This window comes from Myotis nattereri (assembly GCF_964212035.1).
Source record: "Myotis nattereri genome assembly, chromosome: 1".
Taxonomy (NCBI): domain Eukaryota; kingdom Metazoa; phylum Chordata; class Mammalia; order Chiroptera; family Vespertilionidae; genus Myotis; species Myotis nattereri.
The window spans coordinates 73,274,079-73,731,657 of NC_138075.1; the positions used below are offsets into that span (position 1 = coordinate 73,274,079).

The 457,579-nt window shown below is 41.3% G+C and overlaps 2 protein-coding genes and 2 pseudogenes across 5 annotated transcripts; 2 read left to right on the plus strand and 2 right to left on the minus strand.

Moving 5' to 3' along the window:
• Nucleotides 1–30,103: 30,103 nt before the first annotated feature.
• GREM1 (gremlin 1, DAN family BMP antagonist) lies at nt 30,104–30,658 on the plus strand (the record flags this gene model as incomplete). Its single annotated transcript, XM_081102436.1, has 1 exon — nt 30,104–30,658. One exon carries the CDS (start codon nt 30,104–30,106, stop codon nt 30,656–30,658), a length of 555 nt encoding a protein of 184 aa, XP_080958562.1.
• A 28,167-nt stretch (nt 30,659–58,825) lies between these two features.
• FMN1 (formin 1) lies at nt 58,826–452,358 on the minus strand. Of its 2 annotated transcripts, XM_081108000.1 has the most exons (18): nt 450,376–452,358; nt 366,959–367,137; nt 347,233–347,350; nt 301,060–301,121; nt 263,407–264,167; nt 254,934–255,084; nt 223,966–224,053; nt 206,470–206,531; nt 204,185–204,273; nt 197,268–197,397; nt 195,545–195,691; nt 194,407–194,466; nt 189,249–189,369; nt 162,242–162,334; nt 98,341–98,392; nt 93,341–93,490; nt 63,440–63,524; nt 58,826–60,688 (listed from the first exon to the last, which is right to left on the minus strand). In XM_081108000.1, the coding sequence occupies exons 1-18, from the start codon at nt 452,225–452,227 to the stop codon at nt 60,644–60,646; spliced, it is 4,245 nt and encodes a 1,414-aa protein (XP_080964126.1). In that variant the 5' UTR covers nt 452,228–452,358; the 3' UTR covers nt 58,826–60,643. The 2 variants fall into 2 exon arrangements, with proteins under 2 accessions (XP_080964126.1, XP_080964127.1); XM_081108001.1 differs by lacking the exons at nt 366,959–367,137; nt 450,376–452,358 and adding an exon at nt 348,999–350,716.
• Nucleotides 81,480–85,809, minus strand: LOC308527627 (small ribosomal subunit protein eS1-like; annotated as a pseudogene). Its single transcript has 5 exons — nt 85,648–85,809; nt 85,456–85,515; nt 84,267–84,315; nt 82,360–82,608; nt 81,480–82,025 (listed from the first exon to the last, which is right to left on the minus strand). The product of its transcript is annotated as a small ribosomal subunit protein eS1-like (transcript).
• LOC308531156 (peptidyl-prolyl cis-trans isomerase A-like) lies at nt 314,661–315,172 on the plus strand (annotated as a pseudogene). The gene has a single exon. The product of its transcript is annotated as a peptidyl-prolyl cis-trans isomerase A-like (transcript).
• Nucleotides 452,359–457,579: the final 5,221 nt, after the last annotated feature.

A 457,579-nucleotide genomic window follows, 5' to 3' on the forward strand; every position in this document is an offset into this window, starting at 1 on the left:
TAGATTTGAATTTGACCTTGAGTGCTGCTACTTACAAGCTATGGGACCACATTATTTCATTTCAAGGAATTTTAGTTCTTTCATTTGACAAATGAGAAAGGTAATATCTACTTTATCAAATTGGTGTGAGAATAAATTCCCTGAAATACAGCGCTTGTATTAAACCTTTGATGCCAAAGTCACAATTAGCCAGGTTACAGTGTAAGAAACAAGTTTTTTACTCTGGATATTTTTAGATGAAAGTGATATAAAACAAGGAATTGGGTGCTCATTAAATTATTTGAAGATGTGGAGGAGCAAGAGGTGGGGTCTCATAGCTAGACTTAATCGTTCATAGCTGGGATCCAGAGGTCAGGAAGTGGGTGCCACTGCCACCACCACACGGCTCAGACTGATGCATGACACTCCCAAAGCCATCGTTTTGACACAGAAATGCTGAGTGCCTACAGCTACTGCCTTTCACAGGTGAAACTGCAGCAGAAAAAAATTCTTCTCTTTTCTCTTCCACCTTCAGAATCTTGTGGGAGTGCACTATTTGGTGTTCTATTTTGTTTCCAGAATCCTAGTTTCCAGTTTCCAGAGAGTCAGCTAATGTAATTTTTAGCTTTCCAGCCTCTTCAATACAGAAGGCACACAGAAAGTGATGGGACTAGATAATGTGTGCCAGTTGACCATATCCAATATTGAAAGTATTTACCACAGTGTTAACATATGATAAGATCTTCAATGTTAACTATCTCTTTTTTTTTGCAGTTCAATTTATTTACTTTTACAACTTATAATTCATTCCACAGTCTTCTTTGTTGGTATAACAGCTTTATTAGTTCAAATCAAGACATCACATGTTCTAGCGGCTACAATCTAGCCCATCATGATGGTGCAACGTTTAGCTCTTCTTTGTAGCTGGAACTCAGTAATTTGTTTCATTCCATTCCAATGATTCTTCAGACAATGTCATGGACTCCAGTCCCTCCTGGGTGGTCATAAATGATTTCAAAGTCCTGCTTTCTCATCAACAGGCTAATCAGAGGGATGTTCTCATATTCACCATACTTATTGTTGTTGATCTTAGTGCTGCTGGGCCAGACAAGTCTGGGATACAAAGAGCTCACTGACAACCAGGTTGCCCTGCATGCCTCACGATAAAACCTTTCTTTAGAACTCTGACTTCTTCACAGAGCCAGTCTACCTCACATGCTTCATCTGCCAACTCACAGTTATCTGAATTGTCGGGAAGCACAGCAGGGGTCCTCAAACTACGGCCCGCGGGCCACATGCAAATACAAATATTGTATTTGTTCCCATTTTGTTTTTTTACTTCAAAATAAGATATGTGCAGTGTGCATAGGAATTTGTTCATAGTTTTTTTTTAAATTATAGTCCAGCCCTCTAACAGTCTGAGGAACAGTGAACTGGCCCCCTGTTTAAAAGTTTGAGGACCCCTGGTTTAAGGTAACATTTTTGTTCAAATACACCGTCTTTCAATTTAAGAATGCACCCCTGGTTTGGTTTAACTTCCAGTTCCTGGACTTCTTCCTTGATCGCTTTGTTGTGTGGTCTGGTGATAACTCTTCATTTACTGAGGGCATTTGCTCAGGGGACTTCTCTAGCTCTGGATCCTACCACCAGCTCCCATCATACTGGATGGCTTCATTGACTTCATTAGACTGAGCCAACCAGGTAGCAGAAGAAACAGTCCCCTGCGGGGGAGCTGTCGCTCTCTCCCACTTCTTCTTCATACACTTTCTCTAGGGAGCATCTTCAACCTCATGAGGGCTACCCCTGCTTTCACATGAATCCTGTGAAATCCATTGTGTTGCACCTGCTGAAGCTCAGTTTGAGTCCTCTTGGTTCTCATTTCCCCCCCATAGCCACAATGGTGCCAGAACTTTGCTGGATTATAACACACAGAGAATTTAGGGCTTCAGTTAGGTGTAGTGGGCAAAGGGGGTTGGAGAATGAGGAAGCTTGAATATTCACTGGGCACAACTGAACATGGAAATACAGAATTCCATTTCTGAATGCTGCCCCAGGAACAGAGGATGGATTCTAGACAGAATTCTGATACCAGAAACTTGGGTAAGGCTGCTGGGCCACGCCATCCATGTAATAAAAGGGCCTGGTTATTTTTTTCAGAATGTGTGCTTTCTTCTGAAGAGTTCATCTTCTAGGCTGCTCTCATTCCAAGTCTGCGACTGGGAGGGTTAATGGCGGCATGCCGACCCGACCTCCTTGTGGCCGGCCCTTTGCAACCTGGAGCGTCTATGGTCAACTGTCATTATTAATAGACTAGAGATCTGGTGCACGAGATTCGTGCACTGGTGGTGGGGGCGTGGCCTGTGGGGGTCAGCCCGCTGTGGGAGTGCTGCTCATCCCGGTCAGCTGAGCAGCACTCCCACTGTGGGAGTGCACTGACCACCAGGGGGCAGCTCCTGCATTGAATGTCTTCCCCCTGGTGGTCAGTGTGCATCATAGCAACTGGTCATTCCACCTTTCGGTCGCTGGGCTTTTATTATATAGGATATGCTCTTTAAGCCAGCATTCAGAGACGATTGTTCTTATAAGTGAAAGGAGTCCAGATCATATTTTCCTCCTCCATTTTGTCAAAAGTATATGATCAGGGAATTGATATTTTCTATATAGAAGTAGCAAAAGCACAGGTAAGGTGAATGCTCTGGCGAGGGTAAAAGTAGAGCCCATTGTTCTGATCTCAGTTTAGCCATCCACTCACTATTTTATAATAGCTCCACAGAAGAGAGTGTGGCCAAATGATAGACTGTAGAATTTTAAAGGTGACTTTTTTTTTTTTTTACAAACTTCCTGTTTGATAATATAAGAAAGTGTGTTCTAAAGATTGCTGCAGTGATTGCAGCAAAGACGTACATCAGACTCAAGCTTTCTCATCAGTATTGACATGGGAACTGTTTTTCCTCTAAAGTGAGCATGTCAAACTCAAAGGCGAACACGGGCCAAATAAACGAGGCATGAAGCCAGCGGGCCGCGAGTTTGACATGCTTGCTCTAGAGCAGTGGTTCTCAACCTTGGCTGCACATTAGAATCACCTGGGAATCTTTTTAAAATCCTCAGATGAGGCCCAGAAATCAGGATTTTAAAAAGATTCCCAGGTGATTCTAATGTGCAGCCAAGGTTGAGAACCACTGCTCTAGGAGGGAAAATGGTCTGGATGAAAACGGTAAAGATGAAGGTATTTTCTTTTTCTCTAAACTTTGGCTTTTTTTTGTTGTCGTTGTTGCTTTGGGGATTGGGTTCTAAGCTTATTTCTCTTCCACCGCTTTTGGGAGCTTCCCGGTTGACTGCTGCTATGTAGAGTGTCTGGGGGGGAATAATGCATCGTGTTTAGATGGCACCAGTTATTTTTTAAAAAAATCAGATTACCTGCCATTAGTTTATCATGCCCTAGAAAACTCTGAGAGGCTGGCATATGAGAGAGGAATTTATTTTTATTGTAAAAGCAGATGAACTTAGAAAGTGAAAGGGGTCAATGGAAGAGCCAGAAAGAGAATGAAGAGATGCCCAGCATGCTATTTTCCACCCGGCCAACAGCCCATGAGAACTATTCCCAGTCACTTTTTACATATGCCTTGACTGTTGATGCATCAAAGATGTCCTCAATAGATTCACAACTCAAACCACATTGCAGTATTTTTTTAATAAAGAGGATTGAAAATGTGAGTGCAGTATTTCTTCTGTTTTTGCAAATGGATGTGTTCAATGCAAAACACTGCCAGCAGCTAACCCTATATTGGTTAATATGCTCAGATCCACTGGGCACACAACAAGCAAAACCATCGCATTCCTCAGTGAAGTATGATCAGACGCTCTCACACGGAGTGTGCCTCCCGCCTCACATCATAAGAGAAGGGGCTTTTTTTGGATACATTTTGTCAACACCAAAAAGTGTAAACAGCTTTTTCAAGAAGCCGGAGTCTTTTCCTCCTGATTCACTCTGGATGCCTACAAGTGTTTCCTTTTAAGTTAAAGCATTTTACAAATTGTTCCTACTGAACCAATTTACATATTTTATCATTACTATTTTTAATAAGTAAGTTAAAAATTTTTTTATTGATTTTTAGAAAGAGAGAGGAAGGGAGAGGGAGAGAAACATTGGTGCAAGAGTGAAGCATCCATTGGTTGCCTCCTGCACACCCCCCACCGGGGATCCAGCCTGCCCCTACCAGGAAACAGCCACCTTTAGGTGCACAGGACGATGCCAATCAACTGAGCCACACCAGCCAGGGTAATAAGTAACTTGTTTTTAAAATAAAAATGTATTTCACATTGTTTCAACCTTTCTGAGATGCTTGGGAGAAAAGAGACAGAGTTCATTTAAAACACTCTTGTTTATGATAGATAAAACCACAAACTTTTGTGATGTTAACCAACTCAGAGAAAGAGATCTGAACTTCAGAGTATTTTGTGTTTGGAGAGGAGACACACCAAGGAGAATGGGCTCATTTCAATTCCATATATTATAGGAAGGAAAAGATCAAGGAAGAGCTGGTCTTAAAACTGTCAAAATATGAGAATTTGATGGGAAGAAAGAAGGAAAACAGAGCAGTTGGAAATGTAAAGATAAAAGAGTTGGATCCAGACATGTCTATGTAATTTCCCAGAAATGGAAACTGCACTGGCAGCTTGGAAAGAGATATCGAGAAACAATATGCATTAAACGATGAGCGTTTCTTGCAGCAATGAACTTGGAAGGCTCTGAGAACACATGGCATAATGGTCTTGTGATTCATCTACATATGGCCCTATCCTTGGTGACTGACAAAGGGAGAAATAAAGTTTCATAAGGAATTAAACACAGAAGAGGAAGCTAAACGCTATTTTAGAGAAAAGACTCTGGGGAGCTTCCCGGTCACCAGCAGAATATGAACTCGCTCGTTCTATTAAATACACAGAGGGACGGATCACATGCAAAATTCCCTCGAATGCTGCAGCGGCTCTGAGATGTAGGTGCCATTTCTTCTGCTTTCCCAATAGTCCAGGAGTCGATTTGTCTGGGTTGCTTAGGTGGTTGAGCTTCCCACTACACCAGGGATTCCCAGTCCTGGCTGCTGGTCAGAACCCTCTGGTGAGCTTTGTGAAAATACAGACTCTGGGGCCAAGGCTTGGGGAATTCTGGTTCAGTCCTCTGGAGCAAGCTCTGAAAATCACATTTAAAAAAATTCCCCTGATGCACAGTCAGTGAGAGGGAACAATGCCCACAGTTGCAATCAGAGCTGGCATGAGAATGGGTGAAAATAGACCAGGAGAGAAGGGGCAGAAGAGAAGAACACCACTGCTGTGTGAGCAGCCGGGAAAACTGCACAAGTAAGCTCACACAATTCTACCAGAGCTGGCGCCACCAGAATTTATTTCTAAGACCCCAGACCTTCCTGACCAGCCCACTTCCTCCAAGAAGTATCGGATACGCCTGTGGTTTGGAATCGTGCTTTCAGAAGCCACACTAATCATGGTAAAATTCTGTTGCTGCACCCTGTTTCCTCAGGATGACTTAGGATGAGCTACTTGGGCCTCCACCAATAAGTAGTGAAGGAAGAGGCTTTGATACCCTGAACGTATACTTGGCTAGTTACTTGACCCTGTTTCAAAAAAAAAAAAAAAAAAAAAAGAAAATCAGTGGCAAAACATGCACCATTCCTTTCCACATATGCAAATATTCTTCTCTTATTCAGTATGGCTTTCCTCTTTTGTGCCCTATTTCGCCAGGCTAAGAAAACAAAAATATCTGCCAACAACAAAATCTTTAAGGTCTCCCAGAAACACAAGGGGAAGAGTGAACAGTAATTTCTCCTGACATTTTACCATGGTATTTTTTTTAGCGGAGTGGCTGCTATCCTATCTGGCAGGTCATAAAGCTGACTTCCTCTGGGGTCTTTGCATTGTTGTCTCATGATTGGTTTCACAAGGCAAGTTCCTAAGGCTGCGCCCCTAGGACTGGCTGTCCCTCGGTGGGTGGGGATATGCTCTCTGATTCCACAACCACGCTGCGGACTGAGGCTCCAATGGAGGGCTTCAATCCCGAGCCACGCATGCTCATTTCTCCAGGGAGATCCAGCTAAAGAGCAGAACCAGAAGCTGGGACAAGGAAAATGGGAGGCGGGGCGAGGCTTACCATGTGAAGAAGGGTAACAACTCTGCACTTTTTATCTATTCCTTCCACCAGTGCTGGGGAGCACCTACAGATTCCAAGCACCTTGCTAGCAACCGGGCCCACAGAGTTTACAGGCATGTGGAGGAGACCACAAAATGAAGCAAATGAACAAAGTGAATAATTTAAAAGTCTGGTAAGAGCTAGGAGGGAAGGGTTTTAGGTAAGGGAAGGAGATGACCTGGTAAGCGACTTCACAAGTTTGCTCCAGCAGCTGTGTATCAGCATCGGTGGAAGTGAGGAGAGCATTAAAGGGGCGACTGCAGCCCTTCAGGTGAGAAATGACCTTGAATTGGATTCGGGTGCTGTCAGGGAAGGGATGGGATGGACTCAAGCTCAACACCTGATCTGCCATCACCAGCAACCAGGTTTTGGATGAACTCTAGCACTTGGGACTGTGGACACAAAAGAGGCCGTACACTAAACCGAACAGGCTTACAGGAGGCCTGCATGGCGGGCCTTGCAAACTCAGAGACCAAAAGTAACCACATAGGATGGTCTGAACATAAAAATCCCTAACTAAAAGTGAGTCATGGCGGGTAGTCACATCCTAGGCCAGTAGCTTCCTTGAAAAAGGCAACTCTTTACCTTAAAGGGGCCTGTCTTTTGTCTTTGTGCATCCAAGACAACACACCTTTGAAATGTCAGAACAATCTCCCTTTCCAGACTCCTCAGGGCACACTCTCTACACCAGAGCAGAGACCGCAGAACCCCTCACTGTTATCTTGTTCCTTGGGTACCATCTCTATGTGCTGTGGATGTTCCTTGCTAACTATCCTGTAGGCACCAATGTAAAAGAAATGTGTCTCTTCATTTTACTCGTCATCCAATCCTAGAGATTTCCTGCTTTGCTTTCTCACACCTCCTTAATCTACTACCAGTGGATCTCATGTAACCCTTCTTACACCTCCTCCTTTGATTCTAATGAATAAGATAAACTGCCAAACTGCCATTCTCCAGAGCATTTTCTCAGTCCTTTGAGATTTTGCTTCCTGAAAATTGTCATCAGTTTGGCTCAAATAAACTCATAAAAATTCTCTCCAGTTTTGGATGTTTCTTACAACAATAGCAGTTCTGACACAGCTCCCATCGGTGACAGGATAAAACAGAAGACTGAAGTGGAAATAATGAGGAGGTTTGGAGCACTTTTACAGTTCAACTCAGCTTCCTTTATTTTAAGCGAAATCCTTGCCTATTGTTCAACAGGCATGTGCTGAGTGAGCATCTTCTTTGTTCAGGGCACTGAGCTGGACCCAGAGGGAACTCAAGGACGAGGAAAGACCTGGTGCTGGTACTCAGTCTACCTTCCATGGGAGAAGATCGGTCAAGTATACATGTGACCGCAATAAAGGAAAAATACAACAAAAATCGGAGAAAATGCTGATGGTCTGAGAGGGAGCCTTGAAGTAAGAGGATGACTCGAACAAGAAGAGAGGAGGACAGGAAATTCTAAGTGGAGGGCGGAAGGCACTGCCGGAGCAAAGGCATGGAAAGAGGGACCTGGGATGTACTCAGGGACCAGTTTGTGGTTCACTTTGGCTCAAGATTTGCAGTAAGTTCCATTGAGACTGCCAGTCACACACTGAACACCAGGGGTGGGAGCAGACACTTGCAGCCCAGCCTCCTGTCCTTGCGTATCGTGTGCTGTGTTTGTGCAACTTAATATCTGTATCAAATGCTCATATCAAAAGCAAACTCTCACTTTGAAATTCCTCTTCCTGGTGACAAGATTCTTTCCCTAGATCGACAGCACAAAGCTCACATAGTAATAACTGCTATTAGAATAGACACTTAGACCTACAGAGCTAAAGCTTAAGTACCAAGGAAGGGAAGCTGTCGTTTTCTGAAATAACTTGGTCTTTCTTATTTAAAAGGAATGATCTCACTTGGCCTGTATGGCTCAGTGGTTGAGCATCGACCTATGAACCAGAAGGTCACGGTTCGATTCCTGGTCAGGGCACATGTACAGGTTACAGACTCAATCCCCAATAGATGGTGTACAGGAAGCAGCCAATCAATGATTCTCTCTCATCAGTGATATTTCTATCTTTCTCTCCCTCTCCCTTCCTCCTTGAAACCAATAAAAATGTATTAAAACATAATAAAAGGAACAATCTCTCCCCTCCCCTGGCTCCCTCCCTCCCTCTTTCCCTTCCTTCTTTCAAGGAAGATGGAAAGATGAGAAACATAACCAGGAGGTTGCTCAGGCCAGTGTCCTGAGGTTTGGGCTAAGTAGGCTTTTGGGGTTGCTGGTGTGTGAGGTGGCCACAGAGCTGCTTTTTAAAAAATATTTTATTAATTTTTACAGAAAGGAAGGGAGAGGGATAGAGAGTTAGAAACATTGATGAGAGAGAAACATCGATCAGCTGCCTCCTGCACACCTCCTACTGGGGATGTGCCCGCAACCAAGGTACATGCCCTTGACCGGAATCGAACCTGGGACCTTTCAGTCTACAGGCCGACGCTCTATCCACTGAGCCAAACTGGTTAGGGCTGGCCACAGACCTTTGTCCAGGGCAGTACACGCTAATCTGTTCAGGGATGTCCATGGATTGCTCTGACCAGCAGAGTAGTTGCTTCAGGAATCATGATGATTTCTTCTCAGAAAGGTTTCCTTTTTTGGCTCAATGTCCTTGTGGTCAAGAACCACACTTCCCAGCCTTTAGCCCTGCATTTCCGTACAACATGGTGGCAGGTAGACATATGCCCCTGGGAGGTCCCGAGAGACCCTCACCCTCAGGCTGACCAGCCCCAGGGAACCCTGCTCCCTCTGGGAGATACAAGGGACACCATCTGGAAGCCAGTGTCTGAGATACGCTGCCATGTTGTCCAGCCCAAAGTATGTCCTCTTTGTTTTCTCTTTCTCGTTACACAGACAAGTGAAAGCGTATAGAAACAAACAGTACAGGCCAGGCTGCCAAGTCTCTTTGGCAATGTTCCTCTCCTCCTGCCACAGCCTTCATCACAGGGGAACATGCAGCTCGCGCTTGTCCTGGGGATTTCTCTCCACATTCTCTTACCATTGAGTACAAAGGCATTTCTCCCACCATTGATTTCTTCCTTCTCTGATCCTCTTTCCAAAGGCACCACATTTCTCTAGAGAGTGTGTCCCAAATGCCTCGTGTCTACAAAGCTCTTTACAAACATTAATAGATAAATGGTTAGTTTATATAAAGCACACATGTATTGCTCTGACATAAGCAGTGAGGAGCCCACAGTTTACATTTTTGTCTTTCTTTTAAAAAGGAATGAGAAATCATATTCCAGATGATCCACTCTTCAAGCTAGGGAGGGGAGGAGGGAAGAAGGAGGGAGATTTAAAAGAGATTGAAATTGGACCCTTCGTGAGCCAAGTACACCGGCACCAGCTCATATTGGTTCTCAGAAGGGAAAGCAGGTCTTGACCTGGCTTTCTCACCTTCGGCTCCACGCTTCTGTGCCCTGAGCAGACCCCAACACACTGGGTACTGTCACTAATAACAAAGACAATGGCAGTAAGGCAGTGTTCATACAAAACAGGGCTTATGCCTGGCCAATGTAGCTCTGTGGTTGAGTGTGGACCTATGAACTGGAGGGTCATGGTTTGATTCCAAGTCAGGGCACATACCCAGGTTGCAGGCTCGATACCCAGTGGGGGGCATGAAGGAGGCAGCCAATCGATGATTCTCTCTTATCATTGATGCTTCTATCTCTCTCTCTCTCCCTTCCTCTCTGAAATCAACAGCAATTTATTTAAAAACAAAACAAAACAGGGCTTATTTGAGTTTTCAATGGCCATGTGTTCATAATTCTTTGTAAGTAACATCGTATAGAATACAAAGTCATATTTCTTATATATATGTTCATAGTTTTACAACCAACTGTTGTAAATAACAATACCAGCTATTTAATTATTTAAATCACTTGGCACTATGGGTGGGTTTTGTGTGTGTGTGTGTGTGTGTGTGTGTGTAGTAATCATGTGTTTGAATATCAGTTCTAACACTGTATGGTGTAGAAGGTCAGTGGAGAGGACATAGATTCTATCAGCTGGCCATAAATTCCTCCTCTGCCTCATACAGCAGTGCACTCTTCAGACAGTTACACAGCCTCTCTGGACATCAACTTCTTCACCTTTAAAAAGAACAAATAATAATAATAGTGACATCATAGGCTTGTTGTGAAGATTAAATTAGATACTGTATGTAAAGCCTACTGTTTGGCACATAAAGGTGTGGCAAAAGTAGATGTACAGTTGTGAGTATGCAAAACAAAGAATTTATTCTTATTATTTATTAATTATTGTATTATTTTCCATAGGAACTGTAAACCTACTTTTGCCACACCCTGTATTAAGTAGTTAGTAAAAACCAACTTTAAGGCACACACACACACACACACACACACACTTTATACAACTGGAAAGAAATCAATATATATATAAATGTGGTGTGTGTGTGTGTGTAAACAGTGGCTATTTGGGGATTTGGGGATTATGGGAAATATTTATTTTCTTTTTATTTGCTTTATTTTTCAAGTTTTCTATGATGAGTTTATAATCTATAATAATCTATAATAATAAAGGCATAATATGCTAATTAGACTGGACATCCTTCTGGATGTCCTTCTGGACGACCTCCCGGACGAAGCCAGGGCTGCGAGAGAAGCCTGGGTTCTGGGTGCCTGCCAGTGGCCAGAGGGAAGCCCGGGTCCTGGGTGCCAGAGGGAAGCCAGCACCAGAGTCAGGGAAGGAAGGCCTACTCTTGCATGAATCTCGTGCATCGGATCTCTAGTATATTTATAATGTTATAAAATCTTTTAAAAGATGTACTAAACCAGTATAGTGAGTTTTTGGACAGAAATTGCATGGATGTTTCCATGCCTTAGAAAAGAACAAAAATGAAAAGATAAATCTTAAAACATGGCTCCTAGTAAATAGAGATCTCAAGGGAACAAAGGCTGGAAATGAATTCAGTAAGGCCAATGGGAAGAAGAAGGGGCAGGGTAGCCAAAGCCAATGGCCTAACACCCGAGACCTTCAGTTTAATGAGCTCTCTCAGCAGATCTCCAAGCCCTGGCATTTTACAATTGTAGTAGAATGAGCTTTATATATTTTTTTTTTAATTGATTTTTTGCAGATAGGAAGGGAGAGGGATAGAGAGTTAGAAACATCGATGAGAGAGAAACATCGATCAGCTGCCTCCTGCACACTCCCTGCTGGGTATGTGCCCGCAACCAAGGTACATGCCCTTTACCAGAATTGAACCTGGGACCCTTGAGTCGGCAGGCCGACGCTCTATCCACTGAGCAAAACCGGTCAGGGCGAATGAGCTTTTCTTTGAAAATATACCTTAAAAAGATTTAGAAAATGAAGAACCAAAGTCATTCAAGCCCTAAGGGAAAGCAGAAAATCAATAACTGATTAAAGTCCCATCCACCTTTTTCCCAAGCGTGAGGTCATGCCAAAGAGCTCAAGACAAAAAACAAAACACAAAAAAACAAACAAACAAAAAACTTCTCAGACTTCCCAAGTCACCCAGTCTGCAGACAATGATGGGAGCAGAATTTGCAGCAGGTTCCTTTAAGTTCTGGCACTGGGTGTGTGGATCTGAGAAAGGTATTTCTGCCTAGGCCTTCTGTCTTCTCTCACTCCATGTCTCTGCCAGCAGTCCTGGGCACAGGAGCTTCAGCTTCTCTTGCTACTTGGTTGGGCATCTTCTGGTCTCTTTTTCTCAGGTTCTGTCACTGCAGTGAAAACAACCTGAGAACTGTAACTTTTAGTTAAAGTGATTCTTATGATGCAGGCAAAAGAGAGCCAGAAGGGCTTTTGTTCTGCTTGTACCACTCTGTGAGGTATTCATACCATTGACTGATTTTACCAAAAATAGAAGTTGCTGTGTCATTTACTAGAATGGCATCACCCCTTTCCTCTCCTCCCCTCCCCTCCTCTCCCTTCCCCTCCCTTCCAGTCCTATTTTCTCCAGCTCAGCTCCCCTCCCCTTCCCTCCCCTCTCCTCTCCTCCTCTCCCCTCCCCTCCTCTTCCCTCCTGCCCCTCCCCTGCCCTCCCCTCCAGTCCCATTTTCTCCAGCTCAGCTCCCCTCCCCTCCCCTCCCCTCCCCTCCTCTTCTCTCCCTTTCCCTCCCTTCCAGTCCTATTTTCTCCAGCTCAGCTCCCCTCCCCTTCCCTCCCCTCCCCTCCCCTCCCCTCTCCTCCAGTCCCATTTTCTCCAGCTCAGCTCCCCTCCCCTTCCCTCCCCTCCCCTCCCCTCTCCTCCAGTCCCATTTTCTCCAGCTCAGCTCCCCTCCCCTTCCCTCCCCTCCCCTCCCCTCTCCTCCAGTCCCATTTTCTCCAGCTCAGCTCCCCTCCCCTTCCCTCCCCTCCCCTCTCCTCCCCTCCCCTCCCCTCCTCTCCCCTCCCCTCCCCTCCCCTCCCCTCCCCTCCCCTCCCCTCCCCTCCTCTCCCCTCCTCTTCCCTCCCCTCCCCTCCAGCCCCTTTTTCTCTGGCTAGGCTCCCCTCTTCTCCTGTCCTCTCCTCCCCCCAGTCTTCTTTCCTATGCTTTCCTGTCTGCCTCCCTGCTTCCCTCCATTTTTCCCTTTCTCCTATGCAAATACTCATTTAATAGCCTAACAATTGCCTACTATGTGGCATCCAGCAATATGCACCGTAAATATAAAGATACGTAAGACATGACCCATGCTGACATTATACTTTCCTTGTCTTTGCTTGAGCTCCTACCTACACGCTACCAGCTATGCAGACAGTGCCGCTTACTAGGTGTTTGTCATGTGTCTGGTACTTTCACGAAGCTTATTTTACTTACTGCCCTCACCACCCAGAGGTAGGTATTACCATCCATAGAACACAGATAATTGAATTTAGACTCTGGGGGTTTAAATATCTAACCCAGGGTTCCTACAAGGAGGCGTCAGGAATTTATTCTGATTTTTCTGACTCCAAGTTCAGTGTGTTTTCCCCTGTGTCTACATATTGACTGTGAAGGACTATGTCATACTTTTATGCTGTCGCCTTTTGCGTACTGTAGTGCACATGTGGAGTACACAGTAAATACTAGCATGGGATTAGGTTGGAATTTTATTAAAATGGTCTGTATGATTTGTCTTTTCATAAACTGTACTTGGCAGCATTGCTCAGAATTGTCAAGCTTATGCATTCTTTATCTATGGCAAACTGGTAAATGTTTTCCGGCGTATGTGCAGAGAGCAAGGTGGGTAGCCAGGAGCTGACCCTCCTCAGAAGGCTACAGAGCAGCAGATGTCTAAACGGTGATATGGGCTTGTATGTGTTTAGAAAACTTGCCTAGTAATTGGAACTGGTTATAGGTGACTCACAGGAAGGAGAAAGCCTCAGTGCCCAAATGATGATCAAAGTCACTTGAAATTCTGATTAAAAGGTCAGATTCCTTTTTTTTTAATTTTGAGAAATTTTAAAAAACTTTATGTAAAGAGAATATCTAACAAATACCCATGTACCATCACCTAGAAATTAAAATTGTCATTACTCTGTCTTATGTATTGCAAGAGTTTTCAAAATAAAAATTTTAAAAGCATTATAAAGTTAAAATCTTTGTCTTCCATCCCTGATCCACCACTCCCCAACTCCATTCTGGTGGGTACCAACTAACGTCTGGTTTCCAATCCACTATTTATATACATTTACATGAACACATATGTTTTCATAAACAATTTATACTATTGTTTTATATGTTTATTATAAAATATACATAATGGTGTCATATTGTTTGTATCATTTTGCAACTTCCTGCTTTTCTTAAAACATCATTATGTTTTTGAGGTCTAGGTCGAAATATAAAAATCTAGTCCATTCCTGTTAGTAGCTATACAGCATCATTATATGAATAAAACAGTTTATTTTGCCTTCTCCTGTTGATGGACACCAAGGTTATTATATACAATACCATAATAGAAGTGCTCACGCAAGTTTGTAGTTCTCTACGGTGTTTACCTAGAACTGGGAAGGCTGGGTGATATACTAGGAGCATGTTTAATTGTCACTTATTGACAAATTACTCCCTTGGAATGGTTATGCCAATTGACACACTCAATGGCGATGCATTTAAGTACCTGCTTCTCTGTACCCTTTTCAATGCTGGATATTGGCAGACTTAAATATTTGCTAATCTGCTATATAAGCAAGGCTATCTTCTTATTTCAGTTTGCATTCCCTCAATTTAATAGTGTAATCTAGCATCTAGCATCTTTTTATGTTTATTGGGTATTCAGTTTTCTTCTTTTGTGAAGTTCCCAGTCATGTGCTTTGCCAACCTTTTTGTTCCTATTATGTTATTTGTGGAGTTTTTTTCCTTATTAATTTTAAGAAAACTCCATTCTGGACATGAATCATTTGACTGTTATTTGATCATTGAAAATATCTTCTATAAACATTGTCAAGTTCATTACCACATATTTTTTAGGAAGGGCATACAAGATCATTTCCAAATGAATAAAGGCTTTATTCTTCTTTCATCTAATACAAGATGGCATACATAGCAGAAGACATGATACTGTATATAGAGAACCCTACAGATTCCACCACAAAACTACTAAAACTGATAAATGAATTCAGTAAAGTAGCAGAATACAAAATAAATATCCAGAAATCACATTTTTATACACCAATAATGAATTATCAGAAAGGGAAACTGCCGGAACCGGTTTGGCTCAGGGGGTAGAGCGTCGGCCTGTGGGCTGAGGGGTCCCGGGTTCGATTCCGGTCAGGGGCATGTACCTGGGTTGCGGGCACATCCCCAGTGGGAGGTGTGCAGGAGGCGGCTGATTGATGTTTCTCTCTCATCGATGTTTCTAACTCTCTATCTCTCTCCCTTCCTCTCTGTAAAAAATCAATAAAATATATTTAAAAAAAAAAAAAGAAAGGGAAACTAAGAAAACAATCCCATTTATAATTGCATCAGAAAATAAAATAAAATACCTAGAAATAAATTTAACCAAGGATGTAAAAGACCTGTACTTGGAAAATTATAGGACACTGAAAAAAGAAATTGAGGAAGATACAAATGGATGGAAGCATATACCATGTTCATGGATAGGAAGAATTAACATCATTAAAATGTCCATACTACCCAAAGCAATCCAAATTTCACTGCAACTCCTATCAAGATACCAATTATGTATTAAACAGAACTAGACCAAATATTTAAAAAATTTATATGGAACCACAAAAGCCCCTGAATAGCAACAGCAATCTTGATAAAGAAGAATAAAGTTGGAGGAATCACTCTACCTGATATCAAACTATAGTACAAGACCATAGTGGTCAAAACAGCATGGTGCTGACATAAAAACAGACATACAGATCAGTGGGCCAGAATAGAGACCCCAGAAATAAACCCATGCTTTTATGGCCAATTAATATTTGGCAAAGGAGACAAGAACATACAATGGGCTAAAAACAGTCTATTCAATAAGTGTTGAAAAAATTGGACATATATGTGCAAAAAAAAAAAAAAAGAAAAAAAAGAAACTACACCACCTTCTTATATCATGCACAAGAAGAAACTCAAAATGGATTAAATATTTCAATGTAAGAGTTGAAACCAGGAAAACTCTAAAAGAAAACATAGGCAGCAAAATCTAGGACATTTCTCATAGTAATATTTTTTTCTGATATATCTCATTGGGAAAGGGAAACAAAAGAAAAAATAAACAAATGGGACTACATCAAAGTAAAAAGTTTTTGCACAGCAAAGGAAACCAGCAACAAAATGAAAAGACAAACCACTAAATGGGAGAACATATTTGCCGATGATACATCTGATAAGATGTTAATATACAAAATTTATAAAGAACTTTATACAACGCAACACACACACACACACACACACACACACACACACAATCCAATTAAAAAGTGGCAAAGGATCTGGATACATCTCCAAATAGGACATACAGATGGCTAACTGACATGAAAAGAAACTCAACATCACTAATCATCAAATTAAAGCCACAATGAGATATTACCTCACACCCCTCAGAATGGCTACCATCAACAAATCAACAAACAACAAGTATTGGCAAGGATGTGGAGAAAAGGGAACCCTCATGAACTGCTGGTGGGAATGCATATTGGTGCAAACTCTATACTGTGGAAAACCGTATAGAGTTTCCTCAAAAAATTAAAAATGGAACTGCCTTATGACTCAGCCATTCTACTTCTGGGAATACATCTGAAGAAATCCAAAACACTTGTTCAAAAGAACATATGTACCCCTATGTTCATTGCAGCATTATTTACAATTGCCAAGATTTGGAAGGAGCCCAAGTGCTCATCAGTAGATGAGTGAATAAAAAAAGCTGTGGTACAGTTACACAATAGAATACTACTAGGCTATAAAAAAGAAGGAAATCTTATCTTTTGCAACAGCATGGATGGATTTAGCAGTGGCTCTCAACCTTCTGGCCCTTTAAATACAGTTCCTCATGTTGTGACCCAACCATAAAATTATTTTGTTGCTACTTCATAACTGCAATGTTGCTACTGTTATGAATCATAATGTAGATATCTGATATGCAGGATGGTCTTAGGTGACCCCTGTGAAAGGGTCGTTTGACCGCCAAAGGGGTCGCGACCCACAGGTTGAGAACCGCTGGTCTAGAGGGTATGATGTTAAGTGAAATAAGCCAGGCAGAGAAAGACAGATACCATATGATTTCACTTATATGTGGAATCTAATGAACAAAATAAACAAAATAGCCCGAGCCAGTTTGGCTCAGTGGATAGAGCGTCGGCATGTGAACTGCAAGGTTCCAGGTTCGATTCTGGTCAAGGGTACATGTCCAGGTGTGGGCACAATCCCCAGTGGGGGACTTGAAGGAGGCAGCCGACCCATGATTCTCTCTCATCATGGATGTTTCTATCTCTCCCTCTTCCTTCCTCTCTGAAATCAATAAAAATATATATAAAAAATAAACAAAATAGAAACAGACTCATAGATACAGAGAACAGACTGACAGCTGTCAGAGGGTAGGGTTGTTGGGTGAAAAAGGTGAAGGGATTAAGCAAAAAAACCCAAAATAACAGACAACAGTATGGTGATTAGCAGAGGGAAAGGGTGATGGGAGGAGGGAGAAGAGGATAAAGGGTGGGGTAAATGGTGATGGATGTAGACTTTACTTGGATGGTGCACACATAATACAATATACAGATAACGTATTACAGAATTGTACACCTGAAGCCTATATAATTTTATTAACCTATGTCATCTCAATAAATTCAATAAAATTTTAAAAAAGAAAACACATATACACACATATACATATATACACTCACATACATAAATACATATGTATACACACACAATGTAATTATTTTTCAGTTTTAGGAAAGAAAGAAATCCTGCCATTTCACCCAACATGGGTGAACTGGAGGACTTTGTAAAAAGCGAAACAAGTCAGACAGATAAAGACAAATACTGCACGACCTCACTCAATATGTGGAATCTAAAACAGTCAAACTCACAGAAGCACAGAGTAGAATGGTGGTTGCCAGGGGCTGGGAGGTGGGGGAAATGGGGAGATGCTGATCAAAGGTACAAACTTTCAGTTAGAAGATTAATAAGTTCTGAGGAGCTAATGTACAGCCTGGTTATAGTTAATAACAGAGTGTGGTATTAAAATTTGCTAGCGGAGTAGATCTCAAGTGTTCTCACCACACACAAAAAGAGAGGATCTGTGTGAGGCAATGGTTGTGTTAATTGGCTTGATGGTGGTAATCCTTTCATAATGTGTATGTATATCAAATCATCATTTATACATCTTAAACATATACAGTTTTTATTTGTCAATTTTACCTCAATAAATCTGGGAGGAAATAAGAATATAGTTCTTAAAGGGGAAAAAAATATACCAAGATGGCATACATAGCCTCTGTAATTAGGTTGAACGGCCACATAGAGCTTTTGCAGCTGTCAGCAAAATCTTCCCTACAAAGGCCTTCGAGGTTCTTCTTTAAATCTGAAGAGTAGCTCCCTCTTAGCATCCTGGGAATTAGATGAAGACACATTCTACAGAGAGGTGAGCAAGCAAGAGAAATGCACTTTCCTTTTACAAACCAGTAGCTGAGCAGGATCTACACATTACCTAAAGTAATTTAAAAGTAGTTTCTGTAAGTGCAATTTATCATTTATCCATCGTTTAGGTCTCAGATTTAAAATGTTAACTTCGACTACATGGAGCCATTCTATTTCTTCCCCCTCTTACTGAGAACCGGCTTCAATTATGTAATTAAAGAGGGCTGAAGCCCTGGCCAGTTTGGCTCAGTGGATAGTGTGTGGGTCTGTGGACTGAAGGGTCCCAGGTTCAGTTCTGGTCAGGGGCACATTGCCCAAGTTGTGGGTTCGATCCCCAGTAGGGGATATGCAGGAGGCAGCAGATCGATGGTTCTCTCTCATCATTTATGTTTCTGTTTCTCTCTCCCTTTCCCTTCCTCTCTGAAATCAATTTAAAAAAATTATATATAATTATATATATTTATATAGGCTTCAGGTGTACAAATTATATATATATATATATATATATATATATATATATATATATATATATGTGAAGGCTGAAGAATTTTTACTCTTATGCCTTCATCCTGATTGGATAATGGTTTGCATTGACTGGTTGAGAGCTGTGGAAACACAAATATGAGGCAAAAAATTTGGATACTGAAATAAATATTTACAAACACACTAGACTATAAACTATAAGGTGGTGAGGGTCTGTGTTCGTCACATTCGTGAAGGTTATGTCCTCAGCATTCAGGGACAGTTGAGTACTCCAACTAGTGGGTATGTGCTGAACGTTCCCAATCCACAACTACTTACAGAATCTTAATTTTTGTGTTAGACACGGTGTGCATCGTATAATCAGAATGACCAAGATAGACAAATCTCCGCCCTCATGAAGCTTATATCCTAGTGGCAGAGAGAGATCAGTGACAATGAAGAAAAATGATGCAGTGAAATGGGACTGGGGAGGAGGGGGAGGGCTCAGAATGTTTCCATTGTAAACAGTGTGCTCTGAGAAGTCTCCTGAAGAGGGCTCAGAGTGATTATCAACATTTACTAGATACAGAGTAATAAACGACTGAGATACACAGAGCCACGGTGTCAGGGCTCCAAAGCAATTACTTCCAATTCAGCAGGTAAGTTCTGTCTCTGTATTTTTATTTGGGGTTGCTTATACGAGTCTTGGAGGGGAAAGTGACTAACGCATTAATTTTTAGATTAGAAAGAGTTGGTGAATTTGCAAAATAAGAGGTCTTTGAACGAATAGTTTACACAGTGAGAGAACAGCTTGGTGGTGAGCTTGGCTGGACTGTTAATTGCCTAAGTATTTTGTGTATTTCTGACTCCCTACCTCTTCTGCAGCCAACCCCGCCAGGGAAAGTCGTTAAGTCCTGTTGAATGTTCACATCCTGCAGGCAACTACAAACTATGGCTCACGAGATGGCTTAACAACAAAAAATTACTGAAAACATTTAAAAGTGCAGCACGGAGTTCACGGGGGAGAAACTGCTCTTTGCAGGAACAAAACATTCAAATGATGAAGATTCTCTAGATACGGAATTAATGCAGATTTCCTTCTTGTTTCATTTATTTTGAAAAATCCACTTCCAGTATCTAACATCTAGTAGGCGTTCACTGTGTGTTGTCCCCCATCCCACACCGCCTGCCTGAAGGGGGGAAAAATCATGTTGTTTGGAGGTTTTGTTTTGTTTTCTTAGCCAAGTACTTAAATCACCACGGTTTCATAAGTACCTTTTGATGGGTTTCATTGTTTTGTTTATTTTGCTTTAGTCAGTGCAGAAACCCTCAAATTTCCTTCTATAACAAACTCTTTTTTTGATCTGACCTGTCTGAGGGAGGCGGTCTGCAGGCGGACCTCGCAACCCGGTTGGATTTTACACGGGCTATGACTTACCCACACAGAACTCACGGCCTCTTCTAAGAACCAATGTTCAAGCTAAGAGAATAAATGCAAGTGCTCGCTCATCTTTCGAAAAACATGCTCTTGGTATGTTCGCCCATATCCACCGGGTTCTCAGTAATGAATACAGACGGTGGCATCGGGTTTTCACCTACAGAAGTTGTGCCTTACATTTCTGGGAAGTTATTTCCTTGTCTGACGTTTTATTTTCCTGGCTTATTCAATCTTTAACATGCCACACAAAACCTCCTCTCCTAGCGACTGTCTCCCTTTGTAAAATGGCTGAGGAGTGGAACACTTGGCCTGGGAGGGTCCTCTGAGGCTTCCTCTCCCCTCTCCCCCGCTATTCCTTTCTGTACACTCACAGCCCAGGCCGCCAGCTTCTGAGCTGAAAGATCCCGCGGTGGCGAGGAGAGGACGGGGTCCCGTTGGCGACAGGCTCCTGCGGGTGGCGACGAGCCCGCCAGAGCGAACGGGGGCGCCGGGGTCAGAGCCCTCGAGGTTGGGGGCCTTGGGCGGAGCCGCGCGACCGCTCAACCTGAGCGCCCTGCACCCCCGTCCCCTCCACGGGGACAGAGTCGCCCAATCTGTCACGACCCCACGGAGATCGTGCTCTTCGCGGTGCCATCTCCGCGACCGAGCCCGTCGCGGGGCGGACGCCGGCGAGCGGAGCTGGCGAGAGAAAAGCCGGGCCCGGGGCGGAGAGGGAACCAGGGGCCGGGAGCCGGGGGATTTCCTCCTGTGCTTCCCCCTCCAACGGGAGCGGAAAATGTGATTTGCTGTGCATTCCAGGCGCGGTTCCCTGGGGTGACCTCTCCCAGCCGGCCCGGGCGGGGGAGCAGACAAAGAGGCGAGGCGGGCGGAGAAGGGACCCCGCGGGGAAGCAGGAGGGGTGCGGGGGCGGGGGCAGTACCGGGAAAGGGGGCGGATAGCGGGTCCCGCGGCGGCGGCGGCGCCTGGCCAATGGAGAGGCGCGGCCCCGGGCGCCGCGCTCGGCCGCCGGCATTTAAACGGGAGACGGCGCGATGTCCCGCACTCGGTGCGCCCTCCGCGGACCGGGCGACCCAGTGTGCGGCGAGAGCGCTCCTCTCCGTCCCGCTGACCCCGCGCCGAGCCCGGCGGCTCGGGCCGCGGCTGCACCCCGCGCCACGCGTCGAGAGCGCAGGTCGCGCCCGCACGCCGCGCTGACAGGTGAGCGTCGAGGCGCCGGGCGGGGTGTGCGTGTGCGGGCGGGGTGTGCGTGTCTGCGCGCAGGGGCTTCCAGAGCGACTCCCGCGTTCCGCTCTGTGGGGCGCTCGGCCGCCCTCGGTGCGGGTGGGCCGGGGCCCGGCGGATCCCCGGGGTGAACCCTGAAAAGCGGTCGCAGGGTTTTTCCTGCCGAGGCCCTGGCGGCTCGACCTCACCTTGCGCCGTCTGCGGGGAAAGGCTGGGCAGGAGGCTCTCCAGAGCGAGAGCGTGTCCCGTTTCCTTCCCCCGGAGCCCCGCGAACGCCCTCTTGGTGCGGAGTTCCCCGCGGCCGGGGTGCGGGAGCAGAGGGCCGGGGAGCAGAAGCCGCGGGGAGCAGCGGGGACCTGCAGCTCGGCCGCCGACCGCGGGGCCAGTTAAACTGAGAGGGTTCAAGTTTTTGAGGCGGGGAGCTGGGCTGCTCTCGGTCTCGGGGCACCCGTCGGAGTGCCGGGGACCAGCCTGCCCTGGGCGGGAGGATCGGGAGAATCAGCGATCGACTCGCGCAGGAGTCAGGATACCTGGTCCCGGATGCTGACTCTAGGAGCCCTTGGTGCTCACGCGCCCACGTGCTGGCTGCGCGTTGGGTTGCTTGTTTCAGGCTCCTTTCCGTCCCATGCGCATCTCGACGGGACCTGTGACTTGCAGGCACCGGGCAGCGACACCCCGCCAGGTCCCACTCCCGCGGGTACCCCTTGGTTTGTGTTCTAGAGGACCCCCTCCTCGCCTCGGACGGAGCACACGGGACTGGCGGCGGAGGCTGGTCTCCGGCTCGGACGCCCAGGTGGCCTCTCGACCTCTCCCACCCCTCGCTCGCCCACGGACCCCTCGGCAGCGCGGGGAGCAAGGCCAGGGGCGGAGGGGCTGCGGGGCTGTCACCTCATCAGCCAGTTAATTGTAGTCATTAGGCTGGGGGGGGGGGGCAGACGCACCCCCACTCTGGCTTGGCATTGTCTTCAAATTCCAGCTCTGCCTTGGGGGCGCCCCAGCCTGGCGTTCCTCTGCGCCTTCTTCAGTGACGGTCCCTGCGCGCGGCGGGGGGCGAACATGAGGTGAGCGGGGCTCTGAGATGAAGTCCCTTCCTGTGCGTTTAGAGCTGGCCTGCATGGGCTCCCGGTCGAACCCGGTTGCCGCCTTCTGCCCGACTCTTTTAGACAGAAATATAGCCTCAAAGTTAGGGGTTAATATCTCTTAAGAAATGGAACAAGGGCAGAGAGGCGACCATTGGTAGGTAATTAGATCTCCTGCTGGAAAGAGCAGATCCCAGCGGTGTGCGGGTCTGTTTATGTTCCCCTTCGAGATGGTGCCAGGACAAGAGTCGATTAAAATAATCTATTGTGTTAAGTGGGTCATCAGGGATTTAAACTGTCCCCGGGACCCTAGCGTAGTGGCCTCCCTCTGGCGGTGCACACAAGTTAAATAAATAGCGGAGAAGAGGTTAAGATAACCCCGTCCCAGGGTGAGGAGCCTTCTTTCTCCCCAGGGCTTTCCAGCTCCCCCTCCTCTTTCTTTCTTTCTTTTTTTTGGAGGGGGAAGAAGGGGGGCATAGGAACTTGAAGGGGTGGATTTTTCAAAGCAATGAGGGGGAGATCTTAAGAAAACTACAGATTATCATCTCCTCCCTGGCACACCCAAGTCTACAACAGTAAGTAATTTGATTACTATCACTGGATAAATTGCACTTTCCAATGGTTCACTAATTATTTAAGGGTTCTTTAGATCTGTAGTTGCTCTGTGTGCATGTGCTTAACCCCCAGGTCATTTAGAAATTAAAGTCTTTCGTAAAATTAGTAATTTCACAGATTTCCCATTTTCTTAAAAGTTCATTTTGAGTGAAATGTTTTGGCAACTCATGATCTGTAGGAAATGTAAGTTGGCTGACAGTCTGTAGGTGAGTGCTCACACAGGGAAGAATAGAAACTTAAGTCCTCACATCTCTGAATGAGAATTGCCTGCCCGCCTTGTCTTTTAAACTGAAGCCCCCAGTCTTAATGTTTCAGTATTAAAAGTGGTATCAGCCCAAGAAACGCTTGTCAAGGGCAAAGCCGTGGAGCATGTCCTAGAACAGAGAGTGGAGAACTGGTAAGCCTAGCCTGCTATGGAAGGTGAAGTGGGACCTGCCCATGTCATACATCTGCAAGGAATTTTCCTTCATTTGAACATATGCTCTTAGAAATGCCAAGTGCAGCAGTAATTCCTGGGACAAGAAATTTCCTCCACGGTGAACATGAAGATACAAAAGAGGTAATCATTTGAGTTTAAGGTATTTTTCGAACGTTACTGCATTACAAACAAGTCCATAGGTCCTTTGTTAAATACTGTGGTGGGCGTCCACAGAGTAGCGCTTAAGGACATGTGTTTGAGCGCTAGATAGAATTGGACTCAAATCTTGGCTCTCCTACTTGGGAGTGGTGTAACCTTGGACAGATTCCTAACCTCCCTGATTGGTAAAACAAACACAATATTATCGATCTCGTGTTTTGTTGTGAAATGTATGATAAAATTTGCTCGAAATTTAGCATAATACCTGGCATAGTCAGGGTTTAAAAATATAGGTGACTGTTCTTATTAGTGGTGATATTGGAAGAGGCAGTGACATTCTACAGCGCCAGGATATTTTTACAAGGTGGTTCTGAAATTAAATCCTAAATCACACTCACACAGGGACCAACATCTTTCACTGCAAGACAGAACCTATAACTTACCTGTCTCTCCATAGTGCTGCTCAGTGAATAGTTAATGTTTATTTCTTTCAGACTTATTTCCTGTTGACTGCAAGAATTGTATACAATCATTAACTTCACACATACACACACACAAATTTTCCCATGAGCCTAGAGCTCCTGAGATACGAAACGACCAGGTGGTCTTCTCCCTGCCCTATGCAATGCTGGATGGACCCCTTGAGTGGGGTTCAAAATCACCAGGTCATAGTTAGGGTACTTGCACCATGTACAGGTTGAGACTTTATGGTCCACTAGTTGGCCAACCACCAACTCTTCTTCTTAGTACAACTTGTCTGAAAAAAAAAAAAAATCAACCCAGCACATTCTTAAATTTTCTATTTAATTTCCAAAAGTTGACTTTTTAAAAAAGTAAAGATCAAAATAAACTTTGCCCTTCTCAAAGAGTTAACCCTAAGATAAAGGAATAGATTCTTCTAAAATCTGGTCTGCACTTAGAGCGTTTGCTGTCAGTTCTGATTTTTTTTTTGTATGCTGGGAGAATAATTTGATGCCATACCTGTTGAATGTCTTTCTAAAACTGTACTCATCAGGAGGAATTGATCAGACATCGAGGCACAGACTGCTGGCTTGCTGACCATTGTCTCTTCACTGTAATTCCCACTCAACACTCCCATTTAACTGGTGATAAGCAGGTTGGCTAGTTAAAATGAGAAATATAGCAAGAAGAGGGCAGAAAGGAGCTAGCCTAAACTTTTTCAAAGACACCAGGACATTGGAAACAGTCACATATAGCATTTTCATTTTTGATTCCCCAGAATTAGATTATGTGCTCAGTCTTGTAAAGACTGGAATAAATCACCATGTCCTGCTCAGGACAGAGGTGGTTAAACTGATTTGAGAGTATGTATATTCTATGGGACAAGTGGATAGGAGGGGAGGATGGTGATAAAGGAAAAATAAAAAAGATGGGATGGGTCTTGCTGGTAGGGAACAGTAGTAGAGAAAGCTCACCACAGACAATATGATCACATTACTTGGAGGAGAAATGCATTAAGGGGACATTGAGGCAAGGTTAAAAGATTATTGTCTGTAAAGGAAAATTAAGGGAGGTCTTTGTGGGTGTCATGATGCAGTCTGGATCCGAGTTACAGCTTTAATTTAATGATGTGAGTGGGTTATTCTGTATATGCAAATTACCAAAAAAATGTTTGCAACTCATGGTTGTACATGGGTGATAATTCATAGGAACCTAAGTCTGGATTAGCATTTGGGTTGAGTTTTGATAATGGGGCACTCCGCTAGGTGTTGATGTGGAAAAGAATGGTCCTCAAGCAAATATCCTCCATGTCTAGGATATTTACAAAGTGCAAATTATTTTGTGGCCATACAAATGGGATTTCAAGAGCAAAATAGTCTTATATCCTTCACTGAGTCATCAGGACCAAGTTGGTGTGTGTGTGTGAGGGGGGGGGCGGGGAGGGTGGCGGGGTGGGTTGGATGGTTGGCCACAATGACTAGACAGAGCCCTGGTTCCAGTACTCATTACCCTTCTCATCCCCCTCACTCTCACTCATGTGGAGTATGTGGAGTCCTTCAGAGCTCTGCTCTTCTCTAAGAAGCAGAGGTCTCTGTTGATTGAGATTCCAGAAGTTGGTTTTCACTCCTCTCCAAATAGCTAATTAATATGATTTAAGAACTCTAAAACCTCACAATTAGCGCTGAAGACCTTTGAAGAGTAGGCTTTTTAAAAATGAAAAAAACATTTCATAATATTTTCCACATCTAATAAATCTTATTTTGAGACAAATTTACTTTTCTTATTAAAAAGAAACCACCAGCCTGTCATTCTAGATTCCTTTGGCTTATGGGGTACACATGCTCCCATAGGAGCAGGAAGCCTGTCCAAACTAACACTGAACACCACAGCTGACTAATTTGGGGTTTACTGCTTGATTGTTGGTTTCTACCATAGTGAGTACAGTGACTTCAATTAGAAGATGAAACCCATAGCCTTACGCCTGGGGTCAGGTAAAAAGCAGTGGCTATTTGGGGTTCTCCTAGAGAAAGGAAGGCAAGTACCTAGAAGCTCCCTAAACTGTAGGGAGCTTGCTACACTGAGGGTGAGAAGGAAAGGATTGCAGTTGGCTGCACTGCTCATTGGTATGTGGGAAGGCGTTTTAAAATGCAAGGAAATGGGAACTCTGTACATCAACATGGTCTGTGATAATCATGTAAGAGCACCTACTGTGTGCTGGGCGCTGAGGATAAGGTGACAAGTAAACCCTCACAGCTCTCAGTTTAGGTATTTATGTAATTACAGATGTGAAAAGGCCAAGAAGGAAAAGCCGAGTACAAAGAAGGTCCTAAGTTGGTCTGCAGGAAAAAAAAAAAGAAGACATTTTTAGACAGATATTTGTGGGAGGGATGGCCTCATGACGCGAACCTGTCATATGCAGTGTATATTCCCAGTCAGTCTCAGATTGGCCTCTGTGATGTGGGCTCTGCCGGCCTTGCTCTGGGAGGGCTGCATTATCCTGGAGGGAGGAGGGACAGAGTGGGTATAGGCCCCGGGGCTCTCGTATATGCTCCTCTTTGAAATGGGCAGAAACTGTTTTAGTTTAGACCCTGTCCCTGAGCTGAATAAATAGCAGAAACTTGTGAAAGCGTTTCAGTTTCACTCTATAGCATTTGCGGAGGAGACTGGACGGTCCTGGCTCCAGCTATCCTGGGCTCTGGAGAAAATCAGCCCTGTTTTATAACTGGACTTCTCTCGTGAGTGATTTTTTAAAAAGACAAAACAAGGAAATTAATTTTTTTTTTGGGTGGTGAGGCAAAAAAAAAGGGCTCTGTTTAAAGAACAGGGATGTTGTAACATAAACTGACAAAAGCCAGGGAGTCTGCAGTCAGAGCAGAGAGCTAAATGTCACATCATCAGCTCCAAACTTGAACTCGCCCTAAAGTATTAGGCTAATGTTGGGAAGATGGTGCCATTTAAGGATATTTTATTTATTATTTTAAATAATTCTTTATTGTTGAAAATATTACATATGTCTTCCTCTTTTCCCCATTGACCCCCTCCAGCCTGCCCCCGACCCAGGCCTTCAGTACCCTATTACCTGTGTCCATGGGTCACTTAAGGATATTTTAGATTTAATATCTAATTATCTTAATTTGACAGTGTCCTTCGGGTTGCATGGTGTTTATGGACAAGGGCTGTCCTGTAGAGGATGTAGAGTCCACACTGCCTTTGTCTGGGAGGGGGGGGGGGTTCGGGGGGGGTTGGGGGGGCGGAGAGTTGTGATAAGGTTAAATTGCACTTCGTGATTATCTTGGGTAACACCAGTGTTCAGAAGAGAGCAGGGAAATGATGCTTCACATCTTTGTCCTTAAGTTCAGAAAACTGTGATGAGTCCAGGGCAGGGCAGGCCAGGCCAGGGGAAGTTTCAGGATTCAAGTCAGATTTGGTGTGATGGCCTAAGGAGGGAGGCTGTGAATCTGAAAATGCCCTCGTCCCTCTGTACGCTGTGGCTGCAAGTGCTCCAGGCCTTCCTACTCAAAGCTCATTCAAAGGCAGTCCTGCACTCTAACAACGTCCGTCCCCAGGTGACTGCATGTTCAGGTTTGAGAAGCTGTCCCAGGAGAATCCTAATAGTCTGATGCTTCTCTTGCACTTTCCTTTTAAAAGTATGCTCCTCCTGCTCCTCCTCCTCCTCTTCCTCCTCTGTCTGCCCTCCCTTCCTGAACACCCTTCCTCAGATCAATACTCCTTTTCCCAATTTACATTCCTTACTCCATTAATTTTTCTCTCTCCATCTTTGCTTTACTATTTTATTCTCTTGTCCGTTATCCCTCTGCCTCCCCCCTTATTTAATTTTTTTTTCATTGTTCATATGCCATTTTCCTCTCTGATCTTTATCTAAATCCAGACCCACCCACAATAATTCACTGTCCCCAATCTATTTAACATGTCTATGGCATTTACTAATGCAAATATTTGCACAAAGCTGTTCTCTCTTGTGCTTATTTTCTGCCTTCTAGATTTTACACACACACACATATGTGAATGACACATTTCATCATTTAAAGTAGAAAAGTATATATCTTTGTGTAAAGAATGATATAATGAATATCTGTACTCAATTTAAAAATGAGAATAAGTGAGGGGTCCAGGAGTCTTTGTGAATTACAAGATCTTTCTGGTAAAGTAATTAATTCTGTCTGCAGTACCGTCATACGTTTGGTTAGTTCTCAAATTGCTTTCACTTTTACATCAGATCTGATCTGAATAGCCTATCTGGGGAGATGAGGTATATACCGTTGCTTAAATGAAGTCATTTATTGAAAAGTAAAGTGATTTTCCTCAGGTTAGATAGCAAGTTGGTGCCCGAGGAATTCCAGTAGAAACTCAGTCTCAACTTTCCATCCAGCGCCCTTCCTGTGAAGTATCCTCCCTCGGTCCATGCCTCTGGTCTCCCCACTGGTCACCTTCCTAAGCCTGAAAACTGTGAACATCGTAAGCATCCAACCAACTGAACAACTCGGGCAGCACTGAGGCTAGTTAGGGGGAAAGACTGGGAGACTTGCCTGGCATGTGAAGCTAATTTATTTTTGCTAAAAACAAGATAAGTTTCCCAAAGAGGTGCAAGGTAACCTGGCATTGAAACAGTAGGAACTTACTAAATATTGTCAAGTACAGGAATGAATACAGGTAAGTGACCACTATACGAATCAAACATAGTTGGTGTCAGAAGCCAGGAAGCAATTCCTCCGGGAGCACCTGTGATGAAGAGAAGGGCCAGGGCTGAGTTCAGATCTCGACTTATTCACGGCCTGATGGCCAGGAGAGTAATAGGAATAATAGTACCAATTCGTAGAGATATTGTGAAGAGTAAGTGAAATATTTTACCTAAATGTTTAACAAGTGCTTGCTGACATACTAGCTGCTATTTCACGTGCTGCCTAACACAAGATACAGCAGATGATGTTCCCTGTGAGTCAACATCATAGAGTTCATGGACTTAGATCAGTGGTTCTCAACCTTCCTAAGGCCGCGACCCTTTTAATACAGTTCCTCATGTTGTGGTGACCCCCAACCATAAAATTATTTTCGTTGCTACTTCATAACTGTAATTTTGCTACTGTTCTGAATCGTAATATAAATATCTGATATGCAGGATGTATTTTCATTGTTCGTGACCCACAGGTTGAGAACCGCTGAATAGTCTAAGCTACTGTACATCTAGGCCATAGGGTATAGCCTATTTTTTCTAGGGTACAAGCCTATACAGTATGTTGCTGTATAAAACAACATGAGATTAAATCAAACACAAGAGAAAAGGGTTTGATCAAAACACATGGTAAACACAAGATGTATGAGGCTGTTTTACAGCAAACTTTTTTCATAAGTGGAAAGAGTGCATCCTAAAATAATAAAAAAAAGTATAGTAAATATGTAAACCAGTAACATAGTCGTTTATCATCACTATCAAGTCTTATGGACTGTACATAACTGTATGTGCTGTACCGTTATATGACTGGCAGCATGGTAGGTGTGTTCACACCAGCATCACTCCAACACGGGAGTAATGCCTTGTGCCACAGTGTTACAATGGCTACGATGTCACAGGCAATAGGAATTTTTTAGCTCCATTATAATCTTACAGGACCGCTTTTTGTTTGTTTCTTTTGTAAATCCTCACCCGAGGAAATTTTTCCATTGATTTTTAGGAGGAGAGGGATAAAGAAGGAAAGACAGAGAGAAACATTGGTGTGAGAAAAACACATGGGTTGGTTGCCTCCTGCAGGAGCCCTGACCAGGGCCTGGGCCAGGGAGGAGGAGCCTGCAACGGAGATATGTGCCCTTCACTGGAATTGAACCTGGGACCCTTTGGTCCGCAGGCCGGTGCTCTATCCACTGAGCCAAACTGGCTAGGGCCAGGGCCACTTTTTGTATCTGCGGTCCGTCACTGACCAAACTGTTATTATGCAGCACATGGCAATATTAACATTTTAATGAACTTCCCTGTTTTTCATGTCTTCCCTCTCTGTGCTTCCTTCCTTTAGCATGAGCCGCACCGCCTACACTGTGGGAGCCCTGCTTCTCCTCTTGGGGACCCTGCTGCCAGCTGCTGAAGGGAAAAAGAATGGGTCCCAAGGTGCCATCCCCCCACCAGACAAGGCCCAGCACAATGACTCAGAGCAAACTCAGTCTCCCCAGCAGCCTGGCTCCAGGAACCGGGGGCGGGGCCAAGGGCGAGGCACGGCCATGCCAGGGGAGGAGGTGCTGGAGTCCAGCCAGGAGGCCCTACATGTGACCGAGCGCAAATACCTGAAGCGAGACTGGTGCAAAACCCAGCCGCTCAAGCAGACCATCCATGAGGAGGGCTGCAACAGCCGCACCATCATCAACCGCTTCTGCTACGGCCAGTGCAACTCCTTCTACATCCCTAGGCACATCCGAAAGGAGGAAGGCTCCTTCCAGTCCTGCTCCTTCTGCAAGCCCAAGAAATTCACCACCATGATGGTCACACTCAACTGTCCTGAACTACAGCCTCCCACCAAGAAGAAGAGGGTGACGCGTGTGAAGCAGTGCCGTTGCATCTCCATCGATTTGGATTAAGCCGGGACACCCTGACTGCCCTAGGGATGCAGCCCCAGGCAGTCCCAGAGCCAGACCTAAAACAACCTGATTTGAACTTGGCTTAAATCTAGAGACAAGAAGAACCACCAGCTGCCTCCTGACGGGCACCTGCTAGTATGTAGTTTGCAAACATGCGTGTGCATGGGTGGCTGTGGCTGTCTGCAGACACCAGAGGAAACATAGTCTTTGCTGGAGGGCACTTCATATCATCTAAATGAATCTGCTTCCACAGGGGATGGCCCAGAAAGCCCACACCACCCCAGGCATTTTCAAAGGTGCAGGTCTGAGCTCCGGTTATGCCTTTGTCTTCCATGTGCCCTCCTAGGGACTCTCCCTTTAGAATGAATGTTGATGGAAGAGGCCACTCTGAGGGCAGGAGACCTGTGTTAGTGCTGTACTAGACTTGGAAGGGGTATTTCAACCTGTGCTTGCTTCCTGCCTTCTTCCTCCCTTCCATAGTCAACCCCTTTGTAGGATCTCAGTGACTATTTCAATCTAATCTCCTGTTTGCCAAGGGTTCCAAACTAACTCACTGGACCATGGATGTAAATGTTTCCCATCTTTGGAAGACCCTTCAGACTCTAGGGGAGCTGGTGTGGACAAGGGCAAGGAGGACGGAGGAATGAGAGAAGGGAGGGGTTGATCTTAAGGACCACTTGGGCCCAGCAAAATTCATTAGGGAGATGTGCAGGGTCTTGGAAGGCCAGCCCCAAAGCACAGTGAGACCCATGTGTTAGCAAGTTTTCTCCTGGTATTTAACAGAACCCAAGTGAACAGAGGAGAAATGAATTTGCAAAAAATAAAATCATTAACGTTGGCTGTCACTCTGACTTGCTGAAACTAGTTGGAACCCAATTCCAAACTTAAATCACAAGTACTGGCCACTTGGAGGTTAGCCCCTTCCTGCTTGGCCCCTCGGGTGGACAATAGATGTAGCTCAGCACCCCCCACATAGGGATTGGAAGAGAACAGAAACCTCGTAAGCAGGAGGTGCTAATTCCCTTTGCTTGGTTATAATCACCTCTTTCCCAATTCGCTATTTCTGGGTAACGCTTGTGGGCGGCACAGCCTCGTTGCCAAGGGTCTGCCTCTGCTGGGTATCCCTGACAGTGAAGAACCAGGCTCAGAGGAGAGCTTGTAGGGCCTGCTCCATTCTAGCTGGAAGAATCTTTGGTTGTAGCCATTGAGAGAAGTTTGAGCTGGAAAGCAGGACAGAGTGAGGAAGTAAAGGAGGTTGCTTCTGGCTAAGGAGTAGTTTAATGCCTGGGAGATGTGAGGGATATGACCTTCCCTTCTTCCTTTGCCCTGTGAGGGCCTAGTGGGAAGCCCTGGTAAGAAATCCGAGCATTTGGGTTCATTAGCTGTCATGGTAACATTGGTGGGATTCATGGAACATTGTAACTCTTGAGAGTGTACTGGTAGAGGCTGTCCTCTGATTAAAATTAAACTTGGGCTACTTCTCAATAGCTACTTAAGATTTGTGTAATGGCCAAAGTGTGGTGTGGGTGAACCTTACTACATTTTGGGTTTGGCTAACCTGTTCCCTTCAAGCCTGAGGTTTTATATGTAAACGGCACCCCGCCCCCCAACACTTTTTTTTTTTGTCTTGTATCATCTCAGCCTCACCACCCAAGTCATGTGTAACATGGGAAACCAATACCATAGACTCGTGTTTCAGTTGCCCATCAAGGCTCCAGCATTCAAAGGCCCATTGTAACTAAAGAGGCTGTTTTTATTTTATTTTTGATTTGGTTCAGTGTTCTCCCATTTAACAACTAAACAAGAACCATCCTTTGCAGCAGAAGTTATTTTGAACACCCAAAATGTTGGGTCTAATTTTAAAACTTTTAAACTCACTACTGATGATCCTACTACACTAGGTGAATTTGTGCATTTCTTATACACTGTATGCCCCTGCCCTAAATCTTTCTATCATTCACATCCTCCAGCAATAAACCACAGAATGGATTTAATTAAGCACACAAATGCTAAGCCAGAATTTTTGAGGGTGGGGGAAAGGAAGAGAAAGGGAAAGGAACTAAAAATGTAAAACCATACTCAAGAGGAAAAACGACATTCAGAACCAGCGTCATTGAATTTCTCTTAGTTTAACTGTGCCATCAGCATGCAGTTGTGTTAAAAGAGGCGACTTAAGTTGGCAGCACTAATCTTCTTTTAGTAGCTTGTACCACTTCTTGCATGTAAGTTGAATTTGGCTTAAGTAAAGAGAATTTCCTCAACATGAACTTCACTGGGATAATCAGCAGCATAACTGCCCTAAAAACACAGCCTCGCTAAAGAGGGAACCCTCTGCTTTTCTTACTGTGCCTATATTAAACTCGCACAAGTACGGGTGTGTCTCCCAACATTTATTAAAAGTGCCATATCTGTTACATAGTGTATTGGAGTCACCGATGATGTACTGATATGTTTTTTCATTACTATAGTAGAATTTTTTTAAGTGGCAACTATTTGCAATCTCAATCTTTCCTATTAAAATAATGCCAAACACCAAATATGAATTTTATGATGTACACTTTGTGCTTGGCATTGAATGAGAAAAACACACATCCTGCAAGTCTGTAAGTTGTTTTTGTTGTTGTTGTTCTTGTAGTTCTTCAAAGTTTAAAATGTAAGTGAAAAATCTGGAGGAAAGGATAATTTCCACTGTGTGGAATGTGAATAGTTAAACAAAAAGTTATGGTTATTTAATGTAATTATTAATTCAAATCCTTTGGTCACTGTGATTTCAAGCATTTTTTTTCTCCTTTATTTGACTTCCTTTGAGTTGAGCGAAGAAGAGGCGGGCACATTGTATGCTGTCGGAGGCTTTTATCAGGTCAGCGGGAAATAAGATCTTGACACATCTGAACATGCATTACAGAGTCCAGGCCTGAGCTTTTATTTTTTTTAATTGAATGTTCCTTAAAGGTTAACATTTATGAGGCAATATTAAGAATCATTTTAAATGTTATTTTGGAAGACTTATGATGTGTGTGTACAAATAGTGGATAATAATGAATAGTTCGCAAGTCCTTTTAAGGAGAAAATCTAAAATGAAAAATGTGTGTGCAGAACATTTATAAGTGACAAGTTAATGCTTAAGAGTGAAAGTAGTTCTATTGATTTATCATTCTCAAGATATTTAATATCAACTGCATTGTGTATTATGTCTGCTTTAATCATTTAAAAACAACAGAGGATTATATAGACTATGATTAAGGTACTTTGCTGTGTATGCAGAGGAGAGGGAATTTGATAGTATCATGAAAGTTAATTTGGTTTTAAGCAAAGTTTTATGAATCTGCAACTAGAATGTAATTTTACCCAAATTATGTTCTATATAACCTTTCCCAAAGAGCAATAAATAGAACCTCTTCTCTCTCTCTCTTTCTTGTGTGTCTGTGTAACTGGAAGTGTTCATAGCATAGACGTGGTGCAAGGATTCACTTGTGGGAAGGGAGATAGGAAAACAATTAGATCTCTGTGACCTCAAAGGGAATTTATTTCTTCCACCTAGACCTTCCAGATTCTGCTTGATGTCAAATGGCTATGGCAGTTAGAAAGGGTTATGAGGAGCCTTCAAATAGTGGAAGAATGTCATAGAAATGATAATAGCTCTATTTTGAGGTGTTCAAGGGCAAAATGGGAGAAAGATTTTGGGCTCAGTACAAGGATGAGAGTGATTCAGCAAAGCAGTGAGTTGCCATGAGATGGTGGTGGTGAACTCCCTGCCCTGGGAAATACTAAACCATATTTCTTCGCTTAGTGACTTTGTCCAGAAAAGTCACTAAGCAAAGAAACAAACAACAGCAAGCAGCAGCAACAACAAATCCTGGGGAGGGGAAGAGAGACTGATTTCAAGAGTTACCACATTATATCTCTTAAAATACCCAGTTTTCAACAAAAAGTTGAGTCATGCAAAGAAACAAGAAAGCATGGCCCACATACAGGGAAAAAAAGAACAGCCCTTAGGAAGCCCAGACATTGGACTTACTAGACAAAGACTAACTCAACTCTAGATACTCACGAACTAAAGGAAACCATTCTAAGGAACTTAAGGAAAATAGGAGAATGAAATTTCATCAAATCCTGAATACAAATAAAGAAAAAAAAATTTTTTTAAAAAGAAACGAATAGAACTTGTGAAGCTTAAAAGTATAACTGAAATGAAAATTTTACTAGAAGGGCTGAACAGCAGATTAGAGCAGGCCGAAGAAAAGAGACACACCTTTACCTAGACTAATGAGAGGGAGGGAGAAGAGAAAGAGGACTCTATTAAAATCAGAAGTGAAAAAGGGAACATTCCTATGAACCTTACAGAAATACCAAGGATTATAAGGGAATACAGAAGAACTGTATGCCAACAAATTAGATGAAATGGACATATTACTAATGTAACAAAAAGCCTAATTCCATTTTTTTCATGTTTGACTCCTAACATCTTTTATGCCTCATTCCTGTCTCATTCCCTTCTGCCCCACATCTGGGCAAGCTGATAAGAAAGCCCAGGCTCTCCCTTATTTGGCACTGATGGGACAATCAAACCATTCAAGGACCTTCTGCATGTGAAAACCTCCGCCTAGCCTCACTCTTTAACCACCATATAAACTCCAAGTCAGTCTTCTTCCCCTGTTCTTAGACCAGGTTGGGAGGCCTGCCCTGCTCTCCACAGAAAGCCTTGTGATGTGAGTCATAAAACTTTCATTTACTCTTGGTGTGTGTAGTGGTGTCATCAGTCTTGATGTCTGAGCCAAACCTTGAATAAGGTCCATTCTGTTTATGCTGGTGTCTATAACACCTAGAAACACACAAAGTATGGAAATGACTTGAGAAGAAATAAATATTTGAATAGAACTATCACAAAGAGGTTGAATTAGCAATAAAAAACTTGCCACAAGAAAAGTCCAAGACCAGATGGCTTCACTGGTGAATTTTACCAAATATTGAAAGGATTAATACCAAATGTTTACAATCTCTTCCAAAAAACAGAAGAGAAGGGAACACTTTCTATCTCATCCTATGCGACCAATATTACTTTGCTACCAAAACCAGACTTTGTCAAAATAAAACTACATGATCCCACTTCTAGGAATATATCACAAGAAACTAGAAACACCAATCAGAAAGGATACATGCACCCCTATGTTCATAGCAGCACAATTTACAATAGCTAAGATTTGGAAACAGCCTAAGTGCCCATTAACAGATGAGTGGATTAAAAAACAGTGGTACATCTACACAATGGAATACTATGCTGCTGTAAAAAGGAAGGCACTCTTACCGTTTGCAACAGCATGGATGGAGCTGGAGAGCATTATGTTAAGTGAAATAAGTCAGAGAAAGATAAATGTCGCATGATCTCACTCATTTGTGGATTATAATGAACAACATGAACTGATGAAAAAAAAACAGAGACAGAGAAGCATCGATCAGAGCTCAAAACTCAGAGGGAAGGTAGGGGAGGATGAAGGTAAGGGGGAGAGATCAACCAAAGGACTTGTATGCAGCATATAAGCCTAACCAATGGACACAGACACCAGGGGGGTGAGGGCATGAGTGGGCGGGGGGAGTAATAGGGGGGGGGGGTAAGGACACATATGTAATACCTTAATCAATAATAAAAAAAATAAGAATAAAATAAAAATAAAACTACAGACAAATATTCCTTAAGAATATAGATGCGAAAATTCTCAACAAAATACTAGGTAATTGAAATCAGCAGCACACAAAAAGGATTACACACCATGACTAAGTGGGATTTCCCCCTTGGAAAGTAAGGTTGGTTTAATCATCAATCAATGTAATACATCATATTAGTAGAATAAAGGACAAAAACCACACAATCATGCAGAAAAATCACTTGCCAATTTCTAACACCCTTTCATGATTAAAAAATCACTTAAAACATTCGGAATATAAGGGAATTCTGATAAAAGACCTGATAAACGACATCTATGAAAAACCCACACAGCTAACATTACTTAAGGGTGCAAGATTGAAAGCTTTCCCCCTAAGTGTATCTGCTTTCACCACTTCTTTTCACCATTGCACTGGAGGCTCTAGCCAGGGCAACTGGCAAGAAAGGAAAATAGAAGTCATCTAGATCGTAAAGGAAGAAGTAAAACTATTTCTATTTTCAGAGGACATAATCTTGTATGTAGAAATAATAAGGAATCCACAAAAGAAGTATTAGAGCTGTCTTGGTCCATTCAAATTGCTCTAACAAAATACCACAGACTGGGTAGCTTATTAGAAACAAACATTTACTTCTCACAGGTTTAGAGGCTGGAAGTACCAGATCAGGGTGTCAGCATGGTCAGGTGACAGGTTGCTTCCAGGTCTGGAGCCTCTTTTACAAGGAACTAATCTCATTCATGAGGATTCCACCTTCTTCAGTTAAGCACCTCCCAAAGGCCCCGCCTACTGATACCATTGCCAACAGGGATTAGGATTTCAACACATGAACTGGGGAAGGGAGAGGACACAAACAATTTGGACCAGAAGACGAGCTAATAAATGAGTTTATCAAGGTTGCAGCAAGATCAAGATACAAAAGTTAATTGTATTCTATATATTACCAAGGAAAAGCCTAAAACTGAAAATAAGAAAATAATTCCATTTGCAACAGCCACACAAAGAATAAAATGCACAGGAGTAAATTTAATAAGGGAAGTACTAGGCATGTACATTGAAAACTACAAAACATTCTTAAAAATATTAAACACCTAAAGAAATAGAAAGATATCCTGTGTTCATGGACTAGAAGACTTAATATTACTCAGATTCAACACATTCTCTATCAAAATCCTACCTGGTTTCTTTGAAGAAATAGACAAGCTAATCCTAAAATTTATATGAAAATGCAAGGGACCCAGAATAGCCAAAAAAATCTTGAAAAAGAAGTACAAAGTTGGAGGGCTCACCCTTCCTGATTTCAAAACTTACAGAAAACAATTGTTACAAGGCAAACACACTTTTAACAACCAGTAGGACTTTTTCCAGCCTCTCCAGCAGTTCTTCCTATGATCCGCTTCTGTTTTAACCATTTTCCACACTTCAGTAGTGACCACTCTCAACTTTTATAATAATTTGTTCTTTGCATATCTTTATCGTTTATCACCAAAGTGTGCATCCCTAAACTCCACACTTTAGTCTGGGTATAAGCCAATTGAGAAAAGATGAAAGTCTAAATTAAGGCAGCCCTAAGCCCCTTCCTGTGATCTGGGTGGTGATTACCAAGCAATCAGGCCACTTCCTCTTCTTGCACCAAGTTTACTGGGAAGAAGGTTAAATTAATTGGAAATTTCAAAGTATTTTATTTTATTTTATTTATTTTTTAAAATATATTTTATTGAGTTTTTTACAGAGAGGAAGGGAGAGGGATAGAGAGTTAGAAACATCAATGAGAGAGAAACATCGATCAGCTGCCGCTTGCACACCCTGCAACTGAGAATGTGCCCGTAACTAAGGTACATGCCCTTGACCAGAATCGAACCTGGGACCCTTCAGTCTGTAGGCCGATGCTCTATCCACTGAGCCAAACCAGTTAGGGCTCAAAGTATTTTAAATAATTATTTTGTTCCTTATCATAAAAAACAAAGCTTAGATTCCGATGCTCACAAAAGGATTCTATCACCTTCTATGTTTACAATTGAAGCTACTTTTTCTCCTCTGTTCATTTATCTTTAGCACATGTAGCATTAGTCCATTGCAAGTGAACTTCACTGCCTTGCAGACATCCCACAAATGCCAATACTGACCCCTTGAATGTAGACATTTATTACTATGCACAGTGATAGCAGAAGTAAAATACGGGAAGTAGATACCTATTGTTTTTTACTTCTGCACCTCTTTTTCTTTAAAAAAATTTTTTCTTTAGAGAAACTCTTGCTGTGATGCCATCCAGACTTCTTATTACTGTGCCTTTCATCCTTGCTCCCCCTGTAGGCATAGGGCTGACATAAGACCACGTCGGAAAATCAGAAGGCCCAGTCCACTTGGCCAGTATGATTGATTTTAGAAATGGGCTTGAAACAACCTGTATACAAAAGGATCTTTCTTAAGATTTGAATATGGAGACTGGGAGAAACAAGATCTTTTTGCTTTTCTAGGATCACAAGTTATAATAATCCTGACCAAAATCTGATGACAGGGATCTTACCCAGGTATCTGGATGAAATTGTCTGAAGAATGAAGCCTCTATACACAAAAAAGCAGAGCCAAAATATGGAGTAAGTATCTCAGTGAAAGAATTTCTTCCCTGGAGCAACTTCAGGGGAATCAGGCCAACCTCTGGGTCATTCTGTATTAGTTGTACATCACTTTATAACAAATTATGCCAAAACTTAGCAGCTTATAACAACAAACATTTCGTATTTCACACATTTTTTATAGGATCTGGGAGTGACTAAATTGGATGGTTCTGGCTCAAAATCTCATGAGTTTGCAGTTAAGATATCAGCAGGGGCTGCAGTCATCTAAAGGCTTGACTGAGGTTGGAGAATCCCCTACTCATAGGGCCCACTCACATGGCTGTTGGCTGGAGGCCTCAGTTCCCCACACTGTGGACCTTTCTTCACAACATGGTAACTGGCTTCCTCCTGCATGAGTAAGCCAAGAGAAAGAAGGAGGAAGCCACAGTACCTTTTATGACTTAGTCTTCCAAATCACACTTTACTTTCACTTTATTCTATTTGTCAGAAGCAAGTCACTAAGTTTGCCGACATTTGAAAGGAGGATTTTTAGGCTTCACCTCTTCCAAGGAGAAGTATCAATGAATTTGTGGTCCTATTTAAAAATCAACACACTCTTGCCTGGCTAGCATGGCTCAGTGTTTGAGCATTGATCTGTGAACCAGGAGGTCATGGTTTGATTCCCGGTCAGGACACATGCCCAGGTTGCAGGCTCTATCCCTGGCATGGGGCGTGCAGGAGGCAGCCGATCAATGATTCTCTCTCATCATTGATGTTTCTAACTATCTATATCTCTCCCTCCCTCTCTGAAATAAATGAAAATATATCTTTAAAAATAAAATAAAATCAACACACTCTTAGTTACACCAATCAGTAAATTCAATCTTTGGCTTAGTTTGCATTGTGTTTATGTCACTTAAGACCCACAGACTCCTATACCCGTGTCACTAAGAAAGTTTTAGATGTTATTATTTATTGCTCTTACTCTGTGAATTGATCTTTAATGATCGAAAACAGGCAAAGCAAAGCTACTTTTAGTGTCCTGCATCTGTATCACCTGTAGCACCAAAACTGGTTCTACAGAGGCAGGATCTTAACCCATAGCAGAGAGAACTTATCTTACAGCAGGGCCAGAGCCCCACTTAGTAGACAGAAGTTAATATTCAGTGCCCCTGAGGCACCGGCTATACTGCCTTCCAATTCTTCCCCATTCCCTCTACAAATATCAAACCCAGGCATTCTCTTCACAGATAAACAATTTTGGATTCAATTTTTAATTAAAAGGATGGGTCTAGTCAGCACTTTCCACCTTGAAGTTTCCCATTTAAGGGCCCAGGAAGAGACTCTTAAAGTTGAAGATTCTAAATCTTACATTTTTGAAAACTTATACCAGAGGAGCAAAGTAAAGGATGCTTTGAATAGAAGGGGCCATTCACCATGGAGAAGAAATTGCCACTTGAATTACATTTATAAACTAGTTTACTAAAAAAATTATCACAGGTTTTAAAAATTCTTCTTTTTATTAAATGTCAGTGAGTGTTCTTGCTCACAATAAAAAGAATCTATATTTTAGGTTGTTGAATCAGAAAGAGGTGTATTAAAAGTGATTAGGTAGCTCACAGACCCTGTGAGGGTGAGGCAAGAATCTTGTTTGAATGCTACATAGGAATATCGAGTCCAGAAATAAACTAGCCATGGAAAAAATGCCCTGCACAGCATGGTGCTATTGTAGGAAAGCATCACTGGTTTGCCCACCCTCCCTTAGTTATGCCACTCGGGACAGATGTAGAAACTGCAACCCAGATGCCCAAGAGCCCAGTGACTCCCTCTTCATGATTGACAGAAGTTATGCGTTCCTACGAATGGTTGCTGACTCAGGTTGGTTGCTTCTGCTGCAAGTCTAGTGTGGTGTCACTGCTCGTTGGAATCCAGGGCAATTTACAAACAACTTCACGGGAGTCTGGGAAGTGTGAGTGTTCACTTTACACTCTACATTATGGGAGGCAACCTGGTAGGTTCCTGGAGGAGGCACCCAGAGAGCAAGTGGCCCCATCAAAATAATTTGTAAACATGGGTAAAAAAAAGATGTGAAAGGCTTATATGGAAACATCAGTCTCTTGTCCCATCTCTTCTACCTGACTCTCCTCAGCCTCATTTCTCAGGGTCAACCCTTTTCAATTCTTTTTGCCTGTTTCTTCTGCCATTGCTGAAGGTTCAACAGGGGTCAGTGCCCAAAATGACTCACTCACATGGCTGGCAGTGGATGCTGGCTACTGCTGGAAGCTTAGTTTCAAGTGGTCTCTTCACATGTCTTCAGCTTCTGAAAGCACAGTGGTTGGGTTCCAAGAGTAAGTGCTCCAAGAAAAAGAAGAAGATAAAAGCTGCCAGTTCCTTAAGACTGGGCCTGAAAATAAAAAGAAGAAACCTCTGCCACTTGTGACACCATGGACGAAACTTGAGGGCATTATGCTAAGTGAAATAAGTCAGAGAAAGACAAATACTGCATGCTTCCGTTCACATGTAGAATCTAAAGCAATTGAACTCATAGAAACAGAGAACAGAATGGTGGTTGCCAGGAGAGGGGCTGTGGGGTGAAGAAGCTGCTAAGAGAGTAGATCTGAAAAGTTCTCATGACAAGAAAGAAAACTGATAACTATATGAGGTGATGGATATTAACTAAACTCATTAATGGTACATATATCACATCATTATGTTGTATACCTTAAACTAATACAATGTTATATGTCAACAATATTTCAATAAAACTGGGGAAAGGGGGATTACAAAAATGACTGGGCCTAAAAATATATACAGTGCCACTTCTACCATAGTTAATTGGTCAAAGCCATCTAGACCTGCTACAGTCAAGTGAGGGGATGAGAGAAATGTCAAATAATGTGGGGCCACCGTTAATCTATCACATCTGACTTACAGGAGGGAGAAGGGATATGGGGTTCTGCTGTCCTGTTTACAAACCTGGACGCAGTCTCCTTGTGCTCAGCCCTGCAGCTCACCGTGACCTGTATCTTCTGCAGCACTTGCCCCTGAGCCTTGATTCTCAGGACTTTTTTACTCAGCTTGAAGTTTCTTTCCTTGTGCTGTCAATGTTCACTCTTCTGTCTCCCGTACATCTCTGAAAGTATTTACTGAAATCACTCAATTGCTATTGTCTTTTTTTTTCTCCTTACTCTTTGTCCTTGTATGTTTATACTTTTAAAATTCCTTACTTTCACTTTAGTGGAGTTTCACCAAAAAAAAAACCAGATTAATTTATATAGTGTATTCGTCTGAGTCCAACACAAATGTAAACCCATTGTTACTTGGTAACAACTTGATTTTGTAGAGTGCTTTAAAAGGGAAAAAATGCACTTTTGTATACATTTTATTTGATCCTCATTAATTTAAAGAAAGTCAGGACAGGTCTTTAAATGATCTTCATTTTAAAGGTGAACAAGGTGAAATCAGAGACATAAAATGATTTGCCCAATCTTGCTTTAGTGATTTGCTTTCTACTAAATCCTCCAGGGAAAGATTCTGGAATTAAGTATAAGGGTGACAAGGAGAAGTCAAAGAAAATAAAACTAGTTTTTCTTTTTATCCGAGGGGGAAGATGCAGTACACAGAGTTCAGAACAACTAGAATTTGTATAGCATTGGAGCGCCCAATTCACAAACTGGAATTTGTTTTTTTAATATAAATGTGCAATTGTGTGTGTGTGTGTGTGTGTGGCGGGGGGTGGGGGTGAGGGGGGGGGGGCGGGGGAGTGGGTCAGAAACCTACTAGTAAGAAACTAAGAAGACTTTGATGACCTAGCTCAGCTTCCTATTTCAGGCCATGCTGCTCATTCTGTTCACTTGATCCACATGCTGGGATGTGAGAACGTTTTCCCACATCCCTTTGCAGGAGCCCATTTTGGCCGTTCCTATGGTAGTGGCTGAGTTTCAAAGAGGAAGACCCTGTAATGTCTCCCAGGCATACTACAAAGGAAATATAAGTCATCAGATAGTTGGATCTGGACCGGGGCCAGGATAACTCAACTCTTCTTGTAGAAGGTGCCATGGGATCTATAGTGATGGCAGGTGATGGGAGAAGTGGGTCCCCTCAGCTTTATGTCTTGTCTGAAAGATGATAACCATGCTAATAAATTTAGTGCCACATTCTTTACAGTGTGCTCATCCGACCCCTAAAATAAGGCCATAAACCATAATGGGGTCCATGATGCTTTCAATTATTAGACATTCATTTCTGCTCTTCATTTTTCCCCCCTCTTCTGCCCAAATTTGGCTTTATTGATGTGCTTTCAGGAGGCATGGGAGAGGGCAGAGTTTGAAAAAAAAAGGTCCATTTTTTAGAAGTCTGAGAAAAATTATACGTCTATCAAAATAAAACCTAGGCTCCCTAAAGGGAACGACATAGCATTTTTGTCATTGTATCCACAATAAACACGTAGCCAGATCATAATGAACAGAGCCTGTTTGGGATTATTCCTGAGCATTTTCAGAGTCATAGGCTATTTTATGTTATTAACACCCTAATTAAGAGAAGCATTAAGCTTTTCCTTTAGCAGCTACTAGTAAGGATAGGTACAACCCCACCTCTAGGGCTTTTTTGAGAGCAGGAAGGCAGCCAGAAAAGTTTGTGGGATATGGCACTGAGCCCCAGAGAGAGGCTGAGTTTGTAAAGAAAACAGTTGGTGTTACAGAAGATACGTTATTTGGGTTTCTTGCCCTGCTACACAACACTGAAAATTGGCCTTTCTGGTTGTTTGAAGCAAGGCTGGAAGGATTAATTTCTTCACTGCTGATCTCTCCCTCTTTCTCTATTTTTAAATTAAGATTTTTAAAAATTATACCTGACCTTTAATATTATATTAGTTTCAGGCATACAACTAGTGATTAGACATTTATATACTTATGAAGTGATCACCCAGTAGGTCTAGTACTCATTGGACATCATATATAGTTGTCACAATATTATTGACTATTCTTCATATATATTTTACTAGAGGCCTGGTGAACAAAAATTTGTGCACACGGGGTGGGTCCCCTCAGCCCGGCCTGTGCCCTCTCGCAGTCTGGGACCCCTCAGGGGATGTCCACCTGCTGGTTTATGCCTGCTCCCCGGGGGATTGGGCCTAAGCTGGCAGTCAGACATCCCTCTGGCAGCCCAGGAGCCCTCAGGGAATGTCCATTTGCCAGCGGGGAGCAGGCCTAAGCTGCAGTCAGACATCCTTAGCGCTGCTAGCTCCTGCATTGAGCGTCTGCCCCCTGGTGGTCAGTGTGTGTCAGAGTGACCAGTCATTCCCAGTTGTTCTGCTGTTAGGGTCAATTTGGATATGACCCTTTTATTATATAGGATTAAGCACTTCAACTCTTCCTTCTTTTCCAGACACGGTCAAAACTTGAATTCTACACCCATACCAAATCTAATTTCTGATGTTCATCCATGATTCAAAGGAAACTGGGTACTACTCAAATAGAGTTAAACCATTAATGTTGATAAAAATACTAGATGGAAAAATCTTAATTCCAACTCCCTCCAGAAACTGAAGACCTTTCAAATATCCTTCTACTCTGAGACCCTGTCATGACAAAATAATAATAAAAAAAGTTCCCATTCATTCTTACCTCTCACCTAAGATTCTTCATATTTGTGAACAACAGCCTTTCATCAGCAACAGCACAGCATACTTAGTGAAAAACAAAGGAAGATTATGGAAGAGAATCGTGTGCCTTGGAGAAGACCATCAGGCCAGGATCATGTCAAATCGCTTGGTGATTTTCTTTTTAGAACTTTTGGCCAACAGAGAACCTTTCACTTGAAAGTTTGTGTTAGGTGAGAATAGGCTAGGAGAAGAGAATGTTAGGTAGTAGGTGAAGACAGGAAATTTTGATTTGCTTTTGAGTTTTCAGAGGGCCTTTAATACAGGGGGAGAACCAAAATCAGTAGAAGGAAATTGTGGTGGAAGAGCGGTGTACCAGTGGGATTGAGCAATAGCAGGGAGTTTGTGGGGATCCTTCAGTAGAAACGTCCATTATATTGAAAAGTGAGTGAACCATGTTAATCAAAGACTGCTGCTGGCAGCTTTGGGTGATTTCCCAAATGCAGGTTCATATGGTCATAGTCTGCATTCCTCTGCAGACTTTTGGAGGTAAGGAATTGGTGAGGGAAGAGAGGGTTGCGTTGAGGCATTACTAACTGAAAAATGTTCTTAATTGTGGTGCTTACTTCTTTGATTATTCCCCTTTGAAACAACCTGAAAAAAAAACAAACAAACACAAAAACCCACACAAACATCTTTCATTTGTGCTACTTGCTCAAGAGAACAAATGAAATCACAGTCGTGTACTGACTAAATAATTCCTAGTTTGGGATATTAATAAGGGCCTTTAAATTGCTATAATTCCCTCATCTATGCTAGAACGGAGATTTTTCTTGGCAATTTAGAACTTAATCGTATATAGAATTTGTACAGACATTAAGTTGCTAGACAATGAGCATAACTGAATTTTCTTTCAAAAAAATATATGGCAAGGCAAATCTATGCTTTTATAACCAAAATGGAGGAAAAGAAACATGTAAGTTTTCAACTAAACGTTCGTGACTCAGTTCGAACTGATTTTGGGAAAAGATTCAAATAATCTGACATGGATATGCATCCTCAGTTATGAAGTTAACTTTGCAAACCAGAAAGTTCTAGCTTTGGAGGAGTGGGTTAGAGGAACCGTCAGTGGACTGGCGTACGTGATGACAGCCTGACCATGGCTTTGAGCTCATGAAGGCCTCCAAAATGACCAGAGAGGCACAGGGTTGAACTCATCAGTACAGTTTTATATGATCCCCAGGAGTTTGTTTCATTTCAAAATTATCAGGAAGTTTGACTGAGTCACCCAACATGCTTTGCTGAGAGCTAAAAAGCCATGTTCTCTAGACCTCAAGATTGAGAGGGCGGATGAATCTAGCGATTGGTAGGTAACGTGATCTGCCTTTTGTAGCAAGCCAGAAGCCAGATGTCCCCTCCCCTTTGATCTGAATAACACTTTAGGCTGCAGACAATAAGATTGGTTTTAAATTTATTGTCTCTTTGATTTCTGCATTCTAATGCTTTTTAAATTCTTTACACAAGACAGGGCTATATATAGGCAACTGGGGTGGTTCAATGGAGGCCAAAAAGAAAAAAAAAATATGCCAGTAGCTTTTGAGGAGTGCAGAGCGGAGCCTTGTGCATATTTCTCTGCAAGGAAACAAAGATGATACTTGGGGGCACGAACTTTTTCGTTTCCAGTCGTGTTACTCCAAAATGAAGTTTCCCATTCCTGTTCCAGCGAGATTTGTGAAAAGTTCTTTGCAGAACACCCCTCCTCCCCGCCCCCAGCTAACTGCGATAGCAAAAGAATCCGATGTAAGCGAAGGAACCTAAGTCAGAATGCCTTCCTGTTCTAAGCCCTCCGTGACCTTCACCCCAGGTAGCGGTGCATTCCTGCCCTTGTACGCAGCCTGGTGGCGGCAGCCAGCGGAGGCCCAGAGCTTGAGGTCAGTAGTCTTGTTGACCGTGGAGACGCAAACCTCACCGGCTAGAAGTTACATGGCATTTGGGAATCTTTTACTTTGAATCACTACTAAGTGAACAATAGTGACTGGGCACTCAACCAACTGGGGGAAAACATTTAGCCCCGTTCCTTCCTTCAAGGAGGTCAAATGCGGGACAAATTGCCCCTAGAAGGCAGCCTGTTCTGAGAGGAACACCAGAGGAGGGCAGGATCAGGGGTTCAAGGCTCAGTGCGAATCCATGAAAGCTCCGTGACTTTGAGGAGGCATGGCTTCCACTCATCTCTGTTTTCTCTTCTGGAATATTAGGTGGACTCATCCTGACCTAGCATTTTACTAGATTAAAAAGCCTTTCCCAGTCAGATCTTACTGGAGCCCAATAATCACCCTGTGAGGCAGCCAGGCGACACTGTGCGTATTTCAGGATGAGGAAGTTGAGCTAAAGGATGAAGACTTGTTGGGAGACTCATTACCAGTCTGAGACAAAGGCAAGACCGGCACTCAGATCTCCTGACACCTTCTCCCCAGCTCTGTGCCCTTAACAAAACCCACCCAGCCCCCCAGCCTGTGAGTCAGGAGGACCAGAAGGGTTTTTGTCTGTAAGAAGGGTTTGCAAAGTGATTACAGCAGAATTCTGGTTTCTTCTCCCCAAGAATCCCCCTGGACTCCTCCCAGAAGGAAGGACAGCTGCAAAAGGGCTTGGGAAGGTGAGGAATTACAAAACAGCAAAGGCTGATGTTTCCCGTGGGCGCACCGTGGCAGCAGGGAGTGGAGTCCCTTTGAGTCAATACATCCATCAGATTTTCCAGTTCGTTTTCAGTCATTTCCTTGGATATCAGGTATTAGGCTCTAAATGCACTTTTTTCTGCTTTATGGTTATGAAATAAGAACAATGGCCACAGCTGAAGCTTTAAATCAGATGGGGATGCCCCCAAGACAGGCTTTTAGAAACCTTAGTCAGGAAAGGCTGTGCAATTGGGAGCCAAAGAAGACCCTCAGCACGGCTAATATCCAGGTCTCGCTAATACTTTGTTCTCTGTGGTCCATGGTCACAAAGCACTGTACTAGATATTTTTTAAAAATATGAAGAAAATATAAGACCCAGTCTGTATACCCAAGAGCATTACAGACAAAATGGTAGCAAGAGCACTTAAAAAAAAATTTTGTGGTGTCAGCAATTACAGGATGATATTCAAATAGGTGTACATGGAGATAGACTCTCAGCAGTCATGGGACTGTGGATGTGGCTCACTTCATCTTCCATGTGGCGGTCTCTTAAAGTGACTGCTTACTGAGACCTGGGGCCCACTTGCCTCTTCTCTGCACGTTCATCCTATTCCAAAAACCTTAGAATTCAACCCAGCTGAATGAAGACCTCCATTGTATTGAATGAATGGCGAAGAGGTTTTAACTGTATGATCCAATTATTTTAGACGGCCTGATAAATAACCGTACAGGGACTATGAAATTTTCTTCCAAAAAACCAGAACCTCAATTTGTACTCATGCAGTTCTGTTTCCCAGTCTGGCAGATGCAATTGGGTACCCTCAGTGATGAGGGCTGGTCTGCAGGTGGCACGGTGCTGTGGGCAGTGAAATGGGGTGCTTCCTTGGATTCCGCAGGAGGGAAAGATCATGTCTAGGGACCGAGATTGGTATTTCAGTGTGGCCTTTCCAATCCTGGGATCCCAATGTGCACAGGAATGCAAAGGAGCCTGGAAACGCCATTGCTGTCCCTTGGCCTCGCCCAAAGCAAACCGTGAGCAAGGGCGCCAGGGGACCCCACTTAAATGGAAATCATCTGCTCTACATAGCAGCAGATATTTAAAAATGAAAAAGTGTTAGGAATATTCCAGTCCTACTGTTTTATAACGCACAGCAACTTGTTCTTTCTAAGGTGCTACTCTGGTATCTTATGATTCTTCCAATCTTGTGAGATAGGGAGGAGTGAGTGCACATTTGGCAGACTGAGAAAGGAAGATCTTAAAGGGTCCAGCGACTGGCCTAAAGTCACAGAGCAGAGCTGTGACAAGGACTCAGCCGCCCAATGCAGGATTTAGTGCTTTTCAAATTATTTGTGTATTTTTGGCCACATAGTCTGATCTGCATTAGCCCCCGAGGCTCCCTGGGTTGGAATGACATGGTGGCTTCTGTGTTTTGTTTAAACATCTCCTTTCTTCATCATGCTTTATCATATGAAGACAGAAAAATACACAAAAACAAAGTTTGTTGAGTTATTCATAAACAAAAACCTTTGTAATATTGCTGGCACTGTGGAGGCCTTTTGTGGCGCTACCTAGGCGGCTTTGCGGCTGGGAGACAGGAGCCTGTGTTTAGGAGGGCCCCACGCTCGGCTTAATGCTCTGCTGCCAGTATTTTGAAATTGTTCATCATCTGTGAATAATTTTTCGTTTTGCACTGGGCCTGTCAAATTATGTATCCAGTCATGCTCTTACTCAATCACATTTTCTCCCCCAAAATGACCATTATCCTAATTTTTATGATAGTCCTTTTTCTCTATAGTTTTATAATTTCAGTATGCATGTGCAAAGATGATAATTTTTGTTTTTGAATTTTATATAAATGAAATGTATGGAATATTGTGTTATATTTCAGTAAATATTTTTTAAATTTTTTTTATTGGTTTTAGAGGGAAGGGAGAGGGAGAGAGAGAGATAGAAAAACTAATGATGAGAGAATCCTTTATCGACTGTCTCCTGCACACCTCCTACTGCCAATGGAGCTCCCAACCCGGGCATGTGCCTTGACCAGAAATCCAACCATGACCTCCTGGTTCATAGGTTGATGCTTAACCACTGAGTCACACCAGTGGGGCAGTAGCTCTTTTATGAGACTTACCTATGTTATTTGTCGCTGTCATTCATTTGGCCTCATTACTGTATGACATGTGATATATGAATATCTATCACAATATATTTTTTATTTATTCTACTTTTGATGGAAACCTAACTCATTTCCAGTTCTGGTTATTATGAATCAGCCTGCTTTAAACATTGTTGAATGTGTATCTTTGTACAAAACTGCTTGCACTCCTGTTGAGCATTTATCTATGAAGGAAATTGCTAGATCATGAAGTGTTTGCTCAGCTTTAGTAGATAATGCCAAACTATTTTTCTAAAGTAGCCGTCTTAGTTTACATTCTCTCCAACAGTATGAGAATTTCCTTGTTCTGCATCCTCACCAATGCTGGGTATGGACAGTCTCTTTAATTTTAACCATTCTGGTGCATACAGGGTGGGGCAAAAGTAGGTTTACAGTTATGAGTACATGAAACAGTTTATTCTTGTATTATTATTTTTTAATGATTGTGTTATTTTCCATACAAAGAACTATAAACCTACTTTTGCCCTATCCTGTAATCACAGTGATATCTCATTGTGATTTTAATTTGGACTTCCCTGATCAGTAATGAGGTTGAGTATCTTTAAAAATGTATTGCCCACTTGGATATCCTTTATTGAGTTTCTTGTTGATTCTTTTATTACATTATTTGGGGATCTTTTAGTATGAATTTATACTAAAAGTTCTCTATGTATTCTGATGGGAATCCTTTATCAGGCATATGCATTGCAAATATCTTCACATGGTCAGTGCCTTAGAGATATTTTTGGATAAAGAGAAGGTCTTACTTTTAAAATAGTGAAATTTATCTATCTTTATGGTTGATAATTATCTGTGTACTTGAAGAATGTTTTAATCCTTAATAGAATATGATTAAAGTGACTGTGTATGAGTTCTGGGCCTTAGTCAAAAAAGCATAAATGTTTCACCTTGGATCACTCAAGCAGCCTCATGGAGAGGCACTGAGGCCCCCAGCCTAGAGCCAGCACCAACTCGGCAGCCAAGTGAGTCAGCCATATCCCAGCCCTATTCAAGCATTCCAGCTTTCAGATGATTATAGACCCAATGGACATATTACTACAACCATTATAGATTCCAAGTGAGAACTGCCTTGTTGAGCTCTTCTCATACTAATAAAAACCACAAAAAAGAAGTGATTATTGTTGATTTAATCCACTTAGTTTTTGGGGTATTTTGTTATGCAGCAAGTGATAAGTAACATAGTTACCACCTCTTACCATTCATCATCACACAATGATGGGCATGAAGCAAATGCTACTTTGGGGAGACTGACTCAGAGGCAGCCAAAGCCATGCAGGCATCCATGCAGGCGGGGCCAGGGCAGGCAGGACAACTTTCAAGTCTTTTATTTCAATGAATACATCACAGCCAGGGGAAAAGTGGCAAAGTCCAAAGTAGAATATTTAGTCTTAGGAATTTATGGCCTATTAGCTGGACCACCATTAAACACAGGCTATTTAAAGAATAGACAAAAAATGTATACGTATAAATTCAACAGGTATCACTATGCTCAGCAAAGGAGAGTAAGCCTTGGTGGAACCAGAGGGGAGTTTTCCTAAGGTGGGTTGATATATTTCTTAGGTCCCTATGATACACAGGCTTCCACTCTCTCCTAGGAGCTCTAATTCAGAACACAACTTTAATAATGGTTTCTACAAACTCTTAGGATCATTGGGTCCCTTATTTTCCACCAACAGCTCTAGAACATGTCTCAATAAGGGAATATGGAAGAAGACAACAATTAATGTGGTAAATGAGTTGAACCTCTGGGAGGGGCTTTGGCCTTGGGGGTCAAAGGATTTGGATTCTAGTTTTGATATGTTCACTAAAAGTGAAGTCTCTTGAACCTCAGTAGTTTTTACTCTGTGAAATAGAGTTTATCCAATGTCAAAGAAACTCTATGACTATAATTTAGAAGATTTTCTAGTGATAAAATGTCTCCCCAGATAATAATTCTGTCTGTTCACCAAATGTCAATATCTTCCTGGGCATATCTCAGCAAGTTTCTAGAACTCAGGAGTGCATGGCATTCAGGAACACTGAACAGATTAATCAATTAAAAAATAATCAAGGGGTGTGGGGGGTGTGGGGGGTGTGGGAAGAGATTGGGTAAAAATCGTACACTTATGAATGAGGACAGTTCGGGTGGGGGGTATGGGCAGAGGGTGGGGTGGGAACCGGGTGGAGGGGAGCTATGGAGGGAAAAAAGAGGAACAACTATAATAATCTGAACAATAAAGATTTAATAAAAAAATAATCACACTTCTATTTAAACAGAAGTGTATTCTGCTGGAAGTATTTTAGTTTTTTTGTTCATAGATACCTACAAGTGTCATATTATTGCTTGAAAAGAATTTGTACCTTGTGCTGAGCGCTGGACTACAATACCACATTCTGTTCTTTCCCTAGTATATTGTTTACCAATCCACAGCTTGAAGTCACCAATCCCTGTGGTTCTCCTCTCACTCACCCCATCTTGGGTAATACCTGTTTAGGTAGTGTTGCTTTTGGGTCAGCTTAGCTGAGACAATGCCTGGCTGGGTTGTGTGTTTGGTGTTAGCCTTTTATGCCTTGGCAGGTTGGCCATGGCTGGTGGGATGGATGGGGCAGAAAGAAGGAAATATGAATGACAGGTTTACTGAGACCCAGCTCTTGCAGCTCAGTAGTAATGTGGAGCTTGGGCAGCAATGGAAGTTAGAAGTGACTGGTTTCTCGAAGGTAGAGTACTGTTGGAATACTTTTCCAAAATGCCTCCTGAAAATAAATCTGCACTGCACACCAGACAGACATGAAACCAAGATTTATTAAAATACCCTTAGCATATTTACCATCGGAAGCCATGAATGCAGTTCTCTGCAAATTCCAAAAAAATAGAGTTCTATCTCTTAAAACAAATTAACAAAGGTATCAATAGATTAGAATAAATATAACCTATCATAGAGATAGAATCCTTTGAGTAGACAATCTACATTTTTCTAACCAATATATACTATGTACAAAAATACACTTGATATGGTAATCAAGTAGTGTCAAGGAGGAAAATATACATATATACGCACACACATATTTTCATTATGTACAATCAATATTGGTTCCTTCACCTTTTCTTTTTAAAAATAAATACTTCATTTGGTTGCAAGTGACATTTACAAATTCAACTAATGAGCATTTCCAGCGCTGACAAAATTAAATAGGCAAACAAATGAGAAATACATATTTTTAAAAAATTTAAAGGAAAAAATACCTGAATCCAATTAGCTTATTACAGTTAAAATATCCAAGACCATGTCATGTAAGGTTTCATGTCATGTAAGTTTTCATGTCTTTAAAGTGCCACCTCACTTCTAAACTGCCTTCATTATTGCTTAAAATCCTTTAAGATGACTGCTGCAGATTGGTCCTAATATACTTCCAGGTCAAATGTTTGACTATCTGGGACGTGCTTATACTTTCTCTTTATGCCCTTTCAAGGGTGTCACAGTTACTGTTGATCTGAAAACCACCACAAATTGTTGACGTCTGATCCTGATGCACGGAGATGTTTGAATAGTGAGCAGTAAGAATGGAGTGGCAATAAAAAGCCCATGATTCAAAATGTTTGTACAAAACTGAAGCAATGTGTCCAGTAGCACTGAAAAGGTATTTGAGCTTCAAAAATTCAGTCATAGGCAGCATAGCTGTACTGATTTGTAATTTATCAAAAGAATGGTCCCGGTTAGACAGTTTTAAAGTAAAATCTATGAGAAATTGAGGACGAGAACAACCCTCCCCCTAACCTTCTTAAAATAAAATAAAATAAAATAAAAAAAGAAATGTATTTTCCAACCTTTTTATGGACTTTTCCCTCTTTGCCTAAGTGATGAGGTGATGCTGACATTAACAAGAGGCAGTCATAGTAGTGTGTCTCACTTGGTGACAGAGGAGCGCCCTGTCCAAAGGCCTGGGAAGCAGAGCACTGGATGTGAGAGGAGGGAGTGAGGGCACAGGGAGACACTGGGCTGACTGTGAGGCAAAGGGGTAAAAAACTGGGTCCTGGAAAAACGGTAAAGTGAGAAAAAAAATAGCTGCGGGGTATGAAGGAAGGGGAGGCCACAGTACTGAAAGGAGAAAACAGAAATGAAGCTAGATGCCAGAACGACTTTAGGACAGGCACAGAGAAAAGGGAAAGATCCCTGGACCACCAACCCCTGGCAGTGACTCTGACATTGAATGACATTATTTCAGCAGGCACAGGCCAGTTTCATTAGGGTAGTGACCTCTATGAGACACTGGGGACTCCCATTTGCCTAATACAGATCCCTTAAGCTGCCATTGGTACAACCATGGCGAAAATGACCAGCTCCCTAACAATGCAATGCATCAGCCAAACAGTGCACCCTGGCCTTGTCCAAATTTTCCTTCTTCCCTGTCACCTGTTCTCCCTCAGCCCATGGCTTGCAATCTCACAAGGCTGAATGAACACACATAACTGCATGGATCCAGTGCATTTTAAGAAAGCAGAGTCCATTTTAAGAAAGGGTGTCGCTAAGAAAATTAAACGTTTAAGACTTGAGATAACTTACATTTCTGTTAGGCCTGATTCCTATTAGGATGCTGACTGATTTCACTTAGGTCTGGGCGTGCAGGCCAGTGCTGATTTTCCAGGCCAAAGCACGATTCCTTAAATCAAACTCCAGGGGCACGCTGCTCCCCACAGTAGTCTAAATTAAAACTCAATGAAAGAAAAGACTATAATGAATCAAAGACATGTTTTGTCTAAAGAGTCTTAAAAATTATTCCATTTCTCATTGTAAAAGTTTCTGCCTTTTTAGAATTATCTCAGATTGTTTCTTTAAAGAGAAGTCCTTTTTAAAATGCTCATATTCTTTGAAGATTATATATTCGACTAGCAGTAGAATCATATTATTTGTGTTCTGAGGAATTGAAGAACTGCAGAATTATAAAAGTAATTACTAGGAATAGTCTGATTCCTCTGATAGACTAAAAAATCCTGGGTGTGTCACCGTGGGCAGATAGGAGAACTGTCGCTAGACTTACCCCTCACTCATAGATTTGTTTCCACAGGAAATGGATGTTTTTGGAGAAATATGCAGAGTGGAATCTCAGTGGGACCTAGATCACATTCTTTAGGTCTTGATGGTCAGATGTGAAGAGATAAGACTATAGCTAGGGACCAACTGCCAAGGAGCAAGGGAAAAAAATTAGCTATTTACAGTTCACTTAAACCTATCTAAAATGTAAAGATTTTGAATATCTTTTTAGTCTATTATTGGAAAGAGTAGTATAGTTTTTGTATGCTATAAACCCGTTTTTATATGTCTCACAGAAGGAGACCTGGAATTCAAAGTTCATCCCAAGAATTCTTAGAGAGTTCATTCCTGAACGCATCTATCATCCATGTCGTGGGGAGGGAGAGAGTAATTTCCCTGTACACTCAGTACTCTACGGGAATAGCTTTCATTTGGGAAGCTGACTGATTGGTAAATAAAATTATAGTTGTTCCATGAGAAAGAATGGAAGTAAGCCCTGAAAGAGAACAAGAAAGGAAAGCAGGTACAACTTTGCCAAAGATGTTGACAAGCCACCATGAATGCACACCTGAAAACACTTGACTTCTTCATTGCTGAGCATAATGCGTTGGCAGCTCACACTATATATGGGGAAGAATTATTCACTATCTTCTTAGACATTTTTATAGTTTCAAAGACAAAGAGCCCCTTGGTGCCTTGGTGTCTGTACAGACAGAATTTAGGGAAATGCTCAGCCTACAAAACAGCCTAGGTCTGGTAGCAGGCTGTTTACTCCATGGGGAAGAATGCCAAATTCTTTGGAGGTGAATTTCTACAGGAAACTATGGGCTCATTTGCATTTTGCAGGTCCAATGCTATAAAATTTCACATAAAACATTTTTTTTTTAAAAGCCCATAGAAGTTAAGTATCTGGATCAGCTTTTAGAAAAAGAGGCAGACTGGAGGTTCTTAGTATTGAGGGAAAATTAAAAAACAAACAAACAAACAGAAAATTATATAAACATAGATGGAATCTAGAAGAGTAAATTAATGGCTTTAGCTACCACTTCCATATAAAAACTGAGATTAAGTCAGTCGTTCCCAGATCATAGAGTGGAGAAGAAATTCATGAACAAGCACTTCCTAGATAGAATATGCAATAAAGCCTGGAGTTCATTTGAACTGCTGACTGAAGTGAGTCATCATACCAGAGAAAGGAAAGAGGGAAAAGGTCCTCTATGTTACAATCACCAGGCTGGTTGGGAGAGGGGCTGGGGATAGAGGGGAAATGAATCCAATAAGCTCCATCTGAGGACAGCTAATCTACTGCATGAGGCTTGATTTGCTTCTCTGATCTCTGCATTGGTAGAAATTTCCCAGGGACTTAAGAGACAGAGTGAGCTAGCTGCTATTTTAATATCTTTATGCTCTCAAGTAAGTTGTCAACCACACGATGGGCTTCAAGTTGGACATATTAGAACTCTCTTGAATTCACTACTGCCCAGCAAAGCATTGCTCAGGAGGAGGGTTTGTTAGAATGCCCATTCCTTGGGAGGGAAATGAAGAATTGTGAAACTAACATTCAATGCTTCTGACAAGGCGTCAACAACTGGTGGGTATGCAGAAAAGACACAAAACGGGCTGCTCAGTCCCATACAGCTGTTATGGAGCCTAGTCATGCCTGGTTTCAATTGCTAACGTAGTTGTACATACTGACATGTGAGCCTAAAGGAGCCAGGTATGCCTAGGCCTGTTTCTGAAGGTGCTTTTCTTTAAGTGACTTCTGCCCCAATTACAGAGAAGGTTCCAAGCAGCTGGACTGTTTCTCTGTACAGCTGGAAAATGGACATATATCCAACAAGTTATTTGCATTTTGGAGGGGCTAAAAATGATTCTTACTTTTTAATTCCTACTAAATACTATTAGATTGGCCACACGGACTTGTTTCTCTTAATGCTGCAGATTTCTTTATGACAAAGTAGCTGACATGAATGGAAGTTCATGTCTTTATTGAATCCACTCTCTTCAGTGGTAATGTTCCTGAAGGTACAATACGTAATATGTGAAATGTGATAGCCATGGTCTTCTGGATGTTCCATGCATTTATAAACTGCTCTTAAGAAAACCCAGAGTAAGGAAACTTAAATGGTCTAGCATTTCTGCTACAACATGACACTTCTCCTTCTACGTGACTTTTTCAAAATTAACTCACTGAATTTCACAGTATGCTCATTTTTTTTAAAAAAAATTTAGGAACCAATAAATTAATTTGTAGATTACCAAACCTGCTGATGCTTTTTATTTTCCCTTCCAGTTCTTGGTGTTTTGATTGTTTATTTCATTTGTGTTTTGTTGTTGTTGTTTTTTCCTTCTGATTAGAATAGGCAGGACCAAAGAAAAATAAAACTCAAATCTAACAGTTCTTCCTAGTGATTCCTAAAGACAACTTAAACTACTTTATAACATTGTATATATGATATTTTTGGGGAAAAGCTGTGTTTTTTTTTTGTTTTTTTTTTTACTTCTCTCTTCTTGACACAGAAAGCCCTAAGTCGGTTTTATCTTTGGGGGAAGGGAGAGTAGGTCAAAATAGACCAACTTATTAGATCAAGGAGTGAAGAGGTTCCGCTGCCAAAGTTAAAGCCTGGTTACTGGAAAAGAGACTGCCGTTTTGCTAATTCCCCCTCACACACTGACTAGCCACTGACTAAGGGAGTGATCTGCATGAATGACACTGGGCAAGGAAGGAGAAATAGAAATGAGAAAACATAACACTCACGAAAGCAAGAATAATTGAAATAAAAACTTCCTCATTCAAGGAGTGCAATCTATGGAGAGATGTGCACAAATACACTTACATCTCTTCTGCTACATCCAAGCACATGGAAGAACCATACTGATGACTATCTTTGGGGAGATTTCGATACCACCAAAAATTCCTTCCCTTCCTTCAGTTTCTCCAGTTGCTCCACCAGCAGCACATGAGCTTTTCACTTAGAAAACGCCTTTTCTCACGGTACTTATGGACAAAGGGGTGCTGAAGGGGGGTTCAGCAGGTGGGCAGCTTCTACTGTCCCTACTTGGGGAACAGGAGAAGGGAGACCAGCATCCAATCTGACATTCAATTCCTCAACCACGTTGCCTATTTGTTTAGGCTACAACATTTCCAGATGTAACAGCACCACTAGGTTTCCTTATCCTACTTCTCAGATTTTGGAAATTCTTCCTCCATAATTCCTATGTAGTTGCAGCGAGCATTTGAGGAGACACCATGGACATCAATTCAAGTATTCAAAAGGCAACTGATGGGCAGCAGGTCCATCACCTATGATGGTGGGGGAGTCACCATCATCAATTTCTGCTTGACCAGACTCTGCCCTTTTTTCTCCTCCCGTAAGCTGCCACTTTTTGGGTTAAAAGCTGTAGAGCACATCTCCTTCTAACCTTATTTTTGACACCTCACTGGCCTGAGGTTTTTTCTTATTTCTACCTAAGATAGTTACATCATGCTCTGGTTTAATATATGATATACTCGTGTGCTTGAGGGATGATGCCAATTACTCATGCAAGAATCTGAACTGCTATCAGCTGTGCCCTGATGTAATGAATCTTGGCTAGAAGAGAAGATGATGTTCACAAGCTAAGATTTCCCAGAGTCTGACTGAGAAGCCCGATGTGAGTGTCTGGTTAAGCAGAATAGCATTACTGGCCACTCTCCCTCTTGTTCGGGGAGGGCTGTGCTTAGAACAGCCACTTAAGTCTTAGTTACCCGAAATGCTCAAGCTCTAGTGGTACCCCAACTAACTTCCTCTCCACGAGAAGTTTAGAGACACCTGTTGTGTTTAAACACAATCTCAACTGTATTTTAGAGGGAATATTTTAAGGCCTCCAAGCTGTTTTAGATGGCCTACCTTGAACAACTCTTGCGAACCTTGACTGATGATCAACTTAAGTTAGAAATGAAGGTGATGTCAACAGTGCAGCATGTGTGTGGATTGGGAAGGGGGTCCAGATACATACTGCAGGATTCAAACTGGGTGAAAATGATGGAGATCCTGCCCTGGTGTCTTAATGTACTAATATATTACCTTTGACTAATCTTAGAAAAATCACTGTTTCCCCAACTTGGCAAGCAAACTTTACTCTTTAGAAAGAGGTATTTTACTGCCAATTTCTAGTCTATCCCTGAGGATAAAACCCACCTTGGGCTGCATTTGTCTAACTCTCAAATTAAATGTCCCCACTCGTTATTCCTCCCCGTTGGTTCCCTGAGAGCATGTTCCTGCTGGGTTATGTGGCCAAAGAGACAGTCCTGCTTATTTTCAGTGATTTTCCTACGAGCACCAGCTTCAAGACTTAAAGTGGATGATGGTGACTCCACTGAAAGCCACTGGCAGCTGTCTCCCATCAGGTCTCTAAGGACACACATGTTTCCAAACATATGTTGGTCTTACTGAACTCAAAGCTGGTTCCCAAGGCATGGGCAAAACAGGCACTTTTTTTTTTTTTTTTGCACGATAATACCAAAAGGCATGTCACAGAGCCCAGGATGGCTGTTAAGCGGAATTTGTTTTCAATTGATGAATTCCTTAGGTTTTCTTCACAGTTAAGGGAAAAGGAAGAAACAATATAAGAAAACAATCTAGTCTAAAAAGCTTCTTGCTCACAAGCAACTTCTTTTACTCATGTAAGTTTCTTATCAGCTTGTCTATTTTGCTTGTCTCATCCTTTTATTTTGAACTGGAAAAACAACAACAACCCAACTATGCTACCATATTCTTTTCTTTTGAAAAGGTGGTTAGCACCTGCATGAATATGGCTTCAGAGACTTGATTGGATCTTGAGTGTACATTCTTGATTCCCAAGACGGGCATTATATTAGGATATGGTGCCACTTTCATAAGCTGGATCTGTTATGGGTCCCTGAGGGGGTTGATACCTGGCAGGCATGTCCTGGGTAAACATTCAGCCACCTGGAAGTTGAGAGGTTCTGGGAAGATCATGGGACAAGGGTCAGGCCACACACTGCAGCTGGATTGGGAAGGGTTTTAAGGTTGTTGCTCCATCATTTGGAGGAGAAAGCTTTGACCTCTCTCCCTTCAAGGCCCAAACCTGATAGTCTCTGATCTTATTATCAATTCACCCCCAGTCCCCTCTTTTCTCTACTCACAAGGTAGATTCATTTCTCTTGTGACTCAAGGGGCAGTGACTCCCAGGGTCCGAAAAAGCTGCATGTACATGGCATTCCATTAATGTGAACACCTTCTTTGCATTTGTGTGTAAAGAACTTTTCTGAACTTAATTTTTCAGACACCAAAGACCTCTGTCACATGGCTGTCCGTCAAGGGTCAAGGTCATAACAAAAGGCGGCAAGTAACATTTGCAGTCCTGTCTGGAAACTGCCTCCTGGGGCTGGTGGGACAGGTCTGGCCGCACACAGTCCCAGAACATGACGTAGAGCTCAGGTGCACATCATCAAGACATTGCCCATTCACGAATGTTCTGAAACGTGAAATGTGCTCTGTTACTGGGTCACTTGTCCAAGCAACTGCTTTGACCCCAAGTGTCTCCGTGCTCAGGTATCACTGTTTCTTCCGGAATTTGGGATGGAGACTCTCTCTGCTGGTCCAGGAAACCGCAATTAATTGCTTAATGGCTGATGTGAACTCCCTGTATCATAATTTGTTCTCCAGGTTTATGAAGTTTATGGTTATTTAACCCCTTCTCCACCATGTATAATCCCATTTCCTCTCCTTTCCATAACATGAACAACAATAAGATAACCATTTTTCTCCTCTGGGAAATCCATAGTCTTGGACATCTTTAAAAATAGTTTGGGTAAATGTCAACATTTTTGATGAGAAAGACACTTCAGGATCTTGATGCAATGGGATCAAAATTAAGATCAACAGTCAAACCAGCAGTGTGTAAAGGCTTGAACTCTCTCAAGGCAACTGTCGTAAGAGCCCTCTCTTCTTCGGTCACAAATTTACATATATCAAGAGTGGGTCAGAAAGCTTGGAATCTTTGCTTTTAAAAAATGTTTGGAAAATCTTGGGGCTTTCTTCTGGTCTTATAACAAAGTGAACTTTGGGCCTCTACAGAAACAATCATCAAATACTCCTGCAATTTCCCTTACACAGCTTGTCATTGGTTCTGTGGCTTAACCAGGGACTTTGGGAAGGCACGGGTTCTCACTGCAGATGACCTCACAAAGCCATGAGCAAAAGCAACGTTTAGTGACATGTCTTTCAAGAACTTCCTGCAGCGCTGGTGTTGCAAAGGATAAGCAAGGTACTCAGTCTTGCTGTCATCTTCAGTGTCTCCTTTTTAGTTGGTGGTCACACTGGCTTCCTTTTGACGTAGTCTTTCTTTCTGTTGTTTAAGAAAAAAAAAGTTTATTATCATTCCTTTTCTAATTTTCCATCAAATTTTGACAAGTTTCTAAAGTTTTGGGCTAGAATTCTAGAGTTGTACTATATGCCCTAGAAATAAGAGTGTTTCAGGCCTTCTTTCCTGAAACCTTCAGTTACCTGCCCCTTACAACCTATCACCCTCACTCTCCAACAAACCAACAAAATAATAACCAGCTCATAAACCAAGTATATCCACCTGAAACACTGACCATTACCATTCCAGGCTGTTGTTCTGTGACAAAAGTCATAGTTTTGTAGTGTTACTCAAAGGCTCCTTCCATTCCTAACCTTGGCCCACTAATGGAATTATGGAATGCTCAAGAAATAGGGAGTCTTTAAATATGAAAAGTCAAACTGGAAGGTGACTAGACATGGTCTATGCAGAATGGCAGGAGCTCCCGTTCACCGTAGATGTTCTGCTCTGTGTTCCCTGAGTTTCCTTCCCAGGGACAAACTTCTCATGGGGAAGAGCGTGGAAGTCTGCTGGCAGGATGTAAACACAAACAAGGACACAAAACAGAAACACAGGCCCTCACGTGTCTAGGGTTTTAGAGAAGTAAATATATTAAGCACAGCGATGGATATGTCTACTCTTAGGGGTGGGAGAATAGAAGGCTAAAGGAGAAATGGGAGAAGTACACTCCTTCCGGAAGAGCAGAGGCAGAGAGAAGCCCTTTGAGAGTGGATCCTTAGCTACTTGTGATCTAGGAGATACCATGTTACAAAGAATTATTATATTGGTTTAGATCAAATGCATGTTGATGACTTTAAACACCCATCCCTAGTTTGGATCCCATCCCTGTCTTATGAAATTAAGTCAGGAATCAGTTTACGAGCTCTTCCCTAATTTCTACCACAATAAACAACAAAACAAACAACCCTAACAAGTTGAGGATCCCAATTGGGAGCTCGCTCATAGTGTAGGTCACCTACAAAAGAATAGCATGGAGTCTCTTTCATCTAGAGCAGTGATTTTCAGCCTTTTTCATCTCATGGCACATATAAGTTAATCACTAAAATTCTGCGGCACACCAAAAAAATATATTTTTTTGTCAATATGACAACAAAAATAGGGTAAAATTTTGATTCATTCACACTGGATGGCTATTGTTATGTTGGCTACTGACATTTTTTTAATCTGGCAATCTAAAGGAAATGAGGTCAGCAACCCTGAATAAACAGTCAGGTACTGCATGTTTTAAACATTCTTGTGGCACACCAGTTGAAAATTACTGATCTATTGAGCTATGTCCATTCTCTTTGCCCCTGGACATGCATTTGGCTGTAAAAGTTAGGACAGAAATCCAAATAAGAGGCCTGGGGAAAGGGGAAGAGTCCGATGAAAGGTAAAAATCAGGGTTGAGCCCACTGTCACTGAAATCCTACAAGTGAGTGTAATGAACAGAGTGTCAATGGGCACGGAGGGGCTCTTGCACTAACCACTGCCTTTGCAGGCCAAGCTGTGTGGCCTTGGATTCTCTATTTCTCACTCACCAACCTCACTTAACATTTCATTCAGCTGCTGATGGGGTATGAGAGACACCACAGTCAATCAACAGAAATAATCTCACTTTATAACTTATTGTCCCATTTGGATTGTCACAGCAGTTGAAGCAGCTGGCAAAAAGTACTTGTGACACAAAAGGGAAACACCAAGTAGTTGTAGGAGGTCAGGGCACAGTTGTAGGAGGGTCTGAAAATCAAAGTGAGGAGAGTGATACTCCCACTTTCCACTCACTGCTGTTTTCCGTTGCAGCGCCAACCAAAGTTGCCGAAATTCATGATAACAAGGAAAAGAACTAACACTTACTGAGCTCTTATTATGTCCTAGGCACTTTGCATGTCTCTTCCTACCTTCCTCAAAATCACCCTAAAGCAAAGATAATATTATTTCCCTCTTTTCACAGAAGAGGGAGAAGCAAAAACTTCACTAAGGTTTTCCAACTAGTCAGTGGCTGAGATGGGATTTGAACCCTGACACCTTGGGTTCGTAACCATTTAGCTATTCCAACTATTCTCTGTGACAAACAGGTGGAGATTCATTGTGATCTACCCTGAAAACATGACCTTGGAGGACAACTTGACCCCACAGGTAGGAAGCCAGACCAGACTGCTGTTTTCTAGGACAGGGAGGGACTTCTGAGACTCAGAGTGTGGTCCCGGCTTTTGTTATCCGTTTGTGAAGTGAAACAGGTAGACTGCATCTTTTCTGCATCTCAGTTTTTCTACTGATCAAAAGAGGATAAGCCTGCCCTTTTCTTTCATTGGGGAAACTGATGAGAGTGAAATGCTTAAACATTTCAGGAGAAAGGTGCTTTGAGATGAGGGGGATCATGGCATGTGGGGGGAGGGCAGTGGAAGGGTATGAAATGACAAGTGACTCAGTTTGGTTTATTAGAAAATGAACTTTGTTGAGTTTGGTGGCAAACACATGAAGCTGTTTTGTTCCTCTCTCTCTCTCTCTCTCTCTCTCTCTCTCTCTCTCTCTCTCTCTCTCTCCATATATATATATATATATATATATATATATATATATATATATATATATATATATATATATATAATCTGTACACTACTCTGGGGTGGAAACTGAGAATCTGGACACTACCTGCCATTTCCCTGAGTTTTGTCCTTTAAATTCAGACACACTCCTGGGCGCACATCAGTTATAATGAAAAATCCTGAGGTTATGTTGAAAAATGTATCTCACCAGACTGGCCGTGGGATTGATTTTCTTTGTCTCCACTTTCTTCTCTGCTGTCAACTTGCTGACTGATTCCTGAGCCATTTTCAATCTGAAATTAAAACGGAGTGGGGAGGGGAGAGGAGGAAAAAGAAGGAGGGGAAAAAAGAAAAGAAGAAATAGGAAGAGATCAGGTTAAACAGAAATCCAAATGATGTTGAGTTAATCAACAGTTTGGAAATATAAGGAATGGTTTCAATGCTTTTCATTATTAAATTCAAACTCTAATTAGGTGTCAAGGCATATCTTCTGTGTTATCAAAGGTGAATTACCTTCCCTGGCTGAGGGGCTCACCTAGATGACTTTGGAAAGTCTGTGCTTTTGTGTCCAAAGAGGAGTTTTTAATCTACAGAAAACTAGATGCAGTTACTTTATTCTCCACGTGCATGTCAAGGCTATCTGACTTGTGATCTAGCCACTCAGCAGACATGAAAATGAAAAATATGAAAATTCACCAATTTACATCAAGAAAGTGAAAAACAACCCAAAGAATGGGAGAAAATATCTGTAAATCATATATCTGACAAAGGACTTGTATTGAGAATACATGAAGAACACTTACAACTCAAAAGAACAAATTGCCCAATTAAAAAATAGGCAAGGGATTTGAATAGACATTGCTCCAAAGAAGACATGCAAATGGCCAATAAGCACATGAAAAAAGACATTTTTAGTCATCAGGGAAATGCTAATAAAAACCATGAGATAGATACTTTTTTACATTCATTAGGATGGCTAGAATAAAAGAGGAAGACAATAACAAGTCTTGGAAGCAAGGACTTAGAGGAATTGGAACACTGATGCATTGCTTATGGGATTGTAGAATGGCACCGTCACTTAGGCACTTTTCAAAACGTTAAGCATAGTTACCATACGACTCTATAATTTCACTGCTAAGTATGTAAATATATGTATAGGCAAATAAATAAAAATATATATCCATATAAACACTTGCATATGAATGTTTAAAGCAGCGTTATTCATAATACCCAAGAGTAGAAACAACTCAAATTTCCATCGTCTGAAAAATGGATAGACAAAATGTGGTATGTCCACATAATGAACTAGACCATAAAAGGAATGAAATGCTGATACATGTTACAAAGGGGATGAACCTCAAAAACATTAAGGCAAGTGAAAAAAGGCAACTACAAAAATCCACGTATTATATAATTCTATTAATGTGAAATGTCCGGGATAGGCAAATCCAGAGACAGAAAGTGGGTTAGCAAAGCCAGAGGCTGGGGATCCAGACAATATCAACTGTTACTGAAGATGTGGGGGAATGAGAACTGACAAACTGCACTGGGAAGTGTAAACTGGTGTAGCAGGCTTCGGAAAATCAACTAAAACTGCAAACATGCATACCCTATGAGCCATCAATTTCTCTTCTAGGGAGATACCCCAAAGAAACTTTTATACAGACACAGAGCTTTCACTGCAGTGATATGTGCAATAATGAAAAACTGGAAACCTAATGATTAGGTTCAGTGGGTAACAGATGGATGGTAATCTATATATGTAAAATCCTAATATGCAAATAGACAGAACGGTGGAACAACAGAACAACCAATCGCTAATGATGTGTGCTGACCAGCAGGGGGCATGCGCTGAACATGGCAGGAATCAGCAGCAGGTGGCAGAGCGCGGAACCTGGTGGGTGTCAGCCATGGTGGGATGGTGGAGCAGGTGAGCGGGGGCGCCAGACCAAGGTGGGGTACCTGTTGCTGTTATTGGGGGTGAGCCTCTGGTGGTTACTGAAAATTCTTTGCTCCCATGCACTGCGGTCCCTCTCGGCGCTAGCAACTGCTGCTGGCACTGGTCCCACTCACCCCTGAGGGCTTCTCCACCTCCCTCTGTTCCTGAGTGGCAATTAGGGCAACAGCTACCACTCATACTCACTGACAGTGCCGGTCCCGCTTGCACCTGCTGCTGGCGCCTGCCCCAATTGTCCTGCGCCGCCAGTGGGTGCGAGCGGGGCCAGCACCATTAGTTCATGGGAGCAGCAGTGATGGGAGTGGGGCTGCTGGCAGACAAGGGACCCGGGCCACAGTGGGAGGGGCTGGGTGGGGGTGCAGAGGATGGGCCAAGACCCGCCCCTGTGCACACCACAGACTCACAGCCCACAGTTTCTTTCAGGGTGCACAAATTCGTGCACTGGGCCCCTAGTAGTAAATAATAGCGAACATTCATTGGGTGCTTACTCCATGCCAGGTACAGTTCTACCTGGTTTATTTGAATTACACCATTTATTTCTCATGACAACCTTGTGATATAGGAACTTTCACTCTTCTTATTTTATAGGTCTTAATCACCATGCAATACTGTTTTTAAAAAATTATATTCATTTAATGCAGTGGTTCTCAACCTTCCTAATGCCATGACCCTTTAATACAGTTCCTCATGTTGTGGTGACTCCCAATTTCATTGTTACAATTGAACATAATTAAAGCATAGTGATTAATCACAAAAACAATATATAATTATATATGTGTTTTCCGATGGTCTTAGGCGACCCCTGTGAAAGGGTCATTCGACCCCCAAAGGGGTCGCGACCCACAGGCTGAGAACCACTGATTTAATGGAATATGGGATAACTGTGAACTAGACCTATTTTTATTGACAGAATGTCTTATCAACAATTACATGAGAGAAATATGTTCAGGTCCTCAGCCACTATGGAAAAGAGTATGAAGGCTCCACAAAAAATTAAGGATAGAGTTACCATGTGATCTAGTGACCCCTCTTCTGTGGATCTGCCTAAAAAATTTGAGAACATTTATTTGCAAAGATATATGCATCCCTAAGTTCATTGCAGCAATATTTACAGTGGCCAAGACATGGAAACAACTAGTGTCCTTCGATAGATGATTGATGAAGAAGATGTGGAACATGGGGGGGGGGGTGACAAGCATAGGTTTATAGCTGTGAATATGCAAATATTCTTGTATTATTTACTTGTCTTCTTCTTCTTATTGTTTTTATTTTGTATCTTTTTTTTTTTTTTACAGAGAGGAAGGGAGAGGGATAGAGAGTTAGGAACATCCATGAGAGAGAAACATCGATCAGCTGCCTCCTGCACACCCCCTACTGGGGATGTACCTGCAACCAAGGTACATGCTCTTGACTGGAATCGACCCTGGGACCCTTGAGTTCGCAGGCCGACGCTCTATCCACTGAGCCAAACCGGTCAGGGCCCTATTTTGTATCTTTACTTGTGATTTACCTTTTAGGTAATGATGGCTGGCAATTTAACCTACATTTGCCCACACCTGCATATGCAATGGAATATTACTCAGCCATAAGAAAAGATAAAAAAGTTCTATTTGTGACAACATGCATAGATCTTGAGAGTATCATGCTAAGCAAAATAAATCAGACAGAAAAAAGTTCAGAAACATATGATTTCACAAATATGTGGGATATAAAACTGAAAGCAACAGATAAATAAATAAGAAAAAACAAACAAAAAAACTCATACACACAGACAACAGTATGGTGATTACTAGAAGGAAGGGAGTTGGGGGTAGTAAAGGATAAAATATGGTCAAATATATGGTGATGGAAGAAGATTTGAGATTGGGTGGTAGGCACATCATGCAATATACAAAAAGACGTATCATAGAATTGTAGACTTGAAACCTATATATTCTTTTTAACCAACGTCAACCCAATTAGTTAAATAAAAAACCCAATTACAGATATCAGAAACATGATATTGAGAGACTGAAGCATTCTGCAGAGTGACACAGTGAAGAGGCCATGTAGCATGATGGCCAAGTGCTCAGGCTCCAGAGCCTGGCTATGGGATTAATGCTGAGCGTCACCACTTACTAGCTGTTTCACCCCGGACAAGTGACCTCTCTGTGCACCTTGATTTCCTAAAAAGGGGGATAACAACAGCCTGCTACATATAGTCACTGAAAGGATGGAAATAGTACAGCTCCAGGCACAGTGCAGTCACTCAATACATGTACCCTACTCTTGTCTGTGCATGCAATATGCTACATTGTGCATGTTTATAAATGGAAACCACAAAACAGTATTGTTCACCGATGCCTGTATGTGTGTGTAAACATACATATAAACATCTATCTATATTTATATACAGACTGGAAAGATACTCATTAGTTACATGATGGAGATTATTACTAGCAAAATGGAAGAAGAGAATGGCTTTGGGAGGTAGTGTATAGAATAGTACAATTTAATTTTTATAATGCCTCATTATTTTTAAATTAAAAACTCTTAAATAATACTTGGTAAATGTGAAGAGATAATTCCAGGTGGTGGGAATATGGGTGCCATGTTATTCTTTCTATGTTTCTTTTTTAAAATTTCTTCTCAAAATATTTTAAAAATACTAAATATTCAAAAATCCACCAACTCACAGACTCTTTGAAAAATGAACATGCTAATGAGAAGCAAGGACCTACAATCAACATTACTCTATCCAGTAAGGCTATCATTTAGAATTGAGGGAGAGATAAAGAGCTTCCCAAACAAGAAAAAGCTGAGGGAGTTTATCACCACCAATCAGTATTATAAGAAATGTTAAAGGGACTTCTCCAAGAAGAAGAAGAAAAAAAATATGAATAAGAAAATATTGTAAAGAAAAATATTCTTACTAAGACAAATATCAGAAAAGAAGTGGATCAACCAACACTAAAGCTAGTACACAGGTTAAAAGACAAAAGTAGAAAGATCATGTATAATTCCAACAGTAAATTAAGCAATACACAAAAACACACAAAAGAAGCAAAATATAATGATAAAAAATATAAATGGGGAGGGGGTGAGTAAAAATGGTAGTGATTTTAGAATGTATTCGAACTGAAGTGATCATCAACTTAAAATAGACTACTATACACATAGCTTCCTATATATGCAGCCCATGGTAACCACAAACCAAAAATCTACAAGAAATCCTATATAATAAGAGGCTAATATGCAAATAGACCAACCAGCAGAACAACCGAACAACCGGTCACTATAACACCAGGGGGTGTGTGTGGAACATGGCAGGCATTGGCCACGGTGGGATGGTGGAGCAGGTAAGTGGGGGCGCCAGACCAAAGTGGGGCGCCAGTTGCTGTCATCGGGGCAAACCTCTGGTGATTACTGAAAATTCTTTGCTCCTGTGCACTGCGGTCCTGCCTGGCACTTGCACCCGCTGCTGGCCCCGACTGCTTGGCACCATCAGTGAGCACGAGCTGCGGCTGCCGCCCCGATTGCCCCTGAGGGCTCCTCCACCTCCCCCTGCTCCTGAGGGGTGATCGGGGCAGCAGCCACCACTCGCACCCACTGATGGCATCAACCCCTCTTGCACTCACTGCTGGCACTGGCCCCAACCACTGTGTCATCATGGGTGTGAGTGGGGCCGGTGCCATTAGTGTGTGGGAGCAGCAGTGGTGGGAGCGGGGCTGCAGGCAGACAAGGGACCAGGGGCCACGGCAGGAGGGTCTGGGTGGGGGTGCGGAGGATGGGCTGAGACCTGCCTCTGTGCCCACCACAGCCTCTCGGCCCACAGTTCCTTTAAAGGTGCACAAATTCATGCACTGGGCCCCTAGTAAATAAAATAAATCCAAACACAACAAAGAAAGTAATCAACATACAAGAAAGGATAGCAAGAGAATAGAAACAGAGAACTACAAAAACAATAAAAACAATTAATAAAATGTCAATAACTACAAACCTATTAATAATTACTTTAAATGTAATTGGATTAAATGCTCCAATCAAATGATAAGTGGATAAAGAAAAGGTGGTACATATATGTATAATGGAACATTACTTGGTCATAAAAAAGAATGAAATCTCACCATTTGTGATGACATGAATGGACCTAGAGGGTATTATGCTAAATGAAATGTCAGAGAAATATCATATGATTTCATTTATATGTGCACTCTTAAAAAACAAAATAGATGAACAAACAAAACAGAAAGAAACTCACAGATATAGAGAACAAACTACTGGTTGCCAGATGGGACGGGGGTTGTGGTGTTGGTTGAAAAAGGTGAAGGGATTAAGAAGTATAAATTGGCAATTATAAAACCAGTCATGGGGGTGTAAAATACAGATTAGGGAATATAGTCAATAGTATTGCAATACTTATACATCGTGTCAGGTATGTGCAAAACTTATGGGGGGATCACTTTGTAAGTTATATAAATGTGTAACTGCTATGTTGTGCACCTGAAACTAATACAATATTGAATGTCAATTGTAACTGAAATTTTTTTAAAAAGAAAAAAGAAGCCCTGCTTCTTCTTCAGGGAATTAAATAAAAATATCTTGCTCAACATTAATCACATACTTGCTTCATATTGAAGAAGTGGCTGAGTGTCTCAGCTCTTTATTTAGCTAATTTCACACAATGTACTTAAAACATTTGCTTAACCTAATCTAACCTCCCAGTCCACATGCTCAATTTAGTTACAATGAATTCAACATGCTGACTTGTGTACCAGGAAAGAAATAAAAATGAGACAAAGATGAGCAATGATTTACAAAACCCAAGAAGAACGACATCGGCAAAGCTGCCCTGAGAACGGGCACTTCCCATCACTGACATAGGTCTGAGTGTATACACCACAATGCCTACTAAACTTTTCCATTTGCAGCAATAACCATGACTATCTCCCCCCCCCCGCCCCCCCCGCCACCCGCCCCAAAAGAAAAGACTGCACTAAAAGGAGCAACCCAGGCCAGACAGCATTGGAGACTCTGGCTATTAAGGGATTTGCAAACCATGACGATGGTGTTGTGAGGCCACAGCTTGGAGCATCTACTCTTCTTGGCTTCTCTCCAGCAAGATTGGTTTTCAAAGAGAACACCTATTAGTGACCCTCGAATCCCAATTCCAACGGACTGGTTTGGAATTACCATTTCTCTCCCGGCCCCCTAACTTTTAGGGAACTTTTCTCTGGCCACCTTTTGCTTTAGTAGTTCCTTTTCACCTTTGAATTCTGGTCTCTTCTTTCAGAGTTGGTCTTCTACCACCCTCCTGCTCATCATTGCCTATTCCAGCTTCCGCATCCTTCGGCAGCCCTGCAACCTCCCTCCACGCTGGCCATGTAGAGGTACGGGGATGGGAGCCAACCTAAAGCCCTGTCTCCACTGCAAACCTTTTCCTACTGGTCCTGGCTGTTGTGCAGGCACCAGGCAGTCACACATACCCCACCCTCTCAAGGCAATTCTGACCTGAGTGACCCCATCTTGCTCTTCTCCTAATATTTTCATTCAGTGATTATGCCTCCCTTTCAAAGGGAACTCTTGAAAATCACATGGATTGGGGGAAGGCAAAACTTGAGCCAAGTAGCTTCAGCATCCTCTAGATTTGATTCTAATTCAAACCCTGCCAGTTATTAGAAGACTTGGAGCAAATAATCAACTTCTGTAAATTTCATTTTCCTTATCTATGAAATGGACGTTAATATCAACCACAAGGTAACATCATTAAAATGTCCATACTACCCAAAACAATCTATAGATTCAATATAATCTCCATTAAAATGTCAACGGCATATTTCACAGACCTAGAACAAACTCTCCAAAAATTATATGGAATAAAAATAGACCCCGAATAGCCACAGCATTCCTGAGAAAGAAAAACAAAGTTGGAGGGATCACAATACCAGATATCAAGCGATATTACAAAGCCACTGTTCTCAAAACTGCCTGGTACTGGCACAAGAACAGACATATAGACCAATAGAATAGAGAACCCAGAAATCGACCCAAGTCATTATGCTCAATTAATATTTGACAAAGGAGGCAAGAGCATATAATGGAGTCAAGACAGTCTCTTCAATAAATGGTGTTGGGAATATTGGACAGATGCATGCAAAAAGATGAAATTAGACCACCAACTTACAACATACACAAAAATAAACTCAAAATAGATAAAGGAGTTAAACGTAAGATGGGAAACCATAAAAATCTTAGAAGAATCTACAGGCATCAAAATATCAGACATATCTTGTAGCAATATCTTTACCGACACATCTCCTAGGACAATGGAAACTAAAGAGAAAATAAACAAATGGTACTACATCAAAATAAAAAGCTTCTGCACAGCAAAAGAAACCATCAAAAAAATGACAAGCCCACTGCATGGGAGAACATATTTGCGCAATGTTATATCTGATAAGGGCCTAATCTCCAAAATTTATAGGTAACTCATACAACTTAACAAAAGGAAAATAAACAATCCAATTAAAAAATGGGCAAAGGACCTTGATAGACACTTTTTTCGAAAGAGGACATACAGAAAGCCAAGAGATATATGAAAACATGCTCAAAGTCACTAATCATTCGAGAAATGCAAATCAAAACAACAATGAGGTACCATCTCACACCTGTCAGAATGGCTATCATCAACAAATCAACAAACGACAAGTGCTGGAGAGGATGTGGAGAAAAAGGAACACTCGTACACTGCTGGTGGGGATGCAGACTGTTGCAGCCACTGTGGAGAAGAGTATGGAGTTTCCTCAAAAAAAAAAAAAATGGAACTCCCATTTGACCCAGTAATCCCACTTCTAGGAATGAATCCCAAGAAATCAGAAACACCAATTAGAAAGAATATATGCACCCCTATGTTCATAGCAGCACAATTTATGATAGCTAAGATTTGGAAACAGCCTAAGTGCCCATCAGCAGATGAGTGGATAAAAAACTGTGGAACGTCTAAACAATGGAATAATATGCTGCTGTAAAAAAAAAAAGAACTCTTACCATTTGCAACAGCATGGATGGACCTGGAGAGCATTATGCTAAGGGAAATAAGCCAGTCAGAGAAAGATAAATATCACATGATCTCACTCATTTGTGGAATAGAATTAACAACATAAACTGATGAACAAAAATAGATACAGAGACATAGAAGCATTGAACCAACTATCAAACCTCAGAGGAATGACAGGGGATGGTGAGGGCGGGGGTCAATGGGAGAAAAGGAGACATCAACCAAAGGACTTGTATGCATGCATATAATAAGCAAAACCAATGGGCACAGACAGTAGGGGGGTGAGAGCATGTGCTGGGGGGAGGGAGCAGGAGGGGAGGGGTCAATGTGGGAAAAAGGAGACATAAATACTTTCAACAATAGAATTTAAATTAAAAAAATATCAACCACAAGGTATAATTATGAGAATTACATGAATTGATAAATGTAAAACATCTAGTATGTCTGGTATATATATGGTAACTGGTCAGTAAAGGATAACCATTATGGAATCTTCCATCACAGAAATGGAGAAACTGCGGAAGATGCGTGGCAACAGTTTCTGACTGCCAATTAAACAGTTGCAGCTTTTAGCTAAGTATTTGTATCATGAAAGCAAACCAGCTATTGCTATTATCCTGAGACCTAGCAAACCAAAGAACTCACCTCAATTTCTCTGATTCTAAAAGTCCTTTCTAGAAGCTAAACTTTGGTACAGGCATGAGAAAAATCCCTCAACCAAATAAATAAGAGAAACTATTTACATTTCAAAACAAAGGTTGCATCTATTGCCTTATATTTTTTCTAAGTTTCAGAGAGGTAATTAATATAAATAAAACTTACATTTCAAATATTATTGAAGTTGGGATTAAGTATATTTTTTTCATATTAACTTTGTTTTTCTGATAACAAAAATAACATTTGTTTCTTATAGAAAATTTATGTTTATACACTTAAAAATTATATTTCCTATTTATACTGTATGTCTAAAAATACAAAGAAAAAGTGAGACTCGCTGGCCATTTAAATACTTTTACCATGATGTAGTTAAGACGTAAGTGGACCAGGTAATGAAAATTCAGCTCACATACAAAACTCTCAGCCAGACCCTAGGGATACAAAGGCAGTGATGGTGGCTATCATTTTTACTGCTGTGTCCCTGGTCCTTGAGACAGAAATGAATGGAGAACTAGAGAACAGAATTGCCAAAAAAATAAAAAATAAAAGAAAAAAACTCTTACTTTTCTACAATACTGTTCACTGGAATTTCTTGACAACGCTGAGCTCACGAGATTGCATAGGCATTGCAACCCATGCAGTTTCATGGGGCCCCCGGCCTTCACGACTCCTGCCACTGTCGTGAATGTTTTTCTGTAAGTTACTCTGCATCTTGTGCAGCTGATCCCGCCTAAAACTTTCTAGGACATTTACAGTCATTTTTATTAACAAAGGGAGACATTTTTCAACTCTTTTCCCAGGGGACATTTGCTACATGAAGAAAGGTAAACTTGGTTGGCTCGAGTTGACACCTCCCTCTGAAGTTAATTTATCTGACTGTGCTGTCATCATTTCTAGGCACCTGCCTTGTACACCAGACTGTATGTCCTCAAAGGCAGGGGTACGACTTTATTGTCTTTCTTTCCTCAGCATCTTGTACAACACCTGGCATATAGTAGATGATGAATGAATACTGAATAAATAGGTGAATAAAGGATTATAAGTGACTAACCTCTAAACTGTAAGAATTCAGGCATGAAGAATGGTTATGGGGAAACATGCAAGTCCATTAAGATCCATTAAAACAGCCCTAGCCAGTTTGGCTCAATGGATAGAGCATCGGCCTGCGGACTGAAGGGTCCTAGGTTTGATTCCAGTCAAGGGCACATGCCCTGGTGGAGGGCTCAATCCCCAGAAGGGGGCGTGCAGGAGGCAGCCGGTGATTCTCATCATTGATGTTTCAATCTCTCCTTCCCTCTTCCGCTCTGAAATCAATTAAAAAATATTTTAAAAAGATCCATTAAAATATAACGTTCCTTAATGTCATCTGAATATATCACCAATGCTCCAAACTGATTCTTCGAAATGCAAACCCGCAAATTCTCACTAGATCTCTGTACGTTGTTAACAATAGAGTCCACGTCATTTTTTTGAGGGCAAGGCTGTTTCTCAGCTGCTTTTGTATCATATCTATGGTAAGAAGCAAATGCTAAATATCATGACAATCTAGCTAGATTATGAACACTGGAAGGGCAGAACACAGAGGTAGGTCTTAAAAACTGCTTTGACCTCACTCGAGATTGATGGTCTGTCTATCTATTTATCTATCTATCTATCTATCTATCTATCTATCTATCTATCTATCTACCTACCTACCTGTCCCTATCTATTGCTTGAGAATGTTCTTCAAAAATGGTGGGCAAAGTGTCCTACACTTGCTGCAGAAACTCCAACAGCTGCTGTAGTTGATGGCATTACATGGACTCCGAGTCAGTGTTCTGGTAATCATGTGGGAAAAGACTGCAAGCCGGAGGTCTGCTGTGTGCTCCCCCTCAGAGGGCTTATACTAGCATGTATTTAAGTTCACTTGCTAACATTTGTAAATGCAGAGCTTTCATGGAAGATTTCCCAGCTCTGACATCTCTTATAAAACTGGAAGGTTCGGCAACATCCAGTGGCATTTCTGTGCTGCAACTCCTCAGTTCCTGGCACTTCCTGCCACTCCCTGCCATCCCCGCAGTCCTGTGGTTGTCAGCCATGCCATCCGCCAGCCTTTTGCACAGTTGGTTTTCCTATACTCTGCACACTTTGCTCATTTTTGCTGCCTTCCTGGACTCTCTAAGCTTTGAGGTTTGAGCTGGCAGACTTAGTGGAAGGCTACTGTGACACTCCAAGAGTGCAGACCACTGGAAGGGCCTTCTAATCCATCCTCCTGCTGATGGACATGGTCTCAATTAATAATGCACAACTCGCTCAGCCAGCATGGCTCAGAGGTTGCGCATCAACCTATGGACCAGGAGGTTACGGTTTGATTCCCAGTCAGGGCACATGCCCAGGTTGCAGGCTTGGTCCCCACTAGGGGGTGTGCAGGAATCAGAGGGTCAAAGATTCTCTCTCATCACTGATGTTTCTATTTCTCTCTCCTTCTCCCTTCCTCTCTGAAATCAATAAAAATATATTACTAAAACAATGCATAACTCTAAAAATGTCACTTCTCTGTTTGAAAACTTTCAATGACTCCCATACTGTAGCCAGAATAACAAAGGTTTTCTGAAAAGGGTCAGATAGTAAAATTCCAGGTTTTGTGGTTTATATGGTTTCTGCAGCTACTCAACTCTGCTGCTGTGGTGTTAAAGAGCCATAAGAAATACATGTATGAGCAGCAATGCCGTGTATTCTAATAAACTATTTAGAGAAACTGGTGGTGAGGTGGATTTGGCCTATGGGCCATGGTTTGCTGCTCTTTGAACGAGATAGTGTAAGATTCAATTCCTTACGCTCGCAATCAAAGCTCACCCACTTTCTAAACTTAGTTTACTTGTCTGTTTTACCTTTAAAGACCCAGACCTGGTTTTATATTGTCCTTAGACAAATCACTTAAACCATTTGAGACTTAATTTCCTTGCCTGCTAAAAGTGGGCATAATACCGCACCTCAGTAATACAATTACTGTGAAAATTTAAAAAAGATATACTGGTATATGATTACTTACCAAATATGATTACTTTCCTTCACCTCCCTGTGGCTTCCTGTCCCAAGCAAACCACTCACCATTCCTTGTACAAGGCTTTTCTCACCTCTGTATCTTGCTCTTACAGTTCCCTCAATGACTTTCTTACTCATTTCCACGTGCTCAAATTCCTCCCATTCTTCTGTTCCCAGCTTAAGTGCCCAAGTCATGAAAGCTTCCTTCATCTCTCTTAGCCAGAAGTAATTGCTCTTTTCTCAAGTGAAAGGGCACTTTGTGCCTCTCTTAAGGCACTTAGGACTTTTCATCTAAGGACTGTCTAGGTGTCTTATTTCCTTCACACCACTGGGAACACTTGACGACAATGATCGCACCCTATGCATATCTGGTCTTCTCCCTGTTCCTACCCTTAGCACTGCGCTGCGCACAAATTAGTGATTAGCAGATATCTAAGTAACAAATGAATGACTTGCATTGATAGTTTTTCCTCCCTACCTTAAAAAAGTATACCTGTTTAGTAAATACCTAGACTAGTAGAACGACTATCTAATCCATTTGCATGCCATTTATCCTTGGGGAACAAAAGTAAAAACATTTAAAAATCTAGTTCCAGTTACTGATTAGCTGATTGAGTCCTAACAAGGAAACAGAAAGGGTGCTTGAGGCCACCCAAATGTGCTGTGTTTATACATGTCAACTTGTATATTCCAGAATGTCTAAAAGTATCCACATTACTCTGCCCACAAAGAGACTAAGGCTCAGATAGGTTATAGGCAAATACTAGTTTTGGTTTCAAACCTTATATTCCACCCCCCTTCGAAAAATAGATACATAAAGAAAATAAGAAAGAAAATAACTATTCTTAACTCATAAATGCCTCAGTAAAACAGACTTCTGAAAACCCCTTCTTTCTTCTTTTTCTTTATCCTGCATATGATCCCTACGGAGTTACGGAGGGCCTCAGTAAATTTCATTTGCTGCCAAAGTCTCCTGAGGAAAGACACGGAGTGAGATGAGACAGTGACTCATGTCTTCTGATGTTCCTGCTTAGCCCTCACTCTGTGGAAGTGATTTGTAGCCTTGGTTTCATAGGAGAAGCACCTGGGAAGGGAATTTTGCTCCTACTTAGAAAGTAGAAAGCTACAAGAGACATTGTTCCCATCCTAACGATGAAAACAGCTAGAAAATGTATAAAATCATACTTTTTCTTTTCTAATATATTTTTAATTGATTTCAGAGAGATGAAGGGAGAGGGGGAGAGAGAGAGAAACATCGATGAAAAAAAGAAACATCAATCAGCTGCCTCCTGAAGGCCCCCTTACCGGGATCTCAGGCATGTACCCTGATGGGGAATTGAACCGGGGCCTCTCAGGGCATGGGGCAACGCTCAACTAACGAAGCCACACTAGCCAAGGGCAAAAAATCATACTTTTTCTTTAACAAAAGAGCTAGGATCACGTGGCACCTAAGTGAACTGCACCCTGAAGAGTAGCAGGCCTTTTCACTTAGAGGGTAGGCACCCCAGGACTACAACTTCATCTGGGAGGTCATAACACTGGGCATACCGTGGGCTTTCTACAGGCTAGATTTATATGCTCACAGCTAAATCAAACCAATTCAGAATGCAGCCATATAAGACTCAAGAAGTACAATGTCTTTGTTCTTTTGACATTCGGTATTTCATTGATTCATGGTGCACAAGGTAGAATATACTGAAATCAGCATGAAATTTATATAAGAGAAGTGCTGTCATTTTTGACCATAGGAATGAACCACACCAACCAATCAAGAGATATGTGACATTATTGAGCAGGTGAGGTAGATAGAGTGTTTAGATTATTTTATACTCCTTGTCACTATTGGAAAAACCAACATTTTAGAGCAATGTTTTCAAACTGTCTTCGAAAGAGCCTTAACGTTCAACAAAGATGTTTCAGGGAGAAGAGGAAGAGTTAGGGGATGTTCTAGACCCCTAACATCTGCAAGCCCTGCTTTACCAGAAAAGCTTTATATTATCTGTTTTATATATTGGGGCTTCAAGCATGTTTTCATTTGGACAAAAAGAGCTCTGCTGGTTTGTGTGTGTGTGTGTGTGTGTGTGTGTGTGTGTGTGTGTGTGTGTGTGTTTAAATAAAAAGTTGGAAAACCCCTTTGCATGGAATTCAATAGAACCCATAGAAACTTCTAGGGAGGAAGAAAAAAAACACACTGTTGTCTTCAGGAGAATGATAGCCAATAAAAATCCTTTTCCTAAAGAACTATTCAGAGATAGTGTGGAGGTGGATAACCAATTTAAGAAGACAATGTGCTTTGCCCTAGCTTGTTTGGCTCAGTAGATAGAGCATGGGCCTGTGGACTGAGGGTCCTGAGTTTGATTCTGATCAAGGGCACATGCCCAGGTTGTGGGCTTGATCCCCAGAAGGGGGTGTGCAGGAGGCAGCCAATCAATGATTCTCTCTCATCAATAATGTTTCTATCTCTCTCTCCCTCTCCCTTACTCTCTGAAATCTATATATATATATATATATATATATATATATATATATATATATATATATAGTGGCCCGGTGCATGAAATTTGTGCATGGTGGGGGGGTGGGTCACTCAGCCGGGCCTGCACCCTCTCGCAATCTGGGACATCCCTCCTGTAATCTGGGACCACTGGCTCCTAACCGCTTGCCTGTCTGCCTGCCTGATCGCCCCTAACCACTCTACCTGCCTGATCGCCCCTAACTGCTCACCTGCCTGCCTGATTGCCTCTAACTGCCTCTGCCTTGGCCCTCACTGCCGTGGCTTCACCCAGAAGGTTGTCTGGAAGGACGTCTGGAAGGTCATTTGGCTGTCTGGTCTAATTAGCATATTATGCTTTTATTATTATAGATATATATAGAAGACAATGTGTTTTGAAAGGATGATTCTTCTGACAGCCCGAGCCACTAGATTTGAGCTTTGGGCTCTAGTAAAATATCGTATGTTTAAAAATCAGAAACATGGCTAGTTCTACCCCTCTTCCTTGCTTCTTACTTTCCAGATATGTATTAATGCTGAGAGATCAAAAGTCTCTGGCAAATACTCACAGACTGGCCCTGTGGGGACAGATTCATATAAGCTGAAATGTGGGGAAAAGTAAGTGCCCACAGGGACATCCTCTTACTTCCCATTCATAAAGACAGGAATTACCTCACATTTCATTATTACAATTCAGAAAGCTATTTTTAGAAAGCTATTTTATTCATTTTCTTTATGGTTTTGCTTGGAATTTTGCATGATTTTCCTGATTTTGTTCCTAATGTACTTTTCAATTTCTATTTGCTTCTTTTGTTTATAATAACCCTGGAATAAAAATGAAATGGATCCATCTGATTGCATCCTGCCCAAGTTTCCTCCAAATTTAATCTGTGACTCCAATTCTCCCCCCACCCCCTTCTCTCCCCCTCCCTCTTTCTTTTGGTGTGTGTGTGTGTGTGTGTGTGTTCATCTCCTTTTTTCCTTTTCCTTTTGTTCCCATTCTGAATAGCTTTCTGAATTGTAACAAAACTGTCAGCCCATTAACTTCTGAATAACTCTTAAGTATGAGGCCACGTCATACCACGTCATATTTTTAATGAAAACATCACATAGGCAACTAGTTGGTGTCTGGACATAATTTATCTATCTCAAATCATGGCTCAGGGTGGGGGCCTATAGTCTAAAACAGTGGAGTTAATTTTAGTGTTTAAAAATGAGTCAGTGTGGTGGAAAAGGCAAAACGATGAAGACAATAATAAGATCAGTGGCTGTGGAGCACCAGGGAGACATGGCTAGGCAGAGCACAGAGGGTTTTTAGGCAGAGAAAATACTCGGTATGATATAGTAATGACAGATACGAGTCATCATACCTTTGTCCAAACACCAAGAGTGAACCATGAGATAAACTATGGACACTGGGTTAATCTTTGTTTTTAATTTTTTAAAGGTACCATTCTGATGAGTAATGTTGATAATGGGGAAGGTTATGCATATGTGGGGACAGGGCATACATGAAAAATTTTTGTATGTCATTCTCAATTTGGTTATAAACCTAAAACTTCTCTAAAAAAAATTAAGTTTTTTAAAAGTGGAAAAAAAACAAAAGCACCTGGCCAAGTGGCTCAATTGGTTGGAGCATCATCCCATACACCAAAAATAAAAAGGTGTGGGTTTGATCCCCAGCTGAGGTGTGTACGGGAAGCAACTGATCCATATTTCTCTCTCTCTTCCCCCTCCTCTCTCTCTAAAATTAATAAAAAACATATCCACAGTGAGAATTTTTTAAAAATGAAAAAAAACCCCCACCTATTTTGTTTTAAACAGCTGTTGGTGATATTTATTAGAAATTCTCTTAAATGATAATGGCTGATTCATTTTAGCAAGAAGAAAAATATACAATCTGGTAATATTGCCAAGGCATATTTGTTAATACATCATTCACTTTGTAATGCAGACAACAGGACCAAGGAAGTGACGTCAGGAGTACAGAAGTTTTTGCCTACAGTGCTACCAGCCTCAAAGAGGAAACTCTATCAGACATCAGGTACTGTGCGATCTAAAAACATGAATCACTGCATGATCCGGACCAGGTATATCTTTACTGAAGACACCAAAAGTCACATTGGTGGATAAAGGCAAAGAGAAGGGAGGCATTGCAGGGAATACAGTTCATGAAATGCATGTTGGTAAAAACATGAAATTGGACCAGCCGTAATGCGAATCTCTTTAGAGAAGACTTAATATCCCTCATCACTGAAGAGAGGAGGTCAAAATAGTCTAGAAGAGGGAAAGGCAGGCTCAGTGCACCAGCATTTGTAGTAGTGGGCCTCCAGCATGCCACAGGGAATGTCTAAACAGTTTTCCAAAAAGCAGGATTATAAAAGCTGAAGGTCCCAACCACTATACCACTAGAGTGACTAGACTAATCCTAAAATTCAGACATGTTAATTTGAATCTCTCTAACAAGGACAAGAACTCTTCATTCCGGTGACTATTTTAAAATACATGGAGAAGCATGATCATCAAGGGAACATGAGAAAAACATGCCTCTGTTGCTGGCCCAGTAAATTCCTGCCTTGGGCCCTTTGAATGGTGGATAAGGCTTTGGTGGGATGGAAAAGGCGTTGGTACCTCCTGGAGATTGCACTTGTAAAATAACTTGCCAGTCTGACTACCCAATGTGGGTGGGCTTTACCAATCATGATGAGAGAGCTTCTTCTAACAGTAAGTGATGGCATCTTTATGGTCTCCCTTTAGGAAAAATAGTCACAAAAGAGGTATAAGAAGCTGCAAAGATGAAATACCAACTGGCTATTTACTCTTTGCCATGATCTCCTTGCAGCCTTGAAGTAAGTAGTGTCAGGCTGAGGAACAAAGAATACCATACAAAGAGACTCTGGAAAGGCGTGGAAGTGCCTTACTTAATTAGGAAAGCTCAATACCGTATGATTTATGCCACTTTAGATGGTGAAGTTTGAGGTTAATATCTTCCTCCTCCCCCCACAAATAGTATTTTTTATTTGTCTCCACTAAATACCTGAATTTTAAACAGACTATTGGACTAGGGCCTCATATCCATAAGCTCATTCAACTTCAGCACCTGTCTCACCCTCAGTAGCTTTTCCAGAACTGCTGCCTTCACCAGGAAGCTCCATGGGTTTTCCAAGTCAAACTTGGGCTTGTCCAGCATTTTGACTTTTCTAACAAGACGTCATGGAGCAGAGAAATAGAATGGTAGGGCTTTTCTATGTCTCTTCCAGTGCTCTCTGGAATCAATTTATTGACCACTTCTTTCAAGTCATTTGCCTTCATCTCTCAGGTCATGATTTCCATCATCTTGTTCAGGACTTGGTGGACCTGCTGATGCTGAGCACAAGAGGTCTTCCAAATCTGATTGTTGCAGTTTTTTAGTAAAACCAACACAGAATAGATAAAGCAAATAACCACCAGCTGTCTTGACATCAACATGAGCTTCAATCGTGCGCTGCCATTTTTTGACCACGAAGCACATTTTATCATGGGTAAGATCCATGACATGGAAATTAGGTAGTTTTTGCCCTGAACATCCTCAGTAATTAGCCTGAATTTTCTAAATGCAACTTCATCCTTCTGCAGATCAGCGAGGCTCACTGATCTGACCACCAAACACGACCCTTCAGACAAGTGGTTCTCGACCTTCCTAATGCCGTGACCCTTTAATACAGTTCCTCATGTTGTGGTGACCCCCAACCATAAAATTATTTTTGTTGCTACTTCATAACTGTAATTTTGCTACTGTTATGAATCCTAATGTAAATATCTGATATTCAGGATGTATTTTCATTGTTACAAATTGAATATAATTAAAGCATAGTGATTAACCACAAAAACAATATGTAATTATATATTCAATATATGTTTTCCAATGGTCTTAGGCAACCCCTGTGAAAGGGTCTTCCGACCTCCAAAGGGGTCGCGACCCACAAGTTGAGAACCGCTGCTTCAGAACACCAGATGTGATTTGGGTTCCTTGAGTTCTCGTGACTAGTGTTTTTCTATCTTTCATATAGAACAGAGCTGGTGCTTTAACATCACACCAATCTTTCTTAGAAAATGGATCAACCACTTTCTTCTGGGCTGCCCTTTGGCTGTCTTTCGTAAGATGCCTGTTCTTGCCGATAGCCAGGGTAGTGCCTTGAGAGCCAAAAAGGAGGGTCACATCTCGGTATTTTCCTCACGAGGTTTATATGAGGCATTAACATTATAGAGTAGTTTTGAATGTTGTGCTTTTAGAAGGACTTAGCTATGTCAGGCCATGCTCCAGCCACTGCCTGGTGACCTGAACATCAGAAATAATGCTCTGTGTGTCTCTGGGGCTTGTTTGGGGCCTTTTGATAATCCTCAGCTCTCCACCAGGAACTGTCCTCAGTTCACTGAGTAAGCTTGTTTCTCCATAGCCAGGGGAAAAGGGGCTCCTGCCCAGCTTGAGTTCTAAATTACTAAGTGCAATCATGGACACCTGCCAGGGGCTGTGGGAACCTCCCTGATTTCTATCCTCCTGGACAAAAACTCCTTCACTAGGTATTGCTGGACTCTTTTTTAAAAAATATTTTTTTTTATTGATTTCAGAGAGAAAGGGAGAGAGAGAGAGAGAGAGAGAGAGAGAAAGAGAGAGAGAGAGAGAGAGGAACATCAATAATGAGAGAGAAACATTGATTGGCTGCCTCTTGCATGCCCCCTACTGGGGATTGAGCCTGCAACCTGGGTATGTGCCCCTGACGGGAATCCAACCCAGGATCCTTCAGTCCACAGGCTGATTGCTCTATCCACTAAGCCAAACCGGCTAGGGCTATTGCTGAATTCTTGATATAATTATTACACATGGATAATAGTTATGAAAGTGAATGAAATCAGTCTTCACTGTCAGTAAAACACAAATACCACAAAGACCAAACTCCTTAATTCCTCAATGTAAAGAGAAATTTCTTCCTCATTACAGCAGCTGATGAAAACATTATTGACTAGTTTATGTTTCCAAAAGGCAAGGAAATAAAATTGTAAAAAGAGAGCCATAATAATATGAAATAATGAGTAACCCCACAATCATGTATCTCAGACAGACCAACAGGACCACAGACTTGAACGGACACATACTCTCCTATGTTCATTCTCTCTTCAGAGTCTGACCCCTGACCCCGACTACCCCACCACCCCTGTGTTTCTCCCCAGGTTGGCCTCACTAGCAGGTCTTAGATGAAAAGACTTAGCTCCTTACACATCAGAATCTAGTCTCTAAAAGTTAGTCCATCATAAATCAGTCCACCACCTCTACTTCCTAAATTTGACAATTTTCCTACCTCATTCTTAAGAGATTTTTCTATTTACAATGAAGGAAGTCTTCTTACAGACCAAATGTCACCAGCTACACAATCAGCCACTTCATGGTTTTAGCGGGCTATCACTTGTAGCACCCAAACACATTTTGACTGCAAATGATTAATTGCAGAACAAAAGCCGCTTCCGTTTGCAGAGCCTCTCCCCCAGGCCGCAGGGGAATGGAAGTGGGGAGGTGGGGGGTCCCTGGACTTGCCCTGGAATGCATGATCAGTTAAAGCCAATCACTCTGCACTTGGTAGACGAAACACCCTCAGCTGCCTGGCGATTTAGGTGCGGAGTGAAAGGTAACAGCATTGCATTTCCTTGTTCAGGGAGAGGTAGGTGTCTGGGAGACAGATTGGAAACTGAAGGCGGCCCTGTGTCATAAATCTGCACATTTAATTGCAATGCACGGCTAGTCTTTGGAGGGCCTTTCCAATCCTGATAATGAAGACATGCATGTGCTCGTAGACGCCAACTCCCTCCTCTTTGATTTTGAAATCTGCACCACCTACCAAGTCTCACCAAACAACGAGAGCTGATCAGAGGCTCTTTGCACAGCGACTAAAACAAAAGGGTGAGGGAACAGGGGAGATTGTGTGGAGCAGGCAGCCTTTCTGGCGCCCCTTAAATCATACTTCCCGGGCAGACCCCTATTCCATCTAGTCTATGCCCAAGGCAGGAGCTGTCAGGAGGCCCACAGATAAGCAATTTAGAAATATTCTAGCTGAATGAAGGAGACTTACTTTGGGTTTCCACTGCTGTCTGCCAAGCTAGGGAAATAGAGTGCAGACAGATGCTCTCTAAGGTTCTTATTTGAGCTCCAAAGAGGTTTGAGGCTTGGCACAGCCATGAACCCCAAGGATCTTCACTTTCTTTCTTTCTTTTTTTTTTTTTAAGACAAATTGAAAGTAATATAGTCAAGAACAGAGAAGGTGATTGTTTTACTCCATTGACTAATCTTTCTTGTCCGGAACATGTCTATTCTTTTTAACAAAGCTCTTAAGATTTTAAATCCTTGGAAAAAAGCAACCCATATGGGATGTATTTGGGGAATTCTACCACCAAAATCCAAATAAATAAGATCTCTCATCTATCAGCAGCAGACAGAAAATTCTGTAATCAATTTCAACATGGTAAAAGAAATTACAGTGATTGTTTATTTGTTCAACAAATGTTAATTGAGCACCTACTATGAGTAAGGGCATAAAAGGTGCGACAGAGAAAATGAAGTAGAAGACTTTGCCGTGGTCTTCTAGGGCTTGTAATTTATTTATTTATTAACTGCCTGTAACTAAAAGAACGAAAAAGAAATCACTAGTGCTAAAATTGAAGAGACAGAATTTTAGAGGAAAGTCAGCTCACAGAGATTGGGAAAAATTTCATGAAGGAGACAGTATGTGATCACTAGATTAAATTCTTCCAGAATAGGGTTTCATAGCTTATACAGCAGTTAAAACATACTAGTAATAGTTATTTTAAAAGAATCTGTTTAAATCAAGCTGATTAAGTTGCACATTTATATGATGGGAATGCAAAATGCAAATGCAGGGGAGGCTGATGTGGACTGAGCGCCCAGAGAGGGAAACAGAAAACACAGCAGTTAGGCTGGCCCCACAGATCTCACTATGTGATTCTTCCAAAACGTGTGTCAAGCCTCCCAAGTCCAGGCCTTTGCCTTGTGATCTCTAAGAATGTACTTACTCCTTTCTTCTCTAAGTAGCTGGAGTCATCAGTTCTGTCAATGCCCAGCTCACTTCCTATCTAAAATCACAGTAAATCAGGGTTGGAAGAGACCTTCAAGGTCACCTAAGTGTAGCAGTTCCTAAACTTGACTGAGAATGGGGCGAGATCCGCTGGGGAGGTATCCTTCTCCCTCCCACCTACAAAGCTTACCCTGGGATTATGATTAAGTTTGTGCACATTTCCACAAGGCTTTCCAAGAGATTTGGCAGATCTGCCACATTTGCAAGTCACTGATCTCCAACATTTCCCCAGTGGCTCCTGAATCCCCTCTACAACTTTCTGCCTCGGCTGGTCCTGTGTAGAACTAGACATCTTCCTAAGACCCTCCCTGGCTTTCAGATTGCTTTGGGATCACTTCCTCCTTCAAACTCTTGCACTGCTGAGGATCTTCAATGCACACTTTAAACCACTTTGTTCTATGTTGTGAAGTCCTTTCTACATCAATAAACAATTACTAGGCTCTGTGCTGAAGAATGCACCATAGAAGACAGAACAAGGAATGGGTTTATATTGAACAGGTGGGAAAATACACACAATTGTTAAAAAAACAAGTTGCAATGAACTGCTAAAGGATGGAAGAAAAGTATGTTGTCAGAGACCAGAAGAAAGGGTAGTTCTACTTAGCGGCAACTCAGAAAATTTCTATTACAGCTGGTTTTGGAGATAGTCCTTAAAGGATGACAATATTTTGACCAACAGGAAATAACCCGGACAGTGCAATGTAAAGAAATTATCCAATGAGAATTCACGGCAAGAATGTGCAGGTGTGAGAAACAGTGAGTTGTCATGGTAGGTGCATGTGGGTTGAGGATATAGAAAATGAGATTGAAAAGTGAATTAAGGGAAAATTTTTAGAGGCTCATGCTCTAATTTTGAAGACAATGTGGAAAACTTGAAAGAGCTCAGGCTTTAGGGTCAATTAAGACCTAGTCCTTTCCCCCAATACTGTTGCTTACTAGTAAAACTGTGACATCGGCAAATTGTTTACTCTCTTCTGTGCTTACCTATGAAATAGCAATACATCTTTTTTTTAATATTTTTAAAAAAATATTTTTATTGATCTCAGAGAGAAAGGGAGAGGGAGAGAGAGATAGAAACATCAATAATGAAAGAGAATCATCAATCGGCTGCCTCTTGCAGGCCCCCTAGTAGGAATCGAGCCCACAACCCCTGGTATGTGCCCTTGACCGGAATCGAACCTAGGACCTTCAGTCCACAGGCCGATGCTCTATCCACTGAGCCAAACCAGCTAGGGTGCAATATACCTTCTTTTCTGGACTGTTCTTTCAAGGACCCAACAAGTTAATGAATATAAGTACCAACCTTATACATAAATGGCTAATTCTCTTCCCTTTATTTCATTAGTAATAGAAAACAACAGAACATGTTTGAAGAAATAGATGTGATCTAACTTAGGTTGTAGAAAGACAATTGGAAACAAAAGAATATTGAAGAGGAAACAGAAAAACTATAGGCAGAGAGAACAGGTAGGAGGATGTTTTAATAATCCAGGTGAGAGATGGATTAGGGCAAAGCCACTGTAAAAACAGGGTCAAGGAGAATATCAACTGAGGAGGCAAAAGTGAAAAATCAGCAACTGGTGGAAAGTGAATCTTTTAGCATTAAAAATGATTCAGGTTTCTAGCCTTTCTTGCTACTAGGAAGATAGTGGTGCAATGGAAAGTTAGGGGACCTAAGAAGAGCAGGCCTCAGAAGGGACAGAATCAATTCTTACTGGGATGTACTGAACTGCAGGTGAAGGTTGGACATCCTATGGGAAGGTCTGGTGTGCTTTAGGAGATTTGGGTCTGAGAATTAGAACTAAGAGGTTGGCTCTGGGTAGGAAGACTTAGGAGGCCTTGGCAAAGAAGTAATAGAGGGAGCTGTGAAAATCAGTGGAACTAGCTGGGGAGAGGGTATCGAGCAGAGAGGGGGAACATTGAGATCTGAACCTTGGGGGAAGGTTACTTAAGGAAGAGGGAAAAGAGGAGCTAATGAAGGAGATGAAAGAGAGTGGTCACCTTCACAGAAACATACTCAGAATACTATGAGAGCCATGGGGCATTTCAAGATGGAAGAAACTATCATCAGAGTCAAAAGCTAGTAGTGGTCAGGAGTTAGAAAAAGCTATTTAACTTCACAATTAAGAAAGGTGGCAAAGTCTCCTAATGGTCTCAACATCCTTTTCCTCCTGCTGCCTCTAGTAATAGAAACCGTGAGTCTTTGGCTGGGCACATGGCTCCCAGATAAGCCTACAGTTCCTGGGCTCCCTTGTTTATGGCCATGAGACTCAGTTTTGCCCAATGAAATGTGTGTATTTTCCAGGCCACATGTTTAAAAGGAAAGGTTGTGCCCTCCCCTTCCTACTGGCAGGAACTTAGCAGTAATGGTGCTGGTGGACGTGATGTGAGCCATCATCAACTTTGTGAGTAAGGACCTCATCTTAATGATGGTTGCCACAGGACAGAAGATAACCTGAGACCCTGACAATCAAACAACTTACACTCAAATTATTATGCAAAAGTATATAAAATATTTCTTGTGTAAGACCTATTGGGTTTGGCTCAGTGGTTAGAGTGTTGGACTAAAGAATCTTGGGTTTCATTCCAGTCAAGGCCATGTATGTCGGTTGCAGGCTTGATCCCCAACCTGGGTCAGGACACATGTGGGAGGCAACCAATCGATGTGTCTCTCTCACATCGATGTTTCTCTCTCTCTCTCTCTCTCTCTCTCTCTCTCTCTCTCTCTCTCTCTCTCTCCTCTAAATCAATGGAAAAATATCCTCAGGTGAGGATTAACAATAACAAAATTTTCTCATTTAAGCAACAGTTATTTTGGTCTTTGTTATGGCAACTGAGGCTTTGTCCTTAATGATACAGGAAGGACTAAGCACATGCTAAGGAAAAAGAAGTGAAGAAATTAACATAAACTCTTCTTTTAAGAAGTCAAAAGGAAAAGGAAAGCGAGAGAGAACAATAGTTTCCACAGGAAAGGGACTCAAAAGAGGTGTTTTACTTTTTAAAAAAATCAGTGATTTTACTGTTCTTACCATTTTAAAGTCTACCATCTCCTCTCCTTATTCATAGCATAGTTTTAATTTTGCAGAAGTAATTTTAAATTTACTGCTTGGGAAATAAGCAGGTTTTATTTTTTGTGATTATGATAATTCTGTTTATTAGTTAGCTCTTTGGGACATTTACTGTTCGTGGATTAGTACAGAGCTGCCTTCAAATGTGACTTGGGGAAATTCAAAGTTTTGCCAGTCAACTAGAGGGTGATTTGTATTATTAAAGGGGTCCCTTGAAATACGAAGCTTCTGAGCAGTTAAGTGTACACAAACCATTTAACCACATAAGAGAGGGCCAGGGAAGGGAACATTAACTTGTGAGAAGTTACTGTAATGATCATGTTTGCATGTCAGCAGGAAAGCAGATTTCAATAAATAAAAATGTTAGTTCATGGAATTTTTTCCAGGAATAACTTTCTCATCTGAAGAGAAGAATGCCTACATCGTCTACACTGCAATCAATTGCCCCTTTGTGGGCTGAGTGATGGTCTCTCTAAGTTCCCAACTCCTGCTCCTAAAGTGACCTGAGCAACAGGGAGCTCTGAGAACAGCTTTTGGGGTAACCCCACAGCAGCTCTGAACCATCTGCTGTCAAGGGAATGGCAGTTACATAATTAACCATAATAGCTGCAAATGATATAGTTACAACAAAAACCCTGTTGGTATTTAGCTGAACTAAAAAAAAAAACAATGGTGTAAATTATAGCTATGTGTATAATAAAATTTCTTATTTGCATTTCACATAAAATTCACCAAGCTCCTTATTCACTCATTACTCACCCATTATGGGTTTTTTAAATGGCACTTTGAAAGTTTGCTTTGGCTTGGGGTGAATTATTTGCCAAGACTTTATTCCTGGAGTCATGGCTCCTCGGGGACTTCTTTACCTTTTGGCAAATTCATAGCTCATTTTGTGGGTGGTAGCGGTTTGTGGCCACTATGTATGCATGTGCGGTCATATGTGGGGAGTCGTCTTAGGATATCCTAAATAGTGGGACATTTCATAAGGAAGGGTCTTATATCCCAGAGTAATTAAACAGAAAAAAGAAAAAGCAGAAAATGAGTAAAGCATAGTAATAAACATAGCAGCAACAATTAGGTTGGTTCCTTCCAATTATGCGTGTGCTTGAATAATGGGCCGACTTAATAGGCGGAAGAGATGTGCATTACAAATATCCAGGGAATGTTTGCATAGCAAGAGGCACAAATACAAAAGTGCATGAGAAGGTGCAATTGAGGCAAAGCTGTTTCTGAGACTAAAAATTGCGATAAACTTTAAAAAGCCATAAGCGCAATGTTGGATACAGATGAGCAGAGGAAAGGATTTTATTTTTTGCATGTACACTTTCATTAAAAAATGTGGTCTTTAGGACCAACATCAGTATTTTAGGGGAAGAACTGGGGGCATAAGACAAGGTAGCTGTAGACATTCACCAATTCCAAGAGGGCAAGGAAAATTCTCCCTCCCCAAACCTCCCCGACTCACTGCAAGACACTGGCTTGAAATATCTTCCCTAATGCGCTCAAGACTAAAGGTAAAGAGTATTTCAGAAATGAAACACAGTTTATGGAATATTAGGAAAGTAGTTTCTAGATTTATAGAGATTTCAAGCTAGAAGAGATCATCGTGTACTTTTAGTTGCTGCTTCCTCCCAACCTATACACTTTACAGATGTGATATGTCATTGGGTCCTCCAAGAAATAATAAATGACTGGCCGCATATTGTGTACCAAAATAATGGCGTAAGAACGCTGGTTTCTAACTCTCTATCTAAAGGTCTGTTTCACACCACCGAGCACACACTGCTTGTACTTATAAGGGGTAAGGGAAGGGCCTGGTACATTTCACTGGAGGGTGAGTTCTAAGACTAGGGGCTGCATGAGAACTGGGCGGGTGACAGAAGGAAGATCTAGGGGTGGTGCATTATGCATTTGTGCCTGGACACAGCCGTTTTCTATTTTGCCTAATATTGGCTTAAATGACAAGGAAAGCTTAATGCCATCAATATACCATCATAAAGTAGCTTGCTTTTCTCCTGGGTATAGTTAATCCGCAGGTAAACCATAGCGCTCACAAGGCACAAGAACAATGGGAGCTTTTATAGTCATTTGTGTGCTTAGAGGTTGTCCTGGGTCCCACAACGGACAGTTGCTACCCTAACATGGAGCCGCATCAATGCAACTGTGCATTAGGCTAATGAATGTGTTTTCCTGGAAACCATACTAAGCAGAGAAAGAAGTAAAGAATCTCTACCACCTGAAATTGACCTCAAGTAGCTCAAAGCAGTTTCAATACTTCCATTCCATTTAGAGGTGATTCTATCCCTTTAAAAACACTATTATTGATCCTTCATTTCCCCCAATATCTGGGGTTTTAGTTGGGTTTCAAATAGATCTAAAAATCAAGTGGGTGCAATTTCTCCTGATGCGATCCAAACCATTGTTTTCTTTTTCCTCATACATACAAGCCATCCGGTTTTTATTTGAATTTTTTTTTTTTTTGAGGATGACTTTGTACTATGTTATGTTACCTCGTGACATTTAGTGTTGTTGGGATTTATTGGATTTCTGGGAATAGTATAATAAAAAATGATAATATCAAACATCATTAATTAGGTGTCAAACAAAGTAATCATATTGTTTCTTATTTTAATTACAATAGAATTCAAGTTGATTTGCTTATTTTACCAGAGTAATATGTGATTCCAAACTGTTTAAAATCTAAAATCTTTAGCAGACAGAGGACAATTATAAAAAAAATCCTCACTTCACAAGAAAACCCGGGTTATTAATCAATTTGTTTAACTGGCTGAGCAGTAATAAACATAATGTGCTAACATCTCTTAGCAAATAGATTTTTGTAAACAAGCTGCTTCCAAAAATATTTTATGAGGCATCGTTAACATTCGGAGATGCTGCTGTTTAAGTTGGAAACCTCGGTGATCCATCTCGCATAGCGCGGCTGGAATGAAGAGACCCCTGGAATCACTCAGTGAGAACTAAAGAGGGGCCTGGGAAGTCATGACCCTTGGAAGGTGTTGGTTTACAGAGTGTGAAGTGGGCAATTCACCAGCTGCACCCAGGAAGCGGTCCTGCAAATGCCTGCGGCTAGGAGTCAGAGGACACGTCATGTTAAAGGACGCCAGCCACCACCCCTGCAGACCCACAATTTATCGGGTCTAACTTCGGTGACAGGGGAAAAAACTTCTTAAGTTAGGATACACTTGCATATTTTAACTGAAGATTATTATAACGAAAAGCAATCAATTACCCTCTCAGTTGTTTTTGGTTTTTGGACCATTTTAGGGCTCCTTCCTCAAGGGCAAATTCAGTAAGGACGATGCGCAACATGTGAGGCGCAACATCTTAAGCAAAGGCCATACACTCAGAGCCCACTGCTGGGTTCCTGGCTGTCAGGTATGGACATGGGGAGGGAGAGGAGCTTGGCGCTACCACTTTCCTATGAAGCTCACAAGACAGAATTTATTCCTTGGAAGCTGAAAGGGTTAAATAAGCGGCTACAGGGCAAGAGCAAATGAGGTACGTGTCAAGGTTTTTAGAATTTTTTTTCCATGTTATTATCAATGATCTTTTTCTTTAAAATGTCACTTAACTATTTCTCTGCTTCCGCTTCTCCATAGAATGGATGTACTAATGTTAATTCCCATGTTCCCAAAGAGGTAATGGTGGGAAGATATGCTGATAAACATTTTTGAAGCTCTTTGACTTCCTTAGAAAGAAAGCAGTCTTTTGAAAAGAGAAAATATTTAGATACTCAGCAATACTGGGTCAAAAATCTCTAACTTTTGATCAGTTTTAAAAATAGCTTTTTAAGGTGAAATATATTAGTGTATTGTGTGTGCGTGTAGGTATATTATGCATATGCTTTTTCTCTAATTACAAAGTAAAGAACAAAAGCACTGAACGTAGGAATTTTAGGTCTCAATTTTAGTGAGATATAGATGCTTTAGTTAAATGAATCATCTCCCTTAATTTGTAGGATTTTTTTGTCTCCTTCCGCTCTACTTTGAGTGACACTCTTATGCATCTGTTCTGCAGGGGTAGTAGCAAGACCTGTTTGAAGTTTAAATCCGTGACACCCTCTGCAGAACGGTGGCAACCTGATCAAAACAGTAATCAAGCAGAAATGCTCTTTCTCAGAATGAACACACACATGCGCGCACACACACACCTCCCTGCATTCAGAGCCGAGGTTTTCCTTCTACCCCCAGCTAATAAAATCAGGAGGCTGCACTGAGGCTGAGCGGCAGGCGGTTTGATGTCCTCAGCAGGATACGGGCAGTCAGAAGTGGCGCTGTAAATCCAGAGCGGGGCTTCAACACCGTGTTAAGTGTGGCCCGCGTCTCAGAGATTTCCCTTTGATGCAAGTTCAGTATATTAATGGGAAAAGCATTCACTTTTATTTGTCTGTACTGTCTGCGACAGCAAGGCTGCCTCATTTAGCCTGGGCCAACATGAAAATACGCAGAGAAGCAATCTGTTGCAAATTAGCACAGCTCCCCTTTCATTTACTAGCTAGTAATTGGAAGGGGTTAAGAAAGTGTAACTTATCGGACCACGTGAGGGTATCTGCTTGTGCGGACAGCAAGCCTCCCCCCGAATTGCCCTAGGAGCCCTGAGGCAATCATCCTTCCTCATGGCCACTTGGCCCGAACGACAACACTGACGCGTGTGAAATGTGTGCGCTTTGCTAGGTCTGAGGAGGCCGTTTCCTGGACTCCCCACGGGGGTATTTGTGACTCTGTCGGAACTTACCTTTCTTTAGATATGTTTTTACTTTCCCGTTTCCAAATCGTCTTGAAGTCACTGCAGAACTCGTACCACACCATAAACACGTAGTTTGGAGTGATCTCTTTCTCACCAGACTTTGGCTTCATCCCAAAATATCCCACTGTCGTTTCAAAACTGCAACAGGCAGGAGGGGAAAACAGAGTGAGGGAGAGGGTGAGAAACTGTCAACACCATTAGGGTGGGTGGGGGGCCCCGGGGGCAGTTTCCCACTTCTCCACTCTCTGTCTCCATTACTGCGGTTTATCCTAAACCCCAGAAAACCCATTTGCTCAAATCCACTTTCCAAAAAATTCAATTTGACTGGGGATACTCCTCGTCATATCTTATCCATGAAAAATCCAGCATGTGTAAGTCCGGGGGGTATACAGGTAAAACTTTAGAGTTTGTTCTTCATCTCCAATCTGTGCCATGTACCTGCTCTTCACTTGAAGTTTAATGATGACGGGGAACGCTGCTGGAATATTGACTCTGTGGCGTGAAGCAGTGGTCCGTTAGCGAGCCCAGTGGGAATAATTAATCTGCTGAGTGTTTCATGGAAAATCAAGACTGTTCTCTCCTATTCTGGTACCCTCTGGCGTTGTAACCTGGGGCCGATCACTCAGCATCAGACTCAATTTTCTCAAGGGTAAAATAAGGGACTGAACCTCTATGATCTTTAAGAAGGCTACATTTTTAAAGCTTTATATGATACAAGAATACAGACCACCAAATGCACAAAAGTGTATGTACAGTTGAGGGCATAGCAAGGTTTGGATGGAAAATCATCTTTGATCTTAATAAATGATCTCCAATCTGGACCAGGTTTTGCAAAGGAGATTCCCAGATATCACTAAGAGCCTCCTGACCTACCCCATGGACTCTCACACCAGACTAGCCGGGCCTCCCAAGCAGCCCTTCTTGGAGGCACTAGCTTTGCAGCAATTTATAGCTCTGCACTCAATCTTTCTACCCAGCCGCCCCCACCCACCCCAAGCCTCACAAGCTCATTTGCCATGAGCAAGAACACTTAAATAAATGGCTCCCTTTTCTAGGGTGTTGGAAACTAATCAAAGCAGGAATGGCTGGCCAGGTTTATGGCTACTCAATGCTCTATCATCTGTTCAGACACAGCATTTTTTTGTGGCCATCCTGAATACTGAGTTTCTAATGGAACTCTATTCAACGGCGATTGTAAAACCCCGAAGCCCCGTTACTATTACGGAGCATACTTTCATCTCGTTCTCAGTTATTGGCCAATATGTATCTCATAAGATTTTACCACAGTTCACAGATGAACTGTTAATTGATTCCATGGCTATGATTAGGCGAGATCCAAGCTGGGGCTGCAGCTCTGAGTCCCATAAATTCTTTGTGCTTCTGTAAATAATAAATCTGTTTTTAATGCAAATTAAAACTACTGGTCAGGGAATTTTGGCTCCCAGTTATTAAAAGACTGGAAGTGTATAAGTGGAGAAAGGCAACAACTGCAGTAATTTCTTAAGGGACTCTCTTACAATACCAAACATGCATATTTTGGCGCAAAACCAGCAACGGAAGAAAGTAGCAATGTCCACTTTCACCCAGGCGGGACCCATTTTGTGGCAAGCAGAATACTGATAACACCAAAGCACACTCCATGGCATCTAGTTTTATTTCATTCAAAATGAAAATTATATTAATGCAGCATGGACATGCATTGTAGAGAGTTTTGTGAACGATAGGAACCGGCCACGGTTTTCTTACAGGGGCCTGGGGCTTTCGAATTGGAAGAGACTTACATGTCAACTTGTCCAATGTTCTCATTTTACAGATGAGGAAACAAAGACCTGGAAAGACTGAATGTCCCTTTTTATTGGCAGCGATGGGCTAATCTTGGGCCTCCTGGTTCTCAGGGAAATGCTTTTTCCTCCCTCCGTCCCTGTGGCTCATGCTCGGTGACCCGGGCATTCAAGAAATACAACAGTGCCCCTCCCCCGCATTTCCACTTTAGACACAGTTGCCCCTATATCTTCCATAATGTGTGTTGCCCCCAGCAAAGCAAATCATTATTTTCTTCTCTTCCAGATGCTCACCTTCTATACAGAACCATATTTCTTTGTGCAACAATAGAGAGGAGAAAGTCTTCCACGGTGAGTCTTTAGGGGAACAAATGGTCTTCCTACAGCCCAGCAGGACACAGTGAAGAGCAGAGAGCCCCAGTCCTTGCTTCTCAAATCACCCCCACACCTGGAGCCTTATTGGGAGTCTCGAGTGCGAGACCAGGGCATTGCACGCACTGGTGCTGTTGCAGAGAAGGGCAGCTCTGTTTGGGGGCTATCGCAGAGCTTGAGGAAAGCATGCCAGCATCCTGCGGCCTCGCTTTCCCCGACTCTGAACTGAAGCTAACCATGTACCTCCCCCTCTCCCCTGGGAGCTGTGAGGTCCCGCTTACTCACCCTCAGACGGGGCGAAAACTAAAGGAAAGGCAGAACTCGAGCATTTCCCCGCTATGTGCTTTGGGAACTAAGAAGGCAAGCGAGCCTCTTCAGAAGAACCAAAGTAAACAGAGTTGCAGAGAATGGCCTGGCCTTGGCACCGCAGCTGTGATGGAGAGCAGCTGCTCCGAGGTGCGCCTTGTTTGAATTCAGTGCTCTTCCTTTGCCCAAGGAAAAGCTAAAAGCTGGTCTATGAACCTGCAGCTACCTGATAAAGTCTAGGCCACTGTCCTCCCAAGCAAAACTCTCTTCCTTTCAAATTCAATTTCGATTCACAGAAGACGGATGATTGAAAACCTTCCGAAATTTGGGCATGAAAATTATAGATCTTAAGCAGTCAGGAGAATTTTCTTCAACAGACAAGGGGGCAATCATGCTTTCCGAAACTTTTATTTGCCAGCACATGACTCTTGCTTTCGACTTCTAACAAGTGGATGGATTTCTGATCATGTTTCACATAACTTCTGGACTTCACTCTAAACTATTCCTTGACTCCTTTCTCCCTGCTACAATTCCTCATCTGATCTGTGTCTTTACAATTCAGCTAAACATTTCTAAAGTGCAGGCGATGATTCTATCAAAGAGCCCGTGGCCAACTGAACGGTTTTACTTCTGCAGTGCGGAGAGGCCAGAGTGGAACACATCCACTTACTGTTTTACATGCGTGCCTTCAGAAACTGCTTAGGAAAAGCAAATATTCCTTCGCCTCAGAGTAAATTGTTTCTCTTGAGAATAAAACATGAGAATTTCCTAAATCTCACACGAATATTGCAACACTGACCACCAACCTCCTTAAAGAGGGCAACCAAACAACTGTGGTTTCTACATTAAAGATGGGATCGGACATATTTCATGTATGACATGAAAGCTAGACTACCTTCACCACAAAGTCACGGAAAACGCTGACAACCAGAATTTATGGCCCCCCTCAGCATGGCTAATGCACAGCAGCAGCTTCGGCCCCTCGGAGGTGGGCCCCCTGTTCCTTACGCAAGAATCTTGAAGAAGTATTAGAAGTGACATCCACCCCAGAAACCGAATTTCTGTTTGGCCTGATACTCATGTGCCCCTAGTTGAGGGTCTCTTTTATGCATGCTGATTATTTCTGTAACACAGACGCAGCGCTTTTACACACGGAGGACGGGAAGCTACTGTAGGGGTACGGCCAATACAGGGGCACAGATATCCACACACACACAATCAGGTGACTGTCTTCATTGTCAAGATTATCATGTGACGATAAAGTCACGGTTCAAGACCATGTCTGCACTTAGGAAAATGCAGGGTTTGCCTTCACCTCGCTCTCATCTGCATTTTAATTTTATTGGCGAGTACAGTGGAGAGCAGGGCAGGATGTGGGACTTGTCAAAACAGAGCAGACGGCACCGGTTCAGTCTTTCAGAGCCCCCGGGAGGAGAAGGGCTCATTTGTAGAGTTTGTTCACTTGCATTTAGTGAACTCCTCTCCTCGCGTATTTGTAAAGTCCATTTTTTTTCCCACATGTGCCTCTTCCTGCTCTTACCTCTTATTTAATTTTCTAGTACTTTTAGAAATGTACCAGCAAAATTTATCTCAATTTTCTGAGCTGAATATGAGAAAGCCTCGGTATATTCCCATTCCTCCTCTAAGAGGGAGGGGTAGCCACACCGACTAACCCGGCCAACTGACACAAAGAAAGCCCCTCGGGGCCACAGCTGGTGATTACTGGCCTCCACCACCTGATGGCCACTGAGAGAGAGAAGAGCAAACAAGAGGCGTGAAGTAGGGGAGAGCTTGAATAGGAGACCTCTGAGGTCTCTGACCCATTCTGTGGGAGTTTTAGTTTTCCATATAGAGGTCATTCCCTTCTCCCCAAGATGTCCTCTAGGCTCTGAGGAAAGACACAGTAAGCCTCTTAGGTGTTTGTAATAACTGGTTGAATCTAGTTGTAATGCTAAGAAGGATCACGTTGTTCCTGACTCCCAGGAAGTGGTTCAGGAGCAGAGTGATGGAGGAGAGGCAAAGAGATGGAAATAGCGTCATGACATGGGAGGCAGGCGAGTCACTTCCCAATGATCTCCTGCTTTTTTTTCTTAAATCTCTTGCTTCTTGAGGAAAAATATTCCCAAGTCCTGTCACAGTGTTTTCACTCCAGCTCTCCACAGGCTGTTATTGTTCATGGAAGCATAGTCTTAACAAACGGGGCCAAAAGAATCGTCAGTCAGACATTATGTGGATGAAACAAGCCAGTCACAAAAGGAAAAGTGATGTATGAGTCCACTTACAGGAGGTCACTAGAGCAGTCAAAGTCACAGGGACAGATATTAGAATGGTGGTTGCCAAGGGCTGGGGGAAGGAAGTGGGGAGTTAGAGTTTAATGGATCCAGAGTTGCCATTGAAGAAAATGAAAATTTCAGGATATAGATGGTAGTTATGGTTGCACAGCAATGTGGAATGTACTTAATAATAATTAATAATAACAATAAAATGGCTAGTCAAAGAAAGAGCTGGGGCCAAGTTAGAGCTGCTTACCTTTTCTGAGCATTCTCCAGGTGACTTTCTTCCATTTTATGCTCTTTTTTGGCTGTAAAAGAGAAATAATTACGATTAAAACAGTATTTTTTTCATCATATTTTTGCATAATATTCTAACTTTGATTACCCATTCATTATAGAAATAAGCCCAAATTCAGGGGTTGGCAGCCCCTACCACACGTACTGGAAAAGGCACTCAATTCACTACATTTATCACCACTGCATTCTTTTTCTTAAAATCCTCAACTGAGGATGTGATTAGAGAGAGGAAAAGAGAGAGAGAGAGAGAGAGAGAGAGAGAGAGAGAGAGAGAGAGATGTGAGAGAGAAACATTGACTGGTTGCCAGCCCAGGTATGTGGCCTGTGGACCGAGAACCTTTTGGTACATAGAACAGGGACAACACTCATCATGCTCAACCAACTGAGCCATTCTGGCTAGACACCATTGCTTTCTTGATAATAGCTATAGCTATCAGCAAGGCGTGTGTGTGTGTGTGGGGGGGGGGAGCATTTAATTTACGTTCTTACTGGGACACTTGTGAGAGTGAAAGGAGGTGGCAGTAATAATTGCACCAGGACAAAGTCATACATGGGGACAATCCTGGCCAGGTTGGAACAAGTGGTCACCTGGCTATGGTTGGCCTCTTTGTGAGCCTTGGCATGTGCTCAGCACTTCCCCTCCTCTCCCAAACATTATAAACCCAGTGCCATTTGCAGTGCTGCTTAGATTCAAACAAATTAATTGAGTCCTTTCACACACTCTCTCTACACTCACAGGCCCCATTGACAATCTGGGAAGGCCTACGATTTCCTTTCTCAGAATAATGTTTTTAAATGCATTGAAAATAATACTTAAGATTATTAAAGAAATCTGTGATAGTGAGATACAATTCTGAATTTAAAGATTAGGAACCCATGCTCTGACATCAATGTGTGAGAGAAACATCGATCGATTGCCTCCCATATGCGCCCTAACTGGGTATCAAACCCACAACCTAGGGATGTGTCCTGACCAGGCATCGAACCTGCAACCTTTTGGTGTATGGGACAATGCTCCAAGCAACTGAGTCACCCAGCTGAGACTTACCATTGATTTTAAAATGTAAATGTTAAGTTACTCCCATGCTTAAAATCTTCCAACAACTTGCCATCATCCTTGACATAACGGTTTAAAGTCTTCACAATGTCCCAGAAGGCCCTGCAAGTCTGCTTTCTGGCTCCTCTGTGACATTACTTTTTTTTTTTTTTAAATCCTCACCTGAGGGTATTTTCCCATTGATTTTTAGAGGGAGTGGCAGAGAGAAGGAAAGACAGAGAAGAACATCAATATGAGAGAAACACATAGATTGGTTGCCTTTTGCACGTGCCCCGACCAGGGCCCAGGGCAGCAAGGAGCCTGCAACTGAGGTATGTGCCCTTGACAGGAATCAAACCCGGGACCCTTGGGTCCACAGGCCAATGCTCTATCCACTGAGACAAACTGGCTAGGGCTGTGACATTACCTCTTCTTTTCCATGCTCATTCCTTTCCAGGCTGGCTGGCCACCTTGCTGATGCTTGAGCACACTGAACGCATGCACTTGCCTTTCCACCTCCCTGGGACACCCTGCCCAGTCTCTGCATGACTGGCTCTCTTACCAGAATAGGTCTCAGACCAAATATCACCTTCCCTCACCTCATTCAGTAAAAGATCATCCCTTGCCATGCATCCTCCCCTCCCCTACCTCCTCATGTTACCTTTCCCCCCATAGCCATCATCTACCTGATGCACTAATTCATTTGCTCATTTGTTTATTAAACAACAACTGAATGTAAGCTGTAGGAAAGAAGCAACTTCACCTGGCTTGTTTTTCGTTGTGCCTTAAACATGGAAAGTGCCTACATATTAAATCATTTATTTTAGCTTAAAAATGAAAAATTGACCCTGGCTGGTGTGGCTCAGTTGATTGGGCATCAACCTTGTGCACTGAGAGGTTGCTGGTTTGATTCCTGGTCAGAGCACATGCCCGGGGTTGTGGGCTTGATCCCCAGTAGGGAGCATGCAGGAGGCAGCTGATGGATGCTCCTCTCACATGGATGTTTCTCTCTTTCCTTTCCACTCTCAAAAATCATAAACTATTCTTTAAACAAAGGTATATGTTGAATATAGGTTGCTTAAAAAGATATACTAGGATTCCTAAACCTAAAGCATTATATTTAGAATATTAACATAGCCTAAGAAGGTTGTGAGGATAAAGTTGTATACTATATTCTCTAAGTCCAGTACATTTCACTTAACAAAAATATTTTTTTATATTGACACTAGAAGCCTGGTGCATGAAATTCATGCACTGGGGGAGGGGGGGGGGAGGATGTCCCTCAGCTCGGCCTGTGCCCTCTCACAGTCCAGGAGCCCTTGGGGGATGTCTGACTGATGGCTTAGGCCTGCTCCCCCCAGGGACCAAGCCTAAGTTGGCAGTTGGACATCCTTAGCTCCCACCACTGCTGCTGCGCTCACCATCTATGAGCACGGCTTCTGGCGGAGCGGCGCTCCCCCTGTGGGAGTGCACTGACCACCAGGGGGCAGCTCCTGCATTGAGCGTCTGCTCCCTGGTGGTCAGTTCGCGTCATAGCGACCTGTCATTCCACCATTCAGTCGATTTGCATATTAGCCTTTTATTATATAGGATGATTTGGCTTTGATAACTATACCATTTTAGGTAAAGCCATAGTTATGGGAATCTTTTGTGATATAATTTCCCCCCACCCTCTAAGCAGCAATCTCTGAATTAGTATGGTTCTTAGCCAATCAGATACAGAGAAGTGACCCATGTCTCTCATAGGTGACACCAAGTTAGTTCCCCCAAATGTGAAACAACCGAGTGGTTTGCTCTTATCCAGTGATTCTTAATTATGTGCCTAGTCAAACAAGAGGACAATTCTTCCAAGGCCTGAGTGGTCTTCCTGGACACCTTTGCTGTTCTCCATCACCAATGGTCTCTAACTGGCTGCTCCCATGCTGTGTTAAGTACACTATGGTCAAGCCATCATTGCATATACATTTAGTGGCAAGAAATATGCTCCCCACTGAATTAAGCATTAGATGAGCACTTGCAATGGCTCTATGAATATGGCTACCTGGGAGGAAAACGGCATCCAAATACAAAAAGAGGTATTACTAAGAGGCAATGCATATAGTACAATCACTGAGGGTTTTGGGGAAAAGAGTTCTCAGGAAAATGGGAAGAACCTAGAGATCTCAATTTTTCCCAAGCAAAGGCTCTACACACAGAAAGAAAGGGTAGCCCCACTCCATGGTGTGACCTGGAAGGTCTTCCAGCCCAAAATACTTCTCCTGCCACAATGTGTGACATTCCTAACCGTGTTATTATACATTTTAAAGTTTCAGACAAAACAGAAAGACATTATCTGTAAGGAAAATATTTAAAGACTGGAGTCACATTCACAAATTCTAATACCTCCAACAAATAGGGCAACTACAGGCCAAGTGCAATATGCTGATATTCTAAAACTTGACCCCTCTCTTCTCAATATTGGATCTGACACAGTTTCAGTCTAGGGAAGCCAGAGGGAGTGGTAGGGACATGGGAAGGCCATGCCCCATTCAAGGGAGGAAAGGTACTTGCCAGTGTTACCAGATCTCCTATCTTTTTCAGGGAAGCTAAGATTTTTAAATGAATGTTCTCAACTTAGAAAAAAAAGTTTCAAGCACTCGGCAGGACAAAGAGTACATTCCTGTTGGCCATATCTCACCCTGTAAGTCCTCACTTAAGCCTTGAGTAGCTACTGATATATGGCATAGGTGGGTGTGTTCTTTCTTCTGTGTGCCAGATGGGTGCTGGGATTCCCCCACTGAGAAAAGGCAGACAAAGGTCCCTAGAGAACTTTCATTCTGGCTGAGGAAGATAGACAATTAAATCCAAGAGAAGAAGATCAGGTGTGAGCAATTTTTGATAAAGGGTAGCAAAAAAAAAAAAAAAATTCAGAGCATGAATTGTTGCCTATAAAAGGAGACTCCATGTGGGTTACTGCATTAAGGGGTACCTGGGCAGCCAGAGCATGCTACAAAGGTATTGGGCACAAAAAAGGGACACTGTTTAATTGAAGATGATAAGTCTTAGATAAAAACTGTCCTTACCTACAACTTTGGCTAGCAGTGGCCTGATCTGTGTGTGGGATTTACCTAGGCTTCTATTCTACATAGCCACATGGATAGTAGTATTTCGGTGCTTCTTTTTCAGTTTAAGCTTGGTACTACATGTGTGATCAGGGGGTCAGGGGGAGGGCAGACTTCTTAGAAGTTTGGAGAAGTGGTCAGATACTGACACTGCACCAGGGGAGACAGATATAACAGGCATCCCCAACCTTGCTCTTCTTTCTCCTCTTTCTTTCACAAAAAGGTGTCTCATTGTCTGCAATGACTTAAATATAATTGTTTTCCAAGTTCGGACACTAAAGAAGCTGCTTAGCATGCAGATAGTCTCACAGTTTAAGACAATAAAGAAATAAAGAAAAAAATCAGAGTACTGAAAGTGAGAATTTTTGCTTAACATCAATTCTGTCTTCCAAACTCCTTTATGAAGGCTGTGCATATACTGTGGCGATGTGAATGTCTGGAAGTGCTCAGAGAACGCTGAGTGGTAAGTTTGTATGATGACCTACCTACAGCATACGATACATGTTCTGTCATTGGTAGAACTATGTTGCTTTTCTTCCACTTTCATTTCCTCCAATAAAGAACAACGGTTATTTTTCATAATTCCATGTCACAGAGAGAAAGCAATATGGCTTCTTTAGAAGGTTTTTTTTTGTTTTGTTTTGTTTAAGAAACATTAATGTGGGTTTTATTTAATGCAGCTTTTACTGAACAAAGAACATTTGCTTTTGCATAAACCCTCAGTACCATGGAACTTTGTTTCCTGATTCATTTCATGGCCATTGTCTCATTAGTTATCATAAAATTGCCCCACAAAAACAATTCTGAAATTCATAAGTACTGTGGCCTACCAAGTGAAGCAGAAATGGCCCTTTTTATTCATTGGTTGTAGGCCCAAGGAATGCAATTCAGAACTCAAGATAGCTAAATGCCAAGTTTTAAGCTCAGCTCCACTGCTCCAGTGTCATGGACAAGTTGCATGTATATCCCCTGTTCCAGTTTCTCTGCTGTACAATGAAGATGTTAATTCCTACCTCCCACATAGTCATGAGAGCCACATGCAAAGGGAACAGTGCTCGGCTGCATCAGAATCTCTGCAGTCAGATCTCTGATGGTTCCACCTCACGCTGAGGCTAGAGGGGGTTCAAGCTTCCAATTGGACAGCTGCTTTGAGAGAGTTAAATGCAGGTGTAGGCTAGAGGGAAGAGCGTGGGCTTTGCGTCAGGTGGACACGGGTTGAATTTCTGCTCTGCCATTTATTAACTGGAAGACCTTGGGGAAGTCACTTAATTCCATTGCGCCTTACCCATAAAACTGGAACAATAATATCTACCTTGCAAGGTGGTTGTGACTATTGCATGTGCTGCACATGAGAGGTTAATGCAGTGAATAACATGCTAGGGGAGGCCCTCAAAAACAGCAGCCATTGATTACTGATTGGCTGGAAGCAAATGCTGGGAATCACTATGCTGGCTCTCTGTCTTTGGGATGAATAATACAATATTTCAACCATAATGCTCTGTTCTTTCTTAAGAATGACCACAGTCACACTCAGTGGACGAGAATTTTGCTAGTGATCAGTTTCAAGTTAGACTGGGCGTCCTCTGCTTAAAAACTCAGTTTTCCCTTTCACTCACACAGCCAGTGTCCCTACCCTGGCTGCTAAGCCTCTTCCACAGAAGCGTGTTCCCTGTCCCATCCCATCTTGTTTTATTTAATCCCCAGGAGTGAAAGAGAGTAACTGATTTATAATTTTTTTTTTTTTTTGCGGGGGGTGTAAGCATGAGGGGACAGGCGCGTATGATTATTCTCACTTAATTCTTTTTCCCACTTAATGACCATTGAGTTACACAATCTCAGATCTGATTAAATTAATCACTTTCCCGATATTAAATGAAAGATAATGTTGCAGGAGTCTATTTCTAAAAGGTAAGTTTTCTGAGCGCAAAGATTCCTCCTTTACGTTCTAGATCAGCCATGGGCAAACTACGGCCTGCAGGCCGGATCCGGCCCGTTTGAAATGTATAAAACTAAAAAAAAAAAAAGACCGTATCCTTTTATGTAATGATGTTTACTTTGAATTTATATTAGTTCACACAAACACTCCATCCATGCTTTTGTTCCGGCCCTCTGGTCCAGTTTAAGAACCCAGTGTGGCCCTCGAGTCAAAAAGTTTGCCCACCCCTGTTCTAGATTCTATATAGTGACCTATTATAGGTTCCCTGCATGTCACAATAAATTCAGTTTTCTCTATTGACACTAAATTGTCAACTGAAAAGGCAAACTGACTGCAATCCCTATCAGAATACCAATGGCATTTTTCACATAACTATAATAATTAATTTTAAAATTTATATAGGACCATGAAAAACCTCATATAGCCAAAGCAATTTTTTTGTTTGGTTAATCCTCACCTGAGGGTATTTTTTCCATTGAGTTTTAGAAAGAGTGGAAGGAAGGAGGAAGCAGGGGAGAGAGAGAGGAAAACAATGATGTGAGAGAGATCGAACTTGCAACCCATGTATGTGCCCTTGACCTGGGAATCAAACCTATGGCCCTTTGGAGCATGGGCCAATTCTCAAACCATGACCATGGCAGCAATGTGTTTTATTAAATAAATTTAAAAAAATAATTTTTAGGGAAAGAGGGAGAGGGAGAAAAACACTGATGTAAGAGTGAAATATTGACTGGATGCCTCCTCCAGGGATGGAGCCCACAACCCCGGCATGTGTCTCAAACCGGCAACTCTTTGGTGCATGGGATGATGCCCAACCAACTGAGCCACACTAGCCAGGGCTAGCTAAAGCAATCTTGAGAAAAAAAGAACAAAGCTAGAGATATCACACTATCTAACAGCAAACTATATTACTAGGCTAAAGTAATCAAAAGAGCATGGTACTGGCAAAAACCAGACATATACACTGAGTGGCCAGATTATTATGACCACCCCATCAGTACTTCGTTGGGCCACCTTTTGCCTTCAATACTGTGACGATTCTTCTTGGCACTGACTCCACAAGATATTGAAAGGTGATGTGAGGAATCTGACACCATGCCTGATGAATAGCACTGTCCAGTTCTGTGAGATTTAATGGTTGTGGAACCAGCTGCCTGATGGCTCTTTTAACTTCATCCCACAAATGCTCAATTGGATTGAGATCTGGTGATTGTGGGGGCCGCCTAAGGAAGGTAAAGTCTCCCTCATGTTCTAGAAACCACTCCTGCACAAAGCGAGCACCATGGCATGGCACATTGTCTTACTGGAAGAAGCCATCTCCACTGGGATATGCCATCAATGTGATAGGATGAACTTGATCAGCAATGATACTTAGGTATGTTGTGCTACTCAGACATTGTTCCACACAAATTAAAGGGCCCAAATAATGCCAGGAAAACATGCCCCAAACCATAACACTGCTCAGCTTGAAGGGTTGTACTCATGCATGTGTGGTGCATGCTTTCATGCTGTTTCTGCCAAATTCTCACTCTGCCATCTGCATGATGCAACTGGAAATGTGATTAATTGGACCACATAACTTTTTTCCAATGCTTGACTGTCCAATCCTTGTGTTCCTGTGTGAATTGGAGACATTTTATCTTGGTAACTGCAGACAGCAAAGGTGTTCAAACAAAGGTGTTCGTTCCTGTGTGAATTGGAGACATTGTATCTTGGTAACTGCAGACAGCATAAGTGTTCGAACAGGCCTTCGGCTTCCATATCCTATACAATGTAGTGTATGGCTAATTTGCCTACAAATGTCATGTGGTCATAATAATCTGGCCACTCAATATATATATATGTATGTGTATGTATGTGTGTGTGTGTGTGTGTGTGTATATATATATATATATATATATATATATATATACATATATATATATACACACACACACACACACATATATATATGTATCCCATGTACAAAGGCTGTTAAATCGTGTTGTTCACCCATATCTTCAGAAAAAAAAATCACTTCTACTGTCGCCGTAACAACCTGCTTCCCTATTTATAATGGTCTGACCCTCTAGCAACTTCAGCATGAAATTATAGCTAACTAGAGGCCTGTTGCATGAAGAGATTCATGCAATAGGCCTTCACTTCCCCTGGCTGCCGGCACGGGTTTTCCTCTGGCACCCGGGACCCAGGCCTTCAGTCTTCGCTCCGCTGCTTTGCCCCTACGTATGCAAACTAACCGCCATCTTTGTTGGGTTAATTTGCATACTCTCCTGACTGGCTGGTGAGCATAGAGGAGGGATGGTTAACTTACATGTTTGTCTATTATTAGGTAAGATTTGCCTACAAACGTCAGGTGGTCATAATAATATGGCCACTCAGTGTAGATCAATAGAAAAGAATAGTGAGCACAGAAAATAAACCCACCCCTTATGGTCAATTAATTTATTAGGAGGCAAGAATCTATATATATAAAACCCTAATATGCAAATCAACCGAATGGCAGAACAACTGAATGACCAAACAACCGGTCAATATGACGTGTGCTGGCCACCAGGGGGCGTGCGTGGAACATGGTGGGCATTGGCCATGGAGGGGTGGTGGTGTAGGTGAGTGGGGGTGCCAGACCAAGGCGGGGCGCTGGTCACTGTCATCGAGGTGAGCCTCTGGTGGTTACTGAAAATTCTTTGCTCCTGCGCGCCGCAGTCCTGCCAGGCACTCTAACCTGCTGCCGGCATCGGAGCTGCTGTTCACACCTGCTGCCAGTGCCCAGAGCCAGCCCCGATCTCTCGGCACCATCAGTGGATGCAAGCAGTGGCTGATGGCCCCAATCGCCCCTGAGAGCTTCTCCACCTCCCCCTGCTCCTGAGGGGCAATTGGGAACTGGAGCCATCTCTTGCACCCACTGCCAGTAACAGCCCCACTTGCACCCACTACTGGTGCCGCTGACCCCAATCGCTCCACGCTGTCAGCAGGTGCAAGCAGGGCTAGTGCCATCAGTGCATGGGAGAGGTGGCAGCGGGAGTGGGGCTGCTGGCAGACATGGGACCAGGAGCTGCAGTGGGACGGGTTAGGTGGGGGCATGGAGGATGGAGTGAGACCTGCCCCTGTGCCCACCACAGCCTCGTGGTCCACAGTTCCTTTCAAGGTGCAAGAATTTGTGCACTGGGCCCCGAGTCTATATCCTATCTAATAAAAGAGAAACATGGTAATTAGCATACGACCGTTACCCTTCCCATTGGCTAATCAGGGCGATATGCAAATTAACTGCCAGCCAAGATGGCAGCCGGCAGGCAGGCAGCTTGAAACTAACATGAGGCTTGCTTGCTTCAGTGACGGAGGAAACCAACGTTCCCCGCCTGCCTTGCCGGCCTCTGAGCCTGCAGTTTGAAACGTTGTAAAAAATATAGAAGCTAAACAAAACCCCAGAAACCTGCTTTCAGTGAGCCGGGATCTCAGAGCTGGAGTTATACATTGTTTTGATTATAGAACACAAACAAACCAGATACCTGCTTTCAGCAGCTGAGGCCTAAGAGCTGGAGCCTCAGAGCTAAAGCTGGCCCAGAATAAAAAAAAAAAGAAAAAAAGGAGCGGTTGGGAGCTTCCATCACCCGCCAGCCTGAAAACAGCCCTCAGCCCCTCACCCAGACTGGCCAGGCACCCCAGTGGGGACCCCCACCCTGAAGGGTGTGTGACCAGCTGAAAACAGCCATCATCCCCTCATCCAGGCTGGCCAGGCACCCCAGTGGGGACCCCCACCCTGATCCAGGACACCCTTCAGTGCAAACCAGCTGGCCCCCACCCATGCATCAGGCCTCTATTCTATATAGTAAAAGGGTAATATGCCTCCCAGCACCGGGATCAGCGGAGCTGAGGGGCCTCCCGGCACCGGGATCAGCATGACAGGGGGCAGCGCCCAAACCCCCTGATCGCCCTGCGGCTGTTTGTGACAGGGGGCAGGGCTACAACCTCCTTATCCGCCCTGCTCTGTTCGTGACAGGGGAAGGCGCCCCAACCCCCTGATTGACCCTGCTCTGTGTGTGACAGGGGGGAGCTCCCCAACCCCCTGATCGGCCCTGCTCTGTGCGTGACAGGGGGCAGCGCCCCAACCCCCTGATTGGCCCTGCTCTGTGCGTGACAGGGGGTGGCGCCACAACCTCCCCATTGACCCTGCCTTGAGTGTGACAGGGGGCGGTGCCCCAACCCCCCAATCGGCCCTACCCTGAGCGTGACTGAGGGTGGCATCACAACCTCCTGATCCGCCCTGCTCTGTGCATGACAGGGGGTAGCGCCCCAACTCCCCAATCAGCCCTGCTCTGAGCCTGACCAGGGGCTGCACCTAGGGATTGGGCCTGCCCTCTGCCACCCAGGAGCAGGCCTAAGCCAGCAGGTCGTTATCTCCTGAGGGGTCCCAGACTGCGAGAGGGCACAGGTCAGGCTGAGGGATGCCCCCTCCCCCCCGAGTGCACAAATTTTTGTGCACTGGGTCTCTAGTATAGTTAATAATATTGTAGTAACTATGTATGGTGTCAGATGGGTTCTATACTGGGTGATCACTTCATGAAGTATATAAATGTCTAATTACTAGTTGTATACCTGAAACATAATATTGTGTGCCAACTGTAACTGAACAACAGCAAAAAAAAAAAAAAAAAGGCAAACTGGATCATGCCACTACTTGGATAATGTGTTCACTAGCGTCCCCTCTGTCCAGATTAAGGAACACACAATGCACAGTAAGCCCTTCACAACCTGGCTCCTGCTACTTCCCATTAAATCCTCCATGCTCCTGGTATTCCACCTACTTCTTTATACCTTTATTTTGGGCCCACTGCTTCTGGTACTTTGAATATCTCTTGCCCCTTGCCTATCTCCCTCCCAAACCCCCTATTGTAAAAGTCTTTTCTTTCTTCAAAACCTAAGTTTTAGAGTCATCTCCTCTGTGAAGCCCTCCGCATGGGCCTCATGAGCCACTCTTTCTGTGAAGCTGCAGTAGCCCTGTGCTCATGTCCGTGGGGCGTGGATCGAGACCATCTGCTGGCAGGTGGCTCAGCCTACTAGACTCCATGCTTCTTGAGGGCAGTGGCAAAAATTCATTTTAGTGTTTCTCTCAACTAACACCGACTAGGTCCTCCACTTACTTGACAAATGGATAAACCAACAGCAAGGGAACCACAGGAACAGAACCCTGTCCCTGCTCATTATCCCCCACTGGGGCACCAGAGCCCATTTGATGGCACAGCAATTTCTAATCTCCCATTTTCTTTTTGCAACAAAATAGAAAAGAGTCCAGCAGAGAGTATTCATTTTCATCCCGTTATATCCTGTTTTAGATTGATACTAGTGGTCCAGTGCACAAAATTCATGCATGGGGGTGTGTCGGGGGGGAAGGGGCGGTGTCCCTCAGCCCGGCCTGTACCCTCTCCAATCTGGGACATCCCTCTCGCAATCCGGGACTGCTGGCTCCTAACCACTCACCTACCTGCCTGCTTAATCGCCCCTAACCACTCTACATGCCAGCCTTCTCACCCCCAACTGCCCCCCCCCCCAGTTGGCCTGCTTGCCCCCAATTGCCCTCCCCTCCTGGCCTGATCACCCCAACCACCTCTGCCTCGGCCTTGCCACCACGGCTTTGTCCGGAAGGACATCCAGAAGGTCTCCTGGTCTAATTAGCATATTACCCTTTCATTAGTATAGATTTATTAGTATAAATAAAGGCCTGGTACATGGGTGGGGGCCAGCTTGTCTGCCCTGAAGAGGGTCCCAGATCAGGGTGGGGGTCCTCTTGGGGGGTGGGGCTGGCCTGGGGGAGGGGCTGGGGCAGTTTACAGGCTGGCCATGCCCCCATCGGGGCGAGGGTCCCCTTGGGGGGCATGGCCAGCCTGGGTGAGGGGCTGAGTGCTGTTTTCAGGTTGGCCGCACCTCCTTCAGGGTGGGCGTCCCCACTGGGGGGCATGGCAAGGGGCTTATGGCCATTTGGGGGCAGTTGCAGGCTGGCCAACCCCCTGGCTTTGTCTGGAATCTCTCCCAGTCTAATTAGCATATTACTCTTTTATTAGTACAGATACTATTTAGATTGATATGTTCTAGGTGCAAATAATATTAACCTTTGCATTTCATCTGGTTCAGACTGAAATTTTAAAATACAGGTTAGGGAAAAAGTAGATTTACAGTTGTTCATATGGAAAATAATACAATTAATTGATAATAATATAAGAATAAGCCCTGTGTTTTATGTACTCACAACTGAAAACCTAGCATAGTAATTATAAAAAAATGTAAAGTTTTTATACATAAAATTAAACTTGCAGAAAATATTCAGACTAAAACTATTCATCATCTCAATATATTAAAATACCAAATTTTATCCTCAAGAAGGTGGCATTCATGTACTTGAAAGTGGCTGAAGGAGGAGGTAACTCTTCAAAGAAAGTGGGGGTTTATGCCAAACATAATTAAGCCATATTTACGGATACCTATCTGGGAGGTAGTAAATTGTGAAATGAGGGGAAGGGATAGAGGTTGGAATATCTTCCAAGTATTCTTTACACAGTCTATTACACTTTAATATACCATGGTTTATAGACCTGACATGGCTGGTATAAACCAACAGGACACACAGTAAAGACGCTGTTTTTATTACAGCTCTCCCAATAGAGGAGCCAGGTGATGCTAACAAGGAAACAAAGGGACCTCACTCCCCTTCATGTGGTATCCATCTGAGGAGAACACGGCAGTCATTTTTCATTCCTTACAAATCGCTCCGTCATGCTCTTTCCAGGAGAAAAGAATGCTTTCACCAACGCAGGCAATAGCACACTGACGATGGAAACAGGGATGCCTTTTCAGCATTGATGTGAGAGGGGGAATCGGAATATGTGGGTCCACTGGGTTTTGGAGAGGTCATACCCTTGCATCTTTTTCTCTTGGTCTGCTCACCCAGAGGTTGATGTCCTCCCAGCTCGTCTTCCTATTGTATTGGTTTTCCTCGTTGTGATTAAGTCAGAAGGATCATTGCTGATCTTGTCATTGAGTTTACATCTGCAAATGTCTAGTTGGACAGTAAATCTGAAGAGCATAATAGGTCATTTGTTGGATTTTCTGTGTAAATTGGTATGAGGTTGTGTAAAGGCATATCAAAATTTCCAATATATGGGTATAAGTTGATTTCCAGGTCACCTGTCTAAGGCCAAAGTGGACCAGAAAACTCAGCCTTTTGATGAAAGTACCAAGTAGAAGACATTGTATTAAAAGACTTTAAAGAGGTCTTTAGAGTCATAAAATCAAAGGAACCCAGATGAAAGGAGTCTTGAGAGTCATCTAATCTAACTCTCAGGCTGATGTTTGAGACAAGATCCTCTTGTGTTAGACTTTCCAGATCTCATCTTTTTCATCATTTTTATCTGCCATTTTCAGTTGCCCTTTATAAATGAACCTGAATATTTTTATGGGCCTCAAAGACAGGCAAAATGCTGGTATCACCTAACTTGGGCACCTGGGGCCTTTCTCAACCAAAGTTCTTCTGAAATGCACTACTTGAAAACTGATTTGAACAGCTATTCTCTGTCTCTTCCCCCAAGTGCACATAAGCAGTACCATTCTAGATGCACAGGGAGATGTCAATTCTTTACACACAATGGTGGTCATAAGGCAACAATAGGGCTTAATTCTTTCACAAAAGGTTGAAATATTTCCTGACGCCATCAAGCTTACCAATGACTTATGATTTTGTTCATTACATTTTTAAAATTTATAAACCAAGGCATGATAATATTCAATACCTCATAAAATATCTTATTGCTATAATAATTTGAATTAGAAAAATCTCCATGATTATATAATAGGAAGAAATATACTATTCTTTAATATTCCGTGATGACTATAATCATTATTGGTGTTGGTGATGAATACAGTTTAAGCGACTACCATATAACTCTAAGTGTTATCAGACTATGCATCTGGTTTTTCTCTACAGTAACTATTCAAAAGTAAACATTTTATCTGTTCACACTTATAGGGAGTAACCAGATTATAAGTATGACTGGAATGTAAGTGAAGTAAATGTATCTGCTATTTATGAATGACTCATGAGTCAGCTCTCTGTAAAAGCTATATGACTCCCTTTTTTTCAATATACCTTCACCTTAGATGAGACTTTTGCCTCCATAGGTAAGTTTTTCAGCCAATCACAATAATGACACAGCACTTGACCTTTAGACTTTATGAGGAATTCTGCTCATTTTTCTTGAAGGAAACCATATAATTAGCTGCTACTATTCTACTACCTTTTCCCTTTTGCTTCTGGTCGTCTGGTGAAGTCCCTCAATGCTGGATAACTATCTGTACACAGAAAATTTTTGGCTTCAAGGTGCTATAGATACATTACTTCAGAAAGTTGATAAGACAGTATAATCTATGGCCTACTATAGCCTAGAGTCCCAGTGGTCAGCAAACTGCAGCTTGTGAGCCACATGCGGCTCTTTGGCCCCTTGAGTGTGGCCATGAAGTTTCAATCGCACTGTACATGCACGCCTGCACGTGGTATTTTGTGGAAGAGCCACACTCAAGGGGCTGCAGTTTGCCAACCACTGGCCTAGATCAATAATTTGATTTTATAAAACTGAAAAAATGGATATCCAAGAAAGGGATTTTCCTGGGTCACACTAATAAGTGTCAGAATCCAGGTCTTTTGACTCACAATCCAATATACTTTCCAATGCCCCCTGCTGCTTCCTAGGGTGGGGGTGGGGGGGAGGCAGGGGCGGGGAGAAGGCAGTGTTTTTCTCCAGAATTCCCAAACACGAAGGTGGTACCTTGGAGCAGCACTGTACTGCACATTTTCCATAAAAGTATATACATCAGAGAGAAAGTGCCAAGATGGAATTTCAGCTTTCACTCTAAATTTCCTGACTCTTGATGCTTTAAAACAGACCATGGGGGTAAAATTTTAGAATGATCCGGTGAGAGGCTCATTAACATTAATGGGAGTCAGGTGGTTGCAGTCTCAAACAGGGCCTGAAATTCTCCATGTATCTCCTCCTCTAGGCCCATATAGACCTTTAACTTATCAGCATTAATAGAAGTGACATGTCTTTGTAAAAATGGTTTTCCTTAGTCATTTTTTTAAACAGGTACTCTAGAGGAACATATTTATAAATATGATATTGTTTAAAGAAGAATGACAAATAAATCCTGTTTCCTGTGTTGTCTACCGTGTCTCACTGCCATCTCATTCCCTGTGGGAAGGCTCAGCCCTCCTACCAGGCTTTAGAATTTTTGCAGGGGTCATGGAGGAATAGTGAACTCTGTCCGCAGCTTCATCATTCAGGGAGCAGGCACCCAATGAATCATCATTTAGGAAATATTAGGAATTGCAAAGAAGCTAGATTTGTAAAAGTGGGCTGCCCACATTTTGTTCCATAAAGAACGTTGCTGAAATTTCAAAGACCACAGAGTTCAGAGTCATGAGACTATAAATGACCATTTGGTGATAAATTGCAGGTATACCAATACTGGAAGAAGGGCTCCTTTCCCACACACCTTTGTCCTATTTTGGCATTAACACTAGCCTAAAGGAGTATAATTTCTGGAAGGCCTGGACTGTATTTTTTTTTTAAACTTTGTATTCCAAATGCTTAGCACTTGAGGCCATAAACGTAGTGTTAATAAATCAGTAACTTGCTGTTCCATTAATTGGTGAGAATGTCTGAATTTGAGGGCAGGTTCACGAGCAAAGTGGTAACAGGATCCATGCTAATTTTTTTCTTTCTTATTTAAAGTAGTGCTCTTTACAAGCAAGGGCCTTATTTATTTATTTATTCATTCATTTTTTTAAATTTCAGAGCTTTTTAGTATTTGATGTTCAACAAATCTTTCTTTAAGCATCACATTAAAAAATTAGAAAAAAATGTTCACCAATTGGCTTCGTTGGGTTTTCCATAATTGCCTCTGATGACTATCCATGTTATTTAGAGCCAACACTTGATTCTTTTGTACCTTAACTTGTTCATCTATACACTGGATAAAATCAAACTTTGGAGCTAGAAGAAATGAAAGAAATTCCCTTGTATAAGCCTCTCAAACTATAAATGAGCTAAGTTAAACAATAGGGGACTGAATTAAAAAATATTAGATTTATGATAATAGAATAGTGTACTGAACCATGTGTGACCCCTTCAGCCCACCAGCCATGTCTAATGGGATCCAAGGAGAGTCAATCTACTGGCTGATCAGTTGCTTATGAAGCAGTTTAATACAACTGGTTAAAATAACCAGATTGATAGTGGTGGTAGCGATGATGATGATTATGATGGACATTCACTGAACACTGAGTGTGTGACAGATAATATGCCAAGGGAGTTACATAGATCATTTAATCATTTCAATGCACACATGGGTTCTATATTGTGGATGATGACAGGGCCAAAGCTTCAAATTGCTCCATTAATTTCTAGCTGTTGGCCTTGGACACATCGTTTAACTTGTCTAAGACTGAGTTTGCTAATCTACAAATGGAGGTAATAATAAGATCTAAATCAGACAGATATTGTAATTAAATGAGATATTTGTAAGGTGCTCATTCATTGCACCTGACACATTAGCTCAGTAAATATAAATTACTACAATCATTACTACCACCACCACCAGAGCAAATCTTAGTCATCCAATGATGTTTGCTTGTTCCACTTTTCTTGGGTTCCCATAAGATTTATCTGAATAACTGAGTCTTCTGTTTTTCCTTTAGTAACGTGTACGATACACTCCCCAAGACCTGAAGCAAATGTACTGGATCCAAATGCTAAAATTATGCTTTCAAATGATATTATGGGGAAATGCTATGACATAGCTATAAGTACAAAAATTTAGAGTATAAAGCAGTAGATATAGTGTGACTAAAATTACATTAAAATTTATATTACAGAAATAAATGATACACCTATATTTAAAAACATCATGTTATACCAAAATATTACAGTTGCTCTTTCTGCCTCTCTTTAATAGTATTTTTTTGTTTTTCATATGTTTTTAATTTTATTTTTGAATAATTAGCATAATTTAATATAATAAGTAAACAAAACAATCGCTGCTGTTGGAAGCAGCAGCAGAGCCCATTGAAAATGAGTGACTTGCCTAAAGGCATACAACTGGTTTTGAGGGGAAAACACAGAACTTGTCCCCTTACTTCAGTCTAGTTTTCACCACATCACATTGTTATTCTTTATAGATTCCTGCTTAAAGATGGTAAAACTGTCATATCATTGCACAGTAGAAAATTAGAGAAGTCATAACTGAAAAACAAGCATTTGAATGACTAAGTTAAATTTAAACATATAGTCACCTATACTCAAGTCCTAAAGTCCTTTCTTTATACTTTCCATATACACACACAAATGTGAAATTCTACAATCTCTATAAAGTAACTATCCACATATTTTTATAAATTGTCCAGAAATATATTCAATATGAAGAATGGTTTTAATCACATTTTAAAGACTAAAGCTCAGATAAAAAGCGGTTATGCATGGTCAGAGATCTTAATAGCTTAAGATTGATCTTAACTAATCAAAAACAAAGAGGGGGAGGAGCCATACTCATATATCAGTTAAATATAATATGGCACCCATACCTTTACAAAGGAGATTTCTTCTTCGTCTAGGTTTATTTACATGAAACCTCTGACATCTTTGTTCATAAGACATTTGTTAAATAACTGAAACTCTCCCTGTAAGTGTTCAGATGTTAGTGATGAACATGAATGAATGGGCCATCAGAATGTCCAGTTACTAATCACAAAACACCCATTGCTACCCTTAAACCAATCTATTAGAACCCTGGCAGAGGCTAAGTTTATTTACTAGGAAACCAATTTACAGGGCCACAGTAACTGAAAAAAGAAAAGTCTAGCTTTCCTGACATCTGCTATTGCTTTGAACATTAAAATACTTTATCTACTTTTCTTTCATATTGTCAAGAATTTGTCATAGCTGGGGACAAGGCCCACTAGAAATGGTACCCAAGAATTCCCCTAACTTTGGTAGTTATGTTACCAAGAATCTAGGTGCAGGGAAGGTCGGTAATAGTCTGTTTCTTGGGCGGTATTTCCAAGAAAAGGAAATTTCTGGGAGAACTGGGATTCCCAAAGAAGATGCTACAGAAAATATTTTCCACATTAAAGACAATTTCATTTGTTCCACCAGCAGAAGTTATGCAGAAAGACTGTTAGCACAGTGATCCTAATAAGAGTCAATAAAAGACAACAAAAAATGAGACTTAGTTTTAAAACTGAGCACGCTGCTTATAAGACTGCAAAGGTGAAAGTGCTGATGGTGAGTTTAACAGAATTCAAGGTGGCTTCTCTAGAGTTACCTTTCAACAATAATTATCCTCCTTTTTTAAAATAAATCCTTATATTTTCAAAATATATATAATTCCAAAAGTAATAAATCCTTATTGTATAACATTTGAATATTTAAGACAAAATAATTAAAAAATAAAACTAGTGTATGCCCTTTCTTAAGTAGTGGCATATATTAATATTTGATTCATTTTCATAAATGGAGGTGTATATTTATAACCACATACTCATTTGCTTTTTTTTTTACATAGTTGAGGTCATAATGAACATATGATCAGTTTCTTGCTTTTTCATTTAACATGTCAAGGCATAGGTCAATTTTTAAGAATACTTTTAGAGATAATTTATAATTTAATTTACAATTTTTGGCAATAATTGTTGAAAAATAAGCTTTTATTCCAAAGTGGGTATGGAACTTATTCAAATAAAACAAAATAATTTTATAGAAACCTAAGATAGCATTTCAAACTTTGACAGTATTTCTTAAAAGAGAATTTGCAGGAGAGAAATGTTTGGTTAGAAAGTACTATTAAAATATTATCAAGTATAATTAGCAGACTTTAATCTTTTGATTAAACTTGAAAATAACTCATTGCTTTACCCTTTAGTCTTCCTTTTTTGTGGCTTGGTAGAGAAATGTTTTAGATGACCACAAGTATTTAAATTGTCTCTAATGCTACAAAATAAGTTAAAATATCTGCCCACTATGTTTAAACCTAATATACTTGTCCTGTATTTAAAAAAGACAGGGTAAAAACATACCTTGACTAGAAAAATATTGAGAGTCAGTCTATGTTTGAAAGCAAGTGTGAGGCCTCTGAGCGCATGACAAGCCACACGCACCTGATAGGAAATAGATCTCCCTTAAAGTCTGAGAGAAGTAGAAATGTTTCAATACTAAGTAAGTAGGAGCAGGAGCCTGAAGTTAACTGTGCAAAGGGCATGAAGCTGATTTCGGGAAGAAAAAAAAACAAAAACCCAACTCATGAAACCAGAGGCTTGAAATGTTTTACTGGAGAAAAACCATAGCATTACCTCCTCCTGTGGGATGATAACAATGATTTATGAAGCTGAAGTCATTTCTTGTGATTGTGCTTCGGGGAGATTGGTTTCACATGATCTGTGAAGCCAGGCAATGGGAGCTGAAGAAGAACCCCACATGTTCAATGGAGGCTCGGATCTGCCCTCTTCAAGGGGATTCCAGAGCTGGGAGGAGGGGGAGGAAAAGCTATTGCTCTCTGATCCATGAGCCCCCTTCTCCCCTCCCACAAGCTCATTAGGTGGACACACGGCTCTCTCATTCTCTCATTCCTTTTAAAAGTATTACCACTTTTGCTGTGTGGGAGTAGAAGCTCATTGTAAATGCACAGCAGGATAGTAGCAAAGCCCAGATTAATTCCCCATGGATTTATATGGCTCGTTCTCACCCACGATGACTTGTACCATTTCAAAGGTGCTTATGCTGCTGTTTTTATGGCTGGTCACTAACTTTATTCTGGCATATGGCGGTTGGCGCCATGACACGGAGTGAACATTTTATACCTGAATTAAAGTGGCTATTTGACAGTTTCTGTCAGAAAGTTCAGAGCAAAGAATTTGTGGGACAAGATTTATTGCATATTTTATATGGGACACATCTGTTTCTTTGCTAGCTTTGTTCCTTCCCTTAAAAAAAAAATTAAAGACGTTTCCTAAAGAAATATAGCAACTGATAGAAAAAATAAATTTCTAAAGCAGAAGGAAAATATGGTCAAAAGTTGAGTATTTAGGACCTAATTAGAGAAACAAAACAAAGCAAAAACAAACAAACAAACAAAACCAACCCCACTTCTCATTTTGAGAAGGAAAAATGACTCATAGTCATGAATAAAAAGCACAGTTGAAACAATGCAGTTACCACTGGCAACTATTTTATGGTTGGTTTAATGCAATTTATATAATGAAGCTAAAAATTTAAGTTCATAACCTACCATTTTCCACACACTTGAAACAGGATTGGAAAGAATAACCTGCCTTTGATGTATTTTTAAGGATTTTGCCATCCTAAATGGTGAACTAAATAATAAGTCCAACCACAGCAGCATTAAACAAACAAAAATTACACGTTTGAATATTTAAAAAGGGTATACCTAACAATAAATGCAGACAATTCCCAACCAGAATTCATCAACACAATGTGAAGGGCATACGTATATAAATTTCACCCTCACGGAAACACTCCACCTGTTGTACATAGTGAGCACTGGGACAGAGAATCGTGATTGCAGAAATAGTGGGCTCACCTGGAACTTGGTATTGTTAACACACAGGCTACTTTATCTTTTCGCTGCCATGGGGGAGCCTTTAATTCTGAACACTGAAAAACTGAAAGTAAACTTCCACTCAAAGATTTTGAAGAATCACTTTTTAATTACTTTAGGTAATACTCATTCTCCTCATAAAAAATACTAAACATTACAGATGTTCTCACTGATAGCTGTCTGCACCGCACCCTCCATTACCCCCAACACACATGCTCATCCTCTCCTGAGACCCGGCTACTGTTACTGGTTTGAAGTATATCCTCCCAGGACTGTTGAGTGTCCTTGTCCAAATGTGCAAGGCTTTTCTAAGTCAAATATAGAGTAGAAAATGTGCTTGCTCGCTAGGTATGCATGATTTTAATTTTAGTTGAGACTGTCCAATAATCCTCCACAGTTAGAGTACCACACTATACTCCCAACCAGTAAGTCAGTGGTTCTCAACCTGTGGGTTGCGGCCCCTTTGGCGGTCGAACGACCCTTTCACAGGGGTCGTCTAAGACCATCCTGCATATCAGATATTTACATTACGATTCATAACAGTAGCAAAATTACAGTTATGAAGTGGCAACGAAAATAATTTTATGGTTGGGGGTCACAACATGAGGAACTGTTTTAAAGGACCAGAAGGTTGAGAACCACTGCAGTAAGTGATATTGTCAAACTTTAATTTGTGCAAATCACATAGATTTTGGAACAAATCCTTACTATATGTATTGCAAACATCTTTTGTCATGCTTTTGCTTGCCTTTTGACTTTGCAATGTCTTTTACTTATACATTTATTTTTGAAGTAGTCAAAGTAATAAGTACTTTCTTCATATCTTTTGCTTTTTTAATTCACTTGAAAAATAAAAGGCCTTGGTATATGGTGGGGTCCATGGTGATGGGAAAAAAATTAAAAAAAATAAAATAAAAAAAAGGCTTTTGCTATTCCCAAGTGCACAAACATAACCCATATTTTCTTCTATATATTTTGTTTTTATTCATCTTTTTATATTTAGTTGATTCATCATTTGGAATTGTGTGGAGCAAGACTCATTTTTTTTGGAAATGGATAGCACTACTGGAAGAGCACTGGTTTTCTAAAAGATAATCAGAGTATGCAAATAACCACAAGTCTGTTTCCTCTCTCATATGTCAACATGCCATTTCTTCCTCCTTCTCATTACTATGGCTAGTGCTTCCAGCTTTTGAGTAGAGTTGATCCTTTGCGTTCACAGGGATTACAGATGCATTTGAACTTATCTCCCCCATATTTATTTTTGTACTTTCACTTAACCAGTCTTTCTATTTTCCTTTTCCCCTTTCCTGGACTTTGTTGACTTCATCAAGTTGTATTTATTTTCTTTTTCCTTTACTGGCTTGAAAGTGATTAATTTTAACTTTTTGATTGGTGAATACATTTAAATTTCAACACCCATAACCCAAATGTCTGTGATCCTGGGTATCTAGAGTTAATTGTAGCTCTCTGCCCTAACTCTGAACAGTACAGGGTGGCCTGATTTTTCTTTCTCTCTCTGCCAAATCTCCTGGCCACATTCTGGGCACATCTCATGTGCTATCATCCACAATTTTACTTTCAGATTACCCAAATAAATTTTCTGTAATTAATATTTAATCACCGTTTTATAATTTTTTTTGTTTTGTTCATTATACCTTTTGCCACTCCACTTCTTTCTGGATTCTCTTTCTCATTGAAGGACTGCAGCTTCAAGAGTGGATGTATGGACAGTAAAGTACTAGGCTCCGTATGTCTCAAAAACTCACTTTTCTTCATTCTGATGATGGTTTAACTAAATGTAGAGTTCCAGCTCCAAAATTATTTTGTTAGAATTTTAAATTTATTGCTTTATCGTTATTGTGTATCCAGTGTTGTTGCTGAGAAGTTTATTGTTTAGCTCACAGAATTTTTCTAAATCCTTGTTTCTCAAAGTTGATTATAAGAGCTAAAAGTGTGCATTTATCTTTTGTTTCCCCAAAGAGCTCTTTCAAAAAAGGATGCAATGTCTTTCTTCTTTTATAGGAAACAATCTCATATTGTTTCGTCCTCTCTTCTTTTAACTTGTATTAAATAGATTCAATTTCTAAAAACATTTTCTATATCTCAACCTTTCTCCACACTGTCCATATATTTTTCTCTTTATGCTCTATTCTAGAACAATTCCCTTGGCTTGAACTCTCTAATTGGATTTTCTGTGTTGTCTATGTTACCATGCTGTGAATTCATGCATTTAAAAAAAAATGTTATCCAGCCCCAAGTCTCATTTCTATGTTCTACACTGGCTTCTTTTTTTATGGGGTGGTGCACTTTTGTAATTCTCTGAGAATATAAAACACACATGATCTGAAGACCTGTTCTGTCTACAAGTGTATTTTCTCAGGTGTAAGTTCTTCTGCTTGTTGAGTTCGCTGGCTTTCCTCAACTTGATTCTGGAGCAGGAACCAATCTTTTTAGTTGAGCCTCACCATTGGATGCAGGAGTGAGAGCTATATGGCAGCTTGTATCCTACTTGTTTTGGAGAGAGTAGATGAGGGACAGAATGTTTAACTAGGCAGCATGTTCCCTCATGTCCTGAGACATCAGCAGTCACCCAAGGCACTGCTCTGACTCTACCCCCAAAAGCCCCATTCTTGACCGTGACTCAGAGATAGGTGCTTCCTATTGTAGTTGTCTACTCCAGGGGTGGCCAAAGGGGCTGCCTTTGCAGAATAAGAAAAGTCCCCCAAGAGCTGTCACTGGAAGTAATTGCTTAAATTCAAACCTCAACATTTTATATGCCTTCTCCATCATTTATGATAAGATACCTTATGCATGTTTTTCTTAGAGTTTAAAACCAAATAAATTGCCAAAGTAGCAATTTTACTATTATCATAAGTACTGATGTGGGGTGTAAATAATTGTAATTAACCACTTAAAAATCCATTTTAAAGGAGTTACATGGAAACAAAGCCTCTGAAACACACTGTTCCAATTCATACTGGAATCTAGTCACACACACTGCACAGGTAATGCTCACGTTTGCAAAGCATGCTTCACAGAACGGGCTTCCCTGAACTCACAAGGGAGAAGGCACAGAGCCCGGAGCTGTAACATCCTCCTGCAAAACCAGTGGAAGGCCATACTGGAGCTGTGTGCCCCTGCCAAAGCCATGTGCTTCCTGTTTTACAGTTCTATAAAATGGCAACTGTGAAGAAATAAGATTTCATTTAAGTGCTGGAAGCCACACACATTTGGAGAACAAGGGGTTTTGAATGGCAGCACATGGACTCACCAGCAAATACCATACTGCAGCCATGGGGAGGACTGGGGGTGGAAGTGAGAGCAGGGCTGGGTAAGGAAGGAATTTTTAAAAATCCTTGGCTACTTGATTATTAGTTATATTATTAAGTAAATGTGAGCACCATCTGAAAAGGGACCTGATCCATTTCGTGCATGCCATGAAGTGCAAGTCTACTTGAGCAGGGTCAGGAGTCCAACGGTGATTGGCAGAGGTGCAGATTCTTACATGGTTCTCTTAGTTCCAAATAAACCACATGTTACTGATGCATTAGTTGCATACAGATAATGATTTATAGTTTATCACACATTTTCAGAAATAGTGATTGTTAAAATTATTATGAAAGGCAAAGTATATACCCAAGCAAGCCAGATAGGTGCATGTTTAATACTGGTCAATATCTCAATCATTCTAATCACTTCTCGATTTCCTCCACTGGCTCTTCTCCTTCCTCCTCTTGCACTCGAAATATATTTAGCCTCCAAGGCTATCTCTTGGCTCTTCCCTCCTCCTTTATCTTTATGTAATTACCTAGACATATAACTACCATTCTTCTGCTGATGAATCTGAAGTGTATATTGTGGACTCCAATATCTCAACAACAGATTTGCGTTTCTCATGTCCTACAGGACAACCATGACCTGAACAAACAGCCTGGAATTCAAATTATCCCTGAGTCCCCCATCACAACACAAACCTGTTACTTCCAGGCACTTCCACAGCTCAGTGAATGGCATCACATTCACTAAGATGATCAAAATCTGGGAATTATTTTTGGTTCCTCTCTTTGCTTCAACTACAAGGTCAAATTGTTATCAAATCTCTGTCTTTTCTAATTCCAAAATATATCTTGAATTTATCCATATTTTTCTTTTATTGGTTAACCCTCACCCGAGGAAATTTTCCATTGATTTTTTTTATTTTGTTTTATTGCTTAAAGTATTACAAAGAGTATTACATATGTCTCCTTTTTCCCCCCCGCCCTTGACAATCCCCTGGCCTCCCCTAATCCCCAGTGTCTTATGTCCATTGGTTATGCTTATATGTATGCATACAAGTCCTTCGGTTGATCTCTTACTCCCCCCATCCCGCACCCCCCCAACCCTTTCCGGCCTTCCCGCTGTATTTTGACAGTCTGCTCTGCCTCTGTATCTATTTTTGTTTATCAGTTTATAATGGTCTTTATTATCCATAAATGAGTGAGATCATGTGGTATTTTTCTTTCATTGACTGGCTTATTTCACTTAGCATAATGCTCTCCAGTTTCATCCATGCTGTTGCAAATGGTAAGAATTCCTTCTTTTTTTTACAGCAGCATAGTATTCCACTGTGTAGATGTACCACAGTTTTCTAATCCATTCATCTGCTGATGGGCACTTAGGCTGTTTCCAGATCTTCGCTATAGTAAATTGTGCTGCTATGAACATAGGGATGCATATATCCTTTCTGATGGGTGTTTCTGTTTTCTTGGGATATATTCCTAGAAGTGGGATCACTGGGTCAAATGGGAGTTCCATTTTTAACATTTTGAGGAAACTCCATACTGTCTTCCATAGTGGCTGCACCGGTCTGCATTCTGCATTCCCACCAGCAGTGCACAAGTGTTCCTTTTTCTCCACATCCTCTCCAGCACTTGTCGTTTGCTGATTTGTTGATGATAGCCAGTCTGACAGGTGTGAGATGATACCTCATTGTTGTTTTGATTTGCATCTCTCGGATGATTAGTGACTTTGAGCATGTTTTCATATGTCTCTTGGCTTTCTGAATGTCCTCTTTTGAAAAGTGTCTATTTAGTTCCTTTGCCCATTTTTTGATTGGATTGTTTATCTTCCTTTTGTTAAGTTGTATGAGTTCCCTATAAATGTTGGAGATTAAACCCTTATCGGTGATAACATTGGCAAATATGTTCTCCCATGCAGTGGGATTTCTTGTTGTTCTGTTGATGGTTTCTTTTGCTGTGCAGAAGCTTTTTATTTTGATGTAGTCCCATTTGTTTATTTTCTCTTTAGTTCCACTGCCCTAGGAGCAGTATCAGTGAAGAAATTGCTTCGGCATATGTCTGAGATTTTGTTGCCTTTGGATTCCTCTAGTATTTTTATGGTTTCCCGTCTTACATTTATGTCCTTTATCCATTTTGAGTTTATTTTTGTGTATGGTGTAAGTTGTTGGTCTAGTTTCATTTTTTGCATGTATCTGTCCAATTTTCCCAACACCATTTATTGAAGAGACTGTCTTCACTCCATTGTATGTTCTTGCCTCCTTTGTCAAATATTAATTGAGCATACTGGTTTGGGTAGATTTCTGGGTTCTCTATTCTATTCCATTGATCTATATGTCTGTTCTTGTGCCAGTACCAGGCAGTTTTGAGAACAGTGGCTTTGTAACACAGCTTGATATCTGGTATTGAGATCCCACCCACTTTGTTCTTCTTTCTCAGGATTGCTGCAGCTATTCGGGGTCTTTTTTTATTCCAGATGAATTTTTGGAGAGTTCGTTCTAGGTCTGTGAAATATGTCATTGGTATTTTAATGAGAAGTGCATTGAATATAGATTGCTTTAGGTAGTATGGGCATTTTAATGATGTTGATTCTACCAATCCATGAACATGGTATGTTCTTCCAACTGTTTATGTCTTCCTCTATCTCTTTTTTCAACGTCCTGTAGTTTTCTGAGTAGAGGTCTTTTACCTCTTTAGTTAAGTTTATTTCTAGGTATCTTAATTTTTTTTGGTGTGATGGTAAATGGGATTGCTTTTTTACAAAATTTAGAGAGAAAAACCACATAGTCATATCAATTGATGCAGAAAAAGCATTTGACAAAACCCAACACCCATTTTTGATAAAAACTCTCAGCAAGGTGGGAATAGAAGGATCATACCTCAACAAAATAAAAGCCATATATGACAAACCCACAGCCAACATCATACTCCATGGGCAAAAACTAAAACCATTTCCCTTAAGAACAGGAACAAGACAGGAATGCCCACTCTCACCACTCCTGTTCGACATAGTACTGGAAATATTAGCCATTGCAATTAGACAAGAAAAAGAAATAAAAGGCATCCAAAATGGAAAAGAAGAAGTAAAATACACCAATAGTGAACTTACAGAAAGAGAGACTAAAAAAGCAATTCCATTGATTTTCAGAGAGAGTAGAAGGGAAAGGCAGAGACAGAGATAGAGACACATCAAGGTGAGAGACACATTGATTGGTTGGCTCCAGCACATGCCCCGACTAGGCCAAGAATTAAGCCTACAACCTATTTATGTGTCCTTGACCAAAATTGAACCTGGGACTGTTCAGTCCAAGGGCCACTCTATCTACTGAGCCAATCCAGTTAGAGGCATCCATATTTTTCCATCTGATTTTCCACCACCCTGGTCCAAAGAGCTTTTTTAAAAAAAATATATATTTTTATTGATTTCAGAGAGGAAGGGAGAGGGAGAGAGAGATAGAAACATCAATGATGAGAGGGAACCATTGACTGGCTGCCTCCTGCACGCCCCCCACTGGGCACGGAGCCCACAGCCCGGGCATGTGCCCCTGACCGGAATCGAACCCGGGACCCCTGAGTACGCAGGCCAACGCTCTATCCACTGAGCCAAACCGACCAGGGCAGAGCTTTTGTTTTTCACCTGAGTTATTTCAGTAATTTCTTTGTATCTTCTCTTGCCCCCTCTTCCATTTATTTTCTACATAGCAATCAGAATAATCTTTAAAAACATAAATATAGTCATGTTACTTTTATTTTAGCAACTCTTCTGAGGCTTCCCATTGAATACTAAATAAAATCCATTCCTGCAGGCCTTCAGGGTTCTGCATTGGCAGCTTGCCCTACTTCCAGCTGCATTAGCCCGTATTAGTTTCTCAGTATGCCAAACTCTTAGGGCTGCCGCCCATGATATTCCTTCTGCTGGTGGTGTTTTTCTTCCTACATTTCCCGAGAGTAAGTCCTTTCCTGACCTAAATGTCATTACTGTAGATTTCTTTTAAAAAATATTTTTATTGATTTCAGAGACGAAGGGAGACAGAGAGATAGAAACATCAATGATGAGAGAGAACCATTGACTGGCTGTCTCCTGTACACACCCTACTGGGGATCAAACATGCAAACCAGCTAGAGCACTGTAGATTTCTTAAAAGTGTGCCTCCCCCAAACCTAAACATTCCACAATCTGTAGTATACATTGGGTTAGTTATTTGCTTTTTTTTTTTTTGTCTCCTTCTTTTCTTAATTATGAGTTTGTCTACTTTGTTCACAACTATATAAATTGTGCCTACATAGAACCTGACACACTGTAGGCTTTCCACATTGGCTGAATAAATGTTCTGTTAGTCTCTGTGCTGCAGTTGCTCTACTGTGCAATCATCTGTTTGGACTGGCTCTCCAGGGTAGGCCGCAAGGTCTGTAAGCCAGGGAACTGCCTCCCGCCTTGACTTGGCACAGTATCCGACACATTATAGGCCTATACATGAGAAATGAATGGTTGCAATTAGGTTCTCAGTAATCTTTTTTCGCATTGTATTAGAGCTGACATGTGAAATCAACTTAGGTGGTGATGTTTAGAGTAAGTAGTCTTGAGAGGTTTAAAAAATACACACACAAAAAATTGGTAATAACGAGCGGCCAAGGAAATCATGGATAAGGTCTGTTTGGATAACAAAACTGGGACGAGGGAAACAAGTTCAAAATAGTAGTCAGAAAGAACTCAAAGAGAGACCCCAGGGACTGACTCTCCCTCTGGATGTCTAAATCCATCACTGACTTAGCAGACAGTCCCTGGAAAGGACTGTCTCTCAGAGCATCCCTTCCCGCATATGTCAAGAAGCCTGATAACTGTTTTCTTCACCAGGATAGTGGGAGTACAAATGAGGTGGCAGAACGTTAAGTGCCCTGCAGTGCACTGGAGAAAAGGCACTCTAAGGAGAATGGAGGGCTCTGAGGGCCAGCTCACTGCAGCCTGAGAGGCAGTATCTCAATGGTGAAGGTGCTGAACAAGATCAAAGTTGAATTCCTTAGCAAAATATTGTTTCTCTGATATTAAACTTTTTTAAAAAAGTAAACAGACCAAGAGGGTATGCTCAGAAATGGATGGAAAGACTTGATGCCAACCAATCAAGCAGAAAGATTTAGTAAAAAGAGACCAAAAATAGGACGAAGGGATTCTAGGGCAGCACAGACCATTTTCCTGAGAAACAGGGAAGCAGACAGAGAAATAAGGGTGGTCTCTGGACAGTCTCCCTAACCCACTGCTGAGGCCAGACTTCTTGACACGGAACTCTAACGCTTTGCTCCATTTCTAAGTCATGCCCATCCGTGAGTTTACTTTGAAATTTTGTGTAGAAACCGAAAGAGACCTACCTTACATTAGAACACTAGAGGATATAATACTGACTTCCATTAAAATGTTCTAGGCAGTTTCCAGATAGCAATAAACTATGGAAATACTATTCTGTATGCCCTTCACTGGCTCTTTCAACTACTTTCTAGATAAACATGTTCAGAAAATGCAAATGTCTGCCTACAACTGATGCATTTGCCTTGACCTGAAACTAAATAAAACTGAAAGGGAATTAAAAGAGAGGATGAAGGCCTCGCATTTTCCTCAGGCTGGTTGCCATGTCTCCATTAGGTTCTGGGTGTGTGTTTATTTTTATAGCTCTCTTTCGTGGATAGATGGTGTGAGACAGAAGTCTTACTTCCAAGGTTCATTTTACTGAGTGGCCTATAGTCAGTCTTTCCAAGAAGAAAAATGGAAAATTATGGTTCAAGAGTGTTACTGTCCATCAAGAGACCAAGGAGAATTCTGGACCTCATCCACTCAACAGCTTAAATGATCATTTATGAGCAGCAAAATGATTGTCTTGTCTTAGCTGCATTATTTGGGGCTGAGTTTATGGTTTAGGCCCAGCTAATCACAATGATATAACTGTGCATTCCCATCACTTTCACATATGGACTACTACTATTGCATTAATTAAGTAGAAAAAAACAAAACCTTGAGGAATCATGTTCTTCTCTATGGAAAGCAAAGTACAAGAAAGTAGAATTCGTTTTCATGCTTGTACCACTTCATAATAATAGAGTTCTAGTCATGTCACATAATTGTCTTATCTTTCCCAATGAAGAAGAAAGGATTTACAGATTACTGGCTCTCCTTTGCAGTGGAGTTCCAGACTGATGTGACTACCTTAATGATAGCAAGGAAAAGGTGTAGAGATAAAGAAAAACATGGCTTAGTCACACAATGGAATAATCGATAGCAGCTAGAGAATTATATCCACATGTATCAATATGGGTCGATTTTGGAACAATCTGAAGTGAACATTAGGGTGCAGAATGATAAACCCAGTATGCTTCAGCCTTTCTATTGTGCATTCACTGCCTCCCTGAAAAAAGTCAGAAATTCATAATCTAAATTTGATAAATCTTGATCACTGAAAGTTATCCAAAGACAATTTCAATTATCTAAAGTAATGAAGGCAATAAAAAGTGGTCTTATCTTTAAAAAAAAATGTTTTTATTCATCTCAAGGAGAGAAAGGGAGAGGGAGAGAGATAGAAACATCAATGATGAGAGAGAATCATTGACTGGCTGCCTCCTACATGCTCCTTACTGAAGATTGAGCCAACAACCCAGGCATGTGTCCTGACTGGGAATAGAACCATGACCTCCTGGCCGGGCTGACTTATCTTTTTATCATGTAGAATTTTCTTTCTACACTTGGCTTTTGTAACAGAGAATGGAGTTTAGTCTGCTGGTAAGACCTAACAATTTTGGTAATAGTTCTGCACAGCATCTATTGCATTCTGCAGAGGATGCTCCAAAGAGGCTACCCATCTCCTCTGAGAACGAAAAATAAATATTTGTGGTTACAATGGTGTCACGATTCTCAGATTAAAGGAGGGATTTAGGCCTACTACTTGGCTCATGCTCCCTTCTAAGAAAACCACATTTTTTTTTTTTTAGCAACCTAATAAAATTATTGGGGAAAGAAAGCACGCTCTCTGATGACTAGGAATGTTAACAAATAAAGGAACCTTTTAGTAATTTCAATGTGTTTTAAGGATTTCAGAATTCCTCCCCTATGTTACTTTATGGCATTTCCAGTAAACAGAGAGATAGGTAAAACATAATATTCCTTGGAAGATGACCGAAGGCAAACCTCTTTATCTGCTGGCACCTTTATGCATGTGCCACACATTGAATGCTTTGTCATCCTTTAAGGAAAGGCCCTGGTGGATGCAAGTATGTTAATAATTGCTTTCTTGTAGCAACAGCTAGCCATTTGGTCACAAACTCAAAACCCAATTTGTAAGAACATGGAATTGGGACAGCAAAACTCCAGCCAAATTGGAGAAAATGTTCTTTCTGCTTCCTCAAGGTCTACTCTAACTTAATATGGATGCAACTAGCCAAATACCCAAGAATAAAATGTGTTATGCAATATCTACTCTAAGGCTATACGATTCATGAAACTAATCAAACCTTCTTATGTTAAAAATAGACACTTAGGCAGACGTTCTGTAAACCTTAGGGCTCTACATAGTGAGAAACCAGGAGGACTGGACAAGCCATCTTCTCATTTCCAGCTGCTAGCTGGTGAATAATCCAGGCCCCAGGACAGTTGGGGATGGTTTTCTCAGAGAGAAAGATTTCTACCAGTTTACACTTTCATTAATATTAAGGGCTCCATCCGTGGCTGCCGAGGCAGAGTGGTGCAAGTCAGGTCATTCCTCAGAGGCCAGTTTCCTGGGATTGGCTCTCTGCACCTCTGTTGCATGAGCTGGAAGTAGATGGATGCAATCACATTCCAAGACACCTTATTTGGTGTTATTATGAACTGGGCCTACTGAATCAGCTTTTGAAAGCAGTAAGGATCCTCAGACCCCTGCCAACCCATGCAAATCACCCTTTCCTCTGTTTAAAGTCTAGGATCCATGGGTGATGAAAACAGTTATGACTCTCCCGTTGCTGGCATATAAAACGATGTTGCACATCTAGATACAACTTTGACCATGAATATAAGCCTCCGGTGAACTCAGTGGGGGGAAGGAAGAAAAGATTTAGACACATGCTCCTGCAGAAATGAAGACCAGGGACACGTTTTTCCCATGGGACAAAGTTAGGAAGTACTGAATCCAAATTCTGTACTTATTTAGAGTCCTTATGCTAAATGAAAAGGAGAAATAAATAATTGAATAAGGTTACTTTTATCTGCAACTAATTTTAATGTCTCCTTTGTTTTTAAAATCATTTGGACAAGTGAAGGGGATTTCTACATTTCTCTGGGTAATACATGATCCTACATTTAGATTGTACACAATTTCAAGGAACCCGGAAGGCCCCAAAGTTATCAGAAGATATGGGCTGTCTAAAAAATGTCAAGAGATAAGAAAATCTCACAATCCTTGCATTTGACTAGATGCTGACTATTAGATAACAACAGATTTTTTTTTTTTTTCCTTTTTAAACCGTCAGGAGGGTAGTCCCGCCTGACTCACTGTCTGTTTTCCATTCTTCATTGGCTTGTTACATTGATCTCATTCCTGACCTTCTTTTGGTTACACAGTGGTAGGGAGGCTTTGATATTCCTTTTTAAGTCTCCAGATACATTTCATTCCATTTATGATTTAAATGAGGAAGAAGCGCTTTAAATGTTCCTTTCCTTTTCTGGACAAATTCAATGTGTGTTTACTAAGCTCCCACTACATACTAAGCAGCATTCTAAAGTGAGCAAAGTAGATACCTTCCCTCTTTTATTAGCTAACACCTCAAATGTTTAAAAACTGAAGGAAGAGCCATAGAGGACACAGAAGTGACAATTAATAACACGGGGAACGGAATATTCACAGGGGTATGTCTAAGGAAAACCCTGCCTCTCCGAGAGGTTATGCCAGCGAAATACCCCTCCCTTCTAGTCTGTCTCTCAACTTGCTCAACAACTCTAGCCCAAACCATGAAAATCCTACACTCAATTCTTAAGTTACTCTCACTGGGGCCTTCCTTTGACACCAAACTGAGTTCAGTTTCCTCATTTGTAAAATAGAAATAGTAATAGCCCTGCCTCAAGACCTTTTTAAAAGGAGACTAAGTGAGACTAAATATCAAACCTGGCCAAGAACATTAAATAAATGTTAGTTCATACTGTTTTTATTATTCTTAGTAATAAAGAATAAATACCATAGGAGCTTGGGAGTTTCTATAGAAAAGGTGAGATGTGAGGACAGTTCTGTAGGGTGTGTGTTAACTTTGGGTAGAAAAAGGGAATAGGGGTAGGACTCCAAGATTTAAGCTGAAGCTTCTATTTCTTCCACATGAGCAAGGGCCTAGACAGGCTGGAGTGATGAGTGCTGTGTGTGTGTGTGTGTGTGTGTGTGTGTGTGTGTGTGTGTTTTGTAGAGGTCAAGGAGTCAAAAAGGAGACTCCCTAGACTGGAGGAAAAATCTTTTGTGGGAGCAGTAAGCTTAGACAAGTAGAACAGACCATGAATATAACCTTTCAGAGAGTGACGCAAATAATCCACTCATGCAAATAATCCCCAAGAATGCAGCATTCTTTTTACTAACTTCTGATTCCCTGGGATGAGGAAGGTGGGTAAGAGGGGATGCTTGTTTCTGGTGTCTGGAATAAAAGCCTCTGATGGGGACGTATTGCGAATATACTTATAGGAGAAGCTCAATGCTTTTCAAAGTGGGAAACATGGCATCATCAGGGATTTCTGTGTACCTGCCTGGAAATGCTAGGCTTCAATCTAAGGCAGATTTGAACTTTTGCAACTCTCAAAAATATCATCATTCCTGAGGGCGGCAGGCTCTGCTGAGAAAAGCTGTTCTGTTCCATAGGTTAGCACCAGCCTAACAGAGTTCCTGTGACCACTTACGACTTAAAACAAACTCAGCCTTTGCATGTTTTTGCAACATCCCTATAACTATGGGTTGTTTAAAAATAGCTATGCCCCAAAGAGTTTATTTCCAACATCTGACATGATTGTAGTCTGCAGAGATTTGTTATGTAAATAATGGTAGCAGAGGAGAAATACGCAAAAAACATTGCCCCTTCTCAAAGCCCAATGGAGTTAGTGCTTTTGTCAACTCTGGGTTCCCAATCTGGGGGTTGTTTGTCTGTTTGTGGTGTGTAAAATAGAATACTTTATGCCTGCCTCAGCTTTTCTTCTGAGGCAGCAGCAATTTGCAAAGGAACTCTTGTTCTTCCATGGTGTCCCTAACTTTCTTTCGCAGACCACTGTGCTTCGGTGTGGAGAGGGGTTTTAATGTGGTGGCTGTTGAGACGATGCTGTGAATATGTGTAAAGCAAAGGGAAGAGCGTTCTGAGATGATGACTCAAGTAGTGTTAGAAAATGCCAATAATTCAAGGCTTGATGATGTGTAAAGGCATGTGCCAAAGCCTCTATAATTCAACTCTCAGCTCTGTTCCAGGGCTACCCGAGCATGGGGTGCTTTCTGTTTTGGGGTGGAGGGTGTGTGGGAGACAGCAGGAAAGGCAACTTCTTCTTAGATCTGTCGATGGGAAAAAAGCAAAGGACAGATTGTTTTGCCCTAATTCTGTCCTCATTCCAGAACAGTGTCTTACTATCTCTTCTCTCTCCTCTCCCTCCATTATTTATTGACTGTCCACGGTATGCTAGCTTTCTAATCTCCTCATCTCTTATGGTCATATTTTAAGATGCAGTCCCTCTAAATGGCTGCTACCTTTTCTAGAGCCATCCTACTCTAATTCTTCTCTTAGAGTAGGAAAGACAGGGAGAGAAAAATGATTTTGGTCTTCAGTTAGTTTCACTGATGGGAGAAGAGACGGGATGATGGGAATGTCTTTTGAAGCTATGGCTGTTTTGGAAGGTGCCCATCTGGGTAAGTGAGATGCATCCCACACGGATGAGGAAGAAGACCCACAGACAGTCAGTGAGCAACAGATACAGTCTTGGAAGCCAAGGGCAGAGAAGGTGAGCCTTCTGACCCAGCTCGTCCAATATTCCTCCAAATTAGACCATTGACGAGATGGAGCAATAGCCCAAGGAATAGTTTGCCACCCATATCATCCATCCAAAAGTGTAAGGGGCTTTGCTTTGTAATTACAGGCAAAAGGGGTTAATAAGTCTGAATATTTCTCTCAAATATGATGATGTATCTGAGAATATCTTTTCTGAGGGTCTCCAGACCTCCTTCATGGAAGTTACCGGAAAGTGGTATTTCCATACTTCTCAGTGTAACGTGAGAAACCTACTGCCTTTTTTTTTTTTTTACTTTTAGCAAATAATCTTAGGTTTTAAACATATTAAAGCCTAAATAAAGTTGAAGTTCAATATGTAGGGAGAGAAATGTGGATATCTTCATTTAATTATGAATTTTTAAACTTCTTTTTCGTTTTCTTGGGCTCCTTCATAAGCGCAGGCAGATACTTCTCACATTGTAGCAGATTTCTGAGATACTCTGTAACAGTGATGGCGAACCTATGACACGCGTGTCAGAGGTGTCACGTGAACTCTTTTTTTGGTTGATTTTTCTTTGTTAAATGGCATTTAAGTATATAAAATAAATATTAAAAATATAAGTCTTTGTTTTACTATGGTTGCAAATATCAAAAAATTTCTATATGTGACACGGCACCAGAGTTAAGTTAGGGTTTTTCAAAATGCTGACACGCGGAGCTCAAAAGGTTCGCCATTGCTGCTCTATAATCTCTACTCTGACCCTCCTCATTTTTTCCTGATTCTCAGAAGCTCCTGGGGTTTATTCCTAACCCCGTTCTATTTGTTCCTCACTGTATCTGGTTAGATAAGCCCAGATCCCAGCGTGCCTACTTTGCCATACTATGATGAAAATAAATTAAGCCCTTGAATGGTGAACTCTCTGTTCTTAAACTTTTGTGTTTTTTTTCTCCAAGAAAATTGGAAAAATTGTATTTGTCATATCAACCATGATCTTGAGTCCAGCTCAGTATCCCTTTCTGTCCCTTAACCAACAAGCTGATGAAACTGCCTCACTCATTGGACTCAATGTCCTCCTCCCACATGGCTTTGGAACAGAATGTGGTCTCCCTTGGGATTTTGTACTAGCAATTGAGGGAGTAAGACCTTACTCATATATAGATATGTTTCTCCTCCTATGTGAACTCTGCTCCTTTGCCCTTTCTTTTCAAGTTTGCCTCAAGGGAGAAAAAGAAAAGATATATAAAACAAAAAACACAAACAAACAAAGAAGCTAAAGCCCCAAACTAAGATTGTTATTAATTACCCCAAGCAAAGAAACCCAATTGCCATTGCTCAAGCTCTACTCAGCTAATTCCTCTTCTCCCCCAAATGTGGCTGAAACCCTGGGCCTCTCTCACTCACTCCCACCATTATTATTTTCAGCCATTTCTTAGCTCAAGAAAAGGAGAATCATCGAGAAGTGAGCAGATAAAGGTAATTGCCAGGAGCCAGTCCATCCTTGCTGTTTCAAAGGACCTGGCATATACGGCATACTGTTCTTAAAATGTTTGCTCGCCTTCTTGGCACTATGTGTTTTAACCAAGGTCTCCTCTCTGAGAAAGGTTGTTTCCCCAGGTAGGGATTTTCCCCTGAAGTTAGGGAGGGAATAAAACCCCTCAACTAAGTGCCAGGCGGGTAATTAATCACTTTAACTACGAACAATCATGGTTAAGCTACATAATCTTTACTCCCTGGAATGGAGATAAGAAACGCCCTAACCTTTGGAATAGAGATTGATAGGATTGAATCAACTGGTATAAATACAGATGTAACAAGACAGAAAGAGACACAGAACCTAGACACAGAACCTACACAGAACCTAGAGACAGAAGAACTTCGCTGGAGAGAACATGGCAAAAGATCCTGGACAGAACTTGGCGACCGAACCTGGCTGGAGAACCAATAGAACCAGGCAAGAGAACCCAACCATGCTGATCAACTGAACACTGCCCCCGAGTCTTTCCCTCTTCGCCAACTCCATGCACACCTTTGGGGACCCCTGGACCCGCTGGGGTTGGACCCCAGCATCTGGCGCCCAAACAGGGACCCCTAGGTAAGCGCCCCGCACTCGGGACAGATCGGACTCCACCGTAGGAAGAGGGTGGATAGTCTTCGCCGACTCCGTCCACACCTTTGGGAACCCCTGGAACAGGATTTCCCTAGGTAAGCCCCCCCCCCCCCCCCATTGAGAGCCCCACACTCGGGACGGATAGGACTCCACCAGGGCACTGCAGACCCCCCTATAGAGGATAAGTAGGGTAAGAAGTGGATAGTACAGAATTTAGATTGAGAAGATGTGCCATACTGAGTCCAAAGAAAGAAGACTCTGTATTGATCTTTAGATTAAGAAGATGTGCCATACTGAGTCTAAAGAAATAAGACTCTGTATTGATCTTTTAACACATATGCTTGCTAGCAGAGGAATTAAGGTTACTCCCAGTCATACAGAATGTTTTATACAAGAAGTATGTCCATGCTTTTCTGAGGAAGGAAAGGTAAATGTAAAGGCATGGGAGGAGGTAGGCCCAAGGAGCCTTATCCTTAACCCCACTGCAGCCTTTCCACCCCGGGAAAGTGCAGGATTGGCAAGCTCTCCCTGAGGTGATAGATCAGGACTCAGGTAATAGCGGAAAGCGCCAATCCTACTCTTAAAATGGATACAAGAGAGCATTTGGGGTTTTTCTTTTTAATGCCTGCCTTTAAAAAATAAAAAAGGGGGAATTTGCCGGGAGCCGGTCCATCCTTGCTGTTTCAAGGGACCTGGCATATATGGCATACTGTTCTTAATATGTTTGCTCACCTTCTTGGCACTATGTGTTTTAACCAAGGTCTCTGAGAAAGGTTGTTTCCCCAGGTAGGGATTTTCCCCTGAAGTTAGGGAGGGAATAAAACCTCTTAACTAAGTGCCAGGCAGGTAATTAATCACTTTAACTACGAACAATCATGGTTAAGCTACATAATCTTTACTCCCTGGAATGGAGATAAGAAACGCCCTAACCTTTGGAATAGAGATTGATAGGATTGGAATCAACTGGTATAAATACAGATGTAACAAGACAGAACTTAGAAGACAGAACCTACACACAGAACTTAGAAGACAGAACCTACACAGAACCTAGAGACAGAAGAACTTCACTGGAGAGAACATGGCAAAAGATCCTGGACTGAACCTGACTATAGAACATGGCAAGAGAACCTGACTAGAACCTGGTGACTGAACCTGGCTGGAGAACCTAGCGAGGGAACATGGCTACAGAACCTGGCTGGAGAACCTAGCAAGAGAACATGGACACAGAACCTGGCTGGAGATCCTAACCAGAACTTTGCTGGAGATCCTGAACAGAACTTGGCTAGAGATCCTGGCTAGGCTGCTGATCAACTGAACGCTGTCTCCGTGTCATTCCTTCTTTGCCGACTCCGTCTACGCCTTTGGGAACCCCTGGACCTGCTGGGGTTGGACCCCGGCAGGTAATCTAGATAACATCTTTCTCAGAATGAACACTTTTCTGTCTTTCTCTTATTTCTACTAATCCTGAAAATGGGAATCAAAGTTAAACGGTGGTGGTGGTGGTGGTGGTGGGACTAATTAGCACTGATCACCTGGTTAACTTCAGAACTGGGAGTTTCATAGTCATCAATAGAGAAGTTTGAGGCTTTCACTCATTTAGACCCTTCAAATGCTAACAGTATGATACCTCCAAAATTCAAAGCTCTGCCATAAAAATAATTGCCGTGCAGTTTGCCTTGTGCTTTTAGGCATTGTTGGCAAAGGCGTCACCTTTGTTACAGCGCGTGAATCTGTATTCTGTAGGGTTGGTTTGGAAGCAGCTGCCTCAGGGAATCCAGTCCCTTACTTCCTAAAAGCACACAGCTGCTGGGAGAGAATCCAGGAGACAGCAGGACTAGAGGAGACAGGGGCACCCAGCCTGCCAGGGGCGCACATCAGTCCTGACTACACAATCACAGATGCTCATGCACGAGGGAGAGCAGACCATTCAGACACAATGAAAATGGGCTGACTTTAAATAACAGGCATCCCTTACTTGAGTTTATTTCCTTCTAAATCATGACTCTAAAAAGTAAACATAGAATTATTTTCCTCTTCCAAATTGATATATCACTTTCCTTCCTGGCGTGGACCACCAACCAGGTTTCTGCCACCGGAAGTGGGGAAAGGACTGGAAATTCTGTGAGGAAGCCTGATCGAATACCCTATTCTTCCAACTTCCAAACCAGACACTTGGAGATGCAGACACATTTTTTTTTTTTTTTTTTTTTTTGTGGTCTAAGTTGCAACCTCAAAAGAACTTGGCAGTTTTCTCACCATGGCCTGTGATTTCCGTGATGTGATGGTTTGCAAGGGTTTTGTTTTAAAGTAGATGTTATGGGTAATCCCATGGGAATCTTTTTTTCAATCCCCCTGAATTGATAACCTTTTCTTCTTAAGTGTGACCTTGGTGTTCGGATAACCTTGGGACACAGACAAGGAGGATTCCCAGTGGTAAATGCCTGTCTGGTGCAAAGGGGGAAGGAAGGAAGTAAAACTTGTGAACTCATAGAAATAAAAAAAACAAAACAGCTTTGTATGTGCTGTCCTGCCCACTGCTCTTTTCCTTTCTTTTAGGAATATAGTAATGTTTGCATCTTCTCCTATTTCACTGGTTCTATTCATTGTAATTCATAGCAACAGTAATTCACATTCTAACTTAGCCTTACTTCAGCAACCCCTTTCCTCTTCTCTTTGATTTCAAAACTAAAATGCCCAGATGCTCTCTTCCCAGAACCAAGTTCTTCATATTTTTCTGCCTAAACTGTTTACATCTCACAAACTCTGCATTTGGTGAATGGAAGACAGGCCTCTTTCAATGAAGATGAAGTCCCTATGATTTGAGCACATCTCCTTTTGGCCTCTTTATTATATGCTTAATCAACAAGAAAGTCTCAAGCTTCTGTCCACCACAGAAATCCTGATGACAAGGCAAAGGGCTTCAATTAAGCAACAGGAGAAGATAGAAACCATGCAGGTACGGCTGTGACAGGGTGCTCTGGGGACAGGGAGAGGGTGCAGCCGATGTCCACAATGCAGGGCTATGCCCCAGAACCTTTGTGTCTTTCCAGTTCCTCTCCAGAGCCCTCCTAAGAGTGCACTAACATACTGAATCAGAATGGCAACCTCCATGTCCCCACCCCCGCAAGGCTTGATAATAACGTCACAGTGAGAAATGCTTTACTGTTGTAAAATATGTGTTAAGATTTATTTCTCTGTACAAGTAGAAAGACAGTCTTCTGTCAAGCTTGGGTCTGAGATGCAAACATGTGGTTGACCAGGATTCATGGGAATGAATGGCTATAGAACCCTTAAAGAATGATGTGATTTGAGTGCTGACTCCTGAGCCCAGAGGTCAGAAGCCTCCTCACTCTACTCTCCCTATTGCACTGTTCTTATCACCTGTATCTACTGTCGAAGTGCATAATTGGGCTTATGGTGACATTCAATACTCATTTTCTTCAACCTCTTTGCAATTCCTCCTTGGAATTCTCTTCCTTTAGCTTTAGTGCTTGTACTTTCTTAAGTCTTCTCCCATTTCAGATCTTTTTCTATCTCTTTGGTATACTACCCAACATAGCCCCCCTCCACTCTCTTCAGTGCTTTCTTCTTCCTCTGCTCTCTCTCTATTTTCAATCTCATAACAGTGCACCAATCGCTGACTGCTAGACTCAAGTATTCCTCACCTCTGGACACATGGTTCAGGTATATTCTCTGAATGTTCCAGAGTAAAGTCAAGCTTCTCAGTACATGTTCACCTTCAAGTGTTCACCTTTTCTTTTAGTGGTAATCTATTCCTTCTGTCACTGAAGCTTAGAGTCTTGCTATCACCTTCAATTCCTACTTAATTACTATTATTCATCCATTCAGCAAACACTTAGTGTGCACCCATTATGTGACAGGCGCTGGGCATACATTAGTGAACACAACTGAAGTGTTCTCTGTCTTCATGGAGTTTGTATTCAATCAGATGCCTAAATCCGGGAAACCTAGCCTCTATAATGTCACCCATATTCAAATTCTCATATCTTTCCCCATAAAAATGTATTCTACTGCAGATCTTCACCACCTTTTCCGAATATTACTGTATGTCTTTTTTTTAAAATTATATTTTATTGATTTTTTACAGAAAAGAAGGGAGAGAGATAGAGAGTTAGAAACATCGATGAGAGAGAAACATAGATCAGCTGCCTCCTGCACATCTCCTACTGGGGATGTGCCCGCAACCCAGGCACAAGCCCTTGACCGGAATCGAACCTGGGACCCTTCAGTCCGCAAGCCGGCACTCTATCCACTGAGCCAAATCGGTTTTGGCTACTGTATGTCTTCTTAAATGATCACTTAAAGTCATTTTCCTTCCTGCCTCCAGTATCATCTTTTAAAATATATATATTTTATTGATTTCAGAGAGGAAGGGAGAGGGAGAGAGAGACAGAAACATCTGTGATGAGAGAGAATCACTGATCAGCTGCCTTCTGCACGCCCCCACAGGAGATTAAGCCCGCAACCTGGGCATGTTCCCTTGACCAGAACCAAATCCAGGACTTTTCAGTCCACAGACCAACACTTTATCCACTGAGCCAAACCGGCTAGGGCTCCAGTATCATCTTTTTATTCCACAGGCTTTATCACATGATTTTCCTACTCAAATCTTCCATGATTCCCTATTACATATAGAATAAAATACAAACCTTTTGGCCTACAATTATAGACTCTTCACAATTTATATATATATATATATTTCCAGCTCTTACTACTTTTCAAAATTTTCCAACTTTACTTCCTATTACTTGTAGATATATAGAATGGTGAAGCCAGATGTGACCTTTGGGGTCCCAATACCTTCAATTTTATCAATAAAGACAAAGGCCCGGAGAAGTAAAGTGCCAATGGGGTTTGATGGAAGGAAAGCCCAGTGTGGAAAGAAGCACTCAATATAGCATTTAAAGATGGGTAGGACTTAGATAGATGGAAGGCTCCTGATTGATCCAGCTGTAGAGTATCATCGAACAATTTTTAGTTTTTAGAAGTATATCCTTATGACTTACAAACTGCCTCTACCAGTTGATTCAATCTTCACTGCCTTTCTACATTTACTTCTTCTCTGTCTTCCTCATACTCTCCCCAAAGCAATTCTGTGGTTGTGCCAAGAACACCTCCCAGTTCTATCAGCGGCCTGCCACCTAGTTACTTTCTTATGGGTCTAACACTGGCTGATCAGAAATCAGGTCTATGCAAGGCAAATGCACTTCGATTGGAGTGGTCAGGACCACAGCTAGAATTGCTTTCCTTCCTGCTTTATCCTTCTGGACAGCTGGGACACTGGGTATAGAATGCTCCAGCTACAGTAAATATGTTTACCATACTTTGTATGTGCTTCATGGAGTCAATTCAATTCCCTTGGAATATTCTTTACATTCCACACATCAATGCTCAGCTCACAATCCACCTTCATTCCTGATTTCTCTTACCTCTGAGTTACATGGTACCTTTTATGCATGTCCTCAAAGGTGCTGTTTTTGTTCATGAATTTGAAAATATTCATAGAGTGCCTACAGACACTGTAAGCAGGGAGTAGAACAGAATTCCTGACTTTGAGAAACATACATTTTATGGGAGCAGACAAAAAACAATGAAATGAATACATGGTATGTCTGATGGAGATAGAGAAGAAGCTATATAAAGCAGGAAAATGGGAAGAGAAGACTAGAGTCTGTAGAGGTGTTATTTTATCAGGGTGTTCTCTTTGACATTTCAGCAAGGACCAGAAGGAAGCTTGGGAGCAAACCATGCAGTATCTGGGAAAAGCAGATTCTGAACAGAAGGAGAACCAGTATAAACCCTGCAGTGGGAATTTGCTGAAGGGGCTCAGATATCAGCAGGAAGGCTAAGGATGATGGAGAGAACAAGGCAAGGAGAGGTAAGTGAGGTCGTTGGAGTCAGAGACTTGTAGGTTATAAGGACTTTCAATTTTATGATGACTGAAATGGAGAGTGTTTGGAATATCTTAAGAAAATTAATAACCTAATCTTACATTAATTTTAAAAGGATTTGAGGGGCAAGGCTAGAGGCAGAAAGCCCAGTTAGAAGATATTTCAACAGTACAAGTGAGAAATGATAGCTTGAAATCAGTGTAGTAACAAGGGATATGAAGAAGAATTGATGGATTCTGGATATATTTTGAAGGAACAGTGATAAGATTTGCTGGCGGATTGGTTATGAAGTGAAGATCTAAAAAAAAAAAAAGATACGAGTTTCCACAATTTTTGGCTTGAGCATCTTAAAGAACGGCAGTTCCATTTACCAGGGGAAAGCAGATGTGTGAAGGCGAGAGGGTGAAGTGGGGAAGTCAGTTTGGTTTGGGACCCTCCTCAGGGCCTCCCACACAGTAGAGAGCCTAAAAATGCTGAATGAACTGATAAAAAAAAAATAGTTGTGATGGGTCACAGAGAACTGGATGTGCTCTCTGCCGCTTCCCTGCCCATCAACAGATGCCTGCCCGGGGGGCAAAATGGGGAAAGGATGACCACTTCCACAGCTGTCATGCTGAAAGGGTCACCGCGTGCTCTTGCCTCATCTACGTGCCACGACACAGGTTCTAGGAGGTGGAAGAGGATGGCTGGGAAAGGAATGAATGCAAGAGGGAAAGGGGTGAGGAAAAAAAAAAAGAACCCAAATGACTGGGATGCCATGGACAACTATAATGATTCCTGAATAAGAATGAATCTGGAGAGCATGTCACAAGAAACCAGAAACATAAGTGGGGGAGGGGGCAGCAGAGAGAAAACAGAAAGCTATGAAAGAAGGCAGAGAAAACGGAGGTAAGAGGGACAAGAAAATTAAAAGCAGAAGGAGAAAAAGAAAAAAAAAAACCTTGAGGAGGTGAAGCCAACGTCTGAAGAAAGAACAAAGGAAACGCCATGCCCTCAGCTTACACTGAGAGCCGGGACTGGGGTCTGAGTTCAGAGCACCTCAAGGAGGGACAAACAGTAAACCGGGGGAGCCCCCCACAGAGCCTCCGGGCATTTTGAATCCAAGGAGAAACACACAGGCCGGGATGAATGCTCAAGCAAACAAACGACAGCCGTCCTGGGGTCGTGAGTGAGCGGACTGCATGTTTGACAGGGCCACGGCGGAGCAGCCCCGGAGACTCCAGCCCAGCCAGGCCCCCATCTGTGTGTACAACACACAGCTGCTTCAACTGAGTGCCCTCTCTTGTCAGCATTTGGCTAATTAAGGAAAGATCTTACCTACAGATCTCTATGTCTCAGTCCTATTTCCTGCTCCTTAAAAAAAAAAAAATGGTTTAATGAGAAAAAGAATCAAGGCAAAGAATCTAAATTATTTTCCCCCCAAAGTGAGCTGAGTGGCAGTGGTTGCCACTGCCAAAAATGCTTGAACAACAGGATTTTGACACGAAGACTGGAATCTAAACAGCATGAAGAAATCTTGAAAGCCAAGCAGCCCCCATTATCTCATGCTTGCAAGACTATAGTCCAAAAGATGAGTGATGAGTCTCCATTTGTGCAAGCAGAGCGGTGGGCCAAGGCCCTGACAGAGCCACTAATTGCCCATCCGCTTGTTTACACACCCCAGAGATGGTGACTGGACAAACAGCTCATTTCCCTTGAAATTGGACCAAACTTGGGGGGAGTGGGGGGAGCCTGTTACATGTGATAGAAGAGGAGCAGGCAGAATTCTCCTGGGAATAAGACTCCAGATCAAAGCACAGACCAGTGAGCTGAGCACACACTGGTTGAACAGCCAGCTTTCCCTAAGTAGCATTAGGTCCACGGCTTTCTGCATCCTATCCACCTATAGCCTCACTTCCTAAGGTCAGAAGTTTTGTGATATTCAGATACAAGGATCAATGGGGGAGTGTCAACACCAAGCTCACTTCCAAGGCTTCTGCAGCTAAGACAACTGAAGTGAACTTCTTGGCCCTTTCGGACTTCAGTTGACACTTGGCATCTGCTACACTGCACAACCGCTCACCACTTCAGTGTCCTCATTGTCGCCTAAACTACAATGTGAGCTACTTGAGGACAAGGACTGGAAGCCTCCAGATTCCATGGCAGGACACGACATGTGGAGAGACACCAGCCAAAAAATGGCCATGGTTGTTAATGACTATTAGCAACTCCTCACACAGCGTATGCATTTTTTCTTTGTCTACATCAGAAGGTTGGTTTCTTGAGATAAGAGATCCAGACTTCTCAGTTACGCCCTTGGCTGACCGTGGAAGTCAGTAATGCCTGGCGCCGATCCGAGTCCTGGAAACAGAACTGAGAGGACTCTCTTGAAGACCTATTTTTCCTCAAAATGAGAATGGGCTTAAAAAATAAAAAGCTATCTCTGTATTGCCCAGCCCACAGTTATTGTGTTAATGTGCAGAAATATAGCCATGAAGTACGAAGCAACAAAAAATGGTTACTTCTAGTTATCCAGGACTTACTGTGGGTTTACTGACAACTCTACTCAATAGAAGGGAGACCTATGTCGGTAAGTAAACGAAATACATTCCAGGTTTTGCCCTCTGAGCATTTAGGGCACTACATATTAGAAACATAGTAAAGCAGGGTTGATCAAACCTGAGAAGGGACCCATCTGCCCAGGGAGGAGTACCACACCCTGGAATCAAAACATGGGATGAATGGCAGCCTGAGGTTGTGAGCAAAACTCAGCAGTCCCAGCCTAGCGCACCCTTCACCCATAACTTCAGCTTTCCGCTTGTCACTGTGTCCCAGGCCCAGGTGAGTGAACCTGCAGCTCAGGCTCTCCTATTGGGGCAGCTGTGGCAGTGGGGGGGGGGGGGGGAGGGGGCGCGGGGAGGGGGAGAAGAGGGGAGAGACAGAGAAAAGCTGGAAAAAGAGATACCTTTTTTTCTGGAGAGAGCTGAGGACGGGGTCACCTTGAGGATTATCATATTCTCAGGAGGAGCTGTGATACTATTTGAAAATCTAGCTGGTGGCAGCTCCATTTTCCCCAGATCAGTAGTAGAAGACTGGGAGCATTTGGTATCAGCACCTTAAAAGACTACTAAGGAGTCAGCAGCATGGCTGCAGCCTCTAATCTGTGCAGATAGTTGTGTGCAAATGATGAAAAAAAATTTGCTTCAAAAGGAGAGTAGCTGTTTGAAAGTCATTTTAGATCACGTGGGATTCCATGTGCTGTCAAATTACAGGGATCCCGGAGGCTTGGTTAGTTCACTTAGCACGATGGCAAAGGTGACTGCTTGCAGGGAGAGCAGTCGTCAGGGCAGTAGAGCAAGGCTGGGGATGGCAGGAATAGGGCCCAGGAGGGAGGTGGAATGTACGAGAAAGGTACTGACATAAGAGGAAGTTGGCAGGGTTCACATGGCCCGTCATATAGAGCAGTAAGTGGACTGTAATTCTGGACAACTGGAGTGCTAGATTGGGAATGCGCACAAGTGGTGAAGTCCGGAGCAGCATGAGCAATAGTTGTTTAAAAAGAAAAGATGACTCCTCACTCCACCCCACTGCCCCCAATCTTTGGAAGACACACACAGACAGGAGTGTCACACAGTACAAGAGGTTTGTATTACACAGAAACTGTTGCTCAAAGAGGAACTTACACAGAGGAACAAAATTCAAAAACAAACAAACCACCCCCATTTATCACAGTTGAGCCATCCAGTGGTTTCTCTATCCCTTTGGCCATTACTTCAGATATATTTGCTGGAATATTTTTTCTTCCTTTTCCCTGACAGCTCATTGATCTTAGTGGAGTTTGGATAATCACAGTGTGTGGGAAACAATCTAAGCCACTTTTCTAGCTTGCTTCTCCTTAGATGCTTCTTGGATGTTGTCCATTTAATATTTTTGAGAAAAAAATTACGTATTGACACACACACACACACACACACACACACACACACACACACACACACACACATACACAATGATATTCTATAATCTCAGAGTAAATGTAGTGTGTCCCTGAAAAGAAGTTACATAAATCCAAGGGAACAACATCATTATTTTAAATTAAGACACGTGGTATTTCAAATCAATCCACCTGGAACATGTAATCAAAACTCATGAACTTTTATATAGATTCCAGATTCTGATTTCTTATCTATATTTCCAGGAACAGAAAACTGGTAGATAAACTAGCAATTGAAAAACAATTATTTTCAATGCTATATAGAAGTAGCTCTTAAATCTATACATTCTATCAACCCTCCCTTGGCCCCATCCCAACCAGAAAGCATTTTAAAGTGTATCTATGCATAGTGCAATTGGTGAGATCTATTTTCTCTGTTATTCAGCAGCTCATAGTTAAGACTTTCAGCTATAACAATCCTGATAAACACAGAAAGAGCTCTTATAAGTACAAAGGATAGATCCTGATTCCACACGACCAGGCTGCTGTAGCTAAGAAGAGTCTTCCGAAATCTGCTTTTAAATCATTCCTCTGGTGGGAATGCAGCCTGGTGCAGCCATTATTAAAAACAGTGTAGAGTTTCCTAAAACAATTAAATATGGAACTGCCATTTGATCCAGTGATCCCACTTCTAGGAATATATCCTAAGAAACCTGGAGCACCAATCAGAAAGAATGTATGTACCCCTATGTTCATAGTGGCACAATTTACAATAGTGAAGATCTGGAAACAACCCAAGTGCCCATCAGTAGATGAGTGGATAAAAAAAGCTGTGGTACATTTATACCATGGAATACTATGCAGTGGTAAAAAAAAAAAAAAAAAAAAAGAGAGAAAGGATGTCTTATCCTTTGAGACAGCATGAAGGAACCTGCAGAGTATTATGCTAAGCAAAATAAGCCAGTCAGAGAAAGACAAGTATCACATAATCTCACTCATATGTGGAATCTAATGAACAAAACAGATCCAGAGACAAAGAAGCATGGAAAAGAAGGCAGAATCTCAGAGGAAAGGTGGGGAAGATAGTTGGGCAGGAAGAGATCAACGAGAGAACTTGTATGCCTATATGCCTACCCCATGGACACAGACAATAGGGTGGCGAAGGCCTAGGGCAGGACAGTCTAGAAGAGGTCAATGGGAGGGACCTATTTATGCAATGCTCTCAACAATAAAGATTTAAACAACAACAACAAATCCCCCCCAAAAACAACAACATTCCTTGCTCTCTTGGGGGTGGGGGGAAGCCCTCAATCCTATGATTCATATAAAAGTAAAATGCTTTTCTGACAGTGGAGCACAGCTTGGTCCTCAGCTCCTCAAGGAAAGCATTACTAACCTGGCCATTGAAGGACCAAAGAGGTCAGAGCCCACTGAAAAGGTACTCAGAACTTACGGGTTTTTGAGTGGACAGTTTTATTAAAGGCCAGACTACAGAAAGGAAACATTCGTAATTTTGTCAAATTTCTGATAATTTCATCATTTGAAAGTTGTAAAAACAGTAAAATCCAGACCTTAAATCAGTTATTTATACTGACAAGAAAATGTTTGTGGCAGCTTAAACTTACATTTTTTCTCTCATGCTGGTGTTGGGAAGGTTGACTTGTGTGCTTTTTTTTTTTTTTTTTTTAAACACACCGAACCATATTTAAAACGAGAAGATTATAAGGTTATTTGAGGCCATTTGTCCCTGGAAAAAGGAGGGAAGTATGTCTTCATCATGTCTCCTGCATGAAGTGTGAGTTGTTAGGGGTCCAACTCCAAGGAGAATCTCTTGAAAGGAATGGAGTAGAAACTGCAGCAAATGGGACTTTATATTAAGTCCCAGAAAAAAATCTCCTGGCTGATGCTTGGTTCTCCTGTGCTAAGGTAGGGTGGATTTGTGAGGCTACTCTTTTTGAGGTGTTTCTTTCCATGTAGAAACAGACAAATAAGGACTTTTCTTTAGAGAGAGATTGAGGAGAATGATGAAAACTCATTCCCTGGAAATACTCTCTGTCCTGAAAAAGTTATAAGGACCAGAGCAAACACATTTGCTATTTATCTGATCCCTAAAGACAACATGGACCCCACTGCCTAAGGCAAGCACTCATGATCAGCTTCGCAAATCTTCATGGACTAAGTCAGGTAAAGCCAGGACCTATAAGTTAAGAGTCTAGATATTAACTGAGGAACAATCAGTTATGCCCTGTGGTAGGTTGCCTCCAGATGGCCACCATCAATCTTTCCTTTCCTGTACATATGCCCTGCTCTCCACTGAGAGGTGGAGTGTATTCCTCCACTCTCTTGAAACTTGACTGGCATGTGACTTCTTTGACCAAAAGTGACACCATGTTTTATCTCTAGCCTTTAAGAGGATTAGAAGTTTCTGCTTCCTTTTGTGGAGGGGGTGGGGGTGGGGGTGGCATTTGCTCTGGAAAGAGGCAGCCATTGGTAAGAAATCTAATACCCCACATCCACCATGCTGTGGGGAAGCCCAAGCCATGTGGAGAGACTACACAGATTAGGAGATGCCCAGCCAGGATCTGTATATGTGTATCAAGAAGTTTTCAGACAATTCCAAATCCAGCCACCTTCTGACTCCAACCTCTTGGAAAACCCAGTTGAGTCTAGTCGACCCATAGAACCGTAAGAGATAGTAATAAATTGTTGTTTCAACTATTTCAACTGCTAAATTGGTTATGTAGCAACATATACCAGAATATACCCTAGGGATTCCTGATACCAACAGGCTATAATCTTTACTGGCAAATAAAAATCCCAGGGGCAAAGACTGTGTTCATCTTGCTCATTATTGTATCAATAGCAAGTAGCACAATCTCTAGAACATAGAAAGACCTGAATTAACATGTAATGAATAGTTTGAGCAGCTAGATCTGTGCTAGTATGGCAAAAGAAGGACCCATGGTCAACAAATATCTTAGATGGAACTAAATCTGACTTTGCTTAAGTAATGTAAGTCACACCAAGGTACAAGGGAACTTAAGAGGAGGATAAAGGAAGGCAGAGAACAAATATTTATGCCTATTATTATGTTAGGTAGTATACTGGGTGACTGACATATGCCAGCTGATTCGATTATCAAAACAACCTTATGGTATTGGTGTGATTATCTCTTATCTTTGAGATGAGAGAACTTAGCCTTGTTTAGATGAAGTAAATTTCCCAAGGTCAGACTGTTAGGAAAGGGATTTGAACTCAGGTTTGTGTAATTCTGAAGCCAGCCCTCTTTTCACCAGAATCTCCCAGGAGACCTCAACAGAAACACTAAGGAAACAATTTTTGAAAGAGACACAAAACCCATCCCTTGAATCTTACCCAGGACTATGGAGTTCCATCAATTGTGGTCAACATGTTGGAACCTATTTCACCACATGAAGCTCAGACAAACTACAATTAATGCCATAGCCATGACTATAAACTGGGAACCAACACCAGAGGAAGCTTCAGTTTAAGAAAGCAGATGATCACGCACATAATATTATGTTAGCAATTAGGCTTAATCCTAGAATCATGAAACTGAAGGAAAGATATTAAGGAAAGAATATAGTGCCCTCCTGGGAAGAATAACAATTTCAAACAGATTTTTTTTTTGTGGATTTCTGCATTACCAAATTGAATATATTACACTCCTCTAGAATTATTATGATTTCTCACTCCACATTTAATTTATTTCAGCAAGAAACTGGGATGATGTGATGAGCTCAGTAGGCAGATGGTTTGTTCATTTCAATGAATAATTTGAATGTCAACAAGTCAGTAGATGCTGGGAGGAGAGGGAAAGTGGTAAATAACAAAGGTCCTCATGCCAAGCTTTGAGGTGGAGCGAGGATGTGCTACCAAGGACTGGCACTTTAAGAAGCCAAGCACTCAGATTTTGCTAAGTTTATGAAAGGTTGTCTGTGAACTGACATTGTGTATTTCCTATAGTGAAAAAACCATTCATTGCTTATCCCTGTTGAAAAAGGTTGTGATCTGCTCAAATACACTTTTTTAAAAAAAAATTTTAGGAGAGAAATAGTGGCGATCAAGCAAAACTTAAATATAAACACTGGTAGAGCTATATTTCTTTTCAATCCAAAAGACTAATACAAGGATTAAGGAATTGACCACATTCTCTGTTTTCAGCCTGCAACCTTTCAAAAGTCTCATCATTCTCCGACCTGCAGGGAAGCAGAGCTTGAATGTTCTAGTTGACAGTTATCAAGGAGAGTTAGAGTCGTTTACTCTAGTGGTGTTTGCTGTCCTTTCTAATCACGTTAAGTCAGAAAAGGCGCGCTGACTGTGGGTCCCAAGGATCATGTGTTTGCAGTTCAACTCAGCAGCCACTAGGTGGTAATATTGTTGATTTGGGTGGCCATGACAGGAGATCCATAAGGCATGCCTCCTTTAAAGGAATCATGCAAACACTTTCTCTCATTAAGATGTAACTGTAGAAATAAAAATTACACTTCAAAATAAAAGATTTTAATGGTGGAAGAATACAATGCTTTAGAAGAGCTCCATGTATATCTGCCTACCTGCTTTTTACTCTAATTGCATATATGATGATCTACAAATTATAACAAAAAGGCAGCTTCAGGTCCCAGGGAAATCCAGCTAATCTGAATTGCATTTGGCTTACTTTTAAGGGAGATGAACAAGATGAACATGATTTTCTAAGATCTTTCACTGTAATTATTTATTATCTGCCATTTGAATTTGGAACTAGAGCTATTCACAGGAAAGGAACACTTCTGTGATTGACTCTCTGAGCTCCACCCTCCACACCATCTGATAAGGCTGTGATAAAATGACTGAGACTATAGCAGCAGCAAGCTACTGACATCTAGTGCCAGGCTCCGTGCTCAGTGCTCCGCAAACACTGTCTCCTTCAGCCCTGGCCTCCTACTGGTGCTGCCGCAATTCTCCTAAAGTGAAATGAACTCAGCAGAAGCAACAGACTTGTATTATTTGAAAGAATAAAGAGGTCTTTCCAGAGTTGGACATTATCTGCAAAACCACGTATTATATAATACGTATCCTGCGAAATGACTCCCAGAAGGCAGTGTAGGTGTTAAGTTCTTCCAGCATGAAGAAGAGAATAACTGAGTAATTCAAAGAGAAGTCATGTGATACCAACTGCAATCAATCACTGATTAAAACCTTGATGATAGCTGTAAAGAATCCAAAGAGCAAATGATGGCTGAGCCAATGATTATATGAAGCAATTTATCATGAAAACAACTCTTATGCAAGAATTCGGAGCTCAATACTGACTCCATAAAAACGCTTAGCTACTTGTCACCACAGTTATTTCCAAAGTATAAATGCAACTTCTCCGTTGTTACTGTTGGGGAAGGTGGTACAGAGTCTCCATCAGGACTCTAGGAATGGGAGTCCCTGGGGTTAAGCTGTGGTGGATAGGTCTGCTAGTCTCACATTTTTCCTGTTTAGATAGTGGGAGTAAAACTTTCTAGTTACCCACAACGCCTTGGGACACAGAGAAAAATAAGTGATTGTCCAAGTTACCAGAATGGCATAGTACCAACACTGAGATTGAGATCACACCGACCTTGCAGAAGTTACTGAAATCCTCAGACTCAGTTTCCTCATCTAGAAAATTAGGAATGACAAAATAAGCTTTAAAGGATTGCTGCAAAGATTAAATGACACACTGTGCATCAACTGTTGAAGTCGGGAGGCATCCTCCCAACTCCCTGTCTGAACTGAAAACTCGAGGGAAACTTTCAACCCATTGGTATTTCTCATGGAGGGTGACGATGAGGTAATAATTGTACACTAATTATTAATGGTTTATATAGTTCATACAATGGTTTTACATATATATTTTGTCTCATTTAATATTATTAATGACACTATGCAGTAGATATTCCTATAATCGTTTTATAGACAAGAAAATAAAAACCTGCCCAAAGTCACATAAGAAGTTACAGTGGGGAAACTAGAGTTCAAACCCAGGTCTCCTAACTTCAAGTACAATGCTTTTTCTGCTACATTCAGAATACTTAAAAAGTAAAAACAAACAAACAAAAAAGCCCCCAAACCCCCTATTTAACCTAAAAGTATACCTGCAGTTGTAACAGAAAGATTAAATAATGCAATTATGGCTCAGGATCAGGAATGAAACTTCAGAAGTTCCTAAAACCCTGCTTCTGGGGAACATAACTTAGTCTACTTCTGGTTTTTCCAAAACAAGCCAGTGAAATATGGAAAGAGAAATTCACAAATGGATGCCTTTCTATACACAGAAAGAAAGAGCCTGCCTCACTTGGCTTCATCCCGTACTTCTACCTGGGGATGTTTCTACGCCTCAGAAAGGAGTTACAATAACTGAGTAATTCAATGAGAAGTCATGTGATACCAACTGCAATCAATCACTGATTAAAACCTCGATGATAGTTGTAAAGAATCCCAAAAGGAGATGATGATGATGTGTGTGTGTGCATGTCTGTGTATGCACACACATGCTGGCAGGGCTCCATTGCCTAGAGCAGTTGTGGAGGGGTGTTGAGAAAGAGGACCATAATGAAAGAAAGCAAGGTCCTAGCTCATTGAACTGGTTCTTCATTCACAAGGAAAATACAAGAGGCCCTTAAATTTCCTTCTGTGATCCAGTCCAACCCCCAAAGGAGGGAAAGAGTTTGTGAATGAGCCCATTTAACTTCCAGTCCCTTGGAAATTGAATAAAGGGCTAGATTCAGTAGCTGAAGGGACTCCAATTGGTATCACAATGGGGAAGCCTGAAAAGGAGGCAGTCTTGAAAGAAAAAAAAATAAATGCAAAAATTTAAATTTTGGGGTTAGGGGGAAAGCAAGTTGTTTAAAAAATATTTTAAGTTTTTTTGAAGAGGTTCACATTAATTAAAAGTTTTATGAAAAGTCTGCATACCACCAGTGAAATACCAGCCCTAGATTAGTTTCTTATTTGTCCTCAGAGATTTTCATTAAGTAGCATCCATTTTTCCCTTCTTAATATACCCACTCTTCTGACTCTTGTTTTTTTCCACTTACAATACATCTTAGAGATTCTTCCCTGTCAATATATAAAGACTACACTCATTCTTTTCTCTTTTTAAAAACAGATGCTTAGTATTCCATCATATGGAAGCACCATAATTTGACAATTCCATTATTGACGATCACTTAGGTTGTCTCCAATCTCTTGCTGTTACAAACAATGTGACAATAAGTAACATGATACATAAATCACTTTGCATGTGGGAGCATAAATAAAGGTATGCATTTAGAAGTAGAATTGCCAAGTCAAAGGCATATGCATTTGTAACTTTAATAGATATTGCTAAATTGACCTCCATACAGATTGTCACAATTCACATGCAATATAAAAAGTAAAGTTTACCCTATTGCATTGCCAATATAGTATATCAAACTTTTGTAATTTTGCCAATATTATAGATGAAAAATGAAATTTCAATGTAATTTATTTTGTACTTCTATTTTGAGATATGCTTTTTAAACATATTAAAAGATGCTTTTTAAACATATTACTTGTTCCTATTGGATGTTGGTCTTTTTAAAAATGATGTCCATGAGGTCTTATGTATTAGGTAGATTTTGTTTATGATATGAGTTATAAATTTGGGACTGTGACATATTTATTTTTTATTATATAAAGTGATGTTATTTAATGTTTTATTGAGTTTTTAAATGAAGAATGGATATTGAATTTTGTCAAGTGTCTTTTAAAAAATCTAAAGAGATGTTTACATCTAAAGGTCTGAATTTTCTTGTTAGGGCTATTAATAGTGATGAATTATATTAATAGACGTCCTAATATCACATTATATTATCCTTAAGTTCCGGGAATAAACTCCATTTGGTTGTGAAATGTACTTTTTGTTTTATTTTTTAAAAATATATTTTATTGATTTTTTACAGATAGGAAGGGAGAGGAATAGAGAGTTAGAAACATTGATGAGAGAGAAACATTGATCAGCTGCCTCCTGCACACCCCCTACTGGGGATGTGCCTGCAACCAAGGTACATGCCCTTGACTGGAATCAAACCTGGGACCCTTCAGTCTGCAGACCGATGCTCTATCCACTGAGCAAAACTGGTGAGGGCTGTAATTTTTAATTCAAAAAATTTAAAACTACAATGAGTTCAATCCTGGGTCAGGGTACATATAAGAAGCAGCTGATTGATGTTCCTCATATTGATGTTTTTGTCTCTCTCCCTCTCCCTTTCTCTCTCTTAAATCAACAAAAAAGCATATCCTCAGTTGAGAATTAAAAGAAAAATAAACTACAGTGAGACTGACCTGTAGGTTTTTTGTTTGTTTGTTTGTTTTTTTGGAGGGGGGAGGACTACTTTTTCCAGGTATTTATGTCAGATTATACAAACATAAAAATAATTTAGGCATTTTTGTTCTTTTCATTGGAGAGAATAAAAAAGAGAACTAGAGTTATTCAATAGACAATTTATTGGATATTTGTCTAAAAAGAAAAATTGAGTAAATTTAAGATAAAAAGGGAGGGGCGTTGGAGGAGAAATAAGAGAACAGGGATGGGGATAGAGAGGGGAGAGGGAGAGAGAAAACTGGTTACAGTGTGTGTGTGTGTGTGTGTGTGTGTGTGTGTGATGTGCTTTTTATAGAAATTTCTGGAGGAAAAAACAAATAAAAACAACTGATTCAAACTAACTCTTTCTGATAAGAGTCTACATAATAAACCTCTGATAAGACAGCTTTCTCCATCTTCTAAGATTACTCCTCTGTTACTTCAGTGACCAAGAGATCACAACAGATTATCTTAATTCTTGGCCATCTGATGTGATTTGAAGCCATCCCTGCTGGTACTTTTGTTGAGTAGTAGTGAGGAATACAAGAATCCTGTTTGGCCCATACGAAGTGTTCATTCCTGCAGCCACAGTCCTTCCTTCCACAGGCTCTTTAAAGAATGTAAGAATTACTTCCACTCCTAGGTCACACTGTCCAGATCACTTGAACATGATAACTCAGATAGTTTTCTTCCTACATCTTGGGGGTTGAAGAGATTACTTCATAGCCTGCTTTTATTCTACAGTTTAGAGCAGTGATGGCAAATCTATGACACGCGTGTCAGAGGTGACATGCGAACTCAATTTTTTGGTAGATTTTTCTTTGTTAAATGGCATTTAAATATATAAAATAAATATCAAAAATATAAGTCTTTGTTTTACTATGGTTGCAAAGATAAAAAAATTTCTATATGTGACACGGCACCAGAGTTAAGTTAGGGTTTTTCAAAATGCTGACACGCCGAGCTCAAAAGGATCGCCATCACTGGTTTAGAGGTTTAGTTATGGTCTTTGTCAATCTAATATGAGCTAAGTATTTATTAAGAATGGATTGTAGCCCTAGCCGGTTTGGCTCAGTGGATGGGGCATCGGCCTGCGGACTCAGGGGTCTCAGGTTCGATTTCGGTCGGGGGCATGTGCCTTGGTTGCGGGCGCATGCCCAGTGGGGAGTGTGCAGGAGGCAGCTGATCGATGTTTCTCTCTCATCGATGTTTCTGACTCTCTGTCCCTCTCCCTTTTTCTCTGTAAAAAAAAAAAAAAAAAAAAAAAAAAGAGAATGGATTGTAGCCTGGCCAATGTGTCTCATCCACCTATGAACCAGGAGGTCACAATTCGATTCCTGGTCAGGGCACATACCTGGGTTGCAGGCTAAATCCCCAACAGGGGGCATACAAGAGGCAGCCGATCAATGATTCTCTCTCATCATTGATATTTCTCTCTCTCTCTCTCTCTCTCCCTCTCTCCCTTCCTCTCTAAAATCAATTATATGTATATATATATGTATGTGTATATATATATATATATATATATATATATATATATATATATATATATGTAAGGACTGTAAGCATATCTATAACATAGATGAATGGATTGTAAGCATATCTATAACATAGATGTTTTGATATTCAGACATGCATTATAGACCAAAAAATGCATCCCACCAGATTCTGGCATGATTTCCAATTCTAAAAGAATCTAAGTAGGAAAATCACAAAGTAAAACAAATACCCTCCAGGAACTTTGCAAGACTCAGGCTGTTTGTTCACTAATTTAATAAATAATTATTAACACCTTTCATGGGCCAAGGCTGAACCTTTGTTATTTGGGATGATAAATGTAGGAAACATAGGCCTAGTACCAGCTTTCATGGGGTATTCGGCCATTGAGATCATTCTTTTTGCATTCAATGTGGGAAATTAGAGTTCTTGTTTTATTTGTTTTTAGTTTTGTAAATTTATTTACTTTTTACTAGAAAATAGTTTCTTGACATTTAAAATATCTCTAATCTCAGCTGTTCAAAGAACCTTACAGGATAGTTTGATTAACTAGGATCAGCATGGCTCATTCAAATTTGTTTTGATTTGGTTCCATTCATGGATGCCACATAAAATTAATGGAGACTGAGATAAGGCCAAGTGTAGGAGAGGGCTGGTATTAGCACCAGTTTAGGTTTCAGCCCTCCCTGCCAAAGCCATAAATACAAATGACCAATTTAACAGCATGAAAAGACCACCTACAAGATCTATACCTGGGACCTAATCAGTTGCTCTGCGCCTTCTTTCAATTACAGGATCCCTGCCACGTTTATGGGGACGTTTAATGTGAGCATCACATTTTTGAAGGCCATATCATTATGAGCATGTTTGATCTGAGGGTGGGAAAACATGCGCTCACATAATGCCTGCACAGAGCTCCTCTGCGCTGAGCTGTAAACTGGTGTCAACAAGAGCCTACTGTGGAAGAGGAAAACCCTGTAAGGAAAAGGGCTCAGAGGCTGTTGAGAGTGCCACTCTTGAAAAGTGGTGCCATTAAAACTGCTTTCGGTTCTGCACAGGAAATGAAATTATTAAGAACAAGTACCCCAGTTTTGTCGAGTAATACTATTTAAGGGCATTTTGAGTAGGGAATGATAATAAAAGACAAGGATAAACACATCGCTTCCACTTGTGTGTGGAAACAGGATATGATTTACAGAAGAAAAATTAAATCATCATGATTGTTAGAACTGAATTGCAGCTCATGTAAAAGCTAGTCTGACCATGAATCAACTGAGTCACAACGTCTGTATGCGACTTCTCAGGCATAAAGAACACAATTGCTTAAGACTTCAAGAGTGATCAGACCCTTAAATAGAAAAGTAGCCACTTCCTTCCAAATTTCCAAATATTATGAAAGTATGGAAGTATCTTTTCTCAATTATAGTCATTATATTCCATCCTATGCTCAGATATTCTTGAGGAACTTCTCATTCTACACGCTTTCTTCGTGTTATCTCATCCATGCCTGCTACCCTCTAAAGTCTCACTCAGTGCTCTCCCATGAGTCCAACATCTCTACCTCTGTGTCTCATATGCCTATGAAATCAAAATGTCCAAATTTATGGCACTGTTTCCCATCCCAAATCTGGTCCTCCTCATCAGTATCCAGCCAGATACTGATTCAAGCAAGAAAAAGGAATTATCCTTTTCTCCCACCATTTTTTTTTTCTGGAAGTTTTTGTACTGCCAATGAGTTATCTAGTCCTGTAACTACTAAAAGCTTTATAAATGTCCCTTCCTTTCTCATTTTTACTGTGATTGCTTTTGCTCAAGTTCTTACCATCATTTGCCTAGACTACTGTTCAGAAGAGCTAGATGGACTGGCTTCCAGTCTTTTACTGTCCCAAGTATTCCTTATATTGCTCTTATGCATTTTTAACAACAAAAAAGCAATATGATCCCCCATACCAAAACAAAAAAAAAGCCCGAGGTGACCATGTCACCCCCACACATGCTATTTTTCAAAGGCTCTCTGTTGCTTGTAAGACAAAGTTCGCATTCTTTAGCAAGTCATATTGTGACTCTCTCTCCCTTTTGGTCTTGTGTTCTTCCCATGTGCCCTATACTCTAGCTACCCCAAGCCAATTGCCATTCACCAAACATGTCGTGTCTTTTATCCTGAGATTCGTAGTGTTTTCCTCTGCCTGGAATACCCTTCAGAATTTGTCAGCTGAGAATTCCTCCTCCTCAATTTATTCATCTGTACAACAGGAAGATAATAGTGTTTACTTCAGAGGGTTGTCATGAGGACTAATAAGAAAGAAGATCTCCCATAGTGTCTGGCATACAGAAGCACTCACCAAATGTGAGCTTGGTTATCACTGTCATTGTGGAAAGTCTTCCCTGACTTACCTAGAAGTGTTAGGCATCCCTCCTCTCTAATTCTATATGTTTAATTAATCATGTTACATCAACTTCAAAATTGACAAAATTTTCATATTTTAGCACTTATGATATTACAATACATTATACAATCTATGACACATCGAGGTTTAATTGCCAGCAATTTTTCTTTCTTAGTAATACTTGTAATGATGTTTCTTACAATGAATGGCATATTAGATGAGATACTATACTTAAACTATATGATAACTGCCACTAAAATTTTATTATTCAGGGTGAATAATGCATACTTATTTATGCATGGAAAACCCTATATTTTCTATGAGTCAGTGAAATATCAACATAAGAAAGGGACTACTAGTTAGAACTCCATAGAAGCAAAAATAAAATAAAAATTCCATTTGTATATCCTGCAACCTGGCCAAGCCCCACTCACTCCTGAATCACAGAGGAGTAGTCAGGTAAAGCTGCATGCTGGCATATTTTTCAGTTAAGCACCCCATCTGAGAGCCACACGATGGCCCGACCCAGAGCAAAAGTGGGGAGGGGCTAGCTTATGAAACTGCATTCCCATAACCTAGGATTCACAATGAAGAAGGTAGAATAAAAGAGTGAAGAGGAGAGTGAAAGAATGAGATGAGAAAGGTCAAGGGACCATGTCTTCTAGACTAGCACTTTCCAATAGAAATATAATGTGAGCCACATATAGAATTTTAAGTTTTTGATGGCCAAGCTTAAAAACTAAAAGAAACAGGTAAATTAATACTAACATTTTATGTTTTTAATCCAATATATTTAAAATATTATAATTTTATCATATCACCAACCCAAGAATCAGAAATGAAATGTGGGGTTTTTTTTGCACCAAGTCTTCAAAATCTGCTATGTGTTTTAGCCTTACACACATCTTAAATTGGATTAGCCTCATTTCCATTGCTCAACAGCTGCATGTGGCTAGAGCCTGCCATTTGTAATGGATAGTACAATTCTACATCAATTTTGACCAACTCAATTAAGTAATGAGATAACAGTAATAGACTGTTTCAAGAGTGGCTCTTTTCAGCACAAAATACTATACATGTTTTAAGATTCATGCAGTACTTAGTTATACATTTTAAAATTTTTTATAGGATGATAATTTTCCTTTGGAATCTTTTTGTGCTTTGTGTTGGCTGATTTTGTTTTAACTATGATTTGAGGTTATTCTTAATGTCCTTCCCATATCCCCTGCATTATGTTGGTTAAAGAAGAGCTGACTCCTTTATTCAATTAGATCTTTCCCCAACAAGACAGTCCTTGGGAGAATGGCAAGAAATGTATGATTCATCTCAATATTCCCAGAATTTATCGCAGTCCCTAACGGATAGCAAACTCTGAGTAATCATCTTTGAGTGCACAATGAAAGGTGGATGAAGATAGACAGTGGTGGTTTTCACCCTGGGCTGCACACTGGAATAATCTGGGGGGTAAAAACGCTGAGGCCTGGCCCCACCCCTAGAGATGTTGCTGGCAGGTCTAGAGTTTGACCTGGATGCCAAAATTTAAAAAATTTCCCCCAGGTGATTCTAGTGTGCAGCCAGGGTTGAGAACCACTTTTCTAGGGTTTTCTTCATTCTGTGGCCATATCCTTACCTCTCTAACATAAGGCCCACTTTGCCTCAAGTCAGTTTCCTCTCAGAATAGGCCAGATGTTTCTTGAGAAACCGAGTAGGAAAGACACTAACACAGAATCCCAAAAGGAATTTGCAAATTCCTTTTCCAAGGCACCAAAGAAGATATTCAAGGGTCTAAATCTTTTCATATTTATCTTTTTCTACCAAAAAAATTCACAATTTAAGTTTTAAGATTCAAGCTCATTTAAGGAGAAAAAAGTAAGGCCACTACAGCACATAGGCAGATAATACCCAGATACAAATATTACAGAATATTCCAGAAATTGAATAATAGAAATTAAAAATAAAAATGGAATCTAAGTACACATGAGCCTCATTTTAAGTGAAGTCCATACATGTCAAAAGCAGAAATTCTTAATTGGGCGTCAGCAAAGGGAAGTATTTCATGCTTTTCTTCAGCCCCTTGAGGTTATATTTGCATAGTCATAAAGCAATACATCTACTTTGATAAGTCACAAGACAAATAAGTGTTAGTATCACTATTTGCTCTCACGGCACTTTGCCTGACTACATTACTTCCATCAGTCTAAGGTTTAGCAGGGTTCCAGGGAAAGCTCTGACGTCCACTTCAGCACAAACACGCTCTCACCCGGGAGGAGGGGGAAGCGATATCTGCACCAAGGGAGCAGCGGAAATAGAGTTCCTCTGAATCATGGACTGAGTTTCCCTGCCAAGCCTCAAGGTGGTCTGTCCATACTATATGGATTCACCCTGTAATGGTCTTTCTTGATGGTGTGGTATCATGTGACCTTATTAACAAACTAGAGGCCTAGTGCATGGATTCATGCATGGGTGGGGTTCCGCTGGCCAGGCCCCAATAAGGGTGGTTCGGGGCTGGGCCTGTCTGTAGAAGGAGATGGTGGGAGGTTGGCTGACCAGCCGCCCAGATCGGGGCCCAATCAGGGAGCCTGATCAGGGCCCGGCTGGCTGGAGGAAGGGGCTTCAGGCAATTGGTTAGCAGGCCCTGCCCCCAATTGGGGTTGGGGGGCTGATTGGGGGTGGGGCCGGCCATGGGGAGGGGTTGTGGGTGGTGGGCCCACTGGCCCTACCCCTGAATGGGGTGGGTGGGGGGGTGCCAATCAGGGGCCAGCAGTCTTGGAGAGGAGTCATGGGTGGTTGGCCAGCTGGTCCTGCCCCTGATTGGGGTGGGGGGGCAATCTGGGGTGGGGCTGGGTGGGGGGAGGGGCTGCAGGAGATTGGCTGGCCAGCCTCACCCCCTATTGGGGTGGGGGGGCAATTAGGGGTGGGGCTGGCCTGGTGGAGGGGCTTCAGGCCAATCAGGATGGTGGGGGCCCATCAGGGGTGTGGCTGGCTAGGGGGAGGGGCTGCAGGAGGTAGGTCGGCTAGCACTGCCCCCTACTGAGTTGGGGTGTTGGCCAGGGGGAGGAGCTGCAGGCCAATCAGGGTGGTGGGGGCCCATTGGGGACGTGGCCGGCTGGAGGGAGGGCCTGGAGGAGGTTAGCTTGCCAGCCCTGCCCCCTATTGGGATGGGGTGTGATCAGGAGTGGTGTGGCCAGGGGGAGGGGCTGCAGGAGGTTGACCATCCAGCCCTGCCCCCTATCGTGGTGGGGGGTGAGATCAGGGGTGGGCCAGCAGGGGGGAGGGGCCTCAAGGTTGGCCGCAGCCCCCACCCTCCGATCAGCCAGTTTGCTGGCCACAGTGGGTGTCATAGCGACCTGTTGTTAGGTCGTTATGGCCTTTATGGTAGCAGCCTTTTTATATACAGTGGGGCCTTGACTTACGAGTGTCCCGACTAACGAGTTTTTCGAGATATGAGCCGTCTCTCGGCTGATTTTTTGTTTGAGTTGCGGGCTAAAATTCGGGTTATGAGCCAGCTTCAGATACCCCACTGCTAGTTGACGCAGCAAATGTCACAGTGAACGCCACAACATCAGCCCAGCATCACGTGTCTCACTCGTTCACTTTAAGATTTGACATACGAGTAATTTGAGTTGTGAGCTCCGTCACGGAACGAATTAAACTCGTAAGTCAAGGCCCCCCTGTATATAGATAGAAACAGCACATTGACATATCCCCAAATGTCCCTACATGCATTTCCTCTGGCTTTCTAGCAAACACAAAAGCTCCCTCTAATTATACTGCACTTATTTTTTTCCTTATTGAAATGTAATTGGCATATAACATTATATTAGTTTCAGGTGTACAACATAATGACTCAATATATGTACATATTGTGAAATGATCATCATAATAAGACTAGTCAACATCCATTACCACACAGTTATAATTTTTTTATTTCTGGAGATGAGAACTATTAAGATCTACTCAGCAACTTTCAAATACAATAAAGTAGTATTAACTATAGTTACCATGCTGTATATTACATTCCTGGGGCTTACTGGAAGTTATGTCCCACACTTATTTTTGTTTCACATCTTAAGCTGAATTTGAGAAATTAGAACAGGAAATATCCAAAATGCATTAAACTTCCACATTCACTAACAATGATCAACAAGAATTCCCTATTCCTGCCAAAATCATGGAGGAAGAAGCACAACTCAATAAACTTTCTAAATAAGTACTGGGTTTCGTGCCTATCACTCCCATCTACCAACCCCGAAGGGCTGATGGGTGTCAAGTGATTGATTGGATGTGTGACATTCACCTGGCCCCAATTTTCTTTCCTGAAAAGTAATGGAAAATTTACAATACAAGTTCCCAAACTGCTACACTCATAAAACCAGGAAGATAATCACCATCCACCTGCCCAGGCTGACTGTGAATCTGAAATGCATGACTGCCTACGCTTGGCATGGACATTGTTTGTCAGTTAATATGTCCTAAGGATCCTCTTGGGTTCCATGAAGAGACAAAGACAAAGTCTTCTTCCCAAAGTTTACAAAAACAAAAGTAATGTTAATATTTACAACGTGAAGACAGATTTGAAAGATGATATGAAAATTATGGGACAACTCCATATACCATGGGAAGATGGACTCACGGAATCATTGAAGCTGTCAGTGGTCAGCCAGGATGCAGGGGGCAGGGGACCCCAGAGAAAAATTGTGGAATGAAGGCTGTTTTGGGGTTTCCTACCTTTCTGGAAGAACTCCTCTAGTTTGTCCTTGAAAGGCTGGAGGTACTGCTTTGGAGACTCCTTGCACACCACTGCCATCTGTTTCTCACTTGCTGTGAAGAGAAGTTTGGAATTAGACTTCCTAAGAACATGTATTTGCTGATTCTGTGCTCTGAGATATGCACTTGGGGATTGTGTGAAATCTTTATTGATCACTGTTTATCCAAATTCAAGGGGGGTGGGGTGGGGAGGGAGCAAAAACAGTAACAGGAACAAAAGTAATTAGCTCACTCTACATCTTTCTTCAGGAACTGGCAAATGCATCTTCAATTTTCCTTTTAGAGATGCTGCAAAACCTCTGGCTTGGGACAGGTGAAGTGCTCTGCTTTTGGTCTCTCAAAAATAGATGAAAAAAACTGCTGAAGGACTGAGGGCCCCAATCCTCTTCAGATCATACTCCAAAAGTAGAGTTTGAAATTGATTTTACAGAAGTTCTCAGGCATTTCAGTTGCCTTGAACCACCAACCTGGCTATTCCTCAGGATGACACTCATATCCCAGCATGAGAACGAAGCCCACATAGGGAGAACCGCGTCTCTTTTCATGCTTCCCATTCACCTACCCTTCTCATTTACATTCTGTTAACACATGTGAAATCATTTTGTGACTTATGTTCCTAGATTCCAAATTCTTAGAAAGGAAATGATCGTTAGTGGAAATAAAAATCTGATAAATTCTTGGAGTCAAGCATCCCACCATCCCCAAATGAGGACTTGGGTGGGTGTTATCCAGTATTCTGGCTTCAGGGAAATGGAATCTTGTCTCTCATAACAGATGAAGAAGAATTTTGATCTCTTTTAGGAGAAGAGATGGACACAGAGAGAAAAGGGTAGCAAGAGAGAAGAATAATTGATTTGGAGAAGGATGGCCTCTGGGGCATCTCCACTGTTTTAGCAAAGCCTCCTGAACTCACAGTGTTTGCTGTGAGTGAATGTGTGAACACCAAATGAGGGGCTTAACTTTACACTGAGTTTAGAACTAGTGCAGAACAAACATACCTCACAAGGAGGCAGAGGCGCCTCCTCCTATGCACCTCTCTAATCTCTTTCCTTCAAATCTTGTGGATAGTTTTATTTTTTTTACAGAGACTGGCTTTTGGCATACATTATTCTTAGCTAATAGGAGACAGGTTGGTTTCTAGCCCTACAATGCATATATAAATATATGTATGGGTTACACAAACACTCATACATTCAAAGTATTTATTGAATATCTGAACTATGGCACTATGTTAAATGTTGGGGAAAAATATTTAACCAGATTTTGGTCATCTCTCCTCTAAAAATACTCATAAGTGTCTAGTAACAAAGAGATGAGGAAATCAACAAATTGTAATATAGTGTGATGTCATGGAATACTGGGTAGGGGCTTCCAATTCAGATTGGGATTGGGTGGTGGCCAGGAAAGGTTCTCCAGAAAAGATAACATAAGTTGAATTGCAAAGGTCAAAGAGGAGGAGGTTCATATACTAATTTTATGTTACAAATTTTCCATAATAAAAAGTTTCAAATTTTTTTTAAAAAAAGTTAAGAGGAGTTAGCCAGCCAGACAAGGAGAATAAAAAAGTTGGGAGTAATTTCAAAAAAGAGGAAATATACTGAGTAAAGAATTATAGAAATGCATAGGTCTTTTGGGATGGTAATAGTATGACTAGAACTCAAGACATGGACCTTCTTTCTTTCCCAGGTCTACAGTTTCCTGTGTCTAGATTTTATTATTATTATTCTTTATTGCCTAAAGTTTTACATATGTCTTTTTTCCCCCCAATCCTGTGTCTAGATTTTGATTCAAAGGAACAAGATTCAAGGAACTGGACTCAAAGGAACTGGATCCAAAGGAATTGGAACTACTCTGATTAGGGAAGAAAGGTCAGATAAGGCCACAGAAGTAGGAGGCTTGTATAATTTTAAATAACATGATCAGGAAAAGTTCCCCCTCTGAAGATATTTGACTAGAGCAGCGGTTCTCAACCTGTGGGTCGCGACCCCTTTGGCGGTCGAATGACCCTTTCACAGGGCTCGCCTAAGACCATCCTGCATATCAGATATTTACATTACGATTTATAACAGTAGCAATATTACAGTTATGAAGTAGCAACGGAAATAATTTTATGGTTGGGTCACAACATGAGGAACTGTATTTAAAGGGCCAGGAGTTGAGAACCACTGGACTAGAGACTTGACCAGAGTAAAGAAGGAAGCCATGAGTAAGTTTGAGGGGGAAAATCAAGAGTTATTTAGGACATGTTAAGTTTGAGATGCCAATTAGACACTCATTATATATAAAAGTCTACAGTTTAGGCTGCATGGCTGAGATAGAAAAACATATCAGGAAGTCACACACATAAAATTGGTATTTAAAGCAACAAAAATAGATGAATTGGTAGGGAAAGAATGTAGCCAAAGAAGAGAAGGGTTTACAGGACAAACCCTGAGGCATGCAAGCAGCGGAGGAGAGGCCAGAAAAGGGTAGGGAATGAGAAAGTGGAAGTATGGAATCACATGATCTGAGAGGAAGCCCATATTGCAAGAAAGAAAGAGCAGTCAGCTCTGTGCAATACTGTTGAAAGGTCAAGTGGAAGACAGAAAAGTGACCACTGATTCTAGGGACATGGAAGTCACTTGTCATCTCAGGAGTAATTTTGGGGAGTGAGGGATGGAGGGAGGAAACCAAACTGGAGATGGGAAAGGTAAGTAGAGACAGATTCTACAGCCATTTGTTTAAAAAGGTAAGCCAGAGAAAGAAGAGCAAAATGAGGAACATCCTTCTACCCAAGAAGATGTTCTCTGGAGTTACTCCTATCAAGAGTGGGTGCCCCTTTCCCCAGAGGAATGTTGTGTAAAAATAAACCCACCAGGGAGCTTGAGCCCAGGGGAATCCCATGACGCTGATTCACTTCACAGAGGGAAGCTTCCCAGGATGAAATTCACCTTAACGTCCCATGATCATGAGCATTCTCCATGAAAAAATTTAAGCAGAAGTGACAGGGCCAAGTGAGGACATGCCAGCATGCTTTAGGACTTTTGGAAAGACTTGCAAAGCTGGGCCACCGACTACAGCCTTTGCACGGAATCATCTAAAGCACTATTCAGAGATCCCTCCTATCAAACATCACAGCCGAATCAGAATTTCCACTGTGATGATTATGTGGTTATAGACGCAGCCTTGGTCTGCGAAACATTAGCATGAAAAATATTCATTAATCACCTACTCATGACTAGGCCTAAATACAGATGGATTGGGTATGATTTGATTTATAGGGTGCTAAGCAATCCATTTATTTATTTAAAAACATCTTTCCTTGGTTGCATGAAAATAGCCATCATTAGAAGCCTTCCCTTGATCAAAAGATGCTAACTCCAGAAGATCCCCTTAGGAATATATATATATATATATATATATATATACATATATATATATATATATATATATATGAAAAATATTAGCAAAGACGTGTTTATTAACACTTTAGTATAAATTTATTTCTCAGCCTTGTTTGGAAAGGCTGGGTCTCAAACAATAGACATAAAAGTTGTGTTAAAAGGGAACATTCCTGTGGATTCTGACTCTAGGTAGATTGTATAATAGGAAGCCTTGGGCAGACAGCTCCGAACATGAAGTTCCTGCGCATCTTTGGGAGGAGAACAGCATTAATGTCTGAAAAGTATTATGAAGGTAACACAAAGAAATGCAAAAATAATTTCTAAAAAATAGCAGGAAACAAATCATTTATGATACCATGACTAGGACAATTTCCATTTCATACTCTGGTACCTGTTTTTTAGTGTCTCGGCAGCTGTATCACACACGCCCTCCATAATTTGATAGGAGTTGCCTTTACATGTTATTTTTGTATACACTTTCATTTGATAGAGAAATTTGTGCACCTTATTCTTTCTATTAAACAGATCATGCACACTTTCTCATATTATTTCACAAAATTCACAAGCATTGTATTTAACAGCCATATAAAATTTTACCCTGTGGAAGTGTCCTACTTCACTTAAAAATTCCCCTGGACTTGAATAGTAAAGTCCTTTCTACTTTATTCTTACAGTGAATCATTCAGGCTTTAAGTAACATCAGTGCCCAAAAAACACTTCTTCTGAGTTTAAGATTACTTCTTTAAGATAGATTTCAGAAGTGGAATTATGGGTAAAATAGGAAAACACTTTTAGAATTCTTGATACAAACTGCTTTTGGTATAACATGGTTTGTACCAAAATGAGGAAAACGAAGGAGAGCGATTTTGAATATAAAACTGTGGCTTCCCTACTGCTTTGCAGAGGTGGCTAGCTACATACAAGCTGGAACTGCGCCTGTCACTGTACATAGGGCCTGTGGTCCTTGCGTTGAAGTGAGCACACTCTAGAACGGCAAACACTGAGATGACCATCCATGACCTGAGGTAATTTACTCAAAGGTGAAGACATTCAAAAGTGGATGCAAGATAATCTAGGGTTAACTACTGGGTAAGACTAGGTTTGAAGCCTGGCCCTGAAAGTGGCCTTTTTGAAAGGTCTTATGAGTGGCATTTAATTTGAATGTACACTGTCAATAGCAGTGGAGCTATCTGAATTTTGGGAGGGTCTACAGGTAGATTTAAAATTTATATTAAATGCTCAGATTTTAAAAAAATACATATACATATATGCATATAAGTTCTTTGGTTAATCTCTTCTCAGACCCCCCTTTTCTCTGAGATCTGTCAGTTTGCGGCATGCTTCCATGTCTCTGGACCTATTTGTTCATCAATTAATTTTATTCATCAGATTACACATATAAGTGAGATCATGTGATATTTGTCTTTCTCTGACTGGCTTATTCCATGGAGAATAGTGCGGTGAAGGTCTGGGGTTGTGTGGGAGCAGGATGGAGCAGGAAAAAGGGGGAATCTGTAACACCCTCAACAGTAAAAATGAAAATACATATACATTTATATACTTATAAATGCATAATTTTCAGATGCTCAGACCTGTGGATCAACAATATCAAATAAAGATCTGGACACATGATTACAATTCAATCCATTTTGTGAAGAACAGATAAGAGCCTACATTTTGGGGCAACCAAGTGAGCATTACGTTAAGAAGTGTTTTTGGTAAAAATCAATGGGTGAAAATTAAGTGGTTGCTGATGGAATCAGCAAAGGCAGAGAGAGCAAGGCCCTATTGGCTGAGATGCCTCATTCTCATAGAAATGATATTAGAGGTTAAGCAATACATCCTACCCATTGCTTAAATCAGGAGAATGGTTTTCTATTGGGAATGCTTAAATGAGAAAGACTTCCTCGGGAGCCAAAGTGCTTATTGCATGGCAGTTTTTACTAAAATTAAATGATGAATTTCCTCATACATGTAAATCTTGAAGGTGCCAGGCCTGCCTCTATATGATCCAAGGAAATCGGTAAGTGGAAGAGGTAGCAATGCTGATTTGGGGATTATTTCCTTCCAGCAGTGCAACAGCTGGCTACAAAGAGCCCAGTGATTGAGATACATAAGCCCATTACCAAAGAGCAACCTGTTTGCACGTCGCTCAAGCCTTCTGCAGTGTCTCTGACCGCTGTCGGGGCCCACGTTCTTGTTTCAGCCTTCGCTGGTCAGTCACATTAACTGTAATTGTCTACTCTGGAAAGTGTTTACATCTAAATAAAACACGAAGAAGTAAAAGAGAAAAGATGGAGAGGCCTAAGGAGGAGAGAGAAAGGAAAAGGGTGGAAAGTTATTTCACAACACACCGCCGAAACCAGTGGATGAATTCTGGTGTCTAATTTTGGCGACAGCAATCACTGGCGAAGCACGAAGCTGGCAACTACTGCTAATCAGTTTGCCACTGTCTTCAGATTTAATGCAATATTTGGCTCAGACATTTTAAAAAATCCCCCATTCCAGCTAAAATATTTACACAGTTCTATGTGTCTCACTTAATGCCTGTTAAGCAATCGTCTTTTAAAACTCCACAGACACTTGTAAATCTGTCGGGAGAACTGTGGCCTATAAACAAAGCTTCATATAAAGCGGGCTGCACTGTCAATTCGCTGGGAGTCGGGATTTCTTAGATGCGTTTGAAAAAAAAATGTTGAAAATCAGAACTAGTTTGGCATGGGTAACGAAGTGGCCAAGAGTCTCGCTGGCGGGATGTTAGTGGTATTAACGGGAAACCTCCAGACACTGACCTTGGCTATTTAAAGCCCCACTCTCCTGTAACCCTGTCATCGATCTGCCTCTCTATTGAGTTATGGCGCAGGGAAAGTTACTGGTCCAGCAGCCCCGGTCATCTGCATCCCAGGGCCTGCCAGGTTAGAGAAGGTGAGGTGGTGAGGTTTGTAACAGGAGGCAAGTATATGGTTCCATACCACTTGACTGTGATGTAAAAGTTTTAGGGAGGATGGGGATTCTTAGAGGAAAGGGGAAGTCCTCCCCTAGGGGGAGGCTAGGTATAACAGATTCTGAAATGCTTATTAAACGCCCTAACATCGTTAGCCCTGATGTTAATGAGCCCAAGTGATAAAAGTTAAAGGCAAGGCAGGCCCAGCAGAGCTGTCTGCTGCTGTTCAGGGGAGCCCCAGGAACTTGTCCCCGTCTTCAAGATGAGTCAGGACCTTGTGATAGGACCTCAAGCAACTTGCCCAGTTGTTCAGTTATTCCTATTAGACTAGCTGCCTTTTTATTTCTACTCCGTGTCACTGACTTGAACATGTCATTGAGTATGATTCACAATTAATTTTATAACACTTTAAGGAAGAAAAATAATACACTTCAGTTTAAAAGCCCAACCCCCGCTTAAAATAACTCAATTTTGGGTAGGGGGATAAAGAGAGGTATGCCCTGGATTAAAAAATAAATAAACAACAACAACAACAAAAAAAACTAGGTATTGTTAATTCCAAGATATAGTTTACTCGAACAGGAGGTAGCAAAATACTTGTTCATTCTCTTTACACTATCACCATCAGAAAGGGTTCTGCAAATTATTTTGTGAATCTGCTGAGTTCACAAAACTCTGCTCACCTTCCCACCTATCACACAGGCAGCAGGTTTAAACGCTGTTCTTAGACACAGATTACTGCTCCTGCCAGAAGAGAAATCAGAAGAGAAAATAGGAATATGTTTCTCCACTAGAAAACGAGGGCAACACTGGTGCTTAAAATGGGTTTTCAAATGATTTAATATGTCAGCGAGTTTATTTAAAATTAGCAGCTAACTCAGCGCTTTGAATAAATATTTGCTGAACAAATAAACTGATTGAAAAGGTCAAACAAGGTCCTCCTGGTATTTTGGAGATTTTTTTCAGATACATGGAGATTTGATGGTCTTTTCAAAGACCATCAAAAATAGTCAAGAAAAGTAGTTTTAAAACACAGTCAATGAGCAGTTTGAGTACATCAGCCATTCTAGATTTTCCTTGGGCTTTTCCCTTTCTGTGCATTATGGCACCGGGAAAGTTACTGGTCATCTACACAGAATTGTCCATAAACTCAGCGGCCTTTTATCTCTGTACTCAATGATTTCCTGAAAACTATACCAAGTTCTCAACCTGTATGATTAAAAGCGAATGGCTCTTAATGGTCAAGTGTGTCTCGAACCTCAGCCTGCTTTATGTGTCTCATTTTATTCCTCAGAAGCAGTGGTTCTTAACCTTCCTAATGCCGTGACCCTTTAATACAGTTCCTCATGTTGTGGTGACCCCCAACCATAAAATTATTTTCGTTGCTACTTCATAACTGTAATTTTGCTACTGTTATGAATCATAATGTAAGTATCTGATATGCAGGATGTATTTTCATTGTTCGAGACCCACAGGTTGAGAACTGCTGCTCAGAAGAACCCTGGGTGCTTGGTCCTGCTATCACCCCTATTTGTAGGTGAGAAGAGTAAAGTCTGAACTCAGGGATGTCCTACCCACTGGCCTTGTGCTGTCCTGCTTCCTACTCGAACCATCTACAGGGAAGTGCCAGGAACCACTGGAGTATCTACGAAAGTGCTTTGCGAAAGTTAAGGAACAAGGCAATGAAAGCTAAAAATCACCAAGCATCACCACTGGGACCCCTTCATTTTAAATGGGACAACAAAAGGCTGGAGAGGTTAGGTGAAGAGTAGGAGAAGGTCAGGTTATTCAATGGCACAGAGGAGACCAGAACTAGGGCTGCTGATCCCAGGTAGGTCAATGACCTTTCAACAGGTACTTAAAAGGTAGAGTTGCAATCCATGACCTCTATCCATCTAAAAGCGATGCTACAGCCAAGAAATCTTAAAGAAATAAAGATATTGGCAAAACTCCAATACTCTTTGCTGGGCTTAACAAGTATCCCTCTAACTTCCTTCATTTGCTAGTCTGACACATAAAGACTCCATTTGTGACGTCTGAATCCTCCCTAGGGTCCAAGATACACAATTTTTTGGGGCAAGAAAATATTTTGATATTCACAAAACCACCCACAAATCCATTTCTGTGAAGAAAATATCTTTTTTGTTGTTGTTAGGAAGGATATTTTTTCCATTGATTTTTAGACAGAGTGGAAGGGAGGGAAGAGACAGAGAGAGAGAGAGAGAGAGAGAGAGAGAGAGAGAGAGAGAGAGAGAAAACATCAACGTGAAAGAGACATATCAATTGGTTGCCTCTTGCACACGTCCTGACTAGGGCCGGGAATCAAGCCTGCAACTGAGGTATGTACCCTTGACCAGAATCAAACCTGGGAACTTTTAGTCTGAGGGACAATGTTCTAACCAATGAGCAAAACCAGCTATGCCTTGAAGAAAATATCTTGACCCCACACAAATTTATAGTAACACTAGAGGCCTGGTGTACGAAATCTGTGCACTCAGGGGAGGGGGTCCCCCAGCCTGGCCTGTGCCCTGTCACAGTGCAGGAGCTCCAAGATCCATCACCCCAAAGAGGTAGGCCCCACCCACCCATTTGGGGCTCCTCGATGGATTGCCCCAAAGAGGTAGGCCAGACCCCCAGAACCCCCAGGCAGGCCTCACCGCCTGGAGACAGGAGGAGGTGGGACGTCCAGGCAGGCCTCGCTGCACGGAGGTGGGACCCCCAGAACCTCCAGGCAGGCCTCACTGCACAGAGGCGGGACCCCCAGAACCCCCAGGAAGGCTTTGCTGTGCAGAGCCCGGGGACACCCAGGCAGGCCTCCCCGCATGGAGGCAGGACCCCCAGGAACCCCAGGCAGGCCTCCACGGGCAGAGCTGGGACCCCCAGGCAGGCCTGCCTTGCGGAGCCAGGGGACCCACCTCCTCCCAGTCAGGAGGAGGCGGGACTTCAAGGCAGGCTCCGTGCTGCGCATGCAACATCAAGCCCAGTCCCGCCCACCTGCGCGCACCCGCTGTGCACATAGCCATCTTGTGATGGCATGAGGGCATCACGGCTGATGACCACTTAGGCTTTTATTAGTAAGGATTGGCTTGGTAATCAAAAGACCCAAATTCTATGCCTGGTTGAGTATTCCCAGCCATATTGCTTCTTATGTTGGAGACCTGTTTTCTCCACTATATATGCCTGCGTTACCCACTTCAAAGAATGAAGTTCTGCATACAGGTATGCTATCACCATTATAATTACATTCACACTTTTTGGGACATATAGAAGATACTTTTGCCAACGACTTGCCAAATTAAAGCTATTTTCCATTCCTTCTACTCGTATGTCTTAAAAATATTTTTTAAAAGTTTATTGATTTTTAGAGAGGAAGGGAGAGGGAGAGAGAGAAACATTGATATGAGATCCTAACATTGATTGGCTGCCTCCTCCACACGCTCCACAGGGGATCAAGCCCGAAACTCAGGCATGTGCCCTTGACCAGGAATCAGACTGAAACCTCCTGGTGCACAGGTTGATGCCCAATCAACTGAGCCATAGCAGCCAGGGCTACTTGTGTTTTCTACTCCTTCTACAGAAGGCTGAAGGTTTGTAGCGGAAGGCTTCTCTCTGGGTTTCCTGGGCTATTCTTCCCACAGTTGAGTAGAATCCTTATCAAGAGCAGTGTGCTGTTTCTAAACAAGTGGAAAAAGTGAAAATACTGCTGTTAAGTACAGGTGTGAGAGATCAGTGAAGGCTGAGGAGACACGGCGACTCAATGCAATGTGGTGCTCAGGGCTGGATCCTGGAACAAAGACAGGGCACTAATGGAAACACTGGTGAAGTCCAAATAAACTCTAGGAAGTTTAATTAGCAGAAATGAATCGGTGCCAGTTCCTTAGTTTTGATGAATATATCACAACAACGTAAGATGTTGATGGGGGAACTGGATAGGGCCTATATAGAAGCTTTCTATACTATCTTCGCAACTTCTATAAATCTAAAATTATTCCAAACTAAAAATTTTTTAAAAAGCTCATTTTTATAAAGATGTGAGCACCCTGGCTGGACAGCTCAGTTATTTGGAGCATTATCCCGACACGCCAACGTTAGGGGTTCAGTCCCTGGTCAGAGCACATACAAGAAGCAACCAATGAATGCATAAATAAGTGCAACAACAAATCAATGTTTCTCTCTCTTCCCCCCCACCCCTTCTTCCCTCCCTTCCTCCTTTTCTCTCTCTCAAATCAATAAATAAAAATTGAAGAAAAAAGGTATGGGCAAGATAGATGTAAAAGACTGAGAATAATTATAACTATCTAGAAAGTTTCTGTGTTGATATTTGCAAAAGCCATGACTCCACTTTAAAAATTCAAAAGGAAACCACAGCTGATCTATTATGAATGTGGAGTATGTAGGGAAGACCCACAAAACTCCATTCAACATATCTATAGTTCAAGAAAAGGCCTCAGCCCTGCACCAAAAGACAGATGAATACTACTATATTTAACTTGTTTTAGATTAAAGGTTAAGGGATGTTATATTACTTACTATGATTCCTGATTTGGGCCAACTTTGTTCCATTAATCAACCATATTGGATAAGAATTCTACTTATAAAGATTACTTCTAGATGGTATCAACATTAGTTTTTGAGGCACGGATTAATTTAAGAGAAAATCCTTGAGAGCCATTTAGAAAGAGAATACCTTAAGTCAAACCTGATAAGATTTTACAGTTGACTTTTAGACCCTGTATATGACCAGAATTCCAGGAATTTTTAGCTGTTCTAATTAAGTCCAGGGAAGCCTTACTGCATAAGTAGAACTGTAGAATGCACTGAAATAGCACAGTAATAAAAATCACCTTAGAAACTCGGAGTTGGAATGCACTTTTAAAATCATCCAGCACAACTGCCCTCTTTAATGTTACCTAACCTGCCCATCCGCCATAACACAGTCTTCCAAGCAGAAGTGGGTGAGGCGCCCACTATCTCTCAAGGCCATCAGTTGTCCCGTTGGGCAGCTTTAAAATCTGTCTTCTTAAACCTTCTACCTGTTTATGCTCATTTGACATCTTTGCCCATAGGAAACAATCTAATTTCTCTCTGATAGCAAGGCCAGCAATTATCTGAAGTAAGCTTAGTCTTTTCTACCATTTATTCATTTTCTCATTCATTCATCCACTCCACAAATACTGGTTGAACAGGAACTATGTGGCAGGTACTGACCAACGCAGCAAATATAAACACTAAAAAGGTCATTAGATCCATTGGAGAAGGGGAGGGAGAGAAAATTTACAAATAAATAAATAAACAGAAAATAATACAGTATCAAAACTGTTGGCTATAAAAGAGAGAGACAATGCAGAGTGGCTGCTGAAGTTTGGAGGGTCAGGGAAGGCCCAGGGCGTGGAGCTATTTATATGAAGAACATTCCAGGCAGAGGGAATAGCTGCCCCAAAGGTCCTAAAGCAGAAACAAGCTCACTGGGTGAGAACCCAAAGAAGGCCTGTGAGGCTGGAGTTTAGTGGGCAGGAGGGGATGGGGTTCCATGAGATGAGACGGGGAAGGTGGATGTGGACCAATCGTGTAGAAACTTGTAAGGCACGGCGACAAGTTTTGAAGTTGGATTTTATTCCAAGAGCAATGAATATGAACCAACAAAGTAGCCTGACCTGTCTGGTGTATGGAGCCTCTACTAAAGGGAGGGCAAGAGTGGAAGCAGGGCTACTGGTGAGGCACCTGGTGCGATGGCCCACACGTGGAGGTGGAGAGCAAGAAAATGATTCAAGGCGTGTTTTGAAGGAAGAGTCAATAGGATTTGCGTATGGACTGGATGTCAGATACAAAGGCACAAAGGGGGTCAGGGATAAGTGTTTTCCTTTTGCTCCGACTCTGCAAAGGGGCTTCCTTCATACCATCCCCCTCTCAAATAATCAGTGAGCGGGCAGGATACCCTTCGTTTCACACAAGGACACTGAGAGGTGCGGGGTGACGCTGCCGGCCAAAGGTGACACAGCCTCCAAGACACGCATCTGAATTCAGGGCTTGTGACTCGGGCTTTTCCATGACAGCAGCTTTACTTCAATTATTTTATGTTTCTTGTTAAAGAAAAGACAAAATAAATTCTATTTACTGGGTTGATTTATAAATAAGGGTAAGAAATAAAGTGAAAACCAAGAGGAGGGAACCAGGGCAACATAACTCATCCTTCCCACCTACAGATGTCACAATTGTGGCTTCAAAGAAAAACACAAACTTCTTCCATTAATTAAAGGGGTGCATCGGGTTTCAGTTTCCGAGTCCCCTCTCCTTTCCATACAGCTTGGCTTTGAAGGCATTCCATTTGGGAAATGTGTGACCTTTACTCATCATGCTGCACTTAATTGAATGCTTTGCATCAAGAGTCACCACGCTAATCAACATTTACACCCACTGCCTTTTTGAAACTCTTACCCCAGTTCCTTATGTCTGTTTTGTTGAAATGGTTTTACAAAAATAAATCATATCAAAGTTTTTCTTTTATTATTTCTAAAACTTTGCTAGCAAAACTAAATATTTTTAACACCATGGCAACGCAGTCAGGACTCTGGCTAATGTATCCAGTCCGTAGCAGAGTTCAGACTCACCACACCACGGAAGTGGACAAATGGGCTAGGAGGAGGAAAGAGCCATGGATTAGGCACGGTCCATAATCATTCAAGGCATGTCTTCTGGAGCTTCCTAAAAGGTGATAAACTAGCCAGGCTTGTCCTAACGGATCAATTTCCCCTCTCCGTTCTAGGACTCACCAATATGCACACATTGAGCAAACTGCATGGCTCTGAATGAGATTAAGTAATACCGCCCTCACCTTTGCAAGTACTTCCTCAGCCATCTGTTCATCTGACCCTTCCTCTATCCCTCGGGGTTGGGCAGGCTCACCGAGGTTAAGTGATTTGTCAGAGTTGCATGGCTTATCATGTGGTTAGTAACAGGCAGAACTAAATTTTTCAACTGTATCTCTTATATCTCAGGCTGGTACTCCTTTTCGCACACTAGCTTCCACTGTTGAAATTTAACTAAACTGTCACAAATGCTGTGTGTGTGTTTTGGTTTTTTTTTTTTGTATATTTATTTATTATATACATGCACATAGTTAAAAAAAAAAAAAAAGAACTCTGTGCACTCGACAAAGACCAGATCCCAATCTCCTGCCACACCCACCACATGGGGCCCCTCCCAATATAGCAGCACTGTGACGTTCAGACTAGGATTCAGTGTTGACATTTTTATGACTTTGCAAAAACAACTCCCAGTCCCAGCTGATATATGTAAATCCTGGTTAACTTGCCTTTTCTAAAACACTGCTGCCCAAACTACCTAATCCATAATTTGCTCTGCTTTCTATGCATTTACCGCTAAATGGACTCCAAAGTTGTTACTAGTTGTGTAAATCCTGTCAAAGCGTTCAGATACATGAGACTGCATATTTCTCAAGAATCTTCTTCATGGTTCTTCTGACCTAATCTAATCTGGAATGTTTGCTCTTCGTGCCTGGTTGTCATCCTGAGCTCGCTGTCTGGGGGGCAGCCCTTCACCTCCCTTTTCCATTGGATTTTTTTTTATTTCCTGTCACCTTTGTCTTCCCACTTGGTGGTAAAGCACATTCTCTAGCAACATCTTGAGGATGGTTGCATGGGAGATAACGTTTTTTGAGAATTTTCATGTATGAAAACACTTTTATTCTGCCCTCATATTTAATCAATAATTTGGTGGGATAAGATTCTGGAATAAGAATGATTTTCCCTCAGATCCATTTCTAGCTTCCAATGTTGCTGTTGCAAAGCCTGAAGCCATTCTGCTTGCTGACTGTCCCTGTGTAATTTGTTTCCACATCTCATCGCTCCCTCTCCCCAAAAAGCTTTTCTTTTTGATCCGAGTATTCTGAAATGCTCTAACAATGGTATGGATATTTTATTCTCTGAGCCTTTTAAAATTAGGAACTTGTGTCCATCTTTTTTGGAAATTTTCTTGAATGATTTTATTGATTTATTTACATATGGATACATATGAATATTTATGAATGCATATGTACGAGTTTACGTGTGAGTTTGTGGTGTGTATGAATCTGGTGGTAAAAATTGGATTGCTTCTCACCTTTCTCTACTCCTGGAATAGAATTCAGCTTTCTTGTTTGGCTAATTCATTTATCACTTGTCCATCTACAGAAATGTTGTGGTCATGGTTTTCTCTCTTGTTCTGTGTTCTTGAGCTCATGCTTTTAAAGAACTCTTTCTACTCTCGTTTTACTAATTTTCAAGAAGAACTGAAATCCCACAAGAGTGTTCAATTCCAATGAGTGTTCAGTTGGCCACCTCTTCTCAGTAGTCCTCCCAGAGTTTTTCAAAGTCTTCCTCTTCCCTTCCTAAAGCCATATCGCTTTTGGACAATTCACATATGAATGGTTAAAGAGAATATTCACTTTCATGATGAGATCTAGATTTTCTCTTTTCTTTCTCTCTTGAAGAAGACATACTCTCATGGAGAGAAAGCCATCTGATCATACTAGGTGGTAAAAGTCATTCATCCTGCAGGGCTGGTTCCAAGCACAGAAGCAATGGTCTGCTCAGCTGTGTGACTTCACAAGTCCTGGAAGGTTCCTGTACTTTCACATCTATGTCAGAAGCCATGTAATTCCACAAATGGAAGTCAAAACCATGTGGGTTGCCTTGGAGTGCCCCTATAGTACTCTGTTATTTGTCTGACTAACCACATTGGGATATGTAGGGACAAAACATAAGCTAGGTAATTGTCAGAGAGAGAGCTGAAGAGAGTGAGTATGTTGGAGAAACCAAAAGAGATTGATAGGCAGGTCACTGGATGATGGAGATTACAACAGGTAAATTAGTTGAGTGGTTATGGGTAGAGAGAAGAAAAAGCCTAATTATAATCCAAAGATTATTTGTATTCCCTTTAGAAGATAAACTACAGAACTAAGTGGGCCTTATTCTCCAAGCTTTATCATCCTAGATCATTTGTTAGTGTCTGAGGGTTGGGTCTGCAAATAGTAAAAGATTAAAGCATGATATAGTGGAAAGAGTATAAGCTTTGTAATCAGATAAACCTGTTTCAAATCTCAACTTTGTCATTGGTAGCAAAGTTGTTTCAACTTCCTTACTGTAAAAATGCAAGCAGTACTTGTTTTGAAGGAGTTTTAACAAATAGAAATGATGAAAGCAAATTTGGTAATTGATCATTAAATGGTAACTTGTCATTAGTGATTGTGGAAATGGACACGCACTGTACCCTTATATTTATTGCACCTGAGTCCATTGTCTACTCTTGCAGGGATTTTATCAGAGATTATTTAGAATTGCCAGCACATAATGGTAATAAAATGTGAACCAACTTTTAGTAGGTTTTATTATTGCTGTGAAATTCTGGACAGATGTGCCAGATAAAAGACAGGACACCAAGTTAAATTTGAATTTGAGATAAACAAGAAATAATTTGTTTAGTGTAAGTGTGTCCCATGCAATATTTGAGACACACTGATGCTCAAAAAATCTTGTTTACCTGAAATTCAGATTTAATAAATCTGGCAACTCCGAGGGCACCCCATATTGCATGCTCCATTGTAGGTTCCCTGACTGTATTTATTGCAAATACAAAGGAACAGCCATTACAGACTTCCTTTAAATTGTTTCCTTTGCTTCTGAGATAATATCAATAGGCAATCATTTTTTAAAAATTCAGTCAGCGTGGCTCAGTGGATGAGCATTGACCTATGAACTAGGAGGTCATGGTTCGATTCCCTATCAGGGCACATGCCCTGGTTGTGGGCTTGATCCCCAGTGTTGTCCCAGTTAGGGCACATGTCTGGGTGGTGGGCTCAATCTCTGGTGTGGGGCCTGCAGGAGGCAATTGATAAACAATTCTCTCTCATCATTGATGTTTCTCTCTCTTCCTCTCTGAAATCAATAAAAATATGTTTTAAAAAAATTCTGTTTTGGGATCAGCAGTACTGACGGACTTAGTCGACCAAAGGCCACATTTTCATCCAAGTGTTGGATAGATACATAGATTCCAAGCCGTAGAGGAGCCAACATGGTTGCAGGAAAGACAGAGTCAAAGAGGCCGATGGAAAGGCAAACTGGAACTAAAAACTGGATAGTGACCCTGGCTGGGTGGTTCAGTTGGTTGCAGCATCATCCCGTACACCAAAAGGTTGCAGGTTAGATCCTGGTCAAGGCACCTCATACCTTGGTTGGGAGTCTGATCCCCGGTCAGGGAATGTATTTGGGAGGCAATGTTTCTCTCTCACGGCGATGTTTTTCTTATTTTCTCTCTCTAAAAATCAATTAAAAACAAAACAAAACATATCCTCAGGAGAAGATTTAAAAATAAAAAAACACACAAAAGCAGTCAAGAGCAAAATGAAGTACATGTTCTGCTAACTGCCCTTTCTGCCTTCGTCCACCATGGGGACACCAATGCTCTGCAGGCAGAATCCCTTCCAGATGCCAGCAGTGTTCACAGTCTCAAACCCCATAGATGGCGTTACACATATGTTGATATATATATGCGATTTGATATGTATGCTATTTTGCTGTATTGACAGCAAGCTTCAAAACTTCATATGCCAAAATTTGCTGCAGGTGTTAACATCATAGATATTTTTACGCTTAAAAATGTCAAATTTCGTGCAAAAAAAGAGAGCATTTGTGGGAAGTTTTAATTCATTACTTTATTTTGAAGAAAAAGTGCTGCTGAATATTTCAGGAAGCTTATGGTGAACATGCTCCATCTCAAGGTACTTGTGAACGCTGGTTTAAATGTTTTAAAAGTGATGATTTCAATGTGAAAGAAAAAGAATGTCCAGGTCAACAGGAAAAGTTTGAAGACTAACAATTATAAGCATTATTGGATGAAGATGCGTGTCAAACTCAAAAACAACTTGCAGAAAGATTAAACGTTGCTCAGCAAACAATTTCTCATCGTTTATAAGCAATGGGAAAGATTTTAAAGCAGCAGTTCTCAACCTGTGGGTCGCGACCCCTTTGGGGGTCAAAAGACCCTTTCATAGGGGTTGCCTAAGACCATTGGAAAACACATATATAATTACATATTGTTTTTGTGATTAATCACTATGCTTTAATTATGTTCAATATGTAACAATGAAAATACATCCTGCATATCCGATATTTACATTATGATTCATAACAGTAGCAAAATTACAGTTATGAAGTAGCAACGAAAATAATTTTATGGTTGGGGGTCACCACAACATGAGGAACTGTATTAAAGGGTCACGGCATTAGGAAGGTTGAGAACCACTGTTTTAAAGGAAGAAATGGGTGCCACATCAACTGAATAAAAGACAAATGGAAAACCGAAAAGTCATCAGTAAAATGTTGCTTCAACAGCATGAAAGAAAGTCTTTTTTGCATCAAATTGTGACTAGTGATGAAAAGTGGATTTATTTTGAGAATCCCAAATGCACAAAATCATGGGTTGATCCAGGTCAACCATCAACTGCAAGGCCAAATCACTTCAGAAAGAAGACAATGCTCTGCATTTGGTGGGATCAGGAAGGTGTGTGTATTATGAGCTTCTAAAATCAGGTGAAACCGTTAATGCTTATCGCTACCAACAACAAATAATCAATTTGAACCATGCTTTGATTGTGAAACGACCAGAATGTGCCAGAAGACACGGCAAAGTAATGTTGCTTCATGATAACGCACCATCACACATTTCAAAACCAGTTAAAGACACAGTAAAAGATCTTGCCTGGGAAGTATTAACCCACCCACCGTATTCACCAGATCTTGCTCCTTCAGATTACCACTTGTTCCAATCGATGGCACAAGCACTTTCTGAGCAGTACTTTAAAATGTACGAAGAAGTGGAAAACTGGGTCTCTGAATGGTTTGCCTCAAAACAAGAAAAGTTCTATTGGGACAGTATCCACAAATTACCTGAAAGATGGGGGGAAATGTGTAGCTAGTGATGGACATTACTTTGAATAAAGCACTTTTGATGTTTCTCTAGAAAGTATCGTGTTTTCTGGATTACAAAATCCGACATTATTAACTGGTACACCTAGTATTTGCCCAGACACTTAAGTGAGCTAAATGGCAAAGGAGAGGACTGTTTCCACCTTTCAGGAGAAACAATAGGTAGTCTATTGCTTACCATGTAGTTTCAAACAGGAAAGATTTTCCAACATGTAAATAATATAGCTCATAGTGATTAATATTACAAATAATAGATTAATATGTAAAAAACTACGACTAATCCTTAATCATACTACTCTACCTGCCTATAACTGAGAGTTGACTATAACTTATGTGGTTTTTTTTTAAAGATTTATATATATATAGATCTATATATATTAATAAATACATTTATATATATACTAGGGGCCCGGTGCATGAAATTCGTGCACTGGGTGTGTGTGTGTGGGGGGGAGTGTCCCTCAGCCCAGCCTGCCCCCTCTCACATACTGGGAGCCCTCAGGCGTTGACCCCCATCACCCTCCGATCGCCTGATCGGCCCCTTGCCCAGGCCTGACGCCTCCGCCAGAGGTGTCAGGCTTGGACAGGGGACCCCCATCTCCCCCCGATCACTGGCTCTGGCCCCCGCCCAGGCCTGAGGCCTCTGGCCCAGGAATCATGCCTGGGCAGGGGACCCCCATCTCCCTCTGATCGCTTGCTCCACCCCCCGCCCAAGCCTGACGCCTCTGACCCAGGCTTCAGGCCTGGGCAAGAGGACCATCATATCCCCCCAATCCCCGGCTCCGCCCCCCACCCAGGCCTGATGCCTCAGCCAGAGGAGTTGACCCTCATCACCCTCCGATCACCAATCACCGGATCGGCCCCTTGACCAGGCCTGAGGCCTCTGGCAGAGGTGTCAGGCCTGGGCAGGGGACCCCCAGCTCCCCGCGGTTGCAGGCTCCGCCCCTGCCCAGGCCTAACGCCTCTGGCCTAGGCATCCGGCCCAGGCAGCGGGGACCTGCAATGGCAGCGGGGGGCGCCGCGATCGTGGGCTTCGCTTTAGGCCCAGGCAAGAGACCCCTAGCTCCTGGGACTGCCAGCTTCGACCGTGCCCAGCTCCCATCGCTGGCTCCACCCCTACTTCCTGCTATCACTGACCAGGGCGGCAAAGGCGCCTGATTCTCCAATCATGGCTGGGGGGCAGGGCAAAGGCGGCCCCAGGGCTGCCTTTGCCCTGCCCCCCCAGCTCTTAGCTCCCCCCTGGGTTTCAGATCACTGTCAGTGGCAGGGGGCTTCTTCCTGCTTTCCCTTTCGCCTCCCTGCATTGTGCCTACATATGCAAATTAGCCGCCATCTTGTTGGCAGTTAACTGCCAATCTTAGTTGGCAGTTAATTTGCATATAGCCCTGATTAGCCAATGAAAACGGTATCGCCGTACGCCAATTACCATTTTTCTCTTTTATTAGTGTAGATTTCCAACATGTAAATAATATAGCTCATAGTGATTAATATTACAAATAATAGATTAATATGTAAAAAACTACGACTAATCCTTAATCATACTACTCTACCTGCCTATAACTGAGAGTTGACTATAACTTATGTGGGTTTTTTTTAAAGATTTATATATATATAGATCTATATATATTAATAAATACATTTATATATATATATCTATATATATATATATCTATATATATATTGATTTCAGAGAAGAATGGAGAGGGAGAGATAGATAGAAACATCAGTGATAAGAATTAGTGATCGACCACCTCCTGCACACCCTCTCCTGGGAATGGAGCCTGCAACCCAGGCATGTGCCCTGAGAATTGAACCATGACCTCCTGGTTCATAGGTCAACACTCAACCACTGAGCTATGCTGGACTAGCTAAGATTTTTTTTAATTGATTTTTTTTTAGAGGAAGAGGAAGGGAAAAGGAAACATCGATGTGAGAGTGGAACATCAATGGGCTGTCTCCTGCACGCCCCCTACTGGTGATCGAGCCCCAACCTGGGCATGTGCCCTGACTGGGAATCGAACCAATAACCTTTCGGTACACAGGATGATACCCAACCAACTGAGCCATACTAACCAGGGCTATAACTTATGTCTTTTTAACCTGATTTTAATTGTAAAAATTTCATATGCATATCCAAATAGTCAAACTATTGCCACTACACCAGTCTTAGCCAAGGGCCAAGAGAAATGCATAAATGTTCTCACTTCATGATTTTACATGTGTAGGTATGTGGTTTCCTCCCTAATTCCCCTCTTTTACTGATTATAATGGTTTTGACTCTATGATTCTAAATAACAGATTAGTATTTTTGGTGAGCCTTTAAAAGGGAGTGGGGCTAAATGAATGAATTCACTCTGCCATCTTCATCTGGACAACACATTGACTATAATTTAGAAAACCTACCATCACCCCTCCCCCCAACAAAAAAACCTCTTTCTTGAACTGTTACTTTCATGTCTGTATGAATTTATATCCTTCTATAATTTAAACTTTGAGTAGAATGTTTAGGAATTAGTGTTATACAAACAGAGGCTCATCTGGATGATATAGGGTTTACCTGGTCACTCCATTAAAATAAGGACATCAGAATGGGAAATGCCTACAGATGTACTGGATGTACTTCAATGTAAAGTTAGGTTAGAACTATTACTATTCAAACTTAAAATGAAAATTTTAGTAATTTTGAATGCCTGGACTATGCATTTCACACAGCATCTCACTTTAAAAAGGCTTAAAATAGTTAACATTTTAGGATAAACATTTATCAGGTAAACATTTATAGAGTGGTAAAAGATATCAAAAAAGTCAACAGAAACTCTTGCCTTTCCAAAAATGTATAAGTGTATTTCCAAATATTTCTAAATGGTTCATCAGAAAGGACATGTTCAAATATATAGTCTTAAATATTTAGGGAAAAGGACATCATTGGAATGATCTTAAAACACACACAAACTTGCACCTCAGCCAACATTTTCAAACAAGTTTGTATATCTTACACTTAGGGTTAACTGCTACTTCCATTTTCCCAATTTATATATGCAATAACAGGGCTCAGAATGCATCAATTTCAATGCAGATTTAGATCACAGTTAGCTGGTTAAGTAGCCCACCCTTAATAACAGGGGTTACTAAGTAACTTTTGTTAGCTAATGACAATTTATTTTATTTTTTATTTTTATTTTATTAGTATTTTATTGATTTTTTACAGAGAGGAAGGGAGAGAGATAGAGAGTTAGAAACATAGATGAAAGAGAAACATCGATCAGCTGCCTCCTGCACACCCCACACTGGGGTTGTGCCCGCAACCAAGGTACATGCCCTTGACCAGAATCGAACCTGGGACTCCCCAGTCTGCAGGCGGATACTCTATCCACTGAGCCAAACCATTCAGGGCGACAATTTATTTTTATAAAAATAATTTTTGATTGATTTGAGAGAGAAACATCGATTAGTTGTTTCACTTACTTATGCATTCATTGGTGGATTCTTCTATGTGCCCTGCCAAGGGATCAAATCCACAACCTTGGCTTATAGGAACAATGCTTTAATCAACTGAGCTACCCAGCCAGGGCTATTTTTCTTCTTAAACTTCTCAGAATAGAATGACTTTTCAACACCTATCTGAAGAGTTCCTGTCTTATCTTCTAACAAAAAAATTAATTGACCTTCTTACTTTCATAGCCAGAGTGAATTTTTCATAACTAAATACTATTACAGGCTGATGTGAAACAAATGTGGATTTGGGAGTGGTGACACCAGAGTAATTTTGAGTAACACTATGGCTATTCATTTTGGCTTTCAGGCATCAACACTTACAAGAGGATGTGACCCACTCTGTTTACATGGATAACAACTAAGGACAGTGTGGTCAGGGAGTATTAAGAGCAACATTAATGGGCAAAGAGCATAATTGTTTATCACAGCTCCTCCTGTTAAGGTCATCCAGGAATGATGATTTAATAAATAGTTGTGTCTTTATATTAAAAACTTGATAGCAATGTCAACATCACTTAAGCTACATTTCACAGAATGTATGTTCTGCAACATATTACTAAATATTTAGTGAAATAAAAAAACACACAAAACACACACACAATGTTTCATATTTTAAGTTGAGAAATGCTGCTTTAAAGAGGGATAAATCATGTTTTTTGTGTGTGTGTTCTTTTTTAAAAAATTGCAGGACTTCCTAAAACCTTTAATAAACTCATGTGCACTGTGAATTCCTACGATGTGATTTCAGGACAGAGCATTTCCAGGTTTATCGGACTAGCGACTCTTTCTTTAGAAAGCACTAATTCACATTTTCTGCAGTAATGGTGAGCACTAGTACTTGGGAAATCCCACATCTGTGGCCTCAGCAATGGTGTGTGTGTGTGTGTGTGTGTGTGTGTGTGTGTGTGTGTGGTGTGGTGTGGTGTGTGACTGGTATCAACTGGCACAATCAGAAACACACCTTTGGTGTGTTTGTTTTCTATTGCTACTAAAACAAATTGCCACAAACTTAGTGTCTTAAAACAACACAAATATATTACCTATAGTTCCCATATGTTAGAAGTCTAACCTGGGTCTCACTGGGCTGAAATCAAGGTATTGACAGGCTGCAATCCCTCTGGAGGCTCTATGGAGAATCTATCCCTTGCCTTTCCCAGTTTTGGAGGCTCCTGCATTCCTTGGTTCATTGCCCACTTTCTCCATCTTCAAAGCCAGCAACATCGCATTTCTCTGATCATTCTACTGTACTACCTCCTGCTGACCACGGACAAGGAAAGTTCCCAGCTTTTAAAGATCCATGTTAAAGATCCATGTGATTAGATTAGGCACACTTGGCTAATCTCCCCATCTCAATGTCAGCAAAGTCCCTTTTTGCCATGTAAGGTAGCATGTTCACAGATTCCAGGGTTAGGGTTTAGACACCTTTGGGAACCATTATTCTATCTACCGCCACTTGGGTCGATAATCATACCTTCAGAATTTTGGCCAGCAAGATCAACGAATAAGAAAGGGAGCAACTATTCCTACTGCTTGCTGGATTTCCCCAAACTATCACTTATAACTTCACAGTATCAGGAAAATCAAAATTATCATCTCATTAAGGGATGTAGAACAGTGAACAAAATATGGAACATGTTCCCAAGCACCAAGAACTTGGTTTGGTCTCCACAAGGCAGAGAAGAGTGTACAAGTGCTCTGGGAATTCGATTCTCCACAAACAGCCAGCTGGCTGACCAACATTTTGGGCCTGATTCTATAAGTTGTGCATTTTCCAGTAAGAGGTACTCAAATAAACCCAGTCGGTTTTATTGAAGCTTTCATTACTAAGGTAGTGTGCATTCATGTCCTTCTATGATGTATATACTATGTTGTCCCACTTTGTGAGTGAGAAATTAATACACTCTATGGTTGTTACTTGACAAGATCTTACTTTCACCAAACCAGTAAAAAATACATCTGATTCCAAAGCCTGAGGTCTTAATCTTACACAATACTGTGTCTATTCACTATTCAACCCATCTCTCCTACAGGTCCTCCCCCTTCTATCCCAACCCAAGGGCTTCCTTATATGGTTCCAGGAGTGGGAGTAGATACAGTTATACTCATGCACACGTTCAGTGACGCTCTTTCTGTCATTTGTATCTTTATGAAGCTTTATGCCTTGATTATATGCCTTTCTGTTTTGATCTATGATAAGGTATGGAGACTGATGGGCCACTAGCAGGATATGTCATGAGTACATGGCTTAGAGTCGCATCTAGTTTTAAAATGTGGCTAGGTCATCACCTGCGAAGTAATTTAGCATGTTATGTGAGCATCATAAACTTCAGTTTCCTCCTCTTATGAGAGATCGGCAATAATATCTGCTTCAGAGGGTCATTGTAAGGATTCAAAGAATGATATATGCAAAGCACCTGATAGATAATAATAATGTATTATTATTATATAATGCAACAAACTGAAGTTGATACTATTACCATCAATTCCTTGCTGTGTTTACCTACATAAGAGTGCTATGCAAAGTTCTTGTCTCTATGGAAGGTGCCTATTGAAAACCTCTACTTAAATCAGTGACATTTGTACAGCCAACAATCCTAGTTTCATTCTCATCCTATTGTTAAGGTGTGGTTCAGGCTACTCAAAACAAATTTCTTCTAAAGGGCCATGACTGCGGGGAGAACCGGGGCCTGAGACTTCTTGAAATTTGCTAATCACATCTGGTTTAGCTTTAGACATTTTCTGGGGTTTTGCCAGCAGCCACGACATTTTAATGGCTACAATAAACCTCAAAGCCTCATCAAATCTTTGCTGTATGTGTGAAAATTATGTCCTCTTCAATTAAACATTCAATCTAGGCTCACACCAAGGCCTTATGGAAAAGGCGGTGAAACCTGAATGGGGACGGGAGATGAAACGGACCGCCACGACTCTGGCCATCTTGCCAGATGGTATTTGGAAGAAAAAGAAATTCATTAGAGAACCAACGGTCTGTATTTTCTTTAAATATTTACTAGGTACCTTTCATGTGTTAAAAACACTGGCATCAGTAAAGATTAGCAGGGATTTTTTTGTTTAAATATTCAATGTGTGGGGGGGGGGAGTCCCAGTTTCCTCAACCGCCTTTATGGTACTTCCTTGGTGAAGTCCAATACAAAGAAGAAAAATAACTGTGATGATCAGTTTTCCTTCCTAGGGCAGTCCCTCCAGCTGCAGAAGTTTTATATCTCCTTAAAATTGACTGAGAGAAGTGTCAGTTGAGTGCTGAGATCTGCAATGATAGCTAGGATTTCCCTAGAGAAAATAAGATACACCAAAGTGGGGAGCTTTGGGGGAACCCCTGCCTGTCCACTGTCTTCTTAATTCACTCTTCTCATCCCTTTTGTTATCATCTAACACACTGGAGCGTCCAAGGGAGGTGGCCGAGCCAGGATGCCCAAAAGAGGAAGTCCCTGGAAGGAAGGCCGGGGAAGAAGAAAGAATACACACAGATCAGGCTTCTATTCAAAAGACAAGAGGAGCGAGCAGGCCCAGGGTGTTAAAGGGGCCATGAGCTGGGGGGATGGGCATTCAAAGGCAGCCAAGGAGTGAACAAACATGGGTCTTTGCTGCCACTGTTCACCTGCAGCCATCCTGGGGACTGGCCTGGGCCCTAATTCCACCCCTGGAGAGGGACAGAGGAAACTACTCCATGATGGCTTACTTGGCTTTACTCAAGTAAGAATCAAGCTCCTCATGTTATACAAGAACAAAACTGTCATTTATTTTATTTTATTTTATTTTTTTATTTTATTTTATTTTATTTATTTTATTTTATTTATTTTATTTTATTTAATTTTATTTATTTTATTTTATTTTATTTTATTTATTTTATTTTATTTTATTTTATTTTTTTAGGAAAGGGAATAGAATAACCACAAGTCCACATATCGCATTCCTGAACAAAGCATTCATTTGGTTGAATTCATGCTCTCAACCACATCAACAGGAGGGGGGAAATGTCCACATGTTCCTTTAAAAATAATTTACAAGGTAAAAATATTCACTTGTAACCACCGTCCTTATTTAAGCAAGTTTATGCCCAAAGTAAAAACAAATGGCTTTCCCTGACACTCCGAGCAGACCTTGCCCCTTCACTTCCAGTTCCAAGCTGTTCTCTGTCTAAGACTTGGGTTTCTGAGCACTCTTTCACAATAAACATTTTTTGAATGTTTATTTTATGTCTTAGTGTAAAAATATTCCTGGTTCAAGCTCTTCATTTCCTCAAGCTCGCCTTTTGGCACTCTGGGCTCCATTTCCACATTAACACGCTCCCTAAATCCTCCACAGAGCTCTTCAGTTGGAGCTACACAAGCTCCAGCGCAAGTATTTATATTCTTGGACAAGGAGATGTCTCCACAGTGAAAACACAAGACTCTCGAAATGCCAAAGGAAAATTCCTGCCCAAGAGAAGCATATTTTCACCTTTTAAAAAAGCCCAAAGGGCTTTCAGAATATTGTTTTGAATAATTAAAAAAATGTAAAATAAACTAAAATAGAATGTCTTGCCATCTTTATTAGACTCATATATATAAACCAAATATATAGGAACACGGGTGTGCGTGTGCATGTGTGTGTGTGTGTGTGTGTGTGTGTGTGTGTGTATGACAAGAAGAGGGAGCGTGTGTGGGAGCAGGGATGGAAGAGAGAAGGCAGCATAGTAAACTTGTTTAGAAAATGCATGAGTTTTAATCAGATAGAATTCAGTAAATCTGTTTTGCATTGCCTGCGTGAACATAACTTCTCTAAGCCTCATTTTTCTTATCTGTAAAAAGAAAAGTTAGTATAGTTCCTGCTTTTAGGTTTGTTATAAGAATTATATGAGACCACAGTAAGCATCCAGTAAAGGGTTTAGGCTGTTAATATTATTAAAATTATATCTATTATATGTTGGGAAATGTAGATAAGACAAGATGTAGATATAACAAGTACTAACACAGTAAGAGAGAGAGACATATGTAAGTCCAGTGCCTCCAAAAAGTGCCCGGTGATGGAACGCTTTGTGAGAGCTGTAGCTTACCACAGTTGAACTCTGCACCCATTCCATTCAATGAGCCACACACAAGTAATCCTCTTAAATCATCTTTTAAAACTCTTAGCTATTATCATAACGGAATAGTTCCTGTTACCTTCCAGTTGCCTCTTCAGTTTTCTCAAGTCTTTGATGAGGTCTTCAAACTTGACTTGGGAAGCCAGAAAGAAATCTTGTGGTTCAGGCAGGGGGAAAATGCTCTTTTCTGTTCCTGCTTCCTAAAAGATAGAGTGGAGAAAAGCACGTTATACTTCCCAATTGTCACTTTCAGTTGAAATTCCAAAGCATTTCTTATTGAATGTTTGAATAAACATTGCAGCAACACTTCTCCGGGGTTCCTCAGTTTGGACTGGTTACTTTGAAGTGCTTTGGTGTGTTTCACAACATCTCTTTGCTCATACTGGCATTTAGATTGGCTATGGCATGGGTGAGGTTCCATGTTGCCTCATGAATGAAAGAGAAAATTGTCAGGTATGTCCTGATCTTGGGCACTCTATGTCCATGGAAAAGGGCATAGGAGGAACACATGAAAGTATTTAAATTAAAAGTCCCTGTTTGGGTTGCACATGGTAGCAATTAGAGAACTCAGCGTTGAGGTATGTCAATGGGTGTGAATTGGAAGGTACTGAGTAAGGCAGCACTTCAATGGAAGAAACAATCACCCTGCCTTACGCCTTTACCTACCTTCCTCTGAACCTTAAAGCACGCATGCACACATGTGTGTGTGTTGGGGGGAGGATTGAATTCATATTTGTAAAAATTTTCCAAATGTTGTTTGGCTACTCTTACCACATATTTAACGTGGGCATGACTGGGTATAGTTTTTGACAAGCCCCACAACTATCCCTCAAAGAGCGCCCGAGCTGAGAAACTTCTTGAGGGACAAAACATTCATCGGGCACATTGAAAGATAAACTGAGCCTCAAATTTCTTTTTCAGTCTATCTGGCTTCTTCCTGGGTTGTTTAATGTAGCTTCATATCTTGCTCATCTCAGACAATCCTCAGGTCTCTCCACATAGGCCACTTTGCCAGCTTTCCTTCACATTCCATCTTTCCTACTGCTATTAGGACTGGTTCCAGACTCTAAAACTGCTTTACAAGGCACTTTATGATCTGGCCTCTGTCTACATCTCCAGCCTTATTTCTACCTTCTCCTTATTTCTAACTCCCTTCCTCAAACTTTCTTAAAATAATAGGTCGGGTCATGGTCTCTTGCCTCTAGGCTTTTGTAAAACTTATATGAAACTGTCCCTTTTTCCAACCCTTGCCCAGAACGGTTGGAACATGTTCATACCTCTTTATTCATACTCATCCTTCAAATCTCAAAACAGACATCACTTCCTCAGAGATTCCCCCTAAGTCCCAGCAACCAACTCTTGGTGTTTCCAAGAGCCCCTGGTATTTACCATTCTCACAGGACTTACCAACATTAATTTACAAATTGCCTGTTAGCTTGTACGTCTTCCCCACTAGACAGGAAGACAGGAACTGTGCCTTGGTCTCCATATAGAATGTAACCTCCGGCCTTTCAATAAATTCTGTTTGGAAACATCACAGAAGAGCTACAAAACTCTGCTCTGGGAAACCTTACCTTCAGCAGGAGACATCTAACTTACTTTCATATTTTCTTGTGGTTTCGGGGATTCCCTTGACTCTTTCCCTTCCTTTAAAACCTTTAGCTTTACTTGGAATGATAAAAGAAGGTGGTTCTCCTCATTTGCATCGGACAACATTTTACATGATCAAGGCACTTTTTTTCATCTTCCTATACTTATTTGACTACTTTAAAAACCATAGAAGCAGTATCCGGTCTGAGTGCCAAGATGGAACAACATCTACGATGCTTGCCACAATACTCCATGGTGATCTACACTGGAAGTACTCATGAATAATATCTCTTTCTATTTTCCAAAACTTTTTATCAAACTTAGTCCAGCTTGATTTTTCTTTTATTTTCTTTCTTTTTTTTTTTTTTTTAATTGAGAAAATGCTGCTGAGCCAATCAGCCTGGTAGTAGTTCTGGTGAAATTTGCTCAATTAGAGTTCAAAAGACATGGCTCTAGATGGGTTTCTTTAAACTTCACAGACCTAGACTTGGACCCAAAACCTGGCATGAGTGGAAGAAAGCCTGGAACAAAAGTCACCTTTCTTCAGCTAATTGCTCATCACTACTAACCACAGAAATCATCACTTATGCTCCTAAAGGGAGAGGATCGTTTAATAAATCATACAATTTTATGCTCTTGTTGAGTGAAATGCATTTTGCACAGTGAAAACTAGGGGAGGACCACACGAATGTTGACTTCTTATTTTTCCTAAGCCGGATCATTCCAAATTTGAAACTATTCTTACGGTAAGATTTTCCTCTGGGAAGCTGATTTCACTGGGTTCGGCTTTCTTTAACGAGCCGTATATCATAGGCAAATCTCAGTCTTCCTACACAATGCATCTGACTTGGTTGAGACAAATACCAGGAGGTATATCTGCTCATGTCAACCTGTGATTAGAAAGGTCACCTCTCACAATGCTTCTACCAAACTGGTACCTGCTGCCAGAACTTGGGGTACGGTATGTACATATTGCCTGAAGCAATATACCTCCCCTCTCTACCAGAAAGTAACTTTCACCTCCTCATACCTAATTCTTTATAGATGCCTCTTATCACATTCCTGTCAATATTTGCAGAATATACAACTCAGCAAGTATTTATCAGGCACCTACATTACAGACACTAGAAAGAGACAATGAGTTCTGGATCTCAGGGAGCAATACCAGGGCGATGGTAATTGCTCATTGATATCTGTAGATGAGGTAGAAAACATATTTTAAGTGAGTCATGAAAACAAAGTGTTCCTGGGCTTAAAACGAGTAAAAGACAAGGAACTGAGCAAAGCCCTCTTTGAAGAAAGGTCATGTAAGATTGCAATATTTTTTATTATATCTTTTCTTCCTTTTACAAAAGTGACACGTGTTCATTAGGTTTAGTAATTAAAAGAAAGAAGAAAGTAAAAATCTCTTACAATTCTACTATCCAGAAATAATCAAACATTTTAATATATATCTTTCCAGGTATTTCTGTGTGTATTTATATTTACATATTGGAGATCACTGTATATATTATTCTAAACACATTTGTAATTTAAAAGCAGATCAAGAGCATTTTCCAATGCCAGTAAACATTCTCTTAGACACTTTCCATGGTAGCATATTCCATTGTATGACTCTAGCATAATTTATTTGACCTTAGTTTCTACCTTTGGACACCTACTAAAAAATTCCGTGATATTTTGCTACTACAAATTATTTCAAATAAAATAGTGATACATGTCCTTATTTTTTCCTTAGGATAAAACCCCTAGAAATATGTATAATATTCCACATATTCATAGGGCTTCAGATACAGAACGGTCAAAGTCTCACTAGCCCATACAGCACATCTGAATTAGGAAAAGGGGTCCCCTGTAAGCTGACACAGCTCTTTGGGCAAACAGCTTGAAAAGCACATGATGAGAAATTTTTTCAAGGTACCCATATGGACATATAGTTTGGTGAATCCAGAGCAAACTAGATAAGGGTCTCATTTGACCTATAGATCTTAAACAGATAGGATCTCAGTCAATCATACAAGACAGACCCTAGAAAGGCTGGATCAGTATAGATTGCTAATTCTATACATATAGTTGGCAATTTATATCTTATATTTGTTTTCTGTGGTTACCTGCAGTCTGTTTTGCCACTATTTTTAAAATGAGAAGGAATGAATTGATTTTTGCTTATTGCTTTTGAAGAGCTCACTATATAAACTTTTCCCCCCAAAAGGTATTTTAATTATTTTAAGAGATATTCATAAGACAAAAGAGAAGTTTTATATAAAAAGGCTAGTGACAAGAATAGTTCCAATTAGGGAGAACATCAGATGTAAAAACACATCAGGAAGAAAGCACAGGGTGTGTTTGGAAAACATCAAGTCTTGAGTTGAAGCATAGACTGTGCATAGAGGAAAAGTAATAAAAATCTGGTTGTAAAACACTGGCATTAAATTGGATAGAGTCTTAATTCACTTGAAAAAGGGGAGCCATTTTGTTTTGGAGTAAAAAAGTGATGTGAAATGATCAGAACTATAAAATGTAATCAGGCCACAGGCCATGGGATGGACCAGAATGGTGGGGAAGCCAGCCGGAAAGTAATCGAAATTCCCTAGGTGAGTTATCACAAAGCCTGAATGGGCGGGGGTCACTTAGGATAAAAATCAGGGAAGAATACGACAAACAATTTGAATTGAAGGACAGAGATCAACGAAAGAGAAGCACCATTTCATGTCTAAATGACCAAAATTATAATATCTTTAATAGAAACAGGGGAGAAGTGGAGGGGTGAGGTGGGATGAGAATCCTGGTTGTAGATATGTTGAGAACAATTAGATAAACCCACCAGGAGTGCAAGAAAGAGAACTATAAACCTCATCAGTGCTTAGCTGGTCGTCTGGATGAAATTGCAGGCCTCTCAAAACTAAGGCTCTGGCATCTTTACTTTCCTTCCCTCAGTACCTAGGAAAAACTCTGCTTCCATGGATAGTTAAGCAGGAGTCCTGACAACATTTTCCGGAGACTTTTTCCATTCATCTTGATTGCTAGATTTCTCAACATCTTACAACAGTACCTCTTTCTTCTCAAAGCTAGGACTCCTTGTTCTCAATTTAATGAGGAGGAATAAAATACAGAAAATTATGCTCAGGTAGATTCTCACAGAAAATGTTATTTCTAATTGCAAATGTAATTTAAGCAAAGAGGAGGGATTTCAAATTCCACATCTGCAACTTGTTCCCAGATGAACATTATTGAGAATGTCGTGGGCATTACTGAATATTAATTTCCTAAATTTTGGTTTGCATCCCAGAATCTAGTTTCAAATATAACCACTTACTGAATGGCTAGACTTCACAAAGGCCCTGGCAACCTGGTCAGAAGGCACCGGGATACTGGGGGTTTCTCCGAAGCTGTGTCACACAACGGAGTGAGAGTCAGTAGACCTGTACCACCAAATAGAGCTTCTCTTCACAAATGGCTTCAGTGTTTCCATCTATAAACCAAGGAGGCTGGCTAGCTCTCAGATTCTATGTTGGACTTGAAATCCATCCGTCCGTCCGTCCATCCATCCATCCATCCATCCATCCATCATCAGATTGCTGAATGTCAACAATGTGTAAGAGTTGAAGCCCCATTTGTGTAGTTTTCCACATAATGCCATTTCTTACCTGATCATAGTAACGCAGGTAGTATTTCACGACATAGTCCACCAGATTAATCCCATTATCCTAGGTTTAAAAGAGAAGCTTAAATGAAAATCATTCACATGAGACTCTGCTGTATTATACAGCTGAGAGCCAAAAATCTCAGTTTATGACCTGAACACTTTTAGTTTGTGATACCTGGTCCTAATTCTGAGACCGGCAAGATTTCTCTCTCTCCTCCTTGTCCCATCCATTTTTTATGGCATCCATGCAAAGAAATAACACTACACTGCTCTTTGTGGGGTAAAAATCCCCCAAATAATCCATAAGACCTCTTAGGTCATGGCTAAAACAAACAAACAAAATAAATAAATAAAACACAGTCTCTATATTTTCTGGCATAAAGCCAAGTCAGGAGGGGGCAGGGGAGTGCTAAAGGGAACCAGGGACTAGAACAGAAAACCATCCCTCCCTTCCCACCTTTCAAAAGATGTGTGTTCTTAATGGTGTGAAAAACAATCAGGACAGCTTAAAAGGAATGCCATGCCACTTTATGACCCTGGGAGGCCAGGCCCTCCCACAAGGCAGCCTTTGAGTCTTGTTCACATGGATCTAATTCTAATTTGCCTCTGTGTTTCCCCTCCCTCCACTCCCACTGCCCCCCTATAGGATGCCTAGGTATGGCTGGTTGTTTCTAAAGAGGTGGCTCTGCAGGGGTGTGGAGCCAAATGATAATCAGGCTCAGAGAGTTTGACAGTAATGTCCAGCCTGATTGTTGTGGGCAAAAGAGTAAGTCAAATGCTCACCTCAGCATTGGTCCATTCACAGGAATGAATAAATTACAAGTGGCCAACAACAAATTCAAGCCTTGTGCTATGGCTAATATCATATGCTGTTTTATTCTCTCGCTGCAATTCAACATCTAATTGCATTTTAAAGCAAACAAATATGTAGTGGGAATTTTGCCATTAAAATAAGATCAAACATTTAAAAAAAAGCTATTTTATTCCAAAGTCAAAAGAAAGCAAAGGAAAAGTATATTGTTATGGGGAGGATGGAGATAAATGGAACAATCAGAAATAGGTTTTCTTTTTTTAAAATTAAAGGGATAGAGGGAAAATAATGGCAGATCATAGACATTTATTACAAAACAAATAAATACCCGACTTTTGACATCCTTGAGTTTGGGCAGAATTTCTAAGCTGTATCCATCTGCTTGTCCCCGAGTCCTATTTCCTCCATTCATATAATTTCCAAAAGCCAGAATAAGAGCTAAAATATCCTTCACACTCTTCATGTGCAGCAAGCCCTGTGATGACAAACACCAATGATTATGCAGCTGAACTCCAAATATAACTATGTCCATTCAACAACAAATATTTATTGAGTACCCAATAGGCTGTTTGGTGGCATGTTACCAACAGAATTAACAGTTAGCAAGATGGAAAATAAACTTTAAGCCTTAAGTGTCTTTTAAAAAATACATCAAGAGTCATCATTTCCTATCCTTTCAATGAATTATACTATGTGTGGGTTAAATATTAGTGTTTGTATTTCCATTTGAGCCAGTTTTATTTTGTAAATACTTGAAAGTATTTATAAATTCAGGAAAGAGAGTTGTTATAGTTAGGCTTCACATTCGATGACTTGCAAGTAGAAAGGGGTTTAATATCATTTGAGGATCTGTTTTTAGACTATTATCTATGTAAACAGTACAGTTAAGTGTAGGGTAGTTATAATAACATGTCAATTCTTCCTTATTTGTGGTTCTAACCCTCAGAGGTGAACTACAATCAGGTAGTTCAAGGCCAGAGGCTACCTGTATTAAGTGTTTGCTGATATGTCTATTCACTGTTATCATTTCAAGCTGCTTAGAGTTTTCTTCGCTCCCCATTTCATTTGTTCTCTCTCTCTCTCTCTCTCTCTCTCTCTCTCTCTCTCTCTCTCTCCCCCTCTCCCTCTCTCTCCCTCCCTCCCTCCCTTCCTCCTTCCCTCCCTTGCTCTCTCCTTCTCCCTTTCCTTCTCTCTCTCTCTCTCTCTCTCTCTCTCTCTCTCTCTCTCTCTCCTTCAAGTACAAACTCCAAATAGATACTTTTCCCCTTTCTCTATAGTCTTAGTTGGCTTTCTTTTATTTTAGGAAAAGAAATCCAAATGCAGCTCTAGGCTGACTTCTGCTCCTGACTCTCTGGGCACTATTAAAGGATACATATTATACTTTGGTATATATGCCTCCCTTATTGAAATCTTTTATATTTTACAAAGAAAAAAATAATGCCTTCAGATAAGTAACTAAGTATTAAACTAAAAGCTACAGTATTTGTGGAGAGTGTTCTTAAGGACATGGGTCACTGGGAGAAAAAGCCAAATGCTAGAATTTAACTTTATAATGAATACCAATATGGTAAAGCCAACAAAAACTTATTTGCTCATCACTCATTATCATAATCATTTGTTTCCTTTAACAAATCTCTAGAATATTTTTATTTCACTATGTAGCACATTTCAGATGGTCAAATTCATGGGTCTGAGGAAAAACCTCTTTTGTAATTCAGACAGTGAGTAAAAAATAAACTATACTATTTGGGTTGGTGTCAAATGGCCAGTATGTACATTGGAAGGTGTTTGGAATATTTGAGAAAAAATCTGTAAGAATGACATTTTTTTCCCTCTCTTCTTTTCTCTCTCCCTCTCCCTCGCACTTCATCTGCATGCACACACACACTCACACTTAGGCAGGATAATAGTCACAGCTATACTTAGAAAAACACAATCTTAAACCCAAAAAGTTTTGGCAAAGGGACTCTAGCTGATCTCTCCCACTCCCAGCTTCCTCCTTTACCCCTAATAAGGACAAAGTTGTCTTTTTAAATTAGACAGCAACATACCTTAGAAGCTCGTGTGATGATCTCTACCTTTCGATGCAAGGAGGTGATGCCTTCGGAAAAGACAGATCTGAAGATGATACACTGGGCACGCTCAGCAAAATTAGGGATCTGGGCTAATTCACGTAAAAATCTGTAAAAATTAAGAAGGAATTATCTAGCTTCATATAAAATCACAAGGAAAGTAAAAAGACAGCTGGAAAAGATCCATCATGAGAGCATTCCTTATTTGACAATTAATTTAACAAACTTAAAAGGTACCAGGCTAACTTAAGCAACTCTAAGGCGATGTGTTCTACTGTGGATAACAAAGCCACTTTTCAAAAAATGGGTTTTTATGGTAGTAAATAAATGCATAGGGGCCAGTCAGCATAGCTCAGTGGTTGAACGTCAACCTATGAACAAGGAGGTCACGGTTCGATTCCCAGTCAGGGCACATGCCTGGGTTGTGGGCTCGATCCCCAGTGTGGGGTGTGTAGGAGGCAGCCGATCAATGATTCTTTCTCATCATTGATGTTTCTATCGCTCTTTCTCTTACTCTCTGAAATCAATAAATTACATAGTTAAAAAATAAATGCCTGGTATATAAATTACTTTAGGAACAGAAAATTAATGCAATTATAATGAATCACAACAAGTTATCTATCTCCTGCTACCCAATTAAGAGACTAAACCCAAATGAGAAGCGTTAGCCTTTAGGGCATGAGAAAATATATACAATATACTTGCTGTATAATGCAGCATTCTCTAAGGATATATTTATACAGCTGAATAAAGTGAGGACTGGAGACAAGTGGTACAAAATCTCTTACTGAAGTGAGATTTTTGCTTAATGAATTAGATAATAGTCGATAACGTCCCTATTCTGCAGATATTTGTTTACTCTTCCACATCAACTTGCCTATAGAAACAGAGCTCAGAGCTCAGTGCTTGGAACAAAGCAGCACTCATTAAGTGGACACAATCTAAAGCTGCTTAAAAACTGTGGCAAGGCAGATCTTAAAGCTAAAGGCGAGTACTAACCTACACACAAAAGCTCACTGTCTGAGCAGTTGGGCAACGGTGCCCTTTGCAAAATTAAGTTGGAAGAACTACATACTCTCCTGGCCAGTTACCAGAGGAAGGGGCATAAAACTAAACGGGTGGAAAGAGTTGGATGTGAACTCAGAAAAGGAGAGAATCCACTAACAGCAATTACATTCATTTTGGGGTCGAAATGATTATTACCTGATATTTCTGAAAGCCTCGGTCAACTCATAACATCATTACTTTGACATTTTGCAATGTCTGCCCAAGAATGCTTGCGAAGCTGGGGCCTCCTTCTTTCCATGCCTGAAGTAATTCCCTTAGCTAATACTCGGTGCCTCTTTTATTACTTTTTTTTAGGGAGCTCTGGGTGTTAATAAGATTCTAATTATCAGCTGTTTTTCTTATTTATCCCACAACCAGGTAATATCTTCTTTAAATTTTTTTTTTCTTGATTGGATTTCCTATATTTAATCTTCTAAGCCAACTCTTCTCATTGTGGTTTTTTTTTTTTTATTGATTTTTAGAGAGAGAGGAAGGAAGAGAGGCAGAGAGACAAAAACCTCAATGCCAGAGCGAGACATCTATTGGCTGCCCCCTGCATGCCTTCCACTAGCGTTTTAAGCCACAACCTGGGCATGTGCTCCGAACGGGAATTGAACCAGGGACCCCTCAGTGCACAGTACAACACCCAACTGAGCCGCACCAGCCAGGGCTCCCCTTCTTTTTTGTTTTTAAATGACACAGAGATGAAGTAAAGAATACCCATAAAGAAGCCACACCTGTGTTTTAAATTTCTGTAATGGATTCTTATGAAAATCATGTAATCGGATATAAAACCCATACGATTTCTGATTAGGAGAAGATGAAGAAATTACATGTTTATGTAAATTGTTTCTTCATAAAATTAGTATTAAACCACTGATTTATTTATAACTGGAATTAGGGGTACCACCAGTTTTCACAAATATGAGTAGTAAAAAGCTTGAGGGACAGGGGCATTTGGTACTGTGGTGACTCAGGGAATTTAGTTACTCAGATGCTGCTGAGAGCTACCGCAAGGGAAGTGCCCTGCATTCCTTCCTCTCCCAAATGTGACCGTGAGGCTCTATTCCCAAGCAGGACCTGATCCCCAGCGTGTGCACACTTCCTAGAGTAAATGAACACAGAGTGAAGCATTTGCAGAGACTGTGTAAGAGAATATACTGCTCAACACCTCAACTCAGCAAGAAGGACACAGATGAAAAGTGCAGGTTGCTTGACCAATTACTTATAGCCAGTTTCAGAACAGGAGGTTCGGGACCAATATGAGGAGACAAGCCCATAAGTTCACCAATTTATGTTGCACGTAAGTGCTCCCAGTGATGGGGCTATAACAGGAGCTACGGAAGTCACACGCAGGGCACAAAGACAGAGCCGTGAGGGACCGGGTCAGCCACGGTTCCCTGGAGCTCTCTCTGGTGCTGTGCAGAGCCTAGATGGCTTACATGATATTTGTCGGGGAGGTGAGGAGGAGTCAGATGCTAAAATGGGGCATGGTGTTCTAAAGAGTTTAAACTTTGTCTAAATGAATGTAGGGTTTTAAACAGAGGAGTGACCCTTTCAGCTTTTTGTTTTAGAAAATCACCATGGCCCTGGGTTGGCTGACTGACTGGCGGTGACAGCAGATCTGAGGCTGGAAGACCTATACAACCGCAGTTGCAATATTCTAAGAGGGAAGGCAGGAGGGCCTGCAGTGTGAATGGAGAGGGAAAATGGATGAGAAAGCTACAGGGCAGCAAGAGCCAGAGTAACTGACCAATCCCAAAGGATTCTGAGTAGTGTCCACAATGACTTGTAAGTTTTTGACTTGGATACCTGGTGGAATGTGAAGATGTGATATAATGGGGAAGCGAATTTGGGGGTGGGGGGAGATGATTTTATGTCACATTCTGTCAAAAAATAGCCATGCAAAGCTGTCAGAAATCATACCATACTCCCTTCCCATTTATCTGGGAAAATATCAGAAGGATAAGTAACCTCAGTGACTATAAAGCAAGTGTCTGATAAATACCTTATCCCTCAATTGTGTTTCATTCGCTACCCATAAGAACTGAGTTTCGTAGTTTGGGTCTTGGTACTTAAGAATATTTACAGATTGATTTCCTTTGGACTTGTCTAACTTTATACCCTAGTGCCAGTAATTAGAACTACATACCCTCCAAAGAAGCCTTTCTTTCCCCAGGTTAGGTTCATTTTCCCAGGAAGAGCTACACTTTCAGCCTGTATATAGGAGAGGAGTTCTACACCTCACATTGTGTTGGTTACTCATCCACAGTAGCAACTCAGCTGACAGGTGGAATGACGTAATGTGCCCATTGGTTTTAAGGACCTAACATTTGGTTTATCATCCCCCAAACCCCCGAATGGTATTATCTCAGGTGTGTGTGTGCACACGGGGCTGTGTACACAACATCATTTCATTTTGTAACCTGTGTTCTTCCATAGAGGACTCCACTCTCAGAGCCTTGTTTCAGAATCCATGTATTTTCCCGAGGTAGCTGTGGGCCCTAGTGGAGCATCCCGATAGGCTGTATATGGTGTCCTCACTCGGCCACAGAAAGCTTGCATCAGGCCCAATCAAACCCAAATCTCACCTCACCTCACCTCACCTCACCTCACCTCACCTCACCACCTCAGGGTAGAGTGTAAAGAGTCAAGGGCCATCTCTGAAGGGAGCAGCTCTCAACCTGGTCCCAGGCGGATGACACCTTTATGGGAAATGGCTTTCTAAACCTGGCACTGGGGTGCAAGAAAGCTGATGAGGTGAGTAATGAGGCCAGTCTCTCCATGCTATGATTTATAGGACTGGGCAACACACGGTTCTTAGGAAATTGTAAAGCCAAGACTTCATATTTTCCAGTATGTACAACATGCGTACAGTCAACAAACTTGGAGCTAATGGCAAAGGAGTTGCCAGAAAATCAAACTCTGGCATAGATCAAACAAACGCTGTACTGTGCAGGAGATCGAAAGCAAAGGTGGCATTCACTCAGGCCTGAACTCCCCATCTCTGAGCCTTTCCCTCCAGCAACTGAATCCAGGCACATCACCTTACCAGGACAACGCACAGGCCTCTTTGCTATCAGTCACAACTTAGCATGTCCAGGAAGCTGTTACAGTGACCATTTACAAACTTTAAAAATGGGCTTCAATCCAGATCATTGGGAGAGAAAGCAGGAATAATGAGTTATATGTAGCCTTGGCTGGTGTGGCTCAGTTGGTTAGGCATCATTCCAGGAATTGAGGGATCACTGGTTCAATTCCAGGTCAGGGCACATGCCTGGGATCCCCACTGGGGTGTGTGCAGGAAGTAGCTGATTGATGTGTCTCTCTCCTCCTCTCCCTTCTTCTCTCTCTAAAAATCAATTTAAAAATCTCAAAAAAAGTTATATGTTAATTACCTGCCACCATTATTGTGTCCTGGCAATTAACCTTGAAAAATAATGCTAGAAAGGCATTAACACAAAAGGAAAAGGGAAATACTCCCAGTAACAAAAACCAACTGTTCATTTTACTGGGTCGGCCATGCCCATAGCTTAGAGCAGGTGTTGAAAATTGCAGCCCACAGCCAAATTCAGCCCACCACTTGTTTTGTATGGCCCATCAACTAAGAATGGCTTTAACAATTTTAAATGGTTGAAAAACATCAGTAGAACGGTAACATTTCATGACATGTAAAATATGTCAAGTTCAAATTTCAGTGTCTGTAAATACAATTTTATTGGGACATAGTCACACCCGTTTGTTTATGCTTCTGCACTACAACAGCAGGCTTGAATAGTTCCAACAGATCGTATGGCCCACAAAGCCTAAAATAATTACTATCTGGCTCCCCACAGGAAAAGTCTGACAACTCTAGGCTTAGAGTATCATTACTCAAGGTGGTATAGTTGGCCCTAACCAAATGCTTGTCCTTGTTAGGGACTAAATATTTGTGCCCCCAGTGATGAGAGGTAATTAGGTCACGAGGGTAGAATCCTCATGAGTGAAATTAATGCCCAGAGACACAAGAGCTTGCTTCCTCTCTTTGCTTTCTATTATGTAAGGCAGCGGTTCTGAACCTGTGGGTCGTGACCCCTTTGGGGGTCAAACGACCCTTTCACAGGGGTCACCTAAGACCATTGGAAAACACATATATAATTACATATTGTTTTTGTGATTAATCACTATGCTTTAGTTATGTTCAATTTGTAACAATGAAAATACATCCTGCATATCAGATATTTACATTACGATTCATAACAGTAGCACAATTACAGTTATGAAGTAGCAACGAAAATAATTTTATGGTTGGGGATCACCACAACATGAGGAACTGTATTAAAGGGTCAAGGCATTAGGAAGGTTGAGAACCACTGATGTAAGGATACAAAGAGAAGTCAGCAGTCCTATTCTGGCATCCTGATCTTAGACTTCCAGCCTCTAGAATTGTGAGAAATAAATTCCTGTTGTTTACCAGTCAACCAGTTTAGGGTATTTTGTAATAGCAGCCCAAGCTGACTAAGTCTTCAAATACTCCCCATGGCCTTGTCAGTGTCCAAATATTCCATTATTAGTCACTTTTCAGTGATTAGCTTGTTAGTGGGGATTAGTTTATTGTATTAGGAAATAAGACTTGGGAGTGGACCACAGAATCCCTCAGCAGTGGGGGTTGATAAAGGGCAGTGGAACTCTATTTGCATTAATTCAGAATATTACTAGGTTTTATGAACTAACTGCGGGGGGAGGCGGGGGGAGTCCTGACCTATGCTGCATGTGAGAACAATTCACCCAAGGTTCCCAAAATTATCATGAAGGTTGGTCAATAACTGAATAGCCCTAGAAATCTCCTATTCAGACCAGGCATCCAAGGGGCGAGGTGCATTCTAGAGCAGGGGTCGCCAACCGGTGGTCCGCGGGCCACTGGTGGTCTGTGAGGTCTGAAAGGTTGGTGACCGTTGTTCTAAAGGACCCATGGGCAAGGCAGGAAGGTTTCTGTACAAGCCACTGAACATCAGATGCCTCCAGGGCTGACTTGTTAGCCAAAACTTGATCACTCTTCTCTTTGTTTCCCACCCTTGCCTCCTCTAGGCTGAGAGGGGTGGCCTGAATGGGATATGAAGCACTCAAAACAGCAACAGGCAAAGGAGCCCTGCGGTTGCTCTGGACTCACTGCACATGTGCACAGAGTTTGGACTTTGAGTCCTGGGTGGGGCCTGGGGACTGCAGAGCCGCAGAAGCTTCTCTATGGTTTGCAGATCTAAGAGCCCAGCCAAGGACAAGAGTCACTCAGTTACACATTGGAGTTCTGGGTTTTCAAAGGATGTGACAGACACCTCAAACTATAGAGCAAACAACTCTAGATAGTGAATGGAGAGAAAAGCACACTCCAAGAGAAGATGAAAAAATCACATCTAAACTGGGCAGAGCAGGTGGAGAAATCCGGGGAAAAACTGACACACTCAGGCTACATTTACTGGATACGCCACTTAGGAAAATCAAATGCTGTGCTGTGCTCTGACATATCTTCTCAACTGCATCAGCAAATCCTTAAACAGAGCAATGACTTCTTCCTTCCTCAGTTACCCTTTTGGCCAGAATGTTTAGTCTAGGAGGAATTAATAAGTTGCTAGAACAAGAAAGGGGAGTCATGAGGGTGGGGAGAGGGGTTGAGAAATAGTCTATCCAGCAGCACAAATCTCCCAGGTGCTTTTCCCAGCAGGCATGTCATTCTGCTACATGCAATAGGTCAGAGGCATGGTAGAGCTGAGACTTAACTCACTGCACCATTTAGAGGTGATTGTTCAAAGCTGGGAGGCAGGGAGAGAGGGGCTGCACTGGGGCCCAACAGAAAAGTGTTCAAGCTTTCTTACTGCTCAGGTTTATCCAGCAGCTTCAATTCTTCTTCTTTGGATGTCTCATAATACTTTCTTATTTTAACCAATTCATCCTCTTGCGCTCTCTGTGTTAAAAAAGAAACAAAACAAAATAATGAGCACTGAGGATCAAGCAATAATTCATCTCATGGCACATATAAATTAATTACTAAAATTCTACTGCACATCAAGAAAATATATATTTTTTTGCCGAGGCCGGTTTGGCTCAGTGGATGGAGCGTCGGCCTGCGGACTGAAGGGTCCCGGGTTCGATTCCGGTCAGGGGCATGTACCTGGGTTGCGGGTATGTCCCCAGTGGGAGATGTGCAGGAGGCAGCTGATCGATGTTTCTCTCTCATCGATGTTTCTAACTCTCTATCTCTCTCCCTTCCTCTCTGTGGGAAATCAATAAAACATATTAAAAAAAAAAGAAAATATATATTTTTGCCAATCTGACAAAAAGCAATAGGTATAATTTTGATTCACTCAAACCAGAGGCTATTGTTGTGTTGGCTGTTGTCATTTTATTTTTTTAATTGACAATCTAAGGAAAGAGGTCAGTGCCACTGACTAAATAGTCCGGTATTGCATGTTTTAAAAATTCTTGAGGTACGCCAGCGTGCCATGGTACACTGGTTGAAAATCGCTGGTCTAAAGCAATGTGTCTCAAAGTGTAGTCTCTGGACCAGCAGCATCAGTACCACCTGTCACTAGTTAGAAATGCAAAATTTTGGCCCTACCCTAGACTGAAGAAACTCCAGGGGTGGGACCCAGCAAGCCTCCCAAGTGATTCTGGTGCATGCAAATGTTTGAGAATCCCTGGCTAATGCAAAGGTCATAATAAGTGACATCAGCTGATTACAGAAGCCAGGACACTGGGCTGCTGCCTTTGAATCCTCTCTCTGTTTGCCCATAAGCAGATAAGGGTCAAGCTGTCCTTTGCATTTGCTTCCTGACTCTCAATAGCCCTCCTAACTTATGTAGGCTCCTGACTTTTTTTTTCTAGTCACCATCTTCTCTTTTTCTAAATTTTGTAAGCATTCCTTGTCTACAGTGCTTATTTTGGCATTTAGTCGCATACTTTCTCAATGTATCCAACTATTTCAGTTGGATACATCTTACCTCTATTGTGAGCTAACAAGTACTGACCATGTACACAGTCCTGAGCCCAGGGTAATAACAAAAAGCATTAGAAAGGCACTTTGCCTTCTGAAAAGTCCTTTAACACAATCACTTACCCTCATTATATAGATGATTCCACTGAAGCCACAAAATACCTGGTACAGGGCCTGATTCGCAATCTCTCTCTCGTAATAGCATACTGCCCTCCAGGTGCTCAACAAATGCAATGTCAGCTCCCAATGGCCTTGTATCTGTGTACCTTCTTATCTTTTAATGAGAGCCTTACTGATGGAAACATGAGAAGTTCCCACCCAGTAGTACTAGACAACTCCTGATACATGTAAAGGGTGTAAAAACATGTAGGGAACTGTCCAGAGAACCTGTAACTGTGCTTGTTATTTCCACATACAACCCAAATTTAAAGACCACATATGTGTACAGTGCTGTTTGTTTTCAAAATACATTGCTATTGCTACATATACTGAATTATCTTTTAATGCTCATAAAGAATCAGGTAGAGCACATTCGAATTCTTGTTGCACTGATAAGCAGACAGGCTTATGGAATTTAAATGGCCCAAAGTTGCTCAGCAGTCAATGATGGAGCTAAACCCGTCTGATTCTAAATCCAGAACACACACTCATCATCCTATGCTATACCCCACATTCAACACCGTCAGCTCATTTGGACTAAGAGTAATCCTCCTAGCTGGCATTAGCATTTCCATTCCTCATAGGAAGACACTGGTGTAAACCAACATTGAGTCAGTAGCTTACCTTCGTTAACTCTGATAGTAGGCTACAGGGCTGAGTTCCGTGGCACAAAGTGAGCCACCCTCCCTTGCTGGTGTGCAATGTGATCTACTAACTCAGATACCACAGTGGGGGTGAGGAACCTTGTGCTTTTCTCATGTCTGCTCTTATTTGAGCTTGCATGTCTGTGCCTTAACCTCATCCATGTTATATCAAAATGCTTACCACCAAAGAACATGAATGAATGGCTCAGCAATTTTTCAGGAAGGAGTCACTTATAACCATTTTTTTTAGACCTTAACATTTTTATTTATTTATTTATTTATTTATTTATTTATTTATTTATTTATTTATTAGTAAGGACATGGAAATATGGAAACTCTTGTTCGGAATGGCTTTGATACTCACATTTTCATATAAGGCCGCCAGGGTCTCCAGATCAACCACAGAGTCATCCACATTGAAAATGGCTGCCGAGCACCCGAAAAGGGAGAAAAAAGAGTAACAGCTTTGAGTAGACTCCTCCATACTAACGTTTATTCCGTGCCTAGCTCCCAAGCAATACAATATTGCCCTTTCTCGTACAAGGTGTGTCTTTCAGCATGTCTTGTCCCTTTCGCTTTGCACTAGGGCCCCGAGGAAAGACACCAAAATGGTTGGCTGCTGTTGCTGGACTGAGCCCTGGCCCCAACCAGTTCAATTTCTTGAGCTCGGTGTCCTTTCTGCAGTTTAATTTAGGCTCCATGGGAGAAGTGTATGTGATTTAAAACTAAATCAGTTTGTAGGTTTAAAGCACAATTTTAAATCTTTCTTCCCGGCTGGTAATTGAAGAGATTTAGTACCTAATGCACCAGAACTGACTCTTGCCCATTACCAGGAAGAAAGAGAGAAAAAGGACAATGTTGGCAAATTAAATGAATTCAGCCATGTGATTTCAGGCACCTTTCCATGGCCACTGCAAACATCTTGTTTGGATTAAAAAGACAAGAAAAAGCAATAATTGCATCAATGGCAAATTAAGATTATGGAAACCTCCCAAGAGTTGGTCTTAAGGCAAATTTTCATTCCTATGGTTTTATTAAGATTTTGCTTGCTATTCTGTATCTTAAATAAGTCACTTAGCTATTAACTGATATGCTTATGATTTCATCTAGAGAGATTCCTTTCCATATATACCAGGATACAAACATTGAATTTAAAGCTTTAATGCATTTGGCAATCAAAGTGTTTGAAATAGGCTGCTCCACATCTTTAAATAATTATTCAAAACTAATAAGGTTTGTTTCCTCAACCCCACCTCCCTTCTCTGACTTTACATTGTGAAATTAACCAGCACGCTAGTAAATTTTCTCTGTGGCAGGCTAATTAATTTTATTAAACCAACCAGTGATATTTAGAATGCCTTAAAATCTGCTCGTCAACCATTATTCTATTCATTGGCATTACACCATGGTTTTCAGAGAAGGTAGGGATCAAGGTAAAGGGCAGGTTGCTTTCAAATTGCTTTGCTTCTTCTGTAGTTTAGAATCATATGAATCCCTTTATATAATTTTAACAAAGTTAATTAACTCAGCTAAGATCATGTAACTTCACAGGACATCGAGAAATGTACTTAAAATTCCTTCACAGGCCACCTTTCTCTAAGTTAGTAGTTAATCAGCAAGCTATTCCTAGATACATGGGCTAGTGAGAAAGAAAGAGGTTAGCATGCTAGAGACAAAGTCAGTCATCTCAGATTCTACCTCTAACAAGACAAAGAAAAATTACCCTTCTGAAAAGGCCAATCTGAAACCACAAAGGAAAATGTAGTTTGAGAAAGAATTTACCCTCCCAGCACTGTTCTTTGTACATGGAGATATTATGAATTCACTAATTTATTAGATAGACTAGGTACTTTAAATATGGTGCTTTAAAAAACAGAAACTAGCCCAGAACAATGTTTTGTTTTTTAAATGTCAATTCCAACATTCTCCTACAAAAATCAGCCAACAGGAATGCAATGAGAAAAGGTGAAATTCTAAGTAATTTATCAGAAATGTTCACTTCTAATCATACATCCTAGCTACTAAATATGAACTAGTAGTTATAATTGAGAAACATTAACTAATGAGAAAGAGAATATATGCGGGTTTCTTTCCTTGGAGAGTTAATATTTGGTTTTAAAAGTTAATCAGGCCCTAGCCAGTTTGGCTCAGTGATTAGAACATCGCTCATGGACTGAGAGGTCATGGGTTCAATTCTGGTCAAGGGCATGTACCTTGGTTGCAGGCTCAATCCCCAATATGAAGTGTGCAGGAGGCAGCTGATCAATGATTCTCATCATTGATGTTTCTATCTCTCTCTTCTCCCTTCCTCTCTGAAATCAATAAAAATGTTTTTTTTAAAAAGTGAATAGCATGGGTCCCAGATACACAATTGGAGGGTTTTATGATCAGCCAGTGCCTCTCCAGTGTGCCTGGTGGCAGAAAGAACACATCTAGCAAGCATGGGGCAGAAGCACAATCATGGGCTCTGGAGACATTTGGTTGCTCATTCACCCATCCTTTGAGTAAACATTTGTTGAATGTGTACTAAGTTCTAGAAACTGTTCTAAAATTATGTATATCCAAAGTGTGTAAGATATTCAAAACACTGACATCTTGACATTTGTACTCTAGCTTAGTGGAAAGAAAAAAAAAACAAGTAAATCGTTTCAGATAGTGATACACTATGAAGAAAGTAAAGTAGAGAAATGAGTGACATTAGATAGAATGATCAATGAAGGCTTCTTTGATGAGGTCAAATTTTATCTACACACTGAAGGGGTCAGTTCTTCGAATGTCTGGGAGAAGAGCATTCCAGGGAGAGGTAACTGCAAAAGGAAATTTCTTTTTCTGGTGAAGAAAGAAGCATAAGGTACAGAAAAAGACCAAGATGATTATCATGGAAAGATCAAGACATCCTCACTATGTGATCCTGGCAGGTTAAACTGTCAACCTCAAACATATAAAACATATTCCCATAAAACATAATACCTATAAACAAGTAATACCACTTACTGAAAATATTAAGGGAGGTAATGCTTGGCATTGCACATAGAGCATATAAACTCAAAATGGTATCTATGAACTATGACTATTATGATTTTAAATATACACATTATTCATGTGTTTTAATGTTTGTTAATGCCTTATTTGCTCTAACATCTGGAAAGAATTAGAGAAAGAAGACTACAACTACTGAGTAGTTTGCTATAAACAAACTTTCCAGAATTCTTGAGTGTTTAAGGCAGGAGGTTCAACTTTAAAAAGCATTATTAATAGAAAAGGTATATGCACAGATAACTACAAACAATAATGTATCCAATGTCTGAAGGTTAATACAAGATGCCTTTGGGTCCATTCAGAATGTTAACCTAATTTTACCTCTAATTTCCATCTTTCTCACTAATATACCCTTCATCATACCACCGAAGCTATTTTTTGAAAACACGGATCTCAAAATTTTACTTTGATGTTTAAAATACCTTAGATGTCTTTCCTTTAAATATTTGGTGAAATCCAAGCTTTTTGGACTGATTTTTAAGGCCACCCCCTCCTGCCCGCAAGCTACACTTCCAGTCTCATCTCCTACCACTTCTGTTTCTCCCATGCACACTGTGCTCCAGCCAGATGGGACAGCTCCCCATTTCTGAACATGCCAGTTTCTGCCTTTCCCACCATCATCCTCTGAGGCCCAGGTGAAAGGTTTTCTGCCCTGGAAGGATCCCCTTCACCTTGGGATCCTGAAGTCCTCACTCTTTGCCTCTTCCACGGTATTGTACTCTATTTTAAGAACCTGTATTATGGTATGTTGTATAACAGTTCCCTCTCCCATTGAATGGTAAGCCCCTGTAGTCAGGGATATTCCTATGCATCTTGATAAACCCAGCTCCCAGCAGAATACCTGGGGTGTAACAAGAATAAAGTAAACATTTGTCAATGGGAAAGATGCTACATGAATCCCAAAGAGTGAGTCCTTCTGCTAGGTGTCCAAGTTTCTTTGTTATTAGATATTTTTAAAAATTGATTTGAGAGAGAGAGAGTATGGGACAGGGAGAGAGAAAATCACCAATGAGAGAAGGAAACATCAAGTGGCTGCCTCCTGCATACAATCCTCATGGGGATTGAGCCCTCAACCCCAGGCAAGTGCCCTGACCAGGAATTGAACCGGTAACCTCAGTGCATGGGGCCATGCTCAACCAACCGAAACAGGCATCAGAGTTTCTTGATAAAGAGAGCATGGGGTCTTGAAAAAGAAAACATAGTATATTAAAAAGGGATAAGATATTGACAGGTAAAATAGTATGGGAATGTATCTGAATTAAGGTTGTTTGCCCACATCCATTTGTCCCTGTTAAAAAATCAAGGTTTAGCCCTGTCCAGGTTTCTCAGTGGTTAGAGTGTCAGCCCATTCACCAAAGGATCATGGGTTCAATTCCTGGTCAAGGGCACATACCTGGGTTGCAGGTTTAATCAATTATGGTATTGTGGTATGTTGCAGAACAGTTCCCTCAGCCCCAATTGGGATGTGTGAGGGAGGCAACAAATCAATGTCTCTCCTTCTCTCTCTCTCTCATTCTCTCTCTCCCTCCTTCCTTCTACCCCTCCTTCCCACTTTCTCCCTCCCTCCCACTCTCTCTGAAAATCAATAAAAAAAAATACCCTCCATTGAGGATTAACAAAACAAAAATCAAGGTTTAGTTAGTACAGTTGAATAATTATGCCCTTAGTATAGGTGCATTGCTTGACCAAATATTCCATGCTAAAACATAACTAAGTGTAACAAGTGAATTTTCTCATATTTTAAGAAAAAATTTTTCCCTTCATTCTTGACCTTCAAAAACTTTTAAAATAGCAGTATCATCTTAGGGGAAAAGGTTACCAGTAAATATTCAACTGTTATATGTCTTCAGGAAGACACCTGAAACACCCATTTATTAATCACCATTAATTATGCCAAATTCATCCCGAGCAATGACCATTTGTAAATTTACAAGTGCCAGTGAGCATCGACTAGAAGGATGTGGGACATTCCCAGTGGAAAAAGCAGATGCAGACAGGCTAACGGAACTTGCAGGCAATGACAGGTAGTTTAATTTTGGCTCGAAGAAAGCATCAATTAACTGGACTAAGGAGATAAGATCCAACCTAGTCTGGAGAAAGGCTTGTGTGATTCTGAATGCCACAATGAGGAGCCTGCAGTACACTTGATATACTGCAAGGAAGCACTGAGCAATTATAAGTAGGGGAGTAAATTGGATAGAGTTATAATACACTAGAGGCCTGGTGCACAAAATTCGTGCACGGGTAGGGTCCCTAGGCCTGGCCAGTGATCAGGGCCGATCGGGGCCTTCCTTCCCTTGGCTGCTGGCGGCCTGCCGGGGCCTGCCTTCATCCAGAGCCGCCCCCTGGTGGTCACCACATGTCATAGCGAGTGGTTGAACTCCCAGCCAGTCGAACTCCTGAGGGACAATTTGCATATTAGCCTTTTATTATATAGGATAGGACACATCAAAATTTGGAACCAATGGTTTCAAACCTCTTCCAGTGGCCGAAGGGAGCAAAAACCTGAGTACTATGGACAGAAGGAACAGGAACAGAAGAGAAAGACAAAGAGAGCATACAGAGTTGTATCACTAGCTAGCTCTGGACTGAGGAAACTGGACTATAAACCACTCAGAGGCTTTATGCCTAGATTTTGGGGGAGAGCTTTGGGCCATGCACAGAAATAGGCAAAGGAACTTAAGAGCTGGACATCCCAGGTGATCTCCTCACCTCTACCCCAACCCCAGGGTCCTAGGGAAGGGATGGGAGAGAGGAAATGACTGGTGAAGGAAGTAGATGATAGAGTAATTTAGGGCCAGCACCAAGTACTCCTCTGAGGCTTCTCATCTTCCATGTAAGGATCTTAAAAGTAAAAGTAAAATAAAATCCACAAGTGGAAGGAACACTATGAAGAGATCCATGGGTTGAGCACATGAGCTTAAGGAAATTAAATTATTTCTATTATTTCTATCCTACGCAGTGGCCAGGGGAGGAGGTGAGGTTATTGGCCAAAGGTCTAAAAAGTGAAAGACAAAACAAAACAAAAATACTTAAGTCCCAGTTCTTCTAGGAGAACGGTCTTGCATGTACATAATTCTGCCTCCGATTCACCAGAACAGTTTAAATTCCTACATAAGGACAAAATCAATACTTGATCATCCTATTCCCCCAAATTGTTGGGCAGTATGTTACAGAATTAACTCTTAAAGACACTTACCATCACACTTATAAGCATTACATGAACCCATTTAATTAGTAAACTGATGATTATGATGTCAAAAGAAATCAATCATTGGTCAAAATATTTTTGGAGTTACCTAGAATCAGGCATTGCCATCCATTTTCTGCTTTAAAAACACACTCTGTCTCTCTTGCTCTGTCTGCCTCTCTCTCACACACAGACTCACACACTCAAGCACCCATACACACCTTTTATCTTGAAAGTTGAATAAGCAAATCCCAGCTTACACAATTCTACAGCACACCTCAAAGCCCTGATACAGTAATTCCAAGTAATTCTAGCTTTTGTTCCCTTCTGTACAGGGCTCATTATACCAACACTCCTGCAGATGGTGTCAGAAAGGTGAAGTGTCAAATCCACAAAGGGGAGACCCCAACAACTCATTGCTACTGCAATATCAATCATTGCTGGTGGGTTTTACTTTTATCTCCCTCTCTCCTTAGTTATCCCGACTCACACTGTCAGTTCAGCTAGAATATTTCACCTACACCTCACAATATGCCGAAAGGAAGTAGACACACGCTGTGAAAAGCTGGTAATTTTATTGGGTTCCTTTACCTTTAAAAATCTGTTACTTGGTCAAGTCTGGCTTCTGGGCTCCTTTTTTGCAGGGAAATTGAGGCAAACATTTTTATGTGGTCCTCTGGTGCCTGCTCTGTACTCCAAGAATTATATACACAAGGATCATTAGAGTCGTGTTTCGCCCATTAAGATATAATAACCGTCAGCAGGGACAAAAAGCAGATCAGTATCACAAATTCAAACTAACAGGCGCACATAAAAACTATGCGCCTGCTCCGGGCCCATGCACAGGGTCAGGGTCTCACACAAGAGGTAAAACCCCCCTCCCGTTTGCAGACAGCTTTGCGCAGACCAGGGTAAGCAGAAAGAACACGCAGGAATTCTCAGCCCTGCAGCCACTTTTAACCCCGAACACTTCTATCCCCAAGCGCACCTTGTCCAAATAAACAAAGGATGGCTGCTCGCTGTTTGAAGGGCTTCTAATTAGTAAAAAAAAAACCAAGCAGTTACTCACAGGAGCTGATTTTAAAATATGTATATTTTTAATGATTTCAGAGAAGATGGGAAAGGGAGGGAGAGAGATAGAAACATCAATGATGACAGAGACTCATTGATTGGCTGCCTCCTGCACGCCCTACAGTGGGGATGGAGCCTGAAACCCAGGCATGTGCCCTGACCAGAATCGAACCGTGACCTCCTGGTTCATAGGTTGATGCTCAACCACTGAGTCACACCGGCTGGGCAGGAGCTAATCTTTTTGATTGAAGGAGCACCTCTGGGCAAGAAACAGGGGAGACTGAGGGAGGAAGGCACAAGTCCTAGTCGGTTAGATTAGCCAAAGGGAATCTTGTCATCCAAGGTGTAGAAGATGTCACAGATAAGACTGGGTCAGTTTACCAGCTTTGGCTAACATTGGCTTTAAAAAATAAGCTCTATGTAGCCTGCTTTGTTCTCTGTATTTCCTTAAGTAGTTGACAGGCTACCTTACACAAAGGGGGATTTTAATAATCATTTGCAAATGGAGTAGCTTTGTTTTCAGCCCAGGAAAGCAAAGATTAATAGGATTATTTGATTTATGAATAGAAATTATTTTGTTAATATTGTTAACTTCCAAATAGCCAATATAATACTTAGCTGTTTTTGCCCAAATTACTAATATTTTTAGGACTTGATAAATACTCAATTTGTAAAGAAAAGGGGCCAGAATGTGGAAAGTAAAATAAAATAAGAGGCCATGGGTTTTTAAAACTCTCAGGTAACCTGTCCCTGAAAACTACCACAAACTAATCTCCGTGACCTCTACCAAGGAAAAGGCAAGGGTGCGGGAGCGTGGAAGGAGGCGGTGGAGAGTCTGAGAGATAAGGAGAGGCAAAGCAGAGCCATCTTCCAAAGTCTCACTCCCAACAACAGCCCATCGCTGAGAGGAAAGACCAAGTTCATGACAAAACTGGGCAAAAGTGAAAAGAAGGGAGGAGCATGGAGGTGGGTCAGGACAGGGGCTGCACAGAACCTGCCCCCACTGAAGGACTCTGTAACCACGCCTCTTCGCAATGCCATAGCTCTCTCATAACCTTTCCTCACTCTGTCTCACTTTTTTCCCACTGGCCACTACGCTACACCTCCGATCGGCACCAGGCAAGCCTGTGCAGACAAATACGCACGAAGCCTCGCTCTGCACAGACAACCAGATGAATGCTGAGGGCACCCACTATTAAGCAGCTTAAAGGAATCTCTGTCCACTCCACCAGAAGGTGGGGACAGTAGGCAAACCTTACTGGGAGGGGATTAATACTTAATAAATTATTAGCCAGCATTTACCGGGAGTTTCCTATGTGCCAGGTATTGCTCTGTTTTATATTTAATCGTATAAAATAGATGCTAGTGTGGTCCCTAGTTTTACAGATGACGATGCTAAGGCATGAAATCACAGTTTGGTTTCCAAAGCTCAGTTCCATAAACACATTTGCTAAACTAGAGTATACTTCTTCATCCCTTCAAAAGTGTTAGCCGATAAACGATCACTCCACCTAAAACCTTCACCACCTGAAAAACCACCACACAGACAACTCAGTTAACCAACTACCCACAATGTCTACACAGAGGCCTTGGAAAACGGCATCGCAGGGCTTTGCGTTAACCAGCAGTCTCCCAGAGGGGACTGCATATGGCCACTGCCACAGGAACTTCACTTACATATGCTTCACAGCCATAACTTCCATTATTCAGTTATCACTAATACTTAATTCAATTTGAATATGCTGTCTCAATACATGGGATAATATGATCAAAATTCAATCTGTTTAGCTATTTGCAGTTATTCAAAATAATCAATATTGCAATTTTGCTATGAAGTCATAGCAAAAAAATACTAAAAAGGAGAAATCTGGAACTTGAAAAATCATTATCTTAAAATAAAACAAAATATAAATGTAAAAATAAAATATAATAGAAAGACTTATTTTCTTGAAAAGATATTAATAACTGCAACTTGACACTGCATGCCAGAACTAAGAAGGGAAGCAGAAGCACCAAGAATGAAGAAACACAAACAAAAGTTGCCTTCAGACACACAAAGAATGAAAATTACCCAGGGAATATACGTCACAATCTTATCTACACTGCGGAGTGCCTGCTGGTGCTAACTTAGTCGATACAGACCTTATTTGGGGCTTTGACGGAGACAGGAGGTAGGTGTAAAGGGCACAGTGAGCAGGAGCTGGCCGGAAGGTGGAAGAAACAACCCCAAAAGGGACACTTATCTAATCTCTTCCAAAACCTCAAAATCGCTCAGTCTTATAAAGTAAAAACCCCAATTCTTGCCCAAGTCCAGGCATGTACTACTATAGGCCTGGAGGTGCCCAAGGTGCCATTTTATAGGTGCAATTAAAATTGTCCATGGTTCAAACCTCAAAGAAGGGCTACGGCATAGAATTCACACCACTTCCCCTCCTTCCTCTCTCTCTTCTCTGTAGGGCAGTGGAATGAGAAACAGTTTGGGTTAAGCTGCTTCTGTTCTTCCATTAGTTCTGGTTCTTTTAAGCCAAAATTACATTCCAGGCAGATTGGATGGTCTCAGCCAGTGCCTGAAGGTAAAGTACAAAGAGCGGCCACCCTCTGCTCTCTGGACGCAGCTCGGAGCGAAGGAATGTACAGTGGTTCAAACAGAGGTGGGCGGACCCCGGCTCCTCAGGTGTTTTAGACTCAGTGGGAGGATGAGAAAGGTGGGAGAGGAAAGGGCAGCATTAGAACTACTGTTTATATTTATCTAAAGATTTTTTAAAAATTGAGCTCTGCCGATATTTAATAAGTTGATTGACCCTGGCAACTTCATTCAGTATGTCCGCAGGTCATGATTGCATGTCACCTTGGGTGGGCAAAGGCATCCGTGCATCCTCACGTGTTCTTTTACTTTCAACATATTGTGATGGGGGAGGGAGGCAATTAAATAAAGGTTTCTGATTCTAAAATCTGGTTTTAACTAAATTTGACAAAACAAACAAGTTGGCTTCAAAAGGTTCCTGGAGAGAAACCCCAGATTGAAGATAATCCATCAACAATAAGAAAATGACAGAGCAGACACTTTGATTGTTAGTACAAGTTCTTCATCAGCCACGGAATGAATTAAAAGCAAGGACACTCGAATCAGATTTGCCAAGACTCTGACCTCCGCAAGTCATAACAGAATTTATCAAGGGACTGTTTGAAATCTGGGTTTAAGTCTACTATTGTTAAGAATGAGCCTTCCCCTATTTATATATTGAGCCTTGAGATATTAGCTAATGAGAACCCAAAGCCATCAAAATTAGCAAGATATTTAAATTATTATTAAATCTCATTTTAATTAATATTTTTTGCGTATACTTCAAAATATCAATATTAGTTCTGACACACATTTACATGATGTACACATTTTAGAAAACATACCCTGAGGAGCAGGCTCTAAAACTTTTTATTGATATGAGTACATAGTACAAATTTAGGAGAGCAACTGCCTTTGAGAATAGGGTCTTCTAGGCTAGAATCTCAATGTTCCTCAGGAAAGTCCCAGACAATCACGGTGAATTTCAGAGGCCTGGATAAATTAATTCTGTTTAGCCCTGGCCGGGTGGCTCAGGTAGTTGGAGTGTCATCCTGTCCACAAAATAGTTGCACATTCCATCCTTGGTCGGGGCACATATGGGAGGCAAGAGATGTGTTTCTCACATCAATGTTTTTTCTCTCCCTCTAAAAAATCAATAAAAACATATCATGGGGAGAGGATTAAAAAATTAATTATGTTTTAGACAACTAGCATAAACCTTGACAGATATTTCTAGAAATTATTAGGCAAAAGTGAGCAAAGTCCAGTGGGCATTCTCAGATCTGGGGTTCAGACTCTGGGCATATAACTAACTGGCATCCTTTTACATTTTAATTTAAAATTTACATTTGAAATAGAAAAATAATCTTCGATGCTGCTGCACTTCGAAACTGAGATTCTGGGCTAGTAGAAACTAAACTGAAAAATGTTTTATTTTGATGTTAGATTAAATGTTATAAATATAAATTCTGAGTGTACGGGAAATTTCCAAATGAGTGCCAGGAGGTTTCTGGCACCCGGTCTGTTGCAATGCATACGGAGGTTTATATCAAGAATAGTCAACAGCAATTTTCCATCCCCCTGGGAGAAGAATAAGAGGAAATCACTAACGTGGAATGAAAACACTAATTTGCAATCATGCAGGCAGTAACTGTGCCCAAGGATGCCAAAACGCTTTTAAACGCAAGCCATCCAGTTTAGTGGATGGATGAAGTAAATCGCTTATTTAGAGCCTCTCCTGGACCACATACAAGCGCTGTGGGCATTACAGTCAGTCTCCTGAAACCACTCTTCCTCCGTGACTAAGATCCTGCCTTAGCCATGCGGGGCTTTAAACTGCAGGCAGTACTGGATTTGGCTTTCTCCTACAAGATGCCAATTCCATCTTGGGTAGAGAGACACAGATAGAGGCTGTTACCTTTCAGGGGATGTTATATTTCTAACCTAGCTCTATCTACTTAGCATTAGGCCAGAATGTTCAGATGCTCTTTGAACACTTCAGCTTAAATATATCCAGTAATTTCAGATCCAAATAATCCAAAACAGAATTGACCTTCCTGCTGCTACCCCAGCTTTTCCTCCTCTATTTCCGGTTTATGTTTTCGACATCATTATACACATGCTTGTTAAGGCCAGAAACCCAAGATACATATAAGGCTTCTTCAACAATGCTTGCATCTGATATGACTAGTTAGCAATTCTCTCTCAAACTATCCCTTATATAGGGTCTCCTCTTCTAAATTTCTACAGACACAATCTTAGTTCTGGCTTTTATCATTTATCTCAAAAATCACAATCCTAACCCTGGCCGGTGTTGCTCAATGGTTAGAGTGCCAGACCCTGCACTGAAGGGCCTCAGGTTCAATTCCTAGTCAAGGGCACATGCCTGGGTTGCAGGCTCGATGCCTGGGTTGCAGGCTCGATCCCTGGCCCTTGTCGGGGTGCATGCAGGAAGCAATCAACCGATATGTCACTCTCACACCAATGATTCTCTCTCTCTCCCACTCCCTTCCACTCTCTCTAAAAATCAATGGCAAAAAAAATCTTCGGGTGAGAATTAACAAAAAATAAAAAATAAATCCCAAGCCCTTTCTAACAGATTTATCCACTTTCAGTACTTTTTTTTTTTTGTATTCATTCAACAGACACTTGATGATCATCACCCAGGTGCCAGGCACAGTACAAGGTGCCAGGGACACCAGTGAGCAATCTCCCTCTTGGAGAGTATATTCTAGAGAGGAGCATAAATGAGAACATAAGTAGATGAACAAAAAACTATTAAGTGCTGTGTAGAACAGGAGAGAATTAACTCAGGGTGACTTAAATTAGGGAGGGGGGGTCTGGAAAAGTATCTGAAACAGAGCGAACGGGCAGTGCTGTTCATTTGAAATGTGCTGTGCTTTCAAAGAATCTGAGGAAGGGACGGACATGGCCTTTTGAAGGAATGAGAGGACCACTGTGGTGAGAGGGCAGTGAGAGGGAAGCAAGCACAGGCAGCTGCAGTAGTGATGCGCTCTGTGGTCTTCCCCAGCCTGAAAGGTATTTCTGCACTCAGAGTCAGACCACCGCACTGCCCATCTTCAATGCTGTCTCCCTGTTACAGATGGGATAATGTCCAACTTCTGTGTGTTGAGACTCAGAGCCTCAGTGCTGGATGCGATGCCTTTCTAGCCCTGTGCCCTGAAACAGTCACACACTCAAGCTGGGCGTCCTTTACACATGCCTCCTTCCCATTGGACAGGCTCCTTCTGTGTGTGATGACCATCGTGTCACCCTCTAAGACTCATCTGAAGTTTTGTAGGAGGAGATAAGACATTGCTTTGTTATTTCATGGGCAACTCTATTGTAATCTTGGGCTGCTTTTTACATTTCTCTCTCCATCCTGTGAACTCCTGAGAATCTTAGAGTCTGAACCTTGTATTTTGGTCATCATGGTACCTGATACAGGGCTGGCTTCAAAACATGTTTACTGAGAGAAAGAGGGAGGGAGGAAGGGAGGGAGGGAAAGAGAGAAGGAGGGAAGAAAGGAAGTTTTGTCCAAATGCACTAACGGAATACACAACATTCAGATTCCATCTAAGGTTCAGTTTCTTTTTTAAATTAAATTAAAAAAAAAACATTTATTGACTGACTTTTACATATGATATATTAGCCCAATTAGTTGTAAATGATGCTTAATTAGCAGAGAAATTCTTAGCAAAAAATGGAACATGACATAATGGAAGAGACACTAGCTCTCTACTTGCAGCTTTAAGACTTTGAGGTATAGAGCCCCAAATTTCACTTCTTGAGTCCACACTACAGCCAGCATCTAGTGGACAATGGAGAAAAGCCCACCCTACAAACGAGAACAAGGTTTCTTTTTAAGACGTGAATCAGTAAAAACTGGATCACCCATCTATGGGAGGTAATTGTGGACTGAAATACCCCAACCTATTATCTAGGTGCCCAACCTGTAATCTCAGCAAAGGGGAAGAAGGCATAAACAATATATAATGCCAAGAGGAGACAACTGACATGGAGGTGATGATGAACAGATATGATAAATATTTTCATCACGACAAAGGAAAACTCTCTAAGTCATCGGTTCTCAACCTGTGGGTCGCGACCCCTTTGGCGGTTGAACGACCTTTTCACAGGGGTCGCCTAAGACCATCCTGCATATCAGATATTTACATTATGATTCATAACAGTAGCAACATTACAGTTATGAAGTAGCAACGAAAATAATTTTATGGCTGGGTCACAACATGAGGACCTCTATTTAAAGGGCCAGAAGGTTGAGAACCACTGCTCTAAGTGAACACACTGGCTGTGTGGTTTATACCTTGGCGCCTTACGAGTTTGAAAAGTGAAAGTTAGTGCATTTGTGCAGTGGAAAGACGAATACATGACCAGGAGGCTGAAGAACAGTCTCTGAACTGTGGTCATTTCACCACGGTTGTCGTGCTGTGCGACCTTGCCTGGCTGCCAACGGGCCTGCCCCAATCAGATCTCACTGCAGCCACACACCCCACATTAAAACAAATGTTTTAGGCCAATGTCAGCACAGGGAGTCCTTTCATCAGGATGACAACACAAGGCCAAGTGCATTCCATTCACGACCAGACATGGGCTCAGAATGAAATGTAACTGACATAGCCCGGCTCCTAAGTGACCTTCAGATGCCAGTGTCAGTCAAATGACTCTAAAGAAAAATTAAGCTCAGGTTATAGTGCCGTATTCATCTGGAGTGCATTACTAAATGAAGACATGAAATGGAGCATAGGAGCCAACTCTGTGGTGGATTTCGGAGGTGCCTGGAGCAGGAGGAAAGGAAAATGGCGCCCACGCGTCCCAGAAGTATGCAGTGCTACAAATGACGTTTCTAATGTTCAAATGTTAGTTCCCTTATGCTTCTCATAAGCATATTCTTGTCCAGAGTAGAATACTGGAAAGGTCTCTTTACATGACTCACAATGGGCATTCAATCCACAAGGCTTATGGTCCTGAGTTGGTGACTGGACTACCACGTGGCTGGAGTGAATCTTACCCACATGGCAATCTGCTGTCCTACAGCAGGACATGCTGAGAAAGAACTGAATACAGGCTAAGGCCCTATTGCCAGTGTGAAAGCTCATATCCGTAGTGCTCTGCACCCTGGTGGTGAAACCACACATGCTTGGCTTCACCAGGCTTCTGAAGAATGCTGTTGTTTAGGACAAGACTCTACCACTGAACATGAAAGGACCGTTTTCTAATTTCAATGACCACATCAAAAATGTTAGGATTCTGGACATAAGACTACACACTTCCCTGCTGATAGTTTTCTGTTTTGTTTTATTTTTTCATTTTTCCTTTGTCCTAGCATCATAATTTCCTGGTATGAATTTACCCAAAACTCAGTTCTTCTAGAAGACCTAATACCTAAAGTTACTAAAGAATTCCTTTCTAATTCTGATGGCTGACATTTTTTAAGCCATCCTCAGCCTCTAATTCAAATCAATTACTGCAACACCTTTGCATGTTTAATATTCATAGTTATGTATTTAGTTCTACTCTTAAGCTTAAATACTAAAAATAGATAGCTTATTTGAATATATTTTTATTGATTTTAGAGAGGAAGGAAGAGGGAGAGAGAGATAGAAACATCAGTGATGAGAGAATCATTGATTGGCTGCCTCCTGCATGCCCCACACTGGGGATTGAGCCCGCAACCCAGCCATGTGCCCCGACTGGGAATCGAACCCTGACCACATGGTTCATAGGTCAGCCTCAACTACTGAGCCATATTGGCTGGACCTAGACAGCTTATTTGAATACTCTGAAAACTTTTTAGTTTTATGTGGAATTTTTAATGTTTGCAATAAAGCAAATGTTAAGACCTTAACAAAGCTCTTTTGAGAGGAATAGTAGTGTGTGAAAGTATCATAAGCATTTTTTAGTTCAAGACCTATGGGAGTCTTCTGCTGGCTACCAAAGCAAAATAACTTTGAGGCAACACAGACTGAAACCTGGGTAGTGTGGTTTGAGAGTGTCTCCACCATTAAACTCATGCTAAATTCTACTGAAAGTATCTACAAGAGACTGTATTACTACTCAGAAAGTACTGTCAGTGACATGTTAAAATAACGATTTATAGCCCTGGCTGGTGTACCTGAATGGTTAGTGCCAGCCTACACACCAAAGGGTCTCAGGTTTGATTCCTGGCCCTGGTCGGGCACCTGTTGGAAACAACCAAGTCTCTCTCTTTCTCACTGATCTCTCTCTCTCTCTCCTCTCTGTCCCTTCTTTCCCTCTCCCTCTCCATCCCTCCTTTCCACTCTCTACAAAGAAATGGAAAAAATATCCTTGGGTGAGGATTAACAACAGCAACAGCAACAATAACAACAACAAAAAGATTTACATTTAATTGATTACTGAGAAAGGGGAGTATTATTTTAATGCAAGACGAAGATTTTAAAAAGCAAAATCACTTTTGGTCAACTTTTCTAAGAACAATATATACAGGTAAAATTTCCTCTTTAAATGTCTCATTTCAAACTGAGCCAAAGACAACCAAATTGAAATAGTGTCATTTGAAAAAGAGAAGGGATTAAGAAACAATAACAGAACAAGTAGATGAATCAAAAAGTTTCAAGGTCCTTGAGAATATTATCTTAAGCAAAATAAGTCAGAAAAAGCTAAGGACCATATGATTTCACTTATATGTGGGATATAAAACTGAAATTCAGACACAGACAACAGTATGATGGTTAACATAGGGAAGGGGAGGGCATGGTAAAGGGTGAAGGGAACCAAATATATGGTGACAGAAGATTATTTGACTTTGGGTGGTGGAAACACAATGCAATATACAGATTGTGTATCATAGGAATGTAGACTTGAAAACTATATGGCCCTATTAACTAATGTCACCCCAATACCTTGTATTTTAAAAAAAGAAAGACAAAGAAAGAAAAATAGAAAAAGTGTTTCTCCAGAATAATGTCCCAAGTAATGAAGAAATGATGGAATTTGTATATTATTATTTTGAAAACTTCTAATAAAATAATGAATCTAGGTAAAGATCATTAGTGCTCACTAACATCATAAAGAGACGACCAGATATGATGTACTTCTTGACAGAATATTCAATAGTATATATAACATATTTTTCCCCCACTCAGGTTAAGTCTCTAGAGCAGCCGTGGGCAAACTATGGCCAATGGGCCGGATCCGGCCCGTTTGAAATGAATAAAACTAAAAAAAAAAAAAGACCGTACCCTTTTATGTAATGATGTTTACTTTGAATTTATATTAGTTCACACAGACACTCCATCCATGCTTTTGTTCCGGCCCTCCGGTCCAGTTTAAGAACCCATTGTGGCCCTTGAGTCAAAAAGTTTGCCCACCCCTGCTCTAGAGCAAACTGACAGTTTACAGGAACCACAGGGGACAGAAGAACATCATAAAAACATGGTAATACAATCAGCAAATCTTATGGGAAACTCCACAGGACAAAGTGACATGGTTTCATCAAAATATTAATTACAAAAGGCAAAAAAAAGATGGATGGTAGAAACTTTTAGATTAAAAGAAACCTGAGACACACATCAAAGGCAATGCATAAGATTTGTTTGGATCCTCAATCAAACTAACTATAAACAAAAGGATGAATCAGTGAGCATACAGACAATCAGGGAAATTAGAACTACTACATACTTGATGATCTTGAGAAATCACTGTAAATGTTTTCAAGTACATGATAATGGCACTGGAGTTATGCTTGAAAAGTGTCCTTATCTTTTAGCCATGTACTGATATTTTTAACAGATGAATTATGTCTGAGTTTTGCTTCATAGTTGGTGGAGAAAGGGTGTTTCAGGTGAAATAAGAGTAAACTGATTGTTTTGTAGTTGGGCAGTGGGCACATGGGATTCACTGTGGCATCCTAATTTTGTATATGTTTGAAATTTTTCACAATAAAATGCGGAAAAAAATTAAAGTTTTGGGGAAAAATGGTAGAGAAGACTTACCCTGCTGGATATCCTTCATTTCTAAATGCAAACTAGATATCAAGATTCCCACAGTTTGAGATCGTTTTCCATCCAATAACTTGATGATCTGGAATTTAAACATAAAATTAACACAAGCTCAAATGACCATGCAATCTTTCAGAAGTATATAAAAAAATTAAGATTTTTAGATACTCTGATTGTTGAACTAAACTGACACTATACTCTATTTTGATAACCCTTTAATTTAAAAGTAACTTATCCACAACTAAAGATATTACAGAAAATAAAAAAATACACCACCCCAAATTCCACCAATCTAATACAAGCACACAAAATCTTTATAATATTGGTATATCTAAACAATGAGATATTATTCAAACATAAAGTGATGATTCATGCCACAACATGGATGCACTTGAAAATATCACGCTAAAGGAAAGAAACCAGTCACAAAGGTGATATTATATGATTTCCACTTATGTGAAATGTCCAGAATAGGCAAATGTATAATAGAGACACAAAATAGATTAGTGATTGCCTAGGGCTGGGTGTGTTGGGGGAAGTGGTGTCAACAACTAAAGGGTTCAAGGTCTTTTGAGGGTGATGAAAATGTTTTAAAATTTATTATGGTGATGGTTGCATATACCTGTGAATATACTAAAAACCACTGAATTGTACACTTTAAATAGATAAATTGCATGGTGTATGAATTATACCTTCGCTCTGGCCACCACCTCCCGCCCTCGCTCTGAGCCAGCCGCTGTCAACTTTGTTGTGAAGTGATGGTCAATTTGCATATTCTGTCTTTATTAGATAGGATATGCATATCAAAACTTTTACAATTTTTTAAAGAAACTCCAAATACCTCATTGCCAATTATTTCAACCTTTATGACTATTCCATAGAGCAGCGGTTCTCAACCTGTGGGTCGTGACCCCTTTGGTGGTTGAACGACCTATTCACAGGGGTCGCCTAAGACCATCCTGCATATCAGATATTTACATTATGATTCATAACAGCAACACTACAGTTATGAAGTAGCAATGAAAATAATTTTATGGTTGGGTCACACACAACATGAGGAACTGTATTTAAAGGGCCAGAAGGTTGAGAACCACTGCCATAGAGAGTTCTTCATAGTTTTGTTTCCTATAATCCTAGTAAGCCAACTAAGTTCCTAATAACATATCACACAGTGGTCACTAAAGGAAAAAGGTTATCTTTTCTTCATGGGCCATGGCTAGAAAAATCAATATGACATGCACTCAAAACATCACCAAATCTTGTGGGGGTTTTTTAAAGCACTTTCTTTGGTAAAATACAAACTAAACATCTATGCTTCCTCTCCCACGAAGGTACATATAAGCTTACCAAAATACAGTGAAGACAAGACTAAACAGTAACTAGCACCTGCTTGTATATTAGCACTCGACTAGCTGAGTTGTTTGCTGGTTGAACAATAAGAGATACCATGAGTTTGTTCCAACCAAAATTGTCTAATTGTATAAACTGTCTAGTTGCCTATTGATTGATCGAACCTGAATCGATTATTGCCAGACCTTTGTCTTTTCTTTCCTTATTGCCAGCCCTTTGCTTTTCTTTCTTTCTTTTTAAAAAATCTTTATTGTTGAAAAGTATTAGCCCTTTGTTTTTCATTTCTCTGTTCAGAATGGCTACTTTTATATCACTATCAGAACTAAAATATAGTAAATACCAAGTTTTCATCAAGATAAAAAGAAAATCTGATTTTTCAGTCTAATGTGTTTAATAATTTCAACATTAGCTTTAGAGAAAGATTCTGGGGCATACAGAATTTCAAGAATTGTAAAATAAATAAAAAATAAACTTGGTATTATTTATTTATTTGCCTATGAAAGCAAAAGCAGAGGAGAAAGAGATTATGTATAATCAAATATCTTCTTTAAAAGTACAATGTCTGACTTTTTCTTAGAGAACACAATTTTAAAGTGAAATGCTATTTAAAACTTCAGTACCAAATTTTAAAAATCCACATAAGTTTTAAGTAAATATTTAGCCACAAATTGTCATTTAGCAAACATCTGCGGTGGCACCACTCTAGACTCTGAGGGTGGGAAATGACAGGCTGTTCAAGTCTGTAGAGCTTAGTGATTTTTAAAACTTGCTGAAAAGAACCAAAAAGGCAAATAAAAACATCACCTGAGCTAACTGCAAATTCAAATTCAAAAGAAGAAAGGCTTTGGGAATTGACTAGATTTATTCTTAAATGTCTAGGATAGTGACTGATACAACCGTGGCCATGGCATATACATCAATGTCAAGGAGAAAGGTACAAGAATCAAATGTATGACAAGATCACAACTGGGTAGCAAAGATTCCTTCAAACAAACATTCCCCAAGCTATCCAGTTAGAGTTCTGAAAACCAGGGCAATGCAGTCTACCTACAGGGAAGATAAAGTTCAAATGCTGGTTTTTCTACTAGCTAATTAAAAGAAGGCAAGAGAGCAACCTCAAGAGAACTGAGAGATTGAGAGATTGAGATAATCTGTCATTAGGAAAACAAGCAAATCCATCCCCACCTCATTGCTCAATCAGGCTGAACTTTGGAAAGGGTTTCACCACAGTCAGTTGTCCTTGCAATTTTGTCTAATGACTTGGCAGACGTTTAGAGAGAGAGTGCTACCTTTAGCTGAACCAAAAACCTTAAGAGTTTTCTGAAATAGGTGGCATCAACTTACACTCCTACCAAGCATATGAGAGTGACCATTTTCCTGTTCCCTCACCCACTGTGGGTATTATAAATTTTAAAAATGTTGGCCAATATGATAGATTAAAATGTTTTCATCAATAATCTGCATTTTAAATTATTTAATGGTAAGGTTAAGCATTTGGTTGTTGGTTACATGTTCTTGTGAATTGTTTTTGTATACTTTTTGCTGTTTTCCTATTACTAAGTCTCTTAAGCTGGTACAGTGCAAAGAAATTTAAATAAGAACATAGCTCATATGATTTCACTCATACGTGGGCTATAAAACAACAAATGAATAAACAAGGAAAATAAACAAAAACTCATAGACACAGAAAATAGTATGGAAGTTACCAGAGGGAAGGGGGTGAAGGTAGCAATAGGTAAAGGGGGTACAATTTTGGGTGGTGAGCACACAATGCAATATACAGATCATGTATCATAGAAAAGTACATCTGAAACCTATAATCCAGTGGTTCTCAACCTGTGGGTCGAGACCCCTTTGGCGGTCGAACGACCCTTTCACAGGGGTCGCCTAAGACCATCTTGCATATCAGATATTTACATTACAATTCATAACAGTAGCAACATTACAGTTATGAAGTAGCAACGAAAATAATTTTATGATTGGGTCACAACATGAGGAACTGTATTTAAAGGGCCAGAAGGTTGAGAACCACTGCTAATCTTATTAACAATGTCATCCCAATAAATGAAAAAAAGAAGAACATAGCTGAATTCATAAGAAGAAAGAGATATACACAGAGATTGCTGTGGATAAGGGGTGTCTTCTAAGGGAAGGAGAGGGAAGAGAACTACTTTGTACTGCACCCCTACTAAATGCTAGGTATTGTGCTCACAACTAATCCAAATAAATAGTTGTGAATTGGGGGCAGTGAGCACCACAATATTGTAAACTTTATTCCTTTAGTGTACCTCCCAACCCTGCCCCATGGATTTCTAAATAAATAACAACACTTCATGCTCAAGAGTCCTATAAAGTGACTGTAGTCACCTTACCCCTAGGGCCTTAAAGCAAAGCTCATAGAAATAGAACACTGTTCTGCTAACCCAATACTGCTTTTTGATATGTGATCAAATCTCAGTCCTTAGCCAGATGTATACCTACTAGTGGCCTGTTGCACGAATTCGTGCACATTGAAAGGAAATTAATTAGAAGAAATATTTTAATATTGCTATTCACCCTTTCTCTATAATAGAAGTGTCAACCAAATTCACGATCAACAATTACAGATGGAAACACATGTGTGAGATTGGTGCCAGCGAGAGCTTTATATGTATCACGCATGCGCAAGTCAACTTAGCCTTTTACAGATATAGAACAAACCTGCTTAGTTAGACCTGCTTTCTGATTTAGCTTAACTTTTTCAAGCCCAGTGAAGCACCCCAACTTCTCTTTCAGGTAATTGTCAGCAACACAGCAGTAAATATTAACACGAAGCAGATTATTATTGTAGATCACGCAGGGAGAACAAAGGGTAAAATATTTAACTGCAGCAGTGCTTGACTATATTCTGTGCAGTGAGAAAACCTGAAATCATTTTCAAGGTTCACCATTTCTTATTTCTTTTCAGTCAGGTCAAGTTTCCAAACTTTCTAACTCTTCATTTTCTGGCTAATGAAAAGAAAATAGGATTCCACCAAGACTCTATCTACCTACTCCAGGACTTCTGTGAGGATCAAACTAGATGAGGCGTGGGAAAACGCTTCACAGAAATTTGGTTACAGTGCAAAGTGTTTCCACCTGGCTATAAAGCAAGTTGTGTTCCTGGGCTGAAGAAACTGCAAGGAGGCTAGTCGTCACTAGGAAGAGGAAGCCGGGCGTAGCTACGTGAATTACCTGGACAGAGGGAAGGACACTTAGCATATTAGCCATATATATATATATAACCTGATGTGTTTACTTTCACAACAGAGTAGTTAGGAAGAAAACATTATGAAGGGAAAGAAACAAATACAAAGAAAACTGATGGAGGGAATAAACAAGGGGAAAAAAGAACTGATTTAGAACATGACAAAAGTTTTTAAAAAAGATGTTTAATTAGTTGTCAATCAAGAATTATTACATTATTTAAAATAAATTTTTAGAATCATGGTGAAGTTTCAAATAATCAGGTGCAATTTATGTAGAATCTTCTGTTAAATGAAAATTCCCTTGTTTTTCTTTTATTGCACTATATGAATTCTCAGTAAGCCAACTTCTAGACAGATAAAGTGAACTTCAAAAATTTCTCTCTGAAGAGAAAGAGCATGTGACAAAAAGATAAACTAATATTGCGTATTTATTCTCCCCAATCTACTAGCTTCTCTAATATATTCTGGGCTCAAAAAAAAAAAAAATCAAATGCAACCTCCTACACCTTCCATATTCACATTACTGAACAGTGTGGACTGGTGATCATAATGATCACCTGAAAATTTTTTAGAAATCTAAGTTGCCTGAGATTGCCTGATATTTAGTCTGCCCTTTTTATAGCAAGAAATTTAAATAATACATTAAAAAATAACCACAGCATTTTATTTTTTTTAAATATTTTTTATTATATTTCAGAGAGGAAGGGAGAGGGAGAGATAAATAGAAATATCAATGATGAGAGAGAATCATTGATTGACGTCCTCCTGCATGCCCCCTACTGGGGATGGAGCCCACAACCTAGGCATGTGCCCTGACCGGGAATTGAACTGTGACCTCCTGGTTCATAGGTTGAGGCTCAACCACTGAGCCATTCTGGCCGGGCACAACATTTTAAATATAAAAGATATATCCAACCACTTAGTAATTAAAAAATTTAATTAATCAGCACCAAATTATTCTTTCAGCATTCTGGTTGTTATTATGTGGTGCTACTTTAACAGTTTTTACAAGTCATCTGGCCGAAGTCAAAGGTTCCCAGCAATATAATAATCTTAAGTAGAAATACAAATAAAACTAAGAATTGCAGCCATAAGACAATGGGTCTCCCCTCTGGCTTTTAGGTTTAGAGTGCTAAGCTTCATGGCCTCTTTGCTGGCTATAGTGACTGGCATCATAGTCTGGTGACTGGTTATTAAGAGAAAAGGCAAGAGATCAGTGATCAGCCTCCTGCTCCGAGGCTGCCCTGACTCATCATCACACCAATGCTGAAGCGCAGTCAGTCCAATTCAACAGCATTCACTAAACGTAGACTCCTGTCTGTGCTGTGAGGGATGCAAAGATTAAAAATAGTACATATGTATACATGTATCTGAGTACATGAATATGTATAAATATGTATACATCCTCATTCAATGGGAGCTCAAAGACTAGTTTAAAGGAAAACATATAAATAAGTTTGATACAAAGAAGTTAATTACAGAGCTCTGATAACAAAAGAAATTTCTAATTATTCTTAGGTGTATGATCCCTAAAAAGTTCCAGGACTCATTGAAAGGTGGGGTTATGAATGAGATGGCTGTTTCAGGCACAGACTTGCCTGGATACCTTGGAAGTAGTTCCCAAAGTGTTATATTGAGTGCCTTTTTCCTGAAACAAAAGGCCAGATCTCACCTTCTGAAAACCTCTTTCCACATGTGTTCCTGGAAAAAAGGGCACACTCCAGGCTACGCAGGAAGATACTTCAGCAACCTTTATGGGAGAGCACAAGTACGTGTAAAAGTTTGCTGTCCAATGTGCACTCTGGTTGAAGTGGATTTTGAAATCACTTAACCCTTAGCATTAAAGAAATCCTCAAATGTTGTCTACCTTATCCTTCTGCTTCTGGATTGGCCCAGAAGCCCAGATATTTAAGGATGGGCTTTACTTAGGAAGAATGTTCACACTTTGAAATTTAAAGATTACTACAGGTAGCCTGGCTGGCATGGCTCAGTGGCTGAGTGTCCACCCAGGAACCAGGAGATCACCGGTTTGATTCCTGGTCAGGGCACATGCCAGGGTTGTGGGCTCGATCCCCAGTGTGGGGTGTGCAAGAGGCAGCTGATCAATGATTCTCCCTCATCATTGATGTTTCTATCTCTTTCTTCCTCTCCCTTCCTCTATGAAATCAGTAAAAATATACTTTAAAAGTTATTACAGTATATTTCATACAAGGCACACAAATTTATAGCCATTTTCTATCACCAAACAAACAAAACACAGTCCCACCTCAGCTAACTGTAAACATAACCTAAACTTCTCATGCTATTCTTATACCACAATTACTCCCATACCCATTTTTCATTCTTCTTTGTCCTCATATGCATATTATTTGATTTGTTTAATCCTCAAAATCATTTTCTAGAATTAAGTAACTTTTGGCACCAAAGCATTTTTGTCTGAATCAAATTCCCCCTACTTCCATGTCAACCTTCTTCTGCTCCCAGGGAAGCCAGACAATAGCCAGTCTCACCATCTCCAACACAAAGCTCCTTCTTCATAAACCTCAAGACCATCTTTTTTTTTTTTTTTTTTTTTTAACAAGAGATGCTTTATATCAAATCCTTAAAAATTTGTGTTTGAGAAATGCTAGTAAGCCCTCAGTTTATCTTGGTCCTATCTGGAGTCAGCTGAACTTGGCAGCACAAGGCCTTCTCCCAGGTATAATTACAGTCTGGAGGAGAATGCAATTTGCACAGCATTCCACTGGCCTACAAGATGACCTTGTGCAGGGGCAAATTCACAGGTTGCGTTAAACCCTATTAGACATGCCTAGTTTAAGGCCAAGCCTTTCCAGACCCCTGTCTCATGCTAGGATTAGGGCATGTCACACATGCGTACTATTATAACGCAGAAGGAACTCTCACAATGCCTGCCAGAGGGGGGAAAGCAGGCCCACACCCCACGCTGTCTAAACCTGCACCTTGAGCCAGTGTATTATTATTTCTTACATGTGTGGATTGTTTGAAAAACCTGCCTCTTTGAATAAGAATTAAGACAGAAATGGGAAGAAAGATTTGCTGCACTGGAAAACCACACCCTGACTACTCAGCTAGAAAAGTCTTGCCAGACAGACTGAGAAAGAATTCCTGCCAGGTCCAGTGGGACTTTCACATCTACATAAAACCCACATATATCTCCAGCTTGTGCCTGAGCTTGGAAGACATGGCCAGAAGTAAAAATAAAAATACACGGTCTGAACATGCCATGAATGCTGGAAGCTTGCTCGGTGAGTACGTTTGGCACAGCTACAAAATGAAGATAATCATACAAGCCTTCTTCTTCCAGAGAGACCTTCCCAGCTGGAAATGAAGATGACTCTATACCGCCACCCTCACTGAACACCAAACACTCTCGAACCTACACCAGATCAAGTAGGTATTCTCTTCTTTGGCTTAGTCCTCACTGTGATTTTTCTCATTTTCAGTTCCAGGATTTCCATCCCCAACAAAGTCTATTTTATCATAGAGCTTGGAGAATAGGCTCCAGGCCTAAGTAAATACAGCCACACGAGTTATCACCAATGAACTTCTCCTGGGCACTGAAGGCAAATAAGAGCATGTTGCTCCTTTCCTGTCCAAATCACCTTCCCTCAACTAAGAGCAAACAAATCAAGGATCCAAATATATGAGCAGATATTTGCTTTGATGACAATGGTATATATATATATATATATATATATATATATATATCTCCAAATGTAGAACATTTTCAACATTAAAGAACAAATGAGTACACGGTTTGCCTTTCTCAGGGAGACTGACTGCCACAGTGGAAAATATACAGAGGGTAGACAACCTGACTCTCCACAGGAAAATTCTAAAAAACACTATTTCTATTTTTGCCTTCAGACTGGCAATATCTTTTGCGTATGCTTCATATCAACACTCACTGAATGCCACTACTTGGCAGAACTACAGACTTTAAGAGGCTGGATTAAAGCACATGCGCTACTGACGACAAGTCAGCCCATCTCATTAGCACTAAGCCTTTGCATTTCTAAGTCGCTGGATTCCAAAGGGATCAAGGTGCTCTCATAATGACTGTGGCATTTATCTTGAAGACATTCTTGTGGACTAGTAGGCAGGTAGTATCCAATGTAGACAATGATGTAGACAGTGATGTAGACTTTAGTCCATCCTAAGGACTACCAGCTCAGATGATCAAGCTGATAACATACTCTGGATACCTCTAACTCATACATATAAATCAGTATGGGGTCTGATTTTGGCTGGATTGGAGAGTAGTATTTTCTGGGGATGAGGTAGGGTAGATCAAGGAGTCACGTAGGTTTAATTTTACTCTCATTTAATTGTCACCCATTCACATACCACCGAATTAGAAATTCTTATTTTTATGTAATAAACATCTAATTTGGAAAAAAGAGTGAGAATTTCCCAGTGGAAGGAAGTTCTAAGAAGTGACATAAGATGGTGCAAGGCCATGAGGCATGGTAGCCAAAAGATGTAGGCCTTATATATGTAAAAAAAAAAAAAAAATCATGGCAGCCAACAGACACAGGCCTTATATTAAAACAAAACAAAACAAAAGAAGCCAAACACAAAACATCATGAGAGGAAGCAACTGTCACAGCCCCACTTCATAGCTGCAGCTATTCTTGTGCCCTCCCTCCATTTCTAGTGCAGCAGTGACTAGAGATGAGACAGATAAGCAACTACTGCTCCCAGCCAGTCCCAGGAGCTGAGGGCCAGCTGGAGAGTTAGAGCAGGACCAGAGCTGGCAGTCATCTCGCTGTCTCTCCTCAGGGAGAGTGAGCGCTTCCTTGGAAACATTCAACTGTTTCTTGGCAGGTGCCCAGGAAAATAAGTGCTGACTCAGCTTCCTTGCTCCCCTGTCCCGTGCTCTCCCCCCTGCCACTCTCTGGCACCACACCCAGAGGAGCTGGATGGATGGCTCCATGGGGCCACATTATGAAATGTCACCTGACTTGGTATAAACAAGCCCTCACTGCTGAGGGCCATCGTGGTCGGGTATGCTTCTGGGTAGCAGCCTCCGTCCACGGGCCTGAATAATGTCACTAAAATAAGCTCTCCACACGCAGCCAGATTAGCTGTCCCACTAAATGTTTCGAGGCACACTGAGCTGCACTGTTCTGTTAGGCTGCTAAGGCTGAATCTCTTCCAGGGGCTTATTTTTGGGGACACATAAAACTGCTCATGTGAAGTTTACTTTAAGGATTTAGGCTCTTCACCAAGAAATGTGAAAAGGCAAATTGTCACCCTGTCCTGAGTCTGAGAACATATTTGGCATCCCATTCCCTTACTGATGAGACACAAAAACGCTTTTATTGGTTTTCAGGCTAGTGGATTCTGTGCAGAAAGCAAATGGAGAGAAGGCCATAGCAGGTGAAGGCTGTGGCTGGGCAGGGGGTAAAGGGTACTGTGGGATGGAGGAGAGTGGGTATGTGGGCAGGAGGTAATTCTGGTGGTTTTGGAGTTTTTGTGCCATGCATGAAGCAAACTCCAAACCAAAATCACCTGTGTTTTCTCACTGATTATAGAGACCTAGGAGAGAATATGACCAAGAGACAGTGTACTCACTGATCTGTCTTCAGACAATGCCAAAGCTACTGTCACACAAAGGTACAGATGAAAAACACCATCCTGTTATTCCTTAGAGCTCAAGGCCCCTTAAAGAGTGCTTGCCTGTAATAATCATGAAACAATTCTAAACCACTGACCATTAACTTGGTGGGAAGCAACTGGATAGAGGGCTCAGAGTAGAAAGAAAGTGAAGAAGGAAACAGAAGGACTATGAGAGATCCAACTTATGGTAAAACATAAAATTAAAACAAAACAAAACACAGGCCACTGTCCAAGACTCTACTTTTCAAACTGATGGTGTGAATACTAAGAAAATGAGAGAAACTAGGACCTCTGTTTGGGCAGAAAAATTCAATTTTGTACCTTCACGTGGCCTCTAACTATCATGGTTCAACTCTAAGGCCAGGAATGTATTCCATATATGTAATCAACTTTTTAACAGCAGGGAACATAATTTACTTATTTTCTGCTTCAGGAGGGATGAGAATTCAGGGGCTTACCATTCAAGATATACCAGACGCCACAGGTATATGAGATTGTTTTACTACTCTTCTTTCCATTCCTCCTGCCCCAACAATTAATCTGCATGGTTGTCAATGATTGGTAGATTAAATGTCCCTTCCCTTCCCTTCTTATCCTACTGGACCAGCACTGAGGAGAAAGCTTCTCTTGATCATTCCTAAATTGCATGGGAAACGTCCTTATCCTACATCAGTGATGGTGAACCTTTTGAGCTCAGTGTGTCAGCATTTTGAAAAACCCTAACTTAACTCTGGTGCCGTGTCACACATAGAAATTTTTTTATATTTGCAACCATAGTAAAACAAAGACTTATATTTTTGATATTTATTTTATATATTTAAATGCCATTTAACAAAGAAAAATCAACCAAAAAAATGAGTTCCTGTGTCACCTCTGACATGCGTGTCATAGGTTCGCCATCACTGTCCTACATACATCTACATGTTGTAGGCAAAGCCCTTAGAAAAGTTTGGTAGAGGCACTAGAAAGTTGTCTATAGTATAAAGCAATCAAAAATTTGTGGGATGTCCTCTAGAAGTTTTGTGTGCATGTGAATTACCAGGGACCTCATTAAAAACACAGATTCTTGCCCAGTCAGTGTGGCTCAATGTGGTTGAGCATCAACTTATGAACCAGGAGGTCACGGTTCAATTCTAGGTCAGGGCACATGCCTGGGTCATGGGCTCAATCCCCGGTAGGGGGTGTACACGAGGCAGCTAATCAATGATTCTCTCTTATCATTGATGCTTCTATCCCTCTCTCCCTCTACCTTCCTCTCTCTGAAATCAATTAAAAAAAGACATATTAAGAAATATATAGGTTCTCATTTACTAGAAATGGGATGGGGCCTGTTTTAGATTGAACTGTAGTCCTGAAAAACATGTTCAAGTCCTAACCCCTAGTACCACAGCATGTGACATTATTTGGAAACAAGGTCATTGCAAATGTAATTAATTAGTTAAGGTGAGGTCATACTGGAGTCAGGTGGGGCCCTAATCCAATATGACTGATGTCCTTATAAGAAGATGGCCATGTGAAGACACAGAGACATGGAGGAAGAATGCCAAGTGATGATGAAGGCAGAGACGAGTTATGCAGCTACATGTCAAGGAATGACAAAGATTGCCAACAAACCACTGAAAGATAGGAAGAGCGTAGAAGGATTCCCCTACCGGTTTCAGAGGGAGCATGGCTTTGCCAATACCTTGATTTCAACTTTCAGTCTATAGAACTGTGAGAGAATACATTTCTGTTATTTTTACTCACCCAGTTTGTTGAGACAGCCCTTGAAAACTAATACAGGGCCTGAGATTCTTATATTGCCATTAAAATGCTGCTTTTGCTTCTGGTCTGTAGACCACACTTTGAACGTCCAGGTGACTACAAATCAATGTATTATTTTGTTTACTATCACTGGCACTTAGTGCAATGCTTGACATACTAGTATATGTATGTATGTTTATATAATCCCCGATTCCCAGAACTTTTTTGGTTAACTAGATGAAAATGTTTCCCTTTCTCTATCAATCTCCATAGAGTCTTTTCTTAAAGCTATGTGCTCAGTCCAGGAAGAAGGCTTTCTTAGATAAGTCCGATCCCAGATATACAGAGAACCACATTGCCCTCCTAAAGATTCTAAATATCAAAGTTTATAAGACCTTTGGACTTCTTGTCTCATCTATATAATTTCTCATTTAATGTTGAGACATTGAACCCAGTCTCGTATATATTCCTGATGGCTAAAATAGGGCTTTTCTCTCCAAAATGTAAAGTGTTAGGCTTTTGGAAAGAACACATGTTAATAATTACTCCAAGCTGTTTAGAGATAATGGACAACAGAAAAGTTATTATCTTCAATGTCATCGTATGTCTTTGATATGATAATCATTGCATTCAAGATATCAGAAATGATGGATGGCCTTTGATTTAGAGTGTATCGTGATGCAAATTACCTGGCTCTTTCCCACTCCTGCTTAGAAGGTAAAGAGCTCCTGACAGTGGGCACTCCTAGCTCCAGGGCCTTGGGTCACTGGACAGCAAAATCTGTGACAAAACTCAAAGGGAAACACTTCCTTCTCTTACTTTACTTTTTCCTTTTATGGACTTATTTCACCTAGAACCACCTCACCTCACGCATAGTCTTAATTTGCGGCCATTGCTGTAACATACACTATTTATAACTGAAGTCATTCTACTCTGTTAACTTTCTGGCTAACAACAGTTGACATAAGTAACACATTGCTCTGGTAGACTCACTGAGTTCCTTCCATAAACATAAAATGACGATTCCAGGAAATGTTAGGAAGAGAGGGAAGATGAAAGAGCACTCTCTATACATACATATTTTTAAATTGCTACAAGATTCTGTTAGGGCTTACGGTGTATAATCCAGCACATTTCCCCTATAATTAGTCTCTACCATCCTCCTTACTCTCACAGCACATCCATCACGGAAACTCAGCACACATTATATTCTATCCCTCAGTCATCCATGTGAATGAATAACAATGATCCAAAATATTTACTCATCATCACACATGAAAAGTGAGCCAGCCCTTTCACCCATCCTGACTGGAATCATGAAGATGTGTACCTGGAGGTTCTCTCATATGGATGAGTCACCTTCTGATAGTACGAGTGCCACAAACACAGTGTAGGTAATTGGCCCAGAGCCACTCAGGTGTCTGACGACTAGTCCTATATCCTTCCCCTTGAAATGCATCTCATTCCAGCAAGGATGCACATGTTGCAATAAGGCAATGGCCTCTAAGATGTGAAAAGCAAAACTACTTTGAGTTTTAAGCCAACAGAGTAAAGGATTTCACTTCCTTTTCTCCTATAAAATCTATGCAAATGATAAGGCTGAGGATCAGAAACACAGACTCTATCTTTAGTGAACTCCTAGACCTCTGTAGTTTCAAAACAGAAAATGTGAAGGCAGAAGTAGTTGGAGTAGTAAGTTTCATGCAGAGTGATGAAAGGACAAACCTAATTTTGTGCAGAGGAAGGCAGAACCTTGGACATGTGCAAATTAAAGTCTTCATGTGCTGGGAAAGGTAAGGGTGAGGTGGTGGCTAAATATAAGGGGGTTATTTAAAGTTAGACTATGGTTCACCCTGGCCAGTGAAGCTCAGTTAGTAGAGCATCATCCCATGCACTGAGGGTCCCAGGTTCGATTCCCAGTCAAGGCACATTCCCAGGTTGCAGGTCTGATCTCTAGTTAGGGTGCTTACAGAGACAAGCAATCTTGATCAACATTTCTGTCTCTCATTGATCTTTCTCTCTCTCTCCTATCCCTTCTTCTCTCTCTAAAAGATAAAAAAACATATCCTCAGGGTGAGGATTAAAAAAAAGCACACACACACAAAGTTAGTCTATGGTGCAATTAGGTGCCAGATATAAAATCAGCTATCATGATCAGAAAGTATAGTTTCTAGAGAAAATCAACCAGACAGACTCACGGGCATCAGGCACACTTTGATAGGGTTGAGGTCTTGTGCTGGAATGGAATGATTATCAAAAGTCCACATCCTTTCTAGGCTTCCCTCAGAATGCTAGCATTCAGGCTGCACCCACTTCCAGCCCCAGTCAGGGGCCTGGAGAAGTTCTGTCTGGAAAAATGGATTGGCTAAGAGCTAAGAGCTTATCATTGGGAGGGAAGGAGGAGTTTGGCAGAAGGAGTGGTAAATGAAACAGCTGGTCTGCAACAGTTTGCCCCACCCTGACATCCATCACTGGGCAAAACTTGTCCTATTACATTGAGCTTCCATCCAGGATCATCACACCCCAATCTGGTACATAAAATAGCAGCCAAGCATCACCAACTATCTGAAGAAATCCTCTAACTAAAATACGGAGGTCAAAGCCAATATACATAAATGGAATTTAGAAAAAGAAACAGAAAGTAGTAAACAAAAGAAAATCTAAAGAAACTATAATTTTTCGACTCAGAAAATCATATTCTCTTTTAAAAAAGTTCAATGAGCTTTTATAAATTAAAATATAATTCTGAAATACAAAAATCCTTGTCTATCAAAATAGGAATTCCACAGTAACTATGTAAAACTGTAGAAGCAATAGATAGTATATACCAGAGAAACAGCTAAGAGAGTTGAAAACTGGTACCTCTGGTGTACCAAGGTGGGAATGGGATGGGGACAATAGAGAACTTTTATTTTTACTTTTAAAAACTGTGAAATAGCATACAAAATAGCATATGTACACTTATGCATAATTTAACCGGTGTCAAAAATAAAGCATGTACTCACGTCCTCCCTTAAGAAAGTGAGTGCTACTAATATATCTTTGAAGACTACCTTCCTCAATAGTTTTCCTCCAAAGAAACCATTCTTCTGAATTTTGTGTTCATTATTCCTTTGTGTGTGTTTTTTAAATAGTTTGGCTACAAATATATGATTCCATAAACTTACTTGGCTTTTAATGTTTTTTGAATTTCAGACCAATGATCTCATTCTTTTGTGACTTTTTTTTTTTAACTGAACATCAAGTTTATGAATCATCAAAGTGGATGCACATGGCTGTAGTTCATTCTTTTTCAAAGCTGTGTAGTATTCTACTATGTGGCTTTACTTCAGTCCATTTATCCACTCAAATGACAGTGGACAGATTTTTGCTATTATAAACAAGGCTTTTTGCAAGCATTCTCATATGGGTCTTTTGTACAAATGTGTAAAAGTGTGAACAGATGGTATATACATGTTCACATGAGGTTGGTAGAGCCAAACAATTTTCCAAATATATGGAATAACTGACCTTCCCATTAATACTAATAAGAGTTCCTACTGCTTGGCCACCCTCTCAATATTTTAGTCACACTTTTTAATTTTTGCCACGCTGGTGGGTCTAAAGTGGTATTTCTGCGTTTCCTAGTTGGTGACTTATCTTTTCATGTTATTGATCATTCATTCCATGACAAGCCTGTTCATATCATTTGCCCATCTTTCTCTTATTGATTGGTATGAATGCTACTACATTTTGGATAGAAATTCTTCTTTAGCTATCTATGTTACAAATGTCTTCTCTAAGCTTGTGGCTTATCTTTCCATATTCTTTGTGTTATCTTTTGATGAGCGAGAATTTTGTTTTTATTTTAATGTAATTTTATTTTAATGTACATATTTGTTACTTTATTTATGGTTTATTTATTATTTATTTATTTATATTATTTTTTTAAAAAAACTATTAACTTTTCCCTTCCTCATACATGTGCTGATACTACTGGAATTAATTTTTGTTTATGGCCACATATATATTGATTTTTAAAGTATATTTTAATAGTCAATTTTACCCACTGATCTGAGATACCACATTTGTCATATATTAGTTTCCATATATGCTGGATCTGCTTTGAACCCTCAATTCCTTTTTTGTTTTGTTTTTTGTTTTGTTGTTGTTAATCCTCACCCAAGAATATGTTTTCATTAATTTTTAGAGAGAGTGGAAGGGTGAGGTAGAGACAGAGAGAAAGAAACATCAATGTGATAGAGAAACATCAATTATGCTTGCCTTCTGCATGCACTCCACCAGGGGGTGAGGATCGAACTTGCGGAGATATGTGCCCTTGACTAGAATTGAACCCAAGACCCCTCAGTCGGAGGGCTGAGCAAAACTGACTAGGGCCCCTCAATGCTTTCCATTGACTTTTGTTTTCTGTGCCAATTATTACCATACTATAGCTACCTTACCACATATTACTTAATTTTTATTGATATGTGGTAGAATAAGTATCCTATCTGATTTTTCTCTTTTAGAGTTCTTATTTTTTCTGAATTTTATTATTACCTTGCTTTTAAAAATTATAGTTTTGCCACAATATGATTCCTTGAAATTCTCTGACTTGCATGTTTTTAACTTCAGACGAATGGAATCATTTTTTATGACGATTTTTTTTTTTTTACTAAACATCATGTTTATGATTGTTTTATGTAAGGTTATTTAAAAAATATATATTTTATTATTGATTTCAGAGAGGAAGAAAGAAAGAGAGAGATAGAAACATCAATGATGAGAGAGAATCATTGATCAGCTGCCTCCTGCATGCCCCACCCTGGGGATGGAGCCTGCAACCTGGCACGTGCCTTGACTGGGAATTGAACTGTGACCTCCTGGTTCATAGGTCGATGCTCAACTACTAAGTCCCACCAGCAGTGCTGTAAGGTTATTTTTGAAACTTTGCTCTTCCATACATATTTTTAGAATAAGTTTGTAAAATTCCAAATATCCTAAGTAATTGATGGAATTACTTTAAAATTAGAAATCAATTTGGGGTTAACTGACATCTTTAGACTACTGATCTTCCTATTCATGAAGAGAATATATCTCTCCTTCTATTTAGGTCTGCTCTAATGTTTTCAATACAATATTTTTTATACATTTCTGGATTCAGTCTGTTAATATTCTGTTTATGATCTTTACATCTATATGAGAGAAATTACCCACTAATTTGTCTTTTACTTCCTGTCCTTGACTATATGCTAGCTTTGAATGTCACATCATTTTTTAGTCTGTAAAGTATGTTGTGTAAGAAGTATTTGGTGTAATAAAACCATCTAGGCCTGGTACGTTGTGGGAAGTTTTTAAACCACTGATCCAATTTCCTTAATATTTATGTGACACTCAGGTGTTCTATTTCTTCTTGAATCTGTTTTAATTATTCGTCTTTTTCTAGGAAGTGATTTCATGTGATTTTCATTTATTTGCAAAAGTTTGCTCATATAAGTCTTACACATTTCTATTATATCCATGGTCACATTCATGTTTACATTCTCATTCTCATTATACTAGAGGCCTGGTGCATGAATTTGCATATTAGCCTTTTATTATGTAGGATCTTTGTTTTGTTCAATGTCACTGAAAGTTTGTAAATATTATAATAGTTTTCAAAGAATAATTATTTTGCTTTATTAATCATCTCTACTATATTTAATTTTTTAAAATATTTAATTCCCATATTAGGTTGAACCATATGAAATTATAAATATTTGCTCACATTTGACCTACAAAAATGACTTTTCTTGTTGTGCAACCTAATATTTCCTCTGTTTGTTTTTCTTTTTCTAGTTATTAATTTTGAAATCTTAATTTATTTTTGACCTTCTTTTCTAATATAATCACTTATGACCATACATTGTAGCTATATTCTAGGAGTCTTGATAACCAATATTTTTTGAGTATTTATAAGTGTTTTTGGAATCTCATCACAATTGCTTTCTTGATTCATGAGTTATTTAAAGATGAAAGTATAGATTTTAAGAGGCAAGGAGGTTTTTTTTTGTGGACATATTTAGACTGTATTTTTGTTATTAATATATGATTGCTAACTTAATTTCATTTTTATCAGAGAATATGATCTGTATTTAAAAACCGCTTAAAATTTGCTGAGATTTGTAAACCTTTGCTTTTTAAAAGTATTTTAATATTACCTGACTTTTAAATTATATCCATGTATCATGTTGACAAAAATTAGTAAAACATAATAGTTATTTGGTCTATTTTGTTGTTAATATAGAAACCATCCTAAAATATCACAGTTTAAGAGTTTCATCATCACCTAAATCCTCCATTCTAAACATGTTGTATTTATTTATTTATAGCCTATCACATTTTAAAAGGGCTTAGGAGGCCACCTTACACATGTTGGCTGCTAAGAGCTGCACACCTAAAATTGTACCATACAGATTACCATGAAAGCCAAAAAAGAAAAAAAGTGCTAGGAAATGGAAACAAATCCATATATATATATATATATATATATATATATATATATATATATGGCTAATATGCTAAGTGTCCTACTATCCAACTGGTTGCTATGACATGCACATGCACTGACCATCAGGAGCCAGACACTCAACACAGGAGCTGTTGAGCTGTAGTGACTTGGTAGTGGCAGTTCTCAGGTGACACACCCTGTAACCAAAGAAGGGAGCCCGAATCCTTGTGGGGCCGCGTGGGTTATGTTGTTGTTGGGGCACTGTCGGCCCCAAATCTGATTTACTGCACACTTGCGTTTTGTGTTCCACACCCTATACAACAGCAACTTTGCAGAGTGCCCTCTCATACTCCTGGACCCCTCGGGGGATGCCGGAAAGCAGGTTTTGGCCCGATCCTTGCACGCCAGGCCAAGGGTCCCCATCTGCCAGAGAGACTCTGCTCACTCCACAGATGCTGGGAGTGTCTGGCCCATCTTACCCAGTCCTGCCCTGCTGGCCACCTTCTAATTAATTTCCGTTCAATGTGCACAAACCCATGCACTGGGTCACTAGTTTTATTACAATTTTGTTGTATTGCATGGTTTTCTTTGACAAACCTTGAGGACAGTCATCTCTGAGCATGGAGCTTAAATTAATTTGCTTTAATTACACAGTGTGTCCAAGTAACACAGAGAGAAACGATAGGATAAAACAAAGATCAGGTAGCTCTTTGGGGCCGAGGAACCCTTTCTGAATGAGAAATGAGGCTTCTGGTTGGAACCTAACTTTCTGTTCTCCTTTCAGGGTGACATGAAGGTTTTTCTTCAGTCTTATTCCTTCCTACTCCTGATGGTAATGATGATGATGGTGGTGATGGTATGGTGGCAGCAGCAAATATTTCTGTATCAGGCACAAAGCTAAACACTTTACATAGATCATTTTAATCCTCATAATCATCCTTGAAAGTTACCACTATTATTATTCTCACTTTGTAGATGATGGAACTGTACAGAAGAGTCTTAGAGAGATGAAGGGACTTGCCCCATGGATAAAGTGATGACTTAGCAAGAAAAAGGCTGTGTGGTTTCCAGAAATTGCTGTTGGACCACACTACGACCTTCTGTACTCAGAATAGTGTGGCTCTCAGTGCATGGGAGTGTTGAAGGAAGCAATCTATATATATAAAAGCCTAAGTGACCGAACGAACAACTGAACGACTGGTTGACCGTTCGCTATGATTGCACTGACCACCAGGGGACAAATGCTCAATGCAGGAGCTGACCCTTAGTGGTCAGTGCACTCTCACAGCCAACCTCCTGCGGCCCCTCCCCCCGGCCAACCTCCAGTGGCCCCAATTGGCCCTATTGCTGTCCAGGCTGAGGGACCCCACCCGTGCACGAATTTGTGCACTGGGCCTTTAGTAGCACTATAATTTGCTAGCTATTAATAATAGGAAAGGAGCAAAAGGGAGGCCAGACATTAAAAGCATGGTCATCAGGAAAGCTTCACCAGAAAACTATGATTTTTTTTTACTCCCTAAGAAACCATTCCCTGCAAATCAGTGGGGGAATCCCTAGGGGAAGAGTTGCCCAACAAAAGGGGAGATGGACGCATGCTCAGTGAAGTAGGGGGGACATGGGGAAGGTGCCTGTCAGTCTTAGCTAGAAACAGATAATTGGCTAGAGGGGATGGGGCCACTGCAAGTACCAAAATCTTAGAAGGTTAAATCAAAATCCCCAGACAAAGGAGTTCGTTCTCTTACTCTCTTGTTCCTCTGGCTGTGTTCCTGCTCATGTTCCCTCCACAGCCATGTGGCCTGAAGCTGCATAGCCCACAGCCATGTGGACCCCACATGCAATGGACTGATGGACTGCAGCTGGGAATATAAACTAAGCTAGCCTGATGCTGGATTGGACTGTGCAAATATGGAACAGAAACTCTGGACAATGGCTTTAACCCAGCTCTGCTAAGAGACAGCTATACTTCTCCCATGGTGGGACAGAGGGAGAAGGGACCTTGGAAACTCAGAGGTTTAATTCCATGCAAATTCTCCAGTGCAAGTCTCAGAAAATTCCTTTTCTTGTGACATCGCAAGAGGCCCACCTCCCCTGGCCACAGGTAGGGACATGGACAGCTCCCCACTGATAACAGAAGCAGTTGGTCAGAGACCTGGAGCTTAGGCCTCTACTACAGCCCCGTCACTGCTTCCTGGTGGCTCTGAGGGAAACACCACAATTGTAGTTGATAGGCATGAACTCCCTGTGCTAGTCTGAGTCCTATCTTCTCTGTCAGCCTCGGTGGCTCACCCCTTTCGTTGGTGGCAACTGAAGGGCTGTGTCCTACAGGGCTGAATTGTTCAGATATCTCCACACCCGGGAGAGTATATGTAATGCACAACAAAAGCATCCCGTGGCCCAGTTTCTCCGATGTCTTACTAAATCATTCCCAACATCATATGCTTTAGGCCTTTTGCTGCTACATTGTGAATCACAGTCCTCTCTAATCAACACTCCAATGTCTCAGTTTTTCCATTAGTAAGATGATTGTAGTACAAAGTGAACTATTTATAATGAGCCCCAGCTCAAGCAATGAGGCTTTCAGTTGGCTTCATCTTAAATAAATCTTTCTTTGTTAATTAATGTACCTTATCCTAGTGTTATAAGTAACATTTATGTTCCTGAATTGAACTGGGAGGAAGAGAACCACACCCAGAGTGGGGGATCCAAAAATCCTTAGCATCAATATGAAGGCAATAACCATTTGAAAACAAAGTTTAAAAGTTTTTGTGCTTGTTGTAAACTAAGGAAGTTGTACAAGAGGCTCTACAAGAGAGTAAAAAGTGATGTGATAATTAGGTCATGAATTAACCCCCTGGTACTTGCAGCTCTATCCTATTTTTAAAGACCCCCTTCTCACCTCCTAGGATATTTTGCACATGCAAAATGCCTAATGTGACTAATAAGGTACCTAGCATAAAAGTTAATTAATGAAAATGAAAACACTAAAACTCAGGTTATTTAGTATCCAGGGCCTGGAGCCAGATCCCAATTAAACCACTCTTCTGGTGAAGGAAGGGATCAAAATGCCCAATAGGTTCCATCTGGCTGCTCTCTGTGGGTCAATCTAGAGCAGTGGTTCTCAACCTTGGCTGCACATTAGAATCATCTGGGAATCTTTTTAAAATCCTGATTTCTGGGCCCCATCCTCGGAAATTCTGTTTCTTTGTTATGGGGTGGGGCCACAACATTAGTAACAAAGAAAGAATTTCCAGAGGATGAGGCCCAGAAATCAGGATTTTAAAAAGATTCCCAGGTGATTCTAATGTGCAGCCAAGGTTGAGAACCACTGATCTAGAGCCTCATGGCCTTTTCGAACTATGTAGTCTTTCCAAGCTCTCCTTCCCATTGCAACGAGGAGCTCAGGGAAGTAAGTCTCCTTCGCCCTTTCCTGGGGAACTCTCAGCCTCTCCCACTCACGTGTAAGGGGCTTGGCAGCTAAGGAATCCAGCTGGAAGCAAGCAGGATTCACTAACTCTTCCCTGCCCAATCCCTTTTGTCATTCATTCCAATGGAGGGGCCCCTAACCCCCCAATCCCATTTGTACCCAACTGAGGAGATCTGATAATGGTGCTGGCAGAGCTGTGGCTTTTCATAACTTCTGGCAGGGACCTCACTGACCCATAACATGGCTGCACACATGATTTCTTCTCATACTGTCTTTGTAAATTGACCATGGCTAACCTTGCTGCCCTAATCAGATCAATCAGAATAACATTTCTTTAGCTGCTGCGTGCCCGTGCTGGCAGCCTCCTGGGCTGAGGCGTGACTCAGAGTCAGGCTCAGATACTGAAGGCGGATTTTGGAGTTTCCAGTGGTCTCAGGTTTCCTTTGCTTTTATCACAGTTGGTGAGCTTTGTAAGGCCCGTGTTTACAGCCATGCAAATTAGCCTCAGCTGGAGAGAAATCAGGCCAGGTCCACATGAAATCAAGCTCTGGCCCAAAGGTATGTTATCAAAAATGGAAAGTGTGGCCATAGTATTGGAGCCAACCCAGACTGTCCTAAGGAGCCTGTGACGGCTTTGTCTGGTGTAGCCTGAACCCCTGGCTTGGCCTCAGGACCCTGAAAACAGAGACAGAGGGGAAAATGGAAAAGGACCGCGCAAGCCAGGGGGCGGGGAGCTGGCCAGAGCATTCTTTGTTAAGTAGAGACAAGTGTAAGGAGGGAAATGTTGCATCTCTGAGAGAAGAAACACCATGGTTGAGAGGCTGGTTTGTAGTAAATCCCATTATTCACTGACAAAGCAAGGTCCAAATTCACGGTTTTATTCTACTCATACACTCAGCTTTAAAATGTATGTGTGTTGCCCTAACTGGTTTGGCTCAGTGGATAGAGCATCGGCCTGCAGACTGAAGGGTCCCAGGTTCGATTCTGGTCAAGGGCATGTACCTTGGTTGCAGGCACATCCCCAGTAGGGAGTGTGCAGGAGGCAGCTGAATCGATGTTTCTCTCTCATTGATGTTTCTAACTCTCTATACCTTTCCCTTTCTCTCTGTGAAAAATCAATAAAATATATATATATTTTTTTAAAAAATAAATAAAATAAAATGTATGTGTGAAGGCCTCCACATACAGAGATGGTCTTGTATGTTGCATCCGGAAAGAATCTTTCAAAACATCCATCTCAGACACCAGGGCAATTACGGCAACTAAGGCCAGAGAGGCTACGTGACTGGACACACAACAATGGCTAACTACTGGTTACCTTCTCGACAAGATCTCCGGCGCCTTTCCACTGCAGCTTCCCCAGCACATTTCCAGTACCTCAACACACGCACAAGCCTGGTTTACTTTGAAATAATTCTCCAATACATGTATGTCTCAAGACTGGGGGGTCCAAATGCTAACACTTATTCCTGAGCTCCCTCCCACATACTCAGGGCCCACACCACAGGATGCCTGAGGTGTCAGGCAGCCTGGTCTATGGGACTGTGCCTGGAGCTGAGTGCTGAGACCTGGGATCACACGTGAATGCCTTGTCCCTCTGCCCTCTAATAAGCAAAACAAAAGCTGGTGGGTCTTAAGTGTCCCCATTTGCAAGTGGAAGTAATGACCGGATTGTTGGGATTCATGTAATGAAAGTTCTCATCTTTTGACAGATAAGAGATCTGAGACCAGAAAATTGAGGGGACCTGCCCAAGAGTCAATGGTTGGTTAAGAGCAGAGCCAGAAGTGGAAAGCAGGTCTGCTGACACCAAAGCCAGTGCGCTTCTGTCCGTGGACAAAGACCAGAAAACAAGATTCAGACTCTCCAAGAGAATGTAAAGTCAGGACTTGTAGCTACATTCACACCAAAAGCCCATGTGTCAGGTAACTAAGAGCACAGGCTCTAGGGTTATTGCCAGATTCACTTCCTTACCACTTCAGAGCTGTGTGATGCTGGGCAGTTACATAACCCCTCTTGGCTCCAGCTTCCTCACCTACAAAACGGGAATAATAATAGTACCCACCTTACTGGGTTCTTGTGGTGATTAAATAAATTAATACATGCCAAGCACTTACCCAAAACCCACTTACTTAGCATTAACTATTATTATTACTACTATTGAAATCTTCACTTGAAAGATACTACATAAATGCAAGATGATTAAGACTTCTCTCTGCCCACGTTAAGCGTGCACCTGTGAGAACATGTGTATGGGCAGAGGCTGTTTTGACCTCGGTGTATATTGGAGACGTGTGCACTTCCAAAGCATGCGTTCAGTTGAGAACGCATCACTATGGCCCGGGTTTGTGACTAAGATACACATATAAGATCTTTGCCGATTCTTGTTATCTTCTCACATACTGTTGAGCTTAGACTGGAGGCCAGAGCAGTCACTGCTGGGGCCAAGGTGCCAGCATCAGCACTCACCCTCAAACCACTGCCCAGCACTAGCCTTGGAAAAGGGCCTGTGTTAACCAGAAATGAACGAGGTCCAGGAAAATACAGGCAAGACTTCAAAATTTTCCTCAACTAGGCGGGAAGAATAAATACTTTTTCAAAATACAAATATTTATAATGGTTCTCTCACAGACTGTCTTGTAATATCCAATCATTCATCTTTGTTTTCCAATTAGATAACTCCAAATCCATATTGAAATAAATCTTCACTCCCTTTAGATAATGAAGATTTAAAAAGCGTGTGTTTGTGTGTGTATGTGTACGTGTGTGTGTGTGTGTGTGTGTGTGTGTGTGTGTGTAGGTGATTCCAGAATTAGACCCAAAGGGGCTAAGTCTAAAACTTCATAAATTTTTATACTGTAGTCATTCATTCTAAACACTGGAACTATGTCTACTAATGATTTCTGTTCTACTAATACCTACAAGCCTTTCTAATATGCATTTGGCTCCCAGTACTTTCTGTGGATAATTTGCTGTGAAATTTGGCCCCATGGTCCACAATAAAGTGATTTAACGAGACTAAAGAGGGTGCAGAGGGGCAGTTACTCTCTGGTAGGTTCCCCTTTTCAGGGCTCCGGGAAAGAAGCTAAGTTTGCTTATATCTCAGCATTCTAAGGTGCCCTCTGGTGGTTTGGGGTAGGTAATGAGCATCTTAATGACACTGCAGCTGGTTTGAGGTGCACGTACAGATTAAGTTACTGTTTAACAGCCAACAGGAGAAACATAGCTGAACTCCAAGAATAATATTCAGATTCTACATTCTGAAAGAATCATTGATATCCGCACTTGACAAGTTCTAACCACCTTTCCCCCACCTCACCCCCAATAAGTAAATAAAGTAAAAGTACAACTTAACTTCTTGGGCCATCTTATTTCCAAATAAAATTTACAAGGCAGAATTTTTGTAAACTAGTGCCTGTCAGCTCCTGTTTGCTTTTAGTAGATTTAGCCAGTGAGGGGCCTTTAAGCTGAAAAACAGGACAGCCCTGATCATCCCAGATGTCACTCAAGGAATCTGGACATAGCACTAATGACTTCCAGGTCATACTTTGGTGCAATCAACACATACGCAGGTTTATTACACTCATTTCTGTAGATGATAACCCCTAACTCCGTTGCTCATTTTTCCAACACATGAGAAATATAAAGGGGCTTGCAAACTCACCCCCATTCCTGGAGGGGAAAATAATGCACATACCTTACTCAGGGAGCTGGAGAAATTATTTTTGTACACAAAAGCTGAAATTATATAAACTTGGAAGGCAACAGGTTATGAAACCCTATAAATTTATGTTCAGGCTTCCAAACAATGCTCGCCGTCCACCCTTCTCTCCCCACTCAACTGAGACACCAAGTCTGGGATTCGAGAATTACAGCTAAGATCCTCGCCAAAGTGACCAAATTACAACTGATGGCTTTTGGCTCCAGGACTTTTCAACAGACTAGTGTCTGCTGAGCCATCCCCACCCCTCCCCACCCGACTCACACCCCCACCCCCAAGAGCTCAGGGAAAAGCCATTAGTTGATTATTCTTAAGAAATAGCTATCAAAAAACGAGGGAGAGGAATGATCTCACATATCTTACAGAGGGAACGAGCACAGAGATTATAATTCAAAGTGAAATGGTGACATTTCAAGAGAAGAATAATATTGGCAGGCCATGCTGATTCTCTGAAAGTTGTTGGGCAAGTTTAAAAAGCAACTGGAAAGTTTATCAGAGTAGCTACTTCCTTGACAGGCACCAGGAGAAAGAATCTCAGACAATGAAGGCAGATTTCTGGCTCCTTGTCAAGGTGCTGACCTGTCTTTCCCAGGAACAAATGTAGCTGAGAGGCAGTATAAATAGGGACATATTGACAGTGGAAACTTATTTTACATCGCAGAGAGACTATATAAACCAATGTATGATGAACCATTAGATGTCTGTATGTGTCATTAGAGAAAGTTGTGGAATTCTATAAATATTGAAAAACAGAAATGGTGTGGAGATTACCCTTTGCAAACAGTTTCAAGAATGGACACACTAATGTTTTAAGATCTTCAACAACCTTGTAGGAATTAACGATGTTCAAAAATGTATTTGCAAAGCTTTCATATTAGTTCATAAACTAAGAGATTAATACATAGTTCTAGAGAATACTTAAAGCACTTTCATAACCATGATTTCACTTTACCCTCATAACCACCCTGTAAAGAGTTGTTATTCCTTATTTTATAGAGAAGGAAGTAGTGTGTGACAATTAAATGCATGGCTCTGAAGGTTATCACAGAGCAATAAATAGGAGACAGTACTATGTTCTGGTGGTGCAAACAAGGGCTGATGTTTTGAACCCTGGCTCTTAGTTTGATGGTGGCTCTGTCTGTCCTGGCAGAATGGACTGGTGCCACAAATGAGGTTGGCACATGCCTTAGTATCCAAAACAAATCTGTCATGGTATTCATTTACAGTTAACATTTAAAATATTGGTAGAGTCAAAAGGAAATAGCCCCTTATCTACATATTTCACTGTTAGAGTTAAATGTAAAACATCTTTTTATTCAAAGATTTGACTTCCTACTGAAAAACTCTGAAGAAAACTGGATGATTTTTACTATGTAGGAAATATTTTCAATTTGCACATGTGTAAGCTATATTTTTTGATGATTTTAATAATAGCTAATCTCGTTTATAAACATCAAATCATTCATCTCAATAAATATTGTTACCATCACCAATGTGGCCAATTACTGTGTAAATAAAGGTGCGGTGAACATGCTGCGGCTCTTGTATATCCTCTCAAGGGCTCACCATTATCAATGTCGCCCCAGTAAAAGTGTGCAAACCCTAGAAGCCACTTCATCTTCCTAGGCCAGTTTCTCATCTGCCAGATGAGGGTACTCAGATGATTGGGAAGGTTCCTTCTAATTCTTAGACTCTATGGTATAGAACAGGATACCTGCCCAATTTAAGAATACGTGTTCACTGATGGGAACATCAGATGCTAGTACAGAAGATGAAACTAGAAACTAGTATCTGTATTCAGCAGAATCTTGAGAGTTATTTCTGAACTAGGAATGTGGTCTGCGGAGAGAGATGAAGACCGAATCCATTTAAGAGATGTTCACATGTATCTATCTCACAGTTAAGATTCAGAATGCTGGCCCTTTCTATCTCCAACATATATACTCCACATCAGTCCTTCGAAAAGACCTATTTGGCAAGTGTCCTCCTGGTCATCTTGGTAACCATTCTGTGCTTAAGCAGATGAAGTTAGCCTCCAATGCTGAAATCCCTCAGTTGCTTACAACCTCCAAAATTCACTTTCATTTTAAGATTAAAGAAAACAAATATCTGACTCTTGGAAGAGACCAAGGGATCCAACTTGATGCTGGAAATCTGACCACAGGCATGGAAGGAAGGCCTATAGGAAGCAGGTTTAGAGTTTTCTGGCTTTTATTCAGTTTGTTATTTTCCTTAAAACTTAAAATCGCAGCCCTAAGGTAGACCACAAAGCTCACTAACACTTCAAGCAGCCTCAAGACCATGTAGCCCAGTAGACCTATATTCTTGGCTCTACTTAAAGAAAAAAGTGGAAACTACATAGGTGCTGACTATACGGGTTAACAGCAACCTCACTGTTCAGAAAGATTAAAGAGTTCAAATGAAGGGTATTTTCCTCCTCAGACAGGGAAACAAAATAAACACATCAAGTACTAACTGGCTTAGTGAAAATCCTTTGTTGAACAGGCAAACAATTATGAGATAAGAAATAAGAACAAACAACTAAATGCTTTGATGTTTTAAAAATACTCATTCACCAAAACAGAAATAATAACAGCATGTTACCAAGCATCCAAAGAGAGAAACAAAAAAAGTCATAGCAATCTGGGAAGAAACAGAGAACGAAATTAAATTTAATATGATAATGAGTAAGAATGCATTTAGCAGAGTTCCTGGTTAGTCAGAGGCAACTTCCTGGAAGTGGCAAATGGAGGTGAGTTTCTGGAATACAGAAGTTCTTCTTTTGCGTGTTGTATGGAATCTAGTCTCCTGTTTCTGTAGATAGCATCTGAAAAGCCAGCCGGCCTATAAAGCACACTTACTTCCATCCCACACAAATCTAACTGCATGGGAATACGTTTTATAGTATATTAGTTGACTTCTTTCCTGGAATGAATTGTTTTAGTAGAAAAATTCAAATTGTCCCATGCAATATTTCTTTTTATTTGTTTTACTTTTTATTTTATTTAGAAGGAAGGATGGAAGGGAGAGAGCGAGGGAGAAAAAAAAGAGAGGGAGGGAGGGAGGGAGGGAGGGAGGGAGGGAGGGAGGGAGAGAGAGAGAAAGAGAGAGAGAGAGAGAGAGAGAGAGAGAGAGAGAGAGTGAGAGAGAGACAGACATTGATGTGAGACACACTGATTAGCTGCCCTTCCCCTGCCCTCACCCCTCACCCTGACAGGGTATTGAACCTGCAAGACAGGCATGTGACCTGACCAGGGAACAAACCCGCCACCCTTTTGTGTATGAGACAATGCTCCAACCAACTGAGCCACACTGGCCAAGGCTGCATATGTCTTCTCAAAAGGTTTGTTGTGAAATTTAATTATTGTCAGGATCACATTGTTTTCTCATAAAAACACAATTACAATGGATTTAAGAGGTGAAAAACTTTGATTATGATTTTCATTGATGATTCAACTCAGTGGGAAAATCTTTCATTAACAGAAAACTGCACTCGACTTTTGCCATTTCTTCCCTGTAAGGCACAGCTGATTTCATAATCACAGTGTTACCTGAGATATGAACCAGGGGATGAACCCAACTGTATAATTTAAGAATGAAGAGTTGATGATAATATCATTTAATATTACCAACTTTTCAAAACAGTTCCTCAAATCCTCAGACTTAAATTTCACAACATCCTGGTGAGTCATATGGACTCAGATATTATTAATCCTCTTTTATAGAAAAGAGAAAAAATGATCTAGAGAAAAAAGAAAACCTAACCATGCTCACATGGCAAATCAATAGCAGAGCCCTGGTCTGTGGTGTTCAGTGGTTAGAGTGTCAGCCCATGCATCAAAGGGTCTTGGATTTGATTCCTGGTCAAGGTCATGTACCTGGGTTGCAGATTTGATTCCTGGTCCCGGTCGGGTGGGATTGGGGTGAGTGCAGGAGGCAATCAATCAATGCGTGTCTCTCACATTGATGTCTCTCTCTCTCTCTCTCTCTCTCTCTCTCTCCTCTCTCTCTCTCTCTTTCCCCCTCCTTCTTTCCCTCCCTTCCACTCACCCTAAATATCAGTGGAAAAATATCCTTGGGTGAGGATTAAAATAAAATAAAAAATCAATAGCAGAACCAAGTACTTTACTTTTGCTCAACACCATCTAGGCCAGTGATGGCGAACCTTTTGAGCTCGGCGTGTCAGCATTTTGAAAAACCCTAACTTAACTCTGGTGCCGTGTCACACATAGAAATTTTTTTATATTTGCAACCATAGTAAAACAAAGATTTATATTTTTGATATTTATTTTATATATTTAAATGCCATTTAACAAAGAAAAATCAACCAAAAAAATGAGTTCGCGTGTCACCTCTGACACGCGTGTCATAGGTTCGCCATCACTGATAGGCTATTATCAAAACACTTGGAGAAAAAAGAATGAACTCCATACAAAAAAACATTTATGCAAAGAAATAACAGCAGTGGTAGCAACAGAAGCAAAATGAGAGTAGCCATCATTTGCTGGGTGCCGACAGTGTGCCAGGCACAATGTTAAGCATGATGTATATAAATGTATATTCATACTTAATAATTAGAATAATAATAGGAACAGATGCCATCTCATGTCATGGTTAGGGAACGGAGGCACAGAGTGGAAGAACTTTGACTTAGGTCACATAGCCAGTGCATGGCCCGGTTGTGATTCAACTTCACATCTATCTGATACTTGAGGATCTTAAACCTTTTCTCTGATGGGATGACTGGGAGCCTCAGATTTCAAGTCCTCAAATCTTTGCTCAGAAGGCACCTTTCTTAATGAGGACTACCCTAAGACTCTATTTAAAGCTGTAGCCTCATCGCCATCATGCCAAAGTCCATCCTTCTTAAATCATGGTTACGTGATCTAATTTTTGTTTTTAATATTGATTGTCAAAGAAGCTCTAAAGAGCAAGAATCTTTGGGTGTATTTTTTCACCAACATATCCCAGATGCTTGGATAGTGCTAGCCAGTAGAACATTTTGTAATGACAGAAATGTTTTATACCTGTGCTATATGATAACCACTAGCCACAGAACAAAACTGGAAAGTGGCTAGTGCCACTGAAGGACTGAATTGTTTATTTTATCTAATTGTGTTAATTAAATTTAAATAGCCATATTTTTTCAATAGAATTCATGGCTAAAGAGGGTTCAGATTAAATTAAGAAAATCACTTGAAAATTCAGGTGCTATGACTGAAATAGCAAGCACACATGCTTAAACTTTTGGCTCCTTTTTGTCATCTGTGACTTGAAATCTTGCAAAACTTTTTTTGAAAACAGGGAAAGCAAACCTGCAGCACATAATGAATTCCCATGTATGTTTTTTATATATTATTACAATGATTATGATAATCACGCAGTACCTTTTTGACCTTGTTTTTTTTCTCATAGGTCTCTGACAGTGGTTTTTTCTTCTGCTGAGTTGTGTCTTTGGAGAATAAATACTCAAATTCACTAGGATCCCGAATATCAGGTTCTTCTAAGGAGTCCCATAAGGTTGGTGTAGCACTTTGGCTTAAAAGAGAAAATGACAAGAGAAAAGAATAAACACAATCTCTAATTCATTTTTAACTCATTAAAAAATAATAGAAGTTTACAACTGGATTTTAAAAAATAAGTCAACAAGCTGCAAGCACCTGTTAATAGAGCTCTTAATGAAAAAAAAAATACACACAGCCCTAGCTGGTTTGGCTCAGTGGATAGAGAATTGGCCCCTGGACTGAAAGGTCTTGGGTTTGATTCTGGTCAAGGGCACATACTTCGGTTGCAGGCTCGATTCCCAGCCCAGGTCAGAGCGTGTTTGGGAGGCAACCGATCAATGTGTCTCTCTCATATTGATGTTTCTCTCTCTTTGTCTCTCCCCCTCCCTTCCACTCTCTCTAAAAATAAATGGAAAAGTATCCTTGTATGAGGATTAACAAAAATACATAAATACATACACACACATACATATGCACACAAATCCCTAATAAAGCTCAGAGAAAAGCTTTTTGAAAAACACATTTAAAAAAAAATTTATTGATTTCAGAGAAGAAGAGAGGGAAAGATAGAAACATTAATGATGAAATGATGAGAGAAAATCATTGATCAGTTGCCTCCTGCATGCCCCACACTGAGGATCGAATCTGCAACACTGGCATGTGCCCTTGACTGGAATTGAACCTGGGACCTTTCAGACCGAAGGCTGACTCTCTATCCACTGAGCCAAACCAGCCAGGGCAAAACACATTGTTTTAAAAATATATATGTATATTTCTTTATTGATTTCAGAGAGGAAGGAAGAGGGAGAGATAGAAACGTCAATGATGAGAGAGAATCATTGATTGGCTGCCTCGTGCACGCCCCCCACTGGGGATTGAGCCCGCAACCCAGGCATGTGCCCTTGGCCAGAATCGAACTTGGGACCCTTCAGTCCGCAGGCCGACGCTCATCCGCTAAGCCAAACTGGCAGGGGCAAAACACATTTTTTAAAAGTCAAAATATAATATAGAACATTAAAGCAAATACACATTTCCAAATAGAATGGTCATTAGATATAATCAAAGAGAGGTCTAGAGAGAGAGATCTAGAGAGAGAGAGAAACTTTGTGGGACCAGAAATCCTGGGGTTCATACTGTTAGTGCTGCCATGCGAGCTGCTTCTCCCTCACTCTGTAGCATTTCCATGGTGGATAAACATGGGCATCATATAAAGGCTGAGGGATAATCAATCTTGAGACAGTGATGGGATAATTCTTAACCAGAATGAAAATGAAGTACTAATGTAAAGATTTAGCCTTTCTTTGGATTTCTTCTACTGGTTTTAAATATGGTTTTCTGGTGAAGTAAGTGCAGGACCTGTAATACGTGAATGGGCTGTGCTCATTTAGAAATACTTGATTTATAATACCACACTCCAACAACAGTATTAATAATAAAAATTATTATGGCTCAGTGGTTGAGCGTTGACCTATGAACCAGGAGGTCACAGTTCCATTTCAGGTCAGCGCACATGCCTGGATTGCAGGCTTGATCCCCAGTGTGGGGCCTGCAGGAGGCAGCCAGATGATTCGATGATTCTCTCTCATCATTGATGTCTCTCTCTCTCTCTCTCTCTCTCTCTCTCTCTCTCTCTCTCCCTCCCTCCCTCTCTCTTCCTCACTGAAATCAATAAAACTATATTGAAAAAATAATAATAAAAACAAGCCAAATGATAAAAATGGCCCTCACTGGGATTTCAACTAAAGCAGTCACGGGGAGACTGCTTTGCTTTGTCTTAAAAAAAAAACAGGGTCACCTTAAATTTGAAACAAAGAAAGAGATGAAGATATGGAAAATGAGATACAGAAGACCTACCTTTGAGAGCTGACGGATGGTTAAGATCCAGGCTCCCTTCAGTCAGAACACATTTTCCCCCAAATGTCCACTTTCTTAACTTAGTTTTTAATCTATTTTTAAACACTTTTAATGCACACAGATAGAAAAAAAATATATCTCATTCACATGTTTGTTTTTAAACATATTTAGATGTTATTACCAATAATATCTATAATTACTTACCTTTGTTTCAATATATATTTTCTCAATCAATGGAAACGAAAAGATCTATTATTATTATATAAAGTGGTCCGTACAATTTTTTGATACTAAAAGGCGATTTTCATATTCGAAATTGCTTTTCAGATCTGTGTTCACATTTTGCTATATGTCTGCCTTTTCCATGAAATATGACATTTTGGTTCTGGGCACATTCACAATATTTGAGCCATTGAAGAGCATGTATGTGACATATGTGAGTTATAAGATATGACAGTATAATAAATACCAGTGAAATCATCACCTACGGGCTAGAATATTTTCAATGAAGTACATCCATCTACATGCTCCTTCCTCAGGCCTCACCTATCATTCAACTTCAAGTGGTATTTATCTCAGCGGCACTGAAGAAGGGGGATCTTAGGGCTGCTGGTTTGGAGCTCACAAAATTTCTGGGAAGCCGGGGAGAGGATGCTTGGAGGGAGGTGATGTGAAGCATAAGGCAGATTGTTCAGACTCACCCCTGTCACCTCTGTACCTGTACTGCTTGGCCCAGCTCCCAAGGACTGAGCTCAGGTCAGTACAACTAGTGCTATACCTCATGTTCTGAAGCAAATTGGGTCTGGCAGTCAGGCTGAGCGCTTTGTCACCATTTATAACATTGTTTCTGTGGGGAAAATACATTTCCAATAATAAATAAATAAATTCTGAAATATCACCTCTCAGTGAGTTGGCGGTAACTGGCATTTCGTGGGGCAGTGACAAGAATTCACTTACAATGGACCATCTGCTCTCGTGGTCAACTCTTTTCTGACCACTAAACTTACAGTTTTAGCTCAAAAGAAGAGGAAGAGGGAGGCAGAAGGAGGAAGGAAGAAAAAAGAATGGAGATGGAAGTAGAGAAGGGGGAAAGGGGGTAGAGGGGGAAAGTGAAGGGAGGAAGGAGAAGATACTAGGAAGATAGATATTTATCAGGAAGCTGAAAAAGTAGATAGATTAGGATTTCTTTTTCGTTAACTAAATGTCTCTTCCCTTTTCTAGAATCAGAAAATAGATTTTTTTATAAAAGCAAAATGGCAAGAGTTAAAAATCAGTTCTCATTAGTAGTGAAAAGCAATCTAGATGGATGAGAGGTGGTGTATATATAACATGGGAAAAATTCATATTTTACTCCCAGTTCCCTAATAGACCAAGACCAAAACTTTTCATGTGTACATTATACAAAGTGCTTACAACATCCAGTTATATAAAATATTAAAATACCATTTCATCCCCTTTGAAAGAACACATCTCAAATAATTTTACTTTTTTCCATAACTAAATGCTACACAGAATCTTTAGACCATTTTAGTTTAAAAGAAGTAGTCGGCCCTGGCCGTTGTGGCTCAGTTGGTTGGAGCACCATCCCATGCACCGAACGGTCTCCAGTTTGATTCCTGGTCAGGGCACACACTCAGGTTGCGGATTCAATCCCCATTTGGGGTGAAAATGGGAGGCAACCAAACGATGTTTCTCTTTCACCTCTCTCTCGCTCTCTCGCTCTCTCTCTCTCTCTCTCTCTCTCTCTCTCTCTCAAAATAAATAAATGTGTGTGTGTGTATATGTATATATATATATTTATTTATTTAAAAGATAAAATAAAATAAAACAAGAAGTCATGATCTGAGGAACAAAAACTCTTGCCATAATAAGAGAGATGAAATGTGTGGTGCAGCAGGAAGTGCCATGTCCCAGTCTTCACACATCACAGTGGGAAGCCTCCTGCTCCCCCAAAGTCAGGCTCAAGCTGACAAGTTCACCTAGTAGGGCTCTCCCGATGTCCGGAAAGTCAGTACATTCATCCACTTTTCATTAGGCTCAAAACTGAAGCCCTAAATTTATGGTAAAACTGATAAGAGCTTGAACATTCCATTGTTTTCTTTCTCAAAATGGCCAAGTACATAAGGAAGGAGAAACACCAACAATGATTATCTGCAGCTTGACTTCGTCCCACCTTCAACCCGGACAAAGGACCCATAGTGCCTACCAGCACTGTAATAGCCCTGCTGCAGTCATGATAGTGGTTGCGCAGAAAATCTGTGGGGAATGAAGTGTGGGCACAGGTGTGAGACACAGGTGTGAACAGCAATGTGTGCTGTCTGACCAGGTGGGATTCATCACCCAGGAAGGGCTGCACATTAATTTCAGGACACTAATAAGAGAACACAGCTCCAAATAAATATTCTGGAAAATTATTTCTTAGGAAATGTCATCTGAGTCTTGAATGGGAAAAGGGGAATACTAGTACTTTAGCTAAAGGTAGGAGCTATTTCAGGGTCATCTCATGTTTTTTTTTTTTAACCATCACTTGGAAAATTATAAAGCATCAACATTAAAAAACGTATCAGGATTTTCTCCACATAAACTCTTGGCCCTTATTTTTTGGTGAGAAGAAAGGGGCCAATATGAAGTACCTAATCAACTTAGTTCACCATATGCTTAGTATTCCCACTCCTCCTATATTGATTTCCAGTTATTTTATAATTGTGAATTATATGTTATCTTCTTCAATATCCTGCTTTTTCTAAGTAAAATGTTATATAAATTGAAAATTTCACCACTGTATCTGGATTTGTGAATAATTTCAAAAACAGCCCAAGTCCCATCAGCAGATGAGTGGATAAAAAGCAGTGGTATATTTACATAGTGGAATACTATGTGGCTGTAAAAAATAAAGAACTCTTACCATTTGCAACAGCATGGATGGACCTGGAGAGTATTATGCTAAGTGAAATAAGCCAGTCAGAGAAAGACAAGTATCACATAATCTCACTTATATGTGGAAATTAATAATGAAAATAAACTGTTGAAAAAATACATCCAGAGACTTAAAAGCATGGAATAAGATTGACAAATTTCAGAGGGAAGGCAGGGGTGAGGCGATGGATGGGAAAGGAGTGATTAACGGGGGAACTTGACATGGATATACACATAGCACATAGACATAGACAATAGAGTGGGGAAGGCCTGGAAGGGGCAAGTGCTGGGTAGAGGGGGTTAATGGGGGGCAAAAACAAACAAACAAACAAACAAACGGGACACCTTTCATGCTTTTAACAATAAAGATAAATTAAAAACCAAACCAAAACTTAAGAAAATGTGTTCTGTATTTTCTGTTCTCTGTAAACAAATGAACGTCAAACCTAGAGAGTAGTCAACAAGCAACTCAACGGAGAAACCAAGATGGTGGCATAGGTAAACACCTGAAATTGCTGCCTCGAACAACCACTTCAAAACTACAACTAAAAGACAAAATGGACATCATCCACAACCACAGGAAGGCTGGCTGAGTGGAAATTCTATAACTAGAAAGAAAGAGAAAAGCACACTGAGACTCAGAGGAGGTGTGGAAGTAAAGTGCAGAGGTATGGAGGTGCGCGGAAAGGGCTGGCAACTGAGGACTCGGTTGTCTTTTTCAATCGGGAGGGAGACACAAGCTCCTGACTGCTCTGAACCCCAGTTCTGGGCGAGTCTCTGGGGACCCAGACTCATGCGGGGAGAAACTGGACTGTCTGGCAGCGGGCGGAACTCAAGGGTGGCTTTCTCTCAGAGGTGCTTGCAGCAATTACCAGGGGACACTGAGACCCAGGGCCTCTTAGGGCAGGGCTGAGGATCAGTCATAGTTGTTTGCTCCACCCTGTTGATTCCCTGTGACCCCACCCCACCCAAGCTGTGCTTATAGGCTTTTGCATATGAATGGCCTGGCTTTTGCAATCTAAAATTGCCTAACAAACTGTAGCTGGGTCAGAGAGACCCAGAACATCCAAAAGAAGGCCCAAGGCCCCACAGCAGCTTGCACTGCTTCACAGCTGGGCCTCATCTGGGTACCTCCAAACCCCAAACAAAGAAGAGGAATCTGCAGATCTCTCCATAGCTCCTGCTGGGTAGCCTCAGGCAGAGGTTAAATTAGCACCTCCTTAGAGATCCAAGAGCCAGTGTACCCAGTGGTCAGAGTGGGACCATCCAGATTACAACTCCTCAGATCCATAAGGGTCACACTCAGGGGCAGACTTAGTGAGCACCAAAGCCCCACTGAAGCAAGCCTTGCCCCATAAGGGCATCTCCAGCACAGAAGTTCTCCCCCGTAGACACAGCTGATTCTCACAGCCAATTGGCCTGGAGGTCAATTCCTCCCAGTGATAACTACAACAATCAAGGCTTAACTACAAGACTGTGCACAAAGCCCACAAAGGGGTGCACCAAGAGCGTCCACCTCACGTAATTGAGGAGGCTGAGCCACTGGGCCCTACAGGACACCTAGCACAGAAAGCCACTCTATCAACACAGGGAAGCATAAAAAATGCGGAGACAGAAATGGAGGAAAGCAAACTACTGGATATAGAGTTCAAAACCACACTTATAAGGTTTTTCAAGAATTTTCTAGAAACTGCCGATAAATTTAGTGAGACCCTCAATACGTCTAGTGAGACCCTTGAGGATATGCAAAAGGACCAACTAGAAATTAAGCATACACTGACTGAAATAAAGAATAATATACAGAGATCCAACAGCAGACTAGAGGATCGCAAGAATCAAGTCAAAGATTTGAAATACAAAGAAGCAAAAAACACCCAACCAGAAAAGCAAAAAGAAAAAAGAATCCAAAAATATGAAGATAGTGTAAGGAGCCTCTGGGACAACTTCAAGCGTACCAACATCTGAATTATGGGGGTGCCAGAAGAAGAGAGAGAGCAAGATATTGAAAACCTATTGGAAGAAATAATGACAGAAAATTTCCCCTACCTGGTGAAAGAAATAGACTTACAAGTCCAGGAAGCACAGAAAACCCCAAACAAAAGGAATCCAAAGAGGACCACACCAAGACACACCATAATTAAAATGCCAAGAGCAAAAGACAAAGAGAGAATCTTAAAAGCAGCAAGAGAAAAAGAGTTAGTTACCTACAAGGGTGTACCCATACCATTGTCAGCTGATTTCTCAACAGAAACTATGCAGGCCAGAAGGGAGTGGCAAGAAATATTCAAAGTGATGAATACCAAGAACCTACAACCAAGATTACTTTACCCAGCAAAGCTATCATTCAGAATTGAAGGTCAGATAAAGAGCTTTACAAATAAGAAAAAGTTAAAGGAGTTAATCACCACCAAACCAGTATTATATGAAATGCTGAAAGGTATTCTTTAAGAAGAGGAAGAAGAAGAAAAAGGTAAAGATAAAAATTATGAACAACAAGTACATATCTATCAACAAGTGATTCTAAAAATCAAGTGAATAAAAAAATCTGATGAACAGAATAAACTGGTGAATATAATAGAATCAGGGGCATAGAAAGGGAGTGGACTGACAATTCTCGGGGGGAAAGGGGTGTGGGGGTGCGGGAAGAGACAAAAAAAATCGTACACCTATGGATGAGGACAGTGGAGGGTGGGGGGGTAAGGGCAGAGGGTAGGGTGGGAACCGGGTGGAGGGGAGCTATGGGGGAAAAAAGAGGAACAACTGTAATAATCTGAACAATAAAGATTTAATTTAAAAAAAGAAGCAACTCAGCATCTCTCATTATCCTCTCAACAGGTTCCGAAATAAGGCGGAAGAAATCCCATTGAAATTTGTTTGATTTGAAGTTTCCAAACAACCATATCTTGCTGCCTTACAGACCCAGCTTAACAAGCTATACAAATGGAAGGTGCTCTTTAGCTATTCACATACTGGCACTTTCTCTGACAGGCAGCAGGGTATAAGAGATGAGGGTGCTGAGCAGTTAGGGGAACCAGAGTTTAACTAGAGAGTTTCTATTTTAAGACTCCCCTCTGACCTGAAGAAATAATGACTCAGCTATGTCTTGTTCTTGTAATAAAAAAAAATGAAAAATTACACATACCCATTAGAAACCAGATCATATGGTTGGTGATAGTATCTAAAGACAAGACAGATATTTAAAAAATCTTCAGTGAATCCATAGTATAGATTCCAGCTCAATGTCTTTGTGATTACTCACTAATTGTAGGAACGTTGGAGAAGGTTCTAGCTAAGACCTGAGCTCTTCTCTATTCTGTAAAGTGGAATGTTTATCTTAGAGAGGGATATGACACTGAACACATCATTTCTCTCAGCAGCAAACCATAGAGAATACAGACAAGATGTGGTGGGGACACACCATCTCCCCAAAACACTCCAAGGCATTCACTGTACCACACTTGAGAATGAGTGCTGCACTGCACATACAGAAATTAAACTGGGAAGGAAAAACATCACTTGTGCAAAAGTCTGGGAATTCATAAGTTGAAAATGGGCTGGGGAGCATAGGGGGAGTGGTTGAGCTTACCTCTTATCACTTATTTGTATTCTAGTCCAGTACAGAGGCTTCATGGGACAACTGGGCTCAATGGCTGGCTTCCGAGGACATTGGCTAGAAGAAGGGCCGACTCCAAAGAAGAGGCCAGGAGGAGGTGGGGGCACAAGTCCTGGGAGTGTTGGAGCAGGAGGAGGCCCCCCACTGCTGGGCAGAAAGGGTGAGCTAGGAAGTGGTGGTGGGGGAGGAGGCGGGGGAGGTCCAGTGCTTGGAGGCAGAGGAGGTGGCGGAGGTGGTGGTGGCCCTGCACTCACAGGTGGTGGCAGAGGTGCTGGTGGCAAAGGTCCAAGCCCAGGTGGTAGGGGTGGAGGGGGAGGGATGACTGCTGGTGGGGGTGGTGCTGTGGGGAGAGGCGATGCCTTCTCCTGGCTCGGTGAGATGCATTCCACAGACTGAAGTGGTGGAAGGATGTCTTTGCTGTCATTTGGCGGGGAGAGTTGGCTTAAAGAGGAGATGTTCAGCTTTTTGGGTATTATTTGGTTACTTCTGGTTGTCTTGCCTTCCCCTTCGCAGGGTTTGAGGAAAGTCTCTCTGTCTGTCTGGATGCACACATTTCTGTAGGTCTTGGGAGGGCAGTCATCGTTGGTGGAGATACACACATCTCTCATCTCTTCACATCCTCCGCGCCATCGGTGCTCTATCTCGTGTTTGAGGTTTTCGATGGTTTCTTCTAGTCTTGCTGTTATCACTGCATGCTCACCCCGGATGTGAAAGGCCTGAAGTTCAAACTGAACCTGGAGAGATAGGAGTAGGAAAGAAAGGAAAGCATTTATAAAAACAAAAACCAGAAATAAAAAAAATGCAATACCGTCCCCATGCCACCCGAGCACAGCTCACAGAAACGCAGGGCAATACACAGACGTCCTTTAGAGAATCCGATGGGGTGTAAATTTCACTTTATGAATTTTCCAAGGACTTAAACAGTTGGAGTAGAGGCAGAATTTCATCCAGTATGAACTCATGGGGAATAATTATCATGGATTAAGGCTTAAAGTAAAACTGTCATCTAAGAACTTTCACCCGGTTTTAATATCAAATGCAAGACAAAATTTTTAATAAAGGTCTGAACATGCATGACTACATCTTTTATTACTTTTGGATTTGGCTTGGAAAAAGAACATTTTAAGAAAAAAATAGATTTGGAGATCCTTGGAGCTGCTGCTCTCACAGTCTTCCTCAGAATGTCTGTTCTATGGGGTTTCCTGGTCAACACAGCAGAAACAAAGGGTGCAAGAAGAAGCTATGACCTATGTGTATTTTCTTAAAAAGTTTTCACAACAAAGCTGCTCATGACAAGTATTTGTATCTTTCATAATCATTCACAATATAGTAATAAATAAGCAATATAAATGCATAGAAAATGAGAATATAACAATTTGCTATGTTTTTGCTACATACCCAGCATTTTAAACTATACTTTATGACAGTCTTTTTAATACTTTTATATTTTCAGTTATTTCAATGCCTTAAGTCTATGGTTTTATACATATTAACACAGACCTGGCATACTCCCAGTATTAACTAGTCTATTTCCAGTTAGCCTATTACAGTTAACTGGGAAGCAGTCAAATTTATAATTTTATTAGAGTTTCAAAAATCTAGTTAAGAGTAATTAAACATTCCCAGTGAATTTATTTAATTTCTGCCTACCCATCTGATTGTAAACTCCACAAGATGAAATCAGAGACAGTGCCTTAATTTCTGTATCCCAGCAGCCTGCACAGCACGTACGTAGTACTGAAGAGATGGATAAAAACCACTGCCACAGTTATATTCAGCCACTGTCCAAAGAGCCTTCCTGTGTCTAATAAAACTGTCTTCACTCTAATTTAAGCCCCCAAATATCTACAACACCAAAGTGTATACAAGGATAGATTCATTTTGCATTGAAAAGGTAAAGAAATACTTTTAACTGCCTAGTCAGAAAAGATTAAAAGACATAGGAAGATTTCCTACTTTCATTAAGACACTTCTAACTGTATTTTTGCTAGGTTCACCTCCCCCCCATGAGTCAACTCCTTCATACCTATGGTCAGTAGAATTAGAGACAAGGCTTTTCTGAAGCTGACTTTGTCATATGTGGATATGGCAGCCTCCGATCCAACTCAGAAAGAATTACCCAGTTCAGGGCACCATGTATTTCTTGTCTAACACAGAGAAGTTAGTACCTGAGTTCTGGATTCATGCGACCTGGTTCACGTCTGCTTAGCCACTGGCTAGCTCTATGTTCTTGGGCAGGTAACTTTGTGTTTTCAAGCTGGAACTTCCTCAAATGTAAAGTGAGGGTAATAGTGAACCACCTCTAGGGTTTTTATAAAGATAAAAGGAGATACTTCCTATAAAGCAACAGGCATTATACCTGAAACTTAGTAAGTTCTGAATAAATGGTACTGTTAGCTACTGTTGCTCATGTTAATATTACAGTAAGAGATGAACAGACCTCTAATTCTTTGAAATGTCCAAATCATACCACCTTTGTGGAGTGATGGGCAGCAAACGAGGAAACGCTTACTCAGGATAAACAATGTCCTACAAATACAATCATTTAGCCGATCTTTCATGAGTTCCACTACCAAATGCCTGGAAGTAATTTCAAGCTTCACTCAACTATGTGATCAAGATAATCTTTGTTTCAACATCTTACGCCATCTTTCTCTCCGTCTCCCTCCCCTGCCCACCTCCACCCAGAGCCCAAGACTGATTCCCATCCTGAATTACTTGCCACCATTTCATTTTAGTGAATAGTTCAGTTCGGCCACAACAAACTAACTCTTGGTTGTTATTCCCAACTAAACTTTTTCCAAGGAGGTTAAGTGCCAAATAATATTGATGGGCCAATAATTTTACTCAATCTTCAACTTCTTAATAATATGAAAAACTTGTAAGGACATGCTCACAGAGAAACTTTCCCTTTATCTCACAGCTAGCCTGTAACTATACCAAAGGCCCTGGTCCCCACCTCTCTAGCTTTTCATCCAACCAACCATCTTTTGAATCCGCTGAAGCTGAGGTATTCAGCTAAATACAGTTTTTGTGGTCCTGTAATGCATTTGCTTAATGTAGAGGGCAGAGTACAAATTGCACAGATTATTTTAGCTCCCTGTACTTCAGTTTTCTCATAAATAAAATGGGGATGATAACAGAATTCACCTCATTAGGCAGTTATGAGAAGCAGATGAGTTAATATGTGTAAAACAACACATAGAGGAGTTGGAGCATAGTAGATGCTATATTATCATTATTGCTATCTCCTTGCTACGGGGCAGATAAAAGAACAGTGGCCATACCAACTTGCTTTTGACTCTTGGCACGCTCCTCAGTTCCATGTTCTATCCATATAAAGCAAAAGTAAAGAGATCTAAATCCTTCTTTACCCTTCTAGATGTCACTTTTTCTTTCTCACTCTAACTCTTCCTAGTCACAGCAGAGTTTTTTTTTGTTGTTTTTTTGTTTTTTGTTAAATAAAGCATAGAACTCTTGCTTTATCTATTTTCTCATCCATCTTCCATTCAACCAATTACAATTGGCTTCTGCACCCACTGTCTTATTGAAACCGCATGATTTTAGTGTTACAACTGGTCAGTACTTTTAAAAAATATATATATACTAGGGGCCCGGTGCACAAAATTCGTGCACTGGGTGTGTGTGTGGGGGGGGGGGGGGGAGAGTGTCCCTCAGCCCAGCCTGCCCCCTCTCACTTACTGGGAGCCCTCAGGCGTTGACCCCCATCACCCTCCAATCGCCTGATCGGCCCCTTGCCCAGGCCTGACGCCTCCGCCAGAGGTGTCAGGCTTGGACAGGGGACCCCCATCTCCCCCCGATCATTGGCTCTGGCAACCGCCCAGGCCTGAGGCCTCTGGCCCAGGAATCATGCCTGGGCAGGGGACCCCCATCTCCCTCTGATCGCTTGCTCCAACCCCCGCCCAAGCCTGACGCCTCTGACCCAGGCTTCAGGCCTGGGCAAGGGGACCATCATATCCCCCCAATCCCCGGCTCCGCCCCCCACCCAGGCCTGATGCCTCAGCCAGAGGAGTTGACCCTCATCACCCTCCGATCACCAGTCACCGGATCGGCCCCTTGACCAGGCCTGAGGCCTCCGGCAGAGGTGTCAGGCCTGGGCAGGGGACCCCCAGCTCCCCGCGGTTGCAGGCTCCACCCCTGCCCAGGCCTAATGCCTCTGGCCTAGGCGTCCGGCCCAGGCAGCAGGGACCTGCAGTGGCAGCGGGGGGCGCCGCGATCATGGGCTTCGCTTTAGGCCCAGGCAAGGGACCCCTAGCTCCTGGGACTGCCAGCTTCGACCGTGCCCAGCTCCCATCGCTGGCTCCACCCCTACTTCCTGCTATCACTGGCCAGGGTGGCAAAGGTGCCTGATTCTCCGATCATGGCTGGGGGGCTCTTAGCTCCCCCCTGGGTTTCAGATCACTGTCAGTGGCAGGGGGCTTCTTCCTGCTTTCCCTTTCGCCTCCCTGCTTTGTGCCTACATATGCAAATTAGCCGCCATCTTGTTGGCAGTTAACTGCCAATCTTAGTTGGCAGTTAACTGCCAATCTTAGTTGGCAGTTAACTGCCAATCTTAGTTGGCAGTTAATTTGCATATAGCCCTGATTAGCCAATGAAAATGGTATCGCCGTACACCAATTACCATTTTTCTCTTTTATTAGTGTAGATTATTGATTTTTTACAGAGAGGAAGGGGGAGGGATAGGGAGTTAGAAACATTGATGAGCGAGAAACATCGATCAGCTGCCTCCTGCACACTCCCTACTGGGGATGTGCCCGCAACCAAGGTACATGCCCTTGACTGGATTGGAACCTGGGACCCTTCAGTCCACAGGCCAACACTCTATCCACTGAACCAAACCAGTTAGAGCTTGGTCAGCACTTTTTAAGTCCTCTAGTCCTTTGGGCTGCATTTTTAAAGTTGACCGTTGCCCATGCCTTGACATTCTCTCTGTTTCTGTAAACTTCCAATATACCCTCGTGACCCACCCCCATTTTCCTCCCACTGCTGGGCTCTCTCCAGTCAATCTGTGGACTCCTTTTCCTCTATTCATCCCTTTCATGCTTTTCATCAGGCATCCTCCTTGCCATTTTATCTTTCTCAAATGATACAATCCTCAGGGTCATCTTTTGTATGCATATAAAATGACACTCACTATAAACTGTAACTTCCAAATTGTTACCTTCAAACTGTAATTCCAGCTATCCTCTTGTCTGGTCTATCTGCATACTTAACCAGCCATCTCAGACTCAATACATCTGCAAACGAAGTCGTCATCACTAAACCTCAAGTTATCCCCCCTCTGAAATCCCTCCTTGCAGTTAATAGTGCCCTTGTCCTCCCAATCATCACATCCAGAAGCCTGGATGCCATGCTGAGTCCCTTGTTCTCTCCCATTCCCAACATGTTATCAATTAGTTACATTAATTTCTCTGATTCATCCCTTTCCTCCCATTCTCAACTTTTCTTTACCTTTACCTGGACAATAGCAAGAGCCAACTAATTCATTTTAATTCATTTTTCCCATCCAAGTTTGGCTACATTGGCTCTAGAAGGATGAAAAAAAAAAGCCGATCTTTATTTCTTAAAACCCTTTCAATAATTGGCCATTACTCTCAGACTGACACTGAAAACCCTTTAGCATGAACACACAAAACTCTTCCCATCCGTTTTCTACCAACTTTCTCCACTTTGGCACCTGCCCCTTTCCCAGATGTGTCCTGAACTCCAATGTTACATATCATCTTGCCTCTCCAGGGACCACGCTCTTTTATGCATCTGAGTCTTTGCAAATGGTGCCCTCTCTCAGTACCCCTCTGCTGCAAACACCCAAGGCAAGCGGACAGATTACCAAGCACAGATCCCATGAATGGCTTCCTTACAAACTGTAGTCACCGAGAGGAAGAATTACCAAATAAGGAGGAAATACTAATTTCCATGTACTCCATATCAATATGCTGAGATTATAGTAAGAAACCCTTCTGACCATTAAAATTTAAATGGCCCACATAAAGAAACAACTTACCTTTGCCCTTCCCTGTTTCACAACCCCTTTGATCATTCGGATTTTGTCTTGGTTGTGTTCAGAAGCTCAGCATGACACAGTAATTGAAAGTGATTAAAGTAATAAGTACCTCATTCATTCTGTATCTGTCCATATCCTATCAATTATTGCAAATTGTGCCTGGCTCTGCTATAAATGAAGAATCTCAAGTCCATGCACACCATGAGCCGAGCCTTTGGGAAAGCTAGTTTTTAACCCCATTTTTCACTCTACTTCCTGTGAAGTGCCACTTCTACTTTGCACATGGAAACCATGTGCTGTTTCCTATCTTGTGTCTAGAGCCATAGCTAGAAGGACTGTTAATGATTTGTGAATCAAACACAGAGTAGAACTTTCTGTTGGATAAGCATGGACTGCTGGATAATGTTTGCCTGGGGTCCCGGGAATCTTTATGAAATGTCAAGCCCAGGTTCTTACAGCCAAAGTTGTAGCTAAGGCTGGGTCAAGGGAACATAATGCTTTAAAACCCTGCCAACTATCTTTCAGTGTCCTCTACTTTCACATCGAACATGGAGTTTGTACACAGAAGACAAAAGAAACCTTCCATTCACTTTCAGATAAATGCTCCTTGGGACATATAAAGCATTATGGGTTTCCCTCTCCCTGATCCTCTCTGCTAAAAATCTGTTTTTCTGCATTCATCTCAATATATAAGTTGAAAGGACATAGGTGCTGAGGTTTCACATTTTTCCAGTTTTCCCCAAGTTTTATCTACTAGACTTCATTCAGTCTCTCTATCTCCCTTTACTCTTAACTTGATTGCTTCTCTTATTTTCATGTTTAATCACATCCTCTTTCCACCTGCAATAATCAGTTAACCTACACCCATCTCTTTCTAAACAAGATTCAAATTCACAATCTTTCAGAGAGTAAACCCAATTAAGCGATTCTGTTCGAATCATCCTTTTCCTTCACTAGCACTATTTTTATGTTTAATGTACTGGCTACCATTAGACAGCTTTGTAATAATAATAATAATAATAATAATAATAATAATCATACAGTGATGGGCAGGACCATCCTCACATATCATCATTCAGTTGGTCTGAGATGGTGTCCTTAGAGCTCCCCAAGAAGTTCCAATGTGCGGCCAGAGTTAAAACCAACAGTAAGTGTTCTTAATCTTTACTGTGCTCCAAACTCAGCTGAGAGAGTATATCATCAGAATATTGGTGGATTATTTTTGGTAATGATTACTTGGGTCATTTCAGAATCTCCAAAGTAATTTGTGTTACTTGAAAAAGCCCCTTCCTATTCTGACATGTCCCCATAAGGGGAGAATCCCTCCATTACCACTACTGAGAACAGTTATTCTCCATAGCACATAAGCCTAAATGCTTTACATGGCTCTTCAAAACCTGCCCTTTGCTTGCTTACTTTTCCAGATACTTCTCTATCCTTTCCCTATGTTGCACCATTACAGATATAAACATATGATCAACTCCCACATCTGTATGCTTTCATGCATGCTTTTCCCCCTACTTAAAACACCCTTTCTCTCCATTTTCACCCAGTGAAAGCTCCAAGGACAATTCAGTCCATCTCAACTGAACCTTCTGGCTTAAGCTTTTCTTAATTCTTCCTGACAAAAGTTTTCCTTTGATTTTGTTGCCAAAGAACTTGCTAGGTTCACATTACACTAGAGTCATTTATGTTTATCTTCTTTGCAAATCTTAAAGCTCCAGGCAGTTGGTGACCATGTCTTATTTGTGTTTGAACTTCCAGAACAGTGCACACTGCTTCGCTGGTTAGTGATCCATAAATGCTTATTGGATGGAATTATGTCTTTATCTTTCAATATTAAGACTTTCTTGTGCCTTTGTATTGCCCACCAAACTAGACTTGAAGATCCACAAAATTTTACATAGAGAGACAGGTGGTTGCCTTCCTCTCTGTCACCCAATGAACAGCATAAATGATGAGATTCCATAGTTGTTATTGCCTAGAAAATTCAGATAAAACATCTAGACTTTTTAAAAAGTGCAGGTATCTCTAAAAGTTGATGTTGACCATATTTAATTTTAACAATTCAAAATACTTCATGTAGATAAGTGTTCTCTCTACAGTAAGCTTAAAGACTGTTCTCATAAATATAATAAACTATCCAGTAGAATTGAAGCACATTTGTGATTCTAATCTGATTAGAAATTGGGCTCTAGGCAATTTCCCCAGCCCTCCTTGGGGGCTGGTCCTCCCTTCCCCTACCAAATCCTCATTATTTTTTAATATCCTCCACATTACCACTGCTCAGAGATATCATCAAAGGAACACATTGTACTGAAACCCAAGCAACAGTGGGAGACTTTAGCTTGTCTGGTCCCCACAAATGTGTCTGTCAAAAAGAAAAGTGCCCACTGATGAAAGATATCATCAAAGTGCCAAGCACTGCGGAAAAATCATCCATTAGCATTCTGTTGTTATGAACATTCTCTCCTAAGGGTGCTGCCAGGGCCCATAAAATTCAGGTTATCTGCTATACAACTTGAGCAAGTCAACCTTTTCCAGGTACCCTTCCAAATATGACATTCTTAGAGTGGGAAAAGCAAGACAATTCCTGAGACTGCTCAGAAGTACAATGAAACTTCACTGCTTCAGAAAAACAGTGTAAGCAGAGGAAAGGAAAGGAAAACGGGGCTGGAGGACATGAAATGCCTTGAAGGGAAGGGATTCCATTCTTACATACTTCGTAGGTAAGGCAAGAAGATGAATGCTCTATGGCTTTGCATATGGGCATCCTGGCTTTTCTGTTCTGCTTACAAAGGTTGCACAGACTTCAAAAACCCCCTACTTAACTGACACTTCCTGCTGTAAAAACAAAAGTCTCCATTAATAAAAATAATGGCTTTGGGTTTGATGAAAATCCCACAAGTTAACAATACCTGGTTTTAATTAGCTGTGATCAATACTTTTTTTTTTCTTATCAGAAATAGATCACATTGTGTTATAACTAAGAGGCCATCCCGGGGACACTGGGAAACATGACACACATCTGACACATCTCCGTAATTGCAACTTGCTAGGAGGGTTAAAGAAATAGAGGAAAAGAGCAGGAAAAGAAGGAATAAAGAGCAAAAGAGAGATGAAATAACACTTGAATTGACTCAGGAGTAAAACCCAATCCACACAGTGCTCAAGAGTCCAGGTTAAACCACACAGGTGTAAAAGCAGTGCTATCTCCAGTAATTATCTGTCGCGCTGATGGCCAGTCCTGATAGTAAGGGAAGTGAAACCAACATGGAGTGAGCGTGTAAACACTGCACTGGGCGCCTTCATTTAGTCCTTGCAACTCTGTAAAGCAGACAGATGTTCTGGACGATGTGGTAACTTGTATAAGAACATAACTTGTACAGCAAGAAAGGAATTTGAATCCTGATCAGGTATGAAAATTCATGCTCTTTCCACTTTACCATTTTGAATTGATATCAATTGACAGTGGCTAAAATAATAATTCATAATTACTGACTGACAGCATTACATACTACATATGCCTTGCAATGCATTTGTATTATATTAATGCATATAATTATGGCAATATCCTGTAAGAATGCTGGTATTGTAGCTGCTTCCTAGATGAAGGAAGGCACAAAGAAATTAAGTAAACTGCCAATGAGACAAACTCAAAGTCTGACCTTTTACCCTAGTCTAGTGCTCTTTGCACCTCATCAGGATTCTGAATCATCAGTAACCCTCCCTGTTCAATAGTACTATTTAGGAAGTCAGACTGCTAACACAAAAATGGAGATACTTTCTCATTAAAGATACTTTCTTTAAAATATATGCCCTCCATCCTTCTGGAAAAGAACTGGAGTCATGGAGTAAATAAATCTGAAGGTTTCTGGTTCCCAGTCAGGTGGGAGGGCAACACTGCCTGAGAGTCAACAGATCTGCATTCTGCTCCATTACTCCAGTCATTAGCTATTTGCACTTAGCCAATTCTTTCCCACTTCCTGTAATCTTCATTTTATTAGTATCTAAAATGAAAGGTTTCATTACTTAACACTAATTTGGTTATAAAATGCTATTCCTACACCCAAGACTTCATTATATCTTTCTATCAAAACTTCCCAGGCCCTGCTGATGTGGCTCAGTGGTTGAGCATCGACCTATAATCCAGGAGGTCATGGTTCGGTTCCTGTTAAGGGCACATGCCCGGATTCTGGGCTCAGTAGGGGGCATGCAGAAGGCAGTTGATCAATGATTCTCTCTCATCATTGATGTTTCTATCTCTCTCTCCCTCCCTCTTCCTCTCTGAAATCAATAAAAATATATTTAAAAAAAAACTTCCTAGAATGCAGCTCTGCTCATGACAGCTGCATCAGGACTTAAGCACAGTATTATCTAACCAATATAAATAAAGAACCCCAACACTCATTATGAATGCAGAAGTACACACAAGGCCAAACAGACTCATTAAGTGGCTCTGAAAACACACCAGTAGTTCAGTATGCAGTACAGATGGAAGCTGTGAATTATTTTTGAAATATGACCGTTATTACAAGTATTCAGGAATATACTTCAAAAAATAAACAAATATAATTATGCACAGTCATCCAAAGAAGTAGTGGGGAAGAAAAATAAACAAACAAAAAATCTTTGAAATGTGGAGTGAGGTTCCTACCTGGGACACAAAATAAAGAACCACTGTAGCCAAGAGTGCTTTTGTGAAATAAAAGGAAAAAAAATAAAATCATTATTCATGGGAGATTCTGGTAACAATTTATTTTTTTAAGTTATTAGACTCACTAAATATTATGTGGGTCACAGAATGGGTATACCTGGGGATATCCATGGAAATGATTTTCAGACTTCATTTTTCCAAAGAGTAATTCTAAAACTAATGAGCAAACCCAAGACTGTACATTTCTAGGCAATGAGCCAACATACTAAGTACTTCTCTATTAAGAGAGAGGACTTGGAATTTTATGTTGCATTATTATTATCACTACTGAAACTACAGTTAGAAGAATGAGGTATATACGACCCATTCCAGAGTACATATGACATTAGAAGCATCAGGTAGTAAATCCTGGTCCTTAAAACTGACAAACTGAGGCACTTCAAGTAATTAGAGCAATTACTTTAATATTTTTTTTCTTGCCTCATGCATTTCTTCTTTTATTATTATTTATTTTTTAGAGAGAGTGGAAGGAAGAGGGAGAGAGAGAAAGAATCATCAATGTGAGAGCTGAACATTGATTGGCTGCCTCCCACACATCCCCGACTGGGGATCGAGCCCCCAACCTGGGTATGTGTCCAGACCTGGAATTGAACTAGCAACCTTTCAGTTCACAGGACAATGCCCAACAATTGAGCCACAGTGGCCAGAGCCCGGACCATACATTTCTATGAAAGAATACCATACTATGGCCAATGCCCATCTGTCCAATAGTATCACTTTGGAAACTATGAAATGGATCCCTCAATTATGTTTGCCTCACATACTCCCAACTTTGTATTTTTTTATTGAAAAGGGGTAAGAAATTAAAAATGGTATTAGGTCACTTAAATAGCATTGTCCAATTGGAGCAAGTAAGGAGGGACTACTTGTTGAATTCTTTCTAATATTAAAAGTAAAGATGAAACTTCTGCATAAGATTCTAAGATTGCTGATTAGAAAAACATTTTCCATATCTTTAACAATTTTATAGCATTCTGGCAGTGAGAAGAGGCTCAAGAGAGAGAGTGATTGTGATAAATTTCCTACTTATGGGCTTACTCTTCATAGTGGTGTTGTTAAAAGCAACAGACTGTAAAGAAGTCTTCATTATAGCAAAGTGAGATGAGAGTGTGGTCTCTCTACCATCTAATACTCAAACAAACTTTAACAAGCATCTACAATACACCAGGTATTGCGAAAAGAAAATTAAGGACAAGAACTGTATGATTTTATTCATATGTGAAAAATAAAACAAGAACAACAAATGAACAAACAAAACAAACATATACACATACACAAATCCAAAACCAATAGACACAGACAACAGAATGGTGGTTACTGGTGGGGAAGGAGTGAGGGGAGGACAGAGGCTAAAGGGGATCAAATATTTGGTGGTGGAAAGAGACTAGGCTTTGGGTGGTAAGCACACAATGGAGTACACAGATGTCATATTATATAGTTGCAAACCTGAAATTTGTATAATGTTATAAACCAATGTTATCCCAATGAATTTAATGAAAATTAAAAAAGAAATCCGCCCTGGCTGTGTAGCTCCATTATTTGCATCATTATCCTGACTGTTGGTTAGTTGTTCAATCCCCGTTCAGGGTGCATGTAGTAGTCAATCAATGAATGCATGGGTGGGTGGAATGACAACTCAATCTATCTTCCTCCCGTCCTTCCTTCCTTCCTTCCTTCCTTCCTTCCTTCCTTCCTTCCTTCTTTCCTTCCTTCCTTTCCTTTCCTTTTCCTCCCTTCCTTCCTTCCTTCCTTCCTTCCTTCCTTCCTTCCTTCCTTCCTTCCTTCTTTCCTTCTCTCCTTCTCTCAATAAATCAATAAATTAAAAAATTAAGAAAAAAGAAACCATCCACACTTTGAGAATTTCTAGCTGAAAAGAGATAGTTGTGAATTATTTTTCATTTTCAACACAGCTGAGCTATGTGGGTCTTACATTATTATTATTATTATTATTATTATTACTACTACTACTACTACTACTACTAGAGGCCCGATGCACAAAATTCGTGCAAGAGTAGGCCTTCGCAGCCCCGGCTTCCTCTGGACAGTCGTTCTGCTGTTCGGCCATTTGGTCGGTTTGCATATTATGCTTTTATTATTATAGATTGTTATTATTAAGACATAACTTTTTCATTGACAACTGAAGAAAACCAAGGACAGTCAATTTGTGCAGCAAAGACATCCCAGGTTGTCTGTGTTGCCTTCCTTATCCAGTAATGAGACACTCCAGGCCCAAACACTCATAACCAACCTCCCAGAATATAATCTCATGAGTAAGCAAGGAATAGTTGGCTTCCTACCTTAATATTTGAACAAATGACCAATGACGTGTGCCTAGGCCACAACCACCTTCTCTTTGCCACTTTGAGCTTTCCCAGGGATTAGTCACTTGATAAATCTGCCATTGAATGGGTTTTAAATTATAGGCTAATCGACAGGGAAAACAAACAAAAGGGTTTATGTGTTTTTCATTAAGATCTGGGCTCTGGCCTAAGATGCCTCCTTAGAGGAACCTAGGAGGAGAAATGTCTTAAATATCCCAAAATTGCTCACCCCAGCCAAAAGGAGCCCTCATTATACAAGACATAAGGTGAAATGCCAAAAACAAAGGGCTCACAAAATTGAGTATAGTCTTCATTCTCTAAGTAACAGACCCAAGGAGAAATATTTTCTACTATAATTGGAGAGGCTGGGTTCAGTAATGGGAAAAACACTAAAATCATGGTCAGAGTGCCTCAATTTAGTTCAGCATAAGACTGCTGTATGATCTTAAATTTGCTTCTTATCTCTGGCTATTTTCTTCATCTGTAAAGCAAACGGGTCAGAAAAAGATTAAGAAGCTTACAAACCAGTTTTCTAGGGATCCATGGAGGTGTTTCAGTAGTTTTGCAAACACTTAGTTTTAATGTTATTTTAAAAGTATATTTAACCTGTAGTCCCAAAGTGTCTAAAGAAGTACCTATGTCATAAAGAGACACAAATGTCCAAATTCCCTAAGATAAAAGTTGAACCTTTCTCCCCAAGGCTATAGCATTTTCACTTCTGTGGCCCTACTTCCAGAGCTCTCTCTCTCTAGGTCAGGGAAAAGGGGGTTAGTGGTAATTACCTAAGATGTATGGGTAATTCAATGTCATTCAGTGTCATTCTCACATTGCCAGGGAGTGAGTGACTACTGAAAGTTCATAGTGTTAGGCAGGATATTACGTTGCCTTTAACACTGTGATGTCTCATTTCTTCCTCTTTCTCATGGTCTATTTTCTATCACATTGTTTATTATTGATCTGATTTTCTCAAAGCAGTTGATCAATATGCCCTTTCAAGAATACAAGGTCCTAATTTCCTGCTCTGTAAAGAAAAGGGACCTCACGTCTTCTATTCCCAGGCCAACTTGAAGAGTTACTAATATTTTTCCTAAGCCAGTTTTTTTTTTTTTAAGTATTCAGTTAAAAGTACACCTTGGATTGATATTCTTTTTTCCCTTAGAGATACCACCTATAAAAACAGTCTGTTCCACAGTGCAATTAGAACAGTTTCTTTCTCTACTTACAGGGTCTCCAAAATAACAAGGTCTATCATCCCACCAGTAGGATAAGCTGCAAGTTCTCTGTAGTCTGTAAAGTGAAGGTGACATTACCTGTCCTACTTCCTAATCTATATTTCATGGGAAGTGAAAGGAACTCAGAATAACATAGTCAGAACAAACTAAGAAATACTCTGACTGAAAAACACTCAGAGTTTATATAATACTGGATACAATTAACAGCAACTAGTTGAGTTTATAGTGCATTGTCAGTTGGAAGCTACTAGCACAACCCATATGTCTCCTATGTATAGGTTTGTATGTATTTTTAAAATGGGTGAAAACAATGTGGTTTAAACAAAAATTAACATTTCTTCTAAATAAATTGCATTAAATAGGATCCATATGCCTCAGAATGCACATTAAAATAGACTAGCAGCATATCCTAAAACAAAAGCTACGGTACCTCTTATGTACAAGATACATTGATGTTTATGTCGAGATTCTTCTCATGCAATTTTTACACTTCATTAATAGGTACCTCTCTTGCCTTTTTACGCCTACCTAAAAAGTGCTCAAGTCCTTTCTTTTCACATCTACCCACTCCTCACAAAAAAGCAGAACACTTGCCTAATTCTGCCACCCTCACCCAAAGATAAAATCTCCCATTATGTTCACTTACAAATGTTACTCTCAAAGATTTTCAATTACCTACCGTCTTTGCATTTTTTGTAAAATAAAAAAACATTAAATTTCAGTTTACATTCAATATTATTTTGTATTTGTTTCAGTTGTACAGTGGCTAGCCAATCATATACTGTCTTTGCATCTTTACCATACCCTTTGTGTAATTTTTCAAACACCTAATTTAGATTGCCACCATTATACTGAAAAAATGCTGATGAGAATCACTAATAACTTCCCGAGTTACCCAATTTGATGGGACTCTGCAGCTGAACTTGAAGGTGGCCTCTCTTGCTTTCTCTGGTCCTCCTACCTTGGTGGTTATTCTGCCTACTACTGTGCTAGCTTCTCTTCCTCCTCCCACCTTCTAAATAGATCAGTTTTATAAGGACTCCCGATTTTGTCTCCTTCACTCACTGAGCATTCCTGGGATCATGAGTAGTGTCTGGTGTGTAGCAGGCACTCAGATAGTAATACCCCTAGCCAACCTGTAGAAGTCACTAAAGAGATTGTGCCTATGACTATTGCCTTCATAGCAAAAGGAAGAGAATGGGGCAGAAATTCTGAATAGTAACCATGTAAGCCCTGTTACATGTATGATTAAAAAGCCTCTAATCTATATGATGACTGCTATTAGCCCTCAGTGAGGTCCTAGTTGATAAGGGCATAGCTGTTGGAGACCATGTTCTTTCCAACAAGTCTCATGCAATTCCAGCACGCATAAACCCAAAGATGCAGGCCAGCTCTATTCAGACCTGGTAAGTTTGTTTCACTCGGTGGACCTCCAGGCCTGATTACTTTACAATATGCTCAGGGACTAAATGAGAGATGACAAATGGACGGACCCCAAATTAGTCAAAATAAACATTCAACTCCAAAGACATTCATAATGCCATCATTGTGAATACACAATCTTTTATTGGTAAGAATTTTTATAGTTCCCAATACATTTCCATTTCGAAATAATTGAGGAACCCACAGACATGTTTTATTCCATGTGCTTTCAAGTGTTATGAGTTAGTTTCCAATTTTCTTTTGCTGGGACAGACACCAAAATGATTAGAACAGGGGTCATATAAATGCCTGGATCAACAAAAAGAACCTTCAAACTCCACCCACGATAATGTGGGTGACAGGTTTATTCTTCACCATGGCTTGGCTCTTTTCGAGTTTCTGTATGTAAGCAATAAAACTTATCAAACATCTCTGGTTATACACCCATCTAAGAAGAGGCACAGATATTTCCAGAGCTGTGCTTGCTTCATTTGGAATATTTGCAATTGAGGACGCATGTGGTCTGACAGCACACAAGTGATAAAGTCCATCCACAGCACCTAAACTCATTTTCTTGAAAACAGAGGGAAACAGAATAATGTTCTTTTTGAGCATCAAGAGAATTCTGAAACTTCCTGACTACAGGGCATCAATACCCATGTTTTTTAGAAACAATTTTGACAAAGTATCATGCTGATTTATTTGAGCTCACAAAGATCTGAAGTAATATTTAAAAACAGATCTCTTTCTTTGTGTAAACATAGATTAAGAAAAATGTAAATCCCCCATCTAGGTTTATTTTTTTTTAAATGAGGATTTTAATTATGTATTTATAAATCTGGGGTGCTCAATGCCTTAAACAGTTAAGAAAATAAATGGAATTTGGCAGAACATTTGTTCTGATTACTAGATGTTTAATGACACTTGGAACATAGAGATGCATGTGAAATTACACTCAAGTATGATGCACACAGAAGAACTTGGAAAGGGCCAGATCTCATTTTGACTTAATTCTTTTCTCCTGGAATACAGACAAACCGCATTCTTGTTTTCCTCCCCCACTCCACTTCCCCTTGGGTTAAACTAGTGTATTACTTTTGATTGATATTCATCACCATAATTTGTGTTTTTTTGAAAGGATAATTGTTATAAGAATTACATTTTTTTACTTCTTCCAGTAATTGAAAGATATGAATTTACATCAGTATTCTTCTTTCCTAACTGACCAAACAGAGAGCATAATTCATGAAATAGTTTCAAAATCAATGTTTAACTATTCTATGCAAAGTTTAAATTTAGTTTGACAGAGGGTTATGGCTGGCTGTAATTTTTTTTCTCCCCGGCAATATTTCCATTTTAAATATTACAGCTACACATATTAATAATGTGAAAAGACAGGGGCACTATTACCTGAAAACTCATATATAATTTCTTCAGAAGGTATTCAAAAGTTATTAACTAAATATACAGGTTAATGAAACGCAGGGCCAGCTATAAACCATCAATATCACTGCATAACTGCTGTAGCATTTCATATCATCGGTGCGCTGCTTTCTCGTGTTCTGGGCCTGTCAGCTACAAGAACTCATAGATGCCAGGTCGTGCCATGCACCCTACATGAAAAAATGAACTGACTCAAGTACCCACGCCAGTCATCTATTCTCAATAATTATAAACTACTTACACTCTAAATATTTAGATTACTAGGAATCTTGGTGTTGGACCATCACCTTTCCCACACTGCCCAGAGCAGAAGGCGCTCCGATCGCATGCCCTTGAATACAGTATTAATACACATATGAAACAGATTAGAATGGCTGAGGTGTCTGAAAGAAAGGAATTTTGATTTTTATAAAGATTGGCATGAAGATCATTTTTCTTGGTCCAGATTTACTTTGTTAAACATACCCCAACCTCAACTGTCATTGCCAAATATAAAAGCAAATGCCAATTTTCTTCCAAGTCACTTTCTTTTTTATGTTTTTCTTTCATGTGTTTTCAGATTTTCATATCAACATAGCACAGGTAAGAATAAAAGTGTACAGTTCAATACAAACATGATGTACCGGAGGGGAAAACATTGATCAGCCCAGCACTAAACATTGGGGCTCATGAAGAAGAAAACATCTGTCTTTTTGTTTCTGGGTTTGATTGGTTTTAAGGCTGATCTGAGGGGACAGGGGGTGCTATGCAAAATCCCCTCACAACATTCATAACTTCTCAGTAACAGTCCTTTGTTAAAGGTGGTGCTTGGTTGCAGGTTTGGGGCGGGGGATGTAAAATTGCTCCAAGAGGTATTTCTGACCGCTGGCAGCCTCTCTGTCTCTCCACTTAGAAAGATATGTGTGTGTGTGTGTGTGTGTGTGTGTGTGTATTTTAGGTAATCAGTTTGCTAATGAGCAGGGAGTGAGTGAAGCTGTGGGAATCCAATGATGGAATCTAAGTCACAGTAGAACAGAGTCGGTCTGGACACTGATCCGTATCTCACAAATCTAGAAAATCTTGTCTGAGAATTATGACATAATCTTTTAAACTCCTATTTATAAACCCTGGACGCCATTTTTAATCTTGCAGAGATAAAGAGTGAGGAAAGAAGGGGAAAAAAAGTATTAGACAACCGTCTGACCTTAAAAAGCAACAAAGTTGGAAACGAATTAAACGTTTGGAAGAGGTAGCCCTATTTTCCTCCAATTGATCCATGTTTAATTTTGTTCGTGTGGCTGAAGACTGTGGTTTTAAACATGTCATTTGAAACCTCAGATAGCATGTACTCAGGACTGCCCGCCATTAAGGGCTGCATGGCAGCTTCTCTGCCCATCGCTTAATTGCTGGTAACACTTTCTCTGCTTTTGGCAGAACCATCTCCATATGGCTTAAGTGATGAAACCCTGGATTGAGATAAATCCTGATTTCTAGTTATAGTACTTCTATCAGCTGCCCACAGATTCTTGGGCTCTATTACTGCTAATGAGTAGTAACCAGAGGTGAACCCCAATGGGTGGTCGACTTCCTCGACTAGCAAGACCCCTGTCCTGTTGGAGGCATGCTGCTTCCCTCAAGGGCACTGAGGAAGAGAGGTTAGAGAACCATTAAGCTCCACTGTAAGATCAGCTTTTCAGCCTTCAATTCCCCACCTACAGAATGCAAGGGTTAACAAGTTACTACAAATTCAAATTGAGTCCATGTTGCTTTAACCTAAACCAATACAAATGATCCCTCATCAGAAGCTGTCTAAACAGGCAACATGTGATAAATGTGCATCTAAAACAATGAGAAACAATAAACACCATTCTCCCCGAAGAAAAACATAAACTGTAAAAAAGATGTCTTTTAAAAACCTTCTGGGAACATAGTTTTCTTTGTATAGTTCTCTGTCTGTACTGAAGAATACTGCCTGTAAAATCACTTTGGTTTAAACCCAGTTTCCATTACAGAGGAATAAAAAGGGAAACCAACCAGTGGTTGATTTATGCATTAGTGCGTGCATTACTGTGATGGTAGACTCAACTGTGTGCTATTTACTGAAGGTTTATGTCCCTCTTGTGCTCAGCACTTGGGGGCGGGGGAGGGCAACATCGTTGCTTTCATGATTATGAGAGTCTGCTATGTGCCTGGGTCAGGTATGAAACCATGAGGTTTCAGAAGAGGAAGCCCTGGGCAATCAGAGATGGTTTCACATATGAGGATGAACCCTTGCCAGGCCACAAAGGATTGGCAAAAGGTGAGCAGATTGTGAGCAATCCAAGTGGGAGAAAAAGGCAGAGTGATGGGAAAGCATAGGCAACTAGTGGGAGAGAAAACTAAAGTCAGACATTTGAATCGGATTTTAAAAGGTTTTTAAATGGCGTGCGAAAGACTTTGAACTTCACCTGATAGGCAATAGTGAGCCACCAAAGGTGTTTAAGAGAGGAACAACGATCTCTAAGCAATTTATAACATGGCTGGGACACAGGCAAACTATGAGAAGGGCTACATTAGGATGAAAGCACAGGGTGCCGAGGAACAAGTGTATGAAGGGACCAGGGTGCTAAAATTAGCATAATTTGGCAATCAACGGGATGCTGCCCAAGAAGCACCTGTGATTTTTGGCCTGGACTTTTACTTTTAAGGGAAAAGCGGAACATTAAATGAATAGGGCAGCTAAGAAAAGAGACAGTTTGTGTTGTGTTTATAGTAGGGGGTGGAGGGACAAGTCATAGGCAGACAAGTCCTTTCAACCCTGGGTATTATAAGAATTTTTGATAATCTGACTTTGGAAATTTTACATTTGTAATACTGAAAACATTTCCCAGTGTAGGTTTTCTAGAAAAAAACCTAGAATTTCCTTGGAGCTGGAACTTAGGAAAACTTGAATCCAAATAACTAGGTCTGAAAAGCCTTTACGCAGCTATAAATGAAACCTCCAAGAGACAATGTATAGAAAGTCAGGTAACTATAGGCCACCTTTTGGAGAGTCACGGTTGAGGGTGCTGCAGATTCAGGACTGAGTGACAGCAAGTAAGATGTAGAGACACTCAGAGGCGGAAGCACAGGGGAATTCAGTGTCTCAGATGTCCAGGGAGGAGATTTTAACACTGACACTCAAAACAGTGGTTCTCAACCTTCCTAATGCCATGACCCTTTAATACAGTTCCTCCTGTTGTGGTAACCCCCAACCATACAATTATTTTTGTTGCTACTTCATAACTGTAATTTTGCTACTGTTATGAATCGTAATGTAAATATCTGATTGCAGGATGTATTTTCATTGTTGCAAATTGAACATAATTAAAGCATAGTGATTAATCACAAAAACAATATGTAATTATCAATGTGTTTTCCGATGGTCTTAGGCGACCCCTGTGAAAGGGTCGTTCGACCCCCAAAGGGGTCGCGACCTACCGGTTGAGAACCACTGCTCCAGAATCAATGAAGAGTGGTGGGGACCAAAAGAGTTCATAATTACTGCATCTGTGGTCTCAGCTGTTTCAGAACAGCGATAACAGACAGCAAGTGGTGTGAGAATCGTCTGCATGGAACTAAGGTTTGAGAACTTTGCCAGTGAGAGGAGAGATGGAAGCTCTAAGAAGCAGAGTGGTCAAGCGAAGGGATTTCAAAGTAAAGGATGGCTGAATTTATCATTAGAAATGGGGCAAGGCACCTGCCAAAAAGAGAGCAAGGGATGAGAAAACGTGCAGAAGGGGTGGTAGGGGATGGCATCAAGGAGCTCTAGTGGACAAATATTCACTGTTTGAGTTTCTTTTTCTATGCAGAGGGGCCAAAGTTAAAAACGAGGCAAAGAGCCCTGGCCGGTTTGGCTCAGTGGATAGAGCATAGGCCTGTGGATTGAAGGGTCCTGGGTTCAATTCCAGTGAAGGGCATGTACCTTGGTTGCAGACTCCTGGCCCTAGTCAGGGGCATGCAGGAGGCAACCAATAGATGTGTTTCTCTCACATCGGTGTTTCTCTCTGTCTCTCCCTCTCCCTTCCACTATCTCTAAATATCAATGGGAAAAAATATCCTCAGGAGAGGATTAAAAAAGGGGGGGGGGCAAAGAAATGAAGGTGACAATAGCCTATAAACAAAGGCGCTGATTTTTAAACTTTTGCCTTCTTATCTTAAAAGAAATGCTCCATTTTTCACCCAGAGTTAATTTAGCCTCCAGGGTCCCTGATCTCACCCTCCTCCACCTTCTCAAGGACATTTTCTTATCAATCTGTTCTTGACTGGGCCACTCTCCCCTTCACCTACGCAGGTCTCCTGTGGACAGTGCAAGGCTGGCTCCGCTGGTTCCAGGCCTAATCTACACCTAGTGCACATCTGTTCTTACTGCTGGATGGTAACTGCACAAATATTTCACTACATAACCTGGACTATGTATTCTGTTGGTGAAGGTAGGATCCCCATGTTGTGGACCGTCTGAAACCACAATCACACAAAGTGTCGGGGCAATGGCTCAAGACTGGGTCTGACGCTGAAGCCTCGCGCTGCTTTCTCATGCGCAGGGCTCTCTCTAGACACTTGTCAAGAGGCCGCGGTAGACTCTGTTTCTGTCTAAACATTACAAAGTACTGGCTTGCTGTCAGAGACCAAACGCTAAATGGCTGCAATCGCTTGATAGATTGTGTGAAAATTTTATGGTCCTTCCGTCAGACACCATAATTTATTATCACATAATACACAGTCAGAAGAACCAAAAGAAACCATCCCACAAGGGCAAACAGTGTGGAGGCAGTGGCCCTTTGACACTCTGAGGCCACAGGCATTATATGGATCCAATAAGAAAGCCGCCTCCAAGAGCGAGAGAACCACCTCTTGATCTTGCAAAATGTTTTTGGACACCTAAAGGCTCTTTTATTGCTGGGGCTGATTAAAATGAAAAGCTTAAACGACTAAAATGTTCTTTTTGATGAGTTTTTGCCATGAACTATGGACCCTGTAGTCCAGTGGGATTCGAGCCCTTTGATCCTAGGCACTCACATAAATTCAGAGTCATAAAACAACATTGGATTTGATTTTACTAGTGCGGCTGATGTGCCAGATTTGTAATGCAATCTTGTTTTCTCCCCTCCCCGTTTCTGGGCCCGTCCACCATTGTTTTATAGCAAAAGGAAAGGAGTTTCCATTTGCTTTTGGCAATCAAGCTTCAAGATTGAGCCACTACTCCGCAAAGTGGGAATTTCATACAAAAATAATGATACTCTATTACAGTCATCACCATTAGAATCCATGTTATTTTATGTGCTGAAAATAAAATACCAAAAAGAAAAACCCTTTTGTGCATAAAAAGAATTATAATTTCATTATTTAAGAGGGTAAGAAGATCATGTGGTTGGAAACTATAATGTAAGTTCTAAGTAGGAAAAAATATGATCAGGGATAACATTCATAAATTTATAGCAGGACTAGCTGAAAATAAAATTTAAATAATAAAAGACCCCCAGGTTGTTTAATATGTTAGTTTTCAAATTTCATTTATCTAAAAAAACTGGTACCTGAGAGAGAAGTAAAGGAAGTAGTCAGAGGCATTTGTTTAGTGAAAATATATGAAAGGAATGTAACTGAGATATTTAATTCACTTCCTTTTCTAATCTTCTAATTGTTTTCCTGTGTCTGTCTCCATACATTATAATAGTCCTATAACTTATAACTCTGGAAGTGAAAGTGTTACTATAAAAGATCTATGAGGGAACTAAAATGCAGATAAATTTACAAAAACCTGTATTACAGAAACCAAACTGATCATTAATAGGTCACAATTATGTATTTTTTCATAGAGTAAAACATCAATTTGAGCTCATTTTGAAAAAGCAATGATATATTCAGCCTGTTCATTAGATCAGGGAATGCTAATTTAAGTTGTATAAATAATTTTTAGCAATTTTATTTTTCATAGATTACCTGAATACTGGAAAATGGCTCACCAGAATTATTTTGTGAGTGACATGGGGCACAAGAGTCATGAGAGGGCTCAACAATTCTAATTTGAAAAGAAATATGGTTAAATATACCAATGTCATTATCCCATGGGCAATGCCTGATGAATTTTCAGCTGCAGTCTCTCAATCCATGCATGAGGCCCCATGAACATCTCAGAGAATGGCCCATTCAGATAAAAAAAATTCCAGCACACATTCACCTCCTTGCCTTTGTGTGTGACTATATTAGAGTAAGCCATATGAAATTTCTATTTTATCAGTTAAAATAGGTCAGATATCAGAAATTTCATATGGATAAACTCCATAAAAAATTGAAAACACACACATTAATTTATTCTTCCAATTAATACTTTAAATTGTTATTATATCTATGTATTTGCAGCAGATATAGGTCAGGGGGATCTTTTGAAAACCCAAATCTATTCTTGTACACAGTCCTCTGCTCAGAATTAGCAGATTCTCATTGTTCTGAGGATGAAATTGGGAAGCCTTCAAAGAACCAACAAAACCCTCCAGAATCTAGCCTCTGGCCCTCCTCCACTTCAATGTTTTTCAAGCTGCAGTCCATGAACCATTAGTCAGATAGCAAACCACCTTATGCTTTATCACAGCATTTTTTTTAAAGAGAGTTGAACATACCAGGAGATCAGATTAAACAAATTCTGTTTAATAAAATCATTATTTCTCATATAGACACACATATACATGTAATCTGGGTTTCAATATGAAGTGTGTTTTTTATTCTGAGATGCAGCCTAACAAGTCTGAAGTATGCTAATCCAGAGCTTCACCCCAGCCTTTCTCCTACTTGTCACTTACTGCTCCAGTCACACTATCTCTCTGCAGTCTTTCAAACCAGCCACACTCCTATTTACCCTTTGGAATTCAACTTAAATGCCACTTCCTAAAAATTACCCTTCCCTGACCTTCCAAATTTACATTATACCCTATCATAGCATCTCATTCTATATATTTCTCCAAAGCACTCATCCTATGTAATAAAGAGGGAATATGTTAACTGACTGTCACACCCTCACAAAGATAGCAGCACCCAGAGCCAATAAAGAGGGAATATGCTAATTAACTGCCACGCCCTCAGAGATGGTGGCGTCCACAGCCACAGGATGGCGGCACTCAGTCCCCTCAGCCCTGCTGGGGCGGCAGGCCCCCAGCACGGTCAGGCCCGCCCCCAGGCGGGTCCGGCCACTCCACATGTGTCCCCCAGTCCCCTCAGCCCCCTAGCTGCCTAGGGCTGGCCCAAGGTGCAGGCAAGCCTCGGATGTGGGCTGCCCAGCTGCCCAGGGCCACCCGAGGCTCAGGTAACCAGGGCTGGCCAACACTTGCGCTGCCGGCACTGGCAGCAGCAGAGGTGTGATGGGGGCGTCACCTTCCCCCGATTGCTGGGTCGCCTCCCACCCCTGATGGCTCCTGGACTGTGAGAGGGGGCAGGCCGGGCTGAGGGACCCCCCCCCCCACTCCAGTGCATGAATTTTCATGCACTGGGCCTCTAGTCTATATATATTTCTTGATTAGTTGTTAGTTGTTTTATCAATATCTGTCTCTCTGACTCAACTACAAGGAGCAGAAAGTAAGGACCATGCCTGTTCTGCTCCCTCCAGCATCTAGTACAGTGCCTGACACCCAGTACTTAATATATAGTGAATCAATGAATGAGAGACCTGTAATTTCCTTTTGATGACTTAGTTCTTAGATGAAAGACAGATAACCAATTTCATTAGGCACTGTTTTTAGGTGGCTCTTTGTCTTTTATCATATAGAGTGTGTGTGTGTGTGTGTGCGCACGCACGCGCACGTGTGTATGCATAAACACATCACATATTGCTTCTGTAAGTACATTAAGCATTATGCCTATGAGTACAAACCTATATGCACATATCTGTGAATGCTGTCTGTGAAATAAGCTAAGGGAAATTTTATTTTTTCATGTGTTTTGAGCAAAGCTCTGAACTGGAATGCTGTTTCAATCATCAAAAGAAAATCTACTTCAGTTTTAGGAGAAAAGGGGTCAAGATGACCTCCAGTGGTGAGACTGGGAAATGGCTTCTGAAATAATGTAAAATACCCAGATTACCTGTCACACAAAGGGACACGTGCACGCAACATACCTGTTGCAATTAATACTTTCAATTGTATGTGTTATATATATTTGAAACAGGCAGGGGTTATACCATACAGAGTACTAAAACAAAATAAGCCAACACCGTATTTACAGAGATACCTACAGCAGTTTCCAGAGACAGTAAAAGAAAATGCCACTCATTTATGGTAATCAGTAAAATCTGAGACTTCATAAATCTTAGTTGAGATATAAGATCTGAAATTCACAAAACACACTAAAAGCAGATAAATTCTAGATGCTAATAGTCACATTAGCATAGGTTCGAATATTACCTAATATTAAAAACTTAGTTTAAGCTGCCTTAGTTTAATTTGTCATTTAGTTATTACTTCTCAGTCTTTTGGCTAAGATCATGTGCATGTAGCTATTTAGCTTTCATAGTACAAGTTCTATTCTCCTAATTAAACAGTAACCTCTGATTCCAAAATCCAGGGTATGTGCTAAGTATGGTGTCTGGCATATAGTAATAGGCAATAAGTGGTAGCTGCTATTGCTATCATCATTATTAAGTGATGTTTTATTCTCCAGCACATCTCTTATATTTGACAGATGCTCAATTAGTATTTGATTACATAAAAGATAAACAATAAAAAGCACAGTTAGTATATAAAACTAGAGGCCCAGTGCATGAATACATGCCCCAGTGGGGTCCCTAGGCCTGGCCTGCGGGATTGGGCCGAAACCAGCTCTCTGACATCTCCTGAGGGGTCCTGGATTGTGAGAGGGTTCAGGCCAGGCCAAGGGACCCCACTGGTGCACGATCGGTGCCAGGGAGAGACACAAAGCTTGGCCAGCTGGGGAGGGACTGCGGGAGGGCTCCTGGGTGTGTCCAGCCCATCTCACTCAGTCCCAATTGGCCAGACCACAGCAGCAAGCTAACCTACCGGTCAGAGTGTCTGCCCCTGGTGGTCAGTGCACGTCATAGCGAGTGGTTGAGTGACCTTGGCATATTACACTTTGATTGGTTGAATGGCTGACCGGTCGACCGGACACTTAGTATATTAGGCTTTTATTATATAGGATTATACTTTAGAAAGTTAATCTTCATAGCAAAAACAATCTTGAAATGCAAATGCAACATCTTCCTCAGGGCCCCCCAAATCTGTGCTATAACTATTGGGGTGTTTTTACATATTCAGATATTTTCTTCATAAAATCATGGCAGCAGTAATAAAAATGAAATCACACTGTTATAACAAAAAATATTAAAAGCAATATTCTTTGAAACATTAAGTGTACATTAATGACAGAATGTTTTCTTTCATATACGTTCCTGGTTTATATTGGGAGAACTTCACCACCATAAAACACTCAACAGCCACTGACTTAAAGTAAATGAAACATGCTGCTCCTCAGAACAAATGCAATAGTTACCACTTATTGGACATCTACCACTTTCCATTGTACTTCCGGTCCCATTCTTAACGATCATAACACCTGTAATCAGTGTCCTATCCACCAAGTTAAGATATCATCACAACCACTCTTCAGAGGAGAAGCTGAAGCTCAGAAAGGTTTAAATAATTAGTGCAAGACCACACATCCAGCAGATAGTGGAGACAGAATTCAAACCCAAGGAAGGTTTCATATCTGTGTTTCTACTCAGCTGATCTGCCTAGAGTTATGCTGCATTTCTTTCAATGAATGACTAGATGACTTCAATATATAGGTTTATTCTATAACATATTCTTCTCCTAAAGTCCATAACTTTTAAGGACCAATATTCTACCCAAGGACAGATCCAAGAAAGAAGGTCATGTCAGGAATACTCTCTAGGCAAGGACCTTTGAGGTGTAGAAACTTCCATAGGCAGTTCAGTGCAGAAGTCAAAAGTGCCACCTCATAGGGTTGGCATAGTAACGCATTTAATCCTCATTTAATCCTGGCACATAGTAGGTGATCATTAAATACCACTAGGACTCAGAGCAAGCTAGGGCACAGAGTTGCTGTGAAATGGTCAAAGCATACACATGCGTACCTGTGTGTACACACAAAAACTCAATAAATTCACACTACCGATTCCTAAACTCATGAGGTTGGACTTATTAGAAGAGGCAACAGGTGCCATTTATCATGCATGGGCACACCCTACAAATAACTGACAGCAGAGGGGACAACCACATACCCCTGTGCTTAAGGAATCAGTAATACTGGGAGCTCCGTTGGAGAAAATAAGATTTTAAAAAGCTGAGAAACTCCATGTTTAAATTGAAGAAGTCAATGAAGAAAAGAACTGGTAAGACAGAAGTTTTGCCCCAGTATTTTCTTAATTTATGGCCTCAGAAATTGATTTCTTTGAGACTCAGGTTTCAAATCTCTAATATGAACACAGACAAATATCAAAATTATGGTGACAAGTACTAGAGGCTTTTCTTCAAACTGGGCTCAGGACCAGTTGTAAGAAATGAAAATGAAAAGCAATATTCTATCTGCTCTTTCTACTGTGCTTACGTAGGAGGAAGGGAAGAAGAGCTTGTCATTTCTGAAACCAATTCAATAAGAAGACTCTGTTGATATTTTCCCTTTCCCAGCACCACACAAATGTCCCCATTGTAGGTTTTTGTTGTTGTTGTTGTTGTTTTATCATACAAGGAGCTTGTATAGAGTAAGAATAGGGGATGATCTATAAACATCCTTGCCACAGAAATAGAGGAAGCTGGTAAGTAAAAAATTAGAAAAGCCATTATACTGGAGAAAACGAATCAAACCAGTTGACAAGGTGACAGTGGAAACGGAGCAGGTTTAGACACCAGACAGACCTGATGAGTAAATCTTGCCATCACACTGACCAGCTGTGAAAACTCAGGATAGCACTTCACATCTCTGAGTCTCTCCATGGATTAGAAATTGTGTCCTTGAAGCACCGAGCACTGTGCCTGGCTGTGCTGGTCCTTCGTGCTCCACATACAACTATGTTCATAATCATCTCCAATCAAGTCAGAAGGCAAAGGACACTCAGCATTTAAACTCAAAAAATCAAATCCTTTCTTTCCCACCCCTTCCTAATAATGTCCTGTAACATAGACCACACCCAATATTTTAAACTAAGAGCTCATTTTTCATGCACCCTTTCAACACTGCTGCCCTCACTCTCCCATCAACAGCCCTTCCAAGAAAGGACAGTAGAATGGAAGAAAAAAGGAAAGGAAAATAAATGCAGAAGTACACAAAAGTCTAAAAGCCCAGGAGACTTTTGCTTGGTACTCATGACACCATGGAAAAAGTAGATGAGGACATTTTTACCCAGCTTTTCTATGCTCCAAACCAGAGTCACCAACTCAGATGTCCACAGGACCAGGCAATCAACATAAACAGGGAAAGGGGCCTGGATACTAGACAACAGGAAATGTGGGAAAGTTAGAACATACATTCTCATTATAATCCATCAAAGATGACAATTTAAATAACACTGAGCTGATAAAATAAAGTTTTTGGGGGTTGTGCTTGATGGTGTCACAAATTCAAGAGCTCTGTGGCTCTCCTAACACTATCTCAAAAATAGCCTTCTACCAAAATACTGTGAATCATAAAGGCATTTCTAACAATATCCACTCAAAACACTCAGGAACCATTCATTATATTTCAACCAGTTGCCTAGCACTGTTGCAGGTAATGTGGGACATGGGGACCTCCAAATCTTTTGGATTGAGTTGAGGCAGACACATGGAACCACTCTGCCCAGGCCACAAGTAACAGAACTTCAGAAGTGGAAGGAAACTGAGACCACCTAGTCCTACACTCTTAATTTATCGCTGAAGAACCTATTATTCACCCAGTGGTACAGGATTATGGAAAACTCACAGAATTACTGGGTGAGGAAAAACAAGTCTGGAGAGAAGGAAGCACCCCCACAGGCTCTAACATACCTCCCTTCCTCCTTCATGAAGAGTCAAGAAAGCAAAGGACACCACTCAGAAGGTCACCTGCTCCAAAACAGCCTGTCATATAAAGTAAAAAAAAAAACACAAAACTATTGAAAAAAGGAAAATTAACTTGGCCCACACAAGTGGCTCATGTTTAGAGTTTAAGACTCAGCGAAGATGATTGGGGCAGGTGATGCATGAAGGGGGCATACACAACCTGCATCAGTTTCCATGATACAAATGAGTAATGCACATATTCTTTGTTCTACAACTAGCTTCCCTCCATTAGCAATTACGGCTTGACATACTGTCTGACTCACATGGGGCAAGACAGCACCCCGAAGGCTGAAACAAAGGGCTCCTGGGCTAAGTCTGCCAGGGAATTAATTGCTTTGTGTTTTTCATGAAAATTTGACTCCAAAGATATCTACAGGCTTTGAGGTAGTCAGTGGCCTAAAAGGCATCAACACCAGTGAACCAGCAAGTCTACTAAACTCATAATAGTGTATTATACATCCACAATGAAACAATGGATTAAAACATTTCTCAACATTTAATTTTCTTTCCTTCTTTTTGGCACCTCAGTAATGAATTATACTAATATCAGCACTTAGGGGAATACCATAAGGGTTTGATGAAATCATTATATTTCATCTTTGTGAAAGTTTTGTTTATTGTTCTATAAATTACTCCTTTTCCATTGCAGTAATCTCCAGGAATTAACAGATTTAAATGTATTGTGTTGATAACAAAGAACATAACAAATGGAAAAGGCTCAGGATTTATGTCTATATAAATTTAAGCTGTATCAGCTCAAGTGTAGTCTGCATTCAATTTTGTTTCAACGACAGCAATGTATAACCAGTGGAGTGGATTGAGAGAGAGAAAAGTAAGGAAATCTTTAAGTTTCTCTTCATGAAGGCCAACATACCATTTGGTTCTCTTGGGGACAGCAAGGTACAGGGTAAGTTAATTTCCAGTTTGGCATTCATCCCTGGATCATTTCACAGAGAGAATTACCATATTAGAAGTGTGACTGCATTGCACAATGAGCAGGGCCTGCCAGAGGCCATTGCTCAGCAAACTTTCCCTCAGTTTAGGGCTATGGTCATGATGAATGGGGTACAAGTAAAAGGGTCCCCTAAAGGAAATGTCACTGTTGGCTGTCCTTTGTCTTCTGTCCCACAACCCAAAGAACATTAGTTAAAAACAGATAAAAACAATCTGTCATTTCCATGGCACCTATTTCCAAACTGCTTAAAGTACTGGTCAAAAACCAATATTCTTCAATTATCCAAAGCTGCTCAAAGCCAGACAAGGGGTATGCAGGCTATTTTTCAACTTTCAAAATTGAGGAAGCAGAGAGCCAAAGAAGTCCTACCCATCCTATGCTCATAAAGAAGAATTGGGCCCTATGGGTGCTTCATTTCCCATTCTCACGGAGTCAGGCACCTGAAGAGCACTGGAAGGCTAGAGTGCTCTGGTCACACTGTGACTGAAAACCTGAATGCGCTGCACTGTTCCACAGAGGCAAGCAGAACCGAGAAAGCAACCCCTGGTTAGAAAGGAGAACCTCTAGAAGAAACTATAAGAAAAAGTGTGGGGGATATAATAGCAGGGACTTAGTCTCAGTTAAATAACACTAGCGCTAAGAGCGTAATGTGGTGGATAACAGAATTCTATTTTATTTTTTTGGATGGTGAGGCCAAACATAAAATTCAAAGGGCTATTAGAGATTATAGGGCCTGGCCCTTCATTTTAGAAATTAGGAAACTGAGCCCAAGAGCACTGCCTGAAGTTCATAGTGTTTATCATGGCAAACCTAAGACCCAAGAATCTCAACCTTCTGACTCCAAATCGAATGTTCTTTCCATTAATGCTGCACTGATTATTGGAAAGAATATGGGCTTCACAGTCAGACAGAGCTGGGTGGACACAAGTTCAGGTTTTCCTCTTACTAGTCTAAGACTTCTGACATGACAAGTCAATCTCTGCGAGCCTCATGTTTTATCATCTGTAAAATGGGGACAAATATATTACTTTGCTTATATTTCTACATTTACTTTGCATAATACTGATGGTCTCTCTCTGCCTCTCTCTCTCTCTCTCTCTCTCTCTCTCTCTCTCTCTCTCTCTCTCTCATCCACCCTCTCTCTTTCCTCCCTCCCTCCTTCCCTCTCTCCCACCATATGAGAATACAGCTTTTGTAAACCTGGAAGAAGACCCTCACCAAGAACCTGACCCTGCTGGCACCCTGATCTCATACTTCCAACCTTCAACCTCAAACTATGAAAACTAAATATTTGTTGTCTAAGAAAAAAAACAACAACAAAACAAATGCTAAATGACTGGAACAGAGGTTGACACACAGTATGGATTGAATTAAAAGTACAGTACTATGCCCTAGCTGGTTTGGCTCAGTGGATAAAGCATCAGACTGCGGACTGAAGGGTCCCGAGTTTGATTTTGACCAAGGGCACATGCCCAGGTTGAAGGCTCGATCCCCAGTAGGGGACATTTATGAGGCAGCCAATCAATGATTCTCTCCCATCATTGATGTTTCTAGCTCTCTCTCCCTCACCCTTCCTTTCAGAAATCAATAAAATATATAAAAATAATAATAACAAAGTAAAATTGTTTAAAAAAAGTTCAATTCTATTATTTTTCAATCACAAGTTGTTATATAAGAAATATTTGCATGTCATCTATATGCCAAGCACTTTGGTAGGTACTTTTAAGAGATGTAGAGACAAACATCACTGCTCCTCCAGGGTGCTTAAATCAGCAGATTAATAAGCAGGGCCTTGGTGGCATGAAAATGGTTCTGAAACCACTTCAAGAACTTAACTTAAATCTTGCATTGAGATGATAAGACTATATAAATCAACTTAGAAGAGTATTCCAAAATATGGGTTATTTGCGGGGGGCGGAGGGGGAGAATTATGTGGGAAACAAGTTATACAATTTTCTCTCTTGTAGTTCTTCTCTATACATGGTAAAGTCCCAACAGGAGAACCAGATATTTCTCAAACTTATACAACCATGAAATCTTTTTGTCAAGAAGCATTTCAGAGATTCTCAGTACAGTGGAATGAGCTTTCAGGAAACCTGGTGTAGACTACCCTGATAGAGAGCACAGAGGAAGAGGAACAACTGAAAGATCCTGGAAAAATCACCCTAAAAGAATAAGTCAAATGTCCCAAGGAAGTCCTCAACCAAGAGAGCCCGAGGATCACTCTTAAGCTGCTTAATCATAAGGAGATCTGCGCAGAGAAAAGGAATGAGAAATAACACATAACCAGTACCATTGGGTGCACCCTGTGCTGAACAATCCTAGAAGAACATTATCAGCAGCAGCATGAGTATTACTGTACAGATGTGAAAACTAAGTCCCAGAGAAGTTGATTCATTTCTTTTTTTTATTGTTTTACTAGGGGCCCGGTGCACGAAATTCGTGCACTGGGTGTGTGTGTGGGGGGTGGAGGAGTGTCCCTCAGCCCAGCCTGCCCCCTCTCACATACTGGGAGCCCTCAGGCGTTGACCCCATCACCCTCCGATCGCCTGATCGGCCCCTTGCCCAGGCCTGACGCCTCCGCCAGAGGTGTCAGGCTTGGACAGGGGACCCCCATCTCCCCCTGATCACTGGCTCTGGCCCCCGCCCAGGCCTGAGGCCTCTGGCCCAGGAATCATGCCTGGGCAGGGGACCCCCATCTCCCTCTGATCGCTTGCTCCAACCCCCGCCCAAGCCTGACGCCTCTGACCCAGGCTTCAGGCCTGGGCAAGGGGACCATCATATCCCCCCAATCCCCGGCTCCGCCCCCCACCCAGGCCTGATACCTCGGCCAGAGGAGTTGACCCTCATCACCCTCCGATCACCAATCACCGGATCGGCCCCTTGACCAGGCCTGAGGCCTCCGGCAGAGGTGTCAGGCCTGGGCAGGGGACCCCCAGCTCCCCCTGGTTGCAGGCTTCGCCCCTGCCCAGGCCTAATGTCTCTGGCCTAGGCGTCTGGCCCGGGCAGCGGGGACCTGCAGTGGCAGCGGGGAGCGCCGCGATCATGGGCTTCGCTTTAGGCCCAGGCAAGGGACCCCTAGCTCCTGGGACTGCCAGGTTCGACCGTGCCCAGCTCCCATCGCTGGCTCCACCCCTACTTCCTGCTATCACTGGCCAGGGCGGCAAAGGCGCCTGATTATCTGATCATGGCTGGGGGGCAGGGCAAAGACGGCCTCAGGGCCGCCTTTGCCCTGCCCCCCAGCTCTTAGCTCCCCCCTGGGTTTCAGATCACTGTCAGTGGCAGGGGGCTTCTTCCTGCTTTCCCTTTCGCCTCCCTGCATTGTGCCTACATATGCAAATTAGCCGCCATCTTGTTGGCAGTTAACTGCCAATCTTAGTTGGCAGTTAATTTGCATATAGCTCTGATTAGCCAATGAAAACGGTATCGCCGTACGCCAATTACCATTTTTCTCTTTTATTAGTGTAGATTGCTTAAAGTATTACAAAGGGTATTACATATGTGTCCTTTTTTTCCCCCGCCCTTGACAATCCCCTGGCCTCCCTTACCCCCAGTGTCTTATGTCCACTGGTTATGCTTATATGCATGCATATAACGTCACAGTGCAAGGAGCTGAACTGAGCCCTGACTCAAAGACCTGAGTTCTTTCACATTCTCATCATGCATAAAATAAAATCACAGCTTTACAGTCACACAACCTGTACAACAGCCGTGATGGTGGTTTTCAAACCTTGCTCCTAAGCAAGCTCTCAGAAATAACTCTTTATTTATACCATGAAAGATTTAGTTTTACCATATGCTTTGGAAGGGCAGATCTGAAGTATGTTTCTACCCAGTAGTCATGAACTATGTTTCTACCCAGTAATCACGAACTCATGCAATGGCTGCCACAGGCAAAACTTCTCAAATAAGTGAAAACCTGTAAAGGTAGGTGGTAACTTTTTAAAATTAAAGTTAGTAACATAGAATTATCTAAAAGTGAAAAATGAACCAGATGATGCCCAGGATCATGAAGTGATCATAAATTCTCAAGGTACAGTTTGCGAAAGAAAGGGCACACTTGGACAAAATTAAAGAATTTTGCTGTGGCTATTTATCAATGACACAAAATAGTGAACCCACAGGGAATATTCAATGCGGGAAGCCACCGCTTGCCAACACTGTCATGAGAGTGCACCAAGGAACGCAGAAGGCCGATGGACCTTGAGCATTAGAAGGGCTGACACTAAGCACCAATTGTTGGTGTTGAGATAGTGGTGGCTCGAAGCAATTTCCTGACCTGATAGCCTCCAAGTAAATGTTTACTGGACCTTACTGATCTTTACTGATTTTTATTGATCTTTACTGATCTTTACTGTCTGCTACCTGTTTGCCGTGCTTTACTGAGGGCAAGATGTGTATCTAAAACTGAATAAAAGCAGACAGGACCCAGTTTCAGTGTGTCTCTTCAAGAAAGAGGCTCCACCTGGCCCCCAATGCCTTCTAAATTCATATTTCTAACATAGTATTTTCATTTGTGCGTCAGCCCCTCCTTCAGATCCTGAACCCTGCCACAAAGGTCTTGGCAGTTCAACCTGCCACCACTCTCCTACCAGAGATTTTAACAGAAAAGTCAACCAAGTGCATTGACTTTGTGTAGAAAAAATATAAACATAAGACTCCTGAAATGGATTCATTCACATAATCAACAAACCTGTTTTTGATAAGGGGAACCTATATGTTAGTTGCTACACATCTTGAAAATCTGTTCCCAAGAACAAGCCCTGTGTCTTCTCTATAGAACAGCACTCCGCAATGGCAGGCATGCAATTAGGAACTCCATACTCTCCCACTTACAAGCCTTGGGACTCTGGGCTAAAAATGTCAACCTCCAACCAAATTATTGTAGGTGGTAAGAATCCCTTTTGCAGGTCAGAGAATTGAACAATTAAGGTTCTCTGAATTTAGGGTCTCTGTTTATTGGATCATGTTATTTCTTTAAATTCTCTGAAAACATTCCAAAAAATTAAATGTGATACATATCACTTCTTGTATTTGGTCACATAATTAATCACTTTTCCCTTGTCTTTTACCCATGAAATCTTCCTTATTCTAGAAGGGCATCCTGAAGAAGTCCTGAAACACGCTAGCTTGGCCATGAGCTGTAAGTGGAGAAAGAAACTGTAACAGGCAATTGAAGGCTGCCAATGGAAATCACATACTAAGAAATGAACATCACCACAGGAGTCCTCCCACCCACAAGTCCTGTGCCTTCGTTGCTTTGTAGACTAAAACAGGTAGAGATGATATCCTGGGAGTGCCCACGAGGACGGCCAGGCCAGGTTACCGTCAGTTTTATGCGCAGCTTCTATGCGGACTGGTTGGTGTTGCTGTGATCTAGTTACTGTATTTTCAACATCTCCCAGAGAACAGGGGTTAATGAAAGCATAAAGGAGCCAGGCCAGTGAAAGGGCCCAGAGCAGGACAGTGGCAAACCAGAAAACAAGTGTACGAGTTGAAGCGGATACCTGCTACTCAACCCTGTAGGTTGAAGACATACAGGAAAATAAGCCCACTGTTGACACATTTTCCTTTAAAACAAACAAACAAAAAACCAGCTAGAAATCCCTGCATATTTTAAAATATTTACTCCTAATTCAATCTTAAAATGTTGTTTGCCAACAAAAACTAGAATACGAGTTGCCAGTTTCCTGTTGAGGGGTATCTGTGACTGCTAAACAGTTCTGGACTACAGTTAACTGTACAAACTGGGCACCAGGCCCTGCCCTGGTGGCAGTGGTATGCCATGGCAATTAAGTATAAATCACAGATATGTGATTTCAGCAATTAGTTATAAATCACAAATATGGGACAAAAATATTCTTTATAGTTTACTGGAAATAGCATTTAAAGAGCAGATAATTCTTTCAGAGATACTTAACACTTAAGATACAATTAGAAACATTTTTTTTAACCTTTACTATTGCCAGTCATACCTTGTTCTGATTTTATCTTAAATAGAGATCACAATTCCAATATACTTTTTTCTTTTCCATTTACTCTTCTCTTTCCCTTCTCCAAACTTCCCTTCATTTGAGATGGAAGATTATAGGACTTTTATGGAGATGACACAAACTAATATATGTAATGTCTAAAACAATGACCAGCACAAAGTAAAAACTCAAAAATTTTAAGCGCCAGCTATATCTATGAATATTATTTAGTAGTCAAAGTCCTCAACAGGGCTGGTCTACAGCCTGTGGAAAGCTAGTGTTAACTCTTAAAACCAAGTTGCTACATAAAATGTCTGCTCACAGAACCACTCTGTACCTACTCGAGTTAGCAACCTGTTTCTTAAATTAATCCCAGTTCAGCTCCTCTGAGACAGCCGAGAATCTTTTGCACATCAGAACACAGATAAAGAAAGAGAGGTCTCTGTAGAGCATTTTGCAACAAAGGAGGTAAGGGCCTCCACCTCTCTTTTTCCCTTAGGAGACCGAGGTACTTTTCCACCTTTTTGTTTCTTTGTGAAATGGACTCATTCCCTCTTCCGAACTACTTAGACCCAGCTGGATGAGGGTGGCATGAATTTATATACCATATGACTTAATGATAGTTTTGCTACTTGCAATGGCTTCATGTATATTCTAACACGTTGTCTCAGTTACTGTAAAAATGCATTATCACTTACTGAAAAGGAGAATATCTGATCCACTATGTTATTGAAATAGCAAGTAATCAGTTAACACTAAACACCAAGTTTTATTTAAAGTTTGCTACTGTCCTCTCCTGAGGGACGGAGTCCACCCAGTCATCAGTGAGCTAGAATCGGTGCTTGATTCGATATTCACTTATTTGAAATTAAGACTCTGAAACTTCCTGTTGCAGGCACAGCAAGCAAACACCAAAAATAAGGGGTTGACAATTAGATGGTGGAGGAAATTATGCCTCAGTCTTTCTGAGCTTCGCCAAAGAGGATCAAGTGAGCCATTTCCAAGCACTCCCTGGGGATACACAACTCAACACAACTCTTCCTCCTACTAGGCTCACTTCCTTAATGCCTTAATCTGCATGACATCATATCGCAGGCATGTGCTAACAGGCAGACAAATACAAACACATGAATGGAAGTAAGCCAAACAAAATAATTTACACTGTGCCTACAAAAAATAACTATTTAAATACTTCTTATAAACAGCAAAAGGCTAAATACTCCATCATCTTTCCTGCTTTACAAATAAACCCATCATTTTTCCTGATCAAATTCTTTTCCCATGCTAATGCGTTTGTGGTATTTTTTAAAAATAGGAATTGAATTATATTAAAAACGGAGTCCAAGGCTTTCATCCCCAGGACAGACTCAGTGCCCGCTGGCAAGTGCAAGCTACAGGTGCTGTCCAGGTAAATATGCCTTCAAAAGGGAAATGTTTACTTCAGCACATGAGGAAACTAAGAATCGACCTCAGTAATCAGTTCAATAGAATCAAAGAGACATACCTGTAGGTTTTCAATTTCTTCTTTGTGCTCCCTCTTCAAGTGTAAAATAGCAGCTTGGTATTCTGCAAGATCACAAAAGAAACCAATTACAAAGAAGCACGAAATGATACACAAAATTCCAAGTGAGCATCTCCAAGATTCTAGAGGTGCTTCTACAAGTAAACTGACTGAATAATAATAATAAAAAAAACACACACAGAAAACCTGAGTAAATAAATGCACAATTGGATATTCACTTGACAAGAGATGTTGCAAACTGAGATAAGACAAGACAAGGAGCTCAGGATAAAAGGAAGATTTTGTTCCATTTAGAAAACTTTGAATTATCATAAGCTCCAAATTAGGCAGATAGGATAGGGTTAAAAAAAAAAAAAAAAAAGCTTGATGAGTGTTCCAGATAAAGACTGGGTCAGGGTTTGTCTTTAAGGAGGAGTTGGAAGTTAAGGCCCCACAGAGAACAAACACAGATGTGTTAAGAACAGACACACAGGAAATAAAACTTTCTATGTGAGATCAGAGAATTCAATTTTTAACTCCCCCATTCACCCCCCACCCCCCCACCCCAAAAATCTCCATTTGAATGCAAGGCTAAGCAAGCACCCAGGGCTGATTTTAATCTTTAGATCAACTTCACAAAGTCAAGACCATTTGTCATTTGGGTGAGAGAATAGAATGTAGGTTAAGTTGAAGTTGAAAGGGGGACAAAAATAAAATCCTGGTCCAATTTTAGTCTGAGTCTAATAATGTTTATTCCAACAATAAGTCCCAAGTGTACACAGGAACTGCAGCCAACCACTAAAACGACCATTCCCTGGCTAAGCATGAAGCAGCTATGACAACTTGATTCCCAGCAATACGGCTAAGTATGTGGGGTCACAGAACTATGCAGGCTGCAGAGAACCACAGAGCAAAATGCTGTGAGAAAACGTTTTTGTGGCATAAGCCAGTTTTTTACAAATGGGTTTGGGTTGTGAGTATGAATAAGAAAAATGTCAGTTAGATGTCATTTTAAGATGTATGAAAAGACAGGCTATTTCGTCAAGTGAGTTTCAGAATGAAAGGCTAGGTTTCAGTTCAAAAGTGGATGTGGGAAATCTTTGGTAAAGCCATAATGGAGAGGAGTGTTGCTGTTGATAATTATGACTAGTCATGCCACTGCTTTTGTGGTCCACTGAGCTGGGAATCCATCAGCAAATTTTAAGGTTTCTACATCCAGACCATGCCTTGAATCAAATCACTTCTACCATCCCATAACCACCACTATGGTCCAAGCCACCAGCATCTTTTCCCTGGACCGCTCAAGTAACCTGAAAAGGTTACTGCTCTCTTACCACTACCAAAACCCATTCTCCTCACAGCAGCCTGAATGATCTGTTAAAGGAACGAACCAGATTATCACCCATCTCTGGGTTTCCGCTGTACACAGACTGAAATCAAAACTCCCTCCTATAGCCCATAAGGCCCTTTGGAACCTGATTCCTACATACGTCTTCCTGTCTTCCTTGCTCACCACACTCCAGGCACACTGGCCTTCTTACTATTCCTTGAACTTGTCAACTTCTTTTCTATCTCAAAATCTTTACTAATATTGGGGACAATAATAATGAATGTTATTTGTTGAGCACTTACAATATACCAGGTGTTACCTAAGCACTTCACATGCATTAACTCATTTTCATCCCCACAATAATCCTATGTTGTGGATACATTTTCCTCATTGAAAAGGAAGAAACTGAGTAAATTACAGAGCCAGAAGACATACATAATTCAACGAGTGAATGTATAAACAAGCTGTGATACGATAAAATGGAATACCACGCAGCAACAATAAAGAATGAACTATGAATACGTACATCAACATAGATGAATCTCAAAGGCTTTATGTAGAGTGAAGGAAGTCAGTCTCAGAAGGCTAACAATTGTTTAATTCAATTTGTATGACATTCTGGATGAGACAAAACCATAGGGGTGAAGAACATATCAAAGAAGTGGCTAGAGGTTAGAGATGAGGGAAGGTTTCACTACAAAGAGTCAGCACAGCACAGCCGGTGTGTCTCAGTGGTTGAGCATCAACCCATGAACCAGGAGGTCACAGTTTGATTCCCGGTCAGGGCACAAGCCTGGGTTGCGGGCTCTATCCCCAGCAGGGGTTGTGCAGGAGGCAGGCTGATCAATGATTTTCTCATATCATTGATGTCTCTCTCTCTCTCTCTCTCTCTCTCTCTCTCTCTCTCTCTCTCTCTCAAATCAATAAAAATATATCAAATATTCTTTTAAAAATAAAGAGTCAGCCCAGTTGGCGTGGTTCAGTGGTTGAGCAACAACCTATGAACCAAGAGGTCATGGTTCAATTCCCGGTCAGGGCGCATGCCCAGGTTGTGGGCTCGATCCCCAGTGTGGGGCATGTAGGAGGCAGCCAATTGATGATTCTCCCTTATCGTTGATGTTTCCCTCTCTCTCTCCCTCTCCTTTTCTCTCTAAAATCAATAAAAATATATCTACATATCTATATATATGTATATTGTAAGTGCTTATATATATATATATATATATGCCTAATATGCAAATTGTCCCCTCAGCAGTTCAACCAGGAGACTGGGAGTCTGGGAGTTCAATCGCTTGCTATGATGTGCACTGACAACCAGTGGGGCAGTGTGGAATGAAGGAAGGCTCTGGCCGGCAGGCAGCAGCTAGGGAAGGGAGGCCCCGGCCGGCAGCCAGAAGGAAGGTCGCAGCTGGCAGCTGGAAGGCCCCGATCAGCCCTAATCACTGGCCAGGCCTAGGGACCCTACTCATGCAAGAATTTCATGCACTGGGCCTCTAGTGTGTGTGTGTGTGTATATATATATCTGTATATACATACATATATATATATATATATATATATATATATATATATATATAAGAGTCAGCACAAAAAAGGCCGTTTGGGTGCTATCACTATTTTCTATCCTGACTATGATGGTGGATACATGAATCTATACATGGGTTAAAAATTAGAGAACTGTACACCAAAAAGAAAAAAAGTGAATTCTATAGTATGTTAATTTTTTAAATCTATACCAAATATTACACTTTTAAATATTTTTCCTAGGAGATTCAGCATAACACAAAAATACATGTTACTACCACTTCTAATCTTTGTTTTCCTAAGGGAACTAACTATCAGGTGCAGTAGGGCAAGAAAAAAAAACAAACATGCTCATGCACACATGGCATACACATGTATATGTATGTACATATATAGAAAGGGAAAAATAAAGCTATTATTCACTATGATTGTATATTTAGAAAATTCCAAGATTCTCTTAGAATATTAGATTTAATATATGAGTTTAGTAGGGTTGCTTGATTTAAAATCCATATATAAAAATTCTGATACCAGTAAGAGTATAAAAAATTAAACTTAAGATAACTTACAGTGCCCCTGCTTAATACAATGTACTTAGAAATAACCTTAACAAAAATATGTAAGACCTCATGAGAAACCAGAAATGCTATGTTGAAATATATTACAAATGAAAATATAGACAGGTAGTGGGGCAAGCCATATTTTGGTAAAACTCGATATTGTAAAGATGTTGATTTTCTCAAATTGATCTATGGATTCAGTGCAATCCCATTCAACATTTCTAATCGTTTTTGTTTTGTTTTGAAATTGAGGAGCTCAATCTAAATATTGGTTGAAGCACAGAAGTGCAGAAAAAGTAATTAGCAAAAAAAACATTGAAAAATAAATAAAAGGTAAGATGAATTATTTTTAATTATCACCACATAATTAAAGTGGTGTGATACTGGCACAGGGATAATAAATAGACTAAAAGAATAGACTAGAGAGCCCAGAAGTAGACCACGAATCTATGGTCACTTGGTAGATGACAGAGTTGCGTGAGAGATATTTGTTTACAGTAACAATTGTCTTTTCACTAACTATCAATTGGGAAAAATAAATATTTACATGGAAAAACATAAAACTGGACTCCAAATTTACACCATATAATAATCTATTCTAAGTTGATTAAGAGCTAAATTATAAAAAACAAAGCCATCATCCTATCTAATAAAAGAGAAACATGGTAATTAGCGTACGACCGCTACCCTTCCCATTGGCTAATGAGGGTGACATGCAAATTAACTGCCAGTCAAGATGGCGGCCGGCAGCCAGGCAGCTGGAAGCTAACATGAGGCTTGCTTGCTTCAGTGACGGAGGACTCCAACATTCCCTGCCTGTCGCTGCCAGCCTCTGAGCTGCAACTCTAAGCAACTTTGTCACAAATATAGAAGCTAAACAAAACCCCAGAAACCTGCTTTAGTCGCAGGGCTTCAGCCAGCAGGACCGCAACATTGTTTCAAATACAGAAGGTAAACAAAGGCCAGAAACCTGCTTTCAGCAGTGGAGGCCTAAGAGCTGGAGCCTCAGAGCTAAAGCTGGCACAGAATAAAAACGAAAGAAAAAAAGGAGCGGTTGGGAGCTTCAGTCACCCACCAGCCTGAAAACAGCCCTCAGCCCTTCACCCAGACTGGCCAGGCACCCCAGTGGGGACCCCCAACCTGAAGGGTGTGTGACCGGCTGCAAACAGCCATCATCCCCTCACCCAGGCTGGCCAGGCACCCCAGTGGGGACCCCCACCCTGATCCAGGACACCCTTCAGGGCAAACCAGCCAGCCCCCACCCGTGCACCAGGCCTCTATCCTATATAGTAAAAGGGTAATATGCCTCCCAGCACTGGGATCAGTGGAGCCGTGAGGCCTCCCGGCACCGGGATCAGCATGACAAGGGGCAGCGCCCAAACCCGCTGATCACCCTGCGGCTCTGTGTGTGATAGGGGGCGGGGCCACAACCTCCCTATCCGCCCTGCTCTGTTCATGACAGGGGAAGGTGCCCCAATCCCCTGATCAGCCCTGCTCTGTGCCTGATAGGGGGGAGCTCCCCAACCCGCTGATCACCCTGAGGCTCTGTGTGACAGGGTGCGGTGACCCAACCCCTTGATCGGCCCCTGCTCTGTGTGTGACGGGGTAGAGCCATAACCTCCCCATTGGCCCTGCCCTGAGTGTAACAGGGTGCAGTGCCCCAACCCCCTGATCCGCCCTGCTCTGTGTATGACATGGGGCGGTGCCCCAACTCCCCTATCGGCCCTACTCTGTGAGTGACGGGGGGAGCTCCCCAACCACCTGATCGGCCCTGCTCTGTGTGTGACAGGGGGAGCTCCCCAACCCCCTGATCGACCCTGCTCTGTGCGTGACAGGGTATGGAGCCCCAACCTCCCTGATGGGCCCTGCTCTGTGAGTGACAGGGGGCAGCGCCCCAACCCTCTGATTGGCCCTGCTCTGTGCGTGACAGGGGGTGGCGCCACAACCTTCCCATGGACCCTGCCTTGAGTGTGACAGGGGGCGGTGTCCCAACCCCCCAATCAGCCCTACCATGAGCGTGACTGAGGGTGGCATTGCAACCTCCCGATCTGCCCTGCTCTGTGCATGACAGAGGCGGTGCCCCAACTCCCCAATCAGCCCTGCTCTGAGCCCGACCAGGGGCTGCACCTAGGGATTGGGCCTGCCCTCTGCCACCTGGGAGCAGACCTAAGCCAGCAGGTCATTATCTCCCGAGGGGTCCCAGACTGCAAGGGCACAGGTCGGGCTGAGGGACCCCCCCCCTACCCCCGGGCCTCTAGTTGTTTTATAAGAAAATATAGCATAGTTTTTTGAAACCTCAGACTAGAGAAGAATTTGATTCAAACTGCATTACATATTTTAAAAATAATAATAAATTTCACTACATTAAAATTAAGAACTTCTTTTAATAAAAACACACCATAAGAGAAAGAAAAGGCAAGCCACAGAGAAGGAGAATATACTTGAGACAAATAATACTATAAATATATATGTGTGTGTGTGTGTGTGTATATATATATATATATGTATATATATATATATATATATATATATATATATATAATCAATAATTCCTACAAAATTATAGAAAATGAAAAATAGGTAAAAAATGTCAATAGGTGCTCTAAAAAGAGGACATATAGATAATCTATAAATAAGTTAAAAGGTGCTCATTCTCATTAGAAATATTTACGGCCAAAACTGAGTGTCGGTGAAGATGTGGAGCAATAGGAACTTTCATACACAAGTGTCAGGAGTGCAAATTGGTACAATCCCTATGGAAAATGTTGGGCTTTTTTTTTAATAAAGTGAAAAATATGCCTACTCCCTACCCAACAATCCTAATCCTAGGTACACATAAATAAAAAGCAACTCGAAAAGAAAAGAAAATAATATTAACAAAAGTCAGGATAAGTGGTACCCAGGAGAAGAGAAACTGAGTTAGGTCATGATAGATTGAGCAAGGTGGTGTCACATAGGCATTCGACGAAAAGTTTTTTTTTAACCTCTGTGTTTTATGCCATTTTCATGTATACTTTAACATTACAATATAAGAAATATGATTGCTCTGGTTATTATCATCTACACTAATAAAAGAGAAACATGCAAATTAACCATCACTCCATCACTCTGCCACTCTGCTACACACACTAGACAATCAGAGCAACTATACAAATTAACCCAACAAAGATGGCGGTTAATATGCATACTCAAAGTGGAGCGAAGACTGAAGATGACTGAAGATGGTGGTGGCTACGGAGCTGGAGCGAGCAGGAGGCTTGGGTTGCTCCCAGTGACGTAGGAAGCCAAGCTTCCCCTTGGCCCTGGACTCCACTTAAGGAGGGGCTGGGGGCCTGGGCTCCACTCAAGGAGGGGCTGGGGGCCTGGGCTCTGCTCAAGGAGGGGCTGGGGGCCTGGGCTCTGCTCAAGGAGTGGCTGGGGGCCTGGGCTCTGCTCAAGGAGGGGCTGGGGGCCTGGGCTCTGCTCAAGGAGTGGCTGGGGGCCTGGGTCGCGAGGGTCGACCCAGGCTTCTAACCAGCCCTGGCCTCCACTCGAGGAGCTGGAAAAAAAAAAAAGGAGGGGCTGGGAGCAGCCGGAGCAGAGAAGCCAAGCCTCGCTGCTGCGGCCGGACCAAAGGCCTGGGTCCCGGGTGCTGGAGGAAAACCGGTGCTGGCAGACAGGGGAAGGAAGGCCTATTGAATCTTCGTGCAACAGGCCACTAGTATATCAAATAAAGAATATTACATAGGCACCAGAGAGTCTCTAGATTCATATAATAAGAGGACAATTTAGTAAATGTGAGTCATATAAATGTTGAGTCCTAAACCATATGATGATCAATAGCTAAACCTTAATCAATCCTCAGCCTCTACAAAGTATGCAAAGGAAGGTTAGCTAAATCAACCTTCTTGCAAAACGGATGGCCCTTGGGAACAACATCTACATTCTAAATAGAAATTACAGAGAATATATTTTGAAATGATTAATTTTGTGTAAATTGTGCCTGTAAGGGTGTGACAGATATGATTATGACTAATTAACAGCTTGATAAAGGAGATCATCACAACGCTAACACCCAGGAAATACTGATTCATCTCCTCCTTAAACAAATAAATACTTTTACCAACAGCCCCAGAGTGACAGCTGGCAAGAAAACACATCCCCATTCCTGACAAAGATGATGCAATAGGCTGCCTGGGCAGCACGTAGAAGCAGGAAGCTAATGCCTTCACTTGTAGAATACTCATTTTGAGAGTCCAGAAGAAAAATGATGAAAGAATAAAGATTACAGAATAATGAGTTAGGGTGGTAGTTAGAAGCTACTAGGTTTTAGCATAGTTTGCCACACAGCATTATTGCAGCAATAGCTGATGAACACATTTGTTAAATGTCTAGCTGGGTTTACTTTGGAAGATCAGACCATTTTGGAGGCTTAAAATAACTGGAATGGAGTCTCACCAACCAATACAAACAGACAGGACTCAAGAGAAGAGGATAAATGAAGCAGGGAAAGAGCAACACATTTATATCATTTATATAAAAAAATTATCTCAGAATAATAATTGAGTCTTTATGTACTAGGATGCTGGTATAAAATATATACAAAGGTCAGCAAGTTCATGCCTCTGTCTCTTTGATTTTTACCTGGATTCCCCAGGTAAGTATTAAAGGCCAAAACCATTTGATGGACAGCTTACCATGGAGAAAACAGTCATTAAATCAACTTCTAGCTGCCAACACTTCGATAACCTATCTTTTCATTTTTGCTTCTCCTCTACATTTATTTTCTAGTCTGTTAAAATAGGGATGCGAAGAAGTTTAGAACTCCAGGGACACAAGCTCAGATAAACGTATATTCCCTTTTCTATCTATGTAGTTTTATGTATGCAGTAAAGTATATGATTGTCTAACCACTATGCCGTACACCTGAAAACTAATACAAAATAATATTTAATGTAGACTGTAATTGGGAAAAAAAAAAAGTAAAACTAAATAAAATAAATAAAAGCCACAAAACATCTACAAGAGGCACAAAACTTGTCAGAAAAACATTTAGTCTATCCAATGCCTGCCACTAGGTGGCAGACACAATACTTGATATTTAAACAAAAACTTGCTACCAAGTGGCACAGTAACCTTGGAGTTGGCAGGGGCGGCCAGGTAGGGAGAGATGAGGGTGCACCACAGCTATGAAATGAACATTTTTATTTTACATGAAGGATAAACTAGTATGGATATGGTAGCTATATGAGAGAAATTAGAACCAGTAAGAGATATTTACAACCACATTTCCAAAGTTAAAAGTGACCCAAGAGACACCCAGTTGTTATAGGTTCACCCTTTTTCATTCCTTCCTAAGTCTGCATAGCAATGAAATCTAAAATATGAAGCAAGAAAGTTTAGTCATAGGCAAGTACCAAACAGAGTAACATTTCCAAGAAACAGCAATGGAACAAAGCAGCAAAGGGGTGCTCTGGGCCGGAAGCTCTGGGCCTGCTGCGCCCCAGTTCCAGAGGCAGGCAGGTGGCTGGAGTTAGGTTACTGCAGAGAACAGGGGCTGAAAGGGGCCCTGTGGGGCAGGAAACCAGGGCCAGGCTTGTGGCTTAGGAAAAGGGACAGAGTGGGGTTCCCAGATGGTAGAGGAAGCTAGAAGTTGCTGTCAACTACTACCCGGGGACTTAAATAGGAAGTTAAAGACAGGGATTAAGAGCCATCTCCAGACCCTGTCCATTCCTGTCCCCAGTGACTAGATCTGCAACATCCACCTCACCACCTGGGGCTGGGAACCCCAAACACCATTGTAAGACCACCTTCTGGGCTGGGGGTCTTGCAAGGACCAGGGGAGGCTACTGCAAAACAGACAAATGTAAAGGGGAAGAGGAGACTTCTTTTTTTAAGGCATCCTACATGTCATGAGCCTTCAATCCAAACTTGAAATACATATGAAGGAACCTAGATGTCAAGACAGACAACAAAAAAACTGAGACAGGAAATCACACAAAACAAATTTTAAATGTTAAAAAATGAAATATTTTAATTTTTAGAATCCTTCCAAAGATAAAAGGATAACAACCATCCTATATAATAAAAGGCTAATATGCAAATCAACTGAATGGCAGAACCACCCGTCACTATGACGTGCACTGACCAGCGGGGGCAGACACTCAATGCAGGAGCTGCCCCCTGGTAGTCAGTGCACTCCCACAGGGGGAGTGCTGCTCAGCCAGAAGCCAGGCTCATAGCTGGCGAGTGCAGGGGCGGTGGCAGGAGCCTCTCCCACCTCCACGGCAGCGCTAAGGATGTCCAACTGACTGACTTGGCCTGCTCCTGCGGGGCCAAAGCCATCAGTCAGATATTCCCCGAGGGCTCCCAGACTGTGAGAGGGCACAGGCTGGGCTGAGGGAATTTCCCCCTCCCCAAGTGCACGAATTTTGTGCACTGGGCCTCTAGTTACAAATAATAATGACAGGAACAACTGTGAAAGCAAAATAAAACAACAGTGGGTGACTATAAAATTTAGAAATGTAAAATACAGTCATTGAAATTCAAAGCTCAAGAGCTGAATAAACTCTAGCACAGTCAAGGAAAGGATGTGTGAATAAAAGAAAATGCTGAAGAAGAATAAAAATGTAGCACAGAACAAGAAAAGGAGAATATGGACAAATCATACTTAGGAAACTGGCACTGGTATAAGGATAACAGAGTAAACCATGAAATAGAAGAAAAGAAAGTCTGTAAAAAAGAGACATGCACCTATGGAAACTGACTGTGTGATCTGAGATTGCACTGAAGTTTGTGGGGGGGGGGGGGAAATAGATTATTTTTTTAATCCAGATTTAAGAAAAATATTCATACTTTAAAAAGAATCAATCCCAGAGGATTAAAAATCTAACTGTGAAAGCCTAACAGAAAAAACCTTGGAAGAACATTAAATTTCTTTTCTTTTTAATTGATTTTAGAGAGAGAAAAAGGGATAGAAGGAGGGGGAGAGAGAGAGAGAGACAGAGAGAGAAAGAAAACTCAATTGGTTGTTCCATGTATCTATGCATTCACTGGTTGATGCTTGCATGTGCCCTGACCGGGGAGTGAATCTGCAACCTTGGCATACTGGGACGATGTTCTAACCAGCTGAGCTACTTGGCCAGGGCCAGAACATTAGATTTCTTAAGTAAGGTATTTTTTAAAAAAATAAAGGAAGATTTTTTTTGTTGTTGTTGTTAATCTCATTGAGGATAATTTTTTTTCATTGATTCTTAGCTAGAGTGGAAGGAAGGGAGGGAGGTGGAGAGAGAAACATTGACTTGAGAGAGACATCCATCAGTTGCCAGCCAAGCAAGGCAGGGATGAACCTGCAACCCAGGTACGTGTCCTTCACCAGGAATTGAACCCAAGACTCTTCAGTTTGCAGGCCTATGCTCTAACCATCAAGCTGCACCGGCCAGGGCAAGGAAAACATTTTTTAAACCCAACTATGTTAAAATTACCAAAATTTGGTATATTAAAAGATATCATTAGAAAGTGATAAGCCACAGCCCGGCCAGTGTGGCTCAATGGTTGAGTGTCAACCTATGAACCAGGAGGTCATGGTTCAATTCCTAGTCAGGGCACATGCCTAGATTATGGGCTCGATCCCCAGTGTGGGGTATGGAGGAGGCAGCCAATCAATAATTCTCTCTCATCATTGATGTTTCTAACTCTCTCTCTTCCTCTCTGAAATCAATAATTTTTTTAAAAAGCTTTTTTTTTTTAAAAAAAGTAATAAGCCACATACATAAATGGAGAAGACATTTGCAAAGCATATGACCAACAAAAGATTAGTTTTCAGAACAAGCAAGTACTATAAAAAATTTTTGAAAAGCAATCAATATAAAAATGAGCAAAAGAACAGTACATTCATAGAAAATCCTTATATAATAAAAGAGAAACATGTAAACTGACCATCCCTTCACTATGCTCACCAGCCAATCAGGGTGAATATGCAAATTAACCCAACAAAGATGGTGGCTTAATTTCCATACACAGGAGCCGGGCGTACAGCAGAAGCGGGAGAGCCAGCATCTTGGGGGGACATGGCTCCCTCAGTCACTCCCTTGGGGGGACGTGGCTCCCTCGGTCACCGGGTGGAGAGCAGACCAGGAGAGCCGGAGGCTTGGGGGGGCCGTGGCTCCCCCCTGGTCGCTCCCAGCGTGGGGAGCACCAGGAATTCTGGGAACAGTAGTTATGATGGCAGCCCCAGGACCCGAAGCAAAAGCCCAGAGCATGGGGAGCACCAGGAATGCTGGGAATCGTAGTTCTGGTGGCAGATGGATCTCCTAGGCCAGTGGTTGGCAAACTCATCAGTCAACAGAGCCAAATATCAACAGTACAACGACTGAAATTTCTTTTGAGAGCCAAATTTTTTAATCTTAAACTATATAGGTAGGTACATTGTTATTAACTTAATTAGGGTACTCCTAAGGCTTAGGAAGAGCCACAATCAAAAGGCCAAAAAGCCGCATGTGGCTCGTGAGCTGCAGTTTGCCAACCACGGTCCTAGGCACTAGAGCAGTGGTTCTCAACCTTCCTAATGCCGTGACCTTTTAATACAGTTCCTCATGTTGTGGTGACCCCCAATTTCATTGTTACAAATTGAACATAATTAAAGCATAGTCATTAATCACAAAAACAATATATAATTATATATGTGTTTTCCAATGGTCTTAGGCGACCCCTGTGAAAGGGTGGTTCGACCCCCAAAGGGGTCGTGACCCACAGGTTGAGAACCACTGCACTAGAGCAAAGTGAGCCTGGAGCAAGTGACTGTTGCGGTGGGGGGTGGAGGGAAAGCAAAGGTGAGAGACATAAGTAAAATCAGAGTGTCTAGGAACAATTAAAGGGAAGATATCCTGAAACTTGCAGGAAATCTCCACCAAGGAAGCAAAGAAAAAAAAAAAGGCCTCTATTATTCTGTGAGCAACAAACCAAACTGGGTTGGGGGGTCTCAGACAATTTGTTCCTGTGATTGCAAAGACAGACAGAAACTCCCGGATTGGAGAGGGCTCCCCTGAGGGCTCCCAGGTTGGAGAGGGTGCAGGTCGGGCTGAGGGACCCCCCACACACACTACCCGCCCCCTGTGCACAAATCTTCATGCACCAGGCCCCTAGTAAATTATAAACGGCTAATAAACATATAAAAAGATATGCAACTTCACTGGTCCTCAGGATAATGCAATTAAAACTACAGTGGATGTCACTTCATACCTATCAAATTTGCAAATATTAAAAAGTCTGGGTAGTTCATTTGAATTTGACTATTTTAATATCTTTTGTTAATAAAAAATGCTTGCAAAAAAGTCTGCTAACACTATGTGCTGGTGAGAAAGAGTGAGATTGAGAATTCCACACACTGTTGATAGGAGAGTTGTTTAGAATCACTTTAAAGATCATTTTGACAATATCTACTAAGTTTAAAGGTGTACATAAATAAAACCAGAAAACCTACTCTAAAGTTTAGCCCCAGTGAGGGATTTATTTACACATGAACACCAAGGTTTAAAAGGACACTTATGAACGCACTGTTTCAAACCGTAAAAAATAGGAGTAAACTTAAATTTCCATCAACAGCAATACAGGTAAGCAAATACTGAGTGACATATTCACTCAAAGTGATGCACTGAAATGAATGAATTAGAGCTATACATACCAACACAGGTAATCAAACAAATAATATTGAAAGAAAAAGTTGCTGCAAGACACACACAGCAAGATGCCATTTCAAACACATAACCATATTATATATTGTTTGGGGATTTTACACCTAAGTATTAAGAAGTGCATAGGATTAATAAACAAGTTCACCTAAGGTGAAGGTAGAGGGTACATAGGAAATTTTAAATGTATTTCTAATGTTTTATTTCTTAACTTAGCTGGTGGGTATAATCATGAACTTAAATGCAACTAACATCTTAGCCTTAAAATATATCAAGTAAAAACTGACAAAAATATAACAAAATTAACAAGTAAATCAATAGAAGATAAGTAGTACCATTCTATTAGAAATTGACAGATCAAGCAAATGAAAACAGTGATTAACACAATTAACAATCTTGATCATATATATCTCAGAACCCAACAAGTGACAACATGCATCCTTTTCAGGGGCATATATTTGCAAAATATTGATGATTCATTGAAACAATTCATCAAAAGATTTCAAAGTAATTGCTTTGCAGATGCCGCCACCCCGGAGCCACCGTGACCAGCCATGGTGAACCCCATTGTGTTCTTCATCATCGCCATTGACGGCGAGCCCTTAGGCTGCGTCTCCTTCGAGCTGTTTGCAGACAAAGTTCCAAAGACAGCAGAAAAGCACTGGGGAGAAAGAATTTGACTATAAAGGTTCCTGCTTTCACAGAATTATTCCGGGATTTATGTGCCAGGGTGGTGACCACACACGCCATAACGGCACAGGCGGCAAGTCCATCTATGGGGAGAAATTTGAGGATGAGAACTTCATCCTGAAACATACAGGTCCTGGCATCTTGTCCTTGGCAAATGCTGGACCTAACACAAACGGTTCCCAGCTTCTCATCTGCACTGCCAAGCCTGAGTGTGTGGATGGGAAGCATGTGGTCTTCGCCAGGTGAAAGAAGGCATGGATATTGTGACGGCCATGGAATGCTTTGGGTCCAGGAATGGCAAGACCAGCAAGAAGATCACCATTGCTGACTGTGGACAACTCTAATAAATTTGACTTGTGTTTTATCTTAGCCATCAGACCACCATTCCTTCTGTAGCTCAGGAGAGCACCCCTTCACCCCGATTTGCTTGGAATGTTCTATAATCTTTGTGCTCTTGCCATGGTTCATTGGGTCCCATAATTTCCTTACCCTTACCCAGTCTAGCTGGATTGCAGAGTTAAGTTTATGATTATGAAATAAAAACTAAACAGTTGTCTGTCAAAAAAATATTTCAAAGTAATATTATCATACAGATGATGTTCTTTTTCTATAATGTGATTTCAAAAACAATAAAAGGATAGACTGAAAATGAGAAAAAAACTAAAACTAGCAAATCTAAATCAGAAGTTTATGAAAGTAAACAAACCATACAACTATGCAGAGTTTATTCTAAGAATGCAAGATTTGATACATATTATCTGAAAATTGTATCGGTGGTATATACCATATTAATATACTAAGAGAGGAAAACCATTATATCTCCAAATGGTACAAAATGATAAAGAAAAATGTCTTGATAAAGCTCAACACTCATCCTTGATATTTAAAAAACAACTCTTAGCTAACTTAAAATAGAAGGGAATCAGATCCACAACTATCAATCAAAAATTTTCAGCAAACTTCAAATGTAACAGTGAAGCTTCAGGAAACAAGGTTAAGAATACCCACCATCACTCTTATTTTCCTATATACTAGAAGTCTGGAACAATGCAATACGAAGAGAAATGAGATGTAAAAACTGGAAAGGAAGAGACAAACTGGTATTATTTACAATGATATGATTGTCAAAATTTAAAAGGTGATCCTGATACCATTATAATAACCTGGTTACTATTTAACAGGAAGGGAGCAAAGGGGAGAGTAGATAACACAGGCATGCATTTACACAGCTTTGACAGGAAGCTGCAGTAACATTCTCCAAGACTGTTCCCCACAGATGACCGGGGGAAGGGACTGGACAATAGACACATGCCCAGTAAGTCTGGGTGACATGGGGAGATGCTTACCTGTCAGTCACACCTGGGAGGGAGTCAGTGGCCAAAAAAGGCGTGGCCATGGCAAGGGCCTGGAATCTGAGATCTTTAACTCCTGAACAAAGACACTTCTCTCTTTTGCGCTCTTGGCCCTCTTGCTCTCTTGGGACTCCGGTTGCAGGGGGCACGCTCCCCTGCACTCGCTCACATGGCCCAGGGCCATGTGGGACCCACACAATGGACAAATGGACTAAATCTAGCCTGATGCTACATCAGACTCGACTCCACTCTGGAATGGAAACTCTGGACACTGGCCCTGCTTTTAGCTCTACTAAACGCCCAGCGGCACCTTCTTCAGGACTGGTTTAAGGGATACGGGACTTTTGAACCCGAGGGATATAATCCCACACAAATAAAGCTTTCTACAACATCTCTCATCCTCCCATGGGGCCTTCACAAATCCTTATTCCAGCGGAACTCCAAGAACCCCACTCCCACTGCAACGGAGGATTCCACCCACCCAGTCCTCCTGCAACAATACCATTTGTACAGGGTTTAGGAACCCCGTGCTATGCATTGTCTAGGGCCACATAGGTTGGTTGTGAATGGCACCACCCCAAGTTCTGCCTGGTGGTGACCCCCACACAAACCTTGGGAAAGTGGCTATCTCTGGGGAGACAAGCAGAGAAATTGGATTGAGAGGGATTTAAAAGGGGGGTGGGGGGCCCTCGGCCACTGGCTTTAAAAGTCTGAAGAAAATATGGCAACTGTTTAAATGTAGATGGCTAATATACAAGTGTACATTCACTTTGTTATTTTTCTATTAGTTTGAAAGTATTCAGGATTCTCTTCTATAAATGGTAATGACATATCCAAAATTTCACATATAGACTTTTTTACACAAGACTAGGTTTAGCTTTATAGTTAGTGAGGCAAATTATCTACCTCCAACAGAATGAATATATAAAATCCTAATAAAAAACCAAAACAGAAAAAAAGAAAAGAAAAGAAAGCATATAAGCATTAGTTGCCTTGACTGAAAACTTTGGGAGAAGTTCCCTGCTCTGTAGAAGGTGCCTTGACTCAGTAACTGACAGGGCCCTTTATTTGACGCTGAGAAAATGAACTTGGGGTGGGGTGGGAGGTGAGGGGGGTGAAGGGCAGTCTCTGGAGAGGCAGGTGAAAGCCAGCCAGCTTTCACTCGAATGAGAGTGGAATTTTCTAGTAAACCAGGCCAGACAAGTACCCAGGAGGCCAGGCCACCTGCACAGGTTTCTAAGGGAGACAGGACACTTGTGTCTCCCACATGGTGGAAAAGTACTCCAAATGAAAACATATTGCACCTGCCACTGGGCTTGGTGCCTATTAAGTATAAGGTCTTAACCTGCATTACTTCCACCATGCAGAATTTAAGAACTGACTTTTGTGGCTATTTTCAAGTCTCTTCTCATCAAAGATAAGAAAAGTTATTAGACATAGAAGGAAAAATAACAAAAAAAGTGAGAGTTTGGGATGGAAAGCCATGTAACTGTAAGGTCTTAACTCACGTTACTTATACTATTCAGAATTTAAGAATTGGTGTATGTGTGTGTGTGTGTGTGTGTGTGTGTGTGTGTGTGTGTAGCTATTTTTAAATCTGCCATTTCTCAATCCTAAGACCAAGATGAGAAGACCTAGTACACATATAGAAAAGCCAGCACAGCGAGCATTTGAGATGGAAAGCTTAGTAGCTTCTCTGTAGGAACATGGTGAGAGGTAAGGTCACATCAAGGAGATCCAGCTCAGAAAAAATGGACATTTCTCTGCCCTCTGGTCCAACCTCCACAGGGTTGCCAGATTCAGAAAATAAAATTACAGGATGCTCAGTTAAATGTGCACTTCAGATAAACAACAGATACTTCTTTAGTATAAGTAGGCCTCATGCAGTATAGGGGATGTACTTATACTAAGTAATTATTCGTTATTTATCTGAAGTGCACATTTAACTGGACATCCTGTATTTTATCTGGCAACCGTACTCTAAGATCTCTTAGCACTTTTAGTGGAAACTGTACAACAGGCCACTTCAATTTATAGAAATTGAAGACTGTGTGCACACAGACAGAAACAATCATCCCCAAAATACTGCTTCTACACATTTCAGTTTAACGTCTTCTCTAAAATCTGAAGGTTTAGTTTTACCATGGTAGTTTTAGCTTTATTTCCCCCCATGTAATCTGATTTTTTTTTTAGATAATTTCTCACGGAAACAGCTATGAGGAAGTCGATTATCTAGTTTTCCAAAATGAACAGAAAGAATAAGGCACCAAATGAAATGGAAACAACACACATCTCCCAAATGTACACATCTCCCACTTTCCATTCTGGTACAGAGGGAGGAACACTCCTGACAGAGCATAGGAAAGAAGTATACGCTCACTCACAGGCGAAACAGCTGCTACTCACAGGTTGTAAAAACACTTCTGAAAAATCAGTCCTGTGCAGCTGGCCACCTCGGCTCTTGCTACTGTGTTACGAAAGTCAAAATCAGCCACAGTTCAACTGGAGACACAATAGCTCACTTCTGAAAGCCAAGACTTCTCCTCCAGCCAACCAATTTAATCCTCCCCTATAAAGGCTTTATTCAGTGCTTCTCAACCTTGGTTACATATTAGAATCACCTGGCGAGGCTTAAAAACTACACGTGGACCCCAGCCCAGAGACAGATTTAATGGGTGTGAGATGCACGCCAGGCACTGGGGTTTTAGCCGTCCGGGTGATTCTGACGTACAGCCAAGCACCCGTGTTATCCTCAAACAACGATGTCTGCGAGGTGGAAAGTGATGCATTTGCCCGGGTTGTAAAAAGCCTGCTCCTCCGTTTGTTAACTCCAAGCTCTGCTCTGCCCACGCTGACGAGGCCACAAAGGCTAACTGCATTGAGCCAAGAGCTTATACGCAGGAACTGGGTTCTTCTTGCCCCACCGCAGTTTCGCTAAAATTTCAGAATCCAGAAATTATGTTCAAATTCTGGGAATATGTAGAAGGGATTTCAGATGGGGGGAAAAAAAGAAAAATGGCAAGCTCTTTGAGGAAATCCCATTTTACCAGAAAACCCCCAACATAACCAGCCAGATTATCGTTTTAGAAATGGCAGCCTCTGCAAGCATGTGAAGGGTATCAGCTCGTTTCATAGAGACGTTCGGTTTGGTCTGGCAGCAAAGCTCCAGGCCCTGCTGGCCCACACGCCCCACGCCCACCCCCACCCGTTGCAGTAGAACCTGGTCCGGAAGCACGTCCGTCTTTCTCAGAAGCCCCAGGCTGAGGTTCAAGGCAAAGCCTAACTATTACGGAAACCAGACACTCTTCGTCTCTCCTCCTTCCTATTGATAAAATAAATGATCGACCAAACCATAAGAAGTCATTTCACTAGTTCAAAAATAATAAAATAGAAAGAGAATCGGTTTGTCATATCAAAAGGTAACGTGCCTTACAGGTTCCTATAAGTGAGACCGTTCCTGCTTTACTTAATAGCATTATCAGGCCTAGTCTCTAGAGCAGTGGTCGGCAAACTGCGGCTCGCGAGCCACATGCGGCTCTTTGGCCCCTTGTGTGTGGCCACGACGTTTCAATCGCACTGTACGGGCGCGCCCGCATGTGGTATTTTGTGGAAGAGCCGCACTCAAGGGGCCGCAGTTTGCCGACCACTGCTCTAGAGTCTATCTGAAGATGAAATCTGGTTTGAAAAAACATATATAAAAAAACTTAAATCATAAAATCACAGAACCTTAAAGATAGAGTCTCAGAAGTCACTTAGTCCAGCTCCCCTCCCTCAAAGAACACAGGCAGAAACTAATACCCAAATAGAATGACTTACTAGTAACTGCTTTACAGCATGGAGCATCTCTGGCCAGCACCCAGGGGAGACACAAGAGGAGAACAGGTCACATGACTGCTTCGCAGCACGCGGGAGTCCTGACCACTTCCAATCCACCTCCCACCGTGCTCTGCAGCCTCTTCACAGCTTTTAAGTGAGGTCACACGTTCAGACGGGAAAAGAACTACAAGTTCTGAAGCAGTAGAACATGATTTGAAAAAGCAGCTGCTGCAAACTGAACAACAGTACAGGCTAGGGACACATATTAGGGTCGGGGTGGGGGGTGGGGTTGGGGGGAGGGCAGTGTGCAGGGCCCACCTGGAATTAGAGACCAAAAGTCACAGCGGCAGATCCTAGACAGGTGTGCCATTTTCTCCAATAGCGTCTTTAGTTCAGATATAGATAGGGGGCAGGTGTTTGGATATCTGCAGGGCCAGGGCTTTGTCAGGTGGCTGCTATGGGTGGTGATGAGGTAAAGAAAGGAAGAGCATCATGAAGAATGTTCCGGAAGGGATACATAGATCACAGACAGAATCAGTGTCATAAGAAGGAAGTGAAGACAGAACGGCTGGTAGCCTTGGAGAAAGATGCTTGGAGTCAAGCCCCTGAGGGAGAAAAGGGATCTGTGTTTTCGGAGAACGCGGGGAGAAAGCTGGAATGATAGAATGGTGGACAGAAACTGGGTGCTATCACTTAACACTTCAAAGTTAAAGCTCTCTTGAGTAAGTATAAGGTCTAGGATGTGGACAGAGCATTAGCTGACTGAAACGGAAAAGAATAGCACGGGAAGAGAGGAGAGGCCAGGATTTGAAATAGGTGACCCATTGGTCTGATAGGAAAGCAGAGGGTGTGGCCGGGCCTGGGAGGTCAATGAAGGGAAATAAGGAAAGGTAACCTAGAAAGTCACCCAATACAGCCCTGAGGCCCCAAAAGACCAAAAGTTCATGTGACTCTTTGTGGATATATCTTCTGCCTTCTTATTTGGGGTTTTGTTTTGCTTTACAGAACTCTCACAGTACAAGGATATGGGGTTTGCAATAAATGAATCCTTTCAGGTCTAGTGGGGCCTTTAGGATCTGGTTGTGATTATAAAGCCCGGTAAATGGTAGCTAACAGTAGCATTTTCCATTACCAAATCAAGTTTAATGCTTTACGAATAACACATTTCCTCAAATACAGAACACCATGAGTCCTAAGATGCATGAGTATTTGTATGTATATTCTTTATTTATAAGAAAATAATTCTAATTCTAAAATGTAAAACATACCAGAATTTCAAATGCGGAAAATGTGCACCGTACGTTAGATAAAATGTTATTAACTCATTGAATTCTCGTAAGAATTTTATGTGGGAAGTGTTATTTCCACCCCATATTAGAGATAAGAAACCAGGACACACCCTAGCCGGCTTTGGCTCAGTGGATAGAGCGCTGGCCTGCGGACTGAAGGGTTGCAGGTTCGATTCCGGTCAGGGGCATATGCCTGGGTTGAGGGCTGGGTCTCCAGTGCGGGGCATGCAGGACACAGCCGATCAATGATTCTCATCGTTGATGTTTCTCTCTCTCTCTCCTTCTCCCTTCCTCTCTGAAATCAATAAAAATATATTTTTTAAAAAAAGAATAGGAAGCCAAGACACAGAGAAGTGAAGTACTTTCCCATGCTCACACAGATAAGGAACACAGGCCAGATTTGAACGCAGAAAGCTTGGCTATAGAATATACTCTGAATGTCTGCACCATTGCACCATACTATCCCAGCTCAATAAATACTCATTCTAGAGGACAACAAACATCCTGATACACCGACCAATGCTTTTCTCATCCCCTGCAGGAAGGAGCTGGCATGTGGAGTGCCTACTGCTGGTGCAGCCTGAGGACATGGACTTCCTGACAGGCTCACATTCCCTGGACCGGGTCTGACTCAGCCTGTCCTCTCCAGAGGACCCGCCCCAATTAGTGGTTTCCTGAAATTCACTGCTCCAGGCTCCAACTCATCCCCAAACATGCACAGGCGTTTTCCACGTGGCCGTTACTGTACTCATGCATCTGTAGCCACGTTTACTCCTCCCCTTCTTCCAGTTGTCATCACGCGCCACACTTCACGAAGGCGACTCCTGGAGCCACAGTCACAGCTACCACAATAAAGAAGCCACAGCGGAACGAGCACCAGATGCACCCAGCCCTCAGATCGTACCGCCTCAGGCTGCTCCAACCTCTGGCTCTCATAAGGCGTAAGCCGGGGCCGGGCTCATGAAAACCACACACTCCCTTTAGAGCTCACTGCCTCAGTTACTGTGGTAACAGATATCACACAAACACAGTCAGTGTCACTGTTTCCATGTCCTATAAACATACGAACAAATGTGCAACCCTGCCAGTCATTAAAGAAGTATTAATAAAGCATAACATACTATTTTGTCCCTCTATTTGGAAAATAATTTTAAATCAAGAAATCCAGTGTTGTCTAAAAAGCAGTAAATCATGAACTGTCAACATCATCAACAACAAAAAATTACTGCAGTTAGAATTATTGTTAGCATTAACATTTATTGAATATCTTCTATGAACCAGGCATTGTGCTAAGCAGTTTACTTTACTTTCTCTAATCCTCAGAGGTAGGCGCTAGAGCAGTGGTTCTCAACCTGTGGGTCACGACCCCTTCGGCGGTCGAACGACCCTTTCACAGGAGTCGCTTAAGACCATCCTGCATATCAGATATTTACATTACGATTCATAACAGTAGCAACATTACAGTTATGAAGTAGCAACGAAAATAATTTTATGGTTGGGTCACAACAGGAGGAACTGTATTTAAAGGGCCAGAAGGTTGAGAACCACTGCACTAGAGCATTCCAGTAGGACACGGAGGGTCACTGGTTAAGAGGAACAGGTATTACCTTTTAGATCAGGGGTGGGGAAACGTTTTTCTGCCAAAGGCCATTTGGATATTTATAACATCATTTGCTTAATATAATTCACTTAAGATAGATTTATGTTGCTATGAAAAAATCTCCTGCCCTAACCAGTTTGGCTCAGTGGATAGAGCGTCGGCCTGTGGACTGAAGGGTCCCAGGTTCGATTCCAGTCAAGGGCATGTACCTTGGTTGCGGGCACATCCCCAGTGGGAGGTGTGCAGGAGGTAGCTCACTGATGTTTCTCATTGATGTTTCTAACTCTCTATCCCTCTCCCTTCCTCTCTGTAAAAAAATCAATAAAATATATGTTTTAAAAAAAAGCTCCTAGATTTATTGAATTTCGAGTCATTCCCTACCCCTGTTTTAGAAGGTGAATTTGGCAATTGGTATCATCATGATTGAGAGGAGACTCTGGACCCAGGAGGCCTGGTTCGAATCCTAGCTCTGCCACTTACCCACAGTGGGGTCTGGGTTGTGATTGTTCACCTCCTGTGTCTCTGTTTCCTCATCTGTAAATGGCGATAATGATGATTCCTACCTAACAAGGTTGTTGTAAAATTGAGATCTATTATTTGTACAGTGCTTATAGCAATACCTTGCATATCTATATCATAAAAGGCCTGTGGTCTTGACGCCACAAGGGCAGAACAACCAAACAACCAGTCACCAGGAGGTGCTGGAGCACCTCATGACCCCTCCCCCCACCCTACCCCCATCCCCAGGGTGCCAGCAGCATTGGTGAAGTGTGGGAGGCTTGGTGGGGCGGCAGACATGGCCCTGATGGCAGGCTAGGGGACCCTACATGTGCACTATTTAATCATGCACTGGGCCTCTAGTAGGTATATAATATATAGGGTGTCCCCCAAAAATGTATACACACACTTTGAATAACTATAAAGGCAGTGTTTATTAAAGTACATTTCATTTTCAAAACTGAGCTATCAGCTATTAAAATATATATACATTTTGGGGGGACACCCTGTGTATTTTCAGCTGTTATTACTATTATTATTGTTTCATCTTCATTCTTAACTGATAGCTTTGCTTAATACTCCACTGATAAAACTGAAACAGCCAGAAGAACTTCCACATCTGCCCACCTCCCAGCACTGATATCCACATTCTCCACCCTCGAATCTATTACCCAAGATGACTTTCCATGCTCCAATCAAAGCCCACCCCTCTGCCAGTCCACAACATCTCCATGCTACTCACAGTCTTAAAGAGATCAGTCCAGGTAGTCTCCCTTCTTCCTACATGAAATTTCCCTTTTCTACTGGAACCTTGTCTCTGGCATATCCCATCTTAATTAGAACAAAATGAACCTATTTTTTTTCCATTGATTTTTAGAGAGTGGAAGGAAGTGAGGGCAAATGAACCTTTCTTTTGATCCCACTTGCCCCACTAGCTACTACCCCAATTTTGTTCCTTTGCAATAAAATTTCTCAAAAACAGTTGTCCACATACTGTCTCCAACTGTCATTCTCTCTTTAAGTCATTCCAAATTAGACTTTTGCCCCAACCTCCTCCACCTGTATCCTCCAATATACTCCCCACTTCTAAATTCAATGGTCAGCCCTGGCCAGTGTGGTTCAATGATTAGAAAGTTGCTCCTGGCACCGAAGAAGGGTCATAGGTTCAATCTCTGCTCATGGGCATGTGCCTGGGTTGCAAGTTCAATCCCCAGTCTCAGTTGGGGCAAGTTCGGGAGGCAACCAATTGCTATATCTCTCTCACATCAATGTTTCTGTCTCTCTCTCCCTTCCACTCTCTCTAAAAATCAATGAAAAAAATATATTTTGGTGAGCATTAACAAAAATAAATAAGTAATAAATTCAATGGTTGATTCTCAGTTCTTACTTTACCTGCTCTACCATTTGACATAGTCCCTCCCTCATTTTTAATGTAGAATCCAAGACTCCACAATCTCTTGGTTTTCCTGCTATCTCACTGGATGCTCTTTCTCAGTTTACTTTGCTGCTGCCTCCTCTTCACCTCAATCTCTTCCTCTTGGAGTTCCCCAGGGTCGGTCCTGGTTCCTCTTCTCCGTCTATACTCAGCATTTTATCCAGACTCAGAGGTTTAAAAACTAACCTTTATATGTGCAAATAAATGACTCCCCAATGTATATCTACAGCTGAGAGGCCCTCTTCCCTAACTCCACACTCATATACCCAAGTGCCTGCTAACATTTCTTGTGAAAGTCAAATCACACCTCAAGTTTCACAGACCAGAAATAATGCCTGATTGTGGTCCTACACCCGTGCTAGATGTTATCCCTGACTGTTCTTCCCCACATCCAATCTATCAGGAAATCCCGATAGACTCTTATCACTGTAATTAGCTAGTTAATATAATAAAGGAAAGAAAGCAAAGCAAAGTCAGACATTGTAAGCATGGCCATCTGGACAGCTTCCCCAGGAAGTTACAGCAGCATGCTCTCCAGGGAACCACCGGTCCATTCCCTGCAGATCACTGGGGGAAAGGATGGAACAAAAGGGGACATGGGCACATGAGCAGTGAAGTCGGGGTGATGTAGGGAACCTGCTTGCTTATTAGTCTAGCCTGGGGAACAATGGATTTAGGCCCACAGTGGTTCTCAACCTTCTGGCCCTTTAAATACAGTTCCTCATGTTGTGACCCACCCATAAAATTATTCTCATTGCTACTTCATAACTGTAATGTTGCTACTGTTATGAATCGTAATGTAAATATCTGATATGCAGTATGGTCTTAGTTGACTCCTGTGAAAGGGTTATTCGACCGCCAAAGGGGTCATGACCCACAGGTTGAGAACCGCTGGGTTAGGGGGTGGACCCCATCAGAAATACACAAAATCTTGGAAAGTTAATCCCTAGACAAACAGTTCCCGCTCTCTTGCTCTTTCTCTCTCTTGCTCCATGGTCCACACTTCCATGCACTTGCCTGTTCTCTCTCCATAGCCATGTGGCCTTAAGGAGCCCCATGGCCCATGGCTCTCTGGAACTCACACACAAGGAATGCAGCTTGGAACACAAGCTAAGCTAGCTAGTTGCTGGGCTGGGCTGGACTTTAATATGGCAGAAATTCTGGGAAGTGGCCTTAATTCTGGCCCTGCTGAAGACAAGGTTGGCCTTCTGCCAGGGCGAGACAAATAGAGATGGGACCTTAGAGAAGAAACCCCTTAATTTTACATCATTAATAAAGTTTTCCACAAAACCCCATCCTACTATGGGGGTCTCAGGGAATTATTTTCCTCGCAGCACCCCAAGAATTCCACTTCCTCCGATGTCAGTTCTACTTCCAAAATAAATCCAGAATGTGATTATTTTTTACTGCCTCTATTGTTACAACCATAGTCCAAGCCACCATCTCTTGAGCAAGTACAATCTCTTCCTGGGTCACCATAATAATCTCCTAATAACTATGACCCTGGGTCCACCTATCCCCACACCTTCCCACCTCCATCTCATCCCCAACCTCTAGTAAACAGCACCCAGAGTGAGCTTTTCCAGACACAAGAATAAACATGTCCAAATTCCCTAACAGCTCCCCATTTCACTCTCAGCACAAAGGCCAACATCAAACAACATCCTACATTGGCCTACAATGTTGCCCATCAGGGAGTCTTACATCTTTTTGTGCCATAGCAGCTGGCAATGTCTACTGATCCCTTCTCAAAATAATATTTTTAAAGGTAGAAAAGTAAAATACAATAGATTATAGAGGAGACCAACTCAGCTGTCAAAAATATTTTTTATGTGATACAGTACCACAGGTACCCCCTTCTTAATACATTAAATAACAAGACCTAGTGGCAGGTCTGACTACTAACATAATTTCAATGTGACATGGTGATGAACACTACCACTACCTAGGATGTGATAATATCTGTGACTTCTGACAAGGTCATAGACTTTATTAAGTTACTGAGGTTTTTTGGCCTACATTCATAACTGAAAGAAATGTTAAATTTCAGTTAGATGTAATTTATATATTATTATTAAAAATAATAGCAGGCTGGCTCAGTGGTTGAATGTTGACCTATGAACCAGGAGGTTGCAGTTCGATTCCAGGTAAGGGCACATGCCCAGGTTACTGGTTTGATCCCCAGTGGGGGGACATGCAGGAGGCAGTCGATCAATAATTCTCTCTCATCGTTGATGTTTTTCTATCTCTCCTCTCCTGTCCTCTCTGAAATCAACAGAAATATATTTTAAATAATATTGATGATGATAAATTTTCCCCATCCAAATTCATAGACCCTTATATTCTATCCCTGGAACCATTAGAGGTCCTCAGAGCTCAGGTTAAGAATCTCTGGGTCGCCCTGGTCGGTTTGGCTCAGTGGATAGAGCATCGGCTTGCGGACTGAAGGGTCCCAGGATTGATTCCGGTCAAGGGCATGTACCTTGGTTGTGGGCACATCCCTGGCTGGAGTGTGCAGGAGGCAGCTGGTCGATGTTTCTCTCTCATCGATGTTTCTAACTCTCTATCCCTCTCCCTTCCTCTCTGTAAAAAATCAATAAAATATATTTAAAAAAAAAAAAAAAAAAAAGAACCTCTGGGTCTACATTACTTCTGGAACCTCCTCTTCTAGCTAACTGCTTTTCTGGTTCTGTTACATGGACCACGCCACACCCACTCTGTACTTAGAGCCTTCACACTGGCTGTTCCCTTCTCCCACATTCCACTACCCATTTTTCTTTTCTTATTCTCTGTTCAACTGTCACCTTCTCAATGAGTCTACCCTGACCACCCTATTTAAAACTGCAACCAGCCCTAGCCAGTTTGGCTCAGTGAATAGAGTGTTGGCCTACAGACCAAAGGGTCCCAAGTTTGATTTCCAGTCAAGGGCACATACTTTGGTTGCAGGCTCCTCCCAGGCCCGGGCCCTGGTCGGGGCTCATGCAGGAGGCAACGAATTGATGTGTTTCTCAAAATATCCTTGGGTGAAGATAAATAAATAAATAAATAAACAAATAAATAGATAGATAGATAGATAGATAGATAGATAATCTGCAACCAACCCGTCCACCACATTCCCAATGTCTCTCACCCAGCTTTTCTTTTCTATAGCATTTATCATCATCTAATAAAGACACGATACAATTTATTTACTATATTTCTTTATCATCTATATTTACCACTACCACCCTTTTCCTCGCCCCCATAGAATGCAACTTCCTGGAAGGGCAAGAATTTTTTTCTGTCTTGATTCACTGATATAATTCAAATGCCTAGAACATAGCCTGGCAAGTAGAAAATGCGCAGGCAACTCTGAAATAAATGTGTGCATTTCAAATAAAATTATTGTTGAGTGCTTATTACATGAAATACTTCCTCCACACACAACTCCACATAAGAACACACTAAGATTTTATCCATTCAACATTACTATATAGCCAACATTTATTTATTTCTATTCATTCCAAAGGGAATCCCTAATTTAGTTCTTAAAACTGTCCCTTTATTTATTGTGAAAGGACACAGTATGGTGTCAGCAGGTGTGACCTGACATCTCTATAAGTTTAATTGTACAAAATAGTGATTCAGGAGCAAACTACCAAGATTCAAATATTGGCTTCTCTCTTTACTAGCTTTGTAAAGTGCAAGAAAAGTATACAACTTTTCTATGTTGCAGTATCCTCTTCAGTAAAGTATAATTATTGACCTTGTGGCATTATAATAAAGATTATAATTTAATTACTGAAGCCATGTATAGCCTTTAGTTCATTTCCATAGGGCTTGGCAGATGTAAAACACAGTATCCACCATTGTGGTTATTAACAGTGAGATATGGAAATACCCTCTTATAAGTGGCAGAGTATCCATTTGTACTGTTTATGAGTGCCTACTATACTCCCTCTCAGAAAGGATAATTAATTTTTGAAAAGATTTGTAGATTGTAAAAGCAGTTTAGGAACTATAATTTATGAAACAGAGGAAAATCCAATTCTCTAAGACAACCGCTATTAGTATTTTGCTGCATTTCCTTCTGTCCTTTTATCCTATAGTAGAGGCCTGGTGCACGAAATTCATGCACTCTGGGGGGGGGGGGGATCCTTCAGTCAGGCCTGTGTCCTCTCGCAGTGGGAGAGGCTCCTGACACCACCACTGCACTCGCCAGCTGTGAGTCCGGCTTCTGGCTCAGCGGCGCTCCCCCTGTGGGAGTGCACTGACCACTCCTTCGTTGAGTATCTGCCCCCTCGTGGTCAGTGCATGTCATAGTGACCGGTTGTTCCGCCGTTTGGTCGATTTGCATATTAGCCTTTTATTACATAGAAGGATATCCTACCAGGCTTGTTACCATTCACATCTATTTTTTTAAAACAACATTGAACTCTGCAGCAAGAAACTTATTTCTGACCCTTAATAAACTTCAGCCGAAACTGGTTTGGCTCAGTGGATAGAGCATCGGCTTGGGGACTGAGGGGTCCCAGGTTTGATTCCGGTCGAGGGCATGTGCCTGGGCTGCGGGCACATCCCCAGTGGGGGGTGTGCAGGGGGCAGCTGATTGATGTTTCTCTCTCATCAATGTTTCTAACTCTCTATCTCTCTCCCTTCCTCTCGGTAAAAAATCAATAAAATATATTTAAAAAATAAATAAACTTCAGAAATGAAGTAAGGCAGAAGCCACACTCCTGTCTTGCTGACGCAGACCCCAGGCTCATGTTTGGAAGACCAGCTCATGCCTCAGACAGAAGCCGGTCAGTTCACCAGACACAGCACAACAGGACAGACTCCCTTTGTTCCTGGTACAGACATTGGACGTTCTGACACTCTCCCTCAAGCAGTCCACAGCTGATCTGAGCTTGAGTGAGGAGGGGAAAGAGGTGTGGAGGATTGAAGGAGAGAGTCCAGAAGTGTCTTCTCTAAGACCCTACAAAGACAGGCTGGCTCCACAGGTGCAGGAAAAGGGGAGGACAAAGTTCTGAGCAGGCTCAGGCTTGAGGGAATTGGCTGTGTCCTTTGTAACCTTAGGCTGCAGTTATAGCCACTGAAAACCAGGCAGCAAGCCACAGGGAAGGAGCTTTGCCATGCCCTCGGGGAAAGACAAACATTATTGACACGTTTTGTAGAAATAAAGCTGGCACTTTCACTAGCTCTGGCGCACAAAGCTATATAAATGTCAGCTGTTATCATGCACATTATCATTCCCTGTGGGACACAGTAATTTACATTTTTAACATGATCACAGGAGACTCTGATGCAGTGTGTTCAAAGGGTAAACTAGAACAGTGCTTTTCAAATTCTTTCGCTCATGCAAAACATTTTTCTAAAAAATAATGTACTTCTCACACACTTTTAAGTTGACATCTAAAGTTTTTCATTACAAGTTTAAGTAGTTGCAAAGCACAAAATCTCGGAAATTTATGAATACTGATACCTTAGAAACAAAACCATTACTTATTATTTTTAATTTTTTTTTACATTTCACCTTAAATTTAAATATAATTTATTTTTAAAAATAAGTAATAGCCCAGTGGTTCAAAATTCAAAAGATAACAAAGGGTAAACATTAAAACGTCCCTCTCAGCGCTGGTGCCACTACCCAGTTCTTCCCCACCACAGGCAATGCTACCAGTTTCTTGTGTATCATCCAGAGAGATTTTTAAATATGTACATATGTATTCACTCACACATAATGACCTTGTCAATCTTTTGATATCACTACACATAAGAAATTATTTTTTAGCTTATAGCTGAATAGTATTTTATTGCATGAATATTCCATAATTATTCCCTTTTTGTGACTATTTAGGGATTTTCCCCCCATTTTTCCATGTCATTATAAATAATAATTCAATGTCTATACACATTTCTTTTTCTCCCTTTCTTCTTTTCATCCACCCAATGTTAGTTGGCTATGACATTCTTTAGATGTAGCTAATGGAATCTAATAACGCCATGATTTGCCATTTAACTTATCTGCTTAAAAAGACTTTGAACAAACTGTGATTTAACATTTGGAAATTTCACATGCTTCCATTTCATCTTTTAACACATTTCAATTTCACTTTTCACAGAATTTATACAAAAGTAGTACAGCGTTATGCTAGGATGCCCATTATTACTTACCCTCTCATAATTTCCATTGACTACAAATATAAAATAATTTGATTTTTAAAAATTTCCTGTGGTCACAAGAATTTTTGTTTTAGGTTTAATTCTGGACTGAGTAGTTATGATTTTTATTAGTACCTAACCTGTGAAAACACCACATAAAATTTTATAATTATCAAGCATTAAAATTTGATTGGAGCCCTGCTGATATGGCTCAGTAGTTGAGCATCAAACCATGAACCAAGAGGTCACTGGTTCGTTTCCCAGTCAGGGCATATGCGTAGTTTATGGGCCTAATCCCCAGTAAGAGATGTGCAGGAGGCAGCTGATCGATGTTTCCCTCTCACTGGTGTTTCCATTTCTCTATCCCTCTCCCTTACTCTCTAAAAAATAAAGAATAAATACATGAATAAATAAAAATTTTAAAACATTGATTTGGAAATGTATCTTTTATTGGAATGGATGGGCAGACTTTTTGGTGCTTCCTTTATCAAAGAAAGCTTCCCAGACCCCATTTTAGATATCTGAATTATAACAGACTCTTGAGATTATTATTTCCCCCAGTGAAGACTGAGACCAAATTTGGGTAATAAAGCAAACACATACGATGTTAAACAATGTAATATTTAAATAAAATTCAACAATAAAACACCTACCATAGGCAGTGTCTAGTGGCCAAGATATTCAGAAGAGCTCAGGAGAGGATCAGACAGTCAAAGTCTTCATAAAAGAAGCAACACTAGAGGGGGGTGGGGGGAGAAGGTGGGTAGGATTTGAAAGGTAACTAGGCAGAGGTAAAACTTACCAAGTTTGAAAGTGTGATATTGATTCTGTTGGCTAGAAAGTAGCAGTTGATATCCTTAGAAAGTTCATTCAAACCTCTGTTCTCAAATGTCTCTCAACTCGAACTATTCAGTTCAAGGAAAAAAATGTCTCAGTTGTGGGGGGTGGGGAGTTTGGTTCTCTACCTGACAACACTTCCATGTTGATACCTCAGCATGACAAAAAGCATCTCTCAGGCAAAAAAAAAAGGAGGGAATGCTTTTGCTGCTAGTGAAATCCAAAATCCATGATTAGCACAATTTTAAAACATAAAGAGGCCATATCAAGAGTGCTAATGTTGCCCTGACCGGTTTGGCTCAGTGGGTAGCGCATTGGCCTGAGAACTGAGAGGTCCCAGGTTCGATTCCAGACAAGGTCATGTACCTTGATTGCGGGCACATCCCCAGTAGGAGGTGTGCAGGAGGCAGCTGATCGATGTTTCTCTCTCATCGATGTTTCTAACTCTCTATCCCTCTCCCTTTCTCTCTGTAAAATATCAATAAAATAAAAAAAAAGAGTGCTAATGTTGGCGATGAACAAAATAGATACAGAGATGTAGATCAGAGGGAAGGTGGGGGTGAGAGGATGGGTAAGGGGGGGTGATTAACAGGGGAATTTATATAAATATATGGTAGCCCATGGACACAGACAATAGTGTGGTGAAGGCCTGGGAGGGGCAAGGAGTGGGGTGGAGGAGGTCAATGGTAAAAAAAGGGGGTCATCTGTAATACTTTCAACAAAACATATAAATATAAGAAAAGAGAAGAAAAAAAAGTGCTAATGTTGCTAAGGATGTGAAAGCACGCACAGAACAACAATCACAGGCAACTGAAGAGGTAGAAAAATTGTTGCTGATTTGGATAAATGAAAAGCAGTTAGCCGTTAGCCAGTGATAGCATTTCAGAGGCAATGGGTATGTGCAAAAGCCAAGATGCTGCATACTGACCTCCTTAAAGGCACCTCTGCAATGAGTGCTGAAAATGATTTTGTTTAAGGCTAGTAGGAGGTGGTTTGATAAATTTAAGAAAATAAATGTTTATTTATACATAAAACAGTACATTAGTCATGTGCTATATGTAACAAGGGTTAAAACAAGGAATTATTTGTGGGTCTGAAACTGATTAATTCAATTTACAATATTTCTAATGGGGAAAAATGATTCAGTTTTTGAACAAATCGCTTCTTGAACAGCCTTCTGGAACGAATTACATTCGAGAACTGAGGTTCCACTGTATGTGTCTCATCGGAGAGAGAGACCCTGGTGCAATGGCAGTGGTTGTTTGGTTTGATTGTTGCAAGCACGACAATTACTTACTGTTAAAAACAAAAAAATGTTGTTGATAATATCAACGTAGGTAAACTGCTGTTAGACAAATGGTCTTATGTGAGTTCATTTCAGGCAAATTGACCTAGAGCTGAACATACATTTTATCCAAAACTGGGTAATCCATAAACATAATGAAGACTAATATACATCACTATTAAGTCCCACATTCATTCCAGGTTGGACAAAGAAATGAGTTTAAATTCAAATTATCTTATTTTATTCTAATAGCTCTGGCAATATGTTTAGCAAGAGGTATAAGCCATCACCTAAAATGAAAACCAAGAATCTACTGATTTAAACTAATTAACTCAGATTCCAGTATCATGAATAAAGACTCTTTTTTTAAGGTACCTGTTCACAAGAAAATAGAAATCATTGATTGTCTCTATAATCTACCACCGAGACCACCACAAGGAACTCCAAACTGGTCTTCCTACTTCCCCACAGCGGCCACTGGCCTCTCTCCCAGACCCACAATCAGCCCCAATACCTCTTGAGGAGGCTTACAAAACCCACATCTGGTCCTGTGAGTTCCCTGCCCAAAACCTTTTAATGGCTCCCCTGCACTGTCCAGCGGTTCTCAACCTGTGGGTCGCGACCCCTTTGGGGGTCGAACGACCCTTTCACAGGGGTCACCTAAGACCATCGGAAAACACATATATAATTACATATTGTTTACAGTAGCAAAATTACAGTTATGAAGTAGCAATGAAAATAATTTTATGGTTGGGGGTCACCACAACATGAGGAACTGTATTAAAGGGTCGCGGCATTAGGAAGGTTGAGAACCACTGGATACCTCAAGGTCCTTGGCATGGCATCCTATATAATTTCTCTCCCCCAAAGACCTGCCCTTCTCCAAGTTGACGGGCTTTAACAACCCTTGCATACCATTTCCCTGGTCTCTTATCAATCATAATAAACTACTTGCAATTCTTCACACTGGCCCTACTCTGTCCTTCCTCTGCATGTTTGGTCTATCTTGCCTCCACCTGAATTACCCAGCCTGCTGTTTCCCAAGGCTGCTCGGGAGGCCTGTCCTAATTCCTCTAGACAGGATTGACCAGGCTCTCCTTCTATAAGCCACACATTCTTCATTAATAGCATCAGGATGTTTTATTGCCCTTACTAGTGTACGTTTTACCTCTTCCCTATCCTACTCTCTACCACCTACCTATACTACCAAGACCACCACCACCACAAACCCAAAACAGAACCATAAGCTGCTTGAGGTGCAAGGATCTTGTCTTATTTACCTTTGTATTCCAGTACCTATCTCACATAGTAGATGCTCAGTAAATATATGCTAAATGAATAGACAAGTATATTATTATTTGTAATAATAGCATTAATAACATCAATAAATGAGACACTAATCATGTGCTAGATGTTACTAAATAAGAGTTAAATGTGATCTAGGAGAATCAGTAACTCTGATGTCACAGCCATTTACCTGCAACTTCTGAGATTACAAAACAAGATAGAACATGTGCTCGAAGTCAAGGGAAATCCCCTAGGAGCCAATCCTAGGCTTGCCATGAAGCTCAACACACAATAGCAGCCCTTTTTTTTCCTTCAAAGTTCACTTCTACTTATCCTGGTTGATGGTATACTGAAATAGTCTTAACATTAAGGGTGACCCCCCCTCCTCCCCAAAAAAGGCAGAATAACAAAGGGCAGATCTGAAAACCATTCTAGTGCCCTGCTGTGGAGTCACTGCATATTTTACTACTGAAAATATACAAAATGTCTTCATAATTTCCTTTTGTTTCCCTTACCTTGAAGTCACAAAAATCATTATTTTTGGCTAAGACCTTTCCTTATTTAAAATGACCAGGAAATCAGTAAATCAAATTCAGCATTTTATCATGACAAAATAGGACTATTTCAAAAATATAGAGACGATTCTTCACTAGTAACTCTAAAATGTAATCACCAGATAGTCAGGTTAAAGAAAATCACATGAATCACACAGTAACTTCAATAAATATAACCCTAATATATTACATTCAAATTACTTTTTGTGATGCCAACACTTAAAAGCCAAGGTATATAAAGAATGTTCCTTAACTTGATAAAGGTTATTGATCAAAAAAATCTCTGACCAACATGTTTACCCGGAAAACATTAGAAGAAAGCCTATAAAAGCAAGAATAACACAAGGATGTCTACAATTCACTACTTTTCTAGCTTTGTTTTGGAGGTCCTAGGCAGTAGAAAAGGATTAGTAAGAAAATAGAAAGCAATTTGTGTTTTATTTTCTAATGTTAGAAACCTGATGAAAAAATGGGCAAAAGACTGGAGTATATACATTTCTCCAAAGAAGATACACAAGTGGCCAATAAGCACATGAAAAGACACTTAACATCACTTATCATTAGGGAAATAAAAACCAAAACTACAGTGAGGTACTACTTCATACCATTAGAGTGTCTACTATTAAACAAACAAGATAAAAAGAAAAAAATAGCAGAAAACAAGTGGTGGCAAGGGTGTGGAGAAATTGGAACCAGTGTGCAACTGTTGGTGAGAATGTAAGTGGTGCAACCATTATGAAAAACAGCATGGCGGTTCCTCAAAAAAATAAAAAACAGAATTACCATACGATCTAGCCATCCACTTCTGGACATACACCTAAAGGAATTGAAAGTAGGGTCTCATGTTGTACATATGTGTAAACCCATGTTCATAGCAGCATTCCTCACAATAGCCAAAAAGTGGAAGCAACCAAAGTGTCCATTGACATTTGAACAGATAAACAAATATTATTTAGCCTTAAAAAGGAGACTCTGCCACATTACAACATGAATGAATCTTGGGGATACTATGCTAAGTGAAATAAACCAGTCACAAATAGACAAATACTGTATGATTCCAGTGGTTGCCCCTTACGTATGGTTTCAATTTCCACAGTTTCAGTTACCTATGGTCAACCAAGGACTGAAAACACAAAATGAAAAATTCCAGAAATAAACAATTCATAAGCTTTAAACTGTATTTCATTCTGAGTACAGTAATGAAATCTCATGCCATCCAGTCCCATCCCCCTCAGGACATGAAGCATTCCTTCATCATATTCCTTCAGCATATTCACCTTTTCAGTATTGCAGTGCTGGTGTTCATATAACCCTTATTTTACTTAATAATGACCGCAAAGCTATTCACAAAACTTCATTACAGCATATTGTTATAATTGTTTTACTTTATTATTAGTTTTGGGTTTTTAAAAATATATATTTTATTGATTTTTTACAGAGAGGAAGGGAGAGGGATAGAGAGATAGAAACATCGATCTGCTGCTTCCTGCACACCTCCTACTGGTGATGTGCCCGCAACCAAGATACATGCCCTTGACCAGAATCGAACCTGGGACCTTTCAGTCCGCAGGCCGACGCTCTATCCACTGAGCCAAACCAGTTAGGGCTATTATTAGTTTTTATAGTTGATCTCTTACTATGCTAATTTATAAATTAAACTATCACAGATATGTACGTATAAGAAAAAACATAGTCTATATAAGGTTCAGTACTATCTGCAATTTTAAGGCATCCACTGGGGGCCTTGAAAAGTATCTCCCACAGATCAGGGGACACCTAAAGTATATGGGGTACCTAAACCAGTCAAATGCATAGAAACAAAGTAGAATGGTGGCTGCCAGAGTCTGAAGGAAGGGAAGAAAAAGGAAGTTGTTTAATAGGTATTGTTCATAAAACTTCCCAGGCCAAGAGACCAAAGAAAGAGGCTGATAACTCCATCATTACATCAAAAGTTTATTAAGGGAACTTACTTGCATCTTAAGTGACAAGACTATAAGGATAGTCTTCCGTGTTGCATGGCCAGCACTAAACAATTATATGGAACTGTGAAGGATGGATAAGGGGAAAATGTCTTGTATTCTTGCCCTGGGAAGGCCAAGGGCCTGTTCCAGAAACCAGCATGCCTGGGGCTTACAGGAGGGGTCTCTCAGACAGTTTCTGAGGGGATTTACAGGACTCAATCTCTGTTCTGGCCTGGATCTAGCTAATGGATCCTGCAGAAGTCACCTCATGGAACAGTCTCCTCTCCACAAGTATAGTTTCAGTCTTACAAGCACAAAAGTTCTGGAGATCCATTGCACAACATGAATATACTTAACACTACTGAACTATACTTTAAAATAGCTAACACTTGCCCTGGCCACTGTGGCTCAGTTGGTTAGAGCATTGTCCCACACATGGAAAGGTGGGGGGTTCAATTCCCAGTCAGGGTGCATATGGATACAGATCTCTCTCTCTCTCTCTCTCTCTCTCTCTCTCTCTCTCTCTCTCTCTCTCCAATAAAATACATATCCTCAAATGTGGATTAAAAAAAAAATGGCTAACATTGATACATCTATTACATAAACCATATGTGCTGCATAAGCAAAGTGAATAAATGCAGTGATAAGAAATTTTAATGGTTAAGATAGCAAGTTTTCTGTTATGTAAATTTTACTACAATTAAAAAAAATAAAATAAATTGTTATGATTTGTCTGTCTCTCCCCCCCCCCCCCCAAATCCAAGGCTCTCAACTAAAAAACTAGTGGAACTAATATGAGTATAAAGTCAGAATTAGAAAACATGAAAATCAATCGCTTTGTGATACCAACAAGACAGACTTGAGCAGAGCAAGGACGATGGGCTAGGCACAGAAGGTCAACAGGGTGGACAATCAAGTGTTGGGTGGGACCTCACCCCAAGGGTGACTTTTCCTCCCCTAGCATATCTCTGATTTGAATTACTTCTAGGAATTACTTCTACCTCTGTGATTTGCCAAATAAATGTTTTCTTATAGTTTTGGATCTTGGCTCGGAATTCTTTCCTAGCCAGAACCCTGACCTTTCCTCCCTATAGATAACATCTTGGCCTCTGTTGTATTTAAGCTCCAGGCCCAGATAAGCAACAAAACAGCCACAGCCCTCAGGACCAACTGCATAGAATAATGACCCCCTGGTGCTGGCCAATCAATGGAGATCACAACCCTGAAAGGACATACCTAGAAAGCTACTGAATACTCTATTGAGATCTTCTCCTGGGAAAGATCCTGAAATCTCCAGCCTTAGAACCCTTAGGAAGGAGGACCCAGTGAGCTCTTCCTCCTGGGAGCACATTCATGCCTTTCCCTTTTCCTTCCCTCACCCCTCCCTGCCCCAGGCATGTTACCATTAGCTTCCTAACTCCCAAGCTCCAGGGGTCCTTCCTTTACCTCTATAACTTGTTTCCTAAGCCCATTTCTTCTAGGAATTACTTCTACCTCTGTGATTTGCTAAATAAATGTTTTCTTATAGTTTTGGGTCTTGGCTCTGAATTCTTTCCTAGCCAGAACCCAAGTACCAAGGTTGCTGAACACAGGTTTGATCTGACCCCACTGGTTATACACCTGGTGCCCTTCCTGTTGCCTCCAACAAAACCAATTAAAAGCAATTAAACTAATTAAAATGGGAAATTAATCCCATTTATAATAAAATATGCAGAAATTAATTTAAATATGTACAAGCTATAAGAAGAAAATCATACAACTTTACAGAAAAACATAAAAGAAATTCTGAACCGATAGATAAATGATGTTGCTGGATGGGAAGACCTTATTATCAGGCCCCTTGATATTGATCTTCAATTTAATATAATTCCAATGGGATCAGATCTTGAGAAACTAATTTTCAAATTCATATATAAGAGTTTGTGTTCACAACTATCAAAACAACATTTAGAGGGAAAATAAGAATACAGGTGAATTGAATCACCACATATTTGAATAACTGGAAAACTACATTAATTACAAAGACATGCAATTGTCGCTGGGTCTAGCTATACATCTCAACAACAACAACAAAAATATTAAGGGATCTACAAATAGATGAGCATGTAGAAAGGAATTTATATATGAAAGCTGGCACTCCATATCTGCTGAGCAAGAATGATCTATATTAAAGAGTGTTGGAGCAAGTAGTTACCTGGGGAAAACAAATTAACAGCAGTTTACATTGTTTGGGTTTTACAATGCTCCAGGCTAAGGTGTTTAAATGCATTATTTCATTGAATACTAAAAAGAACATTTTTAAGAACTTATAAGGAACCCAAGGCATAAGTAGGTGATTAGCTTGCCCAGTAACTTGCCCAATAAAGGTGTGACTGCCCAGTCACTGCTGAAGCCTTGAATTTGACTCCACATTACATTCCATAGCCCAGGCTCCCCCATCATTACAGCACACTGCCACCCTTAATACACATTTATTTACACCAAAACACAAAAACAAATTCTAGATTTAAAAAAAAATCTAAACATATATGTGTGCATTTTAGCTAAAATATACTTGTTGTTAAAGTTTAGGTTAGAAAAAGCTTCCTTAAACCAACAGTAAATCCAGAAAAGATGTAACTACATAAAATATAAAATTTCCATATAATGAAAGAGCGGGAGGCAAAAGGCATGGCAAGCTGGAGATTAAGAATGCAATATAAACAACAATCAAAGGATTAATTTCCTTAATACATAAAAACCTCCTTCAAATCAAAAGAGTAAAGACTAATGATGCAATTTACAAAAAAAGCAAAGCAAGTCACAAAAGAAGATAAAATGAATAAGATATCCAACCATGCCAGTATCAGAAAAATACACACTTAAAACAAGTGTATGCAACTTTTAACCATTATATTGGCATAAAATAAATGAACACTAGTGAAATGTGAGTAGCGGCCCTGGTCAGGGCACAACCAATCAATGTGTTTCTCTCACATTGGTGTTTCTCTCTCTCTCTCTCTCTCTCTCTCTCTCTCTCTCTCTCTCTCTCGCTCGCCTTGCTTGCCCCCCCCCCCCTGCTCGCCTCCCCCTCCTCTATCCCTCCCTTCATCCCTCCCTTCCACACTCTCTAAATACCAATGGACAAACAACAACAAAGAGCACACCTGGAAAGCTGATGAATATTCATTTGAGACCCTCCCCTGAGACCTCCCCTCAGAATCCCCACCTATAAGAGAGAGATAAACACCCTCAATGCAAAGGACCCAGACCAGCATGCCCACACTATTCCCTTCCCCTACCCCCTTCTTCCCTCTCAGGGACCCCAGGACACTTGCAGCTCAGGGCAGTGGCAGCTCATCCACGCTAACCCCCTGAACCTACCTGCAAGGCCCTCTCTTCTCTGACTTCCCAGTGAGCCAAAGCAGCCCAGCCTAGGCTCACCTACTTCTTCTGTGCCCTTCCTGTCTCACTGCCCTAAGTGTATTTTTACTGCGGCCAAGAAATCCTTGGATTGTTTGACTGCACTTTGTCGCTTGACTGAAATCTTTCCTTCAAGAAAACAAGAACAGAGGTTTCGTCATCTGGCCAGTAATAGTAACATATCACAAAGGCCTATAAAATATACAATGCACAAACCCATTGCCTAAACTGAGAAAGAAGACACTTAGCATAATCCTGTCTAGACACAGGACATTAAAAGGAAATCCATTCATGGCTAATGCAGCCTGTTAGCTATGAATGGAGAAACTTTTCATAGTACAGTAGGCCACTAAAATATTCCAAAATATTTATAGCTTTCCCTGGCTAGTGAGGCAAGGATGTCTGGCTCACTAAGAAGGGTAGCCAATCACTCTATAACCAAGGGAACCCAAATTAGAAACAAACCAGAAAGTAGACAGTCGTTGAGAGGTGAGTTATTTCTCTATCTGATCCAAAAATACTCTGAATAGGTTGTTCCTGAGCTACTCCAAGATTCTGGGTGGTGTGAGTAAGCCCCAAGAGATGCCACATGCATCGACAGCTTGCTCACTCCAATCTCCAGTGGCCATGACGCCCCCTGCTAGGGCCTCTTTCCCGTGTGCTTACTCTCAGGAGGGGCAGTCTCTGTGCCATGCCCTGGCTGCAGGCCAGCTCTGAGGTACAGCCAGTAAAGAAGAGCTTTTCCCAGATGCACATTGGAAGAGAAACCAAATATGCACAGTTCATTTTGTTTCAGAAAACATGAGTACTTTTCTTTGTACTTTTTTTCTCCCTCATTTCATGGGTAATTAAGTTACTGCCAGTTCCCCAAATGGTACCATTTTAATCTCACAAACATTAACTTCATGAGGAGGAGGCAGGTCTGAAATATATGCAAAATTAACTGCAGTGTGTTCTCCCATAGTCCTCTATCATCACTGGTTTTAAAGGCATCACAGAATATTAAGAATCACTAATCAGAGCTGGCTTTCGTGAGTCACAAGATTCTTAGGAATGCACTTGATTTTTAAGAAAAATAAATCGCAAGACACAAATTCATTAATTGTATTTATTCTTAAAAAAAAATAATATGGCTTGGAATATATTTAAAGAAAAATCATAGCCGAAACCGGTTTGGCTCAGTGGATAGAGCGTCGGCCTGCGGACTGAAGGGTCCCAGGTTTGATTCCGGTCAAGCGCATGTACCTTGGTTGCGGGCACATCCCCAGTGGGAGGTGTGCAGGAGGCAGCTGATCGGTGTTTCTCTCTCATCGATGTTTCTAACCCTCTATCTCTCTCCCTTCCTCTCTGTAAAAAATCAATAAAATATATTTTAAAAAAAAGAAAAATCATAAAAGAAAATCTGAATTAGTTTTATAAGCTATGTTCCTAGGCAGAAATACTAAGCATTTTAAAGATCTCAATTTTCATACCCACTCTCACATCAATTTAAAAATTAATGCAATTCCAATAAAGGTCCCAAAGGAATCCTTTTGAAACTTAACCAAGTAAACTAAGATTTGCTGTAAGAATAAATAAGAGAAAGCCACAAACATATTTCTAAAAAGTATGCAGGCAACTTGAACAGATTCTGAGATGCAGTATCATGCTGCAATAATTAAAATGCTGATACAAAATTTCAAACACATCAAAGAGAACAGAAAGCCCCAAATAGTCCCAAACTTAGCACACAGAGGGATAATTATTCTAGAAGTCTGCTGTAAAATTAACAACTTAGGAAAAAAGAGGTTGGCTTAGATCTCTACCTCAGGCTATGCACCAAAGTTAATTTTTTATATGAAATTGAAGGAAAGTGAGAAGAAAGGAAGAAGTAGAAAGAAATTATTTAAGAAATTTGAAGATATACATGATCTTTGAATACAGAAAAGTCTTCATAAGCCAATAGAAAAGATATATAATAAAATGAGAATATATGACTACATAAATATTTAAAACTTATGTACCCCAGAAATTACAATTAAAATTAAAGGCAAATGATAAAGGAAATAAATTATTTTCAGTGTTCTAAAAATATTAGTTTTTATCTCAAGATATTCAGTATGAAAACATAACTTTGGCTATTTATTAATATGCATCAAAACCTTAAAAAGGCATATACCCTTATATTTAGCAATTCCACTATAAGGAATTTTGTTAAAATGTAACAAAAGTCACTAAAAAATAGTCAAGTTTTCAAGTGAAAAAAGCAGCCTGCAGAGTGTGATCAAACAAAATTTTAAGCCTTAAATTCACATTGGCCTATCATGATGCATAAGGTTGGCAATGGCTTCTCTATGGAACAGGATAACAGAAAGTTTCTTTTGCTTTCTGATATTTCAGGATATTTCCAAAATATTATTTTGCAATATACAAAAACATTTAAGACTTTTGAAAGAGAATGTTACTAGATGGCGGCGGAAGATTTTCTGAGATCAGAAAACAAAGCCTCTACATTAAGGAGAAGTAGATATCCACAGAGCAAGGCTCTGAATGATGGCCATTGTATTTCCTATGAACTGACTGGAGCAGAAAACATAATGCTTCCACAGGATGATAAAAAAAAAACAACAGGAGTTTTTCTTCATGCCATTGTAGAAGACCTGTGTGGTCAGGGGTAATGTTGTATGTGCCAATCCTGTCCATGCAGGCCAACGAAGCGATGGTGGGAAACCATAGAGCAGAAGAGGGTCAGGGTATAGGTACCCCCGCCCCCCACCACTCCACTCCCTCCCAGGAAATCACTGCAGCCCTCCACCCAAGTCCCAAGTCCCCTGCTGGGTACCTTTAGGCAGTGTTTTCCATACTACTAAGCTTCCCTCTGAAGTTCTGCGTTTCCCAATAGCTTCTCCCACCCTTGCCCCTTCAGGTCTAGGACTTTAAAACTTCTCACTATTACCAGCCCCAAACTACTGCTTCATCTCTTGTTGAGTTTCCTAAACCCTGCCCACACCTTTGTAAATATTCTCTAATAAACTCTCAATCAAGTCACCCAATTGGCATGTTGCCTGATTCCCAACAGAACTCTCTTGATGTAGTAATACACGCAATGAAAAGAAAATAAGGCCTTAAGTGCCTTTATACTGCACAGAAGATCTGACCTAAGGTGGTTAATACATTATTTTCATTCAAGTTTGAGATAAAAAGTTTAACTCTATGTTAACTCTTATTATTCAATGATTATATGATACCAAGAGTATCTTATGCTTTCTAGGTTTTTGTTTTTAAAGACTAAGGAAGTTACTAACCCTTACATAACCTCAGCACATATAGGACAGTGTATTAGAAAAGGGACAGAATACTGGTTACCTATTTCTCATGAGACAAATTGCTTTTGCCACAAATTTAAGAGGTAGGCATTTTTCTCTCATGTTCCCCTTGTATGTGCCACAGAACACCTTTGTACTTTGTTATGCTTGGGTTTTGCTTAGCCCCGAGCTTCACAAGTTCACTGCTATTTCTGATTGGCTCCACAGGAAAGTGGCAAGGACTCACACTGGGTTGATTAACCCTTAAGATATGAGAAGTCCACTAAGGAATTCCTTCTGAAAATGTAAGACGATGCCCCAATCTTGTTTTAACAGCAAGTTCTGGTTCGGAGAAGAACATGGGGTCTGTCACTCAGGTGGTTTCCAGCTCAAGTCCCAGGAAAAGGGAAGCGGGGGGGATTCTCTTTTCACTCAAAACTGCAGTGAGGCATTCCAAACACAAGGAGGAATGTAAGAAAGCACAGCCCAAGAGATGGGAGAAAGGAATTCTCTCTCCTTGAACAGAACAATTCAGGCACAACAGGGGCCCTCCCTGAGTAGGTGAGGTGAGCTCTAGCACCTGAGAGTCCCCTGAGTGACAGCTCTGGAGGTTCTGGTGTATCTCTCAACTGGCACATCACCAAGGCTCCAAGAGCTCAGAGACTGGCAGCAGAATTGCCCTTGATGGGGGGCACAATGTCATCAAAATGGCACCAGAGGCTCTAATGGAAGCCAAAGGCTTTAGCTGTCAAGGTAGTCACAGTGTCATCAGCAGCTACAGATGATGCTGATGGCCTTGGAAATGACAAGAGAGAGGATCCTTGGCAGTGGGCACCAGCAACAGTGGCTAGCTACCCTCCTATGATGAAGAGGATTCAAGAAGCAGTAGTTGAAGGGGACAGCTTCTCTGATATCAGCTCTCTTTTACTTTTTATTCTTGAACAAAGTGAGTTTACAGTATTAGGTGTTATCTTAAGCCCTCAGGAAAAAAAAAAGATCATTGAACGATAAACTCTGAATAGAAGGAAATCTAAGCAGTGGCAAGTCCGAAGTGGCCTAGGGCAGCATAAGGACAGTGTGAGACTCATGATGAAAAACATCATCTCTTTTCCATCTCTGCCAAGAACTAGGCTCAGATATCAACAGCTCACAATTGCTATCGCACAACTGAAATATGAATGCTAGAGTGTTGACCTCCTGTTTCACTCATTTAATGAATAATACACACTAGAAAAATAAAAGCACTGAAGGTATAAAAGCGTAAGACTTCAAATACTTTGAAATATTTTGTATATAGTTTTTCTGTCTCTGTGATTCCTACAGAGTGGTAAATTTTGTATGTTTCCCTAAGGGCAGGGGAAATCAATGAAAATACCACAGAATGCATTGTTATAAGCCAAATGCTTATTTCTTAACAACAGAGACAATAAAAAGGAAAATGTTAACTTCCTCAAGATTAGCAGTAAGTGACAAGGCACCATGAGTACTGGGTCAAAAACAAGTTTCCTTCAGGCATGGGCTATCTTATTCTTTTTTTATATCCACCCCCCCGCCCCCCGCCCCATCCCCCAAGTGTGTCCACAAGGTATTGTGCACCTCCAAGGCTTTCAAGAACCTGAGCACTAGCCCTAGGACAGAGGTTCTCAACCTGTGGGTCGCGACCTCTTTGGGGGTTGAACAACCTTTTCACAGGGGTCACCTAAGACCATCGGAAAACACATATATAATTACATATTGTCTTTGTGATTAATCACTATGCTTTAATTATGTTCAATTTGTAACAATGAAAATACATCCTGCATATCAGATATTTACATTACGATTCATAACAGTAGCAAAATTACAGTTATGAAGTAGCAGTGAAAATAATTTTATGGTTGGGGGTCACCACAACATGAGGAACTGTATTAAAGGGTCGCGGCATTAGGAAGGTTGAGAACCACTGCCCTAGGAGCACAGTAATTAAGCCACAGTACTGTCACTCATGGGAACTGGCCGCCCTACATGCCTTCCCTTAATTGCCACCCTCTCTCTGTCGCATGATGTCATTGGGCCATCAGAGCCCTTCTAGGAGAACTATCATTGTTCGGCCCTTCATCCTCATTTTCCCCATCTCATCCAAAACTTTAGAGACCTCTCAGAACATAGATCATTACATTAAAACAAGAAAATAAGAAAGACTGGAAAAGCCACATATGAGGTAAATTAGGGTGCTCCGCTGAGCTTCAGAAATAAAAGAAGACAGAGTGAAACCTAAGGAATCTCTGTAGAAGTATAAACACCCCCCAAATACCACTGAGGTTTATTTCCTTCTCTATTACCAAATGGAATTTGGCTAATTATTCCCTGAAAATAAACACATTAACTCTATCATTAATAAAGTTAACACTAATGGCCAGTTACAAGAAGGATGCCATGATGCATTGGTAGGGATGAGAGTAACATCACCAATATAAACTAGGAATAAGAACGTATAGGATTCTGGTTTTTCATTAAAAGCAAACTTTAATACTTATAATTGTTCAGACTGTGCCAAATCATGTGGAAAATAATTTGATATGTGGTTCAATATTGCAATCAAAAGCATTCCAATTTTGGAAAATCAAACATAGGTAAGAAGATTGGGACAGCTACATATACGTTCTTTCTGTAAGTCAAGCACTGCAGGAAAAAATGCTATGAAGTAGTTGATGCTTTGGGGTGGTCAGAAGTTTACAATTGTGCAAAAGGAGGCTAAAAGCAATCAGGTTGCTGAATGAAATTCATATGTTCTCAATCACTGAAGAAATTTTACAATACTGCAGAAAACCCATTTATTACTAAATCACCTAAACTTTGGTCCACTATGTCTACCTATGAGTACAACTGAAGTACATTTTTATAACCAGATAGACTGACCTTAATATGCACACATATCTAAGACACCAGCAGAATATAAGCATGCATAGGTGATCTTCAAATGCTAGGATGACATAGGATTCATTAGAGACACCTACACTCACACATATACAATTAAGATATACTATCCTCTCATCCTTCATTTCTTTTTACAATTTCATGTGAACCTTTCACTTACAGAGTAAAAATATCTAGATTCCCACTCCATTTAAATATATTCAAGTAAAGCTCCTGGGAAGGTTTCCAAAGAGTTAGGTTCCTTTAAAAATGGCCACGCACGAACTAAAGCTTTCGTCTAACAAAAGTGAAAGAGTAACTGATATGGGATCTGTACATTCACTCTGCACAAGGTTTCTGTAGCTGAAAAGCATTAGTCACAGACAAACAGCAAATCAGATTACAGCTCTGGAGAACCATACTCTGCCTCTTCCAGCAACCCTGCCAGCTCACACATTATAGAGGGCCAACCACCTGCTTCCTGAGGAATTTGTAATCTACCTTCTCCATTAGTTCCCCAAAGGGTCTCTTACTTTACACCTGTGCCCCCCTTCATTCATTCCACTGCATTCACCTTTCATCTCGAAAAGATTCATTAACGATAAGAGTGTAAGGGTTCCCTTTAAAGGCGCAACCAAAAAGAAAAGCCTTCAGCATTACATTTTATAACAAAACAAAAACTCAAATTCCGAGAGTCTCCTGAATTAAAACTAAAAGCCATTGCAGCAGGAGACCCATTCCTGGGTGGCTGGCCTGTTTTCACATTACCTGCTTCAGTGTACTTCAATCCCACTTTTTCTTCTGTGTCCTTTGTCTTTGGGGGTGGCCAGACAGCTTGGAGTCTGCCAGGAGTCCTATCGTCCTGCTCAGTGGGGCTGTGCTCAGGCTGTTTAAAAAATGGGCAAAGAAAATGATCAGTTAAATGAAATATGGCTAAAGCTAATTATTCCCCGAAAACAAACATGTTAACTCTAACATGAATAAAATAATGGCCAGTTGCACATTGTATTCAATGATCCTTTCCCAGACATGTAAAGTGATCAGTGGGAGTGAAAAATTAAAAAAACAACTCAAGGCTATGGGGATGTAATTAATGTACAGCATGGTAACTATAGTCAATAGTGTTGTAGTTTAAATTTGGAAGTTATTAAGAAGGTAAATTTTAAATATTCTCATAACATGAAAAGAACTTTGTAATTCCGCATGGGGATAGAGGGTAAAGAGCCTTATTGTGCTAATTGTTTCACAATACATACAAATGTCAAATCATGTTGTATACCTGAAACTAATATAACGTTGTATGTTCATTATACTTCAATTAAAAAAACACACACCTCAAAGGCCAAGTATTACACAACCCTTGATAGATGATTTTTATCATGTAACTATCTCTAAAAATATCACAAATCCACTTTGAGCTGTAGATATAGATACAAATGTACTCCAATCAAGTACACTTATAGGAATGTTTACAAGTGTATCCCAAACAGCTCCATGGTTTTTTATGATATAATGACTACTATTCCACTTTCTATCAACATTAGCTGTAGGCCAAGATACACTTCTCAAGCAGCCCACATTGCTAGTTCAATTCGCTTTTTCTTTCCTATTAAAAAAATAATAGTGAGATGGCCTTCAAGCTATTTTTATCGGTTGATTTTTGTAACTATGCAAGTGTTACACTGTGTATAGTTTTTAACTAAAACCCAAGATAATTCTACCAAAAACTTTTTAATTTTTAACACTTTAACTGATGAATTGTATAAGAGGAAATAATTGTATTCTGAGTTGATACAACCCAAGACGTGCTATTTGTTGTCCTTATGAACCTCTAAGATCTACTGGACAGGTAGTCTATAAATTACCAAATTAATTAATTTTCTTTGCATAACAGTTTTTATTAATTAGATAGTCACCATACACTACCTTCACTTAATCTTCACAACCACTATATAGGGTGAGGGTTAGCACTTTTTTTTTTCTTTTCTCCTCATGAGGAGATTGAGGCTCAGAGGTGATCAGGGTCACCCAGACAGTAAATGGCATTGTCAGAATTAAAATCCAGGTCTCATTTTAAATGCAGTGCTCAATCAGGATGCCTTGTAACCAACCCAGAACATTTCAATTACATCACAAACAAGTATTCTGCCAAGTGACAGACATATAAAAGAAAAATACTTTTCACCGAGGTATATAATTAAGTGGTGAGGAAACCTGGGCTGTTTCCATATTGCATCGCATCCTCATGCTGCTCAGTTTTATAAGAACATTTACTATTAATGTTTAAACTCCAAGTGGCAGCTTCCCTTTCCCACCAGCACATAATTACATACACCTCTCTCATATCAATCCATAAAAACGTAAGGAAACGCTGCTGACCTACTCCTTACAAGGACAATTTCAATAATAATCATCATTCACCTAGAAGACAGTCACTAATAATAGGTGATCGGAATTCACTTGGACAGGAACCCTCAAAAGAAATACAGCAGCATCGCATTGTATGACAAAATGGAAAACCCAATTCTACATACGCTTTTGGAATCCGAGGGGCCGTCGGCTGGCCTTGCCTTGGACCGTTCAAACACAGCTCTTAGGGACTCCTTCTCATGCCTCATCTTGCGCTTGAGAGCTTCCAGCTCAGAGGTGTCAGCTGTGGTCCCCTTTTTGGGGGGACGGATGAACAAGGCTTTAAAGGCCTCCAGGGCGGTTTCTGGTGGCTTCGGTTTGACCTCTCCACCCGGGGTTTGGGCTTCTGCTGGGCCGCCCTGGCTCTCCTGGGCAGCGCTGCAGCCCATCTCTCCTCCCCGGGGCGGCTCAGGGTCTTCTGCCTTCACTTCGGCCCTGGGCATGTCGATGCTGAGGAGCTGGGAGAGCTGCTCCAGGAGAGTGGGAGGGGCCTTCAGGTCACCGGCTTTCTCCCCAGTCTTCCCTGTCTGAGGCCCTGTCTGTGCTAGGGACTTCTGAACCGGCTGGGTCAATTTGAGCAGAGCCAGGTCCCCATCCTTTGGTTTAATTTCGGTGATGGTCTCCCCACCCTCAGCAGGAGCCCCCTTCTTCAGCACGCGGAGCCCACTAAAGAAAGCTGGCAGCTGGAATGACTTCTCTCCAGGGGATTCTTTTTTAGAAGAGGTGTTCTCGGTGACACCAGCACTCAAAGTCTGGTCTGTTCCCACAGGGAGAACTTGGGAACCTTCTTCCCCAGCCTGTCCTTGACTGGGGCTGTGCTCCGTCTGAAGACCACCATCAGCAGGTTCCGGTTCGCTACATGTCTCAGGGGGAGCCCCCTGAGGACCTTCCTCTCCGAGCTCTGCAGCATCCCTCTCCCCAGCGGCAGTGTTCTCTCTACGGTCTCCTGGCTTTTCTTTGGGCTCTTCAGATGGCTCGGATAAAACAACACTTGGGGACTTTGGGCCATTGGTGTTGCTTCCCTCTTCTGGCTCCTGGCCACCATCCTCAGAGTCCGAATCACTGGTGGTGGTCACCAGGGTCCCGCGAACCAAGATGGCATCGTCTCTGCTCACACTCAGGGCAGTGAGTGGAAGAAGCTCTTGACCAGGGAGAGAAGTCCCTGCCTCTGCTTTTCCCTGACCTCCCTCCGACTCCCTCCCTGCCTCCTCCCTCGCAGTCTTCCCATCATCTCCTCCGAGGCCCGGTGCAACCTGAGCCCCTGCCTCCTGCTCATCCGAGACCTGGCTGGGACCATCCAGCCGACGCGTGGGATCCACCCCTACAGCGTGGAATGCTTGCAGCACCACGTCTTCCTCCTCGGGCTTCACAGATTCCAATTTACTCGCAAACCCAAAGAAGGATTTCATAGAGAACTTGCTCAGGATCGACTGGGCCATTTCGGGTCCCGCTTCAGACTTGTCTGGTTGCGAGGCATCACTGCCATTCACAGGGTCACCGACGTCCTCCATGCCTCACCGCAGCGCCCTCGATGGCAGCCCCGACTTCTGTTACCTGCCCTGCTCTCAGTGTATCCACTCCATCAGCTCTTAACTTACAGGACGGGAGCAACAGGACCGGCAGCCAGCTCCTCGGCCGCCCAGCAGCACACTTGGTCTCTTTCAGGTCGGTCACTGTGCTCCCCTTCCGGTCTGTGCGGCCACGGTGCGCCCAGGGCCACTGTAAAAAGTCCGCGGAGCTCTATGCCCAGAAGCTGCCTGGGCTGCGCACCTTACTACTCGCGGGCTGGGAGGCTGCTCCTCTGGGACTTCCGTATTTATTTCCGCGGACAAAAGGCTTTTTGTCGTAAGGAAAGTCAGCCGGCCCCAGTCATCCCAGCCCAGGACTTCACCACAGCTCCGCCCCGGTGCCTGTCTTTCTCCTGGTTGCTTTCAACTTCCTCATTGGTGAGCAAGTGAGGCTCCAGAAAGTGCTGAGCCGGCAAGCTGCTCCTGACAGCCCTCCACCACCCCAGCAGCCCAAGACGTTCAAAAGTGAATCAGCAGAAAATGACTGAAATACTTTTTACGGGCCCTCCTTTGCCATCTAAATTATGGTCAGAAGCCATAACAAACAAAAAAACAAACAAACAAAAACCACACACAAAAAACTAGCAGTGCACACAGATCAACAGCCACTCACAAAGCCAAAGCAAAGAAATAAAAGTAAAGAAAGAACTAGATCATCTCAAAACCCCTGGAACTCAAAAGCAGTTAATTTACTGCCCTTGAAGCTTTTTTTTTTTTTTTTAAGTGCTTTCTTCCGCTTCCCTGCAGGTTTCATCTGGAATGCAGATTTTAGCTGCTGAGGCCGGAGAAGGAAAACCAACGCGACTGGTTTCAGATTACGGCTGTTTTAGCTCTGCCCTGGTGTCTCAGTGTTCCACAAACAAGCACTTAGACATCACGCCCACCACGCCCAGTGTCCACCAGCCTTAGGGTGGCAGAGTAAACAGCCCCAGCAGGAATGGTTACTCTCCACACTCCCTGCCAACCTCAGGCTTCTTCAGCAGCTCTGACTTCCTGGCTCTCTTAGGATTCCTGGCGGCTAAAGGGCACCTCTCTCTGCTTCAGTGATCCAACCAACTAAAGGAAGCCTGGCATGGTGCAAGGTAACACACAACCTGCCTTGTCAGGCAAAGCAATTCACCGAAGTCCCCGAGGAGCCACATTCCTCTAAGGGACAAAACATCTGAAAGGTCTCTACCAGCCAGGTCTCTATCAAAGACTCAATTTGCCTAAAACAGAAACGGGACAGACAAAACCACCACCCAACATCAGCTCAATGTAGTTCCCAATACTCTGATTATATCCTGGGAACCTGGCAACTGGGGTCCTGGAAAAACTGCAGCCCTGTCTCCCAGCTGCATCGTTGCCTCTTGGGACAGCTTCCTGTCGTACCTGAAGGTCTCAGTGTTTCTCTTTCAAATCCTGTCCAGTCAGCAGGCATTGAGTAAGCACCTGGGATAGGCAAGGCACCGTGCTGGATCAGGAGAGTCAAGCTAGCTTAATAGTTACCGTGGCTCAAAAGTAATCATCGGCTCTCTTTGAGCCCAAGTGTTAAACACGAACAGCAACTTATTCTGCAAAATAGTTGTTGCCAACAAGCCAAAGGACCGTCTTGCCTTCTCTGTAGCAGGGAATGGCTGTGGGTCTCCCACTGATAACTTGTATCATGTTCCCCAATAAACATGAACACTAAGAAATTCTGATTGCAATAGCACGTCTAGCAATGTGTTCAAAAGGAACCCTCGCCCAAAGAGGGTACATATTGTATTCCATCCATCCTTATAGGAAAGTTAAGATAGCACTTCCTAATCCCTGATTTGACTATTTCTAAATGGATACTTTCCTGTTTGCTAGTGATCCTAGTATATTTTGGGATTATTAACTAGGGCACACACAATTAAAAAACAAGTCCACCACACATGCAGAAATATTCACTGGTGCCATTTAAGTCTCAGAACCAGCTTTCTGTCCAGAGAAAATGCACATTGACCAAATCAGACTTCTGCTTCAAGGCTGAGGGAAAAAAAGGAATCATCACACCTGCCTATAAGATCAGTCTCCCAATATGCATACGGGTGAGGGGAGGAGACATGGCACATATTTCCTTCTTTAACTGAGAAGGCTCCATTTTCTCAGACGTAACTACTAACTGATTTTTAGAATACGTTTCAAGAACCCTCAGCAGATTTGGCAAAATGGGACATAAGTTGGAGAGACTTGTTGACCTTTCTACGCTACAGCATGGAGCAAAATTATAAAGTTTCAGAATCCTCTCAATACCCACAATGCTAATACATCATGGAGGCGGGGGTGGGCAAATCATGGGTCTCGGGAGATTATGTGATTCCAGCCCCTCAAGGTGGGTAAGGTATTATTAGGTTCATTTTAAAAGTGAAGCAACCATGGCCAAGAGAACATAACTGCCCCAGGTGGCACAGCTAGTGAGTGGAGAATAGTAATCATATCTAACAGTTATTAGGTGTTTACTATGTGCCAAGCACTGTTCTACATTAACTGACTGATACATATAACTATGAGGTCGGTTTTATTCTCTTTTTCCTATTTGGAAGCACAGCAGGTTAAAGTGGTTTTCCCATGTTCACAGCATCGGTGAGCGGTGAAATGAGAACCTGAGTCCAGGCCATCAGGCTCCAGAATCCACACTCTTAATCACTCTTCTAAAACCTTGACTTCCACCTCCTGCCAAAATAGGCCGCCACACACACCTGAATTGTGAGATATGAAGGCATATCAGCTTATGTGGCTGGTGGTCTCAGTAGGATGCATAATGTACTTTACCCTCTGAGATAACACACAATACTGACTTCACAAAAACCTTAATGAGAATGACCATTCTTTTCCGTTGCTGTAATTGAGGGGGAAAAATCTAGAGGTGCTACTTAGAAAAATCAAGCAAAAATTCCTAGCTGGCCCTGGCCGATGTTGCTTAGTTGGTTGAATGTTGTCCCATGCACCCAAAGGTTGCTGGTTCAATTGCCAGTCAGGGCACATGCCTGGGTTGCAGGCTCAATTACTAGTTGGGGGCTTGCAGGAGGCAGCCAATCAATGTTTCTCTCTCTTTCCCTCTCTCTTCCTTTCTCTCTAAAATTAATAAAAAAATATTTTTAAAAATTCCTGTTTTAAAAATATGTTTTTATTAATTTCAGACAGGAAGGGAGAGGGAGAGAGAGATAGAAACATCAATAATGAGAATCATTGATTGGTTGCCTCCTGCACGCCCCCTACTGGAGATGGAGCCCCAAACCTGGGCATGTGCATTTGATCAGAATTGAACCTGGGACCCTTCAGTTTGCAGGCTGATGCTCTATCCACTGAGCCAAACCAGGTAGGGCCCTAGCTGGCTTTTCTGCTGGTCACAATCAAGACATTGAATCCTCTGGACTAAAACACATCAAGAGGCTTTCCAGCTTGCCTTGACAATTCCCTTTCTTTCAAGAAGCATGACTCCTGCCCTAGCCAGTTTGGCTCAGTGGATGGAGGGCTCCCAGGTTTGATTCCAGTTAAGGGCACATACTTCGGTTGCAGGTTCCCCGGCCCTGGTCAGGGTGTGTGCAGGAGGCAACCAATCAATATGTCTCTCTCACATCAGTGTTTCTCTCTGTCTCTCACTCTCTCTTCCACTCTCTATAAAAGTCAATGGAAAAAAATATCCTCAGGTGAGGAAAGAAGAAGAAGAAAGAAGAAGAAGAAGAAGCATGATTCCTATCACAAAGATGTATTCACCCAAAAAGCACTATTAAGCACCGACTATGTACAAAGCTCTGGGGATATAAAGGTGAAGACTCCAGCCCTCCATAATCATGAAATGTGTAGTTTAATGGGAGAAATCAGCCAAGAAAGAGGTGATTCTAGCCATAGACTTTATACCCCAGATCCAGTGAACAGCAATAGGTGGACCTAAGACAATTTTGAATGAAAGCAAGCCATGACTGCCTAAAGCTGAGTAAGAAAGAGCACCATGGCAGTTCAAATAGATCTCTGAATATTGACTGTCTTGCCAGCCACTGGTCCTCATGACCATGAAAAATATTACTAGTTCTGGTCATTTAGGGAATTGAAATTCATTTCAGACTGTAATGTTCAAATAAGCAACCTACAAATTTGATCTTAGTTGGTTTGAAAAATGATTCCATTTACTGCTATAACATTTTCAGGAGGGAGATAATCACTTCTCTTGGACATTATGTATGTCAGTGTTTTATTCTGCTATAAATACTTATTAAGTACCTAAAACCTACTCCAAACCAGGGACAGCTAAGACTGTCACATTTACAACCTCACCTGATTGTCTTCTGTTCTAATCTCAAGACACCCAAGCTCTTTAATAGCTACACTTGAGCAAAAAGCCAAATAAAAATGATCTACCTTAGACAACTAAGTTAAAACAGACATGATAAATAATGAGGTAGCATTTGACCCACATGTTCTTTCAACTATTTGTTAAAAAAACAATCAGTACCCAGCTACTTGAAAATGGAACATAGTACATATTTGTGTGGAAAATTTACTACCAGTGAATTTTCCATGTTTCTCTCATCTCAGTATCCTCTCAAATTGAGGCTTATGCCAATTGTACCTCATGGCAATAAGAACATCAGTCCAACTTGGTAAGATAAGCCTAAAAAAGTGATTATAACAATAACCAAAAAGGCACATCACCTCATGGGAGCAGTAGAAACAAGCTCCTTGAGTCTTACAAGATTGATTAATCAGCATTAAAAACTAAAAGAAAAACACACACACAAAATAAAACAATAAAAAAAAGCCTATATGCAGAAGTTGGATGTTGCCTAAAAAGAAAACTTCCTAGAACCACTTCCCTTTACCCTGTGTGACCTTCGCCCATATCATTCAGCTTAGATAATTCCTTCCTACATTCTCATAAAACTCCGAAAGGCAAGGGAAAGTAAAGCAAACAAGATTACATTTCACAGCATTAGGCTACTTAATTCTCATGTTTCTCTTTATCCAATTTATTTCAAGTTCTGGGCCTGAACTGAATAACTAATTGCTTCCAGCTTCCTAAAGTGGTTCAACTAGGTTCATGTGAGGCTTGCTAGAGACAGCAAGTAGAAAGTGGAATTTACATTAGTAAGAGTAAGTAAAAGTGTAGAAACTATATCTGTGAAAGAAAAACATTTGAGCAATAGATTGGGAAAAGTAAGTAAACTATAAATAAGGTATGAGTGGGGTAATGGATGGAGATGGGTTTTTGGGGATCAGGAAGTTTTTTTAACTTACCAAATGAAGTTGAGATCTGAGGAAATTATGACATCACAAGTACTCCAAAGACATTTGTTACATGAGTCAGAGGCCATATGGAAGGAGTAGGTTATGAAAGAGTGTTGGTAGAATCAAATTGTTGGGAGGCTGAATGGGATTTTACAAATATTAGAAACCAATTAGCTTAGCCTTATTTTAAAGAGGGAGTCAAGAGGAGCTAAATAACTGGTACCAGTTCACACTGCTCAAGCACAGCGGCAAGATGGAAACGGGTGTCCTGACCCCTGTCCACCCCACATCACACACCCTGCTCCTGCCTTGGCATGTGTAACCTTACCTTCTTCCAGATCAGCATCCTCCTTATGCTCATTCTCCACATCCTCAAAATGAAATTATGAGGCCAAATGAAAGACAAAGCCAGAGGCCTCTGTAAGCATCCCTTCTATTTTAGTTCCATAGCACTTCCCCCGCCAACTAATACAGCACTTAATACAGCCCCTCTGCATCAGCCTATCAGAAGCCGGCAACTGCTTTTACTAATTGGTTAAAAAAGAAACCAGGCCCAGCTGGCGTGGCTCACTGGTTGAGTGTTGACCTATGAACCATGAGGTCACGGTTCAATTCCCAGTCAGGTCACATGTCTGGGTTGTGGGCTCGATCCCCAGTGTGGGGCATGCAGGAGGCAGAAGATCAATGATTCTCTCTCATCATTGATGTTTCCATCTCTCCCTTCCTCTCTTTTCCTCTCTGAAATAATAAAAAAAAAAATTATTAAAAAAAAAAAGAAAGCAGGCTGCACTTGCCTACTGCAAGAACAAGTTGCACTGATTAAGGCCTTTTTCTATTGAGCAGTATCAAGGATTGTGTGGAAATATGCTGAATGTAGGTAACAAACTAGAAGACTCTTAAAGGGAAGAGGAGAGGCTGTGATGAAGCTGAAAGAAAGAGGAGAGCAGTAGGTATGTGATTTTTCAAGGATCAAAGAACAAGGGCTGTTGCAGAGTTAAGAACCTTCCCCTGAGTCCTGGCGCTTACATCCTATTCTGCTCCTTCAAGAAGTTTGACCTTCAATAACTTATACAAGCTCCCTCCTCAGCTTCCTTGCCTAGAAACTGGGAATAAGAAAAATACTTACTTTATGGGTTGTTAAGAGCATTAAATAAACTAATATCTGTTTGACACCCTCATCAATGCCTGACACATAGTAAGTACTGTATGATACATTTTCATAGGAAAGAAACCACTTTCTTAGGGATGTCAACTAGGATCCAAAATTTTTTTTTTTAACTCTGTCAATATGAAACAGGTATTTACTGACAGCCAGAGTATGAAGGTGCCCCACCCCTACATGTGCACTTGGGCAGAAGGGCCATTTGGTCTGAACAGGATTGTTCAATATAGAAAGGCCTAAATATGCCTCCCCATGCCACACGTGTGCCACGAGTGAATGGAGTTCCAAAGAAAATTCTTTCTAAGGATCCCTTGGGGTATTTCAGGGCAAATGCTCTCTGGATTGTTTTCCATCATCTGAAAAGAGTAATTAGCTTAAAGTTTTCCCAGGTCACCACTGTAGAAGGTAACAGAGTTCACCCTGTTTTTTATTGCCTTTCCTGTGCTCCACAATGATTTTTAAACCAACTCAGAGAGGAAAAACATCCATAAATTTGGATTCTCTCAAGAAAATCCCTGCCCTAGTCAGTTTGGCTCAGTGGAAAGAGCATCAGTCTATGTACTGAAGGGTCTCAGGTTCAATCCCAGTCAAGGGCACATGCCCAGGTTGTGGGCTTGATCCCCAGTGTGGGGCGAGCAGGAGGTAACCTATCAATGATTCTTTCTCATCACTGATGTTTCTATCTCTCTCTCCCTTCCTCCCTGAAATCGATAAAAATATATTTTAAAAAATCCTTTTCTCAAGAGCCTATTGATAGACACTGATGATGATACTGCATATGTTATGCTGATGCACAAAAAATGTAAGTGGGAAAAGGAAAGACTGGGACTTACTTGTGAAGCTGGAGAGGAGAGGGGGAAAGTGGGGGGGTTCTTTAAGGTACAGAATATCCTGGGACAAGTTTTTGAAGGATTTTGAGCTTTTCCAAACTGAATAATATGATGTCCCTCATGGATAATCACTGCAGAAGCCATGAAGTCCACGCAGAAAGCATTTCATTGTGGCTAAAGTTGATCATGATAAAAGTTTTAGATGAAGGTCTGGATTCTAATAAACCATACATACCTATTGCTGCCCAGATGCTCCTGCTTCCCAAGTCATAAAACTAAACAGCCATTGGCTGTGCTGTTACTGGGTATCTTTTTCTTTTCCTTCCTTAAGTTTTTAAAGTAAAAGTTAGTTTGAGATTATTACTTCAAACAAACAACAAAGATCAAGGTATCATTCTTTTCCCTTTTCTTTTCTTTCAGGTATCATTTTTAATACTTTTTAAATGTAACGGATGCCATATAAAAATTAGGAAATGTGAGGATTTACCTAAAATAAAATGAAGGTAGATAAAAAGAGCTTGCATAATGGGAAAGAAGGGAGAGAACTAGCATTTTTTAGAGTGTCATTCTTGTCCTAAGTAGGTACCATCCTAGATTCTTTAGGCAAGTTTTCTTGTACTTTAACTCCCTCATAACTCTTAGGAGAGAGGTATCACTGAGCTCCTTTATAGATTAACAATGTCCAGTGCAAGTCTCTGCAATAATGGAAATGTTCTATATCTGTGTCATCAATACAATAGATACTAGCCACAGGTGGCCTCTGAGCACTTAAAATGTGGCGAGTGTGACTGAGGTACTGAATTTTTATTTTTTTTTAAATATATTTTATTGCTCTTTTACAGAGAGGAAGGGAGAGGGATAGACAGTTAGAAACATCGATGAGAGAGAAGCATTGACGAGCTGCTTCCCGCACACCCCCTACTGGGGATGTGCCTGCAACCAAGGTACATGCCCTTGACCAGAATCGAACCTGGGACCCTTCAGTCCGCAGGCCAACGCTCTAGCCAGTGAGCCAAACCCCTAGGGCTGATTTTTTAATTTTATTTAATTTGAATTAATAGCCAGCCACGTGTAGTGACTACTGTTTGGACATTGCTGGAGATGTTAATACTGAGGTTGAAAGAAATTAGGTCAATTCTAAGATTAGACAACCAATGAGTGGCAAAGCCAAAATTTGGACTGGATCAATCTGATTCTAAATGTTCAGCCTTTTCATTACAATAAGTCAAAGAACTATTTTAAAACAGTTCTCTTTCACATTGAAATATCAGAATGGGGGCCGAATAAATCACCTGGTTACCAGATCCAAATGACTATTGAAGTTAGAAGGAATTTGCAGAGAATAGAAAGGACACAAAGATTATGAGTCCTGATGTGATCAGTAATGATTCCTTGAAGTTAATACTCTCATGAGTTAGTCATTTTAAGAAAAAAAAATGGAAACAAATGTAAATTCATTAAAATCACAAAGGAGAAAGTAAGCTAGGCATTACCACAACTATGAGTCTATTCTTGAACACAGATGAGGAGAGAAAAGAAAAAAAGTAGAGGCGGAGGCAAGAGTTATGGCTTTGAAGTAGCATATGTGTTCAACAAGAGATATTATTTACTAGTCACATACTCACTGTGTTACTTAAGACAAGTTACTTAACATCTATGAGCGAGTGTCTACATGTATAAAATAGAAAAAAATAATTGACTCAGAAGGATTGCACTAGGAATTAAAAGTGCTTATAGTCCGAATGCAGTGCCTTCTTGATTCACCACAGATTCAGCGCGCAGTTGCAGGAATCAACGGGTGGGAGAGAGGCGTCACATTCCCAAAGTTCTGAAATCTATTCACTATTGCCTCCACTTTGTACATCATTTTAATTTGGTGTTTAAACAAAACAAGTGCGTAGAGCACTGCTGTAATTTTCAACACTTTAAAAACTATCATGAAATATTTTGAAGAAATATTCTAACAGTTCCTAGAATCAAGGTCACTTACTTTGTACAGCTGGAGAGGAAAGGTTATAATGTTCATGCACAGAGCATTTATGTAGCAGCTGCAGTTCTTAACCCAATTTAGAAATAGTAATAATAATAACAAATTGAGCTGGCTTAATTAAAGCCTGCAAAAATCAAAAGATAAGAAAAAAACGACTGGGCCCTAAAAACTGAAACCTTATGTTAACATAGATGTGCTCTAACATTCTCTAGACCAGCGGTTCTCAACCTGTGGGTAGCGACCCCTTTGGGGATTGAACGACCCTTTCACAGGGGTCGCCTAAGACCATGGGAAAACACATATATAATTACATATTGTTTTTGTGATTAATCACTATGCTTTAATTATGTTCAATTTGTAACAATGACATTGGGGGTCACCACAACATGAGGAACTGTATTAAAGGGTCTCGGCATTAGGAAGGTTGAGAACCACTGCTCTAGACAAAGGCTACTGCACTTCAAATTCTAAATAGGTCACGTGGGATTGTTATTTTAACCACAAATTACCATCTTTATCCTGGAGAGAGAAGAAAGAAAGTACTTTTCAGAAATGCATACATGGAACATAAATGATATATGTAGAAAGAGACCAGGGTTTAAAGAGACCATATGAAGTTTATAGGACCCCAAGTCCAATAAATGCACACAGCACTGCAGTTTTTTTAAAACAAAACAGAGAGGCTGAAAATTGAACTCTTTGAAAAGGGGGCAAAAAAAAGCAATTATTTTGATTTTAGAGAAACCAAATAAGATATTTCAGCTGCAACTCATTTAAATAAAATTCCTAGATAAATTTCTCAACAGTTTAATAAAATTCAACTCTATTCTGTGTGCTCTCAGGCTCTGAAAGCATAATACAAAGTTTTCTCTATATAAAATGCCAAGAGTCCAAACTTTACATGAGCAGCTAATATATTTCACGTCAGAATAGACAAAGAGAACATCACGCTAAATGTTATCAAGGTCAAAGAAAAGAGAATGTCAGACTTCCACTATCCACTAAGGTTGTTCAATGATTAAGCCAAACTTACTGTTCCTTTTGTTTTACAGTGAAATCTGAGATGCTGCTAGATTTGAGAGCACAGGTAGGTGTTAAGGGAAGCAAGGGAAATAGCATAAGAGCTGAACTTTACGATTGCCTAAATTTTCCATTTAATTTAATGTGATAATGTTCCACACCAATTTCAAAATTGGTACTAATTTGAGATAACTGGTTAAATTTCATGGGGTTTAGAAGCGAAACCAGATTACTTTTTATCAAATGTTTTATCATGACTTAAAGTGATGAGGAGTTTGTAAGGTAAAAAAAGGGGATTTTCCAATTTGATCATTAATTCATCACTTCCCACTGTTACTTTCCCCTGTATCATTTCATGATCATTTATCATACAGCCAACAGACACTTGATCTCTGTCTTTTGTTGTTAATCCTCATCCAAGGATATTTGCCCACTGATTTTTAGAGAGAGTGGAAAGGAGGGGAAGAGAGAGTGAGAGAAAGAGACATCAGTACATCAATTGCTGGCCTCCCGCAGGGCCTGGGATCAAACCTGCAATCTAGGTACACGTGCCCTTGACCAGAATCAAACTTGGACCCTCCAGTCCACAAGCCAATGCTCTATCCACTGAGCCAAACTGGCTAGGGTGACCTCTTTCTTCCTTTCTCTGTCTTTCTCATTCTGTCTTTCACGCACACAGACGCTCATACATATGTACTCATATACAAAATAGCACATCCCTTCAGAAAACAAGCTACTTTGCTATTTCTGAATTCACTTGCACACACAAGCCTCATTGTCATGAATATCTTAATGTTTTGGGTAAGTCTATCTGTGGCCTTTAGCCTTAGGTAAAGGCTCTCATTGGCTTCCATGAAAACAAGACAGGGAGGTGGCCCTTTTCATGTACTGGAAAGGCACCATACCAGAGAGCACTGTGCACTGTTTGCTGTTGAATTAAAATATGCTGTAGAGTTTGACATTCGGGAGTGAAGGAAGGTGGAAGTACTGATATCTGCTCATGCTCCCATCAGTGTTTCCTCATTCATCTTAAAGGGATAGGATCATTAAAGGGCACGTTGAGACATCTAGTGTTCCATGGTAGCCACTGCAGAATCTTCACTGGATTGAGGTCTATGGGGTGATTTGGTTGTGGTATAGTTGTTTAATTCTGAGCCTGATTCTTAATCCTTCTCACTATTTATGGGAGCTAACTCATCCCCATTAAATACATGGCTTTGTTTTGTACATTATAAACAAAAGAAAACAAAAAAAGTATCCATAGTAATGGAGAGGTAGAGGGGTTTAACATTTAAGCCCCTGGGTCTCGACACAGACCTGGGTTCAAGTCCTTGCCCCTCACTTTACTGAGTCTCTCTCTCTATTTGTACAGTAGGTATAACGATACCTCAAAGGATGGTACCTGGCATTTAGGATGTGATCAATACCTGGAAGTTTTGTTATTGGCTGAGACTCTAAAGGTTGGGTGTAGACTTGGTAATTATATCATTCCATTCATAAGATACAATTACTTCAAACCTGATGCTATGTCCTCCCCATCCGCTTAGGCCAATTCAGTCAGAAAAGTTCAGGGCTCCACAGGTGAGAAGGAAATTGAGATGATCCTTGGAAATCAGAATCACTAAGAAGAGGTTAAAGTTTGTGTTTTAAAAACTGGCAAGCAAAATCCTACTTCCAGGATTTGTGCAACCAATAATAATCGTAATGGCTGCTTATCTTTTCCTATCTTTTTTGCAATCTCAGGCCACACTTTTTTTTAGTAGTATTTCTATCTCACACACCTCCCATGTTTACAGACACTTTATAAACCACCCTCCATGGTGAGTACGCCTCTCAAATGAGATCTTCAGGAAATTTCACTGGTAAGAAATTAGGCTGCATTTGCTCTCTAGTCTGTCCGTCTTCAGTGCCTTTGCATATCTGGTTCAAATGCACGGGAAACTGAGGAGCATGGCTAATGGTAGCTTCTTGCTTGATGGCTACGAGAAACTTCCCTTTCAGTGTAACTTTATAATGTTCAGCTCTAAACAGGGATTCTGGGGTGACTGAGTGTTTGCCATACACAGATGCCACCGAGGGCAACTCACAGTTGGTGCATTTGAATGCTGCCCAAAAAGCAATGCCGAGGGTTGCCAGATTTAGTAAATAACACACAGGACAACCAGTGAAGTCTGAATATCAGAAAAACAACAAGTGATTTTTCACTCTGAGTTCATCCTATGGACTACTTAGCAACCTCGGGACCTGAAGGGGAGCTGACTGAGCACTGGGTTCAGTATTTCAGGAGTTTTGTAGATCACCCAGAATGGTCCACAGAACTTGCTTGCGCAGGTCTACAGGATAATCACCTAAAAAGAACCTCTCTACATGATAGTCTGGCTGACATTTACCCAAGAGGCATCAAGACTGGCACTGGTTGTTTGAACATTAAAATACATGCTGGTTGGCAAACAGATGCTGCCCTTAATATCTCTAGTGTCTATCCTACACCAGCCCCACATCCTGCCATTTCCCCAAGGACGTCCAGGACCTTACAATTCAGTGACTGAAAGACAAATGTCACAACATGGATGGCTCTTGAGGCATATGCTATACTAAGAGAAATAAGTCAGACAGGGAAAGACAAATACTGTATGCTTTTACTTGTATGTGGAATCTTAAAAAATACACACATACATAAAAACCAAATCAATCAAACAAACAAAAACTAAGCTCACAGAAACAGAGAACAGATGGGTGGTTGCCAGAGGTGGGGGGGCGGGGGAAAGGGGAAACAGGTGAAGGCAGTCAAAAGATACAGACTTCTAGTTATGTGATTAATAAGTTCTGAGGATCTAATGCATAGCATGGTGACTACAGTTAATAATACTGTGTTGCACATTTAGAAGTTGCTAGGAGAGTAGATCTTAAAAGTTCTCATCACAAGAACAGAATCTGGTAACTGAGGTGATGGATATTAACTAAATTTACTGTGGTGATCATTTTGTAATACACACATATGTATATAAAGTCATTATGGTGGACACCTTAAGCATATACAACGTTATATGTCAATTATACCTCAATAAACTGGGGGAGGGGGAACTGCACTGGAGAAGCAGAAAGAAGTGGTGGGTGCCTTCAAATAGAGTTAGGAGACTACAAATTTTGATCCTACTATCAGAGATGTGACATTATTTCTCACATTAGAACAAAGATTCACATTGGGAATATTGAAATGTTTTTTGTTTCCTTTAAATAAATAATTTCCATTCCAAATATCATTGCTTCGGTTATGTTCCTATAATAGAATCAGGGAAACTAATATTGTAGCTAAAAGGAACTTTGTTTCATCTGTTCCTGGTCCTCCCCATTCTGTCAAAACACATTTGATAAAAACAAAACAACAAAAAAGAACCCACATACAACAAAACAAACAAACAAATAGAAAACCTGCAGCCCAGGGAAGTTCAGCAATGCCCAGGGTGCCATAGCTAGTTAGTGGTTGAGCCAAGAGTAGAAGTGAGAGAGATCTTCAACTCCTGGTCCAGAGCAGAAGTGGGCCCACTGCCTGTTTCTGAATGGCCTGGAAGCTGAGAATGACCTTTATATTTTTCTTAATTAAAAAAAAAAGATTGTTATTATATTAAATATTGATATTCTAAGTAAGATTTTCCACTTGGAAGGGTTCTAGTGACTTGGTGAAAGTTTATATCCTGTTAATCATCAGCACACCAGCTTACAAGGACATGTTTCCCCAGGGGGACTTTGAACACTCGGTCGGGGAGGTGTTTATGACTGATATTTTGATTGGCCTTAAAGCTTTGACAGGACTGCTCTGTTTTGCACTGCCACCATCAGAACGTTCCTTTCCCAGCCTTTCCTGTGGATGTGCTGCCACTCATTAATATGCAGGGTGATAGCTAAACATTTAATAATCAGTGGGAGTCTGGCATCCACCAATCAAAATGGTAACTGGAAGGAGGGCTAGTGCTACTATGAAGGGCCTTTCTTGAGCTTTTTTTTTTCTTTTTTTCTCTATAAAGAACCAGAGAGGGAATAAGAGTCAAATGGTACTGAGGGGAAAGGGTTTGGGGGTGAGGAGCCTTAGGGCCCAAAGTGTAAATAAAAAAGCTAATGTAGAAAATAATCTTAAAAAATTATCCTAATTTTTAAAAGTTATAATTAATAGTAGACTAAGAAACATATAAAAATGTTTTATTATCTATACTTATAATAGGGTAATATGCAAATTGGTCAGGCCACCATCACATAACCACCGATCAGCAGGAAGGTGGGGCAGCAAGCTACGAGCTGGGGAGAGCTACAAGCGGGGGAGAGCTATGAGCGGGGAGAGCTACGAGTGGGAGAGCTACAAGTGGGGGAGAGCTATGAGCAGCAGTGGGCAGGGAAGCCAGCTGAGGCAGCAGAGAGCTACTCGCACATGGATTTGTGCACAGGGCCAGTAGTAATGCATATAACATATAAATTATGTTTTATATATACATATCATTGCCATTAGAGGCTAGTTCAGGAAATAGATCTTATTAATGCAATGATATGTACCAAAAGCCTAAAAATACTTGGAAGAGAAAGGGCATAGGAGAAATTATATGTGTGACAGTGGTATTTACTTCCAAATTGTAGTATACTATTCCAAAATTGGAAACAACTTCAACATCCAATAATAGAGAATAATTAAATAAATTTTGGGATATGTTATAGTGGGACAGTATGCAGTCACTTAAGATACATCTAGAAAGAACCTGAAACAACATGGGTAAGCGATGCAAAAGTGATTGATAGAAAAAGAAAGAAAGAAGGATATAAAATCTATGTTTATATGCCAAAAAATCCCTCACTGAAAATAAATAATACATAGTAAAAAGCACAAAAAATTATCAAATTTAACACTATCCTTGACTACTGAGATTACAGATTATTTTTCTTTCCATTTAAATACATATTTCAAGTTTTCTAAAAGGGTTGGGTATGATTCTTATAACTAAAAATAAACTAAGTAAAATTAAGAAATAATTTAATTTACAGAGAAGGTAAACCTGTTTAGCCAGTGCCTAAAAAAACACATAAACACAGAATTTTTAAAAAACACAAAAGAAAAAGTAAGTCTTTCAAAATCTGTTTCTGAACTTCCAGGTTCTAGGCCTTGTGCAGCAGCAAGCTGAACTGAGAGTAATATGACCAATAGATGTCACTGTTCCACTTCTTACTTGGAGCATGTCTCAAGCTGCACAATTTTACTCATTCAGAGGGAAAAACAAAACTGCAAATTTCCATGTCATCTCATGAAGGGTTGTAGATTTTCCATCTTTCAGTTCCATTCCAAACCTCCTTTTACAATAACTGGGATGTCAAATGCTTTTCTAAAAAAACATACTGTGACTATGGTTTTATAGTTATGAAAAATACAAGGTTCTGTCGTTGGTTGCGTGAGAAAATTGTCACCCATATGAACATCACAGACCTAACCCACATTCGTCAAACACATACTTCCAGGCCTGAAAGTAATGAATTGGGAAGTATTCAAGATTGTCAATAGGCATGAGAATTAATGAGGGGAAATAAGTGCTTCCTGGATTCCTAATGCTCACCCCCATCTCTGACAGGAAACTGGGAGGTGAAGGGGGTGAACAAGGGTGGTGAAAATGGGGGCAGGTGGTCAATCCTATCAGGCCACCTACAATGTGGAAGTAGCTAAAACTCAGCCCCCTGCTTTGTATAGGGTCTTCAATGCTTCTGTGTCAATGAATACAAGAATGACTGCGAAAGAAGAAGGCTGTGTTTTTAAAATGGGTCATCTTGTATTCTGCAGATTTCCTGCCAACCTGATCACCTGTTATTTGGGCAGCCGAAGAGAAAAAAAAAAAAGGTTTAGGAATGTGCAAGCAAGACAGGCTATTTGGGTTTCACTGGAAAATCCAGAGCCTATCAGTTAGCTAACATATTTCCTCATCTTTTAAGAAAAAATGATATTAAGAGATGAACAGCATCAAATGATCATTCCCACAATGGGGTTTAGGCAGCTAAGCTGATGAGAACAGAGGACTCTGAAAAGCTCAGATAAAGTGTAAACACAGTCACTTTCTAGCACATAAATTTCAGATCACCAAGATCTGTTTTCTGCCACCAGTTGATTTTTAGACAATGACCCCTCCCCCTCACAGATCACGCACACACAATGAAGCTTCAGCAGCTTTATGAACATGATTTACATCAAATGCATATTAAATGAACCTATGCTGACTGCAAAGAATCACAGCACAAACACAATATTTCTACTTACATGGAGATCCAAGTGCAATTCACTTCTGTTTGTCTTCTCTCTCTCCTCGAGGAGCAGAAAGGGATAGGCTGGTCCAGCTCTATGGCCCAGGACCCACGCACCTCCATCCCTGATGGGCAGGTCCTTAGAGGGTGACTGCTCATTGAAGCAGTCCCGGGGAAAGCTCTCGGAGGAGATGCCTAGACAAACACAGAGAAGGTTTTCAGTGACAGTGGCCAGAAAAACATCAAGCTACCATATCTGGGGACTCATGTGGGCCATTTCACACTACCTTCCTTTTTGTAAGGTTTAGAGTTTCCTTTCCTCCAAAAGTGCTTTTCTTAATTACTCTTCTGAATCACACTAACAAAGAATTAAAACATGTGCCCCCATACCACCTGCTTAAAAAAATAAGCCTAATTAGCTCATCTCTGGGCTCCCTATTCTTGCTTACTAATCTTGCCATGCATACCATTCTCATTCAGGACAGAATCGGGGAATGAGCTGGAGGATAGAAGCCAGAAGGCTGGGTTGTTGGCTTTACTACTAAAAGCTGTCACCTGAGCCAAGTCACTAGTGTGTGTGTCTTCTAGTTTAGGAACTACGCGGTGTTCATCTTCACTGTGGGGGGTGGAATCATCATGAGTGGTGCACACTGGCGGCTGGTCAGCTTGTTGAATGTGTGAGGCTGCCTGAGTGGATTATGTGGAAGTCCCTTTTCTCATCCCCAGAATGAAGATGTTCTGCTAGTTCTTATCTACATGTTAGGATGAGAATAGGCAGGTATGTGCCAGGCACTGTTCTCAGCCCTGTTCTTTGATTTTTTAAAAGGACCCTATTGGCAGGTATCATTAGTGTTCCAGTTTTAGAAGAAGAAACTGAATCACAAAGATCATACAGTCAGTAAATGGTAAAGCCAGGAATTGAACCCCGGCAGTTAAATGCTAGAGGCCATGCTCTCAAAGACCAGACTATATGGTCTCTGCCTGGCATTCTTGTGATGACAATGTGTGTTCTGTCACCAAAGGACTTTGTGGTCAAATAAGTGTGAGAAAAGTGGCATGTCTTATCCCTTGGAGCTACGATTCATAGCATATTACAGACCTTGAGTGTCCTTTAGTAAACAAATTTAGCTCTGTATAATAGTATTTTCCACACTTAATTGACCACAGAATCCATTTAAAGGGGCACCTGATAACCTTGTTGAAAGCCACTAGTGTTCCAATGGAACATAGTTTGGAAAACACTAGGTTAGGTCACCTCTAAAGTCTCATCTGACTCTCAAGTTCCTGGTCCTCTTTTAATTCCTGGTAAGCAACCCTGGCAAAATATTATGCAACCAGGCTGAAGTTAAGGGTTTAGGCTCAACCAGGCAGAAGTTAAGGGTTTAGTGTACTTTCGCAATAGAGATCACCGTTGGATATATGATAGGGTGTTTATTACACATAATCCTTGTAAGAGCGTCTCTTTGGCAGTAACCCAAAGCCAGCCAATGACTTCCGCCATGCTGCAAACCTGACTTACCAGTGACCTGAGCTGAGAGTAAGCCAGCTAACAGAGGGATCATGGGATAACATGCTTCTCCTTTCTATGAGAGTAGCATTTTAGAAGAAACACTATTCAAAAATGGCCAAGGTTTTGCTTGTTGTTTGCTTGTCCAGTCAGCTGATTTCCAAACACCTCAGAGTGAAAGGTGAGGCAGGTCCCAGCGTCTCTACAGTTGCCCTCTGGCGGGCTGCCCATAGAACACTCTCTGTGGAGACTGAGGACGTGAGAGTCCAGGGCCTCAGGTGTTTACTCTGCTGACATAGGGTGTCCAGATTATTATAACTAAGCTCTTCCTTTCCCTGAGCCAGATGTCTTAGGATGAGAGCCGTTTCAGTCACCTGGCCTCACCCTCTCCATATGCCCCTTGTTACCTACACTCTCCAGAGCGTTTGCTTTGGCCCTCCTGCTAGTGCCCCACTCTGGCTCTAAGAAGAGGCACTCTGCTAAGTACCTTCACTTTATCTTCACGGTGACACTGAGAGGAAGGTTGCTGGCCATGCTTTCATAGATGAAGAGATTCAAGCCCAGAGCCTTTTTAGCTGCCATTATATGGCTCATCTCTCTCCCAGAATACTTCTACTCATATTGGGCAAGAAAAAAGAAAATAGACCTTTTTAAATTTATGGTATACTCTCACCATGCTACATTATCTTCAGAAATGTACTAATTACTAGCCCTATTTTTCATTTTATGGCCTTCCACTTTTCATTTTTATTTTGGAATAGCTGCTGGCTTTGAGTAAAGTTTATACTGGTTAATAAAACGACATAAAGCATAATATATACATCACAGAGAACATAATAAACAACACCTAAGGTAAGACATCCAGATCATCAAAGGCACATTGTCTGGTGAGCAAAAGTTCATCATTTGGGTTTAAGAGAGTGGTGAATTCCCACAATAACCAGGATCTGTGTCCTTAGAGAAAATGCATATGCACACACAAACTCCCTCGTACACCCTGCGGTGCTATCCGACACAGCATTCATGAGGTGTGGAGTGCAACCCAATCCACTCCTGTGCAGAAGAAAGACAGCACGCAATTTAGGTAGAAACAATTAAAAGGAACTTTGTTTTGGAAATAGTTTTAATTTTAAAGAGCCAATTTCTCATACCTAGTGTTTAACCAGACAAAATCCCTATGAAGGAAACATGCAAGGTAAAAATCATGGCGCACAGTAATTTTGGTGAGGATAAATTTGACAGCAAAGGACCAAGGGCAGAAGTCAGTAACATTAAAACATTATTCTTAAACGTCTGACAATGTAGGTTAGGACATGGGACAAATTCACCATCAGAAAGCACATAAACTTATAAAGTAAGTCTTTTAATAGAAATTTTAATAATACCAACACAAGTTTTTTGAAGTTAGAAATAAAGCAGATGTCTATATTTATTAAAATGGGTAGTAGCCACACTACTCTCTTCAACTGAATGAATTTAATAAAGAGAAGGAAAACTTACCTAAAATTAGATAAGTATGTTCTGTCAAAAGTCAAATGTCATTTAATTTTCTGATACAGATTTTGAGGTATTTGATTTTCATTGAATATTTTGTAAAAAGCTTTAAAGTTTAATCAACCTAATCATATATCTTTCCCTTTCATGTGCATATTGTAAATTTGTTTTTTACTCATGTTTATTGCTTATTTTGCTTCTCAAAGACATTCCAACAGCTGGATGGACCACACATACACACACAGGTTAATTCTACAGCTGACCACTATTAATAACAACACATAGCACAGTCACAGTACGGTAAGGGCGACTTACCTTGGGACCACCTGGAAAGTCTGTGCTTGTCTCAACCATTCAAATGATGAGCTGCACTTCCTGATGCTAACCTACAACATCAGACTGGGTTTTGCTGTCAATTATCAATGTAATGGAAGCAGAAAGACAGGAAAGGTAATAGCCATTTACAACTGTAAGCAGTATCCATAGCTTATCTTTCCAAAATAGAATGTCTCTCTACCTATGGTACGTTGGAGTATTGTTAGCACTTCTTTACTCACTCCCTGTATGATTATTAAGCACCCAAGGCCTCGCCAGTTGTCTTGGCAGTTCCTCCCATTGGCCCATGGATAGTGGATCTGGCCTCATGACCTGTTTTGGCCAATTGAATGTCGGCAATGTGACACTGTGCCAATTCTGAAGCAAGCCTTACCAGTAAGAAGCACCGTGTGTTTTTACACCCTGCTTTGTGTTTATGCCATCAGTATTTGACAAGCCCATCCTAGGGAGCCTGGATTAGACACACAGAGCAGACCCATACACAGTCTTACTGCCTGGAGCCAATCTTAGCTGAACCTGGCTCAAATCAAATGAACCTTAGTCAACTCCTAAGCCAATGAATGGGAACAATAAATATTTGCCGTGAGCCATTGAGATTTGGGGTTCATTGTTGAAATAGCTGCCTGATACTCTCTGTCATCTGCCTCCACCAAAAGCACTACACTTTAAACCATTTCAGCTAATCAGGCTTAAAGATTATGATAATCTAATATGTACTAAAAACCATTACTCAATGTATCATGTTTTTTTTAAAAAATCAAGTGAATACTCATAGTATGCCCATTATCTCATTCATACCAAGATTCACACACAAACTACATTTCATTTTAAAAAGTTAAACTTGCCCAGCCGGGTGTAGCTCAGCGGCTGAGCGTCGACCCAGGAACCAAGAGGTTGCGGGTTTGATTCCTGGTCAGGGGCATATGCCCAGGTTGTGGGCTCGATCCCCAGTGGTGGGCATGCAGGAGGCAGCCAATCAATGATTCTCTCTCATCATTGATGTTTCTATCTCTCTTTCCCTCTCCCTTCCTCTCCAACATCAATAAAAATATAGTAAAAAAAAAAAAGTTAAACTTATTTACTAGGCAATGCTTTTAATTACCTAAAGAATTTATGTCCACATATATAAAGACACTTTCAAAGAGAAGCTTGCAAACATACTATGTAATTTTACAAAATTACAGTGCCTTTTAGGCTTTCATTTTTAATTTTTCCATAATACCGAGCCCTCACTTGACAGCAATGATGAAGTAGTTGTGCCTCCAAAAAGAGAAGAGGGAAAAAAAAGCTTGAAACTCTCATGAGTTTTTGTTCCTATGCTGTAGTTCCCAAGGCCATTCATCACACTCGACTTAAAATAAATCCAAGAGGTGAAGTTTCCCCAACCGTGAAAATCAGAACTGATATGTAAATGTAGACAGGTTGTCTTCTGTTATGTTATTCAGACATGTACTTACAGGCAAGAGAGACAGCAATCTAGATGTGTAGCTAATGGAAAGTGACTTTAAGTACTTGTAGGGAGGTGTGTGACTGTGTGTGCAATTATTCATGTCTATATCAAGAAAGGCAGAGCTTTGGCACAAATACAGTCTCGTGGCTGGTTTCTGTCAATTAGGGATCAACTCTTTCTCGTTCTATTGCCCTTGTTTTCATTTCTAGTGATGTTAAATGATACAATCCCAGGTAAGTAGATATAATTCTGAAAAAGCCTCTTATCTAGCCATCCCAGCCTCTAACTCTTCTTGCTAGAAGTATGTGGAGACAGAATTTATGAGCAAGGGCAGGTAGGTAGAAGGTACAGTATAGACAGGCAGGGGAAGTCTGCCAGTGGATCAGGAAGTAGGAAGGACCCGGGAATAAGCTATGTCAATTTCAGAATCTATGGGAAAAGCATCTATATCCACTAACAAATGCAATGTTGTTAATATTCAAATTCAAGCAAAATAAAATGAAAATTAGAGCTGGGAAGGAATTTTGCATACCTTTCCACCTACCTGCTCATTTTATAGCTGAGGGAACTGAAATCCAGGAAGATTGTGATAATTCCAACACAACCATCTAGTGGCAAAGGCAGAACTAAAATCCAGATTCCAGGGAAATGATGCATGCTATTTATTTAGTTATTTATTTTAATATATTTTATTGATTTTTTTTTCCAGAGAGGATGGGAGAGGGATAGAGAGTTAGAAACAATGATGAGAAAAAACATCAACTGCCTCCTGCACACCCCCTACTGGGGATGTGCCCACAACCAAGGTACATGCCCTTGACTGGAATCAAACCTGGAACCCTTCAGGCTACAGGCCGACGCTTTATCCACTGAGCCAACCGGTTAGGGCTCATGCATGCTATTTAGAGAACGTTATTGCCAATCCACAAATGAGAATACTGAGGTCTGAGAAAGAAGTAGATGTGAATGGTTAAACAGGTGGGTTCAGTTCCTGACTGTGACCTTGGCTAATTGCTGGACCTTGGTGTAATTACTAACCCACCCTGAAGCTTTATGTCCTCATAAATAAAATGAAGATGATAAGAATATACCTGTGCTCAAAATTGTTTTCGTTCAAGAACTTTTCCTGGGGTGGAGGTGATGTATTGATGGAGGATACAAACAAATCCCTGTTTCAGGTGTAGAAACCTGTATGCAGTGAAAGCATATTAAACATCACAGGCTGATGTTAAGGACTATTTTTTGTCAAAGAAAACAAAGAGGAAAATAATTAAACTCATAAGAATTCCCGATAGCACTGCACTGCAGCAGATTCCAAATCTGTTCAAGTCCTAAAAATAGAACTCACGTCATCAAATGCAATAGCTCCAAGTACATGGCTGATCATCTCCAAAAAGAGCAGCTCTTCAGGGCCCTTCCACAGACACCCTATGACAGTCAAACATGAGCCTAGAGCCATGAATATAATTATTTATAGACATAGGTTTAAATGAAATCACATTTTAAAGAGGTACATAAGTACATATTGTTATGATTATTACATTAACCTCTCTCCATGATCATTTCCTGTGAAGAATACAGATGATAGGCGAGAAGCAAATATTACTCAAGTCAGGACTCATTTACAGCAGTAGATATACTGAGTATCTTATTTTATTTTTTTTAATATATTTTATTGATTTTTTTTTTTTTTTTTTTTTTTACAGAGAGGAAGGGAGAGGGATAGAGAGTTAGAAACATCAATGAGAGAGAAACATCGATCAGCTGCCTCCTGCACACCCCTACTGGGGATGTGCCCGCAACCAAGGTACATGCCCTTGACTGGAATCGAACCTGGGACCCTTCAGTCCGCAGGCCGAGGCTCTATGCACTGAGCCAAACCGGTCAGGGTTGAGTATTTTAACACCTGAAAAACAGGGGCATGTACTGGTATTTAAAGTACAAATGATGCTGAGTCACCATGCTTTAAACTGAATAAAAGGTAGGAGCAGATGCATCAAAGTATGGTTTGGTGCAGAAAAGATCAAGAATCAAATTTGGAAGATTGCAAAATTCACTGAGATATTAAGAGCCTCTGTCTACTTTCAGTAATAAGTGCTTAAGAAATTAGATATTGGTAACTTCTAATTCCTAAGTGATTAAAAGTTTTCGGTATTTTGATTATAAGGAATATACTTATTAACAGCAAAAATACTGAGGTGAAGAACAAGAATACAAAAAATTATTTATAGTATTTATTATAAATATACGTGAATAACATTTTTCCTTCTTATGTAATATTATTTCAGTTATTAAGGGGAAACCAACTCTTGACGAGATATCACATAATTACTAATTATCTTAATAGCTAAGAAGGTATAACAAAAACTACAAAATACTAAGCCTTGGATTAAAAAACATATATAATAATGACTTTTTTAAAAATTCCTTTTCAAAAAGAAATGATTTTAAGAGATTCACAAAGACCAAATATATATAACAAGATTAATAAAAATAAATAAAGGCACATACGTCAATATTAAGGGTAAATATTTAAGAGATTAAGAACAAAATATGCCTTTGAGTGTCCTTGCAAACGAAGCAAGAACATTTGGTTATTTCACTCCTATTATCAAAAGAATGAAACAGCCCAGCTGGTGGGCCTCAGTTGGATGAGCATCGCCCCATGCACCAGGAGGTCACTGGTTAAATTCCTGGTCAGAGCACATGTCCGGGGCTGTGGGCTCAATCCCCAATAGGGGGTACAGTAGGCAGTGGATCAAACTTCTCTCTCATTGGTGTTTCTGTCTCTCTCTCCCTCTCCCTTCTTCTCTCTGAAATCAATAAAAACATATTTTTTAAAAATATATTTTATTGATTTTTCACAGAGAGGAAGGAGAGAGATAAAGAGTTAGAAACATCAATGAGAGAGAAACATCGATCAGCTGCCTCCTGCACATCTCCCACTGGGGGATGTGCCTGCAACCCAGGTACATGCCCTTGACCGGAATCGAACCTGGGACCTTTCAGTCCGCAAGCCGACGCTCTATCCACTGAGCCAAACCGGTTTCGGCAATAAAAACATATTTTTAAAAAAGGAAGAAACATATTGATCCTTCAGGGCTGACACAGATTTTTTTCTGATATTAAATTCTGAGAGACATTGTTACTTGATAGAATTAGTTCCACGCTAGCCTTAGCTCCATCCTAGCTGTTTGACCAACAACTGATTTCACAAAACCAATGGGGCTAGTCTAGTTATTGATCAATAGCCTTTGTCCTCCTAACCAGAGAGGTTTTGAAATGTCTCAATTGCCCAATAATTTGGAACTAAAGTGATGAGTTCTTCAGCAGAGCAGCTAAGTACTGGCCTTTCTGAAACAGCCAGATTCTTAAATGGCCCCCTTTTGCCACGGTTTCTTAGGCTCCAGAGTTTTTCTATCTTCCTTCTTCCACCAGGCATTAATACTAAAGAAGAGCTCCACATTTTACCCCCAACTACCTTAGCTGAGGCCTGATTTATTGGTTTCTCTTCCCACAAATCCATTTTCTCTTTTTCTTTCTAAGCCATGATAAGATAATCTGAGTCACAGCACCATGATGTTGGTGAAACGGCACCAGAATGTCACTGGCAATTGGACCTCAGTTCAGTAACCTCAGTTCTTGAGTTCTGGCTAAGAAAGAATTTAGAGCCAGGACTCAAACTATAAGAGAAAGTTTATTTAGAAAGTCACAGGTAAGAATAAATGAGTGGCAGAAGAAATGGGCTCAAGTTACAGAGGGAAAAGAAGGGCCTTTGGAGAGAGAAAGGTAAAGGGAGGGAGAAGAGAAAAGGAGAGAGGGGTGGGTGTGTTCCTAGGAGGGAGAGTGGCCACAAATTCATGTTCTTCAGGGCCAGTGATGTCTTACTTACGGTACATTTACTATATGTCACGCACTTTACATACATTTCACATTATTGAGAATCTTTACAATAATCCTGGAAGGTAGTTATAAGAAAACCCTACTTTAAAGATGAGAAAACTAATGAAAAAGAGAAGTTAACTTTGTCTAGCGTCAATCAGTAAGTAGTAGAACTAGGTACTGAAACCAGAACCTGGAATCAACCTCCTGCCATAAACAACTAGAAACTTAACAAAACATAGGCAACAACTATTTTTAGATATTCAATTGCAAGCAGCACAGCATTATAATACTTGAGATATGTAAAACAAATTAAGTGAGTCTAATAATTGCCTAGGCTAACAGGTGATTTTAAAAAATAATCGATAGGGTCCCAGTGACCTCTGGAGCATTATCAAGTAGCCTAACATATGTAAAATTAGAAGCAGGGGTGTAAGAGAAACACAAAAATATTTAAGTAAATACTGGCTAGAATTTTCCAAATTTGGTAACAATTATAAAACCACAGATCAAAGAAGCTTAATAAACCCTAAGGGGGATAAACACCAAAAAAAATCTATGCATATGTAAAAGGCTAATATGCTAAGTGTCCGACAGTCTGACCGGTCGCTATGATGTGCACTGACCACCAGGGGGCAGACGCTCAATGCAGAAGCTGCCGTGTCGTGCACTGGCCATCTACAAAGAAACAGCACTGTGGACCTGACGCCCACAAAGCAACACTTGGCTTCCCCCAAGTGAGACAGAGGCCCCACCACCACCCCGGAGTGACAGTCCACCAATTGCAGCTGATGCTGCTGAGACCCCATGGCGCAAAATGCAGCCTACAGCCCAGCCCAGCCCGGAAATGGTGGCTGTCGGTGACAGGTAATGACATCACATAGCAACTCCTGGCTTCCTCTCCCTAGCAATAACTAGCATCCTTGGAGTTTCTTCGGCCCAGGAACACGACTTGCTTGATAGCCAGGTGGAAACATTTTACACTTTAACCAAATGTCTGTGAAGCATTTTCCCATGCCTCATCTCATTTTATCCTCACAGAAGTCCTGGAATAGGTAGATAGGACACTCGGTGGAATCCTATTTTCATTATTCGGAAAATGGAGATTTAGAAAGTTTAGAAACTTGACTTGACTGCAAATTTGTAAGAAATGGTGGATCTCGAAAATGACTTTCAGTTTTCTCATTGCGCAGAATATAGTCAAACACTGCTACAGTTAAATATTTTACCCTTTTTTCTCCCTGTGTGATCTACAGTAATAATCTGCTTTGTGTTGATATTTACTGCTGTGTTGCTGACAATTACCTGAAAGAGAAGATGGGGTGTTTCACTGGGCTGGAAAAAGTTTAGCTAAAGCAGAAAGCAGGTCTAATTAAGCAAGTTTATTCTATCCTATATAAGAAAAGGCTAATATGCAAATTGACCGAACTGCAGAACTACCAGTCACTATGATGTGCACTGACCACCAGGGGGCAGATGCTCAATGCAGGAGCTGCTCCCTGGTGGTCAGTGTGCTCCCACAGGGGGAGCGCCGCTCAGCCAGAGCAGGGTTCACAGCTAGTGAGTGCAGCGGTGGTGGCAGGAGCCTCTTCTGCCTCTGCTACAGCACCAAGGCTGTCCGACTGATGGCTCAGGCCTGTTCCCCAAGGGGAGCAGGCCTGAGCCATCAGTCGGACATCCCCTGAGGGCTCCTGGACTGCTAGAGGGTGCAGGCCAGGCTGAGGGACGCCCCCTCCCCGCCCGCCCTGAGTGCATGAATTTCATGCACCTGGCCTCTAGTAATAAATAAAATTGCTGCAAAGCAGTGATAAAAAGAATATTATAAAAGCCAGTCAGAGAAAAAAGTAATATTATATATAGAAAACCAAGGAAAAGAATTATAACAAACTTCTTGTCACAACATGCAAGCCAGAAGACAATAGAATGACAATATTGAAGTACAGAAAGATTAAAAAAATGCTAAAAAATAAAAGATTTTAAAATTCAACCTAAAACTTTATTTTATCTTATTTATTATTTTTTGTTCAACCTATAATTTTATATCTAGCATAAATATTAGAAAAAATAAACTTCAAAATGGCATATGTTACCAGGAATAAAATAAGTCAATAAATTTAAAAGGCTCAAAGTCATAAAAAATATGTTCACTCCCGGCCGGTGTGGCTCAGTGGTTGAGCATCAACCTATGAACCAGGAGGTCATGGTTCCATTTCTGGTCAGAGCACATGTCTGGGTTGCAGGTTTCATCCCCAGTGGGGGGCATGCAGGAGGCAGCCAATCAATGATTCTCTCTCATTATTTTTTTTTAATATATTTTTATTGATTTCAGAGAGAAAGGGAGAGGGAGAGAGAGAAATAGAAACATCTATTTCTGATGAGAGAGAATGATGAGAGAGAATCATGTACAATCAATAACTATGAGACATCTGAGGAGAATGTCTAAAAAAATAATAAAATAAAGTGGAGAACAAAAGGAAAAAGAGGTTGCATCCCCCTTTACCTGCTGGATCAAGATTTTGGAGGTGGCAACTTTCTTTGGCAGCTCTTGCCACATGGCTCTCTTCCCTGCCTCTAGTCCTTGCCAGTTTCCTGTGATTCTGTCCCCACCCTTTTCCCCTAGGGGTGAAAATGGCTTTTTGCCATTATTAATTTCTGGTAATCCCACAAACCCATGCTGGTTTTCTTAATCAGTCTGGACATGATCTCTTCATTAAGTTATTTGCAGCTTAAACCCTTTTGAATAGACATTTATTTTCTGCCAGGACTCTGACTGATAGGGCAATTGTTATCAGTAACCACTGTTACCAGGAGTTTATTTCCTACCCTTTAGCATGCTTGTGTATTCCTAAGGCATCTAGTGTGCTTGCTACCTGAAGTTTACCATAACCAGTAAGAATAATAGCAGCAATATAATGGGCCAGTGTAGATTTTTGTAGCATATGAAAATGATCAAAGTCCTTTCAGATTATATTATGGGAAAAGGAAAGTTGCCATAGCCTTAAAGTAAGGCAGTGACAAGTATACTGCCGTCTTTTCCAATTGGAGATAAACTGGCTGATATGAAAACAAAGCATTTTCTGAATCAATAAGTGCACATGTCTCCCAGGGGCTGTGCTGATATACTCAGTAAGTGAACCATATCTGAAACAGTGCTTGCAACTTGCACCCTTGTGTAATTAAGTTTACAATAATCCAATCATTCTCTAAAAGCCATCTGTCTTCTCACTAGCCCAAAGAAAATTTAAGCAGAAGTATGATATGAATCACCATCCCTGCATCTTTCAAATCTTGGATGGGGGCACAAATCTCTGCACTTATCCCAAGAATGTAGAATATACTTTCAACTACTGGGGGAAATACGGTGCCATTTCTCCCTACACACTCAGATCTGGAAACCCAAAGTGGAGTGGCCCTTCTCACTGTTATAACTAAAAAACCACTTGCATAATTTTTGCAACCTTGGGCTTGGTGGGTTTGGAAAACTCAGTGCCCAAAGGAGGAAATGCTTCCACTAGGGAGCAAAGTCATGGTTGACTTAGCCAGGAAGCTGAGAGTGCTCCCAGGCCTTTTAGGCTCTTATACGTTAGAGATACATTTATTTGACTTTACTAGCAGTGGTTCTCAACCTGTGGGTTGCGAACAATGAAAATACATCCTGCATATCAGATATTTACATTACGATTCATAACAGTAGAAAAATTACAGTTATGAAGTAGCAACGAAAATAATTTTATGGTTGGGTGTCACCACAACATGAGGAACTGTATTAAAGGGTTGCGGCATTAGGAAGGTTGAGAACCACTGCAAAGTTTAGTGCCTCACTAAATAAATGTCTTTAGTAGAATATCTTGACCTGGACCTAAAATATCAAACTTCTGTAATCAAAGAAATAATAGTAAATGTTGAAGCTGCATATTTTGAAAAAGAATATAAAATGAATGTCCTCATATGAATATTAATATGATAAAAACACACACAAACTACTGTGAAGCTGCATATTTTGAAAAAACAGTATAAAATGAATGTTATGAATATTAATATGATAAAAAAACACACAAACTACTGTGAAGCAAATACTTTCAAAGCTTCTTGGTAAAAGAGGACCTTGGTATACATCCCTGAAAAGTTATTGACAACATATATCTGAAACAGGGGCTGACCAAATACAATACTCAACTTGTTTTTGTGCAGCCTGTAAGCTAATGATTCTTTCATTTTTCTGTTTAAAGGAGAGGAAGGAGGTGGAAGAGAGGCAGGGAGAAGGGATAAGGGAGGAGAAAAAGAATCAGCAGCAGCAACAGAGACCTATGACCTTTAAAGTAAAAAATATTTACTATTTGGCTCTTTACAGAAAAGTTTGCTAATTCCTATTCTAAAATGTTAACATATCCTTTAACCAACAAGATTGACTTGTGTGAATCTATCCTAGAAAAATAGTTGTTTTGCTGCTCAAGATCTTTGTAAAAAATACATTTGTGGACCAAAAAGGGGGTTCTACAGAAAGTAACCTCACAGGATAATCTGATTATAAATTCCTAGATGGGCAGGTCATGGTGGGTAGTCATGGCCCAGGCATGTAACTTCTTTAGTAAAAAGTTTATCTTTGCCTTAAGCTAGCCCAGTCCATTGTTTTTGTGCATCTAGGTTAACACAATTTGGAAATAACCACCCTTAGAAAGCACATAATCTTAATCTCTTCTGTAATCTAATCCCTGCTTCATTTTCTCTCACCTTTATGTAATCATCTTTACCTTTCCTCCTTAATTTCAAATGCATAAAAGAAATGCAAAACTCATCTTTTGAAGCATTTGAGATCTTGCTTCCTAGTAACTGTTGTCAATTTGGCTCAAATAAAATATTATGAAATTTCTTGCCTTGGCTAGTATGGCACTAAGAGGTCCCTGGTTTGATTCCCTGGTTCAGCCCCTGTTTCAGCACATGCCTGGGTTGCAGACTCGACCCCTATAGCAGGCCTGCAGGAGGCAGCCAATTGATATTTCTCTCTCTGTGTCCCCCTTTTCCTTCCTCTGACTCTAAAATCAATCAAAACATATTTAAAATTTTTTATAATTTTATTTTTATTGTCTAAAGTTTTACATATGTCTACTTTTCCCCCAATTGACCTCCCCTAAAATTTTTTAAATAAAAAATAAATCTTATGAAAATTCTTTAAAGCTTTCTACATTTCTTACATCAAAATATTATAATTATAGCTTGTCCATCAAAGTGTAATTTATGAAAGAAAAAAAAATGTAGGTAACTAAATGCCATAAACATATAAATCTTTATTGTATGAACAGTTTCTCTTTTTCTTAAAATTTTTATTGATTTCAGAGAGGAAGGGAGAGGGAGAGAAAGAGAGAGAAACATCAATGACGAGAGAGAATCATTGATCGGCTGCCTCCTGCACCCCCCAAATGGGGACTGAGCCCGAAAGCCGGGCATGTGCCCTGATCAGGAATTGAACCTGGGACCCTTCAGTCCGTAGTCTGACGCTGTATCCACTGAGTCAAACTAACTAGGGCAGAATTGTTACTCTGTTCAGTGCTCACTGGAAGCAAAAAGGAAGAGTGAGACAGAACTCCATTTCTCCAATGTGTTTCCTTTCAAGTTCAAATGAATAGTTTAATATGTTCTCATGTTTTATTTTACTCATTTTGAAATATTTCTCTTTTTTTTTCATTTTGAAGCATTTCTGTTATCATTTTCCCTTCTGCTAAAAACAAACAAACAAATAATAGACCCCAAATGAAATCACTTTGCTAAGCCCCACCAAGACTTAATTCCTAACCTAACTGCAGTGTCAGCCTGTCCAAGGAGTGGAATTATAGACCAACCAGTCTAGAATTTCTTCGTACGCACCAGGGGAGGTAATCTGCCTGATAGACCCCCTAAGGGAAGGTGCCTTGCCTGAAATAATCCACTCTTTTAACTTTCTTGTCCCACCATATTTCTGTCTATAAAAACCTTCCATGTTGTACAAGTCCTCAGAGCACTCTTCTAGTTGCTTTTTGGGATACTGCCTGATTTATGAAGCCAATTAGATCTTCAAGTTTACTTGGTTGAATTTTGTTCTTTAACACTTCAAACTATAATATGCCCCAAAACATTACAAAACACCTAAGCCACCAAAATGAGTTTCATGCGGAATATTAGAGGAATCAGTGTTTGTTTGTTTGTTTGTTTTGTTTTGTTTTAAATTTTTATTTATTGATTTGAGAGAGAGATAGAGATAGAGATAGAGATAGAGGGGGAGAGAGAGAGAGATTTATTTGTTGTTCTACTTATTTATGCATTCATTGTTTGATTCATGTACATGCCCCAACCAGGGATCAAACCTGCAACCTTTGTGTATGGAGATAACACTCTAACCAACTGAGCTACCTGGCCAGGAAGTGTCTTTTCAGAATATTTTGTTCAGCTAAGTTATAATAGCTTCTTTTTCCTTTATACTTTTAACCTATTTGGTCAAACATAAAATCAATTTACTAAAAGAAAATTCACTTCATAGGCAAATTTTTCAGTAAAGCAACTGATCCATAAAGTAAGCTAAATCTATACTAAAAATAAAATGGAATTCATCATATATTTTTCAGCCAAGAACTTATCAATATACTCAAGTTCATGATAAACATTTCTCTGGAATGATTCCATCAAACAAATAATAGAATAGAAACTTTTGAATCTATCATTGCTGAGAAATTATAAACAAGCACAAGATGGTCAATAAAGGCTTCAGAAGAGCAAAGAAAATCAGATGGCAACAGCATGGATGGACCTGGCAAACATTATGCTAAGCAAAATAAGCCAGCCAGAGAAAGATAAGTATCACATGATCTCACTCATTTGTGGAATATAATGAACATTAACTGATGAACAAAAATAGATACAGAGACACAGAATCATCTAACAGACTGTCAAACCTCAGAGAGAAGAAAGGCGGGTGAATGGAGCAGGGGGTAGGGGTAAGAGATCAACCAAAGGTTTTGCATGCATATAAGCATAACCAATGGACACAGACAATAGGGGGGTGAAGGCCTGTGCTGGGGGTGGAGGCAGGCTGGGAGAAGTCAATGGGGGAAAAAGAAGACATATGTAATTCTTTCAACAATAAAGAATTAAAACACAAAAAGCAAAGAAAATTATGCTGACAGGTATTTTAGGAGTAAGGTTTTTACTGTGGGCTCACGTTTTATTTACATACATAGAAGTAGACTTTCTTATCAAATTTTCACCATTTAAAATATAGTATGGGGCACTGTAGTGACTTATTGCTAATGAATGAAAGTGCCAAATAATGGTGGAAATGTAGAAAATTCCTAGGGAAAGCTACAGCCACGGAAGTATGAGGTTATGGAACAGTAGTTATCAGAAGATTGAGCAGAATTAAAACATGAGCTGCATCCAAGCTGATTCCAGCCACTAAGAACTAAAGAAAATGGAAACATAATTACTAGGGAAATTTGTAATACATATCTATTACTATAGCAATGTCTCCCAATTAATTTAATTCTAAAAATAGTTCTGTAATTTGCCATGAAAGCAAGCATAGAGTGCATTAACTGAAAAGAGAAAATAGTAAGGAAAAAAACAGATAACTTGATGTAAATCAGTAAAGGTGTTCAACTTTGCTGAAGGGATTTGATGCTCTTTTCTTTGTAGAAAAAAATTAAAAACATTTCTATTTTTAAAATAATGACATTTTGAGCACTAATATTTCCACCATTAAAACAAAGAGCAAAAGAATGTTGAGATTTCGTTGTGATGGCTTCTGAGGTAACAAGCGGAAGGTAGAATGATCCTCTCCAAGGGTTAGTTCTCAGAGAGATGGTGGAGCTGCCCTGGGAGGCAGGCAGCATTTTATAAGCTGGGAACCGTCTTAAAACATGAAGTACATGCTCTGACCTAATGACCAATGTCCATGATGCTATCTCACTGCTTGGATACAGAGGACCAATATCCAAGGGGTTAATAGCAAATGTTTTTATTCTAGTTCTAATGATTCTAGGCCCAATGCTGTGGGTGGTCTGGGTGTTTCATTACCAAATGGAGGCATGCTGCCACTGGACAGGGGTGGGAGGCAAGAGTCTCCTCCAGAATTAGAGACATTCTCTGGGCCATTTTTAGCTTTTCCTGTCAGGAAGTGAACAGGTAAAAGAGGGGCAGGGGTTATGATTAATAGCTAGCATGGTTTATCCTATTAAAGGGAAATAGGATTATTGGGGAATAATGAGAGGAATCTGAAGAACAGGTTAGCAGAACACTCTCATTACGTGATCCAGTCTGTACTGTTGGAAGTTCAGATCCCTAAGAAATAAAGGATCTCCCATGCTCCAAAGAAATTCAGACCAACTGAAATGCTGGCTAAAGCCAAGGACAATTTGACATGAGTAATGAATGGGGAAAGACCCAATGCAATTCATGTGATTAGGTGGATAGGAAGGGAGGAGAGAAACACAAATGATGAGAATCATTGATCTGCTACCTCCTGCACACCCCCTACTGGGGATTCAGCCCACAACTAGGGTATGTGCCCTGACCAGGAATCAAGCTGTGACCTCTTGGTTCACAGGTTGACACTCAACCACTGAGCCACACCAGCTGGGCTAAACCTAATATTATTTACATTTTCCTTTTGCTTTCTCCTTTTTTTTTTTTGTCTCACTACTATGCTCTATTAATCACAGTAAAAATATTCATTTGATTCATAAATTGCAAAATATTGAAATGGATCGTGATGGGAGAGAGGAGGAATGAACACTGCCCAGTGACTGGGAACTCAAAGAACAGTGTCCCCAAAACATCACTTTTAGACCCAGTATTAGTTAGTGTCATCTCCTACTAAGGAAAAAGTATTTGGTTTCCACATGGCAGAACTAGAGCAGAACTATTGAGGACCTATTTGGATGTACTATAGATGTTTGGAATAAAGAAGTGAGATCTTGGAATGGTTGCCTGCCCCTTAACTGTTCTCCCTTTTCTGGGAAATGCTCCCAGAATCAAAGGAGAGGCTCTGAGCAGCCATGCCTCTAACGCAATCTGAATTTTTCATAGCTGAGTGGTCAATAAACAGCTATCTGACCCAAGTTGATGCTAAATTTATGCCATATTTTAAAACAATATATTTTTATTGATTTCAGAGGAAGGGAGAGGGAGCAAGAGATAGAAACATTAATGATGAGAGAGAATCATTGATTGGCTGCCTCCTGCACGCCCCCCACTGGGGATCAAGCCCACAACCCATGCATGTGCCCTGACCAGGAATTGAACTGTGACCTCCAGGTTCATAAGTCGATGCTCAACCACTGAGCCATGCCAGCCAGACGACATTTTTTTGTTGTTAAAAAATAAAAAAGTGGGAACAAAAAACTGAAAGAGACTGGAAGGGTCATTGGAACTAGGTCATGTAAATGATAGAAAAGATCTATGGAATCTTGGGGAAAAAAAGTGTGGATAGTAGCTTTTTTTAATATGTAGTTGGTTTTAGAAAAATGTATAAATCTCATCATTTGAATCTATTAGTCTTCAAAGGAATCTTGGATCCTATGGATGCATCCCAAAGTCTTCTATCTTACCAAAACCAGTGGTCAATTCTCAATCCTCATGTCATGGAATTTAGTAGTATCAAGCAGAGTTGAACACATTTCCCCCCTTGAAATTCCTTTCTAGAAACCATATCCTTAACACTCTCCAAGTTTTCCTCTTGGTTCAGTACTCACTCCTCTGTTACCTCTTTGTCATCTCTACTTTTAAATCAGGGTTCTTAGCCTCAGTACTGTTGACATTTGGGGCCAGATACTTCTTTGTTGTGGGAGGATGTTCTGTGCATTGTAGAATGTTTAGCAGCATCTTTGGCCTTGACCCACTAGCTACCAGTAGCATCCCTCTGTCCCAGCCAATTGTGACAACTAAAAAATGCACCCCCTGCCCCCCGCCATTACCAACTATAACCTGGTTCTTGAGAACCATTGCACTTAGCGTTCCAACACCCAGAGATCTGTTCTGATCCCTCTTCTCTTCTTCATCTTCACTCATTCACTTGGTTACCTCATTTAGTATCAGAGTTTTAATACTATCGAAACTAGTGACTCCCACATTGGTATATCCAGCCAGACCTCTCTCTTTCTCCTATCTCATATGGGCACTGACTACTCACTGCAGGGTTCCGATGCATCCCTCTTAACCTAGATTTTCCTCCTAATCTTGCTCTTTCTCAGTCTTTCCTACTTAAGTAAATGGCATCAATATGCAGTTTCTAAGATTAAAAATATGTTCCATCTGTAATACTTTCAACAATAAAGATAAATTTAATAAATAAATAAATAAATACAAATATGCTCCATCTTTGAGTCCTTTCTGTCTCTCACATTCCATACACATTATATGAACAAGACCTGTTTATTCTACCACTAAATGGTATCCTAAATCTGACCACTTGGCATATGGTTACCACTCAGTCTAAGCCACTATCTACTCTCATCTGGGCAACTGAAATAATCTCCCAGCTCATCTCCTTTCTTCTACTCCTGTCCCCCATAATAGTCTCCAAAAGCACCCAAGGGATCTTTTAAACATTACACTATTCCTCAGACGAAAATCCTGCAATGGCTTCCCAACCTCACTCGTGCCTGTGACATTGACATGTGTGTTTCCTCTGCTGGAATTCTGTCCCCCAGATCATCACATGGCTGACTTCTATGCATAAGTCATATTTCTGCTCAGATACCCTTCCAAAAGAGGTTTACTTGTCACTGCCCCTCTGCCACCATTTTCTCTCTGAAGTATTGTATCCATAACTCTTATCATGACCTGAAACTATATAACTAATGAGTCTCAGACAAAAGTTGACTATAGCAATAAATGTTATCAGATCAGTTTTCCTCTATACAGATGGCAGTATGGTAGTCCTTCTTTTAAGAAAAAGAAGAAAAATGCCAGTATATTTCAGGTGTTTCATGTAGGCCACTTCTCAATTACAGTAAACTTGAAATCCCAAAGGCATATCTGTAGTTCTTATATTAAGACAATAAAATAGGTTTTAGCTTGGAAGCCACATTATTGGGAGTGATGGCTAGAATGCAACATTGGCAAGAATTCTGAGGCCGTGTTCAGGCTCAATGGGAAAGAATCTCAGTGATGGATTAGCAATGACTTTCCTAACACAGGAGTAAAAGAGTGGTACTGCATGTGCCATATTTTGCCATCCTTTGACTAAACTCTCAGACTCTTCTTTCGTTTGCTCACTATCTAGCAGTTCTTACTCTCTGGCATCCTCACCAACTAAACAAGAAAACAGAAGAGATATGAAACTTAAACAGATAACTCAAATACTTGTGACTCCGGTAATAATTTTGATGGAGGAGGGCGTAAAATAACCACATAAGTCTAAAGGATATGCTGAAATAACCAGAAGGTGTGAATCATCTATATAGTGCTTACTTCCCACAAGTAGAGAAAGGAGAAATGGCGTAGGAGAGGGGAAAAAAAGCAATGAATTCAAACATCGGTTTATAAGAGAATGGGATTATCTTATTTTCTTTGCCCTTTGAGAAAAGACAGATTGAATAATGAGATTATGAGATTACAATGTGAAGACATTTGAAGAATCTTTGTCATTAATAAAACATGACTTTTATTTTCTAATTCCCTAACTCTGCTGTTAAATAATTAAGCAAGGACAGAGAAACTGAAGATGGAGGAGAAAGAAAAAAAGTGAAAGAAAGGTCACTATATGACAAAAACTTCCCAATCATCCAAACTCCCCTCCCCACACTTAAGAAAGGTCAACTGATAGCCTTTGACTCCTGACTTGTAACTATATCCCATTCCTCTTTTGATGTTCTCACCAAGAGGGATTTAACTGCCCTTTCCTTGATTCATTAGATGGTTACTTCAAAGAAACTCCAAAGAGCATCATTTGCCCAAACAACTCCCCTGTCTTAGTAAATCCAGACAAAACCTTAAAAGCAATTAATCCTAAACTTCACACATTATTGTCTTTAGCCCCTGTCAGTGACCTCAGCCTACAATATTGATTACCACTCTGACTCCTAAGATCAATCTTTCAGACGATCAATCAGTTTCCAGAACAGGAAAGAGTTATAGGCATTCTAATACTGAAAATATGCCAAGGTCCACAATTAGCCCAAGAACAAACCAAACTTAGCAAACTTGTCATAAGTTTATTACCATTTATAATCTATTTCTCACCCCAAACTCAAGGAGGGAATGATCCATAGTCAGCCTAAGGAGTGCTTCAGGAGAAAATGCATTTAAAATGAAGATGGGAAATAAGCCAGTTGGAAAAAGATAAATATCACATGATCTCACTCATTTGTGGAATATACTGTAATGAACAACAAAAACTGATGAACAAAAATAGATCCAGAGACAGAGAAGCATCAAACAGACCATCAAACCTCAAAGGGAAGGCAGGGGAGGGTGGGAAAGGGGAGGGGGTAAGAGATCAACCAAAGGACTTGTATGCATGCATGCAAATAAGCATAACCAATGGACACAGAGAGTAGGAAGGTGAGGACTTGTGCTGGGGGTGGGAATAGCTGGGGAGAGGTCAATGGGGGGAAAAGGAGACATATGTAATACTTTAAACAACAAAGAATTTAAATAAAAATAAAATAAAATGAAGATGGGGACTTCGTAAAAAAGGTGAAGAGATTGGGAAGTACGGATTGGTAGTTATAAAATAGTCATGGGGATGTAAACTACGCCATAGGCAATATAGTCAGTAATATTGTAATAACTATGTATGGTTCCACGTGGGTACTAGAAATATTGAGGGAAAAATTTTGTAAAGTTTATGACTGTTTATGCTGTACATCTGAAACTAATACAAAATAATATTGAGCGTAACTTGTATTGAAAAAAATTAATTAAAAAAGATGGAGACATGTACTTGATTTAGTAGCAAAGGTACTAAAACATTTTATTAAATTAACAAATATTTCCAAGCATTCTAACATATAAATAAGATTTATGAGGCCTCTGTGAAAGGACAACATACAAATCCATGATAGTTTCCATGTTTTATTAAGACTTTAAATGGTCAAAGGACAAATAAGATAAGTGACCAATGAATACAGATAAATGTTTAACATTACTATTATTAGAAAACAAATTCAAGTTAAAGAAGCAATAAAATACATTTCCGCATCAAATCAGAAAGACAAAATCTTGAAAACATGCTATGTGGGGCACAGAACAGTAAAGTAGACTCCCTGCTCTAAAAAGACAGCACAATGCCAGCATGCTCTTTAGCCCCAGCCCTTCACAGGGTGCCTGAACATAGCAAGTTCCCCTTTAAATATGTTAAGTAAATAAATGAAATAGGTACATGGATGCTTGGCTGGTGGGAGTGTACTGAATAAAATTTGGAGGAACGATTGGATAATAAATATTAACATGCAGGTGATAGTCATACTTTTGACACTGCAATTCTTCTCCTAGGAACCCACTATAAAGAAATTCTTTAAAAATGGAAACATCATATCCAAAAATGCTTATCTACATTATTAAACACTGAAAAATTATAAACCAGCCGAGATCCAAAATTAGGTAAATGATAGTAAACAGATGGCCCATTCTCTGTACAGAATATCTCACAATTAAAACAATATTTGTAAAATGTTTGGAAATATGGGAAAAGGTTTATAATATGTTAAGCCCAAAATTATGCATTAAGTATAGAAATTTTATTTAAGCATAGTAAAAAATAACTTCAAAAATGCAAATTTTAACAGTATTTTTTCTAGGCGTGGTGATAACGGAAGGGTGTTTTCTACTCTCATAAACCTCTCTATATTCTTCTATAATTCTGTATTAACAAATAGATCATCTTCTGAGGATTATTCTGACACACATCCCAAATAACAAGTATAGGATATATCCCCACAGTCCCTTACATCAGGACTTCTCTCTTATTTTTCATTTTATTATTTGTTTATTTACTAGAGGCCTGGTGCACGAATTTGTGCATGGGTGGGTTCCCTCAGACTGGCTGGTGATCAGGGCCAATTAGGGGGTCCAGCTGGCAGGGGGAAGAAACCGCAGAGGTTGGCCAGCTGAGGGGGAGGGACCATGGGATGTGGGCCGGTGGGAGGGGGTAAAGGCAGTGGGAGGTTGGCTGGCTGGCCAAGGGGAGGGACCTCAGGAGGTTCGCCAGCCGGCCAGGGGGAGGGACCATGGGAGGTTGGCCAGCCGCTGGAGGTTGGCTGTGGGAGTGCACTGTGGGAGCTGCCCCCTGGTGGTCAGTGTGCATCATAGCAACCAGTCAACTGGTCGTTAGGTCATTTGTCACTTAGGCTTTTATATATGAAGACTGGAGGCCCAATGCATGAAATTCATGCAAGGGTAGGCCTTCACAGCCCCAGCTGCCAGGGCCCTTGAAGCCCTGGCTGCCTCGAAGCTTTGGCTGCTGGGGCCCTTGCAGCCCTGCTGCCTCCCTGCCCTGGATGCCTCATGCCCCACCCCCGTCCCACATCTGACACCACACAACCCTGATTCCCCGGTTCCATAGAGCCCCCCAATTGATTGCCCCACAGAGGGTGGCCTGGGCCTACCTCTTTGGGGCAATTGTGGAGCTCCCCGACTGATCGCCTTGCTAGCCGGTGGCCTGGGCCTTCGTGTGCGGGGTGATCATGGGGTGATGTGGGCCCCCCAACCAATCGCATCGCACCCACCTTGGCTGGCCTGGTGCCAGTGCATGTCATAGCATGGTCATCCAGACAGTCATTCTGCTATTCACCCGTTCGGTCAATTTGCATATTATGCTTTTATTGTTATAGATTTTTAAAATATCTTTTTATTGATTTCAGAGAGGAATGGAGAGAGTCAGAGAGATAGAAACATTAATGATGAGTGAGACTCATTGACTGACTGCCTCCTGTACACCCCGTACTGGGGATTGAGCCTTGACCAGATTTGAACCTGGAACACTTCAGTCCACAGGCAGATGCTCTATCCTAGCCGTGGGCAAACTACGGCCCGCGGGCTGGATCTGGCCCGTTTGAAATGAATAAAACTATTGAAAAAAAAAGACCATACCCTTTTATGTAATGATGTTTACTTTGAATTTATATTAGTTCACACAAACACTCCATCCATGCTTTTGTTCCGGCCCTCCGGTCCAGTTTAAGAACCCACTGTGGCCCTCGAGTCAAAAAGTTTGCCCACCCCTGCGAGTCTATCCACTGAACCAAACTGGCTAAGGCCTATTTTTCATTTTAATGTTTGACTATTATTCAGGAAAGGTTTTATAAGTGCAAATCAAAAAGGCATATTTTTTCATTTTCTTTTTATTGAATTTATTGGGGTGACATTGGTTAATAAAAATATATATGTTTTAAATGTACAATTCTATAATTTGTATATTGCATTGTGTTTTTACCACTCCAAATCAAGTCCCCTTCATCACCTACCCTGTTCTACCTCTCTCCTCCACCCCCTTTTCTCTCTAGTAATCACCATACTGTTTTCTGCATCTATGAGTTTTTGGGTGTCCTTTTTCTTTCTTTCTTTTTTTTTTTTTTTTTTGCCTAATCTCTTCAACTTTTTCATCTAGTCCCCTAACCCTCCTTCTGTCTGACAGCTGTCAGTCTGTTCTCTGTGTATATTCAGAGAACATATATTCTCTGTGAGTCTGTTTTTATTTTGTTTATTAGTTTATTTTGTCCATCAGATTCCACATATAAACAAAATCATATGGTGCTTCTCATTCTCTGACTGGCTTATTTCACTTAGCATAATACTCTCCAGGTCCATCCATGCTGTGGCAAAAGGTAATATTTCCTTCTCTTTTATGGCTGAGTAGTATTCTAATGAATAAATGTACCATAGCTTTTTTATCCACTCAACTACTAATGGGCACTTTTAAATCTTGACTAGTGTAAATAATGCTACAATCAACATAGGGGTGATATATTTTTTCAAAAAAGTGTTTCAGTTTTCTTTGGTTTTTCTTCCCTTTTTTCCATGTCCTTGCAAACACTTGTTGTTTGTTGATTTATTGATGGTAGCCATTCTGACAGGTGTGAGATTATATCTCACTGTGGCTTTAATTTGCATTGCTCTGATACTTAGTGAAATTGAGTATCTTTTCATATATCTTTTGACCATCTGTATCTCACTCCAATAAATTGTTTAACAAGCAGCATGGTATTGGAGTAAAAAAAGACATATAGATCAATTGAGCAAAACAGAGATCCCAAAAATAAACCCACACCTATATGGTCAATTAATATTTGACAAAGGAGACAAGAACATAAAATGAGATAAAGACACTCTATTCCATAAATGGTGCTGGGAAAATTGGACAGATACATGCAAAAAATGAAAGTAGAACACCTTCTTACACCATACACAAAGATAAACTCAAAATGAATTAAAGATTTAAATGTTAGAGTCTAAAGCATAAAAATCCTAGAAGAAAATATAAGCAGTAAAATCTTAGATATTTCTCATAGAAATATTTTTTTTTGATATACTAGTATCTCCTCAGGCAAGGGAAACAAAAGAAAAAATAAACAAATGGGACTACATCAAACGAAAAAGTTTTTATACAGCAAAGGAAACCATTAACAAAATGAAAAGACAACCCTTGAATAGGAGAATATATTGTATTCGTCAGTGAAACATCTGATAAGGGGTTACTTTTTTAAAAAAAGTTTTTATTGGTTTCAGAGAGAGGAAGGGAGACGGAGAGAGAGAGAAACATCACTTGACAAGGGGTTAATATTCTAAATTTATAAAGAACTTACACAACTCAAAACCAACCAAACAAACCCAATTCAGCTAAAAAATGGGCAAAGGGTCTGGACAAGGCATTTTGATGACTAATTTTAAGTCTTTTACTTTAAATTTTATTAAATTTCAATTAAAATCCTTCTGCTACTCCTTTAGGCATTTCCCATTTGCTATTAGTGAAGATAGAGAAAACTTTTGTTATTGTTTTGTTTTGTTAATCCTCACCTGAGAATATTTTTCCATTTATTTTTCTTTAGAGAGAGTGAAAAGGAGGTAGGGATAGTAAGAGAGAGACAGAGAGAAACATTGATGTGAGAGAGACACATTGATTGGTTGTCTCCTGATCAGGCCCAGAAATCAAACCTGCAACCCTTTGGTGTGCAGGTCAACACTTTAACCACTAGACATACCAGCCAGGACCAATAGAGGCAACTTGTCAATATTTTAAGACAATTAAAATTTTCTTCATTAAAATATTTATAATTCCTTGACATCAATATAATTTTATTAACCTTTAATGAAGTTCTACAAATAAGTCCTTTACACTTTCTTAAAGTTGTCTATCTATGGCACCTAAGATAATAAATATTCAGAATAAATGAGATATGTGAATAAATGATATGTCTCTATAAACTGCTACTTTTTTCAAATGTTAGTTTTAAATTTTTTGTGGTATGACATTTCTTACCCTATTTTTATTTCTAATGGCATTTTCCCCTCCCATTCTATTAAGTGTTTCATTTCTGTGTTCTCCATGGTACTCTGCATATCTCTCTACAAATTACACATATTTTAATGTATGTTGTAAAATACTTTCAATCCTATACAGGTAATTTAAAATATACAATTTTATTATAATTTTATATAATATTTTAAAAATTTTATAAGACCCTCTGAGCCTAGCCAGAGTGGCTCAGTTGGTAGAATCATTGTCCCATGCACCAAAACATTGCTGGTTTGATTCCCAGTCAGGGCACATGCCTAGATTTCTGGTTTGATCCCCAGTATGGGCATGTGTGGCAGATAACCAATCGATGTGTCTCTCTCAAATAGATCTCAATCTCTCTCTCCCCCCTCTGCCCCTTCCTCTCTCTAAGCATGTCCTTGGGTGAGGATTAAAAAGAAGGCCCTCTGAAATGCAAATCAAAACCACAATAAAATACTACTTGACATCGACTAGGATGACTATAATAATAACTAGAGGCCCAGTGCACAAAATTTGTGCATGGGTAGCATCTCTAGGCCTGGCCGGCAATCAGGGAGGATCTGTGGGGTGACCAGAGTGGTGATCGGGGCCCCTGCTCACACCCGCCTTGGCCTGGCACCACCTGTTCACCTGTTCCACCATCCCGCTGTGGCCCCACTCTTGTCAGGGCCCATTGAGGCTGACAGTGCTTCCACTGCCGCCTGCTGCCAGCACAACATCGTCAATGCCCGCCGTGTTCCACGCTGCTCCCTGGTGGTCAGCGCACGTCTAACTCCTGGTTGGTGGAATTCCTGTCCGTGAGGACAATTTGCATATTAGCCTTTTATTATATAGAATTTTTAAAAAGCAGATAATAACACATATTGTAATATAGAATGGTGTAGTGGCTTTGGAAAACAATCTGACATTTCTTCAAAAGGCTAAATACAGAATTATGCTATCACTTGACAATTACACTCCAAGGGAATGAAATTACCCAAGATAAATGAAGAGATATATCCACACAAAAACTTAAACATGAGCCTGGGAGATGTGGCTCAGTAGTTAAGCATCAACCTATGAACCAAGAGGTCATGGTTCGATTCCCCATCAGGGCACATGCTGAGATTGTGGGCTTGATCCCCAGTAGGGGGCATGCAGGAGGCAACCAATCAATGATTTTCTCTTATCATTGATGTTTCTATCTCTTCCTCTTCCTTCCTCTCTCTGAAATCAATACAAATACTAAAAAATTTGTTTTAAACACTTAAACATGAATGTTCATAGCAGCATCTACACTAATAAAAGAGAAACATGCAAATTGGTGTCACTCTGCTACACCCACCAGCCAATCAGAGCGACTATGCAAATTAACCCAACAAAGATGGAGGTTAATTTGCATGCACAGGTGCAGAGCGAAGACTGAAGGCTAGAGCTGGAGTGAAGACTGAAGACTGAAGAGGCTTGGCTTCTCCGCTGCGGCTGGACCAAAGGCCTGGGTCCCAGGTGCCGGAGGAAAACCGGTGCCAGCAGCCAGGGGAAGGAAGGCCTATTGTGCGAATCTTCGTGCAACAGGCTTCTAGTCTATATAATAAAAGCCTAAGCTACCATTACGGTGGAATGACCAGAATGACCGGTCACTATGATGCACATTGACCACCAGGGGGAAGACACTCAATGCAGGAGCTGCCTCCTATGGTGAGTGTGCTCCCATGGGAAGCGCCACTCAGCCAGAGCCAGGCTCACAGCTGGCGAGCTCAGCGGCGGTGGTGGGAGCCTTTCCCACCTCCATGGCAGTGCTAAAGAGCAGCAAACTGAGCAGTAAGGAGCGAGCAGGCTGGCGGTAAGAAGTGAGGGATCACAGATTGTGAGAGGGCGCAGGCTGGGCTGAGGGGACCCCCCTCCTCCTCCAGTGCACAAATTTTGTGCACCAGGCCTCTAGTTATTAATAATAACCAAACGGTAGAAACAACCCAAATATCCCTCTACGTATGAATACACAAAATATGCTATATATCTATACAATGGAATATTATTTGCCAATAAAAAGGATAAATACTGAAAACATTATGCTAGGTCAAAGTGGCCAGTTACAAAAGAACACATATTGAGTTATTCCATTTATATAAAATATCCAGAACATTTTATATAAATAGAGGCCAAAAGTAAATTAGTAATTACCTATGGCTGGAGGGGACTGGAGAAATCATGAGTGTTTGGTAATGAGTATAGGGTTTTCAGGAAAGGTAATAAAATGTTCTAGAGTTGATTGTGGTGATAATTATAAATCTCTGCGAATTTACTAAAAGCCACTGAATTGTATATTTTAAATAGGTGCATTGTATGGCATGTGTATTACATCTCAATCAAGTTGTTTTTTAAAAAAGACCCTGTGAGTAACCATTTTATATGAATTGGTAGTATTATATGTTAGTGTAATTTTTTGGAAAGAACTATGACACTAACAAAATATTCATGTCTTTTTACTAGTTATATTTCTATAAGTTTACTTAAAAAATAGCTTAATGGAAACAAAAAGCTATGTGAATAATGATGTTAACCGCAGCATTTTCTATTAGTTTAACTTGGAAACAATTCAAATATCTAAGAATGGATTTAGTATTATGGTTCATCTACATACTAAAATATAATCTCTTAAAATGATGAAGCTATAATGAATAAGATTGTAATGAAATATAAAAAGTTTGAAATATATATAGATAAATATTGAAGTATATAATATCCTATTTAATAAAAGAGAAACATGGTAATTAGCGTACGACCGCTACCCTTCCCACTGGTTAATCAGGGCGATATGCAAATTAACTGCCAGCCAAGATGATGGCCAGTAGCCAGGCAGCTTGAAACTAACATGAGGCTTGCTTGCTTCAGTGACGGAGGACTCCAACGTTCCCCACCTGCCGCTGCCGGCCTCTGAGCTGCAACTCTAAGCAACTATGTTACAAATATAGAAGCTAAACAAAACCCCAGAAACCTGCGTTAGTCGCTGGGCTTCAGCCAGCAGGATCACAACATTGTTTCAAGTACAGAAGGTAAACAAAGGCCAGAAACCTGCTTTCAGCAGCGGAGGCCGAAGAGCTGGAGCCAAGCCTCAAAGCTAAAGCTGGCCCAGAATAAAATAAAAAGAAAAAAAGGAGCAGTTGGGAGCTTCAGTCACCCTCCAGCCTGAAAACAGCCCTCAGCCCCTCACTCAGACTGGCCAGGCACCCCAGCGGGGACCCCCCACCCTGAAGGGTGTGTGAACAGCTGCAAACAGCCATCATCCCCTCACCCAGACTGGCCAGGCACCCCAGTGGGGACCCCTACCCTGATCCAGGACACCCTTCAGGGCAAACCAGCCGGCCCCACCCATGTACCAGGCCTCTATCCTATATAGTAAAAGGGTAATATGCCTCCCAGCACCAGGATCAGCGGAGCCAAGAGGCCTCCCGGCACGAGGATCAGTGTGACGGGGGCAGCGCCCAAACCCCCTGATCGCCCTGCGACTCTGTGTGTGACAGGGGGCGGGGCCACAACCTCCCTATCTGCCCTGCTCTGTTCATGACAGGGGAAGGCGCCCCAACCCTCTGATCAGCCCTGCTCTGTGCCTGATAGGGGGAGCTCCCCAACCCCCTGATCGCCCTGTGGCTCTGTGTGTGACTGGGTGCGGCACCCCAACCCCCTGATCGGCCCTGTTCTGTGTGTGACAGGGGACAGTGCCCCAACCCCCTGATCGGCCCTGCTCTGTGTGTGACGGGGTAGAGCCATAACCTCCCCATCGGCCCTGCCCTGAGTGTGAGAGTGGCAGTGCCCCAACCCCCTGATCAGCCCTGCTCTGTGGGTGATAGAGGGCGGAGCCCCAACTCCCTGATCTGCCCTGCTCTGTGTGTGACAGGGGGTGGTGCCCCAACTCCCCTATTGGCCCTACTCTGTGAGTGACAGGGGGGAGCTCCCCAACCCCCTTATGGGCCCTGCTCTGTGTGTGACAGGGGGCAGTGCCCCAACCCCCTGATTGGCCCTGCTCTGTGTGTGACAGAGGGCAGTGCCCCAACCCCTTGATTGGCCCTGCTCTGTGCGTGACAGGGGGCAGTGCCCCAACCCCCTGATTGGCCCTGCTCTGTGTGTGACAGGGGGTGGCGCCGTAACCTCCCCATCAACCCTGCCTTGAGTGTGACAGGGGGCGGTGCCCCAACCCCCCAATCGGCCCTACCATGAGTGTGACTGAGGGTGACATTTCAACCTCCTGATCCGCCCTGCTCTGTGCATGACAGAGGGCGGCGCCCAAACTCCCCAATCGGCCCTGCTCTGAGCCCGACCAGGGGCTGCACCTAGGGATTGGGCCTGCCCTCTGCCACCCAGGAGCAGGCCTAAGCCAGCAAGTCATTATCTCCCGAGGGGTCCCAGACTGCGAGAGGGCACAGGCCGGGCTGAGGGACCCCCCCCCCCCCCCGCCGAGTGCACAAATTTTTGTGCACCGGGCCTCTAGTCCTATATAATAAAAGGCTAATATGCAAATAGACTGAATGGCAGAACAACCAAACAACCAAACAACTGGTCACTATAATGTATGCTGACCACCAGGCAGCAGTGTGTGGAACATGGTGGGCCTCGGCTGCGGCGGGATGGTGGAGCAGTTGAGTGGAGGTGCCAGACCAAGGCAGGGTGCAGACAAGCCTCTGGTGATTACTGAAATTTTTTTGCTCCTGCGTGCCGTGGTTCAGCCTGGCGTTTGCATCTGCTGCCAGCACTGGCCCCACTTGCACCTGCTGCTGATGCCAGAGCCACTGCTCACACCCGCTGCCGGCACCTGGCGCTGGCCCCAATCTCTTGGCACTGTTAGCGGGTGCAAGCGGCAGCTGCCAGCCCCGATCACCCCTCAGGGATTCTCCACCTCCCCCTGCTCCTGAGGGGCAATTGGGGCAGCAGCAGTCACTCACACCCGCTGCTGGCACCGGCCCCAATTGCTCTGCACCATCAGTGGTGTGAGCAGGGCCGGCACCGTCAGTGCATGGGAATGGTGGCAGCAGGAGCAGGGCTGCCAGCAGACAGGGGATCTGGGGCCATGGCGGAAGGGGCCGGGCAGGGGCACAGAGGATGGGCCACGACCCACCCTTGTGTCCACTGCAGCCTTGCAGCCCACAGTTCCTTTCAAGGTGCACGAATTTGTGCACTGGGCCCCTAGTATAAAATAAATGACAGTAGTCATGTAAAAACACCTATCTATAAAAAGAGTTGAGATGATTGGATTGTGGAACATTTTTATTATTGCCGTTTTGTTTTTTCTAGTAGTTTTCTTATATATACTTTTTAATTAAAAAGAAATTGTTATTGTTCCTTTAAACCAGTAGTAAGCACAGAGACCCAATAAAATTAAAAGGTTCTCTGGAGATGCCTAATGAAAGAGCATTTGGTACATGTGGGGGAAAATTTCAGGCACCAGTTTTTACTTTAAAATCTATGACAAATAAAAATCAAAATACTTTCATGACATCAGAGGCAACAAGGTGGTTATAATGAGCCCAGTTCATTAAATGACTGGCACATATACCTCTGGTATATATTTATTATCTAGTGTTTTTCAAGTGCTGCTCAATCAATAGAAGTGCAAGTCCTTGTTCTCCCAGGGCTCACAACTGGAAGTGAAGGAATAGCATAATAACTAGTACTTAGGTATAGGAGTGTGCACACAGATGCTGTGAATGTGGTTTGCTAGGAAGTGATGTGGGGAGATGGCAAGAAATGAAGGACATTCAGGCAGAGAGAGGTACACCAATCTCTAGGGTTATAGCTACTGTGCTTACACTTTTGAAGGTTTAGCCTTCACATTATAGCTACCCTCAGCAGTGCAGATGTACAAGGAATGAGTTGAAAGTAGAAAGATTCTTACTAGAATCTTTGCATTAGGTATGTTGGCAATAGGCCATTAGGTATGTACGTATATATGTGTATGTATGTATATATGTATGTATGTATGTATTTTGTAGGGAATGAGGAAACAAAGTCCTTATAGGCTAAGTACAATAAAAGTATTTAACACCCCCCAGGCACATGTACCTAAATGCTAAATAAATTTTTTCCAATGTCTACATTTATGGGTGTAATCTGGATACCACACTCCCAAAGCCTGACCTGTATACAGTGTGATCATCTGTTAATGAATTACTCACTTTCTGCAATATTCTTCCCCAGAGGTTAACTGTCTCCTTGACATGAATTCAATCAACTTCCACACAGGAATTAAACAAAATGAGTATCCCCATAAATTTTGACTTAGGTCCATCACAAACTTTGAATCATCTGTTGTTTTTAACTATCTAAGCATCTTATCCCTTCAATGACTAGTTAATAAAAATGAGGCAACATTGTGAAGCCAGAAAAATTTGGTTAAGATCCTTCCTATGTACCCTTTTTCAATTAACTGTTTGATTCTTCGTTATTCAGGTAGAATTTGTTTATGGTTAAGATTTAGAAAATACCTATGAGTAGAAGGAAAAACAGCCAGCCATGGACTCCATATTCAGGAATGACTATCACAAACATTTCAGTGAATTTCATTCTAGTCTTTCTAGGCACAATCTTTGTTGTGACCCTGTATTATTTCTTTAAGGAACACAGCTTAAACACAGGTACACACAATTATAAAGCCTATTTTCCCCAGTGAGAGTTTGCTTCTTCATGAAGAACAACTCTGTTCCCCAACCTCCACCTCTAGTCAATACCTGGGTGTCTGCCCAAAACAGAAAAATCACCCTGGGTCACATACTCGGGTACCTTCCTCCATAGTCCACACCATCCCCCAGTGTAAAGGGTCCTACTGCTCACCCCTGCTACTACTCTCGCCCTTCTAGACAGGAGCCCCTGGGATAATACTACTAGTCACCATCAGGCAGACATACCACATCAATTAGAACACTGCTCATTGCTTCTTGGATTTCTTGCATCCCATCTCAGAGCCAGTTCTAGGGCTACATCAGTTTCTTCAGCCCTGTTTCCTTCTAGACCAGTGGTTCTCAACCTGTGGGGGTCCAACCACCCTTTCACAGGGGTCTCCTAAATACATCCTGCATATCCGATATTTACATTATGATTCATAACAGTAGCAAAATTACAGTTATGAAGTAGCAACAAAAATAATTTTATGGTTGGGGGTCACCACAACATGAGGAACTGTATTAAAGGGTCGCGGCATTAGGAAGGTTGAGAAGCACTGTTCTAGACCATCACCCTATCATTCAGGTCCTTAAAGTACCACCATAATTCAAAGCAGAGCCTTCTTTAATAATAAAGCCCTGACTGAAAACTGCTCCTACTGTCCCTTTAATTATTCACATTTATGTTTTTATCTACAACTGTGAGAAACAAGATAAGCAGATCCTTAGCTCAGGAACTGCTCCAGGCCCAGATGCCCCCTCCCCCACCACACACACCCAAGTCCTAGTCAAGCTCCTCCCTGGTCAGTTCTCCTGCATGGTCTCCTAGGATGGTTTCCTACCTTCCTGCTCTTCGAATAGTTTTGTTCAGAAACTCAATCTGGAGGTCCTAAAGTATACCACTGCTGGTGCTTGCTCTTCATTTCAATGCCCTGTAAGCGTGGCCAGGAGGCTCCTCAGCCTCTGCCCAGTCCAGGCCTGTTGGGTATTACTCCTGGGAGTCCCTGCCTGTCCAAAGAGGAAGAATCAATCAGCCAGGACTCAAAGAAAGTACGGTAATAGGCTAATTTCAGGGCAGTGACATAAAAAAAATAATTGGCCTCTCACTCCCTAACATTTAGACCTAAATATTAATATAGAGAGATCATGAATATCTGAATATTTTCCAAGAAGTTTCAGAAAAGAGTTTAGTACGTAATGTGTTGTCACTGGATTCCCAGAAACCCGCCTCTGCCACATCTGTTCCTTCTCGGGAACAAGTCATTGTTGCTTCAACATCTGAATCATCCAGCTGCTTGTTTGTGTACACCACAGAACACCACGCAAACGTGAGTCCCCTCGCCTCATGACCGAAGCACTTAGGATTTCCTTCCCCTGCCACATGAGCACAAGGCTCCTTTCTTAACCATAGTGAGTAATAAGTAATGGCTGCTGCGCTGTCCACCCAAACTATAAAGTCTGTATTTCTCATTGCCTGAATGAAGACACAGCCCTAATATGCATAAATGCTATAATTAAAAGAATGAAAGTGATCCTACTTTTACTGATCAGTGGAAGGTGTCTGACTTCTGGAAACCATCTCTTTTTTTCTCCTCCTTTATTTTGCCTATTGTGTTAAAAAGATGCAAACATTTATAGTTACTGTTCAACCAACCACTGAAAAATTCAGGGATCTAGGTTACGGAACGTACCTTGAAAGGTAACTGACCTATGCTCATCTTTAATCCAATGCATGATGAGAGCATTGATTTAACACATAATATTTACAAGGTCATCAAGACTTCACTTACCCATTCAGTCAAAACACCGATTAGGCACCTATTAGGTCAGGCACTGAATCATGCAATACAAGTCCTTGCCTTCATGGAGGCCAGGAACCCATGGGGAAAATGAAGAAACGAACAAATCCTTGGGATGTAAATGCTACAAGGAGAGTACTAAGGAAATAAAGAGCAGAACTAAGGCAGTCCCAAGGAGAGTGGTGTGTGTGTGCGTGTGTGTGTGTGTGTGTGTGTGTGTAATGGGATACTTCTCAGAAGAAATAATACTTGTTACATGAAGAATAAGATTGTGTGTGTGTGTGTGTGTGTGTGTGTGTGTACAATGAGTTTATACATATATATTTCTAAGCCTCATCTGAGGATATTTTTCCATTAATTTTTAGAGAGAGTGAAAGAGGGAAAGACAGAGAGAAATATCAATGTGAGAGAAACACATCGATTAGTTACCTCTTGCACATGCCCTGATCAGGGCCCAAACCTGGGAGGAGCCTGCAACCAAGGTACGTGCCCTTGACCGGAATCTAACCTGGGACACTTATGTCCACAGGCTGACACGCTATCCACTGAGCCAAACAGGCTAGGGTGAGTTCCTATATTTGAAGAATAAGATGTAACTTGGCAAATCAAAAAGGACATGCACATGTAAAAAAATGTGTATACTCAGCAGATGGCACATGTCTCACTATGAGTGGAATGTGGGCTGCTTGTGGAAGAGGCAGGTGAGGGCCAGGTGGCTAAGGCCCTTGTGTACAGCTAAAAAAATTTTGAAATTAAGGAAACTAAATTTCATCCTCAAGTCACAAAAATATTTTGATCAGAGGAGACCCGATGTCTTGTCAGCCCTCTTAACTGCCTTGCCCCTGCCTTTTAAATTCAAATGGTTTATTCTCCCACAAGCCACAATGCACTAAGCCTGAAATCCAGTTGTGGACTGCACCTGCATCAGGTAATTGTCTGGAATGGCTTACCTATTTCCTTAGACTTGTTCTTCCTTACTCTTCTTTGCCTCTCAAATCCCTAAATCTATTCTTAGTTCCCATATTGCTGCTTTCTGCCATGTTTTTAGCTACCATTTAGGAGTTCTCTTTCTGCATCACATCTTAACTCTTGACTCCTTCTGGTCAGGTGATCTTACAGGCCTTAGCTTCAGGTTACAGGCATTCCCCATCACAGTAACCTGTGACCCTCTGCCACCAGACCCATGGGTGCATCACTATTTCACTAGAATCTCCCACACTCTTGCAATAATAATGTTTCTCAGGTGGTTCTTAGATGTGTAAGAGTTTTCTCAGTGTAGATGGGGATTGTAGCCCCTTACCTTAAACACACACACACACACACACACACACACGTGCACACACACACACGAAGACTAGAGATCTAACTATTAAGAAGGAGATCCCAAATTTTAGCTATGTCCCTGGTGTTTGGTTCACCCTATGACCTTCTTTAGCCCTAGTTACTGGAACCCCCATTTTATAGAGGAGATAACAATGGAGACCTAGATAAATTTTCCTCCTGGAGTTCATCAAGACTAGAAGCCTAATTTTCTACTCTTCTTTGCATCTGGCTGGGAAAACCCTCTAGCTATTTTAAAGTATCCTTGGCTCACATTATTTCTTGCTTCACCCAATGACAAAACTTGGAAAAACTTAGATTTTCATTCAACCTCCCATGATTAAATTATTCCTGTTCACTATTTGGCCCTCCATTCCAAACTCTCCCAGCAAAATTAAAAGATCTAATTTTGAGACTATTCCAGTAGTCATAGGGGAGTTTCTGGATGATTAATATAGAAAAAAATGTTTTTAACTATTGAATGTTGGCAAAGAACTTACTCCCCTCTACCAGCGGCCACCAGCATTCCACAAGTGATAAAAGCAGGACTGGAGAGGAATTCATATTAAAGCCCAAAATGACTATAAGCTGCAAAGACAAGTGATACCAAATATGAATTTTTTTCCCTCATGAAAAATATAGAATAGTGAGAAAAGTATAGGCCTTGGATTCAGAAAAGTTACTATCCATATATTTGGGCAAGTTCTTCATCTATAAAATGAAGATAATAGAACCCCCCACCCCCAAGAGTTTTGTGAGGATTAAACAAGATGAAATAAAGTACTTTATATAGCACTCAAAAAATTGTTGTTAAGCCCTAGCCAGTTTGGCTCAGTGGATAGTGTTAGGTCTGATCAAATAATTGAATCAATACCCCATACCTGGAAAGTTACCTTTAGGCCATTTCACTATGGACATTTCCTTTTGCTGAGACCACACTTTACTTGCTAAGACCACATTCCATTATCTCTCCCCTCTGGACCTGCACAGAGAATTCTCCGCCCAGGAAAAGCACGCCAAAAGTCCTTTAAAAACTGCTGCCTCCCCTCACTGGGTGCTGGAGCCATCTGAGGCTCAGCCAACTGGTGTGTGGATGATCGAATAAACTGGTAATCCCTCACCATTTTGGCCTCATGCGTTCCTCCTTCAGTGACCTAACAGATAGAGCATTGGCCTGAGGACTGAAGGGTTCCCTCCAGTCAAGGGCACATGCCCAGTTTGTGGGCTTAATCCCCAGTAGGGGGAGTGCAGGAGGCAGCCAATCAATGATTCTCATCATTAATGTTTCTATCTCTCCCTCTCCCTTCCTCTCTGAAATTAATAAAAAATTTAAAAAATATATTAAAAAATTGTTGTTAATACTTTTATTACCATTAATACTACTAATATTATTTTACTACCACAACCAATGAAGTATGACACTAAAGTCAATGGCCCACCTTTAAGATGAGCTAATGGATGATTCTACAAGGATTTAGAAATATTCTATTAAAAATAAAGTTAAGCTCCTATGCAGGCATATCACTTATATATCAAGAGGGAGGAGAAAGTATAGTGTAAGGACAAATTAAAAGATCTAATTTTGAGACTGTTCCAGTAGTCATAGGGGAGTTTCTGGATGATTAATATAGAAAAAATGTTTTTAACTATTGAATGTTGGCAAGGAACTTACTTCCCTCTATCAGCACCCACCAGCACTCAGCACCCACTCCACAAGTAAGAGAAAGAAAACAAATCCAGTTGCCACTGCTGGAAGCTATACGCCCTCAGTTCTGGCAATAACAACAAAAGCATTTGTAATTTCCTGCCATAAAGAAGACAATGCAGAAATCCTGCATCTAAGTAAGAGTAATTTAAAGTCTGGAGGTTGTAAAAACTGTAACTGCATTTCGATTACTGGCATTCTGGGAAATACAGGGGTTGTCTGTGAGATTAACAAGATGCATTCATTTCTTGGAGTATTCTTACTGAACTAGGATATGCTATTAAACATCTTTTCTCCCAAATACATTATTTAACCTTAACAATTGCTGTTGGAAAATCTCAATATGAATTGAGTTTATTATTTCTTCCTTGTACCTCAATAAATTTGAGTTCGCTTCTGAGATCAAAATTTATAGATATATAAAATAACAAATTAAAGTTAATAAATTAATAAGTGATTCCAATAAGAAGTAAACATTAACTTCTGAAATGGGTTTCACCTACATCTATTAGAGATAATCATACTGCAAACAGCATTTTTGTATCATTTTGATGAGCTAGAAAGTGCTCACTTAATCTCCTTATAGGAAGAACCACTAAAGCAAATAATGGTCATAAAACATATTCAGGGTCATATAGCAAATTAGTGTTTGAACTAGGAATAAAATTCTGATTTGCATTCAAATGCCTATTATTCATCTAGTCTAGGTTATTGGTGATGGGATGGTAGTAGGGAAGGGAAAAAAATATTCTCCCTCTTCATGATCGTAGAAAGAAAATCTTTGTTTGCTCAAATCAAAATAAATGTGTTACAAATTTAAACAGACTTTTTCTAAAACTTTCTGATTGTCACAAGATAAAATCACATGAATTCTGAACAAATGTGTATCTCTTTAAGAAATGCTTTTAGATCACAGAACACAGCTTGCAAACTTAAAATTATTTGATTCACTGCCTAATATTCTCCATACAAAACTTTAGTCTTTTCTATTGTAATTACTAGTTCCTACTAAGCAATTATAACTTAAGGAATTTTCTCATAAGCTTTATTAATAACTTTCCTCATAGTTTACTTTCTACTCTATTTGGAACCCTTTATGATCCCCTGTCCAAATACAGAGATTCTCAAGGGCATACTAAGAAGTCTGCCTAAAAGATTAGAGAAACCAGAGAAACAGAGATTATGGCTTCCAATAAGTACCAGCAAATAGGGAGAAATAGAATAAAAAAATTGTCAATGTCTCTCTTAAGGCTAAAATTAATTTATTTTACATAACTTATGTTTCCTAGGTAATTTCTCTAATTTGAATATAAAGTTAGATAGTATCTACCTCTCTACCACAAAACTATGTTTAATAGGAATGAGGGACTGGTCTTGTAGGAAAGAAGAAAATCTCTCCATCTTACATTTTAATAATGTCCATATTAGATATTAAAAGCAAAGAGTATATTTAAACAATGTCCATGTTAAAGATTAGATGCAAAGTGTTTTCATATACTTTAGCTAAATAATATGGATTAAACATTTCTTGATATTGATACAGCTTTTTTATGACATCAACCTATCTTTAAAGAACTGTATAAAATCTTCATATAAATACAACTAATTGAATCCACACTCCAAAGTGTTGAGAGTAACACTCCAAAGTCTTTATGATGAAAATCTCTCTAAACGAAGATTATTCCTAGGCCTTCCTTTACAAATAAATCAACACACAAATCCTTAGCTTTGTTCAATATAACTGAATGAGTATGTTAATACTCAGCTAGTATGATTTTTAAAACTTGAGATCAGCAGCCCTGCAGGTTACAACTGGAGGACACCTGAACCTACTTGTCGTGTGCCAAACAATGACCTTCACCAAGAACTCTTCTTTCACAGTTCATCCCATAAACTCTAGCAAATTAAAAGCATTTATGAAGTAAAGAAGAATTTCAACTCTGATCATCTGAAGAGATTTACCTCGACTTTAATAAGAAACTTTGCTTTCCCCACCTGCAGTCAAGAGCACAGGCTTCTGCTTACCTTCCTCTGGGGCCACTGACCTCCTGTGTCGGCACTTCCAAATCTTGGGAACTGAAATTGACTGACCATGTCTTGGGTTATAGTAGCAGCACGCACCCACGGTGCCAAAGGGTGGGGAGCCTGCGGCAAACATGATGGGTTCTCAGGACAGCTTGAGAAGAAGGAACGTGTGGAGGATGCCCTTCCCTGGCTCCATCGCAGGAGCAACTGGTACAGTGCCACCTGGGAAGAGACTCTGCCAAGCAGTAATGAGTCAACCTTCCGTATGCACAGTGGGCCAGACAGGTTTCACCACTTTATAGTCATATTAATGACAAAGCCAAACTATTCTTCAAGAGCTTCTTTTTATTTTCTTCCTCTTTCAGGGGAAAGGAGGTGATCACTTTTCAAAAGATGTTTTCAATTAAACACAAAAACTTAATTTTTTTTTTTACCTTTTTACCTATGATTTTTGAAAAATCAACCCTGAAAACTAAGTCATATATGAACTGTCCCTTATTCTACTCTAAAAACAAATGATTCTACTATATCTGTCTTCAAAATGTGTTAGGGACTTCATCTTCAGATTTCGAAAGCCAATCAACCTCCTTCCCTACCTCCATAAAGTGACCTGCAACACTACATGTAGCCTTGGATGTAGATCTGAACTATGAAAAATCACTGTATAATTACCTTAATGAGACTTTGTGTTTATATCGAGCCTTTTATCTAAAGAGCTCAAAGACTTTGGCTAATGTGATCTTGTTAAACTTCATAACACCCCACTCAGGAATGCAATAATAAGGAATATTACTATCAATTTGATCAGGGGGGGAAACTGAGAAGTTAGTGATTACATGACTCAATTGGGGATCACAGTGCTGGCTGAAGGCAGTGTGATTCAGGACTCTGACCGCCCTTTTCAAGGACATACCCAATTGACCAGAGGAGGGCTTCATGTTGAAATGAGAATTAACTTTCACTTCTTTTGCTCTACGGTTTTTTTTTAAAAAAAACACACATAAAAATAAGGAAAATAGAAATTATTTTGTTTGCAAATTCTGGCACACATGCTGAAGATAGCAGATGTGCTAACTCCAGTCACTTTATTGTCCTCTTCACCCTTTCCTTTCCCAAGGCCACCACCATCTTCCAAATAGGATGGTTAGCCAGTGAACTTTTTTCATGCACAGGAAGAAAGAAGTTTTCAACATTGGCCATCCTGTGCATGTTCACTGTGAGATATTCAAACACTATGGAATTATACAGTATTTTAGGCGGACTTCTTAGCATGCCCTTGAGAATCTCTGTATTTGGACAGGGGATCATCAACAGTTCCAAATAGAGTAGATAATAAACTATGAGGAAAGTTATTAATAAAACTAATAAGAAAATTCCTTAAATTATAATTTCTTAGTAGGAACTAGTAATTAAAAATCTCATGTTGTCACTCCCAGAGATTACCACTGTCATATGTGGGGATGTATGAATACACACATGCAGTGAAGCCAGACATTCCATTCTGCATAATGTTTTGGTTGTCTTCATTTTCCTATATTCCTTGGTCATCAGTTCTTGTCAGCTCAGATATCAGTGCACCATTCTTTTAAGTGACTATATATCCCTTTTTTTTTTGTAATCCTCACCTGAGGATATTTTTCCCATTGATTTTTAGAGAGTGAAAAAGAGGGAGGGAGGGGAAGAAAAGGGAGAGGAGAGAGAGAAACATCGATGTGAGAGAGACACATCCATTGATTGCCTCCCCGACACACCCCAACCAGGGCTAGGGATTGAACCTGCAATCCAGGTATGTGCCCTTGACTGGGAATCAAACCCAGGACCCTACAGTTGGCACAGGTCAATACTCTAACCACTTAGCAACACCAGTCAAGACTATATACCCATTTTTATGTATATATGTACAAGAATATACTAAAATTTATTTTCTCTAACCCCTTTTTACTGGATATTCAGGTATTCCCTTTCTTTTCCCATCTTATACAATCCTATATAATAAAGAGGGGATATGCAAATTGACTCACTCCATCACAAAGATGGGGGTGCCCACAGCAGAGGCGGGGGAAGAGGGATCTCTGTAACACAAGATAGCTGCACCCACAGCAGAGGCCGAGATCCAGTAACGAGTCTTAACGAGCAATCAGCAGGGACCTGAGGCTATGCCCCCCCCCACCCCTTTGGGGCTTGACAGGGGACCTCAGGCCGTGCCCCCCCACCCTGCAGGGCTTGATGGGGGACCTCAGGCCGCGTCCCCTGCCCTGGCACTGGGCCAGGGACCTGAGGCCGTGCCCCCTGCCTTGCAGGGCTTGACAGGGGACCTCAGGCCATGCCCCAAACCCGGCAGGGCTTGACGGGGAACCTCAGGGTGCACCCCCTCCCAGTGGGGCTTGACAGGAGACCTGAGGCTGCACGCCCCCACCTGGTGGAGCTTGACAGGGGACCTCAAGGCACACCCCTGCCCAGCAGAGCTTGACAGGGGACCTCAGGCCATGTCCCCCACCCAGCGGGGCTTGACAGGAGACCTCAAGGCATGCCCCCTGCCCTGGCCTGGGCTGGGGGACCTCAGGCCATGCCCCCTGCCCCAGAGCTGGGCCAGGGGACCTGAGGCTGCACCCCCTGCCCAGTGGGGCTTGACAAGGGTGGGACTGGCTGGGTCTGGATCTAGCCCAATGTGGGGGGGAGGCCGGGTCTGGGTCTCGTGTGATTTTGAGGTGCACATGGGTGGGTGGGGACTTGACTCTGGGTCCCATGGTGTGCCCCAGACTCTGACAGGAAGAAAATTTTCATATACATTTTACTAATTTTCTTTCATCTCTGACACTTCTATTATAGAGAAAGGGCAAATAGCAACAATAAAATATTTCCTCTAATTAACCCCCTTTTAATGTGCATGGATTTCATGCACTGGGCCACTAGTGCACTAAATATCCTTATATGCTAACATTATGTGTTTTAAAAATATTTCTTTGGATCTACTTTCCATTTTTTACATGATTCAGACCTCTTGTTTGTGAAAATATACCTGTTGTTCTATACACTGAGATACTGATGGTATTGTGACTCTGTAGCCTCTGATGAAAACTGATTTCCTCTTTCTTCCCATCTCTGCTTGGTTTTGTTTATTTGATTGATTGATGTGTGTGTGTGTGTGTGTGAATTTTTATTTTATTGTTGATAGTATTACAGATGTCTCCTATTACCCCCTTTGCCCACCCCCTACCCACCCCCCAGGTTGTTGTTGTTGTTGTTGTGTGTGTGTGTGTGTGTGTGTGTGTGTGTGTGTGTTTTAATGTTTTATTAGAGAGAGAGGAAGGGAGAGGGATATATAGAAACATCAATTGGCTGTCTCTTGCATACCCCCTACTGGGGATTGAGCCCACAACCCGGGCATGTGTCCTAACAGGGAATCAAACTGGTGATCTCTTGGTTCATGGGTTGATGCTCAACCACTGAGCCACACTAGTCAGGCGGCTGAGGTTTTGGCTTTATCTGCAGAACACTACTTTGCTTTATCTATATGACCCAAAAAATGTGAACTGGAGAACATTCCACATGAGATAGATGGGAGGACAGCTAGTGATATTGTAAGAAAACAGTACTTACAATCACCCATGTAGGACTCACAGCCCACTTTCTCCAAGACCTAGTCCAACAAAAAAAATTAATTCCTGGACTTCTACCAAGACAGAGTGGTGGGTCCTATGTTTTGTTTGTGTGTGTGTGGGGGGGGAGTATTTTACAAATAAGACTTAGCTCATATGCCTACAATTGAGTTTGAGCACCATAATAACTGATTATATTGTGCCTCTGCCCCCTCAGGCCAAATGGGAGATTCAGTGTCACATTCAATCCAATGCCGATGCCCTTTACAATCTTGTGGATTGTCTATAAATTGAAAGCCCAAAGGAGTGTTCTACTCCCTTATTTCCAGTGGTATTAGCCCCAGTATCGCAATTATTTCCACATGGATATCCTGTGTCAATTATCTTACTTCCAAATAATGCAAACAGTTCACATTTTACTTTGTATTTTAAAAACTAAATGAAAAGAAAGTAATAGACTTAGAGCCACAACATGAAAAATATAGAACTTAAGGTGGTCACCATCATTGTTTTTCCCTATTAACTAATTCATTTGTTCACTTACTAAATATGCATTGCAAGTAAACAATGTGAATAAGACACAGTCCATGCTTTCAAGGAGCTGACAGAACATTCAGAGCCACAGACAAAGAAAACAGGCAAATAAAAACAATACTCCTGAAGTGCAGGGAAGAGTTCCTGGAAACTGTTACAATTAACAAATAGAGAAACAACAACAAAAACCACACACCTTGCTAACACAATGAAGTGCAGTGTTCTTGGGAATGTGGAGCCTAAAAGATTTTTAATGCACTTAGCTCCCCTCACCAAGAAAGTGAGTAAGCTGAGAAGCCTTATTTATTTATTTATTTATTTATTTATTTATTTATTTATTTATTTATTTATTTACTAGAGGCCCGGTGCACAAAAATTTGTCCCTCAGCCCGGCCTGTGCCCTCTCGCAGTCTGGGACCCCTCAGGAGATAACGACCTGCTGGCTTAGGCCTGCTCCCGGGTGGCAGAGGGCAGGCCCAATCCCTAGGTGCAGCCCCTGGTTGGGCTCAGAGCAGGGCTGATTGGGGAGTTGGGGTGCCGCCCCCTGTCATGCACAGAGCAGGGCGGATTGGGAGGTTGCGATGCCACCCTCAGTCACGCTCAGGGTAGGGCCGATTGGGGGGTTGGGGCACCGCCCCCTGTCACACTCAAGGCAGAGTCAATGGGGAAGTTGTGGCGCCACCCCCTGTCACACACAGAGCAGGGCCCATCAGGGGGTTGGGGAGCTCCCCCCCCCCCGTCACGCACAGAGCAGGGCCCATCAGGGGGTTGAGGCGCTCCCCCCTGTCACGCACAGAGCAGGGCCCATCAGGGGGTTGAGGAGCTCCCCCCTGTCACTCACAGAGTAGAGCCAATAGGGGAGTTGGCACACCGGCCCCTGTCACACACAGAGCAGGGCGGATCAGGGGGTTGGGGCGCCGCCCTCTATCACCCACAGAGCAGGGCCGATCAGGGGGTTGGGGCGCTGCCACTGTCACACTCAGGGCAGGGCTGATGGGGTGGTTATGGCTCTACCCTATCACACACAGAGCAGGGTCCGTGGGGGGGGGGGGGTTGGGGCACCACCCTCTATCACCCACAGAGCAGGGCCGATCAGGGGGTTGTGGCCCTGCCCCCCGTCACACACAGAGCAGGGCCCATGGGGGGTGAGTTGGGGCGCCGCACCCTGTCACACACAGAGCCGCAGGGCAATCAGGGGGTTTGGGTGCTGCCCACTGTCACACTGATTCCAGTGCCGGGAGGCCTCTCGGCTCCGCTGATCCCGATGCTGGGAGGCATATTACCCTTTTACTATATAGAATAGAGGCCTGGTGCACGGGTGGGGGCTGGCTGGTTTGCCCTGAAGGGTGTCCTGGATCAGGGTGGGGGTCCCCACTGGGGTGCCTGGCCAGCCTGGATGAGGGGATGATGGCTGTTTGCAGCTGTTCACACACCCTTCAGGGTGGGGGTCCCCACTGGGGTGCCTGGCCAGTCTGGGTGAGGGCTGAGGGCTCTTTTCAGGCTGGAACTGAAGCTCCCAACTGCTCCTTTTTTTCTTTTTCTTTTTTTATCCTGGGCCAGCTTTAGCTCTGAGGCTCCAGCTCTTAGGCCTCCGCTCCTGAAAGCAGGTATCTGGTTTGTTTTGGTTCTCGAAACTCTGTATCAACTCCAGCTCTGAGATCCCAGCTGGCTGAAAGCTGGTTTCTGGGCGTCTATATTTGTTACAATGTTTGAAACTGCAGGCTCAGAGGTCTGCAGCGGCAGGCGGGGAACGTTGGTTTCCTCAGTCACTGAAGCAAGCAAGCCTCATGTTAGTTTCAAGCTGCCTGGCTACCGGCCGCCATCTTGGCTGACAGTGAATTTGCATATTGCCCTGATTAGTCAATGGGAAGGGTAGCGGTCATACGCCAATTACCATCTTTCTCTTTTATTAGATAGGATTTATTTATTTATTTATTAAGATATATTTTATTGATTAATTACAGAGAGGAAGGGAGAGGGATAGAGAGTTAGAAACATCGATGAGAGAGAAACATCGACCAGCTGCCTCCTGCACACTCCCTACTGGGGATGTGCCCGCAACCAAGGTACATGCCCTTTGCCGGAATCGAACCTGGGACCTTTCAGTCCCAGGCCGATGCTCTATCCACTAAGCCAAACTGAGAAGCCTTATTTATTCTTGACATATTCCAATTCTATTTGTTTCTACCCCTTCTTAAAATATTGCCGTGTTCTCTAAGCTCAAGTATTACTCTTCAAAAAGAAAGAAATTTTTTTAAACCAGTCATTTAGTAACACTTTTCTCCAAAAAAGTACATACTATAGTGGGAAGGAAAGATAATTCAAAATAGGTTTTATAAAACTAATATTGATTTTAGACTATGCACATTAGGCCCACCCAGTCTTTTTTTAAAAAATATATTTTACTGCTCTTTTACAGAGAGGAAGGGAAAGGGATAGAGAATTAGAAACATCGATCAGCTGCCTCCTGCATGCCTCCCACTGGGGATGTACCCACAACCAAGGTACATGCCCTTGACCGGAATCAAACCTGGGACCCTTGAGTCTGCAGGCCGATGCTCTATCCACTGAGCCAAACCGGTTAGGGCCCACCCACTCTTTAAATGCTCCCCATAGTAAGTTTTATGCCTGCCTGCTAGGTATCCTGAGAGTATAAAACATAGCAGGATAAATAACAGGCCATTATCCTATCATCACCTTCTAAATAGTTCCACTCAATAATCCAGAAATGTTTGAATCTAATGGCCACTGACAACACAAACAATATGTGAAAGAGAAACCTTGTGTCTATGTCAAATCCATGAATAGTGAATTGACCCATGTTGGCCTGTCCTACTTCAGTATGCTCCTCCAAAGAGCTGAGAATAAGGGTCTTTGTTCTAATTGTTGTGTGCACTCAGGTTAGGAACGTTAACTTTTCCAAGCCTAGTTTTTGTCATCTAGAAATGGAGGCAATATACAACCTTTCTCAAACACTCTAGAAGGGCTTATAGATAATACACAGAAAGCATCTGACACGCAGTCAGCTATAAGTAATTATTAGCTATCATCTGGGAAAGTAAATTTTTTGAACCCAGTCTTGAGGACTAGTTCTAAATGAAAAGTTATACTAGTCCTGGGTTGTAAATGCCAAGACGGTAGACAATATCTGTAAATAGTTATTTAAAGGAAGTATCTATGGAAGATTACAAATTAGTAATGTTGGTGTTTAAACAATTGCTCTTGAATTTGGATATCTAAATTATACTTTAAAAAATAAGAATAGGGTTCATTAAATGACCAACTTTGTATGGTGGAATTTTCCTAAAAGCTCCCATAGTTTTAGTAACTGGGGTGTTCTTCTCTTCATGTGAGTTTATCAAGGAAGTGTTTCATTAATATTAAATATCTAACTTTTTAACTTCCTAAGTAGGATTACTTGCTTATTTATATCCCATTTAAAAATGCCAAATTTCTTTCTAAAAACTATCGCTTTCATAATCCATGATTAAAAGCTCTTCTTTACAATAAGTCACTAGGGCTGGGACTAAAGATCTATATATGAGATAATAATAATAATAACACCAACCTTACAGTGAAGTTTTGAGAACCAGATAACACAGATGAAAGGGCTTTGCAAATGATAAAGCACTGTCTAAATGTACCCCTTTGGCAGTTGCGGCTGCCACAGCTGCTGACTAAAAGGAGTTTATCCCTGGAGTGTTCACCCTCATTAAAAACAGAGTTGTGATCAGACACCATGTGATGAGATACAGAGATTTCTCCTAGATTGAGAGGAGGAAGAGATGAGTAGAGTGACAGAAGTAACACCATGAAGGAGGCAGGATGGGGGGAGGGGAGTAGCCTCAGATGGGCAAGAGATGGATGAGAGGAAGGAGAGGCGCACTGTGGGAAAATGGTCCAACAGAGCAGCATGGAGTGTTCACAAATAATATGGAGCCTTGAGATACAGAGTCTGTGCAGGGAAGCAAAGTGTGAGATAAAGCCAGAAAGGAAGGTGAGTACAGGTGGTGAAGAGCTAATGACCACAACATTCAATATTTTTTCAAGTAGGTCAACTCTACATCTATTCTTACTATCCACTGAGTACTTATATTACTTACCAGAGGCCAGGTGCATGAATTTTTGCATGGGTGGAGTCCCTCTGCCTAACTGGGGAGGGACCGAGAGAGGTTGGCTGGCCAGCCCCTCCCCCCATCAGGGCAATTGGGAGAGTTGGCCAGCCGGGGGTGGGGGCCATGGGAGGTTGGCTGGCCACAGGAGGTTGGAGGTTGGCTGTGGGAGTGCACTAACCACCAGGGGTCAGCTCCTGCATTGAGCGTCTGCTCCCTGGTGGTCAGTGCGCGTCCTGGCAGTCATTCCGGTCATTTTGGTCATTCGGTCATTCAGGTCGCTTAGGCTTTTATATATAGAGATATTTAAAGTTATCATTTATCAGCCTTCAAAACTCATTTTAAAAGTCCCACAGATGAAGGATGTAGCAGAGGGTTCTTGCACTTCTGCTCATTCTTCAGTAGGTGAGAGATAAAGGGAAGTGGAAGGAAATGGGCTGAAAAGGGAGAGCTGCACATCCTGGCAGCATTCCCAGGATGGAGGCAGCTCCGCGGATGTAAAGAGAAAGCAGTAAAGCAGCAGTGTAGGCTGCAGGCAGGTTGGAGCAGAAACCAGGGGAAGGAAGGAAGACAAATGACTTGTAACTACCAATTTGCAGGGCCATGAAACCTGAACTCTTCTGGATCCGCCTTCCTGGTGAGTCCTCTGGCTCCAAAACCCTGGACAGGAAAACTGATACCCATAAAAAAACTGGCTGAGTAACTACAAAGTGTGATAAATGCTTCATCTTGATTAAAGGCGGTGGTTTTTCTGACAAAGAAAAATCATGGCTGGTTGACTCCGCAGAGAGGTTACACGTGGGAGTTTGAGAAAACTGCATAATGCATGTTGCAAACAGACATGTTGACCACTAGAAGCTGGGAGGAGAGAGGTAAATAAGACAGAGTCCTAGCCATAATGAGCAAGGAGGAGATGCTACATCTTACATTCCCCCCAACAGAGGGGAGGTCAGGCTGGCCTTGTTTTTCTTTGGGACTGTGGTCTCCAAGTGAATCAACAGTAGGCTGAATCATCGTAACTCAACCACAGATATCCAATAATTTTCAGTAATACCATGGTTCATGCTCCTCTAGTTTCAACCTGGACCCTAAGACCTTTTAACCAACTCTATTCTGTCCTTACATGGACGGTCCCTTAACCCCAGTCTCAAGGGATAGACAAGAATAACCAAAAAGTTGAGTCAATAAGTGAATTACGATCTAACTATGAACAAAACAATCCCTATTACTTACTAAACAAAATCCAAGTGTAGCTGTCTTTGTTAAATTGAAGAAATATATTTTAAACACTGGTATACCTTTTAAAATAGAAGTCAAATCTGTATGTGTACTAAAGCTGCTCAACCAGGATAAAAGTCGAAATAAATATGTTTTCAAATCAAACTCAGCTCCATCCCAACCAAAGCTCCCTTGTTCGAGCGCCCCTCTGGGGCTGTGGAGCTCCCTTCTCGGGTATAGGCTGTGCTGTGCCCAGATGATTTCAGGCAGGTTTTATTGTAGTGATACTTAGGAGGACACCAATGCCACATCCACTCGCAGTGCCTGTGGAGAAGTAGGTGCAGCAAATCCAAGATCCTATCCCTAAGTCTCCCTGGTAATAGGATGAGACGGTGGCTATACCTCTGAGTGATGTCATGTCTCTGTTCATGCTAAAGGAGGATTTGGATGGAGAAGCAGCAACAAGATAAGGGAGAGATGCCTGGCCAGTGTGGTTCACTAGTTGAGCGTCAACCTATGAACCAGGAGATCATGGTTCAATTCCCCGTCAGGGCACATGCCTAGGTTGCAGGCCTGATCCCCAGGAGGGGACATGCAGGAGGCATCAGTGATTCTCTCTCATCATTGATGTTTCTATCTCTCTGCTTCTCTCCCTCGTTGAAATCAATAAAAATATATTTTAAAAAGTAAAAGAATAAAAAAGAGAAGAGAGAGGGAGAAAGGGGAAAGGAGGAGAGAGATTGAGGATATAAATGAATGAGAGAAAGAAAAGCTGATCAAGGCAGATGCCCAGACACGGAGATGCAAGAGCTATGCAGGCTGCAGGCTTGTTGAAACAGAAACTGGGAATGAGGCCAGAGGAAGGAAGAGGAGAGCATGGTGGTGGGAGCAGGAGAGATGCCTAACAGAAGTAGGACGGAGAAACAGAGAAAACCACTTGCCCTGGAAAAAGAGAATAGAAAGCAGATTTGTGGATCTCCGAAGGCCATAATTTCTAACAACTTCAGAAAAAGGCAAGGAACAGCTGATCACTTGAAAATGTGGTCATGACTGTTCCTTAGACAAGACCAGAAACGAGGGCTCTAATTCTGGGCTTTGGATTCCTGAAGGATCTTGAAGATTCAACACCACTCTCTGTACTCCCATAGCCTACATTTGTTCACCAGGGAATGCTCTCTCCACATCCTGAAAGGAGAACTTATATTCCTATGATGTTTCCAGGCCCATTTATGAAATACCTCACAGAAGTTACCATTATCATTACACTGAGACATCAAGTTAGTTTATGTAAAGACATATTTTAAAGCTGAGGTAACATAACGCTCAGTGAAAACAGCAATCAGGCAACCCCACAATGTGATTGGCTATCAGAATTTGGGGGCAAGAATTGAAAAAACTCAGTGAAGTCTCAAAATTTTAGGTTATAAATAAGTGCTTTATAAACAAATACTTTAATATATCAAACCTTAAATTTTCAAATGAAAAAAGGTTGGTAAACCACCACTCTTAACTGAGCTGAAATAAACCTGAGGCTGGGCTGGCAGTCTGTATAAATAATATTAAGATTATTTTTAAAAATGTTTAAAACTCGGTAACTTTTAGAGCTTTGTCAGTACTTGAGCCCTCCCTCATTACTAACTTTTTAAAAATATATATTTTTATTGATTTTAGAGAGGAAGGGAGAGGGAGAGATAGAAACATCAATGATGAGAGAGAATCATCAATCAGCTACCTCCTGCATGCCTCACATTGGGGATCGAGCCCACAATCCAGGCATGTGCCCTGACAGGGAATCAAACTGTGACCTCCTGGTTCATAGGTTGACGCTCAACCACTGAGCCACTTCAACCGGGCCCTTATCACTAACTTGAAATACTTATTACTAACATACCTTCCCATTGGCAGGTTAAACTGGCATTTTCTGATGCCTACTTCATAGCACACATTATGGGAGACACCCACATGATCTCACCTAATCTCACTACCGGTGTTATTATCCCAATTGTACAGAAGAGGAGACTGACGCTGGGGGTGGTTAAGATCACATGACTGGGAACTGGCAGAGCCAGGATACAAACTGAGGGCTCAGAGTCAAAGTCTGGCGCATCTTGTAAGATACCAGACTGCCTCCATCATTCATACCTGTGGCCAGAAAGGAGTTGGCTATCATCCAGAAAGTAGGATGCTGGAATGTAAATATTATCTTCTTGTTCATCTACAAGCATGTCAAATATTTCACAATAAAAATATATATGAAGTAATGTAATAGACTAGACTATGTTCCTCCCAAATCTTTATGTTTCTCTAACTCTAAGGACTTCAGAATATGACTTTATTAAGAGATAGGGCTTTTAAGTAGGTGATTAGGTGCTCAGCTCAGCAGCACATCTATCCTATCTAATAAAAGAGAAACATGGTAAATAGCCATACATCCGCTACCCTTCCCATTGGCTAATCAGGGCAATATGCAAATTAACTGCCAGCCAAGATGGCGGTTAACTGCCAACAAAGATGGCGGCTAATTTGCATACTGCAGGCAGGATGGGACAGCACCATTCTGCCTGCCCTGCTGCCATCCGGGCCTGCTATCTGTGACCTGGATGGCGGGCGACCCCTGTGCGACCCGACCCAGGGCTGGCGGGCATGACCCTGGCGGTCCGCCAGCTGTCATGCCCCCAACCGGCCCTTCCGCCGGGAGATCCGGGCTGGTGGGGCGACTGCGACCGCCAGCAGTCTCCCCGCCAGCCCAGATCTCCCGCAACAGTCGCCCCGCCAGACCGGATCTCCCGCGGGAGATCAGCCCTGCTGGGGCAACCGCTGCCTGTCAGTCACCAGTCACGCCCCCAACCAGCCCTTAATGTGGTATACAGGGAGATATTAGAATAAGTTTAATCACTTTATCAGTCATTATTTGCATCAGTGTTGTTTTTACATCATGAGTTTTTTGTTATATCATTTTATTATTGTTTATTTATTAATAAAATTATGTATTATTTTCATATACATTGTACTCATTTCCTTTTATCTCTCACACTTTTATTATAGAGAAAGGGCAAATAGCAACATTAAAATATTTCCTCTAATTCCCTTTCAATGTGCACGAATTTTGTGCACTGGGCCACTAGTATATATATATAAAAGCCTAAGCGATCGTCCAACCGTCTGACCATTCGACCGGTAGTTATGACATGCAATGACCACCAGAGGGCAGACGCTCTGACAAGTAGCTATGATGTGCACTGGCCACCAGGGGGCAGATGCTTAATGCAGGAGCTGTGGTGACTTGACAGCTGCAGTTCTTAGGTGACAACGCACCCAGAACCAGAGAGGAGGGAGCCCGATTCCAGGGTGCATCACCTGAGAACCACCCTCTTGCAATCCGGGACCCCTTGGGGGATGTCAGAGAGCCGGTTTTGGTCTGATTCCCGCAGGCCAGGCTGAGGGACCCCACCGGTGCACAAATCCGTACAGAGAAGATTAGAACCATACAGAGAAGATTAGCATGGCCCCTGTGCAAAGGTAACACACAAATTCATGAAGTGTCCCATAGGTTTTGAAATAAATAAATAAATAAATAAATAAATAAGCTGGTGTGGCTCAGTTGGTTGGAGTATCATCCCCATACACCACAAGGTTGTGTCCAATTCCAGGTCAACCAATTGACGTTTCTCTCATACACCGATGTTTCTCTCTCTCTCTCTCTCTCTCTCTCTCTCTCTCTCTCTCTCCCTCCCTCCCTCCCTCCCTCCCTCCCTCCTTCCTTCCCTTCCTCCCTTACTCTCTCTCAAAAAAATTATTAATAGTTAGAAAATGGACTGACAGCTTTCAGAGAAGAGGGGGGTTGGGGGGCTGGGTGAAAAAAGCCATCAGGATATTGATAAGGGTGGCAGATCAGAGCAACGGAAAAGTGGGAAAAATGAAGTTAACATTTACTAGGCAAATGCCCTCCAGGGGTAATCCAGCCTCAAGTGACAGCCTCAAGTGAGGACTCTATAAGTACTTCTCCTTCCTGCTCTTCCATGTTCTGTACAGGAGAAATGGACATTACATTTCTTTCTTGGGACTCCTGTCTTCATGCACTGTGGTCTATCACTTTAACTGAAGATGGAAGAATCAGCTGGTCTTTTGCCCAGGCCTCAGCACATAGGTCTCAGGTGTGAAGAAGCTACCTGCGTGCCACTGGTGACAAGAGGAGACATTATATTTCTTCCCAATGTAACCCACACTATGTCTTTGGAAAAGAAGCCCCAGACTGGGACTGGCATGACATTATGCATATTACTCACCACTCCTAAGAGCAGAGGGGAAAATTGCAATAGAAACACTCAAACCTGCAGCTTTTTAGCCTGTCATTCTTCTTAGTCAGGCATTAACCTAAAAAGAATTTCTTGGACCCTGGTGATCTGTTTCCCAGGATTACCTTTCATCTCCTCTGCTGATTCCAAGCAGCACAGCCCCTTGAACTCTCCACCACAGTCTCCAGCCCCTCCCACGTGCTGTCATGCCCAGACTTGCATCTCTTTCACCACACCCTCCAGGTTCCTCCACAATAATCCAACTTGGAAGAGGAGCCTGGGGGTCTGTTGGTCTGTGAGCACACACCCCCCTCTACTGGACAAACATAAAGAAACATACAGGGCTGGAGGACCACAGAATTCCCCAATAGGAAGAAACCTCTAAGTCACTATCCTTACCCTGTACATGAGAAAGCAGAGGCTTACAGATGTTCCAGAAATCAACAGAATCACAAAGGGAATTGGAGGTCGAGCCCTGCATCTCCCTGCCTCCCATGTCAAGCATCACCATCATGTGGAACCATGTCCTTCTACTCACAAGAAGAGAGCACTAAGTGACTGAGTTCATGGGAGTCTCTAGTTCTGAGATGAAAACCTCTCCAAGGCACAGCCATGTATGAAGAAGTAGAGTGTTGGTTAAAAAGCACTGGGTTGGAGTCAGAGGACCTGGTCTCTAGTTCCATGTCTAGTACCTACAACCTCTGCGAGGCTGGACAAGACCATTTGATGTCTGGGTTTCCCTGTTCTCAATTATGAAGTGAAAGAGAACAGATGATCTCTAAGGGTGCCTCTCAGAATAGGAACACAATTGGGAGTGAGTGGGCAAACGAGTGCAAACAGGATCACAACACTCAGGAAAGTGCATTAACTGGAAACCTGGAGACCTTGTCTTAATCCTGGCTCTAGAACCCACCAGATGCTTGACCTTAGGAAAGTCTGTTCATCTCCAGAACTCTGTGTTAGGAATATGGATCAAGCTAGATGATCTTCTTGGTAGAAAGACTGTACCTTCTCAATCCCTAAGTTCCTACAATCATGAGTAATGATAACTCTGAGTATTAATGCTTTCTTCAAAGGATCCTAACACCACAGGGGCATGTTAATACATTCACCTTTCTACTTGTTTATAATATAACTAAGAGTACATAATTCAAATTATCTGCATGGAGTTCAAAAGAACACAAGTATGTACACTTACTTTCCACCTGTATAATGGACAAGAAATTAGTCTAAGGTCCTACCATCAAGAGCTTCTATAAGCCACATTACAGAACAGCCAGGAAACCCCTGCTTTCTATGAAATAGTAAGTAGAACTAGTAAATCACCAAATTAGATCATTAATTCCACTAATTTTAAATTAGGCTGTAGGAATTGACATAAAGTTTAAAAGAAGAGACAAAATAAAACAATGGCCAGGTTATTTTCCAATGGCCTAAGGATGGCTCTAGAAGCAGAGGGGAAGAGTCACTGAACTATCAGGTCCAGCCCACCTCACCCCAAACCGCTCAATAAACAGAAATCTATATGGAAAGAGTGTGCTTGCCATGGAAATGCATTGTCAAAACAGGTTCTGTAGGTGTGCCACCATCCAACTGGCACCTGGCTGCTACTACCCTGGAGTCTGGATCTGCTGCAGACCAAAGGGGACACAGCAGGGGATTGGGAGAACTTCATCACCAACTATAGGACTGGCAGCCCCGAGGTCAAGTGGAAGGGCACTGAAAGGTAAAAGAAAGGAAGACTTGCCTAACCTCTCTGCCATTCAGCTATCTCACCTTCTCTTAAAAAAAATAATTAAAAATAAAAGCAAATACATCCGAGTCACAATGTTTTGCAGCTAAATTTAAGGCAGCCTATACATTTAAAATATTTTGTTTATTGAGTTTCTCCCTTCAAATTATCTCCCAATATCTCCACCCCCTTTCTGGCCTCTCAAGAAATTTTTTTTGAAAGTGTTTAAATTCAAATGATGTTCTGTTTGACCTGCACCCACTAAGACCAATAAGCACGTTAGATGTTAGATATACAACTATTTGAAGACCTTGTTCCAGAAGTTTCTCTACATATTTTTTTGTTCCAAAAGGGCAGTGTAAAGTTTTGAGAGTCTTCAGAATCTCACCCCCTATCTTAAGGCCTCATTTGTAAAGACGCATTCCTGAAAATAGAGAGAATATTGCTGTTAAATGTTGGTACAAAATGAACAAGGGTAGGAAGATCTCACTGTGAGATAAGCCAGAACACAGACTAACCCAGTTAGCAAGGAGAATGTTGGCTCTGTCAGCCGGCCTTCCCTGCTGCTGCTTCTCACTGGCATCCAGTAGGAAAGATCCCTTTCACACCTGACACAAGAATGCACTGTCCTCTGAAACATGAGAAAAGCCATCCCCTGGAGAACAGGAGGCCTCTTGGCAGGAGCGAAGCTAGAGAAACCAAAGCGTAGCTGGCAAGGCCCATGTAAGAAGTGACTTTCCATGGAATACTGTTGGAACCAGTTAGGTTGTGCAATATTCTTAAAATATATTGCTTAAAACTTGGTAGAATCATCACTGTGCATCATGTACCAACACAAAGCTTCCATAAAGCTATGGAACAGTATCCTGTTTTCTGCCTTGTTTCTCTCCATCACACATATGCCCAGCTAACACAGTATAGAAATGACTGATTTTATTTTGGTCCACAATGTGAGCTCCATGAGGACAGCAATTAGCTTAGTAACTTTTTAAATTTTTTTTTGGTTTGTTTTGTCCACTACTGTGTCCACTATATCTAGAACAGTGATGAATACATGAGAGGTAGTCAATAAATACGGTTGAATGAATGAATGATTTTTGAGTGCCTCACAGAGATAAGCACACATCACCACAGCGACAGGGCTGTGTTTGCTGTTACAGTTCAGAGAAGTTGGTTCCATGGCCATAGGGGACATGGCAATGTGATGAAATCGAGGACAGTGATTCGACATCATCTCTCCTCTGCTATTTACATTAGCAAGTTATCCCCTCTGAGTCTTACTTCCGTTCTCATTCAGATGGAGATGGCATTCCCTGCTTCTGGGACTGGCTGGTTAGGAATCACACAGAAAGTACATGGCATTGAAGAGGTTTAAATCTCTTGGGAGATTATGAAAAATAAGCATTTTATGCCCATATACTGCGCATTCATATAGACAAGGACAGAAGCATAAGCATAAAGAGAGATGGAAGTGTTTGGGAACAATTTCAACTAGGAATAGAAAGTAAGTACCCACTTCTGTCTATGGAATAGCTTTGAAACTGCTGCATCCTAATCTTATACGATGATATTTCTGGATAAGTGTCTAAGCAAGTGATTTCATTGATGAATAATGTTATATATTTTTTCCCCCCTGAAAATGGAGCAATGATTGTGTTAAGGGTTCCAGAGTGTTTTGTATACAAAATTTAGGAAGGTCAATATAACTCTATCAAAATAATGTCTTTTCTCTAATGCTTAACACTTTTTTTAAAGCATTTTATTTTCAATATTGCATGCGAGTTTCTTAAATCCTTTCTGGAACAAGGTAAGGCATAAACCAAAGGAATGATTTTTAAAAAGCAGACAGAAATATACCCACTCATCCAATGGGGGTTTCTGTGTGGATCCGATGATGATGTATGTGGAAGTTCTAGGTAAGCAACAGTGTGTCTCCACAGATGTCACTGCAGTGGGGGGTTCTTACCCACAGCTTTCTTTAGCCGACACACTCCTTGCCTCCCCGTTCCCGGTCACAGTGAGACCGTCACTACCGCCACCACTTTGCAGGCAGCTGCTTTTCCACATCTGCCTCTTCTAGCTGAGAGGTAGGGACTACAGGGTAGGGGTTTTGAAAGCATCCTGGAATCGTGTCTTCTTTCTCTCTGCCCATCTTAAGTGAGACGGGTAGCTACAGATTCCTTAGAACAGTGGTTCTCAAGCTTCCTAATGCCGCGACCCTTTAATACAGTTCCTCATGTTGTGGTAACCCCCAAACATAAAATTATTTTTGCTGCTACTTCATAACTGTAATTTTGCTACTGTTATGAATCGTAATGTAAATATCTGATATGCAGGATGTATTTTCATTGTTACAAATTGAACATAATTAAAGCATAATGATTAACCACAAAAACAATATGTAGTTATATATGTGTTTTCCGATGGTCTTAGGTGACCCCTGTGAAAGGGTCGTTCGACCCCCAAAGGGGTCACAACCCACAGGCTGAGAACCGCTGCCTTCAAAGGAAAAAAGGAGCCTACCTGATTGTGAACCCATGTAATCCCCCAAAAGTCAGCATGACACAACTGGTCAATAAAGGCTGTTTAATGATGTCACCAAGAATGTGTCCTTCCCAGGGAAAGATTTTGAGTCTTTTCATAGTCCACGCAAGAAATTAAATTTTCCTACTAAAAGTGAACAATATATTTCCTTCCAACAAGCTATGTGAAAGTCTCACACATTTCTTTATACTGGGCATGGCTTTTCTATGTGATGTTAGACCTTAGGGAAACGAGGGGAGCCCCAGGTACTGCAACCTCTTCCAGTAGCCTCCACTGTGTGGCCCTCTCAACGCACTGCCCTGCTGCTCTGGTTCCAGGCTTTCTCTCCAGTCCCTGTCACCTTGGAAGTACAGTGATGAGGCAGAGAGATGAGGGACAACAGTGGTAGTCAGTCAAACCTGGGTTGAACTCTAAGTCTGCCCCTTACTAGCTGAGTGACCCAGACAACTTACCTCATTCTCTGACTTTCTGATCTTTACCTGTAAAATGGGATAATAGCTATGGTATAGATTGTGGTTTGAACTAAATGTAATTTTTATCAAGGGTTCAATTCAGTGCCTGGTACATAAGTGTTCAATAAACAGCGGTTGCTGCTGTTGTTGCTATTATATTTTGGCCAATGTCCATAGGCATACCCTGTCTGCTGGGGCACAGGCAGGGTCAAAGTCAATGCAGGAAAATGAAAGGGATGAAGGAACATGAGAAGAGAAATAAGCAAATGCCTTCACTGGAAAAGGACTCCAGGAATTGTCTGTCAGTGGGAACACGATCACTGATTGCCTGCACTTGTGGGAATTACATTTCTATCAGGTAATCTAAAGAGGCGGAGGGAGAGGATATATCACCATCTCCTGCCAACGGATCCTGCAGCTGTTGTTCCTCATCCCCGAGAGCTTCCTCCTGTTTCATTTTCCCTTCCTCTTGCCAATGCGATGTGTAGCCTCTGCACTCACCTGTTCTTATATTCCCATCATCTCCTCCTTTGTTGTCCTTCCCCAAGACCAGCTTGATATGTCCCCCAGAAACTCCCCCAGAGAGATGCTGCCCTCCTCTTTTCTAACCCTTTAACACGGACACACAGAGGCTTGAATTAACCAAGCAATTCTGCATTTTCATGGTTTACTAGATGACCAGACTCCACCTAGCAGTGAGGACACCGTTGCTGTCTGTCCAACGAGGCACACAGCTTTGATTATTCTAATCAACAAGGTTGTTGAAGTATGACAGCTATGAATTAGGGCTCCTGAACCCACTCAGAGTTACATCCTGCATGAGGAGGTGAGGACCATGGCAGTGGTAAAGGCAAAAGAAAGGGCTCAAGGCAAATGACAGGAGCAGCAGGTACCAAACTCTGCTCTGGGCCCTCGCCATCTCTGACCTAACCTGCAGGCCCCTCATATTTCAAATCCCTGGAGATCTTCTTCATGAAATTTCATACCCTGTCTACTCTGTCACAGGGTGATGTGCCTGGGCTTCAGTCATCCCAGAGACTGTTGCTATCCTGTAAGATGGGAAATGGATTAAAGAGGGGGGTGGGAGGAAGAAGGGAAGGAAAAAGAAAGAAAGGGAGGAGGAGGGGAAGGGAGGGGGAGGGAGCATGCTCACCCACAGATCCAACACCAGACCTGGGGAATGCTGCTGAGAAGCCTGACCGCACACCTGACTGCTCAATAATCAAGAAGAGCAGCCAGAAAGAACCTTCACAACAGATCACACATTGAACCTCCTTATTTCAGGAATAAGAATGATGCGGTTCCTGGGAAACAGACTTACCAAGACCATCTAGACAAGTGGTTAACGGCAAAGCCTAGACTTACCCCAGTCTTCTGTAGGCAAACTTGAAGTTTTATAAAATTTAAAATCAAGTTTTGTTAGTTTGTTTTCTCTGAGGATTCTGCTTTTGTATGTATGTGTATGTGTGTGTTGTATGGTTTCCAAAAATTGTCTAATGAACATTTCCAAATACACATAAAAATAGAAAGAACTTATAATGTAGCCATAGAAAAGTCTTACTCAACAAAACAATTATCAAGATTTAGCCACAGTTGCTTCATCAAATTTTTTAATCCTCACCTGAGGATATATTTTCCATTGATTTTCAAACAGAGTGGGAGGGAAGGAGGAGGTAGGAAGAGAGAAACATCGATGTGAGAGAGACACATCAATTGGTTGCCTCTCGACCAGGGCCAGAGATCGAACCCACAACTGAGGTATGTGCCCTTGACCAGGAATCGAACTGGCAACCCTTCGGTCTGAGGGCCACTCTCCATCCACTGAGTCAAACCGGACAGGGTGTTCCATCAAATTTTTACCTTCATTTTAAATACTGTAAAGCCATTCCTAGACCTTATCATTTCACTCCCGCATACTCTTTAAAAATATGGATATTTTCTTGCCTAGCCAGCGTGGCTCAGTGGTTGAGCATCAACCTATGAACCAGGTTCTATTCCCCATCAGGGCACATGCCCGGATTGTGGGCTCAATCCCCACTGGGGGACATGCAGGAGACAGCTGATTAATGATTCTCTCTCCTCACTGATGTTTCTCTCTCTCTCTCCCTCTCTCTTTCTCTCTGAAATCAATAAAATATATATTTAAAAAATATGGATATTTTCTTATACCAGTGATTCTCATATTTTTGTTTCCCCTTCCTCCCAAGAGTTTCATATTCGGTAGGTTTGGGGTGGGGCTGAGAATTTTCACTTCTCACATGTTCCCAGGTGATGCTAGTGATACAGTCAGAGGCCACACATTGAGAAGCACTGTCTTACATACTCACAGTGCCATTATCATATCTAACAGACTTAACAGTAATTTCTTGGTGTTACCAGATATCTAGTCTGTATTCAATTTTCCTGATTATCCCAAAAATATTGGTTACAGTTGGTTTCTTTCAATTATATTTTAAAGACCACACATTACATTTGCTTGCTATATCCTTATGTTTCTTTTACCTGGTATATGTTTACCAGACTAATAGTATCCCCTCCCTCCCAACCTGTCTCTTTTGTTTATTGCCTTATAATCTTCAAAGTGGCTAAGAGACTAGATCTTAATTGTTCTCACCACAAATAGGAAATGATAATTATGTGATGTGATGTAGGGTTATGTAATGCTATGGTGGTAATCATACTGCAATATATAAATGTATCAAATCTACATTGTAACTTATACAATTTTATGTCAATTACATCATAATAAAAAAAAGAACTCCAGTACAGTCCCACATATGGACTTATCTGTTTGCTTGCTCATGGTGCTACTTAACGTATCCCTCCAGCTTCCACATTTCCTGTGAACTGGAAGTCAGCTCTGGGTGTCTGATTATCTATACATTCAGCTCTTTGGCAAGAATACTCCATAGATGGGGCTGGTGTGTGGTAAAAATCAAGGTTTAAATTTTTACAAAAATTTTATTGATTGATTGATTGAGAGAGAGAGAGAGAGAGAGAGAGAGAGAGAGAGAGAGAGAGAGGTTTGTTCCACTTTTAATGCATCTGTTGGTTGCTTCTTGTATGTGCTCTGACTGGCATATTGGGATGATGCTCTAACCAACTGAGCTACCTGGCCTGGGCTCAAGGTTTAAATTTTAAACTCAGATCTGAAACATACATTTTTTGCATATTTGGAACATACATTTAAAAATACAACCTTACCTATTTTAAAAGCATTTAAAAATAATCTATGACCTTTATACTAAAGCATACCTTTCTCACTTGAAAGGTTATGGATCCCCCTTTTATTCTAAGGAAGAAAAGAACTTCTCAGATCCTTCACTAAGCCACACACCTGGGACCCAGTTCTTGGTCACACTGGTTTACACACTCAACACAAATGTTATAAAACCCTATACAAGTTATCGTGCATTCCATGAAATGCCTGCAATCTAACGAGGATACTGATTTAGTTTCTAAACCACCAAGGCTACTATTTTGTAACTACTACTATCTTGACACCTCCTACTCAGATCCCAACATAAATATCCTCTGATTATGCCAAGCAGGAGCCTGCCTCTCCAACCAGCACAATTCCCCAGGTGGGTGGTGTCCTGATGGTGAGCAGAGGAAAAACAGAACAAGCTGTTGGGGATGAAATGTGATCTAATGGAGGAAAGTGACCAAAATAAGCCAGCAAACAGAATTCTTCTTGAGAATAAACTGATTCCTAAAAATTAAAAAAGCATGGATGGCATTTTAAGTCATTTTGGCAGATTAGACTTTTATCAAAATTGTTTATATTGGCAAAATGACTTTCTTAGTCATAAAAGAACACTTATCTAACTGAGTAATTTTTTAAAAAAATTCAAAGGATAAAAATGCAGAAGGCAAAAACAAAACAAAAATTATACAGTACCAGGGCTCTTCTTCAGCAAATCTCATTTAATTTTTTTCCCATTTATTGATTGACTTTAGAGAGAGAGATGAAGGGAGGGAGATAGAATGAATATAGATTTGTTCTTCCACTTATTTATGCATGCACTGGTTGATTCTTGTATGCACCCTGACCCCCCAACCTCCACCTCTGGTGTATCTAGACCAGCCATGGGCAAACTACGGCCCGCAGGCTGGATCCAGCCCATTTGAAATGAATAAAACTATTGAAAAAAAAAGACCGTACCCTTTTATGTAATGATGTTTACTTTGAATTTATATTAGTTCACACAAACACTCCATCCATGCTTTTGTTCCGGCCCTCCGGTCCAGTTTAAGAACCCATTGTGGCCCTCGAGTCAAAAAGTTTGCCTACTCCTGGTCTGGACGATGCTCTAACCAACTGAGCTACCCCACCAGGGCCATTTCTTTTCTTGTACACACACAGGCATGAGATGATGTGAAAAGCACAGACTCCTAAGGGTTAAGTGAAATTTCCATGTAATTAGCCTAGCACAGTAGGGCACACTATAATAAACATTACTTCCCAGGTCTCAGTCAGTCTATTTTATAAATCTCCTTGTTGGTGTTTCTAGAATTTCATGCCTAGGCAAGGGAGGGAAAAAGAGCTGCATTCTGGCAGTCAATTGATTAATGATGAATAGATCCTCCTAATCTCTTCTGTTGAAATGGAGGAATAGGAAACATTGGTACATGCAAGCAGAGATAAATAAATTTTGTGCACTGTAGAAAATTTTTGCAGTTAATTTTAAAAAATAACTGTGAGTTGTAATAATCAACTCTGGGCAGCAGTAGGGCATTGATCAAAAACTCGTTATTTTTAATAAAGGATCTATATTTTATTTTATTTATTACAATATATTTTTATTGATTTCAGACAGTAAGGGAGAGAAAGAGAGAAAAACATCAATGATGAGAATCATTGATCAGCTTCCTCCTGCATGCCTCCTACTGGGGATTGAGCTGAAAACCCAGGCATGTGCCCTGACCAGTATACAGATTTCCATGGGCAGGAATGAAATGCTTCAGCAATGCAAAGTCATATGTGTTAAGCCAATAAACAGTACTGCTGGGGAAAATTATTTCATTAACAACACTTTTTGTATTCTTATTACTCATTTTATAAAAACTGATACTGGTATAATGCATAACACACTAGACATATCCTTGTTAAAGCAGCATTCTTAAAGAGATAGTGTTTATTCTGGTTTCACTTGTCCTAGGCATCAAAATCTTGTTTGAGTCCTGCCAGCATGGCTTAGTGGATAGAGGGTGGCCCACAAATTGAAGAGTTGAGGGTTTGACCCCCAAGTCAAAGGCATGTACCTGGGTTGCAGGTTTGATCCTGGGCCCCAGTTGGGGCTCATGCAGGAGGCAACCAATCAATAAGTCTCTCTCATGTCAATGTTTCCCCTTCCTTCCTTCCTTCCTTCCTTCCTTCCTTCCTTCCTTCCTTCCTTCCTTCCTTCCTTCCCTCCCTCCCTCCCTCCCTCCCTTTTCTTCCCTTCCCTTCCCTTCCCTTCCTCTTCTCCTCCCCCTCCCCTTCCCCCTCCCCATCTCCTTCCCCCTCCCCCTCCCCTTCCCTCTCCTTCTCCCTCTTCTTCTCTCTTTCTCTGCCTCCCTCCCTTCCTCCCTTCCTCTTCTCCTTCCCCTCCCCTTCCCCCTCCCCCTCCCTTTCCCTCTCCTTCTCCCTCTTCTTCTCTCTTTCCCTCCCTCCCTCCCTTCCTCCCTCCCTCGCTCCCTCCCTCCCTCTCCTTCCACTCTCTCTAAAAATCAATGGAAAAAATATCCTTGGGTAAGGATAGACAATAAGAAAAAAATCTCATTTGAAATAATTAAGGTTTCTTATGTGTTAAAACATTACTCAGGACATGGACTATGGTTTAAGTTAAGAAATTGCCTAAGTACCAAATATTTATCATTAGAATTTGGAATGAGGCTTTTCCACTCCCCCATAAGCTCTATAAAATGAATCTATTTATTCCAGCTGGGTTCTGGAAATGCAACATGAACAAAGCCTAGCCCTCTATGAAAGAAATTCACAATCTACTGATTCCAGCTTCTAGAGAATCTACCCATTGGTCTTTTCTGAACACCTTTGCAGAAATCCAGCAATTTTTTTGCTATGCTATTTCCACAGAGAAGAGTGCTGGGGAAGGAAAGTGAAAAATTTGTGGTGGGAATCAGAAACAATTACTCTCATCTTCACCAGCACATACTATTATGACCATTATGAATCAACAACTAAAAAGTAAGTTTTTAAAAACGCTTACTGCAGGAGAGTAACAGCAAAGCACCTAAAGCTTTAGTTAGATCAATAGAAAAAGTGGATGTCAGCACCAAAAAGAACAATTGTACTGGAAGTTAGAAGATCTCAAGTAATTTATCACTAAACAGTTAAAGCGCTTTGGATGGAATCCCATTTTCATTACCTGTACCATGAAGGCACTGGGCCAAAGGATCCCTCTCAACTTTAGAATTTTAAAATCAGTCCATTTGGTACACCCTAGTGACATGATTGCCTGACACTGTTCTTGGCACCTTGTTTACTCTTCGTAAGAATGCTATGCAGGACATACTGTTACTCACAAAGTAGAAAAGAGAAAACTGAGACTAAGAGAGGTTGTATAACTTGCATTAGACCATAGCAGCAGAATTCAGATCCACATCTACACTAATAAAAGAGAAACATGCAAATTGGTGTCACTCTGTTACACCCACCAGCCAATCAGGATGAGTATGCAAATTAACCCAACAAAGATGGAGGTTAATTTGCATATGCAGGCATGGAGCAGAGACTGAAGGCTCCGGCACCAGCAAAGACTGAAGACGACTGACGACTGAAGACGACTGAAGACTGAAGAGGCTTGGCTTCTCCACTATGGCCGGAGCAGAGAAGCCTCCAGGCTTGGCTTCTCTGCTGTGACTGGAGCGAAGGCCTGGGTCCCGGGGGCCAGAGGAAAACTGGTGCCGGCAGCCAGGGGAAGGAAGGCCTATTGCACGAATCTCTTCATGCAACAGGCCTCATATATATGTGTGTGTGTGTGTTCTTCCATAATGCCCCGTTAAAACCTTAAATCCATCCAACTAAGTGCAGAAAAGCCATAGGGTTTGAAAACTGTAATTTATTTAGTTTCAATAAATCACAGTCATACCAAGTAAATGAAGGACAGAAACACATATATGAAGACTAATGAATGAGATTCTTAGGGAGCTTTCAGAAAGACAAGACAGCATTTCAGTGATAGTCACTTTTCAAAAACAATAATGAAGAAAACCTTCTTTGTTAAGCAACACCAAACATCAGTTAACTTTGCAAGCCAAGCCAAGTCTAGATGACTCCTCTGTTATTACAATCACAGAATCAAAATATTTAGACGTGAAAGATTCTCAGAGATAGACTGTCCTCAAAGATTTATTCTAAGTTATTCATCTTATCAATGAGCAAATGGAAATACAGATATATTACCAACTTTATTTCGATTACCATTTAAGAGTATTACACTTAACAGAATATCTCAATTTACTTAATGATCAAGTAAAAATTTAATTTATTTTACAAGCCTTCACCTTTTACAACATATTGACCATGAGCCTAAATAATTATATTGTTTTAAATGTAGTTGCTTTATCCCCTTGAGTTTAGGTGCTAATGAAAATTATTAATGAGACAAAGGCCACCAAGCAATTGCTTATTGGGGAAATTTCCAGGGCTCCAAAGTAAGTACTTAAGTAGCTACTGTAACTCAAAGTCATTGAAAATTCAAAGAAGTTTCTTGTTACCTTCAAATTGGTGGTGGGAACAGGATATGAAGAAAGGGAAAGAAGCATAATTGAAGTTAGGAGACCTGAAGTATTATATCACTAAACAGTTATAGCACTTTAGATGGAATCTCATTTTCATTACCTGTACCATGAAGGCACTGGGCCGAAGGAGCCCTCCCAACTTTAGTATTTTATAATCACTGTAAGAGGTGACAAATATCAACTAAATCATATTCTCCCATGTGAAGTTTGTAGAACAGCTGCTGGCTTTTAAAAAAGAAATATAAAATTTTTTCAGATGCTTTGAAGGTCAATGTCTCTAAAGACTTAACTTTCCTGAGGGATATACTTACATGTATTTAAACATGTCAACATATTTCATCTCTCTAGGCAAAGTATACTTCTTTCATTTTTTTCAGGATTAAAAATAAATCCTGATAGTACCTCTAAGCAGCAATACACCTGGAAGAAAATCAATGAATAATAAAGAAAAATAACATTTATTTTGTCCCTATGTGCTTTCCACCCATGGTGAAAAGAACCAGCTTATCTGCCTCTTTAAACTAAGGCTGGGAACCATATCTAATAAAATGCCCCATATTAGGTAATGTGTATTAAACACTCTTTTTAAAATTAGAGTTTAATAATATAATATGCCAGGTGGATACTGGAAATACCAGGGGGAACACTTTGTAAAGTATATGATTGTCTAACCACTATGCAGCACAACTGCAACTAGTACAAAATAATATTGAATGTAAACTTCAATTGAAAAAAATTGTTTTAAAGAATAAATTTTTTAAAAGAGAAATTTGAAGCCCAGAGAATTAATTTCTTTAAGGTCAAAAAAGAATTAGAGCTGATCTTGAACTAGTTTTAGTGGTTAGATCAAAAAGAAAACAAAGCAAGCAGGACAAAGCATTTGACTTGCAGCCCTTATTTTTGTTTGTTGCTGTTGTTTCTTAATATGTTTTTATTGATTTCAGAAAGGAAGGGAGATGGAGGGAGAGATAGAAACATCAGTGATGAAGGAGAATCATTGATCGGCTACCTCCTGCCCTTGACCAGAATTGAACACAGGACCCTTCAGTCCGCAGGCTGATGCTCTATCTACTGAGCCAAACTGGCCAGGGCTTGCAACCCCTCTTTTAAAGAGGTCTGATCTTATGGAAGAAGCCACTGGAACTAGTCCATTCACCTATCCAATACATACTGACTAGTCAAGCACTAGACAGTATGATAAATGCCAGAAGCACACAAACATTTTATGATTCCTGCCATCCAGGGGCTCATAATCTAATTAGTGTCAGAGACTTGCCTATAAACAACATGTCAACACCAACTGTTTTAAATGGAAGAAGCACAAACTCTAACCTGGAAGATTAATGGAAAAGATGCATTTGTGCTGACTTCACAGATGAGTAGTTTATCATGGAAACAGCATGTGCAAGGCACGAAAGGAAAGAAGGAAAAGAAGAAAAGGTATAAAATAAATTTAAAATCATTTTTTCCCCAATTTTATATGTGTGAAATAAGATCTTATTTTAATTGTCATTTTCCTAATTGCTGTGAGACTAAGCATATTTTCACATACTCATCATTTAGACTTTCTCTTAAGTGAAGTGACTATTTATCATCTACCCCCATTTTGTCCTCCTGAGTAGTTTGCCTTTTATTAACTAGAGGCCCAGTGCACAAAAAATTGTGCACTCAGGGTCCTTCAGCCCGGCCTATGCCCTCTTGCAGTCTGGGACCCCTCGGAGGATGTCCACCTGCTGGCTTAGGCCTGCTCCCTGGGGGATCAGGCCCAAGCTGCCAGTCAGACACCCCTCTGGCAGCCCGGCAGCCCTCGGGGGATGTCCACTTACCAGCAGGGAGCAGACCTAAGCTGCAGTCAGACATCCTTAGTGCTGCTGAGGAGGCGGGAGAGGCTCCCGTCACCACCGCTGTGCTGGCAGCCATCAACCTGGCTTGTGGCTGAGCATAGCTCCCCCTGTGGGAGTGCACTGATGACCAGGGGACAGCTCCTGCATTGAACATCTGCCCCCTGGTAGTCAGTGTGTGTCATAGTGGCCAGTGATTCCCAGTCGCTCTGCTGTTAGGGTAAATTTGCATATCACCCTTTTATTATATAGGATTAGAGGCCCAGTGCACAAAATTCATGCATGGGAGGGGGGTCCCCTCAGCCTAGCCTGCACCTTCTCCAATCCGGGACCCCTTGGTAGATGTCCAACCGCCAGTTTAGGTCCGATCCCTCTCACAATTTTGGACTGTTGGCTCCTAATCGCTCACCTGCCTGCCTGCCTGGTTGCCCCTAACTGAACCCCTGCTGGCCTGGTCGCCTCTTACTTCCCCCCCCTGCCAGCCTGGTCGCCCCCAACTGCCCCCCTCTGCTGACCTGGTCACCCCCAACTGCCCCCCCTGTTGGCCTAGTTGACCCAAACTGGCCCCCCCTGCCAGCCTGGTCACCCCTCATGACCCCCCACTGGCCAGCCTGGTTGCCCAACGCAGCCTGCTGTTCAGTTGTTTGCTCATCCCTCACTAACCCCCCTGCTGGCCTGGTCGCCCCACTCAGCCTGCTTGTTCAGTCGTTTGGTCATCCCTCACTAAACCCCCTGCTGGCCTTGTCGTAGGCAGCCATCTTGTGAGGGCATGAGGGTTAATTTGCATATTACCTCTTTAATATATAGGATTTGTATAAATTCTTCATATAGTGGTATTTTGGATACTAATTCTTTGTTGCTCATAAGTACTGCAAATACCTTCTCCCTGCTTTTCTTATTACTTTAAAAATGATATCATTTGTGACAGTTAAATGAGTTTAAATTTATTTAATTTTAATTTTGTATTATTTTAATATAGACAAATTCACAAATAAGTTTCTGTATGGTTTGTGCTTTTAAGAAACCTTTTCTTGCCTGGCTAGTGTTGCTCAGTGGTTGAGTGTCGACCTATGAACCAGGAAGTCGTGGTTTGATTCCTGGTCAGGGCACATGCCCAAGTTGTGGTCATGATCCCCAGTGTGGGGCATGCAGGAGGCAACCAGTCAATGATTCTCTCTCATCATTGATGTTTCTATCTCTCTCTCTCCCTCTCCCTTCCTCTCTGAAATCAACAAAAATATTTATTTATTTAAAAAAAAGAAATGCTTTCCTAAGACAAGGAAGCTCCAAATTCATGTTTTCTTTCCATATAGATAATCAATTCTTCCAGCATCATTTATTGAATAATGTATCCTTTCCCAGTCTTTGTAATATCAGCTGTTGCAGGTAGGATTCCCTGGGAAATGGGCTGAGAAGAGATTCCCATGCAGGCTTGGTGGAGAAAGGGAGGGAGGCAGGATTGGGCAGAGGAGGTGCAGCTGCCACAGAGGCCTCAGCTGGTCGCACAGGGCGCTCTGAAGCAGGGGCGGGGGGGGCCCTTCAGAGTTGTCCCGCACAAAGCACCAGGACTGAGCTTTTGGACTCTCACACACAGACCAGTCATTGGGTAGGACTACCCTTGAGGAGTAGGTGGAATCTCAGGAAAGGTAACTACTTTGGGCAGAGGGCAGTTCCGAGGGGTGAAGTTGGGGTGGGGGGTGGGAGGAGATGGGACACTCAGCCATGAGCCATCAACCAGCAATTCTTCCAGCAGCTGAGGGAACTAGGGCCTTCATATTAATAGGAGAATCTGGGTGACACACACAGTATCTTCTACACAGCCTTTGTCATGTATGCCCTTTCCAATTTTACGGGATCACTATTCTTTTGGAGTCTTTTTCCTATGAAATAACTTCCAGATTTGTCTCCATTTTGGTCCCCTACATGTAACCCAATTTGTCAATGGCCTCCTTCCAATATGTACCCATAATTACACCCCAAACGCCATATTTGTCAGACTGTTTACAGTACAGTAGTACATTTTTGCCCTTGATATCAATATCTATTACTAATGTAGTCTGGCTTTTGCTTTAAACAGTCACATCACCTAGCTGGCTCAAAATCAATCTGTTGTCAACTAAAATTGAAACCAAAGTCCTTTACTGGTAAGTGGATATTTTATTCTAAATGCAGAGTGTTTCCAGTATCCTCTTGAATTCAATCTTGTTCCATTTGCTTAGGAAGGATTTAACAAGCTCTGATTCTGTCATTTAACACTTCTTTCTCCATCTCATTTTTCCTCCAAAGCTGACTAAGAACACTAATAAGATGTTGAAAAGAAAATATCTAAACAGGATTGGGAATGGCGAGAAGCCTTGCAACATGCAAATGATACCTTTCTGCTTTTTGGCACAGATCCATTCATCAACACTCTAAGCGTGAGGGCTCCTGTGTGTCTTTACATGGCAGTTGTCTTCCCGGTCACTGGAGGCAGGGACCTTAGCATGATCCTTGACTTTGTTTCCTTCCTCAACTTTAGAGCCAATCATCTAGTTCTGAGTCCACAGAGTTTTGGAATCTATTCCTTGTTACTAGCAGCACCAAGACCATTACAGACCTGTTTGATTCTTACTCCTAGTTACAATTTAGGACGTTCCCACTGTTGCCAAAGCTATTTGCCTTGAAATAAAAGCTAATAGCTATTCTCCTTTTAGGGGTTCCCCACCTGAAAGAGATGACAGTAAGTATTGCCCCTTCTAGAAGAGAAGATGCATGCAGCTTCCCAGGATGTAGTCTGCTGAGAGCATCCATGGGCCTCGTTGGCATACAGACTATTGGGCTCACCGAGGATAATGGAAAGGCGGCAGCTCTTTGTAAGGCTGTGATTTGTAAACATAAAAACAATTCCTCACATTTGTAATGCACGTTCATGTATTCTGTCTCCTTTCATTCTCACAGCAACTCTGAAAGAGTGATATTATTAACCCGTTGTTGAGTATGAGAGCTGGAGAAGTATGTTACGCAGAGACACATATATAGCAATTGACAGAGGCAGGATTTAAACGTGGGCTTCCTAATTTCAAGGCAGTTGTGAATTAGGAAACTAATTTCAACTAAACAGTTATGTGAATCACGGTCTATTTGGCACGAAAAGGAAAAAGCCATCTAAAGGCAGAGGAGTTCTGAAAGGACAGCCCCAAACCTCTGGAAGGAAAATATTGCCCAAAAGACACAGGAAGTGATTTTTCTGGTGACACAGAGGCTGAGATGGAAGAGCTGCTGCAGCTGAGAAGCAGACACTTTCCTGATTTGGGCTCTCTGTGAGATTAGTCATACATTATCATATGATTTTTCAAGACATTTGCTCTTAAAGGAATTAGGAAGATGGCAAGAAAATAGTAGTGCTGCTCTTTAGAATAAAGCTGCAGATGTGTGATTGCAGTATCATAATTACTTACTAGATGGAATCCTGCAACTCCATAATATTTGCTGATAACATAAAACTGGTTGTAAAAGCTATATACTCAAAGCCTAATGGATGCTTAAAGACAATTTGGAGAAGTAGCATCTTGAACCACATGCAGCAACTGGCACTTGGAAGGCATAGGTAGTTATTTGAAGACAGCTGTATCGAAGCCAGAGGTTAATCTTATGATTAATGGTAAAAAAAAAAAAGTTGTGATCACAGTAACAAATGTTAAACAGGAAACTAGCATTCTATCTTCAAGAACAGCAGTCTACCTTCCTGTATTAATGCAATGTACAAATGTCAGTAGGATAATACAAAAATAATAGACTTTCATGTTTACAAGTGTATAGGTCCCTATATCTGATATAGTCTATAACAATTATTCAAAATCATTACAAAAATGGTTAGGTGGGAATTAAACTGTTTCTCAAGGATAACTCATCTATATCATTTCCCTTGAATAAAATATTTACACTTACAAGATTGTGAATTCATTTAACAAAGCTATACTTAGTATAATAATTTATGTCCCTTTAGTTAAAATTTCAAGTAATCACATCTCATCTTGTCATAGTGAATCTCGTATGCACAATAAATAAAAACCCATTCAACAATCAGCATTTATATAATATATGCTCTAAGCTATATCAAGTGTGATGCTGTGTTTTAGAGATACAAAGGTAAATAAAGCTTGGTCTCTGCTTCCATAGAGTTTATATTTAGACAGACATGTAAACAAATAATTATGGTAGAATGCGATAATAATATGTAAAGTTCTATGAAATTTTTCATTCTATGATGAGGGAGGTTTTATAATAGAGATAACATTTAGAACTTTTAAAAGACTTTATCTGGAAATAATTTTAGACTTACAAAAAAGTTGAAAAATAGAGAGTTCCCTATACCCTTCTCAATATTATGCAAACATTTACATTTGCATAACCAAGGTTAGGATGGATTTTGAAGAATGCCTAGGAATTTATCAACTATCTCATGTAAAGAAAACATTTATGAATAAAACCACTGAGTTATAAAATACTATAATAATATCTAAATATTTTTGCAGAACTATTGCGCCAAGCCTTTTAAATATATCACATAATCCTTAAAACAACTCATGAGTATTTAAAATATTATATCTATCACCACTCCCATTTACATACTGAGGCAGTTGCCAATCTTCTGGTAGATAGCAGAGCTGGAATTTGACACTGACGTGTTCAGCTTTCGCACACACGCTCTCAACCAGTACACTGTGATTAATGATCCAGAAATGGAGAACAGTCATTGTTACATTAGGTTACATTAGGGAAGGCTGTGGGGACAGTGTCTGACAGTGGAAGGAGAAAATAAGACCAGAAAGAGGATGTAAAGCCCTAAGTAATGGAAGGCTACTGTGATAGGCAGAATTCTAAGCTAGTCCCCTAGATTCCTGTCCCCTGGGGGACATGCCCAGAATAATCTCTCCTTGAGCGACAGCAGAATCTGTGAATACGAATGCATGTCACTTCCACGATCCAGTTATATGGCAATGGCAATGGCAAAGGAATTCTGCAGATAGAATTGTGGTCCCTGGTGTACTCACACCACTCCATTGGTTTGGGCCTCAAATTCTCAAGCCATTTTCTAGACCTAATTACTCTTTTCCTGCCTTGATTCCTGCTTCCACTCTTGGAACCCTGTCTCATACTGTAAGGATCCTGCTCTGCTGGCTAATAACAGGCGTTTTACGGGCAAATTAATACAGTGAGTTTTGTGCATAGCTTTGGGGATTAATCACATGGTCTCAACTGATATTTGCATTGTATATTCTCACAACAGTGCTTTCACACAGAAGGCAAACTTCAATGGTGGGCACCAGGCATCGAGCGGGGGGCCTTGCAGGACCCTTGAATCAGCCTAGAGGAGCTCTAAGTAGCTGCCCAGTCTCCCGGTTCACCAGTGTGTGGGTCATAAAGTAGCCTGGTGCAAATGTGTGGCCTTTGATCATGCATAATACAACATTGCTGGTTAATCTGTGACCAGCAAAACACACGACACGGTAAGCTGCCTCTGGTTTCCATTTCAAGTTTGATCACTTGGCTACACCTCAGTGACTGCTGTTGACAATACAGTTAAGTCTCATTTAAGATTAAGAAAGGTCTGTTGTAGTAAAACTGATTATGTTGTAAAATTATTCCAATTAAAAGAACAGTTTCTTTGTTCACACAAAAATTTGGCTTTGAGAACCCAAGTTCCATTTAATTTCAGCCCCATCCTCTGAGCATATTCAGATTCTTAAACCTACGCAGAGATGAATACTTTTAAGGTTAGCTTAAAAATAAAGCATCATCTACCAAACTAACATGATAGTAACCACATAATATGATATGAAACCAATTTCATTCTGTTTAACGTAGGATAGGTGGGGAAAATTTGCCCCCGTTACCGACCAAGTTGTCTTATCATCCATTCATTCTTCCACTTATACATTCATTTAATGAAACAATCATTGAATACGTGCCATTGTCAGTTATTGAACCTGACTCCAGGTAAATAATGAGGAGCACGACACTGCTACTGTTTTTTATTTTAAAAAAGAAGAAAATATCTGTTTCAATTCTGACATATTCTATCACCAGCAGAAACAGGTTCCGAATGAAGAAGGGACACAAAGAGCACGGCGGGGACAAACGCACTTCACTCTGCTGTATGGCAGGTCAGCTGAAGGGATTCCCTGCAATTCTGTTTAACTGCTCCTGGGGCAATGTGTCACGCACGGTCACTGCCTTGTCACTTGTAAACTGGAGGGTAACAAATTTTTTGTTTCTATTTTTAATTTTTTTAGAAAATCCTCATCCGAGGATATTTTCCCATTGATTTTTAGAGAGAGTGGAAGAGAGGGAAATACAGAGAGAAACATCGATGTGAGAGAGACACACTGATTGGTTGCCTCCTGCACATGCCCTGACCAGGGTCTGGGCCAGGGAAAAGCCTACAACCATGGTATGTACCCTTGACCGGAACTGAACCCAAGACTCTTCGGTCCGCAGGCTGACTGAGCCAATCCAGCTCCGGCTGGAGGGTGTTTTTAAGTTAAAGTCAACAACCAAAAATTTTAATTAAATCAATGCAGATTGACCACCAAGGAACTGCAAATCATCCATTTGAAGTATAAGACAGGGTCTTACATTCAAAAGCTTGATGAGAATTCAAGACTGACACAGAAAACAATGAGATAATATTATAAAAATATATATACTAACATAATAATATGGAAATAATAGAGGTCCAAAATGTATTGTCTTCACAAAAAATGATATAGCTATCAGGAGTAACCAAATTATTATTAGTTGATAAAATTAAAAAAAGCTTTGTAGGAGAAGATGTGACTTCAGGTGGCTCAGAAATAATTGGTAGAAAGAAAGAGGACTTTGGTTTTTCTTATGCTATATCACTCTTTAACTTATTTCATAATGGAATGATATTATTATTAGAAATGCAATTTTAATTTTTTTACTTACTTTAATTGCAAATAAAACTTCACTGATTAAATTCAAAAGCTATTGAGTGAGCCAGTTTCAAGCTAGACTGTGTAATTTTTTAAAAAATTCACTGGAAAATCAAAATTAACCTACAGAAAACAACGAGACCAAGACAATGCTATTTAAGTCACTTAAAAACAGAAGTAAATATAGACGCTTTCATTGAGAACAAATCAAGAAATTCACATCAAATAACCAGTTGTGAGCTACTATTTGTAGCATCATTTCATCACTGAGAAACCCCAAAGAGTAAATTATTGAAATCTTTTTTGGCCCTCTGAGTCAACATTGGTCTTTAATTATAATAAAGCTATTATTACCTAATATTCTATGAAGTATTTTCATCAACATTATTGATTTTTCAAAAGAACCCTATGAATGTAATATTATTCTTTCCAGCAAATGCAGTCAGGTGCAAATTCGCTATTTCTATGGCTCTACCAATGCTGGTGCTCCCCTCCCCTCCACAATTTCTCCTAGTCATTCTAGGAATCACATGTGCTCACAGATGCAGTCCTCCCATCATCACTGCTGCTCTCTCCTGCTCTGGCTGTTTAATGTGCCTCTAGACACTTCTAGAATCGCCACCTGGGCTTTTGCAGCTAAGGTGCCAGCTGCGTTCCCAACGCACTACTGCCCTCCTCCCTCACTTGTCCTCTTGTCCTTAGTATGAGGTCAGGACTGGTTCACTCCACCAGGTTCCCGGTCACACCGCTTCCACAGCCCCTCGAGTAGGGATTCTTCATCCCCAGGCTTGTTATACTGTTATGAGACTCTGTCTTCAATATCTGAAGGACATGTTAGTAAAATTTCTGCACTGCTTTTTCATTGTGGTCTTCTCTCCCTACCATCCAGGCATGAGTCCCTGAGAGCTGGGTCAGCAGAAAATCTGCAGGACATCCGTCAGGCTATTTTTACTGTTGTTCCTACCCCAACGCTGATATCCTCTCCTCTGCCTCAGACCCTGCTTTCCTAGGATGCGCTCGGCCCGGTGACAACCTTCGGAGCACTGAGGCAACGAGCTCTCATCAGGTCTAACCGTCTCATTATCCGGACATGCGGAGACTCCTGCTGAACCCCAGGCAGCCTATGTTTAGGCTTAAGCCGCATGTGCTATTTGCTCTCTCCACAAGCCTTCTGGGCTGACCTGGAAACCAACAGCTTTAATCAGTCACAGGATTATTTCTGGGGCTCTCTTCCCAAATGCAAAACTCTGAGTCAAAATTTTAACTAAGGCTTAAAACAAACAAAAAAACCGACACCACAACATTTTAGAAAAAATATGTGAAACCTTCCAACTTACTGCCTTAAGTTGAGAATAAAACTGTCACAGGAATCACAAAAATCTGAATCTCAATATCTGAAGCCCTCGCTCACTTCCTTGGTAGGAAGTGAGGTCTTAGACTCTTCCTCCCGTTATGCCCTCCAGGGGGCCCGTGCTTGGGAGCCTGCGCCCTTGCCCCCTTGTGCTCTGTTACTCTGTCACTCTGCCACCCTTGGGTTGCTAACAACCTCTTCCTGACCCCTGTAGCCGGGGCTGTTCTCTCCCTCGGCTCAGAAAGTTTCTGCTTCTCTCAAATAGCTCCTCCACCTGCGAAACCACTGGGCTTCTGATGACAAAGTCATTCCTTCCCTCATGCCAAGAACCCTTCTCCTAAACTAGGTAGGGCCCTCTCAGGAGTTTGAGAAAATATCTGTGCACAGAATTTTGATCCAGACTTGTTCTCTCACAATATCTCCCTTTCCATTGTCCATTGTTCCTATCTATTATCATGTATCCTTCAAAGACCCCACAGGTCCTTCTATGTCCTAAACATATCTTATTCCCAATCTGACAGTTTCAAATTCTTTGCTATAAGGCACTGGGCCAGCCTCTGGTCCCATGTGCAGGAGCAACGCATGACTGTGGGGAACTCCGAGGATCTTCGGGGAGAGTGAAGAAACTCTGGAGCACGATCTGGTGGGCAGCTGAGCTACCAGGGCACAGAGGAACCAGGGGGATGGTATGGCCCAATGTCACAACCCAGGGGCCACAAAAGTGTACTCAGTAGCATGGGTTGATTCCCATTTAAGAACTAACAGGAGTTATGATCCTTGTAAGTGATCAGAGAGTAAAGTAAAATAGGTAGTGAAGGTCATTTACCTGATTAAAAATGATCAAGAAGAAGAAAGTGGGCCCAGAGTCGGTGTGTAGTGTTTTCAGAAAGCACCCTCTCACAGAAGGGTCCACGAAGAATAAAACAAAACATACAGCTCCAATATTCAGTACTTTACTTTGTCAACTTCATTAAATGCTTGTAATATTTTATATATATATATATATATATATATATATATATATTTTATATATATATATATAAATATATATATATATATATAATTCAATATATATATATATATTTTCAAGAAGTAATATGCAAATGAGGTCGGGACCCCATAATGGTCACGATCAGCTCAGGAGGAGGGACCGTGCGTGGCCCCGAGTCTGAGAGAACAACATGCAGGCACAGCCCGGAGCCTGAGAGCTCAACACAGAGGGGTGCCTGCTCCAAGCCTCTGACACAGCTGGGGGCAGGCCCCCAGCAGACACACACACACACACACACACACACACACACACACGGCACCTGCTCAGAGCCTCCGTGGCCAGACTGCAGCTTAGGCCCTAAAGCCGTCAGTAGGCAATCCCCTGAGGGCTCCCAGATTGTGAGAGGGGGCAGGTTGGGCTGAGGGTCCCCCACCCACCCCAGTGCATGAATTTCATGCACCAGGCCTCTAGGTCAATTATAAGCTTTAAAGTTTGTCTTTTATAATGCTCCCAAGAAATGATGCTATGAGGCAGAATAGTTGTCATGTGAAAATACAGGATGGGGCAAAAGTAGGTTTATAGTTGTTCCAATGGAAAATGATATAATTGTTAATAAATAATAATACGAGAATAAACTGTGTTTCGTGTACTCACAACTGTAAACCTACTTTTGCCTCACCCTGTACGTATGCAATAAATCTTCAAATTATAATCTCTTTTTATTTTAAAAATGGTCTTATCTCTCTTTTTTGTTAAATGGTCTTTTAGATTTTTCAGTGGCTATTACTTTTAATCACAGTGTTAATTCTGCCATTTCTATATTTCTTCAGAATTACTTTAGATGACTGTATTTGGCTTAGGACCCAGACTGCCACCCTTGCTTTAAATCTTATACCCTGAATCCAAGAATAGAAAAGTGACAAATAAAAAACAATTCAATAGAAGGTGTTATCCTTAAGGCACAACTGGATATTGACCTGGGAAAAAATTCATTTATGTAAAGCTGTTTTGGGATTTTAAAACATCAGATCTTGGTCATGGTCCTGGCCTATAAAAACAAAATCTTAACAAGAGAAGCACTTTATTTTATATAGAATCTGACCACAAAATGTAAATTGTTCATTGGTAGAAAATCTATTTAAATATCCCATATGCAAATTAGTTAGTCTTAATTTGCATAACTGGGGAAGACATTTTAAAATTATTTTTGTGCTTTGCATAAAAAGCAACCAAGCACAATGTGTTGTCAATCACTGGTAAATGTAAGAGCTATGCATTTAAAAAACCAGATAAATCTTTCTGAATTCACAGACTGAAACCTGCACCACAAGATCTTCCAATTCTTTCACTTGCTCTATATTTGAACTTTAAACAATAAGACAATTGACCTAATTAAACTGAGAGATGGAAAGGTCAAACAGCAAAGAAATGAAACAGTGTAATCATTATTTATTATCAAGATAACCAGTGTTCTATAACAAAACATATACTACACATACACACATCCTTCTTTACCTCATTGGTCATTTACAATACCATTCCATCTGTCTACACTTTTTGGTCCTCAGGGCGCAGTCTATCTGCATCATCATGTCTCACTCTTGCCCTCCAGATCCACTCCCCGCCCTTCTGCACATACTCTTGGCTCCAAAGGCTGACCTTTCAGATCGCATCTACCAACTCCCTTACACTTTGCCTTATGGTTGGTTTAGTTAGAGGAGTTTTCTAGGCAGAAGATCAAAGGAAAGTGAGGCCAGGATATTTATTCCCACAACTTCCTCTCTGCCAGGTGCCTCTACCGCAGGCCACTGTTCCCACCACATGGTCCTCCTGATTAAGCTCCCCTGTCACGTTCCAGTGACCCCTGCTTCCCTTGTTCCTTCAGGCCTCGGGATGTCGGTTACCTGCCAGGACCCTGTCTAACCCAGGAGCCTTTCTGAACTGTCTTCTTCTCCTGGTTTCTGGATGGATAATGCTCTGTCCTCATCCAGTCCTACCTCCCTGACAAGTCCTTTATGGGCATTGCTTTCACAGGGCTCCGGCAACCTGAATTTCTCTTCGTAACAATGCTGTGTATCAATGCTGAACTTTTGCCTCATTAAAGGACATGGGTAAAATACAGAAAAGTGTGGTTTAGCTATAACCCTACCATACATGCACATCACTCTAGGAGTATCTTTTTTCTTTAAAAAGTAAGTTTGGCTCAGTGGTTAGAGTGTCAGCTCACATACCCAAGGGTCACAGGTTGATTCCCAGTTAAGGGCATGTATCTGGGTTTCAGGTTTGATCCCTGGCCCCAGTTGGGGTGCATGAGAGAGGCAACCAATCCATGTGTCTCTCACAATGATGTTTCTCTCTCTCTCCACCCTCCACCCCTCCCCTCCACTCTCTCTAAAAATAAATGAAAAAAAAAATCCTCTGGTGAGGATTAACCAAAACCAAAAAATAAAAAAGTAGTTACAAATCACTCTTTAAAAAATCACAGGTGACACTTTCACCACAACCTGTGCAATGATGTAAATATAAATAAAGAAAAAGTGAGTGCTCTTCCCCAGTGCTTCTGGAGCCTTCACCTCAGTCCCCACCTTCTCCCTGCCTTGGCCCTAAATACAGCATTGAACAGCCTGGCCAGTCTTCTCTATACCTGTCTCCATGATATTCAAACCCATACCAAAATATATACTCATATATGGAGAAGGTAATACACTCTCTACAAAAACTGAGAGCATGTTACTAGAAGTAGATCTAGTTCACTACCTTGAATAGCCTCATAATATTACAGAGTGTAAGTATACTATAATTTATCTAACCATTTCTCTACTGATGAAAATTCAAAAAATTTTCAGCTGTCTTTGGTACTACAAACAATGCTCCAATAAATGCCCTTATGCACACATTCTTATTAGTGCATCTATTTATGGAAGCTAAATTCCTAAAAGTAGGGTTGCTAGGACAAAGTTACATATAGTTTCAATTACTTAAGTAACTTCACTTACTTTCTTAAAATATATATAGCAATGTATTTCCTGTCAATTTAATTCTTGATTTGTTTTATATGGGTATAAGTTGGTATATGCAATTTTTGAATGTTATTTTCTTTCTTAGCATTAATTACAGATAATTTTCTATATGTTTTCTACAATATCTTTCTATATACTTTCTGTAGTAATCTTAACATCTGTCCATTAATATTGTAAAGATTCTTTAAAATTTTATTGGCATTGCATCACACCTCAATATTACATCTACTCCCCTATAATATATATGCAGAGAAGAATCAAAGGTTTGACAGTAGCATTAGATATAATAAAATCTATTACACATATGCCTCTCAACCCTCAATCAGCTGACTTAACTACATCTTTTCATGGGCACAAGAATTGGACAAGTGAGTCACAATATCAAGAAGGACTATGCTTGGGGCATGTGCTTCCATCACCACCCTGGCGATTTCAATCAAAGGAAAAGATCACGAGATGGCTGAGGAGCCCACTGAAACACTGGGGGTGGGGAGCCAAGTTCCATGTGATTCTGCTGGCTTTAAAGGGGTCTACTGAAGATCAAAGGTAAAAGAAACCATCGAAACAGAAAGGAATTCAGCCCCAAGGCTGCTGCTATGCAGGCTTGCACAGCTAGAGTCCCTCAAGGTTTGAGAAAATACCACATTCTACAAAGGCTTGGGAACATTATACAGCAGTTTCCATCCCAAAATAAAAGACTATAAAACCAATTCCAAGGTGGGGGAGAAGGAGAGAGGAGGAGGATGAGAAGAGAAATCTGGCCACTATTCATTCTTAGTATATTCTCTATTTGATCATATCACCACCAGTCAAGAAATTCCTGCGTGTACCCCTTGGAGTGGAGAGTTAGGAAAATTACAAAGCTAGCAGGATGTGGACCAATAGGCTCTGTGATACCTCTGTACTATCTCCTCTGGGGATGGTGATGTTGGCTTTAATGGCTCGGTCCTGTGAGAAGGAGAAGCGGATTTCATTCTTTCCTGGGAATTACTACTTGTCCATAACACTTAAGAATCTTCCAACTGGAAACGGGTCTGATTACTTTTGCCAGCCTTAATCTCCTACTAAAGCAGTTAATGGGAGCTTTTAATAATGCTAATCACATCACTTCAATAAAATACCTACATGTTAGTTCCACAGGAAATACATGTCCACAAACCATAAACTCAACCTGGTAATAGCTGACATGGGAGAGAGGGGGGAGGTGGATGCAGATAAAGGCGCACTGTGCAATGACAGTAAATGAATTACAGACCCCTCCTCTGGGCTGTGGGGACTGCCTGAGGCCTCTACTGGGATGAGGTGGGAGGAAAGAGAAAGTTAAAAAGGCAGCTGGAAGCAGAAAAGTCCCCCTGTCTGGACCCACCAGCTGCAGGAAGTCACTGATGGATCCAGAATATGAAGAGGACTCAAGGCTGCAGAAAAGGGGAACTAAAGGGAGGGAAGGGGACAGGAACATGGGACAAACATCAAAGATATTATCTAGAGAACTCCCTCCCTTAATGGTTTTCAAAGGAGGGCCAAGATAAGAGCTAAAATTTGGATGTCCTGGGGGAAGGTCCCAGCAAAAGGGAAGTTATCTGGGCCAGAAAAAAAAATGGTCCCTCCGTACCCCTATTCTCCTTTGTCTTTCCAACTCCATTCATAAAGTTGGAAGCACCCGGGGTGTCCCTGCCAAGGAATCTCTGTGATTCTAATGACTGGCTCAAGATCCCAATGGAAGACCTGGGACCAAAATAAAGGGAATGGTTCTGAGTGATTGTATGGAGAAGCCAAGGAAGGAAGTGATCATCTGTTGAGCTTGCCCCTCAGTGGGTTCATGGTCAGTCACCCAGAAGCTGAATGTCCTCTGGGTGTCCGCCTTGACCCACGTATGGCAGAGCTTTTGTAATATCTTTTCTATAGAAAAAGAACAACAAAATAAAAAGATAATTCTAAGTCAGGGGGAAAGGTTTATGGATGCTCAATGTATTTATACTTTCTGGATGAGGAACACACAGAATCCTAGAATTTGGTGACTTCTAAAAAGAACCTTCAGAGTGAAGCTAGCCATTCTGCACTCACGTCTCCAAGAATCTCTCACCTAATAGTTGTAGAGAGCTTCTGTTCCAAGTATTTCACAGTATGCGTAGGGAGAAAGAATTTTCATCACTAGGGTTTCAGGATACCTGCTTATAAAATCTACAATTCTATGGCTTTCTTGATGACACAGATTGGTTATATTATGAAAGAAGCAAGTGTTATCAAACTAAGATCAATATATTGCAAACCCACGATGAAACCATTTACCACATTGTTTTAAGAGCCAGCCCCTGGACCAATGATTTAGAAACATTTATAAAAATGTCAAGAATTCAAAATAGTAAGAAAGCTTTTGAAGTTTTTCTTTCCTACATAGATATTTTTATCTCAAAAAAATTGCCATGATATTTTCTCTAACCTGTGAGAGACCGTATATCATGTTACAAACTATTCCCTAGACAAAGCATCGACCATATGCTGCTAAAGCACCGCTGAAAGAGAACCTGTTACTCGTACGATGGCACACAAGACCCTGTGCATCGGGCCACGCTGGCCTGGAAAATGTAATGAGTACAGGAGTGGCACTTCCTACACCTTGCCGTTGGTGGTCTTACTGGACCCACTGACAGAAGCCCCAAATTGTGTCCATGTAAAATTGTAAATCACATTAAGCATATGAGCCAGATTGTCTCTGTAGCACCTTTTGCATAAGAAATGATGTTGCACCAGGAGTGGTAGGAACCCATAAATAAGTTATAACTTCAGAGCAAACATTGCTTTGTGCTCCTTTAGGAAATTAAAAACCAGAAATTAAAAAAAACAAATCTGAACTAAGTCTCTTCAACTTAAACTGAATTTATCACTCCTCTGGTAAAAACAAAAAAACTTTTTGTCATAAAAGACTGATGTTACAAAGGTGATTACTAAAAAGAAAAACAAACAACAAAACCCTCTAACAACAGACACAGCGCGCTTTTGCTCTTCTACTCGGAGAATCCCCACAAATTCAAGCTACTCAGCAGTACCGCCAGCAAAATTCAGGCCAAGGGGCCAATTACCCGGGGTTTGCATCAAAGGCAGCGACCAGTTGCTACTTCTCCCTGCTTGTTTGCTCCTGTTCCTGTGAGAGTCCTGTGGTAAGCAACCATGGAGGCAGCCTTAGCGTACGCCCACCAAGATAAAATAAAACAAAGACATTTACAAAGTATTGCTTCTGGAAGCAACTACAACCCTGACTCCATAAGTAAACACCATCCTCACAATCTCAACACTTCCCTATACCACTCCCAGTTTTCTTGTTACAAGGAGAATTGACTAACAGGCCCAGGAATGTCGGTTCATTGTTCACTGACCTGTCCCTGAATAGCACAAGCAGTTTGTGAATCACCCCCCAGAAACGATGTAAAGCATCTTAAACAGGGACTAACCTGGAGGTGACTGGTGCGGAGGCTGAGCTGCGATCCTCCCGGGCCCCAAGATCTTTTCCAAAGGTTCCCCAGGCACCAACCGAGGTTGGTCCGCTCTGAGGAAGGCCGAGCTGGCTCCTTTGGTCTCCGTGACCTTCGCAGAGGATGATGGCTCCAAGGTGTCAGCAGAGGTGGACCCAGAGAAGGTGCCACTCTTTCTACCAGGAGAGTCATCAAGAGCGGCTTCCCTCTCACCAGGCAGCCGGAGGAGCCTGTGATGCTGTGGAGGGCTGGGGAGCCTTGGAGATAGAGGCGAGGGAACAGGTGACATCCGTGTGTGTGTGCCAGACTGAGAGGATGAATTATTAAATACCATGCCCAGAGCTGGTGGGGGTGGCCTCTCACCACCTCCGCCCTGTGAGGAGTCGGGGCCAGAACTGCGGGGCAGATCCAGAAACAAGGTCTTGTGGCCGCTCAGAGACTGCCCAGCTCTCCTCTTGCTTCCAGTGTCTGGGAGGGTGCGGGGGGCCGTCCTGCTGAGGGGGAAGCCCAGCCTCTTCCCCTCAGTGGCTTCAACCAACTTCTCACTCTCTATCACCTTCAGGAGGACCTTGTTCACAGCCCCCTCGGCGCTGGCTGGAAGACATTCCCTGGCCGACGACTGCCATGACCCGTCCCCGCGCTGCTCCTTGCCCTGCCGCTTGGAACCAGGAGCCCCAGCCTTGGCTGCTGGGAGGGTGAGCAAGTCTGCACTGGGAATGAACTCAGCTTGGGCTGCTGGGTGAACAGCAAGCCCTCCTTCGCCCTCAGGATGCATTTGAACTACTCTCTGCACCTGAGCAGACAGGTCCTGGACCCGGGCCACCACTCTGGAAACAGGTTTCTTCCTGTGAGTCCGCTCAGCACACTTCTCCCTCCGGCCCCTCTCTGTGGGTGGATGCTTCTCGGGGTGCCTGTGACTTCCAGAGAAACCTGTCTGCTGATGTGCCAGCCTGTGAGGCGTCCTTGGTAGCTCCCCAGCACCACCGTCCCCTGGCTCGTCCCCTGGCTCCATGGAGCTGCAGTCAGGGGGCGATCCTCCTCTTCCAAGCTCAGCATCCTCAGAAGTGAGCCCGGAGCTCCCAAAGCCAGGGTCAGGGTCCAGCATCCTGGCGATCTCCAGGGGGCAGATTTCTCTCCTCTGCAGGGAAGAGGAACGAGCCCTATGTGGAAGCAAGTTGCCTCTCTCTTCTAGAAGCCCACGATTAGGCCTCTCTCGAGAAAGAGGAAGGGAGTTGCTGGAACAGACATGGTCCCTCCCCATCTGAGGAGCTGATTCCTGGCCCCCATGCCCTTTTCTTCTTGTCCTCTTCTGTGGAAGCGCCTCCACACTCTCTCTCCCTCCCCCAAACCGCCGGGGCTTTTTGCTCCTCTGGGTGGCCCTCTTATTGAGACAGCCCACGAGGGGCTCTCCCTGCAAGTCGCCAGCACTCTGGAAACAGTCGTCCTCAGGGGCCAGACTCACGGACAGCTCCAGCAGCTTCCCCTCCTGGTTCCCCATCGTGATCCCCAGGATGTGGTCTGAGCTTAGGAGATTGGCCAGCAGTCTCTCCCTCTCTGCTGTGAGTTTGTACAGCTCAGTTAGAATGTCCTTCGTGGGAGTCTGCTTGAAAAATATGTCCCCTGGATGTTCATCCGGCTGCAGACTGAGGCTGATGACGTCCGACCCCTCCCTGACTTGGTAGCAGTTCTGAAATGCCTTATTGGATCTGTCTAGAGTTACGGTGCCCTTGTATGAAAATCCTCGGACTTCCCCCCGTGGAAGATAGAAGCTGATGTAGCAGAGTTCAGTAATGGGCTTACGCAATTGGAGGGAGCAGTGAGTGCCTTCCATTATGCCTGCCTAATTATTCATGCCTCAGAGATGCTGGTCTGTGGTCAGGCTTCCCAGGCTCCAATGCTGGGGCATGTGATGGTGGCTACGCAGAGAGAGCAGCTGACCGTCATCTCCAGCAGTGAGACTGCCTGGGGAACAGGGGAAGAAAGTAGCTTGTCTAACAGAGTGGATAAATCACACACCAACATAAATCAAAGCATCCCCATGATTTAGCCTTCCTCTCTGGCTGACCTCAACCAATCCAGGCATCAGCCAGGAGGCTGGCTGAACCGCTTCCCCACTCCCACCCCTCCCTGGACCAGCAGAGCTTCTCTATAGCTGTGAGATGGGAGAGTGCTGTAACTTTAGCCCCAAGAAAAAAGTTCCTTCTCCCACATGGGAACTCACTATATACCTTAGAGAAGGTCTCTCAGCTTCACTAGGCTTCAGTTTATGTTCTTCTATAAAACAGAACTAATGTAGCTCCCAGAAATCTTGAGGTAAGGGGGACTTTGAGATCCTTAGAAAACAGAGGCATTTTAATAACCTGTGTTTGGAATATCACTTTGCAAAAATAAGTCAAGCCTTTTTACTTTCCAAAAAGCACCTTCTAAGATTTGACATTATCTATTTATCTTAAAGTAGAATGGGGGAAAGGTACATAGCCACAAATTTGAATTCTCTTCTAAACACAATTCATATTTTGCCAAAAGAACTAAAAGTGAAAAATTTTAAGTTTAAAATTTAAATAAGTGGAATAACTTTTAAAGGAAAAACCAAGATGGCAGCATAGGTTAACGCCGGAGATTGCTGCCTCGAACAACCACTTCAAAAAACAACTAAAAGACAGAACGGACATCATCCAGAACCACAGGAAGGCTGGCTGAGTGGAAATTCTACAACTAGGAGGAAAGAATATCATACCCAGACTCAGAGAAGGCGCAGTGCTGAAGTGAAATACTAAGGTGCGGAGTGCACGCGGAGCGGGCTGGAGGCGGAGGGCTCGGTTGTTGTTTTCAATCAGGAGGGAGTTTCAGACTCTGAGCTCCAGATCCGGGCGAGTCTCTAGGGACCCAGATTTAAACGGGAGAAGCGAGACTGTCTGGCTTCGGTCGGAACTCGAAGGCAGCTTTCTCTCTGAGGTTTGCAGCGGTTGCTGGGACTCTGTGAGACAGAGACCCTAGGGACGGAACTGAGAGCAGCCATAACTGCTTGCTCCGGCCTGCCCTGTAGATCCCCAGGAACTGCCCTGCCCAAGCCCTGCACAGAGCCATTTGCCGGATAGCCTCAGGCAAACGCTAGATTAGCACCGCCCTAGAGATCCAGCACAGAAGCTCTCCCACTGCAGACACAACGGACTCTCATAGCCAGTTAGCCTGGAGGTCAAATCACCCCCGATGTTGCCGACAACAATCAAGGCTTAACTACAACAAGACTGCGCACAAAGACCACTAGGGGGTGCACCAAGAAAGCATAAAAAATACGGAGACAAAGAAACAGGACAAAACTGTCAATGGAGGATATTGAGTTCAGAACCACACTTTTAAGGTCTCTTAAGAACTGCCTAGAAGCCGCCGATAAATGTAGTGAGATCCTCAAGAAATCTAATGAGACCCTCGATGTTATGATAAAGAACCAACAAGAAATTAAGCATACACGGACTGAAATAATGAATACTATACAGACCCCCAACAGCAGACCAGAGGAGCGCAAGAATCAAGGCAAAGATTTGAAATGTGAAGAAGCAAAAAACACCCAACCAGAAAAGCAAAATGAAAAAAGAATCCGAAAATACGAAGATAATGTAAGGAGCCTCTGGGACCACTTCAAGCGTACCAACATCAGAATTATAGGGGTGCCAGAAGTTGAGAGACAGCAAGATATTGAAAACCTATTTGAAGAAATAATGACAGAAAACTTCCCCCACCTGGTGAAAGAAATAGACTTACAGGTCCAGGAAGTGCAGAGAACCCCAAACAAAAGGAATCCAAAGAGGACCACACCAGGACACATCATAATTAAAATGCCAAGAGCAAAAGACAAAGAGAGAATCTTAAAAGCAGCAAGAGAAAGAAACTCAGTTACCTACAAGGGAATACCCATACGACTGCCAGCTGATTTCTCGACAGAAACTTTGCAGGCCAGAAGGGAATGGCAAGAAATATTCAAAGTGATGAATACCAAGAACCTACAACCAAGATTACTTTATCCAGCAAAACTATCATTCAGAACTGAAGGTCAGATAAAGAGCTTCACAGATAAGGAAAAGCTAAAGGAGTTCATCACCACCAAACCAGTATTATATGAAATGCTGAAAGGGATCCTTTAAGAAGAGGAAGAGGAAGAAAAAGGTAAAGATACAAATTATGAACAACAAACATGCATCTATCAACAAGTGAATCTAAGAATCAAGTGAATAAATAATCTGGTGATCATAATAGAATCAGGGACATAGAAAGGGAATGGACTGACTATTCTTGGGGGGGGGAGGGGTGTGGGAGATGCGGGAAGAGACTGGACAAAAATCGTGCACCTATGGATGAGGACAGTGGGTGGGGAGTGAGGGCGGAGGGTGGGGCGGGAACTGGGAGGAGGGGAGTTATGGGGGGAAAAAAGAGGAACAAATGTAATAATCTGAACAATAAAGATTTAATTTAAAAAAATTTAAATAAGTGATTCGAGAGTTTTAATCAAGTTTTTTTTTTTCATACTTCTTGCCCACTGAAGGCCAAATGGAATAAAGAAAGAGCAAAAATCTGAAAGCCAATGCTAGCCCTATATGGATTTTCAAATGTCTTCACCATCAAAGTGACTAAATCATCACATAATCAGTAAAGGTGGCTGCTCCCTCCTGTAATTTGAGGTATCCCAGGAATATCTCTGTGGTTAACATCTTTACACACAGGAATGGAGCTTAGGATTCTGTATTATAGCACTTCATTTCTTCATTTAAGGCTTCCATGCTTAAAGGAAATCTCCTTGGGAAGGGAAACACAATAATCATTTATTAACCATTGATATCTTCAGTGAATGATTTTTCTCAGATTGTTTCTAACTGGTTCTAAAGAGTAAAAAGCTATACAAAGGTACATTTTAAGTGGAGGAAGAGTAAAAGGAGGAAGACTTTTATAATTGAAACTCCTTGAAGAAGAGTGATAAAATGAAGGTTAAAAAAATGCAGACATCTGATCAACCAAAAGTGCCAGGTGGGCTCAGAGTACTCTCGGAAAAAGAAGTGGAATAACATTTTTAAAGTACTGAAAGAAAAAACCTGTTATCCCAAAATTTTATATCAAATAAAAATATTCTTCAATAATAAAGGTGAAATAAAGGCATTCTCAATTAAGGGAAAAGTAAGAAAATTAGTTGTAAGCAGATTTGCTCTAAACAAATTTCTAAAGAAAGCTCTTCAGACAATGAGAATGTTACAGGAAGAAACTTGTAACATCAAGAATAAAGGAAAAGCAAAGGAAATGATAAATATCTATGTAAAATAATATTACTCCTTTCTTGAGTTTTTGAAAAGATGTTTGGGGAGGAGAACCAAGTTGGCAGCATAAGTAAATGCAGATACTCACTGCCTCCCACAATCACATCAAAATTACAACTAAAATACAAAACAACCTTCATCCAGAACCTCCTGAAAGCTGGCTGAATGGAAGTCCTACAACTAGATTGTCTCTGTAGAGGCCACCATGAGGAGCAAGGGGTCCCAGTGGGAAAAGGGACTGATATGGTGGTAAAGCATAATAGTACTTTAATTCTAACTGCACTGTGAAGAGTTAGGCATATATATTGTAGTTCCTAGAGCAACCGACTAAAAAAAAATACAGAGATGTAATCAATAAGTTGAGAGATTCAAATGAAATAATTAAAATGTTTAAAAAACTAAAAAGAAAACAAGAAAGGCTCAATGAAGAAAAGAACAACAAAAAAAGAGGCAACAATCATAAATAAATAATAAAATGATAAACCTTAGTCTAAACATATAAATAATTACATTATGTAAATGGTCTAAACACAAAGATTGTTGGAATGCATGAATATGAAGTTAAAGTCAATGGAGGAAGTTACTCAAAGAGAGTATGCAGAACAAAAACAGCAAAGGTTTCAGAACAGTCGTGTAAACATAGATATTTAAGGAATAGATGGAGTGAAAAGAAACTTTAACTGAGGCTGAGAAAGAAATAGGTAGTAAAGGAATTCTCATATTTTGTAGCCAAAAAAAATACAGTTCAATGACCTAACTTCTTATTATGTTTTTTACAAGTCTGTAATACCTAGCTCTGAAATGTTTTAATCATTGAAACCAAACTGAGACCAGAACCCATTTCTCAGGAGCTAGTGTTAGATTAAACCATAGGACTTCCATAATACGAGCAAGTCTTTCTTCCTCCCTTCCCTGACAATAATAGGATCACATCCCCAATTACATCCTTAAATCCTTAGCTTCAGCTTTATCTATCACCCCTTCTTAAAGACCATGAACTGTCCTTCTATTGCTACATGTTCATTTGTAGAAGAATAGTATAAAAATAGTGACGGTCACAACCATGGTGTTGTACCATTTCAACTAGGATCAAACCATAGGATAAAAGATAAAAGGAGTGAGTTTTGGATTGTACAACTTAACATTGGCCATAAATGGTTTGTGGCAGGGTACACAGCAAACATAAGTCCCCATCAATTGTAAAAGAAAAGTGTCCCATTCATGGAATTATTAAAAAAATTTTAAATGTTGCAGAGTGCCTGGCTGGAGTGGCTCAATTGGTTGAGTATTGTACTATGCACCAAAAGTTTGCCAGTTCAATTCCTGGTCACGGCACATACCTGCATTGTACTTTGGATCCTCAGTTGGTGCACATATAGAAGACAACCAATAGATGCTTCTCATCTCTCTCTTTCTCTCTCTCTCTCTCTCTCTCTCTCTCTCTCTCTCTCTCTCTCTCTCTTCCTCTTTCTACATATGTCCTCAGTGAGGATTAAAAAATGTTTTACTTTGTTTCTAAGATAAAATACTCTTCTAAAAGTTTCTGGGGAGTCCAAATCCAGGTGCAAATAGGATCCTCATGCCATGAGTTCATAATTTCTGTTTCCAACGATCACATAAGCAAGTAGAGAAAATACTCCTAGTACCTCTTTCTCTAGGCCTTATCCTTTAACACAAAGTTCAAGCAGAAGACATTATAAGCAATGAAAGGTAGGGGTTGACAACTGAAGCGAATTGTTTTAATTATAAGGAGTTGTCCCTGGAAAAGAAGTTTCTCCTCGGAATGCACAACAGCACAGGTATTAATACATCAGTGGCACAAAGACAATCCGACTTGCCTGAATTCTGGCAACAATAAAGCATCTCAGAGGAAACTTATT

Coding starts and splice junctions, on each gene's coding strand:
- FMN1 (XM_081108000.1), bottom strand. CDS start 452,227: ATGGAAGGCACTCACTGCTCCCTCCAATTGCGTAAGCCCATTACTGAA. Junction 204,274..206,469: donor TGGCGGCCTTATATGAAAAT/GTGAGTATCAAA, acceptor TTTTTAACACAG/AGAGCGCAAGAGGATGAATT. Junction 195,692..197,267: donor TCATCACACGAGCTTCTAAG/GTATGTTGCTGT, acceptor TTGTCATCACAG/GGCTTGCTGCACATGAAGAG.